The sequence below is a fragment of the Dama dama genome, chromosome 11 (genome assembly GCF_033118175.1).
Source record: "Dama dama isolate Ldn47 chromosome 11, ASM3311817v1, whole genome shotgun sequence".
In the NCBI taxonomy this organism is placed as follows: domain Eukaryota; kingdom Metazoa; phylum Chordata; class Mammalia; order Artiodactyla; family Cervidae; genus Dama; species Dama dama.
In genome coordinates this window covers 30,512,906-31,026,500 of record NC_083691.1, presented here as the reverse complement: position 1 = coordinate 31,026,500, position 513,595 = coordinate 30,512,906, and the positions used below count along the sequence as shown (strand labels likewise).

Genomic DNA, 513,595 nt, shown 5'->3' with positions numbered 1-513,595 from the left:
ATAAACAAATGAATGTCTTCAGCATATCCTAGAGAAAATCTTTGCCTTAATCCTTTCATGTGTAACCTGGACTAACAAGAGAAGTTACCTAACAGAGTTGTAAAAATTAAACAAAGCAATGTATGGATGCATAAGGCTCTTAGCACACTGTTTGGTTTGTAGTAAGTACATTATCATTATCATCATTATTATTATCATTATTTTTGTGTGGCAGTATGAAAGGCCCTGTGAGGGCTACAAAAATAAATAATAGGGTCTCATGACTCTGTCTTAATGTTTTTCTTACCACAACCTATCTTTTTACTATAGACATCTGTGCAGTCATTTCCTTCCATAAGATTGCAGGTTTTAGATAGGGTTCTGTGCCTTATCTATAATTCTTTCTGTTGGGTAGACCTGAAACAAAGCCTTGTAGAGAAGGAACTTTCAGTAAAATTTGGTCCAAAGAAGGCTGAATGATATTTCTCCAAAATGAGCTCTAATGCTGAAATAAGATTCAAAAACCTCTGCCTCTTTCATCATCATTAAGATTTCAATCTTCTGCTCAAAACTGATTATCATCAGGGAGATGGAAATCAAAACCACAGTGAGATATCACCTCACACCTGTCAGAAGGGCTATTATCAAAAAGAACAAAAGTAACAAATGTTGGTGAGGATGTGGAGAAAAGGGGGCCCTCTTACACTGTAGGTAGGAATACAAATTGGTGCAGCCACTGTGCAAAACAGTATGGAGGCTGCTCATAAAACTAAAATAAAACTACCACATAACCCAGAAATTCCACTCAAGGGTATATATTGAAAAAACACAAAAACACTAATCTGAAAAGATACATGGAACCCAAAGTTCATAGCAGCATTATTTACAATTGCCAAGATAAGGAAGCAAACTAAATGTACATCAAGAGATGAATGAATAAAGAAGATGTCACACACACACACTGGAATAGTACTCATAAAAAAGGATGAGTTTTGCCATTTGCAGCAACATGGATGGACCTAGATATTGTCATATTAAGTGAAGTCAGACAGAGAAGACAAATACTGTTTACCATTTAAACATAGAATATTAAAAAATACAATAAACCAGTGAATATAATAAAAAAAGAAGCAGAGCCACAGATACAGAGAACAAATTAGTAGTTACCAGTAGGAAGAGGGAAAGGGGGGAAAGGCACGATAGTGGATTAAGAGGTCCAAATTATTAGGTATAAAATAACATAAGGATTATTGTACAACACAGAGAATATAGCCAATATTTTATAATAATTAAAAATGGAGTATAACCTTGTAAAATTGGGAAGCACTCTATTGTACACCTGTAATATATAATATCATACATCAACTATATTTCAATAAAAATAATTTTTTAAGATGTCAGTCTTCAGCAGTGGCATTTTGCTGGGAGAGTAATTTTTGAGAAGATTGTGCATGTCCATAGAGTATTGGCTAGAGCTTTTTAAGACTTTCAGTATTTAAACTTTAGCTTTTCTACATAATCTTTCCTCATAGGAGATGGACAATTCCCAGATTAGGAGAGAGACAGCTCCTGCTCTCTGGGGGATATGAAGGAGTCTAAACAAATCGTGTCCTGGAAAACATGTCGACCAGGAATCAAGCACAGCCTCAACCGGATGGTCTAGTGATAGTATCTCTTAGGTATTCATTCAACTAATATTTTACTGAATTCCACCTTCATTTCAGGCCCATTATTCAGCCAAGCAATACCATGAAATCCCATTTAGCAACCTGCAACCCACTTTCCTCACCACTAAAGCAACTAGCTAATGAGAAAGTATACTACCACCTTCGGATAAAGGAGGTGAGGCTCGGATTGTTTGAGTGACATGCCCCAGTATCACACACGTAAGTGATAGAAAGTGAAAGAAAGAAAGAAAGCAAAGTCGCTCAGTCGTGTCCAACTCTTTGCAACCCCATGGACTGTAGCCTACCAGGCTCCTCCCTCCATGGGATTCTCCAGGGAAGGATTCTGGAGTGGGTTGCCATTGCCTTCTCCAGGGAATCTTCCTGACCCAGGGATCCAACCCAGGTCTTCCACATTGCAGGCAGATGCTTTACCCTCTGAGCCACCAATGACAGAAGAAGGATTTAAATGTAAACTCAAGTATCTGGGACCCAGAGCTCATGTGCTTTCCCGAGGGTATCTCTGTGGCTCCCAGGACCATTTGTGGCTTCCCCAAGATTCACTGCTGGAGACCACACCCCAGTGGCATGTGCTGGTCAGTCCGTCCCCTTTCCTGCCATCCATCATGCTGGGGTTAGGATTAGGGTTATCTTTGTTGGCTCTCCTTCTGATCATTGCTTAGACTGTGGCCTCTGATCTGAATCACCCTAGGAATAGGCATCATCCACAACATTCAAAATACAAAGGGTCTCAGGGGTTAGATTTGTAGTGTGTCCTTTAATACTTCCCCTCTTAGAACTGAACTCCCCCCAGCTTTTTTTTTTTTTTTTTGCTACGACTGGGGTGGGGAGGGGGGCATTGATTCTGAGTCACCACACACTTTGAGAATCTGTGACTCATCTCGGCTCTGGTGTTCTTCCAACTTTGCTCAGAACACTGTGGGTGCCCTTCCCCAGCTGCCCAGGAGCAGCCAGACCCGTTCAGATGTGCTTGGTTCAGCCCTAAATGACACCAAGTTCATTAGTAAATTAGACACACACACAAGAATCAAAGACTCCCCAGCAACCAACAGGACTTAGGCAAGTTTTAGGCTGTGTTGAAGCCAAGATTAATGTGCAATACCATTAGAATTAATTAACTGCTTTGCATTCAAGCATATAGCTTACATTTATATTGGTAGAATTATTGATAGTAAAAAGGTTCCTTTTAAGTTAAAAAACTTATAAAAGTTAACTATAATTATCACATGCTAGTAGTTGAAAGTTAACCACAATTTGTAAAAGCTAGCTGTAGGTTAAAAGAAAAAATTCTCTTTATTCATTATTTTATATAGCTATACAATAAGATATCCTCCACTTGGGGAATTTGCAAGATATCACATTCATCAAAAGTTAAGAAACAAGCTTTAATTTAGCTGTTTAAAGAATTATCCTTTTAACTCTTCTTTTAGAGTATATGACAGGTGTTTCTTCAAGGACATGAAGGGCTCCAAGTTCATTTAATTGTTCCTGATTGCTATTTTAATCACTGTGTGGTAATTTCATTTCAAAAAAGAATTTTGCACTTAGTAGAATTTTGGCATAAGGCTGTCCTTTCTTTTCATGAGCTGTTCTGGTTCACTTTCTGGAGAGCAGAGCCATTCCCTGTTCATTTACTGTCAAGGGTGCTTTGTTCCATTCTCTGATAACTTTGCTTACCCTAACCGTAAAACTTCCATTTCCAACATTTATCATCTTCTTGGAGGTGATTTTAATATTAGTTTGAAAAATGGTCCCATCCGGTAGTATGTTGTTTAACAGCAACGAACAACTTCCTTTTGGGGAAAGTTGGCTTTATCTCTGTTTTTAAGAACAGATGTTTATACGTTTTGATGAATGATCTCTGGAATCTCCTCCAACTTGATTTCTTTGACACCCAGTTTCTTGTTTTCTCCCTGATCTGGAACCTTCTACTTACTGTACCTCTCAAATGCTTATTTAACAAAGATATGGTTATAGGCTGGTACAAGGATTTTTGTTACCTCCCTTGGCCACATTTTTTAAATGTTTCCTAGTAATTTGTGTTCTGCAAGAAATGAAACTGCGCCACGGCTGTGCAGAAACTTGATAATGTCCTCCCGGGAGGGCTACACTGCTCAGCCTGCTGGGGACCAGCAACCTTATCTCCTCCCTGACTGTGGGTCCTCAACACCTCTGTCGTGGATGTATTTGGAACCAGGGAGTTTGGTAGGACAAAGGATGTTTTAAGAATTTAAAGAGAAAAGGAGCCTCCTACAGTGAACTCAATCCCGTGCCGAAATTATTGTGGTTCCTGCCTCCAACACTGCATGTGTTCTGGCTTTTAGCAGGATTGTTCTCCCAGCTTTGCTCTGAAATGTAAAGCCCCATTGCCCACTGCAAGTCTTAATGAAAAGCAGCTCATAAGCAAGTTACGTAACCTAATTGTAATCCAGGGATCAGCTTGGTTATATTATTTAAAGAAATAGCATCCATTTTCCGTGACCTGATTTAGAAAAGAAACCCAGGGAAGAAAAAAAAAAACCCAATTCAGCACTTGGCTCCCTGTGCTTATTCTAATGAGAGTGCTTGTAAATAATTCAGAAACAATGACTTTTAAGAACATTAAACCCAACTTAGCTCAGGGTTATATCTCAAGGCAGATTTAGCTGCTTAAAGCAAATTGTATTTGATCATGAAATATGGAGCTTATTTTTGCAGACAGTTTAGTCACTTCGAACATTTAATTTCCTCATCAATTCAACACATGTGGAACACTGATTAGAGGCAAGATGCTGAGGAATGCTAAGATGCATGAGACCTACTCTCAGGAAGCTTAAAGTCTAGTTAGGGTTAATAATAATAACAATAACAATGATAATAATAATGTATCATCACTGGTTCATTAACTGAAACAAATGTACCATATAATATAAGATGTAACAGCAGGGAAAACAGAGTCAGTGGTTGCTGGAAGGCTTACAGAAATTCTGTACTATCTTTGCAACTTTTCTGTAAGTCTAAAACTACTCTAAAATTAAAAGTTTATTTTTAAGAACCTGGATAGGGAAACAGTTGGATAAACAAATAGAAACATATCCATTCTTATTGCCTGGTTTATACAAATTACGCCAGGCCTGCCTAATAGGCAACCTCACAAGTGGTATGATTATTTTATCAACTTCAGAAACACAAAACTAGATGATCAGAGTCCTGGTTCATGTTAATAGTATGTCACATATCCAGGACTATCATTAGTCCTTTGGTCCTTTCATAAACCTCATTTAATTAATTTATACTGTATGTATCATAATAATATAATGAAGGACCCATGAACCCACCTCTCACCCCAAGCGCTAAAAGACCTCCATGATTTACATTGACTCATGTGTTCTTCCTCTGCACCATTCCCCAACCTTGCTCTCAGTAGTAACCATTCTCTTAAATTTTGCTTTTATCATATCCTTGCTTTTCTTTACATTTTATTACATACATGTGTGGGCCTAAACAATATGCTAGTTTATTTATGTTTGAACTTATCATATTATATGTTGTCTTCTGGGACTTAGTCCTTTGGATCAACATTATATTTCCTATATTTATCAATAATGTTGTGGTTATAGTTAATTCACTTTTACTGTTGTGTAACATTTAACAGCAGAACTGTACCACAATTTTATTTAATCATTTTCACCAGTGGTTTCTAAATTTTTGTTCCAATGGATTCTGCCACGATCGTTCTTAGTACATGTGTACATGAGCATTCTGCCATCGGCACTAATATATACATGTATACATTAGTACAGATGTGTCCTGATAAACATGTACTAATGTTTCCAATGAACCAGAGCTTGATGAGACTGAACAATCTTGAAACTTGAATCGTAAAAGCCCAACAGTTTACTTACAGCAAATATGTCCAGGGAAGAGCATATAATATAAATTCTTCACCTTTGAGGCAAAGGAAAATATGAATTACACACTAATTCCATGTCAGGATTTAACCGTGCCATAGAACCCAAATTAATAATGGCTTAAACATATGTGTTGCTCTCACGTAAAATGTCCAGAGATGAGAAGCCTTGAGCTAGTATGGCAAGATCCTCAAAACTGTCATGGATCCAGGCTTCTTCGAGCTTGCCAGTTTGCTATCCCTAGGGTGTGACCTTTATCTTCAAGGTCCAAAGAGCTGCTCAACTTTTAGCCATTATATCTGTCTCTGTCAATAAGAAGGAAAAAGAAAGGAAGAATATGCATCTTCCATTCAAGAACCCTTTCCCTGAGTCACATATGACATTTCTAATTACATCTCATTTACCAGAAGGTAGACACATGGCTACATCTAGTTTCAAGAGAGGCTGTAAAATGTAGTCTTTATTCTGGGCATCCCTGTACTCAGCTAAAAATTCTATTACTAAAGAAGAATGAGAAAAAGAGCTTTGAAGACAGTTAGCAGTCTCTGAATTGTCAGAGCTAAGCTCTGTGAGAACAGAATATAAACCAACCCAACAAGGATTTATGTTGAAAAGTATAAAGAAAAAATAAACAGTGATAAATCACCACCCAATGATTAACACTGTTAATCTTTTGAGATCTATTCTTCCAGAAACATTTATCGATGTATACAACCACATATATTTCCAGTTTATCCATAACTATGCCTATATTTGCTTCCTGGGTGGCTCAGAGGTAAAGAATTCGCCTGCCAATGCTGGAGACAAGGGCTTGATCCCTGGTCTGGGAAAATCCCCTGGAGAAGGAGATGGCAACCGACTCTAGTCTTCTTGCCTGGGAAATCCCATGGACAGAGGAGACTAGTAGGCTACAGTCCATGGGGTCACAAAAGAGCCGGACATGACTTAGCAACTAAACAACAACAACAATACCTATATTTATACAAATATATCAGTGCACTGTTTTTAAAGGGACTATTTAAATCATCACAGTAAGTTAACGGGAAAGAAGTCTCGGTTGTTTCTCCCCCCTTGATTCTCTTCATAAACTTCATTGGAAATGCAGGAACTAGAGGAAAGAGGAGAATGTGCTCTATAATTGTATTTTTTAATTTCTCAGAGTTTCCAAATGCAAAATAGCTTAAGCTGCATACAGGGTGCTCTACAAGAAGAATTTAAAGGTGAATTTGAAAGAAAAATGGGACTTCCCTGGTGGCCCAGTGGTTAAGACTTCATGCTGCCATTGCAGGGGCAGGCGTTCCATCACTGGTTGAGAAACAAAGATTCCACTGCCACATAGCATGACCAAAAAATATAAATAAATAATATAGTTATTCGATGGACCTAGAAAATATTAAGTCAGATAGAGAAAGAAAAATACTATATGATATCACTTGTATGTGGAATCTAAAAGATAATAAAAATGAATGTACATACAAAACAGAAACAGACTCATAAATATAGAAAACAAATTTGTGGTTACTAAGGGGGAGAGGGAAGTGAGTAGGGACAGATTAGGGGTATGGGGTTAACTGATATGACACTGAAATTGTTATGTGGAGTGTTCTGGTTCTGACAACATGAGCTAGCTATTATGTACCAACTCTTATTGCAAGTATATTATAATGCTATGTATTTCCCTTATGGCTCAGTGGTAAAGAATCTTCCTGTGATGCAGGAGATGTGGGTTCGATCCCTGGGTCAGGAAGATCCCCTGGAGGAGGACATGGCAACCCACTCCAGTATCCTTGCCTGGAGAATCCCATGGACGGAGGAAACTACAGTCCATGGGGTCGCAAAGAGTCAGACATGACTGAGCACGCACATACACATATAGGGTAACACAAAAATTTAATTATATAGTCAAGATTGAGAAAAAGGAAGAAAGAAAATAAGAAAGAGCAGGACCACAGATGTCAAGAACAAAAAGTGAATTCAAAAGTCAGATCAGTAAACTCCAGGTATCTTGTAGTAACCTGGAAAAATGAGATACTAAACCGAGGTATAAGGTTTAGAACTGGAAACTGGGATTGATCATCCACATGGAGAAAACACGCATGTCTCTTAACTTGAAAAAGGCAAAGTGTTGGCACTGGGACACTCGTGGCCTGTTAAATCCATGACAAAGCAACTGAAAAAAAGTTATCCTGATGATACACAAAAGTCACAAAGAAGCTTTGTACCTAATACTAGATGGACTAAATCTCCAGTGGGGGAATAAAACTCCTAAACTACCTGAATAAAGATATGACACCCAACTATTTACTACCCCTAAAGTACAGAGATCCCCAAACTGGTCCAGGACTCATAAAGTTTCTCAAACCCTGGTAAGAAAAATAAAAAACATCAAAATAGAGTGACTCCTGTAGGTCAAGGCACTAAGATAATGAAAAAAGAACATTCTATATCCCTCCCCACAAAATATGATCTCATAGTATTAAAAACAGATGAAGAAATGAACCAGTATCAGATAGAGCTCATAGACACAACAATGCTAAGAATCAGTGTGCTAACAACCAGGTATAAAAGCAAATTGGAAAGAGACTACTAGATATTTAAGTTAAAACGATTAAGGAATTGACACCAAAAACAATTCTTAAAAGGAAAAATTGGCAAATTGGATCTCATCAAAATGTAAGACTCTGTTTTGCAATAGATCCCATCAAGAAGAAGAAAAGATAAGCTACAGATTGGGAGGAATTATTTGCAAACCACATATCCAATGAATAACTTGTATCTAGAATATATAAGAACTCTCAAAACGGAGCAGTTTAAAAAAATCCAGTTAGAAAATGGGCAAAAGGTATGAACAGACATTTCTCCAAACAAGATATGCAGATGACACGTGCACAAAAAGAAGTGCTAAACATCATTAGCCACTGGGGAAATCCAAAGCCCAACAACTGTGAGATATCACTACACACCTGTTAGAATGTTGAGGAGGATGTGAAGAAACTGAATCAGGCATATAATTATAGGAATATTAAATGATATTGCCATTCTGGAATACAGTTTGGCTATTTCTTTTTAAACTAAACATGCAACTAACATATGACATATCAATTGACCTCTTGGGCACTTATTCCAGAGAAATAAAAACCTATTTTCATGCAAAACCTGCATATGAATATTCATAGCAATTTTATTCATATTAGCCTAAAATGGAAATAACTCAGATTTCCTTCAACTGGTGAATGGTTAAACAACTGTGGAATATATCATAGAATATTACTGAGCAATAAAAAGGAGTAACCTATTAATACACACATGACTTGGATGGATCTTGAGGAAATAATGCTGAATAAAACAAACCATTTCCAAAGGTTATACATTGTATTACTCCATTTATATTACATTCTTGAAATAACCAAATTATAGAAATTGAGAACAGATTTGTGGGTGCCAGGGGTTAGGAACAGGGTGGGTGAATGAAGGAAGTAGGTGTGGCTCTGAAGAGCAGCATTAGCCTTGGGGTGATGCACAGTTCTGAATCTTCATTGTGCTGGTTGTTACACAAAGCTCTATGTGTGATAAGAGTGCATAAAATTACACACACACACATGCACTGGTAAAATCTGAATTAAATAAATAGTTAAAGATATACAAAAAAGGAAAGACACCACAATGAAGAAAATCTGGGAGATTAAAAAAAAACTCTTAGAAATAAACATTGTCACAAAATTAAAAGCTTAATAGGTAAGTAAAACAGCGGATTAGACACAGCTGAGAAAGAATCTATTACCTAGAAAATAGATTTGCATAAATCACACAGAATGTAGCACAGACAGATGAAAGAGATGGAATACGCTTGACAGAAGCTGAGAGAGAGAAGACACAATAAGATACTGCGATGCCTCTAATAGGAGTTCCTGGAGGAGGAAATAGGGAGAGAGACAGAGCTTGGAACAAACGGATCGAATTTTTCTATATTCAAAGAAAAATGTAAGTTCTCACACTGAAGGACCCAGCAGGGAAAAAAATCCACACACAGACAAATGGTGAAAAGAATCTACAGAATACCAGAGAAAGAGAAAATCTCAAAAGCAACCAGAGAGGAAAAGATATATGACCACAAAAAAATAGCTATTAGACTGACAACACACTTCTCATCAGCAACAAGAGGATATTAATGACTAGATTAGTATCTTCAAAGAGATAAGAGAAAATAACTGTTTTAAAAAGTTTCACACTTAACTAAATTTATCTTTTAAAATAAGGCTAACATAGGCTTCCCTGGTGGTCCCGTGGTTAAGAATAATGCTTGCAGTGTCAGGGACACTGGTTTGATCCCTGGTCCAGGAAGATCCCACGGGTTGCGGCACAACTATGCCAGTGAGTCACAACTGCTGAAGCCCTTGTACCCTAGAGTCTGTGCTCCACAACACGTGAGGCCACCACAATGAGAAGCCTACGCACCGCAACTAGAAAGTAGCCCTCTACTCTTCACAACTAGAAAAAGCCTCTGCAGCAACAAAGACCTAGAACAGCCAATAATAAATAAATATTAAAATAAGGCTAACATAAAGACATTTTCAGACTAACAGAAAAAGTTTATTACTCAGAGGCTATCACTGGTTGGAAGATCAATGATAGCTACTTCTTCCTGGAGCATCAGAAGGAAGATATTGAAACAAAAGTGAAGAAATGAGATGAAAAGAAAAAAAAAAACAGTTGAGAGGCCAATTACTAAACATGTAGATTAAATCTAAACAAGTACTCATTTGTAAAAATAATATTAGTAACATTGAAGACTAATTGGTGCTTAAAACAAAGTACAAATGAAATACCACTCAAGAGTAACATGTCAGCGGGAGGTGGAATGACAAATTTAAAGAATGTAAGGCCTTTGCACTATCTGCAAAGAGGGTAGAACTCTTGGTTAAGTTTAAACAATGTTAAGGCACCTGGTGGCTCAGTGGTAAAAAATCCACCTGTCCCCAGTGCAGGAGATGCAGGTTTGATTGCTGGGTCAGGAAGATCCTCTGAAGAAGGGAATGGCAGCCCACTCCAATATTCTTGTCTAGGAAATCCCATGGACAGAGAGTCTGCTGGGCTACAGTCTGTGAGTTCCTAAGAGAGTCAGACACGATTTAGCAACAAAAACAAACAACAAAAGCAACTGTACATACTAAATGTTAACTATAACCAAAAACACCTCTAAAAGTGTAGATATATAATATATAACTTTTCAACCAACAGAGGAAAGAAGAGGGCTTTAAAAAAATCAAGACAGTAGATGACAGAAAAAGAGAAGGCTAAACAGAAACTATAAAATACCTTGCTAAAATTAATACCAAATATATCAGTGATCAAAGTAAAAGAAGAGGGATTCTCTCTCTCCATTAAAAGTCAGCAATTCTTAGACTGAATTTAAAAAATAAAGAAGTCTGGCCATAAACTGATGAAAACAAAGGGATGATAAAAATACCATGAAAATAGGCATTTTTTAAAAGTTGGCACACCGGTATTACTATTATACACAGTAAATGTTAAAGCAAAAAGCATTATTAGTGATAAAGAGTATTATTACTTAATAATAAAAGGAATCATTCTGTTTTTTGTTCAATGCTGTGTTTTCACTGTCTTTAACAATGCCTTGAACACAGTAGGTGTTCAGTAAATGGTGTTCAGTAATATTGTCATGAGGACAATATAGACCTAACATGGTAGCCTTAAAATATAGAGAGAGCAGAGCTTGACAAAATTTTAGTGAAAATTGATAAATCTACAATAACACTGGGAGGTTCTTTTAACATTTCTTACCCATGAAATAAGATCAAAAACACAAATTTTGTTAAAGATATAGATGGCTTGTATAATCAACTTAACAAATTCAGTGTAATGAGCATATAGAGTACTCTATATCCAATTATGGGCTTCCCTGGTTACTCAGATGGTAAAGTCTGCCTGCAATGCAGGAGACCAGGGTTCAGTCCTGGAGTCGGGAAGATTCCCTGGAGAAGGAAACGGCAATCCATTCCAGTATTCTTGCCTGGAAAATCCCATGGATGAAGGAGCCTGGCAGGATACAGTCCATGGCATCGCAAAGAGTCGGACACGACTAAGCAACTAGCACACACACAACCAATAGTTATAAAATATATAATTTTTCAAGATCAGTTATAAAATTATATAGAAAACATTTATAAATATTAACTATGTACAAGACCATAGAGGAATTCTTAACAAACTAAAGAATTTCATACAATGTGATAATGTTAGAAATAAATAAAAATATTTTTAATGTTTGGAAATTTTTAAACATTTTTATTAATTTAGTCTTCAAAGGATAAATAATTATGAATGTGAAATGCATGGAATAAAATAACAATGAAAACATCATATATAAAACTCATAGTACAAATAACACAAAAAGAAAATTTATTGTATTACATGTATATACTTTTTAAAAAAGTATGAAAATTAATAGAGTTAAGTTTCTAAACCCAGATATTAGGAAATGAATAATGGAGTAAAATATCTAAGGTTTAATAAAACATGGCAGACAAACTTCTAGGAAGGTTGATCAATGAAAAACAAGAAAGCACAAATAATATTGGAAGAGGTATAAAGACATAATTATGATAATGATTAAAAATTCTTTGATATTTTATATTGGCATGATAAATTAATGCCAATAAATTTGAAAAAAATGACATGGATTTTTAAGATAAGCAATTAAATTTAACTTGAGAAGAAATAGAAAATATTATTAGTTCTATAATTATAAAAGAAATGGAATAATAGCCAGATCTACCACAAATAATACATGAGGTTCATATTACTTTGCAGGAGAGTGCTTTTCCAAAAAATGAACTAAAAAATGGAAAGTTCATTTTAGGAGGCTAGTGTATCCTTGATATCAAAACCAGACAATGACTGTACAAGAAAGGAAAATATAGGTCAATCTTGGTTTTGAGCAGAGATGTAAAAAAATTCTACACAAAATAATATTATAGCAAACCCAATCCAAGAATGTCATTTTTAAAAAATAGTGACCAATTAGGTTTATCACACAAATACAATGATGAATTACCATAAGAAAAAAATCTTTTATTTCATTACAATGCATTAATAAATTAAAGAAGGAAAACCACATGATGATCTCAGAGGATACAGGAAAAGCACTCAATAAAATTCAAAATCCACTTATGATTTTTTAAAAACCACAGAACTCTTAGCTAACTAGAAATAGAAGATTTCCTACCCTGAAAAAGAATATCAAAAACCTGAAGCAAACACTATAGTCAATAGTGAAAAGTTTAGAAGAATTTTTTAATTCAGGGGGAAAAGACAAGGATAACTATTATCACCACTTCTATTTAACAATGTCCTGATGGTTCTATGAAGAAATAAATAAAATGTGAAAGAATTGGAACCATAGAAACAAAACTATCAGAGCTTATTAATCATAGTTGTTTCAAATTCTTCTGCTGCATCTGAGTCTGGTCCTGATGATTGCTCTGTCTCTTCAGACTGTGTTTTTTGTCTTTTAGCATGGCTTGTAATTTTTTGTTGAAAGCCAGACATGATACATAAATAAAAGGAAGTGAGGTAAATAGACCATTAGTGTGCAGTTTTATATTTGTCTGGATGGGAGTTACCACTATGCAATAATTGTAGGTTGTTGCTGTTGTTCAAATTGCAATGTCCTGTCCAACTGATTGCGACCCCATGGATTGCAGCACTCCAGACTCTCCCATCCTTCACAATCTCCCAGAGTTTGTTCAAACTCACGTCCATTGAGTTGGTGATACTATCTAACCATCTCATCCTCTGCCTCTCCCTTCTCCTTTTGGCTTCAATCTTTCCCAGCACCAGGGTCTTTTCCAAAGAGTCAACTCTTTGTATCAAGTGGCCAAAGGATTGGAGCTTTGGCTTCAGCATCAGTCCTTCCAATGAATATTCATGGTTGATTTCCTTAGGATTGACTGGCTTGATCTCCTTGCTGTACAGGAGACTCTCAATAGTCTTCTCCAGCACAACGCAAAAGCATTAATCCTTGGTCACTCAGCCTTCTTTATGGTCCAACTCTCACATCTGTTCATGACTCTAACGCTACCAGGGGCTAGAGTTGGTATTTCCTGTCTTTCAGGTTAGTGGGTCTCCAATAAAACCCCAGTCAGTTAGGCTCTGGTAAAACAGTTTCTGTAGAGGGCAGGCCTTTAAGAACAGAATGTGAAAAAAAAAAAAAAAAGAACAGAATGTTCTGGGCATATTTCAAAAGAGCTTAAAATCTCTGTACCAAGATACCAAAATCACAGTTAAAAGACAAGTTCCATGTTGGCAAGGTTATGGAAAAATAGGAACTCTCATACACAGCTGGTAGATGTCTAAGAGAACACAGCTTCTCTGAAGAGTAATTTGATGTTAGCCAGTAGAACTGAACACATACATATCTTAGACCTCTGCAATTCTACACTTAGATCTGTACTCGATACTGTTTGCCTTTTTGAATGTGGTGTTGTCTGCACTGATAGTGCAAAAGGAATTGTGGGTAAAATGCTGGTGATTTAGCACAAATCAGGCTGTAGTACTGAGCTGTTCTGATTGTTGTTATAATCTTTACTGTAAGGTACTTGAAATAAAATCATCATCATCACCACCACCAACATCATCGAGGTTTAGGTATAAAGTTTATTGATGAAGAGATGAAAATTTATAAGTTGTAGTGAATCTCAACTCTGGCTTCCATGTCTTTTGAATATTAATATCCTGTAAAATGAAATGGAGAAAACACATAAAACATTTCAGCACACCAGGGTGGATGGTTGTCTCTCAAGGAAAAACACTTGTGCATTAAAAAAAAATTTTTTTTAAGCTGTGAACTAAGCTAGCTGCTTTTTTCATGAAACACCATTTCTACTTGAAAGAAAGACTGACAAACTATGGTTATTCAGACCTGGGATTTTGGCAGGCATTTTCTCATAAATGAACAAAGTGAGCCTGTCACTTCAAGGAAAGAAATTGACTGCATCTGTTGCCAGTGATAAATTTTGAGCTTTCAAGCAAAAGTGAGAATTTTGGAAAACTTAAATCCACCATTATGACCTTGACAATTCCCCAACTTTCAGAAACTTCTGTGATGAAGTCAGTGATGATATAAATAAATGTTCTTTTTTGATACTGTATAATGAAATCTGCCAGTGTTTGTAAGGCATATAATTCAGTGAACCAATGTTTTCCAAATGATCCAGAAAGATCAATGGATTTTAAGTGTAAAAGAATATGAGAAGTTCATTGACATGATTTCAGAATCCACATTTCAACCTTTAAGAAACTATTATTTAAAGACTTGAGATTTAGTATCTTTGAGGAAGAATATCCAAAGTTATCTTAAAAGGTCATTAAAATACTCCTCCCTTTTCCAATTACATATTTGTGTGAAGTCTATTTTTCTTCATATAGCTAAACCAAGACAACATATTGTAACAGACTGAATACAGATATGACTTCCATCAAGCCTGGCATTAGAGATTTGACAAAATACAAAACAATGACTTTTCACCAATTATTTTTTGTTTGGTAAAACATAGTTATTTTTCATTAAAAACACATTATATTAAACATAATGAATTTGGTTTTATTTCTAAATAAATTAGTAAATAAATATTTTTTAATTTCTCAGTTTTAATTTCACTGTATATACCAATAGATATAACCTACACAAACAAAAGCTATTTGGGGTTCTTAATAATTACAACAGTGTAAAAGGATTCTGACAGCAAAACTTTGAGAACCGCTGCCCTAAGGGAAAAAAAACTACCATACAGTTCCTGAAAGACATGTACAAAACAATTCATTGCAGCCATTTTGTGATTAAAATTTGTTTTTACTTAAAATCTATCAATAGGGAATGGATACATACATTTTGATAGAGTCATATAATAAAGTATCTCTCTGAAATTAAAATGAATGAACTAGATTTACATGTACTGAGGTAGATGATTCTGAAACATGTTCGGTTCAGTTTAGTCTCTCAGTCGTGTCCGACTCTTTGCGACCCCATGGACTGCAGCACGGCAGGCCTCTCTGTCCATCACCAACTCCTGGAGTTTACTCAAACTCCTGTCCATTGAGTCGGTGATGCCATCCAACCATCTCATCCTCTGTCATCCCTTTCTCCTGCCTTCAATCTTTCCCAGCATCAGGGTCTTTCCCAATGAGTCAATTCTTTGCATCAGGTGGCCAAAGTTAACGGAAACTTATTTTTAACACTTATTTATTAATTTGACTGCACCAAGTCTTAGTTGCAGCATGTGGGCTCTTAGTTGTGGAAATGTGGGAACTAGTTCCCTGACCAGGGATCGAACCTGGGCCCCCTACATTGGGAGTGTAGAGTCTTAACCCCTGGGTGGCCAGGGAAGTCCCAAGAGAAATTTTTAAATGTTGCAAAAGGGGAGGAATAGAATGATACCATTTACATACATTTCAAAAGCAGAGAGAGGATATTGCTTCCAGATACATCCATGTGTAGTAACTGTACATACCCTTGAATGTGGATACACAGGAAGATACATACTAACCTCAGGACATCAGTGGTGAGTGAGGCCAGAGGAAGCACAGGAAGATTTGAACATATATATATATATATATATATATATATATATATATATATATATATAATTTTTTTTTTTTAGAAAAAGATGTGAAGTAGTAAATAAGGCACAAAGTGAACATTCATTAATTGGTATTGTTCTGTACATTTCTATCCATTTGAACCATTCCAGTGTTAAAATATACTTATTTTTTAAATGTCTCTGTGCATTTGCTCTCAATTACAAAAGAAAAATTCAACTGGCTAGTTCCCAGGGGAATACATTTTCTCCATCCGGGGCCAGACAGCCAGCTGTCTTGCTTTGCCGTCTGCTTATGGACCCTAATAAATGACTTGGGATATTTGAAGGGTAATGTCTTTTCTATCTGCAAAGCTCTTGATCCTGGGTTCTCAGTCATGGCTGCAAAGGAAATTCTCCCTCAGATTTCTTACAGAACTCCTGCAGCTGTCAGGCAGGGCAAGAAGCCAGCATACCCAGAGAACAACTTGAGCAGGCATCAGCATAGTTCCCACTTGGGGCAGGACTCCCAATACAAAGTATCCTGTTCCTTTTCCTTTTCCTTCTGAAGCCAGAGAGAAAGCCTTTGATTCGTGTGGCGATGATATCATGTAGCCCGCTGGGTGTAGCTGGGCTCTGGGCGTGCATCTGGGAGGCATCTAATCCCCCAAGCAGTCCCTGAGCCTCCTGAACCCCACTGGATATATTTCATGGTAGAGCTGAGACGATATTTTTCCCTTTAAGTTCATACATTCAACCCAGAAGCCATTCAGCTTCCTGGAATTTTTGCAAAGAATACCCTTGGCCATCATTTTCGGCCTTCATAGCCTCTGATAAGGAGGAAAGAGCTTGATATTCTGGTTTTGTTTCTGTTTCAAGAGCGCATCCCCAAAGGAATTGTATGTGTCCCAGATTCAACACAGCTGTTAATTAGAGCTGAGAACACTTGGTTGACCCCTGTGCGGCTAATTGCTAGAATTGAGAAGTGTCTCTAAGGGCCTCATATGATAACAACTGAAAATTGTACTGAGCATCACCTAATGCTTCTGGAACCAGTTCAGGACGGGAAGCAATAGGCTCCCTGTGGTTCCTGGCGCGGGAGAAGCAGCTATGTGCTGAAGGAGCAGTATTAAGGATTCTCTTCAGTGATTAAAACACCCACATTTCACTGTGGATGTGTGACTGGAGGCAGTGTGCTCGGAAGGGCTTATCAGAGAACTCAGAACTGTGCAGCCAAGCGTCTGTGGCCTACTTCGGAGGACTTCCACTACTCCTGTGACATCTCACCAGGGCTGGTGACATTTCACCACCGCTCCCGGGCTGGTGCGGTGGGACACGGTGTAAGACAACTCCTTGGGATCTTTGACCAGGTTGTGAAGTGCAACTGAACCTGGCATCCCATTTCCCCATCTTAAAAGGACAAGTCTAGCTCTCACGACGAGAAAAATGTCCAGAAATCACCTCGTTCCCAGGCTGGCACACAGGAGTGGGGACCACTTCTCCTCCCCGTTAACTCTTCAGGCAGAGAAGACAGTGGAGAGAACCAGGATCAGAAAGTTAGGCTGACAGATAGGCAAGAGCTGGGCTCAGTGGGAAAGAAGAGGAGAAAATAGAGACAAGAGAAGTAAAGCAGAAAGTCAGCGAGACAGCCAGGGGGCAGAGGTGAGGAAGAGGAGAGACGGGAGACAAGATGGAGGAAGGTAGAAGAGGACCACAGGAGAGAGACGGCCCAACAAAGACAGAGGAGAGGTGGCCCTTCCTCCGTTCCCCCCCATGCCAGGTCCTGGGAGAAAGTAAAAATCAGCAGAGTTGACCGTGAGTGTTTTGGCCTTCTCAGCCAAGAGGCCCAGAGCATACCCCAGATAGTTTAGTGCTCTGGCCGGCTCCACTCCCTTGGCCTAGTCCAAGGAAAGTTGCCTGGAGCCAGCAGCGTAAGGAGAGACTCATGATCCCTTTTCCAGAAGGGGTCCAAACTGTGGGTCCAATTCCAGGAAGTGACAGCAACAGAAAGTCACCCCAAGGCAGCCTTGCCCAGAGCCGCAGAGGGGAAGACCCAAAGGGAGGTGGAGAGAAAGGGATCGATTTCATTTCCTTCTTGATCAAGACTGGCTGATGACAGCACCCTTCTCCAGAGACGGCCTGGGGTCCCACATCTCTTGAGTCTCTGACTGGATCTTTCAGACCTTTTCCTCCTAAGACACCTCTCTCACTGACAAACGTGCACGAAGGATGACCTGTGCACTCAGCCTGTGGTGGGCAGTAGTGGGGGAAACAGGGATGCAAAGGTGGCTGTTGTCTGCAGGCAATGTGTGCTGGAGAAGAAAATCCAACCTGCAAGGAATCAGAATGTGCAATAGAGCATCAGAGGATGCACTGAGCGAGGTGGTGCAGGCTCAGAGTCTGCAGGACCTGGAAGGGGGGCCAGGGCAGGGCTAGCGTCATCAGGGAGACTTCATGGAGGAGGTGAGACTGGAGGGTAAATACACAGGCAGGGTGCCTGGCTTGAATAAACCGACAAGGCTGACCTCATTTGCTTGGAAGGCCCATTTTAAAGAACAATGAGAAACCATGGTCCTTTATCTCCATAAATGTACATGGCACTTTATATTTTGATACTTTTCATGTAAATGTTCATCATTATTCCTCATAAGGTTTTTAAGAAATAATTTTTTATTTTCAGAATTGGAAAACATCTTAGATTTTATATAGGTCAGGCCCCCGCATTGCATTTGAGGAAATGATTACCAAAGAGGTCAAGTGACTAACTCAAGATCATGTAGTTAAGTAGCTCCAGGACTCTAACTCAGGTCTTTGGGTTTTTGTTTTGTTTTGTTTTTGCCACACTGTGCAGCCTTCAGGATCTTAGCCCCCTAACCTGTGATCGAACTTGGCCCCACAGCAGTGAAAGCACCAAGTCTCAACCACTGGATTGCCAGAGAAGTGCCTAATTCAGATCTTATTATTCTACTCAAATGGACTTACCAAAACTGTATACATGCAATTTTGTTTCCATTTACTAATATATAGAATTATTTCCTATAATAGAGACCTATACTTAAAAAGAGTAATTTTATATGTTTTGCTTCCTTACAGTAGAAGACATATTTGATTATCATAGAAAATTTACCTCTCCTGCATTATCAGGAGGGTTCTTTACCACTAGCTAGCACCACCTGGGAAGTCCAGAAAATACAGGTAAGCGAAAAAAAGAAAATCATCCATAATCACAGCATCCAGTTTGTAGACTTTGAAAATCATTAAAAGCATATATTATTTTCATTTGACCTTTACACATAGCTTTATTTCAGGAGCCAGTGTCTCCTGAGAGACATTAAGGAGAAGCATGGTACCATAAAGAAGGCTGAGCACCAAAGAATTGCTGCTTTCAAACTGTGGTGCTGGAAAAGACTCTTGAGAGTCCCTTGGACTGCAAGGAGATCAAACCAGACAATCCTAAAGGAAATCAACCCTGAATATTCATTGGAAGGACTGATGCTGAAGCTGAAGCTCCAATAATTTGGCCACCTGATGTGAAGAGCCGACTCATTGGAAAAAACCCTGATGCTGGGAAAGATTGAGGGCAGGAGGAGAAGAGGGCGGCAGAGGAAGAGATGGTTGGATGGCATCATCGATTCAATGGACACGAGTTTGAGCAAACTTGGAGATAGTGAAAGATAGGGAAGCATGGCATGCTGCAGTCATGGGGTTGCAAAGAGTCAGACATGGCTTAGGGACCAAACAACAACAACAACATGGTAGCTCAGTGGTAAAGAATTCTCCTGCCAATGCGGGAGTCACAGGATCCTTGGGTCAGGAAGATTCCCTGGAACAGGAAATGACAAGCCACTCCAGTATCATTCTGGAGAATCCCATGGACAGAGGAACCTGGCAGTCCATGAGGTCACAAACAGTCGGACATGACTGAGTACACATGCATAATGCACACATGTTAAACAGGATAACATAGTGGAAAAAGCACAGGGTTTGGAGGCCAGAGATCTAGGTTCAAGCCCTGATCAGTCGTGACTAGCTATGTGATCTTCAATCAATCAACTTTAGTTTCTCATTTGCAAAATAAAGGAGCTTCAGTGATCCGTTTCTTAGTTTGCTAAAATGTCTTTTCTGGAACTTTAAAATCAAGCATTGTAAGCTTAGAATAGTTAATTAAAACAAAACAAAACACTATCTGATGTTTTTAAAGGAATGTAACAGCATGTTAAAATAGGCCTCTTCCTTTCTCAGGGTTTTGGCGGAGACTTCAAAGCTGAGAACAATAGGTTTAGGTCTCTCCCCACTCACACACGTCCTAAGTGAGATACAAGACTGTCTAGGCAGAGCTTGTAGAAAGATGCCTAGAGCTAGTTCTGCAATGGTTAGACACACACACCTCCAGGCTTTGCAAGTAAAGGCTAAGAGAGGGGACTGAGTGATTCCACTGGAAAAATGTCTTTAGCGAAAGGCTGGCTGGTGGCAACTCGGCAGCAGAACAAAGCCAGTGGGCCTCAGAAAGAACAAACTTCACTGCAGAAACAATACAGAAGTTTGGGCCATGAGGGTAAAAGGAGGAGAATGGCACTTGGGTCATTTTACAGACTCTAGAAGGCTCTTCTAGATGATTCCAACATCAGGGACACTGCTGGGAGCAGGGGTTGGGACAGAGAGTGGGGGAGGCTGCTGGAATCCAGGTGATAAGGGAGGAATTTTAAGAGCCTACATGAAGTAGGTATTATTTGAGCAATGCTACAGTAGGATATCCCAGGGAAGAAGGGTCTCTAAACGAATCTTCAAAAGCACCCCACCAGAGAAACACCCATTAGATCGGCCACTCACAGAAGGTTCTGTGCTCACAACTGCAGAAACTACTGAAGACCTTGCCTCTTTTTCTCTAAACCCTCTTTTCTCCTGGGCTCAGCTAGTGCAAGAGGAGGTGAAAAAACAGAGAAGAAATGACTGCGAACTTCCCTCTTCACCATATGGTTGCAAGTCTGGTTGAGCCCCACACTAGTGGAAGGGAGAATTTTAATTGGGATAAGAAGTTGAAGTTTTCATATTAGATTGAACTGTACCTTTCAACACCCATAGGGAGGAAAGAAAGATGGGAGAGAGCAGTTTTAAAGGGCCAGTTATAAGACAGAGCAAAGTTGCTTTCTGCTTAAATCCTCCCAAGTCCAACTTGTTTATTATATTAATGATAGGTGGATAACTTTGGTGGGTTGAAGGAGGATTGATTGCAAAGAGGAGGGGTCAAGTTCAGTTGCTCTGTCATGTCTGACTCTTTTTGCAACCCCATGGACTGCAGCACGCCAGGCCTCTCTGTCCATCACCAACTGCTGGAGTTTACTCAAACTTATGTCCATTGAGTCTGTGATGCCATCCAACCATCTCATCCTCTGTCATCCCCTTCTCCTCCTGCCTTCAATCTTTCCCAGCATCAGGGTCTTTTCCAATGAGTCAGTTCTTCGCATCAGGTGGCCAAAGTGTTGGAGTTTCAGTTTCAGTATCAGTCCTTTCAAAGAATATTCAGGACTGATTTCCTTTAGGATGGACTGGTTGGATCTCCTTGCTGTCCAAGGGACACTCAAGAGTCTTCTCCAACACCACAGTTCAAAAGCACCAATTCTTTGGTATACTTGTGCCCAGAGGAGGGGTACATATGGCCAGATCCCAATTAAGAGGTGATTGTGGTGCAGTGGTAAAGAATCCGCCTGCCAGTGCAGGAGACACAGGTTCAATCCCTGGTTTGGGAAGATCCCCTGGGGGAGGAAATGGCAACCCACTCCAGTATTCTTGCCAAAAAATCCCATGGATAGAGGAGCCTAGTAGGCTACAGTCCATGGGGTCGCAAGAGTAGGACACAACTGAGTACGCATACACTGTCTACAGATTAAGCAAAAAGGCAATGGTAAATCTGGCAGGAATTAATGACTGCTTAGATATGGAAGAAAAGTAAGGTAGATGACTCATGTCAGGTTCTAAAGACTCTAGTCTGAGACACTGGAGGATGGCAATGACGGAGAGTAATGCCATTTCTACAGCTAAATATGTGCTCTAGAGAGATTTCACACTTAGGTCAATGATGCCACAGTTTTGGAACTATTCAATTGAGTTCCTCCTGAGCCAATGGCCTCCAAGCCAATTTATGAGTCATGTGAAAAATCAATCTCATTACTGTTCAAGTATCCATTTTTCATTTAATCCATCATTTAACATACATTCTGTGAAGTGTGCCCTATGGGTTATGTGCTGTTCTAGCCACTGCAGAGAAAAATTTGCAGGACACAGGGTCAGTCCTCAAGTCACTCACAGTCAACCTGCTCCACCCATTCCAGTTAAATACTGGCGTAACCTTGGGTTTTGTGGTCTTATCCCCCGTGTGTGACATAACTCCCTAATGTCATTGCTCTTATGTAGAGAAGAGCAGAATATTGTGAAAATCGGGTGTGTACCATCTTAAATTTATGACCTTATATCCGTTTGCCCATTTGTCCATTTTGCTTTTTGTCCTACAGAATTTAAGCTGTTATGACAACATGGTCCAGAAATTTGATCTCTGTCCAAACATAAGCAGACACTCAAAACCAGTCTGAAAACCACTGGCACAAATGGTACCCAAACAGGCCCATTTGACTGTTTCTCACATTCTCTCTTTTACACACACACATACGTACTTGTTCATACCACTCAGATTCAGTTCAGTCTGATAACAATATATATCTAGTATTCAGAATATCAAAATTTGGTGCTAAATCCTCTAAGGGATATAAATTTTAGAAACACAGTTTATTCTTTTCAGAAGCCCAAAACTTAGAGAAATAGATACATTTATAAATAGACATATGTGGTACAAAGTATGAAATGATATCATAGAAGAATAAACAATAAGTTGTAAGACATTAACAAGGAAGAAAGAATCTACACCCACTTGTATTTATGTTGCTTGTCTTCTGGCCCTCAGACACAGAGATCTGAGTTAATAATACTCTTCAATGTATTCAGCAAACATCCGTTGAGTACCTACTATGTGGTAGGCACCTTTCTAGGTATGGAAGATACACAAATTTTATTCAAGTTGGGGCTATGGAAAGAAAGCAGAGTGATGGCATAGCACATTATTAGATGGCTCTTAACTGAGTGACCAGAGAGAACTTCTCTGAGGATGTGATATTTAATGAAGATCTGACTGATAAGAGGGAGGGCTCTGCAAAGGAAGATCAGAAGGATAAGAAACTCATACAAAGGGAACAGCTATTGGAACGGACCCAAGCAAGAATAAGTATCATGTGCTGCAGAGACTAAAAGAAGGCATGTGTGCCTGGAACACTGTGGGCAAGGAGTAGAGACCAGAAGGAGATGGAGTTGGAGAGGTGATCCGATAACTAAGGCTAGACTTTTAAATAATATAAAACTTGGCTGATCCTTAAATGCACGTGAACACACACACACACCACACACAGTTCCAAAAATGTTTCAAGCATTGGCAGAACTGGTGGAATCTATGACTACTTGGAAGAAATAACATTCATTTGGATCATGTTTAAAAACTCATTACTTTATATTCATATCTAATACTTAATTTGACTAGGAAAAACCTTGGGAACAAAAGGATATTTGTAAACCATACCTAAACTCTAAGCACTATCCATGATATCACTGAACAGAGTTAAGGAAAAGTAATGGTTCCTAAAGAACAATCTGAAAAAAAAGAGACCCCCAAGGATAGCAAGCAAGGTGAGTGGAACAGTTTCAACTATGAGGTAAAGAATGGCATTTTTTGCTGTGTTTTTCATTAGGCTGGAGTTGATTAAGCTGTATTCTCACCATTGGTTTTGGATAAGGCTCCTGTTGCATATTGTTCTTTTCCCCAATCCCTAGTTCATAGGTATCCTTTCTAACATGTTTGAAATATATTCTTGATGGATATGCATCTTTGATAAATGATGTCTTCCATGGACTTTCCTGGTGGCTCAGATGGTAAAGTGTCTGTCTACAATGCAGGAGACCTGGGTTCGATCCCTGGGTTGGGAAGATTCCCTGGAGAAGGAAATGGCAACCCACTCCAGTACTCTTGCCTAGAAAATCCCATGGACGGAGGAGCCTGCTGCAGGCTACTGTCCATGGGGGTCGCAAAGAGTTGGACACGACTGAGCAACTTCACTTTCCATGAATGTGATTTTAATTAGTCAACATGGAATCATTCTATGATAACTGTTATGCCATTCATTTACTCAAGGCTCTATCTAAAGATCTATCCATGTTGCTCTCTATATCTCTAATTCTCTGCAGAGAATTAATTAGGGTGGTGTCATCTGCATATCTGAGGTTATTGATATTTCTCCTGGCAATCTTGATTGCAGCTTGTGCTTCCTCCAGCCCAGTGTTTCTCATGATGTACTCTGCATATAAGTTAAATAAGCAGGGTGACAATATACATCCTTGACGTACTCCTTTTCCGATTTGGAACCAGTCTGTTGTTCCATGTCCAGTTCTAACTGTTGCTTCCTGACTTGCATACAGGTTGGTTGTGCACAATCACAAATGCAAAGTTTAGCTGAATTACTCCTTATAATTACTCTTCACTGTCCCTCATTCAATGATTATTTGTTGAACAGTAGCTACAGAAAACACTGCTTTTCTCCTTCAAGAGGTCACAGTTCTATTTCATCACTAAAGCACCTACCAACAGGTATGTTCCAGGAATCCTCACTCCTTCCTTTCCTAGAAGAACTTACAATCAAATTTCCCCTCATAACCAGTCAACATTAGTACAGACTTTCAAGAACTTTCTGTGGTTCTGTTTTCTTGCATATGCATTTCATGCTCTCGGAATCCCTCAAAATTGACCATTTTACCTGGTCCCTGTTCTCCATTTCCAGAGACCACAAACTCAAAGTTCAGGTCTCAAATATCAAGTCAGTAACGAAGAGAGTTAACAAGGCTAGTGGTCAGTACCCAGTGGATAGCACAGTGATTTTGTTGGGAGTACAATGTTTTATGAGCAAGTATGGCAGAACTATAAACTGGATCCATTTTAGCAGTGGTCGGTTATGCCCTTGGGTTTGAAATAATTACTTTCCTAGACATGTGGCTCCCAGATGAAATTCATGCTGTGATTTGATATTTTTCATGCAAAAATTTTTTTTCGCTAGTAGAAATTCATCACCAATATGTCAAGGAATTTGATGACTAAAAATAGTCTCCCTGTAGAGTGCATGAATGTGGTGTGCAGACTTGGAAAAGCAGAATACACCAGAGAGTTTATGTGAAAGGGAATGAGATCATCAGTGAACTGGAGACCCACCTTTTGACCTGACTAGTATCAAAAGGCCGTCCCACATGTCAAAAACATTTTGAACCTATTAAATAAGAAATGATTTCAAATGCTTACTATGGACAGTGCAGTTTAGCGCTCAATCATGTCTGACTCTTTGTGACCCCATGGACTGGCTTCTCTGTCCATGGGATTATCCAGGCAAGAATATCAGAGTGGGTTATCATTTCCTCCTCCAGGGGATCCTCTCGACCTAGGAATCGAATGCACGTCTCCAGGGGTTCCTGCATTGGCAGGCAGATTCTTTACCACTGAGCTACCTGGGAAGCCCTGCTTACTGTGGACACTAGCCTTTACACTGTATTAATTCCCTAAAGGCAATTACAGAGAGCCCAGCACAAGCTAGTCTTAACATCTCCCTTTTGATTCTGAGGTGGAATCTGTACTTGGTCCTTGTCTACTCTGTACACAACTAGGTGGAGCCCACTCTTTTCCACTCAGACAATGGTTCCCCTAGTTTCTGGGGAAAGAAACTATCCCAGTTGCTTCAAAAAAGAGAAGGGTATCAAAGCCAGGATTTATCCTGGGACAAGTGGAGAGCAGTGGGTAATCAAAGATGAAAACTGAGGACACGAACAGGTTTATACTGTGTCTCTATGTCCAAGTCCATTATTAAGTCTCTTAGGGCCCAGGGCTGAATTGAATTTGCAAGCTTCAGGCCCAAGAATGGAAGCCAGCTGAGGGCTGCCCGAGGGAGGGAACCTTGCAGCTATCTGGGGAAAGAGCGTTCTGTGCTGAGAAGGACAGTTCTGTGTTTGGAGACAACAGCTCCTGGCTTTGAGGAAGTGCCTTCCTGGGAATGGCTGCCGATGACATGGCAGCAGCTGTGTCTTCAGGTTAGCTCTGCAGTGTGGTTCTAGGAGTTACTACTAATGTGTGTGTGTGTGTGTGTGTGTAAGTCAGTCATGTCCGACTCTTTGTGACCCCATGGACTGTAGCCCACCAGGTTCCTCTGTCCATGGGATTCTCCAGGTAAGAATACTGGAGTGGGTTGCCATTCCCTTCTCTAGAGGATCTTCCCAACCCAGGGATCAAACCCAGATCTCCTGTATTGCAGTCAGATTCCTTATCGTCTGAGCCACCAGCTTAGAGGAGCTACCTAATAAATCCCCTTGTGCCAAAACTAGTGAGTATGGATTTTGCTGTTAAAACCAAGAACCTGGCCCACTTTTAGAATCAGTCTTAGAGTTTTCCTTTGTGCTATTTAGGGTGTCATACTGCTTTATCTGGCTTATCAGTTTTAAATGAAATCTTGTGATCCCCAGGCTATAAAAGATTAGGAAATATCAGCATATTTATCGTTCTCAATGTTTATTATGGGCTTCCCGGGTGGCGGCTCAGACAGTAAAGAATCTGCCCACAATGCGGGAGACCTGGGTTCAATCCCTGCATCAGGATCCCTGGGATAAGAGATGCTCCCACTGCAATTCAAACCTACTCCAGCTGATACCCCAGGCCCTGGGAAGACAGACTCACCTCACCTCTTACTGACCCCTGGCTTGTAGTTTTCTCCAGTAAAATCTGATCTTTTAGCCAACACTGCATGATGTTGAGGCATTTATTCTAAGCCCTGTTTCACCACGGGTGGTGACTACAAAAGGATTCAACTTGCATTACAGTAAAGATCATTTCTCAGGATGTAAAAACCCCAGATGTAACTCCATATATTAAAAAAAAAATCAATAAAGCAATAATTACTATAAGCAAAATCTAAAGACAAGTGACAAATGGGGAAATATCTGCACCTCACATCACAAAGAGCATATTTCCTTATATTTATATAAGCTCTTTAGAGCTCCTGCGAATCCATAAGACCAACACCTAATAGGAAAATGGGCCAATAATATGGATAGACAGTTTGTAGAAAAGGAAGTACAAAGGGAGCAAACACTAAGACAAATGATTCTTGAATATGCAAAAAGAGAAAATGTTACTTCAAAATATACTAAGACTCCATTTTGCATCTCTTAGAATGACATAGACCAAAATGTATGATAGTCCATGATGTTGACAAGGATCTGGGGAAATAGGCATGCTTACTGATGTGAGTATAAATTGGTACAACCTCTAGGTAATGTTCAAATGATAAAAACACATACCTTTTTAACCCACATTCCAATCTTAGGGCTTTATTCTACGGATACACTTGCATATATACCCACTGCATTACGTGTATTGCAGCATTGTCTGTGAGAGCAAACTATTTTAAGTTGTCTGAAAGCAACAAGGAGAATAAGAAAATTCACTTTTGATGAAATGGCTAAGCTGCTTTTACCATGAACCTTAATATACATGAAGGAAGGCTGTTTTCTATGGTGATAATCCAACCTGAGTAAGAAAGGAGATCCAGGCAGGAAGACTGCACATGGCAGAGCTGGTAGTCGTGCAGTAGTTGAGTGAGTGCTCAGCGGTGCTTGACTCTTTGCAACCCCACGAACTGTAACCTGCCTGGCTTCTCTATCCATGGGATTCTCCAGTTAACAATACTGGAGAGGGCTGCCATTTCCTCCTCCTGGGGATCTTCCCAACCCAGGGATCGAACCCAAGTCTCCTGCATCTCCTGCATTGGCAGGCAGATTCTTTTACCACTGAACCACCTGGGAAGTCACACAGAGCCAGAGGTACTCAGTTCAAACACAGTGGATTCCTGACATGCAGAACCAACAATAGTTTGCTTAGAAAAAGAATCGGTGCATCGGCAGCTGACGTTTCCTCTGACCCTTTTAGAGACCAGGAGGGGCAGGGGCAGCAGGTGAGGAAAGAAGGCTGCAGATCCATTATGGTGACCCGTTCAGGTGGAAGAATAGCTGTCAGTAAGCAATACGCTGCCCTGCAGGTGCTAACCTTTTCCTCTGAGGAGAAGAAAGGGCTAGACCAGCTCATACAAGCACACATACAAGCCCTGGGGGCTCCAGGAGAGGTTTGGCACTCTGCTCTGGTCCCTTCTCAACAAGAATTTCAACAAACAGGTTGTCTCAGCAGAGGTGTCTCAGAAGACACTGTTCCTGTGGTATTCTATGTGAACGGTGCCCCCTTGGAGAGAATACAATATGGATGTTGTTCCCTTGTGGCTCAGCTGGTAAAGAATCCGCCTGCAGTGCGGGAGACCTGGGTTCAATCCCTGGGTTGGGAAGATCCCCTGGGGAAGGGAAAGGCTACCCACTCCAGTATTCTGGCCTGGAGAATTCCATGGACTGTATAGTCCACGGGGTCACAAAGAGTTGGACACGACTGAGTGACTTTCACTTTCATTTTTTTTCCTTTGGAAATGGATAATGAGTCAGCCTTGCAGAAAGAAATGCCCTTATTAAACCAGGGAAATGATCACAAGGGGACCAGCCCAGCTCCTTCCAAAAAGACAAGAAAAAACGAGGAAATCAGGAGGGAAAATCACTGGTAGATAAAGAATGGCTGCAGAGGGACTTCGCTGGTGGTCCAGTGGTTAAGACTCTGTGCTCCCAATGCAGGGTTCAATCCCTGGTTGGGGAACTAGATCCCACAGGCTGCAAGTAAGAGTTCACACACCAAAACAAAAGATCCTGTGTGTCACAACTAAGACCGGGCACAGACACATACATTTAAAAAAATAAGTACTAAAAAAAAAAAAAAGAATAAGGGGAAAGGCAAAATGAATGATATTGCCTCCTTTTATTAAAAAAAAAAAGAATGACTGCAGAAAAATCTTGCTACATATCCAGTGAAAATCATAACCAAACAAATCTCCGTAAACCTTAAGAACTAAAGAAAAAATAAACTCTAGAAAAAAATTATAAATATATATACATATATATCAAACACTCAAAGCAGAGATACAAGGGTTTGAGGAGAAAATGACCACACATCTGAAGTTAACAAATGAGTTAGCAATATCTGTTTCTTTGACGCCATATTTGTGTATAGTTAAGTCTTAGCCTGATGAAGTTTTTACAAGGTAATCACAACCATGTAACCACCCTTGTGAAGAGAAATAAAACACTATCAACACCCAAGAAGGCTCCTCCCTGACCCTTCCCAGTCAAAGGTATTGTCGTTTTCACCACTATCATTAACCATCAACTAGTTTTGTTTTCTTGCCTGGAGAATCCCAGCGACAGAGGAGTCTGGTGGGCTGCCGTCTCTGGGGTTGCAGAGTCGGACACGACTGAAGCGACTTAGCAGCAGCAGCAGCGGTTTTGTTTAGTGTTGAATATTCTATGAATAAAAGCAAACAGTACTAGGTAATCTTATATGCTTCTTTCATTTTACATTGTGTCCATGAGATTCACCCACATAGTTGTAAATGTTATACAGTAGTTCATTCTTCTGTAGTGTTATATAGTATCCCATTATAGGAATGCGAGAAAATATATCCATTAATATTTGACCTGTTTCCAGTTTTTAACTATTATAAAAAGAGCTGCTATGAATACTCTTGTACATGTCTTTTGGGGGGATATAAACATTTATTTCTGTTCAGAATATTTTCACAAAGGGGTGGAATTTCTAGGTCATAAAGTACATACATATTTAGTTTTGGAATCATTAAAAAGTTTTCCAAAGTGGCTGTACTAATTTAAACCAGGAATGCATCCTCCACTTCTTAGCTTCTACTTGCTATTGTTCTTCTAATTTTTGCCATTCTGGTGGAAGGATCTCATTGTAATTTTAATTTACATTTCCCTGATGATTCAAATTTAGGAAATTTTCATGTGCTTATTTCTTGTGAAGTATCTATTCAAGCCTCTGCCCATTATTTACCAGGTTGTCAGTATTTATCTTATTAATACGAAGGAGTTATTTGTATACCCTTGGTAGGAGTCATTTGTCAGGTATATGTATACAAATATTCTCCCAAACGCCTTTTCACTCCAATGATGTGTTTGATGAGAAATTCTTAATTTTAATTAAGTCCAACTTGTCAATATTTTATTTTCTATTCAGTGCTTTTTGCAATCTGTTTAAGAAATCATTGCCTACAGCAAAGTCATAAAAATATTCCCCCACGTTCTTTTAAAATTTTATTATTTTAACTTTCACAGTTAGCTCTATGATCCATCTCAAATTAATGTTGGCTTATGAAGGGAGATGGAAGTCAAGGACCATTTTGGTTTGCTATATGGGAAGCCAACTTGCCTAGCCCCATTATTGAAAATAGCATCTTTTCCTCTGAATTAAATTTACAACAAATCACGGAACTGTACATGTGTGGGTCTGTCTCTGGGCTTCTTTTCCCTGATCTATTTGTCTCCCCTAGTATCTACACCACACTTTATTTTAACTTTTTGAGAAATCTATTGCTTAGAAGTCTAAGCACTCATCTTTATTCTTTTTTTTAAGATGGCCACCTTCAAGATTTCTCTAGGTTCTTAAAAATTCCAGATAAATTTTAGAATTGACTTGTCGGGTTAAGTTAGTATACTTCTAACCCAGATGTTAGTGGTCAAATCTTTGATTAGTCCTTGCACATTACATGTACTTTATAATTTCATAGATAAAATATTGCATAAAAGTTAATTTTCAGAATTAATTGGAAGAATTCAGGAAAGAAGAAGCAAGGAAAAAGCATTTGCCATCATAGAACTGAGGATCACAATAAGAGCAATGAAGAGAACAATGAACCCTTGAAAATATGCAAAGAACACAGAAGAAAGTCTTGAGAAAAAAAGCAAAACTAATGAAAATGAACATTTTGAATCATTGACAAGAATATGTCCCAATAAGTTTACTGGACTTGAATGATAAAGAAGAAAATACTTTGAGCATTCATGCAAAATTATCAACTCATATATTAAGGGTAAAATTTTCAGATGAGCTTAAGACTTCTCCACAGTCACACTCAATGACAGTGAGGAGCTTGAGAGTAGGAGTTATAAAGAAAGGAGTGTGATCCAAGATTTTCATACTCAGCATATTAACTATAAATGCAACAGATAAATATTGTCAAACATGCCAAAAGTCAGGGAATATACAACTGACCCTTGACCAACACAGAGGTGTGGTCAAAAATCTGCACATAACTTTTGACTCTCCCCAAATTTAACTACTAGTAGCCTACTGTTCTCGCCTGGAGAATCCCAGGGACGGTGGAGCCTGGTGGGCTGCCGTCTATGGGGTCGCACAGAGTCGGACACGACTGAAGCGACTTAGCAGCAGCAGCAGCCTACTGTTGACCAGAAGTTTTACTGATAAAGTTAACATATATTTTATATGTATTTTTGCTTCTTCATTTCTCTTGAAATGTTTCTATATGGTGCCAATCCTTGGGGGAATTTCCCTGGTGGTCCAGTGGTTCAGAATCTGCCTTCCAATGCAGGACACGCAGATTGCATCCCCGGCCAGGGAACTAAGATCCCACATGCGGTGAGGCAACTAAACCCAAGAACCACAACTAGAGGGACTATGTACCACAATGAAGATCCCATGTGCCACGACCAAGGCTCAACACAGCCATAAATAAACAAATACATTTTTCAAAATGTTGCATTATGAGACCAACCCTTCCTTCATCATTTGTTTTAGTTTCAGTGCCTGTATCAGAGAAGGGTCCATGTCATAAAAGAAGTCAAAAGCTGGGGACTTGCCTGGTAGTCTAGTGGTTAGGAGTGGTTAGGAGTCTGCAGAGGATGTGGGTTCAATACCTGGCCTGGAAGGATCCCACATGCTGTGGGACAGCTAAGGCCATGTAGCTAAGGCCACAACTTCTGGAACCCATGCTCTAGAGCCTGCAAGCTGCAACAAGGGAAGACCAACTACTGCAGCTAAGGGTAGCCACCACTCGCTCCAACTAGAGAAAGCCCTCATGCAGCAATGAAGCCCTGGTGCAGCCAAAAAAAATAAATAAATAAAGGTCACAACCAGTGTTGAATAATCTAAATCCTTCTGCCAGATTGGCTAATGTCAATTTGTTTTCTGGCACTGCTTCCTCTAATCTTCTTCCTTGTTGTCTGGCACTGGTTCCAAAGCGCTCATCTCTATCAAGTCATCTTCTGTTAATCTGTCTGGTATGATGTCTACTAGATCTTCAGTTTCTCCAAGATCTATATCCTGAAACCCTTCACCCCCTCCCCCAACCTTTTTTTGCTGTAGCCACAATCTCTTTCTTTATTCCCTTGATTGGCTCTGTCATAAATCCCCTAAAGTCACGCATAGCATCTGGACATAGTTTTCTCCAGCAGGAATTTATTATTTGGGGTTTGATGGCTTTCACAGCTTTTTCTCTTACAATGATGGCATCTTCAATGGTATAATCCTTCCAGACATTCATGACGTCCTCTCTCTTGTGGTCCTCTTCCATGAGGTTGACAATTCTTTCCAAAGAGTATCATGTGTAATGAGTCCTAAAGGTCCTTATGATCCCCGACCTACAGGCTAAAGTATACATGTTGTGTTTGGGGGCAAGTAGACTACTCAGTCACCTTTGGTGTTGAACTCATGGGGCTCTGGGTGTCCAGGGGCATTGCTCAATATAAAAAAAAATCAGTCTCTTACTGTAAAGGTGCTCCCTGACATTGATGGAACCAATCCAGAAAATGGGTTCTCATTGTACAAGCCTTCTTGCACCACCAAAAGACTGGCAACTGATGTTTATCTTTTCCTTCAAGGCTCAGAGTTTAGCAGTTTTATAGACAAAGGCAGTCCCAATCATAAGCCCGACAGCATTTGCCCAAAACAGTATAGAGTTAGTCCTTCAAGACTTAAATCCTGGTGCCCACTTTCTCTTCCTTACTAATAAAAATGCCCTTCATGGCATCATTTTCCCCCATAATAGGGCACTGTCATCTGCATTAAAAACTTTTTCAGGGGCTTCCCTGGTGGCTCAGTGGTAAAGAATCCACCTGCCAACGCAGGATACACGAGTTCGACCCCTGGTCTGGGAAGATCCTACATGAGGCTGAGCAACAAAGCCCATGCACCACAACTGCTGAGCCTGTGCTCTAGAGCCCAGAAACCACAACTAATGCAACCTGCACACCCTAGAGCCTGTGATCTGCAGTGAGAGAAACGCCCTCAATGAGAAGCCTGAGCACCGCAATTAGAGAACAACCTGTGCGGCAACAAAGACCCAACTCAGTCAATAAGTAAATAAATAAAATTATATATATAAACTCTGTTCAGGCAGATATCCTTTCTCATTAATGGTTTTCTTAATGATGTCTGGGAACTTGTCTGCTGCCTCTTGGTTGGCAGAAGCAGCTTCTCCTGTTATCTTAACGTTTTAAAAGCCAAATCTCTTTCTAAAATTATCAAACCATCCTTTGCTGGCATTAAATTCTCCAGCTTTAGATTCTTCACCTTCCTTTTGCTTTAAGTTTTCATAGCATGATTTTGCTTTTCCTCGAATTACATGAGTCTATAGGTGTGCTTATCATGGTAAATCCTGCACCCACAGAAAAACTGCATTTTCAATACCAGATAAAAAGGTATTTCTCCAAAAAGTATAAGGTTTTCATCCTTGCTGGTGAAGCTGCAGCAACGGCTTCATGAGTTTCATTTTCTTCTTGTAAAACAACCCTTACGCTGGATTCATTTATCCTGAAATGGCTGCAACCACAGATGCAGACCTCAATCTTTGGTACATATCAAGCAATTCAATTTTTTCTTGTAATGTCATGCCTTTTCTCTGTTTTGTGGGAGCACTTCCAGCATCAGTAGTGGCACTTCATATGGATCCCGGGTGTTACTCAAGGTTTACAGTACTGCAGTAAACACGAAGAAAAATATGCGAGCCCCACAAGAGATCACTTTTTACTACAACACGCAATTTACTGGAGCTACCAACTGCTCATGCAGAGAAAATGTGTCACTCAGTGCTTTAAGTGAGCTCAGCGTGATAGCAACAGGAGATGGCTACAAAATTATTAGAGCCGTGCGGTAGGTTCCACAGTTGATTTTAGGCAGTTATGACTTAATAGTGTATCTTTGTTACTTTTTGTTTACATTTCTCTTGACTGCAAATGTCACCATGTACAATGTTTGTTTGTGTAAGTTTTGATATATATTAACTTTTATAATAGATTTTTTAATATTTTATGGTAGTGAATGATGAAATGAACTAGTATCTACATACTCATTCATGGCAATCCTAACTTAAAAATTTTTTTACTGTTCCTAGGCCACTTAGTTCATCTGTGAGTTTTTTAAATTTTGTCATAAATCTCTAAAAGTTTTTCCAACATATTTATTGAAAAAAAATCAATGTGTAAGTGGACTCTCACAGTTTGAACCCATGTTGTTCAAGCGTGACCCATTGTTCCTTTTGGAAAGTCCTACAGGACAACCTTCAGCCAACCAAGAGAGGATGGAGAATTTGGAGCAGTGCATTCATTAGATCAGAGCATAACGCAAAGGACAAAAAAGAAGACTCTTGTCCAGAAACTTACTGAAGACAACTGACAAAAGTTGAGAGTGAAGCTTATCAGAGGGGACTGCCAAAGTGAGAAAGCCATGGCTCTGCATTGAGAGAATACAGAGAAAACTGCCTGGACTGGGCTAATCTGGAGAAGCAGCCAGACCTCAGGAGGGCTACAGGGCCAGGAGGGGAGGTGAACGGCCCAGGAAGTGCCATCAGGCCTCACCTAGCTGAGAGGCGAGGCCACAAGTCCTGGAGCCCAGAATTCAGCTGTGAAAACAAAGCAGCAAGGAGCACCCAGGCACCCTTGAGATCAGCAGGTACCCGACAGCATCTCTACAGCACAGTCCCTTCCACCAACACCGCGAGGGAGAAACAATAGCTCCCTCCTTCTATAAATTGAGACCAGGCTTAGGGACAGCCAGGAGGGCACAGAGCACTTTTATCCAGTAAGAATAAACACTAACGTATATCAAGTTCTTAATGTGTACTAAGCACAGTTATAAGCTCTTTACATACTTTGACTCATTTAATCGTTACAACTCTAAGAGGAAAATATTCTTACTTCTGTTTTAGAGAACCTAAAACAGCAATGGAGGCACAGAGAGGTTAAGTAGCATGCCTTGGGCCACGTAGCAAGTAAGTGGTTGTGCTGAGACATACACACTGACAGCCTGCTTCCAGAGCCCGTGCTCAAATCCTTATGTAAATAGGTTATTTAAATCAGTCAACAAAGATAAACCTGAATCTTTATATACATGGAACTGGTAAGTAAATTATGTTACACTAATTTCAGATGTAATGTAGATGTGACAAAGAAAAGAGGTAGCCTCATATGTGGAAAGATCTATTCAACAATATATATCAAGTAGAAAGAGCACAGTACAGAAAAGTGTGTTACATGCTGACTTAAAAAAAACAAAGGTTTCATAGACACGTATACTTGTATCTCTATAGATACCTCCGGAAATATACTCCAGATCTCAAAATAGTTGTCACTTTTTGGAGAGAGGGACCAGGAATCCAAGATATCAGGGTTGAGGAGAAACCTGCTTTTCTTGCTATTCCCTTTTGTGCCTTTTGAATTTTGGACCATGTGCATATGTCACTTAATCAAAAACAGGTGACCGAGGTAAAGAAAGCAAGCTGAGAGGCCTCCCGGGGACAAGAGAGAATAAAGGCCACCTCACCATTTTGAGTGATGCCCTCTGGCAGGGAGAAAGTTTCACTAGCAATCACCCTGTAAGTGAAAGGAATTCCCTTTGGAGGAAAAAGAAAAAACAAACATGACAAGATGTGTAACTGGGAGGTTGGACTGAGGCACCCAGTTTCGATAGATTTCAGATTCCAAAGTGAGGTGTGAGGCCCTGTGGGCATTTCAAAGCAGGTGCCAAGAACAGGTTAGACAAGGAGCCCACACTGAGGCCCTAGCGTGTTGGGAGGGGAGAGATGGAGAACTTTGTGAGGAGGGCTTCTCTGGAGGGAGTTTTGAAACTTTCTCCTCAAAGGGAAGGGAGCTACAGCTGGGGGCCCTGGAGACCCACTATGCTCTCCGAGCAGGGTTGCTTACAGGGACCTGTGATGGAGAAAGCCGAAGGGGAGACAGGTGCTGCCCGCCTCCCACCGCCCAGAGCGCGGGCCGGACCTCTCCTGCTGCCCTGAGGTAAGTTAAAGTGGCTCCTGCCCTCAAGGGCAGCGTTGTGGGGTGAGAGGACACAGGCAGGAAGCAGACTGGCAGGAGTGGTACCAAGAAGAACACGGGTGCAGCCACCCAGAAGCAAGGGCGTTTCTCAGGCCCCAGGATGGTGAAGGCCCAGGAGCAGAGATGCACGAAGGGCCCAGAAAACTGCCCAGGAGAGTGGACGTCAGTGGGCCAGAGAGCGGAAGCCAGCCAGCTACCCGCCAGTAGGTACTTTCCTACAGGTCACTTCTCTCTGTGCTCCCACGTCCACTCCTGGCCCCTCACAGGCGGCAGCCAGCTGGCAGGGGTCGGGGACGGGCACGGAGAGCAAAGAGAAGCTATTTCCCCCTCTGACACTTCCTGGGTCACAGACTTTCACCGGCAACTGGCCACAGCTGAAGTAAGGGACAAGCTTTAATTACTAGGTTGAGGTTGTGTTTGGGACTTAAAGCCACCATAAGGATTTTTATTACCTGAGAATGAGCAGAAATGTGATGGAAGTGCTGGAATCTCCACCTGGCGGGGAAGGCAAGGGCTTCCCTCCCACAAAGAGCTTTAAAAGGAGAGCAGGAGATAAGAATAAGCTGCTTCTGTGGTCACAAAGCTCAAGTCCCGCTTATTCAATGAGCTGGTTACACAAAAGGACTGGTTAACACGGGTATATTCAAAGACCCAGATTTAGTATGTGAATTTTTCCTTCTAATTATGAATGAGTAGATTGTATCATAAATGATTAGAGAGAACTATTAAATAACATTAAATGTAGACAGCAGTGAAGATATGTGTAGATATCGAGAAAGAATTAAAAGACTGCTAATGTGTATGACTTCTACCAATTATCCATTTTGAAAAAAGTCACTTATAATGACAGAGTTTGCAAAATGTTTAATATCAATATACAAATTAAAATCAAAGGCAGTGACCACAGCTCACCTGGTTCAAGCTCATAATGAATGACTTAATTATACCTTTATGTCTATCACTCCACATATAAGAAAGGATATTGAGTCATTTGGGGCTTCCTTGGTGGCTCAGACAGTAAAGAATCTGCCTGCAATGCAGGAGACCCAGGTTCAATCCCTGGTAGAGAAGATCCACTGGAGAAGGGAATGGCTACCCACTCCTGTATTCTTGCCTAGAGAATTCTCTGGACAGAGGTGCACATGGGCTACAGTCCATGGGGTCGCAAAGAGTTGGACATGACTGAGTGGTTAACACACACACACACACACACACACACATACACACACACACACATTGAGTTACTCTTCTCTGTTTGCACCTTCCTCTTCCTGGAGTTTCTCTCTTAAACGTTCTACAAATTTATTTATCCAAATAAATCAAGTAAGGTTTTCTGCACCCCCATTTTTAGTTCACAAGCTGTCTTCTGCTGTATTGGGAGCCAAATAACACATTTTATTTCTCCATGTCATGAGAAAATAAAATAATTTTTAATTTTCTTACAGCTCATCTCCATTACATCCAGAGATATAAAGATCTCTATTGAATATTACATGTGTACTCTGGAGATCAGATCACTGAAACTGTGAACTTATTCTTCATTTTAATATGATGTAATCGTCTTGGACAGATATGCAGGAAGCACCCAGAGATGACTTTATATCTTGCCATGTGCTTGAAATGAACTGATGGATATTCTCATGTATTAATGAGAGAGACCCAGGTCAGTTATATTACAGATAATAAAACATTTACTCTTAATCCTTGGAGATTACTCAAAGACTACACAGTTAATTGCACAGACACGTGCATTTTATCTTTGTTTCCAGACAATATACCTCTGATTCTTTTGCAAAGCATGACAGTCTTCTAAGCCAAAACCTAATTTTGGAAGTTTAGTTCTCCTGGAGTGGAATTTTGTATATGCAATATTCTCCCAATGGTTGACAAAGGTTTAAGTATTTGTGGGGGGTGCAGTTCGTACTGATGTTTCTGTGAACAGCAAGCTTCCCAAATTTTTGTAATTTATATACCAGCCAAAGACTGATTTCAAACATATCATGAGTCCCTACTTGATATGAATAATAAGACCAACCCACAGTAGAAAAATGGGCCAAAAAGAAAAGATATAGATCATTCCCAGAAAAGAACATCTATATGGATCTTATACAAATGATAAGGTGCTCAGCTTCATTATAACAAGGGAAATAAAATTTTAAATGGTAATGCAATTATCACTTTTATCTACAGATTGATAAAGACCAAAAAGTTTGATGACACCTGAACTGACAAGGTTGTAGAAAAGCAGACACATACACCTACACAACTTTTTCAAGAGGGCTATTTGGCAACATCTACCAAAATGACAAGGGAAGGCATGTGTTCGTTAAAACCTTCAGAACTGTATATTAAAAAGGATAAAATCTGCTGTATATAAATTATACCTAAATTTTTTTCACAAAAAAGTTAATGTCAAGTTTCCTCATAAGAAAGTCTATATTAAAAAAAAAAAGTCTATATTGCCTTTAAAGAGAATGAGATTGTTCTATATCAACCATTAGACAATACATTTTAATATATATTAAGTGAAAAAAGATAGTGAAGGACAGGGAAGCCTAGCGTGCTGCAGTCCAGGGGGTCTCAATGACCCCCCAACACACACACACAACTCAGCGACTGAACAACAAGTGAAAAAAAGCAGAATGCAGGATAGTGTGAGTCAGATGTTCCTTTCAAGCAGACAAATGACATATACTTGTTCAGATAAGCAGATTTGCATATGCATATAATCTCCAGAAGTGTACACACAAACAGTGGCTACCTCTGGGGAGGGACTTAGAAGCCGAGGGACACCGAAGGGAAATATTTTCTCCTGTATGTACTTTCCTACCGCTTAATTTTGTTCTTTTTAAACATATTCATGTATTACTTTTTCAAGTATAATAAAACTGTAATACATAGGGGAAAATACAAACAAACATACTCTCAACCCACAACTCCACTTCTAGAAATATCTTTCAAAGATACACTAGTTCACATGCAGACTGATGCTCATTCAAGGTGGTTTCCTATAGCATGGTTTGTAAGAGCCAAAGATTGGAAACAACCTAAATGGCCACCAATAGGACCTTGTGAAATCGCAGTATTATGAAATTGTGGAACATTTAGAGGTTATAAAAAAAGATTGAGGAAGCTCCTTTTGTACAAAAATAGAAGTAAATCCAAGATATTGTTCAATTGCTAAGTCATGTCCAACTCTTTCGCCATCCCATGGACTGTAGCCTGACAGACTCCGCTGTGCGTGGGACTTCCCAGGCAAGAATACTGGAGTGGGTTGTCATTTCCTTCTCCACGGGATCTTCCTGACCCAGGGACTGGACTCAGATCTCCTATATTTGCAGGTGGATTGTTTATCTCTGAGCCCCCGGGGGAAGCCCGGATCCGAGATACATTAAGTGAAAAAAGCAAGATGCAGAGTAGTACATACACCATGGTTGAGATAAAATGGGGAAGACAATATTCATGCGCATTCATTTAAATATGTATAAGTCACTTTGAGAAGACGAGTCAAAAAACCATAAAATGGTTGCCTCTGGGGAAGAGAACTGGGCATCCGGGGAACATGGGTAGAAAGGAAAAGTTTTCACAAATGTTTGTTTGTGCTCTTTGAATGCTGAGCCAAGTGAAAGAATTACCTATTAACATAAACTCTCGGTTTCCCTGGAGTAGTATTACCATTATAGCTGCGGGATAATATGACAGAGCAGCTCGTGATGAAGATAAGCTTCTTCCAGCACAATCACTGTGTCCTTCCCCACCGTAATGAAACAGAATCTGCCTTACTGTTTCATTCATGCACGAAAATGAACTGGGTCTGTTTCTCGGGAACACTCCAGGTTGACAAACTGACCGGCCACTGTCTTAACAATCGTCGTGTGTGTTAGTTGCTCAGTTGTGTCCGACTCTTTGCAACTCCATGGACTACTGAGGCCTACCAGGCTCCTCTGTCCATGGAATTCTCCAGGCAAGAATACTGGAGTGGGTTGCCATTTCCTTCTCCAGAGTATAATCATCGTGGCTGATCACAAAAGGTTTCTCACCCTTTGACAGGGATGCCTGGTGTCTGGGGTGGAGAACGCAAAGGTCACCACGGGGAAGGCTAGAGGCACTGATTTAGGAATGAAGCTTCTCCGAAGTGAACGGCTTCTTCACACTGATCTCCATCTCCAGGCACAAATAGCTCTCAGCCAAGTACAGTGGTCATATAGCTGGGTCAGCCTGCTGTGCTGTTTCCCAGGACAGTGCTGTCTGAGCCAAAGAAATAGCCAGGGAAATTCAAGTACCGCAGTATACCACTAGTTCTTTTACCAGCAGCTTACCAATATTTCTAAACATCTTCCAAAATAATGAGAAATAATTTAAAGAAGAAACAAATCTATATGCTCAGAACCTGTCCCCAGAGCACATCACGATAATAATGATTAGAATATAGCAAGTATGTGAAAAGGAGAATCCTAATTGAAACTCTTCCCTATATTGTATTATATGATGAGTGGACATTATTACTTGGAGAAAAGACAGTAAAAATACTAGACATGATAAACTATGAGTGCATTTATTCCCTAAAAGTATTTTCCATACTAATTTTTATGACACATTCAGTATCTGAGTATATTTCTTGGTCATAAGAGACTCTGAACATTTGTACAGCTTTTGATAGCAAGTTAGATCTCTTTTGACAGCAAGTGAGAAGAGATCTGATCCAAACACTGGCTGAAACAAAACAGGAACTTACTCGATTATGTAACTGAACAGTCCAGGAATAGGGCTTGCTGCTCTGCTGCTATCTTGGATTGAAAGCTGAAAAGCATCACCAGGGTGCCTCTCTCTCTCTTTCACAGCTCTGTTCTCAGACTGGTTCCCACTTAAGATGTCAAGATGGCTACAGCAACTCTGAGCCTTACATGAAACATGAAAATATAGCAGGACAGAAAATGAATCTCTCTCCCAGAAGCCCCAACAGAAATATCACTACTTCTCATTGATTCTGCCTCAGGCTGACCAGGGGACTGCAATATCTGGATTGATTTAGGTCACAAACTCTGTGCCTGAGCCAGGGGTGAAGCCCCAGCCCGAGCAGCCACCCTGGAGGCTGGGATTTCCACAGATGGGAGCGAGAGTCCAGTTTCCAGCAGCAGGCTAGCTGTGTGGTGGGCAGGGAAGAGAACAACTGACAGTAAACAGCTGTAGCCTGAGATAATTGGTGTGCGATGGAAATCCTGTAGCAATGAGGATCTACCGGGAAAGAGGGGCACACTGAGAGAATGAGAGTGAAAAATGGGAGATGTTTACATCCATCACTTGACATTAACATTTAAAATGTTAAGAGTCTATAATTCTGGACTTGGTATGCAATTTCAAAAAGAAAGAATAATTTATGTTCCTAGACGTGATGTGCAATTTCAAAAAGCAAGAATAATTGCTTTATTCTTCAAAATTAAAAAAAAAAAAAAACTTCATGAAATGAGCTTTAAGAAGAAAATGTTATCCTGAGAATTACTCCAAGTATAAGATTACTCTCATCTAAAAGCATGTCAGAAATAAAAGACAGTGCTGGGAATCAGCTACTGACAGCTCTAGACAGAATGTCTAATTTGAAAATGATTTATTCTTTTCCATGTAAGGCTCTTCTATAATATGTAAATTGGAGGTGATTCGTACAACTCATGTAATGCTAAGATAAGAGCTAGAGTAAGAAGTTTGGGTTAGAAGCAGAGTGACTTTTAAAAATAGTTTTACAGTCAGTTTCTATATTCATCAAATACTTAATGGCAAGAAATGTAGTCCAAGAATTTTTCTAAGTCACTGCAGAGAATTAATAATTATCAGAAGAAGAAAAACATTTTACCAGTTTCTGAAGAGGCATTGTCCTGCCCTTGGCACAGGACCGGGTGGATTTAGCGTGTATAATTTCTCCTGAGTGCCTCTGGCAAGGCTATTAGTAGCCTACCCAACAGCTATTACCCACTTCTTTCTGCTTAACAACAACAACAGAAAAAACAGACTACATACATAAAACAAAAGCCCTATTTCAATTGGGTAATGATGTGCCCAGTTTCAGGGCCTAAGCAAATCATATCACTCTCACTTCCCTTTTGTGAGTCTAGCGATGGGCATGAGGTCAAGTTCAGGCCCAAGATGTTTGCTGGGAGCCTCAGTGTTTCTTCCTGCTTAGGAAGACTTAAGAGATCTAAGAGAAAGCCCTTTTCTTGTCTCCTTCCTTCCTGCTTGGGACTCGGCACTCTGACGAAACCATGTCTAGAGCAGCTGCGCCATCTGGTGGCCAGAACGGGCAGGACACGGGAGTAGCCCTTGTGGGCCCAGTCATCCAGCTGTTGAGCACCCCAGTCATCGCCTGCTTTCACACGTTCGTTAAGTGGCATATTATGGGTCATGTGGTTTGAGCATTTTTAGTCGGATATTCTATTTCTCTAGCCAAAGCCATTCCTAAATAATATGGCTCCTCCTCAAATTTCTGACTTGGGATTGCCATACTAAATACCATGCAGCTAAATTTTCCTTGCAAAGTCAAAACTTCATTCTTAAAGAACCACTATTTCTTAAATTTTCCTATTTATTTAAGTTTGATCCAGTGCTTGCCTTCAAAAAAGAAAATTCAAGCCAGATCCTTTTTAATCATTTCTTTTGGAAAACTATTAAATAAATTTATTACTGAAATGACATTCCCTCACAGCTGACACCTGTCCTCCTGTTTCAAATATGACAATCAGTAAACATTGAGGAGGAAAGTGGACAAAGAGGAACTTTCACTCAAAGCTGTGCAGAAACACAGCAGACCACACCCACAGAGGAACTTGAGTGTAAACAGAATGACAGGACTTCATCAAGAACATTTAAGTATCAGATGGAATGCAATTAGATGATCTTTAAGGTTTCTCCTTGAAAGAAAAGTTGTGATCAACCCAGACAGCATATTAAAGAGCAGAGACATTACTTTGCCAACAAAGGTCCTTCTAGTCAAAGCTATGGTTTTTCCAATAGTCATGTATGGATGTGAGAGTTGGACTATAAAAAAAGCTGAGTGCCAAAGAATTGATGCTTTTGAACTGTGGTGTTGGAGAAGACACTTGAAAGTCCCTTGGACTGCAAGAAGATCCAACCAGTCCATCCTAAAGGAGATCAGTCCTGAGTGTTCATTGGAAGGACTGATGTTGAAGCTGAAATTCCAGTACTTTGGCCACCTGATGTGAAGAACTGACTCACTTGAAAAGACCCTGATGTTGAGAAAGATTGGAGGCAGGAGGAGAAGAGGACGACAGAGGATGAGATGGTTGGATGGCATCACCGACTCAATGGACATGAGTTTGGGTAAACTCCAGGAGTTGGTGATAGACAGGAAGGTCTAGTGTGCTGCAGTCCATGGGGTCACAGAGAGTTGGACAAGACTGAGCGACTGAACTGAACTGAACTGAAGGTTTCTCTTAGTTCTAAGATTCAAGGGTTTTAATGTTCTCGGATCTCACATCTTAAAACTAAAAACATCTTTTCGTTTTTGATTCTGCAAAACATTTTATTACCATCTTCTCTTCTTAAATATTTAATTGAAAGTGAAAATGAAAGTTGCTCAGTCATGTCCAACTCTTTGTGACCCCAGGGACTATACAGTCCATGGAATCTCCATGCCAGAGTACTGGAGTGGATAGCCGTTCCCTTCTCCAGGGGATCTTTTCAACCCAGGAATTGAACCCAGGTCTCCTGCATTGCAGGCAGATTCTTTACCAGCTGAGTCACCATGGAAGCACATATATACCCACTTTTTGCTTTCTGACTCCCTATCCATAACATTGTGTAACTGAAATTCTATACCACATTTGAGTACTAAAAGTGTTCTTAGTTTACTAATGACTGAAGATTAAAATTAATCCAACACATTTTTCTTAATCTTTTTTAAATTAGATAATTTTTTACTAGATAGTTTTTCTGCAAATGCGCAAGGAATCTCCATGTAGTTTTAGAATCTTCCTTCTAGTATTTTTTGTTGTTGTTTAGTCACTAAGTCAAGTCCAACTCTTTTGCAACCCCATGGACTGCAGCCCGCCAGGCTCCTGTGTTCATGGGATTTCCCAGACAAGAGTACTGGAGGGGGTTGCCATTTCCTCCTCCAGGGAATTTTCCCAACCCAGGGATTGAACCTGTGTCTTCTGCATTAGTAGGCAGGATGTTTTTTGTTTGTTTGTTTATTTACTATTGAGCCACCAGGGAAGTTCTCATTCTTGTATGAACACCTACAAAACCAAAATCTGAATTTCTTGGTATATTTGTAGCCCATATCTTTCTTGTTAGTTTTTGCATAAGCCTTGCACTATTTTTTCCAGCTATATTGAGATACTATTGACATATAACATGCAAGTTTGAGGTGTATGAGGTGATGATTTAATACATGTGTATATTGTAAAATGATTATCAGAATAAGGTTAATTAACACCACCATCCCCTCATATAATTGCCTTTTTGTGTGCATGGTGAGGACATTTAAGATTCACTCTCTTAACAACTTTCAAGTGTATAATTCAGTACTGTTAATTATAGTCACCATGATGTACGTTAAATCCTTGGAACTTACTCATCTTAGAGCTGGAAGTTTGTGTCCTTTTAAATCTTTATCCTCCCTGGACTCTCTCTTTTCCAACCCCTGCTTGAAATTCTGTCCTTCCTTTAATCCCATTCCTGAAACTTGAGGGGTTTTTTCCTTCTTCTTTGTAGTCTTTATTAAGATATAACTAAATAATCTGGGGAAACCTTTTTAAAATTACACGCATCCAAATTCGAGTCCAAGAATTATGATTCAGTGGGTCAAATGTGGGGTGCATTTTACCAAACAACCTATATTTTAGGGTATACTTTTCCTCTAATCTGTTCGTCCATCAATTCTGTTTTATAAGACCCCCCCCAAAAATGGGAAATGGCTGTTGGTTAGGCTACCAAGTTCTGTTCAGCATCACATGATTAAATTTGGATTTTAGACTACTGAGGGAAAAGGGTTGACACTGCCATCAAAAAGAGACAAAGGGGGAACTTCTTCTCAGAAGGGAAACATTCACTCACCAGGAGGAAAGGAATGGTAAATTATGCTTCATTAAAAGTAATAACTTCTATTTATCAAAAGATACCATTAAGAGAATGGAAAGGTAAGCCACAGGATGGGAAATTGCATTTGTACCAAGTATTATTGAAAAGAGGCTTGTATCTAAAATGCATAAAAGACTCTTGCAAAGCTATAAGAAAATTATGAACAACCCAATAGATAGATATTCATATCAGTGTGTGTGTGTGTGATCAGTTGTGTCCAATTTTTTGCAATCCACCAGGTTCCTCTGTCCATGGAATTTTCCATACAAGAATACTGGAGTGGGTGACCATTTCCTCCTCCAGGAGATCTTCATGACCCAGGGATTGAACCCACATTTCCTGTGTCTCCTGCATTGGCAGGCTGATTGCTTACCACTGAGCCACCTGGGAAGCCCTAGCTATTCATGAATAATACTAGAAACTGCCCATGGGAGAGCCAGTTTTCAAACATTTACTAGCCCAAGAGGATGTGAAGCCATATTATAAAAGTGTTAGCCAAGTAATAACCTTCTTACACCTCATCTCACTCCTAGTGTTACCTCTCTCCTGGCTCTTTGCAGAATTAAAAACAAAGAGCACAGAACTTACAGTCTGGACAGAAGGTAAGAGCAAAAAAAGCAGTACGCACAGGTGTGTACCTGCAGCAGGTACCAGCAGGGGAAAGTTTTAATTACTGACTTGAGGCTATTTTCACACAGCGTTTTAGGAATATTTTCACAGGGTATATAATTCTGGGTTGGCAGCTATTTAGTTCAGCACATTAAAGGTACCATTGCTTAATCTTTTGTCTTCAGTGATTTCTGCTAAGAATTTAGCCATCAGTCTAACCCTTCTTTCACGGTAAACTGTCTTTTTGCCTCTGGCTGCTCTTAAGAATTTCTCTTTCTCTTTGGTTTTCCTGGTTTCCTTATGACGTGTCTATGTGTGGCTTCCTTTTTACAGGTCTTCTTATGATTCACCAGGTTCTTGAATTTGTAGTTTGTTGACTAGAGCAGAATGATTTCCAGCTAGTATCTCATTAGATGTTACTTCTGTACCATTGCCTTTTACCTCTTTAAAAACTCCAATTAAACAAGTTAAACCTTTTGATTCTGCCACATTTCTCTTTGTGCTTTGTTTTCTCTCTTTGTGCTTCATTTTCAGTGGTTTCTTTCAACTGGTATTCATACACTAATTCTTTCTTAAATGTGTCTAATTCGTCCTAAATTCATTCATTGGTTTCATTTAGGTTACTCTACCTTTTACTATTAGAAATTCTATTTGGTTATTTTTCAAGTCTTCTGTGCCATTTTAAAAAATATAAAAATACTTTACAATTCTCTCCTAAAATTTTCAAGCTTCTCTTTAAAAAAAAAAAAATTATTTATTTGGCTGTGCCAGATCTTAGCTGTGGCCCACCAGATCTTCAGTCTTTGTTGTGGCAGGATCTCGTTCTCTGATCAGGGATTGAACCTGGGCCCCCTGCATTAGGAGCACAGAATCTTAGCCATTGGACTAAGTGGCTAAGTTCAAGCTTCCCTTTTATCTACTTGAATTTGATAAACATAGATGCTTTACTATCTGTATCTGGAATCCTTGAGGATCTGTTTTTGTAGTCTATTGTATCCTTCTTGTTCATGGTGTTTTTAATCTTGTATACCTGATTCTTTTTTTTTTTTTACAATGTCCTGACAATTTTAATTATTTGTAAAAATAAGCTGAGGCCTCTAATGATGTTCTCAGTCTCCAAAAAGAATTTTCATTGCTTCTGCCAGGCAGTTGGAGGTACCAACAATCCAAGATTACCCTAATCCAGTTTCACAGCTTGACATTTTCTGGGCTATATAGATGAGTCAAAAGCAGATGACAGTACAGTTCACCCTTATTTCTAGCGTCTGTCCTTTTCGTCTCGACTTAAGGTAGAAGGCACTTATCTCTAGTGGGCCATGGACCACAACTTTTGTCACTGTAGCCCCAAATGCAGTTAAGTCACTCAACCCCTGCTCTGCATTATTAAACATCCTCAGAACAAAGTGGCACCACTTCCAGGCACTTCTCTCTAGATTTTCATCTTCTCCAGGAACTTAGCCTAGGAATTCCTCACTATTTGTTAGTCTGCTACTTTTAGAAAGATCATGCTATAGCTTGTTCCACATTCCAGCTGTCTTCAATGAGAGGATTTATCTAAATTACTTAACTCATCATTCCCGGAAGAAGTCTACTGTCGACTTCTTTTAATCTTTTTTGGCTGTGCTGTGTGGCTTGTGGGATTTTAGTTCTCCAGCCAGAGATTGATCCCAGATCCTGACCGTGAAAGCACTGAGTCTTAACCACTGGACTGCCAGGGAATTCCCTACAATCCACTTTTTCATCTACTCCTACTTATCACCCTGTGACTTTTTAAGGAAGCATAGACATAGAGGAAACAAGGAGAGCTGGGTTCTGCTATGGCCTTCTCCATTAATTTGCTGTACAGCTTAGAGCAAATTACCTAACTTTTGGCTCTTAATTTTGTGGAAACAAATTAAAATTAACCCTTCCCTTTCTTTAAGGAAATTAAAGAAAAATGTTAAAGGGAAAATATATTATGTGGTACTGAAAGAACTTCTGTGCTGTTCTCCAAAATGGCTTAGTCTGTGCTGATATAGATAACAAATTGCAAACTTATAAACTAAACTTAAAATTTTTTGTTACTCAATTATTCAGATTTAATCAAGACGTTAAATGACATTAAATTTGACCACGTTTCGTACCAATCATAGATGATACATTTTTCTACTGGGCTTTCTTCTTACTCGACAAGAAAAAATAAGAATTCCCTTGCCATCATTTTTAAAAACAAGAGATATATACAAACACTATGCTCTCAAATGTGTATGAATGTCACAGATTACAAGTTATGTTTTAGATGATAATGGCAAGTTTAAAAATGTAGCTAATGCAAGACAGTATTGTTAATGTATTAACCAGGATAGACTAGTTATGCTGCAGAATTAAACAATCCCAAACTTTCATACCAGGGCTTCACTGATAGTTCAGTTGGTAAAGAATCTGCCTGCAATGCAGGAGACCCCGGTTCAATTCCTGGGGCAAGAAGATCTGCTGGAGAAGGGATAGGCTACCCACTCCAGTATTCTCGGGCTTCCCTTGTGGCTCAGCTGGTAAAGAATCCGCCTGCCATGCGGGAGACATGGGTTCAAACCCTTGATTGGGAAGGTCCCCTGGGGAAGGGAAAGGCTACCCTCTCCAGTATTCTGGCCTGGAGAATTTCATGAACCATATAGTCCATGGGATCGCAAAGAACCAGGCATGACCAAGTGAATTTCACTTTCAAACTTCCATTCGTTTAGCCCATTACAGTTTATTTTTCCCTCATGTGAAGTTAGCCACAGGTACCGTGGCTCTTCTGGACACCTCTCTTCCAAGCACGCCTGACATCCAGGCTATCTCCCCTATTTTTGGTTATACCATCTTGACATCTGGCTTCTACTGCTGGGATGGTAGGAAAAGAGAGAGGCATCAAGAACTAACAAGTGCTCTCTTCTCTATGCTTTGTCCCAGAAGTGACACATGTCACTTCTCTTCACATCTCATTTGTCACAACTAGTCACATAGACCCACTTAACTATTAATACCAGAGAGCTGGGAAATGCACAAGAGCACATGGATACTCAGTGACTAATACATTATAATAAATTACTTTGCTTTAGATGTGATTGAACTTAAAATGAACTCCTTGAAATATTTCCAAGTAAGAGTTGTTCCCAAAGCAATAGGAAAATCATGGTGTAATTTCCAGTGTTTGAAGAAGCAGATCTTCTGCTGTCTGCCCCCTGCAGTGGTTAATTTCTTAAAGAGGTTCTGACAGCTTCAAAACATAAAACACAGCATGGAATTTTGTTTATTCTTGGATAGTTGCCTTCTATTTAAAAGGAAGGGATTGGATTGAATGATCTCTAATGTCGCTTAAGAACCCTTTAAATGATTGTTTAAACAATCAAAACCAACTATTTTCTATTTCAACTTGGATTCATTTTTGTTTCAGAATTCTGATTACTTTTTTAACCAAAACGAATTATGTACTAGAAGTTCTAGTCCCTCAGAAAACAACATTTGATAAGTGAATTAGAGATAAGGTAAATCTTATGCATCTGGTTCGTGTCACACATGATTTCTATATTAGGACCTTCACTTTTTTAATGAAGGCCTTTTGTTGGCAGCAGAAGTTAAAAAATGGAAACCCCATTTCTCAGGTGCAATGGCATGGGGTAAGATCAGTTTGGGCTTCAAGGTGGCTCAGCGGTAAAGATTCTGCTCTGTGACGCAGACACTTGAGTTCAATTCCTGGGTAGGAAAGATCCCTTGGAGGAGGAAATAGCAACCCACTCCAGTATTCTTGCCTGGAAAATTCCATGAACAGAGGAGCCTGGAGGGCTGCAGTCCAGAGTCGAAAAGAGTTGGACATGACTGAGCACGCACGCTAGAGATCAGTTTATTCAAAAAGTTAACATGAGCTTACATCATTAAAACTTTGTTCTTCATATATAATTTTGCATGCCTGAGTTTTAGCAAGAGAACTCTTTAGCAAGATAATTTTGCTAAACTTGTTAATAATGTTTCCTGTGTTCTGTTTATTGGTAAGATGTTGAGAGAATATTGGTAAATAATTTCAAACTTGTGACTGCAAAATCAGACCTGAGAGGGTTCAAAGAGGTAGATGAAGCAGATCACGTGGGAGTTATGGAGACAGGATGGAGCTTGTTTAAAGTGGAGACCCACTACCAGCATATTGTTATGCTAGAATTTGGGTTCACAGGGTCAAGATCTTCCAATTTAGGAGCAAAGGAGAGAGAGCTGTTAAGAAGGGAGGAGAATGGAAGAGGCAGGGTTGTTGGCAAGAGGCAGAAAGACATTAGCTTATTTCTACTCTTTCTTTCCCTCTCTCGGGCAAGCAATCTCTTTATATGTGAGGTGGGAGAGGAAGAGAAACTAAGAAAGCAAAGGCTGTTACATAGACAAAATTAAAACAGTAACAAGGCTCTTAGGCCCAAACAAGGCTGGAAAACAAAAGGGGGCAAGGATTAATAACAATAGTAATAGTAGTAACTAATAGTAATTGAGAACTTGCTATGTTCCAGGTTATATTTTAAGAGCTTTACATGTAATTATTATTTAATCCTTATACTCAGTGTAGTTCAGTCGCTCAGTTGTGTCCAACTGTTTGTGACCCCATAGACTGCAGTACGCCAGGCCTCCCTGTCCATCACCAACTCCCAGAGCTTACTCAAACTCATGTCCATCACATCAGTGATGCCATCCAACCATCTCATCCTCTGTCGTCCCCTTTTCCTCCCGCCTTCAGTCATTCCCAGCATCAAGTTCTTTTCAAATGAGTCAGTTCTTCACATCAGGTGGCTAAAGGATTGGAGTTTCAGCTCATACTCAGCTCAGTTCAGTCGCTCCGTCGTGTCCCACTCTTTGCGACCCCATGAATCGCAGCACGCCAGGCCTCCCTGTCCATCACCAATTCCCGGAGTTTACCCAAACTCATGTCCATCGAGTCAGTGATGCCATCCAGCCATCTCATCCTCTGTTCTCCCCTTCTCCTCCTGCCCCCAATCCCTCCCAGCATCAGGGTCTTTCCCAATGAGGCAAGTCTTCGCATGAGGTGGCCAAAGTATTCTAGCTTCAGCTTCAACATCAGTCCTTCCAAGGAACACCCAGGACTGATCTCCTTTAGGATGGACTGGTTGAATCTCCTTGCAGTCCAAGGGACTCTCAAGAGTCTTCTCCAACACCACAGTTCAAAAGCATCAATTCTTCTGTGCTCAGCTTTCTTTATAGTCCAACTCTCACATCCATACATGACTACTGGAAAAACCATTGCCTTGACTAGATGGACCTTTGTTGGCAAAGTAATGTCTCTGTTTTTTTTTTTTTTTTTTTTTGTCTCTGCTTTTTAATATGCTATCTAGGTTGGTCATCACTTTTCCTTCCAAGGAGTAAGCATGTTTTAATTTCATGGCTGCAATCACCATCTGCAGTGATTTTGGAGCCCCCAAAAGTAAAGTCTGACACTGTTTCCACTGTTTCCCCATCTATTTCCCACGAAGTGATGGGACCAGATGCCATGATCTTAATTTTCTGAATGTTGAGCTTTAATCCAACTTTTTCACTCTCCTCTTTCACTTTCATCAAGAGGCTTTTTAGTTCCTCTTCACTTTCTGCCATAAGAGTGGTGCCATCTGCATATCTGAGGTTATTGATATTTCTCCCAGCAATCTTGATTCCAGCTTGTGCTTCTTCCAGCCCAGTGTTTCTCATGATGTACTCTGAATATAAGTTACATAAGCAGGGTGACAATATACAGCCTTGACGTACTCCTTTTCCTATTTGGAACCAGTCTGTTATTCCATGTTCAGTTCTAACTGTTGCTTCCTGACCTGCATATAGGTTTCTCAAGAGGCAGGTCAGGTGTTGGTATGGTATTCCCATCTCTTTAAGAATTTTCCACAGTTTATTGTGATCCACACAGTCAAAGGCTTTGGCATAAGCAATAAAGCAGAAATAGATGTTTTTCTGGAACTCTCTTGCTTTTTTGATGATCCAGCCGATGTTGGCAATTTGATCTCTGGTTCCTCTGCCTTTTCTAAATCCAGCTTGAACATCTGGAAGTTCACGGTTCACATATTGCTGAAGCCTGGCTTGGAGAATTTTGAGAGGCTCATACTACTGGGTAGTAAAATATTTGACCTCCAAAGAAAGGTTTGTCTTTGGTCCTAACTCCGGAAGATAACCTTTACATTCCTGGAATTTTCCAAGTGGCAGAGTATTCATGGTGGGCCCCTTGGAGCACACCGAATATTTGTGCTAACAAGGTGACCCCTGGTGGGCCCCTGGGTAGTTTATGCTAGCAAGATGATTCAAGGTGGGGGCTGACCAGGGCACTAGACCAATTATGTGGTTAGAAGGCTGGGACTTTGGGACACGTGGTATCAACCTGACTTCCAAGGAGGGGAGGGAAACTGGAGATTGAATTCAATTACATGTGCAATAATTCAATCAATCAAACCTCTGCAATGAAGCTCCAATAAAAACTCTGGGCACCAAAGCTCAGGTGAGCTTCTGTGGTTGGCAATACTTTTTGAGAACTGTCACACTTCAGTGTCTGGAGGGTAACACATCCTGAGGATGGTGGAAGCTTTGCATTTGGAACTCTCCCATACTGAGCTCTATGTGTCTCTTCCTTTGGCTGGTTCTAATTTGTATCCCTTGCTTATAGAAAAATATGACTCAAGTATGACAGCTTTCAGAGCCCTCTGTCTTTCTGCTGTTGTTCAGTCACTGAGTCATGTCCCACTCTTTGTGAACCTGTGGACTGCAGCACACCAAGCTTCCCTCTCCTTCACTAACTCCTAGAGCTTGCTTAAATTCATATCCATCGAGTTGGTGATATGATCCAACCAACTGTACGGCATGTTAGCATCCCCCATTGATAGTTAAGTGTGTTTCTGACCTTCAGCTTGGGAATAGGCAACAGTCAGGACCAAGGAATGGCCTGTGGGAATTGTTTCCACTTCTCTTTTGGTGTTTAGTGAAGAGTAGCGTCCTTGGAGGCTGGGCATCTCTGTGGGCCTGTGTGCTTTGCTGATGCTGAGTCAGTTTGGTTGCTCATCTCTGACTCTTTGCAACCCCATAGACTTCCAGGCTTCTCTGTCCATAACCAACTCCTGGAGCTTGCTCAAACTCATGTCCATCGAGTCGGTGATGCCATCCAACCATCTCATCCTCTGTTGTCCCCTTCTCCTCCTGCCTTCAATCTTTCCCAGCATCAGGGTCTTTTCCAATGAGTCAGTTCTTCACATCAGGTGGCCAAAGTATTGGAGCTTCATCTTCAGCATCAGTCCTTCCAATGAATATTCAGGTTGATTTCCTTTAGGACTGACTGGTTTGACCTCCTTGCAGTCCAAGGGACTCTCAAGAGTCTTCTCCAGACCACAATTCAAAAGCATCCATTCTTCAGTACTCAGTCTTCTTTACAGTCCAACTCTCACATCCATACATGACTACTGGAAAAACCATGGCTTTGACCATGGAGAGCTTTGCTGGCAAAATGATGTCTCTGCTTTTTAATTTGCTGTCTAGGTTTGTTGTAGCTTTTCTTCCAAGGAGCAAGCATCTTTTAATTTCATGGCTGTACTCACTGTCTGCAGTGAATCTTTCTAGTGAATTATCAAACCTGAGGATGGTCATGAGAATCCTGACTTTGTAGCCAGCTGGTCTGATGTGAGGGTGGCCCTGAGAACCTTGAAATTTTTGACTGGTTTCTAGAATGAAGGCAGTCTCCTGAGGCTGTGGTTCATGACTGTGCAGTTTTCTAAACTCTTTTGCAAGCACCCAAGAGATTGTTATGATGCAAGAACTAATACCAAGAGGGTCATTTACCTGAGGCCATAAGGGAAAAAATCAGGTTTCAAACTCTACAAACAGTGTGATATTGCTACTCCATCATCTCAAACTCTATAGAAAGGATCCCTATTATATCATAAAGTAGCTTTGCTTAGAACTGTTTTTCAAATGTACTGTGTAATAAATCCTGTATTTTATATTGCCATTCATTCTACACACACACACACATAAACACACACCCTTGAAATAAAATGTGATACACTCTGATACTTTCTAATCCCAATTCTTTTTATTTACTAAATGTTAGAAACCTACCAAATTGATATATGATACACTTAAGAATTTTGCAACAGCAGTATAAAGAATGCTGGTTGAGAAATTTACTTTAAAATAGTACTTTACAATTCTGGCTTCAAATTAGAATAACTTGGGGAATTTTTGAAGGAAATTCTGAAGCCCAGGCTCCATCCCTATAGATCTTGACTCACTTAGTCTAGATGGGGCTTGGGCATTAACATTTTATGTTTTTGGTCTCTGGGTGCATCTAATGTACAGCCAGGAGATGAGAATTGTTCAAAAATATTATCTACTTTAATATTTCAAGCAGATGTTTTAGGGAATAAATATGCTCTTTTATTTTGAAATAAAACTGTGTGAAGAAAATACATGGTTAAATCTGGTGACTTGAAACTCTTGCAGCTCACTTTCATGGCTACAGCACTGTTGACAGCATTTTACCTAAACTGGAAGGGTGATTTTTTTGACCAGTTAAAAATAAACATGGAAACTGACTCTGTAACTCTAAAGACATGAAGTCATGTCTTGGTGACTTTTCTTTTCACTTAAAAGTGATTTTATTATCAAGAGGAGAAAAAAAATTACAAAATGTTTCAAAGTAATACTTTATATTATATATTATTTATGCTACATATGCAATCAAGAAAGTCATATTTAAAAGCATACCTGTATAAATATTAATTTAAAAAATAAAGAATATTACTATTACCTGTGTGCCTCTCTCTGCCCCATTTTCCTTTCTTTTTTAGAGATAAAACACTATCCTAAATGTTGTTATTTTGTAATTTTTTTGAGCCTTAATAAGTTTGTGTACATCTATACAACAGTGTTTAGTTTTGCATGCTTCTGAATTTTATTTGAACAGAATCATATTCTAAGCATTGTTTCTTGCACATTTTCATTCAAAATTATATTCTTGAGACTCATCCATGTTGTTATAGCTTTTGAATTAACTCTGTTATATAGTATTGCACCCTATATTGTTACAGGGTATCCATTCCACTGCTGGTGGACACTTGTGTTGCTTCTAATATGCTGTTATAAACAGAGCCACTCTGATTAGATTGGCCCATGTCCCCATGTACACGTGTTTGAGGGTTTCTTTAGAACATATACCTCGAAGTGACAACACTGGGCTGTATAATAGGTACATCTTCAACTTTACTATATAATGCCAAATTGTTTTCCAGTTACTATCTCAATGAACACTCCCACCAACAGAGCATTATGGCTTGCGCTGTTCCACGTCATTGGCAACACTCAGTAGTATCAGATATCAATTTTTGCCAGCCTGACAGGTATAAAACTGTACCTGAATGCTATCATTTCCCCAACACAAGGAGCAGCTCTAAAGCGCGTTTTCCACACGCTGATCCTTGGTCATCTATTGCGTTTTCTCTGCTGTGAAGTCCCTGTTTCGTCTTTGGCCCATTTATCCACTGGGTTTTCATTCTGGTAACTCCCTACATGTCAACCTACCAAATTCTCTTAAAACATACCCCAGTGAGCTGCCTCCAAAGATAAATCCCTCCAAAGCATGTTTGCATGGAATTTCTTACAAAAAGTTTTCAGGTGATCATTTTAAATATGCTGAATTTGTTAAGTTTAAATCAGGATGTTGAAAATTATCCAACCTACCCATATATAGTCAGAGATTCCTGTTCTTTTCCATCCCAGATCTCTCTTAGCTACAGTCTCTAGGTAGATAAATCACAGTGGGATCACAGGCAAGATTCCGTGTTAACTGCAGGACAGAAACCTGCATAGAGAAAAAAAGCTTCTGACAAATACAAATATTATGGAGGAAAATAGGTGAAAATATGATTGAAAAGCAGCTTGTCAAATGGACTGTTATTTATGCATATGCTTTCCTGCCAGAGGATAACAATCATTCCCAAATCTAGACCAATGCATTAACTCAAAAAAAGTTAACAATGACTTCAGTAGTACAGCTAGAAAAATAAGAACAGAAAATTTGCCCTGCTGGGTCATATCCACACTAAGAATCAATCCCAGTAATCACGCCCCTGGGTTTCCCTGGTGGCTCAGTGGTAAAGAATCTGCCTGCCAGTGCAGGAGACGCAAGAGACGTGAGTTCTATCCCCGTGTTGGGATGACCCCCTGGAGAAGGAAATGGCAACCCACTCCAGCATTCTTGCCTGGAGAATCCCATGGACAGAGGAGCCTGGTGGGCTACAGTCTGTGCGTGCATGCTAAGTCACTTCCAGTCGTGTCCAACTCTTTGTAACCCTATGGACTCTATCCCACCAGGCTCCTCTGTCCATGGGATTCTCCAGATAAGAATACTGCGCTGGGTTGCCATGCGTGCCTCCAGGGGATCTTCCCAACCCAGGGATCGAACCTGTGCCTTCTATGGCTCTTGCATTGCAAGTGGATTCTTTACCGCTGAGCCACCAGGGAAGCCCAGGCTATAGTCCACTGGGATCGATTTAGCAACTAAACAACAACAAATCACGACTCTAACAGAACTACTGGGTTGCTTATCCAGCTTAGATTCCATATCATCTTTATAACTATTCTCACATGTAAAGGTTCAACTCCTTTGTCCTCAAAGCTCTCCAGTTCACTCACCTAACAAACCCCAACCTTATTGGTATTTTGAAAATAAAATAGTATGACTTTTCTCTAAAATGTTATAATTCAGGATGTTTCAAAGAACTCCAAGGAACTCAATAATTTCCCCCCTTTGCTTCAAATTCCTTACTTGAAAGCTTTTAGTCTGTTGATGTAGTAGAGAGGTGTGTGGATGCATGTGTGTGTGTGTGTGTGTGTGTGTGTGTGTGTGTATGAGTGATATTTGACTATTCCAGTGAAGCAATGTGCTGCAGAAGAAATCTTTGAAATACACTGTCAGTGTTGGCTTCCCTGGTGGCTCAGATGGTAAAGAATCTGCCTGCAATGCAGGACACCCGGGTTTGATTCCTGGGTAGAGAAGATCCCCTGGAGGAGGAAATGGCAACCCACTCCAGTATTCTTGCCTGGAGAATCCATGGACAGAGGGGCCTGGCGGGCTACAGTCCATGGGATCACAAAGAATGGACACGCCTGAGCAACTAACACTTTCCCTTTCTTTCATCAGTGTTTCCTCACTGCTGCTTTCTCTATTCAAAGTCCTGTTACATTAGTTCTTAAAGGCTTGTCAACAAATGCAAAATGTAAGAAGATTTACTTGACTATTTGAGCTTGCCTTATCTTACTTTTAACTGCTCGTCAATTCTATTATATTTCACTGTACTGTACGAAGACAGATATTTCTTTCTTCATTGTTTTAGGGAAAGCAACTCTAGACCTGAGCCTGCTATTGTGTTCTGGTGAGAGGGTACCCAGAAAAGGCTACTGTGAACTATGAAGATAAGGTGAGGCTGCAGTCAGATGAGGGGGCTCAGGTGGAGAAAGCTCCATTCTAACCTCCCACAGTGAGAGGAATTCTAATTCTGCTGACTCCAGGAAACCCTCTAAGAGAAGAATATGATGTTCCCAGCAACAGAATCAACTCTGCCTGGTTTTCCAGGGTCCTCAGAAGCAGAGTCATCCTTCTTCCTCCTATTTTGTCTAGGGAAACGTCTAAACACTATGGATGCTTCGGGTTCATTCCAGGCCAGACTAATACTAACTAGACTGCTTTTGGTGATAAAGATAAAAAATGACTAGTTCTGTTAGGTTCAAAAGACACCAGTCTTTAAGCCCCAAAGAAGGCAGTGGGAAAAATCCTAAGAATGCTGTTCAAAGGAAGATCTAGGAATTGCTACTGCATGAAAGAAACCTGCCTCAGATCCCATGACAAACGATGAGAACCCTGCTGCTTCCTGGTACTATGTCAGACTTGTGAACCCATCAAGATCAGGAATCCTTTCTAGTGGTCATGAGTTTGTTTTCCCAACCTGCTAATTTGACATTTTTCAGTCATCCATGCTGCATTAAAACAAACAACCCCTCTCCACACACACAAAAACAAAATAACAACAGTCAAAAACAGGCTTGAAACAACAATTTATTATTTTTTGCTATGCTATGGGAAGGCTGGGCTGGCCTGGCCTTGCCTATGTCACTTGCATGGCTGTGGTCAGCCAAAACCTCAGGAGGATGGCCTGAGATGACTCGCCTTCATACTATCCAGGCCCTCATTTGGGATGTCTGGAATGGCTGGGATCCTCAGCCTCTCTCTCCATGAAATCTATCACTGAAGGCTTTTTCCATGTTGAGAGAAGCATTCTCAGAGGGAGAGAGCAAAAAACAAAGTGTTTGGAGGCCAAGATCAGAAATTTCTAAGCTTCTTTGGCCATATTCTAATAAAACAGAACACAAGGCCAGAGCAGATTGAAGGGGAAGGAAATTTCACCTTTTCAGGGGATGGGAAAAAAAGGATGGGAGGAATGGTTGTAGCCATCTTTGCAAACAATCTACCACATGTGTTTAATATTAGAAAATCCATCATGGTAAGACCCGAAAAGAAAAAAAAATATGTATCTTTTCAATACATGAAGACAAGACATGTAATAAAATCCAATAATACAGATTCAAGATTTAAACAAAAACAACACAGTAAAAAGACTAGAAAGGAATTTTCTTAACCTGATAATATATATCTACCAAAACCTACTCCAAATGTTATTACATTTAAAGGTGAAACAGAAAATACTCCATTTAGGACCAGGAAGAACATAGGAATGTCATATCACCATTTCTAATTTACCTTTTTGTCCAGAGTTCTTAGCAGTACACTCATGTAAAATAAATAAATAAGGATTGGAAAGATAGAAACAAGTCTTCATTATATGCAAATGATAAAATGCTAGAATTAAAAAGAATTTAGCAAGCTCACAGGAAATCAACATTAAAAAAACCAACTGCATTCATATTCATTGGCAATAACAATTAGAAAATGTAAAGAAACTCTTGTTGTAAGTATTGAAAACTAGCAAGTTTCCATTTTCAGGTAAAATGAAGAATGCATATTTCAAATCTCTCCTACTAAATTCAGCTATAAAATGGACAGAATGCATAAGGCAGCCCACTGATGACTCTAGACATAAGTAGGAAAAATTTTCAACATCATTAACTACCAAGGAAATAAAATCAAAATCACAAGATATCACTTTTCCCACTATGATGACAATAATAAAAAAGATAAGCACTAATAAGTATTTGTGAGGATGTAGAGGAATTAGATGGAGAAAGCAATGGCAACCCACTCCAGTACTCTTGCCTGGAAAATCCCACGGACAGAGGGGCCTGGTAGGCTGCAGTCCACGGGGTTGCTAAGAGTTGGACATGACTGAGCGACTTGACTTTCACCTTTCACTTTTATGCATTGGAGAAGGAAATGGCAACCCACTCCAGTGTTCTTGCCTGGAGAATCCCAGGGGCGGGGGAGCCTGGTGGGCTGCCGTCTATGGGGTTGCACAGAGTCGGACACGACTGAAGGGACTTAGCAGCAGCAGCAGAGGAATTAGAACTGTCCTGCAATGCTGAGAGGAATGTAAGATAATCCAAGAGAACTGAAACTTGCCCCCACAAAAACTTGTACATAAATGTTTATAGTATCATTATTCATAATAGACAGAAGTGGGAACCCAAAAGTCCATCAGTGAATGAATGGATAAACAAAATGTGATATATCTATACAGTAGACTATTATTCAGCCATAAAAAGGGATGAAAAATGGGTTAATCTATTTTTCAGATGAAAAAATGCTAGAACATGAATGAACCTTAAAAATAATATGCTAAATGAAAAACATAGACAGAAAAGGCATATATTATATGATTTCCAACTCTGTATTACTCAGGGCTCTCCAGAGTAGAAATTGGCTCAAACAAGTGTGGGGCCTGGTGAGTATAAAACTAGCTGGTAGGCTAGAGATTCAGAGAAGAGTTGAGTTGTAGGCTTGAGTCCAAACCAGAATTCCCTCTTCCTCCAGGGACTCAAGCTTTTTTTCTCTAAGGTCTTCAAATGATTGAACGAGTGACTGGTAATGAGTATGGGCTTTCTTTCTGAGATGATATAAATTTTCTGGAATTAGGCAGTGATGATGGTTACACAACTCTGAAAATATTAAAAAGCCACTGAAATGTATACTTTAAAAATGTGAATTTTATAGTATGTGAATTATATCTCAGGTTATGACCAACCTAGACAGCATATTTGGAGAAGGCAATGGCACCCCACTCCAGTACTCTTGCCTGGAAAATCCCATGGATGGAGGAGCCTGGTGGGCTGCGGTCCATGGGGTCGCTAAGAGTTGGACACGGCTGAGCGACTTCACTTTCACTTTTCACTTTCATGCATTGAAGAAGGAAATGTCAACCCACTCCAGTGTTCTTGCCTGGAGAATCCCAGGGATGGGGGAGCCTGGTGGGCTGCCGTCTATGGGATCACACAGAGTCAGACACGACTGAAGTGACTTAGCTGCAGCAGCAGACAGCATATTAAAAAACAGAGATGTTACTTTGCCAAGAAAGGTCCATCTAGTCAAGGCTATGGTTTTTCCAGTGGTCATGTATGGATGTGAGAGTTGGACTATAAAGAAAGCTGAGCACCGAAGAATTGATGCTTTTGAACTGTGGTGTTGGAGAAGACTCTTGAGAGTCCCTTGGACTAAAAGGAGATCAAACCAGTCCATCCTAAAGGAGATCAGTCCTGAGTGTTCATTGGAAGGACTGATGCTGAAGCTGAAACTCCAATACTTTGGCCACCTGATGCGAAGAGTTGACTCATTGGAAAAGACCCTGATGCTGGGAAAGATTGAGGGCAGGAGGAGAAGGGGACAACAGAGGATGAGATGGTTGGATGGCATCACTGACTCAATGGACATGGGTTTGGGTGGACTCCAGGAGTTGGTGATGGACAGGGAGGCCTGGCGTGCTGCAGTTCATGGGGTCACAAGGAGTCGGACACGACTGAGCGACTGAACTGAACTGAACTGAACTGAAAGGTGTTTTAAAAATTCTTTTAAAATTTTTAAAAAGCAGAAGTTTTTATAAATATAAACAAGCCTATTCTAAAATTTATTGGAAAGAGAAAGGATCTAAAATGTCTAAGACAATTTTGAAACAGAAGAACTTGAAGGAAACAGTATCCAGTCTTAAGATTTGTATAAAGCTATAGTGATCAAGACAGCAACCATGAATTCAGTCCTGATTCCTAAGATAAAGGGATTTTAATAAGGGGAAAATTTTTTTAATCTAAAATTTTTTTGTCATTTTTATTCAATTATTTATATTTTCCCATTTCCAAAAAAGAATTTTAGTCACCTTACCAAAATAAATACAGTATTGAATGAAGAAAAGACAAGTGAAAACACAAAATTAAAAGTCTAAAAGTCACTTAAAAGTAATACACAAACATAAAAACCATAAGATACTCTCCACCTCTAGAATTACAAGTAGATTTAGCTAAGAGCTTTTCTAGAAGCCAGTCCACCAAAAGAAAAGTCAGTGGCATGCTCATCGTATTCATAAAAAATAAAAGCAGATACTCAGGAGAGAATATTGTTTCCTGATTTTGCAATTTGAGAGAACATTCTCCCATTTAGGAAAACACAGTTGTGTGGGGGCAGTAGAGTGTAAAATATTGACAGCCTTGGAGACAGCAGCTTCAGCAGTGACAAGAAGTAGCATCGATGGCAGAAACACCAACAATTTGACACCAGATATCGGCAGCCTGGGAGCAGAGATCAATGAGAGTCAGCAGCCAGCAGGGGTGTGGCCTTCAGTTTGACTCTGAAAAGAGAAGAGCAAGAACAGAAATGTCAAGGCAGCCAAGAGAACAAATTCACAGAACACTTGTGATATACCACATAGATTCCAAGAACTCTTTACATGGAAACAGAGGTCTTAGAATATGGGGAGAAGAGAGAGAGAAATATTGCGATGTGACTATTATTCAGGTTCTCAGAGCACCAATGTGATAGGTTTTTCTTTTCATTTTTTATAAGATCAACCCATATATCTCTTTTAAAAAATTAAATAGAAGAGTAGAATTCTGACCCTTTGAGCCTTATTCTCAAATTCCCACTTCTTTTTAAAATTTATTTTTAAATTTTATTTTAAATTTTATTTTTTATTTATTTGACTGTGCTGGGTCTTAGTTGCAGCGTGTGAGATTTACTTCTGATCAAACCCCAGCCCCCTGAATTGGGAGCATGGAGTCTTAGCCACTGGACTACCAGAGAATTTCCTTTCATTCCTCTTAAGCAATTCTTTTAGCTATTATGGTAAATGAAGATTTATCTGTCTTAAATAATCTCCCTCAAATATATTTGCTCACATATATTTCTGCATATCCATTTACCAAATTAGTTACATTGGCATTTTTATTTAAATGAATGTTTATTATTTATATTATTATAATTAGTTTATATTATTCACAGTTATGATAGTGTGTACTATGATAACATTTCATTCTTGAACAACTTTTGTTTTTCCCAATATTGATAACTGCCTTGGGCTCTTTTGGTTACTTGTTTGCTTTTTCCCATGTCAAAATCAGTAATTCAACTCCAAAACTATCCAATAGAACTAAAAAATCATTTCAGAACACATTAAAATACCTCAGATACTCTACATGTAGTTTTCTCCCTGGAAATATCCATCTTGGAACCCTCTTATCTATACTGGTTGCTCACTAGGTTTACTGCCCAGCTATCATCCTGAAATTTCCCAGCACTAAAATCCTGGGAGTTCTTTCCCCCTTGCTTATATGTCAGATCTTCTGTTTCCTGGATACTATGCCTTTCTTTTTCCTGGCTTCTTCCTTTTTCACATCACTTAGTGTTTCTGAACAAAAGTGTCGTTATTTAACCTTCCTTACCAGGGTGATAATTTGCCTAGGTATAAAATTGTAGATTGGAAATAATTGTTCTTCAGAATTTTAAGGCACTGCTCCATTTTTCCTCCAGACTAACCCAATGTTCTTGTTTCATTTGCTTGTTCTCTGAGTCCCGAATTGCTTCTCCTGTCTTTGAATTTTTGTTATGGTTTGTTTGTTCTTTTGCTGTTGGTTGTCTTTGTCTCTCTTGCTTAAATCTGTTTCAACTATCTAGTGATCTTTTGTTGTTCATTCGTATTTTAAAATAAGGCTCTAAAACACTGAAAGATTGTGTGCCAGACTTTCACCTGGTGAGCTTCACTGTGGAATGATGAAGCATATATGTTAAAACTTTCTAATTTTCTATATAGCTACTTTTTCCAGGGAAAAAAATCTTGAATCTTCTGGTTGGTGGGTGCTAGGGAATAAAGCTGTCATCCTTCTGGTTTTCAGCTTTGTGGGCATGGAGAAACTCAAGAGAATGAGTGGAAGGTCATCCTGCACCATATGGACTTTGTCATTCTTTATAGTATGATGCTTCTGCTTTGCCTACCACTGTGCTTGTCCCTGAATTGGAACCTGTCTTTTCAATTTATAGATCAAGCCTCCAGTCTTTGCTTTGGGCACTGGAGATAATCAGTATGTTATATCAAAGAAAATAAGAGTCAGATACTTTTGCATAGGAAAAGATATCGGGAAAAAAAGAATATTTAACAGCTAAATACAGCAGATTGAACATATGGCACTTATTTCTGTTGCCTCTAGAAACTCTGCTAAAATGAGAATAAAATTCTTGAAATGAATAAATACAGTAAAGGAAGAACATAGACAGTGATGAAGCAGAGTTCTGGCAGAAAACTAGTTGGCACACCCAAAGGAAAAATGAATAGAATTTAATAAGGAAACTATTTACAAAGGTGTGGGCAGGATTAAAAGAACCAGTAAGGGACGGTGAAGTACGCTGGGGGAGCTATCACCATCTTTATGCCTGGAGGGGAATGTGGAAAGTGGACTTTTTATGTTAGCTCACAGATTAAGTCTCAATAGATTTTAAAAGATTGATATCATACAAAGTATCTTCTCTATCATAGGTTTATCACAAATAAAACTGGAAAATTCACAAATTTGAGGAAATCAAATAATATACTCTTAACAACCAAGAGGTCAAAGAAGAAATAACGAGGGAAATTAGAAAGTACTCAGAAAAGAATGAAAATAAAAACACAACATACCAAAACTTACAGGTTTAGTGAAAGCATTGCTAAAGGGAGGGAAAAAAAACAAGAAAGATCTCAAAACAATAACATAACTTTATAATTTAAGGAACTAGAAAAAGAAGAACTAAACTCAAAGTTAGCAGAAAAAAGGAAACAACAAAGATAAGGGCTTCCCTGATGGTTCAGATGGTAAAGAATCTGTCTGCTAGTACAGGAGATGTAAGTTAGATCCCTGATACTAGAAGATCCCACATACTATGGAGGGGCTAAGCCCGTGCACCACAACTATTGAGCCTGTGCCCTAGAGGCCAGGAGTCACAACTACTGAGCTCACGTACCACGACTCCTGAAGCCCACATGCCCTAGAGCCTGTGCTCAGCAACGGGAGAAGCCACTGCAATGAGAAGCCCTCACACTGCCACTAGAGAATAGCCCTTGCTCACTGCAACTAGGAAAAGAGCCTGTGCAGTAACAAAGATCCAGCACAGCCAAAAATAAATAAATAAACTTCAAAAAAGAAATAAAAATGGAAATATTACCAATTCTACAGAAATAAAAAGGATTGTAACAGAACACTATGAACCACTGTTTGCCAATAATTTGGATCAGTTAGTCAACCAGTCCAGTTGCTCAGTCATGTCTGACTCTGTGACTCCATGGTCTGCAGCACGCCAGGCTTCCCTGTCTATCACCAGCTCCCAGAGCTTGCTCAAACTCATATTCATCAAGTCAGACATAATATAACTTGGATAATCTAAATTAAATGGACAAATTCCTACAAACACAAAATGAACCAAGAGTAAATCACAAAGAAATAGAAAAATCTGAATAAACCCATAACTAATAAGGATGTTGAATTAGTAATCAAATATATGACAAAATCCCTAGACTTGATGACTTCATTGGTTAATTCTATAAAACATTTAAAGAAGAATTAATGCCAATATTTCTCAAACTTTTCCCAAAAACTGAATGAAGGGAAACTTCCTAACTCATTCTATGAGGTCAGCATAACCCAGATACCAAAGTCAGACAAAGACACTGCAAGAAAAAACAGCAGACCAACATCCCTTATGAATGGATGCAAATATTCTCAACAAAACACTAGTAAACCAAATTCAGCAGAATATCAAAAGGATTATATACCATGACTAAGTGGAATTCATTCCTGGAATCCAAAGATGATTCAACATGTGAAAATCAATGTAACATACTACATTAACAGAATGAAGAAAAGCCACATAAACACTTCAACTGATGCAGAAAAAGCATTTGACAAAATTGAACACCATTTCATGATAAAAACACTCAACAAGCCAAGAACAGAAGACAACAAATTTCATATAATAACCACATATGAAAACACATAGTGAAAATCATACTTAATGGTGAAAGTCTGAATGCTTTCCCTCAAAGATCAGGAAAAAGACAAAAACACCTGCTCTTGCCAACTCTGTTCAACACAGTACTGGAAGACCTAGCAGATAAATTAGGCAAGAAGAAGAAACAAAAGGCACTCATATTGGAAAGGAAGAAGTAAAATTATCTCTTTGCAGATGATATGATCTCATATGTAGAAACCTTAAAGACTCCACAAAGAAACTGTTGTAACAAACAAATTCAACACAGTGGCAGGATTTAGTGTCAACACACAAAAATCACTTGCATTTCTATATACTACAATAAACAATCTGAAAAAAAATACACAAGCAGTCCCATTTACAACAGCATCAGAAAGAATAAAATACTTAGAAACTAACTTAACCAAGGAGGTGAAAGGCTTGTAACAATACAGTGAAAACCACAAAACATTACCGAAGGAAATTAAAGATATAAACAAATGGAAATAATCTATGTCCATGGATTGATAGACTTAATATTGTTAAAATGTCAATAATACCTAAAGTAATCTACAGATTCAGTGCAATCCCTATCAAAATCCCAATGACACTTTTCAAAAAATAGAAAAATTCATCCTAAAATTCATATGACGCCTCAAAGGACATTGCAAAGCCAAAGAAAATCTTGAAAAAGAAGAATAAAGCTGAAAGAGCCACAACTTCTGATTTCAAAACATATTGTAAAGCTACAGTAATCAAACTCATGTGATATTGCATAAAGACAAACAGAGACCAATGGAATTGAATAAAACCTAGGAAAAAAATCCTCACTTATAGGATCAAGTAATTTTTGACAAGGGTGCCAAGACAATTCAATGAGGAAAATACAGTCTTTTCAATAAATTATGCTGAGAAAACTGGATACCCACATGCAGAAAGAATAAAGTTGAAACTTTACCTAATCCCATATATAAAAATTAACTCAAAATGAATGAAAGACATAAGGTGTAAGACTCCAAACTATAAACCCTTAAAAGGAAACAGCTAGAAGCTTTACAACAGTGAATTTGGCAATGATTTATTGGCTATGACACCACCAAAGGCAACAAAATAAAAAAATAGGCAAACTAGACTTTATGAAAATTTTAAAATGTTGTGTATCAAAAGACGTATCAACACAGTTAAAAGGTAACCCACAATTGGACTTCCCTGCCAGTCCAGTGGTTAAGACTCTGCACTTTCACTGCAAGGGGCATGGGTTCAATCCCTGGTAAGGGAACTAAGATCCCAAATGCCATTCAGTGCAACTATTTAAAAAAAAAAAAAAGGCAACTCACAGAATGAGGGAAATTTTACAAACTACATCTGATAAAGGATTACTATCCAGAATATACAGAGAACTCCTATAACTCAACAACAAAACCCCAATTCAAAAATGGGAAAAGGCCTTGAATAGACATTTCTCCAAGAAGATATACAAATGGTCAATGACATGAAAAGATGCTCAATATCACTAATCAGTAGGAAAATGCAAATGAAATCCACTGAGATACCACCTCATATCCACTAGGATGGTAACTAACAAAAAAGAGAAAATGACCAGCACTGGCCAGGATGAGGGAGTGTAAAACAGTGCAGTAAAAACAGTCTAACAAAAAGTTAAACTAGAACTACCCCCAAGACTGTATAGTTCTATTTTTAGTCATATACTCAAAAGTATTGAAAAGAGGGACTCAAGCAGATACTAGCATGCCAATGTTCATTGCAGTACTATTCACAATAACTGCGAGATGGAAATAACCTAAATATCCCTCAATAAATGAAAGGATAAATGAACCGTGATATAAATACAGTGGGTATTCCTTATCCATGAAAAGGAATGGGGTTCTGATACATGCTACAGCATGAAAGAACCTTGAAAACACTATGCTAAGTAAAATAAGTCAGACACAAAAGGAAAAATGCTGAATGATTCCACTTGTATGAAATATCTAGAATAAGCAAATTCATAGAGACAGAAAGTAGACTAGAAATTACCAGGGTATAGGAGGAATGGGACTGGATGCCACGATCTTAGCTTCCTGAATGTTGAGTTTTAAGCCAACATTTTCACCCTTCTCTTCGACTTTCATCAAGAGGCTCTTTAGTTCTTCGCTTTCTGCCATAAGGGTGGCATCACCTGCATATCTGAGGTTATTGATATTTCTTCCAGGAATCTTGATTCCAGCTTGTGCTTCATCCAGCCCAGCATTTCTCATGATGTACTCTGCATGTAAGTTAAATAAGCAGAGTACAGCCTTGATGTACTCCTTTCCCGATTTGGCACTAGTCTGTTATTCCATGTCCAGTTCTAACTGTTGCTTCTTGACCTGCATACAGATTTCTCAGAAGGCAGGTCAGGTGGTCTGGTATTCGCATCTCTTTCAGAATTTTCCACAGTTTATTGTGATCCACACAGCATGGCAAATAGATGGAAAAACAATGGAAACAGGGACAGACTTTATTTTGGGGGGCTCCAAAATCATTGCAGATGGTGACTGCAGCCATGAAATTAAAAGACGTTTGCTCCTTGGAAGAAAAGTTATGACCAACCTAGACAGCATATTAAAAAGCAGAGACATTACTTTGCCAACAAAGGTTCATCTAGTCAAGGCTATGGTTTTTCCAGTGGTCATGTATGGATGTGAGAGTTGGACTATAAAGAAAGCTGAACACAGAAGAATTGATGCTTTTGAACTGTGATGTTGGAGAAGACTTGAGAGTCCTTTGGACTGCAAGGAGATCCAACCAGTCCATCCTAAAGGAAATCAGTCCTGAATATTCATTGGAATGTCTGATCCTAAAGCTGAAAGTCCAATACTTTGGCCACCTGATGTGAAGAACTGACTCGTTGGAAAAGACACTGATGCTGGGAAAGACTGAAGGCAGGAGGAGAAGGGGACGATAGAGGATGAGATGGTTGGATCGCATCACCAACTGTATGGACATGAGTTTGAGTAAGCTCTGGGAGTTGGTGATGGACAGGAAAGTTTGGCGTGCTGCAGTCCATGGGGTTGCAAAAAGTTGGACATGACTGAGCAACTGAACTGAATTTAGGGAAAATGGGGAGGATAAGGAGTTACTGCTTAATGGGTACAGAGTTTCTGACAGAGGTAATGAGAAAGTTTTGAAAATAGATTGTGGGGGTGACTGCACAACACTGAGAATGTAATTAATGCCACTGAACTGTACTTAGAAAATGGTTAAAATGGTAAGCATTTTGTTATATATATTTTACCATAATGAAAGTAAAAACCTATGAAAGAAAGTAAGGAAGTTATCACTCAGTTGTGTCTGACTCTTTACGACCCCATGGACTGTAGCCTACCAGGTTCCTCCGTCCATAGGATTATCCAGGCAAGAATACTGGAGTGGGATGCCATTTCCTTCTCTAGGAGATCTTCCTGACCAAGGATTGAACCCAGGTCTCCCGCATTGTTGGCAGACGCTTTACCGTTTGAGCCACCAGGCAAGTCCCCTGGCAGGTTGGTATAAACCCCTGACAGGGTTTCTGCCATAAACCATATGCTGCTGCTGCTAAGTAGCTTCAGTCATGTCTGACTCTGTACGACCGCATAGACGGCAGCCCACCAGGCTCCCCCGTCCCTGGGATTCTCCAGGCAAGAACACTGGAGTGGGTTGCCATTTCCTTCTCTAGGGCATGAAAGTGAAAAGTGAAAGTGAAGTCCATATGAGGTCACCGCAAAACACAGAGCAGGGCTCCTCACTTGCTTCACGCAGGGCGTGTCATTTATTCACACAAGCATGCTGTAGAGTCAGTAAAGTACGGCAGAAAACATGTTTGTTAGGAGAACAAAGAACTAGAGCTCCAAGCCTCCTTACCTTAACCTATGGGAAATAGAAAAAAGGGTGAAATTAAGGTCTCTATGCATTATTTATTATCCCATGTCTACTGCCTTTCTCCAGATTAATAATTAAATATTTGCTTAGAACTGCTCTGGTGGTTCAGACTGTAAAGAATCTGCCTGCAATGCGGGAGACCTGGGTTCAATCTCTGGGTTGGGAAGATCCTCTGGAGGAGGGCATGACAACCCACTCCAGTATTCTTGCCTGGAGAATCCCCATGGACAGAGGAGCCTTGCAGGCTGCAGTGCACGGGGTCTCAAAGAGTTGGACACGACTGAGTGACTAAGCAGAGGGCATGCCATTATTTATTATCCCAAGTCTACTGCCTTTCTCCAGATTAATAATTAAATATTTGCTTAGAACTGTAGTTCACAAGATTTACATGGGAGTTGGATGTAAAATGTTCTGGCAGTACCATACTTGTTTGGGAAACTCTGGCATACAAGGTAGTTTCTTAAAGTACAGTCTGAGGATCACCAGCATCAGAATTACCTTAGGATGCTGATAAAATGCAGATTCTTGGCTCCAACCAAGATCTACCAAAATAGAAGTTTTAGAGTAAGCTTATGAACCTGCATTTTAACTATCCTTCCAAAGAGAAACTATGGTTAGATTTTAGGCAATCGCATTTATGCACAGTGAGGCTTCCTAAATTTGGAGAGAAGGCCTGTGCCTGATAGCTCCCTGGAATTTTGGATAGAAGAAATTTTGAAGACTTCAAGACTTCAAGAAGTTCAAGATAGAACACTTGAAAGACTTGGGCTAAATTAACCCAACTTCGGAGTTGCTGAAGGAGTGAATAAGACTTCTTTATCTAGACTGAAGAGAATAAAATTTTAAAAGGGAAAAGGTAACCATTTTCTACATATTTGAGGTTTATATTCAAGAGCTTGAATAACAGAAAGGTGTTGGCTGTGTTCTGTTTTCAGGGTGAAAAAACTGGCATGCAATAGTATTATACTGTGCTCATTGTGCATGCAACTCCGAGTCTGATTATGGCATCATACAGCGTGATTTTAAATGAGACCCAGAATAGGGGAATGCCTTCTTATGTAGTGTATAGCACTGATTTTCAAACCACAGTGTGCATTAGAATTGCCTCACCTTCCTCATGCCCCGCCCCCACCCCAGAAATTCTGATTCAGAAGGCTTAAAGCAGGACCCAGAAGTCTTCATTAAAAAATAAATACATCAATAACTCTAGGATATTCTTATGCAGATGGCCCATACTTGGAAAAACACTTGAGTTGCACTTGATGTGTCCTGAAATAGCTCTCTGGCTTCCTGGGTAGAATATTAACGGAACACTTGTAAAAAGGACTGAACTACCCATTTTATGAGTCCTAAGCAGTGAGCTAGCAAGGACTGAAGAATCAGCAACACGTAGGTAGAGGCTGGAAACTTCTGATACTTGGTTAAGCTCCTTGGAGAGGGAAAGCAACACTCTAGTCTTCCTGACTTTAACAGCAAAACAATAGCAGTAACAATAAACCCACCCCAACCCCCCCACCACACACACAAATTTGCCAGTCAGTGGTGGATGCACACTTTACCCACTAGGGGGAGCCCAAGGATTTTCACACACACGCTTCATCCCCTGGGGGAGGAAATCTGATACAGGCCAAGGACATTTGGGGACTTTATTGCTTAGGAAGGAGCAAAGAATGAAAGGATCTAAAAAGCTAAAAGCCCTTGCTTACATGCAGAATGTCCTTTCTTTCTGGCTGCCATTCAAATCTTTGCATCTTAAAAAGTAGTGCTCTGAGGCAGCCTAGGCCAGATTTGCCAGGATTGTTAAAGAAGAAATTATTCTAACAATACCACACTGTATACTTCAAAGTTGCAAAGTTCAAAGTTCTCAGTACTCGTTCCCCCACCCCCACAAAAGGTACTGTGTGAAATTAACCTTATTGTGGTAATCATTTCACAATGTATTCGTGAATCAAATCACTATGTTGTACTCCTTAAACCTGCACAATGGAAAATGTCATTTGTATTTCAATAAATTTGGAAAAAGAACAAGTTATTCTGACACTTTTTTTAAATGGTAAGGAAAACTTTATTCAAGACTATTGCAGCAGATGTCAAGATTATTCCAATGGGGAGAGAGATCAGGCTCAACTCTGAATATAGTACAAATGCGGATTCACAGCCAAGGAGCAGAAAGGGGAGATCAGTGGATAGAAAACTCAGTGGATGGAAAATTATTAAAAGGAGAAATCAAATGTAGGGATCTTGGTAAACTGACTTAGCGGGATTCTGTCTGAAAGCTGGCCAAGGACTTAGGAACATCAAAGGTAAGGGGTGAATAATTTGATCAGATATTGAGAGTTATCAGGTATTAAAGAGACTTGAGAGTCTGAACTAATCCGTCAGGATTCTTGTGAAAACTAGGCTATGCAGGCCTGGGCCTATTTGCTGCTGTTGTTCAGTCGTTCAGTTGTGTACAACTTCTTGCGACCTCATGAATTGCAGCATGCCAGGCGTCCCTGTCCTTCACTATGTCCCAGAGTTTGCTCAAACTCATGTCCATTGAGTCAATGATGCCATCCAACCATCTCATCCTCTCTTGTCCCCTTCTTCTCCTGCCTTCAATCTTTCCCAGCATCAGGGTCTTTTCCAATGAGTAGGCTCTTCATATCAGGTAGCCAAAGTTTTGGAGCTTCAGCATCAGTCCTTCCAAAGAATACTCAGGGTTGATTTCCTTTAGAGTTGACTGGTTTGATTTCCTTGCAGCCCAAAAGACTCTCAAGAGTCTTCTCCAGCACCATAGTTCGAAAGCATCAATTCTTTAGTGCTCAGCCTTCTTTCTGATTCAACTCTCACATCCATACATGACCAATGGAAAAACCATAGCTTTGACTATGTGGACCTTTGTTGGTATGTGATGTCTCTGCTTTTTAATATGCTGTCTAGGTTTGTCATAGATTTTCTTCCAAGGAGCAAACATCTTCTAATTTCATGGCTGCAGTCACCATCTGCAGTTATTTTGGAACCTAAGAAAATAAAGTCTGTCACTGTTTCCATTTTTTCTCCATCTATTTGTCATGAAGTGGTGGGACCAGATGCCATGATCTTAGTTTTTTGAATGTGTATGTGTGTGTGTATGCATGTGCATGTGTGCTCAATTGCTCAGTCATGTTCAACTTTTTACAACCCCATGGACTGTAGCCCGCCAGGCTCCCCTGTCCTTGGAATTTTTCAGGCAAGAATACTGGAGCAGTTTGCCATTTGCTACTCCAGAGAATCTTCCTGACCCAGGGATTGAATCTGTATCTCTTGCATCTCTTGCATTGGCAGGTGGATTCTTTACCACTGTGCCACCTGGGAAGCCTATACATATATATATATATATATATATATATCTATACACACACACACACACACATATATATATACACCTATACATATATATATGTGTGTGATATATGTGTGTATATATATACACACACACATACATACATACAGTGGGATATTAGCCATTTAAAAAATGAAATAATACCATTTATAGCCACATGGATGGACCTAGAGATGATCATACTAAGCCAAGTGCTAATGTCAGAAGAGAAAGACAAATACTACATTACATCTTGTGGAAAAACCTGAACAAACTTGTTGACTAACTCAATACCATGTATCACTTATAAGTGGTATCTAAAATACAACACAAATGAACATATCTATGAAACAGAAATAGACTCACAGACTGAAAACAGACTTGTGGCTGCCAAGAGGGAAGGAAGAGGGGTGGGGAGGGGAGGATTAGGAATTTACGATTAGCAGATGCAAACTATTATATGTAGGAAGAATAAACAACAAAGTCCTACTATATAGCACATGGAACTGTATTCAATATCCTGTGATAAACCATAGTGGAAAAGAATACGTATATATGCATAACTGAGTCATTTTGCAGCATACTAGAGATAACACAACACTGCAAATCAACTATACTTCAATAAAATTTAAAATAAAAGTAGTATATTTTTAACTGAAATAAGATCATAACATGTGCTTTGCAATCTATTTTATCCAAATGATAAATCATGAATGTTCTGCTTTATAGCCTTCAAATACACAGGTTTGCTTTTCATAAAACTTTTATACTTCTGGGAAAAAGATGGCAGTTTGAGAAGACATGGCTGATTCCTCTCCTTCCCTTTTCTTCTACCCTATCAAAATGACTAAAGAAATGTAAAATAAAGAACAATCCGTGTCAGTACTGAGATAGAGAAAAGCATCCAAATATCAGATATTTTGAGGAATTTTACTAGATTTAGGGCAGCTGATATTAAAGAACACACAGGTAGGTTTGCCAGATTTAGCAAATAAAAATACAGGGTGCCCAGTTCAATATGAACTTCAGATACCAATATACAATAAATAATTTTTAGTATAAAAACTATACTACTGGCTCAGGCAATATTTGTTGTTTATCTAACATCTGAATTTAACTGGGCATCCTGTATTCTGTCTGGTGATCATACTCAGAGCCCATTCACAGCTTCCCTGAAGAAACTTCAAGACCAGGAAGGAAGGAAGGAGAGAAGAAAGAAAGAAGGGGGGGAGGGTGAGACAGAGAGGGGTGTTAACAGTTTAGATTTGGAGGGACAAGCACTGGGATTGACAGGCATGGTGAGGTTGACTGGAAAAGCTGTATCTAGGGTTCCAATTAGTTGTTAAGGATCCTGTGGGCTGTAGTGGCCTTATGCTCCAAAGCTGTCAATGATACTAAGTTGTAGAAAGCCTAAGGTAGGAAAATGGGCCCTCTCACACACTGCTGGTGGATGAATAATTTTAAAGCAGTTTTTCTAGAGAACAATTTGGCTATCTGTCAAACTCTATCAAAAGCTTTAAAACATGTATACACTTTAACTTATCAATATCACTTCCAGGAATTTATTCTAAAGAAACTGTGTGATCTTTAGAGTATTGTTCATAATAACAAAGAAATGGGCACAACTTAAATGAGAAACAGTAGAGGAATGTTCAAGTTATGGTATGTCTACACAGTAAGAAATATACTATGCAGTCATTAAAAATGATTCCATAGATTATTTATTGACAGGAAGACTTTTTTTTCACAGTATAATTTTTTTTTAAAGCCAAGCTACAAAACTGCATTATGATAAAATACTATTTTTGAAAGAATATAGATATTTATATATATACACACTTTATGCATAAAGAATGACTGAAAGGGTATATACTAAATGTTAACAGTAGTTTTCTCTAATTAATTGAATATGGGTGGTTAGTGTTTTCTTTTCACTTATTATCTATTTTATATATTTTCTTCAAAATGTTTATTACCAGGGTTAATGTTTTTAAGTTTTAAAAACTTTCTGATTGGTGATTTTATACTTTTGAGTAATTATAAAACCAGATTGCAATTATAAAATAGGCTTTAACATTAAGGAGAATCTAGTCCAGATAAATCAACACTGAGTTTCAACTGGATGCCAGGCCCTGTGATACAAGCTGGGGATAGACAGGAGTTGGACACACTCTCCGCCCCCGCCCACCCTTCCCCCGCCTGCCAAGAGTCTAAAGTCCACATTCTTTGGGGGAGGTTCCTCGGTTCTTGGCCTTGCTGGCTCCAAAAACTGAGAATAGCATTGAAACAAGTATACTATCAAGGATGAAACAGATCACCAGCCCAGGTTGGATGCCTGAGACAAGTGCTCAGGGCTGGTGCACTGGGAAGACTCAGAGGGATTGGATAGGGAGGGAGGCGGGAAGGGGGATTGGGATGGGGAACACATGTAAATCCATGGCTGATTCATGACAATGTATGGCAAAAACCACTACAATAATGTAAAATAATTAGCCTCCAACTAATACAAATAAATAAAAATGAAAGGGAAAAAAAACCCATTTGTCAGCCCATTCAAGATCATCCCTCGTTTTAACCAAATTCACAGAAATTGATGAACAAACTAAGATAATGTATTAATTTGTGCTGAGAATTATCACAGTCACATGGGCTAGGATAATCCTCTAAGCATGACCAAAACATTTTTCACCCTTATGGGGTGAACTACATAGGGAACCAAAATATGATTAGCATCTTGTTTATTGAGATTGGAATCATACCAGGGGCAGGCCGTAACTTAAAAGTTCAATGAGACCTGGTGTTAGTACGCTTCTCCTCAATAAACATGGCCCTGCCAATGAAATTACCGCACAATTGCACTCATCTCACATGCTGGTAAAGTAATGCTCAAAATTCTCCAAGCCAGGCTTCAATGTTAACCATGAACCATGAACTTCCAGATGTTCAAGCTGGACTTAGAAAAGGCAGAGGAACCAGAGATCAAATTGCCAACATCTGTTGGATCATCAAAAAAGCAAGAGAGTTCCAGAAAAGCATCTATTTTTGCTTTATCGACGATGCCAAAGCCTTTGACTATGTGCATCACAACAAACTGTGGAAAATTCTTAAAGAGATGGGAATACCAGACCACCTGACCTGCCTTCTGAGAAATCTGCATGCAGGTCAAGAAGCAACAGTTAGAACTGGACAGGAATAACAGACTGGTTCCAAATCAGGAAAGGAGTACATCAAGGCTGCATAATGTCACCCTGCTTATTTAACTTATATGCAGAGTACATCATGAGAAATGCTGGACTTCATGAAACACAGGCTGCAATCAAGATTGCCAGGAGAAATATCAATAACCTCAGATATGCAGATGACACCACCCTTATGGCAGAAAGTGAAGAGGAACTAAAAAGCCTGTTGATGAAAGTGAAAGAGAAGAGTGGAAAAATTAGCTTAAAACTCAACATTCAGGAGTGGGAACAGGCCCTGGGCCCAGAATTTGGGCGCCCGCTGCTCGAAAGCGGCCTGCGCCATGGCCACCTCCGCCGCCTCCTCGGAGCATTTCGAGAAACTGCACGAGATCTTCCGCGGCCTCCATGAAGACCTACGAGGGGTGCCGGAGCGGCTCCTGGGGATGGCAGGGACAGAAGAGAAGAAGAACTTGATCAGAGATTTCGATGAAAAGCAACAGGAAGCAAATGAAACGCTGGCAGAGATGGAAGAGGAACTACGTTACGCTCCCCTATCTTTTCGTAACCCTATGATGTCTAAGCTTCGAACCTACTGAAAGGACCTTGCTAAACTCCATCGGGAAGTGAGAAGTACGCCTTTGACAGCCACTCCTTGCGCCCGAGGAGACGAAATATGGTACATACGCTGTGGAGAATGAGCATATGAATCGGCTACAGTCTCAAAGGACATTGCTTCTGCAAGGCACTGACAGCCTGAACCGGGCCACCCAGAGTATTGAGCGTTCTCATCGTATTGCCGCAGAGACTGACCAGATTGGCTCAAATCATAGAAGAGCTGGGGGAGCAACGTGACCAGTTGGAACGTACCAAGAGTAGACTGCTAAATACAAGTGAAAACTTGAGCAAAAGTCGGAAGATTCTCCGCTCAGTGTCCAGAAAAGTGGCAACCAACAAGCTGCTGCTTTCCATCGTCATCTTACTGGAGCTAGCCATTCTGGGAGGCCTGGTTTATTACAAATTCTTTCGCAGGCATTGAACCTCCTACAGGGAAGGGTTTGTGGACCAGAACTGTGACTTTGTGAATGAATGGCGTTAGAGGTGTGGAAAAAATCTTATTGCTGCTGTGAACTAGCGGTTCAAGAAGGCACTGTGTAGCCAGACTGTGGGTGGAGGGAGGAAGACGGAAAACCACTGATAAGTGAAGGAACAGCAATAAGACCAGTATGATATACCAAGGTAATAAATGTCGTTTATAACTTCTTTTAAAAAAAGAAAAACAAAAACTCAACATTCAGAAAACTAAGATCATGGCATCTGGTCCCATCACTTCATGGGAAATAGATGGGGAAACAGTGGAAAAAGTGGCTGACTTTATTTTTTGGGGCTCCAAAATCACAGCAGATGGTGACTGCAGCCATGCAATTAAAAGATGCTTGCTCCTTGGAAGAAAAGTTATGAACAACTTAGACAGCATATTAAAAAGCAGAGATATTACTTTGCCAACAAAGGTCCATCTAGTCAAAGCTATGGTTTTTCCAGTAGTCATGTATGGATATGAGAGTTGGACTATAAAGAAAGCTGAGCGCCGAAGAATTGATGCTTTTGAACTGTGGTGTTGGAGAAGACTCGAGAAGACTCGAGAGTCCCTTGGACTGCAAGGATATCCAACCAGTCCATCCTAAAGGAGATCAGTCCTGAATATTCATTGGAAGTTCTGACGCTGAAGCTGAAACTCCATTACTTTGGCCACCTGATGCAAAGAACTGTCTCATTGGAAAAGACCCTGATGCTGAGAAAGATTGAAGGTGGGAGAAGGGGATGACAGAGGATGAGATGGTTGGATGGCATCACTGACTCAATGGACATGAATTTGAGTAAGCTCCAGAAGGTGGTGATGGACAGGGAGGTCTGGTGTGCTGCAGTGTATGGGGTTGCGAAGAGTTGGACACGACTGAGTGACTGAATTGAACTGAACTGCCAATGAAACCTTAAGTACAAGTGTGAGACCGTCTCTTCCCAGGACAGTAGAAGCTGGATGGACCTTGCCAATATTCACCCCAGATGCTCTCTTATGAAAATCTTCCCAGAATAACTAATATACCTCCATTTACTTCTGATTTCACTGTCCACATATACCCTCATAATTTGCTCAGATCTGGAGCCATTCCATTTCTTTAAAGTAATTTTTGTCTCTTTTCTTCTCTGTAATTTTTTTGTTTATATAGTTTAAAGATTATCTTATTTTCTTAATTTTCCTTTCTTAAAAGCCATCTAATTTATACATTGACATACAACAAATTTTAACTAGTAAATGTATTTTTTAATTAGGAAAAAATATTCCAAATTTAGAGAGGAAATAATGGAAAGCATTTGGTGAAGAAGTTAGGAACCATCACACAAGGCTTTCTATAACTGCTCATTTGCCCTTCAACCATGATCATCCTGGGGTAAAATTCTTATGCTCAAAAGTGAAACTAAGCCCCTACTACATGGGTAGAAGACACGAGGCACAGCTCTCTCTCCTGAAGTGGTCATAAGGAGTTGCCACTGGTGTGGCTTCCTTCGTTGCCAACTAAGCTACCCAAATTTTCTGTAATTGGAACCAAAGTCCACACAGTCTACTTCACATTCAAGAACATGGTGTACCCACTGTGGGTCATCCAAAAGGCAAATTAAGTACATTCCTAGGGTGCTGGCAACGCTTGTGCAACACACACACACACACACAAAATTTGGAAGTATTCAATATTTGAGAGTTTTTTTTAAAAAGGCATTCAAATAGTCATCATGCAAAATTCAAAACAAACAAATCATAGAACTTACTAGATTTCTTGATGTTTACTTTAAGGTTTAGTATATTTCGATGTTTTGTTTTTTAATTTCACACATGGATTTAGAGCCTCTAAACTCTTAATCCAGTACTGGGGATATTAATTCTAGTATAAATGCTATTAGAATTTTTAACATTAAAACCATGTTCATTAGGCAGTTACATCTATGAATTCTAAATTTCAGCATGTTTCAGCCACTGGATACATACTTGACTCCTTCTAAGAAGCCATGAAAAGTTTTTCACAACTCCTTTCATCACACATCAAAATAGCTCTCAAAGTTAATTATACTTAGGGTTTTGTGCCAAAACCCCAACAATTAACAATCATTATTTTTAAGTATTGAGAGTGCAGTATAAACTATCAAACTACATGTCAAAACCTGGTCTCTGCCCCAAGGCTTATCAGATAAATTACAAAAACAAACTCATTCAGACTACTCACTGCATCAAACTAAAAAGCAAGGCTAAACTTGAATGACACAAACTTCTGGAAACTTTTCTATAAATCCCTAATAAGTTACCATAATTCTAACCAGAATTATTTGTTGGTTTGAAGGTAGAATTCTGTATTTTTTTTTTTTTATCTACTAACAATGGCACTGCCAATGTTCCAGGAAATAATATTTAACTTAAGAAGAGAATGCTACAGTTGTAATATAATTTCAGTTACTCTCATTGTCCCAAATGAAAAAAATCAAACAGCAACATAAAACTCTTGGATATCACCTAGATTCTCCTTAATCATGAGTGAACTGAAATATATCAAGCTATTGTAACAAGAACCTCAACAGCAGCAGCATACTGCAAAGAGATTTTAATATTTACTTTTCTTTCATTAAAAAAACCATCCATCAGTACCAGTATGTCTGCCTGACAAAAATATTACAGCAGACATCTTTTGTGGCATCTGTCTATTCCTACTGCTCCTCCTTTTCCCTTGGCCTCCAGAGACTACAACCTCAAATCACAAGACTGGAGCTGAGTCAGGCTTGTTTATACAAGGCTTAATCAACTGTGGCCAAGGGTGGTATCTTAGGAGAGGCCTAGTTTGTTTTCATTGTATAACACTCCACACAGTAGAACTCTTAAAACATAATAAAAATGTTTGACCCCACCCTTGACCACAGTTGACTGGGCCAGGAGCAGACACATGACCCAAACTAGACCAATCAGAATCTCATCCCAAGAAATCTGGAATTAGAACTAAGGGATTCAACCTTTCTTTAGATGACTAGACCTCAAACATGGAGGTTGGGTCCAGTGGGGATGGGGTGAGGGCATCGTCACCTGTGAGGAGGACTGGAGAAGGATAGGAAGCCAGTCTGCAGACAGAAAATGAAGCACAAGGGCAGAGATGAGAGAGAGAGGGTGTCTATTGAGTATTTAACACCATACTCTCCCATAACCTTATATTGTGTTGTTGTTCAGTCACTCAGTTGTGACCAACTCTTTGCGACACCATGGACTGTACTACACCATGCTTCCCTGTCCTTCACCATCTCCCAGAGCTTGCTTAAACTCATGTCTATTGGGTCAGTGATGCCATCCAACTACCCTGTCCTCTGGAAAAGGTAGTATTCTATATATTACCTTATATAGAATACTACTTTTTGTTTTAAGCCCCTTTAGTTGACTGCTGTTATTTCCAATCTAACATCTTAACTCAACCTGGTCACTGACATGGAACTGAGAGTTTTATGTTTCCTTATACAAAGACATAAGAAAAACATTTGCGTAAATTATTAGGGTGGGCCTAAATCCTTTTGAAACACATGAAAAAAACTCACCATGGTGAACATATGGGTAAAAAAGCTTCATTCAGCAGACTTCATCAAAGGAGCTATTCTCTAAGAATTTGATAAATAGCCTTGCCCAGCATAACATTATTTTCAATATATCAAAAGCCTTGAAAATACTAAATTTAAATTTGTAAAAATGAAGATTTATATTATGTTTAAGAGAGCTACTGCATAGAGTATTATACAATGAAAACAAACTAGGCCTCTCCTGGGCTTCCCTAGTGGCTCAGCTGGTAAAGAATCTGCCTACAATGTGGGAGACCTGGGTTCGATCCCTGGGTTGGGAAGATCTCCTGGAGAAGGGAACGGCTACCCACTACAGTATTCTGGCCTGGAGAATTTCATGGACTGTATAGTCCATGGGGTCACAAAGAGTCGGACACGACTGACTTTCACTTTCAGTTTATCCTAGGAGATAGTATCACTGTCTCCTAGGATACCACCAGTAGTTTGTGTTCAAGCAAAAAATATACCATGGTAAAAAATAAAATATAGTACATATACCTTAGGAAAAAAAATATTAAATAGAACTTGGAAAAGGGCCATCTGACTATTCTGATCAGGTAGGAGAATTTGAGAAATCTCTTCAAGGACTCCTGAGAATTATTCAACAATAATTAGAAATGTAGATGACATTATCTTCTGTCATAAAACTTTTTTCAGCATCCAGTGACATCTAACATGGGCAGTTCAGTTCAGTTCAGTCGTTCAGTCGTGTCCGACTCTTTGCGACCCCATGAATCATAGCACGCCAGGCCTCCCTGTCTATCACCAACCCCCAGAGTTTACTCAAACTCATGTCCATCGAGTCGGTGATGCCATCCAGCCATCTCATCCTCTGTCGTCCCCTTCTCCTCCTGCCCCCAATCCCTCCCAGCATCAGGGTCTTTTCCAATGAGTCAACTCTTCGCATGAGGTAGCCAAAGTATTGGAGTTTCAGCTTCAGCATCAGTCCTTCCAATGAACACCCAGGACTGATATCCTTTAGGATGGACTGGTTGAATCTCCTTGCAATCCAAGGGACTCTCAAGAGTCTTCTTCAACACCGCAAAAACCTTGTTATCTTGTTTACTGCTATATTCTCTTTGCTTAGCACAGTCTTGGCATATAAAAGGCACAGTAAATATTTCTAGATAAAAAAATGAATGTTGAAAAATAAGAATCAATCCATGTTATCTGGTAAGTAGAGAATCAAATAATGTCCAATGAGATAATGACCAAAAGATGATTTTAAAACAATCCTCTTTTGTATATATTATATAAAAAATTCATATGAATTGGTAAAATAGGAATACCATAATTATAAATGGACAGGGAATATGAATAGTTCATAGGAGAAAAAATTACCCTTATTAATAAAAAGTAGTAACAATGTTGATCATTAGGACTGATCTAAGAGAAACAAGTTGAAAAATTACTCTGTCTAATAATTTAAAAGTTGATGAAATATAGTTTTGAGGAGGGTATGGTGAAACTGGTATATTCCTACACTGCTTTGGCAGACTAAAATATATTTTATAGAAACTATCAGTAATTATTTTGCTGAAGTAAAGTTCTGAAAATTGATTCTGAGGATAGCCATCAAAAGAAGGAAAAATGATATCTATGAAAATGTTTACTGTGAAATATTTTTATATATGTTTCAGTGTTTAGAAATTAAATGTTATTTATAATAATAAAAACCTAAAATCAGCCTAACAGGAGCATCATTATGCAAATTACAGTACTTCATTCAATAGACAGTATGCAGTTTTTTAAGAAGATAAATACAGAAAATACATGGAAATACAAGAAATACAATAAAATATACTTGGAAAATATACATGGAAAAGTAGCTATGATATACATTAAGTGAAAAAAGTTGAAAATAAAATTTTATTACACTATGACCTTACTAATTACACTGTGACAGTCAAATAATAAATATATACCCATATACACAAGTCCTAAAAGTAAAATGAAAGTTTAATTTGTTGGAATGGTGCAACTGTCTTATTTAGATTCTAGATATAATTCTAAATCTACTGATACAATGTTATTTGGGTAATAAAATAAAGTAAGATATCCCTTTTTTCTGAAGAAAAAATAGAATTTTAGGAAAAAGAACAGAGTGAGTTAAAGAGACATACATAGAGGGTTAAGACTTAATGGCAACTAAGACCCATTACAGGCAAATAAATAAATATATTTTAAAAAATGACTTAAGTCTGAAATCTTTTTAAATTCCACTTCCCACAAATGAGTAAATTCTAGGCAGACTATTTCAAAGTATGATAAACATTCTGTTGCTTCAAAATGGAGTGTCTACAACATTGAACAAAAGAAGCCAGGCACAGATGGGTACATACTGTGTGATTTTACTTACATAAAATCTGGGAGCTGGCAAATTTATGATGTGCATACTTTTAACACCTGCAAATTATACCTCAATAAAGAACAGAAATGGTCTGTAATCAGATAAGATCATTTCACAGAACTGAAAACCAGACAGAGACATTGAGAAGATTTCATTTTCCTTAAATTGCCTATTTGGAATTTAATAAAGCTTTTCTAGGTGTTTTGAGTAATCCACCCTTACTAAACCACCTTGGGTAAGTGTGGGTGGTCATGAATGGTGAGATGTTTATTTAAATACTTATTATGGCTCACATTGGCCAGACGGAGTGTACATCTTAAAGGCCACTGCTGCCTCTCCTCGTCAAATGATTGGGTGGATTCTCTTTCATAAAGAGTTATGTTATGTACATGATAGACTCTTAAAGGAATCCAAGAAGTAAGACCATTTAGGTCCCAGTCTGGAAATCTGTGGCCAACACAGAGAAGAGGAATTGTACTGCAACATGAGATCCTGGCTGCAGAGGAAGGAATCCCAAGCTCCAGGAACATCATACAGTGTATCAGACTATAAAGGGGAACTTGACCTACTATTTGCATCTTCATGTTTTGGGTAATTGTTCTCCCCAGATAAATTATTTTGGAAGTTCTTTATGCACATTTAATATGAAAACAGAGAAATTATTAAATGCTGTAATAGAATGAGAGGAAGCCTTGTAGAGTAGAAAAAGCATGGACTTGAGAGTAAACAAAATCAGGAGTCAAATTCTAGCTCTTCCACTTCCTAAATATGTGACTATGGAGAAATGATCCAATTCTTCTAAACTTCCATTTCTTTGCCTGTGAAATGAGGTTTATAATACCTGCCATATATTGCTATCTTTAGGATTGCAGACTACATGAGTGCCTGGCATGCTGAGCAAACAATGGTGTCGGTAACTGTTAAATATTAAGAGAACCGGATACCAGCCATTCTCAGCACTTATGGCTGAATGGCTTTGTTCAAGACATTCATGTTTTTCATTTATAAAAAAAGCCAAGAACATCTACCTGTTGAAGAATGGCTTCTGAACTTAATTTGCAAGCAGTCTATTTTTGTTCTTTCTTGTGCTCCTACATGTGTCTACTGAAATAAGCACTTTAACACACTAGATACTAGAAAATGGGGAAAAGGTCTATTTATTGGATATGTACAACACAAAAGGAAAAAAAAAATCAGAAATGGTAAATGGCAACAACACCTAACCTCCATTTGAGGCCCAAGGCAGAAAATTCTCCTGAAAGGGTGGATGAGAATGGCAACTGACTTCAGGTTGCTGACCTCATTTTTAGCAGTGATTTCATTGCTCTAATTTTTATTTTTTTATTTTATTTTTAAAAAAATATTTATTTATTTATTTGCACCAGGTCTTTAATTGCAGCATGCAAACTCTTTAGTTGTGGCATGTGGGATCTAGTTCCCTGACCAGGGATCGAACCTGGGTCCCCTACACTGGGAGCATGGAGTCTTAGCCACTGGACCACCAGGGAAGTCCCATTGCTCTAATTTTTAAATGTTCATTTTGTTCTTGAATGAAATCAAGATAGTCAAGTTTCAAATATCTCACTCAGGGTCACAGACAAGATGGCAGAGTAGAAGAACATGAGCTCATCTCTTTTTACTGGAACACCAGAATCACAACTAACTGCTGAACAACCATTGACAAAAAGGTACTGGAACCTTCTAATAAAATACCTTACATCCAAAGACAAAGAAGAAGCCACAATGAGATGATAGGAGGGAGGCAAGTGCAATAAAATCAAACCCCATACAGGCCAGGTGGGCGACCCACAAACTGGAAAATACACTGCAGAAGTTCTCCCATAGGAGTGAAAGCATGAAGTCTGTATGGAAGCCTCTTAGGTAACATCCACCAGGCTTCAACCACAATCACAGAAAGACAAAATGAGATGGCAGAGAAATATGTCCCAGATGAAAGAACAAAACAAAACCTCAGAAGAACAACTAAGTGAAGTGGAGATAGGCAATCTACCTTTAAAAGAATTCACAGTAATGACAGTAAAGATGATCCAAGATGTCCTAAATGAATGGAAGCATAGATGGAGAAAATAAAAAGGAATGTTTAACAAAGAACTAGAAGAACTAACAAACAGATGAACAATAACTGAAATAAAAAATATACTAGAAGGAATCAAGTATATCACCCAAACAAGCAAACAGTGGCTTCCTATTGGCGTAGGGTCTATCTTCCTATAGTGCTTGACTCCAGAGCAAGGATAGTTACCCCATCTCATCTCTCGCTGCTGAGAGTGGGCATAAGGCCAAGATAGGGGCAGTTATCTTCCTTTTATTTCTCAGGCTCAAGGTGCCTTATTTAGGGAAAAGAAAATGGCAATACTAGAAATAAAAATGCTTGTCCCACCAGTCTGGGCCAAGCAGTACAAAATGATCTGATCCATTGTATATTTTAAACTAAAACACTGTTGCTTTCTGAACCCAGAATAGCATGGCCTGTGTTTCTCTATTTAAAAGGGGAAAAGAAAATCACAACTCTGCATGGGAAAATTCCCCAAAAAAGGCTTACGCCTGACTTTACCCCTTTTTCTTCACACCAACCAAGGTTAGATAATCACAAACAGAACTTTACCCTACTTCCTAGGATTGTTGTAAGGATTAAATGAAATAAAATTACTCTGTCAAGTGCAAAATGCCACATAAATATTAGTCAGGTTATTACATGAAGGAAACTGGTATCATTCCAGGTTTGTGCTGGAGACAGCAACAATGAACTAAACAGACAGCTGGGCAAATCTGCTAGACAGGAAGCATGTCTGACTCTTGAACACAGGCTAGATTCCCTTCTGCTGAGCTATACCTGCCAGACTGGAAGCCCCTCGTGCTCCAGTTATGAATGGACACGTCCTGTCCAGGGCTTCCAAGGCCTCACCCCAGCCTGGCCTTTGGCTCCACCCTGCAGTGCTGGCCCAGGGCCAAGTCTGGGTTAACTTCCCCTTCTAGTTTGCCTGGTACTGCCTTTCCGGTACCATCAGGCATTAAGCCAGAGTCAGGTTTTGCAGAGCACAAGTGGCCCAAGAATGAAAACATTCCTTCCTTCATACTAGGGAACTTCCCTCCTCTTTCCCCTAAAATCATTCCTATTTCTACTTCTTCTCTGGTTCTCATCTGCTCCAGGGCTCCAGATTAGGGTGTGGGAGGTCAAGAAGCTAAGATAAGAGGGAAGGAACAGTTTGTCTCATTGATCATTCCTCTAAATTGAGTCTCAACTGCTCTCCACTAGTGCTACTTCCTTGCTAACTCCTTGCTTTCAGGAGCTGGAACGTAATAGGTTCTTAATAACTATTAGCAAAAGGAACACAAATATCAGATTAACGAATCAGCAAACATAGGTATACCTTGGAGATTTTGTGGGTTCAGTTCCAGACCACCACAATAAAGCAAATATCTCAATAAAGTGAATTTTTTGGCTTCCTAATTCATATAAAAGTTGTGTTTACAACACACTGACATCTATAAAGTCAACAGCATTATGTATTAAAAATATACCTATGTTAACTAAAAATACTTTATTGTTGAAAACCCTAACCATCATCCGAGTCTAAAGATCACTGAACAGAGATCATGATGATAAATAATATAATGATCAAACAGTTTGAAATATTGTGAGAAGGAATAATACTGAAATATTTGAAATATTGTGAGAAAGACTAAATTGTGACACAGAGACATGAAGTGAGCAAATACTGTTGAAAAACAGCACCAGTAGACTTGTTTGATATGCAGCGTTGTCACAAATCTTCATTTTGTAAAAATGCAGTATTTTTGAGCATGCGTGCACGCTCAGTTGCTTCAGTCCTGTCCGATTCTTTGTGCCCCATGAAGCTCACCAGGCTCCTCTGTCCATGGGATTATTCCAGCAAGAATACTGAAGTGGGTTGCCATTTCCTCTTCCAGGGCATCTTCCCATCCCAGGGATTGAAGCTGTATCTCCTATGTTTCCTACATTGGCAGGAAGATTCTTTACCACTGAACCACCTGGGAAGCCAAAGCACAGTAAAGTTAAGCATGATAAAACAAAGTACACCTGTATCAAACGAAGTCCAAGGCCTTTTCCTGGACCCTGACCTCCCCTATTCCTGCCTGCTTTTCATCTGTTTTTACATTCAGAAACTAGGGCACTTCAGCTTGGTTTCCCAGATTAACTTTGATTTTAGTTCTTTATGCACAAAGGATCACTTTCAGCACATCTATACTTTCATATGAGTTTCAAGAGGAAAAAGAAACTTAAAAAGGGACAAACCTTACTTTCTATCTATTTCTCAGAAGGGTCAGAATCAATGTGGCAATATATAAATGTGTGTGTGTGTGTGTGTGTGTTTAGGAGTGGCATGAAAAGATTGTGAGGTTGTGTTATTTTCAATAGGAGAATGGAAGAGACACCCTAGCTGGAAAGCAGAGTTGCTAACAGTAGAGGCAGATTAACTCCTACCAAAGACAGAAGGTAAAGAGGGCATAGCTTTAAAATCATGCTACTCACCCCTATCTCCAGATGCCCTAGATCAGGAGGGGAGAAACAGGGTTTTCTGGTGTTCAGTGGTGGAACAGTGTTCCACTGCTACAGCGCATCAACTATGAAACCCAGGTGGTATCAAATACTCATATATACATGTAGTTGGAATGACAGAAGGAGATGAGAGAGAATAGGGCAGAAAAAAAGTTTTAAAAAATATGGCTAAGACTTTTCTTAATTTGATGAAAGACAGAAATTTGTAGATACAAGATTATAAATGAACATTAAGCAGAAGAAACACAAAAAAGGTTCACACTGATGTACACCAGAGTCAAATTACTGAAAGCCAAAGCCTAACAGCAACTCTCAAAAGCAGCAAGAGAAAATAACATATTACACAGAAGGAAAAAAATGATCCGATCAACAGCCATCTTTCATCTGAAACCATGGAGGCCAGGGAGAATGGAAAAACACCATTAAAATGCTGAAACTAAAAAAACCATCCTGTCAATCCAGAACTCTATATTCAGGGGATATGTTATTCAAGTATGAAAGAAGAATAACAATATTTTCAGATAAAGTACAACTAAAAAGATTTGTAGCCAACATATCTACACTAGAAGAAACACTAAAAGAAGCTTTTCAGGTTGAAGGGAACTATGAGATGGAAACCTTCATTCAACAGGGAAGAATGAAGCACACCAAAAATGCTAAGCATCTGAGTAAATTAAAAAACTATTTTTTGCTCCTTTTCTCTTAATTTCTTTTTAAATTGCTTTTAGTACTTGGTTATAGTCTATTGTTTATAGTCTTGGGAGATTTATTACTTGCAGAGGTATTACATATGAGCTCATAGCCTTCCTACTCTGTATTTATCTTATGCGATGCTTAGAGTCTGGAATTGCTTCTGCTCTCTATTTGAGCCTCTTTCCATTACTAAGAATTTGTTATGTGCACTGACTGGGTAGTAATGTGGTGAGGGACAAAAGTCTTTGAAAACCAACAGAAACGGAGATTGCTAGAATATAGAATATATATGGTTGGGAGGGAGAATCAGTGCAGGGAAGGAAAACATTGAGATCAAACGCTCCCATGGTAAAAGCCAAGTTACCAGGAACAGGCCTTCAATCTGTCCTAATCTGTGGGAGAACTTGGGGAAGAGAAACGTAACATACTTAGTCCACTTCCTAATTTCTCAACCTTCTCACCCTACAATAATTCCTAATCTTCTTAAGGCTTGACAGATATGTCTGTATGTCTTTAGGTAGTACTTAGTTCCTCCAGGTATCTGATTTCCAGTTGGTGCAGGAAGTGAAAAAGAGGTGGTAGGATTTGGGAAATAATAAGGGGAGAAATTACAGATACAGTTTCAAGGCGTGCCCTGTGAGGAGAAGAGGAAGTCAAAGAGCTGGAACTGTGGTGGTATCACCCATTTGAATCATCAGTGCTGAAAGAGGAGGATAGGATGGACACACTGGCCTCAAGAGCCCTGAATGGAACCCTGGGATATAATTGTTTTAGTGTTTGGGGTACTATAGGCTTCCAGTTGTACTCAGGACCTCAATTTCTATCAGAGGTCCTTAGCTTTTTGGTCTATTATAGGAAGACTTAAAATTTTTCCTTAAATTTCTTTATAACTATTCCTTTCTACAAAGTTCATTTTTGTCCTACCAAGGATTTGGCCTCCTCATTTAGAAAGAAAAAGGACTCAGGGTGAATGGTATCAGGTCCAGAACCCAGAAACACAAATGACATTGATCAGACAATGGGAGGGAAATGGAGACTGGCTATCAATCGGCCTATTGGGAATAAAAATAGGTTTTACCTTACAGACCAACCCTTTGGAGAACTACGTTGAGAAGGATTCAGAGGCTTGGACTGAAGCACAGACTCCAAAAGGGATCATAAATAATTGGTGATATCTGTCATGGGAATAAGACCATGTGCTCAAGAGTGCTGTCTGTAGCTTGGGTGGTTTGTTTGCAGACTGATTGGTCCCCAGCAGATAAAGGATAGACTGACTGGTTTCTAGTAGATAAATGACTTCCAAGGCAAATGCAAAGAAGTCAGGTTTTCCTGTGTCACTGACTCAGGGAACTGTCTATAAAGTCTAAGTCAGGTCCAAATCTAAGAGTTAGGAAAAACATCGAATGTGAGAGCGGGAAAAGCCTGTTTATCATTACTAATGTTTGCTAAGTTCCTCACAGGAGTTGCCTGTCTAGTTCAGATAGGCCTGGTCTCTGGAGTCACGCCTCTTAAGTCAGCCTGGCTACATTCACATGCCCCAACGTGTACGAATGAAAGGAAGCTATGGGATCTTTTGCTCTGCAGATTTCTCCTTTTCCAACAAGTCATGGTGTATGAGTTTTGTACATGGGTCCATCCTACACTCCACGTGTAAAGCCAACAAAAATCTTGGGTCTTGCACCTCCACTTTGTTATGCCCATAGGAACCACCGACGCCACCTCGAACCTCAAATAACAAAAAGCCTTTCTCTTGAAGGAGTGCTGTGTCAAGGGCAGGCCCCCCATAAATGGTGGTGACTTGAGTTATTTAGTCTTTTGTGAAGAGACTAGGAGCTGAAAGGGGAGAAAAAACAGATGCTGAATTTGAGCTTCACCTGTCAGGCGGCTCTCAGGTGGGAAAGAAAGGTCAGCATCCGGAGGGCTTCAGGTCGTGGAATTCACGGAGAGATGACTATTTTCTTACTGCTTGGCCAGAATATTCGAGGTAGCTGCTCTGCGTGTGGATGGGGGCTGGAAGGCTCCTTTCTCGTCCTTTTTTGTTTCTTATAGAGGACGGTGAGGGACGCTGAATGGACGACTGTTAGGTACGATGAAGGTGAGTCCTTCTGGGGTATTTGAAGGAAAGGCCCACACCCATGAACAAAGGTGGGAATAACCTGTGCCCGTCCCATCCCCATTCCAGGGGAATTGAGCTCCCAGGTGAGAAGGCTCCAGAGAGAACCCCACAGGGACTTGGGGTGGGGTGGGGGCGCATGCATCAGGGACGTGCTGGACACCGGTTGGCCCTCTTCCGAAACCATGGGGTCTGCGGTGGCAGGAAACGCACTATCCAACCCCAACAAGTCACCTCGGGGAGGAGGAGCCAGGTGGGTAGGCACCCCTCCAGGAAGGGCTGCCGGGTTCAGGGCTTCGGGGCCTCCCCGAGGGAAGAGACGAGCATGAGGACCAGGCCCGCAGGGTCCGCGGCCTCGAGACTCCGGGGGTGAGGAGCCGCGCCCGGGCCAATTTCGGGTTCCCAAGGGAGTACGAGTCGGTGCCCGCCAGCGGGCGGGCGGGCCGTCAACTGCCCGGCCCGTCGCCTCCCTCCCCGCCCCCCGGCTTCCTGCGGAGGCCGCGGCCGCCATGTTGTGGGGCTGAGGCGGCGCCGCGGAGCCCGAGCGGCCGTGACAGGCTGCGCAACAGGTTCGCTGTCGGCGGCCTGACGACGAAGCAGGCGCGGCGGCGGCTGCCGAGCAGGTCTCCCGGCATCCGCCCGCGCCCGCGCCGCTGGTGCCGAGGGGCGCGGGGTCGCGCTGTGACGTGCGGGAGGCGCGGCGGGCGCGCCAGGTGGGTGAAGCCGCTCTCCGCGCTGCGGCAGGGCGCGCGGGGCAGGTGCGGGCGCTGCCGCGTCCTCCGCGGGGAGGCTCGCGGGCCGGGCTGGGAGGCGGCTGCGCGCCCCACACGACGCGGACGGGCCCTCGGGAGCCCCGGAGGTCCCCGAACTAGGCCCCTGGCAGTCTTGGCGGCGCCGGGCGGAAACCTCCGGCCCCGGGTTCCTGCCCCCGCGGCGCGGCCAGGGCGGACGGCCAGGGGCCGGGGCCGGGCTGCGTCTTCCCCGCGGCCGGACCCCGGACCCCGGCCGCGGCCTCTTCTGGCAGGTGCGGACGCGGCGGCCGGCTCCCTCGCTTTCGGGGTGCGGGTAGAAGCGAACCAGCCCTGAGGGGCACCCGCCCGCTTCCTCGGGGCCCCATTTTATTTTCACGGAGTTGGTTTTCCTTCTTGGCAATGGTTGGTGCGGAACGTCAGGTGAGCCGCATCCCAGTGCGTCAAAGTAGCCCGAGTCACGAGAGGCCAGTGGGCGGATGCTCTGAGTCCGACGCTCTCATTAAACCAAAGTTGGGAAATGTTACAATTTGACTTCAGCGTTATTGACTTCCAGGGTATACAGGAAGCACGGAGAGCTGTAATCTCTTGGACCAGAGTAAAAGTTGATTGCTTTTATAATTCTTTTTGAAGACGCCTGCATGTGTATAGTGAATGGGTAATCCGAGGCTGAAATGCGGATGGCTGTGCATTTTGTAAAAAGATGATGTATTTGAATTTATTAATCCTGTGCGTTATGGTAGAGTGATTGCTGATGGCAACTATGCTTCACTTGAGACATATTAATTAGGAATATTTTTGATAGAATACTTTGTGATAGGAATTAAGCTTAACACAAAAATGTTTGCTTTGCTAAATGCACTAGTTTGTTTTTACTAGGGTTTACTTGCTTACCCAGAAATAAGCGAGTGTGCTTTGAAATTTTGTGTTGTCCTGGTCAGCTTAATTTAGGTAGCATACACTCCAGGTTAAGCTTCTTAAGCCTCTTAAGAAAAGTAATTGCCTCTCTCCCTGTGCTTCTTTGCTATGTTGTTAATCAGTGGTGAAACCTAAACACAATCTAGAAACATCACGTAAAACCCTTACATAAATTAATAATGACGTCTCTCAAAATTTAAAGATGGTAGCAATTTTGTTGTGCTAGGTTTCTTTGGCTGTGCCTACGATTCCCTTGTAATTTATTTCGCCCAGCTTTATTGAGATATGCTTGATATATATTCCTTATTACTTCAAAAGTAGGTAAGGTGAAAGTTGTTTCTAAAAGCTTCATTTAAGGACAAACAGAATTTTGTGGTTTTTTTTGAGGCCATGGAAAAAATTGTGCATGGCTGCTGACTTAATGTAGTAGTAGTGAGCCTCACTAAAGCTTGCATTTTTTAATATACTTTAATGCATGTAATTGTTTTTTTGCTTACCTTTATAACAAAAGGTAGAATTGTTTGAGAAAACTTGACCTATACTGAATTATTGAGCAGGGAGGTAATATTGTTAGTTCAGCATATCTCATGGCTAAAATCCAGATCTCATCAGAATATGAGAAAATGTATTATACAATTGCTGGGATTAGAATTATGGTTTTAAAAAATTTTGTATCTTCACAAAATCTGAATAGTAAAAGGAACCTCTATACATCCATCACCCAAACTCAGCAGCTTTCAAGACCTTCTTTGCCCATCTCTTTCTTCCTTTATTTTTTTCACTCTATCGACTTACCATATCTCTTTTTTAAAGTGGAAATTTCTTACATAACCTTAAGATTTTTACTTTGTTGTATTTTTAATATAGAGTTTCACAAATTTCTATCTAGTAAGACAAAAAGATCATTTATTGGCTATCTACTTCAGCTACTTTCCTCAGTATTAAAATATATTTACCATTTTTGTCATTTATTGAGCACTTACTGCCTCCCAGGCTCTGTGTTGTTACATAATCATTTGAAGCTCACAGAGACCCTATGAGTAGTTCTTTCCCACCCATCAAATAGATAACTGAAATGTTAACCTGGAGGTTAACAGAGCTTCTCTAGGTTAACTGAGTTATTCTAGGTCACTGAGCTAATAAGTACAAGAGCTAGGTTTCAAACCAAGATTCTTCTAACTTCTGCACCTGTTCCTTATATGATACATTCATCTTGGTTCAGAAATTAAAACAAAAGGTTATTTGGGCATTCAGTATTTGTTGAGTAAATGAATGAAAGTTTTGATACATATTATTCCATCAATAAGTAGCATTTTTATATACTATATTTACTTGTAAAGCATTTATATTAACAAGTTCCAGAAATGATTCAGAATAAACTAATTACCTTACTCAAAATATGGTGGTATTTTATTACCATACAACAATGTGTGTGCCTGTTTTTCTTTTTTTATATTCTGATCTTTTCAGTACCTTATTTATGGAAAAATTTATGGAATAACTATTAACATTTATGAAGAAAGGCTAAAAATAGGCAGACGTTTTTGTGTGCCAATTGTTAAAGGCGGGATTCCAAGTGTGAAGTATAAAAATAATGTTTAGGATTAGTTCTGTAAAAGAATAGTCCTATAGATGAAGCTGCATCAGAAACACTATATTTTTTTACTTGAGTTTATTTTTTACTTTTTACCATTCTCTACCTACAGAGCATAGCGACTAAATTAGAATCCTGTTGGGGAGAATGTGCCTATAGGTATTCTTGAGAAGGAGGAACTGAACTGGTCTTAAATGATCTAAAGGCAGAGAGGAAGTGGGGGAGGGGGAAGGAAACCGAGCAGAAAAAGAATACATCTGAGCGAATGCAGCAAGAAAGAATGTGTTTTTACAACTCTAGGAGGGCACCATATTTCATTTTCAAATGTTCTGAGAGATTAATTTAAAAATTAATTTCACAGCTATATCAGGACACTGAATGATTTGTTTGTGAAGTTATTCAGCAGTGGTTATGGTAGACATTTATAGAGATCTAATATCAGATGGTAGACTTTTAACTTGTTTTACTTAAGCAACTGTTTTATGTTTTCTAGGTTTTTTTTTTCACTAGTGCATATTCATTTTAGAAAAAGTATATGTATTTCAATAAAAATTTTATTTATTTTGGTCTGGATAAAAGTACAGGCCTTTAAGTTAAGTCTCCTGCTTATATCTGTTTTGAGCAACTTATTTTACTTCTCTAAGCTTCTGTTTCCTCAAATGTAAAATGGGGAAAATAACAGTATCTCATAGTGATGTTGTATGTAATATAAAGTCCTTGCAGTAATTTCTGCTTAGTTTAAGTGCTTAATAAATGTTACATATTATTATTCCAACTTACTTCAAAGAGAAATTTCAAAACTGAACTAGTCCTCTTTCTATTTTTTATTCATTAAAAAAATTTTGCTCTTAATGTTTAATCTTACCATCAAAACAATCCATAAAAGAAGGCTGGAAAATAGAGTAGAACTTAGCCACAATCCTGTCTCCCAACAAAGAATCTGTATTTTTAGTCCCCTTAATTTGGGGGAGGGTGGGAAACATAGCCTAAAAGAAGCAAATGTTCTTTATCTGGAAAAGAAGCTACTGCTTTAGTTTATTACTTCGAAGTCTTTGAATCCACATGTTTAAATAACTTCTACTTTTCAGTGTGAGGAGTATTTGACTAGTATGAGGTTGATAATGGGAGAGAATGACCAAGAACAGTGTCAAACTGCAGAGCCCACATAGATAAGGAGCCAGTAGGCTTTGCTTGGACAGTTTGGAGGACACTGATAACTTGCTGTATCATTTCATTTTTGCTTAAAAATAGGTATTTGGACACTTTCTTCACCACCTTGCCACTCCTCCTTCACGCTTAAGAATGGTTGCTTAAATATGAGAATTAAGTAGGTCAAATTAATAAATTTCAGAATTTATGCAACATTTGAGGAGTTTTAGTGAGTGTGTGCTAAGTTGCCTCAGTCATGTCTGACCCTTTGTGACCATATGGACTGTGCCTTTGCGATGCTGTGGACCAGAGCCCTCCAGGCTCCTCTGTCCATGGGATTCTCCAGGCAAGAATACTGGAGTGGGTTGCCATGCCTTCCTCCAGGAACTCTTCCTGACTGAGGGATTGAACCTGTGTGCCTTACATCTTCTGCATTGGTAGGCAGGTTCTTTACCACTAGTGCCATCTGGGAAGCCCTTTTAATCAGTGTGAAATACTTTTTGGTGAATATAAGTGAGAATTTAGAGATTAATGGAGTTTGCTGAGAATGAAGCAGACTGGGAATGCTTGCGTAGCATTCATTCTCTAACTTTATGGTAAGCCCTGAAAACCTGAATGGTAAAGAAGACTTTGAGATTTAATTTCCCTTAATTCTCTTCTTCTCCCTAGAAGCATTTTAGGCTTTACCTCTGCTAAAGCTCCAGTGAAATGCTTAGACAACTTGTATTAGAAGACTTTACCTCCCCACTTCTCCTTTCTTCTGGTGTCTGGTCTTCATCATTCCATATATATATATATTTCTTTTTTAAAAAATTTTTTTGGCTGTGCAGCATGTGGGATCTTAGTTCCCTGACCAGGGATCAAACTCTTGCTCCCTGCCATGGAAGTGTTGAGTTCTAACCACTGGACTGCCAGAGAAGTCCCTTCCTTCCATGAATCTGACTGAAGTTTTTTCCTCCTTCTAGCATCCTAGTTCCTACATCCAGGATCTAGGGTTTCACTGTTCCCTGAAAGCTGAGTTACTTGGATGCTTGAGATGGAAAGAGGCATGCCATTTAGGGAGACAGATATAGATAACTCAAAGCTTTCTGACCACTCCTTTCCGGGACCTGGGTTTTATAGTCTTTATAACCTGGTGGTCATCCCATCTTGAAAAAGTACGTGCTGCAGCTCCCTCTTATATCCATGTTTACTATTGCTTTCCTCATTAGGTTGACTTTACCCCAACTTTATCTTTCTAGGGGTTTCAATGGGAAAAAAAAGCTCCTCTTACCTCTTTTTCTGCCCTCTACTTTAACTTTCTTTTATTCTCAGTCTCTTTCTTCTTTAAAAAGTTAAACCTAACAGAAGTCAGTCATATTTCTTGATACTGAATTCATTCGTTCTTCTAGCAAATGATGAGTGTCTTCATGCCAAGAACTGATCCAACCACTGAGAGTATAAACAGTAAACAAAACACACAAAAGCCCTGCCCTGTGCTACTTGTTTTCAGGAATGGGGAATGGAGACAAAAATATCTAGGAGTTAGAATTTGTTGAGTGCTATGGAGAAAAGTAAGGTAGGAAATGGGACTAGGGAATGTGTGGGCAGGTGGGTGGGGGTAAATGGAGAGAAGTAAGAGTTTGCCTCATTCAAAATTATTAAAGAATTCAAAATTGGGGGAGGATGATTGTACACATTTTATGAGTAAAATAGTATTTCACATCATTGTATTTAACAGAAATGTTTATCATTTACTATCTGGTTTGGACCCAGTAGATCTCTTAATATTTCTATTTTCTAATAACTTAAGCCAGAAAACAAAAACCCTCGGGTACAACATGAACCTAGAGCAGATAAACTATTTGTCAAATAGCTTAGAATAGATACCTTAATTTGATTTCTTCTAAAAGTGCTATGTTGTGTTTGTTTTTAAATTCTATGGACCTTTTGTTTATGCTATTTTTATTATGATGAGTAATATAAAGTTCCTTGTGTAAAACTGGAAAGCTGCAGAGAAATTGAAGGAAGAAAATTGTAGTCCTTAATAATATTATCTGGAGAAATATTCAGTGTTAATATTTTGGTAGATCTCATCTAGAAATTTTTCTTTGGGAAAAATGGAATTATATATTCTGCTTTTGTTATCTGATTTTTAGTTTACTAGCATTTATCAAAATGATAAATGCTACTTTATATTTATCTTCAATAAAATTTTCATTGGCTAAATAATACTGTCTTGCTTCTACTGGATGTTAATAATGTCTAACATCTATTGATATTACTGTATCCTGGTTACTTTTGAGACACTTTACATACTTTTGCTCATTTAGTCTTTAGTCTCTCTTTAAGAGCTGTTCTATCATCATTTATTTTACAGCTGAGAAAATTGAGCAAGGACAAGTTTAGTAATTTTCCCAAGATCCCGCAGCCAATAAGTGGCAGCCGTAGGTTATGAACTTATTCTGACTCCGCAGCCTGTGGAGGTAGTTTATAGTTGTTTCTGTTGTTATTTTAAGTCGTGCCACAGCTAACATTCTTGTAACTATATCTGTCTTTATATCTATGATTATTTCGTTAGAATAAATTTCTAGTAGTTGTAGTAATAATATTAGGTCAAAAGGTGTGGATACTTCCTAAGGCCCATGTAAATGTATTGCCAAGTTGTTTTCCAGAAAAACCTGTCAGTACCAAAGTGTTCTCTTACCACATGAAACCAGATTCCCCACATCCTTAGAAACACTTCTTGTTAAATCTAATAATTTGATAAAGACCCTTGTTTTAATTTTTCTTTCTCTGAATACTAATAGTGAAGTGAAAGTCAGCCAGTCGTGTCCAGCTCTTTGCAGCCTCATGGCTATACAGTCCATGATACAGGCCAGAATACTGGTGTGGGTAGCCTTTCCTTCTCCAGGGGATGCTTCCAACCCAGGGATCGAACCCAGGTCTCCCACATTACAGGCAGATTCTTTACCAGCTGAGCCGCAAGGGAAGCCCAAGAATACTGGAGTGGATAGTCTATGCCTTCTCCAGCGGATCTTCTGACCCAGGAATCAAACTGGGGTCTTCTGTGTTGCAGGCAGATTATTTACCAACTGAGCTATCAGGGAAGCCCTAATATTAATAAGGTAATACTTAAAATTTTTTCTTTGAGAAATATTTGTCTCTGTCCTTTTCTCACTTCATTGGCATGTTCATCTCTTGGTTATTTCTAAAATTTCTTTAAACATTAAGAACTCTTTGCTTATAGGTGTAAATTTTTTTTCCAAATTTGTATCTTAGTTTTGTAAATGAATTCTTATCAATCATAATGATAATAGCTAAGGTTTATGTGCTTCCCTTGTGACTCAGAAGTTAAAGCATCTGCCTGCAATGAGGGAGACCTGGGTTCGATTCCTGGTTTGGGAAGATCCCCTGGAGAAGGAAATGGCAACCCACTCCAGTATTCTTGCCTGGAGAATCCCATGGTTGGAGAAGCCTGGTGGGCTACAGTCCATGGGGCCACAAAGAGTCGGACACGACTGACTGACTTCACTTTCACTTTAACTTTCAGGGTTTTTATAGTAATCACCGTGTGTGCCGTGCTTAGTCACTCAGTTGTGTCCGACTCTTTGTGACCCTATGGACTGCAGACCACCAGACTCCTCTGTCTGTGGAATTTTCTAGGCAAGAATACTGGAGTGGATTGCCATTTCCTATTCCACAGGATCTTGCCAACCCAGGGATTGAATCTGTGTCTCTTGTATCTCCTGCTATACTAATTGATTATATTTATTAACTCATTTAATTTTTATAAGATCTCTGTGAGGTAGGTGCAGTTATTAGCTCCATTTACAAAGTACTCTGACGGTATGTTTTAAATTCTCAAACAGTTTTTTCTTCTGTGTCCTTGCCCATGTCTGTTCTCAGTTCCTTAGACTCTCTTTTCCTAGCCTAATTGGGTGATACGTTTTGTTCAGTTTTTCATTACTTAGTTTAGAAGTTATTTCCTCTGGGATTACTCATCTAACAACTTTCTAGTTCCCTAAGGCAAAGTTAGGTGCCCATCTTCTGTCTTTTCTTTATACCCATTGCACTTACATGCAGTTATCGTTTTTGATCTTACTCCTCTTGTGTATTCCCTGCTCTTATACATTTTATACAGATGCTGTACATCTGAATACTCTGTAAATATTTGTTGATTTGAATTAAAGGTGCTCATGATAATGTTGGTGATATAAGAAAGAAATCAACCTTCCCACTATGTAAAATAGAGAAACTTAAATTTAGGAAGTTAACACTGGAACTCAACTTTGAAGGCCAGTGGGGGAGGAGGCAGAAGGAGGGGGGCCTAGAGACTGAGTGAAAACACACATGGGTATTTCCCATTCTGGGAACAACAATGATTTACAGTGATTTTGAGGTTTATCAGCTTTGCCTCTGGGAAAGCCTGGTGTAATAAATCCCCCCTTCCCCCAGCATACCTGGTGTGATGTTCAGAATATTTCAGTCTTTCTTCTGGATCTCTTCTGTCATGAAGCAGAGCTCAGTTTCTCTTCTGACTTCCTCATTTTTTCAGTGTGACAGGAACGGGGGAAGTTGGCAGGTCCTGGTATAATCTTGATAAGATCTTGACATGCCCAGCGAAGTTTTGTGACTTGGTGGGGAAGGCCCACTGGCAGCCTTTGCCGAACGTGGAAGTCTTGGGCTTGGGGAGAGAGGGAACCCTGCAGCCTGTCTGTGAAGACCTGGGTTCCTGCACACCCTTTCCTGGTTGTCAGCACATGGCATGAGACCTCAATGTCTTTTCTCTTTGGCCTTCGTTACGTTTCTGGTCTTCTAGCTTTGATACAAGACTAAGAGACGTTCTTCTTTGGCTCTAGTCTTGAGGTATACTGACTGCTTGTCTTGAAGAAGAACAAGTGAGCACTTTACAGATTGACAGTATAATTTATTTGTCATTTAATTTGTTATTTTTTCAAATCCTCCTCTTTATATCTCATCATGTAACAAACTTTTTTCATTATGAAAATAATTCTTGCTTATTGAAGAAACTTTGTAAAATAGAGAAAAAAAAAGTAGGAGAAAAGTTATTCCACCACTTACAACCACATTTTCGTGTCTCCCACCACCCTGTTTTTTCTCTCTGTTTTTAGACACGTATTTTTGTACATGTTTGACAATATAGCACCGTAGTTAGGAACATGGCCTGTGCTGTCTGACTGGGGTTTTAGTTACAGCTTAGCCTTTTATTAGCTTTGTGAATGTAACTGTCTCACTAAGCCTCAGTTGTCTTTTCTTTAAAAAGTGGAGATTTCATAAAATATTTATCCCTAGAGTTTTTATGAGGATGAAGAAATAATATGTTTTCAGTGTGACCATCTCTTAATGACTTTTCAATAAATGTAACAGTAATAATCAGGCCTGTCCTTTGGTTAGGTCATCGAGGGGTGCACCTCTGGGCTGTGCTTGGAGAGAGGAGGTGGGTCAGGGTACTGTACCTTTCTTTTATGAAATAATTAAAATTCAACTTCAAATTTTTTTTTTAACATTTTCAAAGGGCCCTATGAAAATGTTTACACTGAGACCTCCTTTAAAATATGACTTTTATCTTGGCCTAGCCTCACAGTGGGTGAGTGGCGCTGGGCCTCAGACTTCTAGGATGGCCCTGATGATGATGGTATCAATGATATTGCAATAACAGTGACAAGTAAAGACCTGAGTGTCAGGCTTGGTGTTTGATAAGTATTCAGTGATTGTTAGCTGCTCTTTTTAATAATGATAAATACACATTTATAGTATGTTATATATTATAAATTCCAACAGATGTTGGCAAGTGTTATATGCAGAGTACATCATGCAAGATGCTGGGCTGGATGAAGCACAAACTGGAATCAAAATTGCTGGGAGAAATATCAATAACCTCAGATATACAGATGACAGTACCCTTATGGCAGAAAGTGTAGAGGAACTGAAGAGCCTCTTGAAAGTGAAAGAGGAGAGTGAAAAAACTGGCTTAAAACTCAACATTCAAAAAACGAAGATCATGGCATCTGGTCCCATCACTTCGTGGCAAATAGATGGGGAAACAATGGAAACAGTGAGAGACTTTTTTTTTCTTGGCCTCCAAAATCACTGCAGATGGTGACTGCAGCCATGAAATTAAAAGACACTTGCTCCTTGGAAGAAAAGCTGTAACAAACCTAGACAGCATATTAAAAAGCAAAGACATTGCCGACAAAGGTCTGTCTAGTCAAGGCTATGGTTTTTCCAGTAGTCATGTGTGGATGTGAGAGTTGGACCAAAAGAAAGCTGAGTACCAAAGAATTGATGCTTTTGAACTGTGGTGTTGGAGAAGACTCTTGAGAGTCCCTTGGACTGCAAGGAGATCCAACTAGTCCATCCTAAAGGAAATCAATCCTGAATATTCATTGGAAGGACTGATGCTGAAGCTGAAACTCCAGTACTTATGCGAAGAACTGACTAATTGGAAAAGACCCTGATGCTGGGAAAGATTGAAGGCAGGAGGAGAAGGGGACGACAGAGGATGAGATGGTTGGATGCATCACTGACTCAATGAACATGAGTTTAAGCAAGCTCTGGGAGTTAGTGATGGACAGGGAAGCCTGGTGTGCTGCAGTCCGTGGGGCTGCAAAGAGTCAGACATGACTAAGCAACTGAACTGAACTGATAAATTGTAAAAGCATAACCAGTTTCCAGATTATTACATAATCTTCCTGAAATTTTTTTTAAAAGGTTATTGAGGTATCTGTCTAGATACAGATATATCTGTATATCTAGCTAGATCAATCTATCTACCTATATATATCTAGATCAATCTATGTATCTAGATAGATCTATCTATATATATCTAGATCAATCTATAGATCTATCTATATATATCTAGATCAGTCTATATTTAGATAGATCTATCTATATATATCTAGATCAATCTATATATCTAGATAGATCTATCTATATATATCTAGATCAGATCTATCTAGATACATAATTCGCATATCACTATGAATTTGATTGAAGTGGCAGTGTCATACTTGGCTCAGTGTGTTCTCCCCTTATTGGATGCTCATATCATTTCCAATTTTTCTGTGTAGTAACTAATAATAGCTGCAGTAAATGTCATTGTAAGTAAAGCACTTCCCACATTTATTATTGTTTCCTTATGACAGATTTCCAGAAATGAAATCATTGACTTACAGGATAAGAACTTCATTAGGATTCTTGCTGTATATTTTCACACTGTCTTCTGAAGAGCTCTGCCAGTTTGCACTCCCATGAGTATGTCTGTAACCCTCTTCACTTCTCATGTTTGCAAGCCCTGATACTGGTAGCCCTAGAGTCTGTTTTTTTTTTTTTTTTTTAAAAGTAAACCTATAAGGAGAAACAAAATAAAAATTTGCATTTTCTCGATTTATTAGTAATGTTAACATCTATTAGCCAGTTTTATTTCCTCTTTGGAAATTGTCTATTTAAAGTCTTAGTGTTTTCATTATCTAAGTAGTTCTGTGTACATTAAAAATGATGACTATCATATTTGTTTTGCTTTTTCTCCAATTATATATCTTTTAATTTTGTTTTCAGCAGAAGTCTAAAAATACTTATATGGACAAATCTTTACTATTTCTTTTGCATAAATAATAGCTTCAGGACTTAGTTATCTTTGTTTTAGGGAGGTGATATTTTACTTGAAGGTAAAGCATCTACTTGAATTTTTTCCCTCTATACCATTTTTTAGAATATTTACTTATTTACTTGACTTTGTGGGGTCTTAGCTGTGACCTGCAGGCTTGGTTGCCCCATTCCATGTGGGGTCTCGCCTCCCTGACCAGGGATCAAACCCATGTCCCCTGCACTGGAAGGTAGATCTTCAACCATTGGACCACCAGGAAAGTCCCCTCCTTCTATACTTCTTATTCAAGTCAAGTAAATAGTTTTGCTTTAATATTTAGTCCTGATATAAGATGGAAGAGGATAGACCAACTAGCCAGCTCCCACCAGCCCACCCCTTAGAGCAGTGCAGGCTGAGTCACAAGCTATTCTTAGGTGTTTTTTCCCCTTTCATGTGGGTGAGTTGTCTTGTTCAGAGTTGTTGACTAATTCTTCTAAAATTGATTTAATTTAAATCTTCAATATAATCCGAGCACTAGCTACTTCAGTTATTAGTTTACCATTTCTGTTCTTTTTTTGCCCTATTGGTTGATTCTTTGTGGGCTAAACTTAACATTTATAGAAGTCCAAGTTTACAGCTTATATTCAGACATCTTAAACTGAAGATGTTAAGTTGCAGAACTAGAACTGAGAACTAAATTTGTATAGAACAGTTCTCTTTTTGAAGCTTTTAAGTCTCAACATGCTTTGTATATTTGGGGCCCTAAGCCTCTTGGTAGAGATAATAGTCACCTTTTACTCAAATATAATCAATATTTGTAAGAAAAACATATCCTTTTTATTAGTAATTGGAACAGCTGTGGTTTGTCATACCAATTCAGTGAAATTAAGCCAGTTCTTAATAGTTGAAAATCAAGATGAAATAATAGTAGTAATAGCCGTCATTTATGAGCACCATCTGTGTGCCAGATGTTTTACAGACATGATACCTGAGCCTTAAAAGAGCCTGGCATTTAGGTGCCATCAATCACATTTATAAGTTAGAAAACTGAAGCTATGTCATGTGCAAGTCTCCTAAACTAAAAGTAACTACACTGGGATTAGAACTCGAATTGGTTGATCTGCTTTCAAAGTTCAAGTTTCAGATTGTCAGCTTGCTTGTCCTCAGTGCAGTTGAAAGGATGTTAATCTCTCAGTGTCAAAGCTTTTTTATTAAAGGATATTTTAGTACCTACCTGGTGGCTGAGCACTAGGTATATGAAGATGAGACACTCACAGGAACTCCCAGTCTGATAGAGATGGGCAGGCATGAATACAAAGGTTACAGTATTTGGTGGTACGTAGTTTATTGGAAATATATACAAGACAAAATGAGGATGTGGCAAAGGAAGGTTTTTAAGTGGAAGTATCACTGAGAAGTGTCACAGATTCAGAGAGAGGGCTAATAGGAATAAGATGGCATAGAGGTGGAGGGGGAAGGTATTCTAACACTGGAAATGTAGGCAGAGGATAAACCCTAAAATACCTTATATGCCATTAGAAAATTAGATATTTTTGTTAAAATATCAGTTTTATCAAGATATAATTCATATACTATAAAATTCACCCTTCTAAAGTTTACAATTCTGTCATTTTTATTACAATCACAGAATTGCACAAGCATTATCGCTAATTTTAGGTTATTTTCTTCATCCCAAAGAACCCCCTATACCCATGAACCACTAACCCGTGAATTTGCCTCTATGAATTTGCCTCTTCTGGATATTTCATATAAATGAGACATAGAATATGTGGTCTTTTGTTACTGACTTCTTTTACTTACTGTAATGTTTGTTTTTAAAGTGCATCCAAAAAAAAAGTGCATCCATATTATACCATGTATCAGTAATTCATTTCTTTTTATGGTCGAATATTCCATTGTATGGATGTAGCACATTTTGTTTATCCATTCATCAGTTGGTGGTCATTTAGGTTGTTTCCACTTTTGAGCAATTACGAACAGTGCTGTTGTGAGCATTTGTGTACAAGTTTTTATATGGACATAGGTTTATATTTTCATTTCTCTGGGTTCATATCTAAAGGTGGGTTTGCTGGGTGTTATGGTAACCTATGCTTAACATTTTGAGGAGCTGCCAAATTGTTTTCCCAAGCAGCTAAATCTTTTTACTTTCCCACCAGCAAGGTATGAAGGATCTAGTTTAGTAGGTGATCAGATCCCCTGGAGAAGGAAATGACAACCCACTCTAGTATTTCTTGCCTGGGAAGTGCCATGGGCAGTGGAGCCTAATGGGCTATAGTCCCTGGGGTCAGGAAAGAGTCTGAAACAACTTAGCGAATAAGCAACAGATTTTATACTATTGGTGAGCACAGTCACAGTGGTTGAAAACTATTGGATTCTGTTCTGCTTCCCAATGTCTTTCAAGACATAGGTCAGAAGCCTTTTTCTAATGAATGGAACTAAAATGCAAATCATTTCCTCAATTCTGTGGGCTACTTAAAATCTGAGTTATTAAGGATTACTGAAATTTAGTGTTTATGTATTAAAACTAACCAATTTCTAGAGCTTACTGAGTGTCCTAATTCAGTTTTTTTCTAAGAAATCTGTTAACTCTCCAAAACTTTGGCAGCGTCAGATTGAATTGAAAAATTCCTACTATGCACGCCCACAACAGTGGATACTATTTCAGTGTATCATTGGGTTGTCTTGAGTTTGATTTGGTTCCATTTCTGCTATTCTTGAATTGATTGCAGTCACAGAATTATGTTGTTTTAATTTTGTTGACCATTTGTGTAACTGTTTCTTTGCTATAACTTCTTCATCATGGAATTATTTTTCTATTGAAAAATAGGAGCACGTAGGTAGGTTGAATCTCTTTCTTGTTCCACATAGGTAGGCAATAGTTAGAATAGTTTTGAGAATGAATGGATTACATAATTGGAAGATTTCTTTCCCACTCTAATATTCCACTCTAATACATTTTAAAGTGGAAATTAATGTATGTTATAATTAAGGGTTTTGACTATGGAGTACATGCACTCCCCAAATTGGCTTTGGAAGTCTGAAAGCTTTGAAATTGTTCACCACATTTTGTGCATTTGTGTTTTTTCCAGAGAGAGAAACTGGGTTTGCCAAATTTCTTAAAAAAAAAAAAAAGAAGTCCATGGCCCTCAGAATTAAAGAATTCAGATGGATGAAGAGAATTTGTAAATTTGAGATTTGAGGTATTTGGGGCAAGTGAGACCTTGCTTTGGTTAGATGTTGCTGCTCAGTGATAGATATTTTCTGGATACATGTTTTTTAAAAGGGTGACTCATTCCATGTTAGAATAGCTCTCTTTTATTCTTTCCTGATAATTTTTTGTCCCTGTCAGAACTTGGAGTTTGCCTTCAAAGTCCTCACTGCACATTTATTATTACTATTTTATATTTTATTATTAAAGTAATATTATTTTATATTTACTTTCTTGTATGATTGGATTGCTCTTTATTAAAGATGTTATTTTTCCTGCCCTGATTGCATGCTTTACTTGAAATGAGTTGATATTTAAAAAAAACGGTTTGATAGAATAAGAAAATGAATGCTTTTCTACCCTTGACTTTTAGTTTCTTTTTCCTTTACTCTCTTGTTCTGTTTCTGTTTTGGTTGAGATTGGAAAGTACCAGTAGCCGGTGGACGCTCTTCCCGTGCAGGCCTTGCTCCGGTGTTGGGGCATCAGCTTGAATATCAGGTTCTCAAGGCCTCTGCAGTACAGTACGGCTGGAGGAGTATATTTCTTCTCTGTAGCTGTTTTACCATCATATGCAGCATGGTTGGATTTGAAATATGAGACCGGCAATTTCAGTTAAATGTTTTTGATAAAACAGACTTGTTACTTAATATTGCTTACAATAGATTAAGAAATTGTCAAGGAAAAAAAAAGAGAAATTGACAAGGTGAGGTTCTGGATGATATTGGCTATAGGGTTAAAAGATGGTTGTAGTATAATACAAATATATTTGGTCTGTGTCCCTTGTTCCTGGCACAGAGCTCCTAAAATCTTTGAAATTCCCTGAGTGATAGGAAACTTGCTTTCCATCATACCTGAGTTTATATTTATGAGGTGACTAACAGTGGCACCCCTGGATAGCCTCAGCATAAGGCTAGATAACCAGACTTAGAGAATTAGAGGGTTGGAATTTTCAGCCCCATCCACCAACCTCCAAGAAAAACAGGTGAGTGTTGGAGTTTGAACTTCTGTTTATATACATAAATTCACAATTTTGAATATTTGCATCCTATTCCAGAATTTTATATTAAAAAAAATTTCCATTGTATCATAAACATTACCCATCTACTATAACCTTGAAATCATTTGTGAATAGATGCATTTTATTCTAAGTGAATATAAGCTTATTTTCTTGTTCCTTTCTTTGTTAGATAAATTACCTTATTTGTATTTTTTCTGCTGTTGATGACACTATGATACGCATCTTTGCATTCTGTTTTCCTCCTTTGGATTATTTTCTTAAGATAAATTCTTACAAATGGGCCAAGTGGGCATTTTGTTTTGGATGAATGTTGTCAAATGTAAAGGCACAAACTTTATCTTAAACCTTCTACTTCTGTGATATTTGCCTTCTTTAAAAAATTGATACACTTTTTTTGGATAATTTAAAATTTACAGGAAAATTGAGCAGATAGTACAGAGTTTCCCGTACACCCTTCTACCTATTATTAATAACATTATTAGTACAGTACATTTATTATAATTAACCAGTGTTGGCACATTATTATTAACTAAAGTCCATGCTTTACTTACTTACTTTTCCTTAGTTTTTACCTAATGACCTTTTTCTGTACCAGGATCCCATACTATAGTACATTTAATTGTCATGGCTCCCTAGGCTCCTCTTGATTGTTGTTACTCTTAGTTGTGACTGTTACTCAAACTTTACTTGTTTCTGATGACTCTGTCTTGAAGGGTACTGGTTAGGTATATTTTAATGTTCCTCTGTTGGAATTTGGTGTTTTTGTCATGAGACGAACAACCATGGACCAAGCAGGCAAATGAACCAGACGTGTAGACTGCAACGTAAATTTGCCAAAATAAATATGTTTCTTGTATACCAAAAATATATATATGTCACTTTTACTGTAACCATTAAGTACCTAGAAGTAAATGAGACAAGAGTAGGACTCTACTGAAGGATGCAAAAAATACACATGTGAGAACAGTCTCAAAAATTATGAAAAAATAGGACAGTGAGTAGAGAGAGATTTGCATATTCTAACACTGGTAGTTAGAACCCTAAGACAGGAATACACAGGAAGACCCACTGAACAGAAATAAATGCAGGCTATGAGTAAACTTAGTGTATAAGAGGAGAGATGCATTTTATACCAATTAGTAAAAGCTAAATTATTTCATAAATGGTCTCAGAAAAAGTGGTAGACATCATTAGTGGTGGAAAAGTGGAGAAAATAATTTAGACTCATATCTATCATTCCATTCCAAAATAAAAAATTCTGAATAAATAAAATATATAAAATTTTTTAAATGTACAGGTACTAGAAGAAAACTTGGGCAGTTTCTGATATGAGACAAACCTTTCTTAGCATGGGAGCATACTCAGTGGTCATAAAGGAAAAGACTGATAGAAAGATAGAACAAAATTGGTATAACAACAAATTGGATAAAAAGTGTTTGTAACATGTAAGTCTGGGAGATTGAAAGGGCAGTGTGTGAAGTAGTCTTCTAAGAGAGTAGGGGAGCAAATGAACTAGGGAAATGTGGACTTGTCAGGCAGGACGTAGGGTACACTTGAGTTAGTGGTCAGGAATTTAAAGTGAGACCAGGCAGAGTATATATAGTCATAGAATAACTAGAGAGTTGGATTTACAAAAGACTGGTATTTTGCTAGATGTGTAGTATGTAGGGAGAGAGGGAAGCTGAGGATGTTTACAGCAAACTGCTTATAATGGTGAGCTGTGATATTTAATTTGGGTAAGGAGGGGTATTAGGACATGAGGAAGGGTGTAAGGATATAAGGAAGATTGAGAGATAGTTAAAAGGTGATAAGATCAATAGTTTGTAGGTCCAAGTAGGGCTAAAGAATTGTTGGCGTTAGGGAACTGGAGAGTTTCAGCTTTGAGATGGTGCTGGCAAAAGGGGCATGGGAAACTTGAAATGGATTACAGAAGAGGGAAGTTACTGACCTGGGGTGTGACATGGAAGTTGCTGCCTTAGATGAGATGGAGGATAAAATTTTTGGAACACAGGAGGTCAAAGACTTCTTGTTGTTCAGTTGCTATGTTCAGTCTCTAAGTTGTTCAGTCTTTTAAGTCGTGTCCAACTATTTGCGACCCCATGGCTACAGCATGCCAGCACATCAGAGACTTACTTAGAAGCCAGTCTATGGGCAGGATGATCTGTGAGAACATTGACATCACCAGGAATTCTTATGGGAATAATGCTGGAGAATAGATAGTGAGCTAGGTGTTAAAGCAGTCGAGGAATTACTCTGGTGAGTGTAGGGGAAAACTGAATGAGGAGAGCCAGTGGTCAAGTCAGATGCTTGAAAGTCAAAAGCTAGTTTTCTTTTTCCACTTTTATTATGAAAAATGTCACACATATAAAGAAGTTTGAAGTACTGTGATCACTTGTTTTCTGTATGCCTTCAGTTAGTAGTTGATTTTTTTTTTTAGTAGTTGATTTTTTTAAAATAATTTTTTAAAGTCTTTATTGAATTTGTTATAGTATAATTTCTGTTTGATGTTTTGTTTTTTGGCCACAATGCATGTGGGATCTTAGCTCCCCATGCAATGGAAGGCAAAGTCTTAACCACTAGATTGCCAGGGAAGTCCCTAGTAATCTATTTTTTTTACTTAAATGTGTCTTGTGTTTTTGTGGGGGCTTTTGTGATAAGGCAGGATATAAATGCATTTCCAAATTCCTTTCCAGAAAGGTGGTGCCGATTTACACTTGTATTAGCTAGGTATTAAGACTATGCTTTCAGGGATCATTTTTGTAGTGCATATTAGCTAAGAATTGGTGCAGTACTTACTGTTACAGCTATTGTTAGAGTTCCTTGCATTGCTGTTAGCTCTTCACTATATCATGTGAATAAGCTGCTGCCTATTTTCCCAGACCACGCCTTTCTGTCTGCTTTTGCATTTGCTGTTACCTCTGCTCAAATTTTTTTCCCCACATTCATTCATCTGATACATGTTTTTATGTATAAGGCATAAACTAATTTAAACACAATCTGAAATGCATGTGCCTGGTTGATTCTTGGGAACTGATTTGCATGTGACCCGCTCTTCTTTTGGCCTGCAGAGGCAAGAAATTTGTGTTTGGGCTCCTGGGGGGCTGGGATACCAGAGCCTGTTTTCAGTCTGATTCTTTGAACTATTGTCTGGGCCCGAAGGAAAGATAAAAAGTTACAAAGACAAGATGTACTTTCTCCTTTTCTCAACTTCTTTTTCCTGTGCTTGCAATTTAGGTACATTCATCCTTACCGCTTTTCCTGTTTTTTATTCTGTCCCAGATTCTAACTTTATACTCTAGAGCTGTCAACTTCCACTTTCTCTGGACCCAGACTTGTTAGGTAACCTCTTCCTTTTCCCTTTTCAAAATTAAATCTCTCCTCCTTCCTCTTAAAGTGATTTTGTTCTCCCATCTAAAAAGTAAAGACTTATAACCTCTCCTCTTTCTTAAAGCTTCTTATCTCTCCTCTCACTCTTTTTCCCACTTCTTATAACAACACATACTTGTTGAGTCACCTACACTTCACCTCCAGATTATTGCTTCAGCTTGCCTTTAACAGTCAGCTCACCAGCCTGGAACTGTCTTCACAAGAGATTGCCAAAACTAATGGCTTAGTTTTGACTTATGTGACATTTGGCAGTATGACCATCATCCCCTTGAAACTCGTATCTGTGTGTCCTGATTTCTCTTTTGCTCAGCCTCTGTTTTGATTGTTCTCCTCCTGTTTCCTGCACATACTTTCTACGGGTAATGCCATTCACTGATGTATTGACAACTACTCCCAAGCCCTGATGACTGCCAAAACTGGGTTTCTGCCTTAAACAGAATTCTTAACTGTTTCTTGTATGTTTCCACCTAAATGTCTTTGTAGGTGTGTCAGATTAGATGTGCTCAAAATGGAACATTTTGTTGCTTACCTCACAAATCTAATATCCAGATCCCTGTTTTCCAGAGCTCCTGTTGGTTAATATTATCACTCTGCAGTTGCTCAAGGTAGAAACTCATCTATGATGCTTTTCTTTCATCATCCGCATCAGCTGATCAGAAAATCCTGTCTCTTCTACCTCTACACACATTCAGATTTTCACTGTCTGGATTATAGTAGGGACAGTGTCCCTGCCTCAAGATATTCAAGTGCAGTTCAGTTTCTGTATTATTTGTCAGAATTCTTTCTGTCTGCCCTTAAAAGACCAGGTTCTTCTCTTGTTTCTTATATATACTTACCCTGGATAATGTCCTTCATTGACATGGCAACAACTTCCCAATCCCTGGGGGCTACCAAATCTGGGTCTCTAGGTCGGATACATACTGTGTTTTGTTTGTTTATTTATTTTAATTTTGAGAGGCTGCAGCATGCAAGATCTTGGTTCCCTGACCAGGGATCAAACCTGTGCCCCTTGCATTGGGATCACAGAATCTTAACCCCTGGACCACCAGGAAAGTCCTATATGCTATGTTTTAAATATTGACACTCTTTGACTTGTGTAGTGAAGTTCAGAATCAATAACATGACATACTTTGTTCCTTAAGTTGAAATCGTGGCAAGTTACTTCCTGTCTTTGACCTCTTTTTAATTGTTTCTAAATAAAGGGAAAGGAATTAGGTATGTGTCTAACTCTTTAAAAAAAAATCATGAGATAAAATAGAGAAACCTCAATATGTAAAACACAAGAAACAGAGCTACTTTCATTAAAATTGGTATCCTCAACAGCTCTGCTGTATCTCCTTGAAATTTCTAGAACTGTAAGGTGCACAATTTGAAACTGTTGAGTTTCAAGAATGAGTTCTTTGAAATCACATCACGCTCAGATTATACTCTCTGAGTAGGAAAGGCTCTGCTGTTTTACTGGCTGTGTTCTTTCCTTCTTTTAGCAAGTCCTTCTCTTAGATTCAGATACTTCTTTCTTTGTAATAGTGCCTGGCAACAGACCTGTGCAATGTATTTTACTATAAGGGCCCCATTAAACCCACTTACTTTAACACTGACCTCATGTTAGATAATTGTGTGTGTGTGTGTGTGTTTTGGCTGCACTGTGTGGCTTGCAGTATCTTAGTTACCTGACCAGGGATTGAATCCAGGATCTAGGCAGTGAAAGCCTGGAATCCTAACCACTGGACTGCCAGGGAGTTCCCTAGATAATTCTTATACAAAAAATTGCCTTCTTTGTGATATGTACGGTACTTTGATTTACCTCCCAAGTAGTGTTAGTTCTGTCCTCTTGATTCACATAGCATTCTTCTTATCCTTTTATTATAGTTCATTGTTCATGTTTGAATGAATAAATATATGGATGAAAGAAAGAATGAATGAATAGATGGGGAACAGGTGTGGCATCTTACTGCAGGAACTATAAAGAAGTAGGTATTTTGCTTTAATTATTCTTGCATGGAACTGACCTTGATCTCCTTGCAAATCAGATGTGGAAAGAACATTTTCCCCAACTAATCAGCAAGTTTAGAGAGTTCCCTTTTATGTATGTAGCACGTGAAGTGGAGGAGGCACTGGAGAAAGATTATATAATATGCCTTCAGAAACTTGATGATCTTGCTTTTGAATGTCAGACCTTCAGTCAAATCTATACTAATCAACATGATTCAAAGTATAGTTGAGAAACCCAAGGCTTTCTCTTCATTCCAATAAAAAGCCTTTAGAATTCAATGGGAAGTAAACCTTTACCTCTAAAAGTGTACTTACAAGAAGAAAAAAATTAAGAAGGTCCATATTACAAAAGGTAGTTTTGTCTAAGATGCATAGCTCTGATGCCTGTAGGGTTTCAGGGAAGTAGTTTGGAACCTCCTCTGCTTTCTTACCGGTTTCTCTTCTGTATATGTTTTCAATTCAGTATTACTCTTCTCCATGCCTCCCTTGCTTTTTTATTTTTTTCCATATCTCAACCATCTTATTCATTTACCCAGTTTATTTGTTTAGCAAATACTTATTGAGCATTTTCTCTGGGAGATCTGGTTTAGGCAGTAGGCATAGAGGTAAATAAAAAAAGGTCTCTGTCCAGAACAAGTGAAACAGACAAATGTGAAATTGGGATACAGTGTGATAAGTAAAGTTACTGTGGGATGAACAGGTGTTATGAGCATACCTAGGAGATGATGACTGGCTGCCTGAGAGGACAGAAATCTTCCAAAGAAGAGGTGACATACGAGTTGGGGGTTGAAGAATGAGAAGAAAGTGTGGTGAATGTGACAGAGGGGAACTGCTTTTTACAGAGGAATAGGAGAGTGAAAAAAGCCCCTCTGATAAAGGAAAGATTGGTATAGTTAGGACATCTGAATCTAGGGGACGTGTCCAGCGGTGAATGTGATAAAGTAGAATTGGGGTGGGATTTTGAAGGGTGCCATATTGCGTACTATGAAGTTTGGACTTTAACTTGTAATCAGTAGGGGAGTTTAAGCAAGAGAAGGGCATTAGTGGTTGTTGTTGGGGGGGTGGGTGTGGAGCTAGTAGCTCTGTGGAAGGCAGGAACACCATGTTAGGAGGTTCATGCCCTGATTCATGTAATGACCCCCTTACTAAGTCACAATTTCCCAGTGATAGGCCTGGGAATCTGTAGAACTAGAAAGTGTCTGAGGTGATAGAATCAGGCAAATTGGGATGCTTAAAAATAAAGCATTGGACCTAAGAAATGTGCTTTCTGGGACCAGTTTTGCTACTGACTAGCTATATGAGCTCATGGAATTCTTTTCGTTTTTCCGTCTTGAAAATTGAGGGTTTTAGACTAATTAGTGTAATTGTTTCCTTCTATAATTCTGTGCTTCTAAACAAATCCAACCTTAATTGAACTACTTTTTACTTATAATGGCTATTTTTTTTTCCTTCTGTGTCTTATTGACCCTTTGAAGAAGACGGATTGCCTACTCCTATTCAAGTATTTCTGCTTTTCTCTGCCTTAGTATGAATATATATTTCCCACATTCTCCAAATGGTGTTTGGATTATGTTAAAATGAAGCGGTGGTCTTTGCATTATGTCTGTTATCTGCCACACGTTTTCTTGGTTTCTAAAAAGGAAACAATGCCAGTTCTCCACTTATTATGAGCAGGAAAATCTCCACGTAAATATTCTGAAACCATTGATAATTAACACAGTGTTCAAATTATATGATAGCTGCAAACTGCCAAGATTGCCCATCATTATATGTTACCCGTTTTGAAGAGTAGAGAGCACTGTTTATTGGATGCTGACTTCAGTCATACATGCCTGAAGCAGACATCAGGCCTGTAACCGGGGAGATGCTGATCACCCTTTCTTCCTCTCAAAGGGTTATACCAAGAGGGAAGAAATAATTAACATTCCCTAATTTATGCATGTGGTTGATGTAGGCCTGAGTGTTGGAAGGCGTCTCTGGCTGGCTTGTTTTTCTTCTTTGTTTTATTATAAATGTAGCAAGAATGAGTTGATCTGGTACATGCAGGAACCTGTGACCCACCCAGCATTAATTATTATACCCATTTAAGAGAGGAAAAGGCAGATAAAGTCCAATGAAAGTTCATGGACTTTAGAACTAAACAGGTTTCATCACTTACTGGCTTCATCACTTAACTGAATTTTGGCAAATAATTTAATCGTCCCATTTCTTCATGTGTGAAATGGGCACAGTATCATCTGTCCTGCAGGGATGATGTGAGGTTTGCCAGTATTATCAAGGGTTGCCAGTATTATCAAAGGTGCCTAGCTTTGTCTGGCTGGCACCTAGTAAACAACTCCTATGTGTGTAGCTCCTTGTACAGAACCTGAAATATTTTAGATTCTCAATGAATATTGAGCATGACAAATAGATAATAAAGTGTACTGAATTTGTAGTAAGCATTTAGTAAATGGTAACTATTATGATTACATAAAGTAAAACTGTTGATTTTTTTAAAACATCAAATGTATTTGTTGCATTTTTCAAAGTTTTAATTACTATTTCTCTGCAAATATAGATGATAAAGTAATTATTCTACAGCAGGTCAGAGAGAATTAGTATAAACCTAACAAATATGAAATAGTAGGCTTTAAAAGCTTAATGATTCTGTGGATGGACCTAGAGAATATTATACTAAGTGAAGTCAATCAGGCAGAGAAAGGCAAACACTGTATGATATCACTTATATGTGGAATCTAAAAAAAAAAAAACACAAATGAATCTATGTACAAAACAAATAGACTCACAGACACAGAAAGCAAACTTTCAGTTACCAAAGTGGAAACGGAGGAGGTAGGGGTAAATCAGGAGTATGGGATTAACAGATACAAACTGCTATACATAAAATAGATAAGCAGCAAGGATTTAGTGTATATATATATTCAATATCTTTTAATGAACTATTAACAGAAAATAATCTGAAATATATATACACACATATATAACTTAAAAAGATGTCATCTGAACAATCCATATATAGTTGGGCAAACATATTTTGTATTAAAATTCCTGAATATAGCATATATAAAGTTAAAAAAAAAAGCTTATTGATTCCAACAAATGATGCCACTGTATTCAGATGTTACCACAGTCAATCAGATGTTACATACATACATATAATAATGTGATACCTGCATGCACAGGTGGCTAACCCCCATGTACCAGGTGAAGAATATTCTATAATACCAGTACCTTCCACTTCCCTAAGGGGATTTGCCTGCCCTCCTTGCCGTTCACATTTGATTCACTTTTTGGTTTTATTTCAAGATTATACTTGTGATTATTGAGCATCTGTTATGTGGCATTTTGTTGTATTCAGAGTACATGATGACTCGCCAGACGTCCTAGATAGATTATCTGTAAACTTTTACACCTAAATCTAACTGATTAAGGCATTGTGGCTATGGGATCCTATACCTTGTCCTTTGTAAGCCTATGCTTTTCCTTCAAGCTGTCTTTGGTAATGCACACATTTTTATGCAGTTATAAAATGCATTGTAGGTAATACTTTTGGAGGATTTCTGCTACATATAAAAATTTTCTCACAGAAACTTAATAAAAATAGGGGCCCTAGCTACTGCATATCTGTCAATAGTTTCTTTGCAAGATTTGGCTTATTTTGGTTTAACATTACTTGTGATAATTTAAAATTGGGGAAGTGAAAGTGTTGTTTGTAGAATTTCTATATTTGGAGACGTTGTAGTCAAAACTTGATTTATGAAACTTCCTTCTGTGTTCACTTTATTTAGCTCCTGACACCATGCTTCATCCAGTCACAAACTGTAATTCTGGGAGTCCATGGTCTCTTATAGCTCATAGAAGTTGTACCTATTGTAAACACTTTGTTGTTCCTCCAGTTCATTCCCTCTCCTCCCTTCCCCTCTCTTCCTGCTGCCAGGGTTCTAGATCAGCTGCCAGATGTCATTTTTACCTGTGCCAGATAGTCTAACTGAGCTCCCTGTGGCAGGCTTGGCATTTTCTTCACAATTGACTGTCTTAAGTGACATAGGAGTGTATCCCTCCATAAAACCTTTTAAGACTTGTCAGCCATAGGTTCAAGTCCAAAATTCTTAGCATTACAGCTATAACTAATTCTTACTCACCTGTGAAGCTCAACACAGTACCTCCTCTAGGAGTTCTTGACCACCCCACCACAGTTTAGATATTTTTTTTTCTGTATGGTAAGCAACTCCAAACCTAGAGTTCACATTACCTTTGAGAAAAGAGGTCAGAAAATCAACTTGTACATGAGTAAAATTTCCTCCTACCTAAAAAGATTGTAGTGACAGGTGAAGTCTTAAGTGTGGTAAAAGGTTCCAAGTTCCATTGCAATGAAGCTTACTAACATCTAGAGAAAGAGTGCACTTTGAGAGGGAGGATGGTATATCGTGGCAACATACAGAAAAGTTAGGAGTCAGAAGACTAAAACTCATTGTGTGTTAATAAACTGGATTTTATATACCAGTTTTTTGTTAGTGTGACTGACTTTGGTGGTTATACAGGTACATCTTTCCTGTATACATCTTTCCCTTGAGCACCATGCATTCACTGGGACAGGTGCCTTGTAACACTTCTTGGCAGCTAGTCAACCAGCTCCTCTGGGGACACCTTCTACCACAATGCACACCTCTTTAAGCCTTCTTTATTCAGATGGCTTGTGCAAACATTTTTTTCTCAGGCTTCTAAAAATACTCGTATTTGAATGATTTGGGTAAATAGATGAGTTACTGAGCAGTCTTTCAATATAGTAGTGTTTTCCTACAATGTTATAAACCATGGTTTTAATTAAGTGCATTACTGTGAATTTGCTAGGTCTTCACTCTCCCTAATTGGTCCTACCCTCAAGATTTCCTGGAACAAATTTTGAATTTATTTGTAGTAAGATGATGAATTCAGGGTTCAAAGTTAATATTCTTCCTTCCTGGACACCCAGCAAACCATTTTTAAGTCATTTTAAAAACACCCACAATGTGTCAGGCAGTGTATTGGGTTACGTTTAATACTTAAAAAACAAACAAACAAACAAACTCCTGTCAATTATTTTTACAGATGAGAAATCTGAGACTTTATAAGATTAAATAACTCTTCTGTGATCACAGCTAGGAAAATAAAGTTGGGATTTGAACCCAGAGCTGTTAATTTCCAAATTCCCTTCTCTTCCTAGTGCAGAATATTTCCTTAGTACTTTTGTTATGTATAAATAAACATACACATTTTAATAGTTACTTTTAGTCCATTTTTATAAACCTGTAGAACTGAATTAAACAGCTCTGCTACATTTATTTTGGATATTTTTCTTGCTCGAGTTTTTTTTGTTTGTTTGTTTTTTTGAAGGAGAAGAGTATTATGACTTCCTATGTTATTGTACAATTAATTTATAGAGTTAATTTCTCTGAAATAAATTCTTGGCTGGTTGAAGCAACCCTCCTCTTTCACAAATTAGTTTCTACAAAATTGGTTTATGCCAAAGGTTCTTTATTCAGTATTTACCATTAAATATGACTTTTTCTGTTAAATGGTTTTATTTTAAAGGCAGCACCGTTAACCCAACAAAAGCTTCTACTCTTCCCCAACTGTAAATCCTGCCTGTTCAGCAGCAGCCGAAGCTCTGCATTGTTTTCTGTTGGAAGTGTGAGCTGAAGGGGACAGGCATTCCCGGTGCTTAGCGGGTGCGCTGAGCTGCGATCTGCCCTTGTATTATTAACGGCACCATGTTTTCATGTTGCAGATGGCCAAGCGTTAGCAAGGAAAATTCAGGACCATGATGGCTCAGTTTCCCACCGCAATGAATGGTAAGTAGCTTGATGCTTGTGGTGAGATAAAGTGGTTATGAGATTTTGGATAGGAGTTATAAAATATTCATTTAGATATTTTCCCTTAAATTTATAAATGCAAAATTTCAAGTATTCTTGTTGAAAGAATTTAGATAGTTTATTTCAAAACACTGCGTGTGTCTTCTATTAGAATATTATGCAGTAAATCCCAAAGCTCAATATAAGCATGGTCTGCAGTATCTTCTGGAGTGTGTGCTTGCCTTTGAGCAGTTAAGAGTAACCTAAGCATCCATTGTGTTTAATGCCTAAAACTGGAAGACAGAAAGCATAGTGCCATAAATGAATAATATTAAAGATGTTTTTGATGGCATGAGATGATTGTAAACTGACTAAACCAGTAAAGAGTCATTTATTAATGTACGTATAAAATTAGTTTGTTTTCCCTTTTATAAAGGGTTTTGTGTATACCTATACACAGTTATTTAATAGGAAACATTTTAGAGGACATGTTTAGGTTATTTCAATAATAAAAAGTTTTTAAAGGTATTTTTCTGATTCAAATTTTATTTTGTTTCTCAGATATACATTACCCACCTTTAATAGGTATTTTTTACTGTGTGTATCATTTATAATTGAGAAAATGCATTGTGTTTTTAAATTACTAAGGTAATTAAAGATGCTGAGTTCTGAATTATGAGGTAGATTTTATTAGCTAATTATAAATGTAAGGAAATAAAGAGTCCAGTCAATAATTCTTTAACACTTGAACTGAAAACTGTAATTGAAAAGAACACTAGGGGAAAAAGGAGGGAAAAATCACCAATAATTCCAAGCCTTCACATAGGATTGTGTTAATGTTACCAATTGATCAATTCCTTTTTTTTTTTTTTCAATGTTTTCAATCATAGGGCCAAATCAGTACATTGTTAATAAAGAAAATATATGTTGTATATCTTAAGTTTTAAGACTCAGGATTGATCTTGTGACATTTAGAAAAGTTTTCAAAAAATGAATTATTTTCATAAAAAGTTAAAATAAGTTTTAATGTATGGTAGGACGCTGTCATTTAAGGATGGACTTGAGATAAGGGTTTTGTTGTTTTGTTTTTTGCCTTTTCAGATGTGAGCATTGCTCCTTCTCTGGAAATGGTATGGGATTATAAAGATTACTTGATGCCATGGACTATTTCTTAAAATGAATTTTTTTTCCTTAATAAGTGTTAAATGTAAGTTTAGAATGAGGGTAATAATTGTGGTAATAATGTGCTTTACTCAAATTTGAGAATTTCTATGCCACATACTAAGGAGTTTGCTGTAAATACATTGTTTAATCTTCAACCTACATGTTAAGCAGGCTTATAAACAAAATGAGCATAGTAGAAATCATTGTAGACCTGGTCTTTCTCTTTTTTTCCCCATTCTCTGAACATTTACAGATCAGTTTGTAGCTTATTCCATTATATGTAAAATATTGGAAACAAGCAAGATGTCCAATAACAGCAACAAAAAGAGATTATTTGAATAATTGTCTAAAATGTTGGACAATTAATTTAGGAATGCTCAGTTGCTGAAGTCGTGTCCAACTCTTTGTGACCCCATGGACTGTAGCCTGACATTCTCCTCTGTCCAAGGGATTATCCAGGCAAGAAAACTGGAGTGGGTTGCCGTTTCCTTCTCCAATTTAGGAATAGTATATAAGAATAAAGATAGTAATTTTTTAAACTTCTGAAGAAGTGATAGCTAATGCAGACTGTAGTACCTTCCTACTTACTTTATAAAGTAACTGAGGATTGAAGATAATCTTATATATATCTGAGTCCAGTTCAGGGTTTAAAATCTTATTGAAAGAAGCATCCATGTATAGCACAAACCTTCAAGAGCAATGTTTGCTCCTTCAATACATTCTCAGTCATAGATCGGGTTAAACTTTTTTGATGCCCAGTGCTATTGGAACTTGTCTCTAACTGCCCTCCCTGGACCAAGCTGTTTGTCTAAACATTTCTGACACAGTCCTCAAATTTTGCCATGTCTACTTTATCATCCTGAGACTGACCACAGACTTTTAAGACTTTTTTGGTTCTTAGAGCTGTATTGTCTAATACAGTAGCCATTAAGTACATGTGGCTGTTTAATAATTAAGTAAAATTTAAAAATTCAGTTCTTTCAGTCACACAGCCAAGTGTGCTGAGAACCACATGTGCTCGGCTAGTGGCTACTATATTGGACAGTGCAGATACATCTCAGATAGCTCTGTTGAATAGGTATTCTTTCTTTGTGTGCTTACCATTTGCTTACAGAACTAAAAGATCATTGCATCATATTTTTACCACTTACAATTTTACTTCTGGTGTCTTCTGCATGAGCAGAGTCATCCTTGCCAAAACCGTTTTAGTCATGGTAGGTTTGCTTTCTGCTTTTCAGAAATGTAATGAAATTATAAATACAGAGGGCATGATACATGAGCCATAAGGTGATAGGCAAGAGGCCACTTCGGATACATGTTCTGCCAGTTGGTATCGTAGTGTGTCGTGGCTTGTTTCAACCTTAAAACTGTGGAGGTACTAAAGGCTGGTTATGTGAGTATGAAATTTTGGAGCCCGTGACAGTGGTTCTGTCTAAAACCTGGAAGAGAGAAGGAAGAAGGAGAGAAAAGAAACAGCTAGTAACTTAGGAGGGAAAAAATACCATTTTTATTTTTAGAACCTTTCATTTATTACCTTTTAGAATTTTGGAGCTCTTTACTCTTTATGTAATTAAGAAATTTTTGTTGAACATTGGACCTGGAATCAGCTGTAGTGTTGAACTGCGTATGTAACAACCCAAGCATTTATTACTCAAGTCCCTACAGTTAGGCTTTTGTTCTATCTAGACCAGTATTCCAGTTGTGTTTTAGAGATTTAACTTAGTACTGGATCAACGTATATCATTTGATTATTATTTTGAAGTGAACAAATATACCAGTGAAGACCGTTTCTGATATCATTTAATTATTACAGTGTACAGGTGGGATGTAACCTATCTGAATCATGTATGCTCGGAACTGTGTGTTAGAATACTGCTCTGCCACTACCCAGCTGTGTGGCTTAACCACGTGGAACTTATTTTTGTGTGTATATGTACATACGCATATGTATGTATACGTAGATGTAAAACAGGAATGACACTACTTACTGCATGGGGTCTAGCATATAGCTGATGTTCTGTAAACGTGTGTTTTTCCTTCTACATAGACCATAAGAATGTATTTGTCAGAGCCAGTAGATGAGACTAAGCAACAGAAATCTTTATGAAAATACCACTTTCTCAATTTAGTGATGAGTTGGGGGAAGTAGATAGAATTTTAATATATTTCTAAAGTAATCATCAGAGAATGTAAAAGGTTTTAGGTTTTTAAGGAAATAATTGGAAACATTGACTCCAAAACTTAGGTTTTCCTGCCTTTCTGTAACACTTATGAATAAATATAGATTAAGATATGCTTTACTTGAAGTTCAAAGTAATAAGCTGTTGACTCTTTAGAAGGTTCTTTTAGTACATATTCTAAATAAGAAAGCCAGAATTGGATCAAAATTGGCTTTGAATTACATGTATTTCATAGCTTTAGTGTCCAGATTTGAATATTATTTGAATACTACTTAAAAATTATTCCTTCTTATTTGACTTAGAATATTTTTATTCTGTTAGTAACATTAATCATGACAATATTTAATCATGATCGTTGTGTATGACTCTCTTGGCTTGTGGAGCCAAGACCGTTCAAACTTCCCCAACCAGTCTGTTCAAACTTAAAATAGTCAGGGTTTCTGACTAAAAAGTGTCACATTCAGTATCTTTCTGGCAAGAATACCTTTATGACAGAAAGAGCCTATGAAAGGTTTTGACTCTCTGCCTCCTGCCTAATTATGCTGTTCCCTGGGATTGGATTGAGTGAGTGAAAGTCACTCAGTCATGTCCAACTCTTTGCGACCCATGGTCTATACATTCCATGGAATTCTCTAGGCCAGAATACTGGAGTGGGTAGCCGTTCCCTTCTCTAGGAAATCTCCCCAACCCAGGGATTGAACCCAGGTCTCCCACATTGCAAGCGGATTCTTTACCAGCTGAGCCACAAGGGAAACCCTGGGATTGAGTAAGGAAACTAATTTACTGAGCACACGTCATGTGACAGGCATGTGTTTGATGTGTTATATTTTTGTTTTAAGTTGGATTTATTGAGGTATAATCCACCCTTTTTTATACAGTTTGATGAGTTTTGACGAGTGTATACAGTTGTTTCCAGGAATGTATGTCACTGAAATATAGGTGCCTACTATAATTTTAAACACTAGATGGATTTGATCTAATATTTCTTAGCCCCAAATGACTGTGTGTTTTTTTTTTTTAATCTATAAATATCTTCTCGTAAAGACAAGGTTTAAGATTAGAGTTAAACAGGGACTTGCCTGGTGTCCCAGTGGTTAGGACTTGGCACTTTTACTGTTGTGGCTCAGGTTCAATCCCTGGTCAGGGAACTGAGATCCTGCAAGCCTGAGGAAACAACTTTGTAAAGCAGATTTTTATGGACTATAGTCAGCAAACATGTGTGAGTTTACATACCTAAATATACTTGGTTTCTTATTGGTAGAAACTGAGTAAACTGGAAGGGTAATCAGAAGTGAAGTATAGATGACTGTTAGCCATGTTGAATTTTTTGTGTTCTGTTGCTAAGTTGTGTCCGACTGTTTGCAACCACACGGACTGCAGCACACCAGGCTCCTCTGTCCTCCACTGTCTCCCAGAGTTTACTCAAATTCATGTCCTTTGAGTCAGTGATGCTGTCTCATCTCATCCTCTGCCATCCCCTTCTCCTTTGCCTTCAGCCTTTCCCAGCATCATTATCTTTTCCAGTGAGTCGGTGCTTCTTGAATATATAGCTTTAAAGACCTCCTCAGTGGGCCAATATAGCTATATGTGAAGGATAGACACCAGGAAGATTTGTAAATGAATTTGTCTTTTCCTGAATCATGATCTTGCCTCTCTGGCTTTTTTTTTACTCCTTCTGATTTTTTTAGATATTTTTTCCTCAGTCAATTTTAAGTGTGTGCTCTGTAATATTCTGCTGGTTCTGAGGATAGAAAGATAAACACACAAAGCTCTTGTCCTCCAAGGACTCATTGTGTGGTAGAACAGATGGATAGAAAACAATTATAGAACCTTTGTAAGTGCCCTATAGAAGCATGGTGAAGTCCCTTGAGAATCTAGAGGAGGAAGCAATTAATCTGACCTGCAGGTGTCAGAGACCTCCTAGACAAAATGACCCATGCCCTGGACCTTGAAAGGTAAAGTTTGAAATGGAAGAGGGTTATGTGAATGGCAGCCCAAGTAAAGGGAACGTGTCATAGGATGGGAAAGACAAATACTATATATTGATATATGGGGTTTGTAAGAATTTCCTTTTGTGAGATACAGATACAGTACCAACCTCCTCGTGGGTCCTAAGGTTTTGTTTTGTGTACAGAGAAGTCCATACTCCTGGGAATCAGGTGCGCAGGGCCTGCCTAAGACTGAGAGTGGACCAGTCAAAGCCATCTGGAGGGGGATGGCAGACTCAGAGTTACATACTTCGTAAGGTGCTTCCAGCAGTTTAGGAGTGCCTCACCAGGGCATCCTCCTTGGGGAAGAAGACTCCCGGGCCAGCTCTGAAAGAGAAAAAGTCATGCTTCTCCCCTCCGGTGTTTCTGGGATCTAAGGTATTTTTCTCTAGATGCTGCTTGGGGCTCTCCACTGCCACAAGATTTAGGTGTACTGTTTTGCTTTAGCTTCACTGTTTTCTAGTGATCCAGAAGGGTTAGTCGCAAGAGGGACAGGGACATTTTTGTAAACCCTAACCAGAATTAGCTTCGAATCCTTTAGGTTCCTATTCAGCTGAGCTACCATATGAAGGATATACCAACCAGTCTGTCCACAGTTGTTTCTAGGAGAAATAGAAATGCATCATGTCCAAGAACCATCAGGGTAGAATCCTCAACTTTCACATTAAGACTTGTATTCGCCTGTGACCCCTCCCCCAACCCCTTTAGTCCTGATCATTAGCCAGGAAACAGCTAAGGGACATTAATGATCCCTTTCTCGGGACAGCACATTCAGTGGCCAAGCTGAATAAGGAGTATGAACCAGGAGGAGGTTATGAAAGTGGACTCAGCCTCGATCAGTGCATTGTGAACAGTTTTTTATGATAAATGATTCATTAGCATCAGAGTACTGATAGACCAGAAAGATAAAGTCATGACACAGGTTTGTTTTAAGGGCCATGCTAGTATGGACATAGCAGACTGATTGGTAACCTAAAAAGTGTCGACAGTTTGAAGAACCACCAGTAACCCTAGAGGGCAATCAAAAGTTTGATGTAGTCCATCTGCCAAGAGCCAAAAAGAGGGTAGTGCCCTGTGTAATGAGACCCCCTCCCCAGACAGGAATCCTTAAGTCTGGCATGCATTGGTATCCTCTGCCTCAGAAACAGAGTCAGACTTCATCAGAATCTTGATTTCGGTCTAAGTTAGAGAATGGGCCCTTGCCATTGGTAGTGACCCAGACTATTCAATTAGCAATTAAAATTTGTTTCCATTTTGCAGCCCCAAAGAGGGTATCTTTAATTTGTCAGTTGTAATTTTCCAAGTGGCAAATCAAACAGCTGGGCCGTTGGCAACATTTCAAGAATCTGAGTTCTGTCCACTGAAGAAAATGTGTCTTGTTTTGGTTCTGCTTAGCTCTGAGGCTGAAGAGTCATGGCAGCCCAATGGACATTGTCAGAACTCCAGCTGCTGTGACCCATAAGTGAACCAGGCTGTGGCATTTCAGGGAATTTCATTGATCCAGTAGCTTTGCTTCAGACAGTGGAGTAGGAATAAAGTTTCCCCTTAGCGAATTTGCTGCCACCTTTTCATGTGAAGCCAAAAGGCCTTTGGGGCCAGGCTGTCTTCTGTTCTTGAATACGCCATTTCTGTTTGACAAGTAAGGCTTCTGAGGGTCCTTCTCACCTTGTTAGTTGTGAAGTTTGTTTGACCCACCCCCAAATGGGAGTCTCAGGCCGGAGAGTCACCACTGGGCCTGCGTAGATCAAGCATTCAGACGCAGAGGAGGCTACTTCCCTTTGCCAAAGCTTCCACTTGGCAGAATCTTCAGTAACAAAGATTTGTGCTGTTTCCAGTGCCCAGAGTCTAATTTGTTGGGGTTTACTAGCTAGCCCTGCTGGTGGAGGTATTTAGTTTAGCTAGTAATAGTATACCAGTCCTAATTTATGTGTTTTGACAAATATACTATGGTTGTGTAAATTGTTAACTTAATGGAAATTGGGTGCAGGCTCCGTACTATCTTTGCAACTTTCCTGTGAGTCTAAAAGGATTTCAAATAAGGAGGTTACTTTAAAATGTATCAGAGGACACTCCGTAACTTCCAGGCTAAAGGTCAGCTAAGGGTGCTATTTAAGACCCTTTAAAGCCAGGCCTTCTTAACCTCTTTCTTAACCTCTTTCCCACACTCATGTGGCGCTTTAGCTATCAGTCTGCTCAGTGCAGTGTCTGGAACATGCCTTGACTCCTCATCCTCTGACCTTGTTGTGTGAAATACCCTTATCTCGCCTCTTCACATGGCAAAATTCAAGCCAATCTTCAAGGCTCTGCCTCAGTCTGACCTTTCCTGTTAGCTCATCACTGATGCTTCTGACTCAGGATTAGCACAGCTTTTTGTATATGTTTTTGCTTAGGATGCTTCACAGGTTAACATTGTAAGCGTTGATAGTCATTTTCTAGAGTAAGACTTCCTTGAGGATGGAACAATACTTTATTCATCTTTTTATTTCCAGCATTTAGCTTGTTGCCCTATCCAGTGAGTGGTACACAGCAGTTGTTCAAGTAGATGTTAATTGGGTGATGAGTGAAAAGCCTCAGGACCATACTAGGTACGGTTATGAATAGAGCTTTCTTCTTTGTGTCACTCCAGTATTAGGACTGTCATTAAAGGAACATTTGTGATTCATGTTTACATTATGGAATTGTATTTAAGCATTCTCATATATGCAGTATAATATCTTTGTCTTTCATTTATGTTTTAGGAGGGCCAAACATGTGGGCTATTACCTCTGAAGAACGGACTAAGCATGACAAGCAGTTTGATAACCTCAAACCTTCAGGAGGTTACATAACAGGTTTGTGTTCTTATTTTATTTGCGATTTATGCTCCCCTTCATGAAATATCTTATAATTAGTTTTAATTTGACTGCCATCAATTTGTACTATTTAATGATAAGTTCCATGGTGGCTCAGACAGTAAAGAATCTGCCTACAATGGAGGAGACCTGGGTTCGATCCCTGGGTCAGGAGGATCCCCTGGAGAAGGGAATGGCTACCCACTCCAGTGTTCATGCCTTGAGAATTCCATGGACAGAGGAGCCTGGTGGGCTACAGTCCACAGCATTGGCAAAGAGTCGGACACTACTGAGTGTGGTCGTGTATGGATCTGAGAGTTAGACCATAAAGAAGGCTGAGCTCCAGAGATTGATACTCTTGAATTGTGGTGCTGGAGAAGACTCTTGAGAGTTCCTTGGACAACAAAGAGATCAAACCAGTCAATCATAAAGGAAATTAACCCTGAATATACATTGGAAGGACTGATGCTGAAGCTGAAACTCTAGTACTTTGGCCAACTAATGCAAAGAACAGACTTACTGGAAAAGACCCTGATGATGGGGAACACTGAAGGCAAAAGAAGAAGGTGGCAGAAGATGAGATGGTTAGATAGCATCACCAACTCAATGGACATCAGTTTGAGCAAACTCCCCAAGATAGTGGAGAGGAGCTTGGTGTGGGGTACTATAGTCCATCAGGTCACAATGAGTCAGATACAACTTAGCAACTGAACAATACCAGGGCTTGGAAACCTTTCAGTCTGACTTTGGAATTCATCCTCTCAACCATTATCAGTTCAGTTCAGTCGCTCAGTCGTGTCTGACTCTTTGCGACCCCATGAACCACAGCACGCCAGGCCTCCCTGTCCATCACCAACTCTGAGAGTTTACCCAAACTCATGTCCATTGAGTCGGTGATGCCATCTAACCATCTCATCCTCTGTCGTCCCCTTCTCCTCCTGCTTTCAATCTTTCCCAACATCAGGGTCTTTTCAAATGAGTCAGCTCTTCACATCAGGTGGCCAAAGTATTGGAGTTTCAGCTTCAACATCAGTCCTTCCAATGAACACCCAGGACTGATTTCCTTTAGGATGGACTGGTTGGCTCTCCTTGCAGTCCAAGGGACTCTCAAGAGTCTTCTCCAACACCACAGTTCAAAAGCATCAATTCTTCTGCACTCAGCTTTCTTTATAGTCCAACTCTCACATCCGTACATGACTACTGGAAAAACCATAGCCTTGACTAGACGGACCTTTTTTGGCAAAGTAATGTCTCTGCCTTTTAATATGCTGTCTAGGTTGGTCATCACTTTCCTTCCAAGGAGTAAGCATCTTTTAATTTCATGGCTACAATCACCATCTGCAGTGATTTTGGAGCCCCAAAAAATAACGTCAGCCACTGTTTCCCCATCTATTTGCCATGAAGTGATGGGACCGGATGCCATGATCTTAGTTTTCTGAATGTGGAGCTTTAAGCCAACTTTTTCACTCTCCTCTTTCACTTTCATCAAGAGGCTCTTTAGTTCTTCTTCACTTTCTGCCATAAGGGTGGTGTCATCTGCATATCTGAGGTTATTGATATTTCTCCTGGCAATCTTGATTCCAGCTTGTGCTTCCTCCCGCCCAGTGTTTCTCATGATGTGCTCTGCATATAAGTTAAATAAGCAGGGTGACAATATACAGTCTTGACGTACTCCTTTTCCTATTTGGAACCAGTCTGTTATTCCATGTCCAGTTCTAACTGTTGCTTCCTGACCTGCATATAGGTTTCTCAAGAGGCAGGTCAGGTGGTCTGGTATTCCCATCTCTTTCCGAATTTTCCAGTTTATTGTGATCCACAGAGTCAAAGGCTTTGGCATAGTCAATAAAGCAGAAATAGATGTTTTTCTGGAACTCTCTTGCTTTTTCGATGATCCAGCAGATGTTGGCAATTTGATCTCTGGTTCGTCTGCCTTTTTGAAAACCAGCTTGAACATCTGGAAGTTCATGGTTCACATATTGCTGAAGCGTGGCTTGGGGAATTTTGAGCATTACTTTACTAGCATGTGAGATGAGTGCAATTGTACGGTAGTTTGAGCATTCTTTGGTGTTGCCTTTCTTTGGGATTGGAATGAAAACCGATCTTTTCCAGTCCTGTGGCCACTGCTGAGTTTTCCAAATTTGCTGACATATTGAGTGCAGCACTTTCACAGCATCATCTTTTAGAATTTGAAATAGCACAACTGGAATTCTGTCACTTCCACTAGCTTTGTTTGTAGTGATGCTTCCTAAGGCCCACTTGACTTCACATTCCAGGATGTGTGGCTCGAGGTGAGTGATCACACCATCGTGATTATCTGGCTCAACCATTATAGTTTAATGTTATTTGTACTTCTGTAATAATAACTACCTTAACTTGTCTCCCGGTAGAGATTTGATTACCCTGCTTACAAGGTAATAATTTGGTCTGTTACTGTCTCTTGAATGCTGGCAGAATACCCGGAATTCCTAAGTCAGAGACCCAGGACACTCTTTGTAACAGCACAGTTGGCAGCCCGAGTATTGGCACATTTCTGTCCGTTTCCGTTGTCCCCTGGTTCATATAGGGGCCATGAGGAGAGCCCAGAAGGATGCTGTACATGCCATGGTTATGTTAAAGAAGAGGACACTCAGCCTCAGGGAACCCATCATGTTTTAGCAAGCAGAAAGCAAACTTGTTCTCTGTCCCAGTGGAAAACATTACCTCCTTCCTCAAAACTACTCACAGCAAACCCAGTTCTGAGAAATGATCCAGGCAGAGAGCTGTTAGGAACTTATGTTCTTGGCTTACACAGCAGGAGATACAGGATTTTCAAATGCCCATGAGGAGTACCTTCCCCAAACCTGGTGTTTTTTTATTTAGAACTCTTCTGGGGAATAGTGCTTTTAGCTATAAATTTTACAAGATAGGATTATTATCAAGTAAGACCCCAATTATGTGGGAAAACTAAGATGAATAATGTGATCTTTCATCACTTACGTTTCATTAATGCATATATTTCAGTTGTGACATTTTTGTTTTAAAACCTCCTGTCTTATTAAAGTAATATAAATAATTTTTCTTTAATAATTGGAATTAAAATAAATCAACAGAATTGTTACTAGTGGGCATTTTTGTTATTCAGAGACATCAAAGTAATTCCATTTGCTAATGCATTGTTTGATTATTTTGTTTTTATTGCCTTCAGGTGATCAAGCCCGTACCTTTTTCTTGCAGTCAGGCCTGCCGGCTCCCGTTTTAGCTGAAATATGGTAAAATGTGTTCTTTTGTAGATGAACTTAACTTTTTAATACTTAGTGTTAACATAAAGTTGTTTTTACCTGTAGTTGTTGTTAATAAGTAAGAGTATTCAGCTTTTTAGAAAATAAATTTTAGTGAGTAACTGACTGAAAATCTGTTGGGGTTTTGTTCTGTAGTACAAAGTTCTAATTTCCTTAGAATTTGTAAAGAAAGGAGATGTATACATTTCTGTTGAAAAACACTTCTTTGTAATTTGGCAAGTCTCCAACTTCATTATGTTATTTTGTAGTTATTTCATCATCTTTAAACCTCAGATTAGCTCACCCTTCCCTTGTTCCTACCTTAAAGAAATTATTCTTTATAATATCTAAGGTTTTGGTTTTCTAATGTATTTACAGTAAACATCAACCCCTATTCCAACCTTCTCTCCATTCCCATGCCTGGCAGAGGGCCAGGCACTTAGCAGGCATTTGGTAAATACTTGAACAAATTGTTTAGAATGATTATACTCTTGTATAATTTCTTTACATTTGGACCAGAGGAATTCATCCCAAAGGTATCTAGAGTCTATATAGACCCATAGTATTTTATTAGATACTGTTTTTGGTCAATATTATTGTACAGGTTTTAGCTTTTTGTTGTACATATACACTCACATTTAATTAAGTGATTATCTACATGTAAATGTGATGTTATTTACAAAAGTAATGCTGATCCTATGTAACAATCCACCGGCCTCATCATCCTTTTAGGGCTTTATCAGACCTGAACAAGGATGGGAAGATGGATCAACAAGAGTTCTCTATAGCTATGAAACTCATCAAACTAAAGCTTCAAGGCCAACAGTTGCCCGTGGTTCTTCCTCCTATTATGAAACAACCTCCTATGTTCTCTCCGTTAATTTCTGCTCGTTTTGGTATGTGTTTCTTAATTTAGTCAATATATTTGATAGTTAAACTTGATTCGTAAGCATAATGTTTGAGAATCAGAAAAGGATTTGTTGGCATAAAATGACAGTCCCCAGACTCCCAAGTTAACTTTCATGTCTGAGATTAGAAATGTTAAGTTCGCTGTCATAGCTCGGGAGTCCATGTGTCCCAGTTTCCCAGGGACAGTGTGATTTATGCCTGTTGTTCTGACATCTAGTCTGGTTTGTGCTCCCTTTCTTTTTCTTTTTTTTTTGCAAGTTGATATCTCATCTTTATTTTTTTTTTCTATTTATTTTTATTAGTTGGAGGCTAATTACTTTACAGTATTGTAGTGGTTCCTGTCACACATTGACATCAATCAGCCATGGATCCACATGTGTTCCCCATCCCGATCCCCCCCTCCCACCTCCCTCTCCACCCATCCCTCTGGGTCTTCCCAGTGCACCAGGCCCAAGCACTTGTCTCATGCTTCCAACCTGGGCTGATGATCTGTTTCATCCTAGATAATATACATGTTTCGATGCTGTTCTCTCGAAACTTCCCACCCTCGCCTTCTCCCACCCCTTTCGTAATTCCCAGTTGGATGATAGATTATATGATCCTGCTAGTCATAGCTGATCCTAAATACTATTCTTACTTAGTTTCCTCTATACTTTGTATGCATAACAAAAAATATGAACAATTTAAATTCAAAATAGTTTAATTTGGGGAGTAATTTTAAATTATACATTAGTAGAAATTTCTTTAAAGGTTAATTTGCCAGCCAAATTTAGGGCTAAAAGTTGGAAACTTTGTACTAATTAATTTACATATTCATCTGAGATCACCAGTTTTCCATTAATTTTGATTAGCCATTATCTCACTAATTATTTGTGAGGAGCACTCATTGGAACGTTCAAGTAGAATCTCTTTATATCTGAACCATGGTCTTCCACTCCAGATGTTAGATCTTAAAATGCTAAATTCTTTCACTCTTGCAGTGAATTCTAGAGATAAATATCAAATCATTGTGTAATCATATTAATATAGTATACTTTGTATTCTGGAGTTAGTAAACAAATGAGTCATCACTTTGTCCCTTTTAAAGAATTCTCCTTGAATCCATACGTGTGTTGCATATAAGAAAAGTGAAACAGATGGCATGCTTTTTTTCCTGCACATAATGTGTATGCATAAATGGGTCTCCTTAAGTATGTAGAATTTAGAACATCCTTTGCGGGGGAGGGAGGAGTGTGTGTGTGTGTGTGTATGTGTGTGTGTGTGAACTCAACAGCACTGTATTTATTATCGCTATACAAAAACCCACGTTTAATCAGGTGATACATTCTCTCATTGAGGATACTAATGGGTAGTTAGAAAAGGCCTACTTAGTTTTATTCATGATACTAGAAAAGAATTTTAACTTCTTAATAGACATTGCCTCAGTTCACACAGGTCAGAATATTGATATTAAAAGCAGTAGTTTACCTCCTACACTGCTGGATCCAGCTTGCTTTAATGAAGTTTTTAAATCTATTGATAGTTTGCCCACAGTGTTTCTGTAACATAGCAGCTGTTCACTGTACTGTAAATTTGTTTTCTGTCCTGTGTTTTATAATTGGTTTACCAGCACCAGAAAATGTGTTCTGTTTTGTCCTTAGGAATGGGAAGCATGCCCAATCTGTCCATTCCTCAGTCATTGCCTCCAGTTGCACCCATAGCAACACCCTTGTCCTCGGCGACTTCAGGGACCACCCTCCCTCCCCTAATGATGCCTGCTCCCCTAGTGCCTTCTGTTAGCACTTCATCATTACCAAATGGAACCGCCAGTCTCATTCAGCCTTTATCCATTCCTTATTCTTCTTCAAGTAAGTGCTTTGTGTCTAATGAGTCAGTATTTTTATGTGAAGAAACTGTTATATTTGCATCCCAGTAGATACAGATTTTTTTTCATACTTTGTGAAATTGTTTAATGTGAACCTTTTTCTTTTTTTTAGCATTGCCTCATACGTCATCTTACAGTCTGATGATGGGAGGATTTGGTGGTGCTAATATACAGAAAGCCCAGTCTCTGATTGATTTAGGATCTAGTAGGTATGAATACTTAAAATTTTCAACTTCTTAGGCTTTAATTAAGAAGGGCTTCCCAGGTGGCTCAGTGGTAGAGAATTTGCCTAATCCACCTCCAGTGCAGGGGAGACAGGTTTTTGATACCTGAGTCAAGAAGATCCCCTGAAGAAGAAAATGGCAACCCACTCCAGTGTTCTTGCCTGGGAAATCTCATGGACAGAGGAACCTGGTGGGCTACATACAGTCCATAGGGTTGCAAAAGAGTTGGATGCAACTTAGTGACTAAACAACAAACAAAGGCACATTTAACAAATGACTGTTTGTTTTTTAAACTTGGAGCTTATCCAGCTTTTACTTTCTAATGACCAAATGTAAATACTATAGATAAATTTACTATTTGTAATTCACATAAAATAATTTTATTTTTAGAATTATTAACTCTGTGGTATTTTACTTCTGAAAATTTTGTTTTATATAAACTAAAAATATCCTGCTATATTTTAATCATTCAGTTTTTTGCCCCAAACTATATATTTTTCCTTTCAAAAATTTCTCAAAACATCTCATGATCATTACACATTATTTCTTGAGCAAAAACTACTAATTGAGCATCCTTTAAATTTCAGAAGGCACAAAAGCATCAATGTTCATTCATCACTCCTTGTATAAATCACAATAATACTCTTTAAAACAATGACCCAGAAAAACAATGTCTGTATCCTTGCTTAAACACTCACTGATTGTGTAACTTTGTTTTTCTCAACATCGCTGAGCTGTAGTTTGCCCATATGAAAGATGGAAATAATAATATCTTTTAAATTTGTCATGGGGATTAGACATAATATTTATAAAGGCCCTAGCACTGTGTGGGGCCTGGCACATGATAGGTATTTGGTATATGGTAGTTTGAAACTTCATATGGTATTTACTTTCCTAAAGTACCATAAGGATAGATTGTTTTTTCAGTATCAAATACAAAAGCAATTATTGTTATATTACAGAAGGTAGGATTCTTATTGTCTCTGACTTATAAAGTTTAAATGTATTTTATTTAATAACAAAAATTTAAAATAAATTTTGTTACAGCTCAACTTCCTCAACTGCTTCCCTCCCAGGGAACTCACCCAAGACTGGGACCTCAGAGTGGGCAGTTCCTCAGCCTTCAAGATTAAAATATCGGCAAAAATTTAATAGTCTTGACAAAAGCATGAGTGGATACCTCTCAGGTAAGTGGCATACTGTGCTTAAGAATGTGAGAAAGTTATGATTTTCTATGGACTTCTATTGAAGAGCTTTTATTTGAAGTTGTATTTTGTAGCTCATTGAAAATTTGAACATCCAAAAAAAAGTAGCAGTCATTTGATAAATACAAATAATGGTTAAGTTATGTAATAGTTCAAAGTTCTTATAATCAAGTTAAACACACAGATACACACCCAATGTTTTGAAAAGAAGACCTCTCCCTTGAGAAAGTTAGACCTCATCTTCCTTGTCCTCATGTGACCAGAGTGTGACACTAAGCCTCAGTTTCTGTGAGAGTTTCCTTCCTCATCGGGTCTTTCTCTGCTTGTCCTTCCAAACGCCTCACCTGAACACTGTTCACCCTTTAATGCTCCACCCCAAGTGTAGCTATAAAACTGAGATAACCTGAGATCCCCCTGGGACATTTGAGTCCATGCTGTAACAAACACCCAAATTCACTAATTGAGGATGGTGAAGTGGACGTAAACAGAGGACACTAGGCAAGTAGAATTCCGGTCTTCTCACTGACCCGTCTCTCCTCACTCAGCAACGACTTAGAGTTTAGATAGAGTAAAGTAAGTATTTATAGTAGAGCTTTATCAGATATGATATCACTTATATGTGGAATCTAAAATATGGCACAAATGAACCTGTCTACAAAATGGAAACAGACGCAGAGACATAGAGAACAGAGGGTTGCTGAGAAGATGGAGGGTAAGGGGAGGGATAGATTGGGAGTTTAGGGTTGGTAGATGCAAACTACTACATGGATAAACAACAACATCCTAATGTATTTCACAGTCATATTCAGTATCCTGTGATAAACCGTAATGGAAAAGGATACTGAAAAAGAATGTATGTATGTATATAACTGAGTCACTTTGCCCTATAGCAGAGGTTGACATTGTAAAAAACATGGTGAAAGAATCTTCCTTTAACATAAAAAAAACCTCCTCAAATCTCACATCTTGTTTGAAGTCTATTGAGTATTATTAATTAATTGAGTGAGGCTGTAAGCTACTTCCAGTGTATTTCCTGTGTGCGGTTTCTATTAAAAAAGAATGGAAAAGATTTTAAAGTTACATAATATAAACATTTGATTGCTTGTCACAATATGTGGTATATTTGAGTCTATTCCATATAGAATATGTTGCTTTGATTATCCAGATCTTTGTGTTTAAAGTTGAGTGAAGCAGTGGCTTTAGCAGCATCTGTGCTGGCTTTGCAGTGCAAGTGGTTGCTGAGGAAGAGCTGGCAGTTGTGTGTCTTCTGTGTGGGGTTGTTCGGATGCCCCTTGACTCAGGCTGGACGCAGGGTAGGGCTGGCTGTTCCGGCGCTTGTGGCTTATGCACCTGAGAGTGGGAGGTGTGGCACCTGCTCTACCAACTAGGAGGCCTTCACCAGAGAAGCCTCCAGATTCATCATGGTCAAAAAGCCGCAGACAGGCTCACCAGGCTTCCTCTGAAGCCAAGGGGGATTTTCTGTTCTGGAATATATTCATTGAAGATCAGGAGCCTGTTACGGAAACATGTTTTTGTTTTGTCTCACTGAAGGAGAGAAAAGAAGTTGAACAGTTTCCCATACATAGTAAGCATTCAGTGAATGTCATCTGTCTTTATTATCAGGTGCTCTCATATAAGTAAGCCCCCATTGCAGCTAAGATAGAGGGAAACTTTGGGTTACAATTTTATTCATTACTTTTGCAAATATTTATTAAGCCTCTAGGTACTAGGCATGAGTTATACATTAATGGATACAGCAGTCAAGGCTTTTGTCTTCATAGAACTTGGCATAATAGGGGAAACAGACAAACAGGTAAACAAGCAAATAAATGTTACATTACAGATTGTTATGAGATATAAAAGATAGAAGCAGGAAATATATTGAATGGTAGAGTGGACAGAGAAGGCCTTTCTGAGAAGGTGACGTTAGATTTTGACTTCACAGGTGAGAAGGACCTAGACATACAGTGATGTGGAACTGTAGGACTCGATGTTGCGCCTGCTTGTACAGGACAGGGAGGGTTAAGAGGGGACTCTGATTTCTGGCTTGAGCTACTGGATGGCCTTTAATACCATTCATAGAGAAGAATGGGGTGAAGATTAGGAAGAGAGGCCTCGTTGGAGATTGAAAGAGTGATTTTGTGTGTACTCAGTTTGATATGCTTATGAAATACATAAATTTTTCAATTGGATGTAAACGTCTAAACTTAAAGGAGAGGCTTGGGCTGTGGATGTACATTTAGGAATCCTCTGCTTCCAGGTGCTGTTTAGTCACAGAAATGCATATGAGAGAATGGATATGAGAGAGAATTCTCTCTCACAGAGAGAATGGAGTGCCCAGGACAGATCCTTGAAAAATGATTTACACGTTATTTATAAGAGGAAGAGTAGAGACAAATGATGAGAGAAATAAGAGCAAATCTGAAAATGCTCAGCAAAGCTGTGCTTGGGAGCTTGGCCGTTAATACTGGCTTAGTCCTTTGTGTTAGTCACTTGTGGGGACCATTATCTTCTAGAAGGACATGGGAGCACTTTCTTCTACTGACTGTAGATTTTAAACTCCTTGGTCCAGGGGATGTGTTTATTTTGATGACTACTGAATGCTCAGTGCCTCTTGCATGATAAAATCCCAGGATAGCAGCAGTGTTATTTCACGAGTACAGCTATTTAAGTTTGCGTGACTTTAAGAGGCTAAAGAATCTTCTTTTATGTATTTTTTTCCCCACTAAATCAGGTTTTCAAGCTAGAAATGCTCTTCTTCAGTCAAATCTTTCTCAAACTCAGCTAGCTACTATATGGTGAGTTTGCCCATTAATTATGATTTTTAACTAGACATTCTGTATGATTTTTAATTAGACATAAGAAAGAAGTCATTTCTGTAAATGTTTGTGACTCAAAAATGTTCACAAAAGCAACTGTGTAACATTTAATGCAAACGTGCAAGCAAATAAAATTGCTTTGTAAAATGTTACCCTTGAGAATTTGGCATTTAATTATTTTACAAGTAAAACTTGTTTGCTTTTATGTAATACCTTCTGTGGAGAATTAGAGAATATCTCATTTTCAGTGTAGAGCTTGAGGTGATTTGATAAGTGAATTAACCATGAACCAAGACAAGCTACCTTTTTGAAGGAAATATTTCCCTTTTCATTTCAAAGTTTCTTCCCTCTCTTTGGTGATATGGAAATTAAGGGCAAAAATTAGCTCACTTTTCTGTATGTACTTTTCACTACAATATATTAACCCAGCTGCTTTTCTGTCATTACTCTTGCTTTAAAAATTAAAAGATTGAACTCTTCTGAAAATACTTTACTCTAAATAGGCTTTCTAAGTTGTGAAATTTTATACTTTCTTTAGGACTCTGGCTGACATTGATGGTGATGGACAGCTGAAAGCTGAGGAGTTCATCCTTGCAATGCACCTCACTGATATGGCCAAAGCTGGACAGCCATTGCCACTGGCTTTACCTCCTGAGCTTGTCCCTCCATCTTTTAGGTGAGTGTCTCTGAAGGTTAAGGGGTGTTGTTGCAATCATGTTTGGCAGACAAGACTTTTACTCTGGGATTTCCTGAGGTCTCTGCTCTACTTTTGTGGAAAACGAAGCATTTACATTGCCATTTGATTTTGGTACTTAGTGAGTTACACTGATAAGAGGGTAGATTTTAGAAGTACGTATGTGCTTTCACCACATTATAGGTAAGGAAACTGATGCCTAAAGAGATTAAGAATAAATTTACCCAAGAATAATAACTGGTCGAACCATGATCTGAATCCCGATCTGTCTGGTTTGATACTTCATGTACTGCTGTACAGTGTAACTATAGACCATACTGTTTTAAATATCTTTAATATTATATGCTAAATATTAAATTGCTGTAGTCGTTGGTAGTCTATATAGTCTGGTCTAAAATTCTCAGATCTCATAACGCTAAATTTATTTGTTGTTTGCCTTTCTTAGAGGAGGAAAGCAAATTGATTCCATTAACGGAACTCTGCCTTCATATCAGAAAACGCAAGAAGAGGAACCTCAGAAAAAATTACCAGGTAACATTGGATGTCCAAGTTGTATATTTTATAGTGAATGCTCTTAAATTTTACTGTGAAGTAGAAATGAATATTTAGAATTTTAACTTTCTTAATATATTAAATGCTATATGAGAAACTATTTGATGAATAGGATGGATTTTTACGTCAATAAAATTAAGACAGTCAAATTGGAGAAGAGGAGACTGGTGTATATATTTGGCAAGAGTGTATGTATTAGATGTCCAATTTAAAGTGTTTCCCACTTTTGGAAAAAGCATTACAGCAAGCTTTATGATGAAATCTTGAGCTTTAAAAGTTTAAATACTGGTTGAAAATGTACATGTGTATATATTTAAAAATACTAAAAAGTTAGGGCATATAACAAATATAGAGCCATATAATTTTGGTTATCCTTGAAGAAAATGCTGAGAAAAAAATTGAAAAGTATTTTTATTGGCAGGAATAGTAAAATTATTTTTCTCTTAGACAGACTCAAACTTAGTGATTTGTTTTTCCTAGAATGAGTTTTTTCCCAAAATGAATATTCTTATAAGAAAATAAATATTGTATTATTTACATTTGAGTTAAGATTATCCTTAGAAGTATCCAAAGAGAAATTGCATTCACATGACCACAAGGCATGAGGATATTGAAACCAGATTACAGGTTTGGTAGGTGCTTCATGCTGAAGAGTGCTTATGCTATACCTTATTCAGTTACATTCGAGGACAAGCGGAAAGCCAACTATGAGCGGGGCAACATGGAACTGGAGAAGCGACGCCAGGCCATGATGGAGCAGCAGCAGAGGGAGGCAGAGCGCAAAGCCCAGAAAGAAAAGGAAGAATGGGAACGAAAACAGAGAGAGCTACAAGAGCAAGAATGGAAGAAACAACTTGAATTAGAAAAACGCTTGGAGAAGCAGAGGGAATTGGAGCGACAACGGGAAGAAGAAAGGAGAAAAGAGATAGAAAGACGAGAGGTTATTTTTTTTTTAAGTTATTTTATTTCCAGGGAAATCATTTCCTTTAATAAGTGGCTACATTTCATTTGATAAAAAATGGTACTTTTTGTTGTAATTTTTCTCAGCCTCATTCATTCATTCTTACCCTGTATGAATCTGAATCTTCCTTCCCCTGTGAAGGCAAGAGGGTCCTTGCTTATGAAGGGTTTCCAGGGCTAACAGCTGGTAGAGAAAGCATATCTGCAGGTGGTATCTCAATCAGAGCAGGACTGGTCACAAAGCTGAGTTGAGCGAGGAGCCAGAAGAAGAAGTCAGTTGATCAGGTCATTAAATGAAACTAAGCTTAGGATCCAGAGTAAAAGGTCAAGTAATTGGAGAGGCAGAAAGAAAGCCTTGAGAGGAATTAAGAGGGTGAGCTTACACAGATCCTTGGGATAAATGGTGCTGTGTGGGGTCGCTGGGAGGCATGGCTGTATTTTCAAGGACTGTGCATGTAAATTACAGTGCCACTGAAATAATTGTAAATAAACGTTTCTTATTCCCTGATACCAGAAGAAAGGTGCAGTTATTCCTACTAACATCTATATGTATGGAGTTGTCCTTTTGTTTATTAAGGGAAAAGTAACTGCAGCAAGAAGATGGTGCTTGAAGCAGTCAGAAAGTCTGGCGAATGAATTTGCTTTTGTGAAAGTCTTTAGGTCCATTGATAACAATAGGTTTGCCCAGTTACCCTTCGACCTCAAGTCCACTCAGTGCTAAATGCTGCCTCAGCTTTACTTTGTCCTCCCATCAGTTTTTGAATGATGCAAAAAGTGTTAATTTAAAAATTAACTTTGATTCATTATTTTCAGGCTGCAAAACAGGAACTTGAAAGACAACGTCGTTTAGAATGGGAGAGAATTCGTAGACAGGAGCTTCTCAGTCGAAGGAATAGAGAACAGGAAGAAATTGTCAGGTTAAACTCTAAAAAGAAGAGCCTCCATCTCGAGTTGGAAGCACTGGTATGCTTATAGATTTAAGTGAAATTTATCTGAATGATGCAAGAGTTACTTGTTGAGAATTATTACTGTTTTTTAAATCTACCTCATGAATAATTAGTCATATTTTTGTATGTGCTTTTTAACAGTCTAGACAGTATAGTTTACTAAAAAAGAATAGTGACTCAAAATGTTGAGAATTGTGGTTTTAGTTTAGATGTGGATAGGCAGTGTACTCTTGGGTAAGACATTTCCCTTTTCTGTACCTCACTTTGTGCATCTGTAAAGTAAAACTTTGTGCTGGTTCAGCGATTTTCATTTTTTTCACACTGGAAAATGGTCTACAGAAGGATAAGCAGGAGGTGGGAGAGAGGAGCCAAGGTGGCAGGACAGTGTCTGCTCTCCCCACTTCTACCCACACTTCACAACAGAGAATCGCCACGTTAATCTCTGGCACTTTTATTGGAGCTTTATCTAAACTTTGCTTGGGAAGAAAGGATTCTACTGCTAGAAAGAAAAAAAATGATCGGAAACTGCTGAGCTAAATGATCTCTTACAGTTTCTTTCAGTTCTCTAAGACTATGGTTGTTAACTAATACTAGCCATTATGCTTATCAGTTTTCACACATCAGATGTTGGGGCATGAAACTGTTAAACGACTTTGCTTAAAATGCAGGGTGAGAAGATATAAAGGGTCTGAGTAAGGCATGCTATTCAACTACAACTCTGAAGTTCCGTAAACCTGACCTGATTGTATAGTAGGGTTTTGCAAAAAATACATATGTAGCTATGTATAGTAGAACCATATTTGCATCTTGTTTAATTGTAATCTGATGTTTTATTTGGCTGATGAATTACATTTTTAAAAAGTCATAGTATCTTTCATCAAAAAGATACTGTTTTTTGCCTTCAAATAGGTAGAAAAGCATACCACAGTTATTAAGCTTGCCATAGTACCACAGAACAGTCCTGAAAACTTTATAACTTCTTTGTGTAGCTATTTGGATATCTGTCTGAACCAGTATGTTGACTTTATATTTTTTTCTTCAAAATACAATGGGAGGAATCCTTAAGACTGTGTATCCCCCCAAGAACTGGAGTAACACACCAAACAGTAGCACATAGCACAGGTTAATGTGCAGAGTCTGGAAAAGCCCAGAGCCTATTCTTATACTTGCTGAAGAAAATAACATGAACTCCAGGATGGGCACAGCATATTCCCTTCAGCATATATTTCTCAAATATGAAACAGACTTTTCAGTAAAAACCTCACTATAGGTGATTTTTAACCAGTGGCCTCTTTTTCCCTCACCCCACTGTGTTTGCTAAGCCTGCCATAACAAAATACCACAGACCAGGTGGCTAAAACAACAGAAGTTAATTTTATCACAGTCTGGAGGCTGGAAGTCCAAGATCAAGGAGTCAACGTGTCTGCTTTCTTCTGAGGCTTCTCTCCTTGGCTTGTAGATGCCTGCCTCCTTACTGTGTCCTCACGTGGTCTTTTCTCTGCCTGTGTGTCTCTGCTGTCTCTTTTCTGTCCAGATGTTCTCGTCTTACAAGGACACCAATCAGATTGGAGTAGGGCCCCCACCTGACCTCATTTAATCTTAATCGCCTCTTTCAAGGTGAAGTCTTTAAAGGTCCTGTCTCCAAATATGGTCATATTCTGAGGTCATTGAGAATACAGTCAACATATGAATTTGGAGGGACGCGATTCAGCCCATAACACCTTTCCCTTCTTCTTAGCTTCCATTGAGAATCTCTGCTATTTTTTGTTCCTTTTTTTTTTTTTTTCCTTCTCAGAAGGGAAAAGAAATATTGTTGTAAGAGAAGAGCATCATGGCCAAAGAGGCCCTCTTGGACACTGTTTAATGAAGTGAAAGTTGCTCAGTCATGTCCGACTCTTTGCGACCCCATGGGCTGTAGCCTGCCAGGCTCCTCTGTCCATGGGATTCTCCAGGCAAGAATACTGGAGTGGGTTGCCATTCACTTCTCCAAGGGATCTTCCCAACCCAGGGATCAAATCCAGGTTTGATTCTTTACCCTCTGAGCCACCAGGGAAGTCCTGGACACTGTTTAGTTAGACGAATTAGCTGGCAGTGTTGAAGGTAGAAATAGAAGTTCAGAGAAGGTAATCCTAAATGTCACATACTAACACCCTCTCCTCCTCATTATTTTTTGAGATTTTTTAATATTTTAACATTAAAAATTAGCGTCTGAATGCTGTGTTCAGAAAACAAAATTCATTGTGTTGTGTTTCTGTGCTTTCTCATTTAACATGTAAGGCTCTTAGAATGATACATTTCCTGCTAATAACTCTCTTGAGTTAACTTGGTATTAGACATTTATCTTAGGGGCTTCCCTGGTGACTCAGAAGGTTAAGAATCTGCCTGTAATGCAGGAGACCTGGGTTCAATCTCTGGGTCGGGAAGATCCCCCAGAGAAGGGAATGGCAACACTTCAGTATTCTTGCCTGGAGAACTCCATGAACAGAAGAGTTTCCTGCTAATCACTCTCTTGAGTTAACTTGGTTTTAGACATTTATCCTAGAGTGAATATAAATGACAAAATGACATTTACAATTTAAATAAAAATATTATTCTCTTGATGGGAGCATTTCTTAGTAGCATTTTATGTAAGTGTGTATATATATATGGTCTTCGCGTAGAATGGCAAACATCAGCAGATCTCAGGCAGACTTCAAGACGTCCGACTCCGAAAGCAAACTCAGAAAACCGAGCTGGAAGTTCTGGATAAGCAGTGTGACCTGGAAATCATGGAAATCAAGCAGCTTCAACAGGAGCTTCAGGTGAGTGCTTGGCTGCTGAATTGTCTTTCACTGTGAGCAGTTACTAATAAATAACTCTTCCTAATCTAGCGGTTTTTTGCTTTTGGGGTCCTGAACCCCTTGGAGTCTCTAGTGATCTCCTTTGTAAAAGGATAGTAGACATAACCTTGTGGAATATCCGGAGTCTCATGGACTCCCTAAAACTCTGCCTGACACCTGGCTAAATTCTGCTTAATATTTATACATTACCTGGGCATTTGCCACTTTGTGTTTTAAATCTTTAATAAATACATACATAAATATATATTAAACTAAGGGGGGCAGGAGGAGAAGGGGACGACAGAGGATGAGATGGCTGAATGGCATCACCGACTTGATGGGCATGAGTTTGAGTGAACTCCGGGAGTTGGTGATGGACAGGGAGGCCTGGCGTGCTGCGATTCATGGGGTTGCAAAGAGTCGGACATGACTGAGCGACTGAACTGAAGGTTATTGTGACTACTTTTAGGAAATTTTACCTAATGTTGTTCTTTCAGAATTGTGGTGAGAATATTTTTACTAAATATGCCCTCAGGGACCTGGTAATTCTGCTCTTTATTTGTGCAGAAAAGAGTCCCTGGAAGCATCTTGCATCTCCAGTCCTCTTAACCAAATGTGTTTTTCTGTAAGGACTAACAGTAATTAACATAATGTTTTTACTTTCTCACAGCAGACAGATGTAGACAAGAGGCCAAATAACATTTCCTGTCTGATTTACACCTACTTTCCCAGTTATCCCTGAGTTTTTGGCCCCTCTTTGATCTTCATCCTGGTGTATTATGGCCTGCTTCCACATACCATTCAGTGCAGATACCAAAGGCACCTCTTAGGCTGTGCCTGTTCTCATCCTTTACTACATGGGAAATTGTCAGGCTTCTCAACATACCCTACTAGCAAAGCTTTCTTCACCACATTTTATTTTCAGCCAGTCTTTCGTAAATGGATTTATGTGTAAATATTTGTATTTTATTTTTTTTATTAGTTGGAGGCTAATTACTTCACAACATTTCAGTGGGTTTTGTCATACATTGACATGAATCAGCCATGGAGTTACATGTATTCCCCATCTCGATCCCCCCTCCCACCTCCCTCTCCACCCGATTCCTCTGGGTCTTCCCAGTGCACCAGGCCCAAGCACTTGTCTCATGCATCCCACCTGGGCTGGTGACCTTTTCACTATAGATAATATGCATGCTGTTCTTTCAAAACATCCCACCAAATATTTATATTTTAAATCATGTGTAATCCCATTCTAGTTTATCTATAAGTTATAAGCAATTTATATATTATTCTACATATTAATCCTATACTGTTTTTTCTTTTAATCCTATACTAAGTTTTAAGAGTGATGAAATCATGTTTTTACATTTTCAAAAAATTCTTAGACAACATTATAGAGTTTTAATCAGGTACTACTTTTTCTTTTTGTAAGGAGTATCAAAATAAACTTATCTATTTGGTGCCAGAGAAGCAGTTATTAAATGAAAGAATTAAAAACATGCAGCTCAGTAATACACCTGGTAAGTCTCTAAGGTTTGTTTTGCCTCTTTTATTCTTTATTCTTTTCTGATTGTGTCATGCATACTCTGCTACTTTTAAAAAATAGCATCATTCTATTATAAATAACATTTTTTTTTTACTATAGTTAAACTTTTTAAAATAATGTGAAAATGATCACATGTTGGGTCATTTTTAGCAATAAAAAGTAAATGCAAATAAAGTAACAATTGTGGTCTGACTTTCTGTCTTCACACCAGTTTTATTTATATATTTTAAATATTAATCAAATAAAATGTTAGATTACAGTTAAACAAGACTTCAGTTTGGCTTGAACACAATGCTATCTGTGCATTTTGGCAAGATTCTTCACTAATTGTAGAAAGAATTGTTTATGAGGACACTTCTATGAAGCCAAACCTGTTGGACTCTAGGGTAATAGTGTACAGCAATGATAGGCCTAAGCAACTGGCATGCCCTTCCTGGGACTTTATATCATCTAACTTTGTGATTCATGTGAAGAATTTTACCAACTTGGCCCTCTGACAATTGTGGAACAAGATATTCCAGTGTAATTTATAAGAATATAACATTTCTCTTGATTCAAGTCTCAACCAGAAAACTGAAAAAAAAAATTTCTATGTTGGATAGCATGCCAATAATAGCGTAGCAGAAGAAAGATATATTTAAAGAAAAGTAACTGCAAATGTGTTAAAACTAGCTAAAGTATCCTAAATGTCTCCCACTGAGTGCCAGTTTTTCACTTTACAGCTCTTTATTACACTTCTGGTTGTTGAGGAGGTCCAATAAGTAGAGTTATCCCTCTTTGCCCAAGTTCTGAACAAATTAAGAAACAAGGCAAAAGAGTAAGACGTGAGAGACCAAAACACCACTTCATTATTAATAAAGCTAATGTTAGATAGCATGATTTATATGTGAGCAGTACGGCTGCCCAGTGTCTGTAAGACATTGGGTGCATGAACAAAATAGAATGCAGATTCCTGTGGGCAGTTCAACCTCAAGAAAGCAAGGGATAGGAAAGGTATAGGGCCACATATGCCCAGGTCCTTATCTTGATCTCACCAATTATGTAAGAGTTAGAAAGAAGCTGAGACTGCTGTTCTCATCAAAGTCCCCTTACATGGAAGAAGCACCAGGTATAGAAAAATCAATCTTGTGACCTACTCTTATCATGTTCCCCACCTTCCACTGATGTCTCTTCTCAGACCGTCTTCCTGGAACAGGGTGCTTTCTTTTCTTGGTTATTTAAAGTGTATTAGCTTGTGCTCGCTTCGGCAGCACAGATACTAAAGTGTATTAGCTCCCACCTCACCCCTCACAGGCATTCCAGAGGCAACAAAAGACAGCTCTCCTGATTGATGCGCAGGGTACAGAGTATATTTTCATCCTCACTGTCAGTATCTGAATTGTGAATAGGATGTAGACTGTGTCTTGTTAGGGGCCTGGTAGAGCTATGCTTCTGGTAGAGCATAGATAACCATGCTATCTAACATCAGCTTTATTAATAATGAAGCGGTATTTTGGTCTCTCATATCTTGCTCCTTTGCCTTATTTCTTAATTTGTTCAGGTTAGCTGACTTCCCTGGTGGCTGAAGTTAAAGCGTCTGCCTGCAATGCAAGAGACCTGGGTTCAATCCTTGGGTTGGGGAGATCCCCTGGAGAAGGAAATGGCAACCCACTCCAGTATTTTCGCCTGGAGAATCCCATGGACGGAGGAGCCTGGTGGGCTACAGTCCACGGGGTCGCAAAGAGTCGGACATGACTGAGTGATTTCACTTCACTTTAGCTTTTATAAATTTATTCATCTTTGTTCTAGTCTAGTCCAGAATAGGAAGCTCTTATTTGGAGTTTGCGAAGTACCCAGTATCCCTTAGATTCCTCTCTCCATTAACAGTAACCATTTAAAATTGTCAGCCATGCACCAAGCACTATGCTAGACAGTTTTCATGCATTATTTCCTTTCATCTTGACAACAACCTTCTGAAGTAGTTGTTGTTGTTCCCATTGTTCAATTTGGAAAAACTGAGATTCAGAGAGAATAAGAAGTTACCCAAGATTGTCTTAGCTTCCCAGGTGGCACTAGTGGTAAAGAACCTGCCTGCCAGTGCAGGAGATGGAAGAGACTTGGGTTTGATTCCTAGGTCAGGAAGATCCCCTGGAGGAGGGCATGACAACCCACTCCACTATTCTTGCCTGGAGAATTCCATGGACAGAGGAGGCTGGTGGGCTACAGTCCATAGGGTTTCAAAGAGTCTAACATGACTAAGCGACTTAGCACACACACAAGATCATTTATTAGTAGGTTCAAATTCTTGTGTGTCTGAGTCTAAAGCTCACTGCACTACAGTGTTGCCTCCTTCAGTTATCCAACACAGTGCTCGTAGATGGGATATGATCACATTCAGTATAAAGGCATCCATTATTCCTGTTGCTCAGTTTGAATACTAAGAATGAATATTCTTTATTTTTCCCAGTGCTTGTCTTCCACTAGAATAGGACCCATGCTTATCTTTCACTTTTACCTACTGTTGAACGAAGAACAGGACCTTGCATATAACAGATGTGTAATGTAATGATTAAATATTTATTGAAATACCGGAAAGCTCTTAGAATTATAAAAGAATTTAGCAAGTTGCCTGGATATGAAATCAGCATATAAAAATTAGTAACTTTACTATATATCGAAAGTATTTATTCAGAAAATATGGGGGAAGGTCTCACTCACATTAGCATTCTCATTGTTAAATGAATAAAGAAAAGCACAGCCATACAATTTTACTGATTGACATAAAAGATTCCTGGATAAGTAGCTACATATTATATTCTACTCCTGAATGAATGAACTAGCTCAACATTTTAAAGATGTTGTTTAGTTCTCTACTAATTCATCTATATATTCAGTTTAATTCAGATTTCTTTAAATGAAACTTAGCACGATAATTCACAAATTCACCTAGAAGAGAAAATAGGCAAGATGAGGCAAGACATGAAAAAGTGGGAGGACTAGACTAGCCCTATCAAATATCAAAACATAAGTTATGAAAGGTATAATACCTAAAATAATGTATGTTTGGTCAAAACTAGACAAAACACTGGAACTAAATAGAAAATCTAGAAACACAGTATGTGTGTACAGCTTTTGTCTCTCTAGTTATACCAGTTTGACCAGACAATAACCATTAATTACTGGTAAGGACAAGAACTTCTGCAAAATGTAAACTGTGTAATGTTTGTATTTCAGATTTAGGGATCAGTTTACTTCATAAAAAATCATTAGAAAAGGAAGAATTATGCCAAAGACTTAAAGAACAATTAGATGCTCTTGAAAAAGAAACTGCGTCCAAACTTTCAGAAATGGATTCATTTAACAATGAACTGAAGGTATTTATCTTCTATTATTATTCATTTTTAATTTGCTGCTTCTTTACCTTCCTTATTTTGATTTAATTAAATGAATAACTGAAGCTGTTATTTTTAAATGTTCATTATTTACATAATTTATTTTATTATTTAAGCTACACCAGAATTGCAAGATTGTTTTTAATGTTCTCCATATATATTATAAACATTGAGTCGTGTAAACATACAATTTACCATAGTTTCCAGTTTTTGATGACTGTTTTATTGGCATCTATACATTTAAAAAATAATTACCTTGTCAATATTAGATTAGATTTGTCAGTATGGATCTCAGTCAGAATGATCTTAAGCAAATTTGAAAATGGGAAATATGGAAAATTTTAAATAGTCCAGGTGGTAGAGGCTCTTTTAACACACTAAATTCTTTTTTTTACAATTTAATTAACCTTTGTGAAATAATGCAGTAACCAGTGCAATCCAAAGCATAATTTGGCACTAAAAATTTTGCATGAAAAGTAGATTCGTGACTCATTATTTGCTGCAGTGGAAGAGCAGATGTCCAAAACGTATACCATATGCTTCTCATTCTGTGCAGTATTAGTTGTATGCTGAAGCCATACCTATGAACGAAAATATTAAAAGCTAAAAATCAGACTAATAGCACATGATTGAAATTTTGGACTAGTCTTAGTTACTCCTTTGCTAACAAAGCATGAAGTTTTCAGAGCATAAAATATTACAAGGTTTTTCAGGCAAATCTGTCTCTTCATTTGACTTTCATCTTGCTAACTTATTTAGAATAATGTTACACCAACCAGAAAGTAAACAGTCTGATCAAGAAAAGAAACCATGGTGGCTTCAGTGAAGGAGGGAAAATTTGAGGTGAATAATGTTAATGACACATTCTACACCAGCATATATTCTGTAGAAAAAAAAATTTAAAGAAAACCAAATAATTTGTCATTGATGGACAGACAAACCAACCAAGTTATCTTCCCTACATTATTTTTTTTAAATCTGTACATAGTTTAATTGGCTTTTTATCTGCCTTATCTTACAGTGTGGGAATATGGATGACTCTCTTCTTCAGTGCCTTTTGTCTCTGCTAAGCTGTCTCAACAACCTCTTCCTATTACTTAAGGTTATTTTCTAATATCTAGCTCTTTTTCTTTGAGTTAATTTACTGTTTCTTTTTTAAAACACTAGACTATTCTTTGCATTTATCTGAGTATCTTTGTTTGAAATAACCTATACAATATAAACATTTTTCTTTCTGCTTGCTTAAATATCCTTCTGCTGTTTCACTGCCTGTTTGAGTCTAATGCTGGGAATCAGTAAGGTTGCCCAGAGTTCTCATGAGGAGGCCATGACACTTAGAAATATTACCTGGTTCCCTATGAGTTAGACTAAATGATGGGATGATTACTGATTCAATTAAAAGGGAAACTAAGGGAATGTGAGACTAAATTATTTACCCATATCACTGAAAATTACTGTTTAAAGTAAAACTTAAATACTTTCTGAAATCTAGTGCAAGGTTATGTCATGTATATATATCAGGCTGCTTCCCAATACTATGATAAGAACCAGTAATGTAGGTACAGCTTTGGTTTTGTCTAGTTATCAGGTCTCATATTTAGATACACTTGCACCACAGAGAAAAATGTTTAAATCATATTTATAAATAAGCAGTTAACTTTTTCATGTGTAAATAGCACAAAAAATATTTAAAATACTCAATGAATTCCTGTTTAAATTTAGTTTAAAGAGAGTTGCTTTATATTTACCACTAGCTGAGCCTAGTAGATTTTAAATACATTCTACTCAATACTAAAGTGGATGGCAATAGGGCACTTAAATGTACATACACAGTGAAGGCAGGAAGTAGAACTCAATTGTTACCTAAAGAGAGGTAGACGGAAAGATTATATCAGCCTTTCCATTACGGTTGTAGCATTAATTGCCAGATTATCTGACCTTAGAACATGTGCTTCAGATCACACAGAAGTTTAAACCTGTTTCTTCATGTACACAGTGAAGTTTGACAGTGGTTTGTGGACTACGCTCACACACATAAGTCTGATTCTTTGAGTTAGCATTTGATTCTCCACAGGCCAGCAGATTATTCTCGTTTCTTGTTTTACTTTCTTCCTTCCGCTTCCTGCCTTCCAACCTTTCACTGCTTGTTGATGCTTTCATCAGAGGCAATTTAGGAATCTAAAAGGTGATGAAACCTATGCTATCAGAGTGGTCAGGAGAGTGACTGTCTTTACAGAAAGCAAGAAAAGAGGCTTTCTGTAGCCATTAGAAATGATACAAAACAGTCAGTTAACTTAGTACTGGAAAGTATCCATTGAATTGAAGACCTTTTTGAGAGTGTCATCTCAGTTGAGTGACCACCAGAAGCTGGATTGCTGCAGATCAGGAATGAATGGGAGCTGAGGAGGGGTGGAGTGAGCGGAAAAAGCTTTAGAAGAGTGAAAAGAGAGCATGGAGGAAAAAAAAGCATTGGTTAAAAAGACAGCATTGGGCTTTTTTGGTTTAAGAAAGACAACAAAGGATACAAAGTTTTAGTTATGCAAGATGGAAAAATTGTGAAATCCAATGCACAGCATAGTGACTACAAACTATAGTTAGCGAATTTGAACTGTACAATACAGTATTGTTAAGAGGATAGCTCTTAAACATTCTCAGGAAAGAAAGAAAGAGGGAGAGAAGACAGGGAGGGAGGAAATGAGAAGAGGGAGTGGTAACTATATGAAGAAATGAATATGTTAATTAGTTTGATTAGGGTGATCATTTCACAGTATATATGTGTATTAAAACAAGTTGTATACCTTAAATATATAGTTTTTATTTACCAATTATACTTTATAATAAAGTTGAAAAGTAAAAGAATAATTGGGGCCACCCTTGAAAGTGGTATCACCTTTTTGTGCAGCATATGGATACATGAGCAATGAATCATTTTTGTTAGGACAGAAGCGTGAAATGGAGAAAATTGAGCTTTTTGGGTAACTAACTATATCCATCAGGGGGTAAAGAATCTGCCTGCAATTTGGGAGACCTGGGTTCGATACCTGGGTTGGGAAGATCCCCTGGAGAAGGTAAAGGCTACCCACTCCAGTATTCTGGCCTGGAGAATTCCATGGGCTGTATAGTCCATGGGATCACAAAGAGTAGGACATGACTAAGTGACTTTGACTTTCACAACCATATCCATCAGAGGGTCTTAATTGCCAACTCAAGCCAAATATTTTATTGCTGAATTCCCAACACCTAAAACAGTGCATGGAACATCATGGATGGCAGTGCATACTTGCTGAATGGATGAATGGTTTTGAATGTTCTCAGTCAGAAGATAGGCAGCATTTAGAGTGTTATTGGTATAGTTTATAAGAAAAAAGTAGAATGAAATTAGTCGAAACCAGTAGGAAACATATATCCCAGATTTTAAGAACACTTCTTATTTCATATAATTTTTTCTTTTAAGTAAAGGCTACTTTTTGAATTCAAAAAAAGGAAAGAAAAGACTTGAAGGAGATAGCAAAGAGAGAGGAAGGGAGGGAGGAGAAAAGTGAGAGATTGAGACTATTAAAGTAGTGATGATGGAATAAAGTTCCAGGGAAGCAGATTAAGATATAATCTTGTTCTTCAAGATAAAAAGAATACTTCCAATATAGCATATGGGGATAAGATAAGCATGAAGTCAGTTAAATTTGTTGGTGGAGAGTAGGAAGTTGACAGCTTCAAAATTTAAAATCAGAAGCAAGTTGGATTGTTGCAAGAAATCATGAATAGTTAAGGACATGGAATAACTCAGACTAGAAGGAGATGGATCAGATGCAGGAAGGTTTAATGCTTTTGAGATGGAAAGATGAGGGAGATCCAGTCTGACTTAATGTAGCAAGATTATTGGCTGGCAGTGAGGAGAATGAATGGAAGATTGGGAAATTTCAGGAGAGAAAAGTAGCCATGAAATAACACATCTCAGTGTACCTAGAGAGTGCAAGTTTAGTAGAGGAAAGCAGTCCACATCCTGAGGAATGTTGAAAGCCTATTCACAGTTGGAGTTCATGAATTTAAAAAGAAACAGCATGACTAATTGTCTTTTTTCTCTCCACCAAAGTTCAGCTGCTTATATGTAAGCATAGAAAAGGGTAATGACATAGATTCATAGATTTAAACAGGTTTGAGGTTTTAATAGATATGGGCAGAGAGGGACGAACAAGGGAGCTACAGATCTTAACACAGTAATTATGATAAAAATGAACTCTGACATATGTTTTGAACATGAAGGGATATGAAAAGAGGAACAGTTGTTGATGGAAAAAGAGAGGATGATGGGGTCAGCAGAGCAGAGGTCCCAGAGAGGTTGAAAAACTGTTGAAATGGATGCATCAGATACAAGAAAAGCTTGAAGGATAAGAACTTAGGAAAATGGGATACTGATCAATGGTAGTTTTCTTTGAGATGATGACAAGATTCAGGGTATAATAATGCAAGTGATAGATCAAATGGAGCAAAAAAAAAAAAGAGGTCATCATTGAGAAGATCAGCCTGAATTTAGGTTTTGATGGTGTTATCTATGTGGATGTCAAAGATTGGGAGAATAATGAAAATGAATGAGTGAGGAGCAGTGACCAGGTGATTGATAGATGACAGTAAAGAGGAAAGGGAAGGTGGAACTGCTGGATGGTATTCTGAGCCTCAGAAGCATGGAATTTGTATGAGAGAGGACAAATAGTCATCTGGGAAAGGCAATGAAGAGCAATGAGAATATTCAGGCCAGAAACCAAGTCAGTCATATTACTGTTACCTCAGGCCAGAAACCAGGTTAACCATCCTCAACCAGGCAGTCATATTTACTGTTACCAGAATGGCACAACTGACATTACGTGTCTCCTGATAGGATGCACTGAGAAAGGCACATCACTTCTGTGCTGTTTTTGCTAAAAACATTTCATCTCTGTGTAAGTGTAAGGAAATAATTAAGCAAACCCAAATTGTGGTTTGGTCTATAAAATACTAACCCACACACTAGAAATGTGAATCTCATGAAAAAATGGAGGAGATCTCACAACAATGAAACAAAGTGTATGGTCCTTGATTGGATAGTAAATCTTAAAAAAAACTTATTAAGGACAGTGTTTACACTATTGGGGACATTTTTGGAATATGAGTTCTGTATTAAGTAATATTACTATGTCACTATTAACATTCTTTAGTTTGGTACTGACATTGACACTAGTTATGTGGAATAATGATGAAGTTCTAGGGGGTGAAAGCATCAGTGTCTGCAACTTAGTCAAATTTTCTGTAAATCTGAAAATTTTCAAAATAAAGAGAAAAATTTAGAGTTGCAAAATGTTGTCAAATGTTTATGAAAATGAAATAGTAGTTTAAGTCTATTTTTAAGTTAAAGCCAAACATTGGGAAATGAAGAGGAGATGCGGGATAGTGTAAATGAGCAGATTCCTCATATTTCATATCAGGAGTCAATTATTTTCTAATTCATAAATCAAGCTGTACTTAGATAAGATTATTACAGGCTTTCTCTGTGACTGGCACTGTCCTAAATGTTTTACTTATATTATGTAATCCTTAACATTACCCCTGTGATGTACCTTCTATTATTGGTTCACATTTCACATAAAAGTAAATTAAGCTGCCCAGAGTCACACAGAGAGCAAAAAGAAATTCAACCCAGAGAGTCAGAATTTGACCTTAAATGGTTATATTAGGGAAAAAATGAAAATTTATTAGCTAAGTGTTCAACTTAAGAAGCTAAAAAAAGACTAGCATAATAAAGGAGGGAAAAAGTAGAAGGAAATAGTGAAATAGAACACAGATATTTAATAGAAAGAGTTAAGAAAACCAAATTTTTACTTTTATAGATTAAAAAAATTAACAAACCTTTGGCAAGAGATTTTAGAAGGAGGTAAAAATAAAGTTAGTAAAAAGGAAAAATAATTAAATACATTGCAAACAATAAGAGGGAATATTATGACAAATTTTGCATATAAATATAAAAATGTAGGTGAAATGAACAAATTATAATTTGTTAACACTGATTCAAGAAAAAAATAGGTAGCTCTGTTGTCATGAAATATTTTAATTCTGTAGTATAAAATCTCCTCTAAAAGAGAGTCTAGACCTGGAATTTTACTGAAGGAATAAATAACTCCAATTTTATACATCTGTTTCAAAATATAGAAGAGAGAGTATTCCCAACTTGTCACATGAAACTATCATAAACCTCATAATTTGATAAGAATAGTGTGAGAAAGGATCATTGTAGATCAATTTAGCATAGAAGCAAAAATTCTAAATAATATTGAAAAGTTGAATATGGAAATTTATAAGACAGATACTTAGCTATGACTTAGCTGGGATTTATCTTACCGAGGCAAAGGTGATTTGATATGTAGAAATGTTTTACTGTGAGGGCGAGGGAGACTGGGCGGCTCGCTGTGGTAGGAGGGGCTGTGAGAAGTTTTGCGTCAGGAAACCTAAGGACTCAAGACGGCTCCCAGCTTTGGCCAAGCTCACATGGTGCATCTGGAATAGAACCTCTAAGGGTCTGGATTTGCAGAAGCCATGGTTGGGAAGAGAAGTCTGGTGTTCCTTAAGATGGCCTGATATGAAGGCGTCACACTCCCTGCCTCCCCAAGCCTCTAGCGCTGCCTGGTTGCTGCCTTATCCTTCAAGTGCAGGAGCCAGTTGAAACATCAGGAATGGAAGCCAATGTGACCATCCCAATCTGGCAAAATAAGCCGCATGGCGCTGCTCGAAGTGTAGTGAGAAGAATTGGCACCAACTTGCCCCTGAAGCCATGTCCCCGGGCATCCTTTGAGACCCTGCCCAACATCTCTGACCTGTGTCTGAGGGATGTGCCCCCAGTTCCTACCCTGGCTGACATCGCCTGGATTGCTGCAGATGAAGAGGAGACTTATGCCCGGGTCAGGAGCGATACACGCCCCCTGAGGCACACCTGGAAGCCCAGCCCTCTGATCGTCATGCAGCGCAATGCCTCAGTGCCCAACCTGCGTGGGTCAGAGGAGAGGCTCCTGGCCCTGAAGAAGCCAGCCCTCCCAGCCCTCAGCCGCACCACCGAGTTGCAGGATGAGCTGAGCCACCTGCGCACCCAGATTGCCAAAATAGTGGCAGCTGACGCAGCCCTGAATGTTGCAAACCAGAACACAAAGCTACCTGCAGCTCGTCTGAAGAGGATGACTGCGTCTCTCTGTCCAAGGCCAGCAGCTTTGCAGATATGATGGGTATCCTAAAGGACTTCCACCGGATGAAGCAGAGCCAAGATCTGAGCCGGAGTTCACTGAAGGAGGAAGATCCTGCTGTTCTTATCTCTGAGGTTCTAAGGAGGAAGTTTGCTCTGAAGGAAGAAGATATCAGTAGAAAAGGGAACTGATAGCACTCAGCTCTGCAACTCAGTCTCACGCTCCTGGAATTCCTTCAGTAGCTGCCTTCATCACCGCAGATGTTTCTGCCCATCAGTTAGAAGTCTGCAACAGTCTTGCCAAAAGCTAGAGCTTGGACTAAGAAGAGCTGCATTATGTTTTCCATACTCAAACCTTAGAAGCTAAAGGACTGTTTTGAGCTGAGACACAGGTAATTATATACGTTGGAATGTCTCAATTTAAAGGGTGAGATAGAACTTTCTGGTTTTTCCTTTCTCCTGTGTGAAAGTAGGTCCTAAATGAAAGACTGACTTCATTGCACTAGACCCCATAACTGGTCTCACCAAACACTTTGTGCCCAGCTGTCACTCACTCTCAGCCGCTTCCTTGCAGCAGAGCAGGGCTGAGGGGAGGGGGCTATAAATGTATGTGCACATTCACAGGGCAGGGAAAATCTTATGCTGCTCCATCATGAACTGACACCAATGCCCAGCAATCATTCTCTCCCCCTTCCCTGTCTTAACACCTACATGTAGAGGTTGGGCCACTGGACCAGCTGAGACTTGGGCTACTGCTGGGAGGCCTGGGCTGTTTTTTTCTTAAATATATTTTGTAATACTGTACAACCAAATCTACCCTCCAAGGCCCTGACGCCTCATTGGTTCCACTGATTGAAAGCTTTCTCTTCCATGGACTTTAAGCCCAACAGGAAAGAGAAATGAAGAGGTGAATCTTCCAGGCCCTTGACTGCTCCTTTGCGTGGGGCCAAGGTTTGTACTTAGCATACCTATATGCATGACTCAGATGCCCTCAGGTCCTTTTCTCTACAGTCTGTATCCTGTGTGTGTTTGGGTTGAAGCACTACCTGACATTAAAGGAAGGATTTGGAGAGAAAAAAAAAAAAAAAAAAAGAAATGTTTTACTGTAATTTGCCATATAAACAGATTAAAGGAGAAAAACAATATGCTCATCTTTCTAAAGGCAGAAAAGGTATTTGATAAAATTTAGCACTTATTTATGATTAAAAAATGAAAGTTATTAGCATACTAGGAACAGAAGAAAACTTCCTTAACTTGAATGATCTATTGTTCTGTTAAGATGGAGAACAGCTCTGGTTGTAAGTGCAGATTCTTTACTTGCTTTCAGTTAATTGATAGATTATTTTTAAAATCGAAGTATAGTTAATTTACAGTGTTGTGTTAATTTCGGCTGTCCTGCAAAGTAATAGTTAACTATTAGATTTAACCAGCACTTCCTAGAAGCATGACATAACTCAGACGAGTGAATCTAATGATGCTTTCTGGGATCATTGTAACTCAGATAGAGGAAATGTTTTTGGCAAGCCCCAAGGTACTCTTCACGTCTTACTAATATGCATAGACTATGGTTTATGTACAGTTAAGAGTGCCTGCAATGCAGGAGACCCGGGTTCTCTCCCTGGATCTGGAAGATCCCCTGTAGCAGGGCCTGGCAACCCACTCCAGTATTCTTGCCTGGAGGATTCCATTGACAGAGGAGCCTGCAGGCTACAGTCCATGGGGTCACAAAGAGTGGCACACGACTGAGGGACTCACCTTACCTTACCTGTGGTTTACGTATTTTCATTCACCCAGTAAATACTAACTAAATGACTATAGTCTACCAGGCTCTCTCTTGGCCGGGATTATCTTGATGAGAGGCAGCCATACGGTTGGAAGATGCTGCCTGTGATAGGAGAATGCACATAATGCCTTGGAGAGACACAGGAGGAATGGCTAATGAAGGAAGACTTGGAACAGTATTTTTTTTTTTTAACCTTTATTTATTTATTTGGCTGGTCTTAGTTTTGGCATGCAGTATCTAGTTCCCTGATCAGGGATTGAACCCAGGCCCCCCTGCATTGGGAGCGTGGAGTCTTAGCCACTGGACCACCAGAGTAGTCCCTGGAACAGTATTTTAAAGGACAAGTTAGAGGGCTAACCTTGCAACCATACTAAGATCAGACATTAATTTGGCTCCTCTCCACTTTGCTTTTAAACTTACAATTCTTTTTATGACTTCAGCCAGTAATATAGCTAATATTTATTAAGGATGCACTTAGTGCCCTGCACTATTGTAAGCACCTTATGTGTGTTAACCCATTCAGTTCTCATAGCAATGCTGTGGGGCATGTACTGTAATTAACCTCATTTTACAGATGAGGAGACTGTGGGGTTTCCTAAGGTTACTCAGCTAGTCACTGACAGAACCTGATTCAGATCTTGGGGGGTCTTACTCCAGACCCATGCTTCTGAAGTGCTTTCACTAAACCAGGCTACTTCTCCATAGAATGTAACCACAGTAGTCTTCTGCTTTTCAACAGAGTCTAGAGAAAGGTGCAACAGAGAAAACTGAGATCTGAGATATGTGAAAACTTTGCTATGAATGGTGGTATTTGTATTATTGTTACCTTAAGTCTTGATCTTAGACATTTTGGATACAGTATCTGGATACCACATTTACTCAGTCTAGTTAAAAGGGTTCACTTATAAAATATTTTCATTTCTGAAAAGAAATAGAGCTTAGGCTGTTTTCCTTTGTTTGCTCGTGACTTGGAGTTTTTGTTTTTGTGTATAAATAGATGCCCCAAGACATCTTTTACCAAAAAATTCTATCCAAATGTGGTCTAAGCTCCCACCTTTGCTGTGAAGCTTCCTTTGTTTACTTTAGGTTTTTGTGGGAGTTTCTTTGTTTTTGGAGTTTTTTCCTCTTCCTCATCCCAGCCTTTTTCTACTATCTTGTTCAGGATTCTGTAGATTCCAAGTAAAAGAAATTCAGTTCAAAATAATTAAGCTAAGAGTGGTAATTGGAAGAATACTAGGACCGCTAACTGAATTTGTAGAAGGGGCAGTTCCTAGACATGGGAGTGAAGTCAGAGATTTGGTTCCCCAGCACTCCTTCTTGCTCCACCTCTAATCTTTAATTAATCTTTGCTTCTCTCTTTTCTATGTTGACTTCATTTCTACCCTTGATGGCCTCACTGGGAAATGGGGCAGTCCCAGGTTTCCCTTACCCTCACTTTAATGAGTTTAGTGAAGGAAAGGCTTCTTTCTCCCCTCCTCAGTGTATCTGAATCCTGGGAAGGGATTGTGGCCCAGCTTGGATCATGTGCATGTCCTTTGCACCAGTCATTCTTGCCAGGGGAATGAGGTGCTGTGATTGTTTAGATCACGTGACCACACTTGGGTGGAAGTGGGAGGAGCACTGAGTGTGACAGATTCTTCAAAACCACATAGAAGGGTGGTTTTCAGGGAGTAAAGCAACTTCGCCAAAGGAGGACGAGTATGTTAGTAGAGAAGGGGAAGGAATGCAGAGTGGATAATCACAGGTTTCTGCTAAGACACTCAACTATATTCCAGATTTTGGCACTTTTCTCTACTTTGAGGCTGAATTCTTTGAAGACAAGGACTATAGACTCAGGAGTCAGATGGTCTTGGATTGGATCCCCTGTGAATCTTTATACTATTTTGCACAGAACTAGATGCTCAATAAACATTTAATTCCTGTTAAATACTTTTCATTATTTTGACCCACTCAAGTCATGGTTTTAGGTAGACATTATCTTTTCCATTTTAGTTATTAAATTATTTAATTATTTAAATTAAATAAATATTGCGTAGTTTATTAAATAATTACTTCTGTGTTCAATATCTGACTGGATAAAAGTTATGGATAACTTGGTTCAACTATACATGTCAAAACTATGACTGAACAAAATTCCTCTTCAAATGTTGTAACCAGCAAACTGTTTTCCCTGGATTTTTAATGGATTGCTTTTCTATAGAAAACGAAGTACCAAAAAAAAAAGAAAACGAAGTACCAAATCAAAGACTTGGCTTGTAAAGGTTTTTGTTCCTTAGGAATGAATTAGTATAAAAGTAGTTGATTTTAACATACATTTGTCCTCAGTGGCTATATACCTTCAGTTCTTAATGTATTCAAGATTTTTTTAATCATCTTTTTTAAGACTTTTAATCTTTTTTACTTTAGTTTAACTTGCTTTATGATTTTTATCTTTAAATGCAGTTGCCACATTTTTATGTAAGACAGAAGTATTTAAATCCATGCCATATTAACTTTTTATTTTCTCCTTAGGAACTGAGAGAAAGCTACAATACACAGCAGTTAGCCATTGAACAGCTTTATAAGATCAAACGTGACAAACTGAGGGAAATTGAAAGAAAAAGATCAGAGTTAATACAGAAAAAGAAACTAGAAGATGAGGCTACAAGGTAATGTAGTTGATAAATTTATTATACTATATTGCTACTAAAATTCTAATTTTTATTGCCCATATCTTTAGTTTGACTATGAAAAATATAAGGGGAATAAAATTATTATCCTAAGATGCTAATTAGATTCTAAAGTTTAGAAGTTTAGTCCTTCTTTTGTGGACTGAGTTTACAGTAACCAATTGTAAATGTTCCCTTAGTGAAAACTACAGGCTTTGGAGTTCAACCTGGATTATCTTGATCTGCCATTTACTATCTGAATGACCTTGGTTAAGTCACTTTACCTTTTGGAACCTCAGTTTTTACCATCTGAAAAATAGAAACAGTAATGCATACCTCATAGCTAATTCAGAATTAAATAAGATTAAAGAGCCAAGGCAACCCACTCCAGTATTCTTGCCTGGAGAATCCCATGGACAGAGGAGCCTGGTAGGCTACAGTCCACGGTGTCGCAAAGAGTCGGACACGACTGAGCAACTTCACTTCGCTTACTAAAGAGCCAAGTATAATGTTTAGTGGGTAATAAGCACTCATTATTTTTGTCTCTCCATAGTAAATCTATTACTGTTTCCTGAGAAATCATAAAAACCAAGTACTTAATTTTATATAGTATTGAGTGCAGAAATGCCATGTTGATACAGTTTTCTTTGTATATATCTGGGCTACATCAACTGCCTACATTTGTAGCAAAGAAAAGTGAGACAGTTGTATATCTGAAGCATAGAGCCATTCATTTAGAGACTTCACATGACTTTTTTTTCTATCGGTAATATTCTACTTCTGATACGTTCCTATGTTTCTCCCAAGTTCTCTAGTGTCAGAAATTATTATAATTAACAAATATCAGCACACCAGCATTTCTTTACCCTGGAGAAGAGTAGAAGAGTAATGTCCATGAAAGAGCTACTGGGAAGACAAGAAAGACACATTACCATATAGCAGGCCTGTTTTCTTACTGACTTCAGAATTACCACCTCAACACATTTTTATTTAGTGGTCACTGTTGACTGTGATGCAGGTAATCTCTGGGTTACTCCTTGTCTCTAGAATCCTCATAATTCTAGTAGGGGATTCAGACAGCTAAGCAAATAGCTGTAACATTTTTTACTCCAAGACTCATACTTTTGTGACTCCCTAGCAAGAGATGCTGGAATAATAGGTGCAGAGGCAGTAAGTTTAAACTAAGGAGGTTTTTATCTGCCACCAACTTGTGCAGCAGTGTGTGCCCAAGGGACCCGTGCAATGGCTGCACCACCAGTCACCGTGCTAGGGTTTTCTGTTGACACGTGCAAGTATCTTGATACCTCTCCATCATTGCTCGTGGTTCCTTTCAGCCCAGTAGACCATATTAGCAATACACTTATTTTCATTTTATTCATCATCTTCACACATTATCCTACTTTAGTAGAGGGAAGCAATCAGAACATGTAGGATTGGTTCAGAGCTGGCTCTTAGTACTACATCTTGATTTCTTGGCCACTTGCCCAGCTTATGTTGCCTTCTCGCCCAAAGCTATTGGTGATAGTCAGGTTTTCCCATTGTAGGCCTGGTCTCTTTGCCTTTTGTCCAACTTTTGAAGCATCTTCTGGCCCTGGACCAGTTTCTCATCCACAAACTTAGAAACTTTACCAAAATTTAATTTTATATTCTCTTAGCTCTCTTGTCTTTTCTTTATCCCAATAAATATGTGGCAAGTACTCTGATAGTGGTGTTCATAATGCTATGGCAGTTTAAATAAAGGTAGGTTGGGTCATCCTAGACATGAGAGACTGTCAGGGAACGTTACCAAAGACCTAGGAAAGGGAATATTGGTTGGAATTAAGTCAAGACTGCTAGATAAGCATACTTCTGAAAGGAGAGGTGGATGTCAGTTACAGAAAATGCTAGAGAAAGCACTCTGCAAAGTGATAGAGGGTGTAGGAGGGTTTGCAGAGGGTTGAGTGGAAGCTAGTTGTGTGATAATGAACCAGGAATATGAAGTGTAAGACATTTGGGGGATGAGGAGAAAGGGTTCATGACTAAGTGGGTCTACAGTTTTTAAAATTATCTAGTATTTCCAAATTCTTCCAGGAATTATAGGAATAGAGATACAGAATTAAGCCAATACTTTCACCTTTGTGGGACATAAGTGCCTCCCAAAACCCGGGATGCATCAGACACAATTGTCACAGACCCTGATAGTGTGTGCTGAGGCTTGAAGAAGGTGTTAAATTTGGTGTTGACTGCTCTGCCTTCAGTAATATCATCAAAAGTATGTGCAGGAAGAACTGTGGTGAGCATTAGTTCTGTATGATCACAGATCATCTTGACTAGCTAGAAACCAAGCTGCAGCTGTATCAAATGTCATAGAAACTTGTACAGAAGCACAGACCTCTCGAGGAAAAATGATCTGTTATCCAAAATCTAACAAATGAAGGAGACTCTTAAGTGATAATATAAGAAGTAATCTGTCTGTCCAGAAGCATTTCCTATTTCACAGCAATGACTAAATCCCTAAAACAGGGATTAGCTAGAATAGTGAGAGTAAGAGTTTGACAGCAGTCCTGGTGAAGAATCTAGAGAGAAGGGAAGGAAATTTAAATACAATTTTTATATTTGTTTTCTGATTAGTTCCATTTCAGTTTTTTTCCACTTTTTTTTCCCTTGGGTTTGGGAGGTTGGCTGGGCAGGAAGAAATCTGAGAGTGTGAGAAATTGTTAGTCATACACTTCAGCTCATCTGTTTGTCCATAGTTTCTCTCTTGATTAATTGATTGACTAATTGGTTTTCTCCTTCAGCCCTGATTCCCTATGGTTTCTCCACTTCCCCCCCACATGTCTTTGCTGTATGTAATAAATACATAATTATGTTTAAGGTTATATTTAAATATATAAGAAATATTAATTTTTCTTCAGTTTGTCAGGAAGAAGATCTATTATATTTTTATTTTGCATAAAAGAAATTTAGGACATTATGCGAACTTTTTCTTTTTTATAAAGGAAAGCAAAACAAGGAAAAGAAAACTTATGGAAAGAAAATCTTAGAAAGGAGGAAGAAGAAAAGCAAAAACGACTCCAAGAAGAAAAATCACAGGAAAAAGTTCAAGAAGTGGAGCGGAAAGCTGAGGAGAAACAAAGTAAGGATAAGGATAAAAATAATTGGTTTGATTTTTCTGAAACAGAGTAACAAAAGCAACAAGAAAAAAAGATTCTAATGAGGCAAAAAGAAGAAGAAGAAAATTTAAATGGATGCTAATTCTTTTTCTAAATTAAACTTGGATGAGAAGATGTAGCCTTACTAAAACAGTTTGAGGGTAGAAATCTTAAAATGACACAAAGAAAAGAAAGTAGTCATCACTACCAATGCATAAACCTCGACACAGTGTTTATAATTGAAGTAATTTAAAATACTTTATTTCATTAGTGTAGCTAAACTGTTTATTTTAATGAAGTAACAGTAAACTGTTCTTTGCACAGTGAAATTTTCTCAGATGATATAAGGTTGTTTTTGGTACCCCTCCCCAGTGTATTTCTAAAATATTAACAGTTTAAGCATTATTGTATCTTTTCTGGATACACATATTTTTGAATCCTGAATAATGATACAGTGTATTAAAATTTTTATAAGTTAAAGCATTTATTCTACAAATGAACAAAGTAAAATATCTTTAATCTAGTAAGTCTAGTATACTTGTGAGCCCTTCTGCTGTTTTTGTTTTTAGAACCATACTGATGAATCTGTAATTAACCCTGTTTATACTGGCTTACTTCCTCATCTGTGACCTCCCTTTTGTGCTCATCTTCCCTGTGATTCTGACCTCCACAGATCAAATTAAGCCTCTTGCAGCTTAGTCTCCCTCCACCTGGCCCATCTCAGTCACCAGCCCTCACCTTCCCTTATCCACGCGTGTGACACATCCTGACAGTCGTCTCCTTGTTTTACTGCCTCCTGCTTAAGACAGTTATCCTTGTTTGTTTTTTATATTGATTCTGTGACTGTTAAAAATACTTAAATCCAACAAGCCTATGTCAAATGGAGTCTCATTATACTGTTTGATGCTCTGTTTGTTTGTTTTTTCTTTTTGAGCTCTTCATTGAAAGATGTGTATCTGTGAAAGAAGTAAATAATAATAATCTTCTCTTTAGGTGAGCCAGCTGGTACTTTGGTGAATTACAGAGCGTTATATCGCTTTGAAGCAAGGAACCATGATGAAATGAGTTTTAATTCTGGGGATATAATACAGGTTGGAAACTAAGTCTTTTTTTTTTTTCTCATGAATAAGCTGAGTGCACTGTACTATTTTACTTTGAATAATAATATTGAGTATACTATTATGGGGCTTCCCTGGTGGTTCAGATGGTAAACAATTATACAATAATTTACAATTTTAAAAATACATCTTTAGCGTGTCCTCATTTGGTGCTTAAGACATACTACAGATCTGCAGAGGACATTACAGGTAAGGAAGACTTACACAAGCTGTAATCCTCAGCAGCACACTGCCAGCGGGGAGTGAGAGTACATGTCTTTGCATTACTAAACCCAGTGTTCTTTTCACTAGGCCCTGCTGCTTTATGCCATGAAAAGTGACACTGATTTTGTTTTAATAAATCATCAATGACATTTGGGAGAGCTAGCTATTTTCTGACGACCATTAAAAGAGTTGAAGGAGTTAGGTTCTGTAGCTCTAACTAGATGCAGAAGAAAAAGGATTTTATTGTATAATCACAAGCCATGTAAAATGGATGAATAAGAGAAGATGCAGGGAATAGCATTGATTGAGCTATTGTGATACATTAGGAAGAATGCAGTCTGTAGAAGCATAGTGACTTGGACTTCAGTTTTCTTCTTAGGAAATAAAAGTTATATTACCCAGATACCTAGCCAGTGTCTGTTTTCTTTTTTTAACCTGCGTTTTCACCAGTTTGGTGTATTTTATCAGTTGAGTCGCAAAAGCCGAATGGTACCTGGACTAGGGTTTACAAGAACCGGCTCTTCAGATGCTCAGTATCCTCCCCAGCTGCATACTGCTTCTGTTGCCCTTGCCACTGTGGCCGTGCGTAGCTGCTCAGCTGAGGGAGGTCCGTTACATAGGCAGCTGAGTCCCGTCTCCTGGCCCTGCCATTCCTCCTTGTCTGGTTGGTGGTGACGAGGCAGTGTCCAAGAATGAAGAAATATAGCCTGTCTGGGCATGTCCGGCCAAGAGCCTACTTATATTTTTGATTAAATCTTTTGTTTCAGCAAATTCTTGTTGGAGGCTATATTAGGCTAGGGATATAGTAAACAATTCACAGTCTCTGAATAAGTTTATAGTTTATTGAGAAACATAGACATCCCAAGGAAGTAGAAGAAGGGTGTGGATTGCTGTCCCCTCTAGAACAGACCTTTCCCACAGTCAGAGAGCCAGTCTGGTGGTGGTGACAGCAGGAACATGAGGTTAGCTGGAGTTTCTTGAGTGCTTATGTTCTCTGCTGAATCCTTGATGTAAAGAATGTCGTGAGTTGCTGTCAGATATCTGATTTGGAGGCTTCCCAGGTAGCACTAGTGATAAAGAACCTGCCTGCCAATGCAAGAGATGCAGAGATGCAGGTTCAAGCCCTGGGTTGGGAAGATCCCCTGGAGGAGGGCGTGGTAACCCACTCCAGTATTCTCACTGGAGAATCTCCATGGACAGAGGAGCCAGGTGGGCTACAGTCCATAGGGGTGCAAAGAGTTGGACATGACTGGAACAGCTTAACATGCATGCACACACCTGATTTGGACAGCTTAGTTAATGGTGTTCATTCACTAAGAGAGGAAGATTAGAAGGAGGAAATTTAAGTGGGAATTATAATGAGTTTAGTTTGGGATGAGTTTCAGATTTCTGGGCAGCAGTTACATATCCAGAGGTATCTATCGAGATCGCTGGCAAAGGTCAGAGGGGGCCAGTTTGGATGTCATCGGTATGTTGTGATGGTCACTGCAGACGTGACTGTGGCAGAGCTCCCCTAAGGGGAATAAGAAAGGGGGAAGATGGCTTACGGTGCACTCTCTGGGAAGCATGGACACTGAGGGGAGCTGGAGAAGAATGACGAGAGGAAGAAACAGAACAGAGTTTAGCGTCAGGGAAGTTTGAGAGGAGTGGCCCACATGTAAAACCAGACAGTGCTTTAAAAAAGAACCATTGTGTTAGCAGCAGCAGTTACTATTAACCTGGAGGAGAAGAGTATTAGTTGAGTGGAGTGGTGGAGGAAGAAGCCAGATTTCTGTGAGTTGAGGAACAGTTGGAGGGGAGGAAGGAGGAGACAGTGAATATATAAAACTCTTGAAGGAGCTTGGCTTCTGAAGGGGAGAAGGAAGTGAAGGTGGAAAATAATGACAAACGTGGATTGAGGGAAGTTGTTCTGTTTTCTCTTTTTTTTTTAACTTGGCAGAAGCTTGAACGAGTTTAATGATAGAAAGGGTCTGCAGAGAAAAACAGTTAATGATACCAGAAAGAGTAAATTACTAATAGAGGGAGATTTTTTTTCCAATTAAGCTGTAATTTACATTTAGTAAAGTACACAGCCATCAGTGAACAGCTCCAATAATTTATACACACATGTAAATCTTTGAAGGGGCTTCCCAGGTGGCTCAGTGGTAAAAGAATCCACCTGCCAATGCAGGAGATATGAGTTAGTCCCTGGGTCAGGAAGAGCCCCTGGAGGAGGAAATGGCCACCCACTCCAGTATTCTTGCCTAGGAAACCCCATGGACAGAGGAGCCTGGTGGTCTGCAGTCCATGGGGTCGCAAAAGAGACACAACTTCACAAGTAAAACAACAACAACATAAATCATTGAAGTCACAGTTCAGGTCAACACACAGAACACAGAACACTCAGGAAGGCATCTCAGGCCTCCCTGTCAGACCTCACTGTTCTGACCAATGGATGGAGACGAGAAAGATTCTTGACAATGTGAAGGGCTTGGGATCTAGAGCCCAGGAAGAGGGAGAGGTGGAAGGACTGGGTACACTTTCCTTTGTGGTTGGAGGGCTGGATGAAAGAGTGGATGGGATCATAAATTTTGCTCAAGTAGAGGTGAGGTCAAATCTGAGGGCTTCTGTATTGTTGGTACGATAGGAGGCAAGATCTAATCAACTTAATTTGAGAAAGTGGCAGAGGAGGTTTGAGAGAAAGTGCAATAAATTAGAAATTCCTCTGAACCCTGGCAACATTTTTCATCACAACCTATGTTTCTAGTCTTATCTATTAATGCTGTTTTTGAAGTAATAGTTTCTCTAGGCCTGTGAGCATTTATGTAAAATTTCCTAGCTTAGGTCTCTATGTAAACTGCCAACTAGAAATCAATTATAATCATAAATGACAAGTATGAAATTGATTAAAATTGACCGCTTACAAAGCAAATCTGGCCTAACTCTGAAGAATAAATGAATGGGCATTTTCTTTTTCATAAGGTTGAAAATATTAGGAAACAATATTAAAGAAATTATGCTTTTAAAAGTTTGTACGAAAAAGAGGAAGTTAGTATTTGAACACCAGTACCTCATACATTTCAGTAATTCCTCACCTTGAGACCAAATATTTAAATCAGGTTTAGGTTGCATAATTCCTGGAGTTTGTTGTTCTTGCCTTCATGGAGATTCTACTGGTCTTTGTGAACTGTTTTTGTGTATTAACTTGGATAAAATTAAAAATTTAAGTTTAAAAGGGCACCTTGTCAATTGTTAGAGGTAGTAACCTATTGTAGAAAATGCTTTAGCTATGTAGTTAGATGGACTTGATTCTGAAAATTAGGCTGCTGGACAGTGTTCTGCATCTCTTCTCTTTGCAAATATGTGGCTTTCCAACCACTGATAATTCTTCTTTTTGTTTCCATAGGTTGACGAAAAAACTGTAGGAGAACCTGGTTGGCTTTATGGTAGTTTTCAAGGAAATTTTGGCTGGTTTCCATGCAATTATGTAGAAAAAGTGACATCAAGTGAAAAATCTGTGTCTCCTAAGAAGGCCTTACTTCCTCCTACAGTATCTGCTACCTCAACTTCTGAGTAAGTTTTTAGCTAATAACGGAATTTATATGTCGCTGCACATGTTTGAATCCCTAATATGTATTTCTGTCAACCTGATATTTAATCATATTGTAATCTGCACTGGACTCTGTCAGGGTACCTTTTGTTCCAAATTTAATACTGAAGTTTACTAAGTAAAAACATAGGTCATGATTTTTTTTTAATAATTTGTGTTTAAGCACAATATATATTATATATGAGTAGATAAATTGGTAGTACTTCATTAAGTATACTTATATCATATTGTTATATTTATAGGTCACTTTCTTCAAACCAACCAGCATCTGTGACTGATTATCAAAATGTATCTTTTTCAAACCTGAGTGTTAACACATCATGGCAGAAAAAATCAGCTTTCACTCGCACTGTGTCCCCTGTGTCTGTATCACCAATTCATGGACAGGTTTGTATGTTTCATTTTTGTGTGTTTTATTCTTTGACATTGCTCCTGGTTCATGTAAAATAGAATGAAGATTTTTGCACAAAGGCTTCATTGATTCATTTACCAGTTTGTAGCATTTAGTTTAGGTTCTGAACCATTCATATGTGATACAAAGTTGAAGAAATTATTAGGGGTTTCTCAACAATTTATTCTCTTAGTAACAAATTGCTACCAGCTAAGGTTTCTAAACTCAAAATATCATCTTTACAAATTTGATTATATTCTTAATTTGTAGTTATTGTAAGAAGAGCTGTGGGCTTGGAGGTTTTTTGTTTGTGTTTTCCTTAAATAAGTCATTGTGTGAGAACTGTATTACATGTGTATTTAGCCTCTGGTTTAGATGTAACCAAGATGCAAGCATTGTTACATTGCTGGTGGTTTAGTCACTAAGTCATGTCAGACTCTTGCAACCCCATGGACGCCTGCCAGGCTCCTCTGTCCATGGGATTCTTCAGGCAAGAATACTGGAGTGGGTTGCCATTTCCTTCTCCAGGGGATCTTCCTGACCAAGGAATTGAACCCAGGTCTCCTGAATTGCAGGCAGATTCTTTACCGACTGAGCTATAAGGGAAGCCCATTGTTACATTAACATTATTAAAAAGAAATTGCAGACTTTATCAGAACAGAGTCCTGAGAATTCCAGCTTACTCAGAAAATGTTTATTGTGTGACCATAGGTCCTAGGCATTTATTCTGTGCTAGAAATTTAATGGAAGAAAATTCTGTCATTAGGGAGTCATCAGCTAATGAAGACACAAATAAATAACTATATGAGAAGTGTTGTAATGAAGATATTTTATGAAATCCTAACGGGTATACAGAAGAGAGAGCATTTCAGTTCAACCAGTGGGAATCAGAGCAGCCTTCACAATGGTTAAGGCATTTCAGTAGAACCCTCAAAAATGAGCAAGCTTTTAACAAACAGAAGGAAAGTTATTCATGTGAAAGAACAATTGGGGGAAAGTCAGTGAGGTATGTTAACACAGGAGTTTATAGGAAACAAGAATTGTTTATAGTGTGGCTAGATTACCAGATTCATAAAGAAAGAGTTAAAATGTAGTTGGAGAGAGAGGTTGAGATTTATTTGTGAAGCATTTAATGCCATGCTAAGCAGCTGGCAGTGGAAAGTCCATGTGAATGTCGCTCAGTCGTGTCTGACTATTTGCAACCCCATGGTCTATAGCTTGCCAGGCTCCTCTGTCCATGGAATTCTCCAGGCCAGAATACTGGAGTGGGTAGCCGTTCCCTTCTCCAAGAGATCTTCCCAACCCAGGGATCAAACCCGGGTCTCCCACATTGCAGGTGGATTCTTTACCACGTGAGCCACCAGTGGAAAGCACATGAAGGCTTTCAAAAGGAGAGCTGAGTTGTGTATTTTAGAGAGAGAACTCCGGCAGTCATATAGAGGCCAGACTGGGAGAAGGTAGCACAGGGAGGAGACCGCCAAAGGGAGGATATCACAGTAGTAACAGGTGACGCTGTGAACCAGTGTCACAGAGGTGAAAATATACAGAAGCAGAGAGGGACTGAAAAAAGTATTAGTTAACCAAAATATGGCAATCCTTTGAATGTGAAGAATGAGGAAGAAGTTGAAGTTAAAGATACCTCTTCAGGGTCTTTAGTTCAGGTGACTGAGGGGATGGTGGTATCATTGTCCAGTGTAGGAGGAATGGGTTTGGTGAGTTCTAAAAGTGATTACATTTCAGATGTATAACTTAGGTATTTGTATACCTAAGCATGAGGGCCAGGCCCAGCAGGCAGCTTGATTTACAAGGCTAGAGGTCAAAAGATAAAGTTACAGTTAAAATATAGATTTGAGGGCTTCCCTGGTAGCTCATGATGGTAATGAATACGCCTGCTAATGCAGGAGACACGAGTTTGATCCCTGACCCAGGAAGATCCCACATGCCACAGAGCAGCTAAGCCTGTGCACCACAACTGCGAGCCTGTGCTCTTAAGCCCAGGAGCCTCGCCTGCTGAACCCACGCAGCCTAGGACCAGTGCTCCACAACAGGAGAGGCCGCTGCAACAAGAAGCCTGAGCACCACAACTGGAGAGGAGCCCCCACTCCCTGCAGCTAGAGAAAAGCCTGCGCAGCAGCAAAGAGCCTGCCCAGCCAGAAATAAAATAAATAAATAAAAGCATATAATTTTTAAAAGATACAGATTTGAGAAGTCCTAGGCATAAATAAAATTTTAAGAGAAATCACATGAAACAGGAAGAGAAAGAGACTGGACCAAAGAGGAGCTCTCAGCCACCAGATGGTGAGCTTCAGGAAACTGGAGGGGTTTCAGTGATGTCACCACCAATCAGAGATCAGGGAAAGTAAGGGTTTGAAGAAGCTTTTGGCTCTGACGTTATCAGTGACCTTGTCAAGAAGTTCAGTATTACAGCAGTTGCAGAACCTAAATTAGAATGGACTGAGGGGTGAAATTGGAAAGCAAGTGCAAGACTTCTGTTTCTTTAAGGAAGTTAGAAGTAGAATTAAGGAGAGAAGTGAAGAAATTAAAGATTCAAGAGAGAGAATTCACAGCGTTACAAATATTTTTAGAAAATGAGAAGACACGGTAGAAAGTTTAGAGCCCAGGTAGAGGGGTTAGCCTTATCAACAAAACAGAAACCCTCCTTCCTCTGAGAAAAAAGAAAGGAGAAATAAGAATATGAAGAAGTTATGAGACAGAAAACAAAAGTGGAGGAAGGTTGAGCACAGCTGCATCTCCATTCCTAGTGGAATAAACAGAATCCATTGCAATGAGGAGACTTGGAAGTGAGGAGAGAAAGGGTTTCCCTTTTCATTTGTATGTGATACATACTTAGTGGATCTGTGAGTACGCGTCTTCAGTACCCAGGGTTTGCCTTCCATACCTATGGTGCTTAATGCCAAGGTGTTTCCCTGAATGGTAAGTGTTGGGTCTTTAAATTCATAGAAGGCTATTCAGATGGTTGTCTGTCATATATAATTTTAAATCAGTTAGTAGGTAAAGATTATCTTAAATCATCATTGATAATAACTCACCACCATACCAAACCGGTCTCCTGTTTGAGTAGTAAGTATGTTATATCCTGGGAATCAGAAATCACAATTGTCATTGTTTTCTGTTTCTTTTTAATTTTGTGGTTTTGTATTCACAGGGACAGGTTGTAGAAAACCTGAAAGCACAGGCCCTTTGTTCTTGGACTGCAAAGAAAGAAAACCACTTGAACTTCTCAAAACATGATATTATTACTGTCTTGGAGCAGCAAGAAAATTGGTGGTTTGGGGAGGTTCATGGAGGAAGAGGATGGTTTCCGAAATCTTACGTCAAAATCATCCCTGGGAGTGAAGTTAAGCGGGAAGAGTAAGCACTTAGTTTTGTGTGTTGACATGAGATGTCGATGTTGCCAGTTTCACTGATGAGCCAGCCACAGTACAGCTGGCTGTGCAGGAAAATTAGAAGTTTAAACTTAAGTCTGAATATCAGAATGGTAATTCCTAGAGTGGAAAAAAAATCATACCTAAGGTATTTGTACCAGTTTTAGAATATCTTTTATTCTAGTTATTTCAGATTCCTAGAGTTTTCAAAGTGCTTAAAATTTTAGATTGGTTGCTTTTTTTATACTAGCAGGTCAGTTAGAGAGGTTATTTTTCATTTCCTTTGGAGCTTTCTCCCTTGTTGTTTACTGTAAACTGTCAGTATTTAGATAAATCTTTACTGAGGGCCTCGCCTCTGCCTCTCCCATCTCTGGATCTCCAGAGTTCCTTTGCAGGTCACCTTTCTTGGTGCTCATGCACACTGTGTTGTAGCTGTTTCCCTTCTTACCTATATTCCTTATTAGGTCATAAGCTCCAGGAGGTGGGATTCACGTCTTTTTTGTTCATTTTTTAGGTTTTTGATACCTAGTGTGATCTTAATGCCTAGTAGCTGCTCAATCATACTTGCTTAGTGAAGAGAGGAGCTAATGAAAGAACACACGAATGAAACTTTTGCATGAACAAAAAACAAAACCAGATGGGGTCTCTGGTCTTTATTTCCCAGTCTGTAGGGGAGTCAGGTCATCAAACATCTTTACTGCCAAGAACTAAGTACTCTAATGTAGCTGTGGGTAATTATCACTTGTGTTTTATGTGGAAGTTAGTCTAAATAGAAAAGAAAGATAATTTATTGAAAAGGAATGGGGTCGTTGGAAATTAAGATCCTTGAGTTCTGATTCTACTATTTTTGCCAGACTGTATGGGGTAAGCCTTCTTGGTCTCAAGTTTTTTCATTAATTGAATGAAAATAACTAAAAAATCTTTAAAAAATTCTTTCACTGCTAAGGTTCTGTACATTAAGTTTTAGTTCAAATGTCAGAAGACATTTACTTTTCAAACTGACATGGAATTCTAGAGTGTGTGATGGTAACAGTAGCAACAGTAATAGCTGATGTATGTGCTGGCACTGTGCTAGACCCTTTATGGTAATTATCTTATTTAAACTCTATAACATTTTACAGAGAAGGAACACATAAACACAAACAGGTTAAGTTTAAATGCTTAAAGGACATTTCTAACTTTTCATTCGATTACTGATCCTTTCTAACAGATAAGGCACACACCTTGAAAACCTGCAGTAACGGAGAATTCAGCCAGGCAGTCCATTCAGTGTGCCCATGAGTTGTAGTAAGAGTCCACTTTTAACCTGAAAACTGCTTCACTATATAGTTAGTCGCATCTTGGGAATCCCTGATATATATACAGATATCTAGTTCTTACTGCCACAGTTTTCCAGATTTTTGAGAACAGTTTCCTGGGTTAAATTGAAAATAAAAGCTATTTATGTTCCCAAATCTAAAAATAAAGTGTTATTATTTTATATATTTTTTAAATGTACTGTGCTGTAAACAAGTAGTAAAATTTATAATTGCCCTTATTTTTTTCTAACCAAAACCCAGCCCCATATGTGCTTCACCAAATAACTGCCCATTTACCAGGGCCTAATGTCTTTTAGATTTAGAAAAGCAAAATAGCTCACATTTGAAGAACTATTTATAAATCATATTGAAATTACTTAGATTTTAAAATTTTAGTAGTTTGTAAGTAGGCAGTTTATAATCCGCTAGTATTTTGTGTATGAGCGTATTTCTAGCTTGTGTACTGAGACAATATTTCAGTTAATTTTAGCCCTTAAAAGAGCACACTGCTGAAAACCTGCTGTCTTCATCAAACCATCTTCTTTATTTACGTGATGATACCTTTTTTATTGTATTATTATTGTTTTTTATCTGTTTTGTGTGTTTATTTGGCAGACCAGAAGCTTTGTATGCATCTGTAAACAAGAAACCTACCTCTGCAGCCTGTACAGTGGGAGAAGGTGAGCTTTTGTTAATTTGTAAATTAGATGGAGGTCAAATTAGCTACTGACTAATTATATAACTGACTTCCCACAGTTGTTACTCTTATTGCTTTTGTGTCTTCAGTGTTAAAGTGAAATTAGGAGAAACCTTGCTGCCGCTATATTTCACATGAATATTTAGGAGATAGAAAATATATGACTGAAAATACTTGACACTTAAAAAAAATCAGTACTATAAAAGTTCATATCAGTTCAGTTCAGCTGCTCAGTCGTGTCTGACTCTTTGCGGCCCCATGAACCGCAGCACACCAGGCCTCTCTGTCCATCACCAACTCCAGGAGTTTACCCAAACTCATGTCCTTTGAGTTGGTGACGCCATCCAACCACCTCATCCTCTGTTGTCCCCTTCTCCTCCTGCCTTCAATCTTTCCCAACATTAGGGTCTTTTCAAACAAGTCAGCTCCCAGTAGCATATTGGACACCTACCGACCTGGGAAGTTCATCTTTCAGTGTCCTATCTTTTTGCCTTTTCATACTGTTCATGGGGTTCTCAAGGCAAGAATACTGAAGTGGTTTGCCATTCCCTTCTCCAGTGGACCACATTCTGTCAGACCTCTCCACATGACTTCAATAAATAAATAAATAAGCATTGCAATGAGATAGCATGAAATTTTTTGTTTTCCTTTTATTATATATTATAGATGTTTAAAATACAAGGAAATTTTAGTACATTTAGTTATGAATTGCCTTTTTTTTTAGCCACACTGTGCAGCTTGTGGGATTTTTAGTTCCCTGACCAAGGATTGAACCCAGGCCCTTGGCAGTGAGAGCATGGAGTCCTAACAACTGGCCCACCAGGGAGTTCACTGAATTGCATTTTAATTACAGTATGCCACGTAAATCATTAAGTAGGATTTGAAATCAAGATACACTTTAATCATAAATATTACAAAGACATTTCTGTTGCCCCTTGGGTTGTTTGACTATCTTAATTTTGAAAATGTGTTGAAAAATGTCTACCCTTATTTCAGACAGTGTTTTTATGTAATAGTTATATAGATTTATAAATTAATTGTATATATCCATTGTAAAACTAGTTGAATAGTTTACATTTTGTTTATATTGTTCAAGAAAATCAGTTTAATAGTAAGTTAAACAGTTTATTCATTATCTGCTAGAGATACTATGCTAGAGCCTAGAATTATTCATCCTATACAAGGATGAATAAAACACAGTTTCCCAGGTGCTAACAGTAGAATGGGAAGGATAGGCATATAATTGTAATAAGTGCTATAACAAATGAATGAAAACACAATTTTGAGTAGGACCTATGAATCCACAGAGGTGGCCACATTGAATCATCTTAAACGATGAGTAGGATCTTGCTTAGTGATGAAGGAAGAGAAGGCTTGGTGGACAGAGGGAAAGGCGTGCGCCAACGCTCAGCTGTGAAAGGTTAGGGAACTTAAGTTACCAGCAAGCCTAGAGCCAGAGGTTTACTGTGGAATAAAGGCAGTGAAATGATGCTAGGAAAGTGGTGAGGAGCATTTTGGAAAGAACCTGGCTTGTTACAACATACCTTAACCTTGTGGTCAATTTTTGTTTTTTTGAGTCAGCTAAATTGGATAGTAAAGTGGATAGTAAATAGTTTTTGTATGATGGTTCTGGTCATCTTCAGTTTATGATCTGAAGATCAAATTTCATGTCAACAAATACAAATACATATAAAAACTTACATAGTTCCCTTAAGGTTATTCATTAACAAATATTTATGGAGCGTCTATTCCATGCCAAGCACGGAATAGGAGCTGGACCATTGTGATGGAAACTGGACTCTCATACTGATGTTAGCTGAAGAGTTGGCATTTGCATAACTGTATATAAAAGAATTAAAGAGAAAAGAATTAAACTATATGTAAGAAGATTAAAAAAACTTTTCATGTCTTGACCCTATAGAGATACTGATATGTATTTGTAGCTTTGGGGTTATTCTCTGTGACATGATGATGATGATGATGATACAGTGGGAAAAAAGAAACCTGTGATAAAGCTTTCCATCCATTCTAAGCCTCTGAGATCCCATGGACTGTAGCCCACCAGCCTCCTCTGCCCATGTCATTCTCCAGGCAAGAATACTGGAGTAGGTTGCAGTTTCCTTCTCCAGGAATCTTCCTGACCAAGGGATCGAACCTGTGTCTCTTACAATTCCTGCACTGGCAGGCAGTTTCTTTACCACTAGCACCACCTGGGGAGCCCCAGACTTTTTCTAGTAATTATTAAGTAATTACTTCATTCTACTTTCTGCCTTAACATCTCTTTACATTAGGTTTCCTTAAGTCACAAGGTCTTTTACCGCAAATTTACTCAAAATCCTGGAAATTAACACTTTTTTTTTTTTACTTCCGTAATCTTATAACCAAAATTAGTTTCTTTTTTCTTTATTCCCTACAGAGTATATTGCACTTTATGCATATTCAAGTGTAGAACCTGGAGATTTGACTTTCACTGAAGGTGAAGAAATATTGGTGACCCAGAAAGATGGAGAATGGTGGACAGGAAGTATTGGAGACAGAACTGGAATTTTTCCGTCAAATTATGTCAAACCAAAAGATCAGGAGGTAGAGTTCCTTTGGTATAGAAACAGAATCAGTCCTGTTGCTCAAGCTCATGTTTATAAAGGAGGTTTACATGTGGTTTTGGTCGGGCTGCTTTGGTTACAAGGAGACCATTTAAGGTAACTCCAATAAAATATAGTTTGTTACAGAGATCCTGTTAGATAAAGGAGAAATGATTTTATGAAATTCCAAGAACATGAGCCATAGATAGGGCCGGGCCTCATGGTAACTGAAGTTAGGGAATGGTTTGGATTCAGGGAGGCTTAAAAGGAATCTGTAAATCTTTAAGGCTCTGACGTTATTATGACCCAGCCCACACTTGGAGTTCCTGCTGCCTTTCTCCCACCACTAGCAGCAGTTCTCAGACTTTTTGATTTCAGGAACTTTGCACATTCTTAAAAGTTATTGAGGACCCCAAAGTTTCTGAAAATATATGGCTTATATCTAGCAATATTTCCCATATTAGAAATTAAGACTGAAATTTTTAAAAATTTACTAATTCATTTTGAAATAACAAAATTAAACCTACTATATGATGACTTAAATAACTTTCTTTTAATGAAAAACAAATATCTACTTCTCCCTCTTCAAAAACGCTTAATGAAAAGAGTAGTGTATTCTTTTGGTTGAAGTAGTTGAAGAAAATTCAACCTCACACAGATATGAGAGATAACAAAAGTATTTTAATGACGTGTTCAGATATCTGTGGATGTTCTTCTTTAACACTGCTGTACCAAAACTTGACAAGTACTAGATTTTTGTAGATTATTTGCAATGCAGAATCCGAAGCCAAATCAGTGAACATTCCTTATTGTTAACATTAAAATTCATCAGTCTGTTTTTTTTTTTTCCATTTATTTTTATTAGTTGGAGGCTAATTACTTTACAATATTGTAGTGGTTTTTGCCATACATTAACATGAATCAGCCATCATCAGTCTGTTTTGTATACTGAGTGTAATAACATCATTCATTGATTATTTGGGAAATACTGAATCACTGAGTTATGCAAATATTCCCTATATTGCTACATTTCATTATATAATTTTTTTTCATTATATAATATTTTAAAAATTACATTTATGGCTTAAAGACTTAAACATAAGACATGACACCATAAAACACCTAGAAGAGATCACAGGCAAAACATTCTCTGATGTAAATCATACCACTGTTTTCTTCAGTCGGTCTCCAAGGGCAATAAAAATAAAAACAAAAAATAAACAAATGGGACCTAATCAAACTTACAAGCTTTTGTATAGTAAAGGAAACCATAAACAAAATGAAAAGACAACCTACAGAATGGGAGAAAATATTTGCAAATGATGCAGCTGACAAGGGCTTAATTTCCAAAATACGCAAACAGCTCATACAACTCAACAACACCAAAAAAAAAGCCCAATCGAAAAATGGGGAGAAGCCTTAAATAGACATTTCTCCATAGAAGAAATACAGATGACCAGTAGGCACATGAAAAACTGCTCAACATTACTTCTTACTAGAGAAATGCGAATTCAAAAGTACAATGAAGTACTATCTGACAGAATGGCCATCATTATTAAAATGTCTACAAATAACAATTCCTAAAAATAAGAAATGTGATTGGCCCAACTTATCCTGTAAAGTCAAACAGGTGATAGTTGCTGGTATGCATTCTTTGTTCTTAGGTCAGGTTCAGGTGGAACATGACAAAAAATTAAAAATAAAAGCACTACCTTGTATGTAGCAGGAGCAAAACTCACATATGCCTTAACATACCCAGAGCACATGTGTTATATGTGGTGGGCATTGATTCTAACCCCCTAATGATGAAATGTATTTGTGTTAACATTTAATATTCAGAAAAAATTCAGAAAACGAGCTGTTCCTGTTGAGTTGCCAACATCAGCTACTTATATATAATGTATTCTGTCAGAATCAGATCTCCCTGTAAGTATTGGATTCTTAACTTACTTGATCAGTATAAGGTTAATCATTATTTTGCTCTTACTCTAAAGAAACAAGGACCCTGGGAATTAGAAATCTCTAGTTCCTAATAGCCTGTGTACTTTTAACCCTGGATTGTTGAAAAATGATAAAACAGTGTATCTTTTCCCTTATAGGGTTTTGGGAGTGCTAGCAAATCTGGAACATCAAACAAGAAACCTGGTATGTATCATGATAAAGCTGACAAACTACTAAGGTGTTTAATAGTCTTGAATTCATAGTCCCTTGTTTTTCTTCTTTTCAGAGATTGCTCAAGTAACGTCAGCATATGCGGCTTCTGGTTCTGAACAGCTTAGCCTCGCACCAGGACAGTTAATACTAATTCTAAAGAAAAACACAAGTGGGTGGTGGCAAGGGGAATTACAGGTAATAACTTTTAAATAACATTTGTTAATTTTATTATTAATACCTGCTCATTAGAAAAATAAGATTAACAAAAATTTAATTTGTCTTATTTGACTAATTGATAAATAATAGTTAGTTTGAATGATTATTAACAAAGCTCCAAGAGGTATTTACTTACTAGGAGAACATTAGAAAAGTCTTTTTAAGTTTATAAATATTATTTGTGTGAAGTATGCAGAGAACTTTGAGACTGAACAATCTCTAAATAGACTTCTACAAATAGTGTTGGGATGCATATTGAATCTTCCAGTTGTTTAATATTGACCTCAAAGGCCAGTGCAGAATTCAAGTGTTCTCAAGACACCCTCCCTCCTAACACAGATTGTAAGTTTGGAGGGCCCCGAGACCACTCCCAGATTCAGTAATTTCCCATAAAAACTCACAGGACTCACTGAAAGCTGTTACGGTTACGATTTATTACAACAAAAGGATTTAGATTAAAATTAGCCAAGGGAAGAGATGTATGGGTCAGAGTTCAGGAGGGTTCCTAACACAGAGCTTCCCGTTGTTCTCTCCGCATGGAGTCATGGGCAGCATTAAATCTCCTGGCAGCGGTACACATGGAGTATTTCCAAGCAGCAGCACACTTGAGCCTTGGTTTCCAATGTGTTTATTGAAACTCCATCAAGTAGACACAGTTGTTGTGCACATGGCTGAACTCAGTCTCCAGTCCCTCCAGAGGTTGAGTTCATATTATGACCCAAAGGGTCCACCATAAATCACATCATTAGGCTCTCCCGCATGGTTAAGGCCCCCACATAAACTGAGACACTCTTTTAACAGTCAAGACATTTCAAAGGTTTAGAGATTACCTTCCAGGAGCCATAGGCAAAGGCCAGGCCTCCCTTTGGGCAAGGTTAAATTCTTTACTACACAGTTTGGATTTTCTCATTTTCAGTTTATGTCTCAACGATTGTCTTTAGTCTCATCTTTTGTGTTCTTTTTACTAATTTTAGGCCAGAGGGAAAAAGCGACAGAAAGGATGGTTCCCTGCCAGCCATGTTAAACTTTTGGGTCCAAGCAGTGAAAGAACTACACCTGCCTTTCATCCTGGTATGGAAAGGGGTTAACTTGTGTTTCATCTTAGGAAGTTTTTTTTTTTTTTTTTAATTCAGCATTTCTTAGATTAGCCAATTGAAAAATATTTTAAAATTTGTTCTTTCTTTACCTCTGTGAGAACTTCCTTTCTAAAAAGTTCTGTTAGAAACAGCCAGCTGTTCAGTGATGCTTGAACTACATCACTCCTTGAAGTTGTTTAATTGCTCGCCATCATACTTCAAAGCAGTCGCTTGGATTTCCAAACTACATTTGGGAAATTCTTGCTTTTGTGAAACAGGGAATAGAGGAAGGAGGGTGGGAGAGAACAGCTAAAGGGAAATCTTGGCAGAATTTTAAGGTATGATGCTAGTAGGAAGAATTACTCAATTTAACTTATTACTTTGTTGTTCTTTCTCTGGTAGTGTGTCAGGTGATCGCCATGTATGACTACACAGCAAACAACGAGGATGAGCTCAGCTTCTCCAAGGGACAGCTTATTAATGTTTTAAACAAAGATGATCCTGACTGGTGGCAAGGAGAAATCAGTGGGGTGACTGGTCTCTTCCCTTCGAACTACGTTAAAATGACGACAGATGCAGATCCAAGTCAACAGTGTGAGTAATATCAAACTATTTACTTCTTAATAGTGCATCAGCTTTAACATACAGCACTGCATTCCTTACTTTTCTCAACCAAATCTTAAACTTAGCACTCTCAGCAAATGTATATTAATGTTTAGAGTAAGAAAATATAATAAGAAACTTTCACAAAATCAAAAGTTATATTGCTTTTTTTCAAATACTTTTCTCCTAGCTTCAGACCTTACTGTTAGACTTTATCTGAAAAAAAGTTCTAGTTCTTTCATGAGTTCCTTGGTATGGTAGCAGTCTATACTGCAGCTTATTTTTACACCAGTGTTTTTCAGCTTAAGAGAGAGTAGAGACTAGCTGGCAGTTGGTGTATTCACCTGTGCAGAATGACACTTTTAGTGTACAGGTGCTGTTAATTTCACAACCTTATTTATTTCCCACATTATTACATAGCACCCAGGTTAGAAGAAAATTATAAAATTTATTTTACAAATAAAGTGCTTGCAAAAATCTCATTAGGTGATTTTTTTAAGGTAGGTAACTCATGCCACAGAGATATATGAATTAAGATCTGTTTTACTACTTTTACTGCAAGGGTCCATATCTCAGTGTATATGATTTGGTATTACGTAAAATTATCTCTTGATACCTAACCTCTTACACTTGACAGTAAATGTAGCATTAGAGAATAAACAGTACTTGGAAATATTTTTTTAGCTTCATAAAATAGAGGTCACCTTTCCTCACCCTTTTGATCTTTTTGTCCTTCTTAATAAAATACATCATGATTTGTGTTTTTATCATTCTTGTGAAATTATCTAAAAGCTTTAGCCTCTCATTTTAACTTAGCTTCTAAGAACCTTTAAATGGTAACCCAGTCAAAGCTGAGATGTGTTTACAATTAAATGCAAGTATTATGAATTTACTTTGTACTATATCTATCATTTTAAATTATTAGTGCATTATTTTCACTTTAGAGCTTATAAAGATCCTTGTGATTCAGGGAGAAGACCGTCCTTTAGATAGAGCAGCTGAATGTCCCAGTCTGGAGGTGGAGTCCAATTTTTTATGCTTTGAGTATTCCTAAAAATACCTCAAGGTTTCAAGAGAGGTAGTAAGGAAAATTATAAAACTTGGATTACCTAAATGAAAGACCATTTTTAAATTCTACTGATGGTTTGGCAGTTTTCAGGGCTTGCCAGTTTGTCTGGTTATTAAAATACCCGAGGTGTCTTTCCTGAGCCTGAGAGAGGAAGGTACTTTTCAGACCCACTAGGTCTGGAAGATCTTGGGCTAAGTGATCCTTGGAGGCATTCTAGTTTGTCAGTGCATTTGACTTTTATAGTGTCTACAATGTAAAGTGATCGTTTTCCAAATGTTTTGTTATTATCTTGTTTTCCAATGGTGGAACATATTTTTTCCCTTTTAAGTCTTATAATAAGAAATATAAGAAAATATGAAAGTGTTCTAAAGGAAGATAAGCCAGGAATATATGAGTCAGTGAAAACTAGTTAAGTTTTAGACTACCATGAGTGTTTCTCAAGCCTTTATAAGTATTACTTTCATTTTACTAGGTAGTTAGAATATTTTTTAAAGGTTGAGAATTTTAGTAGTTCAAATTTGTTGACGTTGCATGTAATCAGTAGAATTTTTCTCACCCACTTGATTTGCTTTATGTTCATTTTATCCCTCATTTTTCTTTTTATAGGACCCAGTGTTGTCTTCCAGTGTGAAAGCACCCCAGAGACCCACTATCCAAGTTTGACTCTAGCGTGGAGACAGGGCAGGCAGCCCTGATCAAATATCTCCTACACAATTCCTTAGCTTCGTTCTCAAATGTTAGAGCCACTTGTGGTTATTTCTCTGTGTTTCTAATTTACAGTTAAAATTTATTTGTAACAAGTTAAAGGATAGTGGGTCTTTGTGTGGCTTTCCCTGCTGTTCACTCTGGCATCCTTTAGCATTTTTCTTCTTTTTTAATTTGGTAATTGTAGGTCATTAGCATGCATACTGAGTTTGCCCTTACATGGTGGGAGTTCAAACACACAAAGACCCACTATTTGCACAAACTGTTCTTGCTGGTTTGGAATGGGCTGCCATGCTTTTCTAATGTTACTGCAACATGTATATTCATTACAAAATTCAGAATTGCTTATGTTTTGCTGTTACGTTTGACCTAATCTTAATCACAGTGAGCTCTTAATTGGTTCAATATGCAATTTGTCCCCCAATAGGCACTGTTTCCTCTGTTACTTTCTAATATGCCACTATAAGTACCAATATTTAAGTTTGTTAAAAGGCCAAGAATTGGAAATATCCTTTTCTCTATTTTCTGTGTATTTTGGGGTGGGAATGATGACACTTTGGGGGAGCTTTTCTTACCTCGTAGAGGAGGGAAGTGGCCCACCCCACCTAGCCATATGTGCAGAGCAGGGTGGGTTTTATCTGTTGCAGCTATCCCAAAATGAGCCCTGTACCGTGGGAGTCCACTGGGGTCTCTGGGCTCATGAAGGTACTGCTAATGTGCTGCAGCAGGCAGTTGTTATTTCTTTACTGATTACCTAAAAATGGATTATTTTTGAGGAATGAAAGGCTCCCATCATTGACTACAATATATGACACTTTCTCTGCCTTAGCAGAGCATTTATATCTATACATTTTAAAGTCAGAAATTCATGTTATCTATTTTAATGAGGTGACTCCATGTCCCAGGTCACAAAGGGGCACAGGTTGACTTTCTTCTTAATGTATTTAGTAAAGATCATAAGAAATGCTTGAAGAGTTTAAATGCCCTTGAAGCAGGCAGACAGTCTCTATCTAGCTGAGAATGAATTAGAGGGAAGGAAAGCTGTGTGGGAGATGGCATTCCTCTGTGTCCATGAAGCTGCTTTGTGGCTACAGAACTGATTTTACCATTCAGAATTCTCTACCTAATATCTATTCTTCAACCACATTGGCAACTTTGGCATAGGACTTCACTTCTTTTCCTTGAGCCAAAAACTGCAAGGATAGTAAAACATTATTATAAATGTGAGAGTACTTAGTTGACTTTTAGTGGATAGTATTAAATCATATTTGAAAATCAATGAGAAGATTATGCAATTTAAACTGTTTACAAACTGCAGTGCAATCTACTGTTTCTGAATGTCCAAGTATTATCAGGAAAAGTGTACATACAATCACAGAGTCTTATTTCCTCACAGAGTTCTTTAAGAAGAGTGAAATGTGTTTTTATATCTCTGAGGCATATTTTGTGCAATATTTGTGTTAATGTGCCTATACATTATGAATGAATGATTTTAGTCATATGTTCCCTAAATCATAACTTTACAACACTTGAGGAAGAATCAACGGTTTAGTTAGAACTTCACAAAATTTAAATGTCTGTGTTCCGGAATACTTCACATCGTTGGGATGTATGGTGACGGGCATGTGTGCTCCCTGAGGCAGGGATTTCTAGTTACTAGACCACCTCAGCTTTTAGCATTTGGCATCATCATGATACTTTTATAAAATATGACATTAAATGGAAAGCAATAATATTATTTTACAGGTGGCATAACAGATTTGCCTGCAGTCACTAAAGGGTACAGTGTAAAGACTGAATCCTTGTAAATTCAGCTGATCTTCTAAATTGTACGGGTTACTTGGTCTTGCCTTTTATTTTCTGAACATGTTAGTTGGGTTCAAATTCAGGGCAGTTTAAATCCACCTTAAATCCTGAAGTTAGAAATAAGACCACTTAATTAATTACATGATATAGTATAACATTCTCTCTTTATAATTTTGAATTTGGGCTTATTTAATACACTGATAAATTATTTCAAAGGTATTTTTGTAGCTCAAATTGCTTCCCTTTTACACTGATAACTATAGATTATTAAGAATGACATTCTGGTAGAGATTAGTGTCTGTAAATCAATTTGAAAAGAATATATTCATCAGGTACTATGGACTAAGTCTTATAATGGCGTATTTAAACTGAGTGTCTGTCTGGGAAATAAATTTACTGTATTTACAGAAATACCTCTCTCTGTTTAGGTATTTTGTCATATATTTGACAGGAAGCTAAAAGTAAAGGAAATGGTATGGCATATAATAATAACTTGTCCTTTTTAAAAGAGCATGCAATCCTTTGCAATACCTCATATTCAGCCACATATTTGCTCTCTTCCTCATTCAGTATAAGAGGCAGCTTCAGTTTACTTAGAAAGCGACATTAGAAGGAGTTTATCAGGAATGTAGAATTTTAAAATGGGAGCACAACTGAGCAAATCTGAACCCTGTAGGAGGTGAAGAATCAAAATACCTTAGTGAGTGTTGATACTTTGGGTCTGAGTAAAGCTGGAAAAAAAAAAAAAACACAAAATACCTGTTTATTTAAAAATTGCAATATGTTGTAATCATTTCTACAGTATGTGATTAAACCTGATGGGTTTTTCAGCAATGAAAAAATCAGTTCTAAGACCAAAGCTGATTTTTTTAGAAAATTTGAAAATCTAAATCAATCCTACCTGTTGTATAGTTTCCTCTAAAACTTTATCCTAGGGAGTCATTTTAAAATAATACAGCTATTAAAAGAGTATAACTGCTACATTAGTGTTTTAAAATATAATATGAATTCTGATAGTTTAAAATAAAGTAGGGGAAGGGAAGGAAAAGTAGAGAAAGCAATGCCAATTCCAGTCCAAAGCTTTATTTGCCAAGTTTTCTTAGGATGAATTTTACCAAGTTATAAATTCTTGTAAATAGACTCTCTAATGGAAAGACTGAGAGACTTTTGCCTATAGTGGCATTATTGGATGCTGCTGTGATGCTACTGTAATGTAATAAATTATTAAATTGTTGCAAAGTGCTGTTTTTTTGCCTTAAATTTTTATTTTGTGCGTCTTGAAAACTATAGTATTAAAGGTATTGAGATTGTGCAAATGCTGGGCACGCTTGGCATGAGGTCATTCATTTTCATTTTTACAAAATTGTAATATAACTATGCAAGTGTGTTTATTAAAGGGACACAAACTACATTATTTGTATTGTGTATTTCTTTTGAAGCATCCTTTAAAACTTATTTTTAACTGTTTATATTCTAGTCCTGTTTGAATTTCTTTGGAATTTCTCTTTTTCCTTAACATGGTCTCTTGGTCCAGACCAGCAAGTTGTATGTGTAGTACAAGGGACAAAAGAAATTTTTAAGTGGTAACAATTGAGATAGTTTGACCCAAGATAAGTGTATGTATCTCAAAAGCAAAAGAAATTTTGATTTGAAAGTACAAGAAAATATCTAGGATAATAATAGACTACTATGTTATTTATAATTTTTACTCCAACTTTATCTCTAAAAAGATTGGAAGGAATTTACAAGTTAATACTCATTGCTAGACTAACACTCAATGTAGACTAAGACATTAGTCTTAGTAGTCTTAAATGTAGACTAAGACATTTTTAGTACAAAATAATAAGAGTCTATATTCAGTAAAAGAAATTCCACTGGATGCTTGGAGGCACCAGAGTTAAGCAGTTTTACACTTCAGTAATCAAGTTGGTGGTTTCACCTTGAGTGAAAAAAAGTGGATCAAAATCCAACCCATCTGTCAATGTATGATATAAACAGTCTCTTTCCAAAAACCTTTTTTAATCTCTGTAAAGTCTTTCAACGAACATATGTTGAGTATTTGTATAAGCGAATGCAGAGTACTAGGTCCTGAGAATGTGAAAATGAGTGTCAGATGGTCCAGGTCTCAGGTAGGACCTAACTGTAAGAGGATCAGGCATGAAAGCAGATGATTATAAAACAGCGTGCTAAGCACACAGAGATATTTACTGGGCGCCGAGAGTGCAGGGACTTCCCAGGAGGCACTAGTGGTAAAGAACCTGCCTGCCCCTGCAGCAGACGTGGGTTCAATCCCTGCGTCGGGAAGATCCCTTGGAGGAGGGCATGGAAACCCACTCCAGTATTCTTGTTTGGAGAATCCCATGGACAGGAGCCTGGCGGGCTATGGTCCATAGGATTGCAAAGAGTTGACCACAACTGAAGTGACTTAGCACACACGCACACAAGAGAGTATGGAGGAGGAATACCTAATTCATCTGTAGATTGGTGAATTAGAGAAGACTTCCTGGATAAGGCAACTGCTTGATCCATAAGATAAGTAGGAGAAAGCCAGATTGGCGGGTAGAGTGGTGGGGAGAGTGATAGAGACAAGCAGCAGCCTGGATGCAGGAGGAGAGGGGTGACTATAGCAGTTCATTATTGCTGGAGTAGGAGTGGAAAGCCAGCAAGACAAGTTGAGGCTTGAGAGCAGGCTGGGGGCTAAACCAGATTCCTAGCTTGGCTGCTCATTGGAATCACCCCCCGGGGCCCTTTGACAAGCTATTGATGCCTGATTTAAATGGCCTGAAGTGAGGCCTAGGCATGGGGATTTTTTAAAACTCAGATGATTCTTATGTGAAGCCAAGGTAGAGAAAAAACCATGAAGCAGCATTAAGAATAGTTTCTGAGGGAACACTGGGAGGAGTTGAGGGATTTATGGATTGTGTGGACAGGTGAAAGGGTCAGTTTGATTCTCAGGTTTGTATCTTGGTGATGGGGAGAAATGGTGCCACCAGCTACAGTAAAGAATCAGTTGGGAGAAGAAGATGAGTTTGGTTTTGACTACAAAGTACCCGTGGGACATCCAGATAGAATTGTCCAGCAGGTAATGAGATATAATTAAGATATACAGCATCTGATGTACATCAGCTGGTGGCATGAATGCATATTGATAGTTTCTGAGCCAGTGAAAGTAAATGAGGTGACCTGGGGAGAAAATCAGACCTTTGAGGGTATCAGGACTTAAGGGTTGTATAGTGAAAGGAACCCATGAAGACAAGAAACAAAGGTTCTAGGAGAATAAAGAGATTGTTATGCTAATATCACCATTTTTATAAAATAATAAAATTCTACCTGTATAACCATTGCTCATATCAGTAAAATGAAAAGAGGAAAAGTGCTATTTATTGAGTACTTATTAGTCTAGGTATTTTTCTAAGGTCCTTATTATTGTTTTCTTTTTATAGGCATGGAAATTAAAACACAGAGAAGTTAAATAACTTGGTCAAGGTTACACAGATAGTCAGTGATAGAGCTGGGTTCAAACCCAAGTGGTTGGCTCAGAGTCCATCCTCTTAGCTTCTACTCTCCAGTGCTAATGTTGCCTCCCAATTTCATAATAATGAAGTTCCTGCAGTACAGCCGTAGCTTGAACCAATGAGAAGACAAGAAGAAAAATCAAAGGCTGCAGTGTTTTCTCTGTGTAAAATGTACATGCAGAGAAGATGAGGAAGCAAAGGCTGAATATTATAACAAGGATAAGAATCTCTAAGAAGAATATCCAAAAGGATAAAACTGAACATAATCACTTTTTTGGTAACAGCTTTGTTGAGACATAATTTACACTCCATACAGTTCCCCCAGCTATACAAATCAGTGGTTTTTAGTATATTCACTGAGTCATGCAGTCATTATAGAACATTTTCATCACCTCAAAAAGAAACCAGTATCCATTAGTTATCACTTTCATATCTGCCTAAGCACCCTGCCTTCCATGCAGCCTTGCTGCTGCTGCTGCTAAGTTGCTTCAGTCGTGTCCAACTCTGTGTGACCCCATAGACGGCAGCCCACCAGGCTCCCCTGTCCCTGGGATTCTCCAGGCAAGAACACTGGAGTGGGTTGCCATTTCCTTCTCCAATGCATGACAGTGAAAAGTGAAAGTGAAGTCGCTCAGTCATGTCTGCCTCTTAGCGACCCCATGGACCGCAGCCTACCAGGCTCCTCCATCCATGGGATTGTCCAGGCAAGAGTACTGGAGTGGGTGCCATTGCCTTCTCCATCCATGCAGCCCTAGGCGACCACTAATCTGTGTTCTGTCTCCATGTTTGCCTATTCTGGACATATACAAATGGAACCATAAAATGTTTGGGGTTCTTTTGATTGGCTTATTTCACTTAGCGTAACATTTTCAAGTTACATCATGCCATAGGATGTGTCAGTACTTCATTCCTTTCTATGGCCAAATAATATTCCATTGTATGGATATAATGTTTTCAAGGTACATCATGCTGTAGGATGTATTGGTAGTTCATTCCCTTTTATGGCCAAATAATATTCCATTGTTATTTATCCATATATTAATTGGTGGACATTTGGGTTTTTACTCTTTGGTTCTTATAAATAATGCTCTGTACATTTATGTACAAGTTTTTGCATGGTCATACAACTTCATTTTTCTTGGGTCTGTACCTAGAAATGAAATTGCTGGATCAAATGGCTTGACTTTTTGGGAAACTGCCAGACTGTTTTCCAAAATGGTTACAATTTTTTTTTTTAATTCCCACCAGCAGTGTACAAGGGTTTTTGTTTCTCCACATTTTTACCAATGCTTATTATTATCTGACATATTATTAAAGCCATCCTTGTAGGTGTGAAGTGATATCTTGTGATTTTGAATTACAAACTCCTCCGTGACTAATGATGATGGAGCATCTTTTCATGTGCTTGTTGGCCATCTGTATGTTTTTTGGAGAAGTGTGTATTCAGATCCTTTGCTTATTTTTAAGTTGAGTAAATTGTCTTTATAATCACTTTTAAAACTTTTAAACATCAACAAATTTGGAAAGATGTGCTTAAGAGAGATGTCTTAATGATGTTATCAAAGGCAAAATCCAAGAGTGATAAAATGAATTAATAGGAAGTTGTGGCTGCTTTGAATCATGGCTCTATGAGCTCACCCCTAGGAGCCTTCACCTCATCTGTATAATGAAGAGAGTAATATCTATATTACATGTGAGACTTAAGCAATTTATGAAGCACCAGTCCAGTGTCTTAGCATATAGATACTGGAAATAACAGTTAATACTTACCAAGCATTTGCTGTATCCTAAGTGATGAACCAAACATCTTGGGTGTGATGGAATATAAGTAGAGTCCAGATCTGACTCCAGAGCTTGTGCTCTCAGCCATTCCTCGATAACTTGGAGTTGTTACTTCAAATCACAAAATTAGAACAGTCATCATTTAACTCCAAGATATAGGTGAGAAGAGGGTAAAGAGCATTAAGAGAATTGAGGCTGGTAAATTTGCATTTCAAGGTAGTGGAAGGACCTGCTGCTGTGAAACCTGTGTCACCAGGGGTCACCTGTTAACCACCATGAAATCAGAGTCAGGCAGTGCTACAGAATTAGTGTGTTCTAAACTCAGCATAGTATTGGGCATAGTATTGGGGCATAGTATTATATAGTCATAAACAAGCTGGAAAACACAGGCTGTATAGTCATACCATTGGGTAAAGTTAGGGGTGTAGCAGTCTGTTTAGTAATAAGAAAAAACCATATGTGCAGAAAAAACTCCTGTTGCCCCAGGTCAGTACTGTAGTAATGGGCGAACTAATAAAGAGCATGAAGGGTACACAGTCTGTTTGAAGTTGGCTGTTAGATACAAGTTGTTATGCATGTGTAACCGAAAAGAAGTTTAGTAAAGGGACCAATGATGTCACAGAGATATAAAAAAGAGTTAAAGGTGAATAAGGACCCTGTTGGCTTCTTCAGTGCCTTTGGGTTTTTTGGCATTCCAAATATTTCTACTGAAATCTTTTTTTCCTCAAGAATTCAGCAAGCTTGAGGCCAGGTCAGGTTTGTACACACTATTGCCAGTGTTTCACCCCAAATAGGATTGTCGTGTAAGCACCATTTAAAAGGGCCTGGAATTTCAAAGTGTAAGACTTGAATCAACACACCTAGATTTAGGGATTTAGTAGTTCTAAATCCTACAGTAAGTCCCTTAACTACTAAGCCTCAGATTTTCCATATGCAAATTCAAATTTGTATTCCATATACAAATTCAAATTTGTATTTGTTAATCAGAGGATCGATCAGAGGTTTGTAAATAGTGATATACACGTTGGTTATTTGTACTGTTAAAATTGGAAGTTCTGTGCTGTGTGAACATGAAGAAACTACTCTTTCATGATATCTCTTCATAATATTCTGTATTCTGAATAGTACATTAATTCCCTCAGTTGAGTCAGTGATATAGGGTCAAGTCTGGGAGACTAGATAATGCAAAAATCAGCTTCAACTAACTGCTTTTTGAGGCCAGAATCTGCACTTGTCTGCTTTGGGGAGGTCTTTGCTGTCTTTTAGGCTTATAACATTTTATTGTAAATTTAAAAATAAAACCAAATTTATTTTATTTTGGTAAATGCAGATCTACTTGCATTTATCATAGGAGCTGCTTTTGGCAATTTTAGAATGTGTCTGTTTTCTGATAGTCAAATATTTTGCTTTCTGATGGCCTGCAGCATTAGACTATCCACACACAGTCCTTTCTGTACGTAAGCGACATAACACCTGATGGCATAGAACTTGACAAGCATCAAAAAATGACACAAGAGCTTAAAAAATTGTTCAAGGATTATTTAAATTTCCAAAAGCAAAACCACAAATATGTATGGCTTCATGGTGGGAGCATGCTACCTGGCACATGGTTTGCACTCAGTAAATATTTGCCAAGCAGATAAAAGGCTATTCTCTTACAAAATAAGATGTCCAGTAATTTCCTATTGCCCTGATAAAGCTTCAGTATTAAAGACAGCCTTCAGAAAATGCACCCAGCTCAGTCATCTGGATTTACTGTTAAAATCTCATCTCTTCACTGATTTTCCACACAGTGAGACTGAAAACCATTATGTGACACTCTGGCAGCTGAACTTGGGGACACAGAGAATAGCATTGTTCAGAGGCGTTCCTCTCCTCAGAATGGGCAAGGACCTTTCTGGGACTTCGTGACGTCATCTGAACAAGCCCTCTTTGTGTCAGTCATCACAGATTGCCTTTTGTCCTTCACTTTTTGGAATCTTCGCAGCTATCTGCGAAGATGCCTCATTTTCTTGCTTGCACTGTAATTTAGAAGAGTGATTCCCAATTATAGTGGGACACAGAGTTTTCATAACCATTATTCATTATTCATGTTTTGTCTCTCAGTCTCCACATCCTAAAAAACAAGTGTATGTGGGGGGGGGGGGGGGCGGGGACATGGTTGGGGGGGTTCTTGTGGTCCAGCCTACCACTCATTATTTCTCTGGGAACTTTGACCTGATGGTAGCCATGATCTCTCATTTTTCCTACTTTCCCATTCTTCTTGTCTATCAGAAAGAACTTCCCAGGATGTTTTCATCATTCTCTGACTGCCTGTAGTTAATATTGATGTACCATTTCCTGCAGCTCAGAGTCTATCTTCATATCATCGTCTATAAATACTTGTAAAACCTCCTACTATGTGTCAGCCACTGGAGACATAGAAGATTGTAAAATAGATAAAAAGTCCTGCCCTCTTGAAGCTGATACTTGAGTAGGGTAAGACAAAACAAGACGAGTAAGTATGTGATATCTTAGAAAATTGAAGCAGGTTAGGGGGAGAGAGTGCTGGGTGGGGAAAGGTGGATGCGGAGGGATTTCCATTTCAAACTGACTACTCAGATAAAGATTTTCTGACATGGTGATAATGTGAGCAAGGACTTGACAGATGTGATGGGTATCTGGAAGAAGCCCTGTGGACACATGGAAGATCACTGTAGGTAGAGGGAACATTATGTGCAAGGAGCATTCCTGTGATGCTTGAGGAGCAACACAGGGGTCAGTGTGGCCGGTATGAGGAAGGAGCAAGAGGAGGAGGCAGTGAGGACAGAGAGATATCCATGGAGGTGGGGGAGATTGTTTCTTGTGGGCTGATTGTTAGAACTTTGGCTTTTGCTCAGAGTGAGAAAACCCCATTGAAGGGTTTTGATCCAAGGAGTGACATGACCTGCTATGTTTTAGTAGAATAGCTCTGGATTGCTAGGTTAAATTGGGGGTTGGCGGGGGATCAAAATGGTGGTGGATGAGGTAGGACGTGGTCAGATTATGGACCACTCTGATCTGTTTTGAAGATGGAGCTACAAGTGTATTAAATGCGAGGTGTGAGAAGAAGAAAAGTATCAGATGTCTCTGATTGCCTGAGCAAAAGAATGTGTATTCTCTTGTTTATATTCTCATTATATGAGGCCTGTTAATTGTGTTCAAATCTTTCATATTCTTGCTAATTTTCATTAAGAAAAATATATTAAAATCTACTACTTCAATGATAGATTTTTTAGTTTTTCTTTTTTCTTTATTTTTTTGGGGGAAGTAATTCTGTCAACTTTTTGTCTTAAATTTTGAGATGCTCCTGTTAGTTGCAAATAAGATAAGAATCATTACATTTTCATGAGTTTTTTATGATATTGTCTTATACAATCCTTGAAATCCTGTTTTGTCTGTTGCTAATAAATCCCCCCCCTACACTGCTCTTTTATATTTTGCATTTGGATAGTTTTTTTCCAGTCCTTTACTTCTAATATTTCTGTTACTTTATGTATTAGGTGTCTTTGTAAATAGCATCTAGCTGAATTTTTTTTTTATCCAGTCTGGAATCTCTCTTTTAACTGACAGTTTTAAGCTATTTACATTTATTAGAATGGTTTGATACTTTTATTTATATCTATCTTTTTTGATATGTTTTATTTACCATATATTTTCTTTGCTTCTTTTTTTAAAAATTCACATTGAATTTATCCCACTTAGTCATCACTATTATTTTCTAATATAAATAGCTTTCTTCACATCATTACTAGTACTCCTGCTCACCATTCTTTTTTTCCACTACCCTTTGCATCTCTTTATTTCTCTTTTTATTTGATTTTTTTCTTACCAAAGTACATCTCTTAATGGTTCCTTTAGTCTCATCTATTAGTTGTAAATACTCTCAAACTTTGCCTGAAAATGCCTTTATTTCCCCCTCTTCCATGAAAAATGGTCTTCCCTGGTGGCTCAGAGGGTAAAGCGTCTGCCTGCAATGTGGGAGACCCTGGTTTGATCCCTGGGCTTGGAAGATCCCCTGGAGAAGGAAATGACAACCCACTCCAGTATTCTTGCCTGGAGAATCCCATGGACAGAGGAGCCTGGTAGGCTACAGTCCATGGGGTTGCAAAGAATCAGACACGACTAAGCGACTTCTTTCTTTTCTTTCTTCCTTGAAAAATAGTATAATTAGAATTCTAGTTTGACAGTTACTTTTTCTCAACACTCCCTATTCTTGGGTTGCATTGTCTACAGCCAGGTCTGATTGCTGTTCTGTATAATTGTTCTGCCCCTTCTTTCTTACTGTTTCAACAATTTTTTCTTCTTGGTATTTTGCAGTCTAGGTGTGGGTTTATTTTATTTTTTCCCAGGAGTCATTGTTCTTCCTGACTCTGTATAATCATAACTTCCATCAGTTCTAGAACATTCTCAACCATTCTCTCAATATTATCTCTTCCCATTCTTTTTATTCTCCCTTCCTTGGCTCCTGTTAGATGTATGTTGGGCCTTGTCATTTCCTCCTCCATATCTTTTAACTTTAATTTTATGTTTTCCATCTTTTTGTCTTTCCGGGCTCTGTTCTAAGTAACTTCTTCAGCTGTTTTTCAGATTTACTAATTGTTTCCTCAGATGTGTTTGATCGGCTATCTCATCTATTAATATTATGATAATATTTACCTTTCTATTCATTTCTTTTTCAAATCTGCCTATTGTTTTTTTAGACCCTACTTAGGATTTCAAGTACATTATATATGTCTTGAGTTATTTTAAACATATATATTTTATACCCCCTTTTGTTCTAAAGTTCTTGCAGCGCTAATCCTCAAAATGAATGGTGAATCTGTCCTTGTTTCTTGTAATTTTTTACTATGAACTCAGCTTTAGCAAGACTTGGTTTTTTTTTTATGTAAATCCTGTGGAACCAAGGTTGTGAGAGTGACCCTTCAGACTGGGCAAGCATCCTGAAGGTATCACCAGCCAGAAACTAATTTTTGTGTTAATTCATCAGTTTAGGAGTTCTTGAACTCCAAATTTATGTGAGATGCAGCCCCGGCATTTCTGTTCTTTACCCAGCGGGGACTAAATGCTTTCTTGTCATCTCACTGTTGTGGCAGGAGGATTCTTTTCCTAATCCACCCTAATAGTCTTCAGTATCCCGATGGAGCCTCCTCTCATTAACCAAATCCAGGCAGAAGCCAAGTAAGAAAGGAGCTTACAAAAGTACTCTTAGAGTTTGGCCTGTTTAGAGATTGAGAATTTTCTAGAACTGATGAAAGATGTGACTCCACAGATTCAAGAATAACAATGACTTCTGGGAAAAAATAAACCCATACCTAGACTGCAAAACACCAAAGAGAAAAAAAAAATGTTGAAAATAGTAAGCAAGAAAGAGCAGAATAACTACACAGGAACAGCAGTCAGACTTGACTGCACACAACTCAACCCAACGATAAGGAGTGTTAAGAAAAAATAACTGTCAAACTAGAATTTTAATTATACTATTCATGACAGGAGGGGAGATAAAGGCATTTTCAGGCAAAATTTGAAAGTATTTACCACTAATAGATGTGACTAAAGGAACCATTAAGAGATGTGCTTCAGTAAGACAAAAGTACAGAGCAAAGCAGGGGAAAGACAAGAAATGGGTCTGAAGATGACAAAATAGTCTTCCCACCTCCATGGGTTTTCAAAAGCACTGCTAAGTGTTATATTATAGACTATGTCAGACACAGTCCCTAACCTCCACTGGGAGAGATGGCCATACGAACTGTATACAAATGAACTACAAGTCACGTTATGTGAAGTATTATAATATAGATGCAAACAGTATCACGGAAACATGAAGGAGAGGCAGTGTGGGAGCAAGTGGGACAGGGGATGGGAGAGGTTTCCCCAGAGTAGGATCATGTGAGTTGTACCCTGAAGGGGTAATGAGATGGCTTCTGTGTGGAGACGGGCTGTGGACAGAGCCCAGGACAGAAGCGGAAACAGCCAAGCCATGGCCAGTGTGTGCAGCTCATCATGAGGACTGAGCACAGGCCAGGGTGGCCAGAAGGTGGGCGGCACGCTCAGAGGCAGGCTGCTGCTGGATTCAGGAGACTCCAGAGCCTTGTGCTCCCCCCGAGTTAGGACCTCATTCTGCAAAAAACAGCAGCCATTGGACATTTCCATCAGGGAGGAAACCTGATAAAAAAAATGTAGCGGCTGGCTTGAGCTGTTTGATATAAATATAATGTTAGTCACAAATACAAGCCCATGTGTAATTTAAAAGCTTCCAGCAGCTACATTTTAAAAAGTAAAAAGAAACAGATGGAATTAATTTTAATAATTAATTTTACTTAACCCAGCATTATCCAAAATATTATCATTTCAATATGTAATTGGTGTAACAGTTTCTGTACTGATGCATTATTTTACATTCCGGGATGTTTGTACTGGGTCTTTAAAGTCTGGTGTATATTTCACATTTATGGCACTTCTCTATTTGGACTGGCCAAGGTTCAAGTGCTGAGTAGCCATATGTTGCTAATGGGTACTGTATTGGACAGTGCAGGTGTAGAGGATGGCAGAGGGGTGTATTCTATCCATAAACCCTAATTCCTCAGTTCTCAAAAGATTCACTCTCCACTCAAAACAGGGGGTTCTCTGGTCAAGTAAGTGTCTGAGTTCACTCAAACTGAATGTTTCTTTAGAGCAGGGTTTCTCAGAGCCTTGGTATGTCCATGCACCTTGTGACCCCAGCAGAGAAAGGCATCTGTAGCTTTGCCCACACTCATTTGATCCTGCCAGGTCAGGCATGCCGGGAATACATTGTAGTGTTTGCTGGACTGGGGAAAGCAGAGAGCCTGGAGGCAGGCAGAAGCAGAAATGCAAAAGGACACAGCGGGAAGAGGAGAGTGACAGGGGCTGAGGGAGAGACTGGAGGGCTGGAAGCAGCAGCTCATCAGAGGTGTCAGGGCTGTGGGCAGGTACAGGAGGATGTGAGCTCCCAGGGGTCTCTGGACTGGCAATGCTGAGTCGTCATTATCTTCACAAAAGCAGTGTCTTGCTGCTATATTTATTAATAAAATGGATAACAACAAGGACCTACTGCATAGCACAGGGAACTCTGCTCAATGTTACCTGGCAGCCTGGATGGCAGGGGAGTTTGGAGGAGAAAGGATACAATGTTTATGTATGACTGAGTCCCTGAGCCCTTCCCCTGAAACTATGACAGCAGCACTGGCTCTTCTCCAATATAAAACAAAAAGTTAAAAAGCAAAAAGCAGTGTCAGTGGAGCAGTGGGACAGAAGCCAGTGACTCTAAGTTGGAGAGGTGACAGAGAGAGCTGGGGCTGGGGGGAGTGAATGACAGACCCCTCCAGAGCCATTTGGCAGTGAGACCAGAGACGGGTGTCTGAGGAGGGAGCAGCGTTGAAGGAACGTGTGTGTTTGTTGTAAATATTGTGGTAAGAGGGACACATGACTGTGTTCATAGACTGGAGGGGCCACTGAGGACTGGCAGTGGAAGTGGAAGGGCGGGGAAGGGTCCTGCCAGAGAGGGTGGGTTAGGGATTCTGGCTTCTGGAAAAAGTAGGATCCTCTTGGCCCCTGACACAGGCAGGAAGTTAAAGGGGCATCATGCCTGTATTTGTTTTTTTTGCCCTGACGTCAGAGATAAGAGCATCTGAAAGTGATGGTAGGGGTCAGGTTAGAAATTTTGAGGATAAACATTTAAGAACCATAAGTAATGAAATGCACAAATGTCCGCTAGGATGTTAGTACAAGGATTGTCCCACATTCATCCTGATGAAGCTAACATCATGTATGTTCCAGCTTTAGAAACAATAAACTACCTGAGACTATTCCTCTTGTTCACAGACACTGAACAGACAGGCCGATGCTTACAGGTTTTAACATAAATCATTCTTTCCTAAAGTGTGATATCCTGTTGGTGCCCAACACAATGGCATGCAAAAAGAGGGCCCAGGAAAACTCAACTTATGTTAATGGTTACATGTTTATGGTGGTGACTATTGGAAGAAACATAACCAGCACATCGAACCCATGACTTCCCTAGGTATTTAGCTCAAACGTGGACAAAAATGTTATCTAAGTAATAGTAGAGCTGGAATGTGAACATGGCAGAATATGAGTGACCAGGATTTGTAAACCACCAGCGAAGAGGTAGAGCAGCCTTAGAAACTGTTGCCATTGCTTCTACCAGAGCCAGCTGGGTGGTGGGTGATCAGCAACACTGTCCCAGGCATCAGCCTCCTGGCTGCAGAGCCGGGGCAGGCAGGGACCTGAGTTAGCCTTGCTTGTCCCCAGTTCTTGCTCATTCGTGCAGGTCTCCCTGGCAGAATAGGGTGAAACACAGTCCCCAGAAAAGCTTGAGAAGTTTGAGCATGACAGTGGTACTGTGCTCTCTTGGTACCACCAAACAGAACCTGCCTTAATTCAATTTTTGTTTGACCATGGGAGTAATTTTTTTAAGCTGTCGGCAGCATGTGCAGAAAGTGGAATAACTGTCTTCACGAGAACTCTCAGTAAGGCCCAGTCTCTACAAAACACATAAACATTTCAAAGCAGTCAGAGAGAGAACCTCCTTTAAAAGCCTGGTCTGATCCTGGCCTTTTCCACCTCTGTGGCTTTGTGCAGTTGTCCCCGAGCGGGGCGTCTGCCTCGATCCAAACTCCGCCGTCTGCAGAGGCCCCTGGCAGCTGCCCCTGCTCCTGCGGCCTCACTCCCCAGACCTTCCTGCTGCCCTCCTGTCTCCCTCTCGGACATATACCGTGACTGCCCACTGCTGTCACTTGCGGGGCCCCTACCTGCTTTTTCTTTTTGTCTGATAAGCACTTTATGAGGCCTTTCCCCTCCTCCTGTGCATAAGCCAAGCCTTCAGTTTCTAACCCCACGACTCTGAGATGAACATCACTTCAGTTTGACCCTGAGCTCAGCCTGTACACTGATCTGAAGTGAATGCGGTACTTCTCACCCTGATGCCAGGCGAGACTGCCCTGGGCTGCCCTCAAGCTCTGTGGCTGCAGGGTAGCCCGAACCACCATTCTTTGTTCCCTAGGTTTGAGGTAGTGTTCCTGCTGGGAACCGCTGGGTTCTGGGCACTTTAGGTTTCCTCACTGAGCACTTAACTTTGGGAATTCTAGAGAAATGTTTCTCAAACACTTTTTAAACAGCAGCTCACAGTAAGAACTACATTTTACATCCACAGATACATACCTAACTGAAAATTTTCTCAGGACGATACTTACCAATCCTGTTTATGTGGTGCATGCTAAGTCACTTCAGTCATGTCCAACTCTTTGCGACCCTGTGGACTGTAGCCTGCCAGGCTCCTCTGTCCATGGGATTCTCCAGGCAGGAATACTGGAGTGGTTTTCGATGCCGTCTTGCAGCAGATCTTCCTGACCCAGGGATCAAACCCATGTCTCTTATGTCTCCTGTATTGGCAGGCAGGTTCTTTACCACTGGCACCACCTGGGAAGCCCCCTGTATACATGGTAGCTTCATTTATTAATTTTGTTTTGTTTCTGTTTAAAAAATCAGTTGATAGAATGACTCACAAATGGCTCATGACCTGCAATTTGGAAAACACTGTTCTCAAGCATTTGATTCCTTTAATTATTATAATAGTTTGAAAATGTGTTGAGATGGCGAGAATAGCATAGGTTCTTCACACAAGCTCAGCACAGTTTATGGCCTCTTTGAGGCTGTTTCTGAAAATCCTTCACTCTGTCATCACTTGCTTAGAAAGACATTCAAGCCACATTGAGCCGTTACAGGCATTGCTTATTTGCAGCTCTGGAGCGTGAGGGGCCGATGGCGAATCCAGTTTCTGCAGGTGTACACTGCTGTGCTCTCCCAGGCCCCAGGGCCCTTTGGCTGGCCATGGGATTCTTTGGAGGCAATATTTGTAAACTCAGCGCATCCTGCCAGTAGATGTCTCTTTCCTTCCAGGAGAAGAAAATAATACTTTGAAACTCTACCCTGCTTTTCCACAGGGTGTGCTGATCTCCAAACACTGGACACCATGCAGCCGGTGGAAAGGAAGAGGCAGGGCTACATCCACGAGCTGATTGAGACGGAGGAGCGGTACGTGGATGACCTGCAGCTCGTTGTGGAGGTAAGGGCGCCAGGCTCTGCTGGCTTCTTACGGGGTGGGGGCTCGTACCGAGGTGTCGCCTTTGACAGTGAAGTCACCAGCAGTGACAGGCACTCTCACACCCTCAGAATGCTTCCTCTGCCTGTTGGAGGGGTCTTGACAGTCTCAAGTCACCTCTTGCTGTCAGATTAGGTCATTCAGAATGAGGAGAGAAGAGGCACTCGGTACCTCAGTCGGCTGTGAGGTGGCCCTGTCAGGAAGGACAAGGGTGTAGGGTGGGTGGGAAGGCTTGAAGCAAACGTGCCGCCTCAGACTTTTCTCTCACGAAGTCTGCACTGCCACTCTGACACCTGACATTTCTGATATTTTCATAAAGTTTAGTTGTTTCCAACGGAGTTGTGAGGCAGTGGGAGTGTTCCTCTAATGTTTGTATCAGTTTGGAAAACCACTCTGCCACCTCATAAGATCCTCTCAGGGGTGAGGCGTCAAGTCGGGGTCAGGGGTTTAGGGTGAAAAGCACTGTCCACAGGCAAGTGGACAGCATTCTCATCAGCACTCCACCCCCAAGAGGACCCGGCCACCACATCCTCCTCTGCTCCTCTGTTGACTGAGGCTGACGCTAAGCCAGTCAACAGAACGCATAAACAGTAACGCAGGTCAATCCACAGATGAAAGGACAGACAATCAGATGCTCTCCCTGTCCTTCCAGAGCGCCTCAGAGCAGTGACCTTGTCTCCAGGTCTCTCTCCCATAGGAGCATCCAGACATCTTCCATCTGACTCTGAAACCATAGAGGTTTAGAGATGTCAGTCCATAGACTTTTACCTGAGTTCTTGGACTCCAGGTTCAACTCAATGCTATAAACATCAGTTTAGAACAGTTTCAACAGAGTAATGTCACATGTATTTTGGAGAGATTACACATGAGGAGAGGTGTCGCAGATGATGTCACCATTTCCTTAAGGCTTTTAAAGTCGTTCCCTAGTTGTTTAGTGGAAACTAGCTTTGTGACCTTGAGGACGTCACTCTCAGCCTTCATTTCTTCATGGGTCAGTTGGGAATAATAATACCTGACTCAGCATGACCTACATCATCATCAGTGAAGTTAACTGAGAAACCTACACACACATGTGCATGTATGCACACACACATATGCATGTGTGTGTGCATATCAGAACTTTGTGAAACCTCAAGTTCTGTGGATTACCAGTGTAAAGAGTTATCACATCCCCTTCGGTCAGCCAGCCTCTGAAATCCACATGTGCTTGGTGGTCAGTCTTGGGGCTGAGTTAAGGCATTGCTGTTTCTTTTACTGCACTTCTCACTAACTGCTTCCAGACTCCTGTGGTGCAGTCTGACAACAGTCCTGCTCCCTCAGTTCTGCAGGCCCTCCTGGTGTGGGGTGCTTTATGCCCACAGTTTAATTAACCTGTGTAAGACCCCTAGGAGGTGGGTATGAGACTCTCGTTGATGGGACTGCTGGATTCAGTCCTCAGAATCAGCCCTGATAGGAGCTGAAATAGCAAAATGTAGGGAAATTTTACAATTTAAAATTCAACAGTCTGTGTATGTTATATAAAAGTACCTTGCTCTTCCTGGTTTCCGTGTATGAAGATACCATTTCCTTTAGACCACACAGGCTGTGTACTGCCCTAGAGCTGACTTCCTTTTCTTGTTCTGAATCTAGGTTTTTCAGAAACGAATGACAGAGCCAGGTTTTCTCACTGAAGGAGAAATGGCCTTGATCTTTGTTAACTGGAAGGAGCTCATCATGGCTAACACGAAGCTGCTGAAGTGAGTCGTGGCACTGCCTTTGGTGGCAGCGGCCACCCCAGCCGTGGGATCAAGAGTCCCACCTCACTCCCTGCAACTGAGCTGCTTAAAGAACTTCTACTGCTTTCCACTCCCTCAGGCTTTCTATTATTATTTTATGAAATGCTAACTGTAAAGTATATCATTATTGAAGCAAAATATAACAAAATATTTGATTAAGTAAAGAAAAAATGAAGTCATTAAACAATATATTAACATATGATTCCAAACCATACTTGACTCTGTATCAGCTAGAGTCAGGAGAGAAGCCACAGCTTATGACCCAGACATAAGCAGCTGGACTGGCAGTCCTCTAAGCCCAGTGTGAAATTCCGTCTCTTCCGCCCACAAGGACAGGCTCCAGGGGAGCTCTGAGCCATCCCACCCTCTATGCTTCTCCCTGATCCATGAGCTTTAGCAGCTCTCTGGGCACAATATCCACCGCCACCTTCACCTCCACACCCCGCCTCTGCGGACTCTTGCTCCCATATTTCTCCTGCAGAGAAGAGAAATTTCTTTCTTCTTGGTTCAGCTTAAAACAAGTTAGAAAACTTTCAAAACTTTGCTAAGAAACTAAGCTGAAACCAAAACAGTTCCAAAGACCGAGGAACACCCAAGCGCAGTCTTCATTTTCTTCTTCTTTGCTCACAGTTCACCCAGGTTGGCCGGGCAGGCGGAGCTTTAGGTCCTAAACTGTCTGCTCCTCCTGACTTTTTCCCCATGGTGCCAGAGATCTTTAGGTAACTCGCTGGCCATTATTATTGCTAGTCTCCCAAGATATTCACTGTTCATTGGCGACGGACACTCAGTTAAATAAGAAGTGAGAAAAAGTGTGTTGGTTGCAGGGCGCTGCGGGTGCGGAAGAAGACCGGGGGTGAGAAGATGCCCGTGCACATGATCGGGGACATCCTGGCCGCTGAGCTGTCCCACATGCAGGCCTACATCCGCTTCTGCAGCTGTCAGCTTAATGGAGCAGCCCTGTTACAGCAGAAGACAGACGAACACACAGACTTCAAAGAATTTTTAAAGGTAACTCCATCCCGGGAATGTAGGCAGGCCAGCCCTGTTCTGAGCCAGGAGGCAGAGGCATGTGGAGGCCTCTGGGAGGCCTCAAGAGTAGAGACGGGTATGACCATCACTTTCTGTGTGTGCTCAGTCGTTTTAGTCGTGTCTGCCTCTTTGCAGCCTCATGGACTGTCGCCCACCAGGCTCCTCTGTCCATGGAGGGAAACACAAATATGGCAGAGAATTTTCTGATTGCTTTGAGTTGCCTTTCCTGTTGAATTAAATTTTTTCTTGGCTCTGGGACCATTATTTTGCCCATCTTAAATAGCAGTGTTTTTTTAAGCCTACTTAATGTAAATCAGCTACTTTCTACTCCAAAAAGCATCCAGAATGTCACTTTCTTAATTTTGTAAATTGTTTTTATTTTTATACCTGTCTTATTCAAAGGAAGAATATAAAATAGCTTACATAACCAAATTGGATCATTCCAGGAGGCAACACAATATCATGCTTGTAATAAGACAGACTTCCAACTGTGTGGGCTGAAATCCCAGCCCCAACACAGTTCACTATGGAACTGGGGCTAGTTTCCTAACACTTGGCACCTTCAGTCCCTTCATCTGTAACCTGGAGATAATCAGATATTACTTTTAAAATACTTTAGCACAGAGACCAGCACATAATAAGCATTCAGTAAATGCTAATGTTACTTATTTATCTTACTATGATCTCAGGAATGCAAAAATGGTTCAATATAAAGCACTGAGGACAGAACCCTTCAATTGGTGGGAGGCAAGGGGTTGCCTGGAAATGAACTAGAAGAAGCATAGAAAGAAACCCAACATCACAGAAACAAACATTAATCAGAATAATTAGATAAATGTAGAATTATGAGTATATGTGAATGTTTTTAAATTATCAATTGTAGTATTAAATATAGGACATTTACCTTCTCAGTTCAGTCGCTCAGTCGTGTCCGACTCTTTGTGACCCATGGACTGCAGCACACCAGGCCTCCCTGTCTCACAAACTCCCAGAGTTTACTCAAACTCATGTCCATTGAGTTGGTAATGCCATCCAACCATCTCATCCTCTGTCATCCCCTTCTCCTCCCGCCTTCAGTCTTTCCTAGCATCAGGGTCTTTTCAAATGAGTCATTTCTTCCAATCAGGTAGCCAAAGTATTGGAGTTTCAGCTTCAGCATCAGTCCTTCCAGTGAATATTCAGGACTGATTTCCTTTAGGGTGGACTGGTTGGATCTCCTTGCTGTCCAAATCATAGTAAAAGATTTAATTTTTTTTCAAATAGTGATAAAAGTAGCAGTGTAAATAGGACATCAGTATCACCATGGTTGTAACAGTAGCAAAAATAAAGTGTTTAGTCTCTAAATGAAAGGGATGGTGTTGATTATATTAAAAGTAGATCTAACAAGCTGTGTTCTAAAATGATGCTTTTTAAAAACACTCAGAAGATATCAAAATAAAGAGCATGAAGATGTTTATCTTAGAAACATAGAATATCCAAAAACAGAAGGAGGGGGCGATTTTTTAAAGTGGGGAATAATTAGGTAAATTATAGTAAATGTGTTACTTTTCAGTTGTTAAAAATGAACATCCTAGAGTACTAGCTACTCTGTTACATCCTGTACTACTCCTAGGTGTAGAATCAAATAAATGTGGTCCTTGGCCTCCTAGAGTTTACAGTCTGAATGGGAGGTCATACAGACACTCAAACATGGTACCTCTACCTTTGTTACCAGATATGGCGTGATGATAAAGAAAGCCATAGGGGCTTGAAAAGGATCACGGGAAGGGAGAGGAGACCCTGGAGTGGAGGAGGCTAATCTGAGTCTTCAGAGATGAGTGTGAATTAGCCAAGTGAAGAAAAAGCAGTAGGACAGTGTCAGCCTGACTCAGCTAGGTGCTCATTAAATGGTATTGTCATTGATGAAGCCCAGCGATGAGCAGCCAGAGGTGGGGGAGATCAAGAGCTGCTTAGAAGACAGACTGGCGTTAGTGGTGACTCCTAGGTGTGTGGGGAGGAGGTGGGTGGGTGCAGAACTATGCTACCAAGTCCGATAGGAGTAGAGGTAGATGGTGATGCTTTTATGAGAGAAGACGAGGACTTCACCTTGAGGTGTGATGAGGTATTGAGGTGCCTTTGGAATATCAGATGAAAAGGAGAATAATTCGGCTCCATTGATGGTCTGGGTTACACTGTGGGACTCAGTTGTGGGAGACTGTGGGGAAAGAAGAAAGGAGTGAGGAAGACTGAGGTCAGTGGACTGGGAAGACAGCTGAGAGAGCATGGTCCTTGAAGTAACAGAGGGAAGGCTCGCACAGCCTGTCAAATCCACCTTAAGAAAGAACTGAAAGTATTTGCAGGGTCTGGCTCATGAGGTGGGATATTCCTACTGTTAAATTGATGGGTATCATTTTGGATCCTGAGTTTTTAAAAGAAATTCAAAATCTGAAAGATGTCAAAGTGAGGAGTAGTTCCAGTGTTCCCTCGCTTTTCTTAGCCTCTGATTTCCTCATGAGCCTCTCAATTATTTTGCAGAAGTTGGCATCCGACCCTCGGTGTAAAGGGATGCCCCTTTCCAGCTTCCTGCTGAAGCCCATGCAGAGGATCACCCGCTACCCACTCCTCATCAGAAGTGTGAGTGTCCAGTGGGGAGAAGCAGGGTCCTTCGAGGCTGACGGTCAGGGAGCCTCCAAGCACGCCAGCCGCCTGCCACATGGTCTGACTCCATGTCTGATGCACCAGGCACCGAGAGAGAGAGAGAGAGAGAGAGAGAGAGAGAGAGAGTGTGTGGTGTGTGTGTGTGTGTGTGTGTGTGCACGCCCCCACAGACACATACACATGTAGTCTGAAGGGATAAATCCTGGACATGGGCAAATAAAAGACATATCCAGGGTCATTTGGGTTACCTGTCCTCCCCCTTCCCAGGAAGCTTCTGGCCTCTCAGGGTCATGAGTGTATATTGTCTAGACAGAACAACACCCTCTAGGTCTCCAGCTGTGGAGCCCATCTTGAGCCCAGACAGAGTCCCTTGTTAGTCCCACAACCTTGGGGGTCCAGTCTTCCCCCTGAGATCTGAAGTCATCTGCCAACTAAATGCCTAACCTGGACATCCCAGGAGTCTCCAACTCAGTGTCCTAGACACGTCCCCTCACTGAGGTCCCCACCTCAGCTTGCTGACCACACAGTCCCTCTAAAATTCCATTCACCTTTTTGACACCATGTGGGCCTCTTGAGCCAATAAACCATCTAAGGAGAAGGCAGACCTTCAAAGGATTATTCCACAAGTAATCACTGAGGTAATTTCAGTCATCTTACAAAGAAACACAGTAGAAATAATATAAGACTGTTGCTTTTATTATGTCTTGACTACCACTCTGTAAGCCATGTTAGACCCTGTCAGAACTAATTAGCTACATCAAAACTAATACAGAACTAATGTCACAGTTCTGATACCAGACAGACCCATTAATACACATTAATCCACAGTTAATCCCTTACCTGAAATATTTGGGGCCAGATGTTTTTCACAATACAGAATATAATTCAAATACTGTGTATTACATGATACCCCAGCAAAGCCTGGGCAGCACTGATAACTAACATGTTCAGAGTCTGAAGGGAAGTTAATGAATAATCATTAGACATAGACTTAATTCGTACATCTCTTCAGTTTAAGTCAGGTTTTGCCATCAAATGAGTAATGAAAAAAGCATTAGGCTTTCAGAGTTTTTCACATTTTGTGATTATGAATGAGGGACCATGAACCCAGGAAGCCAGACAACAGTGGTCTACTGGTGGGCCAGCCCATTTCCAAGCAACCACACAAAGATGCATTCTCTATCCTTTTACCTTCAGGAATGTAGAGTCACTTCAGAATGAGATGAGTGCATTTTCCTACATGCTGACATCATTGTTTTATTGTTTTATCCTGTGGTAGGGGATTCACTGCTTTCAGCAGATTTTTCAGAAAGATCAGTGACCCCAAAAATATAATGAATGGTTGCAGCAAATTAACACACTTATCAAAGGTGCAGCCAGTTTATACTGGAGAGTTCACCTGGATTACTGGGAGGAAGTGGGGAGGCACCCTTATACCTCCCCCAGATCCAGCCAGAGAGCCAGCAGAGACCCACAGTGCAGGGCACTTGGTCCATGTAGTACTTGGCCCACCCTCTTGTCCCTGAGTCACGTGTCTCCCCAAGAACTCATGGGCCCCTGAGCCTCTCAAGGGGGAACAACTGTCTTGCTCACTGTCGTATTCCCAGCACCCAGCACCTGGGCTGGTGGGGCAGGTGGAAGACATAAGACATCCCACATGACACAGCCCCTCTCCTCCAGATTCTGGAGAACACCCCAGAGAATCACGTAGACCACTCCTCTCTGAAGCTGGCCCTCGAGCGGGCAGAGGAGCTCTGCTCTCAAGTGAATGAAGGAGTTCGGGAGAAGGAAAATTCAGACCGACTGGAGTGGATCCAGACACACGTGCAGTGCGACGGGCTCGCGGAGGTGAGGGCTACGGGCCTGAGCTGGGTGCCGCCCGGCAAGCTCTGGGTGGGGAACCAGGTTCATGCCTTCTCCCAGTGTAGACAGTCTACGCCTCAGCTCAGCCCATACAGACTCAGCATCCTGCCCACTTCTTGGGTTGTCATTGTCCTTTCTCATAGAGAGATTTATGTTTTGCATTCTTTGAATTCAGCTGGTACAATCAGTGTTCTGTGGGTTTCTAAGTAATCTTTTTCACTGTGCCAGTCTGAACTCTGAAGAGAAATAAATGTAAGGAGCTTCTGTGTGAAGGTAAATGATTACAGCCACATTCCCACTGGAGAGGTCTGCCGCCCCTCCCTCAGGCCCAGGACCTTGCCAGGGGTGCTTGGACTTGCAAAGTGACACCTTCTTCTCTCTTTAAGCAACTTGTTTTCAACTCCCTCACCAACTGCCTGGGGCCCCGGAAGCTCCTGCACAGCGGAAAGCTGTACAAGACCAAGAGCAACAAGGAGCTGCACGGGTTCCTCTTCAACGACTTCCTGCTTCTCACCTACATGGTCAAGCAGTTCGCGGTCTCCTTGGCCTCGGAGAAGCTTTTCAGCTCGAAGTCCAACGCTCAGTTCAAGATGTATAAGACGGTAAGTGTCCTGGCAGTAGCATCAGGTACATAATGAGGTGTTTCCTCTCCCTTCAGGGCCTACTTTCTTCCTGGCCTGGGCCCTTCCCATCCTCAGGGGACTCTTCACCCACCTCCAGATAGCTCACGCCTCCATGTCATTCCCAGGGAGGAAGCCAAGAGTGGCTGGGCCTTCACCGCCCTCTGACAGCCTCAGTAGATCCCAGCTGTGGATTCCAGCTTCTTCCCCAGCAAACACAATGGGCAGTCCCGCCTCCGTCCACATTCAGCATCGGGTCTCTCTGAGAAACTGAGGCTGACGCAAAGGGCCAAGTGTCAGGGCCTGTGGAGAGACCCTGTCACGTGAGCGGTCACAGACACTCTGTCCTCCTGTCCCCACTTTAGTAACAGCTGGTAACCCCAGATATTTACTTTCCTGAAACGGGAGGCAGTTTCTTTTCTCCTGGGTAAAATACTGTGGAAGCTAGAGCCCTCTCCACTGCTCAGCAAGACTCTTCAGAACAGACAAGGCTCTGGATATAGGTGGGTGGAGGGTTCCGACCCATTTCACAGCCTGTGTTTTGGCCCTTATTCTTTCAGCCCATTTTCCTGAATGAAGCCTTGGTGAAACTGCCCACAGACCCTTCCAGCGATGAGCCTGTCTTCCACATCTCTCACATTGACCGGGTCTACACCCTTCGAACAGACAACATTAACGAGAGGTCTGTCTCAACCACATGTGTGACCTGCCTTGAGGCCCAGGAGAAAGCCTGACCTCTCCCCCTGCCATAACCCACTTCCAGTCTGTACTCCCACCCTACTAATCCCCACCTCCACCAATCCCACTGGCAGGCCTGGGTTTAGACAGCCTGGTGAACACAAACACCTCTAACGCTTCTCTGCTTCCGGTCTGTCCTGGGTCTTCTGAAGGGGGAGACCAACACCTCACTTCCTGCCGCGACCCTTCAGGGGCAGCCTGTGCTCCCTCGCCTGCTGAGGCCCTCCTTTCCCGTCCTGGCACCGCACAGGCCCCTCCCCCACTGCCCTCTGCTGGGAGCCTTCCTCCCTCCCTGCCCAGCCAGCCGCGTGCCCTCCCCTCTGGTGCAGCTCCTCCTCTGCGGGACCAGAGCCCGTCATTCGCCATGCTCAGCCGTCACTGCATCTTCCATCTCCATGCGCCCAGCACCTGACAAGTGCCTGGTGCCACCAAGAACTGTCTAGAAATTCTCAGCTTGATCCTCAATGAGCAAACGAGCCCTTCAGTTGAATTCACGCTAGGTCTAGGGTTAGGAAGCTCTCAGAGACGAGTGCGGAGCTCTGGGGCTTCCAGTGACCCTGAGGGAGGTGTGTGAGGGCTGCGCTCTGCTTCTCCTCCAGGACGGCCTGGGTCCAGAAGATCAAGGCGGCGTCTGAGCAGTACATCGACACGGAGAAGAAGAAGCGGGAGAAGGCCTATCAAGGTAGTCGGTGGTGCCCTGGAGGGCTGCAGTTCACCACGCCAGGGTGCCCTGGGGACTGGGTGGGGCCCCAACTTCAGAGCCCAGGCTGCAGAGAGGGGCTAAACAGGGATAGCCTGAAAGACCAGGCTTGCTGCCCACTACGTCCTCCACAGCCATTTCAAAACTCCTGGGGGCCTCCTGAGCCCCGCCACTGCCTACTACACAGATGGGGGTTGTCCAGCACAAGCCCCGGGATGCCCCTGTGGCACAGAGTCTCTGCCCCTCCTCCCTGCATACTTACTCTTCACTTCTGTTTTCAGGCAGAAGGGTCTGACCTTCACATAACCAGCCCCACCTCCTCTTGGTCCTTTTGCTCCATCAGACTTCACCTCTGTGAAGATTCCCATCAGCTCCTCCACACCCTGCTCCTCCTCCCTGGCCCAGCCTGTACTCCGGCCCCTCCTGGGGACCCACCCATCCTCCCTCCCCCGACACTGGGTTGGGGACCTTGAGGCTGTGCACGCAGCCTGCTCATGTGACCAGTGACCACCCCCCACCCACGACAGCAGGAAATTGGTCCCTCGCTCCCCGGGCCCCCATGACACCCCAGAGGCTCCTCCCAGCACTGTCTTCTTTCTTCCTCTCCCTCCTAGCCCTGCTTCCTTCCCCTGTACCCCGTGAGTCCTGCCCTGGCTCTGAGCCTCCCCAGCTCACGTCACCATGCTTCTGTGGTGGTTTCAGTGGCTGCAGCCAGCCTGCTCTCTCCAGCCCATGCTCTCCGGACACACCTGCTGCACCCCTCCTATGGCATTAATTCACCACCCCCCCCCGCCAAGTAGCTCCTCCAGAGACATTCAGGGGACAGCTCTTGTCCTCGGCCATGCACTGGAAACGTGTCCCCTGACATCCCCCTCCCCCAGGCCTCTCTAGTCAGCTGCCAAGTCCCACATGTTCTCTCTATGGTTCTCTGTCTGGTCTTGTCCTCTCATGGTGGCAGAGCCCTGGTAAGACCCCCAGTCTCCCACCAGGCTGTGGCACGAGGCCCTTCCCTGACCAGTCCTCCCACTTGTGTTCCTGGCTGCTGGAGTTGCAGCTCTTTATGTTTTTTTATTCAGGTTTCCCTTATTTTGTTACATACTCCTGAAAGGTATGTGTAAATTGGCTTCTGCTAACTGAATCCTATTTTAATGGTACTTTAAAGTCTTGCTATTGAAAAATCAATGATTGAAGCTTTTCAGAAAGCATATAATCTCTTAATTGGTGAAAAATAAATCAAGTTTTTCTTTATTAGTTTTGCTTCACAGCAATCTCTGTACGTACGTTTATGCACTCTCCACATGTTCAATTCTTAGACATTTATTGATTACTTACTCTGTGCCAGGCCCTGTGCTAGGCTTAACCGAGTCTGCAAATGAATACAGCCCAGCCCGCCTTCAAGGAGACTAAATGCAAGGGCCTCCTGGGCGGGAGGGCACACACAGGGGATGAGTCGCTTCTCAGAGAAAGTTCTACTTGCCCTGAATTTTGAAAAGTCAGGAGCTCACCAAGCAGCTTTCCTTTAGTTTTTAAACCCCTAGGAGCAAACCCAGCTTAACTATCTTTACATTTACCAAGAAAATCTGAGTTCACTAACTCATTTCTCCCTATATTAAAAGTGTTTTTGAGTACCTCCTTAAACAGAATAAGGTCTTAAGTAAAAGTTATAAGCTAAAGTGTTTACATGTAATTGGAATTATGATGAGTGGTTAAGAAAGTAGACTTTGGTGTCTGACGTTTTAAGTTTTAAAACGTCATTTAGAGACTCTGTGACATAAACATGTTACAGTCATTTCTAAGACTTCGTTTCCTCATATATGACAATGGCAGTTATAAAGAGCTACCTTGTAGTGTAAACATTGCAGTTTAAATAATATAACTTATTTAAATGCCTAACACAAAGTAAGTATCCAATAAATGGTAGCTGCTTCTAAGTGCTGAATAAATATAATATGATCTTATGAATATCACTACTTGCCAGGCAGTTGAGGGGTTAACACAGGGATGAATTTTAAAAACCTCCACTCCACCATGGCCTCTGGAAGAGGGAATGGACTGACCCAGAATTGCAAACCGGGCAGCCTATATGATACGCGGTGATCCTGGACCTGTGTGTTTAAGAGTGCGTAGGCTGCCCACGGGCAGAGATGGCCGCCAGGTGCCCTAGCAGGTGACACAGCCTGGGCGGAGGCCCAGAGCAACCCCATGCTGGCCTGCCAGTTCTGGCTCAGGTGGCAGGCATGGCTGGGGAGTGCTGGGGCTGGTTAGAAAGGCAGACTGTATCTACAGCTTAGTGCCATAGCTACACTGTCTGTGTTCTCAGAGAAGAAATTAACGTCACTCATCTTCCTCTTTTGTAGCTCGCTCTCAGAAGTCTTCAGGCATCGGGCGTCTGATGGTGCATGTCATTGAAGCTACAGAACTGAAAGCCTGTAAACCAAACGGTAAATGCTTCTTTCATTCAACAGATGTGGTAACAAACCCGCTCTTTGCTGATGACTCTTCTGTACACTGAATAATGGGACACTTTTTAAAAGTCAGTATTTCCAGTGCCACTAAAATGGTTATTGGGCCAAAATTATTCTTCCTGTTTTCCCAGAGGGTATTGATGCCTCCTTCCTTGGTGCTTCTGAGTGGAGAAAGCAGGAAGCAGGGTGCACTGACTGCTCATGGGGAGTGGCCCTGCTCAAGCCCACACAGTTGGTTCCTCCCCAAGTTTATGATGCTCTCAGCATTGGGAATGGAGACCACAGGCCATGGTCTATAGAGAAATACCACATTCGCTTCTGCTCGAGGAAGGCCCGTCCATCACATGCCACATGTTTTGTTTGTTTTCATTCAGGAAAGAGCAATCCGTACTGTGAAATCAGCATGGGCTCCCAGAGCTATACCACTAGAACCCTCCAGGACACACTAAATCCCAAATGGAATTTTAACTGCCAGTTCTTCATTAAGGACCTCTATCAGGATGTGCTGTGTCTCACTATGTTCGACAGAGATCAGTTTTCACCAGACGGTAAAGTATAACTCAGGGAGGGGTATGAAGGTCCCCACACACGAGGATCCGGGGTCTGGAATGCCTAAGGGCAGTGATACAGCCCATGGCCCTCAGAGCTCTCAGTGGCCACAGGTGGGGCCCCTTCTCAGGGGCAAGGGGTGCGTGTCCTCAGGTGTGTGTCAAGTCTCCCACCCTGTCACCCCTGCTTACCTAATGGAAACGCTGTGCTCCTGGCACCTGCTGAACGGGTGAGACACTCCCTGACCAACGAGGCTTGGGGTCCCCAGAGGCAGCTTCCTTCACACAGACCCCTTGTTCTGCACTTATCCATCCACTCAGTCTCCAACAGCCATTAACCAAAGGGAGTTACTTGTTTTGGATGCAAATATTTTATGAATCCTGCTTCAGACACTCCTCCCGGGATAGTTTTTTTAACAGTTTTTTAAAGAAGACTTTTGACACTCGTGTCTGTTCACTAGATTTCCTGGGTCGCACTGAAGTTCCAGTGGCAAAAATTCGAACAGAACAGGAAAGCAAAGGCCCTACAACCCGCCGACTCCTGCTGCACGAGGTCCCCACCGGGGAGGTCTGGGTCCGCTTTGACCTGCAGCTTTTTGAGCAGAAAACTCTCCTGTAGGGGCCTCAGGGATCTGCCCACTGGGCGGGGGCCAGAGAAGACAAGCGGTGCTGCCCCTGAGCCGGAGGAGCGTCACGCAGCTTCATCCATCACAAGGCCGTGCGCACTGGGGCCTCTGTTTTACTGCACACTAAATTGCTCGCAATCTATGCAAACACGGTCTTTCCTAGAAATAAACCAAACCCCATAGCACAGTGCCTTGTATTAGTGTTAACATGTTCGGCTGTGTTTGGATGCCAAGGTTTCCATTTTCAGGGCTATACAAAGTATTATGTGGAAATGAGGCATCAGGCCACCAGACGTTACCACTTGGTTGAATGTGTCCACTGTGGGTGGTTTGGGTGACGCTGTAACCATTCCACACCGTGTGGCCCCCGCTGGGTCATAGCCACTCAGGAGGAGAAGGACTGGAAAGAAACGCTGCAGCCTCAGCCTGGGAACAGCCTGCAATGGAAACAGTGTCCACTCGTGCACTGACTGGAATAGAAACTTGAGCATTTTATTCCTGACTAGATGTTATCATTCTCTGCTGAGACAATATAGTTTGAAATCTAAGGGAGAAAGCTTGATCTACTTTAAATACTGTGAACTCTTAATGAGGCGGAAAATATTTTTCAACTTTAACTTTCTGAAGTATAAATTATTTATGTAAATCCCTTGTTTTGCGTTATGTCATAGGACATGCATCTGTAAGCTTTATCATTGCCAATATGTACAGAAAGAGAATAAAAATATAAGTTTATGAATGTAGCTTCAAAGCCTGACTGATTTACTGTCTATGTGAAAGGCCTTTTTAAAAGGTGATTTCAGGGACTGCTTGTAACGAAACCAAATTTCCTTTCTGCAACAGTAAGAAACATCCAGAACAGAATGTGTAGAGGGAACAGGCAGGAGCCCCAGAGCCTCGCCTTGGCTGCCACTGACTTACTGTGTGACTCTCTGGTCAACATACCTACTGTTTCTAAGGTTTGGTTTCTTTGACAGCTGAGTCTCTAAGAGCTACACTGTCCCCTTTTAATCTCCTCTGCTTGCCTTGCTGAGTAGAAACCTCAGGGGGAACTCAGCTGTGAAGGGAATGCACAAGTATTAAGGATCATCAGCAGGCCCCTCGGCCCGTCCAGCTCCAAAGCACCTCTCTCTCCCGCTGCTCCCCATCCTATTGGAGCCACATCCACAGCCATTTACTTGGCTTCTGGATTCTGAAGTGTAAAATCTGTCCTGAACATTGATAACAAAGAAGCCCTTATACATTAAATCCCTGGGTTACTGACTACAGCCGGGAAAAGAGCTGCCTTTTGGAAGGAGTCACTCGGGGCCTGCAGGAGCCCTGCCTGATTTCTTAGGGAGCATGTCTTCTCTGGCAGCTGAAAGAAAGGATTCAGATGTGCCTCCATCATAGCCCCTGTTTTCTGCCTAAACGTAATCACGGACAAAGAAAAACTGGACAACATAATTCAGAATATTCAAGTGAAAAAAAAAAACATCATTCCAGTAGTGATCCTGGGCACTGATTGGCTAAAAGAAATATGCCCCAGTGTCAAAGGAAGAGACACTCAGTACCTGAACCCAGACAACTGGTTATGTTGCTTACTTTAGGGAAAGCTGGGCTGGTCAGGCTCAGCCACACCGAGCAAAGCAAACTGCTGATCTTTACAGGGTTCTGGGAGTCGAGCATGTTGGATCAGAAGGCAGGTGTGGGTTGATATCCAGCCGATTTATAAATCTTAAGGCTGCCACTGATGAATCAGGCAGCTGTAAAAGCTGTGACCACAGCTATAGGATAATTCTATAGCTGGGACGGACTATGGGATTTTATCACTGTGATGAACTGTGACTGGTGCCATGTTCTTGTCAGATTTAGGACACAGAAGCCTGCAGGAGGTAAGTCAGACGACTATGACATCACAGAAGAATAGTTAATGTCAGTACTTCCAGCAACTCCAGTCGCCCCTGTTGACCAAGAAACACAGCTCTGCTCCTTAAGAAATCACGTTCTCGCCTGATAAAAAGGAGCCTGATTTTCTGAAAGGCGAGGAAGGGAGGGTGCACCCTGAGATTACCTACACTTCCGGGGAAGGACTGGGCATACACTGGAGGAGTGCCCAGCAAGCCCCTCCTGTGCCCTTTGGGATCACGGTACCCTGCAGACGAGTGGGATAGCTGCGCCCTCTGAAAGGGGACCCAGGTTCTGAGCAGCCTGATTGACATCACACAGTCCAAGTGGCTGCGAGGACAGCGTGTGCCCTGGGGAATGAGTGTGTGCTTTGGCACCTGAGGGACTAGACCTGGGCTAGAGAACACTGCCACCTTCAAACTGTGCAGCTGACCTTGAGGGAGTTACTGAACCTCTGAACTTCACGTAATGGGTATTACCTTGCTGGGAAAACTTTTAAATGCATACAAAGTACACAGTTCCTGATTCACAACCAGAGCTTGATAAACTGTAACTGTTATTAGTTGGATATTCCTTGCAACATTCCACTTCTGGAGAGAAGAAATGTTGGCAGCATTTTAGCTGCAGATACTGCAAACCATTTATTACAAATGGCCTCTTGTGGGGCACAGTTCCCGGCCGCCTCACCTGTCTCCCAGCTGCAGGGCAGCCAGGTGCTGCCCCAGGACCTCTGCGGTCATCACTCTTCTGTCCACAGGCTGTGACCTGCACCTCTGCTGGCCTTCTCCTGCCGCCCAGGAGCGGGGTCTGTGCTGTCCAGTTCCTAAAGCCTGTGGGAGAAGAGAAGAGTTGGGTGAGGGGTGGGGAAGGACAGGAAGGAATTTCCTGGCCCATCCCAGCTGACATCTTCCAGGCAGCTTTGGGGGATAGGCTGAGCTCTCAGCTGTGCCCTGGGGCTGTGAGCTCTGGGCAGGAAATCTGCACACGGAACTCCCCTTCCTGTCTATGCATTTTATATATCTTATCTATCACTTTGCCCTAATTTTTTAAGTATAAATTTCATTTCAAAAGATTCCCACCTATTGTGACTAAACTATGGAGAACAAAAATCTGGTCTAGTTTGGATGTAATAAGTAGTAAATGGTAGGAAAATGAAAGGAGAGCAAAAACTCAGAAAAAAGGAGCTGAGGAAACCTTAGAGGGTGGATCCCCTCTGAGCAGGTGGTCTCTCACGAAGGGCACAGTCTGTCCCCAGACAGTGGGGTCCAGGGCCCCACAACCTGCCCCTTTTCTGAGTGTCTTCGCCCAAGGCTGTCCTGTGGAAGGAGGCCCATCTCTGCAACAGAACTGAGCTCGAGGAGACCCCACCACTTCCTCTGCGTGAAATAGGCCCTCCCTGCCACCTCTTTTTCACCCCCTTCTTTGGCCACCGCCTGCTCTGCCCTTGGAGTCTCTCTGAGAGGGAGGGGTCTGTCAGTGATCTCTGGCCGGTGTTACACAACTATACCATCCCCACCGCCCGCACCACCCCCACAATCTCTGCTCACCAGGCCCTTCTCATGCCTTTTACTCTCCTGGCTGATCTTCGAGGAATAAAACCGCCTTTCAAAAACAGTTGGATTTACGTCACTAGTCATTTTCACTTTATAAGGTGGAAATTTCTCTTCTGCACAGACAAGCTTTTCAGGACTATAAAGAATAGTAGAAGAAAATGATCTCAATTCAGTATAAATAGAATTGTACCATTCAATAAGTGTCTGAAAATTAAGTTAGTGAACTCAGCACTCACTTTATGAAAATGAGAGACTAAGAAAACATCACTTGGTGGCTGTCGATCAGTCTGCCCCCCACCCCCACCCCTGCCGGCTCCACCCTTAGGCAGTGAATCATGTGACCTGCGGCTACAGCTGAGGCCTGAGACCCAGAGCCTCAGGCCCTGGAGTTGTCACTGGGACAGAGGAGCTCCAGGCGACCTCAGAGGGCTCAAACCAGAAAGGCAGAACCAGGGCATCCATTTTCCAGCACATGCACAAGAAAGCAGAGAAAGAGAAACGAAGCAGGTTCACAAAGAGAAGCTATGATAGATGCCACACATCCATCATCCATCAAGTCCCAGAGAGGCAAGGAGTGACTGTGGTACCTTATGCAGCCTGGCTATCTTTCTGACTGCCGTGGTCTGATTGTTTATGTCCCCTCACAATTCATATGTTGAAATCCCACCCCCAAAGTGACGGTATTAGGATGTGGGGCCTTTGGGAGGTGATTAGGTCATGAGGGCAGAGCCCTCCTGAATGGGATTAATGACCTTGTGAAACAGGCCTAAGAGAGTTCCCTCTCCCTTTCCACCAGTGAGAAGATCCAGTGTCTGAATCAGGAAGCCAGTCCTCATCAGACTCTGAATCTGCCAGCACCTTGATCTTGAACTTCCCTGCCTCTACCACTGAGAGAAATATATTTCTGTCATTTATAAGCCACCCAGTCTTAGCTCCTCTTATCTCAGCCTGAACAGATGGAGACACTGACTGTGGCTTCCATGAGAGATGGGTGCTTTCTAACATACCCAGGCCTCCTTTCCTTTTTTTTCAAGTTGAGAAGGACTCAGCTTTTTGTGATCAAACTGTCTCTGACTAACAAAGCTACCTCACTCTTAAGTCTTTTTATTACTTTATTGAATAGCAACTGGAGGCGCCCGCAGGTGCATCCTCTCAGAAGGTCTCCCAGGGCTGTCTCCATCCCTGCCGGGGAAGCCAAGGCCTCTCTAGGGAAATCACCTTTGCCTCCACTCCTCCATTCATTCATTCATCCCACAAGTACTGATTCCTCATCTGCTATCTTCCAGCTAAGTGCTGGGAACACCAAGATACATTAGCAACCCCTGCCCTCAGGGAGCTTACTGCAGAAAGAAGAGGCAGGAAGGGCAGCAGGGGAACAACCAGGTGATAATCCCCCAAGTGCTGACTTGATCCAAATATTTCTGTGCTTTGTCATTTTTCTTTAGAGAAGAGGGGATTTTTTAGACAAAGCCAGAAAAGGTAGCACGGCCCAGAGAGCACCTTATGTGCTAGTTGGGCTGGACATTATTGGAATGGTTATGGGAATCTATTGAAGGGTTTTCAGTTCAGGAGGTTGATCACTTTGAAGAGATTCCTCTGGCTGTGAGGCGGAGAGTCCATAGGAAGAGACAGACTCAAAGGGAGAATATCAACTAAAGAAATATGACCGTCTATAAAGGCTGAGGAGCCAGAGAGGGGAGATGAGGAAATAAAGCAATATAAAGGCTTTGTCTTGCTAGGGGATGAGGAGTTATAATTATTGATGTTTAAATAAAAATATTCGTTAAAATTTGTAAAGAAACCATGAAACCAGAAATTGAACACAAAACTTTCAAATCACAAGAAAGCAGAAACAAAGTAGTGTTGTTCATTCCAGCAAAACTCAGGATGGGGGATAAAGAGGAAACACCAAGAGAACATGACAGACATGACAGGGCTTCTTTTTTGTGTGTGTGTGTGTGTAGAAAGTTTGCAAAGGCCAATGCTCCTACTGCAACAACTTGAGAGAAAATAAAAAAAATTCACCCCCTCCCAGCCCCACAAAATTCCTATTTTAAAGTAACTGGACAGCAGTGGAACAATTCTTCCAGAGAGGAGACAGTCCTTTCAGAGGGAGCTGTCAATCTCTGGCTACCTTCTCTCCTGGGAGCTTTGGTCAACATCAGGTAGCAGGGACTGATTCCTCCATGCTCCCAGAATATCTTTGGCAGATTTTCCCTCCCAGGCCTGGCGCTGTTCTGGAAAGTGGGTAGTTAACCTTGTTCTGAACAAAACCCCTCCCTGGGGATGGGGGAAAGTCAAACCAGGGCACTGGAAATAGGTTCCCCCATCAGAAGTGGAGATCCTCCAGGCCCTGAGGATCTCCACAGCCTTCCTCAAAACTCATCTGGAAAGGAACAAAATAAAATGCTTGAACTATAAAAATAAAACAATTGAAAATAAAAACTCAGTGGATGGATTTAACAACAGATGGTTACATACAACTGAAGAGATAAAGAGAAAAAAAAACCTAGAATTAAATTTGGAGCAACTTGGAAATAACAAGAAAGGGTAAGAGACAGGGAGGTTACAGTGAGAAAAACTAAAATATGTTTAACTGGAATTCCAGAAAGAAAACAGAGAATATGGCAGAGGTAACAATCAAAGAGAAAATGAATGAAAACCTCCCAGAACTGACTGAAGACATCACTTTACAGATACAAAAAGACCCATAAATGCCAAGTAGATTAAAAAAAAAAAACAAAAACAAAAAACCCACACCTAGGGACATCATAGAAAACTACTGAAAATCAAAGACAACAAGAAAATGTTAAAAGCATCCAGAGAAAAATATAACTGTCTCCAAAAGAACAACAGTAGGATGGGCAATTTTAAGAGCAAAAGACAGGGATATATGTTGAAAGAAAGTATCTGCCAACCTAACATTCTTAATCCTGTGAGAACAGCCTTTAAAAATGAAAGTAAAACCTTGAAAAGGCCACCTGCTATGTGACTCCAACTGTATGACAAACCGTACAAGGCCAAACTCCGGACACAGCAAAAAGACCTTTACCTGCATTTGCTATGAGTTTTGCTTCCCACAGGCTTCGCAGACTCTTTGGGCCTCTCCTTTGAAACCATGCTGTGGAGACTGAACGTGAATTGGGGCAGGCTGGCATACTGCCTGGCCTTCTCTAGCTCTTTAAATTCTTTTAAGGTACATCGTTTTCCTACAGGAAGATAAAAATCTAAATCAACACCCTTAAGGTCAGCTCCAGTCACCCTTGGGGTAGGAGATCACTCGAGAATTGAAGTCTCTAAAGAGGAAGTGATCACAAAGTACCTGTTGTGTACTGAAAAATAGCTCTCTGCTCTTCATCTGTCTTTTGCTGTCTTCTAAACAGAGGATCACAGAATGGTGGGACCACAACCTGCGAGAAAATGACTCTCTGAGGACCCAAGTACAATTTGTTTTAAATCTGTCCGAAGCATTCGAGTGTGGCCAAAGCAGATGAGAACAAGGACCCAGGGGTAATGTCATGCAGAGCAAGGGAAGCATAAATGCCACCCACCTCACCCAAGAATATTTCACTGAGCCTTAAGTGGCTGAATGGAGCAAGGGCCACCCAAAGAGAAGACACACACTCCCGTTAAGAGTTCTACGGTATCAATGCATCAGTCAACAAGTATCTGCTGATGCAACTGCAGGGGTAGCTGTCTCCCAGTGGGGTCCTGTATTCAGGAATCTTTCAGTCTAGAACAGACAAGTCAAGGATGACTACCTTGTGAGAGGCATCAGCTTGGCTGCTTTCAGTTCAGTTCAGTCGCTCAGTTGTGTCTGGCTCTTTGCGACCCCATGAATCGCAGCACGCCAGGCCTCCCTGTCCATCACCAACTCCCAGAGTTCACTCAAACTCATGTCCATCAAGTCGGTGATGCCATCCAGCCAGCTCATCCTCTGTCGTCCCCTTCTCCTCCTGCCCCCAATCCCTCCCAGCATCAGGGTCTTTTCCAATGAGTCAAGTCTTCACATGAGGTGGCCAAAGTATTGGAGTTTCAGCCTCAGGATTAGTCCTTCCAATGAACACCCAGGACTGATCTCTTTTAGGATGGACTGGTTGGATCTCCTTGCAGTCCAAGGGACTCTCAAGAGTCTTCTCCAACACCATAGTTCAAAAGCATCAATTTTTCGGTGCTCAGCTTTCTTCACAGTCCAACTCTCACATCCATACATGACCACTGGAAAAACCATAGCCTTGACTAGATGAACCTTTGTTGGCAAAGTAATGTCTCTGCTTTTTAATATGCTATCTAGGTTGGTCATAACTTTCCTTCCAAGGAGTAAGCATGTTTTAATTTCATGGCTGCAATCACCATCTGCAGTGATTTTGGAGCCCAAAAAAATAGTCTGACACTGCTTCCACTGTTTCCCCATCTATTTCCCATGAAGTGATGGGACCAGATGCCAAGATCTTAGTTTTCTGAATGTTAAGCTTTAAGCCAACTTTTTCACTCTCCTCTTTCACTTTCATCAAGAGGCTTTTTAGTTCCTTTTCACTTTCGGCCATAAGGGTGGTGTCATCTGCACATCTGAGGTTATTGATATTTCTCCTGGCAGTCTTGATTCCAGCTTGTGCTTCTTCCAGCCCAGTGTTTCTCATGATGTACTCTGCATATAAGTTAAATAAGCAGGGTGACCATATACAGCCTTGAGGTACTCCTTTTCCTATTTGGAACCAGTCTGTTGGTCCATGTCCAGTTCTAACTGTTGCTTCCTGACCTGCATATAGGTTTCTCAAGGGGTGGGTCAGGTGGTCTGGTATTCCCGTCTGTTTCAGAATTTTCCAGTTTATTGTGAGCCACACAGTCAAAGGCTTTGGTATAGTCAATAAAGCAAAAATAGATGTTTTTCTGGAACTCTCTTGCTTTAGGAGCACAAAAAGAAAGAAAGTGAAGTTGCTCAGTCGTGTCTGACTCTTTTTGACCCCATGGACTGTAGCCTATGAGGCTCTTCCGTCCATGGGATTTTCCAGGCAAGAGTACAGGGGTGGGTTGCCATTTCCTTTTCCAGGGTATCTTCCCAACCCAGGGATCAAACCCAGGTCTCCCGCTGCAGGCAGACGCTTTACCATCTGAGCTCCCAAGGAAGCCCTGGGAGCACAAGGCAGAGCTCTAAGCCGGCCTGGGAGGAAGGGCACTCCTTGAGGGCTGACCGCTGGTCTCCCAAGGGCCTGTGAGAACCACAGGGCAGGAGAATGGTATGTGCTGAGGTCAAGGGCCTGCTACAGAGGCCATGGAGGACGGTGGTTTTCTCCCTCTCTCCACATCCTGAGTATAGGCTTTAGACGGAAGAACTATTCCCCCTTTTTACTTCCCCACACACTTGATCTTGACCCAATGCTATTTGCAGGGACAACAGCCACTGAATGAGGAGACAGCGTAATGACTCCCCAACAGAATACTCACTGAGTCCCCCAGAGCCAAAAAGACCTTCCTATCTTCACAACCATGACCTGCCTTAGTTTTTGGGGAGAAGCAAAAATAAACCACTTTCCTCTTCAGAGATAAGGTGGCCACTTCTGCTACGCAAGAGTAAAACACATGAAACCTACATCTCAAAATGTTAATACCTATATTGTCAGTGTGAAATGTGAAGATGCATTACAAGCTCAACTACTGGCTCCTGGACAGCCTTTCCCTGCATCCCTCCTTCCACCTCTTCTATGAAGGCGCTCTCCCTGTGCTGGTTCTGTGACACTCCTGTCACATTCACTGTCCACTTACCTTCCCGAACCTCCTGGGCTTCCGGTTTGCTGAATGTGAGTGGATAGAGGAAAGAATGAACCAATGAATTATCACACACACGCATGTGCCTTTTTCACAATGTTCATTCTCAAGTGGTCAAAATGACTTTGGGTTCTTAATCTAAAACTCAGGGGAAATGCTTTTGTGGATTTTTTTTTTAAGTGAATGCAGAATAACTGTAAGACTTCTAAAACAATCAGGTTTTCCCCAACCCCAGAGCTTCTAAGAATAAATAGATAATAATAGGTAATGTACTTACCTTTCCATAATTTGGGTCCTTTTTTGTCATATAAAAAGGGTTGTATACTTCAGGATCATAAAAGTCTCCAAATATAATTTCCTTTAAACAAAAAAGTACACTTAAGAGCAAAGCACTACATACAAGTGTGTATTCAGAAAAGCGGAATACTTTATTCCATTTTTTATATAAAATCATAAATTCAAAGGGTTCAGAGAAACCTTAGAAATAATCTGGACTGCAGTGAGAGTCCACCACCTTCTGGAAGAAGTAATCATCCAGCTTTAGTCTCAAGTCATCCACTAGCCTTATTTGAGGAACTTCTGCTTCATTAGGGCTTCCCTGGTAGCTCAGCTGGTAAAGAATCCACCTGCAATGCAGGAGATCCCGGTTTGATTTCAGGAAGATCCCCTGGAGAAGGGATAGGCTACCCACTCCAGTACTCTCGGGCTTCCCTGGTGGTTTAGATGGTAATGAATCTGCCTGCAATGCGGGAGACCCTGGGTTTAATCTCTAGGTTGGAAAGATCCCCTGGAGAGGGCATGGCAACCCACCGCAGTATTCATGCCTGGAGAATCCCCATGGACAGAAGGGCTTGGTGGGCTACTGTCTATGGGGTCGTGAAGAGTCAGACACAACAGAGCAGCTAAGCACAGCACAGCTCTGCTCCATGAGGCAGATGCTCCCTTGGTCATTATAACCACTAGGAAGCTTGTCCTAGAACAGAGCTGAAGTCTGCCTTGTCACCGCCAGTTCTCCCCATGAAGCAACACAAAGTACATCTACTCTTCATCCACATGTCAGCCTTTTACAATACATACTTAAAGATTGCATTTCCCCTCGTGTCATCTCTTCCCTAGGCTAAACATGCTGTATATTTTTTTTCCAATTTTCCTCCTGTGAAGTGTTGTCAAGCCTCCACTCTTTTCTAAAGCTTCTGTAACTGGTGACTGTCCATGGATAGACAGGCTGGACCCATTTCCCACTCAGAGCACTGCTTCTCAATACTGCCTAAAAGCTTGGATGATTTCTTGGAAGCCAGCTCACATGGCTGACTCACATTGAATTTACTGTCATTTTAAATCACTTGACTTCAACACATGGTTTTTCTAAGGCATGACTTTCCCATCATATGCTTGCTTATGCAATCACATTTTTGCACATACTTGTAAGACTTTGCACTTTGTTTCAAAGTGACCTGGATTTACCCTTGAGCTCTGCCTCTTAGGGTGCTTAGGAAGAAGTATTTAATGTAGACACCCAGAAATTTTGCTCATTAAATATACTTAAATCTCTAATATTCCAGTCACATTACTCTAGATCTCTGCTGAATATGTGGAAATTTAGGTGGGCCTCAATTTCAAAAGAGGGTCCTGATCTCAAAGTTAAACAAGAAAAATCTTCCATAGAAGAAGCCAAAATTTGTTCTTATTTAATAAAACTGAAGAACAGAGGATAGAAACTGGTGGTCCCTTCACCTAATGTTTGCTAACTCAATAGCTGTGGAGTCCCCTTCTCCTTCACCCACAACTTACTGAAGACTGGAAAGCCACACACACCTGCCCAGCTCTGCTTTTAGCTAGGACTCCTAATGTGACCTGGTTTATGGACAATGACCGCTAGGGGGAAATGTGCTAGGAGCTTCTGAGGACTTTTTGCTTCCTGATCAAAGGATGAGATGTAAGAAAGGGCCCCCAGACATCATTTCTTACCCTTTCTTCCTGCCTCATGCCCAGAGCTATAAGAAACCAAACGTGCTTACAAATGTGAGGATGATGGGCATAGACTGAAAATACTCAGGATATCAGAACAGGAAAAAAACAAAACAAAACTGGGTTATTAATGACATTGTCAGACTGCCAGAACCCACCATAAGACCACCAATCCCTCTGTTTCTTATTGAGTAACCAATAAATGTTCTTATGGTTTAAGCCCCTGTTACATTATTAACAATCACCGAAAAGCATGCCTGATAAATCTAGTTTCAAATAAACACTTCTGTTTCCTCTACCTTAAACTTTGAATTTAAAAATGCAGTAGGCTGTTTTACAGTTCCATGAATTCATCTTAGATACAAAAACAAATTTGAGAATCTGCATAATCAATGAAAATAACAGTCCAAATTTTCAAATAATATTTCATTAAAAAAACTCTCAGTACCATTTTATTTGTGTGCTTTAAAAAATATTCAAAATTCTCTTGCTTTGTTTTCTCCAACGCTTTATATGAAATTACTTTTTCCATAATTCTCTGCTGAAGAGGCTTTGCGACATTTTCAGTCCATTTTTTATGCAACAGCTCTTTTCTTCTTTCCTTAAAAGCATCCAGATGCTGAAAATACGCATCCAATCTCTAATGAAGTGATACAAACAAGGAAAAAAACAAGTTACTAAGAGGTTTTACATTTATTTTAATCTGAGTAAGTTGGGGGGGACACTTGTTCCCACTCCTAAGCTCTCAGCACATTCAGGCTGCAAAGTCATAGAATAAGATAATCAAAGAACAGAATAAAGTTCAGAAAGAGAACCTGAGAGCATAGAGCATGCAGAACCCACAGAAAGTTCCACACAATAGTGCCTCCAGACCAAACCACATCCAAACCCTTCCTAACTCAGGAAACTGTGCTTCTTTTCAGGATTCAAAGCATTCCCTGGTCACCATTCCTCATCTCCAGCCTTTATCATCAGTAAAGTCTGTGATAAAAGTGGTAGAGAAATAAGAGCACCAGACTTGATTCAACACCTCTCTTTCTCTCTGAGGGTAAACCCACCTTCATCTTTTGAGGCTCATATGAGAATATATATGTGAACCTCCTTTATAAACTGTCACAATGCAAATGTTCCAAGTATTATATATCAAATTCCAATCCCTCTCATTGAGATGAAAACCTCCTTAAATTTATTAATTCCATAGTGACGATCAGTACTGATTGGTCATTACCCTTAAACACTAATTCATTTCTCATGGCTTTATAGCTCCCCGCTGTGATGTGGGAACATAAGAGAGAGAGGTAAGTTCTAGGAAAAAATTCTATTCAGTACCAGGGGAGTAGTTAAAACAACCTCTCAGATCCCTTAAGGATAAATCTGGGAAACCTGACCTCTTAGTGATCCTGCAAGGAGAGAGCACCAGCTCAGATCTATGTAGCATCAATGGGTGATTCAAGGGAGGCTCATTCTCCCAGAAAAAATGACTCTCTCTGACATGGTAACATCCTCTTTGCCACACTGCTCTATATCACTCGTGCTTATCTAGAATGCACTTAGAATCCACTCTGTAGCCAACTCTTACCTTTGCAATACAATTTTCTCTAAATAATATTGCATATACAGCTTCATCAATGTCTTCTCTGGCTAATGCCTAAAATTATAGAATTAAATATTAAGATGTGGATCCTGAATAAACAAGCCTGAGAGAAAACTCAATGTATTTTACCAATAATTTGAGTGTGAATCTAACATCTGTACCTCAAAACATATTTTGTAACTTTTTATTATGGAAATTTTCAAACACAATTCTCCATGAATCCATCACCCAGGTCCAACAATGATCAATTCAGTGAATCTTATTTCATCTAAATCCCTACTCACTCCCCTGCCACCTACTAGATTATTTTGAAACAAATCTCTTACATCACACCATGATTTTTAAAGTACCAAGAAAGTGTATTAAAAAGCAGAGATACCACTTTGCTGACAAAGTTCATATAGTCAAAGCTGTGGTTTTTTCAGTAGTCATGTATGGATGTGAGTTGGACCATAGACAAGGCTGAGCACCAAAGAATTGATGCTTTTGAATTGTGGTGCTGGAGAAGACTCTTGAGACTCCCTTGGACTGCAACGAGATCAAACCAGTCAATCCTAAAGGAAATCAACCCAGAATATTCATTGGAAGGATTGATGCTGAAGCTGAAGCTCCAATACTGTGGCCACCTGATGTGAAGAGCCGACTCACTGGAAAAGACTTTGATGCTGGGGAAAATTGAGGGCCGGAGAAGAGGGCAACAGAAGTTGAGATAGTTGGATGGCATCACCAACTCAAAGGACATGAGTTTGGGCAAACTCCAGGAGACAGTGAAGGACAGAGAAGCCTGGTGTGCTGCAGTCCATGGGGTCACAAAGAGTAAGACACAACTTAGTGACTGAACAACTATAAAATGAAGCCTCTTTACAGGCAGTCTGTGGGTATGTTTTAAAAGCCCTTGAAGTTCCCTGACTTCTGCTAGGTCTCTTTATAAGTTAAAACCTTATAAGTCAAAACTGCAGAAGTTTGACTTAGTTTGACTGGACCAGAGCCAGTTAGCTGGGAACTCCTGGCTAAGAACCAAGATGGTTTTACATTTAGGGACTAGCTGTTTCCATTATGAGTTTGGGTAAAGCTGATGCACTTAAATCCTTACTCTAGGGCTTTTCATTTGGATCACTATGAACTGATCTTCCATCCAGCGTTTACTCTTACAGAAGTAAGTAGGAACAAATGGAAAAGCAATAAAAATCTGTAAGAGAAGTGCTGTTACCTAAAAGAATTATCTACTGTAAAGTGATACAGATTCTTAAAACTATGTTATTCAATCTCTGGCTTTTCTTTCAGTTCTGTCACAGTGAGTGCATCAAAATGAGCTAAACCCCACACTCAAATACCAACTCTGTGAATAACAGAAATCTTGAAAGGGACAGTTGTATTTTTATTTGTATATATAACAGCTTTGCATGAAATCTAAAATGATATTCAGATAGCTACTAGGGTCTTCTCCAAAATAAAACTCTCCTGATAATATGAACAGACTCTTATTTTAAAATAAAGCCTTCTTAAACTTATTTTAAGATGATAACTGAAAAATCATATAAAACAATTAAATGTTTTCCCCTAATACAATAATACAAATTTAGAATAATCAATCTATTTATCTGAAGAAGTAGAAACACACACTAACAATCATCTTGGGAAATCAATTTTTTAACACTATTAGCAAATGTTATACATACTGTTGGTTATATGCAGATTTTCAAACCAACTTTTTTTTTCAAAGGAAATAGTTTTTAACAGCTCCCTCTTGGTGATTTTGTCAGAAAATATAAGGAGGATGTTAATGATTTCTAGCAGCACTGTTGAAATCTGTATTTTTCTGTGCATGTACATGCATGCACACACACACACACACACAATCTCACCACTCTTACTGCCACCACAGTAAAAGGGGTAAAACAGAGGAAATATCCAATAACTTCTCTATAAAATAATGAAACTTTATGAGAAAATCATTGCTTTACCAGATCCTGAAGTATCATGAAGTAACTACAAGCCCAGGCCGGGTATCCCCTGCTCTCGTGCGGGGCAGCTCAGGGACTGCTGTGTTTACCCACTGCCGCCCTGTAGCAGTCCTCACCCTGCCTGACCACAGGAAACAGGACAACCACCCTGGGCCAACTGTGACCCCCACCCCCTGCCCTTCCCATTGGATGAATTTCTTAAGCACCAAGTCTATGCCAGGCACTGTTCTACTTCTGGGGTAAACAACTGTGATTAAGACACAATAAATCTTAATTTCAAGGGATTTATGTCCCATCACCAAAAGACGGCCCCTAAATGCCATATAATTTTACCTCCATCAACGTGACTGACTCGGGTTCTGGCCACTTCTCTAATTGTTCAGGCCCAAAATGCTTACCACAGTTGGACATGTTTGTGGCAGCCATACATAATATAATCCCTGAGGGGAGAAAGAGTACATTGAGGAGATAGCCGAGTCCAGTTGAAAAAGTGTAGGTCTTTCAGTTCAGAGAGTGGTTAAACACTTTGGTTAAGTAAAACAAAAAATAAATCCTCCAGTACCCCTAAACCTGTTTCGCAAAGTGGATGACTAGTTAGGCTCCCTGACCTGCGGCCTTGCAGACCCAGCCAGGCAACACCTCAGGGTCCGCCTGGGCCACACCGCGGAGGGGCTGCTGGAGTGGTCGCGGGCCTGGCCGCTCGCTGCCCCCACCTCAAGCGCAGGGCCATAGGGAAACGGCACAGGGGACTGACCGTTCTGGGAGGGGGAAAGGGAGCGCCTTCTAAAACCAAGCTAAAGCACTCTGCTTAGACCCCAACCCCTCTTCCCTCAGTCTGCCTACGCCTCTTATCTACCCGGAAGTCAGCAGAGTCAACCTCGCGCCACTCCCACCAGCCTTCCACCGTCCAATCCCTTCAACCGTCCAATCCGACACCACCCTAGGGTTTTTTGTTTTTTTTTTTTAAATAAAAAAATGCAGGTCATGTAAAGTATACTAAAGAGAATGTACCATTTACCTGTGTGATCTAAGGCTACAAGTAGAGTGTGAGGATAGATTTTCAGCGCCCCTTTTACCCAAGGAAAACCTAATTGTCTTCTCTTGTGCTCCAGATCCTGCCTACTGAGCTCCTGGGAGCAGGAGTCAAACTCAATATGAGCCAGAGGCAGACATGCAGACCCAGAATCAGCGGATGGATAATCAAAAGGAGTTTTTAAATTTTCTAAAGACTGTTGGGAAAACCTATGGAGACTATGTGGGTATGGATTTTCAGGGTGCCTGACAATTTAAGGAAAGAGCAAGTGAATTGAGGTGGGTGCTAAATAAGGCAACAGTATTTTTATTTATCTCTGAGGCAACATTTAACTCCTGTGGGAAATACATTTGCAATAACTGTCAATATATAGTATGGTCATTTCTTAATTATCATACAGACAATTAGACTCAAAGACAAAGTTCATTGGAGATGCTTTTCTTAGAAAACATTTCTTGAATGCCTTCCTCGGTCCTCAATCTGAGCGCTTCCTGCAGCAGATGGCTTCCTTTGAAGCAGCCTTCTTTTGTGTCCTCTTTGACCAGTCAAGGACCAGGGTGTGTACTCCTTGGTTGCTAAAACCTTTTGAAAGTGACAGAAGAGAAGACATAAGTGTGACTGATATAGGGATGAGGGGTTTTCCAGAGCAGAAAGAGTTCCTCTGCTTAGCTGAGCTGATCTCCCTGAAGTCTAGTCCTCCTGTTGGAGCTAAGTGGCCTGGAGGCAGGGTCCCCTCTAAGCCTTCTGACTCAGACTCTCCCCACTCCATCTGGATTCAGAAACATACAGAGATTCCAGTACAGAGCCAACCCTATTACAGGTGTGATAGATTACTGATGTGGGATATGATCTGAGGGACCACCTATGGTCCTGCTTTCGGATGTCAGTATGTTTGGAGTGCTCATTTACACTAGGATTATTGTGATTTATAAAATACTAGGTTCCTTTCGTCCCTTCTCCTTTCAAACCTCTAAATCTTTGTCCTCCATCTTCACTGTCAGTTCATGAATGACCTTCTGATTTCATTGAGAAATCAGACTGTTTACTTCTGAAGTAAACAGTCTTCATTCACAAAATTCACCAAGGTGTCTTCATCTATATCCATGCATTCTGTGTCCTTCCTTCCTCTTACAATGACAGATTGTCCTGACCTCCAGTTGAGTCCTGGATTCTACCTCTCCACAAGTAAAGGGGATAGGGAGGGTAGATAAATGGACGAGGGAGGCATTTTAAGTAGACAAGTCATAGAAGCCTTCTTGGGAGAGATGTTATTTGTGCAGGGGTCTGAGTGAGTGAGGCATGGAGAGATCTGGGGAAGGGGTGTTCCAGGCAGACAGAATGGTAGAAGCAAAAGCCTGATAAGATGTGCCACAAAACAAGAAAAGGAACACAGTGAGTGTGGAAAAAAGGCAGGTGACAAGGGTGGAGAGAAGGCAGGTGCCCAGCTATACAGGGGTTAGAGGACCCATTAAGGAGTTAGGATAAAATCCAAAGTGTGAGGGAAGCCATTAGGATTCCTGGTTTGGGGTAGGGGAAAATTTTGGTATAATAAACATTTCTAAAAGACTATGGTGCTGCATGAGAACTCATTATACAGAGGCAAGAGCAGAAGAAGGAAGACCAGTCAGGAGGCTAGTGCAAGAGGCCAGGTAAGACCACAGCGGCTTGAACCAGTGGTAGGACTGAGGAACTGAGAAGTGAACAAGCTAACAGACATGAGCTAGAAGACATGGGAACTGAGTGAAAGCAATAAATAAAAAATGACTCCTAGACTTTTATCCTGGGGGTCCTTCTTGGATTATGGCCTTATTCACTGAACTAAGAGAAACCTGACAGGAAGAGGGGCAGAAGTGCAAAAGTAAAGAATAATCTTGTTTGGGGCTGATTATATCAAGATACCCATAACTATTACAATACATAAGAAGGGTCTGTAAGGTACTATTACAAAGTAACTTGTATTTTTCCTCACTGTCCATTAAAACCTGTTGTGTTAGGTAGTTGTCCAGGAACTTCTGTTTTATTTTTCTCACTGCACTTATTACTAGCTCAGTGATATCATATATTTGCTTATTTACTGTCCATCTTTCATCAAAATGTAAGCTCCATGAGATCAGAGATTTATCTGTTTTGTTTACCTCTAGTCTTCAGCCTTTCAAATACTGCATGGTTCAGAGTGGCTGCTTGTTAAAATTTGAGGAAGCAAGCAAGCACAGGGGAGGATATTAAGACATGACAAGTAAAAGGAATGAAACCACAAATTTGAGTTTTCATACATTTACCATGAGTGAGTTAAAACAAAAAAAGGAGCTCCCTTATCCTTTAGGAGTAGGAGTGAGGAAACAGAGTCAGAAAAGAAGAATGATAGAACGACTGAATGTAGACTCGACTAACAAACCATTTCCATATTGATTTCTAACTGGGAGATGAGGAGGATGGGCTGTGACTTCTTCAATCCACTCCTAAAAGAAGGTATGTTCCAGAGACCTGGGACACAGGGTGTAGAGAAGAGAACTGAAGGGTAGTAGCGCCTAGGCCTAAAAGCAGTAGGCTAGGCTATAAGAGTCAAACGGCACCAATTTTAACCATAGTCACCTTAGATGAGAAATCTGTGCTAGGTGAGCATCTATATTTCCATACATTTTACATTTGGGAACTTACCTTACTACTTTTAGTATATGGTCCTTTTGAAAAATTTTGCCTTTCTTGGCCAAATTAAGAGGAACAAAATTTGGGACACAGCTTGAGCGTGGTTATCTGATAAACAGTAGAGAGATGATTGAGATGGTGGAGGAGTAGAAGAAGAGCAAGAGCTCAGGAGAAGAAGCTAGGAAAATATACAGTCTGCCCTCCAGAGGACACTCCATTAGGCAGTACATGGAGTCTCGCTCTCCATACCCCTGAATCAGGAAAACCTGCCTCAGTTTCTTCTACTCACTCCCTCACCCTTTTTTGGCAGGGGGAGAGGGTAGGGAGGATGGCCCACTGCCTCCTGTCTTTGGGAAGCCTGCCTGCCATACAGAGTTGTTCCCAACTGCTCAGATTTTGTCATCAGCAATTGCTGCTGTGTGTATTGCAAAATGGGACTACCCCAGCTCTCGCTGCATCCTGGTCCCAATCCCCGTCTTCCTCCTAGCTCAAGGAAGTTCAAGGAAGAAAGGTGCTCTTTAGAGTTGGCTTCTTTGGAACTTGGATTCTTCCCTCCTGATAACATAGAAAGGATAACCCCCCTGTGTTTGTGGAGAAAGGAACCAGAAAGGAAAGAATTCTATCAACTCAACTATAGCATTTAATATTTTATTTAAATTTGAGGTTGATGAGTTTTATAGGAATTTATACGTTTTAATGAAAAATAAACAGCATTACTTTGCTCTACTAACATTTTCATCCAAAATCTCATTATTGCTTAATCAAACAGCTAAATGAGGGTCCTGTGGCATAAATGACCCTCACCCCCTTACAGAGGTATACACTGTAACTTCCTGGGAAGGTCTAACTCTGTCAAAGACAAATATGCCTTTTCCACTTCAATGCCTTAATTGGGTGGTGGTGGTGGTTTAGTCGCTAAGTCGTGTCTGACTCTTGCGACCCCATGGACTGTAGCCTGCCAGGCTCCTCTGACCATGGGATTTTCCAGGCAAGAATAACAGAGTGGGTTGTCATCTCCTTCTCCAGGGAATCTTCCCGACCCAGGGATAGAACCCTGATCTCCTGCATTGCAGGTGAATTCTTTACCAACTGAGCTACAAAGGAAGCCATACTTGGGATGATTCCCTAATTCATGGAAGAAAATACAGTGTAATCTTCCTTCTTATTCAGGGAGATCTCATGAGTTTAAGCCTCTAGTTTAAACCCCTACACATTCCAATGATGCAATATTCTCCTTCATATCTGGGTCATACTCTGCTATAAAAGATATTTAAGGACAAAACCGCCCCTTTTATACAATATATAAAAACTAAATAGGACTAAAATGTTTACTATTCTAAAACCTAACTCAAACAAGTGTGTATGAGACCATGGCAGTTACAGATTGTAGAGGAACTTACTCTTTCAGAACCTAATATACAAGGGTGATGCTGAATCAGTCCATCTTTTAAGGACTTCAGCTGCCAAGTGAATAGGGCTTAGTTTCAATATTTCCTATTATTCCTCAATTTCAGTTCCCATGCAGAAGAGCAGCAAAGTGTTAAATGCCCCTCAAGGACACTGAGAAGTCCACAATAGCCAGCACCATCTCTAACAGTCACCTGTTTCTACTTTAAATCTAATCATGAGGCAATTAGTTGTTCTCTCTGCTGGACATGCCAGAACCAAGCATTTCTAAAAGCCTTCTGGCTTCTGTCACATTATATTTGTTCAAAAACTTTCAAGTTTATTCAGAACAGGAAAAGGGAAACCCACTGCAGCTTACTTTGTGGCTTTTTAGTAACAGAGAATTATAAGCCTACCTCCTAAACGTCATATGCCCTTCTGCCTTGCTAGGTTCTTTTTTTATTATTGGCAACAGTTTTACTGAGCTATAATTTAGTACCATAAAATTCATCCATTTTACGTGTTCAGATCAGTGATTTTCCTGTATGTACAGAGATGTGTAATCACTACCACCGTCTAATTTTAGAACACTTTTGTCAGCCCAAAACCTCACCCTCACTTACAGTCACTCCATTTCCAACTCCAGCACTAGGCAACCAATAATCAACCTCCTAGCTCTACAAATTTGCTTTTTCTGAACATTTCACATAAATATAAATAGAATCAAAATTTTGATTATCTTCTTTCACTAAATATAATAGTTTTGAAGTTCATCCATGTTGTAGCATGTGTAAGTACTTCTTTTCCTTTTAACTGCTAAATAATATTCCATGTATGGATGTACCACATTTTGTTTATGCATCCACAAACTGATGAACATTTGAGTGCATGATGGTGTCATGAACACCCACTCATATACAAGCCTTTATGTGGCCATATATTTCCACTTTTCCTGGATAGAAACCTAGGAGTTTAATGGCTGGGTCACTTGGTAATTTAACATTTAACATTTGAGAAAGTGATAAATTATTTTCCAAAGCTGCTGTACCATTTTATATTCCCTTCAGCAATGTCTGAGGGACCTCGTTACTTTTAATCAGATGCTTAACAAGTTATATGTAGAGAAATCTCTTACTTTTAATTCCATAACTAGTAAATTGAGGTGACTCCCCATGTTACACACACAGTAGTCTATGTACTGCTTTTCTGCTGATAACCTCTCTTTACTCTGGGTACAATATTGTAACAGCTAGTACCCACCAGAACTAATCCAAAATTTCATTTTTACCACTCCAATTCAATTAAAAATCTCCTAACTTTTAACTTTAATGTGAGTTGTTAACAACTTTTTTCTGTATCTGTGCTTGTTATTTCTGAACATGTCAGCTGTTTGTTCTTTAAAACTAGAAAAAGCTGAGCAAAGTGGCCATCTCACCCAGACACAGTGGTGGTAGGTGCCTGATGTCTGACCACAAGAGTCTGCTATATTCCTCAGGACTGACTCCAGCAACTTAAAATGATGGCAGGTGGTGGCAGTCAAGCAAGTCAAATGAAAGAAGAACAAAGCCATGGAACAGCAGACTTACTTATAAATAACTGCTTTATCTTCTTTTTGGAATTCCAGATGAGGAGTTCTTGCCAAAGGTTTCAAGTCAAAACTGCTTTCATTAAAATTCACTTTTATTTTTAACCTTTAACAAGACAACATGTATGAGAGGATATTCAGAAAACAACACTAGCTTGCATTTATGGAGAAATTATTGTTATATATTGACCACTATGTATACATTGTCCAAAATACCATTATTTCAAACTGGTGTGCATTCTTGGGTATTTAAGAGTTGCTGAAACTATGATAGAGATTGGTTTACTATTTACTGAGGACCTAGAATCAGGTAGGCAAAGTTTAAAGTACTCCTTATATCCTAGAGCTTATACTCTAAGTGTAAAAAGAAGTTACAGAGATTGTGTCATTTACAAGCATAAATGTAAAATGCTTTTCCTAAGAAAGAACTCCAGCACCTCATTTCTCAGTCTCCCTTGCCATAAGGTGGCAGGCAGGTGACTTAGAGCCCTCCCATCTTGCCCCAGCTCAAGACTGGTTGGAAGGATGATACCAGCCCTGTGAGGAGCATCCACTGCTGGCACAGATTACAGCAGAGCTGGTGGGGTTCTAGGCCAACTGGAGTAGCAGCTTCCTGGTTCTGCCATTTCCTGACCACAGCAGAAACGACACATCCCTTGGTCAGTCAGTTCTACACTGTGATTTGGGGAGTTATTTCTGAAATTTGAGCCCTGTTTCTTACAACCTCCCAATGATTTTGTGAGCAGCATAAGTCCTCAATGAATGAATCCTTTTCTGGGGGAGGGGGAGATTCAGTTGTCTAAAACCAAGAGCCATTATCCCAACTAACATACCCAGTACCCCCAGCTTGCAAATAGCCACACAAAGAATTAATGGAAACGATCAGTCTGATGCTGACTTAGTCAGAATGAACCTTCCTAGAGAATGTGGACTTTGAAATATATTTTGAGTAAAAGAAATTGGTACAGCAAACATCTAGATTAGTAATAAAGCATTACTCACAAGAGGACAAAAGGTTTCCTGTGTTAATAGGTCTGAGAAGGGCTAATGTAGTGGCTTATTTGTCCCCGGGAACTTTCTTAGGCAAGGCTATCCTGGAGAAGAACTTGAGATGAGAGTAAATACTAAGGGAACCAAATGACAATGAAAAGGCTGGATGAGAAGGGTATTATCAGATAAGATCTTCTCAACTACCTCTGCTTTTGCTCAGAGAAAACTAAGAGTATGGGCAGGAATGTCCTTAGTCAACAAATCCCATGGCTTCCTCTCAGTTTGCTACACTCCAGAGTATCTGGCATAGGGCCTGATCCTTCTTGTCACTCTTTCCTCTCCTGACATCTGTGGCAAACCACAGACTGCTTCTTCTGTCTCCTTTTCTTCTTCCCACCTCCCAAATTTTATCGCACAGCCTTTCATCTCAGAATTTTTCTTTTCCCCAGTATTCTCTCCTCAGCCTATCCAATTCATACTTATCCTTTTATTCTCATTCCAAAGTGAATAACTCTTTTAGTTCTCCAGCCTCAAATCCCCTTCTCTCTTGAGCTGTAGTCTCACTTTTCCAACAATCTGTAATACATCTTTACCTGAAAGGACCACAAGTGTATAAAACTCAGAATAAACAAAACTAAACTCATCAACTGCATTTCTGAATCTGCTCCTCCCATGTTCCATCTTATGCTGATAGCACCTCTATCCTCCCAGTGGCCTATTTGATACATCAGAGTCTTCCTTGAGCTCCCCTCCTCCCTGTTCACCATATCCAAACATTACTTCATTAGTCCATGAAACAAACACTGATTTTGGGTCGCTCAATTACTATCCTCAAGGAATTTACAGTCTATGTATGTGTATATAGACATATATATATGAACAAAAAAATATATAATAATGGCTGACTAGGAGCTTGCTCTAAAGCAGTGATCTTTAAGCAGTTTTGTTTATATACTCCTAAAAGAGTTTTGAAAAACCACATAACCCCTTGGATATTTTAAAGCTGACACCTATAATTTTTCATTATAAGTTTAAATAGTTTCTTGTTAACAGATTTTAAAAATATCAACTGTCCCTTAAAAATCAAATATTCATTAGGTTAAAATGAGTGTGGGCCTTACTAGCAATGAAAATTTTAAGATATTGTTTGATAAAATAGATTTTAACCACCATATTGAATAAGGCACACCAAATCTAAAGCAATCACATAAAGCTATTATAAGAGGATTATAGCTAATATATTTTGAAATTCTGGCAGTACCAGAAAACATTTCAGTTATACTTTAAAAGAAGCATCACTAAATTATATAGCTTCAACTATCCAAATTCAAAGCAACCCAACACAGACCAAGTACCCTGGTTCTATAGCATGCCTTTAAATCAATGAATTAGTTAAAGTAAAATAAAATATATATGACAGGGAAATACAGAAAGGCCTGTGGGTTAAGTTTTCTTGCTTCATCATTAAAATCTCTAAAAAGCCACTATTTTTATTTGCTCCTTCATTCAGTATCTTAAAATTTTTACACAGAGGTTGAAAAGTATTCTTTTCTTTTAAAAAGTGGGATAAGAAGTAATATAGATGCAGGCTTGTTCTCACACAGATCAACTTTTGAGAAGAGTACCTATAGACTTATGAATCTGGAAGCTGAGTCTCTTAAAATTGTCCATGCCTATGTATACCTTGGAAAGTCTTTACAGACCATCACTGTATATTTTGAAATTCACAATTTGAAATTCACTGCTTTGAGGGAATCCACTTACTTCAAATACCTAGACCCTGGATAAAATGTATCCTTTGAGGTGTCACTAGTCTCACAAGAAAAAGAAGGGTCTTGAAGAAACACACATTCACACACAAATGTAGCACAGGCTAGAGGTATGGGAAGCTAGGGTCATAATGGTAGGCAGCAGGGGCATGTGAAATAACAGATAATGACCCCTAAGGACAGATGGAAATAACAGAGCTAACGGAATACTGAGCCCTGTCTGGGCCAGCGGTAAGGTGGGGACACTACACTTGAGAGACGCCACTCTGAGCCCAGACCTTTGAAGAGAGCTAACTAGGCCCAGGTTGATGGCATCCCAGCTACCAGCAAAGGAAGAAACAGAAGCAAATCCTCTGTAGTTAAGTTCCCCCAATTTAGGCCAATAGGACACCCAAGATAAAATTAACTCACAAATAAAATTCATGAAGCATATGAGAAAGCAAACCATTATAATTGACAGTCAGCAGAGGAAAAGATTCAGCATCCTCAAGAAATACAGAATTTGGAATTATCAAATACAGAATGCAGAGTAGCAGTGTATAAAATGTTTAAAGAAACAAATAATCTAATCACCATGATAAAACAATAAGAGCCCATTAGGAATGAACAAGCATATGGGGTGGGGGGAGGAAATTTAAGAAATTAAAATTTTAATATTCAACACAGTGAAAAAAGAATTAGTAAACAGGAAAAGATAGCCAAAGAAATTACTGGACTTTCCTGGTGGTCCACTCGTTGAGAATCTGCCTGCCAGTGCAGGGGACATGGGTTTGATCCCTAGTCCAGGAAGATTCCACATGCCATGGGGCAACTAAGCCCATGCATCACAGCTACTGTTGCTCTGCAACAGGAGAAGCCACGGCAATGAGAAGCACACTGCAGCTAGAGAAAGCCCGTGTGCAGCAACAAAGACCCAATGCAGCCATAAATAAATAAATTTTTAAATTAAAAAGTAGTAGAGTCATAGATGTAGAAAACAAACGTATGGCTACCAGGGGACAAGGGGGAGAGGGATAAACTGGAAAACTGGGATTGACATATAAACACTACTATATATATAAAGCAGATAACTAATAAGAACCTACTATACGGCAAAGGAAATTCTACTGAATACTCTGTAGTGGCCTATATGGGGAAAGAATCTAAAAAAAGAATGAACATATATATATGTGTAAATGATCCACTTTCCCATATACCTGGAACTAACACAATATTGTAAGTCAATTATATTCCAATAAAAATTTAAAAAATATATTTTAAAGAAATCATAATTATGACAAAATTTATATCACTGTCTCAAGAAAAAGTCTTCAAATTCTAAAAGTTTCCTTAAATTTCTACTATATTAATCATTACCTGCTCCTTTTACAAAATTCACTTTCTATGTAGTTTGGAGGCAGTCTAATCCACTCATTTGGAGTCATTAAATGCCTTGAACTAGAAATTCCTGGGAATCTGGAATGCAGTTTGGCCTTCTCAACCTCTTTAAATTCTTTCATTGTATATATTTTGCCTGTAGGACAATTAAAACCTAAAATTAGCACTCTTAAATGCAAGTGCCATTGCTCTTGGGTTATGAAACCAGGTAACAATTAGAAACTAAGTACCAGTCTCACACTGAAGAAGAATTCTTTTCCCATCATCTTTGTCATATTGTGCCTTTTTCAAAGGGTCACGAAATGGTGGGATGGTAACCTATAAGAAAAACAGTTCTTTGAGGACTGGGTTGCAGGTCTTTTTTGGCCTATTCTAAGCATCCATGCATGGCTCTTATGCCAGAAGAATCAAATGGCATTCTAATTATTATATATATATATATATATTTAACACATTACAAAGAGATACGTGCACTCCAATACATCTCCAAGCAAGGCTTTCCAGCCAAAGAAGCATGGTAAGCTCTTGTTTTAATAGCCTTTTCAGATTATTGTGGATATTCTTTTAGATATTATACCCAAAATCAACAAGTGGCAGTTTCTTAAAGGTTAGTGATGATGTGGAATCTGAAACCATATCAATGAGTTATTCAAACTTTGCTACATTAAAATTCACTGACTTATCTTGAACTCTGAATGGCTCTTTTATCCATATTATTAATTGGTGGTTTAGAAAAAATTAGATCACTGAGTTATATGAGGTCTTCCAAATGTTAATACATTTCATTATATAATAATCACATTCATTAATATCATTACCAATGTATCAGTAAAGTCTTTGAGTACTGGGACACTGTCACACTGATGATGGTACGATTTTTCAAAAATTCAAATTTTTGAAAGCTCACATTTTATCATTGGCAACAAATACCATCAGTTGTTTCTCTTAAGGCAGTAGACTCACTTCAGTAATTTTCTAGAAAATGTCTGCCAAATATCCAAGAAATAACCAAAGTCTATAAGTAAAAGTGATGTTCCATGAAAAACAAAATCAGCCAGTTCAGCTCAAATTTTAAACAATCATACTGTATTTCAATACACAAAAGTATTCTTTGCATACTTTCCATTTCATCACACAGAGTATTAAGAAGACCAAGATCTGAGGTGAGGAGGGATAAATTAGGAGTTTGGGATTAGCAGATACAAACTGCTAGATAAAAAACAGATTTAAAAAAGGGTTGTACTACACAGCAAAGGGAACTATATTCAGTATCTTGTAATAAACTACAATGGAAAAGAATCTGAAAAAATATATATATATTACATATATATAAATCACTTTGCTATATACCAGGAACTAATATAACACTGTAAACCAACTGAACTTCAGGAACTAATATAACATTGTAAACCAACTGAACTTCAATTTAAAAAAAGTGGGGGTAAGACCTAATAAAATTAATAATGTTTACTGTTTGATCAAGGACATTCTTAAGTGAAACTGAATTGTTTTTTTACTGTGAGTGCATGGCAGTGAAGAATAGGACTACTAGTATAATTTGTGACACCAACTTAAGTAGTTCTAAGGTACTAGCTGTTTACCCAACACTGTTTTTGCACCATCAGTGCAAATGTCAACATAATGAAAAAAAGCTGGTAATATTTAGCACTATTATGAAAAGTTTTGGCCTAATGGACCCCCTAAAAGGGTTTCGGGGCTGTCAAAGTTCTTGTACATCACTTTGAGAACTGCTGATATAACCTCAAATTGCTCAGCTTATCTTAAGAGGTCACCTATCAGCTTCATTTAGAAAGTCATCATGGTGAAAGAACAAAAGGAAATTTTGGTATCAGGGAGATCTGGTTTCAAATCCCAATTCTCACCCTTACTAGCTACGTTACTAGTTAATATGTCTAAGGATCTACCTCTTATAAACTCTCGATTTAACTCTGACCTATAAAAATACAGACAGTAGCATCTATATATAGCCCAATCTGGGCAACAATTTAAAGATTTGCTTTGCCCTGCAAATGTCAGCAGGGCATGTCTATGATTCAAGGTAGGTTTTTTGTCTTATTTTGTTTAATGATATCCACTACTAGCAAAAATGTGAAAAAAGTAGATTCTCTGGAAGTGGAAGTGTTAGTCACTCAGTTGTGTCCGACTGTTTGTGACCCCATGGACTGTAGCCCACCAGGCTCCTCTGTCCATGGAACGCTCCATGAGAGAATACTGGGGTGGGTTGCCACTAATTTCTCCAGGGGATCATCCCGACCCAGGGATTGAACCCAAGTCTCCCACATTGCGGGCAGACTTTTTACCAACTAAGTCACCAGGGAAGCCCAGATTTGCTGGAAGGGGTGCAAATTATATAACCATTCTGGAGGACAATTTCATGATATGAATCAAAATCACGTATAACTTTTAACTCAGCAATTCTACTACCAGCACCTTATCCTAAGGAAAAAATTAAGAAATAAATAGTTAAAGGGATGCTCATCATACTGTTGTTTATAACAGCAATAGGTCAAAAACTATCTAAAGGTTCAAAATATGGAATATTAAGAAAAAAGATGCTATATCAGAACTGTGTGTGAGTTTAGAAACACACTTATACTCTGGTATCAACAGCTGTGCAACCTTCTGGACAGATCACAGCCTTGTTGTGGCGAAGGGGCTTGTGTAACAGTGAAGCTATGAGCCATGCTATGCAGGGCCACCTAAGATGAACAGTCATAGTGGAGAGTTCTGACAAAACGTGATCCACTGGAGGAGGGAATGGCAAACCACTGCAGTATTCTTGCAACAAGAACCCCATGAACAGTATGAAAAGGCAAAAAGATATAACACCAGAAAATAAGCCCCCCAGGTTGGAAGGTGTCCAATATGCTACGAGAGAAGAACAGAAGGTAATTACTAATAGCCCTAAAAAGAATGAAACAGCTGGGCCAAAGTGGAAATGACGCTAGGTTGCAGATGTGTCTGGTGGTAAAAGTAAAGTCTGATGCTGTAAAGAACAATATTGCATAGGAACCTGGAATGTTAGGTCTGATGAATCAAAGTAAATTGGATGTGATCAAGCAGGAGATGGCAAGAGTGAATATCCACATCTTAAGAATCAATAGGCAAACATAATTCAGATGACCATTATATCTACTACTGTAAGCAAGAATCCCTTAGAAGACATGGAGTAGCCCTCATAGTCAACAAGAGTCAACAAAAGGAATACTTGGGTGCAATCTCAAAAATGACAGAATGACTTCAGTTCTTTTCCAAGGCAAGCCATTCAACATCACAGTAATCCAAGTCTATGCCCCAACCAATGATGTCAAAGAAGCTGAAGTTGATCAGTTCTATGAAGACATACAAGACCTTCTAGGACTAACACCCCTTTTTATCATAGGGGATTGGAATGCAAAAGTAGGAAGTGGTAGTCTGAGGAGGCTTTACAAATAGCTGAGCAAAGAAGAGAAGTGAAAGGCAAGGGAGAAAGGAAAGATATACCCAACTGAATGCAGAGTTCCAGAGAATAGCAAGGAGAGATAAGAAGGCTTACTTAAATGGACAGTGCAAAGAAGTAGAGGAAAACAACAGAATGGGAAAGGCTAGAGATCTCTTCAAGAAAACTGGAGATATCAAGGGAACATGTCATGCATGGATGGGCATGATAAAGGACAGAAATGGTAAAGATCTAACAGAAGAAGAGATTAAAAAGAGGTGGCAAGAATACACAGAACTCTACAAAAAAAGGTCTTAATGAGCCAGATAACCATGATGGTGTGGTCACTCACCTAGAGCCTGACATCCTAGAGTGTGAAGTCAAGTGGGCCTTAGGAAGATTACTACAGACAAGTCTAGTGGAGGTGATGGAATTCCAGTTGAGCTATTTAAAATCCAAAAAGATAATACCGTTAAAGTGCTGCACTCGATGTGTTAGCAAATTTGGAAAACTCAGCAGTGGCCACAGGACTGGAAAAGGTTAGTTTTCATCCCAATCCCAAAGAAGAGAAGTATCAAAGAATATACAAACTACCACACAATCGTGCTCATTTCACATGCTAGTAAGGTTATGCTCTAAATCCTTCAAGCTAGGCTTCAGTGGTACATGGACCAAGAACTTCCAGATGTACAAGCAGGGTTTAGAAAAGGCAGAGGAACCAGAGATCAAATTGCCAACATTTGCTGGATCACAGAGAAAGCAACGGAATTCTAGAAAAACATCTATTTCTGCTTCATTGACTACGCTAATGCCTTTGACTGTGTGGATCACAAAAACTGTAAAATTCTTAAAGAGATGGGAATACCAGACTACCTAACCTATCTCCTGAGAAACCTGTATGTGGGTCAAGAAGCAACAGTTACAACCAGACATGGAACAAAGAACTGGTTCAAAATTGGGAAAGGAGTACAACAAGGCTATATATTGTCACCTTGTTTATTTAACTTCTGTTATGACCAACCTAGACAGCATATTAAAAGGCAGAGACATTACTTTACCAACAAAGGTTTGTCTCGTCAAGGCTATGGTTTTTCCAGTAGTCATGTATGGATGTGAGAGTTGGACTATAAAGAAAGCTGAGCGCCAAAGAATTAATGCTTTTGAACTGTGGTGCTGGAGAAGACTCTTGAGAGTCTCTTGGACTGCAAGGAGATCCAACCAGTCCATCCTAAAGGAGATCAGTCCTGTGTGTTCATTGGAAGGACTGATGTTAAAGCTGAAACTACAATACTTTGGCCACCTGATGCAAACAGCTGATTCATTTGAAAGGACCCTGATGCTGGGAAAGATTGAAGGCAGGAGGAGAAGGGGATGACAGAGGATGAGATGGTTGGATGGCATCACCAACTCAATGGAGATGAGTTTGAGTAGACTCCGGGAGTTGGTGATGGACAGGGAGGCCTGGTGTGCTGTGGTCCATAGGGTCACGAAGAGTTAGACACAACTGAGTGACTGAACTGAACTGATGCAGAACACATCATGTGAAATGCCAGGCTGGATGAATCACAAGCTGGAATCAAGACTGCCAGGAGAAATATCAACAACCTTAGATATGCAGATACCACTCTAATGGCAGAAAGCAAAGAGGAACTAAAGAGCTTCTTGATGAGGGTGAAAGAGGAAAGTGAAAAAGCTAGCTTAAAACTCAACATACAAAAAAAATATCCAGTCCCATCACTTCATGGCAAATAGGTGGGGAAAAAGTAAAAACAATGACAGATTTTATTTTCTTGGGCTCCCAATCACTGAGGATGGTGACTACAGCCATGAAATTAAAACACTTGCTTCTTAGAACAAAAGCTGAGGCAAACCTAGACAGTGTATTAAAAAGCAGACACATCACTCTGCTGACAAAGGTCCATATAGTCAAAGCTGTGAAGACGGGACATGATTAAGATGTTACAGCATTCATAGGGAATCACTGAAGGACTATTTATATATCAGGACTGTTCAAAAACATAAACCACATAATACCAAAGTTAAAATTAGAAATCTACCTTCAGAAAATTCGGGTCCTCTTTGTTCATGTAAAAAGGATCATACTCTTTTGGATCATAATGCTCTATAAATGCATTTCCCTATAGGAAGGAACCACACATAAGAATAAGAGGTGCACAATTAATTTTGAACATAACAAGACTCAAGAGTCAAATACACAGTTCCACTGTTATGCTTTAAAATGGCATCAATGACAAATGCAAATGGAATGGGAAGACCAAACTGGATTTATCTAAGTAATAATAATGCATAATTATACATTATAATGTATAATTATACAGTAAATGTAATAAATAATGTATCTAAGTAATAAATATCAGTGATAGAAGGAATTTAATTAAAATTTGCAAGATTTTAATAAAAGGTATTAGAACACTAAAAGATTTAGGAATTTGTTTTTAGATACTCACTAGTCAAACATCTCAGATCTCTTTAAAATGCCAGAAAAACAAAAATATTTTATAGCCTTGTAAATAATCAAGCTCCAGAATTAAAAAAACAACAACACATATCTTGAACCTAGACTCCAAATTTTTTTAACTGGTATATAAAATTAACAATTACATACAGAAAAAAAAAGAAAAATGATTCTAATGTTTACATTTAAATACAGATCTAACCCTTTACCTCCATCCTTTCTACATGCCCTGGGTTTAAGAATAGTATATGCTAAGACAGAGTATAGATTATACATAAACAGAGGCAAGGGTAGGCTGTTTGGATGATTATAAATAAAAAAAGATAATTATAGTTTTTGAGCAACTGAAAAAAATAACAAATGAATCCTTAGTACCTTTTTATTTACATATTTTAAAAAACCATCTAATTCATCTTGTCTTCTTTTTTTAATCTTCTTATATGAAGTAACTTTTTCTATAATTTTCTTCTGGAGAGGATCTGCCACATGGTCAACCCATCTTTTATACAATATCTCTTTTCTTCTTGCATTTAAGAAGTCATGATGTTTTAAATACTTATCTAATTCCTAATAAACAGTGATAGGAAAGACAAATATATTATCTTAAAGTTTTCTTGTTCCAAAATTTAAATTTAACTTATATTCATAAGAATAATTCACAAAAGCACCCATTAATTAAATCACTACGTTGGCTTCTGATGCGTGACACACACAATACTGGAAACAAAGAATACATGAATAAATTAGATAATATACCTGCTCTCCCTGGAGGACAGACTACGAAACAAATCTACAAAACAGTGGGAGGAGGGACAATGTAGCAAGAGATATATGGGATTCAGTGTTCACTGCATCATTACAGTAGCCAAGAGGTGGCAATAACTTCAGTGTCCATCAACAGATAAAAGTATAAACAAAATGTGATATATATACAAATAATGGAATATTATACAACTATAAGAAGGAGTGAAATTCTGACACATGCTACAACATGGATGAACCTTAAAAACAATATGCTTAAAAAAAAAAAAAAAAAACAATATGCTAACTGAAATATGCCAGACACAAAAGGACAAATATTTTAGGATTCCACTTATATGAAATAACTAGATTAGGCAAACTCAGAGAGACAGAAAATAAACCAGAGGTCACCAGAGGCTTGCAGAAGGAGGGATGGGGAGTTACTGCTTAACAAGTACAAAGTTTTGTTTGGGGTGATGAAAAAGTTTTAGAAATAAATAATGGTGACAGTTGTACAACATATCAATGTGATTAATGTCACTGAATTATACATTCAAAAATGGTTTAAAAAGCAGATTTTATGTTATGTGTATTTTACCACAATAGAAAAATAATCAACTTTTTTCTTTTTTTTGGTCACACTCTGCAGCATGCAGGATCTTAGTTAGTTCCCCAACCAGGGATAGAGCCCATTTCCCTTGCATTGAGAGTATGGAGTCTTAACCACTGGGCCACCATGAGAGTCCCAATAAAATTTTTAAAAAATTTCCAAATTGGTAGACACTTGGGATAGACCTTAAATAACAGTTATTTTCAACTGCCCTAGCCATCTAGTGGTGAAGACTCTGCACTTCTACTGCAGTGGGGTGCATGTCCAGTGCCTGGGCAGGGAACTAAGATCCCATAAGCTGCTCGGTGTGGCCAGGAAAAAAAAGACAAGAGTAAAAAGGCAGAACTGTAGCACAACCTGGTACAAATGGCAAGTAGCCTGCAAAGAAAATGCCTAAATCAGGCTATAAAACTAAATCATTCTCAACAAAACTTCTCATACACCTTTCACCTAGCAAATGAAATCATGTGATTACTAGGATCAACAACATGAAACTTTAAATGAAAAAATAAAGTACTAAAAACCCTGAGACCTTTTCCAGGTAATATCCCTTCCTAACTTCAGGTCATAGCACATCTCTAACATTCCAGTGAATAATTCCTTTCCCTTTTAAACAACTCCAAAGAAAATTCTTAAAAACAAAAATAGGCTGCCCACTCCAGAGTTTAGTACACGTCACATGGACATTCATCTTGTATTATAATTAAGCCCATCCTGCTACAGTTAAAGCCTTGTTCTTACCTAGGTATTCCTGAGTAATAATTCGTCAGTGTGTTCCAATTACAGCTCTTAAAAATAGACAGGGATTCCTAGAAGTCCCACTAAAATGAAGAAACAAGTGAATAGGAGGAAACTCTCATAAGGTATCTATAAAAGAATCCCCACAAAGTATAGAAAGTGAAGAAGTAAATTAAAGCAATCTCAGAGTTCTTTCAAGGTCAATCCTAAAGGCTAAGGAGTGTTTCCATTACTTTCTATATTTTCTAAAATTTTTATAATGACATGGCACTACATTTAAAATAGAAAAACAAAATTTAATTTTTAACTGAGACACATTTTGTAGCCAATTCTTACCTTAATTATATAATTTTCTCTATATAATATTGATTGAATAGCTGCATCAACATCTTCCTTAGCTAATACCTAAAATGATAGAACAGAATTTTGAAAATCAAGTATTAAAAATTAAATTATTAATACTACCTAGATTAATATTTTATGTGACCTATATAACCCTGGGAAGTTCTCTGTAAATCCCAATTTTTCTACCTCAAATCATGTCATCAAGTACTTTTTAAAGAGTATTTGAATCTTTCCACTCTCAGCTACATTTCACTCTAGGGGAAAAAAATAACAGATCACAGACATTTTGACTCCCAACATGGTCAAATGACTTGCCCAAAGTCACGTGGTACCCATCTTTTTTCACATCCTATAAAATGATACAATCAGGCCTCTAATGGAATTCATTTACTCATTAATGAATTTTATTTGATTACACTTAGTCATTTATGGGTTTCCCTGGTGGCTCAGTGGCAAAGAATCTGCCTGTAGTGCAGGAGATGTGAGTTCAATCCCTGGGTTGGGAAGATTCCCCTGGAGAAGGAAATGGCAACCCACTCCAGTGTTCTTGCCTGGAAAATCCCATGGACAGAGGAGCCTGGCAGGCTGCAGTCCATGTGGTCACAAAAGAGTTGGACTACTGCTGCTACTGCTAAGTCACTTCAGTCGTGTCCGACTCTGTGTGATCCCATAGACAGCAGCCCACCAGGCTCCCCCGTCCCTGGGATTCTCTAGGCAAGAATACTGGAGTGGGTTGCCATTTCCTTCTCCAATGCATGAAAGTGAAAAATGAAAGTGACATTGCTCAGTCGTGTCCGACTCTTAGCGACCCCATGGACTGCAGCCTACCAGGCTCCTCCGTCCACGGGATTCTCCAGGCAAGAGCACTGGAGTGGGGCGCCATTGCCTTCTCCGAGGAAGAGCTGGACACAACACAGCAAATAAACAACAACTCTACGGAGAAGGCACAAAAAAAAAAAAAAAAAAAAACTCCATGCAGCCCAGCTAAAGCTAAAAAAAACTTAACAGTGATTTCATTTGCTGCCAACTGCAGGAGAAACAAAGTTTAGAGTTCATATTCAGCCTAGTTAACTGCCTGCTAAAACAAAAGTTCAATATTGATCAGAGGAACATGACAAATTCCAGACCCTTTGCAATATAGCATTCATAATGTTCAAAGTCACTAGACTGAACAGCAAAATGTGACCTTTACTTCAAAAAGAAAAACAATCTAATGGAAATCAACTCTGAGATGGCCCATATGTTGAAATGGGCAGATAAGGATTCTAGGTCAACTATTATAGCTATGTTTAAGAAGTTAAAGGAAAATATGCCCAGAATGAATAGAAAAATGTCAGCAGAAAAAGAATGAAAAATACAGAAGTGAAAAATATAGTTCTTAAATTTAAAAAAAAACTTAAATGGCTTAATAGCAGATTGAAGATGACTTTAAAAGAGTCAGTGAACTTGAATTCAAATCATTAGAATTTATCCAGTCTGAAAAACAAAGAAATAAGACTGGAAAATGAATAAAGTTGCAGTGAGTTATGAGACAACAGCAAAAGGTTGGACAAGTTGATAACTGGAATTCTAAATAAATAATGGCTGGGATGAAAACCACTACTTTCAGACAGAATAGCAGGGAACAGATTTACCCTCTTACCTTAAAAAAATATAGTGAGAGACACTGGGTATCAGGCTATGAAGGACAGTGGCCCCTGAGATACAGAAAACAAGATAAATCCTAAACTAGCTCATTAGTGCCTGGAGAGAATTTCCAGACTGTAGTGCAGAAAGGAGGAAATGACTGAAATGAGGAAGGGCGTTTGGGAGTCTGGAAAGGCCAGAGTAGCTACAGTTCATAGAGCACAGTACCAGAGGGAAGAAAGTCACAGAGAGAAAGAGTTTTGGGCATCTGCAGATGATTAGATCTGTAGAGTGTCCCCTTTGAGACTTCAGGTGAATGCTGAACACTGTATGCTGTGCTGTGCTTAGTCGCTCAGTCGTGTCCGACTCTTTTCGACCTCAAGGACTGTAGCCCCCCCAGGTTCCTCTGTCCATGGGATTCTCCAGGCAAGAAGACTGTAGTGGGTTGCCATGCCCTCCTCCAGGGGATCTTCCCAACCCAGGGACTGAACCCAGGTCTCCCACATTGCAGGCGAATTCTTTACCTTCTGAGCCACCAGGGAAGCCCTGACCACTGTATGCATATAGGGAAACTACTCAAAGAAACTCTGTGCAAAGAAGTACCTGAAAGGATTAGGGAAACAATCCCTAGAGGTCACAGACCCCAGGAGTTATTCCTCTTAACAATCAGCCAGAGTGAAAAACTTTATGGTATGCAAAGCATAGAGTTAAAAACTCACGAGTAGTTTTACTGCAGCAAAACTAGCCACACACTAAGTGCCAATACAGTTCTACCTAACAAAGCTTGGCGGCAAGACATTAAAAAAAAAGTCTGTGTCTGAGTAACTTAACTGCATCCCAGAACAAAGCTAAGAGCTTTTATTGAAAATAAAAAATACCTAGCACTCAACAAGAAAAAATTCACAATGCCTGGTATCCAATTTAAAAAATCACCAAGCATACAAAGAAGCAGGAAAATTTGACTAATAATGAAAAGAAGAATCAATCAAAACTACCCCAGAGGGCTTCCCCGGTGGCCCAGTGGTTGAGAGTCTGTCTTGCAATGCAGGGGACAAGTTTGATCCCTGGTCTGGAAACATTCCACTGTTGCAGGGCAACTAAGCCTGTAGGCCACAACTACTAAAGTCCACAGGCCCTAGAGCCCATGCTCCGCAACAAGAGAAGCCACCACAATAAGAAACCCAGGCACCACAACTGAAAAATAGTCTCCACTTGCTGCAACTAGAAAAAGCCCCGGTAGAGAAACAAGGACTCAGGGAAGCCAAAAATAAATAAGTTAATAAAACTTTTAAAATAAATAAAATAAAGTTTTTAAAAAATAAAAATAAAAACTATATCAGAAATGACACAGATAATATAATTATTAGACCAAGACATTAAAATAGTTCATAAGTTCAAAACTGGAAAAGGTTGGCTCCAAATTGGAACTAACTGGTTTCAAACTAGGAAAGGAGTACTTCAAAACTATATACTGTCATCTTACTTATTTAACTTATATGCAGAGTATATCATGCGAAATGCCCAACTGGATGAAGCACAAGCTGGAATCAAGATTGCAGGAAGAAATATCAATAACCTCAGATATGCAGATGACACCACCCTTATGGCAGAAAGTGAAGAACTAAAGAGCCTCTTGATTAAAGTGAAAGAGGTCCCTGGAGAAGGAAATGGCAACCCACTCCAGTATTCCTGCCTGGGAAATCCCACGGACAGAGGAGCCTGGGGCTACAACCCAAAAGTTAGCCAAGAGCCTGACACAACTGAGTGACTAAACAACAACAAAAAATGAAAAGTAAGTGAAATTTTATATTCTTTAGTGTGCGTATTTTAAGTCATTTATTAGTTCCTCTTCTATTAGTAAAATTACAGAAGTAATGCATTTGCACCGAAACCAATGAAACAATGCCAATAAAAAAAAAAAAAAAAACTCAGTATCTCTGCTTCTCTCCATTCCTCACTCCCTCCTTCTGTGTCCATTTTGAGTAATGTCTGCACCTTGTGTATCTCCCCCGTATATTTCTTCATGCTTAAACATTAACACAAATGATTTTAGTATATTTTTTGCCCAAAAAGTGGATGATACTTTATACATTTCTCTGTAATTTTCTTTTTTACATACAACTGTACATTTTGGATTTTCTTTTGAGTCAGTAAATGATGACTGAACTTAGTTGTTTTAATGGTTGGAATATATTCCACACTCTGCTTGTACTGATACCTATTCAACTGCAGTATTTCCCCAGTTGTGATATTTCAGATTGTCTTTTCCACTTAAAATTAGTGCTACAATAAACAGTCACATATTAAAAAATAATAATAATAAAATAAAGTGAAAGAGGAGAGTGGAAAAGTTGGCTTAAAATTCAACATTCACTCTTTGAGGAAGACACGGTCGCCACTGCAGCAGAGCTCAGTGCCGCCCGCTCTTGTTCCTAACTCACCACTGTTCGCTCTCGCCAAGGAACAAGACGGTCAGGAAGCCACGCCGCAGCTATGGCCTTTAAAGACACCGGCAAGACTCCCGTGGAGCCAGAGGCAGCCATTCACTGGATTAGGATCACCCTCACCAGCTGCAACGTGAAGTCTCTGGAGAAGGTGTGTGCTGACCTTGATAAGAGGCGTGAAGGAAAAGAATCTCAAAGTGAAAGGACCAGTCCGGATGCCTACCAAGACTCTGAGAATAACTACAAGGAAAACTCCTTGTGGTGAAGGAGTTCTAAGACTTGGGATCAATTCCAAATGAGGATCCACAAGAGACTCATTGACCTGCACAGCCCTTCTGAAACTGTCAAGCAGATCACTTCCATCAGTATTGAGCCAGGAGTCGAGGTGGAAGTCATCATTGCCGACGCCTAAATCAACCTTTTTAATAAATCGATAATCAGTTGTTAAAAAAAGACTCAACATTCAAAAAACGAAGATCATGGCAACCGGTCCCATCACTTCATGGCAAATAGATGGGGAAACAATGGAAACAGAAACAGACTTTATTTTCTTGGGCTCCAGAATTGCTGCAGATGATGACTGCAGCCACGAAATTAAAAGACCCTTGCTCTCTGGAAAAAAAGCTATGACAAACCTAGACAGCATATTAAAAAGCAAAGACATTACTTTACCAACAAAGGTCTGTATAGTCAAAGCTATGCTTTTTCCAGTAGTTATGTATGGATGTGAGAGCTGGACTTATAAAGAAAGCTGAGCTCCGAAGAATTGATGCTTTTTTGAACTGTGGTGTTGGAGAAGACTGTTTAGAGTCCCTTGGCCTGCAAGGAGATCAAAGCAGTCAATCCTGAAGGAAATCAGTTCTGAATATTCATTGGAAGGACTGATGCGGAAGCTGAAACTCCAATGCTTGGCCACTTGATGCAAAGAACTGACTCATTTGAAAAGACCCCGATGCTGGGAAAGATTGAAGGCAGGAGGAGAAGGGGACCACAGAGGATGAGATGGTTGGATGGCGTTACCGAGTCGATGGACATGAGTTTGAGCAAGCTCTGGGAGTTGGAGATGGACAGGGAAGCCTGGACTGCTGCAGTCCATGGGGTCGTAAAGAGTCGAACACAACTGAGAGACTGACCTGAACTAAGTTTAGGAAACCAGAACAGCAGACATTCTGAGACAGTGAAAAGTTTTTAAAAGACCCTGTAAAAACTTTAAGGATGAAAACGACAATGTCCGAAATGAAAAATACACAGACAAGCTTAAAAGCAGACTGGATATTCCAAAAGAAAAGATTAGTAAACAAAATCATAAGAACAAAAGCTGTCCAAAATGAAACGCAGGAAGGAAAAGTCTGAAAAAAATTAACAGGTAATCAGTGGGCTATGGGATAGATAAGATAGCTTTCAAGCAAGTGATTAAAAGTGTAATTTTATTTCCCAAAAGGAGAGAGGTGGGATAGAAAACTATTTGAAGAAAGAATGGCTGAGAGTTTTCCAAATGTGTTGGGAACTATATGCCCACTGATACCAGAGGTTCAGTGAACTCTGAACAATAGAGAAATTGGAACCTTCATATGTTGCTCATGAGAATGTAAAACAGTACAGTCACTGTGGGAAGCAGGCAATTCCTCAAAAAGTTAAAACACAGAATTACCGTATGACCTAAGCAATTCCATTCCTAGGTTACACATCCCAAGCCAACTAAAAACATATGTTCACACAAAAACTTGTATACAAATGTTCATAGCAGCATTATTCATAATAGTAAAAAAGTAGAAAAAAATCCGAATGCCCATTGACTGGTGGCATCCATATATTGGAGTATCATCTTGCCACAAAAAGGAAAGAAGTAGTGATACATGCTACAACATGGATGAACCGTAAAAACAGTATGGTAAGTGAAAGTAACCAGGCACAAAGGACAACATACTATATGATTCCATTTATATAAAATGTCCAAAATAGATAAATCTGAGAGAAAGCAGATTAGCAGTTGCCAGAGAACAGGGGAGAAGGGAATGGACAGTTACTGCTAAAGGGTATGACTTTCCTTTGGGGGTGATGAAAATGTTCTGTAATTAGATAGTGGTAATGGTTATACAATCTTGTGGATATGCCAAAAACAGCTGACCTGTACACTTTAAGGTAGTGAATTCTATGGTATGTGAATTCTATCTCAATAATAAAAACAGTAAGATAAGAGCTCAATTTAAAAATGCACAAAATATCTGAACACTTCATCAACAAATATATATATACATGGCAAGTTAGACATAAAAAGATGCTCAATATCATTAGTTACTAGGGAAATTCAAATTAAAAACACAATGAAATGCCACTCTACATCTTTTTTAGAACGTCTCAAATTAAAGACTACACACACACACAAAGGCTGTAACCAAAAAAAAAAAAAAAAAGACTGTAACCAAATGCTGGCTAGGCTGTAAAACACTGGAACTCCCATACACTGCTAGTGGAAATATAAAATAACTTTGGAAAACAGTTTGGCAGTTTCATAAAATGTTAAATTTCATTTACCATATCACCTAGGCATTCCACAACTAGATATTTACCCAAGAGTAATGAAAACACATGTCCCTACAAAGATATGTATGTGAATATTTCTAACAGCTTTACTTGTAACAGCCAAAAACTGTTAATCCAAATATGCAACAACAGGATGTACAAACTAGGGTATATAGCATTCAACAGTAACAAAGAAGAATGAAGTACTGATACATGAAACAACATGGAAGAATCACAAATTATACTGAGCCACACAAAAATAATATATACCTTAAGATCATATTTGTACAAAAAATTCAAATGCAAAATAAAGTGATAGAAAGTGGAAGGGGGGGCGCTTAAAAAGGGACACAATGAAGACACTTTGGGAGTACTGAATATGTTTGCTGTCTCGACTGTGGTGATGGTTTCATGCATGAATACGTAGCTCAAATTTTACCAAATTGTACACTTTAAATACATGCAATTCATTATATATCAAGTATATCTTAATAAAGCTGTGTAGAAAAAAAAAGAAATCTAAAAAAAAAAAACCCACGACATAAATAAATTTGGGTGATGTAGCTAAAGTAATGCTTCAGGAGAAACGTTGTAACTTTATTAAAAAGGTATGTAACCAGTGACATTATTCCACCGTAAGAAATTGGAAAATGAAGAGCAAAGAAAAATAGTTAATAGAAAGAAGGGGATAATAAAGAGCACAATGAAACAGAAAACAGAAAAATTCAGCACAAGCCACTTTTCAATGCAACTTTAAAATGCCATTACTATGATACCTCCATAAAAGAAAGTGGCTGTGGCTCCAACCATTCTCTTGAGCTCTTGAGCTTGGGAAGCTTGTCAGTTATCAGATCATTCTCATAACTTTTCATTGTGGTCACAAATAACAGATTCCCTAGAAAAACTAAAAAATAAGCTTCCTTAGTAACGAGCATTCACGTGTATTTTCTAATTAACATTTGTGACCATAGATGGACATGAAACAGATTCTGAACATTAGACATCATGTTTTTCCTAAAGTGAGAAGGGACATTTGTATTCACAGGCCTTTTAAAAGCTAGCCAGAGAAAATTACTCCAGCTGCAGTTCCCTTTTTTCAGAGTCTGTCCACAAGCTTCTGCTGATGTCTTCCGAGCCTGCCTCCTTTAAGCAGAGGAGCCCCCTGAGAAGCCGGGCTTCCCACAACATTGCTCAATCGAGCCGGTGCAGCAATTCTCAGCCTGGCCTCAAGGAGGCGCGTGTGCCGCTTTCGGAACGGGAAAGCTGCAGCTTTCTGGCTCCTGAAGCACACACACAGGATGGGCCTCTTGGAGAAGGAAAGAAGGGCTTTTGAACAAAATTTGCTGGTCTTCAAGCTCTAAAAGGCCCAAACTGCTCCCCTCCCAGCCCCCCGCGCCCGCCGGTGCCTGAGAAGCTGTCATAAAGCCTGTGTCCCTGGTAGAACCTACTACACGCACGACCCCGCCCCTTCACCCCTACCCGGCGAGCAAGGTGCGAGCGGCCTCCGCCCCGGAAAAGTTGAATGGCCGCAACTGGCACCTCAGCTCCCCTCAAAACTGGCAGAGCCTTCGGCTCCTCTGCATCACGCGAGAGCCAGACCCGACAGCCTACAGTGCCAGAGCAGTCGGCTTAGGCGGGAGAGCCCGCCGCACCTGCGGCCCAATCAGCTCGAGGCCGTCGCCTTGGTAGACGAGAACGTTCTGCGTCCAGTGATTCGATAGGAACCGCCCCACGACACCTCCGACGCGGCGACCGCTGCGTCCCTGAGCCGCGCACAAGTGCGCTCCCGCGGCCGCGTCAGGCTGAGAGGGAACCTGGTAAGCAGTAGCGCCCGCGCCCGCGCCCGCGCCCGCGCCCGCGCCCGCGCCCGCGCCCGCGCCCGCGCCCGCCGGTAGGTCCCGGTTTGCGTGCGAAGCTAAAACGCTTCTCGGTGATGGGCAGCTGCCACAGCCAGTAGCTGGGCTCGTCGCCCTCTCGCCCCGCCTTCCCCTGCGTCCGTTGACGGCCGTCCGCGCCTCTAGCCAGGCCTCGGTGGAGCGCTGGGCTCCTTTCCGAGGCTGCTGGCTTTAATAGGTCTGTCCCCGCCGCGATTCCCCAAGCCCTCAGTGCCTCCTGTGCGTTTTCCCCACCAGACAACCAGACCGGATTTAAACCCCCTCCCTCTCCCTCAGTAACTCCGCTCTGGGGAACTCTCGAGGGCCAAATCACCACGATGGGAGTGGCGGGCTAGGGGCGCCTGCCCTTAGGATCTCTTGGAAGGACGAGTGTTTGCAGAACTTGTCCCCTATGAGGACCGTCCAAGAAGACTTGGAAACTTGTAGGAAAAATGTCGCTGTAGGTTCCGCAAGGTGTTTTTGTGGGCTGTGCTTGGTCGCCCAGTCGTGTCCGACTCTTCGCGACCCCATGGACTGTAGCCCGCCAGGCTTCTCTGTCCATGGGGATTCTCCAGGCAAGAATACCGGAGTGGGTTGTCATGCCCTCCTCCAGGGGATCTTCCCAACCCATGGATTGAACCCATGTCTCCCGCATTGCAGGTGGATTTTTTACGTTTGAGCCACCAGGTGTTTTTGGCCTGAGGTATTGACCAGTGTCCATGGTGCTGATGCTGGTCAGAGGGAAAAGAACGTGAGGACTGAATGACTGGCATATCTCATTTAGTCTTGTTTTCTTCAGTAGTTCTCCATTTAGTCAGGTTTCTTGTTGGTTTTAATCCTAGGTGATTCTGACACAAACCGTTGACATAGAAAAAATTATAAGCTGTGAATTTCCAAACTCAAAACCCTCTGTGTGAGCTGATTTTCTGTGATTCTGTTTTCCTCTTTTTAGTGTTGGTGGGCACTGGATGGTGGACCACCATTTTCACTCTGCATCTTTTCAGTTAAAGCTGTTGATATTAAAGCTGTTCTGAATGTCTTGGGGACATCTTTTAAAAGCTAGCTGGAGCAGATGATTTCAACTGCAGTTCCCTTTTTTTCCAGAACTGAGGGAGCATGAGCCATTTGCAGAACTTACTGTTAGATACACTCCTGGGAACAAAGCATGTGGACAGTGCAGCCCTCATCAAACTCCAGGAGCGAAGCCTATGTGTAGCATCACCAGGATTTAGTGTAAGAAAAAAACAAGTTTGGCGTAAGAGTTTAAGTCTTTTTCTGTAAAAAGGCCATAGATAATAAAGGAAGGGGAGTGATAACATTCCAATAAAACTTTATGAACACTGAAATCTGAATTTCATGTAGTTTTTACATATTGCAAAATATTTTTATTTTTTTCAACTTTTTAAAAATGTAAAAACCATTGTTAGCTCATAGGCCTAAGAAAACTGGTAGTGGGTCAAATTTGGCCACTTCCCCATCGTTTGCCGATTTCTAGTCTGTTTAACCTCTGTAGGTAATGCCCAGTGATGTCCGAACACTTGTAAATGGGTTTGCCAAGAACCCTTTGAAAACCAGAAGAGAAGGATTGTATTTCAAGGAGAAGGACTATAAATGTGTCCGGGCAGATGACTATTCTCTTTATGCCAAGAATGTGAGTGTTCCAGACATGAAGACAACTGGTAAAAACTTTTGAGTTTGACTCCAAGTTTTCTATGCCTCTCCTGATCCTATCTTTAAAACAGACTAAGCCTGTTACTGCAGTGGCAGTATTTGAGATAGCAGCAGTCTAGTGCCATAAAGGCATATGTTAAAGAAATTACTAACAGAGCCTGGTTTTGGGAACCATTCATTCCGGATTTTATCAACTGACTATTGCCTGAACTGTCTCTCTCCACTGCAGTTCAGCTCTCATACTCTATATTATCCTTCTTTTAAAAAAGTGGCATTACTCTTGTGCTTAAAACAACTGTTGGTTCAATGTTCCTATAACAAGGGGATGATAGTCATATTTCTGGTTGCCCTGTATTATGGCTTAGGCACACTTCACCCACATTATACACTAAGTAACCTCATTTACAGATGAGGAAACTGAGGCTTAAGAAGGTTCAATAACTCTTCCATAGTCACAGCAGAAAACGGAAGTGCTGGGATTCAAACCCAGAGTGATCTAATTCCAAAATATATTTCCTTTCCATGACATCTGTTGTTCTCATCAGGACACAGAAATACTACAATCAATTTGAGAGCTTTTTCAGAATACACAAGCTGTTATTACAACAGTCTGAAACTTTTTAAGGAAACAACTAAACTAGTGAAAAAAGTAAGATTATCCAAAAACAAACGTGAATATGAGTCAGGAAATGGTGAAAAGTGTGGCTGGAGGGTAACTGCTAGTCCTGTTGTTAAAATCAAGAGAAGAGAATTCTGTTTTATTTTTATCCAGGAAAACACTGGTGTGATTGTTGTGAAGACCCATCTGTATCTTCTGGTGGCAACTTACTCTGAAGGCATGTGTCCTAGTGTCTGTGTGGAAGCCACAGAGAAGTTGGGTAAGTTTGTTCCCAATGCCTGTCTTTGCTGTGGTAGTAAAGTCTTCTGACTGCAAGTAATGCAGTCAAACCAGCTGAGTCACAGGAAAAATGGACTCCAGGGACTGGAACAATGAATCCTCCTCCAGTCTTTCCTCCCAAGAGCGTCAGCTTTGTTACCTCCCATTGCAAACTGCCTCCTTTCCTCATGGCGTCATGGTCAAGCCTTGCATCCTCTAAATTTCTTTTAGAACCCTGATCTGACAAGTCTCAGATCATATTCATTACCCTTATATCAGTCAGCTGGGGATAGGAGGTGGGGAGGGCAAGGTAAAAAAGCAGAGATGTAGCTGCTGGGGGCCATCCTCTTTAAAAGGGCCTTCTACAGAAAAAGAAATCACTGTGAGCCAGGCAGCTGTCTTCCTGGTGTCTAGTGGATTCCCCATCCGTGTCTACATTTCCGAATAAAGATCTAATGTAGAACTGGGAAATTATAGCTATGAGATATATCTATGAGAGTTTTAATTGTATTTTTAATTGTATTTTTCTCTATCAAAAATTATGCATAATTATAGAAATTTTGGGAAATAACATTTTTATTATGGAAGAGTGTAGGAACATATAATAGACAATAGACATTGTCTCCCCAGACAATGAACTCCTTGAAGTCAGGGACTGGGTCTTAACTATCCAGTCATCCTTGTATCTCCAAGTACTTAACACAGTGCCTAGTATATAGTAGTCACTCACAAATTTTTATGGAATAAATGAATCATATTGTTATTATTGTGAATGAATCATGTTTTTACTATTTACTGTTCATCAGTAAATAATATGGTCATATTGTTTTCTTTCAGGAGACTATCTAAGAAGAAAAGGGAATTAAGTCATCAAAGGACTATGAAAGATGGCTTTTATGATTTTAGAGGAAAATTATAGATCCTAAAGAAATAAATGCCTTATTTTGTGGTTTAAAAACCCTAGGCAAAAGATACTGAAAAGGAAGAATGAATTAAGGAAGCAATTTTTCTCATTTCAAGAGATTCTCTTCTTTAATTGGAATTATTTAATCCACTTTTTTTTTCTTTAGTGTTGTTCACTGGCATGAATGTGAGGCACTGATAGTTTCACAGAGTATATCTGTTGGAAGACTCCTCTATGAGTCTCTTGTATTCCCACACATATTGTTGGATATGCCAAGAATGCAAGAATGATTGAATTAATCTCCAGTCCCTCTCCCCTCTCCAGAGATCAGCGGTTGGGGGACCAGGGACAAAACTAAAAATATTTATTATATCACTTCTGGTCTTAATGGCAAGGTTGTACTGGGTAAAAAGGTGGATAGTACATCTTGCCGTCTTAGCCAGATTAAGTATTAAACATTCAGTTCATCTCAATCATCCCATCTTGTCCAGAATCTTTGCTCACCATTTGGCTTTCCATGTAGATCCATCTAGAGATTTGGGGGTCAGACCTCATGCCAATGATTTCTCCTTTTAAATCAGAACACTGACATCTGAGTTTTATAACTTAGTTATGTGGACTGTACACCCACTCTCCACATGCCGACAAACTGAGGTTTTGAGCCTGCAAGGCAGGTCTGATCTTGGATCACAGTGATCTCTAAAATACTGAAGCTATCATGAAGCCTCTTGGCTGCTCACATTTCCCAGACACACACACACGGCACTGCTGGGTACCAAGTGGGAGGATATTTCATAAACTTCATCAAGGCAAATGCGTCACTGTCTAGAGTCCTCCTATGTAGCACGGTCTAGTTGCTTCCTACAATTCTTACCACAAAGTTCCGGTCTGGCTCAGCTACTCAGACCCACAGAAGGGACCCTTTGATGGCAGCACCCTGTAGAGGTGCCCAGGAAGCAGGTGATGTTCTGAAACAGGGGTCTCCGAATAAGGAAAATTTTTGTCCTGATAGTTCACCAAGACTTGAAATGGTGCATACAGGCATGAATGTACTCAAGGGATTCATTTTTTTTCCCCAGGTCCCCAACTTCCATATGTACTTTCCTAAAATTTACCTGTTGTGATTGAGCAGTAATGCTAGTTGTCCCAGGATGCAAAAGAAAGGCCTACTCTCATTCAGCCCCAGTCCTACTGTAATACTTGGCTTGGAGTGTAAGAACTGCAAGGTGCCAAAGGAAAGGAAAATTCTCAATTATTTTTAAACTTAATGAGCTCTTCCATCCTGTATTGTAAAAAATACATCATATGTGAAGAAGAGTCCCATGAGAATAAATCAAAAAGAGCATCATTGAGAAATAGTGAAAATCTTTGTATCATAATTCACCCAGGAGAGAAAGACTCCTCGTCTTATCCACGTTTCTTAAAATTCACAAGCAAGACAGTTATCATAAAGACATGAAATAACATGATTACTTGAAAAATGAGAAACCTTTCCTGATAGAAATATGAGTTGGCTGATTAGTTTAACAATGGTGGCTGGTTTTGCCAATAAGAATGTCACAGATGTTGTTGATAAATGGGTTGAGTTTACAATGCCAAGATGTCAATTAAAATATATTTATTTTTTAAATCTATATTGGAGTACAGCTGATTTACAATGTTCCATTAGTTTCTGCTCTACAGCAAAGTAAATCAGTTACACATATACATATAGCCACTCTTTCTTAGATTCTACTCCTAGATCATTAGAGTATTGAGTAGAGTTCCCTGTGCTATACAGTAGATTCTTATTAGTTTTCTATTTTATATATAGTACTGTGTATATGTCAACCCCAATCTACCAGTTCATCCCTCCCCCCACAAATACATACTTAGAAGGATTTGGTCCAAAGAATTGTCTTAGCAAAAAAGTGTATTGGAATTAACACTTTTACTTTCCACATCCTCCTGAATATATATAAACAAGGGGCCTCTAAGAAACAGAAGCAAAAATAATAGTCATTTGATAAATCTTTGCAAAGCTTTGTTGGCAATAATCCCAGAAGCTGAGAACGACACATAGGACTGGGTAACTAATCCCTTACAGCTTGAATGGTTTCCAAATCTTTGCTTTCAACAAAATTGAAGGAAGACTTAATTAAGTTACCAGCTAATAGATCACTGAAAATAATCTCGGATGATAAATCCTTATATGGTTTTTATCATATAACTCAGAGGTATTCAAATAATTGGCTGACATTCCTATAAAGAAATTTCTTTCCCTTCTAATTTATGCAAATTAGGTTTCTCAGAGCTTGTCCATAACAATGAAAAAGATTAATGCTGAAACTAGTCTCATTCAAGCAATAATTAATATTCATCCACAGATGACATAATTATTTGGAAAAATTCAACCCCACCAATGGTCCAATAAAAATTTTATATTCAATAATTATTAACATTCAAAATAATACTTTTACTTTGGCCATGCCATGCAGCCTGTGGGATTTTAGTTCCCTGACCAGGGATAGAACCTGGAACCTAAGCAGTGAGAGCAGAGAGTCCTAACCACTGGACTGAAAGGGACTTCCCCTAAAATAATACTTTAAATAACATAAAAGTAATTCAAAATAATGTTTTGATCAGCTGTGAACTAATAATACTGTAATAATAAGTAAACCCAGAAGAAATTTAACACTTTATAGCCCTACAATCACAGAAAATTTTTAAACTAATGTCAGGTTACATATATTTTGTTGTAGATAAGAATGATCAATAAAGCATAAAACATAGCAGGATGTAATTTTTATGTAGAATGAAAATATAAGTATTGGGAGAAAATGAAATTTTAAAACTTCCAACTGTTAAAGAACTTGTTTGGGTACTTTTGAGTGGATGATTATAGTATTAAATTGCTCTAAAATCCAACTCCACTTGATACATTTAAAAGCCTGATATGAGTTTTAAATGTCAGTATTTATGACCAGAAACCATATCTTTTGTACCACCTTAAATGTAAGATGGAAAGTTTTAGATATCAACTTTAAAATATGAGGAATGCAGCTTTTAAAAATGCTTTTTGTCTACTGATGAAGACCACTGCCTGGAGTAAGAACTGTCTTGGGTTCTGAGTCATACGGATGGGTCCCCAGGAAAATGGCAGAGGCAGGTAACCAAATAGGCAGCCCCACCAAGCTGACTGCAAGCTCTTTCCTTTCCTACAGCCTTCCTGAGTCTTTGCTCCTGAGATTTGCCCTTCAATCTCTGGGCGGAGTGCCCATGGAGAGAGGGGAGGAAGAGCCCAGACAAAGTCCTGCAGGCACAGAAGCTGGCATGGTACCCAGAGGTGAACTGCCCCAGCTCCTCTAGGCAAGGACCAGTTGTCATCACTGAGCTGCTGGGCTGTCCAAGCTTGAGCGTGGTTACCACAGAAGCTGCTGGTTTACGCAGAACCCTTCAGAGGCCATCTGGGAGAGATTATGCCCTCACCCCCATTTAACTTTCAGGATAAGCAGCAGCAGTTGTACCCTCACATCAGCTGGGTTTCTGGGACACATGCTTCCACCTAATTCCTAACACAGATCTTGCTTGTTCTGCTAAAACATGAACCTGTTGGGGAGTTCCTCTAAGGCCAGAGATGTGGACTGTGGAATACTGCTGCAGCAACCAGTGATCTAAAATTTACCACCCAATTCTACAACTTATATTTTGACAAAAAGGGGCTGGAGCAAGGATGTTTTAAGGAAATTAACCTGTTTTTGTAGTTTCCAGCAGAGCTCTCTGTTGACCCTTTGAGAGGTTAGTGTCCTGAGACGCACAATTACGTATTTCCATAAGGCCTGCTGCTCTGTGTGGCTTGTGGGATCTCAGTTCCCCAATCAGGGGTGGAGTCCATGCCACCAGCGATGGAAGCTTTGAGTCTTAACCACTGGACCTCCAGGGAAGTCCCCTGGGTCTTATTCTTTAATTATCAGGGAGTCAGCAGTATAAGTTCCTGCCCTCCCTGGGACATGGTCCCTCTGAGACACTATAGCCTACCCAAAAAAAGAAGCAAAAAATACCCACCACAAAGTTTCCAGAAAAGGCCTCCTACGGACCTTTCCTCTGAATACACTGTTGGGCTTCTTCTGTCCCTTTTCTTGCAATAGTGGTTTTGACACAGATGACAAAAGGAGGGACAGTGGCTGACAGGCATTTTTGGAAAACAGGCCTTATAAAAATATGTAATTTGGGTAGCCTTCTTGCAAGAGAGGGATATCAGGAGAGGGATGTAAATAAAGAGAAAGGGAGTTTGTAATTGAAGGGACAGATGGGTGCCCCAGGTAGTCTTTCCTTCTACTCTAGAGCCTTGGGCAGGATCAGGAGAGAAAGAGTTTGATTTCTGGCTCTGACACTCATCAGCTATGTGCCCCTTGAAATCAAATTAATCGTTCTGTTGATACATCTCAATTCCTTTTTAGTGAAGTGTCATAAAACTCAAATAAAAAAAAAAAACTCAAATAAGAGAACACATGTGAAGAGACAAATTATAAGACACTGCAAAAAAAAAAGTTACCTTTTTATACAGGTGCACATACACGTGTATTCTTCTAATCCAGTGGCTTGTAACCAGAAGCAGGTGGTTTTTTTGCTCCCTAGGGATATCTCACAATGTCAAGACTTTTTTTTATTGTCACAACTGTAGAAGGGTGCTGTTGGTATCTAATGGGTGGAGACCAGGGGTGCTGCTAAACACCCCACGATGCACTGGGAAGTCTTTCCAAACAAAAAATTATTTAGTCCAAAATGTCAATTGTGGCGAGGTTGAGAGACCCTGATGTAATAAGCATTTATACAGCTTTTATTTAACCAGGCTAAATTGCCTCACTGGGCAGCCTCTTCCAGGGGCCACTCCCTCATCCTCAGGAAAGACAGGAAAAACCATAGAAGTTTAAAGAATCCCAGGACTGCTTTTATCCTCCCTTTCCCCCCAGCGCTCCTCTGTTTTTTTCTCAGAAGCACCCTTTTTGCCCACCTTACTACAGAGACCAAGGGCAGAAAGAGACTGACAGCACAAACCAGCTAAAAGCCTGCCACGCTGAGAAACGGACCGGTCGCCCGCCAAGAGTTCCGGTTCTAGTTCCCTTAGAGAGAGGGAAGGATTCTCAAAGTTGAGTGCCTAACAGCATTTCACGCTAAACCAAAGGAAGGACTAGATTCCACAGGCTCAAAAATTCACAAAAATCTGATTTGCCGCCACTAGCTTTGCATTTTCAAGGGAGAAGGAAGAAGGGGAGGGTTGATTCCGGCCAACCCCACCCCCTGCACTACCCAGAGTGCAGCCGTCCGGCTCCTAGGACCCGCCGGGCGCTCAGGACCGCCCCGTCACCTGGAGCAGCAGCAAAAGCAGCAGAGGCCGGGCCTGGAGCAAGTAAGGAGCTCACACCAGCTCCAGCGATCCAGACAGGTGGGAGATTCGAACTCAGAGGGAGTGAAAATTGCCTCATGCTCTTCAGTGTTTTCCTGTTCCGCCCGCAGCCAGTCGGTGCGGCCAGCCTCCCTGCACCCTCATCCCAGCCTGCGCCTTCCGCGCGGGGTTGGCCTGGAGGCGGCAGGGTCCTCGCTGGAAGGAGAGCAGGGGCCGGCGGCCAGACGGATTGAGGGAGGCCGCTGGCCGGCAGTGGGGCACTGGGCCCCTCAAAGAAGTTTTCTGTGCCCTGTGTGTCCTCAGAGACCATGATAGCTGTGCACTTTGACAAGCCGGGAGGACCAGAAAATCTTTACTTGAAGGAAGTGGCCAAGACCAGCCCAGGCGAGGGGGAAGTCCTCCTGAAGGTGGCAGCCAGCGCCCTGAACAGGGCGGACTTACTCCAGGTACCCAGGGGTCTGGCAGCAGCTGGGACTGAGCAGGGCAACGCGGTCTTCAATAAACATTCACCAGACAGATGAAGGAGACTTTAGGCACTGCCATTAACGCTCATCATGACCTGCTTCCTCCCGGTTCTGAAACTAGAACCATTTAGCCTCCCTTGTTTTACACAAAGAAAAGGGGTAAGTGCACAGCAGAGGCCACCCTGAGTCACTCCACTGTCTGTCTGCTCAGGCTTCCCCATTTCTTGGCGGGGTGGGTGTTAGACCTCCCTGTATCTCCTTTGAAAGTGAAAAAGTCAAAGCATCAGCACAGTCTTGTCTGACTCTTTGCAACCCCATGGACTGTAGCCCACCAGCCTCCTCGGTCCACTGGATTCTTCAGGCAAAAATACTGAAGTAGGTTGCCATTCCCTTCTCCAGGGGATCTTTATGACCCGGGATTGAACTGAGAGGATAACAGGCAGGAAGGCCAGGGGTCTCCAAATGGAGGAAATAGGCTTCAAGTGTCAGACATTTTTTATCTCCCTCTTAAGTGGCAGGAGGAAACAAACAAGTGTTAGATTTTTTTCCCTCCTCTATACAAATTTAAAGAGGTTTCTCTTAAAATTCTGTGTTGCCATAATGAAACCTGGTTTCACCTGAACTTTTCTCAAACCTTGAGCTAACCAAAGCATTTTTCTTTTGGAAATGTTTGTCTTAAGCTATGTTAATGAACTATATCCTCGACTCTGTCTTTCTTCAAGTCGGTTTTGCCTAAGACTCGGAACTGATTTGACAAACCTGCATGTTTTACTCTTAATCTATGTTAATGAAACCATATATTTACTTGGAAACCTGCCTTTCTTCAAGATTCATGTCAATGGTTTTATGGCCCAGGATGACTCACCTGGTGCCAGTGTTATCTCAAAATGCATGTTGTCAGTGAGGGCCTTGGGGCTGAGTTTTGAGACATCTCCTTTCTATAATTAACAGCTTGCTAGTAGCTATATAACATCCAGCTAAAGACTAGCAGGGGGGCACTCTTCTTGCCCCCTTCTGATGTCTATGTCAGAAGCTTTCTCTATCTCTTCTATACTTTAACACAACTTTATTACACAAAAGCTCTGAGCGATCAAGCCTCATCACTGGCCCTGGATTGAATTCCTCTCTTCCGGAGGCCAAGAATCCTGGCGTCTTTCCTGGTTCAGCAACAACCTTTCAGAACCTAGGTCTCTTACGTTGCAGGTGGATTCTTTACCATCTGAGCCACTAGGGAAGCCCCGCCTCAAAGGTTGGCATCCTTACACGAGAAGTCAAAGCTGGGCCGCCTGGGTGAAAATCAGGACTCCTAACTGCTCCTCAGGCAACCCCGTTCACCATTTGTACTCTACAGACAAAGAAACTGAGAGTCAGAGAGGTTCAGCAATGAGCCCAAAGCCACACACTAGTAACCAGGGGAGCAGTGATTCAGACTGAGGTCTTTGTCTTAAGGCACCTGAGTCTGTATTCTTTCCACTCTGAGGGTTCAAGAGCTGGCAGGGGGCAGTGCTTTTAAGAACTTTCTTCCAACTTCTTCTAGAAGCACTAAACTGGGTCACCTGCATTTTTTGAAGTGATTAAGAAATGTACACCAGAATCACAGGGGCACTTACTCAAAATAAATAGCGCAGGGATCCAGGCATGTATACTTTGCAAAAGGATCTCAAATTGTTCTGATGCACACTTCTAGTTCAGTCCCTCTGGTCTCGGGCCTCTGGCGATTGTGAGGCATGAGTACAGAGCCTGGCACTTGATATATGAGATATATCATTAGGAAGCCCATGGTTTAGTTACTAGTCTTGCTATTAACTTGTTTTGCTACCCTGGTTCCCCTGACAAGGCGTCAGTTTCTTCATTTGTAAAACAAAGGGTTTAGATGATACAAGGACTGGAAGTGATACCACAAGTTACACATCCACTGATTATGGGACCTATAGTCTCTTACTTGTATGAAACAAATTACCTCCCCTCTTTTTCTTGACTTAAAAAACCTAATTTTACCCTGAATTTTGTCTTAAAGGGGGAGGAGGGGAGCTATGGGAAGAAAGCTAGGGATGCTGACACAGATTTCTGATCATGCTTACTACCTAGTGTGTCCTCTTTCTGCAGAGACAAGGCCAGTATGCCCCACCTCCAGGAGCCAGCAACATTTTGGGACTTGAGGCATCTGGACACGTGGCAGAGCTGGGAGCTGGCTGCCAGGGACCCTGGAAGGTCGGGGACCCAGCCATGGTTCTGCTGTCTGGCGGGGGCCAGGCTCAGTATGTCACTGTCCCTGCAGAGCTCCTCATGCCCATCCCGGCAGGACTGACCATGTGCCAGGCTGCAGCCATCCCAGAGGCCTGGCTCACCGCCTTCCAGCTATTACATCTCGTGGGTAAGGACCACCCCACCCCATGCTCACTCCATACAGCACAGTTCAATTTATTCATTTATTCATAACTCAGCCACCTCAAAACCCAGCATTCCTGAAGGGCAGCTTTGATCTGGCCACTGAGCAACAGCCAACCCCAGCACCTCACCCTACTTAGTATCAGATCCTCATACTATGTAGCAATGGCTTGATATGGCTGAAAATCATGGTTAGCAGATAGAAAAGCACTGGTAAGCACTGGATAGAAGGCCTGTGTGCATCTTCTCACTGTTAGCCCAGTAGTAGTCCCAGCTTCTCAGTCTTGCTAAGCTCTCTGAGAGCCCTAGTGCAGCAGGTGGAGCCATTCAACAACTCCTTAATTCCTCCTCACTCCCGCTGAAGCCAGCCAAGAGCTCATGTGAGGGTCTCTGCCTTTGGGGAAGTCAGTGTAACTGGGAAGACAAGCACAGTGTTTGGAAGGGTGGCCCTGTCTCTAACTACAAACTACAACAGAAGCTTAAGGTGAGAAAGGTTGGTATGGGCGAAGTCAGAGAAGGCTTTCTGGAATAGAAGGACTTGAAGGGTGGTAGAGCTGTGATGGACAGAAGGCACACCAAGTGGCCTAAAAGCATCAAGGTGAGATTGGCTGCTTCACTCTCAAGTGAAGGATGGGAACTTCCCTGGTGGTCCAGTGGCTATGACTCCATGCTACCAATGCAGGGGACCCAGGTTCAATCTGGTCAGGGAACCAGATCCCACATGCCGCAAATAAGAAATTGCATACTGCATCGAAGATCAAAGATCCTGCATGCCACAATGCAGCCAAATAAATAAAAATTTTTAAAATAAGACAGCAAGAAATTTGACATTTGGTGGTCCCAGGGCCAGGTAATCACAGAAGAATAAGCCTATGTGGTAAAGGTATAGCAGTTGCAAAGTAAAGAAAATGGTTCCTATACTTTCTATCACAGGAAATGTGCAGGCTGGAGACTCTGTGCTAATCCATGCAGGAGCAAGTGGTGTGGGCACAGCTGCCATCCAACTTGCCCGGATGGTTGGGGCTACTCCTCTGGTCACAGCTAGTTCCCAGCAGAAGCTTCAAATAGCAGAAAAGCTCGGAGCAGCTGCAGGATTCAATTACAAAGAAGAGGATTTTTCTGAAGCAACACTGAAATTCACTAAAGGTAAACAAAGCTTCTGCAGTTCAGCAGGAGTTTCAGAGATAATTAAATAAAATTCTCACCAGCCACAAAGTTGCTTCTGGATTTTTTTTTCCCTCTGCTAAAAGCATAACACCTGCCCAGGCCAAATTCTAGTACTCTACTGTTTGACCACTGGAGACAGGCAGGCAGTATTTAGGACTAAGGTGATTTTCATGGGCATTCTTATAAGTGATACAATTTACATGCTTTTTACAAAGGGGATAATCACACCGAGTTGGCCTGGAATTACTCAGGACCTCTTTTTCCCAACCAGTCACTCTGTAGTGAATTAAAAGCAAGTAGGGGTAGAAACTAGTTTGATTGGGTCGTTTAATTTTCTGGAATTGCACTTGTTTGTTAGCCATCTGTAAGCCTTCTTTGGAGAAATGTCTGTTTAGTTCTTTGGCACATTTTTTGATTGGGAGAAACTAGTTTGGAGCTGGTCATAGTAGGCTTTGGTAGGTAGCGCCCTAAGTGGGTAAGTAAATGTGTATGCCTCTATATTCTAGAGCCAAATCTGTTTATATTTGGCTCATCCTATTCCATTTTTTGACAAGAATCAAAAAAAGAGTTAAAAAGAAAGCTATCAAAGCCATGATTCAGAGAACCCTGTGCAGACACTTCATAACTTAGATATGAACAAGCCTGTTCTGTAGGCTGGGGTGGGTCTCCCCTATTCCCTTGGGTGCCAGTGGGTCTCTACTTATGTGGAGGTCAGGGAAAATACCAGATCATGGTGTTGCCTATTTCCCTCTTGCTGTGGCAGGGATCATAAAATATGAACTATATCACACATATATGATAGACTTCAGGTCTCTAAACTCCATTTACAACCATGGTTCTATAAGCAATGTTCTGGGTTCCAACCTATAGATTTACTGCTTGCACTTGTATATATTTATACCCATATTTCCACAAATATGCCATGTAATCTTCTTTTGCACCAATCTTTCTGATTCTGACTAGCATCACAAATCTGTGTTTCATGTGAAAGGTGCTGGAGTCAACCTCATTCTAGACTGCATAGGTGGCTCCTACTGGGAGAAAAATGTCAACTGCCTGGCTCTTGATGGTCGCTGGGTTCTCTATGGTCTGCTGGGAGGAGCTGACGTCAATGGGCCTCTGTTTTCAAAGCTACTTTTTAAAAGGGGAAGTCTGATTACCAGTCTTCTAAGATCTAGGGACAAAAAGGTGAGTGATGGGTGAAAATAAAACATGTGATTTAACTATTATCCAGAAAAGTGTGATTCATTCACATAATCCTGAGAAAGGATCACATATTAAGTTGGAGAGCCTGTAGAAACCTGCCCCACTGTGGATAAACTGGTAACCTAATTTCAAGAACTAATTAAAATTGGTTGATGAAGGCCTCAACATCTGGGAAAGAGGGTGGCTAATACTTAATATAGTATGTAAACTTCATATAAAATGAACAAAGCCTTGACTATATTAGGAAGTATTTCTAATAGTACCAAGACTTCTGTTTGCAAAGGCAGAACTGTTCTCAGTGTGCTAAGAAAACCTCTTAGGTAAGTAAGGTTAGTAAGCTTCTACCTTTAACAGATTATACATTCCTGAAATTTTGTAGCATTCCAACAGGTGCCAGCTTTGGGAATGTTTCCTCACAGGGTTTCACACCTGCTGGGGGATAACAGGGGTTAAGCATCTCTTTTGAATTGAGCCTATATAAGTCCTCTCTGTGGCTGCCTCCTGCTTGAAGTCCGTATTTAAAAAGAGTCCTTCAGCTTTCAGTGACACTAATATTTTCTCCATGCTTTGATCTTTACCTAGTACAGAACCGAGCTTACAAATCTAGAGGCATGCACATACATGCTAGGAGTGAGGTGATTATTACATACCCTTGTGTGACTTCATATGTGTATGAGTTTCAGAGAAAGCAGAAACGCTAAGCAGGGTGGGGAGTGACAAAGAAAGGCCTCCATCCAGGCTGACGGTCTTCTTTTCCTTATCTTAAGTACAAGCAAATGCTGGTGAAGGCTTTCACAGAGCAAATTCTGCCCCACTTCTCCACGGAGGGCCCTCAACGCTTACTGCCGGTTCTGGACAGAGTCTACCCCGTGGCTGAAGTCCAAGAAGCCCATGAGTACATGGAGACTAACAAGAACGTGGGCAAAATCGTCCTGGAGCTGCCCCAGTGAAAAAGGAGGTAGTACAAGACAAGGCTACCTTCAGTCTTCCGACAGCAAATTTGGGAGAAAACTCTGTACGCAGTCAGGCTATCGGGTGCCACTCCAGGCTCGCCTGTAACTCCCTATTCCTCCCCCAGCCTCCTCAAATTATCAACATAAAGATGGTCTAAGGAAATAAAGAGTGGACTTGACGAGTGGCGCGTGGACTCCGGTCGCCGGCTGAGGGGAGAGGTGGGAGTCGGGACAGGCATAGTCGCGGAGATTAGAGTAGAGGCCTGGTCAGCTCATGCTCAATTTCGGGGACCTGCGCTAGCGCCAGGGCTTCTAACTACTAGATACAGTGTCGGCCACAACACAACCAGCCAGAAGCCTGCAGGCTCCGCGCACTGTCTGAGGCCCGGACGCATGCAGACGTCCTCTCGCACGCAGCGCGGGGCCTGCAGCCCGGGACCCCACTCCACTGCCGGTCCTCTCCCGCAACTCACCAGCGTGCAGACCCACTTCGCGAGGCCCGCTTCCGCCTTGCGGACTTCTCTTCGGGCCTCGCCCCCTCCAGCCAACTTCCGCGGTTCCTGGCCTCCCCGACCGGAACACTTCCCTTAAGCCCAGGCCCCGCCCCTTCCGGTTCAGAGCCCGGAAGTGCCTTGGACTCTCTCCTTTCAACCTTCCGGCCTCGTTAAGTACCTCGGACCCATTTTGCTCTGGAGTCTTATTTGTAAGGGTAAGATACGTCAGCACGTTTCGGCGTGAGACGGTGATATTCCGGCGAGTTAGAACAGCTTCCGGCGGGGTCTGGATGTTGATGTCCTGCATCTGATGCCTTGTTGCGCTCGAAAGTGAGCGAGCTCCCAGGAGTGCGGAGGAATTCAAGTGTTTGCTGCGGCTGCGGTGACTTCATCAGTCCGCCAAGATGGCGATGCAAGCGGCCAAGAGGGCGAACGTGAGTGTCGGGGACTTCTTCCGAGGAGGGGGAACACTTGGCTGCTGGCGTGACCAGAGAGCATTCTTGGCTCTCCTTTGTCCCTTCGGCGGGAAGAATCAGAAGTTACCTGTCAGAGGGGAGATTCCATCCTGGCCCTGGCCTTAGGGATGTGCTCCTTGAGTCACATTTCCGTCACTGTTGCTTTAGAGTCTGTTATCCTAGTGTCAGTGGTAGTGTTAACAGCCTAAGTTGCTTCACGTGTACCTGGAATCTGGCATCAGGATCTTCTTCTCAGCCTAAAAGTCAGTAGAGCAGTTGAACCTCCCATAAATCACTTACGCTTAACAGGCAGCTGGAACCTGGAAGTATTCTCAGATTATGGAGTTTTTGGATCCTTCATTAATGTTTTCAAAGATATTTTTGAGCACCTTAGTATGTTCCAGACTTGAGAGAGGATCCAATAAGTCAGTCATATTTATTGAACACTTACTATGTGCCAGACACTAGTCTTAAGTACTGAAGATACAGAAATGAATTAAAAAAAAAAAAAAAAAGACGTGCTGCTTATTAGGGTCTGTAATATTAGGGGGTGGGGTGTTATGGAAACCTAAGAAAAATTGCCTGGAGAAAGAGAGTGGTCCGCTTTAAGTTGCTGAGAGGTATACTAAGGTGAAGACATAATTGAATATGGTGAGATGAAGATTTTTGGTAACTTCGATGATAATCATTTCAGTGGATAAACGTAGAATACGGTGGGATGAAAAAAAGGTAGAAATTGAGAAAATGGAGCTGGAAATGAAAACACAAGTTTTCATGTAAATAGAAATTGGATGACAGTTAATTTTTAAAGATGTGTGATATAAGATGTATCTGTATGCCAATGATGCAGGAGAAAGATGGGTTAAATTCAGTAGTTTGGGGTAGGTGAGGGGTTGTCATAGCAATGAGAGGGAAAGTGGGTGAATGTGGATAAGTGAAGATTGAATATAGGGCACTTACCATTTGGTTATATCTGTTTTCTTTAATAAGCAAGAGCCAAGGTTATCACCTGAGATGAGCAGGGAAGAGAGGTTACAGTTCAACTCAGATGTCAGAGGGAGTGGTGATGGTAGGATTTGAGGAAAGAGGAGAAAATGTGATACAGTGTCTTGCAGAGTCAGAAAGCGGATTTACTAGAGAAGTATGTTGTGATTGTCTGACAGTGTTTATTATCTACTTGAACTGAGCCTTAAATCTTAACGTCTAAAACTTGATTGTACTTGTTTACCATTTGTCACCACTAATAACTTGAGGGCCGGGAATAAGTTATCTTGTTCTTCGATTTATACAACGCTTTATTGTTAATGCCTGAAATAGATGCTGGTTTAATAGTTATTGTGCACATTAATAATGTCCAGTATGTAATTAGTATGTTAACAAGGAGCACAAGAATGAAATCTGGACTGGAGATACATATTTGGGAGCCGTCAACTTAGTGTGGAAAGCATGTGTAGTTAAGAGACCAAAGGAATGTAGAGTTAAGGGGAGTATATGAAGAGTCAAGAAAAGAAGTCTTAAAAAAAAAAAAAGAAAAGTCTAAAGATAAAACTCTTTGGAAAATCCTATTTCAATGGCCAAAGAAGACTGAGGACTACTAGCCAGAGAATTAGGAGGAATCCAAGGCACTAGTGTGTCAGGAATAGTCAAGAAGGTGATAGTCAACAGTGTCAGAAGCCTCAGAAGAGCTGATGAGAATTGAACATTGCAAGTGCAAGGTCTTAGTGCATAAAAACAATATTCATCAGAGTGCTTGGGTAGAGCTAGATTGTGGTAGGTTAATGAGTTGTTGTGAAGTAAATATGAGGCATCTTTTCAGATGCTTGACTGAAAGAAAAGAAAAAAAGGAGCAAGATGGGCTAGTAAGTAGAGAGCTCTTTTTTTCCCCTTTCATTCTGTAATCCTAATGTATATATATAACAAAGGTGCTCACTAAATATTTGAATGAATGAAGAGGGATCCAAAGTGTTTTATTTTGTGTGACAATTGAGAGTATATAAGCAACTGTTCACGTGAGGAATAAAAGAAGCCAATGGTGAGGAAAAGGCTGTAAATTTAAAGGAGAGAGGGGATCATTGATAGAACAAGTTTCTGAGACCAGAGAAGGGTCATCAGTGGGAATTTTATTATCCAGCAAACAGGAAACAGTTCCCTTGTTCTTTCCCACAAATGTCTGTAGCATTGAGGACTTTTAAATGAGGTTGGATATCTTTGTTTACCTGTAGTGACTAAAAATCTGGATTTTGTAGTAGTAGTGAAGTTGCTCAGTTGTGTCCGACAACTCTTTGCGACCCCTTGGACTGTAGCCTACCAGGCTCCTCCATCCATGGGATTTTCTAGGCAAGAATACTGGATTGGGTTGCCATTTTCTTGTCCAAGAGATCTTCCCAACCCAGGGATTGAACGTGGGTCTCCCACATTGTAGGCAGACGCTTTACCATCTGAGCCACCAGGGAAGTCCTGGACTTTGTTAGTTCCTACTAACAGCCCTCCCTATAACCAGTGCCCAGTTGCTTTTCCCAAGAGCATGCCATTTTCATTAAGGTCAGATTACAGTTCTTATTCTTGGTGTATAAAAATTATGTATCTTTTTTTTTTAGAATGTATTATGAGATAATGTTTTCAAATGGTAGCGCTCTTGCCTCTGATTATAATAATAACCCATTATCTTTCATTTTAGATTCGACTTCCACCAGAAGTAAATCGGATTTTATATATAAGAAATTTGCCTTACAAAATCACAGCTGAAGAAATGTATGATATATTTGGGAAATATGGACCTATTCGTCAAATCAGAGTGTGAGTCTTACTGAAACTTTTGAAATGTCATTTAGAGAAATGATTGTGTAATTTATATTCTCAGAATTAACAGATGACAGAGGGCCTCACGAAGAGGCTAGAGACTAAGCATAGAGACCCTCATGATCCAACTCAGTGAAAGCCAAGAATGGTAGTTGTGAAATTATAGAGAGCGTGAAGTAGTAATGAGTGGTTTGAAGGCAACAGATGGGAAGAAAAAGAACCAACATTTTTTATATACCTGCTATTTGTAAAGAAGTATTCTACTGTGGTTACTCTTAATTTTCTCAGCAGTCTTCACGGTCTCCTTTACTGACTCCACAATTTATGAGTAAGTTGTGTAAAGAGATATAAAAGTAACAGAAAAATGATTTTTTTTTTCAACTACACCTTTCTGTTGAAGATTTAGAAGTATAGGGCAAAGTAATTATAAATCCATGTTTTAATTTAATCTAAAGATTGGGGCTTCAAATGATATCTGTTGAACATCTGCTGTATGCCATTTGTCCTCTAATAGGTGCTTTTATTTGCATCACCGACACTACAACCCTGTGTGGAAATGATAGGGTGTCTCTTTCACAGGTGAGACTACTAAAGCTCAGAGAGTAAAAGTGTCAATACTTTTCTAGTTTCACCCAGCTCTTTGGTGATAAAATCTTGTGATTCTAAACTGAATCTCTGCACAGTACCACAGCTGCTGTCCTTTTAACTAGTATATGTGAGCCAATTAACTAGGAGTCCATCTAAGAAGATTTCTAAAGGTTTTATTTTCCATTGGAATTCTTCTATGACTTGAGAGTTCCTTCTTGGCTTTTAGAACTCTGAGATCTTGAGGATTCTTCTTTTCAGTAATCACTATTCCTCCAAAAAGTAAACGAAGAGCTAAAAATGTACCATCATTGGTACTCAAAACAGAGATGAAAATGAAGTGTTACAGACCAACTGTCCGTTTAAGGAACTCTTTTTTTTCCATATTTGATTAAAGTTTTCGGCCCTTTCTGCAGAATACACACAACATTTCACATGTGATTTCAGTGGGTACATGAGCTCTAGGTTAAGAACTCCTGTTTGAAACATACAAGCGTGGTATACAGAAAATCCCTTGACTTGGGGTTTAGGAGACAAGATTCTGCTTCAGGATGAGTCATGTGTCTCTAGACAAGTTGCTTGGCTTTTTCCTCATATAAGATAATCTGAGTGGACAGTGCCTTTCAGCTTTTAACATGGAGGCAGTATGATAACCTAGGTTCAAATACTAACTGGGTGCTTGCTAGTCATATGAAACAGCAAAACAGTTAACCTTCTGGAGCTTTATCTATGATATAAAATCTTTCTAGAAGAGTTTCCCAGAAGATCAAATTAGATAGTTCACACTTTGAGTATTTCTTTCCCAGTGTGCGTCAGCCACCCGCTCTGTGCTCCCGTAGCTTCCCCTCTTAGTTGTCATATGGTTTTGCTGTTGACTGTGTGCTCACTCGTGGCTCCTGCCGGCCTTTGGACTCCTCCAGGGCAGATAACCATATATTCTTTTCACTTATGTTGACAACTCTTGTTGTGCCTGACACATGTTAAGCACACGGTGCCTGTAAGTAAATGAATAATATACAAAGTGGCAGTGTATTTATGAAGGTATAACAAAATTTATTGATAGTACACAATTAAGAGATTAGTGGAGTTAAGTCAAGATGAAGATTGCAGAGTAGCTCAAGACCTTAGAACTTTCAGTCTGCTGTCTGGGAGGGATTTCCACCCAGCTCATCTCATTTCTGGCTCCTCATTCTTCAGGTCTCAGCTTCAATGCCAGAGTGGTTTTCCTAAACCACCCTAGCTAAAGTAACCCCTATCTTCCCATTAATCTGTCATTAACTGCAACTGTTTTGTATTTATTTACATAATATCTTTCTCCTGCATGAAAAGAGCCCCTTGAAGGAAGGGATGATGCTCATCTTTTTCACTATTGGATTTCCAGCACCTGTCATGTAGAAAGAACGCTATGTATATTTGTTGAATAAATTCGTAAAAGTTTGGTGTGCAAGAACTTGGGTCTAAGTTATAGATTGAGGAACAGATGTTTCCTGTCCTGTAGCTGTGGTCCTGCTCTGTGGCACCCAGCAGTAGGGTGAGTGGCCTTCTCAGTTTGCCCAGAGCTGAGGAGTTTTCTGGGACAGGGGGCTTTCAGTGCCCAGACCTGGACAGTCTTGGGCAAACCCAGCTGATTTGTCAGCTTACCTTGCATGCAGTAGACTCTCAGTGCTTTGAGCTCTTTAAAACTCTTTCATACTTGTTGCATCTTTTGTTTATTAAAACCATGTGTGAGGTAGGATGTCACTATTTGACACATGAAACAGCTGAAGCTCAGAGAGGTTGTTCCATGAGTAGATCTTATTTTTACTTTAAGCTTTTACCACTGATCAAGAAAATAATGTTGCAGGGATTCTCTGGTAGTCCAGTGGTTAAGATCCAAGCTCTCACTGCCGAGGGCCCAGGTTCAGTCCCTGGTCAGGGACCTAAAATCCCATAAGTTGTGTAGTGTGGCCAAAGACAGAAAATACTGTTGACTCAGAACCTAACATATATTAATAGTAGGTACCAAGTATATATTTTTAATTAAAATTACAATGTAGATTTCAAGATACTAGGTTGATAATTAGGGGTGGGGTACTTTAGATGGAGCATCTTTAAAATGGGTTTAGTGCCTGTTGCGCTTCTACTTCCTAAGAAGATGTAAGAGGAAAAAGAGAGACGCTCTTGTTTTATTAGCTTCCTGGAAAAAAGATGTGTATGAGAACTGATAGGAGAAAGTAGATATCCATCCTTCAGATGCTTATTAGGACTTGTTGTATGCATAGCATTGTAGGAGTAAAATAAAAAAACCATATTTGCCCTTTTGGAACTTAAATTATTACTTTTTTTTTTTAATGGTTTTATTCCAAAATAAAAATTAAGTGGACTTTTGGGGAAAATCTTTGGGACAGTGTTTTTTTCCTTTGGGTATTCCCCAATATTTCAAGAATAAGCATTCTTGAAAAAAGTCAAAAGTTGTTACTTTCAGTGAGTAAAGAGTATAATAAAATTCTTCATCAGGCCCATGCAGTCTGACAAAGTGAGAGTGTTCTATGGTCCTGGTACCCTCCAACCCCCTCAACCCCCTACACCTCTCCCTTTTACAGGAAGCACAAGCTCTGATCAGGGCCCAAAACTGTAGTCTCATCCTAGATCAAATCTAGGCAGGTGCCTCCCCTTCCCATGGGCCCACTGCCTTCCCTTGACCCTGTGCAGTCACTGTGGCAGTTGATAAACCTTATTCTGCAGTTGCATTGGGTGGCTGGAACTCAGATGGAGGCAAGGGGGTATCTTTAGCTTACCAGAGCATAAGCTGAATGGGACTTCTGCCAGCTGTCCCCACTCATAAGCACATGGCCATCTGCCACCTGCAGTTTGTTGCTCCTCACACTTCCCTAGCTCCTCCCCTACCTGAAGCTGGTGTGAGGAGAGGAGGTGGCAGCCCTATAGCTTCCCTACACAAGAAGCAGCTCCATATCCATGAGCTTCCGTGTTCAGCCACCTGCCAGCATTCTTCTCTGACTCACAGGTACCCCACCAACCACCACACTTCAAACCCAATCCCTCCAGAAACCCAGCCCTTTTCCCTGGCTACAGAAGGCTGTGTAATGCATAAAAGTGCAGATATTACTAAAAGTGAATGTCTGAAGGATAGCTGTTGACTCTGTTGTTTTAAAAGGGCAATGAATCTTCTAAGGAAAATGGAAGAGACTACATTAGCTCTCTCTTTACATCGGAGGACACCCTGTCCTAGTCATAAAAGATGGTAGTTGACTGTTTTTAATTTTGCCATCTTCTTGGTAGGGTTTCCTTCCAACCCCACTCCTGCCACAGACACAAAATTTATTTTTATGGATTTTATAAGCTTTAGTAAAATACTACCCAGAAACGTTTGTTCCCTAAATTGATGGAGACTGTCTTGTGTTTAAGAATTGGAACTAAAATTAGAGTGAGGGAGAAAATCAAAATCTTTGGAAACAAGGGACTAGTGTGGTAAATAACCAAAATGTGTTGTTTCTGTTGCATAAATGCACAGTAAGAAAAGCTGCATCCTAGACATCATTGGTAATAACAGCTATTACTCCTAAGGTACTATACTTACCAGTGTAAGACTAAAAATTGATTCTTAGTATGAGAAGTAGGAAAGTGAACATGAGGACTGCTCTCTCTTAGTAGGGTAGTGAACATGAAGACTGAATGTTTCAAGCTTGTTCTTTGCTGCTATTGTCTTAGTAACCATATTAGTATTCTTAGTATAGTAAGTTTCATCTGAGATATGGTACTTAAAAACAAAAGTTACCTAATTCAAGAAATTAAAGGCTTATTCAGCATACCTGTCCATAATATCTATTTCCCCTAAAGGTTTTCAGGTAAATGTGTATTTTAATTAAGTCCAATTCACCTTTGTAGGGGGAACACACCTGAAACTAGAGGAACAGCTTATGTGGTCTATGAAGACATCTTTGATGCCAAGAATGCATGTGATCACCTGTCAGGATTCAATGTTTGTAACAGATACCTTGTGGTTTTGTACTATAATGCCAACAGGGTAAGTACAGGCACAGTCCTCATCACTTGGGGAACCCATGTAAGAGTTAGTGGAGGGTTGTACCATTAGGGGAGATGCTCTCCAGAGTTCTTCTCTAGCTAGTGCTATTGGTAAAATTCATTTGACTGTAGGTTGGTAACTGTTAACTTTGGTCCTTACCACACTTTCAGGCATTTCAGAAGATGGACACAAAGAAGAAGGAAGAACAGTTGAAGCTTCTTAAGGAGAAATATGGCATCAACACAGATCCACCAAAGTAAATGTTTTCTGCATTTTCACTTTGGACTAAAACCCATGAATGACTACCACTTTTTTTTTTTTCTTTTAAATGCTGAATATTGTGATTTTTCATTTGAGATTGACCCAGTTTCAAGACCCACTTGAAACTGATATATGTTAGAATATATTATGTTAATAAACTTGTAGCTTTTGGTAAAACATGTCAGTGTTTTCTCTTAAAATTTCTCCTATATTATACCAGAAAAAAAAGATAATAAAACAGCAGTTGAACCATATCAAGAATTATTCAGTAGCAGATGGTCCTAGAGACTAAGCTTCTTGAGAATGGAGACCTTTTGATATTCTCAATACTACCAGTGACCAGTCCAGTGCTTAGCCATCAGGGGAACTTATTAAGAGTATTGTTACTTATTGAATGTCTATTAATAATGAAATCTACATAATAACTCAGTGAAGGTAGGTATCTCCCTTTTGCAGATAAGGAAACCAAAGTTTATCATGTTGAGTGAATGAATAAAATGTTTTTTGACATCAACTAGTTATTAACCACATGAGTACATTTGAGTGATACTTGGTTTACAGTTAGTGAAATGCCTTTGTCAGTATTGGTACCCTTGTCCTTAGAGGTTTATTCTAGAAATGGTCATTCAGATGATAACACATTGTTAGAAATGGGAGAGCAAGCTGCCAGGGTGGTGGTATTTGTTGTTACATGTCTAAGATGTATTTATGTATTCTTCCCCTTTAGTTAATAAGTGTTTGTGTATATTTTGGACCTTAGCTCATAGTATATCTTTGCCATAAATAAAATACTTAATGCTTAGTCTTATAATCACAGACTTCCATGGCATGGAAATAGTATGTTTATTACCACATTCATCATAGCTCAGCAGCTTGGAGGAGATAGCTATAATTTTCTTTTTATAGTTTAGGCATGGGCCAAATGGAGAAACATGGACTAATTGTTTTGTATATAACTATAACACAAAATCAATTTGAAAGATACAAGCATTGAGTCATTTAAGTGGACAAAGCCTCGTCTACTTTTAAATGCATTTAGCTTTGAAATCTAACATTACTGCAAGAAAATAGATTATTTTGTACTTTTTGTACTGTCTTCTCAAAGCCTACTATTGAAAATCAAGAAATAATTGTCTTGTTTATTAACTCTGTCTGAGTGCTTTTTGAAAGCACTGTTAAAGAGTAGAAAAGAGTCCTTTCTAAGAAGGGCAGGCAGATGACAAAGGAGCCACAGCTGTAATTTTCTTCTGAATGCTTTTATGAGTTCCTTATTTTTGTAATGCTCAGTGTGCTTTTAGGTATTTATAAAAAGAATTTTCTAAAAGACTTTTGTAAGGGGAAAACAAATTAGACCTACTTACAGTGTGGTTTGTCTACAGACTGACTTGCTCCTAATATAAGTTGTTTTAAATTAGTAACAAGGGGGAATTCCTGACAGTTATAACTGGTCTGTCATTTGGATTATATATGTGTTAGTTGAATTCCATGACCTAAAGTTAAGAGTTTCTAAAAAATGCCCTCTAATTGGACATTTTTAGCCAGTTCCAGTTACAAGAACATTAGTTCAGTGGACACATCCTGAGCCCCTGCTCTGTTCTCTGTGTACTGAAATGCTGAGGACATAGTTAAGCCAGTCCTCTGCACCAGGCATTGAAGGCGCAGTTCCTCAAAGAGTATAAGGAATCGGGATTTCCCTGACAGTCCAGTGGTTAATACTTCACCTTCCAAGGCAGGGGATGTGGGTTGGATTTCTTGTCTGAGAGCTAAGATCCCACATGCTTTGTGACCAAAAAAAAAAAAACAGAACATAAAACAGAAGCAATACTGTAACAAAGACTTTAAAAATGGTCTGTATTAAAAAATCTTAAAAATAAATCCAGGGGGACATCGAAGCCAGCTGGGGAGCTTAAAAAAAAGGGAATGATTGTGTTCATGTGCATGTATGTACACACACACATGTGCCAGAGCTGCTTTACATCCATGTAGGTTACATTTCAAGTTTTCAAGAAAGACTTTGTATGAATAGAGAATTCATTGAAAGTATGAAAGGGACTGATACGACATATATTTCATCATCACCTTCTTGCTTAACAACTTTTGGTGGCTCTCACAGGATGATGCCCAAACCCTTGTCGTATTGCATCACAATTTTCTGTGTTATCTTTTAAAAGTGTCAGTAAAGCAGGGCCTGTGAAGCCTAGCGCCCTACCCTCTCCACGTGCTAGCCAGTAGGTATTTGCTTTTATTCCCCCCTCCTGTTAGTGTCTCCTGTTACCACCTCGGCTATGAGTACTCTAGGCTGAGATCATTTACTTGACTCCATAATGGGCACCTGAAATGGTCCTTGGTGCTATTTTTAGTTATCTTATTGGTGTCACAGCAGAAAACATGATGATAATCTTTTATACAGGCTGACTTCTGAGGAATTCTCATAGGCCTTTTGTATCATTGCGGAAAGCGAGGAACCAAGACATTCTGAAGGAAACACCCCAGAAAGGAGTGAGTGTAGCACCTGCTGACTGGTCTGGTCCCACTGTAGAGGTGAGCATAGGGACTGGTGACTGAAAGCAAAGCAGCCCCTTTCTCATTTCATTTTCTCCATCTTAAAGCACTGCTTCTTCAGTAGCTCATCAGTCCTCAGCAGAGGAATACAGCCAGGACTTTTTGGAGACAAAAGGGATCGATAAAATAGCCAACATGTTGTGTCATACACATACATGACACATTTTGTGATGTGTTATCAACGAGTCTATGAAGGAAACTTAACAGCACTTGCCCCTCCCTCAGTCTTGAAACAATTCTGAGACATCACTGAAGAAGAACCCTGACAATGGCCAAGAGCTTTTCTCAGGCCAACTAAAAGAAAAATCTCTTAGCTACATTGCCGTGGGCTCTCCTGAAATACAGAACCCATATCAATCAGCAGGCTGGTTTTAAAACCTAACTGGAAGTTCCGGTAAGTTACAGTAAAGGCAGATGAAAATATTAATAAGCAGCATAGATAGAAACAAGTTCAGAATCATATATTCTCAGAAGTAATGCTCCAGTATAAAGTTAGAGCAACTCTAGATGAAAATAAGTACATACTTATTATCACAAGTAATGTCCCAATGTAAGTTAGTGTATGGCTTTGAAGCATAGCACATCATCATTTCTTTAGATGCACAAAGCACTTTTCCAAGAAGGGAGCTCATCTGGTTGAGTCTAAACGTAGATTTCATGATGGATCACCTGAAGTGCTCAAATCCAGCATTTGATGACTAAGCTATGGGGTTTGGACAAAATGTATTCCTTTAGTTACAGTTACTCAGAAGAAAATTCTGAGCCTGTGAGATGAGTGGCAAGCAATAACCTACCTTGTAGGGCTGCTTAGTGGAGAAGGAAATGGCAACCCACTTCAGTATTCTTGCCTAGAGAATCCCATGGACAGAGGAGCCTGGTGGGCTGCTGTCCATGGGGTCGCACAGAGTCGGACACGACTGAAGCGACTTAGCATGCATGCATGCATTGGAGAAGGAAATGGCAACCCACTCCAGTGTTCTTGCCTGGAGAATCCCAGGGACAGAGGAGCCTGGTGGGTTGCTGTCTATGGGGTCGCACACAGTCGGACATGACTGAAGCAACTTAACAGAAGCAGCAGCAGGGCTCCTTAGAGGGTTGGTGGCAGTTTTTATTTTAAAATTAGAAAAAAAATAAGAATAGAACAAGGCCCATTAAGTACAATAGGTACCTCGGAGTGGTATGTATGCTACATGAACTTTTGAAAGTTCACTTCATGACACTTCACTTTTAGGAAAGACCTACATGAATACCTGTTTTCACTACCCAAAAGAAATCCAGAGAGGATTTTTGCTTTTATGATGAAAGGAGAAAAGCAAAAATAGCATTCAGAGTGGTTAAGAGGCAGCATGAACCCTGAGCAGTGACTGACACCACCCAGCTCCTTCCCCAAGAATTACATAGCATCTCGGCAGCAAGCCGTCATAGCTTTGAACTGTGTCTGTGAGCATCTGTGCTCTTATCTTGATGTATTTTGTACATCCATTAGCAAGATGTGCCCTAGTGTAACTGCTTCTTCGCTTCACACCATTTCAGCTTACAAAAGGTTTCATAGGCATGCGGTACTGTCTACTTTCGGATAGTGGGGAAACCTGTACTATATAATATCACTCTCCTGGCTACTTCTCTTTGTCATTGTTTTCCGCAAGGGCAACTGACTTATGTGGTCCTAAAAGCACTTTCTTTAACGACTGTGGTCCTTAAAATACTTCCTTTAAGGACCACATACATCAGACCTAAGAGATGCGGATTCAATCCCTGGTTCGAGAAGATCCCTTGGAGGAAATGGCACCCCACTCCAATATTCTGGCCAGGAGAATCCCATGAACAGAAGAGCCTGGCAGACTCTCAGTCCATGATGTCACAAAAAGTCAGACACAACTGAGTGTCTGAGTACACTTAAAGCACTTCCTACCTTCAGTAAGGATGGACAGGCATTTGTCAAGCACAGAGCCTTTATTTTACATACCGTTTCCAAAGAGGACATTGTTTAAGTCAGCAGAACTTCCAAGAGAGAAAGTGACAGCAAAGGTAACTGGCTCAAGTCCCTCTGTGTACAGCACGTACATTTCATGTCTGAGCACCTTGTGTGTCTGGCTTAAGTAAAAGTAAGGCAGTGTAGATTGTGCGAACAAGAAATCTGTTCTGTGATCAGGAATGGCTACTACATGCATCACGCAAAATGCACAACCTGAAACATTTCAATCTGCAACCAAAGTTTCCTCAAGCAAAGATTAGCGTGAACAGTGACGGAACACAGACAGAGCAACTTGGGCAGAGAGAATGGATAATGCCATGGGGCAGTGAGGTTAGCGCACTGATCAAGAGCCCCGAGCAGGAGGAGCCGTCCCAGTGGCCGAGCAGGCTAGGAGGGTGAGCAGCAGCCATCTCCAGCCACCTTCAGTTCCTTCCTGCCTTCACTCTAGGTTGAGCAGCTCCACGTCAAAGATGAGGGTGGCATTGGGAGGGATGACACCGGGGTGGCCTGTGGCTCCATATGCCACATCGGGAGTGCAGGTCAGCTTCGCCCTCTGCCCCAAGCTCATCTAGCAGGGATGGGGGCAGATGGGGAGAGGAGAAAGAGGACCCAGCTTGATTTAAAAGAAAAAAGTAAGGTAACTATGTCATTTTCCCAAACCATCCTCATGGTAACCCTGAAGATCTGAGATGAATTTTATACAGGGCACACTGAAGTGATGCTAAGAATTGTAACCAAGGCAGATTGCACCCCAGACTAGCAGAGACGTGACTACAGACAGTAACTTCAACACCGTAGTCTCAAATTCATTGATCCAGCAAACAGTGCTGATTATTCAATTAGAGTGCACCTCAAAACTTCAATCTGTTCATAATTTTTCCTTCTTCTTTCAAAGAAGCCTAAAGAGGATGCGTAAAGACCATACATGCATGTATATACTCATGTAGGTGCTAGGACGAATTCATTAGATTAAGAGATTAGAAGGCACAGCAAGGAACATCACATGACTTCATAAAGGAAGGAAGAAGAGCCTGAACCAGGGCTCATCACAGCAGTCCTCAAGGATTTGTCTGGCATTAGTGGGACAACTGGTGAAATTTGAATAATCAATTTTCAAATTTTGAATAACTGACTCAAAAATTTGAACAGATTGGCTAATAGCATTGTATCAATATTAATGTCCTGGTTTTGTTCATGGTACTATGGTTATGTAAAACATTAACATTTAGGGAAGCTGGGTAAAGAGTATATGAGAACTATACTCATGTATAATATTTTTGTGAGTCTGAAATTGGTGCTTTATTTTTTAAGTTAAAAAGAACCCTAAACACAGTAGCCTACCCCACCTCTTCTGCTGCTTCAGTTCTGAACGGCTACTAGCTCACAAGCTTGCTCAGAACTAGAAGGATATGCTTGGGAAGACAGCCCCAAGTGACGGGCAACAAAAGGGGTGGGGACACAAAGCCAGGACTGAAACTAGGTGGCATTGCCAAGCCCTGGCAGTGGAGTCAAAGCAGTGGTAGTCTGTGATGGGGGAGGGTGGAGGGCAGCATGCAGAGCCCAGAACCCCAGCTGCTCAAACCCCCCTCAACAAGGATCCTCATCTTACCTGGGCTGCGCCCTCTTCAAAACCCTTGATGACTTCCTGTTTGCCAATCCTGAACTTGAAAGGCTTGTTTCTGTCTCTGGATGAATCGAATTTCTTGCCATTTTGAAGCATTCCTATGGAAGCAAGGATAGGGTGGAAAAGAGTTGCGGTCATGAGATAACTCCCATTTCAGGTTCAACACGTCTAGTATGGAATGCCTATTCTGTACAAATCTGCTGTCTTCCAGTCCTCCCCATCCATCCCATTGACTAAGCAAGAAACCTGGATACTTCCACATCCTGCCTTCACCAAATGGTACATATCTTTGAAGTCCAGCTATTTTCTCTACTTTTATTACCACCACCCTGTGGTCTCATCAAGCCACTATCACACCTCACCTGTGGACAGGAACCGACTCTAATTAGTCTTGTTGCTTTGCCTTTACTCCTCCATCCCCTTCTCCACACTGCACCCAGAATGGTTTAAAACACACACACACACACACACACACACACACACACACACACACACACACGCACGCACACGCGAGGCCCATGCAAATGCCTAACCCTATTATTCCCTTGCTTCTGTAACTTCCCTGAGGCAGAATCCGAATGCCTACACTGTATCCAGTCACTTTAAGATCTAGCTACTGCCTGCCTGACAACTTCTCTCTGTCCTCTCCTTCTCCCCTTCCCTTCCCTATTGAGGTCAGACCTTTCTCAAGTACTTCTGCACATTACAACTTTTTTTATGCACCTTCCTTAGCCTGATGGTCTGTTTTCCCACGTATTTCAGTTTCAGGATGAGTCTTCACCTGATATTCTCAAGGTTCCCTCACTATGCAAAACCCAAAGGTCGTATCATCCTTTATTGCAGTGAACAGTGTAAAGTGACCCACCCAGTCAGGGGCAACCTCCACACCTCACACAAAAGGACCGTGTGAACTCAGGACACCCTCAGTGTTTTCTTAGCAGACTGAAGCATCCCTCAGCCTCCAACTGCAGATATCTTGTCATTCCTGATGTACATACATGTGTTGTCTCAGTCCAGCTGCCTAAGAAGCAAGAGCTGCTTTTCTGTTTTCTGTTCTTACTGGTGTTTCTAGCTCAAATATTAGACATTCTGCAAAGGATGCTATTTCACAACCTCTTCTCATGGCCCCTGGATCACAACAGAAGGCAATCTGGGACCAGAGAAAGATCTAGCTTGTAAGTTCAGAGACTAGATTCTGACTTCACTCTGGCACTAACTCACTGTGTGAACTTAGGCAGATCACTTTCTCTCTGATCTCAGATTTACCATGTTTCACATGAGAGGTCTAGTGTCTAAGCATCTGTGATTCCACATCCTAATTCCTACAATATAAATGTATACAAGAGACATTCTTATTTACCTATTTTCTGGGCAGAATAAATTGGGCTCTTTCCCTGGGTACTAAATCAGGCAAAGAAGAAAACCCTATTGCTACACAGAGAAACACACAGATGGATACTTCTGTATCAAATATACCAGATCAAATACAAACTCAAGCATACACACAGGTTGCTAAGATATTCAGAGATGCGCATGCATGCTCACATACATTTATGCACATGCACTCAGAAGAAAACCCTGATGGCCAAACAGATGCTAAGAAAATATTTAGATACATAGATATAATACAGTCACACAGACACAAACCTATATAGTACACATATGGATATGCACATACACACACTCACATTCACACCCTCCATTTAAAGACTGATTTTCTCATTCCTCATACTCTTCAGGTTTCTATGACTTAAACCACTTCAGACCATAAACTTTTATCTACTGCAGCAGGTTTAGTCAAAACCATGCAGTCCAGAAACCACAGACACATGGTGACTGGATTTAACAAGGGTGCCACTGAAATGTAATGGACAAACGGTGATTTTTTAATTAATGTTGCTGATTGACATATGAGGGAAAATGAATGGTCAAAGTGAACCCCTAATTCACCCACACATAAAAATCAATTCCAGATGAATCACAGGCCTAAATATGAAAGATAAAATAATAAAGCTTCTATGACACAATAAATAGAAGAAGAGCTAGAGCTTCATCACCTAGGATAGACAAAGATTTCTGAACACAAAATTACTAACTGCAAAAGAAAAGATTCATATGTAGAACTTCATTAAAATTAAGAATTCTGTTCAAAGTGGGACTTCTCTAGTGGTCCAGTGAATGAGACTCTGTGCTTCCAATGTAGGGAGCCTGGGTTCGAACCCAGGTCAGGGAACTAGGATCCAGATCCTACATGCCACAACTAAAGGATCTCATGTGCTGCAATGAAGACCCAGCACAGCCAAATAAATAAATCTATATATTTTTAAAAAGATCCTGCATGCTGCAACAAAGATAGAGGGTCTCACATGCTGCAATTAAGACCCACTGCAGCCAAATAAATAAATAAAAATTTAAAAAAAGAAATCTGCTCAAAGGATGCCAATAAAGGAGTAAAGAAAAACAGATGGTTTGAAATAGGAGATGTTTGGAATAGGTATAGCCAACAAAGGACTCAAATCCAGAATACAAAGGAATTCCTACAGATCAGTAAGAGAAAGACAGACAACCTAATGTTTTCTTAAGTGGACAAAATTTAGGTGAACTACAGAAGACATCCAAATGACCAGGAAGCACATGAAAGGGTACTCAATTTCCTTAACCATTAGGCCTGTGCAAATCAAAACCATAAGGAGATACCCTGGGAGCCCACCAGAGAGGGCCAAAACCAAAACAAAAACCTGACGATACCAAGCGGTGATGAGGATACCGGCGAACTGGAATGCTCAGACATGGCTGGTGGCAGTGGAAACTGGCACAAACTACTTTGGAAAGCTATGCGGTAGGATCTGCTATCTCTGAGCAGGTGTAACTCTGTGCCCCAGCAATTCCACTTCTATGTATAGCCAACCAGGTTGTCTACATATATGCACCAGAAGACATCTAGAAGACTCTTTAAAGCAACACTATTCATAATGTCTAAAAACTAACAATCCAAATGTTCATCAACTGTAGAAAGGATAAATTGCAATATACTCATACAATGACCTGTACAGGAATAAAAAAGAGCAAACTCCTGGATAAATCTCAGGCACATAAAAAATGAAATAAGAGACCTAATGAGTGAAACAACCCAAAAACAAAAGAGTACATACTCTATGAGATGAAACCAATCCATAGGGACAAAAAGTTAGCATGCTAGTTACCTTTAGGGAGATGTAATGACTGGCAGGGTGGGTGGGGGCTGGGGGGGGGGGTGGGTCCCAGATGGCACCAGTGGTAAAGAACCCCGCTGCCAATGCAGGAGACACAGGAGACGTAACAGACTCGGGTTCGAACCCTGGATTGGGAAGATACCCTGGAAGAGGGCCTGGCAACCCACACCAGTATTCTTGCCTGGAGAATCCCATGGACAGAGGCGTCTAGTGGGCTACAGTCCATACAGTCGCAAAGAGTCCGACACCACTGAAGCAACTTAGCGTGCACGAGCGAATGACTGGGAGGAGGCATAGGGGACAGACCAGGAGGTGCTGGAAAGGTCTGCTGATCCGGGGGTGGTTACGTAAGTATGATCACTTTTGAAAAATTTCATCAAGCTGTACATCTTACAGTTATGTTCTCCGGTGTATTTACATATAATAAAGTTTACCAAAAAGTCCCAGACTACGACTGGGTTTGATGAGACAGTCCCTCCCCAGACCAGAGCCGCCCACATCTAATGTTAGTATTTAATACACATTGCCTCCTGTCTGCATGTATTGTGAAAAGTCTTTACAAAAGGATGTTGTGGTTTCGGTAACTTGATAAGTACCGATATGTCTGCAACATGTAGAACAGACAAATCAATTACACAGGTCAGAGGCCCCAGAAGGCGCATGGTAATCAGGACATCACCGGGAGATGAAACACAGCTCCAGCCCACTGACGTCAGCCACTGGCAACATAGCTGTTGAGAAATACCCACACTGTTTGCCTAGAATTAAACTGGCACTTCACACTGGCCCAGAGAAGTGCTAAAAATGGCCCCCATCTGACTCTATCCTAGGAATTAAACTGGCCTTGCTGTCTGCGAAGTGGCTGTCACCAAGTTCGCCACATTGGGAAGGTCACAAGGCAGAGCACTCCCCCTGCACCCCTCTTGGAACAAACATCTGCTCAGCGATCTTCGGCCAGCAGTCCTCAGGAACTCCAACTAGAATGTTCCTCAGTCCACCTTCCAATCCAGATCAGGCATGAGGGCTCAGCAGAGATGTGGGCCCTCCTCCGCTCCCACAGCACCACAGGCACTGCCCTCCCCAATGCCCACAGCCCTGGTGAAGGCAGGGGTCCTCTTGTTTCACGTTTGTGTCCCCACTGATCAGCACAACCTCTCGTACACAGTAAGTGTTCAGTAAGAGTAGACTGAATAGTCTATTTCCCAAAAAAGAAAGGGGATTCTGAGAAAGCTGAGACTTCACTTCTTTCATAACACTGTAGGATGAAAAGGAGTCTGAAGCGGGGGTCAGGGCTCTGAGAGCTATAAGAGGAATTTCCAAGTATCACACAGAACCAGGGGGACCAGGGCTCCATCCTGCCTACAACAGATGGAAGGGAAATGGAGATGGCTGGCTCTGTCAGAGGCTGGTATCACGGTGGCTCTTGCTGGTAGAAGAGGGGAGGGATTAACCTTGCCAGTGCCCTTTCTCATTCCCTCAAGGCTGACTGGGGGAGATGGGGATAGCTGGTCAGAGGAAGCCCTGGCTGCCCTGGGCTTTGGGCCTGATCCAGGGGAGCAGATACCTCTGGAGAGGTATCAGAGTAGAGACCTGCCTGCAGAGGGGCAGGTTTGGATGAGAGCGTAGGGGGCGAAGCCTACCTGTGTAGTGCACCACACACGTCTGGCCCTTCTTGGGGAATGTCCTTCCTGCAAGGAGACACAGAGATCCAGGAATGAACAGCAAATTGGGAAAAGTCACCGGGGACATTTCAGGTGTGACTTGTGACCAAGAGCCCTGACCCACATTCCCCTCCATACCACAGAGATGCTCGTGGCTCCAGTTCTGGCTCTGTGCTTTGCATGAGCCAGGGGCTTTGTATGAGCCACTTCACTTCTCTGGCCTTGATCTGAACTTTATTTCCTTGGGTTCCACAACTTCGCTCTCTTCTGGTTGTTTCCCTTTCTTTGATTGCTCTTTTTACTTTCCTCCATCCATTACACAAACCTGACAGCCTACTATCTGGCAGGCCTGGACTAGATTCCAGAGACACAGAGCAATCTATGAACTCACAATGAGGTTAGGGAAATAGATGAATAAATAATAGATTATAATGCAGGGTGACGACTGCACGAGGATGAATAAACAGTGAAAGTCACTCAGTCATGTCCGACTCTTTGCGACCGCATGGACTATACAGTCCTTGGAATTCTCCAGGCGAGGATACTGGAGTGGGTAGCCTTTCCATTCTCCAGCGGATCTTCCCGACCCAGGAATTGAACTGGGGTCTCCTGCATTGGAGGTGGATTCTTTACCAGCTGAGCTATCAGGGAAGCCCGATGATTCTGAATAAACAGAATCATTCACAAATATTTATTGAATACCTGCTTTGTAAGGCCTGATCTCAGGACACACCAGTGAGTTACACAGACCAGACAAGATTGCTACTCTTTTGGAATTTACATTCTAATGGAGGGAGACAAACAATACTCAAATAAATAAGACAACATAGATTGTGATAAGTTCTCTAAAGAAAATAAACACAATGATGAATTGCAGAGAGATACAGTGGGACAGGTCATTTCAGAATGGCTGGTCCAGGACAGCCTCTCAGAGGAGATGACATTTTAACTGAGACTTGAAGGATGAGGAGCACACTGGGAAAAGCACTGCGGGAAGAAGAAGCAGGCAGTGCATAAACCGTGAAGCAGGAAAGGATCAATGCATTTACAGAATGAAAGGAGCCTACATGACTGGAAAGACGGGAAGGAGGTGGAGACAAGTGGGAAAGAGCCAGATCATACAGGGCCTTGCAGTGCTGGATTTAATTCTGCAAATTCTTTAAGTGCAACAAGAAGGCATGGGAGGGCTTTAAGCAAGAGAATGACATAATCTGAATTAAGATTTTATAAGATCACTCTGGCTGCTCTGTGTAGGATGGACAGTTAGGCGCCTGTTGCAATAATCCAGACAGAAAATCAATGATGGCTTGAATTAAAGTGGTTGGCAGCAGAGAAGAGAGTAAAATAGATGGGAGATATATTTTGGAATTGGAGCTGACAGGGCATGCTAATGGCATGGAGAAGGGGATCCAGGATGAGGGAGAAGCATGATCTTAGGGTTTTAGGGTGGGTGACTGGAAGGCTGGAGGAGCTGATTCCTGAGATGGGGAGGATTGACGAGGCACAGATTTGTGCAGGTGGCAATCTTGAGATACCTATTAAGACACACAAGCTTGTACTGCAAGTAGGCAGATGGAGAGTCTGCACTGGAGCTATAAATTTGGGTGGGATCTAAAGGCCATGGGACTGGATAACAAAGCCTTGGGAGGGTAAACAGCTGAGCCAACATGTAGATGAGGCCCCAGGGAGGGAGCAACTAACTAGTGTCAGGGAAAGTATCAGAAAGGAGATAATGGTTAAACTGGGTCTTAAAAGATGAGTAACTTGCCAGAGGAAGTAAGGGAGATAACTTGGGAACAGTGAACCACATGTTCAAAGGCTTCGAGTCATGCAGTAATGGGAGCCTGTCTGGTTTCCTGCTGTAACCTTAAGGTCTAGCACACAGTATACGCTCAATAAATATTTGCTGAATGGCTGGTGTGTTTAACAAATAGCAGACAGTTCGATAAAGCTGGAGAGAAGTTGGTGGTAGGGGTAGGGACTGCTAGTGAGAGATGAGGAAGGTAACAGAAGGCTGTATCTGTCTGCCTGGAGAAAAAGGAAGATTCCTTAAAGCATTTCATGCCCAGAGAGGGGCATGATCAGATATGCATTTTAAAGAGTGCTCAGGCTGTGGTGCGGAAGGCCAGGAGGTGAGACTGGAGGTGGAAAGACCAGTTTAGAGACTGCGGAAATCCAGGTGAGAGATGACGGTGGCCGGAACTAGGGCAGAGGATGAGGAGATGGAGTCTTCAAGATACTCAGCAGGAGAAGTAGGCAGGATTTGTTGTAGGCTCGACCAAGACAGACATCCTCTTGATTGTTGAAATATTGTTGCAACATCATTGTTGAAATATTAATTGGTGCATTCTCCCACTCTGGGTTACCGCATGGTAGCTGGCCCTTCTGTGCTTCTTTGACTTGGGGGTTTAGACTGAAGTAAAAGCAGAAGCCCAAAGTTCCTCTGTGCTAAGTCACTTCAGTCATGTCTGACACTTTGCCACCCTATGAACTGTAGCCTGTCCATGGGATTCTCCAGGCAAGAATACTGGAGTGGGTTGCCATTTCCTCCTCCAGAGTATCTTCCTAACCCAGAGGTTGAACCCAGTTCTGTTATGTCTCCTTGCATTGACAGGTGGGTTCTTTACCACTAGTGCCACCTGGAAAGTTCCTCCAGGCTTTCCCTAAAATCCTGATCTACTTCAAGAGAAAATGCCCCTTGTCCCTAGCCAGGGAGGGAGGATAAGCAGAGAAAACTCTAAAGGCTTCTTTGAGCCAGGGAAGGGAGAAGAGGCCTGGTGGCCCCTGGCAGAACTCTAAGGCAGTGCCCTGGGTGGCAGAGGGGAGGAGGTAAGAAGACCTCAGGGAGAAGCTTCCTGGGACCCAGTCCAGAGGTTCCCAGCATAGAAAAAGAAGCCTGTACCTCTGGAGTGATCCAAGGTCCTGGCTGGGACTCCTAGGGACCACTGCTTTTAAATAAAGAGGGTGGCCAGAAGCCAAGAATCCCTCCAATTTCCTGGGGGTGGGGGAGTGTTAACACTGCCTGACATGCAGTTTGCTGTCAAATCCTGCAGAAATGTGGGCTCCAGTCTGAATTAAGGTTGGTTTAAGAAATGGAAAAAGCTACTCCTGGCACATCCAAACTCAATTACACAAGGGTGATGCCTGGGATGCCAGGCTTGGGAAAGTGAGGGGTGCCAACCCAAGGCAGGAAGCAAGGGAACACAGAGGAGCGCCTGGGCGTGGGGAAGACCAGAAGCAGGAGTTCTGTTTTGGACTCGCTGACTTTGAGGAATCCGTGGGACTTCCAGGTAGAGGCTGAGCAGCGGCTGGATAAACGGACCACCGTGAACTCAAATCCGAGGCCTGGGCTGGACGCTTAAGTTTTGGGGCCATCGGTTTCAGCCGCTCATGAAAGCCGTGGGAGTGGACAGGCTGGCCGGAGAGGCTGAGTGGGGCAGGGAGCATAAAACAAGATGCAAAAACAGTGGAGGAAGCGCTCCGCCTTTTCCATACTGGCTCGGTCCCTACAGCGTCTCACCGTCCAAATCGCGGGGGGCCGCCCGATCAGAGGCCCGGAAGCGGGCGCGTTAGAAGGGGGCTGCCCCGAGCAGAAGAGATCCCAAAACATCTCTTTTCCCCGTTTCCAGAGCTCACTCAGCAGGGCAGGGAAAGCGGAGCTGTAACCCGGCCCTAGGAAATCAGCAGCAGCGGATAACCGAGCGTTTCCAGCCGCAGCAGCGCCAGTCAGAGGCGCCCGGGGCGGTGGCGGGCCGCAGACCCCAGCCTTTCAGCCGCCGCCTTCGTACCTCTAGGTGAGCAAGCGCGGATGGGGATGGCTAAGGATGTCTGCTAGAACGCCCAACAATCCCATCTCTGGTCATCTCCCGCCGCCCCCATCCTAGGCCCGCTCCCCCTGTTCGGCACCCCTCCCGCGCCCCCTCGGAATCGGACCCCCCCGCCGGGCTCCGCCCCGAGACCCCTCCTCCTCCCCCGGCCCCTCCACCCGGTACCGTCTCCGGGGGAGATGGTCTCGATCTCCACGCCCATCGCGGTCCCACTGGCCCCGCCTCCGAGGGTCCCCGCTGCTGCCCCGACCCCGGCTCGGCTCCGGCCCTGGTCCGCTGGCGCTCCGGCTCGCCTCCCCGCCGCCACTGCAGAGTCGGAGGAGGTGCGGCTGGAGTCGGGACCTGCGCAGGGAGGGGCCACCGGGAACGGGGCGGCGGGGCGGAGCGGCGCGGAAAGGTGGGGTCGACCGGGGCGGGGCCCGGGGGGAAGCGACCCTGAAGCGACTGCTCCAGTGCTTGACCAGGCTAACGATCATTAACCCACTGATTGGGGAAGATGTTGAGGAAGGCATGCAGACACTAGTGCATCTACCCACCCATCTGTCCCTCCCTCCCTCCCTCCCTCCATTCATCCATCTGTCAACACATATTTATGTAGCAACTACTATAGTCAAAGCTATAGTTTTTCCAGTAGTCATGTATGAATGCGAGAGTTGGACCATAAAAAAGGTTGAGCCTCGAATAATTAATGCTTAACTGTGGTGCTGGAGAAGGCTCTTGAGAGTCCCTTAGACTGCAAGGAGATCAAGCCAGTCAATCCTAAAGGAAATCAACCCTGAATATTCCTGTATAGTCCTTGGAATTCTCTAGGCCACAGTACTTTCCCTTCTCCAGGGGATCTTCCCAACCCAGGGATCGAACCCAGGTCTCCCGCATTGCAGGCAGATTCTTTACCAGCTGGAAAAGATTGAAGGCAGAAGAAAAAGGGGACGACAGAGGACGTTGGGGTTGGATGGCATCACCGACAGAATGAGATGAGTTTGAGCAAGCTCCGGGAGATGGTGAAGGACAGGGAAGCCTGGAGTGCTGCAGTCCATGGGGTTGCAAAGCCTGGGACACCACTGAGCAACTGAACAACAGCTCTGTGTTAAGCTGGGGGTGGGTGGGTGGGGGGTGGGGGAAGCAGTCAACTTGGTCTCACAGGTAGGTGGAGAGGGCCAGCAATTAAACCAACGCTTTAATTAACTGCGTTCACTGCCATAGAGTTCAGAACGTCATGGAAGCACCAAAGTGGTACCTACCCCAGCTAGGCTGTTAGAATCTGTAGGGGCCAGTTGCCAGGGTGGTGGAAGGGGTGGGTGGAAAATAAACCAGTAATTACTGACTCTCCCCCACCCACCTACACCCCTATACTCCATCCTGCATAGGTCTTAGGTAGGCACAGGTGGCCTCCCGCCTTTCAAGGCAGAGAACTGCACGCTGGGGATACCAACTGAATTAAGACAGAATCGTTGTCCTGGAGGAATCCACTCTGTGATGAGGACACGAACAGTTACCGCCTGGAGTAACTTAAGTTGAGGGATGAATGAATGAATGATTTCTACCAGACCCTTCACCTCCTTCCAAAGGAGACCCAGGACTCTAGAAAGGTATTTTTTGGAGGAGGTAAGCATTTGAAAAATGAATGGAACTTTCCATTTTTTCTCTCTCTTCATGCATTGTTGCAAAAATTGATACGAAGGTATGGTTCTGACAAGTGGAGCAGGAAGACAGGCATGGGAAGAAAACCCTGAGCAAAGAAGAGCGAGCCCTAGAGGTGACACTCCTCCACTTCCTCACTCCCCTCTCTACCAGATGGTCAAGGCACGGACTTCAGATTATCAGAAGGAGGGCTGGCTGTGTTTTCAACAAACATGATCAACTATTGTGAGGGTCAGGATCTGAAATTCCCCATCTGAGCTGCCCCAAGGCGTGGCCCAGAATCTGGCAGGGTTATAGCTGGCTTTAAGCCTAGTGAATTGTAGCTATGGGTAGGCACCTTTGGGGTAAGTGTAGAATAGCGGTTTGTAATTAGGGCAGGTCCATGGAGCGAAGTCAGTTACATACACCCTATTTTGTGTATGGAGAACATTTTTCTGAGGAGATTTTGAAGAGGTCTTCAATTCCTTCTCTACCTCCCCCTCCCCGCTGCTTCCCTGAAAAGCTTAAGAAACCGTGTTGACTCTAGGGCTCCCGGACTCCTTCTTAGACTACGAGGACAGAAACGATGCGGGGGAAAGCGCTAAACCTCTCAAGGGAGGAACGATATCAATAGCAGTGTTACCGTCGATGGCGTTTCAGGCGGAATACAACTCCCAGAGGTCTGTGCGGCAAAGCTCGAGCTTATTGGCCAATGAGAAGGGCCGTCCCATAACGGGACACAAGCAATAGCCAATAGGCAGGGGGGGAATTGCCGAGCTTGTACAGCCCGGCTCACCTTCCGGGCTCTGGGAACCGATGCTTCCGGAATCTGCTTGGGACTTCGGATCGGAGGTCTGTGAGCTCCGGAGGCCGCGGGGAAACTGATTTTCCGTGGGCCAGTGAGACCAAAGGTATTTTGTCTCTACTGCTTTCCGGCCTGGCCGATGTAGGGGAGGCCAGGTGGGCGGGGACGGAAGTGGAGAGATGTGCACTTTGGCAGACGCGGATTAGAGGAAGGGTTACAGGTTGCGGAGAAGATGGCTAGAATGGTGGGGGGCCACGTGAGAGGGCTGGTGAATGAGGAAGAGCAGGGGGTGGGTTTAAACCAGAGATTATATTACTTGTGACTCACGAGTGACGCTTCTGGGAATATATCCTAAGGAAGCCATTCAAAATGAACATGCTTTATTCATAAACACCTTTATCCCAGCGGTATTTGTAAAAAGATAAAGTTGGCTATAACAGGTATCTCACTAGTGAGGAAAAATTATGGCACTTTCTCAACAGTGAGGAAAAGTGGTAATGAAGTGGCTTCTAAAAGTAATTTATAAAACTTTTAAATAAGATGGGTAGATCTTAATATAATGTGAAGCGAAAAAATCGTGATATGAAATGGTGCAGTATGAGTGAAAAAGTTTAACATCAACTGCATAGAAAAATGTCTGGAGGGTTGCAGTCATAATTTTCTTTTGTTGAATTTGAGTGTGTGTGTGTGTGTGTGTGTGAATTTACCTTTTGACCTTTAAAAAAATTTATCGGAGTATAGTCGATTTAAAATGTGTTAGTTTCTGCTGTGCAGCAAGTGCATCAGTTATACATACACATATATCCACCCTTTTTAAGGTTCTTTTCTCAATAAAGTGATTACAGAGTGTTGAGAATACTTCCCTGTGCTAGACAGTTGTTTAGTTTCGACATATTGAGGACTCTTTTGCGGCCCCATGGACTGTAGCCTCCCAGGCAAGAATAATGGAATGGGTTGACATTTCCTTCTCCAGGAAATCTTCCCCATCCAGGGATTGAACTCGAGTCTTCTGCATGGCAGGCAGATTCTTTACCATCAGCCACCAGGGAAGGCTCACACTATACAGTAGGTCCTTATTAGTTATCTATTTTATATATAGTAGTGTGTATGTCAATCCCAGTCTCCCCATTTACCCCCTCTTTCCTCCCTGGTAACCACAAATTTGTTTTCTACATCTGTGACTCTATTTCTGTTTTGTAAATAAGTTCATTCGTACCATTTTTAAAGATTTTACATGTAAGCAATGTCATATGGGAATTTATCTTTCTCTGACTTATTTCACTCAATATGACAATTTCTAGGTCCTTTTGACCTTTATTATCTATTAATTTAAAACAATAAGTGTAAAGAACTTGGAATTATTTTAAAATGAAAACACAGTAAATTTGGAAAAACAAGTTGGGGAGTAGGTAACTTTAAACTTACTGGAAGTGCTCCAATTCACCTGAGCCCCTTGACTGTCACTATGAGTTGTCTTAGTTTTTTGGGGTTTTTTGGCTGTGCTGCATCTTAGTTGCAGCTCGTGGGATCTAGCTCCTTGACCAGGGACTAAACTTGAGTCCCCTGCATTGGGAGTGCAAAATCTTAGCCCCTGGACTACCAAGGAAGTTCCATGAGTTGTCTTTAAAGAAGAATAGAAACAGAAGAATTAAATGTCTATAGACTGGACACCAGATCCTGGTTCTGGCCATCTCTCTCCTAAATGAATACATTCAGCTTTTTGCTTCGTAGAGCAACCAGGATTCCTGATTTGGGAAACATCATCATCTGAGGGTGGAGAAATTAACAGGTGTACATACCGTTAGCTTCAGGCAAATATTTTAAAAGATACAGAATAATTGAGGTACACCTGAAGGTCTTTCGCCTTTGTCCTCTTGGTTCTCTGATCTTTTTACTACTAGCTCTGTAACAGTGACCCCCACATCCCTACTTCTGACTGCCTAATGTGCAATGCTACCCTATAAACATCTTAAATAAAGCATGTGTGTGTGTGCTCAGTTGCTTTAGTTGTGTCCGACTCTTTGCGACCCCATGGACTGTATCCTGCCAGGTTCCTCTGTCCATGGGATTTTCCCAGCAAGAATACTGGGTAGGTTGCCATTTCCTCCTCCAGGGGATTCCCCCCAGCCCACGGATTGAACCCGCAACTCCTGTGTCTCTGGCATTACAGGCAGATTCTTTACTGCTAAGCCACCGGGGAAGCCCACATTAAACTTGTTGCACACTACATTGTTCTTACCTCTGAAGCATGTTCTGCCTTCTGTAGCTCTGATTAATGGTTCATCAGTTTCCCAAGCTGAAAATTTGTATGTTGTCCTTAATTCTCCTTTCTTCCTTAGCACTCATTCCACTTGATAATCTATTTCAGTTGCCTTAAAAGTATCTCGTAGCTATAAGCTTGGCTCACTTTCTCATCCTGACATTCAAATTATCTATGTCCCCCGTTTTTAAAATTAATTAATTGATTAATTTTTAATTGGAGGTGAAGTGCTTTGCAGTGTTGCAATCGTTTCTGCCCATGGACCCTTATTAAACTTGTCAACTTCTTAGTTTCTCAGGTCCGTTCTGCACAATGTTGCATGAATGTGTACTGGTTTCTCTAAATTCCAAATTCTTCAGCAGGCCGTTTATGATCAGAGAGATAAGGTTAGAAAGGTGTAGCAGTATCAGAAAATATAAGGCCTTTGATGCTTTGCTAAAACATTTTGGAAGAACCTTTATATGTATAGACTGTGGAGACTCATCAAAGATATTTGAGCAAAAAGGCAGAATTACCAGATGCTGTGACTTTTCTCAGGTTTCCTTGGTGGCTCAGAGGTAAAGAATCCACTTGCAATGCAGGAGACTCAGGAGATATGGGTTTGGTCCTTGGGTTGGGAAGATCCCCTAGAGGAGGAAATGGCAACCCACACCAGTACTCTTGCCTGGAAAATCCCATGGACAGAGGATCCTGGTGGGCTACAGTCCGTAGGACATCTATAGTCCAAGCCGGACATCTCAAGATAATTCTGCCCAACACTCAAAGAGTCCAGGCTCTGTGGAAAAGAAGAGACTGGGGTGAAGAGAATTTCTCCTTATCCTCCTCTATTGAAAAGCAGGAGGTGGTCAGAACCTGGACTAATTATTATTAGGTGTTTGAGGAATATAGGCCAAATTTCCTTCATTTTTATTTTTTACTTTAATTTTATTGAAGTGTGATTTATTTACAATATCATGTTAGTTTCAGGTATGCAGCACAGTGACTCAGTTTTATATATATGTATGTATATATAATTAGTGCTGCAGTGAACATTGTATTGCTTGTATCTTTTTGAATTATAGCTTTCTCTGGCTGTATGCCCAGGTGTGGGGTGGGGGGGGATTGCAGGATCATATGGTAACTTTAAATTTTTTACCAAATTTCTTCTTGTTACTAAAGATAAAAATATTAAAATTAATTCTTCTAAAAAATTTCAGTGACTTTATTATCAAGTTTGTTTTTCCCTTAACCACAAACTCTTACCCTGGGCTAACCCTGGCCATACACGCCCTCAATGACATTAGACTAACTTGAGTGGCCTAAAACATACCATATAAATTGCTTTTGATATATAATTGGCCTATTAGGAATTTTCTCTGCCCAGGAAAATGTATCATGCATTATTTATCAATAAAAGTCTTTTAAAAGTGCATAAGTAGATATTAGGGAAGTATATATATTATCTTACACAAGACCAATGGGTTTGAGATGGCAGCCTTCTTCATTAGTAATGACAGAGGATATATTTCTCCATTTAGCAAGCTACTGCAGAACCGCTTAATCTGACATCATGTGTAGAAGTAAAACAGACCTTCCTGTCTTGGTAAAAGATTCTAAGAGTAGGGACAAAGCTAGCAAAAAGGTATGAGAAAAAAATGCAGACAAATGAAAATCATATCTACTAGTTTGGTGGAGAATATATTTCTTTGGATTTAGAGTCTGAAGAGAGCTTTTCAAAGTTCTGTCTTTGATAGTAAGTAAACCAGGCAGGGTTGAAAAATACCCGATTCAGTGATGTGAGTAGCACTGGTGGGAGGGTGGGAGTTGTTTCAGAAGAGGTGAGAATGGAATCAGTTTGGAGTGGGTTAAGAAGAGAATGAGTGGTGAAGAAATGGACACTGCATGTTTAGACAATTCTTTGATTAAACATTCTAAGGATTAAACATCACTTAGAATGTGTTTATTCATCATCATAATTATTTTATAATGTCAAATTGCCTGTTGATATTCTTCAGCCACTTAAAATTTTGTCTTTTTAACTGGCTTACAAGAACTTTTCATAAATTATTTTTTTGCATTTGAATGTTTAGTTTCATTTTTCAATTAGAAAAGGACTATTTGTATGCTTATTAAAAAACAATGTTTCAAAAAATACAGAAATAAAGAGGGTTCCACCTTCTCTCTTTTCCCATCTCACTCCTTCTCAGTATGTACTGTGAACAGTTTGGTATGTGTTATTTCTGATCTTTTTCTGCATCTTTATGTAGATATATACAAATACATGTATATAGACATAGAGAGGTGGATTTCTTTTCATAAATAGGAGCTTACTAGATGTGTTATATTGTGAATTACACTGCTTTTGGGGAGGATTTTTCTGTATCATTATTCATGGAGCTTCCTTATTTTTTAATGTATTTCCATATCGCTGTACATTTAGATTTTTCTTTTATAAAAGATGCTATAGTAAATCCTTATACATATACCTGCTGGAGTATTTTTATGGTACTGTGAAAAGTCTTTTCTTTTAAATCTCTTATGTTTTTTACATTTTTTTTTGTATTTGGGTCTTTAATTTGTCTGGAAGGTGTTTTGTTATCAGATATGAAAGGCAAGTTTCGTAACCTTTTAGAGCTTCAGCTCTGTTGTGTCTCACACAAGAATAATAGTGCTGCCTTCACTGGACTATTACGTGGATTGTATTGAATTCCAGGTGACTTAGCACCACATATGGCACATTCTGGACATGTTTATTCTCTTCCTTTCCTTCTAATTTGGCCAGCAAATTCCTATAGTAGCTGGGTGTGTTTATAGGATATTGTCTTTTTGCATATTCAGTAAGAGTCGAGTCATCCTGATATCCTCTGTTTTGACGTGTCTCACATTTCACAGAAAGGCTAAACCAGTTGTCTGGATTTGTCAGGTTATATTTTCATGGTGTAACTTTCCTTCTTAATTATTTCAGAGAAACTTTATCAGGAAGGATGGAGTTGGGACAAGGAAAACTTCTCAGGACTGGACTGAATGCATTATATCAAGCAGTACACCCAATTCACGGCCTTGCTTGGACTGATGGGACTCAGGTAGTCCTGACCAATTTACAGCTTCACGGTGGAGAGGCCAAATTGGGGGACTCAACAGTCCTTGGACAGTTTGAACACGTGTATGGGGTGTCCTGGGCCCCGCCTGGTGCCACTGACATACCCACTCTGCTCGCTGTCCAGCACAGGAAGTATGTCATCGTGTGGCAGCTGTGTCCTGGCCCTGCAGAGACAAGCAAGTGGCTGATATCTCAGCCCTGTGAGACCAGACAGTCATACCCTGTCCTTCCCCAGGGCTGTGTGTGGCACCCAGAAAGTGCCATCCTGGCTGTGTTGACTGCTTGGGATGTCTCCGTGTTCTACAACATCCACCGTGACAGTTCCCAAGTCAAAGTGGACGTCAGCACCCAAGGCCTCATTCACTGTGCATGTTGGACCCAGGATGGCCAGAGGCTGGTGGTGGCAGCAGGCAACAGCCTGCATTCTTACATTTGGGACAATGCTCAGAAGACCCTTCATAGGTGCTCCCTCTGTCCCATGTTTGATGTGGACAGCTACGTGCGCTCAATTGGAGCCACTGTGGACTCACAGGTCGTTATAGCCACTGAGCTTCCGCTGGATAAGATTTGTGGGTTAAATGCTTGTGGAACTTTTGACATTCCCCCTAGTGGTGAAGACACTTGTCTGCATGCTTTACCAGTTACTGATCCAGTTTCCTCTGAAACAAATTCTGAAACACCAGTGTCGTCATCCTTTTCTGAGCCTCTGGATCTAACTCATATCCACTTCAACAGATCTAAATCTGAGGGTAGTTCTCTTACTTGTCTAAGGAAAAAAGACTACTTGACAGGAAGTGGCCTGGATTCTTCACATTTGGTCCTCTTGACCTTTGAGAAGGAGGTTACCTGCAACAGAAAAGTCATCATTCCAGGCATTCTGGTTCCTGACCTAATAGCATTTAATCTTAAAGCACAAGCAGTCGCAGTGGCTTCCAATACATCTAATGTAATTTTTATCTATTCTGTCATTCCGTTATTAATGCCAAACATCCAGCAGATTCAGTTAGAGAGTAATGAAAGACCAAAAGGCATATGTTTCTTGACAGATAAATTACTATTAATTTTGGTGGGAAGACAAAAGTCCACTGACTCGGCATTTCTTCCTTCTTCAAAATCTGATCAGTATATGATTCGTTTGATTGTGAGAGAGGTAATGCTGAAAGAAGACTTTGCAGTGACACTGAGTGAAAACCAGAATGATAACTCTTCTTTCAGTACTCTGTTAAATAAAACAAATATAAAAAAGCTAATTGAAGATCTTTCACCAGATTTTTTTCACCAAAGCGGAGGGCTCTTGTTCACAGCTAATAGCAGCAGTCAAAGTGGAAGGCCTGGAAGAACCCTTATTAAAGAAATGGAAAGTCCTGCATCCAGCATCTGTGATGGCTCCACAGTCCTAGAAACTCTAGATGCCAGGCCTGTTAACTCGTCAGTAACTCTTCCCAGACCCAGCGGTATACCAGCCCACACCAGTACCACAGAACCTCCTAACTTAGAACGGGAAGAGGAAATGTACCAGCTATCTAAGGAACTGGAAATTGTATCTAGGAACCTGAGTGAAGTGCAGCGATGTCTTTCTGAACTCAGTGACTTTCTGCACAATGGAAAGAAATCCTCTCCAGTGTACCCACTCTCTCAGGATCTGCCTTATGTTCACATCACTTGCCAGGTAACTTCTCTGGGGGAGCTACCACTGGCTCCTATAGCCCTATATGCTGCAAGAGAAATTTATTGTTGAGGCAGTGGGATTCTAATTGAACTTCACTGAGCTGGGCATGTTATGTTCAGGCACGTTGTTATACCTTTTCAGGTTGGTTGGATAGGCCCACATAGCAATATACACCATGACTTTATCATGCGCATGGTATGAAAACATGAATTCTTACACTCATTCTGGCAATCTGTTTAGAAAACAAATTCTTAAATCATGCTGTTTCATTGAGAAGGCCTTTTCTTATATGCAGTTACAAGCTCTCTTCCATTTATAAGAAAGGTTATAGTCATTAAAATGTTTTAATATATCTATGTATACCTGTATATGCAAACATAAAGTATTATTTAAACGGGCTCACATAATATCCATTTTATCATGAATACTTTCCCATTGAACTTGGCCCTGCTTCTCCTCCCTGTAATCCACTTTTAGCTAGCAGCTTAATGTGGATCCTTGCATATTTTTCCTTCGTACTCATATAATCTTACACAGATCTTTGCTTAATTCATAGGTATGTAGATGTTGGGGTGGTGATTTTCTCATTGTTTTACAAACATGGGGTCATATGGTGTGTTCTTTACTTCATGCTGAGAGTGTTCTGTTTATTCAGTTCTTCCCTTGTTGATGGACATTCACTTTGTTTTCAGTTCTTAGCCACTCCAAATAGTGCTGCAATAGTATTCTCATACATATCTATTTATATTCATACTTTTATTTCTGTTGGCTTGGTTCCCAGAAGTGGAAGTGCAGATTTGAAGAGTGTGTGTGTGTGTGTGTGTGTGTGTGTGTGTGTGTGTGTATATATATAATATGTATATGCTTCTACTTTTAATAGAGTTGCCAGATTGCCTTTCAATGAATCATCACATGCCCATCAGCAACATATGGGACTATCCTTTTCCTTACATCCTCACCAATCTGATTAATGTGAAGTAGTATTTCACTTTTATTAATTGTTTTTCCCTTACTGTTGGCTATGATGAACGCTTAATCGTGGATGACTCTTTGTGGCCCCATGGACTATAGCCTGCCAGGTTCCTCTGTCCATGGGATTCTGCAGGTGAGAATACTGGAGTGGGTTCCCATTTCCTACTCTAGAGGATCTTCCCAACCCAGGGATCAAACCCTGTCTCTTGCATCCCCTGTATTGGCAGGCAGGTTCTTTACCACTGCACCACCTGGGAAGCCCCTGGTAGTTCGTTACTGTTAATGAATTTGAGTATATCTTCATGTTTTTTGGTCAATTGCATTACCAGTTTACAAGAGGTTTTTCTAAAGAAATTTATGGTTATGTAGTAATCTAGGTTTTCTTGCATTATTTTATGTACATTAGTTTTTACATTTATGTTTTTAATCATTGATTAAAATTTTCTGAAAGATAAGTAGTTGTGCTGCCAACATTACTAAAAATCCATCTTTATTCCACTGAACTTATCTACCAAATTTTTCATATATAAACTTACATATCCTGAGATCTAATTCTGGTTACTTCTTACTGCAGCTACTGTAATACTGGTCTTTGTCTAAAACTTTAACAATACCACACTGATTTGATTACTGTGGACTTATATATCTTTGTTTAAAGATGTATAGATATATCTGTTGTCAGTTGATAGTTAGCATTTTGTAAGCAATAAAGCATTTTAAAATTAAGGTATGAACATCCGATGGATCATCGAAAAAGCAAGCGTTCCAGAAAAACATCTATTTCTGCTTTATTGACTATGCCAAAGCCTTTGACTGTGTGGATCACAACAAACTGTGGAAAATTCTGAAAGAGATGGGCATACCAGACCACCTGACCTGCCTCTTGAGAAACCTGTATGCAGGTCAGGAAGCAACAGTTAGAACTGGACATGGAACAACAGACTGGTTCCAAATAGGAAAAGGAGTACATCAAGGCTGTATGTTGTCACCCTGCTTATTTAACTTATATGCAGAGTACATCATGAGAAACGCTGGGCTGGAAGAAGCACAAGCTGGAATCAAGATTGCCGGGAGAAATATCAATAATCTCAGATATGCAGATGACACCCCCTTATGGTAGAAAGTGAAGAACTAAAGGGCCTCTTGGTGAAAGTGAAAGAGGAGAGTGAAGAAGTTGGCTTAAAGCTCCACATTCAGAAAACTAAGATCATGGCATCTGGTCCCATCACTTCATGGGAAATAGATGGGGAAACAGTGGCTGACTTTATTTTTCTGTGCTCCAAAATCACTGCAGATGGTGATTGCAGCCATGAAATTAAAAGACGCTTACTCCTTGGAAGGAAAGTTATTACCAACCTAGGCAGCATATTAAAAAGCAGAGACATTACTTTGCCAGCAAAGTTTCGTCTAGTCAGGGCTATGATTTTTCCAGTGGTCATGCATGGATGTGAGAGTTGGACTATAAAGAAAGCTGAGCACCAAAGAATTGATGCTTTTGAACTGTGGTATTGGAGAAGACTCTTGAGAGTCCCTTGGACTGCAAGGAGATACAACCAGTCCATCCTAAAGGAGATCAGTCCTGGGTGTTCATTGGAAGGACTGATGTTGAAGCTGAAACTCCAATACTTAGGCCACTGATGCGAAGAGCTGACTCATTGGAAAAGACTCTGATGTTGGGAAAGATTGAGGGCAGGAGGAGAAGGGGATGATTGAGGATGAGATGGTTGGATAGTATCATCGACTCGATGGACATGGGTTTGGGTAAACTCTGAGAGTTGGGATTGGACAGGGAGGCCTGGTGTGCTGCAGTTCATGGGTTCACAAAAAGTCAGACGTGACTGAGCGCCTGAACTGAACTGATGTACATTATTAGACATATGCAGTTGCACACTTGACTACAGAATATGTACTCTGCATCCTACATGGCTAAGTTGTGTGTGACTCTTTGTGACTCCATGGACTGTAGCACCCTAGGCTCCCCTGTTCATTGGATTCTCCAGGCAAGAATACTGGAGTGGGTTGCCATTTCTTCCTCCAGAGGATCTTCCCAAGCCAGGGATCGAACCCATGTGTCCTCCATTGGCAGGAAGATTCTTCACCACTGTACCAGCTGAGAAGCCCAGAATCTGCACTAGGAAACCAAAACATTTCATGTAGCTCACTTTACTGTGACACTCACTTTTTTCCAGTGGCCTGGAACCAAAACCTGAAACATCTCTGAGGTATGCCTGTTTCTAAACAGCCGAGCAGTTTTTCCTCACCATCTGATTGTATCTTTCTCAGGCTGCCATCCATCATCCTATGCTGCTATTAGTCTCATCCTAGAAAAACCAATTCCTAAAGATAAAGACATAACCTTGGGGATGAACAGAGCAAAAGGAAATTTGGGATTGTGTCTATCTGATTCTTTAGTTGTGCAAAATAATGCAGCAAAAAGCTCCTTATTTAACACTGAAGTTGATAGTGGTAATAGATAAGACTTTTTTAAACTGTACATTCTGTTCTTAGGAAATATTAACCCCATTGCTTCTGCAATCAGTTTAACAATTTTTATCTTTATTTTTGAAGAAATCTCATTTTTTAGGTCCTGTTGTTGAAAAAAGAATGATGCTTCTCTGCAATGGCAAGCTAAGACTCAGCACAGTCCAGCAGACTTTCGGCCTCTCTCTTGTTGAAATGCTGCATGGTAGGTAAAATTCAGAAGGCAACTCTACCCGACATCTCCTCCCTCGATTTTGTGACTGTCAGTGGTGATGAAAATGAAGTGTACCAACCACTCAGTGATTCAGTAGACAGTCAAAAAGTATTATTAATTGTTATTGTATACCTAGGCCTGTTATAGGTGCCGAAACACACAGAAAATATGGGTTGTGTCCTTAAGGAACTTACAACCTAGTTGAAAAACCCTGAGTGCACACATGAAAAAACTAAATAGAGTTACAAAGCAATATGTAACAACTGCAAGGAAATGACAGAAAACCTCATATGTACCAGTTGCATTAAAACATAAATAGCATTGCAGAATATTTCTTTCATGTGTGTGTGGCGGGGGGAGGGGGCTCTGTGCGCACACAAACATTCTTTCATTTGTTTGTTTTATTAATTTTGGGGCCACACCACATGGCATATGAGATCTTAGTTCCCCCACTAGGGATTGAACCCTTGCCTTCTGCAGTGGAGGTCTTAGCCACTGGATGGCTAGGGAAGTTCCTACATTCTTTTTTTCAAAATATTCTTTCCCATTGTGGTTTATCACAGAACATTGAATATAGTTCTCTGTGCTATACAGTAGGACCTTATTGTTTTCTTTCTTTTTTGGGCCATGCCTTGCAGCTTGTGTGGTTTCAGTTCCCCAACCAGGGATTGAACCTAGGCCACAGCAGCGACAGCCTGGAATCCTAACCACTGGGCCACCAGGGAACTCCCATAGAATATTACTTAAAGGCATTGTCTTTTTTTTTTTTTAAATTTATTTTTTTATTGAAGGATAATTGCTTTACAGAACTTTGTTGTTTTCTGTCAAACCTCAACATGAATCAGCCATAGATATCCATATGTCCCCTCCCTTTTGAACCTCCCCCCCATCTCTCTCCCCATCCCACCCCTCTAGATTGATACAAAGCCCCTGTTTGAGTTTCCTGAGCCATAATGCAAATTCCTGTTGGCTATCTATTTTACGTATGGTAATGTAAAGTTTCCATGTTACTCTTTCCATACATTTCACCCTCTCCTCCCCTCTCGCCTTGTCCATAAGTCTATTCTCTGTGTCTGTTTAGGAGCTGTCATTTTAACATGCAGCAAACGTGTGCACATGAAGGATGCTCCTAGATGGCTCAGGACTGGCTCATGCCTGTGTTCCATCCGATGGGGAACATGGTGGTTTTCTTATGCCTAAGGCTTCAGGACAGCCACACACTGAACATAAATTTTTTTTTAAAATTTCATTTCATTTTTTTTTCCCTATTAAACATTGTAGCATCAGCATTTTTCTATTTTGACACATGCATTTATGATACAACTTCATAACTGTAATTTTTATTGGGTTAATATTCTATCTTGGATGTACCATATTTTTTTTTACTTTCAGTTTTATTGAGATACAGTTGACATGCAGCACTATAAAGTGTACAACATAACAATTTGACTTAAATGCATCATGAAATGATTATCATAGTAAGTTAGTGAACAACCATCGTCTCATATAGATAGAAAAAATTTTTCCTTCTGATGAGCAGTATTTACTCTCTTAATACCATATTTTAGTTTGCCTTGTTTTCTTTGACATTTAAGTGGTTTCCAATTTTTCATTATCACCAATAACACTAATAAAAACCTTTCTGTATTTTATACATTTTTGGAAAGTATAGATTTTCAGAAGTGAAATTACAGGGTCACAGTGGACTCAAAAGAACCAGAGAAAGTCCAGGTATGTGTTACATCATTGGTCCTAGGTTACCCCAGAACAAACTATTTAGGATTATCTGGGCACTTCGAGCCTGGCGCTAGTCAGCTCAACCTCCTTGGGTGTCTAGAGGCTGGTATGGATCTCAAAAATATAGAAGTTTCCTCCATAGAGTTGCTGTTGCCAGCTTCGCATGGTTTTTGGAGAAACTACTAGATGGCATTACAAAAGGTAGGAACAGCATACACAACCCCTAACACCAGCATGCACACATGCACACACAAGCTCAAATGCATGACACTGACCCTTTAATGCCTAGCCCGGGCATTAATACATGTCCCTTAGCTATACCTGTCTGGAGAAGGCAATGGCAACCCACTCCAGTACTCTTGCCTTGAAACTCCCGTGGACGGAGGAGCCTGGTAGGCTGCAGTCCATGGGGTCGCTAAGAGTCAGACATGACTGAGCGACCTCACTCTTCACTTTCATGCATTGGAGAAGGAAATGGCAACCCACTCCCGTGTTCCTGCCTGGAGAATCCCAGGGACAGGGGAGCCTGGTGGGCTGCCATCCATGGGGTTGCACAGAGTTGGGCATGACTGGAGCAACTTAGCAGCAGCAGCAGCAGCTATACCTGTCACCTGTCATCAATATCCCATTCCTGCCATGTAACCTGACCCTAAGTTTCACCCGGCCCCTCCATCTCTGTAAAGTCTTGTGATGGTCAGGTTCAGGATTATCAACTACTACATTCTTTCCCTCAAAAAAGTTGTATTTGTGATATTTTTCTTTATTGAGTAAGACAGGATATCCTAAATTGCCTGTGTGTTTATTTTAGAATTGCCTGTGTGTTTATTTTACTTTGCAGACTTCCACTGGATCCTTCTCTGTGCGGACAGTGAAGGCTTCGTCCCCTTAACTTTCACAGCCACACAGGAAATAATCATAAGAGATGGCAGGTCAGATGACTTCCGAAACTCTGTCTCAGAGCGTTGATAGCAGTCCTTCTCTTGGAGTCTTCAGTGATGGATTCCCCAAAGCGGAGATACCACCGGCTCTTCTGACCATACTGGCAGTGTAGTCCGATACTTATCAGCAGAGTATTTGCTGCACAGCCTTGCAGATGAGGCCATTACTAACAAGAGCTGTTTTCCAAGGTGGACACTCCCCAGCTGGGATCTGCAGGGCCGCTGGGAGGTGAAGCGCTTGCCATGGCTGGCTCCTGCCACTCCTCCCCCCAGGTTGCTGTTCCCTGCTCTGCAGCAGAGCCCAGTCTTTGTTAGATGGCTCAGAAAGCAGTTATTTATGTATTCATGACTGTGTGGTTTTGTCTAAGGGCAGAATTCCCGGCACAAAACAATATTATGGTGCCATATGGATTGTGTTTTATGGTTTCTCTGAGGCTTTCTGTCCCTTGCCCAAAACGGCATTAAAGCTCTTAGAAGCACTTAAACGGTACCTCAGGATTGTAATAGATCTTGGCTTCAAGTTGAGTGTGAGGAGTGCTGGAGAACATCTGCTCCAGCGTCTCTTTTTACCCTAAACAAGCAGGAATGCACAGAGCTCAAAGGAAAACAAAAAATCGATTCATTTCTGGTCCCAGGACTACCTCGAACAGGAAGTAGCTCTGATGTTGGATTTAAAAACTGAACCCTCTCACTTCCCTAGAAAATTCTGGCTGACAAAAATGTCCAGGAACTCCTGAAATCTGGCCCTGGGCAAATTTCAAATGATACTTAAAGTGCTTTGACTTCCTTTGGGCCCCGCTGAAGCGTGTCCTGATGTTACTAGCACAGCGCCAAGCACAGGTGAGGCCTGCGGCAGGATTTTGTGCTGTTGTCACTCAGGGTTTTCTCCCTGAGAGGTTACTCATCTCCTATTTTGGGGGTCATAAAAATGCCCTATTTTTCTCCGAGTAATCAACTCCCTTAGTTTAAATTGCCACCTTAATTTGTCTATTTTTCTCTTCTCCCTGTTCAAGTCTTATAGGCCAGCATAGAATCTATGAGAGAAAGTATTTCAGAAAGTTGAAGGTTACACAGAATCTGAGATAGTTTCTTATAATTATGGATTAAAGCACTAGCTTAGCCTAGTGGAAAGAGCCCTGATCCCAGCTTCAGATAGGCTCGCCACTTTTCACAGAGTCATAAACTTCTGACACTGCAGTGTAATGAACGGATTGATAAGTGACTAGTCAGAACACATTTGCAGGTACGTTGTTTCAGCTGTAGGAGCTCAGATGCATAGGAGCACAAATGCTTCTTCCTCTTTTCTTTTAAAGTCATCTGGAAAGATCTTGTACCCTTGAGGACTCCTGTCTGCTAGTTTATGAAGATGGAGCAGGGATAGGGAAGAGACGAGAGCCACTTTGCGGTTGAAATGCATTAGAGGAGCTGCTGGGGTAATGGGAATGGAGGCCAGCTGTCTGGAATCAGTTGCTGGAGTGCAGTGGCTGAGGTTAGCCTGAGGCCTGGCTCCATTTTCGAAGGAAGTGTCTGGTGGGGTGAAACCACTCAACTGTGAAGCCTCAAGATGGGGTCTGGGGGACCTGATAGCAAAATCTGTGTAGGTGCCCCAGATTGTATGTTACAATCATTTTGCTAGTCAGAATCCTGTGAATGAGTCTTCAATAAAATCACTAATGGTTGTTGTAGCTTTTGTGAATGTTTTTGTTTTTTAAGTTTATTTATATCTGTGTGCATCGGGTGGCATGCAGAATTTCCCAGACCAAGGATTGAACTTAGGCCCTCTGCATTGGAAGGAAAGAGTGCCAACCACTGGACCACCAGGAGAATCCTTTTGTAAATGGTTTTTTCTGTGGTGTATGTGTGTGAATATTTTAATATTTACTTTGTGATTGTTTCTGGTATAGAGGAATGTTCTTGATTTTTACATGTGTTGTCTTCGTATTTCTTCTGGTGGACAGTCCAGGATATAAATTATTTCTTTCCAACAAATCTGATCCCATGACAGCTCTCAAACGAAACATATTTCCTTGGTCTCTACTGTATATAATCATTGGAATAAATAAAAGCTAATTCAGTATTTGTTGGTTTGGGGAGAGAAGGAAACAGAGAAGAGCTAAATAAATTATTGTTCATGTTATATTGAGAATATTTTACATAGAAACTTACAAATCTCACTTTGTGCCCAAATTTAAAAAATTTTATATGGTATTAGTTAATAGGTGCAATAGATGTGAAGTATAGGAAGGCATAATAATAAAGTGAACCACCTGTCCCTAATTTAAGAACCAGAACATTACTAGGAACCTTTCAAGCTCCCAATGTATCCCTCCTGGATCCTTCTCCATAGAAGTAACTCCACCCCAGGTGCTCATCTCTTGATTCTTGTAAATTATCATTTCTTCTTTTCTATATTTTATGTTTTTGGCTGCACCATGTGGCTTGGGGGATCTTAATTCCCAGACCAGGGATTAAACCCAGGCCACTGTAATGAAAGCACCAAGTCCTAACCACTGGACCACCAGGAACTTCCCTCTTTTTATTTATTTATTTTTGGTTGCACTGGGTCTTCACTGCTATGTGCAGGGGTTTTCTATTTGTGCTGAGCGGGGGCTACTCTAGTTCTCGGGTGAAAGCTTCACATTGCAGTGGCTTCTCCTGTTGTGGGGCAGAAGTTCTAGGCACACAGGCTCAGTAGTTGCAGGGCACAGGCTTAATTGCCTCGGGGCATGTGGGATCCTCCTGGATCAGGGATCGAACCCATGTCCCTGCATTGGCAGGCAGACTCCCAGCCACTGGACAACCAAGGAAGTCCCAACTTCTACCATTTGATAATGGTAGAGCTCACATGTTGCAACACTTTTCCCTCACTTAATACATACTTGGTATATATGGGGAATGGGTTGGTGGAGTAAATGGGAGAGAAAAGAGACTAAGGAAAGACCAAGTTAGGGGTTTTGGTGACTGGATAGATGCTGACATAAATTTACCTAAAATGCAGGAGGCAGAACAAGTGTGGGGAGAAGGACATGTGATGTTTTAACTGCCTGGAGGACACTGAGGTGGGCATTTGACCTCCAATTCTGGGTACAAAATCATTTCTTCCATTTCTAACCGCTCTTAGGCTAGTTGCTTAATTCACTAGTCTATTTTCTCACCTGAAAGTGAGATAATACCTGCTTCATAGGGCTGTCATGAAGAAGAAATGGAATTCTACCCGTTGGTCAGCCCATGATCGCCTCCCATCTCCGAGATCCAACCCTTGGCCCCCAGCGGTGGCCGCTGCTGCCGTTCTTATACTGTGCAGCTCTCCTACTCGGTTTCCTGGGAGACCGCACTCCCGGGAAATAGAGGTAACATCAAATGTGGCACAAGCTTCTGATCCCACCTGCACTGCCCAGGTTTCCAAAGCACCGCATAACAACATGGTAGAAACTACCTTGTACCTGGTACTGTCTCCACAAGGCCAGTGATTGTCGAGTTAAGAAACTGTTCTGGGGACTTTCTTGGTGGCCCAGTGGTTAAGAATCCACCTTTCAATGCAGGGTAGTCACATTTGATCCATGGTCAGAGAACTAAGATCCCAACTAAGAACTTAGTTGCCGAGGGGTAACTACGCCTGCCAACCCAACAAAGACAGTGCAGCCAAAAGAAAAGCAAACAAAAACCTGTTCTGCAGGTGTGTGTGAGTGTGCAATGTGTGACGTATGTGTGTGCTGTATGTGCCTGTGCAGAGCAGGGGGTGAACAGTTTCCTCTCAGCCCCTTCCTGAATCAGGAAGAGAGACAGCCCAGCTCTTTCTCTGGAGCCCTGTGACCTCAAGGATCAGATGCCCTTGTCAGTGTTACAGGGCCAGAAAGCTCAGGCATCAGACAGACCGGGTGACACTCTGCACTCTCTCTGAGGTCAGGTTCCTTCCTGTGCTACACATTTGTCGTCGTTCGGTCGCTCAGTCATGTCCGACTGCAACCCCATGGACTGTAGCACGCCAGGCTCCTCTGTCCTCCACTGTCTCCTGGCTTTGGCTCAAATTCATGTCCATTGAGTCAGTGAAGGACTCCACTCCAGTATTCTTGCCGGGAGAACCCCATGGACAGTATGAAAAGACAGCATTTGTAGAGGAAGCCAAATGCTTTAAGCTCTGAGGAGCACTATTTGAGTGTGTCTGAGCTCTGACTGTCTTAGACCTTCAGTCTCACCTCACACTTAAGAGGCAGCCAGAGGTCTAAAGAGGAAGTGGAAGGGGGCCTAGCCCTGGGCAGTGGGTTTGGGAAGTGTAGAACTGGGGGCGGGGGAGGAATATGGGGGGCAGATCTCACCTCCTGGTCCCCCTGTGGGTACCTAGGCCTCTCTAGGAACACTTGCTCGGGCATCAGGGCCCCATGGGTTCCCCAGCTCCTCCCCAGGCCCCAAACCCACACAAGCTACCATGGTCCACTGCCCTGGCCGCTGGCCTCAACTTCTTGTCTCCTCCCACAGGGAACCTGTGGTCTGAGGAACTGCGGATATTCTGGTACACATGGCTGAGGAGACATGGCCAGTTTCAGGGACATCAGGCACCCTCCCCTTCCCTCCTTGGGACAGACTTCCCGGGAGGTGGGATGAGAAGGCTGGCCAGAGTCACATTTTACATACTCAAATAGAGCTTCCCAGCTGCCTCAGCAGTAAAGAATCTGCCTGCCAATGCAGCAGAAGTCAGAGACGTGGGTTCAGTCCCTGGGTTGGGAAGATACCCTGGTGTAGGAAATGTCAACCCACTCCACTGTTCTTGCCTGGGAAATCCCATGGACAGAGGAGCCTGGCATGCTGCAGTCCATGGGGTCGCAAAGAGTCAGACACGACCGAGCACACACACAAGCAAGCAAGTAGAAGATAAACCCTTTAATTTGTTTCTGAAAAAATAAACCTCAGTGGATCTTTCGTCCCCAAAGACATGGTGGCCTCTAGAAAATAGTGGTTCCTGTGATTTTAAAAGATGAACTTTCAGAAAAGTATTCCCACAGAAATAACTTTTGTTCATAAAAATGATTGATCTTTGGTGGCTCAGTATCAGTCTGTGACCACTTCTAGAAACAGTGTCATCAGCTTAGCTGTACAAGGGGAAAGGTCTTGAGAAACACCGCGTGCCCTGTTCAACCTGTCTCCACTGCTGGCCCCATCCGCTCCCTCTGGGGTCTGCTGGCCTCTCTGGCTGCATCTGTGTATCTCTCCACCTGGCTATCCCAGCATGTCCATCTGTCCCCAATCTGCCCATTCACATGCTGTCTGTCAGCCTCTCCATTAGATGATCACTGGACCATCAGGAAAAACAAGAATTCTGTGTGTCTGTCTTGTCAGGTAGCTTTGCCATCCAAGCAGGTTGGTGGGCCTGGTGCTCCCACAGAAGTCTGCAGACCAGGCTGGCAAAGGCTTCCTTTTTCCAGGAATAGTTGCTACAGGAATGCTTTCCAGGTCACAGGTTGCCCAGAGCTGGGTAGTCTCTGAGATGTCCTGAGGTCAACAGGTAAGACATGAAAGGTGGAGCCCAGGCCACTCCCTTCAGGAGAGTCACTGAAGACTCCACATCCCTGGGGAAAAGACAGGTCGTGTTTAAATGGTGAGGCAGGGGTGCCAAAGGGCTGAAAAAGGGGGCCTGGAGCCCAGAAGACGCTGCTCCTGACGTGCCGGCTCACAGGGTCTCAAATTCAAGCCAGAGTGTAGCTGGTCCTCCTGCAGGAAAGAGAAGAGAAAATTCCGAGAGGAGGATGAGGGTGGGTGCGGGGCGGGGAAGTGTCAGTGGCTGCTCCTTGTCTCCTGAGCAGCTCTTCCCCTGCTCAACCCTGAGAACGAAGCTACAGCCCTGTTCCTCCAGGCCCCACCCACGTGTCATTCCCCAAAAGCAGCACATGATCTCAGTATGAGGGGCTGGAGTCCCAGGCCGTCCCCACTGAGCATTGAGGGATCCATGATGGAGCCACTTCCTGGCCCTATCCTGTGTGGGCCTCTGCCTGTACACAGGCTCTGTTTGTAAGTTTTTGAGTGTGTGCAAAAACGTGGACACAGCTTGTGACTGTCTGCTGGACCAGAAGTGTTGACACTACAGTGGCTGCTTGGACTCTGGCTCTGGGCTGAGCTTCTGGGACAGAGAAATGAAGAAAACAGCCCCCTCAGCTGTCAAGGTCCCCACAGTCAACTGTGAAAGCCAGGTAGTGAGCAGATCAGCCCCAGGGCAGTGGGGTCTGTGCTTCCAAGTGGGAAGAATGAGGTGAGAGAGTGGTTCAGGGCAGATGGTGTGGGGAGGAGTGGAAGATGACCCTGGGGTTTCAACCCCTAGGGTGGGTGGAAGGTGGTACCGTTCACTGTGGTGCAGCAAGAGCCGAGATTGGAGAACAAAGATGAATTCAGTTTGGAGCCCATTAAGACAGACTGACTGCACTTTCCCAGTGGTACAGTGGATAAGAATCTGCCTACCAATACAGGGGACATGGGTTTGATCCCTGGTCTGGGAAGATTCCATCTGCCACAGAGCAACTAAGCCCATGGACCACAGCTAATGAACCTGGGCTCTAGATCCCGGGAGCCACAACTGCTGAAGCCCTCGCACCCTAGAGCCCGTGCTCAGCAACAAGAGAAGCTACCACAATGAAAAGCCCGAGCACCTCAACTAAAGAGCAGCCCCTGCTCACCACACCTAGAAAAAGCCCATGTGGCAGAGAAGACCCAGTGCAACCAAAAATAAATGAATTAAAAAAAAAAAAAAGACTCCATGCTTGTGGAACATCAGGTCCACCTGAGGACTGTGCACATCTGCGTGCCTCCCCAGGTGCCCTGCGGTGTGTACCCATGAGCGCGGGTGCCTACCTCCCCAGGGAGCGGGAGTTGGCCCGACTTGGCACCTTGGGAGTGGGGCCGACCATGAGGATGCACAGGCCAATGAGGATCATGCTGGTGGGCACTGCACCGATGAGGACCTTGAGGGTCACCACCACCTGCTCCGACTGCCTGCAGGCTCCTGACTCGTACCCTGCGAAGCTGGAGAAGCCCCCACCCTGAGCTTCCAGCTCAGAGCCTTCTGATGGAAGGGTCCAAGGTGCCCAATCCCCACCCTATCCTGAAACTTGGATTTGTTTTCTGGCCAAATCAGTCTAACTAGAGAGGGAGGGACTGTGAGGGAACAGGCAGACCTGGGAGTTCAGAGAGAGCTGAGAATGCGGGGAGTAGAGGTTTCAGAAGGGGTATAGCTGCTGAGACCTGTACCCCTTCCGGTCATGTGCACAGAGAAAGCTGGGGTGGGGGTTCCCACACACTCTCCAGACCCATGGGTGGCCTCTGGCTGGCTCAGGTGGGGGACTTTGCCCTTTGCTTCCCACGCCACTTGTCTTCTGCGCCTCTGGGACAGCCCAACTCTGGGACTCACTCCAGGCTGAGAGTGGAGATGCCCAGGGCGCCTGCTCCCGAAAGCTTGGTGAAGAAGACGTAGGATGAGTAGAAAATGGTCTCCAGGCCTGGGCCATGCTGGTGCTGCAGCTGGAAGTCATCGACCACATCTGGAAGCATGGACCTGGGGGCAGGGGCTGCAGAATTATGTCTTTTATCTCCTTGGGAGCTGCCAGCCTGAGGGCTCTTTGGGGACAAGGACTGAGTCAAATTCATCCCTGGGTCCCTGCTGCCCAGCACCAGGACTGGTCCAAAGAGAGTCAGGCAGTAAAAGTGCTTGTACTCCCCTGGTGACTCAGATAGTAAAAAATCTGCCTGCAGTGTGGGAGACCTGCGTTTAATCCCTGGGTGGGAAGATCCCCTGGAGAAGGGATAGGCTACCCACTCAAGTATTCTTGGGCTTCCCTGGTGGCTCAGATGGTAAAGAATCCATCTGCAATGCGGGAGACCTGGGTTCAATCCCTGGGTTGGGAAGATCCCTGGATGGGGGCATGGCAACCCACTCCAGTATTCTTGCCTGGAGATTCCCAAGGACAGAGGAGCCTGGTGGGCTACAGTCCATGGGGTCACATAAGAGGCAGACACGATTGAGTGACTAACATTTTCACTTTCTTTCCACTTTTTCCCCAACACACTTTGGCAGCCTCTACCCCTGAAAGGGGGAGAGCCTGTCCCCAGGGGGAGAGGCCTGGGACCGCAGGTTGAGATGAAGGAGGGGATACCCACTGGGAAGGATGGGAGGCCCCTACTCCTCGTGCCCCTGACCCAGCCTACCAGGGTAGCAGCAAGGACACAGCGATGCTCAGGCCAGACACAAAGGCCACGACATATGCCACGGGCACCATGGGCACGGCAGCCAGCAGGATTGCAAAGGGCACCATCGCCTAGGGAGACAGACACACTGGTGCCTCCTCCACTTGTACCCCTGCCCCACACACACTCATAGATGCTCTCAGATTCATGCACTCACCAGTCCTTACTAATGCCCCCTGAGCCTGGCGCCGGGCTAGACACAGAGGACGCAAGAATACACCTCCCCCTCAACACCACCCCAGGCCTGGCTTCCTGCCTCACTCACACAGATCCCGAGGGCTGACATCCTCTTCCCAAATCGCTGCAGAACCCACTCCCACATCGGGGTGCTCAGCACTGCCGAGACCTGTGAACGGACAGAATCGCCATAGCCCAGGACGCCCTGCCGGGGCCTCTGCCAGATTCTCAAATGCTCAGTTTTTAGGTGGGACACCTGATGATGACCTTGTCCTTGGTTGGAACCAGTGGCTGAACTTTACAAACTTTATGACCCTGACCCCAATTCCACCCTCTGCTGAAATGGTGGCACTAGTGGTAAAGAACCTGCCTGCCAATGCAGGAGACATAAGAGACATGGGTTTGACCCCTGGGTTGGGAAGATCCCCTGGGGAAGGAAATGGCAACCCACTCCAGTATTCTTGCCTGGAGAATCCCATGGTCAGAGGAGCCTGGTGGGCTACAGTCCATAGGGTCGCAAAGAGTCAGACACGACTGAAGCATCTTAGCAAAAAGCCCAAGCAGAATCCAAAATACTGACCACCAGACCTCCATCACACCGGTCATGTCAAGGACCACAGAGCCCTGACTCAGGCCTCTCGCCTCCACCACCCCATGTCCCCTCACCAGGATGGTCAGCACCATGCCCTGGACGTGGTCTTGAAGCTGGGAGGCGTGTGTACAGAACAGGACCAGGTAGCTCTGCTCCACCTGAGGAGTCGACAGGAAGTAGGCGTGTACAGGAAATGGCAGAAACGTGGAAATCAAGGGCAAGGCTGAGGTCTCGAGTCGGGCCTTCCCTTTGGGCCTCCAAGCTCTTGTTTCTGCCACCATCATGCAATCCCTTCCCCAACAATGGAGTCTTATCCCAACACAGATTTAAAAACCATTCCTAGTCTGCCCCTGGCACAGTTGAGATGGATGGACTTTACCACCCCAGACACTTCCTGGTGTCTGGGCCTTGACCCTCCCCAGTCCCACTAGATCTAGGTAGGTTTCTCTCCTCCCAGCATCAGCCTTGCCAAGCCCTTGCCAGCCACTGGTTTCCCTGTGGTGTAGTGGAGACGAGAGTCTAACTTGAACCTATGCAAGCTCAGTATGGCCAAAGCCCAGCCAGTGGGGATCAGCCTGGCCAGACATACCTGAACAGCTGCTGAGATGAAGAGGAAGGAGATGACCAGCTTCAGATAGGGCCGATGCCGGACCGTGAGACCCAGCCCAGTCAGGAAGCCCAGGCCCTGGCCAGATGCTTGGGTGGAGGGGTCTGTAACATTGGAAAGGGACATCTTGGATTGGTGGAGTTCAAAACCAAAACTCATGCCCCAGAGGAGTGGCCAGCTTCTGCTTCCACACTCTGTCTGCAGCCCTGTACCTACCTGATTGCTCCTTCACCCCCAGGTAGAGCAAAGTACTGCACACTGGGTAAGTCAAAGCAACCACAGCGGCTGCAATGAAGTAGAGACGAGTCTGTGGACAGGACAGAACTTCAGTGGGGGTGATGTCTCCAACCCATGGAGGTGGGGATACCCAGGGGCCTGGCAGGAGTGCCTCCCAGTGGGAGCAGAGGGACCCTCAGTCCAGGTCCAAGGATCCTGGGTGCTCTTCCTCTCCTTCAGCCCACAGGAAGGGGAGATCTAAGGGACCAGAATGGTCCTTCCGCTGACCCTGTGCCTACTGTGGGATTCATGTAACCATGAGTCAAATCCCTCCCTCCCTCTCTCTCATTTTTTTTAAGCAAACATTCATTGCTTCTGACTTCCATGTGCTAGACCCTGAGTTTACAGTGATGAATAAGTGACCCTGTGCATCCACAGTAAGGGGCTTGGGGTGAGGGGGAGACAGATCCATGAACAGACAGTTAGAGTATGATGTATGATGACACAGAAAATATCGAAAACAGAAACAGTGCCACTGAGCATTCAGAGAAAGACACATATGGGATAAAATACATATAAGGCCTGCATGGGAGTAACAGTCACCCAGTTCAGGATAGGGGTTGCCTCTGGTGGGGGAGGAAGGAGGAAGACGCAGAGCTTCACCAGTGTGAGGGGTCCCACATTCAGAAAGCACTGCACTTGGGAGTCAATGCTCTGATCTCTTGAAATTCGGGACGGTTTTATCTATGAATTTGTGTTTTGTAAGTGAAGTCTATGGGACAGCAGAGCTGGAACCAGCATGAGGCCCCTGGACGCGTCTCACCTTGGCTCACAGCCTCATGTGAGCCATGAGGACATGAGGGAGGACAAGTTCTCAGCTTCCTACTCCCTACTTCTTGCAATCCTATGCCCCACCTGGCCTCCTGCTCTCCCACCCAAGGGGAGCTCCTCAACCCTGCTCCCCACTTCTACCCTCTGTTCCACTATCCTCACCTAGATAGTGACCCAGAAGCTTTGGGGAGGGGCATTGTAGAGGCTTCCCTGGTGGCTCAGATAATAAAGAATCTGCCTACAATGCAGGAGACTTGAGTTTGAGCCCTGCATTAGGAAGATCCCCTGGAGAAGGGAATGGCAATCCACTCCAGTATTCTTGCCTGGAGAATCCCATGGACAGAGGAGTCTGGTGGGCTACAGTCTATGGGGTTGCAAGGAGCTGGACATGACTGAGCGGATTTGACTCTCATGTTTTTTGTGGGGTGCCCTGGGCTTGGACGCAGGGAGGGTAAATCTGTAGGCCACAACCCCTCTGATCCTGGGCTCTTAGCACCATGATAGGCTTTGAGGGCAATGGGGCATAGCCTCTCACCCACCCAGATCCAGGCAATCCCTTGACTGGGGCAGTGGGCCATGGGAAGGGGAGATTGACTCCCTGCTCTCTCTGGGGCCCTACAGCTTCATTTCACACTGTACGGAGGCACATTCTGTAGCTGGGCTGCAGATGGCCTGGGGATCTCTACATAGGACTTCTTTTTTTTTTTTAACAGGACTTCATTGTAGTGTTTTCTTACAGGCAGTGAACTGTGGGTGCGTGATGCTGGCACTATTCTCATAACATCAATTCTCAAATGTTGGTGGAGGTCAGTGATGTCATTTGCTCAAGGAGAAGAGGGGGAATAGAAGATGCACTTGACAGATAAATAGATGAACATCTCCTAATTGCTGAAAAGGGAATGGCTTTGAGGGGAGAGGATGGGGTACCGCCCCCAGGTTTCCCCTCTCCTTTCACACTGTGGGTGGGGTTGGGGGGACACTTGTTCAGGGCTGGGCGGCACTGCTCATAGGATGGGTTTTGCCCAGAGCTCTGCAAGGACACTAAACCCTCTGGCTGTCTCTCTCTCCTCACCCTGCCGGTGGCCCCTCCCTACCCCGTCTCTTCTCTGGGGTCCACCTCCTCCCCTCCAGATGACCTGCTGGCCTGTTGTTTGACTCCACGTTTAGAAGGCACCCAGCAGGAGAAGCAGATTTAGCAGGAAGGATGGGGGACATGGGCTCAGTGCGAGGAGCCAGGAAGGAATGAAAGAGCCTAGTGGGCAGAGCTGAGCCCCCAAACAACCATGAAGAGACCTGGGGGAGAAATGTTCCTCAAAGAGAGAGGTGACCTGGAAGCGGGGGCCCAGTGGCTCTGGGCAGCCTGGACACTCACCGCGTTGGGGGAGACAGCCACCTCCCCAGGGAGCATGTCCTCCTTGCACCTGTGGGACCCGTGTGCACCAGACACGATGAGTCCGTGGACGGTGGCTCCCATCAGCGTCCCCACCATCTCCAAGGTCATCCCTGGGGCACAGCACGCAACAAGGTGGCTGAGCTCGTGGGGCTGGGCCAGAGCTACCCCCTCCCACCCGACCGCACGCCCGCCTTCACTTACGGTACGCAGTGGCCGAGTCCCGCTCCTTGGGGTTTGGGGTCAGCAGCATGGTCAGCGCCGTGTAGGGCACCTGGAAGAACTGTGGGACCCGGCAGAGCTTAGGATGGTGCCCACTGCCAGGTGGCCAACCCAGGTCAGCAGCTTCCCCAGGCCAGGCCTGTGCCAGGCTGGCAGGTCCCTATAGATCCCCTCGACCTGGAGTTAGGGGCTAAGGAGCAGGAGGGGCATCTGGCCTAGAGCCCACAAGAAAAGTTAACAGCCAGTCACCACCTGGTGAGCAGGTGGGCAGTGGGCACCCCCCAGCACACACACACACACACACACACACACACACACACACACACATACTTCAGGGAGGCCTCCTGCTGGCATGGGGTTCCAGCAGTCCAGACCTAGGAAGGGGCCCACCTGCTTACCGTGGCCAGGGCTTGGAACAGGCAGTAGAGGGTCGTGTACCAGAGGCCGCGCAAGGTGGAGAAGGGGGGCAAGAACCACAGGAAGAAGTAGGCCAAGGCAATGAAGGGTGTGCAGCCCAGCACCCTGCGGAAGCACAGCCAGGTGGGGCGCCCTGCAGCACCAGGACGGGGGTCCCCAGGGGCCTGGAGCAACCTCGCCCGGCCCTCGGCCCTGGAGGAGTCCTGGTCTGGGGCTCAGGTTGGGAGCCACGGAGGGGGAGAGGTGGCTGAGGGGATGAGAAGGTCCTTGGGAGTGGGGGCTGGGGCCCTTAGGGGCTGCATGGGTGCGTGCTAAGTCACTTCAGTCGTGTCTGTCTCTTTGCCACCCTATGGATTGTAGCCCACCAGGCTCCTCTGTCCATGGGATTCTCCAGGCAAGAACACTGGAGTGGGTCTCCATGCCCTCCTCCAGGGGATCCCTGCACAACCCAGGGATCGGACCCCTATCTCTTACATCTCCTGCATTGGCAGGTAAGTTCTTTACCATTGGTGCCACCTGGGTTCGGTGGTGCCATTCCCCGTATCCAGGAAAGTCGTATCTCCTCTGTGAGACCTTCCAAGCCATCCAGCCCCGCCTGGCCGCACTCCGAGCCCCCCAGGGCCAGGCCTGCGGCTCTTGTCCAGCTCTGTGCCGCCCAGTGAGGGAGAGGTCCCTGAACACCTGCATGACTCACTCAGACCCATTCCATTCCTGTCACCACTGTCCAGACCTGACCTCTAACCACCCATAGAATTTTCCACTAAGAAGCAGCTGTGAGAAATGCAGAGATATCAAGCAGGGGTGGGTGCCAGGACCCTAAGGACCGTGGGGCTGCTCACCAGGGCATGAGTCGTCCAGACCCTGTCCTCCTGCTTCTGTTGATGAGAAACCCAGCCAAAGGGTCTGCAGCTGCCCCAGACACCTTCCCTCCAAACAGGACCAGTGACACCTGGGCAGCAGGGATCTGAAACGGACAGAGGAGGGGACAGCCAAGTTCCTGCACAGTCAGCGAGCGTGTCTGGACCTGCCCACCAATCAGGAGAAAGACCTTTCTCCTGAAAACTGGCTGGGGCCATGGCCACACTGTAAAGGTCTATTCAGTCCCTCCCCCAGGACAGGAATCCAGACAGCTCTGAGGACATCTGTGCACCAGTGGAGAAGGGATGGGGGGACAAGAAGGGGGGAGCCGGTGCACACTAGCACATTCCTGTTCTATTTATACCCAGTCACTTTAGGAGAAGACTTGAGAGACGCTCCCCTGAGGTGGCTCAGTGCGGGAAGGGTGCACTGAAGCTGACAGTCAGAGGCAGAGCTTGTGTTTTACAGTGAAAATGGTTTATTGATTTTTCTGATTACATAAAGTGATAACATTCATTATACACACATTCAAACAGTTCAGAAAAATATCACGCAAAGCTCATCTGAAATTCCACCATCCTGAGACAACTGCCAGGAGCATTTTGATCATTCTTTCCTCCTTCCTTTCCTTACGTGCATTTGTGATTTATAATTTTATACAAATGGGAGATCGGTGTCATTTAAAAAATCATGGAAAATAAATAAATAGTACTTTACTAAAAGTTTTTGTTTATGCTCTCTCCTCCACCAGTCCCTCCTATAGTCAATATTAACATACTTCTGGACGAATGTCCTCTTGGAATATACTTTCTCCATGCTCATCCTTTAATCATGTTGCTGTACAGTTGCTAACTGGTGTCTGACTCTGTGGCCCCATGGACTGCAGCATGCCAGGCTTCCCTGTCCTTCACTATCTCCCAGAATTTGCTCAAACTCATGTCCATTGAGTCAGTGATGCTATTCAACCATTTCCTTATACCTATGCACTCATATATATAGGGCATGTTTTTGTTTTGTTCAAATGGGATCTTTTTGTATGTATACCCTTCTCTAAAACTAATTTTCCTCACTTGACAGTGCATCATGGAAATTCTTGGGAGTCAACTGGTATAGCTCTAACTCATTTTTTTGAGTGACTACACACTACTCCATTATGTGGACATAGTCCAACTTACTAATGAACTACATCTATATTTGGGGGCATTCATGTTGTTTCCCATTCTTCTACTACAAACAACCTGCCAATAAACATCTTTCAAGAGGTTGCCCTCAACAGCATTTGGTTTTTCTCGGCCTTGGGTCAGAAGTGCCATTTACCAAGGATCGTGGCGGTGGAAGTAAAGGCAGGTTGAAAGGACCAGATATCAGACATGGGAGTAGGGGGCCCCAAGGCTGCTGCCCACACTCACCTGTGCCACATCGAGCAGGAAAAGTTGCAGGTAAAAGGCTATGGCGCTGGAGGCCACCTGGTTGGGAACCCCTCCAATGCCATAGCACAACTTCCTATAGAATGAGAGGTGACCAGCTCCGCTGTCCTGGGGGAGACACAGGAGCTCAGCCCCCACAGGTACCAACCACTCCCTCCAGCCCCCTGACTTTCAAAAGTATCCTGCAGCCCTGTCTTGAGGGCTGTTCCAGCAACCTCTCAGTCCTAATTGCTCTCAAATTATCTTAAAAGAAGTGAGACAGGACTTCTCTGGTGGTCCAGTGATTGAGAATCTGCCTGCCAATGCAGGGAAAAGGGGTTTGATCCCTGGTCCAGGAAGATTTCACCTGCCTTAGGGCAATGAAGCCTGTGAGCCACAACTACTGAGCTGTGCTCTAGAGCCTGGCTTTTCAACAAGAGAAGCCAACGCAGTGAGAAGCCCAGGCACAGCAACAGAGTAGCCCCCGCTCGATGCAACCGGAGAAAGCCCAAGCACAGCAATGAAGACCCAGTGCAGTCAACAACAAACACACAAAAAAGAAATGAGACAGAAAAAGGGGGAAAAAAAGAAAAAAAAAAAACAACACCCTAAACCGTGACTTCTAAGCATTTCCAGGGGGAAGTTTTTCCTTATATTCCCCCCGCCCCCAGTGCTTTTTGCTTCAGTCTGTTTTCTTAGTCAGCAAGCTAGAGTGAACTAGGGGGGTCAAGAGGCCCCTAACTTTGCCACCAGCTTCCTGTGTGTGCCTTTGAATAAATCACTTTATCTCTCTAAGCCTCATCTGTCAATTGGAATATTCCTGCCAACTTCGAGAGATGTTTTGATGAGCAAGTGAGGCCATGGCTCTGGGAGCTGATTGTTAAATGTTCAGGACTTTTGCAAGCCAGTTGTTGAACCACTGGCAGCCTGAAATCAGCCACGGGGAGAGTATTTACACCACAGAAATCAGCAAACAACAAACATCAGAGCAAAAATGAAATAAAGGTTACATGTATACCCACACACATATATTTGGGGTTATATATCTATATCTATATATCTCCCTAAGCATTCAGGGAACTCCAGACTCATAATTAGACTGTCTACTAACAGCCCCACATGGACATATATTTGGGGTTATATATCTATATCTATATATCTCCCTAAGCATTCAGGGAACTCCAGACTCATAATTAGACTGTCTACTAACAGCCCCACATGGTTGCCAAACAGGCATTCCAGCTTAGTGTGATCAAAACACAGCTCCTGATTTCCATCCCATTGTTTTAATCTCCTAACCCTACTGTCCTCATTGCATCAAATGGCCCCAATGTTCACTCAACAGCTCAGGCCACAAACCTAGGTGTCATCCTTGAGTCCTCCTTGCCAATTTCTCTGTCTAATGTATTAGTGAGGGTCTAAGTGTCTTCTCAACTTCTACTCCCATTCCCTACTATCCACTTTCTGTCCAGCAGTCAAAGTGATCTTTTCATAACATAAATCAGATTGTGTCTCTTCTCTGGTTAAAACCCCCCAACAACTTGCCATTACAGTTTGAATAAAACTCCAAGTCCTTCCCATATGGCCTACAGGAGCCCACTCAATCAGCTGTCACTCCTTTTCCCACCTTACTTCAGATAGCTCTCCTTAACCATGGTAGCCTCCGTCCTGTTGCTCAAAATGACCTTGTCTGTTACTGCCTCAGGGCCTTGGCACTTCCTGTCCCTTCTGTCTGGACAGCTCTTCCTTCAGGTCTTTGCAAGAGCTGACTTCTTGCCATTCAGGCTGAAGCCGAAATGTCATCTCTTTAGAGGGGTCTTCCCTGACCACCCAAATTTCTCTCAATTGTTCTCACTACAGGATATATTTGTATTTATTTCCTGCCTCTCCCCACCAGCACATAAACTCTTTGAAAGCATGAACTACATAACTTTTATTTACCACCATGTCCCCAGTACCTAGAAAAGTGCTGGGCATGTAGATGCTCAATATATATTTGTTGAAAGAATAAATGACATGAAGATTCTGTGTAAAGTGCTATTGCTCCCAAAGATGCTGGGAATCTTTCTTTTTCATCTTTTACCTGGGGACGGGAGGGGGAGTGGAGAGGTCTGTAGTTTCACCCAGTTTGGTATCTAGCCAGACACCCCAAAAGGACTCTTTTGAAAGGAAGGTCTTCCCAGATAAGGGTTTATCAAATTCTCTGCACTCTTCCTACCCACACACAAGGCAGGATGTGGTCTCTTCTGACATTTTTGTGAACAATATTTCAACTTCCAGAAAATTTAACACCAGGCAGAATCCAACATGACACCCCCACCTCTCCACTCCCCAAACCCTCCATAAAGGGATTCTGGTTTCCTCCTAAAGGTATCTATCAAGTTCTGGTACATAGTAGGCACATGAAAATTTAAAAAAATCTAGGTATATGATACAGTCTTGGAATCTCGAGGAATACCGCTTTACCTACTCAAATCATAAGCCCTTCACAGTCAACTGAGTACATGTTTCAGTTAGGCAAACTTAACAAATCTGAATGCAAATTCTCCGTCTGCCACTTCTAGCTGTGTAACCCAGGACAAGGTACTTAGTGTGGCTAAGCTTCATCCTGTGTACAATGGGGGTAATAACACCTCTGAGAGTTGCTACGAGAATTAAATGCTAGCGTTTCATGGCCAGTGTTTCCTCCCTAACAATTCATGTCATCCTGAGTTTTTATAGAACTTTATAAAGTTCCCTGGGAAATGAGAGTCCCCGGAGGGCCTCTTGATCTTGCTGTCTGTCTTGGAGCCCACTACCTTTTGCTCAGAGGGGCTCGGAGAGGAAGCGCGGAGTCAGCATAGGGAACCAAGGCGGTGAAGCCAAGCCAGGGACAGAATGAAGGCGCAGCACAGAGGGGCAGTGGATTCCGCATCCAGCAGCGAGCTCAGAAGTCCTAACTCCTCTCCGACACAGCCGCCCTGAATGACACGTGCCCGTCCCTATCCAGGGGGCGGGGGAGAGGGGAGGCAGAGGGCCTGAGGCGGCCCCTGGATTCCCACCTGCCCTCCACCCTCCCTTCGGAGCCTGGTGACCAGGAAGGGCTCCGGGTGCGATGTCCGCTAGGAGAGTCTGGTGCCTGGAGGGAGCCAGGTTTGAGGGGGCGGCCAAACCCATAGCACCTGCCTGGAGACCGGGGAAGGCGGGCCCAGTTGGAAGTTCTACCTGCCCGGGGTTCCAGAGACTTCGGGAAGACCTGGCGTGTGGTGGACAAGAGCCTTAGACTGGCCCTGACTGACTAGTTGAAGGAATCAGCGGCCTTCTGCGCTTGTCTAGGACTCAGTTTCCCATCTCTTTGGGGCTCCAGAATACCCCCAGCCTCTCCGCAGTCAACTGTCAAACCCCAGCCGGGGCAATTGAACAACCCGGAGGCTCGGGCGGGGCCGTGCGGGGCTGCGGCCGGCCGGCTGCGCCCAGATGCCCCGGGATGGGGGTGGGGGGTCGGCCCCCGGAGCCCCCGGCCCGGCCCCGCGCCGAAGCCCAGCGCCCGCTCCCCGCGCGCCCCTCGCTGTCCGCTCACCGAACCCTGAGCTGAGCTGTGTGCTTCCGGAGAGGGCGACGGCGTCTCCAGAGACGGGCCCGGGATCGCCTCGCGGTACACGGCCATCGCGCACGGCCGCCAGCGCACCAAGGCGCGGGGTGTTATCGCCTGCCCTGGCCCGCGGGGAGGGCGGCTCCCCGGCCGAGCGGGCGCGGCGCGGAGGGGCGGGCCGGCCGACGCGCCCCGGGCGGGGGGCTGCGCGCGGGAAAACTAGAAGGCGCGAAGTGCGGCGCGGTGAATTACCCGAAGGGAAAAACGCCAGAGCCCACATGTGCTGCGGGGAAAGGCTGGCAAGTGACTCGGGGCCGTTTTCCTTGGGATCGGTCTCCGAGGGAGTGAGAGTCAGCAGCGGTTCTCACTAAACCCTCCTGCTAAATCCTTGTTAAAATCGGCCAAGTTCTTAGAAACAAGAAGTAACAGAATTGCTCAGACTGTTAAGATTAAGGCTGAGTAGGCTTACATGCCGCCTAAAAAAAATTGCTATCGGATGCCCGAAATAAACATTCTCCAATCTCTTAGAGATGACTGGTACAACCAGGTAACTAAGTTCTAGCCAGAGAATAAAAAAACTTGTGTATGCAAATTTCCCAGACAGGTACTTAAAAGGGAAGGGCTTACAACACATACAAAGATTAACTGAAAACCCACCACAGACCTATAGAGGCTGAGACTATAAAACTCTTCGATTTTGGCTTAGACAAGTTATTTCTTAGGACACCACAAGCCTAAGATGGGCTACAGCTAAATGAAAAACTTCTGTGTTGCAAGCCAAGCAACCAGTGAAAAGACAACCCACAGAATGGGAGGAATGTTTGCAAATCATTGTACTGGAATATATAAAGAACTCCTTAAACAGTAGAGCGATAGTACAGTTAAAAACTGGGTGAAGGATTTGAATAGATATTTCTCCAAGTCTATAAATGGGAAATAAGCACATGAAAAGACATTCATGTCATTAGGGAAACAAAGCTACAAGAAACCACTCTGTTAGAAAGCTGTAATTTCAAAGACAATAACAGGGATTGGGAAGGATGTGGGAAATCATACATTACTAGTGGGTGTGTAAACTGTGCAGGTGCTTTGGAAAAGTCTGGCAGTTCTTCAAAAGTTAGGTATGAAATTATATGATCCAGCCATTCCACTTCTAAAGATGTAAGAGGAATGAAAACATGATCACACAATAACTTGAACACTAAGTGAAGAGAAATGAAGTGAAAGTCAGTCCTGTCTGACTCTTTGGGACTCCATGGACTGTAGCCTGCCAGGCTCCTCTGTCCAAGGGATTCTCCAGGCCAGAATACTGGAGTGGGTAGCCTTTCCCTTCTCCAGGGGTCTTCCCCACCCAGGGATCAAACACAGGTCTCCCACATTGCAGGTGAATTCTTTACCAGCTAAGCCACAAGGGAAGCCCTTGAGAACTAAAGAATTTATAGTAGCTAAAAAGTGCAAACAACCCAAATGTCCATCAACTAATGGGTGAATATTTAGGATGTTAGGAATATTCATACAATTTTATTCAGCAATAAAAAGGACATGGATGAACCTTGAAATTTTATGTTGTGGAAAAAAAGCTGGTCACAAAGGACAGCAATTCCACTTACATGAAATGTACATAGAGGTAAATCTACAGGAAGAACGTAGACTTGTTGCCAAGAACTGAGGGTGGAGACAGTTAAACAAAGTCAAGTTGAAGTTTCTTTGAATAATTTAATTTGAACACACTATATATGCAGGTTTAGGAGGTTTGGAAACACTTCACTCACAATACTTTGTTGCATATACTACCACAAGTTTAATTTTGAAAGGAAGTGGGTGGGGGGAACCAAAATAACCCCAAAACCCTCCTTCCCTTTTTTGCACAGAAATGTAGCTAAAAGGCATTTCCCCCATTACTATTCTACTTAAAGTGACAGTATAGTCCTAACAGAATTTTTAAGGACCAATAGAGTTCCATAAATAAAACAGGCCTACAATAACCAAGAAGTTTGTTTGTTTGTTTTGCTTATTTCAAAGGTTTATTCACTCAGTGAATAAAGCAGCCCACGAGGATCTTCAGTCCATGGAATTCACCAAGCAAGAATACTGGAGTGGGTTGCCATTTCCTACTCCAAGAAGTTTGTTTTTTAAAACAAAACTGAATACTTGTACACTTAAAAATATCTGTAAAGATGCACACCAAAATGTTATTAGTGCTTATCTCTGAATGGTGGAATAATAGGTGAGCTAAAGATCATTTCAGCATAACTGTATAATTTTCTCCAATGGATATGAATTATCTATGTAGAAAACATACATTTAAATCAAATGACAAAGAGTGAACTATTAGTCTACTGAATAAGCCACTTCTATTAGAAGATTCAGTGTGATGAGCAATGTTTAAAAGGCTTCTACTGAGAAAGAACAAAGGAGGAAATCATACTAAGGAGTCTTCAACTACATTGAAGTAGTTCAACTAAGGACACAAAGGGTGGTGAAAGAAATAAACACAACCACTGAGTTTAAAAATATCACATTTTAACACTTCTGAGTATTAAATGAAAGTAACATTGGTTAAAGTACCTGGCAAATAGAAAGCACCTAATAAATGTTTGTTGATTCTCAAACTGAATGTCTTTGCAAATAAAAATGACAAATGCATCTATATGTAACTAATTTATAACAAACAAATATAAATTATTTCACAGATCCTTTTAATGAACAGTGTTTCATCTTTAAGACAACAGTTGTTCTTTAACCATTATCAAGATTGCTTTCAAAATATTTTAAGGCACTGAAATAGATGCATGCATAATTTCAACACAATTAAGGAAAATGAAAACTACTCTAAATGACAGAAGGATATAAAATAAATAAGACCAGCTTTATAACCTGGATAATGCATAGTAATGTAACCAATAAAATAAAATTTGTAAAATTCAATATGTACTTCTATATAATAGGCCTAACAATGCTTTTAAACTGATTGAGGCCAGTTTTCAAACAACCACTTAGGTCAGATTGTATTCCACACAGAAGATGCTGGCTTTTTTTTGGCTTATTTTCAAGTTTGCCTTCCTTTGCAAAATTCAGTTTGTTTTCTAAAGTCAACATGTTTGGACTATATTAGACATTTAATTAACAACTTTAGAATTTTAAACTTTCACATAAAAAGCTTTATGAGGTGGTTCTCACCTTAGAAAACCTTTGAGAATATCACCCGTGTTAAAGTTTTCACAGTTACAAAAATGAGGGTTATTGCTGATTACAGGTCTTTCTCTAAAGAACTTCTCACTGTGGTGTACTCTACATGTACACCCAAGAAAACTTCCAATATGTCTTCTGGATAATAATTATGGTAAACTGGAAAACCCACAAGGGAGGCTTTTCTATACGTATGAGAACAATATTTCCAACAAGAAGCCCCTTCATATAAATATGTGGAGAATCACAAATTGACATATTTATGCAAAGGAAAATTCTAAAATGCTTCATGATAGGCCTATATGAAACATTTTCTTACAGATTCTTGAACATATATCAACAATCATCTTATGTATGATCTTAGCATCCCCTCACTCTTTTAAGAATGCCATTGTTTTTGTTTCACTAGCAAGAGGGCTCTATCATGGCCGTAAACTTTACCGACAATAAATATTTTCTGTTTTGCGTCTGTTTATTTCTGAGGGTGAATGACAAAAGGAAAAGGCTCTCCTTTGTTCTCCCCCTCTCCCTGATAAAACGACAGAACTCTACCATGTGGAAAGCTGAGAGCTAGAAAAGGAAGCATTCTCAAAATGGATTTCAAACAGAAGATATATCTTATAAACCAGGTCATCTAGTTATGTGTCTATTTCCCTTTTGTTATCCCTGAGCCTTTAATAAAAACCTCACTTAAATACTGCAGCCTTGTCTCAGCTTTACTTATAGAAGATAAAGCACAAGTTTATCTCATGATCAGTTCAGCATTAAGGGGTGGGGGGAGGGAAGGACAGTTTAAGAACAAACTGTGGGGGACTAGGATAAAACTTAAAGGTCTAACAGCCCCGTTTCAGTCGGGTCTTACACTGCCATGGTGAAGCATGCAGGTTTTACTTTCCTAGGGTGGAAGCTTACTGCAGGATTTCCTGAAGACAGGTTCTCCTACTACGTACCTAAGAATTACTGGAGATCAAAAATGTGGAGATCTGGGACCCATCCCAAATACAATGAACTGTTAAAATGTGTGTGTGGTAGGTGGCAGGTAACAGGCATTCTGAAAAGCTTTCCAGGTGATCCTTATGCATTAAGGCTCGAAGATCACTGCAAATCACTGCGTTACAAGATTAGTTCTTTCAAGGGGTCTGCAAGGTGAAAACTATTTTCATAATTATATTAAGATGTTATTCTTGTTTTTTTTTTTTTCACTTTTTCATGAGTGTACAGGAGCATTTACTAGAGGGGACATGATGTGTGATATTGCAACAGAATGAATGTGGAAGCAAATGAAATCCCATCTGTCTTCTTTAAATCAGACAGTAAAGATGTCTGCAGAAAATAAAATACAATGCCACGTTTCCCACTCTGTCTTTTGACATTTTGGAAAATTGACATTTTTCATGAAAATGTTCTTTACGTTAACCCATGTTTTTAGTAATAAATATTTTATAACCTTTTATTTTAAAGATAACATTAATATGTGTGACCCACATAAACAAAAGGTCTTGAGACCAAAAAGTTTGAGAACTGCTCTTTCCAGCAGGCATCCAGTACCCTATGAACATTACTGCTGATAGGCACGGTTGCTTCATTTCTTGGCACACTCAATGTATATTTCACTTTAAATATGATTCAACAGATCATCTGCAAAAAGCTCCTTATTTTCAGGCAAGAGGATTTAATCTGACAGTGAAATACTGAAGTCAAACCAGTTTTAGTTAAAAATCTAAGATGTGAAGCAGGTTTTCCTTAGGGACATCTGAACGTAATAAACAATCCTTTAATACATAAACAGGCCAACTGATGTATGAAATAGAAAACCACACTTCACATGACGCATTTTAAAAATGTTAATTAGTAATGTGACAACACCAGCATTAGATTCTATGTGAGTGGTGTCAAACGGCTCACTACAAATGTCAGCTAAAAACAAACCCCTAGTTTTTGAAAGAAAACAAAGTAGGGAATAAACAGGTTCTCAGAGAAAAAAGAACTCTTTTAAATCTACATATTTTGAAAATGTTGAAATATGAGTCGGCACATTGATACTGACATTATACTAAGCTACACAATTTTATTCTTAAATGAAAGTACATCCCAGATATTGTTAATATTTGACTGTTGGAGTATGCAAATTGGGAACACTTCTGAGGTTTACGTAAAGCTGTGGTAAAAGCAGACCCTTTCAGCCTTATGATTGTATCTCACATATGAGAAAATTACATTGATGCTTTTAACCTGCCATGTACAATTTTTTTAATGTATTGCCATTTAAAAAATCTGAGACAGTTAACATTTAAACACATCATTGCTGTTTGGGAATGATATTTGAATGAAAGATGCTATGCACATATTTCCTACTTTATACCATATTAAGATTTTAGATGCTATAGTTATTGAATATATCTTATGTTGAATAAATGGTATTTGAAAATAAGTATATTTTTCTTTCTGAGTAGCCTTCTGGAAAGAGTTCACTGAATATAGTTTCCAGTAATAGTTTACTTTCCTAACTTGTACTTATTTTAAAATCTCATCAGCAGGGAATTAAACAGTGCAAAACCCAGCAAATCTGACTTTCCCTTGTTTTGATTTGCATGTCCACTTATGACCATCATTTTTTGGGAAACTTTCCATTTAGTGTATCAAAAATCAATGCTATGAAAGTTCTTTAAAAGGTTCAGCGGTTTTTTTGAGTCTCTGAATGATTACAGCATTCTGTAAATCAGCTTCTTCCAGTGTGAGTGTTTCATCTAGCAATTTGAGGAAAGGAAGAGCAGTTGCCAGGGAAAAGGGAGGACTCCTCTGAGATCCCTGGTATTTTTCGATGAAGTCTTTGATGTGGCTTATCCTGTAAAATAGCACAAACTATCAATGTAATTTTATGAAAACCTGAATTAGCTAATTTAAGGTAATAAACTACGTGAAGTCTGGGATTTTCTTAAACATAATTTAGTGGGAACTTAGTGATGGATCATTATATCTTCTCTTCGCTTTTGCATACACCTAAAAATTTCTATAACAGAAAAATCAACATAACTAGCTCTGAATGGATCAGAAATGGTCCAATCAGTAACCCTATATAGACATGGGTTTTATCTCTTGCATACCAGGATAAGCTGTACTTCAAATCTAGTTAAGAAACACTTAACCTGGTGCAGGTATATTTTCAGTTAGTATCATGGATACTATAATGTAATATAATCACTGCAATCTTAAAGGCAGCTCAGTTATACACATGTATATATGGGTGTATACTTAAAGGAGGAGAGGACATATACAGTTCATTAAAAATGATTAACACAGATTTACAACAGACTTCTTTCTTGCACAAAAGGAAACAGATATGATCATGGAAAGGCAAATAATATATATTGGCATATGTTTTGAGCTAGGTAGTATATAAGTTATTTTACTATTAATATTTTAACCAAGCACATATGTATAGAATATTTTACATGTATAATATCCCCTTCCCAAATTTTAAATGCTTTTAAAGAAGAAAACCTATATAGAATATGTTCCTACTTTAAATAAAATGAAAAAAATTAAGAAGAGATGAATGACTAGAAAAATTTATCAAAGTAGTAACAGTGATTATCTCTAAGTGATAAAATTTAAATTGATTTCAGTTTCCTTCAGGACTTTCCTGTATTTTCGTTCTTTTTATACGATTAACAGGAAAATACACACATAATGCTAAAAGGTCTACTTAAAAACTACAAAAAAGTGAAAATAATTCTTTTTGTATTTGAAAATAATTCTTTTAAAATTATATATCTAGTTAAGCCAGAAAACTAATGAAATAAGTAAAAAAAAAAAAAAATTTCATTAACATCCAAGAATTTCCATTGTCATGATACTTTATATTTAGAGAACTATTTATTAAGATCCTTGGTTAGTTCTTCAAAATAACTATTGACTGACTTGAAAAGAAGAAATATTATTAAAACTTAGGGGGGGAAATCAGACAAATAATGAAATAGAAGACTCACCTATGAGAAATGTTAAATTTCTGGACAATCCTTTTCCCATTGGCTAACCAGATCTGTATATTAGTGATGGGTTCCAGATTGTTTAGTGGGACAGTAGACAACTTATTTTTATTCTCAACTTCAATATTCTTTGCTTTAGAAACAATTTTTGGTGTAGCACTAGGAAAATCCAGACAACAAGTCAGATGGGTGTTTTTCAGTAAGCAGAACTTTATCATTAAACAATTACTCTAAAACCTTTACAGGAAGTATAGATCTTTGGAAGATTTTAGCCAGTCAGTCACAGCTGTTCCCCCACTAACACATAAATATATTAGTATCAGTTGTATCTATCATAGATGATGATTATAGGAATTTAATGAAATTATGCATATCCAAGTAATATGTAAGACTGTAGAGTGTTACATAAGTATACTTGAATACTATTTATGTACATATGTATTTGAATAATGCCTTCCAGAACAATTTTATAGTGCTGACAGATCCATGGACTTTACCTACATCCCAGGTTAAAATTTCTAGAAGAAGTAAGTTCTCTGTAGAGAATAGTCCTTGGGTTGTAAAGGAAATAAAGTATTTCTTCATCACTCTGAAAGTCACACTTGAATATTTTTATACTTGTGGATGAATATGCATGTATATACCTTACAAATCTTGGTAATTCATATATAAGAATTCATAAAAATAAGAAGCAATCCTATATTTAATGTCTTTGCACATACTGTCACAGGCATAACTAGATAAGATGAAGACTGCAAAGTGTGAAAATAATTAAAGGCTCTGATACTAACTTTATCAGGCATTATTTCACTTGTATTACTTCAAAATTCAGATACTGATTGGAGAATGCAATGTTGAAGGCACTGGTTACAGAATCCTATCTCCCAAAGCTAGCCTATGTACCCTGTGACATTAATGGCAAAGCTCAAGTGGTGGGTGCAAAGGAGAAAAAATGATTTACCCACACAATTTTGTCCAATGTCCTTATTAAACCAGGCCCTTTTGATCTGATTAAACCAAAAAAACCCTTCATGATTTTTAAGTGCAGTGCCAGCTTGTGTTAATTTACACTAAGGTGAATATGATTTAGAAGTTCTCATAAAAGTTAACATGAAAAAAAAAATCTCATTTCCAGTAGGAGAATGATAAACTCTCTATATATGGTCTACATAGTAAAATAATTAAAAGCTGAATATTAGTCAAGTCTCTGCTTATGAAAAGCACAGATCATGAGCCTACTCACCTTCCCAGTCTGTGACCTTGTCCTGAGAAGGGCTGGAACACAGGCTTTGTTGACATACATATTTCATTTTTCTTATCTTCAACTTTAACATCCACCTCCTCTTTATCAAAAACTCCCTGTAATTCTAAAGGTAATTCCCTTGGAAAGTAAAGAAAGGAAGCTAAGAAGCTATTAACATCCCTTTTGTTCCTCTGAAAAACATATTCTACATGCAAAAAGAATTTAAAAATATACAAATAAGAGGCATATAATATTCTTTATAATAAAAACTACATCTAGTTAGAATAATATGGTTAAAAATAATACAATGAGATAATATGAATATCAAAGCCAAGAATATATAATAATTTTTAAAAATTAATTTTTTATTGAAGGATAATTGCTTTATAGAATTTTGTTGTTTCTGTCAAACCTCAAAATGAATCAGCCATAGGTATCCATACGTCCCCTCCCTTTTGAACCTCCCTCCCATCTCCCTCCCCATCCCAACACTCTAAGTTGATACAGAAACCTTGTTTGAGTTTCCTGAGTCATATAGCAAATCCTGTTGGCTATCTATTTTACATATGGTAATATAAGTTTCCATGTTACTCTTTCCATACATCTAACCCTCTCTCCCCTCTCCTCATGTCCATAAGTCTATTTTCTATGTGTTTCTCCACTGCTGCCTTGTAAATAAATTCTTCAGTACTATTTTTTTATATTCTATATATATGCATTAGAATATGATATTTATCTTTCTCTTTCTAACTTACTCTGTATAATAGGTTCTAAGGTTCATTCACCTCATTAGGACTGATTCAAATGAGTTCCTTTTTACTGTAGAATAATTTTTAAAACTACAAATTCATGAACAGCTTGAGCTATTCAGTTTGTCCAGAGTAACACTGAAGTCATGAAACATTTTATGACTATATACTGCTAAAATTAAACAATCTGGTCACTTTATAGGTATCTAAATAGGACTGATAATGTGCAAGAAAAATCAAGATTTTTATTTCATTTTTTAAAATGAAAATATAGCTACATGCTTGTTCCAGAAAAGCAAGACTAAAAATATAAATACAAACTGACTTAAAAGTGACAGTCCCCTCCTGCCAAAGTGACTGTCCTTATTCCTTTCTTGATAAAAAACTGGGGTGAGTCTAAATTTTTTCTCTATATATAGTAAAATACCACAGATTTGTAATTTTTCCCAAGATAGTATCATTCTATACACACTATTCTGTATTTTGCACACTGCTATTCTGTTTTAAAGTAGATCAAGTACAAACATATAAAATACTCTTTTCATCTCTGTCTAACTGATTTGTAAGAAATGTGTATGTATTCCATTTACAGGATATAAGTGCACCAAGTATTCCCAGTTTGGCAACTGATTTTACATAATCAAATTTATCTTTCTTATATTGCTTCTGGGATTCATGCCAACTATAGTTATATGCAACAACATGGATGAATATCCCAAAGAAATAAACTGAGTAGACACAAAAATTAAACACATTCCATTTATATATAGTTCAAAAATCAGATAAAATGAAAAAAACCTAAAGAAAAACAAAAAACTATTAAAAAAAAAAGCAAAGAACAAATTACCACTGAAGTTAGGATAGCATTACTTTTGTGATAGTCCTACCAATAAAGTGTACTTTAGTCTTATCAAGGATTGTGGTTATTTAGTTGCTAAGTCATGTCTGACTCTTTGCCACCCCATGGACTGTAGCCCACCAGGCTCCTCTGTCCATGGGATTTTTCAGGCAAGAATACTGGAGTGGGTTGCCGTTTCCTTCTCCAGGGGATCTTCCCCACCCAGGGATCAAAACCGTGTCACTTGCATTGGCAGGTGGATTCTTTACCACCAAGCCACCTGGAAAGGTGGCTATCATGAATTAAAAATGAGACAAATCTAAATTGAGAGACATTCTATAGAATTTGGGCCCATAATCTTCAAGTGTCAAGGTCATTAAAAAAAAGACAAAAACTCAGGAATTGTTCCCTCTTGAAGAAATGAAAGAGACATGACATTTAAAAGCAATAAGTAATTCTGAATTGGATGCTTTTGCAATGAAGTATAGTATTAAGATAAATAGAGACTCTTGAAAATGTCTGACAATTAAATGATAATCATACTTATACATCAATAGATGGTTGTATTGTGGTTACATAGGAAAATATATTTCTCTTTCTTTTAAAAGGATAGTATTAAGATAAATAGTGACTGTTGAAAATGTTTTGAGGATTAAATGATAATCATACATCATTAGATGGTTGTATTGTGGTTACATAGGAAAATACAGTTCCTTTTTTTTTTTAATAAAAAATACAAACTATTCTGGATGAAGAAGCATTACTTTGGCAACTCACTCTGAAATGCTTTTAGAAAAGTTCATAGTACTTCACTTGTGACTTTTGTATAAGTTTTAAAAAGGTTCAAAATTAATTATAGAATATAAAATAATTTATAATCTGTATATACATTGTACATATACATATATACAGACCTATATATGTGTATTATATATTGAAAATTGGTTACATATGGAATATTATGAACCCTTCTCAAATAAAAACTGACCAAAATAAGTGCTTTGCACCATTAAACTGATATCACACATAAAATCATATGTTAAGGACAGTGCTATGGGACAGAATTTAATTTTGTGTATCTTTTTAATAAAGCAGAAGCATGAGTATGAGCATCAATAGCTGAAAGAATGTTCATGCCTTTTACACATTAATTTATAAATTTATCATGAAAGAGTAATTGAGATACTAGTCAAACTTTGAATATAATTATAAGAAAACATAGGAGTAAAACCTTCAATGCCCTAACATAAGCGATATTTTCTTAGCTATGACACCAGAGACAAAAGTGACAAAAGAAAAAAAATCAAATCAGACTCTTCAGATTAAAAACTTTTGTGCTTCAGAGTACCATCAAAAAAATGAAACAACAACAAACACAAAAGAATGGGAGAAAATAGCCTCAAAAATATATCACAAACTCTTACAGATCAACAGCAAGGTAAATAACCTAATTTTTAAAAGTAGGCAATGGGGAATTCCTTGGTGATCCAGTGGTTAAGGCTCTGCACTTTCACTGCTAAGAGCTCAGGTGGCGAGGGAAGAAAACATCAACAAAGGATCTGAATAGATATTTCTTCAAAGAAGATATTCATGTGGCCTACAAGTACATGAAAAGATGCTCAACATGACTGGTCACTAGGGAAATGCAAATGAAAACCACAACAAGACACCACTTCTTAATGACTGCTGCTGCTGCTAAGTCGCTTCTGTCTGACTCTCTGCGACCCCATAGACGGTAGCCCACCAGGCTCCCCCATCCCTGGGATTCTCCAGGCAAGAACACTGGAGTGGGTTGCCATTTCCTTCTCCAATGCATGAAAGTGAAAAGTGAAAGTGAAGTCGCTCAGTTGTGTCCAACTCTTCTGCAGCCTACAGGCTCCTCCTGGGATTTTCCAGGCAAGAATACTGGAGTGGGTTGCCATTGCCTTCTAGGATAGTTATAATTTAAAAAATCAGTGTTGGCAAGGATATGGAAAACTGGAACTAACAAGCACTGGCAAGTATATGGAAAAACTGGAACTTTGATACACTGTTGGTGGGAATATAAAATGGTACAATCACTTTGGAACACAGTGTGGCAGTTCTTCATAAACAGATAACAATTCCACTCCTAGACCTGAGAGGATTGAAAACATATGTCCACATGAAAACTTGTACACAAATATTCAGAGAAGTATTATTTCTAATATGCAAGATGCGGAAATGACCCAAACGTCTATCCACTGATAAATGAATAAACTAAATGTAGCATATCCATACAATGCAACACTATTTGGCAATAAAAAGGAATGAAGAACTGTTAAAAGCTACATGAATGAAATTTGAAAATACTATGTTGAGTTAAAGAAGTGAAATACAAAAATGATTCCGTTTATATGGAATGTCCAAAATAGACAAATCCATAGAAGTAGAAAGTAGACTGTGGTTGTGTAGGGTTGTGAGGAGGGGGAAAGGAAGAGTGGAGAGTGATTACCAGCATAGGGTTTCTTTTTAGGGTGATGAAAAAGGAAATACTTTGGAATTAGCAGTGCTGATGGTTGCATAACTCTGTGAATACACTAAAAAATTATGAATTGTATACTTTAAAGGGGTAAATTTTATGGTAGGCTAATTATATCTTAATAAAGCTGTTATTAAAAAGTAAAGCTGTAATTTTTTAAAAAATCTAAACACAAGGATAGTCCCATATTTTTTATAGTGGGAGACTTAAGAAATAATCAAATCACCAACAACTAGGTGTATATATATAAATTATGGGTCATCATTGTAACAAAATAATATACAGATATATTCAAGTATTTCAAGATAAAGTAAAAATACTTTTTAAAATATATGCACAATTATGTATAAATCTATGGACAGAAAGTGCCAAAATGAAATTCAACAGAAATGTTAATAGCAGTAATACTTCTGGGTAATAAAATTATGGGTGATTTTCAAGTTTTTATAAATATGTAATATAAAACACTACAGGGCAATGGAAATCATAATTTAACAACTATAAAGATCTTAAAAAAAAGATCTTTAAACATAATTATTAAATAACAAGTAGGATGTGATGTGGTATTAAGTAACACTTGGCAAAGTGAAATAATTTAAGTCAGATTTTGGTTGATCAGAATTCACATTCCTGACCCTTCAAGATTACAGCTGTGGTTCTCTTAAGAAAACCCATCTTATGAAAAGTCTGAATTTAAAAAAGTATTTTTGAATGTGTAAGGATGTGTGAACAACATTAAAAAGGAATCTTCCAAATGAAACATATCTAAAATATCCTTCTGCCAACAAAGATTGCTTACCCTTTTTTGATGGAGTTCAGAAACTGTTGACTTGCACCATCAGAATAACTTCTGAAATCATCATTGACAGTGAATCCATTTTTCCATAATTTTATACTTACATCTACCTGCAAAGCAGTAAGAAACAAAATGTATAATGTTAGTCAATAAAATGTACTAATAGATTAAAAGTCCTTTGGAAATTTCTTCTATCAGTGTGTATTTTACGTATCAATTTTTTCTTTAAAATTGAGATATAATTGACATATAACATTGTATTAGTCTTACAAGTACAACATAATGATATGATGTATGTATCACAAAATGATTACAGAATGAATATAGTTAACATCCATTACACAGTTACAAATTTTTAAATATACCATTCTTAAGAGCTAGTTTCAAATATAAAATATCAAAAATTATAATGTGCATGTATAATATAGTTCATAATGAATAATATTTTAAAGTAAGTCATTAATCATTTTCTTTAGGAGAACTCATTTGGAAGAATGTCCTGTGCTCTGTCTCAGAGGACACTAATGCTGTCTGGCCAGAACAGACTTCTCAACAGTTAGAGAAATCTGAAATGATTTGAACATTAGACTTTGAACATTAAAAATAAAAATGGGGGAAAAACAACTAAGAGTAATTAATAGCTATTCCTTCAAAAGTATTCGATCAGTTTGGACTTCCTGGGTGGCTCAGTGATAAAGAATCTGACTGCCAATGCAAGAGAGATGGATTGGATCCCTGATTCGGGAGGATCCCACATGCTGTGGAACAACTGAGGCTGTGCACCACAACTACTGAGCCTGTGCTCTAGAACTGGGGAGCCTCAGCTACTGAAGCCTGCATGCCCTAGAGCCAGTGCTTCACAACAAGAGAAGCCACTGCAATGAGAAGCCAGGGAATGAACCTGGGTGTCTTGCACTGCAGGCAGATTTTTTCCTATCTGAGCCACCAGGGAAGCCTCATTTTATGTATATACTTCATATTTTATTATACAGATGTTAGTAAGATAGGTATTGAAGTGTTGGGATTTAATGGAATCTATAAGTTTCACTGCTCTATCAAGGACATTCTTAATTGAAACCAGTGTTTTTCACTCCCTTCAAGGGCAGAGAAAAGAGTAGGGGCTTCCCTGGTGGCTCAGAGGTTAAAGCATCTGCCTGCAATGTGGGAGACCTGGGTTCAATCCCTGGGTCGGGAAGACCCCCTGGCGAAGGAAATGGCAACCCACTCCAGTATTCTTGCCTGGAGAATCCCACGGATGGAGAAGCCTTGGAGGCTACAGTCCACGGGGTCGCAGAGTCGGACACGATTGAGTGACTTCACTTTCTTTTCACTTTTCACTCCCTTCAAGTGCAAAGAAAACAGTACAGTAATTACTGTACGGTGTGGTGCTGTGTGGTGCCACGGCCTCAGTTCCTCCTGAGGACCCAGTTTTGTTGACCATTGCTTTTGCAATATCAGTGCAAACTCAATACAGTGAAAAAAGTAAATAGTATCTTACTATTAGTATGAAAACAGTTTTGGCCTCTAAAGGTCCGTATTTTGAGAAACATCAGGAGAGAAGAGATTTATGGACACTGACCTGTTTCTTTTGTTCAGTGGGAGACAAACATTTGGCACCAACCTTCTGAGCTTCCTCAAAAAGGCTGTCAACAAAATATTCACAATTTGTTTGTTGACTATCACTAAGAGGTTGGTGGTCAGATCCTGTTTCACAAACCCTACACACAAACAGACACAAAAAGAAAAAGAAGCATTACGGATCGCTAATTCTTTAAAAGTTTACATAAATTGCTCTAGTTAAGGGATCTAGCACTGAGAAGCTACCTCCATGTCTGCAGTCGAGATCCTACTTTAAATTAAGATAGTAGATATGTGCCCATGGGAAGAAGGCATTAACCCTTTTGGTCCAGAGTAGAGCTTTTTCAACTTCAGTCCATTGACACTTGGGGAGAGATAATTCTTTGTTGAGCTGGCTGGCCCGTACATTGTAGGAGGTTCAGTAGTGTCTGCAAGAAGTAGCGTGGACATCCCCCTACATTCCAGTTTTATAATAAAAAACACCTTCAGACAATGCCAGGTGACCTCTGGGGGTGGGATGGGTAAACCTTGCCATGTGGAAAACCACTGGTCCAGAGTGAAAAAAATATGTTCTTTGTAAAGGTCTCAAAATGGCTTTAAAAGGGGTCACTGTGTACTTTTTGGTAACAGAGAGCACTCTTGAAACTAAAGGTGATAATGTGTGAAGAACAGTCATAATCATAGCTTTGCCCCTTTGTGCACTTCAGAATAAAATTTCCCACTCAAGACTTTCATTTGTAGTGGTTTAATACTCTACTTGGTTTTTTCTTTCTTTGTAAATTGAGATATAACTGTCATATAACATTATTTTAGATTCAGAAATATAGCATAATAATTCAATGTTTGTATATTCTGCAGAATGATCACACAGTAAGTCTTAATTCATAGTTAACATCCATCACTATGCACAGCAACGGAGTTTTTTTCCTTGTGATGATAACTTTTAAGATTTACTCTTAGTAAATATGCAATACATTATTATTAACTACAGTTGCCATAATGCACATGACATCCCATGACTTATTAATATTTTATAACTGGAAGTTTGTACCTTTTGACCACCTTCCTCCATTCTTTTTGCCCACCCCATCTACCATTCGTCTGTGTATGCATTTGTGTCTATATTTTGTCATATAAGAAATATCACCTAAGATTTTATTTGACAAAAACTTCTAAAGCACATAGAAAATTCATAAATGTACTGAGATATAACTTCTCAGGTTTCATAAATAATAACACTTTTACAGCTCTTACACCGTGCAGGATCTACAAGGCAGCTACTCTTATCTGCATTTTACAGACAAGGAAATGAGTCATGAAGAGGTTAACATGTTAAGAGATTAAGTTACATGTTAGACATTACACAGCCAGTAAGTGGCAGAAACAGAATTCGAACCCTGTTAATCTATCTTCCAAGTCTACGCTCTTAGCCAAGATGCATTATAAAGCTTCTGTTAATAGCTAATATTTATTAAGCATTTATTAATAAATGATAGGAACTATTCTAAGTACTTTACACATGTTATCTCATTCAATCTTCATGTTGACCTAAAAGGCACATATTGATTTATCTTCACTTAATAGACACAGAAAAAGCTTAAGCAATTTGCCCACAGTCACAAAGCTATTGAGAGGCAAAGCTGGAAACTGAACTCAGGCCTCTAATGTCCCTACTCTTAATCACTGTGCTAGACTGTCTCTTAAGGGCAATGTTTTAATTTAGATATATTCTTTTTACTCTTCTAGGTAATTCTCTTTATAAATACTCTTAAGACAATCTATATGATGACTTAGTACCACTACCTATCTAACAGGGTTGTTGTCAAGATTAAATGTGATACACTTAGAGGCTTATTTATACCTGGTACATAGTACTGTGCATACTAGTACACATGTTGGCACACAGTAAGCTCTCAAATATTAGACAATAATATCTTTACAACCACTTTATGCTTTTTGGTATTTGCTTCTTCTGTTCAGAAAGCAGTGTATAGTTAATTACTAAGTACAAAGCAAATAAAGCTGAGCATCCAGTGTAGCTGAAGTTTTACAAGTCATTTAACCCAAGTCATCCAAACATTTATTGACTACCTACTATGCTGGGTGAGCAAGACACACAGATGAGTAAGAAATAGTCTAGGCTTTTTTATTATTGTGTGTGTGTGTTTTCTCTTTTTTTGGCCACAACACGTGGCTTATAGGATCTTAGTTCACAGATCTGAAACTGAATTCAGACTGAACCTGGGCCTTTGGCACTGAGAGCAGACTCCTAGCCACTGCAACGCCGTGGAATTCCCTAATCTAGGCTTTTAAGAGGTTCAGAGTACAATGTGTTGGAGATGCACACCCACAAATTAGATTAAATTAGAGCAAATGGATCAATTCCTTGAAAAGCACAATCTACCAAAACTCACATGAGGAAAAATAGAGAATATGAATAGGCTTAAAGGTATTAAAGAAATTGAATCAGGGAATTTCAGTGTGGCAAAAAGAAAAAAAATATCAGTAATTGATAATCTTCTGAAACAGAAAGCACAAGGCACGGAGGACTTCAGTGGTGAGCTCCATCAAACACTTGAAGAAGAGCTGGTACCAGTTCTCTACAATCTCTCACAGAAAATAAAGGCAGAAGGGCATACTTCTAACTCATTCTATGAGGACAGCATTACCTAAATACTAGGACCAGGTAAGGACATTACAATAAAGGAAAAACTCTCATATGTATAAATGCAAAATCCTCAATAAAATACTAGCATTTTGAATCCAATAATACGTAAAATTGTACACCACAACCAAGTAGGATTTATTCCAGGTATGTAAGACTGTTTCAACATTAGAAAATCAATTAATGTAATCCACCACATTGACACACGAAAGAAAATTCATATGATCATATCAACAGATGTAGAAAAGGCATCTGAAAATATCTAACACCTATTTATGATTAAAAACTCAGCAAATTAGGAATACAGAGGAACTCTCTCAACCTAATGTCATACTTTGTGATGAGAAACAAGATGCTTTTCTCCTAAGATCAGGACCAAAACAAGGATGCCCCTTTTCACCACTCCTCTTCAATGTCAAGTTGGAAACCCTAGCTAAACCAGTAAGACAAAGAAAGCAAACAAAAGAATACACACAGATCAGAAAGGAAGCAAAATTGTTCGCAGATAACAAGACTTACACAGAAAGGATTTATACAGAAAATCCAAAAGAATCAACAACAACAAAAAATCTTGGAACAATAAGCAGTTGTAGCAAAGTTGCAGGACACAAGTTTAATATACAAAAGTCAGTGCTTTCCTGTATACCAACAATTAACTACTGGTATGTGGGATTAAAAACGCAACATTACACACATTAGCACCATTTGTCAAATTCCATAGAACTGTATAAAACAAAGAATAGACCCAAATGTAAACTCTAGTTAAAAATAAAATATATACAACTTTATTTCATCTTTGTTTTCTACTCTATCATCCTTTCCCTCACTTGTCATTATCCATTTATGATGCAAATATCAATACCCTTTTTTGTAACTCTGAAACTAGATTATCAAAGCTGTATTGGCTAAGTAAAGAGTCATGGAGTCTTAGGGATTTCTCTAGTAACAAAAAGTACAAAAACTTAATATATCGCTTTTTGTATAGACATCTTACTAATTATTTAAAGTTTATGTCATCACTGACTCAATGGACATGAGTTTGAGCAAGCTCTGGGAGTTGGTGATAGACAGGGAGGCCTGGCTTGCTGCAGTCTATGGGGTTGCAAAGAGTTGGACACGACTGAGCAACTGAACTGAACTAAAATTTAAAGTACTGATACAAGCTACATTATAAAGCTTGAAAACATTATGCTAAATGAAAGTTAGTCACAAAAGACCACACATTCTCTGATTCCAGATATATGAAATGCCCAGAATAAGCAAATCCATAGATTCAGAGAGCATATTAGTGGTTGTCAGGGGTAGGGCATAGGAGAATGGGGCATGATTGCTAATAGGTATGGGGTTCTCTTTGGGGTGATAGAAATGTTATAAAACTGACTGGTTTAACAACACTACGAATGTACTAAAAACCACTGAATTGTATACTTTAAATGGATGAATTTAAAGTATTATGGTATGTAAATAATGTCTCCATAAAACTGTTAGAAGAGGTCCTAAGTTAATTTTTAAAATTAAGTCATTCAACTTATTTCTGTGACAAAAGGGTTAACAGAGCAGGCCTGATGTTTTTGCTAGTCTTTGAAAGTCCTGTTTATGTTCCTCATGAGAGTTTGGAATTTTAATATGTGCCCCCACTATAAACCCTAGGCTCATTTCCAATGAACTTCCCTAGAAGACATCTCATATGTGCTGTCATAACTTATTACTGGAGGAATGAAGCGTGTGTCCTGCTGGATCCAGTGGGTGAGGACTCTTGGGAGCTTATATCTGGTTTCCCCTGGACATCACCCCATGGAAACTGTCCTTTCTTTGCAAAATCTTAGTCATTAGTATGACTGTATGCTGAGTCCTGTGACTCCTTTAAGCAATCATCACATATGGAGGCGGTCTGAGAGGCTCCTGACACCACCTCACAATTATATAGTTAGTATCAGATATTTACATGAAATAATAAATCTTCCAGTGAAAAATAACAATATTTGGTATAGAAAGTGTTCACAAAACATCTGTTAATATAAACACTTATTTGTCTTTTTAAATGGACTATGAATGAAAGGTGCTTACATCTTTGAGTATTTAAGACAAAAAGAACATAATACAAAAATAAATATTTCATCTCAGATAAGGGAGAATAAAGAATGCTATAAGAACCACAAACTTCACATCTACAATTTATTGGGTGCCTGCTACGTGTTAATACTAGACTCAGTGTTTTGAATTGGCTAATTCTCACAAAAACTTTTCAGATATCTATGTATGCCCCCTCCCTTTTTAGAGGAGACACTGAAGCTCAAAGAATCGAAGTTGCTCAAAGGCCAGAGAAGTAGTACAAGACAGAGATGAGATTCAAACTCAGGTTTATTTGACTCCAAAGTCATTATATTTCCACTATGACTCCAAGACAGTATAACACAAGGGGCTAACAAAGTGAACAGTTACTTTAATTTCTCAGTTATATAACAGAAATAATACGTGAGCAGAAAGAAATTTAACACTTTTCAAAAAACTAATCACAAAAATATTTAGAAACTTCACTAAAAATCCATTTAATATGAGTACAGCAAAAAACACCAACTTTAAAATACATTACTCATAATTAACAAATAATCATAATGAAAATATACTAAATCAGTAAACTGTGATAAAAATAAAGATAGTACAAAGAAAATGCATTAATCAACTTACCATTCTTCCTTTATACTTTCAAGATTATCTACTTCTTTCATTCTCTTTTGTTTTACTGTAAAAGGAAAAGCTAAAGTTTTTAATACAGTATTTTAAATAAATTCATTTCCCCCATATGTATTAATATTCTTTACGCTATTATACAGTCCTAAAATAGCACTAAAGAGATGTTAAGAACAAATGACCAGACTCAAAGCTGTCACTGTCACCTAGAGTAAAGCAATAGTAAAAATAAAGTCAGGATTTGGATAATCTTCTGATAAAAGAAAGATTTTGTAAATATTATGATGAAAAATAATGTACCCTTTGATTTAATAACAAACAAAAGTGAATGTAAACATTTCATTCAACTTCCAATAGTAACAAAATATTAAATCAATATAAACTCATTCTCACAATTTCAGGAGAAAGCAAACTGACCATGTTACATCTTTTGACCCTGATCTTCCAGATTTCTGGAAACTTAAAAGACCAACAATGTAAGCTATATACATAAAATATGTCTACCGCATCTGTTTTTCATCAGGAAAAATTGAAAATACAGTAAGTGGTCATGATACGGCTGCTGGATGGGATACTGTACTGTGCTTAGTCACTCAGTCATGTCTGACTCTTTGCGACCCTGTGGACTGTAGCCCACCAGGCTCCTCTGACCATGGGATTCTCCAGGCAAGAATACTCGAGTGGGTTGCCATGTCCTTCTCCAGGGGATCTTCCCAACCCAGGGATTAAACCCAGGTCTCCCGCATTGCAGGTGAATTCTTTACTGTCTGAGCCACCAGGGAAGTCCAAGAATACTGGAGTGGGTAGCCTATCCCTTCTCCAGGGGAGCTTCCTGACCCAGGAATCAAACCGGGGTCTCCTGCATTTCAGGAGGATTCTTTATCAGCTGAGCTACCAGGAAGCCCTGATGGGGTATTATGTATCCCTCAAAAATAATTATGAAGAAAAGATACCATATAAGTGAAAAATATAAGAAATAAAAATTTCAGGAAAAACTGAATATGAAAAAATGGAGAGAAACAAAAATGAAAATAGTAATCGTTGGCAAGTTATAAAATTGTGGATTATTTTCTTTCTTTTCCAAACTTTCTGCAATATTCTTGCCTTTACAACAAAAATAATGTAAGAAATAAGCAAAGAAATCATGGGCGTTCCAGTGGTCCAGTGGCTGACTCCACGCTCCCAGTGCAGGGGGTGCAGGTTTGACCCTGGTTAAGGAATTAGATTCTGCATGCTACAACTAAGAGTTGACATACTGCAGCTAAGGATCCTGTATGCTGCAACTAAAGAACCTGCATGCTGCAACTAAGACTCAGTACAGTCAAATAAATAATAAAAAAAGTTTAAAAAACAACAAATTGATTTTAAAAATAATCAAACAAGTCAATGTTTAAAACAATCCAAGCCATCTGCCTTCTGAGAAGTCCTGGAAGCAAGGTTACACTAGATAAGTATACCAAAAAACTCACACCGTGGTTTCTAAATACAATTTTCCTAAAAGAGGGAATCATGGCTTCTTAGAGAAAGTGTTGATTACACAGGCAGAGAAAGAACAAATAAACCTGAAACATACTGCTCCAGAATGTAAGACGGTGCTCAGTGAATGAAGAAGACATAAAAGGACACTGAAACTACATGAAGAGGCTCCCACTGGACAAATCTGGGAAATGGAACATCAAAGTAAATGACGATATTAATGGATTATACTCATTGAATAAAACAAAAACCCATGAGGAATCCACACTATTATTACAGACTAAAAGAAAAAAAAAAAAAATCAGGAAAAGATGGGACTTTTAAATAAACTCAACAATCATATGGAGTCACCATCACAAAAATAAATTCTAGATATATCCAAGATTTAAAATTTAAAAATTGAACTTGGCTGACATATATAAGCTACTACATATAATACAGGTAACCAATAAGAACCTACTGAATAGCACATGGAACTCCATTCAATACTGCAATGACCTATATGGGAACAAACTCTAAAGAAGAGTTACATATAACTGACTTACTATGCTGCACAGCAGAAACTATCAGTAACACAACATTGTAAATAATTATACTCCAGTAAACCACCCTCCCCACCCCCAAAATGAACTCGAGGCTGATGTCAGCAAAATGAGGGAACAGGCAGTTGCAAGCTCCTATCTCCACAGAAACACTGAAAGATAAGCAGAAACTGTTAGAAACAACTTAGTCAGAACTCTGGAAAGCAGTCAAAGGTTTGCAGCTATCAAGTGAATGATAGAAAAATACAACTTAAAAACAGCAGGGAAAACAAACCAATTCAAAACTGGGCAAAGGATCTGAACAGACATTTCTCTAAAAGATAGATGAACAGCCAATAAGCACATGAAAAAGATGCTCAACATCACTAGTTACAATCAGATACCACTTTATACATATTAGAATAGTTATTATTTAATAAAACAAAAATAGGAAGCATTGACAGGGATGTGGAGAGATTAGAGCCCTGGAACCCTGCTGGTGGAAATGTAAAATGGCGCAGTGGCTGTAGAAAAGAACTTGGTGGCTGAGGCATTATTCACAAAAGCAAGGAGATGGAAGCAACCCAGATGTCCACCAACAGATAAATGTCTGAACAACACATAGTATATACACACAAAGGAATATTTGTTGTTGTTCAGTTGCTAAGTCGTGTCTCCACATCTCCTGCATTGCAGGTGGATTCTTCACCACTGAGCCACAGAGCCCATAAAACCCAGTATTCACTTTTTAAAAAATTAGTTGCATTCAAAGAGAAAACATTTATATATTAGTATTGTTTTTATGAAACTATGGTATAAAGATAAAGCAGTGAGTCTCAACCAGGAGGCAACTGTGCCACTAAGAAGACATCTGGCAATGGCTGGCGGTATTTCTGGGTTGTCAAAACAACTGGGATGAAGGGTGCTCCTGATCTAGTAGAGGAGGTCAGGGATGCTGCTGAAAATCCTACAGTGCATAAGACAGTCCCCACAAGAAAGTATTGCCCAAAATGTCAAGTGCTAACATTGACAGATCCTGATATAAAGCAGTCAGCTTCTTTGCCAGCTGCAATGCAGCTGAATCCGCCTGCAATGCAGGAGACCCTGGTTTGATTCCTGGGTTGGGAAGATCCACTGGAGAAGAGATAGGCTACTCACTCCAGTATTCTTGGGCTTCCCTTGTGGTTCAGCTGGTAAAGAATCCACCTGCAATGCAGGAGACCTGGGTTTGATCCCTGGGTTGGGAAGATCTGCTGGAGAAGGGAAAGGCTACCCATTCCAGTGTTTTGGCCTGAAGAATTCCATGGACTATGTGGTCCACGGGGTTGCAAAGAGTCAGACACCACTGAGCAACTTTCACTTTCACTTTCTTTACCAGCTGCTCTACCAGGGAAGCCCTCCAAGGTGCTTAGCCAAGTGCAGAGCAAGGAGAAGCCATCCTTAAAGCATCTCACTATGTTTCCCATTAATAAGTTATTATTCTCTAGCAAATTATTAATGTTTTGTCATTTCATAGTTTAAGCTATTGATAAATTGTTTTCACTTGTTCCATGAGAACAAAAGAGAATGAAGAACAAACCTTGCATTCAAACTATCCTGTGCTGGAATAATGGCTACATCATTTTTGAGCTTAAGAGTTGTTTAACTTCTCTAAGTACCAGTTGCCTAACTTGTAACTTGGAGATAATTATCCTCCTAAGAAGGTTGTTCACAGAACAAAAGAAATATCGAGACTACAGTAATGTTATGCTCCTTTCTCTTTTCCCAGTCCCCAATTATAGCCTCTGTTACAAGGACTTATAGTAAGAAACACCTTCAGACTTAGTCTCAAAGTTTTAATTTCAACATGGCTATGAAATTTCACTTTTCATTTCACTAATGTAACTTTAAAAAACATTTGTATATTTACTGAACCTCCCACTGCTGTGTGCAAGGTACTAGTTTAGAACTAATGGTAGAAGGACAAACTCAGTATCCATTAATAGGAAGTTTACAGACTAACAAGGAAAAAAATATACTGAATTACTAATTGCAAACACAGCACAGAATTATAAAGTAAAAACTCATTCTAGGAACTTTCCTGGTGATCCACTGGTTAAGAATCCACCTTCCAATACAAGGGACATGGGTTTGATCCCTAGTTAGGGAACTAAGATCCCACATGCTGTGGGGCAACTAAGCCCCTGTGCCACAGTGAAGATCCCACACATTGCAACGAAGACCCAATGCAGCCAAATAAATAAATGGTTTTGAAAAAAAAAAACTCATTCTATAATGGACATAAACTTACTATCATTTTAGGTATTTCTACCATAAATTAGTAACATGGAAATGAACCATGTAAAAATTTTATATCCATTGACTGAGCATCTACAATCATCAGTCACGTAACATGAAAGAACCTAAGTCATGTACATACTGTATGTAGAAAATAAAAAAGCCATCTGACAAATATCGAAGTTACCAGTATGAGGCTGGGCATCAGAATGGACGGATGAACACAAGTTCCTTCATTCTGCTTCTGCTTACTTCCAATTAGTACCACTATCATCTTATATTTGTATTGTATGTCACAGTTTACTAAACACCGTCTCAAATATTATCCCACTCACTCCCAACAACTGTAGTAATAAAATCAGCCAGGAGCCAGAGGAAACTGAGCTATCTGGAATGTATCCACTAAAAGGAAAATCCAGTCAAAATAAATTTAGACTACCAAGAAAGGTCATCTTTTAATGTATACACTAGAATTTGAAAAGAAAAATATGCATATTACAAATTTTACTTATTTTTAAAAACATACTACAGGCTATTTTTTTTTTTTTTTTTAAGATTATGGGTTTGAATCAAGATATTGTACCACTAGGCATGCTATGAAGAAACTAGTTTCTCCTTTAAGGATAAAGTCATTCAGCACAAGGGAAAAGGAACCAATGGATCACCTTTCAGTTACATCTTCTACAGAATAGGATTAGGCCGCCAAGAGCAAACTATGGCAGCATCAGACTCAAATACTAAAAAGACAATTATTTGTATATTTTGTGAATTCTAGTTTATTAACTATTATGTGCATAACAAAAACAAAAAATGAAAAATTTTGGAAAGTTTTAGCTTAGCTTAGCTGTAATCCCAGTAATGAAGAACATACATTTTTGCTATCTTCTATTAATAGAAAAAATTGTTAAGGAGGGTTATATGCTCACAAGGATCACAATGATAGTGACAAAAGTAATTTCAATGAGAAAATCCTAGGAGAAAGGTGAAACTTCTGCAAAAAAAACCTTCCAGGTCCCTGAATTAGCTACCCTTTTGACACCAAGACATTTTCATTCCAGAATGGGCTCCATACTGTTATTTACCTTGCAAAACCCATCTCAAATACAATCTCCTTTAGAAAACCTTCCATGATTCCTCCAAAAGGCATGAATATAGAATTACTAACACAAGGAAAGATCAATTATGTACTCTTTGAATTTGCCCTATCTTCACAACCACAACCCTAGTACCATCCTCTCTAGGTGGTTTCCCCACATCCATTCTTGTTCCCATCCAATTCAGTTTCTACACAGGAGTCAAGGTGACATTTCTTTTTTTTAATGACGCGCAACTTATGGGATCTTAGTTCCCAGACCAGGATCAAACCAGGCCCTCGGCAGTCAAAGTATGGAGTCCTAACCACTGGGCTGCCAGGGAATTCTCTTTTTTGTTGTTTTGTCTTTTATCAGGGTGACCTTTTTGATTAAGATACAAATTTGATTATGAGACTTTCCTGATTAAAATCCATCAGGACCTCCCACTACTCTTCAAATAAGATCCAAATACCTTGGATAACATGACAAGGAGTTAACTGCAATGTTCTCTCACTACATTTGAGTAGTTTGAAAGTTTCAGTATAAAAGTTTTTAAAAAAAGAAAAGAAAAAACTGGTCCCCAAACCTTAATATTGTTTAAAAGGCACCACATCATTTTTCTGACCGGAACTAACCGCACCCTCAGTTCACCTGTTCTGATCTTCAGTTCCCCAAACATTCTCAAGTCTTTGTGGAACTGATTTCCTTTGCCTGGATCTTTCTTCCTTCCTTTTGAAAACGTTTTTGTGTCCTTTCTGGGGGCGGGGGTGGGAGGGGGCTCCGAAGAGCTCCAGTACTGGGAGTCACCGTCACCTAATTTCCTACTTATCCATAATAACTGAGCTGAAAGATGACCTATTCCTAGGAAAATCTGAACTGATTTCTTCAGTCCCCGGTTATATGCCCACACAACACCTTACATTCCTTCTTTTCAACTTCTTTCTAGGTAGAGGATGAGATGGTTAGATAGTCATCTAACCAAGGACATGAGTTTGAGTACACTCTGGGAGACAAGCAGAGGACGGAGGAGCCTGGCTTGCCGCAGTCCATTGGGTCGCAGAGTCGGATATGACTTAGCGACGGAAAAACAACAGTTAGGTAGATAGGCATTTACTTGTGTGATTATTCGTTTCCTCCAGTGACACTGCACAAATCTATAATGGTCACTGTCATAGCGTCAGCACTCAGCACACAATAGGTACTAAAAACATTTGAATGATAAATTTAGTAATTAGCACTAAATATTCAGTAATTAAAGTCTTCGTATAAAGTATTTACGACACGCAGGGCTAAAAGTCAGTGCTCAATACGTAGTAGTTTCTGCCTTGCGTCACTTTTGTTGTGTGCTTAAATCACTCCCTCCATCCTGCACATAATTCTTAACTCATTTTTTTTTTTATTCCACCAGTGTCTGTCTCTGACTTTACCTTATAAACAGTCCCAAAACACACCTGAGCCACGACTATGAAATAAGGAAGCTTGATTTTCACGTCGCTTATACAATCGGTCCTATTTTACAATCCCACATTAATAGAGGCTGCCAGTTTCCTATCTTTATTTTCAATGATCTCAAATTGAGTACGAAGAAACCAACGCTGGAAGCCACACTAACGTTCGTTATTGCTAACAAGCAACAAACTGCAAATAAAAGTCGGACACAGAGGAAAATAAGAAATTAAGTAAGAAAAGCTTACAAAATAAAAATGAGTTTCAAGAGCCAACTAATGAAGTTACCTAAGAAAGCTCCACCCCACACAGAGATGCTCCGTATTTCTGCGCTGCGCGTCTGCATTTTGAGAACAGAGAACTCGAAGTTTCCGAGCGCCGGCAGAGCAAGAAAACCACCGGGGCGCGTGCCCGGAGTCGGCGGCCCTGGAGCCGCGCCTCACCTGCGCGGGCCCCGAGTCCGCCCGGCCCGCCGCCCCACTGCGCCCTTTCGCGGTCGCGGACCGGAGCTCCGACACCGAGACAAAGACGGGACGAGGCGGCTCCGCCAGAGCCATCCAACCCATCCACAGGGCCCCGCCCGGCGGCCGGCCCGGCCCCTCACCCAGCCGAGCGCGGCGCGGCCCCGGGAAACTCACCTCCGGGCGCGGCCGCTGGAGGGGGCCGCGCCGCGCCGTCGCCTCGCGGCCTCGGTCTCAATCCGCTCAGGGGCCGCGAGCGCCGCCGCCGCCGGGCTGAGCCCCTCAGACGAGGGGCACCGCCGCCCCCAGGCCCAATCGAGCTCGGCGGCTGGGCCGCTGGAACCGCGCGCGCCTCCCTCGGTCACCGCCTCCCGGCGCCGAGTGCGCGCCTAGGCTGGCTCTGCGCAGACCCGAGCGCGCGCTTGGGGGCGGGGCTGGCGGCGGTGGCCGCTTCGGCTAGCCCAGTGGCCCGCGCCGATGGCGGCCGCCTCCTTCCTCCCGCGGACGCTGCTGCTCCTTATGTCTTCACTCGGCGCGGAAAACGCGGGGAGCTAGGTGTGGGCTCACCTCAGAACTCAGCACCAACTTACCTGTGTACGTCGTCAGCCTCTGATTGAATCTGTGGAGAGATTTCCCTGCATTCTGACCGTGTTGAACTTTACCTGAGCCCCGAGATTCCGGAAAGCGACGGTTGACAACATCCTCCCGCCCCTTCCACCTCCCCCACCCCGCGACCCTTCCGTGTCCCTGGAAGGGCTGACAGCACGCGGTTTATTCACACTCACAGATGTCCCCTTGTTTACCCATGACAAGGTCAGACATAGACCCTCCAAATTCCCTTTCTCTTTGCCTCTTGATTGATTATCTTTATTGATTGTGCCTGCTGACAATCTGGACAAAATACCAGCTACCTTGTTTTGACCAAACTTAAGCTTCTCTCCTTCCAGGCTCCTAAAACTTGGACCCACTCTCAGCCTGATCCAGCCTACAATCCCCCCTTCACCATCACTCTGAAAAGTAGGCTGACCTTCACATAAACCACCCTGATCTGCTGAGTGATCAACTGCCACCTCCACCCATCCATCCCCTTGGCCCTATGCCCAGCTCTGTGTAGTCTTTGTTCTCCTCCCTGTAAAAGAAGGGCCCTTTTCTGTCTAACCCCGGAGGTAGTTGCAGGCCTCTGTGCCCGTGAGTGGGCATAGCATTTCCTGATAGTGATGGTTGTCGCCTCAGCTACCACACCCCATTGCGGTAGTTTCTTTTCCTCTTCTTGGAATAACCCTTTCCAATAAAGTCTCTATCTAAATCCAGGACTTTTTTTGTTTTTGGACAATTGAGTGTTCTTCCCTTTGTATTTATCCTCTGGCTTTATTTCTATAGTCTCCCCCTACCCCGCCCGCCCCATCCCACCCTCATCCTTTTTGGAATAATCCTTTCAAATATAATCTCTGTTTGCCTGTTTGTTTTTACTTGACAGTTTTTAGTGTTGGGATTCAAGTTGATAATGGGCTTCACCTGCAGATCCCTGCCATCCCCATGCAAGTAGAGGCACCTGTGAGTCTTCTTCAGGTGAGCAATTCTGGGATCCTGTGGTTAGTTCAGCTTTCAAACCTGTTCTCCAGGGATCTTGTCTGTTGAAGCCACCAGTAAGGAGTTACTTTGATTCCTTAGGGCAAAGAGACTTTTCTATGGATGGCCTTTATGTGAGGCCTCTTCTTTTCCTTCTTCTTCTTCTTTTTGGTCCCAGTACCATTTGATAATGACAGAACTCTTCCCTGGTCAAAAATCAACTGACCCTAGATGTGTGGTTTATTTCTGGACTCAAAATTCTGGTCCATTTAGGACTTTCCTGGTGGTTCAGTGGTTAAGATTGTGCTTCCACTGCAGGGGGCACAGGTTTGGTCTCTGATCCCCCTTATCAGGGAAGTTCCACATGGCACACAATGTGACTGCCCCCCAAATTTTTTTGTTCTATTTATCTATATATTTATCCTTATGCCAGTACTATTATCCATTGGGGATCCCACTGCTCACTACTTACAAAATCAGTTACATAGTCACAAATGTTGGTAGTAAAGGAAAAGTGCCTTTCATCAGAATGCCAGCAATCTGAAGTGACAGTGGATTCAACGTCCCCCAAAAACCACCTCTGAAGAGTCTGCTTAGTCATAGAACTTTTAAAGGGAAGGAGGGCAGTAATCTCAATTAATTATTATTAAGATTAAGAGTCAGAGTTGTTGCCATCTCAACGGCCTGCAGGCCTGTTGACTTGTTGTGATTTTCCTATAGGTGTTATCTTGTTCACAGGGTTTGGTTGTACAATTTGGGAGATTCTTTCAGGGGAAGGGAGGGAAGAGATCTGGCCATCTGTTAATTACTTGTTCTTCATTTTGGCTTCTTTGATCTATGGAAAGAACCAACAAGTTAGGCAAGGTGTTATCTGATTAAAAGATTTGAGAGGTATGCTTGGGACTTTCCCAAGAGATGAGTAAAGCATGTGCTTATTCCCCAGCCCTGTCTGACTTTTTGCAACCCCATAGACTGTAGCCTGCTAGGCTCCTCTGTCCATGGAATTCTCCAGGTCAGAATACTGGAGTGGGTTGCCATGCCCTTCTCCAGGGGATCTTCCTGACCCAGGGATTGAACCTGGGTCTTCTGCATTGCAGGCAGATTCTTTACCAACAGAGCCACCAGGGAAGCCCAAACAGTTATTGCATTTTGTCAAGTGCTTTTCTGTGTCAGAAAAGTGTGTTTTTTTCCCCTCCATTCTATTGTTGTTGTTATTGTTCAGTTGCTAAGTCATGTCCAACTCTTTGTGACCCCATGGACTGAAGCATGCCAGGCTTCTCTGTCCTTCACTATCTCCTGGAATTTGCTCAAACTCATAGTATCAGTGATGCCATCCAACCATATCATCCTCTTTAGCTCTCTTCTCCTCATGCCCTCAATTTTTCCCAGCTTCAAGGTCTTTTCCAGTAAGTCGGCTCTTCACATCAGGTGTGGCCAAAGTATTGGAGCTTCAGCTTCAGTATCAGTCCTTCCTATGAATAGTTAGGGCTGATTTCCTTTAAAACTGACTGGTTTGATTTCCTTGCTGTCCAAGACTCTCAAGAGTCCTCTCCAGCACCACATTTCAAAAGCATCAATTCTTCAGTACTTAACCTTCTTTATGATCCAAATTCATTCTATTAATTTGGTGTATTACATTTTTTTTTTCAGTGAAAATCTGTTTATTGGTTTCCTATTAATCTTTTAGTTGGGCCTCAGGGAAGGTGGTACTAGTACATCTGTAGTTAACCCAATAGTTTAATCTGCTTAACTATATGCAGCAAATAATCTATTTTAATGCCCTTCCATCTTGCTTATTAAAGAACAAGTTGACATCTTGGACTTAGATTTACATATACTTATCTGGTGTAACATCTAACAGATAAAGCCCATGGTCCCAAGACCGTCTATCAAATAGTCCCTTTTTTCCTTATAAATTTCTAATGCTATCTTATATACCAAATTCCCATCAACACTAAGAGCTATTTCTGGGCCCTGTATTCTTGATCTGTATTCTGTTCTGCTGATCTGTTTGTTGGCGTTGTAACAATAGAACAATACTCCCAATACCACAAGATTTTTATGTTTGTCTTGTTGTTTTTACCATTTTTAAGTAGCATTAATTACTTTCACAATCTTGTGTAACTAGATTGTATCTACTTTTGTAACTTATATCCACTTCTAAAACTTTTTCTTCACCCAAACAGAAACTCTGTACCCATTTACACAGTAACACCTCAATCCACTCTCAACTCCTCCAGACTCTGATAATCTCTATTTTCTGTCTCTGTGAAGTTGTCCTATTTTAGTTATCTCTTATAGATGGGATCATATAATATTTATCCTTTCACTTAGTATAGTGTTTTAAAAGTTCATCATGTTGTAGCAGGTATCAGAATCTTCCAGGAACAGGCATGGAACCCATGTCCCCTGCATTAGCAGGTGGATTCTTAAGCCCTGGACCACCAAGGAAGCCCTGCCCAGTTATAAGTAGGGTTATTTTTTATTGTCAAGTTGTAGGGGCTTTTTATGTATTCTAGAATTTAATGCCTTATCAGATATGTGATTTATAAACATTTCTCCTATTCTGTGGGTTGTCTTTTCACTCTTGATACATAAGTGAAATTTGGTACATAAGTTTTTAATTTTGATGAGTTCAATTTATCTATTTTTTCTTTTTTTTTCTTATGCTTTTGACAGAAACTATTGCCAAATCAAATGTCATGAAGATTTTCCTCTATGTTTTTTCCTAAGCATTCTATAGTTTTTGCTCTTACATTAGGTGTTTAATCCATTTTGAATTAGTCTTTGTATGTGATGTAAGATACAGGTCCAACCTCACTCTTTTGTGTGTGAATATACAGTCTTCCAAGCACCACTCATTGGAAACTGTCCTTTTCCCCATTAAATGGACTTGGGATAAATCACACTTGGTCATGGCATTTAGTTCAGTTTAGTTCAGTCACTCAGTCATGTCTGACTTTTTGCGACCCCATGGACTGCAGCACGCCAGGCTTCCCTGTCCATCACCAACTGCTGGATCCTGCTTAAATTCATGTCCATCAAAGATACCATCTGACCATGATACCAAGGTCCTAGTGTAGAGTTCTTTTAATATTCTGCTGGATTTGACTTGCTAGTATTTTGTTGAGGACTTTTGCACCTACGTTCATAAGGGATATTGCCCTGCAGTTCCTTCATTGTGATATCTTTATCTAACTTTGGTGTCAAGGTAATGCTGGTCTCATAGACTGTGTTAGAAAGTGGGTCCTCTTCTATTTTCAGTATTTTGAGAAGGATGGGTGTTAGTTCACCTTTACATGTTTGGTAGGCATGTTTGATAGAACCGGTAAAGTCATCTGGTTCTGGGTTTTTCTTTGTTGGGAGGTTTTGATTATTGATTCAGTCTCTTAATACAGTTCTGTTATAGATTTTCTATTTTTTCTTGAGTCAGTTTAAATTTCTTTCTTTTTTTTACATTCTGCGTGTACCACATGGCTTGTGAGATCTTAGTTCCCCAACCTGGGATGGCATTGTTTTTCCTTACATATTGGATGTTAATAGAATTTACCACTGAAGTCATCTGGGACTGGTGTAATATTTGTGGGATAGTATTTTATTACATATTTCATTTCTTTAATTAATGATAGGGGTATTCAGGTTATCTGTTTCTTCATGCATGAGTTTTAGTAATTAGCTTTATTTTAAGCAATTTGCCTACCTATGTTTTGGAACTTATTGGCACAAAGTTGTTGTTTCTTATTTATTAATTGTCCCTTGAATATTTATAGTAAAGGTTGGCAATTAGTAACCTGTGGACCAAATCTAGTTTGTGACCTATTTATGTACATTTGTGAACTAAGAATGGTTTTTACATTGTTAAAGGATTGTTAATAAACAAACCAAAAACCAAATCTAAACAAAGAATCTGTGACATAGACCATGTGTGAAGCCTGAGATATTTACAAACTGGCCATTTATAACCAGAAAAATGTTTGCTGACTTGAAGTCTAAAATTTTGAGTGATATTTATAATACTTCCTTCCTGAAATTTGAAATTTGCATCTTCTCTCCTTTGTTCCCCTTGATTGGTCTGGCTAGTGGATTATCTTTCCTTTCTCTCTCTCTCTCTGTCCTTTTTCCTTTTTACAGGAAGCAACTTTTAAAATCTTATATTGGGTGTGATGTGTAGCTTGTGTCTCTGTTCCCTGATCAGGGATTGAACCCTAGCTTTCTCAGTAAAAGTGCTGAATTCTAACCACTAGATCACCAGAGAATTCCCAGGAATCAACTTTTGATTTTTAATTTCTCTGTTATGTTTTCTATTATGTTGTTTTATGCTGTCATATGTATATTATTTCCTTCCTTCTGTTTAATGCATTTGAGATTTGTAAGCTTTTGTATATATCACTAGTTAATTCCTTTTTATTGTTGAGTAGTATTGTGTTTTGGATGTACTAATGTTTGTTTAACCATTGACCTATGAGCAACTTTTTGTTTGTTTGTTTTGGCTATTACAAATAAAGTTGCCATGAACTATGGTCTACAGATTTTTATGTAGATGTAACTCTTTATTTCTTTAGAATAAATATGCAGGGTTGCAATTGCTGGTCTGTATTGTAAGTTTGTATTTAGATTTTTAAGAAACAGGCAAACTTTTTCAGATTTGGATTTGCTGTACTATTTGCATTCTCACCAGCAATGATTGAATGATCCAGTTTCTTTGCCTCTTCACCAGCATTGGTAAATTAAAAAAAAAACACCCTAATTTTTATTTCAGTTTTTTAATAGGTATGTAATAATAACTCATCATAGTCTCAATATGCATGTCACTACTGGTTAGTGATGTTGAAATCTTTCTATATTCTTATTTTCCATCTATATATCCTCTTAGGTGAAATAGCTCTTCTGATCTCTTCCTCATTTTCTAATTGGATTGTTTGTTTTTTTAATGTTGAATTTTGAGAGTTCTTTTTATATTTTAGATGAGTCCTGTGTGAGATATGTGATTTGTAAACATTTTTTTTTCCAGTCCGTTGTTTGCTTTTCATAATCTTTACCAGGCCATTCACTGAGTGAAAATCTTATATTTGATGAAGTCCATGTTATATATTTCTAATCAATATAAAATTGTGGGTCTTATTCTTTTATGCTGTCTGGGCTTTTGTGTGTGTGTGTGTGTGTGTGTGTGTGTGTGTGTGTATGTGTTGGCTGTTTTTGATGAAGTCAAAAACTTATTTTTTTACTGAGTCATGTTCATGAGACTATATATATTTGCATATCCTGTTGAAGGTGCATTCTTTTGGAGATAATTTACATTTAACCCTTGCTTTGTGCTTAGAATCTTTTGATTTAACCTGAGGTTTCATACTATCAGATTTGGTAACTTTAGGCTATAAATCTGAGGACTGGTTTGTTGTTTTGAATTCTTAAGGGATATGTTTTTTCCCCCTCTCATTTTTAGTGTAGGTGTTGGGCAAGACAGTTCTTGCAGCTTCCTGGAGAATAGTGATAGGAAGGCTGGTTGATTTCTTTTCTCTTTTTCTTTTTTCACTATGCTGGAGCTTCATTGTGGTATGGACTTCTCTAGTTTTACTGTGAGGACTACAGAGTGCTTGGGCTCAGTACTTGAGATCCAGGGCTTAGTTGCCCCTCAGCATGTGGGATCTTATTTCCCTAAGTAGGGATCAAACCTGTGTCCCCTGCTCTGGAAGTTGGATTCTTAATCACTAGACCACCAGGGAAGTTCTGGTTGGTTTATTTCTAATTCACCCTTCTCAGATATATCCTTTTTGTACCAGGATTTTGCAAGGTACATTAGATTCTGTAACTTAAGCAGGTTCTGGACTTTGTCTTCTGTCTCTTCTATCTTCCGTAGGCAGAGAAAAATAGATCAAGTTCACTGGAGTTGAGCAAATGTACTGAAAGTGAAAGCTGTTTTAACAGCTTTGTTTGCTTGTCTGGGTTCCTCTTGTGACTTAGTTTTTGGTCTGAGTATTCTTTAGCATCTTGCCAGCTCATATAGTTTAAAGTAAGGCTTAAAAAATGATTTTACTTGATTTTTCAGTTATTTTCTCTATATTGTGTAAAACAAGCAACTCTTTCATATCTTCTTCAAACTTTCATTTTTTGGGGTCCATTTTTTCTTTCTTCATTTTGGGTTCAGGATGCATCTCATAAGTCATCACTTGTCAGCTTTCTCTAAACTCTGCTTGAATTAGAGGTTTCTGCCTTATTCTTTCTAATCACATTGTTCGGCAGCTTACTGGTTCCTTGCCTGTCTCTGTTCCCTTCTTGTCTGTGAGTTCTTTGAGGGCCAGAACTATATTGTTAATAAAAACAACAACAACAACAAACAACCCTCCATGTTTCCGGGTCTGACAGAGTATCTGACACCAGTTAGGGTTCGAATAAACAGTAAATGGTATGTGCTAAGTCGCTTCAGTTGTGTCTGACTCTGTGTGACCCTATGGGCTGTAGCTTACCAGGCTCCTCTGTCCGTGGGATTCTCCAGGAAAGAATACGGGAGTGGATTGCCATGCCTTCCTCCAGGGGATCTTCCTGACCCAGAGATTGAATCCATGTCTCTTATGTCTCCTGCATCGGCAGGCAGGTTCTTTACCACTAGCACCACCTGGGAAGCCCAGTAAAGGTACTGTTTTACAGAACTACTGGAAAAACCATAGCTTTGACTATATGGACCTTTGTTGGCAAAGTGACGTCTTTGCTTTTTAATATGCTGTTTAAGTTTGTCATAGCTTTTCTTCCAATGAGTGTCTTTATATGCCTTTTACTGTCTGATTTAAGGAGTTAAGCATTAAGTTTCTTGAAGGAAGGACTGTTTAATGGTCAAATATATTTAGTATTTAACATAGTAATGAAAGTGAAAGCGAAAGTCACTCAGTCGTGTCTGACTTTGTGACCCCATGGACTATACAGTCCATGAAATTCTCCAGGCCAGAATACTGGAGTGGGTAGCCTTCCCCTTCTCCAGGGAATCTTCCCAACCCAGGGATCAAACACAGGTCTCCCACATTGCAGGCAGATTCTTTACCAGCTGAGGCACAAGAGAAGCCCAACACATTAATAGGTGTTAGTAAATTTTGTTTGTGAAAGGAATGGGTCACTGAAGATAGTTAATAAGCTTATGAAGTTATGTTACTATTACAAAGCTAGGCAAGTGTCCTCACTTGAGACTGTATCCACTGTTAGGCTGTAGCTGTACACATTTGTTACTTCTAGCAAAAAACAAATAGTTTTTTTTTTCTTCCTAGTAGCACTTAGTTGCTTTAACTTCATTTGAAACAATTTTGTTAGATTGTATCATGACAGCTGTCACAATAGCATGTATTAAAAAAACAAACTTACAAAATTGGTAATTTTTGTGTAGCCAATATTGAAGATGGAAGGAAAAAGGCAACATTGTTAGCATTTTTTTTGATGTTCTCTAGCTAAGCTGTGTCTGACTCTGTGACCCCATGGACTGCAGCTTGCCAGTCTTCCTTGTCCTTCACTAACTTCCAGCATTTGTTCTAACTCATGTCCATTGGATTAGTTATCCCATCCAACCATCTCATCCTCTGTTGCTCCCTTTCCTTCTGCCCTCAGTCTTTCCCAGCATCTGGGTCTTTTCCAATGAGTCGACTCTTCAAATCAGGTGGCCAGAGTATTGGAGCTTCAGCTTCAGCACCAGTCTTTCCAATGAATATTCAGGGTTGATTTCCTTTAGGATTGACTGGTTTGATCTAGGTTGTGGTAACTCAAATAACAATCTGACTTTCTCAGTTTAGGACTACACAAATACAGAAGCAAGTCCTTTCTCTGCTAATTTGCATACCATACACCTTTTCAGGATACTTTGAATAATAAAGCCAGATTCTTTCTGGAGGAAATGAAGCTGTTTATTTTGTTCAATGATCTTATAGCTAGTTGACCCAGGAAAACTGAAATCTTGTATTATGAGGTCTCCATACCCAAGATGCGGGTTTTAAATAGTGGGTGAAGTGTTCTGGGGAGGGTGTGGTATGCAAATTAGTGTAAGAGGGACTTGTCTGCTTTCCTGGAATCTGTACTGCTTCTCCAACAGAAAAACCATTTCCATCCCCTGTGCATTATACAGTTTTGTTGAACAATTAGTAGCTTGGATGGCTGGAATTCTCTAATTTTGTTGCAGCTTGTTGATTTTTACAAGACTCTTCTCGAGTCTTCAATTTTTATAGGTGAGGCAATTTTTGGAAATGAATATAATTCTTATTTACAGAATAGCTTTTCATATTGTGTCCCTCAATCTTTTTCTGTAAAAGTTAAATGGCACATTTTGTATCTTTGTGTTCAGCTTTTTGTATTTTTAATTCTTGCCCGGGCAGAAAACAGTGGAAGCTCTTAGAAGAATTCATTCTTCGTGGACTCCGCCTTAGGTCTGGCTAACGTTACAGAAAACGACAGTGCCTTGCTTTGTTTAAAGACGCAGGGTTCTAGCATTAGTTCTTTCTTAAGCTTAACCATGTGCCAGATACGACACAGATCTGTTTTTATCACAATTATCATTCACATTTTTGTAGTCCTGAAAAGTACGACTCAAGTTCAATGTCTTGTCTTGGGGTCCCTGGGATTCCCACTCAGGTCACCACACCCTCGTCTTCACCGGTCCCCCTCTATCCTCGGCCTTTGCCAGTCCTTCTGGCTCCATTCAGGGCACCTGGGGGTGATGATGGGCATGCTGGGGTAGCCAGGCCTGGCCGGGTATGAAGGTTCCACGACCGACTCCAGCGCGCTAACTCGTTCCGAGCACATTCTGGTTTTTCTCATCCTCACTTCCTCGGCGGCCGGCCAGACCTGGAAATCATAGAGCTAACAGCCCAGAGCGTCCCTTCCGTGGCAGCCGAGCGCTGACAGCGCGCCGCTGGGAGGGGCCTACTGGAGGGGCGGGGGAAGAGGAGGGAAAAGCCGGCAAGGGCTGGCCGGCCTTGCAGCGCCCCGCAGCGGCCAGGCCGGAAGCGGTCTCGTCGGCCCTGCGGCGCTGGAGCCCTGACGCACGGAGCTCGAGAGCGAGAACGGGAGAGAAAGGGGCAGAAATGGCGGCTCCGCTCGGCTCCCGCTGAGGAGGGCGAAGCCGGCAGAGAGTCTGAGCCGTCGGCCCGGAGCATCGCTCCCGTCTCCCGCTACCTGTCTTCGCACGCCGACTTCTCTTCCTCTGCCCTGCTCTCGCCTGTCTTCGTCTGCGCTCCTCTGAGTCTGGTTCGGCTTGTCTTTCCCGGCCCGGCTCCACTGGCCCTGACTGCCCGGCCAGCGGGCCGGCCTTCCTTGGGTCTCCCCGGCGCGGCGGGCGCCGCGGGCGCGGCGTGGACCCCGTCCTCCTGGCTGGACCATGGTGAACACCCGGAAGAGCTCTCTGCGCCTTCTCGGATCTAAGTCGCCTGGGCCTGGGCCTGGGCCTGGGGCCGGAGTAGAGTCCGGGGCGACCGGAGGCAGCAGCCATTTCATCTCCTCTCGGACCCGCTCCTCCAAGACCCGTGCTGCCAGCTGCCCCGCCGCCAAGGCCGGGGGAAGCGGCGGCGCCGGCGTCGCTCTGGATGAGGCCCGGGTAAGAGCGCGGCGGCCCGAGTCCGGAGGCTGGCAGGTTGGCCCGGCCGCCGGGGCTTTGTCTGGCCGGGTCGGGGCAGGAAGCCTCCGGTGGGGACCGCTCAGGCGGCTGGAGACCTGGTCTGCGGATGCGGTGGAGGGTGGCAGCCGGCTAGGTAGGGCCGCGACAGTTCTGCTGGCCGCGCTCTTTTGTGTGAAGAACGGGACTTGAGTCCAGGGTGAGGGTTATTGCGGGGGGGTGGGGGTGGTGTTTGTCTTTTCGGGGACATCAGAACAGCCTGCTTTCTGTGTCCTTGTCCGGCCTGTGAGAGGAATTCTAGGGGAGCACGAGCGAGGGGCCAGAGTCCCCGTTTGGAAGGGCTGGAGAGGAGAAGTGAAAGTTTTCTGCGGTGTCAAACCCTTCTTGTGAAGTGTGTCAGCTCCTGCCGGTGTCTAACTCCAGCTTACTCTCAAACTGTTTGGGGGTGGTTCAAGTTGGTGAGGAAGTGAGCGGAGAGCTCCAGTTGGCAGCCAGGCAGGGATGCTGAAAAAAGTTTGTAGCTGCTCTGACAGCAACTTTAAAAACATAATCAACACTATCGCCTCTCCAGGCAGGAGCGATCAAACGTGATGTCTGGAATCAGCCAGCCCGCTAACCAGGGTTCTAGAAGGGACTCGGTAGAGTTTTCTAGTAGAGCCTTAAGGTCGCAAAAGGGGCACGTCTAAAGAAACATGTCGAATATTACTGGTAGTAGGCACTATCATCTCCAAATTGTTTGGTTTCTTGGATGTCTCCGTCTGGGTAATACGAATAGTTTATAAAAGGTGAGTTAACACCGCCGTTGTCCCATTACGGCGAAAGTGACATTTGAAGAACACCGGTGATGATTTAGTATTTTTTTTTTTAAAGTGGTAGATACCGAAATTTATTACAAGGTAAAGCTCTAAGCTAGCACATATGTTTTATCACTTTAAAGGAATCGATAAGGTTGTGTTATGAGATTTGTTATGAATTTAGAAAAGAGTGTGTTGCTTCTGTCTAGAGAGAGGCTAATTTTCTAAGAGCAATTTGACTGGACATTGTTCATTTAAAATAACTCCTTTAAATCCACACCATTTTGTTATTCTTAGGGGAGGAAAGCGATATTTTCTATGGGGGTTTATAAGATTATGTTTGTGTATGCTTTTTCTCTGTATCTCATACAGTTCTGACACTAATCAGAATGAACTAAGGCAAATACAATAGACACATTTTACTTTACTTTTCTGAAATATGTTGTATCTTTGAAAATATGTTTGGCCTTTACTTTGCTAAAAATCTGGGAAATATTTTTAAAATTGCCCTATCAGTAAACTATTTTGGGTCTTACAGCTCTCTTAGGTTGAAATAAGAAAGTTAAGTCTGAAAGTTGTGCATACTATTCAGAATAATTATTCTGAAAACTCTACTTTCTGTCGAAATTATTCCAAACACATATAAGCTTACTGACTTTCTGAAGCTAACATCTATTTTAAAATAAAAGGAAGATAGGTTTTCCCTGTACCCTTAAGTACAAATAAAATATTTTGAGTGTAAGCATTTAATTGTATCATGCTATGAATGCCTTGTCTACTAGAGCAGTGTCTCAATCTGAAGCAATTAGCTCATCTGTCACTGATCATTTTGTGGTTCCATTTTTGAATTCATGGATATTATGCTGTCCTTACCCCCCTGAGGAATGAGGTGAGGTAATTTGTCAAGCAGCTGTTATGGAGATGTTAAAAGGCAAGGAATCAATAATCTAACGTGGAAATGAACATGTGGTAGCTTTTAAATTGCTAGAAGAATGAAAGATGTTAGAGCTCTTTCCAGAGAGATACTAATGAAACTGTTTCAAAGATCCTTTCAAAATGGCTTAAAAAGACCATGAACAACAGGCCAATGAATATTTACTATGAAAAATTTTTTTTCTGCTTTAAGAAGATTTGTATTCTGATCCGAGTAGATGATGGAATGATCTAATTGCTTTCGCTGAGAAATTTAGGATATTTACTAATCCTGTATTGTGATTGGTCCTTTAGAAGAGGGTAAATTATAATTCTAAATTTAAGTTTATAGACTGTTTATTTATGAAGCATGCAGTATATTTCTTTGCTGTATTTTTCTGAAATGGGTTGATTTGGGTTTGGTAAGCTCTTCCTTTCAAGTTTTTTTCTGTTGCAAGAATTTAGCATTCCTGACTCACCCTTTCTGGCGTACTTAAAAGGCACCCTCTATGTCTGTGTGTCTTAGATGTTTGGTAATATCTATAAAGACTTATTTGGTGGAAAGTGGGGTTGCTTGTGCTGTTGCTCTAGGAGACATTTTTGTAGTAAGAGATGTATTCCTTTTGATATGAAATGAAGTGATTCTCCCTTTTCTATTTTTGTGTGATGTTCTTCACTTTACGGGTGATGCTGATTTCACCTCTGCCCCCACCCCATCTGTCCTCTCTCATTTTAGACTATTTGATCCACTGTGTCTAGAGACATTTTATTTGCTCTAAAAAGCCTTAGGACCATGAGCTGTCATAGCTTTGCCTTTTCCCCAACTGTGGTGAAATAAAGATGATACATACTGTAGGTTATTGGAATAATTTTTTTGTGCCTACACTATTTTAATGTCAAGTTGACTTGTACTCTGCAGTTTCTTGTGTAATAATTTCTCCTGTATACTTGGCTTTGTTTAGCATGTGTAAAACTTGACCTCTTTGAGGTCAGTTAATTAGCATTTATTTACTAAGGATCACTTGCAGCAAACTCATGCTGTAGTCAGAGTTGGAAAGCAGTTTTAAAAAAATATTTCAACTCCTTTGTTTTTTAAATCTCTTTTAGGCCTGTTTGTCGATACTTTTGGCTTGTCATTAGCTTTTTGTGCTTTTTGAATCTTAGTTGAGAGAATCAAAATACATATCTTGAGTAACTATAGGTAAATCTGCTTGATTTTTATTTTTTAGGAAAAAACCTCTCAGGCCTTCTTTAATAGGCTCTTTCATCATTCTGTACTTTTTCTTTTCCAACATTCATTTATTTGCAAGTGTAATAGAAGCTGCATGGTGGAAGTTGAGGGTTAAACCTGGAAAAGAAGTCTGAGAGGGAAATATAACCATATATATAACTCTCAGGTAAGTAGAGAAATATACAAGTTCCTCAGAGTAGAGCAAATTTTTCCTTATGTCAAATTCATATGGAGCACCATATAGGTGGCATTGTGTAATGTTGTAAAACAATTTCCCCTGTCACAGTTTTGAACTAAAAGCAGCTATAAAGTTCATAGGCTTATATCCAGGATTGAACTGAAAATGAAACTTAAAAAAGATTCATTTGTTGGCCATTTCTGTAGTCCAGATATGTAGACTTGCAGTTTTTTAGGTCATGGATGAAATTTACACTTGTAGAAGTGAATGCATACTAGTTCTTCAAGTCATTTTCCTTGGCAGATAATCTTTTTAACCATCCTTGGATACATCCTTGATTGCATGTCTTCTAAATACTGATTATGGGTAAATCTGTAACCTCTGAAAGCTCAGTGGACAGGTGGTAGGATTAACATTTGTTATAAGAAGTAAGGAGCCCAACTAGTCTGCACCTGAATGGGGAGTGATCCTGTCTCTTTAAGGTTCCACATTAGGAAAGTGCTGCATTATTTTGAGTTATGTATTTGGCCTTTTATTTTTGGACACGTAATGAGGTTTCATTTGTGTATGCTCCTGAGTGGTTTCTTGATATTTGGGTTTTTGATCTGTACTAGGAATGTTTTATGTTTCTGTAATGTGTCTGCTCTGGGGGAGAATTCTGTGAAAAATGAGTCATTGAGTAAAAAACATACAGAATTTTCGGTAAAAAGTTGTATGGAAGTACAAAGGTAGGGGGAAAACTGTATGTAAAATGTGCTAACTTTATTTAAGTACGCATTAGACAATTTTTAGAGAGGCAAGTGTTGTATGTGGCTTATGTCAAACAATAGAAAAGCTATGTTAAAATTAATAGGTTGTGACTTGTTTTAGCTTATAGATACTTTGAGTATATGCTGTAAGATTCTAAACTTCAAATGCTTTTGAGCTGTAAGTATTTTGGCATGAGATTTTTTTTTTTAAAGATTTTTAAAATTTTCATTTTTAGGTTGTTTAATCTGTAGGTAGAATATACACCTTTGGTTAAAGTCTTTGTTTCCTAGACTCTTCTCTTAGAGTAGTCTATAAACTCCCTGGGACCAGGCACTATATTTCATTTTCCTCACAACTGCTGTATTCCCAGGGCCTAGTATGTCATCTGCCATATAGAAGATGCTTAATAAATACTTGTTAAATGAGTGAATGAATAACATAATAAGTAGGTGAAATTTGTGAGGGTTGGTGAAATAGTGGGTGCAAATTGTGAGGATTGAACTCTGAGAATAGAGGGTAAATAAAACACAGTCCCTGCCTTCATGGCTCTAAGTATGCATGTGGAAGATACATGAGAAATTGTTAACAGAAAAAATCAATTCAAGGTAGGGGCCAGATGACATGGATTCTCAGCGTGCTAAGAGTTCTAATCCTTTACTCACTGAATGTTTTGAGTGGAACTCTTTGATGTTCTTTGAGGATAGAGATTGTGCTGTTCACACCTATATCCTGAGTGCCTGCAATAGTGCCTTCCAGATGTAGTGCTCAATAGTCTCCTCTTCGCCCCTCTCCACCACTTAGGTTGCAGGATCTCAGTTTCCTGACCAGGGATTGAGCCTGGGTCACTGCAATGAAAGCACTAAGTCCTAACTCCTGGACTGCCAGTAAAGAATTTTTGAAAGAATGAATGGAAAGTAGCTTCATTTGAAATTATTTTCATTTTGATGGTCTTCAGTTGTGCTGTATTTACATGTTGCAATTTGCCCAACAATTTGGCCCATTTGGGGGTAAGAAGGAGAGGAGTAAACTAAGGTTTACTTAGCATCTCATACCAGGTGTTGAATGCTGTCTTATTCAACCCGTGCAATAACCCCATGAGGCAGGTGATGGTATACTTATTTTACAGCTGAGGAAATTGAATTGCTGAAGAGGTTAAGTGGCCTGTAGAAAGCCAAATAGGCATTAGTAGTAGGGTAATATTTAAGTCTAGTTGTCTTTTACATGTCTGTTTCTTACTGTCTCATCTGTATTTATCACTACTGTTTGATGCTGTTCATTCAGTTTTCACAAATATCTGAAAAAGTGACGAAGGCTGCCATTGTACAGTCAGAAAATACTGCATATAGGCAGATTTTTACTAGACTATCTGGAGTAGGAGTGTTTAGTATTGAGATTAGAAGAATGAACAGTAGCCTATGGGGATATGAAATACAAGACAGTTATTTTTTTCAGTAATTGCTTGCTGCCTGATTTTCAGGGGGTGGGTGTAGGGAGAGGAGCAGGCATATAATGTGAAGATAATATTTTGGCAATATTTTTGTTTCCTACTATTCTAAAGATGGTTTGGGAAAAAAATCCCTATAAAAAGAGTAAGTCTGGGGACTTGTGATATGTGAAAGTTGGACCATAAAGAAGGCTGAGTGCCAAAGAATTGATGCTTTTGAACTGTGAAAGTGAAGTCGCTCAGCCGTGTCTAACTCTTTGTGACCCCATGGACTGTAGCCCACCAGGTTCCTCTGTCCAAGGGATATCCCAGGCAAGAATACTGGAGTGGGTTGCCATTTCCTTCTCCAGGAGATCTTCCCAACCGAGGGATTGAACCTGGGTCTCACAAGTTGTAGACACTTTACCGTCTGAGCCACCAGGCTAGTCCAATTGAACTGTAGTGCTGGAGAAGACTCTTGAGAGTCCCTAGGACTGCAAGGAGATCAAACCAGTCAATCCTAAAGGAAATCAACCCTGAATATTCATTGGAAAGTCTGATGCTGAAGCTCCAATACTTTGGGCACCTAATGTGAAGAGCTGACTCCCTGGAAAAGACTGTGATGCTGGGAAAGATTGAAGGCAGGAGAAGGGGGCAACAGAAGATGAGATGGTTAGATGGCATCTCTGACTCAATGGACATGAGTTCACTGTCTAGGAGATAGTGAGGGACAGGGAAGCCTGGCATGTCACAGTCCATGGTGTCGCAAAGAATCAGACACAGCTTGGCAACTGAACAACAACAATTTGAGTAAATAAGACTCGGTACTTCTTGTTGCAGACCTCTGGTGAGCATTTTGGTATCTCTGTTAAGTGGCTCACTTGTCAGGGACCTTGAAGTTGCTTGATGAAATTTAATTTCCCTTATAGCTTACTAACATCCTTTATCTAAAGTATACTTCACTGCTCACACTTAGGGTGGGTGTTGCAGTTGTATACTTGATTGTGCAAATTAAGGGAATCCAATTTTAAAAAAAAAAGTCAAGCCCCAGCACACTGTACCTTCTTAATCAGTGTCACATTGTAATAATTTAAAATATGTATATAGAAACAGGGGAAACTTCTTTGAGAGATGTGTACAAACATAAGAGAAACTGGTGCAGGGTAGTTTCTGTATGAAAATTTTGGAGGTATTTTAAATGAATTAAAAAATGTAACTTAATTTTCATGTTTTAGTTTTTACTCTTCTAATTAAGTCTCCAAGTTTATTAGATGGGAGAATTGAGAAATGATAGTTGCCTAAGGCCATATGATTTTAAAAGCAACAGTTTAACTGGAAATGGAAGTTCCTTTCTTTAATTTTTAGTATCTATTGAGTGACTTGATGTGCCAGACACTGAAGGTAAAGGAGCACACAAGACTCTCTACCTCAGCTCTTAGACAAAATATTTATTTCAAGTCATGAAATCAGTATTTCAAATAATATGGAAATGTGCAGAAAAAAATTAAAGGACTTTCCCCACTCCCATGATTCCTCTAGTTCATTCTTCCCAGGAATAACCACTGTTAAAGCTGGTATATATCTTTCCAGACCATTGCACATGTAAGTATGGGTTATTTATATGTTTGTGTATATATTTATATATCTGTATCTATATATCTATCTCTGTCTCTGTCTGTATCTATTTGACTGTGCCACATGACTTGTGGGACCTTAGTTTCCTGACCCAGGGATTGAACCCTTTGTCCCCTGCAGTGAAAGCATGGAGTTCTAACCACTGGATCAACAGGGAATTCCCTGTATGTATAAACTTTTAGCAGAAATGGAATCATACCTTATATACTGCTTATAATTATTTTTTCTCTTTAACTATTTATCATGTACATTCTTTCGTATCTGTCCTTCTTGCTAGCTTTGTAACATTTTGTTGTATCTTTACACCTCACTTCTTTAACTTTTCCCTGTTGATACACAGTTAGGTTTTCTCCATGTTTTTAATATTATAAATAATGTCACATAATTTTAGGCAAAGTGGAAATATTGAGTCAGAGGTATATTATACTTTAAACTTTTATAGTTTTTTCCAAATTGTTCTATAAATAGGCTAAATAAATATGCACCCTACTCCCCAAAAGTCTCCGCACTTGTTTTTGTACCTTATACTGGCTGATGAAAGGAGTTAGGGGTTAAGTTTCTTAAAGGGTAGACTGTTTAATAATCAAGTATATTTAGTATCTAACACAGTAATAGATGTTAGTAAATTTTGTTTGTGAAAGGAATGGATCACTGAAGATAATAAACTTAGGAAGTTATGTTAATACTACAAAGCCAAGCAAATATCCTTACTTGAGACTGTATCCACTGTTAGGCTGTAATTGTACACATATGTTACTTTTAGTGGTTGGCCAAATTGTTTTTCTCTTAGTAACACTTAGTTATCTTTAACTCCATTTGAAACAATTTTGTTAGATTGTAGTGTGACAAGTGTCATATCAGCTGTGCCTTAAAGAAAAAGCTTACTAAATTGGTGAATTTTTGTGTAGCTATTTTAATATTGAAGATGAAAGGAAAAAAGCAGCATTTTTGGCAATTGTTGCTGTTGTTTAGTTGCTAAGTCAAGTCCGACCCTTTGCAATCCCATGGACTGCAACACACTAGGCTTCCCTGTCCCCTTCACTGTCTCCTGAAGTTTGCTCAGAGTCATGTCCTTTGAGTCAGTGATGCCATCTAACCGTCTCATCCTCTGTTGCCCTCTCCTGCTCTTGCCCTCAGTCTTTTCTAGCATTAGGGTCTTTTCCAGTGAGTTGGCTCTTTGCATCAGGTGGCTAAAGTATTGGAGCTTCAGCTTCACTGTCAGTCCTTTCGATGAATTTATTCAGGGTTGATTTCCTTTAAGATTGACTGGTTTGATCTCCTTGCAGTCCAAGGGACTCTCAAGAGTGTTCCCTGGCACCGCAGTTTGAGAGCATCAATTCTTCCATGCTCAACCTTCCTGATGGTCTAACTCTCACATCTGTACATGACTACTGGAAAAACCATAGCTTTGACTATATGGACCTTAGTCAGCAAAGTGATGTTTCTGCTTTTTAATACACTGTCTAGGTTTGTCATAGCTTTTTCTTCCAAGGAGCAGTCATCTTATATACTTTTACTGGCCAATTTAAGGAGTTAGGAATTAAGTTTCTTTAAGGACAGACTGTTTAATCGTCAAGTATATTTAGTATCTACAGATATGCAGATGACACCACCCTTATGGCAGAAAGTGAAGAGGAACTAAAAAGCCTCTTGATGAAAGTGAAAGAGGAGAGTGAAAAAGTTGGCTTAAAGCTTAACATTCAGAGAACTAAGATCATGGCATCTGGTCCCATCACCTCATGGGAAATAGATGGGGAGACAATGGAAACAGTGTCAGACTTCATTTTTTTGGGCTCCAAAATCACTGCAGATGGTGACTGCAGCCATGAAATTAAAAGACACTTACTCCTTGGAAGGAAAGTTATGACCAACCTAGATAGCATATTAAAAAGCAGAGACATTACTTTGCCAACAAAGGTCCGTCTGGTCAAGGCTATGGTTTTTCCAGTGGTCATGTATGGATGTGAGAGTTGGACTGTGAAGAAAGCTGAGTGCTAAAAAATTGATGCTTTTGAACTATGGTGTTGGAGAAGACTCTTGAGAGTCCCTTGGACTAAAAGGAGATCCAACCAGTCCATCCTGAGGGAGATCAGTCCTGGGTATTCATTGGAAGGACTGATGCTGAAGCTGAAACTCCAATACTTTGGCCACCTCATGCGAAGAGTTGACTCACTGGAAAAGACCCTGATGCTGGGAGGGATTGAGGGCAGGAGGAGAAGGGGACGACAGAGGATGAGATGGCTGGATGGCATCGCCGACTCGATGGTCATGAGTTTGAGTAGACTCTGGGGGTTTGTGATGGACAGGGAGACCTGGCGTGCTGCAATTCATGGGGTCTCAAGGAGTCAGACACAACTGAGCGACTGAACTGAACTGAAAGTAATATATGTACATGTGAGCTCAGTCATATCCAACTCTTTCCGACCCTGTGAACTGTACCTGCCAGGCTCTTCTGTCTGTGGAATTTTCTAGCGAAGAAATACTGGAGTTGGTGGCCATTTCCTTCTCCAGGGGATCTTCCTGACCCAGGAATCAAACCTGTGTCTCTTGTGTCTGCTGCATTGATAGGTGGATTCTTTACCACTTGCACCACCTGGGAACAAGATAACACAGTAATAGGTGTTAGTAAATTTTGTTTGTGGAAGGAATGGATCACTGAAGATAATACGCTTATGAAGTTATCTTACTACTACAAAGTCAAGCAAGTATCCTAACTTGAGAGACTATCCATTGTCAGGCTGTAGTTGTAGACATTTGTTACTTTTAGTGCTTGGTCAAATAGTTTGTTTTTTTCCTGGTAGCACTTAGCTGCCTTTAACCCCATTTGAAACATTTCTGTTAGATTGTATTGTGACAGCTGTCACAGCAGCATGCATTAAAAAACAAACAAACTTACAAAATTGTTGAATTTTTGTGTAGCCATTATAATATTAAAGATGAAAGAAAAAAGCAACATTTTCACCAAATTATGCTTTATTGTTTCAAGAAAGGTAAAAATGCACTGAAATGCACAAAAACATTTGTATAACACATGGAGTCAGTGCTTTGACTGATGGAATGTGTCAAAAGTGGTTTGGGAAGTTTGCATGCTAGAGATTTCTCACTGGACGATGCTTCATGGTGGGGTAGACCAGTTGAAGTTGACGCCAATCAAAGTGAAATATTAATTGAGAACAATTTATGTTACACTATGTGGAAGAGAGCCTACATACTCAAAATACCCAAATCAAGTGCTGAAAATCATTTGCACCAGCTTGGTTATGTTCATCACTGTGGTGATTGGGTTCCACATAAGTTAGTCAGGAAAAACCTTTACTGCATTTCTGCATGTAATTCTCTACTTAAATGTAATGAAAATGTTCCATTTTAAAAATGTGATGGGTGATGAAAAGTGGATACTGTACAATAATGTGGAATGGAAGAGATTGTAGGGCAAGTGAAATGAACCACCACCTACCACACCAAAGGCCAATCTTCATCCCAAGAACGTGATGTGTATGTGGTGGGATTAGAAGGGAGTCCTCTACTATGAGCAGGAGCAGATTCCAAACAATTAATTCCAACAGTACCGCTCCTAGTTAGAGCAACTAAAAGCAGTGTTCGATGAAAATTGTCTGGAATTAGTCAACAGAAAATGGATATTCTTTGATCATGAAGATATTTAGTGAGACTGCATATTTCTCTGATGACCAGGCAAAAACTGTTAGAGCTTGCTTGGAAAGTTCTGGTTTATCCACTGTATTCACCAGACATTGCACCTTCAGATTTTCATTTATTTCAGTCTTTACAAAAATTCTCTTCATGAAAAAATTTCAAAAGACTGTAAAAGGCACCTAGAATAGTTCTTTGCTCAGTAAGATAAAAAGTTTTGGGAAGGTGGAATTATGAAGTTGCCTGAAAAGTGAAGTGAAAGTGAAGTTGCTCAGTCATGTCCGACTCTTTGTGACCCCATGGACTGTAGCCTACCACGTTCCTCTGTCCATGGGATTTTCCAGGCAAGAATACTGGAGTGGGTTGCCATTTCCTTCTCCAGGAGATCTTCGCGACCCAGGGATTGAACCCGGGCCTCCCACATCATAGCAGACGCTTGACCATCTGAGCCACCAGGTAATGGAACAAAATGGTGAATACATTGTTCAATAAAGTTCTTGGTGAAAGTGAAAAATGTGTCTATCACTTAAAAACCAAAGAAACTTTTTGGCCAACTGAATACTTCCTCAACCTGGTTTTAAGAATCTTATGCCCTGGTGGCTCAGATGGTAAAGAGTCCGTCTGCAGTGTGGGAGACCTGGGTTCATTCCTTGGGTTGGGAAGATTCCCTGGAGAAGGAAATGGCAACCCACTCCAGTATTCTTGCCTGGAGAATTCCATGGACAGAGGAGCCTGGCGAGCTACAGTCCATGGGTTCGCATAGAGTCAGACTGAGTGACTAAGCACAGCACATGAAGTAAACGGTAGTTTTTGAGTTACAGTGGTAATGCTGCAATAGGAGACTGTTCTCTCGTTTCAGTCTGTGGCATGTTTTAGGCTGCCCATTGTCTCTTTGTCATTTTAAGTCATGTAATATTTTCAGATAAAAAGATATTATCTTCCTGGAAGAAAATTGCAGTTTAAACTGTAAGAGATATAAACTATTTTTATCTTTTTATAACTCCTCAGCTCACTTCTATATTTTTTCCCCTTTCTATAGTCTTTCATGATGATTATTTAGAAATATTAAACTAGTAAGCTGTTGCTCTTGGGATATTTGAGCAAATTTTAGGATATTTTGTGTGTCTGAAGTTTTAGGACTTTGTAGAATAGTATTGGCTCTAAGAAAATAAATAGCAGTGTGAGTTTTGTTTTCTGAAGTCATGGTAACTGCTGCCTCTGTGAATTCTTTTTACAAATGAAAGAAAAAGAAATTGACTGCACTTTTAAGCTCTCTCATGAACACAGGAATACCCAGTTTTTCAAAAGGTGGAAGAAAAAGCTGTCTTATAAAGGAAACTGGAATAGATTGATGGCACCAATATACTTTCTAACAGGGGCTGTTCCTATTCTGTTTTTTCTTTTCTCTTTGAGGCTCTTTTCCTCATCAGTTATCTTGCTCTTTTTGGGGGGAAAGGGCTTGCTGTATGGTTTGTGGGAATCTTAATTTTTGCTTTTGAACTGTGGTGTTGGATAAGGCTCTTGAAAGTCCCTTGGACTGCAAGGAGATCCAGCCAGTCCATCCTAAAGGAAATCAGTCCTGAATATTCATTGGAAGGACTGGTGCTGAAGCTGAAACTCCAATACATTGGCCACCTCATGAGATGAACTGACTTAGTTGAAAAGACCCTGATGCTGGGAAAGATTGAAGGCAGGAGAAGGGGACAACAGAGGATGAGATGGTTGGATGGCATCACCGACTCAATGGACATGAGTTTGAGTAAACTCTGGGAGTTGGCGAGGGACAGAGGCCTGGCGTGCTGCAGTCCATGGGGTCGCAAAGAGTCGGACACGACTGAGTGACTGAACTGAACAGAGTTCCCTAATCAGGGATGAAACCCAGCAGTGAGAGCACCAAGTCTTAACCACTGGACCACCAGGGAATTCCCCTCTTTAAATTTTTATTATAACTTATTCTTTTCTGTGGTCCCTTTTCTTCTATTTACAAGAATCCACGTCTCAAAAAAAAAAAAAATTCTTCACTGACTTCTTGGACTTTGTAACCTCTTTAAGACTATCGTCTTGTTTTTCTTAATTCTGACACTTTCAAGAGTAGCTTTGTGGTTTATCACCTGTACCTTCTCACCACTCACTCAATTCTTCACTTAGTGATTTCCACCTCAGCATTTTGCAGAAATTGCCCTATCAGAAGTTACAGTGGCCTCCTAATTACCAATCCACACATTTACCAGCTTTTATTCCATCTGATCTTTTTATGACCAACTTCCAGTCCCCTTGTTTGAGTGAGACACTGTGTTTTTCTCTGGTTTATGTGAGATCCTTTCAGCTCATTTCTGTAATATAGACATTTTTTAAAGGTTTTTTACTTTTGTTCTCTTGTTTTTTCACTCTGTATGTTACCTATGACCCCTTTAGTACAATTTCATTTCTATCTCTAGTTCTCACATCACTCTGTCTCAGAACTGCATTTCCCACAATCTGATAGACATTTCCCTAGATTTCTGGCTAGAATTCTAAACCTAACTTTCAAAATCATAATTCACTGTTACATTTCTCCCATCAGCAGCTGCAGACTACCTCCCTCCCCCCACATCCCTCTACCTTCCTCCATAGCTCCTAAAACACAGCAACCACTTTTTATGCCCACCCTGTCTTTACATTTGATATTGGTGTTCCACCTGTATGCAGGACAGGAAGCAACAGTTAGAACTGGGCATGGAACAATTGACTGGTTCCAAATAGGAAAAGGAGTACATCAAAGCTGTATATTGTCACCCTGCTTATTAAACTTATATGCAGAGTACATCATGAGAAATGCTGGGCTGGAAGAAGCACAAGCTGAAATCAAGATTGCCGGGAGAAATATCAATAATCTCAGATATGCAGATGACACCACCCTTATGGCAGAAAGTGAAGAGGAACTAAAAAGCCACTTGATGAAAGTGAAGAAGGAGAGTGAAAAAGGTGGCTTGAAGCTCAACATTCAGAAAACTAAGATCATGGCATCTGGTCCCATCACTTCATGGGAAATAGATGGGGAGACAGTGGAAACAGTGTCAGACTATATTTTTTGGGGGCTCTAAAATCACTGCAGATGGTGATTGCAGCCATGAAATTAAAAGACGCTTGCTCCTTGGAAGCAAAGTTATGACCAACCTAGACAGCATATTAAAAAGCAGAGACATTACTTTGCCAACAAAGGTCTGTCTAGTCATGACTGTGGTTTTTCCAGTAGTCATGTATGGATGTGAGAGTTGGACTATAAGGAAAACTGAGTGCTGAAGAATTGATGCTTTTGAACTGTGGTGTTGGAGAAGACTCTTGAGAGTCCCTTGGACTGCAAGGAGATCCAACCAGTCCATCCTGAAGGAGATCAGTCCTGGGTGTTCATTGGAAGGACTGATGCTGAAGCTGAAACTCCAGTACTTTGGCCACCTCATGCAAAGAGTTGACTCACTGGAAAAGACCCTAATGCTGGGAAGGATTGGGGGCAGGAGGAGAAGGGGATGACAGAGGATGAGATGGCTGGATGGCATCACTGACTCAATGAACATGGGTTTGGGTGAACTCTGGGAGTTGGTGATGGACAGGGAGGCCTGGCGTGCTGCGATTCATGGGGTCACAAAGAGTCGGACAAGACTGAGCGACTGAACTGAACTGAACTGAATCTCTTAGTTATTCTGTTTTCTGGAATCAATTTCTTATTTTCTACATCTATAATGCTGTATGAATCCATTATCAGGACTTGAATCAATCTCTTTGTTTACTAATTCACTTACTGCCTTGAATTTTTCATTTTTTAATGCTGTGCTTGGGTACATTCTTTTTGTCTTTTAAGTCCAGGTTCTAGATTTCTGAACGAATTCTAATCTGGGCAGGAAGTCTTCCCTGAAAACCGGGGCAGCATAAAATTCTTCTCTGTTTCATTATTCTCAAGTTCTTTTACCTAATTTTAGGAGATTTATGGTAGAATAGTGTTTAATATTTGTGGTAGCTGATGAATATGGTTCAAGAAACTCAGGGGATTAATTTTTACAAATTGGAAAACTTTTCTACCTATTTTAGAAGGTTAGAATTTAGTCAAAAAGTCACTTAGGTGGGAAGGACAACCTTTTATTGTACTTTTATTTTTTGTACGATTTGACATTATTACTATTATACCTCTCGGAATATATCACATCATTGAATCATGTTCCTCTGTCAATTCTAGGTGTCCCATTATTGTTATAAAATAAAATCCTCATGATTTATGATGTCTTCCTTCATCTCAGCTGGCAGTTACCATTTTTTGCTTTCAGAAAGTTGTGTATTTCTAGATTCTTTACCATCTGAGCCACCAAGGAATCCCATTCCTATTACAGTACTTACTATAATTTGCAATGTATCATTACTGTAGCTGTCAGTTCAATAGATTGTGTATAAGGTTTAAGAAGGCTTTAGTCTCTTTTTTAAACTATTACCTAGTCCTCCCCCTATGTCTTATGTGCACAGTAGGTCCCCAACAAATGTTTGCTAAATGAAATTATTCCCTTTGTTTGAAATGCCTTTCCTGCTCATGGATTGTAATCACTCTGACACATATTGCTAAATGACTGTGGGTAGATTGCATAATCTCTCCTAAATATTTTTATCCTGAAACTAGCAACGCCTTCCCTCAAAGGGTTAGGTTATAATTAACTAGTAAAATGCTTTGAAGAAGTTAAAGTTAAGCATTATGATCATCCTATTAAAGGTGAACTGTTGGTATCAGGTTTGTAGGTAAAGCTTTCCCAAAGCTTGAAGTTAATTAGATGGTGTTGAAGTAATTATTTTGTAGTATTTGCATCTTGGTTGTTTTGCTTTACTTAAATCCCTAGAGTTCTTTGGAGGGAAGGAAGCCTTTGTAATGCTGTTTATACGCCGAGTCACGAGTCACGAAGTGTTTTCACTGTAGAGTAGTACAGTGCAGCATTTAAGATGATGTGTATCACGCTATACTTTTATATGCCAGAGGTCCTCAGACTTCTGTGTGCTAAGAATCATTTGGAGGCCCTCATTGAAAATATCCCACCTCCACCCAAGGTTCTAGTTTAGCAGGTTATGTTTCTTAATGACAAATCAGGTGCTTTCTTATCAGTTAGTATGTGGACAACACTGAGAGATACTCCTGAATGAAGCTGTAAAAAGCCTGTAGAATATGAGGGAATGACTAGTAAATAAACATACAAACTCATATGACTTATGATGTTCAAAGTCATTAGTTATATAATATTTACAGAGTTATATAATAACTCACATATTTAAAAAATGGCTTGACTTCACATACTTTTACTGTTTTTCCTTTAATTCAATAAATACATAGTACTTATTCCCAGAGTGTGTTTGAGAAACTTCAGTACCTACAGATAGCTCCAGTTGGTGATGGACAGGGAAGCCTGGTGTGCTGCAGTCCGTGGGGGTCCCACAGAGTCGAACATGACTGAGCAACTGAACTGACAGATGCTCCATGAAAAAAGAGCTTGATTAAATAAGTTTGTGAATTGTTATATACTGTCATCCATATTTGGAGATTTATATTGCATATTAACTTATTTTCTGTATCACCATGTGGCCTGTGGGATCTGAGTTCCTCTACCAGGGATAGAACTTGGGCCTCTTGCATTGAAAGTAGAGAGTCTTAACCATTGGACTGCCAGGGAAGTCCCTGCATATTAACATGCTAAAGACTCTTACAGGTCCTGAAGCAAAAAACCTTGGACCTCATTGTTTTCTGAAATTTATTTGACTATGAGCTTTCCTTTGTTTCTCCTAGCAATTTCTATTAATTTACTGAACAAACTTGAGGAAATCTTGTCTTTTTCTTTCCCCCCAGTTAGGAAATGAGTGCATGAATTGAATAAGGAGGGTTGGGGAGGGAAAATTCTTAGTAGGATGCCAACTAAACTATATAGGAGTGATTGGATTAGATAATTACCACCATAATGGTATTGGATAAAGGCAAGTAGTAGTCAGTGAATGCTGTGGCTAGTGAGTTTGATGAAGAACAGAGTATTGGTTAATTTTAAGAATGATTTCACATAAACTAATCAAATACAAAGGGAAAAATAGTGACTTTATAGTGGGAAAACCTGGCAGACACCAACTTGATTAGGTGATCAAGATTATTCTTAATGATGGGTAGGTACAATATGCATAGTATCATGTCTGTATATTCTTCCATGAATGTTATGGCCTGAATTGGGTTACGAGGAACATCGGGTAGGCCCAGACTGATGGTCATTCCAGAGAATTAAAAAACCTATATTCTTAACTGAGGGCATGAGAAACTGAGGGGACTCTTGCAGATAGGAGACAGAGGAGGTATGATAACTACATACAGTATACGTTCCTGGATATAATTCTGAATCAGATAGGAAAGAGAGACCCTGTTGGGACATTTGATAACATTTGAATGTATCTGCAAATTAGCTCTGTGTTATATCAATGATGATTTCCTAATTGGGAGGATTGAATGATACTAATGTAGCAGAATTTTCTTGCTTTGTAAGTTACACACTGGACTATTTAGGAGAGGAATGATGAATCATGTCATAAAAACATATACCTACACATCTTTTCTGTAGGTCATGAATTTTAATAAGAATAGTAAATACATTTTAAACTTTTTCTTTCAGAAAGCTGAAGCTGATGGTACTTTAAGTGATAGCCACGTGTCTCCTCCAGCCAAACGCACTTTGAAACAACCTGACTCTGTTTGCAAAGACAAATCAAAATCACGAACTACTGGTCAGCGAGAAGAATGGAACATATCAAGTGGACAGGCCAGGTGAGAAGGGAGAACTCACCCATTGTGTTTTCATAATTTTTTTGATGGGATTCAGGGCTGATATTAATGCTAATTTTCTTAAATTGTAAAACCACCTGTCTGGGAATACTTATAAATTGTGTTAAGCTTATAATTTTTGTGTGTAATTTTATTTTCTCTATACCAAAAATACATTTAGTATGTAATAGAAACTATTATTACTTAAAATGTTAAGAATTTTGATAGGTCTTGAATGTGCATACATGTTTATACTCCTGAAAATTTAAATAAAAACAATGGTTAGAAGTATATTTTTTATTAGAAAAAAAAAATCTCTTCTTCCTAAAATTATTAAATATTCCACTTGAATTGGTATGCTAAAATGTAATAAAATCTTAATTAATTTTTAAGAAATCTTTTCATGTATCTGATTGTTTTCAACTTAAATTTTCTTTGTGTCTGTTTTGATATGTATTATGAACATAATTTTACTCACCAAAGTAAGTGGTACTAATTTAATGTAGATAGGATAGCTGTACACACACTCAGAAAAGATTTAAATTTTCAGCTTAGAATCATTAGCTTCTCTCTTATCCAAAGTCTTTGATGTAAAAGTGCTGATGATGTGCCAAATGCAAACAAAAGTAAAAGGGAATTCCTTTTTGACAGTATTTTTATTTTATGTCTGTAGGTAAATTCTGGACATTTTTATTAGTCTTTAATGAAAATAATCTTTGGAGTTATATAGATTTTGATAGGCATTATACATTTACTAGACTCTAAAGAGTCTATGCCTAATTTAATAAGTACCACTTTATTTAAAATTTTTAATTTTACATTGTCTGAGAGCTAAGTTGAAAATTATGTGAATCAGTCTACTGATTTTTTTTTTTTTTTTTAACTTTCCCAGCTTTCCCATACTCATTCATCTGTGAGATGAAACAGATCCAGATCACTATAATGATGTCACTTAGAATAAGTACTTCCCTTTAATTATACTTCTCCACTTGATTTATGGGTTGTAATCTGTATCCTGTGTTTATTAGATGAGTGAATCAGGCTTATTTTTCTAACAAATGTTTCTAAAAAGTATTCTTTTACTGTTAAAAGTTTGGCCTTTAATTGTAAGATAATTTTAACAGTGTAACTCAAGTATGAGTCTCTCTAGTATAGTAGATTTCTCACATCTTATCCACTCAGAGATCTGTATAAATTAATCTTGATCATGTCTTTCATGTAAAAAGAACAGAGAGTTTTGCTTCCATTTAGATACCTTAAGAGTTTGATATTCCTTTAAAAAAACTTTAAATACATTTTGAATAAGAAACTTAAGAAATAATGAATACTGAATAGAATTTACTGCTTCTGTTTTGGCAGGAGAATAATGTTTAGCAGTTCACACAATTTTAAATGTTTTTGGGTTAAACTTTCATTGAGGAATGTGATTAAGTGCTACACTGCTAGAGTCTTTAGTATTTCAGATGACCTGAAAAGAAAATGCCATTTGGTCTGTCAGATTCAACAGAATTGAATTTTTGGGAAACTTGTAGTTTAAAAATATTTTAGATTTTGAGATAATATAAATACAAAAACCAGGATTTATATGAGTGCTTATATTAGTTTTTATGTCATGAACCTGAGAATCCTAATTCCTTTATTTTGGTAATCTAAAGTCCTAAGAGCATCTAAGGTAAAATGACTGAAGTTCTTTGACAAAAATGACTTTTTAAAATACAGTTCATTTGGAGGAAAATTGAATAAAGATAAAAATTAGTATTAGCTATGAAAAATGGTGAATCTTAAAGGACTTTAACAACCATTAAATTCTTTAAAGAAACTACTGTTGATTTGTAAAATAACATTTAGGAATAACTTTTAGAGATTGGATGAAAATAGAGATTAAAATGGAACTGGAACTTTGATGTCTTCATAAATGATTTGAGATAGATTATAAGTTTTCTTTGGGGGAGGAATCTGGGTTTATATATTTAAAGTCCCAAGTTTATCAATATAGTTACAGTGATTGATAATATTTTTGTAAAATGAGGATTTTCTTGGTAAAAATCTTTACTGTATTACTACATCTTTTCTTCTTTGGCTTATATGTAGAAATTCATAAATATACTTGCTAACCTAGATAGCTGTAGCAGCTTACAAATATTTTGAGTTCAGAATCCCATTTCATTGACTTTTGTCAGTTGACATTTATTTAGCCACTAGATATTTATCTAATTTGGAGGCTGTGTGCTGGGGAGTAGGTGATTGGGAGAGTCAACGTGGAGAACATGGCATGCATTTGATGTCTGTAGAATAATAGAGAGACATACTCTGAGAAACACACGAAATTAAATCTTTGATAAGCCTAACTGTGCACTAAAGTGTAATATGTGTGAAAATTTTGTTTGTGGTCAGATGATTAGGGAGTAGTGGGGTTAGGCAGAAGTGTAATCACCACTGCTGAGGCTCATTAGAATTGAAGGCTGCTAGTGGTTAAAGTTTTTCCAAATGAATGCTTTTGCTGAATTGAGGTTTAAAATCCTCATAAATCATTGAATGCCTTGGGTTTATGTGGGTGAATAAGTAATGATTTTTGAGTCTGGTATTGAACTTGGTAGTGTGTCCCATGTAATTAAAGGTGTAGAAACTTTTAATGTAATAATTACTGAATGCAGGGATAGTGTCTCCATTTAAAAAATTTAGGGTACAGAGATAAAGGGAAATATCCCCCACTTACTCCTCATTTTAAAAATAAAGGGGACTTCATAATCATAAAGGATTTATTAGAGGATTTATTTAATCAGTGAACCTGCATGGTTACACTTTAAGTGATTAATTTTTGGGAACATTGACTCAAGAGACTTTTAAAGCACCTATATAATTGTATAGGCAGACCAAGCCTTGAAATACCAATATTATGTTTTTATACCCAAGTATTTCATATTCTATCTCCTTTTTTTCTTTCTCCTTTTTATAAAGAGAAATAATAATGGTACAATGATGACAATAAGCTATGATTGTAAGATAATGGGATTGATTGAAGAAGTTTTCTTTTTTCTCCCACCTTAAATCGGATCTTTCATTAGCAATGAAATAAAAGCAAGTAAGCACTGTCTTCTTTAGAGGAACAAAAATTGTTACTGTGCTTTCATCCTAGTGATGTTATTTTTTCAACCGAGTTTTAGATTTCTTTTGTAGAATGATTTTAGGGTTAGCATCTTTTCTTTTGAATAATTTATGTGAAATTCCAACCATTTGGTCTTACATACGGCTAAAATTCATTTGAAGCCAAGAGTTGTGAATTAACTGATTAAACTGAGTTAATGTTATGTTGGGTCCAAAGCCAAAGTGTATTTATGCTTTTTCTATGTGGTTTTAAGTGGATTTTAAGAGTGATTCTAGGAAATTCCACATGTATAATGTTCTAAGGAATAACCTAATAACACATCAATTTTATTACTTATAGTCAAGCTCATATACCAGGAGAATTGTGTAATAAAGATGCTAAAAATGAAATACTTTCCAAGAAGTAGTATTTTAGAACAAGATGGTTGTGTTGTTTTCCTGGGGAAAGGAGGGATGGAGTTTTTTGTTTTTGTGTTCTTGATAGTCGGAAGGTATGTAATAGTTTTTGTTTATATCATATAGTCATCCTGTCTGTGACTTTTACTAGACAGGGACATTTATAATTAATATTTATAACATTTAATATTTATAATTAACATAAAGCATGCTGGAGTAACCAAAAATGTTAGAATATTTTAGTTAAAAAATTGTGCAAACCACATAGATAAACAGAAGAAAGTCATATACACTATTTTTTGAATGTTCTCTCTCTCCCCTTTTTAATATTTGGAAATAATAATTGTTGGGTATTTTAAAAAAATAAGTTTACGTTGACAGCTCTTTTATTATGTAACAATTTTTAGTTTTCGTTTTTGAATTTTAATTATAGTAAGGTATACTGCAAATTTCTTCCGTAAGTTTTCATATTTTGATGACACTTTAAGTATCTTTCTAGTGACTTAACATTTCTGTCCCTCCACCAAAAGGGAGAGTGGTACAATGACTTTTGAGAGATTAACTAAGTTTTCATGTATTAGTTTAGAATGTGTAATATAATACTTTGAAGAAATTATTAAACATTGTTGGTGTTCAAGTACTTTTTTCTTCTTACAATTTATTGTTTGAATAACTTTGTTTGAATCTTAGGTTGTCAGTGGAAACAAGTAGTAAAGGTCTGTGACCATTGCTGTTTATGGCATTAGTTAACTTTATGATACATACAAAGCTTAAGCCTTTTCACTGGATTTTAATTTATAGAGTTGAAGACAGAGTGAGTTCAGTTTATAACTTGTTATTAAAGCTTTTCTTGAAGTAATGAAATGACTTTTCCCTAGTGTATTTTATTAATTTGTATATTGTCAATCTTAAGGTAAAAAATTGTTGTCTTTCCTTTTAAAAAAGTTAATATTGCATTAGTGACATTTTAAAGATTAAAGTGATTCCACCAGCATTGCATTTTTGTTTCTTTAAATGAATGTTGATGTGTTTGCATATTAAATATAATTGTGTTCTAGGTTAACTTCTCAGCCTGGTGCTACATTACCAAACGGACATAGTAGCTTATGTGAGTATTCTGTTATGAAACTGGTTAGTATTGAAATGCTTATAATGTTATTAGAGTTCTAAAGTGGGGTAAAATAGAATAATTTACTAGTATGCTCAGCATACTGTTGGAAGTGACTGGATTACAGTCATGGTAAATATGTATATAATTGTTAAACATTGAGAAATTAGTACAATTGAAATAATTTATCATGGCAGATTGTAAACAGTTTTAGAAATTTAACATTATTGGATATTAAAGCCATTTAAGAAGTTATAGTAAGCTCCTTATAGTCTTTTTAAAGTAATTTTTGATTTTTTTCTTTCTTTTTATACTCTGTACTTTGAAATGGAAATTTCTCTCTTCTTGTAGCCCTTCGAAGCCATCCCCATCGAGGGGAAAAGAAAGGAGATGGGGACCTTTCTTGTATAAGTGGTGACATGGAAGTCAGAAAAAGCTGTCGTTCCAGGAAAAACAGATTTGAAAGTGTGAACCAGAGTTTGTTATTTGATCAACTGGTAAATAGGTATGAATGTTTTTGCAGTAAGCAGTTTCATGTAATTGTTTTTTTTTTTTAAGCAAGTTATGTTTTAAAAAGTAACTTAGGCACTGACTTAGCAATCAGTACAATTATTTAAAAACTTAATCTGAATTAACCATGGTTAGCAATAATTGTTAATTTCTAGTCATTTTACTAGATTTAATGCAATTTATGTGATAGCATATTTTTTTCTCATACGTTTTAAGCTCTTGTGCATAGTTAGATAATATAAAAAGTCATTTTATTTTAACTTCACTACTATAGTCCTTTAATATTTGCTCATTTAACATTTGTGTTTTGACAGTTTTCAAGAAACATTAAGTTCCATTACTGATATATAATAGGTATAGTTTTACTTAGTCAAGATTCTGAATTGAAAGTCTTTTCAGACTGCACATGTTGGATATAGCCTAGCTGACTCCTCAGCATCTACGTGCAATGAAACTGTATTCTTCTCAAATAATAAATCATCCTATTTAATCTTTGTAATAGCTTGGAGAAGGGAGATGAGTGTAATTCCTATTTGAAAGGAGAGGAAATTATGTTTTATTGTGGTAGTGTCAAATTTGGGTATTAGTTATTTTTTGTAAGTACCTAGATCAGTATCTGAACACATAGTAAGTGCCATGTGTGTTTAAAATGTCAATGTCAGTATATATTTTGTGGATGTCAGTGTCCTCTAATTTCTAAGTATATCTGCCCTTGTAGTGGGAGGTGGGAGAGAGGTTTAAGAGGAAGGGGACATATGTATACCTATGGCTGATTTATGTTGATGTATGGCAGAAACCAGCACAATACTGTAAAGCAATTATCCTTCAATTACAAATAAGTAGATTTTTAAGAAAAGAAAAAAATATGTCAGTTCAGCTAACCTTATGCTGCCTTTAAACTTTTTACAAATTCTTTATTCTATACAATTTTTTAAAAATTTTAAAATTTATTTTATTTTATTTTATTTTTTTATTGTATACAATTTTTAACACCGTCCTCAAATAAAAAGATTTGAATTAGTTTTTTTTTTTTTTTGGTACCATGGATCTGATAGATTTTTTTTTTTGATAGTCAGTTATTTGTAATAGTATTATGAGTTTAAATATTTGAAGCCTTGTAAACAAAGGTCTTCTATTTGTAAGTTTTATGTTAATATATCATGACAGAAGATGTTCTGTTTCTGTCTTTCTTTTCTTTTTTGGCCATGCTGCATGGCTTGTGGGATCTTAGTTCCCTGAGAAGGGTTTGAACCCAGGCCCCAGCAGTGAAATCCCTGAGTCCTAACCACTGGACTGCCAGGGCATTCCCTGTTTCCACCTGTTTTTGAGGCATTATCTTCTAATGGATGCTAGTTCAGAAGAAGATATTAATTGGGATATTAGGTACAGTTAGAAATTAGATGGCTTAATTATGCTTTGATGGTGAGCTCTTTTACCTGAATGATACAGAGTTTGATCCTGCAATTGTCTAAACCCTAGTTTTATTATGTAATTGTAGTACTGCTGAAGCTGTACTACAGGAAATGGACAACATAAACATTAGACGGAATCGTCGATCAGGAGAAGTAGAACGGCTTCGAATGTGGACAGATACAGAATTTGTGAGTATGTTAACCTTAACAACTGTCCCTGGTGCCTCAAAGGGTAAAGAATCTGCCTGCAATATGTGAGACCCATGTTTGATATCTGGGTCAGGAAGATCCCCTGGAGGAGGAAATGGTAACCCACTCCAGTATTCTTGCCTGGGAAATCCCATGGACAGAGGAGCCTGGCGGGCTACAGTTCACGGGGTTGCAAAGAGTCGGACATGACTGAGCGACTAACACAACAACAACAACCATTGCAAGTAGTTTTTATTTTGATTGAGGAATTCAGAGAGAGAGAGCAGCATTTGGATTTTCTTGAATTAACAGAATTGTTTCTTTTTCGTTTCCAATTTAATCTGAGATTTTATTGTTTTCTTTTTTCTTTTATCCATACCTTGTTTGCCACAAGCTTCCTCAGAAGACCCTCTACCTTTTTGCCAGAGAGATCTCCTGGAGAAGGAAATGGCAACCCACTCCAGATTCTTGCCTGAGAAATCCCATGGACAGAGGAGCCTGGTGGGCTAAAGTCCATGGGGTGGCTAAAGAGTTGGATGCAGCTTAGTGACTAAACAACAACATCTTAAAGTACAACTCTGATTCTGTCAACTATTAAGGTTTTTTGTTTTTTTTTTTTGGCTGCACTATGAGGCATGTGAAATCTTAGTTTCCCAACCAGGGATCGAATCTATATGCCCTGCATTAGGAGTATGGAGTCTTAACTGCTGAACCACCAGGGAAGTCCCTTTAATGGTTTTTTAATGTGTGCTGAATTAATTAAAATCACCTTAGATAGCCAGTGGGAATTTGCTATATGACACAGGGAGCTCAAACCCAGTGCTCTGTGATGACCTAGAGGAGGGGAATGGAGTAGGAGGAAGGCTTGGGAGGAAGGGGACATATGTATACCTATGGCTGATTCATGTTGATGTATGTCAGAAACCAATACAACATTGTAAAGCAATTATTCTCCAGATTAAAAATAAATAAATTTAAAAAACCCCCAAACACCTTGACTGGCATAATATGGTTTCAGACTTTATCTTCTCACACACCATTGTCCAAATACAAACACATCATCCTTCCTTTCCTATCTTTTACTCCTGTTAATACTTCTGATTGAGGACTTAATACAGTTCTATCTTTGTTTCAAGGCTCATTTCAAATGCTTCCTCCCCAACTCCCCTAGGCACATTTCCCCTCTCCCTGCCCAGTTTTCAAGTATCTTATAAGTTTTATTTTTCTTCTTGTTTCATACATTTATTGAATTTAGTAAGGTTCATTTTTGTTGATCTGTGCCTTGCAAATAGATCCTCAATAAATTTTATCAAGTGGGCATGTCCCATTGGGCTAGTGATATTGATGGCTGGGAATAAATTTCATGTTAATATTTGACAGATTTATTTCTTTAAAAGGAAAACATGGATATGTATTCAAGAGTGAAAAGGCGAAGAAAGTCACTGAGAAGAAATAGTTATGGGATACAAAATCATCATGAAGTCTCTACTGAGGGTGAAGAAGAAGGTTTGTAAAGCACCTTTATGAAATAAATGCTACAACGTTCAGGTGGGAGGAAAGAGAAACATACAAACTATATATATGTGTGTGTGTGTATAATATATTGCTGAACAGGTGATTTTTGACTTTAGAGGTCTATATTACATAATTCAGAATTATTTTTTGTTCCATTGGCATTTCTGAGTATTTAATTCCTTCACTTGGAAAAATACCTTTGCTGTATGCTACGCATGATGCTGAAGCTGAAACTCCAGTACTTTGGCCACCTCATGTGAAGAGTTGACTCATTGGAAAAGACCCTGATGCTGGGAGGGATTGGGGGCAGGAGGAGAAGGGGGAGACAGAGGATGAGATGGCTAGATGGCATCACCAACTTGATGGGCATGAGTTTGAGTAAACCCCGGGAGTTGGTGATGGATAGGGAAGCCTGGCGTGCTGTGATTCATGGGGTCACAAAGAGTCGGACACGACTGAGTGATTAAACTGAACTGAACTGAACTGATGCATTGTTGTGTAATATTGATATATCTTATTAGTAAGCTGTTGGTAGTTCTTAAATGACCTAATCTGATGTAGCATTTGCCATGGGTTGATTTGCTTGTTAGTAGGCAAGACCTCTTTTGTATTTAGGTACTTTTAACTGGAAATCTCTGTCCATAGCCACCTAAATCTATGATTATTTGGATCTCAAATTTAGTTACGGATAGAGGATGGTGAAGTTAAACAAATTGCTAATACTACTGGAGGGAGTGGTACTGCTTTTTTCTGAGGCCTATCTGAGTTCTGATTTGAAGAATCCTGACTGAATTTGTCAGGCTGGATTTGGGAGTAGATGAAAGCACATTGTCTGAGAATTATAAATTGATGACTAGTACAATCTATAGGATTTACATTTATAGGGTTTAATTCTGTAGATGTTAACTTTCTTTGTTAAAATGGATTTTTAGAAGATTTGGTGTATTTAAAATGCTGTGTAGTTGTTTTTCACTGGGAAATCTTATTAGTTCCTACGATTCCTGTACCTTAGATGGATAAGAATGCGTTTATTTCTCAAATTCTGTAATTAATATATTAGTAAGTTTTGAAGAGTTGATATTTTTAATGAAGGTATTTTATTGAGCAAATATTGTTGTTGTTACAGCTAGAACCTCTATATTGCTTCCTTTGGAGAAAATCAGTATAGGTGAGACAGATTTATAATGTGATTTTTGCCTTATTATTAACTGAACACCTTTGTAGATTTCCCTGAGGACTTGCCATGTTTAGAATTTTTTCTCATAATAAATAATGCAGTTTTTTTTTTTTTCCAAAAGGTAATTTTTTGAAGTTTTAAGGAAACTTATTTGGGCACAAGTAATTTAAAGTGTTATTTAGTTAAGTAATACTGCATTTGCTAATTTTCCCATGAGTAAAATGTAAAGTCCTTTGAATTTTTAGTTTCCTGTTTCACTGAGCATCACTGACAGTTTAAAATTTTTCCCAGTGCTTTATTTATTTATTTTTTCCAGTGCTTTAATATGATTGTGTTATATTGATAATTCCTGTGGTTAAAAAGTTAATCATAACATACATTGCATTTGAGGACCCTAAGCTTACACATTTTCACCAGACTCTCTTTTCTTTTTAACTTTTAATTTTATATAGAGGTATAGCCATTTAACAATGTTGTGATAGTTTTATGTGGACAGCAAAGGAACTCAGCCATACATATACATGTATCCATTCTCCTCCAAACTCCCCTTCCGTTCAGGCTGCCACATAATGTTGAGCAGAGTTCCATGTGCTGTACAATAAGTCCTTTTTGGTTGTCCATTTTAAATATAGTAGTGTTTCACCAGACTTTTAAACTGTAAATAGATGTCACATCATAGCTATAGCAAAATCACTTTTTAAAAATAAAGGATTTATGTACATTGTAATTTATTTTTTAAATGTATAGCCAGGTAGATTATGAACTGATCACTCATGTCAAGAAATAAACTATTACCAATACCCTAGAAATCTGCTTTCATACTCTCTCCCAATCTCTGCCTAAATTTTTCTACCAAAAATGTAACTAATCTGTGTTTACCTGTTATTAGTGGGCCTAATAAACCACTACACTGCCAACAAAAATTGTTCTTGTGTAACATTAGTAATTATCTTTTAAGCATATTTTTTTTGAACTATCAAGTAGTATGTGAATGCTAACTGTATTCAGTGGTTAATTGGGCATTGAATGAAGTTTGCTGTAATAAAGTTTTGAATCATATTCTATTATTGCTTTGTATGTCCAAAAAGATAATACAAAAGATTGAAAAGTCATAGGTGAATAAAGAGCTCAATTGTGATCATATTGATATATTTAGTAGAGAACTATAGTATTTGTAGGAAAGGCATTTTCTTTTACATCTGTCTAGTTTTATTTTTAATTGCATTGATTTATGCTGTATCATACAGTGTTGACACTTTTAAATGTCACCTGTGTAGAAAGAGTAAAAGATAAGATATAAATATTCAGTTTTAGAGTAGACCAATCCTTGTGGATTAAAGCAGTTTTTTTTTTCTTTTGTGTGTGGGAAACTAGAATCTCAAGAGGAAGATGGAGATATAGAGGCTGAAGAGGCAGAAGGAGAAGAAAATGATAGGCCATATAATCTGAGACAAAGAAAAACAGTGGATCGATACCAAGCACCTCCAATAGGTAAGAGACTCTAAGTAACTTCTTTCCTTTTTGTGGTAGAGTAGCTTATTCTGCTCTGTTCCTTAAAAAAAATTAGTGTTGTTGAATTTAAAAGAATGAAATCTCTTACAGATTCCGTATATCTTTTCTTATGTATGCTTCTAGTCACACACATGACTGAATGTTGGAGGATACAACTGCAATATAGAATTTCATAGGGCATGCACATTTTATTTAAATAATCCTAAATTTAATAATAAATACTGCTCATACTTTTGTATTACTTTGTTGTTTATTGAGTACTTTCATTTGTAACAGTTCTTTAGGGCAAGCCTCTCTGTGTTCCAAGTGGTTAAGTAATTTAAGCTAAAGTCACAAAAGGGCAGCTTGGCCAGTAAGCTAGGTTTGTTTTGTTTTAGTCTTGAGAAGGAAACAGTTTATCCTAACACTTTTAAATCTGATGACAAGTAATCAGTTGCATAGGTTCTATTTTATTGACTATTTCCCCAGCTCTTAGGAAATTCCATCATGATTGATTTCCTCCAGTTTTTAGAATATTGAAATTTAGTTCACATATCATGAAATTTGCCATTTTTTCCAGGCTTTGCTTATTTTTTATCTGTACAATTTATGAGTTTTTAGTATATTCACAAGGGTGTGCAGTCATCACCATTGTTTAATTCTGGAATATTTTATTACATCTATACTTCCTTGCCCTCAGCTCTTGGCAATCACTAATGCACTTTCTATCTCCATTGATTTGCCTATATGTGACCTTTTGTGTTTTGCTACTTTCATTTAGCATAATGGATCATTTTATTCAGACTCTCATGTTCTAAAGCAGTGATTGATTCTCTGGAAATATCAAAGTTACCTCACTAGAAGCTTGCTGAAGTATGTAGACATTTCTCTACTCCAGTTAGGACTCACTGTCACAGGTACCCCTAATAATAATAGGATAGGTATGTTAGGACAGAGAAAAGATTGTGAGCCATTTTTCTAGCATTTTTTTTTTAAAGCTTTATTGAGATATGAGTTATATGTAATCCATTCCCATTGCATATGCTTCATGTGTACAATTTGGCAAGTTGGAAATACCTTAGGGATTTACTTATGAAACTGTCACCACAGTCAAGATAATAAGCATTTTTCATCAACCTCTCCATCCTCAAATTTCATTCTGCCTGTTTATAATCTGCTCCTAACCCTTGTGGCTCAGCTGGTAAAGAATCTGCCTGCAGTGTGGGAGACCTGGGTTCCATCCCTGGGTTGGGAAGATCCCCTGGAGAAGAGAACGGCTACCCACTCCAGTACTCTGGCCTGGAGAATTCCATGAACTGTATAGTCCGTGGAGTCGGACATGACTGAGTGACTTTCATTTCATTTCATTTCAGCCTTCTTTTGCCTCCCTCTCCCTACCCTCAGGCAGTGACTTATCTTACCTGCTTTCTGTCACCATGGATAAATTTACATTTTCTCAAATTTTATGTATAGTATATACTCTTTTTTGTCTGACTTATTTCACTCGGCACGATAACGGTAAGACTCATCCATGTTGTTGACTATGACAGTAGTATTTTTCTTTTTATTGCTGAGTAGCATTCCATTGTATGGGTATATTACAATTTGTTTACCCATTCATTTGTTGATAACATTTGGATTGTTGGTATTTCTGGTGTTTGGGTATTATAAATACGTAAGTTGTTATGAACATATGTTTGCAAGTCTTTGTTTGAACTTATGTTTTCATTTTTCTTATAAATACCTAGAAATAGAAGGCTGGGTTTTATAATTAGGTGTCTGTTTAACTTACTAAGAATTACCAAACTGTTCCAAAGTAATTTTACCGTTTACATTCTCACTAACAGTGTATGGAATCCCTTGGCGGTAGTTCATATGGTAAAGAATCTGCCTGCAATGTGAGAGATCTAGATTCAATCCCTGGGTTGTGAATATCTTTTGGAGGAGGGCATGGCAACCCACTCCAGTATTCTTGCCTAGAGAATCCCATGGACAGAGGAGCCTGGTGGGCTACAGTCCATGGGGTCGCAAAGAGACGGGCACAACTGAGCAATTAACACTAACAGTATATGAGTTTCAGTTGCTTCATATTCTTGTCAACATTTGGTATGGTCATTTTTAAAAATTAATTTTAATACATATTTATTGTAGTTTTAGTTTACATTTCGCTAATGGCTAGTGATGTTTAGCATATTTTTATCTGCTGATTTGCCAAGATTATCTCTGGTGAAGTAGTCAAATCTTTTGCCCATTTTTTCAATTCAGCTGTTTGGCTTTTTATTATTGAAATTTTGAGAGTTCCTTATGTACTCTGGATATCAGTCATTGTGATTTACAAGTATTTTCTCAGTTGGTAGCTTCTTGAAAAAAATTCTCTTAATACTATCTTTCAAAGAGCAGAATTTGTAATTTTGATGAATTTCAGTTTATCAAAACATTTTAATGGATTAGGCTTTTGGTGATATGTCAGATAAATCTTTGGTTAACCTAAAGTCACAAAGATTTAGTTTAACATTTTTTTTTTTTAGAATGTTTATTTGCAGCTTATAGTGTTTACCACAAAGTATTTATTTTTGTTGTGCTTCCTCTAGACAGCATTTAGAACTTGAAGACAGTTTCTATTCAGAAAATTAATAGAAGTAATTTCTGCATCTTTAATATATCAGTTTATCAATTTATTATTAGTTATTTCTGTGTTTTCTTTTTTTTTTTTTTAAGTACCAGCTCATCAAAAAAAGAGGGAAAATACCCTTTTTGATATTCACAGATCTCCAGCAAGAAGAAGTCATATCAGGTATGTTTTGTTAGTTTTTAAAGGAGGAAATATTTCCATCTATCATTTAGATATCTCCTTAAGTACTACATAGTATAATGCATTACATTGAGGATATAGGTTTTAATGTCGTTAATGATAATGCCAGTGAAAACTAAATAGCATCTTCTTTAATTAGTCACTAATAGTTTTTACCCTAAGTGTGACTGTTATCTTTCTGATTCAGTTTGCCAGAAATGATTATTGTTTTAACAATTATGTTCCCTAAAGCTACACAGCTTTCTGGTCTCTTAGTAAGTTGAGTCTAGAGACTCACATTACTTTCATTGGAAGAATTGATTCAGTTAGTCTTTGCTACTTTTAGTTTCCTTTTGCCCTTTCAATTAGATACAAAGAGGCATTTTGATTTTGAAAGACTATCTTCTCTACTTTGTTTTCTGAAAAGGTAATATATTCCCCATGGCTCAAAAATGAAATAAATAAACATTAAAAGCTGTTTTCTAGTCTCAGTAGCCTCTCAGAATCCCATAGAAACATTTTTATTAGATTGTATGTCCTTAGAGAATATGTTCATACATATATGCGTGTGTGTGTGTGTGTGTATAAATAAATATGTACCAATACATATATTGATTGTTATCCTTTCTTTTTACCCAAAATACACTATGCACATTGTTCTACACCTTGTTTTTTCACTGGATTTGTTTTCACTGTCTTTTCATTTAAGTATAGCAAAATCTCACATTTATAGTTACATAACATTACTGTATTTGATATAGTTTTACTGTAATTTTAAAATTATTTCTTTATTGAGAGTCAGGTTGTTTTCATGGTTTTGCTATTACATTCTGTGGTTTATAATGCATACCCTTGCATAATCATCTTTTGCATGTGTACTTATAGAAGTGGAATCTCTGAGTTAAAGAGAATGTGAAATTGTAATTTGGTGACCTTCAATGCTGTTGAATCAGCTTGCAGTCCACCCTGCAATGTATGAAAGTCCCTACTTCTCTGTATTTCTGCCAGCAAAATGCATTCTCAAACTTTTGGATTTTTGCCAGTCTGAGAATTGAAAAGAAAATGTTGGTTTATTTTTGAATCGCTTACAAGAGTATTTTTTCCTGTATTTTAAAAAGATGTTTACTTTTTTTTCTGAAATGTCTGTAAAATTTGTCTATTTTGTAATAGATTCTTGCTTTTTTTTTAAACTATTGCTAATTTATAAAATTATATGACCATGTGAAGCTGCTTGCTTTTAATCTTCTTTTAGTAGGTATGACCTAAATCAGATCCCTTATGATTATACAGTGGAAGTGACAAATAGATTCAAGGGATTAGATCTGATGGACAGAGTGCCTGAGGAACTATGGACAAAGGTTTGTGACATTGTACAGGAGGCAGTGATCACAACCATCCCCAAGAAAAAGAAATGCAAAAAGGCAAAATGGCTGTCTGAGGAGACCTTAGAAATAGCTGAGAAAAGAAGAGAAGTGAAAGGCAAAGGAGAAAAGGAAAGATATATCCATTTGAATGCAGAGTTCCAAAGAATAGCAAGGAGACATGAGAAAGCCTTCCTAAGTGACCAATGCAAAGAAATAGAGTAAAACAATAGAATGGGAAAGACTAAAGGGTCTCTTCAAGAAAATTAGAGATACCAAGGGAATATTTCATGCAAAGATGGACACAATAAAGGACAGAAACATTACGGACCTAACAGAAACAGAAGATATTAAGAAGAGGTGGCAAGAATACACAGAACTATACAAAAAAGACCTTAATGACCCAGATAACCACGGTGGTGTGATATCCTGGAGTGTGAAGTCAAGTGGGTCTTAGGAAGCATCATTACGAACAAAGCTAGTGGAGGTTGTGAAATTCAAGCTGAGCTGCTTCAAATCCTAAAAGATGATGCTGTTAAAGTGCTGCACTTGATATACCAGCAAATTTAGGAGACTCAACAGTGGCCACAGGACTGGAAAAGGTCAGTTTTCATTCCAGTCCCAAAGAGAGGCAATGCCAAAGAATGTTCAAACTACCACACACTTGCACTCATCTCACACACTAGCAAAGTAATGCTCAAAATTCTCCAAGTGAGGCTTTAGCAGTACGTGAACTGAGAATTTCCAGATGTTCAAGCTGAATTTAGAAAAGGCAGAAGAACAAGAGATCAAATTGCCAGCATCCACTGGATCATGGAAAAAGCAAGAGAATTCCATAAAAACATCTACTTCTGCTTCATTGACTACCCTAAAGCCTTTGTATGGATCACAACAAAGTGTGGAAAATTTTTCAAGAGATGGGAATACCAGATCACCTTACCTGCCTCCTGAGAAACCTGTATGCAGGTCAAGAAGCAATAGTTAGAACTGGACATGGAACAATGGACTGGTTCTAAATTGGGAAAGGAGTACATCAAGGCTGTATATTGTCACCCTGCTAATTTGACTTATATGCAGAATATATCACGTGAAATGCCGAGCTGGATGAAGCAGAAGGTGGAGTCACTTTCAGTAACCTCAGATATGCAGATGACAATACTCTTATGGTAGAAAGTGAAGAGGAACTAAAGAGCTTCTTGATGAAGGTGAGAGGAGAGGGAAAAAGCTGGCTTAAGACTAAACATCCAAAAAAACAATGATCATGGCACCTGGTCCCATCGCTTCATGGCAAATAGATGGGGAAACAATGGAAACCATGACAGACTTTTGTTTTCTTGGGCTCCAAAATCACTACAGATGGTGACTGCAGCCATGAAATCAAGGCCCTTGCTCCTTGGAAGAAAAGCTATGGCAAACCTAGACAGCATATTAAAAAGCAGAGACAAAAAAAAAAAAAAAAAAGCAGAGACATTTCTTTGCTGAAAAAGGTCCCTATAGTCAAAGCTATGGTTTATCCAGTAGTCATGTATGGGTCTGACATGAAGAAGGCTGAATGCCTAAGAATTGATGCTTTTGAACTGTGGTGCTGGAGAAGACTCTTGAGAGTCCCTTGGACTGCAAGGAGATCAAACCAGTCAATCCTAAAGGAGATCAACCCTGAATATTCATTGGAAGGACTGATGCTAAAGCTGAAGCTCCAATAGTTTGGCCACCTGATGTGAAGAACAGACTCATTAGAAAAGACCCTGATGCTGGGAAAGATTGAAGGCAGGAGGATAAGGGGATGACAGAGGATGAAATAGATGGATGGCATCACTGACTCAATGGACATGAGTTTGAGCAAGCTCCAGGAGTTGGTGAAGGACAGGGAATCCTGGTGTGCTGCGTCCATGGGGTCACAAAAAACCAGACACAACTGAGTGACTCAACAACAAGTAGTTCTTTCTTTATGTAGTATAGTAGTCCTTTGTCACAAATTGTCAGTCTTTTTTCTCAGTTCTTAGTTTGTGTTTTAACTTTGCTTTTGGTTGTCTTTACCAGAAAGTTTTTATTTTTATGTAGTCCAATTTATCAGCCTACTATGACTTTTTAGAGGGGCTTCCCAGTTGACTCAGTGGTAAACAATCTGCTTGCCAAGCAGAAGATGCAGGTTCAGTTTCTGGATCAGGAAGATGCCCTGGAGAAGGAAATGGCAACCCACTCCAATATTCTTGCCTGGGAAATCCCATGGACAGAGGAACCCAGTGGGCCCCTGTTTAGAGGAGCCTGGTGTGCTACAGTCCACAGGGTTGCAAAGAGTTGGACATGACTGAGGGACTGAACAACAACAGTTACAATATTTTTAGATTTTGAATCATAGTTAGAAAAGCCTTCCAAATTCCAAAGTGATAAGGAAGTTCACCTTTGTTTATTTTTATTTAATTTAGAATACTGATGGTTTTTTTTTAAACTTTTTATTGGAGTATAGTTGATTACAATGTTGTGTTAGTTTCAGGTGTATAGCAGAGTGAATCAGTTATGCATATAGCACATTTGTTTATTTTTAATGTTTCATATTTTGCTCTAATTTTGATCCATCTGAATTTTATTCTTGTGTGAGATTTGTGGTATGGATCCAGCTTTTTTCCCAGGTGGAAAATGAGTTTTCCAACCTCATTTATTGAGTGAGTCTGTGTTTTCTCCATGGATTACAGTTGCCACATTTATTATCAAATTATGTATAATGTATAAATATTATATTACATAAAAGATGTCCTTTTTTTCCCCTTTATTCTTATATTTTTTCTCAGATGGCTGTTTGTATATATGCAAACAGCTAATTTCTGTATATTAATTGTACCCCACTTCTTTATTGGGAGGGCTTCCCTGGTGGCTCAGAGGTTAAAGTGTCTGCCTGCAGTGTGGGAGACCTGGGTTCGATCCCTGGGTTGGGAGGATCCCCTGGGGAAGGAAATGGCAACCCACTCCAGTATTCTTGCCTGGGGAATCCCATGGACGGAGGAGCCTGGTGGATTACATTAGTCCATGGGGTCTCAAAGAGTCGGACACGACTGAGCGACTTCACTTTCACTCTTTATTGGGAATGCCTCTAGCAGGTCCTCTGTAAGATTGATGCTTAAGAAAGATATATTTTATATCTTAGAGCATTCGTGGTTGTTAATAATCTTGTCATTGAGGCTTAGCGGATTTTTGTTTTGTTTTGTTTTTTTGGTGGTTGTTTTTGACTATGCCTTATGGCCTGTAGGATCTTAGTTCCCTGACCAGGGATTAAGCCTGCATCCTTGGCAGTGAAATCTGAGTCCTAACCACTGGCGTGCCAGGAATTCCTGGACATATGTTTTTATTTCTCTTGAGTATATCCCTTGGAGTAGAATTACTGGGCCATGTGATAACTTTATGCTTTATCATTTAAGAGCTGCTTGAATGTTTTCCAAAGTGACTATACCATTTTACATTCTCTCCATCATTGTATAGGGTATCCAGTTTTTCATATTCTCTTCAAAGCTTAATACTGTCTGACTTTTTGATTCTGGTCATCCTAATGAGTATAAAATGTATCTCACTATAATTTTTGATGATATGAGACATCTTTTCAAGTGCTTATTGACCATTTTAAAACTTTCCTTTGAGAACTGTCTTTGTGTCCTGTGCCTATTTAAAAATTGTTGTCTTTTTCTTATTGACTTATAAGGGCTCTTTATATATTCTAGATTCAAATTCCTTATCAGCTATTTGATTTGTAAATATTTTATCCTATTTTGTGGGTTGTCTTACTTTCTTGATGATGTTCTTTGAGGCAAAAAGAACTTTAATTTTGATGAGGTCTAATTTATCTTTGTTGTTATTGTTCATGTTTTTGATGTCATATCTAAAAATCCATTGTCAAATCTGTGATCATGAAGATTTATTCCTGTGTTTTCTTCTAAGAGTTTTATAGATTTAGCTCTATATTTAGGTCTTTGATCCATTTTGACTTTCTTTTGTGTATGATGTGGCCCCTTCCCTTTATGGTCCATTCTGCTTTTTGTGGTATTGTGATACATTTTATAAACTTAGTAATATGTTATTAGAATTACTTTTATAGTTCTGTTTTATTTAAAAAGGTGAGAGAAGAAAGGTAATCAAGTATGTTTATAGCTTTTGGATAGTAACTTTTATTTTATTATTCTGGGTCTCTTCGTTTGTTCTTGTGAATTCAAGTTATGATCTGGAGTCATTTCCTTAGCCCAGTATGTACACTGTTGCTTCTGATCACCTCATTAGAGCCGATGTATTATATTTTTATATATTAGGCTCACAACACACACACATAGAGTAAATAAACTTGGAAACAGGCATTTTGTTCTTAAGGAGAGAAAGAAGTCAGAGAGAAAGTAAAGTCAAAATTGCAAAGACTGAGTAGGTAACTATTGCAACAGTCTTCTTAAGGTCTTGGGAAACATTAAAATATGATACAGGATTAAATGAAAGGACTCCTATTAATTAAGAGAAGGAATATTAGACAGGTTAAAAGTCTTAATGAGCTGGGGAAAATCTGGGTTTGCTATCGAGGGAGTTGGAGTTGAATAGAGATGCACAGGATGTACACCATTCTTGAAGGCCATTCTGAGTTTCAAGTAAATTTACAATGATTCCATTTTGTATGCTACCATATTTTCTAGGTATCTTAGGGATGTCATCAGTTATTTTAATAATTAGATTTATTGGATATTGTTTTTCCTCGAGGATTTCAATTTTATACTTTCATGCCATAGTAGTTATGATTGTAAACTTTTCTTGAAAAGTATGTTTTATAAGAAATTGGGACAGGATATAAGTATCTTAAGTCAAAAGTAGAAACTCTTGTCTCCCCATAAACCAATGTATTATTTTCTTTAGCGTCTGTACTGTTTCTGATTGTTTGGGAAATGGGAAAATAAGAGAAAAGGATAAGCTTTCTTTTCTAAGATTTTGATGTTATTTATCAATCAGTGATAGACATTCCCTAAATTTGGATGCAAATTAAATTTGTTGCTTGATGTCTTTCTAAACTACCCTATTTAAAAAATTATAGCCTCCTTCTCCTCCTGTTTTTTTAATTTCCTTCTGTTGTAAATTGCATGAGTATAAGGATCTTAATAAATATTTGCCAAATGAATGAGTGAATGTATGTACTTTATACTGAGCTAACAGTAGATATGGTGCTCAGAATGGTGCTTTTTAAAAGTCCTTTGCTGCTGTAATGATTTTAAGGATTTTACTCTGTTTAAATAGGAGAAAGAAGCATGCTATTCACAGTAGTGACACAACTTCTTCTGATGAAGAACGATTTGAAAGAAGAAAATCAAAGAGCATGGCAAGAGCCAGAAATCGGTCAGTAAATTTCTAGTTGTTCCTCCCACCCTGGGAAAAAGGACTAGCAGTTAGGCTTTGTGACTCTCACCTGTACCAGTAGTTTGCTCACAGTGGTACTCAACACATTAGAGTAATACACTAACTTGGTTTTTACATAATAATTTTTAGAGTAGAAATCTAACTATGGGAAACTTCCCATAAATTACTTACTGTGTTAGTACTCAATAAAACAGTGTGGAAAGATAAAGATAGAACCAGGGGAAGAGTCCAACCTCTATGACCGTCTCTTCTTCAGTACCTCTCCTCTAATCCAAATCCATTTAATGAGGCTGATTTTAGATGCTTAAAATGATGATAGCACTCTAGAGTAAGACTTGATTTTAAATAGAATTATTTCAGGAATCCTTGGGTTTTGTTGGAAACCTTGTTATAGTTTTGGTTTAGTGAATGCCTCTGGTGATCTTTGCTTAACTAGAGTGATTCATTATTACATAGCTTACTAAAATCTTGAGAGTTTTCAGTGGGGGAGAGAATCAATATTTTGCCTAGTAGAGTATCCAGTTATAATTTATCCTTTAAAATTTGAGTTAATTTTCTAGCTTATATGTATAATACTTAAGATAAATTATATTTAGAAATTTTATATTTAGCAAAGCATTTCTATACATTAGCATTATATATTTACTGTAGAAATATCAAGTTTTCAGTTAGCTGGTCTTGGAAACAAGTTTGGATTGGTGTAGATTGTATGCTAGAAAGAGTTCCTTGTGTGGATGACAGAAAGAAAATGTAAGGAAAATCTAAGTTTAAATAAAAGAGTGTAATGCCTCTTTAATCTGAGCTATTGTGATACCTGCTTTGGAAGTTTTTAAAGTAAATTCAGATTAGGAAATATCAGTGAAGTTATATTCATTATAGAACCTATACTTTTTTGAGGCTATTTATGTCATCTTTTGGTGTTTATGCAATATTAAAAGAGGCAGTAGATTGTATTTTCTTAGGGATAATTAAATTAATATTGTATAGGATTTTAAGTAGCTAAAGTATTTTAAGGTAGCTACACAAAAAAGTAAGGCTTAATTTTCAAAACAGGATCTAAAATTGGTTTCTCTTGAATTAAAAGGAAGGAAACTTATTTCTTCAATCATGTATTTTGAGTTGACATACATAATAACTAAGGATAAATTTATATATTGTAATAAAGCTTGAGTTCATTTAATGTCATATATAATATTAATAGTGTATATACAGTTTATTTTTATTTTATACTTATAGAATATCAGGTTTGTTAAGTTTTCTTATTTAGACTAGGTTGGACTCTTTGGACAAATAGATTCATGACCTTAATTGCTTTGTCTTATGAATAAATTTATTTTTGATCTATTGAAAAGAATTTAGGAAAAGTAGGTTAAAAATATGAAATCTCTTTTCTTAAAAAACTGGAAATAGAACTGCCATATGACCCAGCAATCCCACTCCTGGGCACACACACCAAGGAAACCAGATCTGAAAGAGACACGTGCACCCCAGTGTTCATCGCAGCACTGTTTATAATAGCCAGGACATGGAAGCAACCTAGATGCCCATCAGCAGACGAATGGATAAGGAAGCTGTGGTACATGTACACCATGGAATACTACTCTGCCATTAAAAAGAATTCATTTGAATCAGTTCTAATGAGATGGATGAAACTGGAGCCCATTATACAGAGTGAAGTAAGCCAGAAAGATAAAGACCATTACAGTATACTAACACATATATATGGAATTTAGAAAGATGCTAATGATAACCCTATATGCAAAACAGAAAAAGAGACACAGATGTACAGAACAGACTTTTGGACGCTGTGGGAGAAGGTGAGGGTGGGATGTTTCAAGAGAACAGCTTTGAAACATGTATATTATCTATGGTGAAACAGATCACCAGCCCAGGTTGGTTGCATGAGACAAGTGCTCGGACCTAGTGCACTGGGAAGACCCAGAGGGATCGGGTGGAGAGGAAGGTGGGAGGGGGGAGTGGGATGGGGAATACATGTAAATCCATGGTTGATTCATGTCAATGTATGACAAAAACCACTACAATATTGTAAAGTAGTTAGCCTCCAACTAATAAAAAGAAAAAAAAAAAAAAGAAAAAAAAATGAAATCTCTTGTCATTTTCTGGGCTATGAGAAAAGGGAGAAAGATAAAAATGTTTCAAAGCAGATGGCATAAACAGATGGAGAGATATTCCATGTTCCTGGGTAGGAAGAATCAATATTGTGAAAATGGCTATACTACCAAATGCAGTCTTCAGATTCAATATGATCCCTATCATATTACCAATAGCATCTTTCACAGAACTAGAGCAAAAAATTTTACAATTCATATGGAAATGCAAAAGACCCCAAATAGCCAAAGCAGTCTGAGAAAGAAGAATGGAGCTGGAGGAATCAACCTTCCTGACTTCAGATTATACTACAAAGCTACAGTCATCAAGACAGTATGGTACTGGCACAAAAATAGAAATGTAGACCGATGGAACGAGATAGAAAGCCCAGAAATAAACCCATGCACCTGTGGGTACCTTATTTTTGACAAAGAATGCAAGAATATGTAATGGGGCAAAGACAGCCTCTTCAATAAATGGTGCCGGGAAAACTGGACAGCTACATGTAAAAGAATGAAATTAGAACACTTCCTAATAACATACACAAAGATAAACTCAAAATGGATTAAAGACCTAAATATAAGACCAGAAACTATAAAACTCTTAGAGGAAAACATAGGCAGAACACTTGATGACATAAATCAAAGCAAGATCCTCTATGACCCACCTCCTAGAGTAATGGAAATAAAAACAAAAGTTAACAAGTGGGACCTGATTAAACTTAAAAGCTTTTGCACATCAAAGGAAACTATAAGCAAGGTGAAAAGACAACCCTCAGAATGGGAGAAAATAATAGCAAGTGAAACAACTGACAAAGGATTAATTTCCAAAATATACAAGCAGCTCATACAACTCAATGCCAGAAAAACAAACAACCCTATCAAAAAGTGGGAAAAAGACCTGAACAGACATTTCTTCAAAGAAGACATACAGGTGGCTAACAAACATGAAAAGATGCTCAACATTGCTCATTATGAGAGAAAGCAAATCAAAAGTACAATGAGAGATATCACCTCACACCAGTCAGAGTAGCTATCATCAAAAAGTCTACAAACAATAAATGCTGGAGGGAGCGTGAAGAAAAAGGAATGCTCTTGCACTGTTGATGGGAATGTAAATTGATACAGCCACTATGGAAGATGGTATGGAGATTCCTTAAAAAACTAGGAATAAAACCACCATATGACCCAGCAATCCCACTCCTAGGCATATACCCTGAGGAAACCAAAATTGAAAAAGACATGTGTATTCCATTGTTCATTGCAGCACTATTTACAATAGCTAGAACATGGAAGCAACCTAGGTGTCCATTGACAGATGAATGGATAAAGAAGTTGTGGTGCATATACACAGTAGAATATTACTCAACCATAAAAAGAAACACATTTGAGTCAGTTCTGATGAGTTGGATGAACCTAGAACCTATTATACAGAGTGAAATGAGTCAGAAAGAGAAAGATAAATATCATATTCTAACACATATATATGAAATCTAGAAGAATGGTACTGAAGAACTTATTTACAGGGCAGCAGTGGAGAAACAGACATAGAGAATAGATTTATGGACATGGGGAGAGAGGAGGAGAGGGTGAGAGGTATGGAAAGAGTAACATGGAAACTTAAATTACCATATGTAAAATAGATAGCCAGTGGGAATTTGCTGTATGGCTCAGGGAACTCAAACAGTGGCTCTGTAGCAACCTAGAGGGGTGGGATGGGGAGGGAGATGGGGGGAGGTTCAAAAGGGAGGGGATATATGTATACCTATGGCTGACTGATGTTGAGGTTTGACAGAAAACAACAAAATTCTGTAAAGCAATTATCCTTCAATAAAAAAATAAATTAGAAAAACGTGTCAAAACTTTAAAACTTGTTTATGATATTAAGAATGTGTAACTTTTTAATGCTGTCTACTTAAATTTTTATGAATTTCAGGTGTTTGCCTATGAACTTAAGAGCAGAAGATTTGGCTAGTGGTATTCTCCGAGAACGTGTTAAAGTGGGTGCAAGCTTGGCTGATGTTGATCCAATGAATATTGATAAGTCAGTAAGTTTTGTAAATGGTTTTTTAGAAATACCTCTTTTTTTTTTTTTGTCACACAGCTTGTGGGATCTTAGTTCCCCCATCAAGGATTGAATCCGTGCTCCCTGCAGTGGAAGCGTGGAGTCCTAACCGCCATAACTGCCAGGGGATTCCCTAAAGTATAATTTTTTGAACTCTGTTTATATATGAACTTTATGTTTAAACTTCAGTTCCTGCTGAAGACATGCATTTTGCAATCGTTATAAGTTAAAAAGAAACGTATATACAATTAAAATTATTTTGTACTAAACTTTTCCCCTTCTTTTCAAGGTGCGGTTTGATAGCATAGGTGGATTGAGTCATCATATTCATGCACTAAAGGAAATGGTAGTATTCCCACTTTTATATCCAGAAATTTTTGAAAAATTTAAAATTCAGCCTCCAAGGTTAGTAATGCTAGATGTTTATTATTGTTACTGTTAATTTATCAAATTTCAATTAGTAAGTAATTATAAATCTAAATATTATTTATAAATATTTCATGTATATTTATTTGATATGTAATGGGCTGTCGTCTATGGGGTCGCACAGGGTCGGACACGACTGAAGTGACTTAGCAGTAGCAGTAGCAGTAACAAGGAGAATTAAGAATGAAAGTTTATTATTTAGACCTCAAAAGTTGTGGCACTTGAAGTTTATATTTCAGCATTTTGGACTCAGACGTAGGATGAGATTCTTTATGCAGGCCTTGAATATACAAGTGGATTGCCCAACTAGATTTTCCTTAATTTGGTCTCCTAATAGGATTGAGTTTGACACTATATGTTGTTTAGTCTTTGAAAGCACAATTTCAGTGAAGTGTTTCTTTGACTCAATGATGTGGTACTTTTGAAATGGTAAACTTGATAGTTTATGATCAGATTAATTGTGTCTGATCATAAGGTGGTTAGCTAGTTAAAGTGATTGGCCTCCAACTAATTAAAAAAAAAAATAAATAAATAAATAAAAAAGAAAAGGCTGAGAGGAAATTGGGCAAAATAAAATATTCTGAAGATGTACACATAGATTTAAACTGCTAAATATCTCTTTTTATTTAAGAGATTTGGTTCTAATTTGTTATTCATCCTTTTAAGGATTTAGAAAATCTTTTAAAGAGTCATCTTCTATTTGAGTGAGTTAAATATTGGCCTGTAATTCTACAGTGGCTCTTACGAATCATAATAGCAATTTATTTACTTTTTATATGATATGATCCAATGAATATGATCAATACTGATCATATTTATTAGATTCAGTTACTGTTAAAAAATAGTAAATTAAAAAAAACTCATTAACGAGGAACTTTAAAAATGGAGTTATAAACAAAATGTGTTATAAGCTAAAAGTAATCTTCCTCTTTAGAGATGAACAGTTTTTATATTCTTTACAACTTTCCTTTATACATATATGCATATATTAAGTTTATGATTTTGCCTGTATAGTGTGCATTTAAACATTTAATAAAATGAGATTACTCAGTAATGCCCTTATATAACTTTATTTTTTACTCTATAATATAGATACCTCATATTAATAAATATTGTGTGTATTATTCTTTTTGACATCATACTAGTGTTTATAGATGTAGTGGTGTATTTGTCCCTTATTAATAGATAGCATTTAGATTTTTTAAGAAAGTCTATAACATTCTTTTGAGTATTTCTACATGATTTTGTAAAAAATGTGAAATTTCTGGGTCACAGGGCTAATGCCTTTTATATTTTGCCAAACTACTGTCTACCCTGATTGAACTATTTCTTGTATAGCAAAGCTTGATTGTTTGAGAACATCCTTGAGGACTCTCAGCGAAGTGAAACTTTTGCCTGTATACTACAAAAAGCTTTGTCGGTGTCTAATAATAATAAATACACATTAATTCAAAATTATATGGGAGGTGCATACTTTTAAATTGATAATTAGTGCTAATGGTAACACTAATTTACTTTTATTGACTCTCTATTCCTCTAGAGGCTGTTTGTTTTATGGTCCTCCTGGCACAGGTAAAACCTTGGTCGCCAGAGCATTAGCTAACGAGTGCAGTCAGGGAGACAAAAAGGTGGCTTTTTTTATGCGAAAAGGAGCAGATTGTCTGAGTAAGTGGGTTGGCGAATCTGAGCGGCAGCTTAGGCTTCTTTTTGATCAGGTAAGTGAAGTCAGCTAATGTGAGAATATCTTCTTAAGAATACTTAATATACTTGGTCTATAAATATTACACAAACTGTTCATAACAAGTCATATTTACCAATCAGTGTGTTAAATTTAGGATCAGTTATTGGAATTTGTATGTCTTAGAGGTATTTAGTAGCAGTTTCACTAGTACTAATTTAAGATGATTTACAAAATATTTATTGAGGTGGCAACTTGGCATATAATAAGTACCATGTTAAGTGCTTTTGAGATCCCTAGATACCACATATAGATTATAATCTAGTTGAGGGACTAGAACAAACATAAAAAGTTAAATATCTGTGCAAGAAATATCACAAAGCAGTATATTATTTATTTTCATGAGTTACAAATATACTAGAAGAATTCAGTATTAAATGAATGCTTTTAAAAGGCTGAGTAAGGTAAGTGAATATTATTTGGGCTATCTTTACTACTTATGTATAACTTTAAAAATACCATTTCCTAATACTTATATAAATTAGTCCTGATATAAATTCACTTTTAAATTATTTAGGGTACTTAAGGGGGTCATTCATACATGGTAATGCAATTTATATCTTGTTATGCCTAAGGAGATTCACATGACACTTTAAAAATGCTTAGAGCAAGCATTTGTTGAATACCCATTACTGAGTTGATGTGTATCAAAGTTCTACCTGATTGGTAAAGCATTTCAAATATTATTTTTAGTTATTATCAGTATCCATGTTAAAGACTGCTGTGTTGCAGATAATGGGTCTAGAAAGAGGGATAAAGTAAAATTGTTAACGTCAAGGTGTTCGATGTCTATTGAGAAGTCAAACATATGCAGTCTTCATGTTTCAAGAGGATTTCATAATAATTGGAAAATAATGTAAAATAACATTGGTGGATTTGGGGAGAATCAGGTTGGGGATACTGGCAAATTGTCCAATGACTTAATTTTAAATTTTTGACAGTGTTATACTTTTTGCAACTTGATACTGGGTGTAGGAATGTTTCTTGGTTTTATCAAAAACCGTAGCATAAATCATGCTGCTTTTTACAGTATTTCTTTTGTTTCATGTTTTTGTTATTTTGGCCGTGAGGCATGTGGGATCTTTAACTCCCTTACCAGGGATCAAACCTGCACCCCCTTCATTGGAAAGTGAAGTCTTAACCACTGAACTACCAGGGAGTCTCCATGTTGCTTTTTAAATCTATATTTACTTTATTTGTGTTTCGTTTCTGTTTCTTTGTGGGCAATAGATTTGAAATGTTTTCTTTCTTTTTTTTAAAAAAACTGCTTGTAGTCATTATATGTCTTTTTAAATGACAAGAATCTACATTCCTAAATTAAGGATATAATCTGTTCTCTAAATGAGATGAAGGAGGTGCAGTTGGCCTTCCATATCTGCCGGTTCTGCATCCACAGATTCAGGCAACAATTTCAACTCATATTGGTTGAGTTCACAGATGTGGAATCCATGGATATATAGGGCTGACAGTACTATGCTATTTTATGTGAGGAACTTGAGCATCCTTGTATTTTGGTATCTCTGGGGAGCCTTGGAACCAGTGCCCCGCCCCACAGATACTGAGGGTTGACCATACAATGTATTGGCTAAGAGTTTGGCCTTTGGTGTCAGAAAAATGTTAGTTCATATCTGACTTTACTATTAAGTATATATGAAAGTGAAAGTGTTAGTCTCTCAGTCTTGTCTGATTCTTTGCGACTCCATGGGCTATAGCCCACCAGGCTCCACTGTCCATAGAATTCTCCAGGCAGGAATACTGGAGTGGGTAGCCATTCCCTTTTCCAGGGGATCTTCCTGACCCAGGGATTGAACATGGGTCTCCTGCATTGCAGGCAGATTCTTTACCATTTGAGCCCCAGAGAAGCCCTATTAAGTATGTAACTTTAAGTAACTGAAAGCATCTGATCTTTATTTGCCTCTTCTATAAAATGGAGCAAATAATGCCAATCTCATTGGACTAATATGAATTTTTCCTAAAAGGAAGTGTATATAGTTGACTTTTGAACCATACAGGGGTTAGGGGCACCAACTTCCATACAGTTGAAAATTGGTATATAATTTTTGACTCCCCCCAAACTTAACTACTACCTGCCTACTGTTGATAGGAAGCCTTACCAATAATATAAACAGTTAGCATGAATATTTTGTATTATGTCTTATATTCTGTATTCTTACAGTAAAGTAAGTTAGAGAGAAGAAAATGTTAAAAAAAAATCATGAGATTTGCAATACTGTACTATATTTACCAAAACCAAAGTTTTACATTGCCTGAACATAAGTTGAATTCTCTCTCAATCTATGTCAATATTGTCTTATATAATGCAAAACACTGTAGATGTTATGTATATTATACTATACATCAAAAATGAACAAATAAAATGAAAAAAATTCATATTTATTAGGTATCACGATTCATGTGTTGATAACAAAGAAACAGCCTTAAATCCTGGTGCTCATTTCTCTTCTTTACTAATAAATGAGACTGGGGCACTGTTGTCTGTATTAAAAACCTGTTCAGACACTCTTTCTCATCAGTGGTTTTCTTAATGGTGTCTGGAAACTTGTCTGCTACCTCTTGGTCAGAAGAAGGTACTTCTTCTATTACCTTGAGTATGTTTTTTAGTTTTTAAAATATAGTTTTTTCAAAGGAAAATGGCATAGCCAATTGGAAAACTACTTAATCTTCAATCCCAATTTTGTTTTCTTTAAACTTAGAAGTGACTTTTGTTGTTGTTTAGTTGCTAAGTCATATCTGACTCTTTGTGACCCCTGACTATAACCTGCTAGACTTCTCTGTCCATGGGATTTCCCAGGCAAGAATACTGGAGTGGGTTGCCATTTCTCTCCAGGAGATGTTCCTGATTCAGGGATCGAACATCTCTTGAGTTGCAGGCAGATTCTTTACCTCTGAACCACCAGGGAAGCCCTAGAAATGATTTAGTGATTTTTGTTTTAAACAAACTCCCACTTTCACCTTTAAATCTACTCATGCTGAATCCTTCCCAGGAGATTGCTCCAGTGTGTATTTCCAGGTCCTTGCTTTGTTCCTTTTACCAAAAAATGCAAAACACAATTCCATTGTGCACCTTTAGGGCTCCAATCACCAAAAACAGGGGAAAAAAATCTTTGGAATAGCCAATCAAGTTGAATTAAAAAAATCCACATGAATGCCAGTGGGTTGGGGCAGGAATCCACTCCTGTGTTCTTGGTCATTTGATGCCACTCCATGAATCCTTGTAATTCACCCTCCCTATCCTGTCCACATATGATTTGAATCCAGTGATCTAGCTTCAAGGATTGGGGTCCAGTGAGCCCTCTCCAGTCCACCTTGACATTTTAAGCCAAACCTGTCTTTAAAATTATTGTCATCCTTTGTTGGTATTAATTTCTGCAGGTTTAGATTCTTCACCTTCCTTTTGCTTTAAGTTTTCATAGAATGACCTTGCTTTTTCTTAAATTATATTAGAGTTTGTAGGAATGCTTTTCTTATATCCTTACATGGAAGCTAATTAAAATATGTCATTAACATAAAATAGTCTGTTATATGATAAAAGCAATATGAATAGTGTGTTTAAATGTGTTTAATAAAATAGTATGTTTAAAAATACATGTATGTGTATGTGTGTAAATGACACATATGGCAGAATAAACAAATTGAAAACAGTAGTTAGTTACTGGGTAGGTAACTCCAATCATTACCTTGTGATTGGAGACTGAGGAGATAGGAGCTTTTCTTTTTCCTCTATAATCTTTCTTACCTGCTGCATGTTGTACCATTTGCTTATATTACCTATTTACTTCTGTTACTTATTAAAAAAACATAGTAATTAAATTAAAAATGAAAACTAATACTTGTTTTCTTTTTATACTAGGCATATTTGATGAGACCTTCTATAATATTTTTTGATGAAATAGATGGATTAGCTCCAGTTCGCTCTAGCAGGCAAGATCAGATCCACAGGTAATATTTCCTAATCTGATTATGTTGAGTTCATATGTTGACATAGTACTAAGACTTAACCCTTGAATTAGTGCTGTGAGGCTTGTAAGGTGCAAGCTGTTGTTTCCTTGAGGAAGACTTCTTTCTTATAGCATGTGTGTGCATGAGTGTGTGTGTGTGTGTGTGTGTGTGTGTGTGCGTGCGCGTGCATGTATGTGCTCAGTCACTCTGTTGTGTCCGACTCTTTGTGACTCTATTGTCTGTTCACCTGCCGGGCTCCTCTGTCTTCAGATGTTTGTAGGTAGAATTTTCCTATTTTGAATTGAGCTGCTTAAATTTGTGAGCTTCTAATTTTCATCCTAGCTGTAATGTTTTTATAATATTTTATTTCTTAAAATATTTTTTTGTTTCTCTTGTCCCTGTGAATATTTGTGACTAAGCTTTTGTTTGCCTTTTCCCCACCATTTGGAACCTTCATTTATATAAAATGTCTGAAATAGTCAATTCATAAATGGTACAAAATTTATCAAGTAAATGCTAACAGAAAGCTACTATTGCTGTATTAGACAAAATTGTGTGTAAGACAGAAAGCATTATTATAAATATAAAGACAATCCCCTTATAATGATAAAAGCTTCAACTTATTAAAAGATGTAATGGTTTAAAATCTGTAATTCCCTAATTACTATATTTCAAACTATATAAAACAAAAATTGACAGAACTGCAAAGTGAGAGTCAAACTGATCATCACTGTGAAAGAGATCATGTACCTCTTGGTAATTAATAGAACAAAGGAGCATAAAATAAATTCTCTGTAGATTATTTGAGCAACTGTGTTCTATGAATCTGATCTTGTCTGCATACTTATCTAAGGCAATATAGAATGAACACTAGTTTTAAACATCATTTATAAAAACTTATCATATATTATGCCTTAAATCACAACTAATTTCCAAAGTTTAATAATATACTAAGTGTAAGAGATAACAAACAGACAAGCAGAAAATTTTATGTCTGTTATCAGCAGTTATTGCTCTAATTCTAAATAATCTATGGTACTAGTGAAATAAAAATTATAACAGTATATGAACTGCAAACAAAGATATACAGAAATCAAGAAATTAAAAAGTTGCTTCTTTGAAAAAAATAAAATTGAAACCAACCTCTGGCTCAGTTGGCCATGATAAAAAAGACATTGATAAAGCAGTATTTAGGAAAAGAAAATACGTTGTTTTAGATTTTGTAAACATTAAAGATTCAGAAGAGGATTAAGGCTTAAACTCAAGAGGTTTAAAAACTTTTAGCAAAAAACCTGTGGGAAAATTTTCATAACCTGTATGTGAATGTTCATAATATTTTTGGGTAATAGCCAAAAACTGGAAACAGTCTAAATGTCCATCAACATGTATATCAACAATTTGGGATATATCATAAAATGGAATATTGTTTTAGCAATGAAAAGGAATAAACTCTTGTTAAAATGCCTCACATGTTAGCAAAGTAATGCTCAAAATCCTTGAACCTAAGGGTCAATAGTATGTGAACCAAGAACTTCCAGATGTTCAAGCTGGATTTAGAAAAGGCAGAGGAACCAGAGATTAAATTGCCAGCATCCACTGGATCATGGAAAAACCAAGAGAATTCCAGAAAAGCATCTACTTCTGCTTTATTTTTTTTTCTCTCTCTCTCTTTTTTTTTTTTTTTCTGCTTTATTGACTATGCCAAAGCCTTTGACTGTATGGGTCACAACAAACTGTGAAAAATTCTTCAAGAGATGGGAATACCAGACCACCTTACCTGCCTCCTGAGAAACCTGTATGCAGGTCACGAAGCAACAATTAGAACTGGATATGGAACAATGGACTGGTTCTAAATTGGGAAAGGAGTACATCAAGGCTGTATATTGTCACCCTGCTAATTTAACTTCTATGCAGAGTACATCATGTGAAATGCCAAGCTGGATGAAGCAGAAAGTGGAGTAAAGATTGCTGGGACAAATATCAATAACCTCAAATATTCAGAGGACAGAAACCTTATGGCAGAAAGCGAAAAGAAATTAAACAGCTTCTTGATGAAGGTGAAAGAGGAGAGTGAAAAAATTGACTTAAAACTCAACATTCAGAAAACAAAGATCATGGCATCTGGTCCAATCACTTCATGGCAAATAGATGGGGAAACAATGGAAACAGTGACAGATTTTATTTTCTTGGGCTCCAAAATCACTGCAGATGGTGACTGCAGCAATGAAATTAAAAAATGCTTGCTCCTTGGAAGAAAAGCTATGACCAACCTAGACAGCATATTAAAAAGCAGAGACAGTACTTTGCCTACAAAGGTCTGTATAGTCAAAGCTATGGTTTTTCCAGTAGTCATGTGTGGATGTGAGATCTGGACAATAAAAAAGGCTGACTGCTGAAGAATTGATGCCTTTGGGCTGTGGTGTTGAAGAAGACTCTTGAGAGTCCCTTGGACTGCAAGGAGATCAAACCAGTCAATCCTAAAGGAAATCAATCCTGAATATTCATTCATTGGAAGGACTGATGTCTGAAGCTGAAACTCCAATACTTTGGCCACCTGATGCAAAGAGCTGACTCATTAGAAAAGACCCTGATGCTGGGAAAGATTGAAGGCAGGAGGAGAAAGGGACAACAGAGAATGAGATGGTTGGATGACACCACTGACTTGATGTATGTGAGTTTGAGCAAGCTCCGGGAGATGGTGAAGAACAGGGAAGCCTGGTGTGCTGCAGTCCATGGGGTCACAAAAAGTCAGACAAGATTGAGTGACTGAACAACAACAAAAATACACCAACAGTGTGATAAATTTCAAATAATCATGTTGAGGGAAAGAATCCAGTAGAAAAATATTATTTACCTTGTGATTCCGTCTATGTAAAATTTTAGGTAATGCAAGCTAATGTATAGCGACAGAACTTGGATCAGTAGTTTCCAAGGGATTGGGTAGAGGTCAAGGAGGAGCAGTGGGGATGGATTATGAAGGGTGCAAAGAAGAGCATGATCAATATTACTTTTTTCCTTAATGGTGATAGTTTCACATACTTCAAAATTCAGCAATTTGTGTTCTTTAAACATATCCAATGTATTATATGTCAGTCATATCTTCAGAAGACTTAAACCTGTTTAGAACAATATGAGAAAGTTAATTGGAACTTAATTTCACTTTTGAACATGGATATAAAAATCTTTAAGACTGATAAAAGTTAGTATAAGCAACAGTTTTTGCAACTTTTTCTTTCTTTCCTCTTTAAAATTTTCTTACAGCTCTATAGTGTCAACCCTCCTTGCTCTTATGGATGGATTAGACAATAGGGGTGAAATTGTTGTTATTGGTGCTACAAATAGACTTGATTCTATAGATCCTGCTCTTAGGAGACCTGGTCGTTTTGACAGAGAATTTCTTTTCAACCTTCCGGATCAAAAGGTAACAGTTTCTGTTTTCAATATACTAAGATTTATTTCTCATTTGATTATGAAGTGTGTGTGTGTGTGTGTATACACACCAGGCTTCCCTGTTCTTCACCATTTCCCGGAGCCTGCTCAAACTTACATACATCAAGTCATATATATATAAATGAAAGAAAATATTTGTTATATCATTGGTTTATTTTTGGTAGTTGAATGCCCAGCTTAGACCTTGGAATTGAAGCAATAGCTACTGATTCCAGATTTTGTCAACTTTTGAACAAAATTTATCCGGATAACTTCCAAGTTCTTTTTGTCTTGGAGCTAGATCCCAGATTCCTCACCAAGCCAATAATAATTTTATCTTGGTTATAATTTGCTTTTTCATAGTCTTAAGAAACTCAAGTAGCAGTGTTGAGGCAATAAGGACATTAAATTTTAGAAAGCGTTGTTTTTCCCCTGAAAGAAGGCAAATGTGAAAAAACATTCTGATGTGACTTTTAAGCTGATTATGGATTTTTATACTTCAGTGTTTCTTTTTTTCCTGTGGGAGAAAAAGAAATTTAATTTGGAACCAAGATGTTAAAATTTTGATTGTGTTATACAGTTAGATTTAAGGTAGAGAATGCTATTTTGAAAGAAAAAAATCAAGGTAAAATTGTTTAAACCTTTGTTTTTTTCAGTGAATTCAATTACTGTTCATGGAGATTACCTTGTTATGTATTAAGTGTGAAAGCATTCATGAACTTATATGACAGTGTGTATTATATTTCTTTACTTAATCAAAAACTTCAACTTCAAACTGTAATGACACTTTATGCATATTAGAACTAAAAGGACCTGAAAAATCTAAATATACAGTTTGTTAGAAGTTATGGTTATTATAATGCATTGAAGTTTTTTGCTGATACATTTTCAGATGGTAAAAATGATGTGGAGGAAAGTGTAATTTAGTTTTGAGTTCTAGTCCTAGATCAAGTTCCTTTACCTCTCAGACTATTACATGTCCTAGTTTGTGAAACAAGGATCTCTACTACATAGCTCACAGGGTTATTATGGGAATCAGAGTTAACATGGCTGCCAAGCTGTTTATGCTTCTTTAAAATAAACAATTGCTTTTCTGGGATATGGTTAGTTGATGAATTTGTTCCATCTGATACATTTTGGGGTTGATGATATTTTATTTGTATTTTTTTCCTTAGGCAAGATTTTATTTATCTGTGCTTCTCTTCTTAGGCAAGAAAACACATTTTACAGATCCATACCAGGGACTGGAATCCAAAATTGTCAGATGCTTTTTTAGGTGAATTGGCCGAAAAATGTGTTGGTGAGTGCTACTATTTGAATTTTTGATTGTCATTGTTTGTTCTGCTCAGCCTCCTTTTCCCCTTATATTTGGAATGTGAATGAGTATAATTATATTTTTGTGCAATAGATGGCTTTGCCTTCAAATGTAAAAAATTATTTTAAACATTTCACTTGAAGTTTGAACACTTCTAAATTAAAATTTTAGCTGCCATTAGGTGTTTCGATTAACAAAACTCCATAGTAATAATGCCTTTCATTGAGTGCTGGATTTCCAATCTTATTACAGTGTCTCCTTTTAGGAACTGTTCCCTTTCAGAAATTTTACTAAGAAAAATAAGCTTAAACAAGAGGTAAAGATCCATGTATAGGGCAGGACTATAGTCTTTTACTTCGCAGATTACATGATGGACTCATCTTCATTCTGGTGGTGTAGAAAGAAGTTGAGTGAGAGGAGTCTTCAAAGAAAACACTTAATGACATCTGCTATATTTCCCTAAATGTTAAACTCTCCAAGTTAATGTTAAATTATTCACAGAGTAGAAGATCTCCAACAGAGTGAATGAACACTATTGCCCTAAAAGGATATGGTGAGAGTATTTTATGTGCATACATAGGAGATGGAATTCAGAGGTTTTAGAATTCAGGAGTTTGGCACTAATTAGGTCTGAAATAAAAATGAATATGGTATTAAGCAGCTGAATATACACGCAGGTATTTTCCTTTCATTCTTTTTCTGTCTTTTGTCTATTTTTCTCTCATTCTCCCAAAAATATAGATTAAAAAAATCTCTCCATGAACTTTTTAAGCATTATGAAGAAGTTCCCCTAATAAGTCCACTAACAATCAGCAGTCTACTTGGGAAAAGTTTAAAGTTACCAAAACCAAAAAGAACAACTTAGTTAAAAAATCATTGTGGTCCACCATCAAATAATTAAAACTTAAATAGAACATTAGTCCATTCAGTTAGCTACATCCGAATTATCCTCTTCATCCACAGGGACCTCCATCTCCGAAGCAGCATACCTCAACTTTTGAACCACAAAGACCTCGACATCTTCTGGTGAGGAGAAAACGTAAATCTCTCCAGCACTACTCCAGTTTAAGCTTTGCCTGGTATAAGAGAGCATGCGCCAAACCCATTTCATGTAAATTTGGCTTGACCTTTGCAAAGCCTTGTGCTGCTTTATGGGAGAGGGTGGTATTTGGTACAAAACCCAGTCTTTGCCCTTTTTGAAAATTTGACCCCTTTTATTTCCTGCTACTTTTATGATATTGTGTTAGAGTACAGATCAGAATGGAAAGTCTTTGTTGATTGGTCTGTGAATTTGTCACAGAATGATCCTTAACTGAAATAAGCAGAAGTCTTCAGATAATCTTGGAAATTCCCTGAGTAATCTAAAAATTACTTTTTATTACCCTATCTACCATCTGAAATATTATATACTCTAATTTGTCATCCTAAATATTAGAGTCTCAGTTTTCTTTTTCATTTCCAAAGGCCACTACTTCTCATTTTACCAGGTTATTTATTTTAGCTTTTAGTCAGTTTCTTAAGTTAAAAAAATTTTAAGACATACTTTGTTATAGGACTGAAAAATTTCTCTTGCCTTTTTTGGGGGTGGCATTGCTGGTTTAGAATCTGCTTATATATATACTATTTTCTTCCTGGAGAGTGACATAAAAATTATAATTAATTTAATTATAATTAACTGACTTCTGATTTTGTTTGTGACATTTATTTCATTTAAGAAACCAATTCACATTAAAAAAAAATCAAATGCAAGTCTTCAAACAGGAATGAAATAGCAATACACTTTAAATTCATTATGAAGTTACCACTTATGTATCCCAAAGATGTGTTAACATGTATGGGTTCAGTAGAGTGAAATTTATGCCTGACAAAAGAGTAAGCAGGTTGTTGATGAAGAACTGAAAACATGGTTGACCTTTTGTTAGAGGTTATGGATTTGGTAACTTTTATCTTGAAATGAATTCCCAAGTACTTGGAGGTTTGCATGCTTCATAGGTGTGATTTTTAGTAGTCTTCAAGTAATTTCGGTATCCAGAATGTGTGCATAAATAGTAGGAGCTTAAAGTTAATGAAGATCTTCTATCTAATCATATTTCTATATTCATTTTCACTAAGGTTTAAGCAATGAAAGGGTCTCTGTCAATGAGGCATCTTAGCTTGTGGACCTTCACTGTTTGGTATTTTACTTAAAAAGTAGCTTCATAAAATTTTATTGCCTTTCCTAGCTTATATCCTCTTTGAATAGTTTATACTTTCAGTCTTTCAGACAAATCTCCATCTTAACAGTACTCAAAATGCCTTTTTTTTTTTTTTTTGGTGTCTAGATATGTGTATTTATCAGACTATTAGAATTGTAATGGTAGAACTAGTATAGTTATGGAATTCTTATGGAAAGGATTTTGATATTTTCTCTAATATCAACTTTTAACTCTCAAAAGAGGCTATATTTCAGTATTTCTAGAATAGTCATATCATCTATTTTCTAAACCAGGACCCTTTGAGAGTGAAAAAATATGCTGTTTAGGCAAGCGACCTAAACCGGGACATGTGATCACACTTAATATAACCTATTTAGCCTAGTTATGATATACCTTTAATCCTGTTTTAGAGTCTAGTAAGGAAAGTGTATAAAGTATTGGGGTCGCATGGGGTCCCAGTGTGGTCGCAAAAGAGTCAGACATGACTTAGTGACTAAACAAAAGGAAAGTACATTATTAACTCGGTAGTTCTCAATTTTTTTGTTTATCAGAATGACTGGTAGTTTTCTCAAAATACATATTTATGATATTAAACCACCACTTAGTGATTCTGATTCACTAAGTTTGTTGGTAACTTATTTTTGGTTCATTTTCTTTGTTTATTCAGACTAGTCAAGGTTGACAACCACAGATATAAATGAGTAATTCTCATTCATGAACAAATGTAACGAAGATAAATCCTGTAATTTATAGTCTGTTGGTTATGATAATCCATATGAAAATTTATTTTTTTCAAGTAAAACTTTATTACTAATGATGAAATTCAAACTTTCAAGGAAAAAATTAAATTTTTTTTTTTTTTTTTAACAAAATGGATTGTAAACTACACGGCAGTTCTCAAAGGGTGCTGTATGACTTATATTTGTCACTGTGAGCTGACAGCTTGCTAACACTTAAAAGACTGTAGTGATGAGACTGTGGTAATATTAACAAATGTGATTTTTGGTATTGTTAATAAAATGTGTCAATATAAAAACATCCATATAATTTAGGGAAGGAAATTTACTTTAAATGGAATCTATTACAGTTGATAAACTCTAAAGTTATCTTTAATAAGTTAATAAAAAATGAACAGTAGATTGCTAATTATATTATTAACATATTATGTCAAACACAAATGTTATGGGCAACATTTACTGTATAAAATAACTTTTAGTGACTTTTTTCTGTTCTGCATTGTTTTTGAGCATTTTTTTTTGTCCTTTTTAACTTAGACTTTTTGCACTTAAAATTGGGTCATATAGGATGTTCAGTAACTGTATATACTTTTAAAGAAGTAAAAGGAGTGTGGTTTATATTTTTTGAAGGTGGTAGTTTATTCTTTACTTCCTCTGAAATGGATTGTTTGATTAACTTTATGTCTGAGCTAGTGTTCTACAGTTGTTTTGTTGAACTAATGTTACAGATATGTATGGAATAGGAAAAGATAGGTTTTTTGGTGGTGGTGGGGGGAATTCATTCCTTAAGAAGTAGAAAATAAAATGGAGAGTGATGGTGTGATCACTTACCTACAGCCACACATCCTGGAGTGTGAAGTCAAGTGGGCCTTAGGAAGCATCACTATGAACAAAGCTAGTGGAGGTTATGGAATTCCAGCTGAGCTATTTCAAATCCTAAAAGATGATGTTGTCAAAGTGCTGCACTCTATATGCCAGCAAATTTGGAAAACTCAGCAGTGGCCACAGGACCCAAAAAGGTCAGTTTTCATTTTAATCCCAAAGAAAGGCAACGCCAAAGAATGCTCAAGCTACTGCACAATTGCACTCATCTCACAGGCTAGTAAAGTAATGCTCAAAATTCTCCAAGTGAGGCTTCAACAGTATGTGAACTGAGAACTTCCAGATGTTCAGGCTGGATTTAGAAAAGGCAGAAGAACCAGAGATCAAATTGTCAATATCCGTTGGATCATAGAAAAAGCAAGAGAATTCCAGAAAAACATCCATTTCTGTTTCATTGACTACACTAAAGTCTTTGACTGTTTGGATCACAACAAACTGTGGAAATTCTAAAAGAGATGGGAATAGACCACCTTACCTGCCTCCTGAGAAACCTGTATGCAGGTCAAGAGGCAGCAGTTAGAACTGGACATGGAACAACGGACTAGTTCCAAATTGGGAAAGAAGTACGTCAAGGCTAATATATTGTCACCCTGCTTATTTAACTTCTATGCAGAGTACATCATGTGAAATGCCAGGCTTTGTGAAGCACAAGCTGTAATCAAGATTGCTGGGAGAAATATCAATAACCTCAGATATACAGATGACACCACCCTTATGGCAGAAAGTGAAGAGGAACTAAAGAGCCTCTTGGTGAAAGTGAAAGAGGAGAGTGAAAAAACTGGCTTAAAGCTCAACATTCAGAAAACAAAGATCATGGCTTCTGGTTCTGTCACTTCATGGCAAATAGATGGGGAAACAATGGAAACCGTGACAGACTTTATTTTCTTGGGCTCCAAAATCACTGCAGATGGTGACTGCAGCCATTAAATTAAAAGACGCTTGCTCCTTGAAAGAAGAGCTATGACCAACCTAGACAGCATATTAAAAAGCAGAGATATTACTTTGCTTACAAAGGTTCATATAGTCAAAGCTATGGTTTATCCAGTAATCATGTATGGATTGAGAGTTGGACCATAAAGAAAGCTGAGTGCCAAAGAATTGATGCTTTTGAACTGGGATGCTGGGGAAGACTCTTGAGAGTCCCTTGGACTGCTAGGAGATCAAACCAATCAATCCTAAAGGAATTGAATATTCATTGGAAGGACTGATGCTGAAGCTGAAACTCCAATACTTTGGCCACCTGATGTGAAGAACTGCCTCACTGGAAAAGACCGTGATGCTGGGAAAGATTGAAGTCAGGAGGAGAAGGGGACAATAGGGGATGAGATGGTTGGAAGGCATCACCGACTCGATGGATATGAGTTTGAGCAAGCTCCAGGAGTTGGTGAAGGACAGGGAAGCCTGGTGTGCTGCAGTCCATGGGGCTGCAACGACACTAATGAGTGACTGAACTGAACTGAACTGAACTGAATGGTAAACTTGTTTTTTTTCTGAGAAATTTTTGGGAAATTGATTGCTGGCATGGGACAGTGTTCAAGCTTCATCTGCTTATCCTTTTCTGAATTAAATTCTCATGGGACATAGTAAGTTTTCCCCTACCTCTTAATAAATGTTCCTTTTAAGAATACAATTCTTAATAATTTTAGTTGAAATTTTTAGTCCCAGTAAGTTGATTTAATAATAAAAGAGCTTAAATTTCTTGGGAATAAAAAAAAAAGCCTAGTAGATAGGATTCATTGTTCCCCCTTTCCTGTTATACATGGTAACTTAACAGTTTTATGTTTCCAGACTATAACCTTGCTGTTAACTTTTTTCTCTTTTCATTCATTGTTTCACTCGGGAAATTATTGGATATCTATTGAAAGCCAGGCCAGACATTGTTCTTGGTATTTGAGATAGATAAACACTTAGTGAACAAGACAAATAATCCTAGAGGTCATTTTCTAGTTGGGGAAGGCAGATAATAAAAATACTAGGTAAATGATAAGGTGATAAGTGCTGTGGAAAAAGGAGAGCAGGGTAAGGAGTTTTCTGTTGCGTGTAGGACTTGGTTAAGGTGATCTTTACTGATAATAGGGATATAGTTTATTATAGAAGTGTGAGTCAGTTTGGTTTATATGGTTTTGTTCCTTAATGTTCTTTTTCTGCCAGTTAATCTGGGACTATTTCTTTTCTGCTTATATTTTTCCTGTCTAATCACCATTTTAATTTCAGTACTTAAGTGTTCTACAAGGTCATTGTAAGATATAAAATGAAATAAATATGATAACACCCCTGGAAGAGCTTAGGGACTAATGTTCTGTAACTAGTTTGAGTGGTTCCCCCTGCTGGCGTAACTGACGAAGGTGGCCAAATGTAGGTTTAATCGGTAATGTAAAAAACCAACCACGACTAGTTTGAGTTTTCTTCTTTGTTTTGTGTTAAAGACCTAACAGTTCATATATTTTTCTATGTATTTGTTGCTCAAATGAATGAAATGACTGACTTCACTGGCAGCTCGATCAGTTATTTAACTTGATGATCACTTAAATATGGGTAATGGATGATGCCTCATGTCTCCATAGCCCTTTGAACTAGATTATGAATCACTTTAAGCTAAAAGTATATATAAAAAGGAAATTAATGTGAAAAATGGAAGAATTCTCATTCCTTTTAGTACCTTTGGAATTATCAGAGATGCTTACAACTTTATAGTTTTGGGGATACTTAGATATTAACCTGCTTCTACCTTGCACTCAGAGTTGGTAGTAGAATAGCTCTGATTTTGAAGTTTCTGCTTATGTATATGACTTTGTACCGCTTCATTATAGGTGTTTGAAATTAGTAATATTAGAAAAATTTATGGAAAACTAATGCCTTAAGGACTAAACTGATGATTAGGAATATTGATGAAGGATTGATATGACGTTATTTTTCTTAAACCTTTCTTGAAGAAAGATGTACATTATAATCAGTGGTCTTGGCACAAAAATATATGACTTTTAATATCATTAGTTTATGTATTTGTTAACGTATTCAAAGCATTTTTAGTTAATGGATAAATGGTTTTATTAGATGTTTTTCAAGGGTCATTTTTCATTTTGCTAGTAAAATTGCCCATAATAATGGATTTAATATTAGTTTTTTGGATAAAGATGTACATATTTGCAAAATATAATTGGTACTTGGAAAAATGGACTTACCTTTGTTATCCTTTTCCTTTTGTGCATTAGGCTATTGCGGAGCTGATATTAAGGCCCTGTGCACTGAAGCTGCCCTGATTGCCCTGCGGAGGCGTTATCCCCAGATCTATGCTAGCAGTCATAAACTGCAGCTAGATGTTTCCTCAATCGTGCTCAATGCCCAAGATTTTTACCATGCAATGCAGAATATTGTGCCTGCTTCCCAGCGTGCTGTCATGTCTTCGGGACATGCACTGTCTCCCATCATAAAACCACTGCTGGAAAGAAGCTTCAACAACATCCTAGCTGTCCTGCAAAAAGTGTTTCCTCATGCTGAGATTAGCCAGAGTGACAAGAAAGAAGGTAGTATAAATGCTCTTTTCATACTGTTTAAATGAAATAAGTATGGGCATAAGTAAATAAATTGAATATCCTCATAAAAGTATTTGTGTGTTACTCTTTTATATTTGCCATGAATATAGGAGATGTATCTATTTCATTTGTCACTGTATTCTAGACCTAGCATATGCCTGGCATACAGTAGTTGCTTACTCAGTGTCTATAAGAATAATGAATTTGTTCTGAATATTTGTTTTATTTGTTTACTCTTGGGACTATCTGACTATCTTAATATAGGAGTGTTACCATCTTTAGGAAAGTTGACTGTAATAGTATTGGTTTACATTTCTCTTCTTATTATAAAGTGCTTACATAAATTGTCATTTATTAATCCTCATAACAATCCTGTGGGTTAGGTACTCTTACTCTATCAAAAATGAAGATATTCACTTATATAAGGTCACTCAGTAAGTTCTAGGTCTTGCTCAAACCCAGGGAGCCCAACTCCAAAGGCAGTGCTGTTAACCATGTTGTTATAATGTCCCTCTGGATTCAGCTCATCATATTGCTATTATTGGCACAGCACTCCATAGTGTGCTGTGCTAATGGAGTATAGTTTATTAGTAAGGGAGTAAATTAGAACCTGATTATAGATGGTCTTGAATTCTGGCCTCATGATTGTAGTTTGAATTTGAGAAAAAAATAGAAAGCTACTTTAAAAAATGTTACTCATTTATAGGAAAACTTTAGGTTTGTATGCTAATCAAAGTAAAGCCCATGAACTTTGAAGAGACAGTAATTTTTAAAAATTGTCTTAATTTTCTTTGTTTAGCATGTAGTTTTCACTGTATAGAAAATTGTTAGTGAATTATGTTAACGTTATAACTGTTATATAGAGAAAAAATCATCAGTAGTCAGTGAATTTTGCTGTTATAAATAAATTTTTTAGAAACTTTTTAAAGTAGATTCTCATGAAATATCACATTGATTACTTGATTTCTTAAATTTGTCAAATGAGAATAGATATTATATATGAGCCAGCTGCTCTGCCATGAACTGTACATTTCTTGTCTCTGATTTTCATAACCGAGAATCTGTATATTTTCCCTAATTTTTTTAAATTAAAAAAAACTATGTTACCTTTAGAAAATCATAAAAATCTACCTTCTCTTCTGAGAGATTATAACTTCTTTATTTCCATTTGAGAATTTTTATGACATTATTAGCTATGTTTTCTTACCACTTTTTTCCCCATAAGTATTAAGTATGCTTTAGATCCATTTTTTTCTTTATATGCCAGTGGAAGGAAGAAATATTAATAATATTTTTTAGTTGTTTAGATATATTATTCTGGATTATTTTGGTCTTTAATATTTTTCTTAGCAAGTGTCCTTGTATATGAATTATCAATCAAATGGTACTTAATTATTTGATTAATTTTTATAATATTAGTCATGTTAAATATTTGACTTTTTTCTTTCCTTTATTTTTACTAGTTGGAGGCTAATTACTTTACAGTGTTGTAGTGGTGTTTGTCATACATTGACTTGAATTAGCCAATATTTGACTTTTAAAAGCCACTGAATTGTGCTCTATCTGCCAGCACAATTCAAGACCTCATTTTAGAAAGCATATCTCTTTTTTTCCTTGTTTTCTTTGGGGAAGGGTATGATTTCTGTCGATTTTAATTTCCTCACATTTCTCCTATACATGTAGCATTGCTTTTTATTGAATGAATTGACACTTTTGTTAAGTATGTGTGAATTACAGCTATAATGCTTTAGGTTGCAGTCTAGGTAAATTTTTAAGTATGGCACTCTCAATAGGAATTGTAGTTCCAGTTGTTCATTGAGCAGTAACTTAAGACCCATAAAGAGACTAATGTTACTTGAATGAGTGTGTTTTCTAAGATTGGCTTTTTTTCCACTAAATTCCTGAGTCCCTTCTTAACTAGACTAGATTTTCCTTGTGTGTGTGTGTATGCCATGTGAAAAAAATAAAGGTCAATTTATTCCTTGTTGCTTTTGTAAGAATTGGGCCATACTTCAATTACTCTATTAATTAAACTGTTTTATATTAAATGCACTGGTTTTGGTAAAAATTAGCTTAGAGATTCTTAGTAAGTAGGTGAGAACTTTATGAGAGTGCCATTTCTTTTCCAGACTTCTTGTAGTTATTCTTCAAAAATGTATCTCATAATACTTCAGTAGTCTGTACAGGTGAAAGAATTACATTGGTTCCATTTATAACTTACTCAAAATACTGTAGTTTGTCATTTGCCTGGTCAGTTTGTGTTATTTGATAGATAACTTGTTACTGCCACTTGATTTTTTAATCAGTTTTCCTTAACTTTGGTAGGTCAGTAGTAGTAAATGACTTCTTAAGCCTCATAATCTTTGTGTTCTTTTTAAAACAGATATAGAAACTTTGATTTTAGATGACAGTGAAGATGAGAATGCTTTATCAATTTTCGAGACAAGTTGTCACTCAGGATCACCAAAGAAACAGTCATCAGCTGCTGCTGTACATAAACCTTACCTTCATTTTACAATGTAAGCAATTTATATCAAATTTCTTTCAACTTAGAGTGATTTTTACTACTTTCTGGTTAGAATTGCAGTATATTTTTACTTACGGTTATAACCTTGAGGACTTTTTTTCCCTGTTGTTTGGACATAGTTCTGGAAAATTTATATTGTGCTTTTGTTTTTGTGTGGTAGTAATTTGGCTTATTGGTCAACTAAAGATATTTTTCCTTAAACTGATTGTGGGATTCTTTTTTTTTTAAGTAGGATAGAAGGCAGGGTTACCTTTAGAAAGTCAATCCATGTCCCCAGTATTCTTGCTTTTTATTTCAACTGAACAGAAATGAAATATTTACTGTGATCTAGAGTATTTTGATTGTAGTAAGTTTCACATGATAATTTAGGACTGTAAGGGTACTAAGAGATTTTGAGTTAGAAATTGCTTAGTAATTAAATCAATAACTTTCTGATTGTCCACAACCTCATTAGTTTACACTTTCTAATTTAGATTTTATGTTTTTTCTATTTACCTTTATTTATAGTAAAGCAGCTTTTGCTATACACTTCAATAGGTAAACAGTTTTAGTGCTAATGTAATTTTAAAGTAAGACATTAAATAGTTTTCAAATAGTAACAGCATCATCAACTTGCATTTACATAATTATCAGGATAGTTGAAGAACCATAATGCTCCAGTCAGGTAGGTCTAATAGGATTTTTTTTTAGTAGGACTTTTATTAGGAGACATTGTGTGTATTTTTTAAAGTAATGTTTCTTTAGAGAGATTTTGAATGAATTTAAATCTTCAACATTAATGAAGTTTCTCTCATAGATTTTGGTGAAATGTTAATTTGATTATTTGCGTTGATAACCCTTCCTTGTTTTTCAGTTTTTAAAATGAGACTAAATCACCTTAATTTACTCTTTAACAGCAAACTATCCTGTTAGTAACTTTTGTCTTCTACTGGCAGAGCCTTTCTTTTATGCCTTCCGGGAAGTTTTCTTACACTATTTTAGTAATTTTACAAATCTGTTTATTAAGGGAAAACAAAATGATCATTTTTTTCTGACTTTCACCTGGTTAGCTGTGTGTGTGCTATTGTTTTAACAGTTTTAGTTGTTTGAATTTGAAATACATAGTAGAAGCCAAGAAACTGTCAAAAGACAAGTTTTTCAATTTTACATTAAGAACATTCTGTCACTGACTTAATGTATATCAGTGCCATGGTTTATTTTGTTTGACTTAGCCTTTCTGAAGAAATCGCTCTTTTGCATAAGCTTTTCTAATTCATTGATTTGACTTTGATTTAATAGTGAGACAGCTGTATCCTAGGATGAACTTTTTAAAGAGATGTTTTGATAAAATTAGTTTGTTTATTTGCTCATTCTGCCATTTTTTTTAAAAATCCTGTGCCAGGCACTGTACTAGATGCTGGAAACATGAATAAGATATAGTTCTTATTCTGGAAAAGTTCTTGTTCTTGTGATTGACAAGCATTAGGATATGGCTGGTGTTTTGAAAACAGAACTAACAGGCTTGCATAGGGAAGTCCAGAAATGCTTTACAGAAAAAATGGTGACAGTTGCTGTCCTTTTGAGTATAGGAGTTAGCATTTGTTGCTTATTACAAACTAGACATGTGGTAGGTGTATAAAGCTGGGGCTTCATATATGGTAATACATATAGGCCTCTCAACAGTCATTTAGCATTTGTGGTGTCATCATTTTATAGATGAGGAAACTGAAGTACAAAGAAGTTAAGTAAATTGCCCATGATCATGCTGCTAGCAGGGGGCATACTTGGTACTATTTGTTTCGGGGACCATATTCCTTCTGTTGTACTGTGTGGTTTCCAAATTGATTTCTAAGCTTAATAGGTTTTTATGGGTAGGTTGGACGATATGATTTTTCACTTTCCAAGAAGTATTTACCTTAGAATATAAGCCTTTAATAAGGGTTGCACACATATTTTGTTTTTGTTGATTTGGTTTGGTTTGGCTTTTTTGTTTGAGCAACATGTGTTAGCATGTCAGATTAATACAGAAAAGATGCTGGACAAGTAGAAAGCATGACTTGAATGCTAGTGTCAGTAACACTAGCTCAGGCATTGATGGTGCGTTTCTGTTTCTGGAATAGTTTCCTAAAACTGTTGAAATCTTTTCTTTAGATGTACTAAGAAATAGAAGTCAAAGTATTTAAGGTCTGTCAATCTGATAAAGAACCCTTATGATGGAAAATAAGTTTTCTTTCTTACTGTATATTACCATAAAGGGATTAGAAACAGAACTTTCTGAGGTTTTCCAAATGAAAATAGCTTTGTTTTTTCTGATTAGAAAGATGATATACTCTGTAGAGAATTCAAGTAAAAAAGAAGAGCTTAAAGAAGAAAGTAAAATTAAAGCCCAAGCACCTGAAGGTAATATTTGTTAACATTTTGGTGACCACACTTGGTATTCTTGCTATCCATATAGACAGACCCATATATTATTTTATATAATTTATAGTCTTCATAAGGCTGTTAATGTAACTTGCCTTTTCCCCCTTATTATGTTAGGAACTTTATTTCATGTCAATATATGTCTAATGTCATTATTTTAAAGTAGTAACTGCGTGGTATTTTTTAAATGTTTCACAGTTTATAATAACCTTATTGATAGAAATGGAAGTTTCCACTTTTCCTATTTTATAAACAATGTTTACTTGTGATAGACATCTTTCTAAGTATATATCTTTATACCATTTTCTGATGCAGACCTTAGGGAAGATTTTAAAAACTGATGCTGTGGTCAAAGTGTGTATATGTTTAAAAACCTGATAGAAGTTGTTAAATTGCCTTCCAGAAAGGTTGTACCAATTTATATTTCAGCACTGATGTATGAAAGGGTTATGTTTCTATTCCCTTTTCATTTCTGAGTGCTGTTTGTCTTTTAAAATCTTTACCAACTAGATAGATGAAAATAATACCTTTTTATTTATATGAATCATTCGTTCTTTCATATAGTCTTTCACTCATGCAGATCTTTTGTCAAAGTGCTTATTGTGTGCCAGATGTTGCTCTAGGTAATTGGATCCATGTTAAGATGCCTGCCCTTATTCAGCTTGCATTTTAGATGGAGACAGACAGTAAAAGTCAGCGTGCTAGATAAAATGTTAGAAGATAACTACTGTGGAAAAAAATGTAGAGAGCACTCAGAGATAAGGGAATCTTTGAGAGTAGGATGCATTATAGAATATCCTTGGCTATATTACATTTTGGCATATATTTGCCATATTTAATTTCAGAAAGTTGTGCTTTTTTCCATTCTCACTATTCATGAGAATACCAATTTTCCCACCATCTACTTACTAGCAAGAGTATTATAATCTTCAGTTTACCAATCTAATAGATAAATGATGTTTCTGAATATTTTCATTATTTTTCACCTTTGATAATAACTGCCAAATCTTTCTCAAGCCTCCATCACTCTTGAGCTTTAAGCTTTGTCCAGCTGCCTGTCACCCTACGCTGTGTCACAGATCTTTCAGTGTGTGCTTGCTTGTGTCTCTCCTTCTCTTCCCATCAGTCCTCTGAGCTACTATCCATTCAGTTGTCCTGACTGAAATTGGACACCATTCTCAACTCTTTCTCTTTCTTCCCTTCTATATCCAGTAAATGACCCAATCCTATAGATTTTTCTTACTAAATAAGTCTAATTTCAAGCTCTTCCTTCTACCTCCTCTGCTACTATCCTTGTCTACACTGTTATTAACATCTCATGCTTGAGTTATTATATAGCATACCTCTAACTGGTCATCTTTCCTACAGTTTACCTTCTTTCAAAAACTCTTTCCTGTACTGATATGCTGAGTTAGAGTTACTATCCAAAAACATGTGTATGCTTACATCACTTCCCCTGCTTGAGCATCTTTTTTAAAAAAAAAAAATTTTTATGTATTTACTTATTTTTGGCTGTGTTAGGTCTTCATTGCTGTGTAGGCTTTTTCTCTGTTGCACTGCGTGGGGGCTATTCTCTAGTTGCAGTGTGCAGACTTCTTGTTGCAGAGCATGGGCTCTTGGCGCACAGGCTTCAGTAGTTGCAGCACATGGGCTTAGCAGTTGTAGCTCCTGGGCTCTAGAGCACAGGCTCAACAGTTGTGGCCCAGGGGCTTAGTTGCTCCATGGCATGTGGGATCTTCCAGGATCAGAGATCGAACACGTGTCTCCTGCATTGGCAGGCAGATTCTTTACTATTGACCCACCAGGAAAGCCCTACTTAAGCTTCTTAATGTTTCCTCATTGTCTTCAGTGAGGACATGGCTTTTAACATGGCTTAGAGAACCCATGCCCTTTGCAGTCTGATTCTCTTTCCCAATTCCCCTCCCTTACCCCAATATCTTTATTCCTACATTGTCCTAAAACCTTGAAAGAAGCTCGCTGTAATGAACTATATCCACTACCGCAAAGGCCCAAGAGGTTTTTTTGGCCTCTGGTCCTTTGTACATCCTGTTTGTATTTCTTGAGATTCATGCTTTCTGCCTTTCATCTGTTGGGTTTTTGTGCTTTCATAATGCTTTTTCAGGAAAGCTAACTGTGAGTCTCTAATAGCACCATGTACTCAAACGTTGTTTCTTATTAATTTATTTCCTTTTTCCAATAAATACACTGTGTCATGAACTCTGTAGTAACGGTGTATTGGTGGATACTTTGGGCCAAAGCATTCAACATAGGAAGCAGTCAAAAACTGTTAAATGATCGTTTTTAAAAAGTTACTTCTTTCTGTTTTCTTTTTGAGTTGTCTACATCCTTTGTGTAAGAAGGTATTTTTGGTTAAAATACTGTGCATATAAGCTCTTCATGCATTAAAATCAGTCCTGTTAATGGCAAATTTAATTATCTCATTTGATTGTTTGCTGTTTGGTTCAGATTGTAATTTTTTTTAATTTATTTTTTTATTGAAGGATAATTGCTTTACAGAATTTTGTTGTTTTCTGTCACACCTCAACATCAGTCAGCCATAGGCACACATATATCCCCTCACTTTTGGATCAACCTCCCATCTCCCTCCCCATCCCACACCTCTAGATTGATACAGAGCCTTTGTTTGAGTTTCCTGAGCTATACGACAAATTCCTGTTGGCTATTTTACATATGGTAATATAAGTTTCCATGTTACTCTTTCCATATATCTCACCCTCTTCTCCCCTCTCCTGAAGTCCCTAAGTCTATCTCTATGTCTGTTTCTCCATTGCTGCCCTGTACATAAATTCTTCAGTACCATTTTTCTAGATTCCATATATATGCGTTAGAATACAATATTTATCTTTCTCTTTCTGACTCACTTCACTCTGTATAATAGATTCTAAGTTCATCCACTTCATCAGAACTGACTCAAATGCATTCCTTTTTATGACTGAGTAATATTCCATTGTGTATATGTACCACAACTTCTTTATCCATTCATCTGTCAATGGACATCTAGGTTGCTTCTGTGTTCTAGCTATTGTAAACAGTGCTGCAATGAACAATGGGATACATGTGTCTTTTTCAATTTTGGTTTCCTCAGGGTATATGCCTAGGAGTGGGATTGCTGGGTCATATGGTGGTTTTATTTCTAGTTTTTAAAGGAATCTCCATACTGTTTTCCATAGTGGCTGTATCAATTTACATTCCCACCAATAGTGCAAGAGCGTTCCCTTTTCTCCACACCCTCCCCAGCATTTATTGTTTGTAGACTTTTTGATGATGGCCATTCTGACCGGTGTGAGGTGATATCTGATTGTAGTTCAGATTATAATTTTTGAATAACAAATTTTTTAGATTTTTAAGAATTAAAAATACATGAATCTTTTGTTTTTTTGTTTCAATGTTAGAATTCATTTTGTTCTGTGAAATGCGGATCTGTATCCTTCCTATTTAAAAACAATATTTGTGTTATAGTTCATCTTCATTCCATTTATCTTTATGCTTATTATCTTATATAGAATTCTTTCAGTTAACTGTGATTTGTTTTCTGGGCTGCTATTAAGTTCCACTAATCAGGGTTTCTTTGGTGTATTCTACATTCTGTTATTCTGTTCTGTAATATGTGTCAGTATAAAGTAAGGCACATCTTAAAGTACTGTTTTAGAACCTGGGCTTTGCAGTTGTATGGACACCAAGTTGTGTAATCTTATAGCGAACTTCTCTGGGCCTTGGGTTCGTTACTATTTAGTAAGAGGAGACTTATGTATTTCATAGAATTGTTAAGAAAATTAAACAAGAAATCTGTATGAAGTGCTAGTTACTAAAATAGGTTTAAATGTTCTGAAACTGAAGCTCGCACACTTTTCCACTTGATATTTTTACTTGATTATTTTTTCAGATAATGTTGCAAGGAAGTTTTAAATCTCCCTCCTGCATCAAATTTTATTTTGGGCTTTTTGATTTGCATTTTTAAAAATCTATAAAATAAAACACCATAAAATAACCATGGTTAACAATAGTGAAAGTGAAAGTCGCTCAGTCCTGTCTGACTCTTTGTGATCCCATGGACTCTACAGTCACTGTATAGTATTCTGTACAGTCCACTGTATTCTATACAGTCCATGGAATCCTCCAGGCCAGAATACTGAAGTGGGTAGCCTTTGCCTTATAGTTAACAATAGCTAGGTATAAATGCATAGAAAGATTTGATGTCTGTATTCAGGCCCATGGTGTATTCTAAATAGTTCTTGATCTCTCTTGTTAAGGTTTTTTTATTATTGTTTATGATTTGTATATTTAGTATTGTTTATCATTTGTATTTTTACAGTTGTGAATAGAATCTTCTTTCCTTCTTTGTATTGGTTATTGATGGTGTTTAGGAGAATCTTTCAGTTTTTCTATTTCCATCTTCAGTCTTGTTATTTTGTTGGTAGGCTATGGCAGTGATTAGTTGATCCTCTTGGATTTTCTAGTGTACAATCATGTTCTTTACAAGTAACAGTGTTTGTCCTATTTCTTTTCATTAGTTCCATTTTAAAATTTGCTTTATTATTATTACATTGCTTAGAATTTCCTACATTATGTACAGTGATATTAGATAAACTTGTTTCATTTATCTTTTTAGTGGTGCTGTAGAATCTTGAAAATACAAGTTGATTTTGGTTTAATATGTTATCCTAAACTGGCCTTCTCCAGTGTAGGGCTTTAGATGTTATCTACTAGGTTAAGAACAGTTAGTTTTTATTGGCCTAGAAACAAAATTGCTGCCACTAAAGAAGTCCTACTTTGTTTTTCTATTTTAAAAATTGTAAAATATGTATGAAGTCTACCATTTTAACCATTAATAAAGAAAACCCTACATTTGGAATAATCTTTAGATGTATATCTTTATTGGAGAAGTGGAATTCTTAACATTTGACTTTGGATAATTAATAACTAGATCACACTTCGTATCTGAAGCATTTTCCAAGTTAATATATGTGGTATGAGAAGATGAATACCCAGGTAGTCTGACTTTCTTTCAGAATGGACTTTTATACTTTTATGTCTTTGTTGTTAATATGGTTAGAGAGATCAATATTTTAAAACTGTAATTAATGAAAAAATGATTCACTATACTTAAAAACAGAGAGAAGAAAAGCTCTATTAATTTGGTGTTACATTCTTTTATGTAATTATTTTCCTAATATTTCATCTTGATTTTCAGAGTGTATGGTTTTGAAATAATGATTATATCTTATATGTATTGCAGGTCACCATATCATCAGCCAACCTCTTACAGGCCAAGATTATTGCTGTCTGGAGAACGAGGCTCAGGTCAAACTTCTCACCTTGCTCCAGCACTTTTGCACACTCTAGAAAAGTTCTCTGTGCATAGACTAGATCTCCCAGCACTTTATTCAGTTAGTGCCAAAACACCTGAAGAGTCATGTGCACAGGTAGGTTTGCACTGTGTCAGAGTATTTCCAGCTTTCTTATTATTTATATCACAATAGTGTTTGATAGATAAATTTTTCTCAAAGAACGGTAATATAAATATTAACTTTTTGTTGGTTACTAGCATTATAATATTAAGGCAGAGGATCCTTTTGGTTTTTTAAAATGAGATCAGTTTTTCCCATGATACTTCATTTTTTTCTGAAATTTTAACAATCCTATTTCTTGTATTAAAGCTCTATTAAACAGTATAGAAAGGGAACTTCTTTTTGCCTTTTTTTGACCCTTTTTACAGGGACTCTTTAAACTTCTGTCTGTACTTAAGAGCCTTACAGTAAGGGAGATAATATCAAGTTTGAGAAAGCCAAGATTTAAAATTAGTTTAGAAAACTGATAGCAATTTTAAAATTATATATATTTGTTTTAATAATAAAGTGTGTTTGATATTTAATTTTCCAATACTTTATCTTTTGCTAGCTTATGAAGCAATTTGATGTTTTAATATATAACTGTGAATTTATTACAAGTGTGTCATGTTGGAACTAGGGGCTAAGGGAATAAGTTTTTTGAACCAAGGGACCATGTCTTCACCATTTCTGTGTCTCTGACACAGTGCCCACCTCATAGTAAGTACTCATTAAATATTTGAGTGTCATCTTCTACTTTGACATTTAGCCTATTTTTAGAGATTAGACTACTGGAGTAGTAACACTTAAGAGCGTTGCACACAGTTTTTTTTTTCCCCCAATTATAGTTCATATATATTTAATGCATATACTATCTAACTGACAACCATTCTGCATCTTGTAGCAAGATGGAGTTTTTAAAATAGTTCATAGTTCAGTTCAGTCACTCAGTCGTGTCCGATTCTTTGCAACTCCATGGACTGCAGCACACCAGGCCTCCCTGTCCATCACCAACTCCCGGAGCTTACCCAAACTCATGTCCATTGAGTCAGTGGTGCCATCCAACCATCTCATCCTCTGTCGTCCCCTTCTCCTCCCACCTTCAATTTTTCCCAGCATATCAGGGTCTTTTCAAATGAGTCAGCTCTTCGCATCAGGTGGTCAATAGTGTCAGATTTATTTCTCTTTTACTTAACAGTTCTTTGGGTATGAACATGCTAGCAGTACTTCACTACTTATAAAGACCTAATTAAAGGTGTTTTTTCCAAAACCCATGGCCTGCCTAAAAAACTGTATACCAGTGATTTTCTCCAAGTTTTATACATTTAATTTATCCTGGCTGTGAGTGTTCTCCAATAAGGTTGATTTATATGTTTGCTCATGTTTTTCTTTTTTAGTGAGACAAAATTATTGTATTTTTATGCAAGTAGGAGAATAACTCAGTACCATTTAAAATAAATCCAAGTATTGTACTAGGAAAATATAAATTAACAAAGTGACTTCAGAGGAGAGAGAATCTAAATAGACAATAGCTGTGGAAGAAGAAATTGAGTGTCAAAAAGCACTAAATCCAAACAATTTCATAGGTGAATTCTTTTAATCTTAAAGGTTAAGATTATTTTGATGCTGGTTAAACTGTTCCAAAGCATAGAAAAAGAAGATGTGAAATCATAAAAAAGAATGGTGCTAAACCTTTGAAAGAAATACAAAGAAAATTGTAGACTAATCTCACTTAGACAGTGGTCATAAAGTAAATATTCCAAATTTATCTAGTAGCACATTGAAAGAGTAATGTACTATTACTAAGGCATGCAAAATTGATTCCGTTAGATGTGGAGAAATATAAATATTGGAATGAACATATTGAAGTTAAAAATATTTGCCAATAAAATTACACAGTGCTATGAACAAAGATAAAGAATAAAGAGAGAGTATGGACACAAATGGTGGAAAACAACAAACTCCAGAACCAAAAAATGTCAAAACCTAAATGAATCACCAATTTCCTCTCAAAATACTTCTGGGAAGTAAAGTGAAAGTGAAAGTAACTCAGTTGTGTCTGACTCTTTGTGATCCCATAGACTATACAGTCCATGGCATTCTCCAGGCCAGAATACTGGAGTGGGTAGCCTTTCCCTTCTCCAGGGGATCTTCCCAACCCAGGTCTCCTGCACTGCAGGCAGATTCTTTACCAGCTGAGCCACAAGGGAAGCCCAAGAATACTGGAGTGGGTAGCCTATCCCTTCTCCAGCGGATCTTCCAGACCCAGGAATCAAACTGGGATCTCCTGTGTTGCAGGTGGATTCCTTACCAACTGAGCTATTAGGGAAGCCCTCTGGGAAGTATGATATTAAAATAAAGATAGAGCTACATGGCTCTGTGTGGACAAAAAAAAAAAAAATTGCCAATCATATGATTGTAGTATTAACTAAAAAACTATTAGGGCCAATAAGAGAATTCTGTAAGGTGGATAATTTCAAAGTTAATGTTGAACTGCATGGGTTCACTTATAGACAGATATTCTTCAACAGTAACTACAAAACGACAAGGTCTGTGGTTGGTTGAATCTGTGGATGTGGAGAAACTGCAAATCCAGAGGGCCTGACTGTAAATTATACACAGATTAACCCCTGTCCAACTGCATAATAAAAGGAGAGGTCCCATTTAAAATATTAATAGCAACTAATTTTACCTAGGAGTTAACAATTAATTTGTATGGCCTAAAAGAAGAAAGCTAAAAAGTCACTTGAGGACAGCTGTATAAGTGAAAAGGCATACCTCGTTTTTATTTACTGTAATTCAAAGTGTAGACTCAAATCATATTGCACAGATTAAAATCTCAGCATATTTGTATTTTTGTGGCCTTAGACAAGTTGCTTAACTTGTGAGCCTCAATTTTCTCGTCTATGAAACAAAGATAATGGTACCACATAAGGTTATTTTGATTATTGAAACAAGCTCATCCATTAGTCTTGGCATACAGTACCCAACAATGACAGGTATCATCATGTTTATCTCTACTGCTACATACAGCTAGTGACTGGTAAGACTCAATGTTGGGGAACCATGAGTTCTTTTCTAAATTAATGTATAAATTAAGTTCAATCTCAATAATAATCCCCCCCTCCCCCCAATTTAAGAGGTGACATTCAAAAAAAAGGCTCTTTTTTTTTTCTCTAGAAAATAAATATGAGCATAGCAAGGAGAATTCTAAAGGAGAAAGTGTAATGAGATATCCCTACCAGATGTTTACAGATGTAGTACAACTGTGGTAATAAAGTACTTGTACCTATGCAGGAGCAGACTGACAAACAATAGAACAAAAGTGAGAAATCATGCTTAGGCCTGTGTAGAAACAGAGTTTAGTGTCTGATGATGTTAAGTATATGATGATGATGACATTTGATTTCTTAGAATATGTGTGGACTTGGTCTCTCAGTCATGTCTTACTCTTGCGACCCCATAGACTATAACCTGCCAGGCTCCTCTGTCCGTGAGATTGTCCAGGCAAGAACACTGGAGTGGGTTGCCATTTCCTTCTCCAGGGTATCTTCCCCAGCCAGGAATCAAACCCAGGTCTCTTGCATTGCAGGCAGACTCTACTGACTGAGTTACAAGGGAAGCTCTGTATCTTAGAATAGATGGATTATTTAATAGTTTTAGAAAACTGGCTGGCTCTATGAAGGAAAAAGAAAAACTGGATTTTCTGCCCAAAATTTAGGCCCAGTAAATTCTAGATTGTTAGTGGAACTATTAAAGTGTTAGAATAATTCACAAGGTCAGTATATTATCTTGGATATGGGAAAGTAATTTCAAAGCCAAGAAAAATAACAAAATTGACTTTGTAAAGTTTTAAAATTACTCATGACAAAAAACTTTTCTTTAAATAAAATTAATAGATATAACCTGGTAAAGATTTGTATTTGCAACACCTGTCAAGGACAAGTTTCCTAGCTATACAAAAATATATTAAAATCAGGAAGAAGAAAGGATAACAACCTAATAAGAATTGGGAAAATAGGAGCAAACCATTTATAGGGAGAAAAAAGTGGCAAATGCAACCAATAAAATTTTGAAAAGATTCTTTGCCTTACCTATAAGTGGGAAAAAAGCACATTAAAGCAGAAAGATGCTATTTTAAACAACTATCAGACTTGTGAAAATGAAAAGCTTGATAAACCTAATATTGGATATGTGAGCACTCATACTTGGTGAGTGGAAATGTAAACTTATTATTTGACCCAAGAAATTGACATTAAGAAACATTTCCTAAAGATACATTAGCTGTAAGTATTCACTCTTGAATGTACAGGGATATTAATCAAAGCATTGTGTAGAATTAGCAAATAATAAGACAAAAAGAAGCAAACTAAATGTTCTTTTTATGGCGGACTGGCTAAAGTATAGTAACAGGAATACTAAGAAGTCTTTAACAAGAATGAGGTAAAAGATTTACATAGGCTGATGTGGAAAAATGAAGGAGATAATAGTGGTCTCCTTATTGTTAGATATTATAAGTCAATCTAAGTATGATCTTCTTTGTGTTTAAAAAAAACTTTAAAAATATATGTCCATGTTTATATATAAGTAGAAATTTCATCCAAGAATTACCCTACCCCCCAAAAAAAACCTGTTAAATAATTGTTGTTTTGGTTTAGGGGAAGGAATTTGGAGGATTAGGGGAATGAGTAAACTTTGTCATTTTGGTTTACACTCTGCTATATGGTTTAGAATTTTTTTTTTTTTTCTTTTTACGTGTGTATTTGAAAGTTTCAGGCAAACTGAAAGGTAAAAATCACTTTGAAGATAGAACATTTTCTAAGTGAAGAGGGTATTCTCTGTCTAGTTAGTTGTTCCTTATGGCTGATGTGTGTGTATATTCACAGTCATAATACTGGCTTCATGTTAGGTAAGGAAATACTTAGGAATCATAGTAAACTGTATGTTGATCTTACGGGATCCTCGGGGTTTCTTTTTCTTTTTCTGAATCCTGCTTGGCATCATCGGGCTAAATTTGAATTCTAACTGCATGTTCTTTGGTCTCTTTCACATATCTTGGCTTTTGATACTTTTTTTTTTCATGTTGGTGAGGAGGGTGGAGAGAAGTGTCACTCGGTAGTGGAAAACAACAAAAGCCACTGTCTACTATTTGGGTTGTGTTCCATTGCATCTAGTGGTTCAAGACAACTCATCTTCTCTGCTTTCACCTATGAGCTTTTGGGTTGGAAGTACAGCCTCTTCTTGAGTGACCAACACATGGATGTCTAATCTGCCCAGACACTGGTTCAATTTTATAGTCCTGGTAGCTGAAGCTCAGACTTTCTCTGAATACTGACCAGAGACCACATAAACTGTCCCAGTTAATCTCTGACTTTGAATTTTAAGTGCATATTTTAATTTATTTATGATAATAAAATATACTACTGTCTTTTCCAGAAAGCTCTTCAAAAATAGACTATTATATAATGAAACTGAGGAATTTTTTTCTTAATTTGAGAAATTAAGAGATTGGCAAGCCTGCGTTTAAGTAGGTAAAAAAGCCTTATGGAGAAAGAGTGCCTGAGTGACAAAATACTGAGGAAAGAGAAACAGAAAAAAAACCTTTTCTCTATCCTTCTCTTACCTATATTCACTTTCTTTTCTTCCCTTTTGGTTTGCTTCTCTTGGTAGCTGGTCCTTCTGTAAACAAGATTATCTCTAAATAGATGTGGAATATAAAGGGTTTGATCTGCGGCAAGTTATTCTGTGATTTTCTTTACCTCTGCCTCTGAGATGGGTAATGCAAATTAAATTGGGTTGTTTAATAGTGCAACATGAATGTGACAGGTAGTTTTAAAGGGAAGAAGTCTTAAATCACCTTTAAAGGTTTGTATTTATGTGTGTTAAGATGGAAGGGGCGGAAGAGCCCTACTTCATATTTCTTTATGCCATGGGGATCATGTTTAGTTTTAGGCTTTTTCTTTAAAACATCCACACACAAGCCGACATATGACAAAACTCTTTTTTTTTTTTTTTTCTGAATGCCTCGGCTATTGATTGATTTTATCGGTTGCATGAAAAGTGGTAGAGGGGTTAGTTTCTGCTGTAGGGATTTCTCATTGTTTCTTAAAGTTCAATGAGAATGAGAATTTCCTGGAGGTGCTTATTAAAATTTCTGATTCTCTGGCTCCACACCCAGAGATTCTGATTCATGAAATTTGAGATGAGCCCAGAAACCTACACTTTAAATGTGCATCCCAGTTGTTACTATCTAAATAAACACTTAGAAATATAGTTTTAGCTCAGGGGTTCCCAACCCCAGGGCCATAGCTGACTGGTACCAGCCTGTGGCCTGTTTGGAACTGGGCTGCACAGCAGGAGGTGAGTGAAATTTGATCTGTATTTACAGTTGCTCCCTATTGCTGGCATTACTGCCTAAGCTAAGCCTCTTGTCAGATCAGCAGCTGCATAGTAAATGTAATGCACTTGAATCATCTCAATATCTGTGCCCACCCCCCCCCCCCCCCATGGAAAAATTGTGCCAAAAAATTCCCTGGTGCCAAAAAAAAGTTTGAAAAAGAGTTGGGGACTGCTGTTTTTGCTGCTGACTGGACAGTAGTTTGACATTTATAACTGAAACAAATTACCAGAGTTCATAAAGTAGCTCTGTGTGTGAGCATGTCTGTATGTATTTTACTGAACATTTCATAGTCTTCCAAAGACTCTAAGGGTAGGAGAATGGAAACTGATGTAGCCTGGGAGATTTGTGGTTGTCCCAGTCAGTTCACAAGTAATTATTGAGCCCCTACAACGAGGCCGGAGATGTTAGTATCTGCAGTAAAAGATTTACTGTGTTAGCACTCTCTAAAAAATAAAAGTAGCAGCTCTAATGAGGTGGACAAACCTAGCAGAGTGAAGTAAATCAGAAAGAGAAAGAAAAATATAGAAAGAAAAATATAACATTGTATATTAATGTATACATATGAAATATAGAATGATGGTACTGATGAATCTATCTACAGGGAAGCAGTGGAGATATAGACAACAGACTTTTGGAAGCTGGGGGAGAAGGTGGGATGATTTGAGAGAGTAGCATTGAAACAGAGAGATTACCATATGTAAAATAGATAGCCAGTGGGAATTTGTATATGACACAGGGAACTCAAAGCTGGTGCTCTGTGCCAACCTAGGCGGTGGAATGGGGGAGGGAGATGGGAGGGAGGTTTAAGAGGAAGGAAACATATATGTACCTATGGCTGATTCATGTTGTTGATGTATGGCAGAAACCATCACAGTATAGTAAAGTAATTATCCTCCAATTAAAAATAAAATGTTTTAAAAATAGCAACAACTGTGAGTCCCTTTTACTGACATTTTCAGATGTTTTGTTTTTCCCCTCTTGTATTATTTCCATTGCTGATTTAGGAAAAAAGTGATCGATGATTGTGTTACTTAATTGTTTTCATTACTATCGAGGTATAATTGAATCGATAAATTTACATATAACCTGTCAAAAGCTTTGGAGTTTGGGTATATTGTTACGAGTAATTTCACATGGTCAGAAAGATTTTTTGGAGGGTAAAAATTTTAGTATTTATTTTTCCCCAGAAAGAAATTATATCTGGAAATTCTCAGGGAAAATCCATTTTGGTTACGTGGCATTAGGGAATTAATATACTTACCTATGTGTATACTTTGGATGTTGTTGTGTTTGTGAAAGAGGATTTCTGGATTTCTCCATAACACTCTGTGTATGCTGGGGATACTCTTGTGTTTGTGTACATGGCTACACATCTGTGTTTTGCTATAGCACTTTTTTTTTTTCCTTGGAGTTGTAAACAAATTGAATTATCCTGGCCCAAACTGTGTCACATTTACTGAAATTATTGAAGTTTTTAGCAATGAAAATATCAGAAAAGGAACTTGGGTGTTTTAATTTTCAAGAAATGTTGATTTGTATTAAACTCATTGTTCAGAAACTCTAGTATAGCTGTGTTTCTTAACAGGCTGATTTTATATGCTTGTAAAGAAATTGGGCTTTTTATTTCTTGAATCCTAAATCTTCAAACCTCAGGCAGTGCCTTATTTTCACAGAGATGCTCAAAATGTAATAAGTGACACATATGGAATAAAGTAATCAATAATGGAGACATAGTATTATTTGAACTTTTTTTTTTGATATCATGGTTTAAGGAATTAAACTTATTTAAATAGTACTTTTTAATTTTTATAAAAATTGAGAATAAATTAGCCCCCAAGATTTTTCTTTTACTTATGTCTTATAATTTTAGTACATTCATAATATTGTAAAGTGACCAAGACAAATTCTGGAAATTTATTGATGACACAAATTTGTTTTTCTCATGTAGCCCCTTTTAGGAAAGTGAAAACTGTACTGGCTTGGAGCTTTCTGCTTCATGCACCTTTGCATTTATAATTAGTCTAGTTTTCAGGTTTTAAAGTGGCTTGTTATAGGCTGTATATTCTTAATTTTTTAAAGATACAGTTAATTTTCATGCACTGAATATTTTAATTTGGTATCTGGTGTACTGATTTGAAATTTAGTTTTTGAACTAAGGACTCAAATACAAGTGCAGTTTATATTGTTAGTGCTTCCTTCATAGATACTTCTAATCTCAATGGCCCAATTTTTGCCTTTCATATCATCAATACTCGGAGAAAAGAGTTTGTGTTTTTTTTCAAATAAGGAAATTAAAAAAAAACAGTTATATACAGGACTATGATGTCTGGGAGAGGAAGAGGCCAGAAGTTTATTGTTTAAAGAATCAAAATGAACATTCACATACACTGGTGTTCGTTCATTTATTTGTGCAAGAGTGCTGGTCATGTCAGAGGTATTTTGAAACGGTTGGTTCAGTAATTTGGCCTACTGTCTTTTTTTCTCTATAACAGTTTTTCTGTTTTCTACTACACCTTGCACATCCACCAATCCAAGACACCCTGTAGGTGAGTATTTTTCTAGTTATCAAATGGCATCACTTGTTCCCAAGACAGTTGCCGCTTCACTAAAACTAGGCTTTATTTTTCTCCTATGAAATATTTAATTAATTGATTTCACAGAGTGTATCTTATTCCACCGGGCTTCCCTTGTGACTCAGTGGTAAAGAATCCGCCTGCCAATGCAGGACACCTGGTTTTGATCCCTGGGTCGGGAAGATCCCCTGGAGAAGGAAATGGCAACCTACTCCAGTATTGTTGCCTGGGAAATCCCATGGACAAAGGAGCCTGGAGGGCTTCAGTCCATGGGGTCACAAAAGAGTCAGACATGGCTTAGTGACTAAACAACCAACACAACTATCTTATTCTACAGCTTCTAAAATTACCTGCAAACTGCTGAAGAGCTGACTTTACATTTAAACACACACACACACAATATGATTAAACTTTTTAATCAGTTTTTAAATACTATCCTCAGAGTCTATTCTTTTTGAAATTTCATTTCAAAAACAGGAGAATTAGGATAGGTTGACTATTTAAAGAAAATACAAAAGTTTATTTTAACATTCAGAGTTAAAATGGAATAAGGAGTTAAGGAAATTTGTTTTAGTAGCATTTTAAAATTTTTCTGGAAATTAAGGATGTTTTTCCTTTAAAAGTTTGCATGTAATTAGATTAATTCTTGATTCATGTAATTATATATTCATGGACAAGAAAGTCTGAGCCTTTTTATTTTTTTATATTTATCTTAGACTTTTTTCCTGATTATTTTTTCCCCTCTAGGTTTTCAAATATAATTTCAAAAAGTTCTAATAAAGATGCTTTCCTAAAGTCTTTGGAAATAAAAAGGGTAATGAAGTATCATTATCTTATTCAGTGTTCTAATTTTGAGAGGTTTGGATGAGAAAAGGAAAGAAATAGAAATATCCCTCAACTCTTTTACAGTTGGTGATACTTATATATGTAGTTCAACCTTGCAGATATGTTTGAAACTCCTACATTACTGCACTGTTTAACTTATGGTTCTGGAAAATTATTTATTATCATTTAAACTGTTGCTTTGCCCGTACACTCGGGTCTTTGCTAGCAGGTAGATGTTCTCAGTCCATATATTAATAAAAAATCTAACCTACAAATACTAGAATTAGCAAGGCAAATTTCGTATTTAAAAAAAGGCATGTTTTCTCATCTTTCCCTGGGCATGTGGTAACCTGCACGGCTAAATTAGGTAGGTAGTTTTGTGAGGTTTCTTAGTAAGCTGTAGAGTTTGTTAGTCTTTTTCATATAATCACCTTTTTCTTCCTGCTGGCTTTCCCTTGTTTTATCAGCAACAGCCGTTGGTCACTGTCTTCTACATACCATGCCTGATTTGGGTGGCATGTAGTAAAATTAAAAACATTTTTTTGGAATCAAATACCTCTCTTGCCTTTGTGCTCCTGTGTGGTTCCTTCCTTTTGCCAACATTTATGCTTGTTTTTCTCTTGTGAATCTTCTACATGAACTTTGGAAAATAATAATCCTTGGATTTCAAGATCCAGGATAAGAGGGTGTGTGTTTGCAGAAAAGATCAAAATTTGAAGGTCCTGAAGGAGTTGTACTGTACAACTGTTCTGGATTGGTGGATATGCAAATGTTAAAAGAAGGGAAGGAACAAATATTACTTTTGATGTGAGTGATCATAACATCTACATTTCCAATTAGGGGGAAATTTTTATTTTAGCGTCTTTCATCTGGCTTATTATTAAATTGGCAGTACTGCCAATTTTATTTTACACAGGAGATTTAAAACTATATAAAATATAATATTTGAAAAATTCATGCAAGTGGTAGGCTTACTCATTAAAGAAAAATAATCCTTTTGAATCTTAGAAATGTTTTGATAATCATTTGAACTATTTGATTCTCATTTCTGTATCTTGCACATTACATAGGCTGATTGAAATGTGTTTAAGAGAAAATAGAGAATTTTAGAAGTAGAATTCTTATATTGAAGAGAGAGAGACAGGTTTATTTTTTTCTGGCTGCACCGCATGGCATGTGGATCTTAGTCCCCAACCAGGGATCAAACCTGTGCCCTGAATTTGAAGCATGAAATCTTAACCACTGGACAGCCAGGGAAGTCCCTGATAGTCAGATTTTTAACTTACTCTTACACTTGTTAAAGGTACTGAAGAGATGTCATATTAACCTGTAAGAATTTATTGATGGACTATTGAGTTGTTGTTGACTTTTATGGAAAACGGCAGTAGTTCTGTCTGGCAACTTATTAATTGCCAGCCTGGTCTTTATTTGCATGTGTTGACAGACTGTGACTGAAGCTATGGTTAAGGCTCTTTTTAACACCTGGGGAAACTTTATTTTCTACTTTCTGAAGTGGGAGTGTCTCATAGTTTTTGCTAATTTATTTATTGCTTTTTAGAGATTAAAGGTGTTTTGTGACTATTTTATAGAAGATTGAATTAAGGTAATGGGAGGTAAACAAGTGGTTCAGCTGAATAGTTCATTAATTTTAAGCTTTAGGGTGGCATATCTTGGTTAAAATATTTAATCCGTATGTTGAGTGATTTTAGGCAGTGTGCATGAACATGTAAACTATGTCTTCTTTTTCTTCTTTGTGCTTCCTGATAATCACTCTTACGTAGGTGACATATAGGTTGCATGCTTATCTCTTTAATTGCAGCATTATAGTGGTGTTTTACTTTATGTGATAGAGAGATGGAGCAATATGATACCTTTACACTATTAATACATACTGAGTAGGAAGAGTAACAAAAAATTCTCCTTTTCTTAGGTGGGATAAGGGTAGATAGAAGTTAAATGTATGGTGTGTGCATTATGTCTTGAACAACTTAAATATTGAGGCTGACAGTGATAGTAACAGGCCTGACACATTTAATGTATTGGGAAGTTACTGTGTAGACTTTAGAATAATTTCTATTTGAATTTTTAATGCCAGTTCTTTCCTTAATTAGATTTTTCGTGAAGCTCGAAGAACAGTACCTAGTATTGTTTACATGCCTCACATTGGTGATTGGTGGGAAGCTGTCAGTGAAACTGTGAGAGCAACTTTTCTGACTCTGCTACAAGATATACCGTCATTTTCACCCATATTTCTGTTGTCTACCTCTGAAACCATGTACAGTGAACTGCCTGAAGAGGTAAGAACTGACTAAATATTTATGTTTTCTTGTGGTTTTAAAATAGTTTTCCTTGTAATCTGACATATTTTAGTTACCATAAAATCAATACTGTCAAGGTTCGTGCCTTGGTTGTACCAAATATTAGCCATGTGACTTGTTAATTAACTTTTTAAGTTTCGGTTTGTTATTTTTTGATATATATTTTGATATATTCCTCAGTGTTGTTATGAATTATGAGATAATTCATGCTTAGGCTGGACTATGATGTATATAGTAACCACTAAGAACACCTTAGCTGTATCGTCATCAGTGCCATTATAATGATCCTTCTCTTTCTTACCGTCTGTTAGATTATTTGGTGGGATTTGACCTTTCCTCTCTTTCATTGGTAGCATCATGTTGTGCATATTTTTAAAACCTGATATTTTGCATTTGAATTCAAATCCAACTCAATAGTAAAGAATAAGGTAAAAATCACAGTTGTTTCAGGAAAAAATGAGATCAACTTGTGAATGAAATTGCTTTTTAAGAAGTTATTTTAACATTCTGAGCATACCAGGTTTTGAGATAATCTCTTTTAGAAGTGCTTAGAAATATTTTGCCCAAGCAACACAGTTCTTATAAAAGCTTTATATGTTTCAAATTTTATAGTCTGAATCTTGATTATATAGAATTTTATGATTCAGATTTTTTTACCAAGTTCTTTTGTTCTGTTTCAGCTCTTTTTATATATCTTGCTAAAGTGAATTTGTACAACTTACTGCTCTTGTAAGAAAAGTATATTAAATGTAGAATATTTCTCTTTTTTTTATTCAGAGTCTGATATTATTGAGACCATTAATCAGAATTTTTTTTTCTTTAATCACAGGGAGTGGTAAAGTTTAGTGGAAAGATGTGTGCAGTAATAGTCAGAAAAATACACTTGTTGGTGTGACATAATATATGTGAATTTATTTTGGAAACTACAGAGCTCCAAAATGTTTGGTATTATATTAGTATTATAAAGTAGGAATGCTTTTGAAATGATTTAGGAGAATGGACTGAACCTGGACATAACTGAACGTAGGAGCTGCATCTTAAAATTTGATCCTCTCAACTAGTTTTATTATTATAATTTTATAAAAATTAAAAAAATTAGAATAATTAAGCATTCTAGGCAGAAATATATACTTGCCTGAAGTGACCCTATATTGTTCAAAAATTTGTAAATAAAAGTATTACTAAACCTATCTTTGTGATACAGCAGTTTTAATTTTGCATATTCTTATTTGCATATGTGATTTTATTGTTAGTTTAGTTTTATAAAAGCTAACATTGCATCATATACATTTTCAGTGTTGCTATATTGTTATACTTTTTTTGTGAATTCCAATATCCTTGATTAATAGCTAAAATACTAGAAATTTACTAGCATTGAATCCTAAAATTTCAGCACCCACCCTCCCATCTTCTGTATTCTTCACCCTTATTATACCAAATAGTTACTAAAGGTATCAAGGATAGTCACTGTGGGACAGAGTGACACACTTATTAGTGGGGTGAAGATTATGGAGATTTTGTTAGATTACTAGTTACAATATATATTTTATATTAATTTATATTAGAAAAGCCTCCTCTGCCCCAAGCCTTTCATTTTAATTTCAGCTTTGCATTAGTATATTGTTCTGTTTTGGTCACAGACAAAGATAGTAGTGAATAATACTTAGTGTGTATTGATAAATATTTGGTTAATAAATAAAAAGCATAGAGAGTTGCCAACTGAGTGATTAGGTGAGCAAGGTGCCAGATTGATGGAAGAAGAACTGAAGTACACGGTGGGTAGCAAAAAACTAAGTGATTCTAAAAGAAAGAAATGGCCAGTTACTATCGTTTATTTAAGAAAATTCAGTGGTAAATTAAAATAACAGTAAGATACAGATTAAAAAAGAAGGGTTTCATAAACTCTCTTTAGGATAGTTCATAGTAATAGATTTAAATAAAAAACATTCATTTAAGTTCAGCAATGCCATTTATAGATAAGTAGTTTTTCATAGATAAACAAAAAAGATAGAACACAAACAGCACAAAAAGTATCATAACCTTTCTTCATGGACAGAGGATTTAGGAACAAACACAAAGATACAGCACAGACAACACAAAAGATACAAGAGTATTTTTCATAGCTTTTCTTCATAGATTGGAAACTAAATATTCTATAGTAGGGGATTGGTTAGGTCATAGTAGATTCCTTCCATGAAATACAGTGAGACCATTAAAAATATTGATGTAGAAAACATTTAATGTCATGGAAAGATGCTTGACTATATTGCTAAAAATGATAGGCATTGTATCAGTATGTATGGCATTATCTGGGTTTATATAGAAATAATTATGTATTATATAGTCATATATATAAATAAAACTATGTAGCTATTAATAATAGTAATTATCACTGGGTCGTCAGATTTTAGTTGTTTTTGTTATCTGTTTTCTAAATCTTCTGTAATAAATGCTACTTACTGTTCTCATCAGGAAATAAACTCATTCAGAGATGAAAAGGTTCTCTACTCAATTTTTAAAAACAAAGCAAAACAAAAAAGAATTAGTCATCATGGGACTAATAGGGATACAAAAATGTTTTCTTTCTGTGGGACAAAGTGACAATTTCATCCTTTAGAGCCCTTTTAAAATTCTCTTGTAAATGTGTCTTTGTATCTTTTGCTCTTTTCTAAGTCCAGAGTTCAGTTCAGTCGCTCAGTCGTGTCTGACTCTTTGTGATCCCATGAACCGCAGCACGCCAGGCCTCCCTGTCCATCACCAACTCCCTGAGTTTACCCAGACTCATGTCCATTGAATTGGTGATGCCATCCAGCCGTCTCATCCTCTGTTGTGCCCTTCTCCTCCTGTGCTCAATCTTTCCCAGCATCAGGGTCCTTTCAAATGAATCAACTCTTCGCATCAGGTGGCCAAAGTATTGTAGTTTCAGCTTCAACATCAGTCCTTCCAATGAACACCCAGGACTTATCTCCTTTAGGGTGGACTGGTTGGATCTCCTTGCAGTCCAAGGGACTCTGAAGGGTCTTCTCCAACACCACAGTTCAAAAGGATCAATTCTTCTGTGCTCAACTTTCTTTGTAGTCCAACTCTCACATCCATACATGACTACTGGAAAAACCATAGCCTTGACTAGACGGACTTTATTTTTCATTCTATCTTAAATATTGTATGTGAATGTGTTTCATAGTAGAAATAGTAATATTAGTAGAATAATATGTTTAAGTAAATATGCATGTACCGGAGGGAATATTTTCAAATTTTTTTTTTTACTGATGAGGCATTTCATTACCCCCCAAAATTGGAAATCATTGTTCTAGATGGACTGTTATCAAATTGTGATCCATGGACCCCTGTGGGCCCCATAAGACTTTCAGAGATTTGTCACATTCCTCTTTTTTTTTCCCAAGCTGTGTATCTTATATTATTTTGTTTATTTTGGCTGTGCTGAGCCTTTGTTGCTGCGCTGGGTTTTTCCTAGTTGCAGGGAGTGAGGGTACTCTTGATGGGAAGCATGGGCTCTCAGCACGATGGACTTCGGTCGCTGTGGCCCATGCGTCAGTGGTTGTGGTTCCTGGGCTCCGAAGCACAGTCGCAGTGGTTATGGTGTGCGGGCTTAGTTGCTTTGCATCATGTGAGATCTTCCCAAACCAGGGATGGAACCCATGTCTCCTGAATTGGCAGATGGATTCTCTATGACTGAGCCACCTGGGAAGTCCTGTATCTTCTTCTTCTTCTTTTTTTTTTTATTAGTTGGAGGCTAATTACTTCACAACATTTCACTGGGTTTTGTCATACATTGATATGAATCAGCCATAGATTTACACGTATTCCCCATCCCGATCCCCCCTCCCACCTCCCTCTCCACCCGATTCCTCTGGGTCTTCCCAGTGCACCAGGCCGGAGCACTTGTCTCATGCATCCCACCTGGGCTGGTGATCTGTTTCACCATAGATAGTATACATGCTGTTCTTTTGAAATATCCCACTCTCACCTTCTCCCACAGAGTTCAAAAGTCTGTTCTGTATTTCTGTGTCTCTTTTTCTGTTTTGCATATAGGGTTATCGTTACCATCTTTCTAAATTCCATATATATGTGTTAGTATGCTGTAATGTTCTTTATCTTTCTGGCTTACTTCACTCTGTATAAGGGGCTCCAGCTTCATCCATCTCATTAGGACTGGTTCAAATGAATTCTTTTTAACGGCTGAGTAATATTCCATGGTGTATATGTACCACAGCTTCCTTATCCATTCCTCTGCTGATGGGCATCTAGGTTGCTTCCATGTCCTGGCTATTATAAACAGTGCTGTGATGAACATTGGGGTGCACGTGTCTCTTTCAGTTCTGGTTTCCTCAGTGTGTATGCCCAGAAGTGGTATTGCTGGGTCATATGGCAGTTCTATTTCCAGTTTTTTAAGAAATCTCCACACTGTTTTCCATAGCGGTTGTACTAGTTTGCATTCCCACCAACAGTGTAAGAGGGTTCCCTTTTCTCCACACCCTCTCCAGCATTTATTGCTTGTAGACTTTTGGATAGCAGCCACCCTGACTGGCGTGTAATGGTACCTCATTGTGGTTTTGATTTGCATTTCTCTAATAATGAGTGATGTTGAGCATCTTTTCATGTGTTTGTTAGCCATCTGTATGTCTTCTTTGGAGAACTGTCTGTTTAGTTCTTTGGCCCATTTTTTGATTGGGTCATTTATTTTTCTGGAATTGAGTTGCAGGAGTTGCTTGTATATTTTTGAGATTAATCCTTTGTCTGTTTCTTCATTTGCTATTATTTTCTCCCAATCTGAGGGCTGTCTTTTCACCTTACTTATAGTTTCCTTTGTAGTGCAAAAGCTTTTAAGTTTCATTAGGTCCCATTTGTTTAGTTTTGCTTTTATTTCCAATATTCTGGGAGGTGGGTCATAGAGGATCTTGCTGTGATTTATGTCGGAGAGTGTTTTGCCTATGTTCTCCTCTAGGAGTTTTATAGTTTCTGGTCTTAGATTTAGATCTTTAATCCATTTTGAGTTTATTTTTGTGTATGGTGTTAGAAAGTGTTCTAGTTTCATTCTTTTACAAGTGGTTGACCAGTTTTCCCAGCACCACTTGTTAAAGAGGTTGTCTTTTTTCCATTGTATATGCTTGCCTCCTTTGTCAAAGATAAGGTGTCCATAGGTTCGTGGATTTATCTCTGGGCTTTCTATTCTGTTCCATTGATCTATATTTCTATCTTTGTGCCAGTACCATACTGTCTTGATGACTGTGGCTTTGTAGTCTGAGTCTGAAGTCAGGCAGGTTGATTCCTCCAGTTCCATTCTTCTTTCTCAAGATTACTTTGGCTATTCGAGGTTTTTTGTATTTCCATACAAATTGTGAAATTCTTTGGTCTAGTTCTGTGAAAAATACCGTTGGTAGCTTGATAGGAATTGCATTGAATCTGTAGATTGCTTTGAGTAGAATAGCCATTTTGACAATATTGATTCTTCCAATCCATGAACACGGTATGTTTCTCCATCTGTTTGTGTCCTCTTTGATTTCTTTCATCAGTGTTTTATAGTTCTCTATGTATAGGTCTTTTGTTTCTTTAGGTAGATATACTCCTAAGTATTTTATTCTTTTTGTTGCAATGGTGAATGGTATTGTTTCCTTAATTTCTCTGTTTTTTCATTGTTAGTATATAGGAATGCAAGGGATTTCTGTGTGTTAATTTTATATCCTGCAACTTTACTATATTCATTGATTAGCTCTAGTAATTTTCTGGTAGAGTCTTTAGGGTTTTCTATGTAGAGGATCATGTCATCTGCAAACAGTGAGAGTTTGACGTCTTCTTTTCCTATCTGGATTCCTTTTACTTCTTTTTCTGCTCTGATTGCTGTGGCCAAAACTTCCAACACTATGTTGAATAGTAGTGGTGAGAGTGGGCACCCTTGTCTTGTTCCTGATTTTAGGGGAAATGCTTTCAATTTTTCACCATTGAGGGTGATGCTTGCTGTGGGTTTGTCATATATAGCTTTTATTATGTTGAGGTATGTTCCTTCTATTCCTGCTTTTTGGAGAGTTTTAATCATAAATGGGTGTTGAATTTTGTCAAAGGCTTTCTCTGCATCTATTGAGATAATCATATGGTTTTTATCTTTCAATTTGTTAATGTGGTGTATTACATTGATTGATTTGCAGATATTAAAGAATCCTTGCATTCCTGGGATAAAGCCCACTTGGTCATGGTGTATGAGTTTTTTAATATGTTGTTGGATTCTGTTTGCTAGAATTTTGTTAAGGATTTTTGCATCTATGTTCATCAGTGATATTGGCCTGTAGTTTTCTTTTTTTGTGGCATCTTTGTCTGGTTTTAGAATTAGGGTGATGGTGGCCTCATAGAATGAGTTTGGAAGCTTACCTTCATCTGCAATTTTCTGGAAGAGTTTGAGTAAGGTAGGTGTTAGCTCTTCTCTAAATTTTTGGTAGAATTCAGCTGTGAAGCCATCTGGTCCTGGGCTTTTGTTTGCTGGAAGATTTTTGATTACAGTTTTGATTTCCTTGCTTGTGATGGGTCTGTTAAGATCTTCTATTTCTTCCTGGTTCAGTTTTGGAAAGTTATACTTTTCTAAGAATTTGTCCATTTCATCCAAGTTGTCCATTTTATTGGCATAGAGCTGCTGGTAGTAGTCTCTTATGATCCTTTGTATTTCAGTGTTGTCTGTTGTGATCTCTCCATTTTCAATTCTAATTTTGTTAATTTGGTTCTTCTCTCTTTGTTTCTTAATGAGTCTTGCTAATGGTTTGTCAATTTTGTTTATTTTTTCAAAAAACCAGCTTTTAGCTTTGTTGATTTTTGCTATGGTCTCTTTAGTTTCTTTTGCATTTATTTCTGTCCTGATTTTTAAGATTTCTTTCCTTCTGCTAACCCTGGGGTTCTTCATTTCTTCCTTCTCTAATTGCGTTAGGTGTAGAGTTAGGTTATTTATTTGGTTTTTTTCTTGTTTCTTGATGTAAGCCTGTAATGCTATGAACCTTCCCCTTAGCACTGCTTTTACAGTGTCCCATAGGTTTTGGGTTGTTGTGTTTTCATTTTCATTCATTTCTATACATATTTTGATTTCTTTTTTGATTTCTTCTATGATTTGTTGGTTATTCAGAAGCGTGTTATTTAGCCTCCATATGTTTGAATTTTTAACAATTTTTTTCCTGTAATTGAGATCTAATCTTACTGCACTGTGGTCAGAAAAGATGATTGGAATGATTTCAATATTTTTGAATTTTCCAAGACCAGATTTATGGCCCAGGATGTGATCTATTCTGGAGAAGGTTCCGTGTGCAGTTGAGAAAAAGGTGAAGTTTATTGTTTTGGGGTGAAATGACCTATAGATATCAATTAGGTCTAGCTGGTCCATTGTGTCATTTAAGGTTTGTTTCCTTGTTAATTTTCTGTTTAGTTGATCTATCCATAGTTGTGAGTGGGGTATTAAAGTCTCCCACTATTATTGTGTTACTATTAATTTCCTCTTTCATACTCGTTAGTGTTTGCCGTACATACTGCGGTGCTCCTATGTTGGGTGCATATATATTTATAATTGTTATATCTTCTTCTTGGATTGATCCTTTGATCATTATGTAGTGTCCTTCTTTGTCTCTTTTCACATCCTTTATTTGAAAGTCTATTTTATCTGATATGAGTATTGCGACTCCTGCTTTCTTTTGGTCTCCGTTTGCATGAAATATTTTTTTCCAGCCCTTCACTTTTAGTCTGTATGTGTCTCTTGCTTTGAGGTGGGTCTCTTGTAGACAGCATATATAGGGGTCTTGTTTTTGTATCCATTCAGCCAATCTTTGTCTTTTGGTTGGGGCATTCAACCCATTTACATTTAGGGTAATTATTGATAGGTGTGGTCCCGTTGCCATTTACTTTGTTGTTTTGGGTTCACGTTTATACAACCTTTCTGCATTTCCTGTCTAGAGAAGATCCTTTAGCATTTGAAGAGCTGGTTTGGTGGTGCTGAATTCTCTCAGCTTTTGCTTATCTGTAAAGGTTTTGAATTCTCCTTCATATCTGAATGAGATCCTTGCTGGATACAGTAATCTAGGTTGTAGGTTATTCTCTTTCATTACTTTCAGTACGTCCTGCCATTCCCTTCTGGCCTGGAGGGTTTCTATTGATAGATCAGCTGTTATCCTTATGGGAATCCCTTTGTGTGTTATTTGTTGTTTCTCCCTTGCTGCTTTTAATATTTGTTCTTTGTGTTTGATCTTTGTTAATTTGATTAATATGTGTCTTGGGGTGTTTCGCCTTGGGTTTATCCTGTTTGGGACTCTCTGGGCTTCTTGGACTTGGGTGGCTACTTCCTTCCCCATTTTAGGGAAGTTTTCAGCTATTATCTCCTCGAGTATTTTCTCATGGCCTTTCTTTTTGTCTTCTTCTTCTGGAACTCCTATGATTCGAATGTTGGGGCGTTTCACATTGTCCCAGAGGTCCCTGAGGTTGTCCTCATTTCTTTTGATCCTTTTTTCTTTTTTCCTCTCTGCTTCATTTATTTCCACCATTTTATCTTCTACCTCACTTATCCTATCTTCTGCTTCCGTTATTCTACTCTTGGTTCCCTCCAAAGTGTTTTTGATCTCATTCATTGCATTATTCATTTTTAATTGACTCTTTTTTATTTCTTCTAGGTCTTTATTAAACGTTTCTTGTATCTTTTCAATCTTTGTTTCCAGGCTATTTATCTGTAACTCCATTTTGTTTTCAAGATTTTGGATCATTTTTATTATCATTATTCTAAATTCTTTTTCAGGTAGATTCCCTCTCTCCTCCTCTTTTGTTTGACTTGGTGGGCATTTTTCATGTTCCTTTACCTGTTGGGTATTTCTTTGCCTTTTCATCTTGTTTAGATTGCTGTGTCTGAAGTGGGCTTTCTGTATTCTGGAGGTCTGTGGTTCCTTTTTATTGTGGAGGATTTACCCAGTGGGTGGGGTTAGACGATTGGCTTGTCAAGGTTTCCTGGTTAGGGAAGCTTGCGTCAGTGTTCTGGTGCGTGGAACTTGATTTCTTCTCTTTGGAGAGCAATGGAGTGCCCAGTAATGAGTTTTGAGATGGGTCTATGTGTTTGGTGTGACCTTGGGCAGCCTGTATGTTGATGTTCAGGGCTATGTTCCTGCGTTGCTGGAGAATTTGCATGGTATGTCTTGCTCTAAAACTTATTGGCTCTTGGGTGGTGGTTGGTTTCAGTGTAGGTACGGAGGCTTTTGGACAGTCACTTATTACTTAAAGTTCCATGTAGTCAGGAGTTTTCTGGTGTTCTCAGGTTTTGGGCTTAAGTCTCCTGCCTCTGGATTTCAGTTTTATTCTTCCTGTAGTCTCAGGACTTCTCCAACTATACAGCACTGATAAGAAAACTTCTAGGTTAATGGCGAAAAGATTCTCCCCCGTTAGGGACACCCAGAGAGGTTCACAGAGTTACATGAAGAAGAGGAGAGGGAGGAGGGAGATAGAGATGAGCAGGAGGAGAAAAAGGGGGACTCAAGAGGAGAGAGACAGATCTACGCAGCTGTCTGTTCCCAGAGTGTTCTCCGTAGCCCAGTCACCTACAAAGATTCACAGAATTGGATTGGGAAGAGAAGGGGAAAGGAGGAAATAGAGGTGTTCTGAGGTAGAAAACAGAGAGTCAAGATTGGGAGAGAATAATCTTCGGTTTAAAAATAGGGCTTCTCTTCTTTTTTTTTTTTTTGTAAGGTTATAGTGTATTGAAAATGAAAATTAAGGAGTAGTAGAGGAGTATTAGAGGACTTTAAAAGAAATAAGAGAAAAAGAAAAATAGAAAATAGAAGAGAAAAAGGAAAGAAAAAAAAAAGAAGAAAAAAGAAGAAAAAAAAAGAGAAAAAAAAAAAAAGGAAAAAAAAAATTTTTTTTTTTCCCTAATTAAAAAAATTGTAAAACTCTATGGAAATGAAAGTTAAGGAGTAATGGGGGAGTAATAGGGTATTTTAAAGGAAAATAAAAGAGAAAAAAGAAAAAAGAAAAAAAAGAAAAAAGTAAAATTATAGATATAAATTTAGGAGTTTCTCTGGAGCTGTTGCGGTCAGTGTGGGTTCAGCTCAGTTTCAGATAGCTCCTCGTTCCAGCTTACACTTCTCGATATCTACAGGCCCCTTCCGGTGTAGTCGGTGTTTTCTAGAGGGATTTTAATCTGTTGCACCAGTCCCTTCTGAGGCAGTTCCCTTTGTTTATTTGGCTTCTGTTTGCCAGTCTCTTCAGAGCCTCATTTCCGCCCTGACATAGGCGGGCGGAGGTGGACTCTTATTCAGGTAGCTAGTTCCGTCGCTCCGCGGGGAGGGGCTTGCGCCGCGGGGATGGGCTGGGGCTGCCAGGAGGGGCTGACGCTGCTCTCTCCGTCTGCGCTGCTCAGGCTCCCGGCTGTTCTATATGGAGCGCGCCCTGCGCTGCGCGAGGTTCCAGCCCTAGGGTGTTCCACAAAAGCGCGGAACGAAAAGCTGCGCCTGCTCTCTGTGCCTTCCCCGTCAGAGCGGTCCAGGCAGCCAGGGGCTTGGTGGGCGCACTCTCCCCAGGTGTGGCACGCCCACTCCCTTCCACGGACCCAGTTTCAGTTTCCTCTGGGGCCAGTCGGGTGCTTGCGCCTTCCGCCCTCCGCGTCCCCAGCCCCAGTCCCCGCCCGTGCCGGTCGGGTGCCTGCGCCCTGTGTCTCGCAGCGACCTTCCCCTCCCCCCTGCCTTCTGCCTCCGGCGGGGCTGGGCCGGTCTGCAGCCTGCGAGCTCTTCTCTGGATTTTCTCGGTCTCTTTGTTCTGCGAACTGCCGGCAGTGTGTTCGGGCCGGTTAATTTACACTCTCTCTTTTGGTCTCCCACAGTTCAAGTTGGCAACTCACAGAAGCTCCCTCCGATTGTCCTCAGGGCACTCAGGCCCGGACCCTACCCCAAGCAATGCCGCCTAAGATTCCCTTCCCGGGACGGATCTCCGTCCTTAGCTCTTTTGTCTCACTTTTTATCTTTTATATTTTGTCCTACCTCCTTTCGAAGACAATGGGCTGCTTTTCTGGGCGCCTGATGACCTCAGCTAGCAATCAGAAGTTGTTTTGCGAAGTTTGCTCTGCGTTCAGTTATTCTTTTGATGAATTTGTAGGAGAGAAAGTGGTCTCCCCGTCCTACTCCTCCGCCATCTTGGCTCCTCCTCCCTGTATCTTCTTGAATATGGGTTTTCTTAATGTATACCAATCACAGCAACATTATTGTAGCAGATTGAATGCAGAAGCAGAAAATGAGAATCCAGTTGTCTTTCATTAAGCCACACATTAAAGAGATTTGAAGAAATGTAAAATAGTGTCACTCTTCTCACTTAATTTTATTTTACATATGTAATATTTTATATTTTGAAAAAATATGTCTTTCAAAAGAGTGTTTTGTTGTTCAGTCACTAAATCATGTCCGACTTTGCAAACCTATGGACCACAGCACATCAGGCTTCCCTGTCCTCCACTATATCCTGGAGTTTGCTAAAGTTCATGTCCATTGAGTCAATAATGATATTCAACAGAATATGTGTTTTTAAGTTTATCTTATTGAAGTATCGTTGATTTACAGTGTTAATTTCTACTGTGTAGCAAAGTGATTCAGTTTTACATACATTCATATTCTCTTCTATTATTCATTTTATATGTAATAGTTTGTATCTGTTAGTCCTAAACTCCCAATATAACCCTCCCCCTTGGCAACCACAAGTCTGTTCTCTAGGTCTGGGATTCTGTTTCTGTTTCATAAATAAGTTCATCAGCAGAATATATTTTAGTGTTGACATGTAATAGGTTTTAAATGAATATATTATTTGGAAGGTTCTTAGTTTTAATTTTTAGTACATAGATATTGGCCAATATAACCCAGATAAAGAAAAGCTCTTTTGGGTTCTGGAGTAATTTTTAAGAGTAATGAAGTGTGGAGACCAAAACATTTGAGTCTCTAACCGCTACCACAAGCTCTTTGGGAGGAGGGGACTGTCTTACAGTCCTTCACTTCCTGATACACTGGAATTGCTTAGTAAATGTTTGTTACATGGAAAAAGAATTTGACCACTGAATTACCACAAGGGCTTTACATAAGTCCTGCCTAACCTCATTCCTTTTTTTTTTCTTTTTTTGCAAAATTCTAGTGTAAGTAATATACTTCTGTGGACCTTGAAGATTTTTTCTGAGAACAGCTGGAGAATTTCAGTTGAGATATATGAGAATTACAAATTATTTCTATTTAGGAGAATTAGGAAAAAAGAGTCTAAGGTTGAACAAAGAAAAGAAAAGAGATTTTTAAACAAGGAAGCAGATAGAAGTAGTTGGCAGTTCTTAAAATGTTATGATATGACTCAGCATTTTCACGCCTAGGTAAATACTCCAGAGAAATATAAACATACATTCACTCAGAGACTTGTACACCAGTGTTCCTACTAGAATTATTCTTCATAGTGGAAATAACCCAAGTATTCACTAATTGGTGATTAGTGAAGCAAAATGTCATATATACAGAGTGAAATATTATTCAGCAGTAAATGTAGTAAATTGCTGATACATTGTCCAGCATGAGTGAACCTCAATACATTATTCTAAAAGTGAGAGAAGCTAGGCACAGAAGACTACCAGTTCTATGATATGCGATTTCCAGAAGAAATGAAATCTCTAGATGCAGAAACCAAACCAGTGGTTGTCAGCTTGGAGTGAAGTATGGATAGACTTTAGATGGGCACATGGGAACTTTTTAGAGGTAATAGAAATATTTTTTTAGTAAAACTGACTTGGGATGGTTGCACAGCTGAATTAATTTACTAACAATTATGGAACTTAAAGTTTCAGAGGGAAAGTAGAAGGTATGTCTAAGTTTATCTGGGAAAGTCAGAGAAAGCTTCACCCAAAAATCATTGGCTTGAGTGGAGAGTTAAAAAAAAGTTTAGGGAAGAGTAAATAGCATATATAAAAACCATTGTGAACCAGTGTGAAAGAGAACATGATTCTTTCAGGAAGTTAATATGAGTTTCGTCTTGTTGCAGCATGAAGTTTGAGTCTGGGAACATCTGAGTTCTGATCTGAGTTCTCATCTGAGTCTGAGTTAGGAGTGAATTTAAAGAAAAACAGGCTGTTGATAGTGATCAGACAGGCAAATCAGGGGAATTATTGTAGACTTGCTTTTGGTTTGCTTTTATATTCACAAAGTTCAACACAAGGTTGAAAAATGATCAGAAGGAAGAATATTTAAAACTGAAATTAAATGTTTTGCTTTGAACAAAACACTTGAACAAAATCTTGTTATTTCCAGGGTATTGAGTTCTGTTTATTTTTAAAGAACCAGTTAACGTTAGCATTTTCTGCTATGTCTTCTCTGTATATTTGCTGTATCTTCACCTTTGCCCCTTGTAGGGTCTCCTCTGTTTCACTAGCTCTGTTATAACACTTCTGGCATGTTATCATAGTACTTTCTTGTGAGACTTGAGACTTGACAGCAAGAAGTAAGCCTCTTTTCTTCAGGTTTATAACTACAGTGTCTGGCATGATATTTGGCACATAATGGATGTGTTTGCCAGAACTTTCAAGAAAAGTCTTGCATAGCATAGATTGAAGGGTTTAAAGGATTTTTACATGAAGGTAGTCTTCAAAGAAAATATTGGATGGGCACAAGGTGAAATTTTATATTAATTCTTAAAGGATTTGGCTTTGAGTTGAGGTAATTTCCCATCCAAATGCTGAATTCTGATGGCTGTTTTTCATTAATTATCTCTTCTCTGTCTTAGAATTTTAGAGTTAAAAATGGCCTTTACAGCTTATATAATCTAGTCTTCTCTATTTATTCATGTTATGACCTCAGGCCAGTCACATAAACCTTTCCAAGCCTAAGTTTTTTCATCTGTAAAATGAGGGACTTCCATGTACCTCCTTGTTACAAAGATAGGTTAAAATAATTTTTAAGAATTTCTACAATTCGTAGTGACAAACTGAATGGACTATCCAAAGTTTATAAGAAATATATGCCTGAATTTGGGCTAGAATCTGATGTCTTAAATTTTAATCCAGTATTTCCATACTGTCATGTTTGGGACTTCTTTCTGTATTAGTGATCTTTTTCCTTGTTTTATTTGCAGTTTCCAATTTGATGCGGGCTGGGAAACAAAAGCACAAGCTTTACTCATTCAGTACATGCTTATTAAGCATTGCTAGGTACCAGGTATAGTGGTAGGTATAGGAAAATAGATGAATTCTGTTCTTAGGAAGTTTGGTGTCTAGAAGTAGAAAATAGACCTTCTTAAAAAAATCAAATAAAGTGTATAGACAAATGTGAATGATGTAAAGAGGATTTAAACAGCATATTTTAGAAGGGGGACATCTGGGGTCAAAGTCTTTATAGAGTAGGTGAACAAAGGAGAGATGGCAGTCACTAACTGGAAGGAATTGGGATATGAGTATGGCAGGCTTAATTTTGCTTGGGAGTTTTGGATGGAAGGTGATGTCACTGTGGAGCATCCTTTGATGAGATTGAAGGTATAGTTTATCTGCTGTGAAACCAGGATTCCAGAGGATACAGTGGGATAGACTCAGGAGAGGAAGTCAGTGGATAGGAAGCACACAAAAACATCTTAAGAGAAGGCCATGCTGTTCGTATCCTCTTTGCTCTCTATTGTGTTGACAGATTGTAGATAATTACTTTTCAGCTCATGTAACAGCTTTTTGAGATTGTCCCCATCTGACTATTATAATCAACTATCCTTTTTTATATCATAATTTATTAATGAATTGAACTGGATCATTATTTCTTGTTTATTCCATGAGGTTGAACCTCTCAACAGCATAGCCCGAGACTACTTTAATCCTGCATGAATATTCAGTGAACATTGAAAATGGTACCGAAGTTGAAGAAATTATAATTTGGTATAATATATAAGCTTTTAATTCTCTTAATATTTAATGTCTTTGTGTGTGTGTGTGTATGTGTGTAGGTTAAATGTATCTTTAGAATACAGTACGAAGAGGTCTTGTATATTCAAAGGCCTATTGAAGAGGACAGAAGAAAATTTTTCCAAGAACTGATTCTCAATCAGGCCTCAATGGCTCCACCACGAAGGAAACACACTGGTAAAGTTCCTAAAGCCTTTAGGAAAATGCGGGGTGGGGGGGAGTTGGAGTTAAGAAATATCCTTTCTTGGAGTCATTAAAACAAAACAGTTTTTTGTGGAAGACAGTTTTTCAGGTTTTGTTTAACTTTAGATGGACACATGGAAGTGGCCATTGTGTTTAACTGACTTGAGATTGGGAAGTACAGCCTCATCCTTAAAGCTTTTCTAATGGATGACTGTTAATGAAGTAGTCTCCTTATCACTTCAATCCAGATGCTCTAGTAGATTTATCAGACTCAAAAAGTCATAGAAAAAGTCTTTAGTTCTGCTCTGTTTTAGTCATTTTTAGTACTGAGGGCTTGAACTAGCAGGTTGTGAACAACAGGTGTTGTGTTGATTGCTTTCTGGGTCAGGGTTGTTTTGTTGGGCCTGATTAGAACAACTGCCTTTTCTGGTTTATTTTATTTATTAACTGCTTTTTAAAATATTTATTGAGCACCTATTTTGTTAAATATATTATGCTAGGCACTTGGAAGTCTATCATGGCTCTCTTTAAGCATTAGAGATTTTTTGGCCTTAAGAGGGGCCTCAAAATTATTCAGTCCTCTGACTTAAGAAAGGGCTGCATTCTAAGTTCTTCAGTAGTTTCTTTTCCTAATCTTAAAGGTGGTAAAAGATAAGATCCTCTTGATTAATCTGTCTTTCAGTGTCTTTGAAAAAATAGTAGTACTGTTTATTAGAAAAAATTTAAGTCTCTTATCTTTTGTTCTATTTTTTTGTGTTTCTCGTGGCTGTTCTTAAGGGATATTTAAATACATTTCCCATTTCTGCCAACTCCTTACTGTTTCATACTTCTTTGTTTTTCGTTGGTTATATTATTAAATACTTCTTTGTTTTTCAGTGGTTATATTATCCAATACTTTAATAAATCTATGGCCCTTTAGTGGCTCCTTTTCACATTTTTCTCAGTGTTTATAAGATGGACATCTATCAAATTAATATAGCTGTGGGGTTTTCCCCCCAGAAACCTTGGGAAATTCAACATGGAAGTTATACCTTCTGTTTATTGGTTGTTGCCTTCTGCTAATCTAAATAACAGCATTTAAAATATTTTATTATTAAAGTGATTCATTTTAATAAAGTATCTTGCATGTTCCTAGATATATTAAAGTCCTGTAGATCTGAATTTTCTATGTTAAGGATTAACATTATTATTATTTTTTTTTTGAGTTGCTCCTCCTGTTGACTTTCATTTTTCATCTTAGGGGCTATTTAGAAATCAGCAAGAATACTTAGAATTTTAATCCTGAGCTTCAGTGTGATACCAGCAAAATCTTTTAAGGAATTAGAGAGCATTATGATTAGGCAAGTTAATACTTTACCTTCTAAGAAGATGTTTTGTTTGTTTTACAGTATATAGTGAATACCATAGATTTTATATATAAAACTTAAGACTGGGTTTTCCATCTTCTCTATGTCTTTGGGATTTTTTTTTAGTTACTGCTTTGCCCCCCATGCCCTGCAAGTGCCATTTACTATCCTGACTGTGTTGTATTAAGAATATGAGAGTAGGAGACTTGTGTAAAATCAGAAGTGTTTGGGAATGGGAGGGATCAAAGGATTATTACTTGCCTGTTTACTTTCATGCACATAAAGCAACCTTGTTTTGAGAAGCAATCTATTAAAGTTGACTTCAGCAAACCATATACAAGTACTTCACCTGAAGATATTTATGTTGATTTGAAATATTCCTCTTAAAGTTGTATGTAAATAATATCTCAAGATCAAATTATTCAAAATTATATCCTGTGCCCTTTCAAGAAGTCCTGTTGTAAGTTATTTTATAAATAATTCCCTTATGTACTTTTGTTCCCATTTAAATCTTTACCTGCTGGACTTGCATGGTTCATGTATGTTTGGAATTCTCTTCTTAAAAGAACATTTCAAGGGAGTGCCAGAAAAATAATTGAGGTAGGTCATGGACCTGCCATGTTGGAATCCTAACATTTTCTTCTACTTTCTTTAGGTCTTTGTGCAATGGAGGTACTTCCACTTGCATTACCTTCTCCACCTCGTCAGTTATCAGAATCAGAGAAAATTCGGATGGAGGACCAAGAGGAAAATACTTTAAGAGAGTTGCGGTTGTTTCTCAGGGATGTAACCAAGAGGCTGGCGACAGATAAACGCTTTAACATCTTCAGCAAACCGGTGGATATTGAAGAGGTCTTGTTTCAGTAGTGTGCAAACAATGAAGTTGAACTGGCTAAAAGAAAAAAATATTGACATCTTTTTTTGGAAGGAAAAAAAGCAAAGGCATGGATGAATATTACCCCTAGCCTGTAAAATTTTAATCCATGTGATAACTACCAGTGTCATCAGCAAACATCTGGTGACTTTGGGTGAAATTAGTGGCAGTTTGTATATGTCCTCTTAAATAGTACTGATCTTTGCGATCTCTTATTCAATTTAAGAAGAGGATTAAAAAGTTACTTTAGTGAATTGTCCATACTAGACTATTTTTATTCCAGGATAAATCCTGCTTTCAAAAGAATATTGGTATTAATCAGTTAATACCAGTTTCCCAAATTGTGTATATATCTTACTGAAAGAGGTAGCTAAGAAACCTGAAATTTGTCTTTAATTATTTTGGAAATGCCTCTGACTAAGATGCTATATGAAATTAACCACAGCCTATTATTTTTCTCTCTAAGAATTTTCTCTGCTCCCAGTGGAAAATTTCTCACTTTCTATGTGTATTGTTTTGTGTCCTTGTGGGAGCATGGTCTGTGATGATGAGAAAAGAAATTTTCCATTTGGAATCTACTATAATACTGTAGAATACATTTTGTTTTATTTTGTTTTATCCTGGGATAATGTAGTGTGTGGATGAACACGATACAATCTTTACTAGCCTTCTTCTTATAGTTCAGACTCCATGTTTGAACAACTTTGGTGTTTTTGTTTTTAATTTTTTATTCTTTTTTTAAATTTGAATTATGAAGTGGTTCAGAGTTTAATGTTGTGTCCTTGTTGTGAAATCTGTACTCTTGGATCTGAGCAGATTCCTTTGGAACCATTACCTCGTCTATGCCTGGGAGCTAGTGTTATATTTTTTCCTCTTGGAAAGCCTGAATATATCTATTCTCCCACATCTCCCTTTTGGGAATAAGGGGACTGTATAATTTTATTTGTATATTTATCTACAACATATAGTTTTTGCTATTTGATCCTTTCAGCACCACCACAGAGGTCATTATTATGTTTGCAGTTGAAGAAACTGAGGCTCATTGTTAAGTGACATACCAAGAAAAATGTTTCTTAAAATTTGAAGCCCATGTTCTTTATATCACAGCTATCTTCCATCCTTTTCTGCTGGAATGACAAGGCTTGCCTATTTGCTTTTACAATTAATACATACGATTCTATATTTGTGAAACATATATTTTAATCTCATGGTATTTTCAGAAAATCTTAAAACTATAAGCCGCCTTTAAAGGTTGTTAAAAATGTTTATTTCAAATTGGTTTTGGGAACGCTGACACTTAATTGGTAAGGACTTGCCCCCAAATCAGTCTCCCAGGCTGAGGATGAACCAGCTTGGTCTTTGCCCAGGAAAACATTTTCTGTCCAACTAGACCAGATTGTCAGATTTCAGATGCCATTTGTGATAGAATAGAAGTTATATAAATGGTGTTAAGGCAGTAGAAGGGGATAGAAAATGTTAGTCAGTTAAAACTTTCATTTTAGAGTTACGTTTTCTCTTTTTCCTCTTTTTTTTCTTTTCCTCCTCAGTTTCCTTACTTCTTTGTTTGCTTTTAAGGCTGAAAACATAGGAGTCTCTGGGAAGGATAGAGAGGGGAAACTAAAATAGTAACATTTAGATAACCTAAAACATAAAAACTTATATGAATTTGAAATGTCTAAAAACATTGAATTCCAAAGCAAATTGCAGAGAAAAAAAATGTTTAGAAAATAAGCAGTGAATTTAAAATGCTGAAATGTTATGGTCTTTAGTAATATAAATTTTTATAGTGCAAAGGTTTATAAAATGTTTTCCACATGTACACAATATATATCAAGTGTCAGAGCCAAGAATCCAGCTAATACCTTCTGAACTATTGCTTATTAGGTAAAGCTCCACTACTCCCCTGTAAGGAGATTGGCTGGCTTTTTAGCTCCTAGAGTATGAAAAATAAATTAAAACATGCACACATACCTAGCTAAAATTTTAAAAACATAAGTAACATGTGTATATATATATGCTTATGTTATTCTATAGGCATATAGGTGTATTTATACATGGAAATACATATTATATATGCAAATTTAAAAGGCATCTGTGCTATCTACAGTGAAGAAAACTAGCCTTTAATTTCATAGAGCAGAAATTAGCATATTCCCAGAATTTGGTCCTGGACTGATTAAACATTTCTAAGACTGTGTTTATGTCAGAATTAATTACTTGATTTGAGATTTGCATTGGGGAAGACAGTCCAGGCACACACACCTGGGAGATGTTGTAGGTTCAGTTCTAGACCATGGCAGTAAAGTACATATTGCAATAAAGTGAAGTTATATGAATCCTTTGGTTTCCCAGCATATATAAAAGTTATGTTTACACTTTGTAATGGCATTGAAGTGAAGTGACGTGAAAGTCACTCAGTTGTGTCTGACTCTTGGCGATTCCATGGAATTCTCCAGGCCAGAATACTAGAGTGGGTACCCTTTCCCTTCTCCAGGGGATCTTGAAGTGAAGTTGCTCAGTTGTGCCCGACTCTTTGTGGTTCCATGGAATTCTCCAGGCCAGAATACTGGAGTGGGTAGCCTTTCCCTTCTCTAGGGCATCTTCCCAACCCAGGGATCCAACCCAGGTCTCCCACATTGCAGGCAGATTCTTTACCAGCTAAGCCACAAGGGAAGCCCCAGAATACTGGAGTGGGCAGCCTGTTTCTTCTCCAGCCTATCCCTTCTCCAGCCTATCCGACCCAGGAATCGAACCAGGGTCTCTTGTCTTGCAGGCGGATTCTTTATCAACTGAGCTCTCAGGGAAGCCCTAGTAATGGCTTTATGTCTACCAAAAAAAAAAAAATCAATGTACATACCTTAATTAAAAAGTGCTTCAAAAAAAATTCTTCATTGCTAACAAATGCTAACCATCATCTGACAATGCAGGGTTGCCACAAAACTTCAGTTTTAAAAAAATGGAGTATCTGAAAAGTGCAATAAAAGGAAGTGCAATGAAACAAGGTATGCCTGTAGATATATAGGTGGAAGAGCTTTTTAATTGGTCAAGTGATACAAAACATAAAATTTAGTGGGCAGTCATGACTAATATCTCTATTTTGGGTTATCTCCCAGAAAAATCACACAGAGCAAAATTTAGTTTTTGCGTGTAAATTTGCTTATACTTAGGGACAAGGCCAGCAAATCTTCTATTAGTCGTGGAAGCAATACCTACTTTTGTTATATAATTGACTCAAAATGTTTGTAATGACTCCAAAGGAGTAGAAAACTCTTTCCATGAAATGATTCACCTTGGAAAACTGAAAAAGAAAAAATGTTTTTGTTTAAAGATTTTAAAGAGATCTACCCAAGAACTTCTCTAATAATATGAAAAAAATCTGTTTCTTTTTATTTTCCTTTAAAATTTTTTTGCTTAGGTAACATTTATTGATGCTTATTGGGTACTTTTACCCATACATTTTCTTCTCAGGTATATCCAAAGGATTTAAAAAAAAGCTGACACAGTTGGTTTCATATTTCGAGATGAGAAACTCTTCAGAGTTCATTAAATATGACTTGAAACTGAAGCTTTTCATGGAAAGTATGACATAGTATCTTTAGTGGCATAAATTGCTCTATAATTTTATCGTTATATGTAATTATTTCCTAGATATCTAGATTTAGTTTTAAAATAACTTTGATTTTTGTTTTGTATTTTTATGAGTAGATGATATGAAATATCAGAAGTAATTTTCATTAAAATACCATGTTTGTTTTAGGTTTCAGATTATCTTGAAGTAATCAAGGAACCAATGGACTTATCAACAGTAATAACTAAAATTGATAAGCATAATTACCTGACTGCTAAGGATTTCCTAAAAGATATTGACCTCATCTGTAGCAATGCTTTGGAGTACAACCCAGATAAGGATCCAGGAGGTAAGAATGCACTGGGCAAGGATGACTTTGGTGATCAAAGAGAAGATAGTTTAAAATATAAATAAAACCTTCCCATATTTCAGATAGGAAAGTTGGTCTTAATGACATATTAGAAATTTCTTGTTGAAGAACTAAGTATATGCTTAAATATTAAATTTAATTATTAAATTCATTTGTTAAATTACTAAAAAATATATTTAAATTAGAGGATTTTATTATTCTTTAAAATAATTTTTATCAAAGTATAGTTGATTTACAGTGTTGTGTTTAATTTCTGTTGTACAGCAAAATGACTCAGTTGTATATGGATATATTCTTCTTCATATTATTTTTCGTTATGGTTTACCACAGGATATTGAGTATAGTTCCCTGTGTTGTACAGTAGGACCTTATTTTTTATCCACCCTGTATATGATAGTTTATATTTGCTAATTCATTTATTAAATTATTAGATAATATATTTAAATTCAAGGATTTTATTATTATGTTCAAGATTTAGTTTCTTGAGTTGCTTTTCACTTTTTATACTTAGATTCTAATTTTTTTCAGGTAAGATGGAAAACTGAATAATTGAGAATTTAAGATTGATTTGTTTAGTCACCATTATCAGTGCTGATAAACACTGGGCATTTCGGATTTCTGGAATCTTCATGTAGTTAAGTTTACTTATCAAAAGACCCCTTTGGGTAGATGGACATTATCTGTTCTATAGACTGTACATATGTTTACATATGTAAATAAACATCTTATGAATGTTTTCATAACATCTTATGGAAAACCTAAATGAACTTTTTGGCCAACCTAATATAATTTATTACTTTACTCCTAATCCCACCCTGTACTCAAATCTGTAGTCTCAGTTCTGTTAATGCCTTCCAGGGGAGACCTCCAGGAATAATCTGTAGTTAAACAAGTTGAATTTATTGATACATTGTAATAAAGGAGAATGTACATCATGGGGAATCATACAGGATTTGAGCTTGTGTTAAGTGAGTTTGAGGAAAATTTAAGGAAGTAGAGCTTCGCAGTGGAATAGATGCTTTCAGGAAGTGGGAGTAATTTGGGGACTAGGTATTTTAAGAACCTGGAAAGTAAGAAGATTGGAACCAGACTAAAGTTGTGATTGGTAAAGAAGCAGCATTCATCTCACACAGGATAGGATTATATTTGGTTATTTCTGTAAGGCAGTGTTCATATTTTTGTCCGTGTTCAGATCTGATTATGAAGTGGTCTTGTTTTTGTCTTGATCCATCATGGTCACAGAGTGGTATTCAGTAAAGTTGTTTATGTTTAATGTGATTACACCAAGGCCAGTTCCCATCTGGCAGGGGTCATTCTTTTTCTCACTCTGTTAAGAATTCTGTTTCTTCAACAGGTGATATAAAAGTAAGATGCTTTTTATTTTAAAAAATTCATTTAAACTTTCAGTTATCTAAAGATATTTAGAGTGTAGTTTCTACTTTATGTCTATATTTATGGGCAGTGGTTCTTAGTTCACTTGTTAGAATGACCTGGATTTCTCATTTCTACACAAATTGATTATTTCTTGTCTAAATTAGACCACAGTAAATCACATATTTTAGTTCTAAGTTAAGTGGCAGAATAAAATTTTATATAGCTGCTTTTGGTATCTTTTACTACTTTTAATAGTTTTTAAGCTTTGTTTTAGGACATTTATCTCTTGTAGTTTTTGTTGTTTGCTTAGGTTTTATTTTGACTTTTTATTATATATCATTTATGAGGATAAGTATTTGTGAGGATAAAAATGAATAAAAAGTAACCTATGACCTATAATCATGTTACCTAGTATTTATTCTTTCTCTTTCTCCCCCTCCCTCCCTCCTTTTCTCTCTCTCACACACATATGCACAAATACTATATATGAAATGCATACATGCATAATATTTTTACTAAAATGAAAATATAACTTTTGTAAATTTTCATTCATGTAATATTTTGTGAAAAGTTTGAGTTAATGTATTTTTACCATGTAATTTTTATCATATGAATGTATTATAGCTAATACCCTATTGTTGGGCATGTTTAGAGTTTTTAGCTTTTTTCTCTATTGTAACATTGATGAATATAGGATAAATTTTGCGTATGTCCTTCATTATTTCCTTAAGATAAATTCTTTAAGGTGAAACTTCTGTATCAGAGTGTATAATCTCTTTTAAGGCTTTAAATCTGTGTTAAAACTTTCTCACAATTTAAAAAATCATCTTCTAGCAGCATCAGGGGCACTTGTTAACCAATATAGCAGTTTTGTGGGGCTGAGAGAATCTCCTTTGCAGTGTAGATGGCATCTGTAACAGGGCCACAGTTTGGCTAGTGAAGAATGGGCTGCATGTCAGTTTCCTTTGATTCCCTTGCTGGGTTCTGGGTGAAGGTACAACTGCATAAGTGTCTATATAGTGGCCTTAAGCAGTGTGTGAGAATACTTGAGCACCTACACTCATCCTGTTAGGTTTTCAAGACACAGAGGTTACTGACATTGTGCAGTAGGTAATGAGACCCTGGGCTTTGGATGTGCACCTAGGCTTCAGTCCCCATTTTATTTCCTAGTTCTTTAGGAAATAAAGTTAACTCCTCTAAATTTTAGTTTCCTTATCTGCAAATAGGGATAATTACTCTTCTCTTGGGGTAGTTGTAAGGATTAGATGAGAAAATATATTAGGCCCTACCTTATGAAATTGTCATTTTCATATGGTTCAACTTGAATATGTTAGTCCTTAGCGTAGTGCCTGGGATGTGATAAGTGTTCCATAAAGTTTAGTAGTTCATATATTTGTTCTTATTATCATTATTATTTAAATTGTGTCTTAATTTGTCATAATTGTTTCCTTTGTGTATACCTATACATTTACTTTAGAATGACCCTTTACTGTATTCCCTGGACCACGTTTAAAATTGAATTCTATTTTGGGACAACTCTAAGGACTGCTAGTGATAAATGAATTTGAATGGTTAGAAAAAGCCAGTAGAAAGGATCAGTCCAGATCCTTTCCCCCTCTTCTGTGTAACTTAATTATAATCACATCAAAATAATATTACTTTCATGAAAGAAGCATTGATTTCTGGTGCATAATAACCTTTTATTATAGAATATAGTTGTATAATCAAAGGATATGGCTCTGTCTCACAGAGTTGACATGGTACACTTGTAACTTTATTCCTTTACTGTTTTAGATGCAAAAAGTATCATATAATTCAAAAGCATGATTTTGGCTCTGTTCTGATTTTTTCGTATCTTTAGTGAAGAGCCCTGTTTTCTTTCTTAGCAACAGAACAACTTGTTATGTATTAGAAAAACCACCTCAGGGTCTACTGTGTAGCAAGTGGAAATTACATGAATTTTGTATTACTTTTACAAGCTCCCATGAGTATTTGAAAGCTTACAGTGCTCTGTTTTACAGTACACTTGGCCGTTTTGGGGAAAAGCTAGCATATACATAGAAGACAAAAGCCAACATTTTGGAAGCTATATGTATTGCCTAAGTGTTTACCCGGATTCTCCCTTGAGGATAACGTGGGCAAAAATTAAATATGTTAACCAGAAGAATTTTAACTTGTAGGTTCTAAATGTGACCGGGTCAGATATTTGACCCGAATTATTATCTCATAAATATGTGATTTGTTTTATGTTTAACTATTCCTCACTGTTTGTTCTGTACTTAATGCCTCCTCTAGCACTTAAGTGTATTCACATACATACCATCATTTAGCAGATTTTGCTGAAATTTCAACCTTAGTCTTGTAGTATTCTCAAAATCTTCTGTTTTGTACTAGATGCTTAGGGATAAAGCTCACTGATTCACTCTGGTGTTTGGAGCCCTCTATGGGTTATACTTCAGTTAAACTCATTCACATTTTCTGTTATTATTTGTAAGTACCATGTGCTGTTACTGAGCTGAGTGTTTAGAATACTGTGATAGTCTTTACCTCTTAAGATGGAGTAATATATATTGAATAATTACTGTGTGACAGACATTATGCTATATCTTATGATATTAATTTGTTAGCACTTCCTTAACACAATGCCACAGACTGCATGACTTAAACAGCAGAAATTGATTTTCTCATAGTTTTGGGGGCTAAAAGTCCAAAATCAAGGTGTCGGCAGATTTGGTTTCTTCTGAAGCCTCTTTCCTTTGCCTTCGGATGGCAACCTTCTTGCTGTGTCCTCACATGGCCATCTTTTCTCTGTGTCTATGTACCCCTGGTATTTCTTGTGTGTCTCCAAATTTCCTCTCCTCCTAAGGACACAAGTCTGATTAGAGTAGGGCCTACTCATAGGACCTTTTACTTTGATTACTTCTTTAAAGGCTCTACTCCAAATATAGTCACACTCTGGTATATTGGGGAGTACAGTATCAACATGTAAATTTTGGGGAGGAACACAGTTTAACCCATAACAATTTATAAATACACCACAGTCTCTCTTATCTAGAAACTCACTATTTTATAAGAATGACAAACACCTGATTATTGGTGATTATACTAGATGGTTAAGGTATAGGGGTAGCACAGAGGTGGCAGTTTTGAATTTTGTCTTGTGGCAGCAGCAGCTGATGATAATGCAGTTTCATCAGGTGTGTATTCAGCACATGTACAGTGTGAGCAGGGCACAGAGAAGACATTACCTGGAGATGAACAGGATTTAAAGAGGCATTCATTTTAGGCATCTCTCAGGCCAGGGCTGCATATCTCCAGCACTGACACAGTTTACATATAGAAAATGTTTCATAAATGGATGCTCAATAAATGGAGATTCAGTGAGTAGACAAGTGAATGAATTTCCCACCGTTCCCCCACACTCTATTTTTTCAGCCATATCCTCTTTTTCTATACATTTGTAGACTACTTTCCTTAGCCTAAAAAAAAAATGTTTTTTGGTCATGGCATGCAGCTTGTGGGATCTTAGTTCCCCAGCCAGGGATTAAGCTTAGGTCCTGGATCCTAGCAGTGAAAAGCACCAAGTCCTAACTACTGGACTACCAGAGAATTCCCTGCGAGTCTTAATTGATCTTCCAATCTCCATCTTATCATTCCCTTGACCTCTGGTACTGCCTGTATTACTATACTCTTAAATACAAATCAAATCACTTTCTGTCTGAAAACCACCCAGTGGTCCCTTATCATCTAGAGAATTAAATCATGCTGTTTCCCTGCGTGGGTCTTTTCTTTGCTCTTAGGATAAGATCTAAAATCCTTTCAATATGGTCAGATTCCTGTTTGCCACTTGCTTTTTGTGTGCTAATCACATAGGCTACCTTTCAGTTTCTAGAAATCTCCAAGATCTTTTTACTTCAGAACTTTTTCACATGGTATTTTCTGAACCTGTACTGGTTTTTCCCTTCGTCAGTGGCTATCCTAATGCATGCTTTGAGTCTCACCTTAAGTGCCCCTAATGTAGAGAATTCTCTCCTGACTTGCCCATTCAGTATTCTGGAGATTTTGATCATAGCTGTTACAGGTTTTTTGAAGGGTGAGGGAAGGGTGGGTGGAGGTGTTTCTATGTGCATATGAGCTTATTTGTTAAATACCTCTTTCCTATACTAGTCTGAAAAGCTCCTTGAAAGTGGAGACCTGTTTTGTTTACTACTGTGTAGCCATCACCTGACTCAGTTCCTGGTACAGTTGACAATCAATATTTATTGAGTGACAGTTTAGAGAAAATATATTGAAGGAAATATACTCGTGGGCTGCCTTTTTGAGTGCTGCATGTTTGTCTTTGTAAGATTTTTCATAATGAACTATTAGATATTCTAATAAGAAAAGTTATATGTAAAATGCATTTTTATACCTTTTGTCTTTGCTAGAGATGAAAAAGCAGATATTATTTTGTGACTTGGATTCTAGTTCTAAATACTGTTACAAATTAAGTGACATTAATGCATTTATGTCACTTGTAACATCTTGGAGTTGCCAGCTCTAGGGAGCACAGTTATGTCATCTTGTTAATGAATGAGGACTTCTCTGTTAGTGTAAAGCAGAGAGACTCTTCTTTTATTACCAGTTTTAGGTGTAGTGTACCTAGAACAGAGTATGCACTTTTCTCCTAGAACTACCTACAGTTTATATCATCTTACATTCTTAGAGTGCCTTATCATATTTGTTTCTGTCACAATTTTTTAATAGGTCACCCTTGCTTTAGCGTATATTATATTTTTTAACATAATTTTGACCAGTTTTCTCTTATGGAGATAATTACATATAGTTTTCTGAAACCTCAGTGTCTATGCATGGCAACTCTGGTGCTGGATGTATGATGAATATTCTTTATATCTTTAAAGAATTTTTATTTAAAGTAATACACTTTTCAAAATTATCAAATAAAGCCATATCTTTGAGGTACTTGTTAAGTAGGCTTAGTACTTTGAAGTTCTAAAAGTATAGTTCTCAGGATTGTCAACTTATTTGAGTAGTTTATTATATTTTTTGTTGTTGTTGTTTAGTCCCTAAGTCATGTCTGACTCTTTTGTGACCCTGTGGACTATAGCCCTCCAGGCTTCTCTGTCCACAGGACTTCCCAGGCAAGAATACTAGAGTGGGTTGTCATTTCCTTCTGCCGGGGATCTTCCTGACCCTGGGATCAAACCCATCTCTCCTGCATTGGCAGGTGAATTCTTTACCACTGAGCTACCAGGGAAGACCATATTTATTTTTCACTCATCACTTAAAGTGAATTTGTTTCTTATCTAGAAATGCTTTTCACAGTTTTATTTAAATGTTAATGTTCTTTTACTTTTCTTCTTAAGATGCCCTTTTTTCATGTTATTTCATTTGTGTGTATAATAAATGTATACCAACTTTTTAACAGACAAAATAATTAGGCACAGGGCTTGTACTCTGAAGGATACTGCACATGCCATCATTGCAGCTGAGTTGGATCCAGAATTTAATAAACTCTGTGAAGAAATTAAGGAAGCAAGAATAAAAAGAGGTAAGTTATAGAAGTGAACATGCTATTGAAGACTAAGAGGTCACTGAGTGTCACTGGATGGTGTTTATGTATAGTTGCTGGTATAATGAAAGTGTATCTTGAGGCCCAACCTTTACTTAATTTCTGATACGAATATGTGTCATGTAAATTCTCAAAGATGTTTTAAAAATTCACTTTCTGTGGCAATTTTAGTGCCAATTATAGAAATAAAGCAGTACTTAGTGAAATTTCTTTTGTAGGAACACATCTTTGTTAATTATGGATTTATGTTCTTAAAGGATTTAGATAGATTTTCGTATTTGAAGAGTTTTATTTTCAACAGGTAGTATCTAATACTAATTCTTAAAAATTTATCAATACTTTTTTTTTAACCTATTGGAGTTTTATGTGCAATTTGTTAATATAAACACATAGCACATGTGTTTTGTTTGTTCAGTATATAATCCTGTCCTTGGGGAACTCATACTTTAGTAGGAGAGAGTAAGTGTAAAACAAATCAAGTGCAGTGTAGCATATGCACTAACTGAAGCATATTCATCACAGAGGATAGACCTCCTAGTAGGAAACCTGGCATTTTGATCAGAGTTTGGGGAATGAATGTACGAGTGTTGTCTGTAGTGACGTAGAGGGAAGGAGGAGGCAGTGACAGAGAAGGAGGAAGTATTTTAAGCAGAATGCACAGTGCATAAAATCGCGCAGACATGAAATAATGTGGCATATCTGAAGAACTGCAAACTGGCATTGCTAAAGATGTACAGAAGAGTGAGAAATAGAGCTCAGAAGGTGAGCTGGGTTGAGGACATTGAACTTGTGAATATGCTTTTCTTCTACTGCATTAGAGAGGCCTTCCCTGGCCACTTAATCTGATATGGCTCTGGTCACCATAGCTTTTGTCATTTTGTTGTTGTTGTTGTCTCTCTCCTCCTTATTTAGAATATAAGTGCAAGTAATTGAGTGAATCAATGTCATGGACTTGGACTTTATTCTGTAGGTCTGTGTTTTTTAAAATGTATGTTAATTATCCACATCAGCTTAGAACTGGGAAACTAGGTTCTCTGAGAGCAGTAAGGCTGAGAAATCTATGCTTTAACAGTGGTTTTTATGTATACTGAAATTTGAGAACAATTGTTGTAGGCAGTAGGAGTCATTGAAGTATCTGAAGCAGTGGAATGGACTGGTAAATTGTTTTGGCAGCAGGAAATAGCAAGGTCTCACTGTGGCAGGGTGGGAGGATGAGAGCCTAGTTAAAAAGCTGTCGGAGCCAGTTTTGCAAACACTTTGGCCGTTTCTAAAAAAGTTAAGCATCATGTTTACCATATGACCCAGCGATTCTACTCCTAGGGATCTTCCTAAGAGAAATGAAAACATATGTCCATATACAGACTTGTACATGAATGTTCATAGCAGTATTATTCACAGCAACTAAAAACTAGAAGCAACCCAAATGTCTGTCAACTGATGAATGGGTAAGCAAAACAGGATGTATTGTACAACAACATACTGCTCAACTATAAAAAAGAACAAGGTGCAACATGGATGAACTTTAGAAATGTTACGCTAAGTGAGAGAAAACAGTCACCAAAGACCACGTATTGTATGATTCCATTCATATGAAATGCTCACAAAAGCCAGTCTATTATAGAGACAAAAAGTGGATTAGTGATTGCCTGGAACCGTTACTTAAATTGGATTGCTGTGTGATTGCACAGCTCTGTAAATCCACTAAAAATCACTCAATTGTACACTTGAAATGAGTGATTTTTATGTTGTGTTAATTGTACTGTTGGAGGGTGTGGGCTGTTGGAGTAGTCCAGAGTTTTAATTAGTGAAGTGGGAATGAAGGTAGGATTAACATGAAAGAGTTGTGGCTGCAGGGGTGGAAGGTATTGGGAAGGAAAGAAAGAGGCAAGATTAGCTGCCACATTACTGATTTAATGATTTAAAGAGATGCAAATACTACCAGTATAGAGAGGGAATATATAAGGACAGGTCTTTTTGCGGGAAAAAGAGAAACCAGTTATTTTTAATTTGATCTATCTTTAGGATATGCAGTAGGTGATATCAAGTAGGCAGCTAATATAAATCAGGAGCTCAAGAGACTTTTGGATTAAAATGTGATTTGGGAATAATTATATAATGCCAGTAGAAGCTGAAGGCATGAATGATACTTGTGGTGGAAGATGTAGATTAAAGTGAGAAAGAAAGGGATTCCAGAGATAGTCCTTAGAAACTTGGATGGCAACACTAAAGACAGCATAGAAGAAAGAGATCTAGTAAAGAAAATTGAGATGGAACAGTTATTTTTATGAAGATCAATGCAGGAAAACCAAACTTACACAGTGTGGTGTAACAGCCAGCTTATATCAGATGGAAATGGTTTATATGAATGGGGTTTAGTAGCCCGGTATATGCTTATACTTTCTAAGATGGCAGAAATCATGACTTTTTGGCAATATATAATCTTATTGTCTTACAGTCATAAAAATGTGAAATGTATCCCTTTGCAAAATAAAGTGAATTAACATGGGGCCCTTTGGAGATTAAGTATAAATAAGCATGGCCTACCATTTTATTTTCATGATATGATATCTAGTTTCTTTCCCATCTTAAAACAAAAGGTACTATTTTCATCCAAATTACAAACTGTCCAAGTATAATTAATGACTTTAAAGCTCAGTATTTCAGACTTTTTTTTTAACATTGTTGGTTTATGTAGCTGGGAATATTTAAATAGGTATCGCTTATCTTCTGCTTGCAGGCTTATCGGTAACAGTAGAACAAATAAATCCTCATGGTACTGGAGCTCGAAAGACAGAAACTAGAGTTGAAGAGGCATTTCGGCACAAACAAAGAAATCCAATGGATGTCTGGCACAGTTCTACAAATAAATGTGCATGTGAGTATTTGAGATCTTGTTATCCAGCAGTGGGAACAACTGTGAATGAGGCAGAGTGTTAGGAATTGGGCACACACACCAAAGGGCTTCCAGGAGCTTGTGGGGTAAGATGCTGAATCAGTGTATTTCTTTAACCTTATTTGCTTTTTTTCTATCTCTGCTCAGTGCTTGCTGTTGTAGTTGAACTAGATTTAAATATTTTCAGCTTTAAACTTTGGGTTTTAGAAAGAGATATGGAGCCAATAGATTTTTATCCACCCCACCTTCAACCCCTTGCTGTATATTATGCAGGGTGCGCTCATTATGGTGGGAAATGGAAACTCTGGCTTAAGAGAGTGCTTGAATTGACAGCAGGAAGTTGATTTTTCTGAGAAAAATCTATTCAGCCTTCTTTTTCTGGTTTTGTTTAAGTGAGATGTATTTATTTATTTTTCTTTTGTTTGTTTTCTTTTGTTTGTTTTGTAAGTGAGGTGTATTTAGAAGGGGAAAATTCAGTGTTCTATATTTTCCTCACTTCTCCTTATTCATGGTGATCTGTAAAAATTTCTAAAAGACAAATGTTAATAAACACAGAATCTTCCTAATGTAATCTTTATGTTTCACTAAAGATGGCCATCTTTGGGTTGTGTATGCTGTTCTTCTGATATAAAGGTGGTAATTCTGCTCCAGCCATCAGTAAAGATGGCCATAATAAGTTCTTCCACCAGTGGCATTGAAGTTGAATGAATGAACCAGACTCAGGTTTTTTTTTTTTTTTTTTTATCTTGTCCTTTTTGTGATAAATGGCATTCATGTGTGAGAAAATTTGAAGGAGTTAATGGTGCATTTCATCCCAGGAAGCTGATTAAGCTATTTGTCCTGGTTGTACCTTGAATCGTGACCTGGATTATCTAACATAAGACTCTAATTTAAATGTTGAAATACTTACATTCTCTACAACTGGTAAAAATATTTACCCACTAAAATATATTGAATATTGCTTCAGCAGTTTTAATTTTCTGTGTTAAAATGTTTTTTAATCTACAAATGTGGGTTTTGTTTTCTCTGACCAGTAGATGGCATATGTGACTCACCATTTGACTATTTTACATTAAGTTACTTAAATCAGTATGTCTAAATCTCCCTATGGAAGAGTTGCTTTCCTAAGAACCTAAGGTTTTGGGAACAAGCTCAGAGATGCTGTAAAACTTGACTTTAAAGACTGTGCCTCTAAATGGGCTTTTCACACAAAGTACCCCCGAAAAAGGTGATAGTGCAGTGACTGAAACAAAAATCTTGATTCTTGTGGCACATATATAACCAATTTCTCTTATTTGACCAAAATCTCACTAAGCATTAGAAGTGATTATAAAAAGACGGGGAAAATATCTCCAGTTTGACCTCCCCGCAAATAAGAACATTTTCTCTTTCTTATCTGGGGTGAAAGCATTAGAAGTAACCTTGCTTCAGAAAGGTTCCTAGCTTTTGCTTAGGGTACGAGTACATATCAAATAATTGAGCTGGCTCTCGATTGAGCAGGGACAAGCCTCTTGGCTTTAGTGCTACATGACTTAGTGAGGAAAGGAAAAGGGAACCTCTTGTCACTTTGGTTGTTAGAGAATAAGCCAGGACACAATGTCAGGAGTGACTGGTCAGGTAGAAAAACCTAACAGTTCTACATTTTAAAGAAAGAGCAAGCTGAATACTTTTCTTTCACTTTTAATATGGACTGGATTAATCTTTCATGTAAGTAACGAAATGCTTATGAATGCTCATCACTTTAGCTTGTGCTTTTAAAAGTAGACTAATATAGAAATTTCATCTCCAATTACCCTGTAACTGTAAATTATAAAAATAGAAATGGAGGGAAAAGGAATGGAGAGATGATTATAATGATAGTACAGTTTTCAGGGCAAAATAAATTTTGAGCCAAGTCACTAAATAAGTTGAATTTTGGAAATGATTTTAGAAACCTTTGGTAGATTTATTCTTAGATCAGAAAGAAGAGTAACATCTATGACAATTTGTCATATCCTACCTTGGTGTCTTTATAGAGACTTAGTAAGGATTAAAGATGAAAGGGTGAAAAAAGTATGCAAACACACTGTGTGCTGTTGATACATTATGATCTTTATCCATTAAAAGATCTTTATTAAAAAAAAAAGATCTTTATCCATTTTTTTCCTAGAAAAGTGTACACATACATGATAATGTTTTAGAATTCTTTTAATGGATAAAGATCACAAGTTCATATTAAGTGCTGACGTAAAGAAATGAGGGTTGTTTTAAGACCATATTCCCTTCTGTTTGTCTTTCAACAGCAATTTTAAACTGTGGATTAAACATTCTCCACTTAGTGGCCCATATTTGCATTTTCTTTTTAAAATGTCTTTGCCCAGAAAGCTTTCAACATTGACATATTAAAAATATATATTATCTCTTTTTAAACTAAGCCAGATTTGACATTACTTTTATAGCCTTGGAAAAAATGAATTACTTTTACTCTGATGGCTTTCAACTAATATTCAGAATCCAGTGGTAGACATCAGAAGTAATAGGTCTCTAGCTTAACTAGTTTGCTTTAATAACTTTTATATTTAAATTTCTTCGTGCAAGTGTCCCACATTGCAAAATAAAAGTTAACTTTTCATTTTAGGGACAATGAGATCGACTTGCACAACCAGCTACCTTTGATACATAATATGGGAAATAAATATTCCTGTGTCCATCGTGACCCGGAAGTACCAGCTATCTACTGATAAAACTCTTGATAGTTTCTCACACCGAAGAGTATAGTCCCTGCAAGTTTTGTAGGTCTCTCACTTTATATAATTGACCAAATATTTATTTTCAGTGTTTGTTAATGTTGTTATTGTTGCCTTGATAGCAGAGGACTTGTTTTCTGCATATTTTCCAATAACAACTTTGCAAGAAATTGATCCTGCTAGGAGAAACATTTGTGATAGAAGGCTAACAGGTGGCTAACCACATTGTCTATATAAACTTCATAGGGCTTCTATTTCTTATGAAAGGAGAGGCAGTAGAGATAACTGTAACTTTTGTCTCTTCACATATTCGATCATATCTTAATTTCTTTTATGGCTTAAGAGCTCTGGGGGGATCTTGCTGGCAATGCATTCATTTTCCTGGTGGAAATCCAGGGCTGTAGCCCCAAACCTTCCAGGCAGCCTGGTAATGTGACCATTCCCTAAATGTGTAGTGTGCTTGGCCCTCTGGTTTTAGGAATTAGGAAAAGCAATAAAGTAGGATCTAGGGCAGTTGTAAAGAGTGAGTGCTTAGTCAACTCATACAGGAAATAAATTAAAAATGTTTTCATTTGTCAGAGCTCATCCCTGACATCATATCCATTTTGTAGGTGTGAAGATTAGTCAGCATGCGTGCCAAGAGCTAAGTAGTTTTTGTCTCTGTGTTATGGTAGTGTGGGTTTACTTTCTTTTGGATTTTATTTAATAAACATTTGTGAAACAAGCATTGCACCTCCAAGTTCTACATATCTTTTCCCCTTCTTTGTAAAATAGTTCGAGTTCGGAGAAAATCACGGCGGCGATCACAGTGGGGTAAAGGAATTATTAAGAAAAGGAAAGTCAATAATTTAAAAAAAGATGAAGAGGACACCAAATTTACTGACTATGAGAATCATATGGAGGACAGGAAATTACTAGAAAATGGAGAGTTTGAGGTAAGCACTGACTGCCATGAAGAAAATGGAGAAGAGACTGGAGACTTATCTATGACCAATGATGAATCATCCTGTGACATTATGGACATGGACCAGGGGCAGAGGCTTAACAATGGAGCAAGCACAAAAGAGAACTTTGCATCTACCGAAGAGGAAAGTTCAAATGAGTCTCTACTCATCAACAGCAGCAATTCTCTAAATCCAGAACAGACGTCTCAGAAAGAGCCTTTCCTTAAAGGAGGCTGTCTAAATGGTGAGGCCTCCACAGACAGTTTTGAAGGAATACCAGTTCTGGAGTGTCAGAATGGCAAAGCTGAAGTAGTTTCTTGCTGTGGCAGTGGATATAAATGTAGTTCTGAACAAAAGACTCTCCTGGAGGACCAGTCAAAAGAAAAACCAGAAACTTCAAATGAAAATCATGGAGATGATCCTGAGAAACTAGAGGCACTGGAATGTAGCACTAATGAGAAGTTAGAGCCTGGTCCTGATGTGGAGGTTAAAGATGCAGAACTGGATAAAGAAGGTAGAGCTAATGTTTTAAAATTTTTCCTGAGGTTTTAAACTGCAAAGTTAATTACATGCATATTTTATCTGGTCCCCAGTAGCAATTGTTGATGAATAATTATACCCCTTTGAGAAAACTGCAAAATCTCTTGCAGTTTTCACCCCTTTTCCTAGAAAAGTGTACATACACATAATAAATTTTGGTGTATGTTTTAGAGGGTTTATCGTCCAGAAGGCATTGCTTTCCTGGCTGCTTCCTCTTCGTGCTCCTGTCTGATTATCATCCCTTTCCTAATGGATTTATGACTAAAAGTTGAGTAAATCCACAGTTGTTAAGAGGACGGGATTTCTGACAGAAGGATTATTGGGATGGGGTGAGAGGTAGGTGAGAAGACTTGGATGCTTATGGCAGTATGGTGTATCAGAGTCATATAAACCCACATTATATTTCCACTGTTGTTTATTATAATCATGTGACTCTGAGCTAGTTGCTTGTATTCTCTGGCCCTGCGTCTTTCCATCTTCTGAATTAAACTTCAGGATGGTGTCACTGCAGGGATTAAATAAGTCTTATATGTTAATTGCCTCTCCTGGTACCTGGCACATCCTAAGGTATATTCATGCCAGGCAGTCATTGTCAGTTGAATCTGAGGGGTGTTAATCTAGAGACACTCTTGCTTTATAAACCAGTGGTGGACGAAAGCAGAAGAATCCTCACTGTCAAAGTGACTTGATTCTTTTTTTTTTTTTTTTTCATTTATTTATATTAGTTGGAGGCTAATTACTTTACAATATTGTAGTGGTTTTTGCCATACATTGATATGAATCAGCCATGGATTTACATGTGTTGCCGAGTCAGAACTCTCTGTCCACTCCTGAGTTCCCTTGAATATGTGATTCCTGAAGAAGCAGTGGATATGGGGCAATCTGAGGGTTTCTGGCCCTGCTTTGCTATTTATCATGATTCTTTAGCCCATGGTGGGGTGGGGTGTATTAAGAGACAGTGTGCATTTCCTTCCTAAACAGGTAACTAGTCTTGCACTCAACTATCTTGAAATTGTGTTGTGCTCTCTAAATTGTGTGGAGTGTATGGTGTTAGCCTGGAATTTGGGCTCTGTGAGAAAAGCTTTTTAATGCCAGTTTGTTTGAGCATCCGGAAGAATTAGAGTAGGATGGTATTGTTCACAGTCTTAGAATTCTTTTAACAGATAAAGAGAAAGGTACAGATTTAAATGCTGCCTCTTGAAAATTTTTAATATATAATAGTAGAAAGCAGTTTTAGAAGCAGTATTTATCTGGGCTATCATATAGACAGAACTTAAAAAGTGTGTTGAAGCTAGAATTAAGTAATTAATGGGACAGTGTGGGGAAAAGGGAGAGACTCCTGTTATGAGGCAGAATAGGTGGGTGGGTGGGTGAGTCTTTGCAATGCTACTTCACTATTAGATTTTAGTAAGCTTACAGAAAAGGTTTAAATGAATATTATGTTCAGCTAACAGCTTTAAAAGTATTTGCTGTATAAAAGTTTCACCTGAAGTTTTCATTTGTAACTGTCCAGGGCAATGTGACCTAGTGCAGTGGTTCCTAACTCAGGTTCTTGGACCCCCTAGACGTCCATGGGTGTAATAATGAGGATTCGTATGGTCTTAACAAAACTTCTAGCATATGTTAATTAAACTGTAAATATAGGTTTTCAGTCTAAAGGCTGTCTTTAATATAAAATTTCTGTGATACATCAGGGTATATGTTTTTGAAGGCAACATCTTGGTTCTTTTATTATTTATATAGCAGGCATTGATAAGAAAGAATTGTTTAAAGACTTGGGAATAAGAGGACTAATGCAGGAGGGAGGAGAAAGATTCTCCTTAGTTTCCCAGAACATGGGCCAGGTCCTGTAAAAAGCTCTGAAATGGTCCAAGTTTGTCCTTGTGGCCCCCTACCCCTGTCCGTCTCTTAAGAGCACTCCTACTCAGAGGGCATAGGGCTTGATGGTCTGCCTACCCTTTCTACTCCTCAGAGTGCCTGGTGCTGTCAGATAAGACTTCAGTTCAGTTCAGTCGCTCAGTTGTGTCCAACTCTTTGCGACCCCATGAGTTGCAGCACGCCAGGCCTCCCTGTCTATCACCAACTCCCAGAGCTTACTCAAACCCATGTCCATCGAGTTGGTGATGCCATCCAGCCATCTCATCCTCTTAGCTGCCTCCAAATTTCTATTTGTTTCAGTGTGGTTGGTCTCAGGAGAATGTTGGGAGGAAAGTAATTAAATTATATTAATTTACTCTAAGGCAGTAGGAAAAGACACTAGACCTTTTGCATTTTTAATGGGCTTATATTTTTAAGAGAAAATATTGTATAACACAGGCAGTATAACTGAGAAAAATAAGAAATTTCAGGCAATGTTGAGGAAAATGTTTTGCTTTGGGAGGCAGATATGAAGCAGGTTGGCCTTACTTTGTGTTAGCATCTGCTTTTCTATGTTGCTTCCTTTTCTTCTAGTTCTGAAAGCTCCACATTTTAAAATGATTATCATACAGAGAGTGAAGATAGTTTATAAGTTACTGCTTAGAGCTGAAGATTGCTTTTATCTTCCTTTCAGTGAATACATTTGTTAGATGATATTCTGGTATGACTTGGCTTTCATAGTTGTGGTTTAGTCCTCTTTAACTTGGGTTTCTTAGTCTTACCTCAAAAAATCATTTATTACTTGAAGAATAATATCTTTATTCCAAAAAGGATTTGCGGTGGGTAAAAGAATTTATAATAGTTTAAGCCTGATTTTTATTAACTTTTATTTGCTGCAGTGCATTTTTTTTTTCAATTGTAGGTGCTTCTAAAGTAAAGAAATATCGTAAGTTAATTTTAGAACAGGCAAAAACAACAAGCCTGGAACTGGTTCCAGAAGAGCCATCTGAGCCTGTGCCGCCTCTTATAGTTGATCATGAGAGATTGAAGGTAAGCTTAGCTCTTCCCAGAAAATTTTAAATGAATGGAAATAAAGCAAGTTTTAGTAATTTTTTCCTTGAACCTTGGAATATGAGTACTCTAGGGCTTCTAATGAAAACGAGTTGTTTGTGTTTTGAGAGGTTTAGAAATATGAGAATGTTGTTGGTGATAAACTAAGCCCTGGAATCTTCTAAACTAAGGTGTCAGGTTTACACCATAGCATGTGGTATCTGTTGCCTTGCATTTGAGTAGTACTGTTTCAGTCTGAACAATGAAATCAAACTTCATTTTATTCTTTTAATTTTTCTTAGAAATTGCTTGATTTGTTGGTAGATAAAAGCAACAATCTGGCAGTTGATCAACTTGAGAGATTATATTCTCTTCTTAGTCAGTGCATCTACCGTCACCGTAAAGATTATGACAAATCACAACTTATAGAGGTAAGTGTTTAGTTCATCTGGAGAATAAATAAATATGTGTTTTTACTTGGCACAAAATAAAGAGAAAACAAAGTTATTTTATTTTAAATTTTTCACCAAGTAACTGAAGAGTGATTTGAAGATTTAAGATTAAGAAGAATCGTTACGAGTTATAAAAATAACTTGTCTGTACCCTTTTGTCTCAGAACAGAAGTAATCTGGGATTCTTTGTTTATCAAAGCACAGAAATTCATGGTTGGCAGATACATAGGATAGTATGTCGCAGTTCTCCCCTTTCTTGCTTCTCAGTGACTTCATGGATTATGCATATCACTTGGGCCTGTTGAATGTGAGCATGGCCTCACAGTCCATGCTACCACTACTTTCTAGGCAGCCACTACTGGTTAAAAGGAGTTGGTATGGGCCATGAGACCTATTGGCCACCTAGTAATGATTGGAAGAGAACTTAAAAGTCATCTCATTTAATCAGATCTAGTCCTGTGAAACAGCCACATGAGTGGTTGTCCTTATGCTTGGATACCATAGAAGTGAGCCATTCCCTTTCTAGACAACTCTGGCCCATAAGAAAATTTCTTATAAATATGAGCTTATATCTTTTTTCAAATAATTTACATCATTAAGTCACTCTTCTGCTTTTTGAGGCCATCTGAGCAAATGTAAATGCAAAAAATGAATAAGACAGAAGTCTCTGTTCTCAAGGAACATTTTTAGTATGTTAAAGATTTATGTGTAGAGAATGTGCCCGTTTTGCATGTGTAATAAGGAATACAGGCATATCTTGCTGTGCACATACTGTAGTTTTTGCAAGTTGAAGATTTGTGGCATCACTTCCATTTTCCAACAGCATTTGCTCACTTTGTGTTTCTGTGTTACGTTTTGATAATTGTAGTATTTCAAACATTTTCATTATTATGGTGATCTGTGATTAGTGATCTTTGATGTTATTGCAAAAAGATGATGACTTTCTGAAGGCTCAGATGGTGGTTAGCATTGTTTTCCCCACATATTTTAAAATATTAAAAAAAATTAAGGTGTGTACATTGTGTTTTAGATATAATGCCATTACACAGTGTAGTGTAAACACAAATTTTATTTGCACTGGGAAACTAAAAAATTTATATGACTGCCTTTGTTTTTGTCTGGAAGGCAGTGTCTCCAGGGTATGCCTGTGTTGGGCTTCCCAGGTGGCTCAGTGGTAAAGAATCTGCCTGCAGTGCAGGAGATGCAGGTTCAATCCCTGGGTCAGGAAGATCCCTTGGAGAAGGAAATGGCAACCCACGCCAGTATTCTTGTCTGGAAAATCCCATGGATTGTGTAGCCTACCACCAGGTAGGTGTGTAGCCTACCACCAGGCTATACAATCCATGGGGTCAAAAACGAGTCAGATACGACTCAGCAACTAAACAACAACAACAATGCCTGTATTATACTTGAATCAAAGCAAGAGTGCACTTAAAACTTATTTTGTAATCATATTTTTCTGTCACATTTTTATGAATCTGTACCAACCTTATATAATAATGTAGAAATAATAGGAAAGCAAAAATGAAAAAATAAAAACATCACCCACATACCACCATGTGGAGGAAACTAATCGTTGTTAATTTCTTAGAATATCTTCCATCCTTTAAAAATGTCTAGATGTACATAACATGTATATAAGTATGAATGTATATTTAAAAATTGGGATAGTATTCTGTTTCATAACTGGACTTTTCTCCTACTCAGTAACATATGGTGAAACATTTAGCAGGAGTAATTTTGATTGATCATTTATATAACCTTTTGATTAGATGATAATCTGTTAGTATACCTTATTAGTTCTGTAGAGATGTAGGATATAATTTCTTTGGAGGTGTTTTGGGTGGCGCAGTGGTAAAGAATCCACCTGCCAGTGCAGAGACACAAGAGATGGGGGTTTGATCCCTGGGTCGGGAAGGTCCCTGGAGTAGGAAGTGGCAACCTGCTCCAGTATTCTTGGCTGGGAAATCCCGTGGACAGAGGAGCCTGATGGGCTATAGTCCATGGGGTCACAAAGAGTCAGACATGACTGAGCACACACACATTTATTTTTCATAAAGAGGGAAAAGAAAACCAGATGTCTTAGATGTATTTGGCATTTGCCTATCTGAATGTAATGTGTGGGGTAGAGTTCCTTACTTTTTAAAAATTCTAGAGCTTCTTTGTTCACACGATGATATTTGATTATCATGAATGGACTGAATACTCTTCAGCAGTGAAACATTTTTCAGTCTGGGTCTTGGAACCGTATAATCTTGGGGCCTCATTTAGGAGGGAAGGAAATCTATAGCAGAATCACCAGTGAGTGGCATTCCTGGTGGTGGTGGCATTGACTCTTCCTGGCTTTTTTTTTTTTTCCTTCTAAATTTCAACTCTAATTGAAGTGAACAGCATTGGGAACAAGGTGCATTCTACTTTGGTTACAAGTTTTACTATATGGAATACATTCATTTTGCTTTGGGAGTTGAATATAATGAGGACTTCCCTGGTGGCTCAGATGGTAAAGAATCTGCCTGGAATGCTGGAGACCCAGGTTCAATTCTTGGGTGGAAAAGGCCCCCTGGAGAAGGAAATGGCAACCTACTCCATAATGAGTAGTGAAGGATGTAAGCTCTGGAGTGAGGCTACCTGTATTCAAATCCTGACTCTGTATCCAAATCTTGACTCTGCTATTTACTACCTAGCAAATTATTTATATATGCAAATTTCTTAATAAAATATCTGGTATAATAAGAACTCATTGTTGCTAGTGTCATCCTCATTAGCCTAAATGTAAAATAGGAGGCATTTGGAAATGTCTAGAGTAGATAGTCTTACACAGTAACTATAGTATTATAATCAGGAATATATGTAAAGCTTAACTTTGTATCTAGATTTCTTTCTTGGGAAAGTTGGTTTGAAGTGAATTTTTCCATAATGCTTTTGTATTTCCTTTAATAGGTAACTTGTACTTTTTTCCTCCCCCTTATAGGAGATGGAAAGAACAGTTCATATGTTTGAGACATTCCTATGAACCTTTCAAGAAGAGTGGTTTATCCCCTCCAATCTGCTCCTGACAGAGCAGTCTTCTGAGCCATTCAATTTCAAATTGCACCAATTAACGTGCAGAGCCTTGGCATAAAGTGCTCTCTCACTCATTCTCTCTCTGTTGAATTTGGTGCTATTGTCTCAGGTACCTGAAACCAACCAGCCTACAAGAACCAAACAGAACTTCAGAAACATGTTGTATTTTCCACAAATAAAAAATACAACCCCACAGATTGGAGATTTTGGTGCTACAGAAACTGCTCTCACTTCTGCTCCTCTTTTTGTGCACTCTTTTTTGGAGACTTCTCTCTTAGGGAGCAGACCAGCAAATTTGAGGAAACTGGATGGGGCAGTTCTTACTGTGTTGAATTGTTTAAAAAATGGGCAACCTGTTCCTTTCCCTCTCCTTTCTACCCCTTTTATCATATTTGTTTTATTTTTTTCTCTGGGTAATGGACTAAAGCCTGTTTTGAAATTGGTATATTCTGGTGGGAAACTGAAAAAACTGGATGAAATTAGATTAGGCTCTTTAGAACTGCCTTTAATGTGCCTTTTTATTCATTTGAGAAAGGATAAGGCTAAACACAAGGTTGGGCTTGTTTGTAGCAAATGAATTAGAATGTTTTCTTTGGTCACAACCCTGAAAATAAGTTTTGATACTCTGTATCATTAAGAGGCAGCCAGTGATTTGGTATAAAATGCCTATCTTGCTTTTAAAACTCAATCAAGAAAGTTGTTAAGCTACAAAATATACTAAAAATGGTAAGTTTTCCTGTATGGTTCGTTTCTGTTTAAGAAACATGTGATGAAGCAACAACAAAAAATAATACACAATCCATCCAAAAATAAAAAACACACTCTTTTTGGTATTGATGACAATGATGGTCAGAAAATAGAACTGCCTTCTATTTTCTTCTGTCAGTGGTAATTTAATGGATATTTATGTTTGAGTTCCCAGAGAAGAATGATTTTCATGTATAGCAAATTATTACTGTTTTGGTTTAAAGCCAGGACTTGCCAAATGGAAAGAAAAGAGGAATTTTTATCTAGGAGCTCCATAAAATTCTTTTTCAATATGCATAGTTGCAAGTGAGCTCTGGTATGGTCCTTGAATAACAGTATTAATATTTAAATCCCTCATCATAAGCTTACCTTCACAACTAACTATTCATTTTGATCGGAACCCATTTTGGATCTTGTTGAGTGATTTCTGTGACTTGTACTTATCTAAAATTAATTATGGATTACTAGTTTTACAAAAACTTTCTACAAATTCAGAGACACAGTCTAGGCAGTTGCAAAGAGGCAAAAGGAGTGCAGTGACTTTTTTTATCAGATGATTTTTAAACAAAAAAGTAGAAAATTTTGACAAGTTGGCTTGATACCTTCATTCATTATAGCCGGTAGCTGCACAGGTGTGTCTTTCCAATATATGCAACACATGTAGTTTGGGTTTTAATTAGAGCAAATGGTCTTGGACTACTGCAGAGATACTGAGCTACCTCAGCTTTTTGTATTTTAGTTACCAACGGTGTCTACAGAGTTCTGTATTCACTTCGCCACCGTTTACATGCTGAAGCTAAGGTACTTGTCTTCTTGTCTCTGGCTTTGTAGGGTGCTGGATGCCAGTGCAGAAAGCACGCTTTGGCCAAGGCTACTGCAGTAATCTTAAGTGCTTCTTTGCATTTACATGAACATTTTACGCTTTCTAACTCTAGTTTAATTTTAAAATAATGCCACTTGTTTTCTTTATACCTATGAACTTTTCATGATATTCAGTTAGTCATATAATTCAAGATGCTACCCGTGTAGACACACTGTATTTTTAAGGTGGGCAAGTGCGATTAACGATGAACCAATTTTAAAGGGGAGGTCATTTGAAACCTCTAATTTGATTATTGGGAGGATTTTCATGCTTTCTTTAGTATTTATTACCATCATACCAGTTCAAGCTATTTTACTGTCTAATACATTAGCATTTTGTATTTTGATGGAAATTGTTACAGAATTTAAAGATTTGATGAAATAAGATGTAGCAGATTTTTTGTAGCAAGTTTCTGGTAAAAGGGTTTTTTGCAAGTCTCAGGTTCTTGCTGCACTATTTTTCTTTAAATATTTATTCCAGTTACTCTAATTCAGAAGCATTCTGTTCAAGTAACAGCAGCACTTGTGAATGGAAAAAAAAATGCACATGTTCTTAGTAAGTTACTAAATTTGTACAAGTTAAGGTTTTAGCCATCAGTGAGTTTGACAAGGGAAATTTATTTATGTTCAGCATTAAAATGCTTCCAAAAGATCAAGTTTTTTAATTTTAACCTTGATAGAGATAAGAGAAATAGGAGGCAACCTCAGTATGATAGGATCTGCCACTCGGAACAGTTTAGGTCTTAAAGAGAAAGCCAATCTAATGCCAAGGGGAGAAAAATGAGCTGAAATTGAACCAACTCCTCTGGCCCCTTTCCCCCTGCAAAAGAAACACGCTATACCAGTTTTGCTTATTTTACAGATATCTGGTGGTTCTATAATTTAAAGCAGCTTGTGAAATTATCCAAGCAGACTTAATTTTGTTTACCTTTCTGTAAGTTCTTAATTTTTGCTGTATAGCATTGGCAAAAATATGTACAAATTGACCTCTGTTCTTATTTCCTATTGTGAGCATTATACGTTAGCTCCTGTGTAAAACCTTGCTCCCAGATCACTAAAATGTGTATCACAGCCCAGCCCAACAATAGTTAATGCTCAGCTGTGGGGACCATAGGAGCTTTTGAAGACGATGGAACCGCACTAGGGTTGAAACTGATGGCTGTGGAGTTAATTGTGTTTTTGAGCTTGAATCTCACCTGTGATTAATTTTTTTTGTTTGTTTGTTTTGTTGTCCTTTCAGTACATCCTTTCATGACTTGATTTTTCTCATATGCCAATGTATTTGTAGGTTTACTGGATTTTATTTTTTAGGGAGTGGGGTGGTAATATCTTCCCATTTTTTGATTAAGTTGGTTCAGCTATGGTGCTATTCAGTAGGTATCTTCAGTGTCAGGTCCCGTAGCTGAATGCCATTGTTATTATAATTATTATTTGTAATCACATTGTAAGCTTGAATTTGGACTTGTACCAACATCTTTTGTATTTTGTACATTTGGTTATTTAGACTTTGGGAGTCCTCTTTGGTTTCATTCATGTATGTCTACTTTGTAGAGTAAGTAGACCTCCTCAACTATGGTCTATTTTGGGTTTGTAGTTTAATTTAGAATTGTGTTAAGTTGATGTTTTACATTTGACTTCATTTTACATTAGTTTGAAGTAAATTATTTAATTTTTGAATTCTGGAATTTTGAACATTTACTGTAATTTGTAATATAACTGCTGTGAAATACTTGAATAAAGATGACAAGAAAAACATGTCTTTCTTCAGCTTAATCATCTTTACTCTTGGCTGCAAAGGCAGTGCTTTGTTTCTAGCTAAACTCATCTATTTTGCAGCTAGGGCGTGTTGATGTTTATTAAGCACCACCAAAATCTTGTTCTATGATTCTTTTAGATTTAGTCACCCTAGGTGTTTTTTAGTTTAAAGTTTTTCTGTTGAACAAGTGTAGTTTTAACTTCACTTGAAGATTGTCTAAAAGTTGTTTAGAATCAAATGGATTACTTCTGCGATTTGTTTTTCTCATTGGAAGACTGTGCTACAATAGATGATCAGGTAGTATGGTTCACTTATTTTATAGTGCTCTTCTCTCTGATCAAGTAGTTATCGGTGTATTTTGAATAATAGATAGAATTTAAATGTGGAAAGAGATTTCACACCAGAATTTATGGGGTTTATTGCTTTAAGCGAATAGAATGTACTTGGCTTTATATTGCCTGTATTTCTGTTGTCTGGTATATATATATATATATATATCTCCCAAGGTTAGTATACTTATCTTCCTCTACATAAATCTTTAATTCCTCCCCCCCCGCCATTTTTAAAGATCATAAAAAGGAACTGTTTGAATTTGTTTTTCTTGGTTTTGCAGATTGTTTAATTTTTACTTTTGATTGTTGTATGTATCAGAAGACTGATATTGATAAATCTGGGAAACAGACTTTTGAAAGTTTTATCTGAATGTTTAGATAAGGAGTTTATAATTGAATTTGAGTCTCAATCAAGTTTTGAGGGCCCCAGGGATGAAGTTGGGTTTATATATCCAGTTTTAGTTTTCCATTGAACTCAAAACTACAGTAAAGTGAGAGACTAATCTTTTAAGTATCTGCTTCATTTAGTCCTCACGCCCAAACACCTGAAAAGTTGTCTCTTGGCTATATTTTAGAATACAAATTCTCTCTCTTTCCCACACAATCATGTCTGTTAGTGCTAGGCACTGGGTCAGAAATATGTGACATATGATATAGGTGACATTCTCTGCCCTTCAGGAGCTTATAGTCTGCTGGGGGAAGTCGTTACAAATACTAGGAGAAATGACTGAGTGGGTTAAGGACTGTAACAGAGGATCACAGTGCTGTTCATAGTTCTAAGAAGGGAATCAATTCTGTTTAGGAATGGGACAATGAGGAAGGTCTTCAGAGAGAGTTGGCACTTTATTAATATTTGCCAATATAAATAAATATTGGCAAATATTAATAATATAAATATTTATTAATATTTGCCCTTTGCCTCTCTTTGACTTTTCTAGAGTCTAACCTCACTTTACCAAAACTTTTTCTTAGTTTTTTGTGACCCTTCATATTAATATTGCATCACTTTATTCATGCCCATTCTATACCAATAGATACCCATTATGGTATTGTTCCTCCTCAGAATTTAGCTGTATTTTGTATTGTGTAGCATAGTAAATTACTAATGTTATGTAAAACTTAGTAATTTATTCATGTGGGAAAGGGGATACAAAAGTATCATAATTTATATTCCCTGTAGGAATTTAAAACAATGCTGGACATATTGTAAATCTTCAGTCAGTTCAGTTCAGTCGCTCAGTCATGTCCGACTCTTTGTGACCCCATGAATGGCAGCACGCCAGGCCTCCCTGCCCATCATCAACTCCTGGAGTTTACTCAAGCTCATGCCCATCGAGTCGGTGATGCCATCCAGCCATCTCATCCTCTGGTGTCCCCTTCTCCTTCTGCCCCCAATCCCTCCCAGCATCAGGGTCTTTTCCAATGAGTCAACTCTTCGCATGAGGTGGCCAAAGTATTGGAGTTTCAGCTTCAGCCTCAGTCTTTCCAATGAACACTCAGGACTGATCTCCCTTAGGATAGACTGGTTGGATCTCCTTGCAGTCCAAGGGACTCTCAAGAGTCTTCTCCACACCACAGTTCAAAAGCATCAAATTTTCGGCACTCAGCTTTTCTCACAGTCCAACTCTCACATCCATACATGACCACTAGAAAAACCATAGCGTTGACTAGATAGACCTTTGTTGGCAAAGTAATGTCTCTGCTTTTTAATATGCTATCGAGGTTGGTCATAACTTTCTTTCCAAGGAGTAAGCATCGTTTAATTTCATGGCTGCAATCACCATCTGCAGTGATTTTGGAGCCCCCCAAAATAAAGTGTGACACTGTTTCCACTGTCTCCCCATTTATTTCCCATGAAGTGATGGGACCAGATGCCATGATCTTAGTTTTCTGAATGTTGAGCTTTAAGCCAACTTTTTCACTTTCATCAAGAGGCTTTTTAGTTCATCTTTAATTTACTTTTTGGTTTAATTGACATAGAAAGCTGAAACTTACCTAAATCATCCTTTCACAGATTCAACAAATATATAATAAGTGCCTACTGTATGTTGCAGGAGCTAGAAATAAAGCAGCCAACAAAACAGAAAAAGTCCCTGTCCTCATGGAGCTTAAGTTCTTGTAGATATAATGTACCAGATTTCTGGCATGGTTAATCAAAATTTGAAGTGTTCTTTTAAGTGTTCTTTGTTTAAGCATTGAATGAAGCATTTTGTTGTTAAAAATTTGCCAAGAACTCTCCTTTTTCTTTTTCTTATATTTTTCATCTTGTAAATAAAACCTAGTCCATCAAGAATCCAAATCCTGTCATCCTAAATTTTCTCTTCCTTATGATGAATTTCATTATAGTCATGTGGTGTGTTCTGCTGATTTTTTTTTTTTTTTTCTCATTCTAAACTTGTCTCATATCCATCACCCCTTCTCCATCACCTCTTCTCCAACTTTATTGCAGCTGACTTAGTTTGGGCACTAATCCTTTTGTTTGGACCAGTGTAAAAGTCATCACTTTGAGGGAATGTAAACATGGGCAAGAACTTGTATGTATGTTCAAGGAGATTGTTACAGCTTACTTATATAGTGTTTACCAGGTGCCGGGGACTGCTGTAAATGTTTTATAAATACAAATAGAAACCATTTTAATCCTATGAGAGCCTTATGAGATAAGTGTTATTATTATCCTAATTTTACAGGCTAGGAAACTGAGACATAAAGTAATTTGCCCAAGGTCACACAGCCAGGATTCAAATGCAGGCAGTCTGACTCGAGTGGATACTTTTAATAGCTGTGCTTGACTTCTTGTGTGGGTAGACAGACACACACATATATCATTTCAGTATTATAAGTCATGTGTTACAAATGAGTTCTGCAAAAGGCACTATAGGTATACAGAGGAGGAGCACGTAGTCAACCTCAGAGAAGCCTTCCTGAGAAACCCCATGCCTGAGCTGAGGCATCAGGCTAGGAAAGGCCTTCCAGGCAGAAGGAGCAACAGAAGCACAGATGGAGAAGTGAAACAGCATGACAGCTGCAGGGGATAGTGCAAGCAGTTCTGTGTCACCGCAGGTCAAAATTTATTTAACAGATTTATTTGAGTGACTGCCACTTGCCAAGCCCAGTTCTTGGCATTAGAGTTGCAGCTGAGGACAGGACAGTCTCTTCTTCCCTGCTTCTCTTGGAGTTTACAGTTCAGTGGGCAAGGAGCAAACAAGACGTCATCTAGTCGTGGCGGATGTCTGGGTGACAGTAAGGAGGGTAGTAGTAGTAATAGCAGACATCTGCATGTTAGGCCCCATTTTAAGAATTAACCATTTAATTACTATAGCACTATATAAGGCACGAACTGTCACTTAAGGGGAAACTGAAATAAGGAGTTGGTTGAGCAACTTGCTCAAGGTTACATGGTTAATGAGTGTTAGCTGGGGTTTCTGCCTTCAGTGGCTTCAGAGCTTGGATTCTTACTGATCTATCATTAAGGTGGAAGAGAAATTCATTTTATGTAAGTTTTTCTCCCCTGTTAATAAACATTTATGAAACTATAGAATACTATGGAGAATGATATAATGTGCATATTCCCACCATCCAGAATTAAATGCTAACAGTTAGTCACAATTGTTTTGTTTTTTAATTCTAGATAAGGATGAAGGTCCCTTTCTCTTCCTTCGCCAGTCCCATTCTTTTTCTTTATTCAGCAGAGGGAGATACCCTGATCCCTTCAATGAACATCTTTCTTCTCTGTGTTTTAACTTGTTATTTGAGAAGGTAATAGTGTGGGGTGCTGAAGCCAGACTGACTGAGTTTGAATCCTAGTTAAATCCCTTCTTGGCTATGCAACATTCTGCAAGTTATTTCACCTGTCTGCCCATCAGTCTATGTTTTAGATGGGGGATAATGGTAATGCTAAGCCCATGATGGTTACTGTGAGGATTATGTATTTGAGTCAGCCAATGTGAAGCACTTGGGACAATACCAGGCACATAGGAAGTGTTCAATAATTTTTAATCATTACCAGTCTAATTATACAAGTAGTATATTTTTATGTATCCATAAAAATTATTTGAATTTTTTAATGTATATAAATGAAATTATTTTATATCTTTAAAATTAGTTTTTAAACTTAAATGCAAGTAGGTGGTTTAAAGAAAAAAGTATTTAGGTTCTAAAAGGCTTATTATACAAACCAGCAATCCCCTGATTTCCCCATGAAAAGAAGTAGTTTCCCTAGAGCCAGTTGCTTTCAACACCTGAAACTGTTTTGGTATGCATCTCTGTATTTCTAAGTAATATTCTTCCATGGCTGCTGTTTTAATTTCCAGTTCTTACCATTATCTTTTTTTTTTTTTTTTTTTTTTACCATTATCTTTTGATTTCCCACCATGGAAGAGTATAGTCACAGCTGTCTCCAACACAAACCTATGCTTCTTATTTTCTTATCCTCCTAGTTGGTTATAATTCTCATTACATCATTATTCAGTATTTGCCTTATTGAGAGTATGTAAAAGCTATTGACAGCTGTACTATATTATTTTTCTTTCATGTACATTTTTTGATTAATAAGTCTTTGTTGTTAATTTGCCTAGTTTTCTATGTATTAACCGCTACTGGTCCCTAAATTCATCGCCAGCAGATCAACTCTCTTCTTAGTATCTTCAAACATAGAAGGTATGCTAGCATTTCATCTTCTTGAGAACTTCATCTCCTTTTCCAATTTTGCATTGGTGTCTACCAAGGTCTTGAATAGCTATTTTCTTGGGACCTCCTTTACAACCATCCTTGCCTTTTCTCATCTTATCATTTATAAGCTGTGTTGCTGTTGAGAAGTACAGTGCTATTCTGATCCTTGACCCGTTTTCCTGATACTGTTTTCCTTTCCCAAAGCTTTCAGAGTCATCTTTCCCTAATGTTCTGGAATTTCACAGACATGTCCAGCTGGGTGTCTGTGAGCCTCTTTACTCTGGAAACTCATCCTTCTGAGAACTTTTCCTGAGTTATTTCTTTTTGCTCACCTTTGTTTTCATTGTTTCCCATTTCTAGAAATACGGTTACCCAGATATTGGCCTGCCTAGACTGCTCTTTAATTTTCTTTAAATTTCTGCAATTTCTTTAAATTTCTGTAATTTCTAAAAAAAATTCTTTAAATTTTCTGTATTTTTTCTTTCAAATTTTATTTCTATATTTAATTTTTAAAAACTATTTTGGTTCCCATGATTTTTCAAAAGTATTACTTTGTTCTTGTTTCATGGATGAAATATCAGCTCATCTCTCTGTGGAGATTAATAATTACTTTTTCTTCTACCTGAGCAGACTCTTTCCTCCAAGTTGCTTTTCTTCTTTGTTTTAGCTCCTCTTTAATAGTATAGCCTTTTTTCAAATGGTTGGTAATTCTCTATCTGCTCATATTTAAGAGTGGAAGACTAAAAAAGCTGCTTTTGAAACATTGGGAAAGTCTCTCCAGATAGGAGTATAACAGAGCCTTCTCTGGGAAATACCATCAGCCCTGCAGGAAAAAAGCTAAAGATAATAACATTTGGGGTTCCCTTATGAAACCACTCAGCCAGTGCTCCCAATAGAGTTGTATACATTAGCAACAGTAAATACAGTGTTGGGTAAATGTAGGCTACTATTTGAATGCAGAGTTCCGAAGAATAGCCAGGAGAAATAAGAAAGCCTTCCTCATTGATCAGTGCAAAGAAATAGAGGAAAACAATAGAATGGGAAAAGACTAGAGATCTCTTCAAGAAAGTTAGAGATACCAAGGGAGCATTACATGCAAAGTTGGGCTCAATAAAGGACTGAAATGATATGGACCTAACAGAAACAGAAGATATTAAGAAGAGCTGGCTAGAATACACAGAAGAACTGTACAAAAAAGATCTTCATGAACCAGATAATCACAATGGTGTGATCACTCAACTCAGACTCAGATATCCTGGAATGTGAAGTCAAGTGGGCCTTAGGAAGCATCACTACAAACAAGCTAGTGGAGGTGATGGAATTCCAGTTGAACTATTTCAAATCCTAAAAGAGAATGTTATCAAAGTGCTGCACTCAGTATGCCAGCAAATTTGGAAAACTCAGCAGTGGCTGCAGGACTGGGAAAGGTTACTTTTCATTCCAATTCCAAAGAAAGGCAATGCCAAAGAATGCTCAAACTACCGCACAATTGCACTCATCTCACGCGCTAGTAAAGTAATGCTCAAAATTCTCCAAGCCAGGCTTAAACAACACATGAACCGTGAGCTTCCAGATGTTCAAGTTGGTTTTAGAAAAGGCAGAGGAACCAGAGATCAAATTGCCAACATCTGCTGGATCATCGAAAAAGCAAGAGAGTTCCAGAAAAACATCTATTTCTGCTTTATTGACTATGCCAAAGCCTTTGACTGTGTGGATCACAACAAACTGTGGAAAATCCTGAAAGAGATGGGAATACCAGACCACCTGACCTGCCTCTTGAGAAACCTATATGCAGGTCAGGAAGCAACAGTTAGAACTGGACATGGAACATCAGACTGGTTCCAAATAGGAAAAGGAGTACGTCAAGGCTGTATATTGTCACCCTGCTTATTAAACTTATATGCAGCGTACATCATGAGAAACACTGGGCTGGAAGAAGCACAAGCTGGAATCAAGATTGCCAGGAGAAATATCAATAACCTCAGATATGCAGATGATACCACCCTTATGGCAGAAAGTGAAGAGGAACTAAAAAGCCTCTTGATGAAAGTGAAAGAGGAGAGTGAAAAAGTTGGCTTAACGCTCAGCATTCAGAAAACTAAGATCATGGCATCTGGTCCCATCACTTCATGGCAAATAGATGGGGAAACAGTGGCAGACTTTATTTTGGGGGGGCTCCAAAATCACTGCAGATGGTGACTGCAGCCATGAAATTAAAAGATGCTTACTCCTTGGGAGGAAAGTTATGACCAACCTAGAGAGCATATTAAAAAGCAGAGACATTACTTTGCCAACAAAGGCCTGTCTAGTCATGGCTATGGTTTTTCCAGTAGTTATGTATGGATGTGAGAGTTGGACTATAAGGAAAACTGAGTGCCGAAGAATTGATGCTTTTGAACTGTGGTGTTGGAGAAGACTCTTGAGAGTCCCCTTGGACAGCAAGGAGATCCAACCAGTCCATCCTAAAGGAGATCAGTCCTGAGTGTTCGTTGGAAGGACTGATGTTGAAGCTGAAGTTCCAATACTTTGGCCACCTGATGCAAAGAACTGACCCATTTGAAAAGACCCTGATGCTGGGAAAGATTGAAGGTGGGAGAAGGGGATGACAGAGGATGAGATGGTTGGATGGCATCACTGACTCAATGGACATGAGTTTGGGTAAACTCTGGGAGTTGGTGATGGACAGGGAGGCCTGGCGTGCTGCAGTCCGTGGGGTCACAAAGAGTCGGACACAACTGAGTTTCTGAACTGAATTGTACTGAGCCTACCTTAATATTCTCTCTTCTTCCTTTTTTAAAATATTTATTTATTTGGTCTCATTGGGTTAGTTGAGGCACGTGGGATCTTCTTTGCGCCTTGCAGGGTCTTTTGTTTCCACTCACAGATTCTCTGGTTGTGGTGCATGGACTCAGTAGTTGGGGTGGACAGGCTTAGTTGGCCTGCGGCATGTGGAATCTTTGTTCCCAGAAGAGGGGCTGTATTACACAGTGGATTCTTTTTTTTTTTTCTTAATTTTATGTAACTATTTTTATTTCAGTGGGATTCCAAAGTGGATTGGGCTGCTTTGAATGATGAGAGATGAGAATTCACCCCAATTGTACAAATCATACAAACTAAAGGATGAACCAGCAGCGTGCTGGCTGACCCCTCACAGCACTATGAGCGCTATCTGGTACACTATCATACTCTATCCAATGAAGTGCCCTCATGAAACAATGAGATGTTCATCTCAGTGCAACTTTAAAGTACCTTTTAAAACTTTTGTTTGGTACTACCTTCTTCTCTTCAAACAGCATTTTCCTGAGAAAGCTTTCCTAGTAGAAGTGAAATTAATGTTTCCCACAGTAAGCCCTTTATCATCAATGAATTCTTAAATCATTATACTCAAAGGGAAGTATGCTTTTAGGTTTATAGGATACACAGTGGATTCTTAACGACTGGACCATCAGGGAAGTCCCTCTCTATTCTTTCAAGAATTGACCTTGAAAAGTTGTGGTTTGGTTGGTTATCTCAACAGAAGTCTCTTAGAATGAATGCCTTCATTTTTGGATTATCTGTACCAATGATTTTGAGGTTTTTGAATAGTCTCATATGCTCCATTGGTTTGCTTTCACTTTTTCCCTCCTAACCTCATTTTCCTTTTGTTAGGTCAGTGTATTAGACACAAAACTCAGACAGAGTTAAAGTGTTCATTGAAAGATTTTGCACTGGAATTTCCCTGCTTCAGGAGCAAGAGTTTATCTTCAGAGTGAGTGCTTAGAAATGATGGGATCAGGCTTTCTCCTGGTTTTTTTTTTTTTTTTTTTTGACTTCCATTAATGCCACTGTGTTCCTGACAGTACCTCTTGTTCCAGAATCAGAAACGATTGGTGTATGTAGGGCCTTTTGGGCTAATAGTCCACTGTTAGTGGCTAATGTGGCAGGCCTAAATGGCCATGCACTAAAGGTCATAAGACATCCTGATTTTCTCACTGAAATTGTTATTTCTTTCTGAAATTCTTGCTATCTAGAACTTTTTCGAGTCAGTATTTTGATTAACAGAAGAAGCATAGCTTCAGGGAAAGAAGTCCCATACTAGCTAATCCTCTCCTCCTCATCCCTGATGAGCTTCAAGCCAAGAAAGATGAAACAAGCCTGGACTGGGGGGGAAAAAGGTGAGTAAAGCAGAAAAAAAGTTTAATGTTTTTCTCACATATGTGATGTATTTTACAAGTTAAAAAGTTAACTTGGCCTTTGCCTACTAGTCATTTGCTGGAGATTATGAAGTGTGGATGTAGCCACCCATCCAGGTATCACTACAACAGTGCTTTTTAGTATCATGCAGCGTTACAGTTTAATTGCTGGTGGGTTGCTAAGTAATTTAGTAGGCCAATATTTGTATGGGTTGTAATGATTTTGAGAGGTAAAGGTCACTCGGTTTGAAGGACTGTGAGTAGACTTGTTTAAAATTAAAGATAGGTGTATGAGGAAGGACAGTGGAGGATAAAGCTGTGTGTGTAGTTTTGGGTCTTGTTATAGAGGATCAGGCTAAAGATAGTTGTAGTTTATCACATGACAGTCCTTGAATCTTTTTGAACAGCGTCATGGCATGTTGAAAATAGAACTTCAGAAATATTAATTTGACAGATATATACAAAATTGAAAATTTTTTCCTCAAGGTATATTGACTACTTGTCATATGCCAAGTACGTACTAGGCATGGGAGTTAAAAAGCTAGGTGAAACAGTCTCTGTCCTTAGAAATAAATATTCAGTAGAAGATGACATAGTAAAAGAAAAGTGTTTTAAATTGGGTAAGTGCGATGATAATGGTTTAGCTGAGGTGCTGTTGGAACAGAGAAGAAGGGAACTGCTTGCCAAGGAATTCCTAAAAATGTTTTTCAGGTGGATATGATATCTTAACAGCATCTCAAAAAGTGAAGGAATCTATATAATAAAAAGCTGGGGGTGAACATTATAGGAAGAGTAAACAGTATAACAGAGGTATAGAAACAGAGGCAAACATGTTAATCAGGCAACTATGGGCATTTCTGATTTGCTGTATTCTAAAGTAAAGAGAAAAATGGTATTAGAGGTTAGCAAGGACTTTACATGCTTTTCTTATATCCAGGTAAGAGATGCACAGGCCTGAACTAGGGAAGTTGTAGTAGTGATGGTGAGAAAGGGACAGTTTCTCGAAAATGTAGAGGTAAGAGCATTAGGACTTAGTGATTGTATTTTGAGACTGAGGATAAGGAGAATCCTGAAATTGCTCTTAGGTTTCTGCCTGGGTAACCAGATAGATTAGTAATGCCATTAACTGAGAATGAACAGGAGAGAGTGGCAAATCTGGTTCTACTGCAAGAGGCATGGGTTTGATTCCCTAACTGGGGAACTAGGATTCCTCATTCTGTGCAGTGCTTCCCAACCTCCACCCCACACCCCACCCCCGCCCCCAAGGGAAAGAAAAAAAGAAAACACATGTGGCTTGCATTATGTTTCTATTGGATAACACTAATCTAGAGCCTAGTCAGATTCTTGTTTTAATTATTTTGTACAAGACTACTGAGCAACTGAGCACACGCAGGTACACTTTATAAGTGATAATGAGTGTGTTCTGCCAGAAAGCACATGGTATCTGGCTATCGTTCTTTCTGTGATGTTGTAGTAACTGATACCCAGTGCCTAGATACCTTAATTCATTAAGAATTTGCAAATGATTGCATTCTAATGAAATCACTCCTTACTTACTTACTCCTTACTCCTTTATTTGCCTTGTCTATTATCTGGTTATTCAGTAATGCAAGTCATTATAGGAAAGGTAGGATTACTGTTTGATTCTTTACCATTATTAACAAGTTTTAAAAATGAATGATGTCCTTATCCTCAGGTGATGAATTTGTTTTCTTGATGTCATTATGAATTCATAGATTTAAGCATATTTAGTATATTTCAATGCCCTGCCATAGCTATGTTTATTGATGCCAAAATGGTCCAGTCTCTGGCCTGTGGGAACCTTCTCAAGTTGGTTCCTAAGCCCTTTCAACACAATCCTATTACAGTCTTTGTTAGCTTTTAACCTCTGTTTTGTCTGTAGTGCTCTCTCCTCTTTTGTTCCTGATACTGGCAATTCACGTCTTTTCTCTCTCTCTTTTTTCCTTGCTCAGTCAGCCTGTTTTTATGCATCTTAAAAAAAACAAAGCTAGTTTTAGGGTTCTTGTCTTTTTCCTATTTTTTCTTTCATTTTTCTGATTTCTGCTAAGTTTATTTCCTTCCTTCTTGTTTTGTGTTTAGTTTCTTAAACTGAAACTTTAGATTATTGATTTGAGACTTCCTTTTCTACTATAATCATTTAGTGTTAAAAATTTATAAGCATTTCTTTAGCTTATATCCCATGCATTTTTGAAATGTTGTATTTTCCTTTTCATTTATTTAAAAATATTTTCTACTTTACCTTGAAATTTCCTCTTGATTCCTGGATTATTTAAATATGTGTTATATAGTTTTCAAATATTTGGGATTTCTCAGATTGTGTGTTATTGAATTTGCATTTAGTTCTGGTACAGTCAGCATAGCATGATTTTAATTCTTTTAAATTTACTCTGGTTTGTTTTGTTACCTAGCATGTGATCTGCCTTGGTTAGTGTTTTTTGTCAACCAGGAGGGAAAAAGTGTATTCTGTTGTCATTGGATGGAGGATTCTATAAATCACAGTTAGATAATATTGGTTGCTTATGTTTTTTAGATTTGCTGTATTCTTGATGATTTTCTGTCTACTTGTATTAATTACTAAGAGAGGAGTGTTGAAACTCTCCAAACATAATTATGGATTTGTCTATTTCTCCTTTCAGTTCTGTTAGTTTTTGCTTGTTGTGCTTGGACCTTTGTTGCTAGTTTTATACACATTTAAAGTTACATCTTCTTGGTGAATTGGACCACTTATCATAAGGTAATGCTCCTCTTCATCCCCTGTAATTATCTTTGTTCAGAGTCTTCTTTGTCTGTTATGGCTACTTAGTTTTCTAAAATTAGTGTTTGCATGGCACATCTTTTCCCATCATTTAACATTCTTTTACCCTAGCCTTTCATCTTTCCATATATGTAACTTTGTTCTTCAATTAGAAAGATAACTTCCTTCATCCTGAATATATGTATGTGTTTTCTAAATTTTTAATTGCATAAAGTAGTTAGATAAGATAGCCCATACTACCAAAAAACTCCAAATGTACTAGATAGAGTTCAAATTCTGTTTTTAGTGCTTTTTATCTTTAGTCTGAGGCTGTATAGTCTAAATACTCTGTTCAAAAGTTACTTGGGTTAATCTTCCCCTCTATGCCCACATGGGCTTCCAGCTGGTGCAGTGGTAGAGTTGACCTGCCAAGCAAGAGACGTAAGTTCAGTCAGTTTTAAGGTCCCTCTCATTCTTGTTGTGTATGGGTTCTAGTGTGTAAAACGTATTTGCAAGAGTTATGACTGTGCAAAATATTTAGCCCCAGAGAAGTGTTACTGCTCCCATCCCTTAAACTGTGGAAGGTAAGAATCTCCTTAGTTTGTCATTATCTGCCTGGTGTTTCTTTTGCTAACATAAACAGTTGCATGTATATTTTATTATTTTTCTCCCTTTATTCTTACACAGAAAGGAGTTATTATAGATATTCTTCAGCACATTGCTTTAAAAAAATGAATAGAGTTTTGTGTGTGTGCATTTTCAGTTCAGTTCAGTTCAGTTGCTCAATTGTGTCTGACTCTTTGCAACCCCATGGACCGCAGCATTCCTGGCCTCCCTGTCCATCACCTACTCCCCAAGTTTACCCAAACTCATGTCCATTGAGTCAGTGATGCCATCCAACCATCTCATCCTCTGTCATCCCCTTCTCCTCCTGCCCTCAATCTTTCCCAGCATCAGGGTCTTTTCAAATGAGTCAGTTCTTCATATCATGTGGCCAAAGTATTGGAGTTTTAGCTTCAACATCAGTCCTTCCAATGAACGCTCTGGACTGATCTCCTTTAGGATGGACTGGTTGGATCTCCTTGCTGTCCAAGGGACTCTAAAGAGTCTTCTCCAACACCACAGTTCAAAAACATCAATTCTTTGGTGCTGAGCTTTCTTTATAGTCCAACTCTCACATCCATACATGACTACTGGAAAAACCATAGCCTTGACTAGATGGAACTTTGTTGGCAAAGTAATGTCTCTGCTTTTTAATATGCTCTCTAGGTTGGTCGTAACTTTCCTCCCAAGGAGTAAGCGTCTTTTAATTTCATGCTGCAATCACCATTTGCAGTGATTTTGGAGCCCCCCCAAATTAAAGTCTGCCACTGTTTCCACTGTTTCCCCATCTATTTGCCATGAAGTGATGGGACCAGATGCCATGATCTTAGTTTTCTGAGTGTTGAGTTTTAAGCCAACTTTTTCACTCTCCTCTTTCACTTTCATCAAGAGGCTTTTTAGTTCTTCTTCACTTTCTGCCGTAAGGGTGGTGTCATCTGCATATCTGAGGTTATTGATATTTCTCCCAGCAATTTTGATTCTAGCCTGTGCTTCCTCCAGCCCAGCTCTGCATAGAAGTTAAATAAGCAGTGTGACAATATACAGCCTTGATGTACTCCTTTTCCTATTTGGAACCAGTCTGTTGTTCCATGTCCAGTTCTAACTGTTGCTTCCTGACCTGCATATAGGTTTCTCAAGAGGCAGGTCAGGTGGTCTGGTATTCCCATCTCTTTCAGGATTTTCCACAGTTTGTTGTGATCCACACAGTCAAAGGCTTTGGCATAGTCAATAAAGCAGAAATAGATGTTTTTTTGGAACTCTCTTGCTTTTTCAATGATTCACTGGATGTTGGCAATTTGATCTCTGGTTCCTCTGCCTTTTCTAAAACCAACTTGAACATCTGGAAGTTCATGGTTCATGTATTGTTTAAGCCTGGCTTGGAGAATTTTGAGCATTACTTTACTAGCGTGTGAGATGAGTGCAATTGTGCGGTAGTTTGAGCATTCTTTGGCATTGCCTTTTGGAACTGGAATGAAAACTGACCTTCTCCATTCCTGTGGCCACTGCTGAGTTTTCCAAATTTGCTGGTGTATTGAATGCAGCACTTTCACAGCATCATCTTTTAGGATTTGAAATAGTTCAACTGGAATTCCATCACCTCCACTAGCTTGTTTGTAGTGATGCTTCCTAAGGCCCACTTGACTTCACATTCCAGGATATCTGAGTCTGAGTTGAGTGATCACACCATCGTGATTATCTGGTTCATGAAGATCTTTTTTTGTATAGTTCTTCTGTGTATTCTAGCCAGCTCTTCTTAATATCTTCTGTTTCTGTTAGGTCCAAACCATTTCAGTCCTTTATTGAGCTCATCTTTGCATGAAATGTTCCCTTGGTATCTCTAATTTTCTTGAAGAGATCTCTAGTCTTTTCCCATTCTATTGTTTTCCTCTATTTCTTTTCACTGATCACTGAGGAAGGCTTTCTTATCTTTCCTTGCTGTTCTTTGGAACTGTGCATTCAAATGGGTATATCTTTCCTTTTCTCTTTTGCTTTTCGCTTCTATTCTTTTCACAGCTATTTGTAAGGCCACCTCAGACAGCCATTTTGCTTTTTTACATTTCTTTTTATTGGGCATAGTCTTGATCCCTGTCTCCTGTACAATGTCATGAACCTCTGTCCATAATTCATCAGGCACTCTGTCTATCAGATATAGTCCCTTAAATCTATTTCTCACTTCCATTGTATAATCGTAAGGGATTTGATTTAGGTCATACCTGAATGGTCTAGTGGTTTTCCCCACTTTCTTCAATTTAAGTCTGAATTTGGCAATAAGGAGTTCATGATCTGAGCCATAGTCAGTCAGCTCCCGGTCTTGTTTTTGCTGACTGTATAGAGCTTCTCCATCTTTGGCTGCAAAGAATACAATCAATCTGATTTCGGTGTTGGCCATCTGGTGATGTCCATATGTAGAGTCTTCTCTTGTGTTGCTGGAAGAGGGTGTTTGCTATGACCAGTGCGTTGTCTTGGCAAAACTCTATTAGCCTTTGCCCTGCTTCATTCTGTACTCCAAGACCACATTTGCCTGTTACTCCAGGTGTTTCTTGACTTCCTACTTTGCATTCCAGTCCCCTATAATGAAAAGGGCATCTTTTTTTGGGTGTTAGTTCTAAAAGGTCCTGTAGGTCTTCAAAGAACTGTTCAACTTCAGCTTCTTTAGCATTACTGGTTGGGGGCATAGACTTCGATTACTGTGATATTGAATGGTTTGCCTTGGAAACGAACAGAGATCATTCTGTCATTTTTGAGATTGCATCCAAGTACTGCATTTTGGACTCTTTTGTGCATTTTAGGTTTATAAAAAAATTTAGTGTGTAGTACACAGTTCCCTTACACCCCCTTACCTCCCCACCACTTCATCATTTTCCCATTATTAACATTTTACATTACTGTGGTACTTTTGTTACAATTTATGGGCAAATATTGATATATTATTATTAGCTAAAGCTCATAGTTTACATTAGGGCTCACTCTTTGCATTGCACTTTCTATGAGTTTTGAGAAGTATATAATGACATGTATCCATCATTGCAAAATCATTAAGACTAACTTCACTGCCCTAAAAGTCTCTTGTGCTCTATGTGTTCATTCCTTGCTCTTTGCCCTGGCAACTGCTGATATTTGGAGTGATAGCTTTGAAAATGGAGGAAGGGGCCCTAAGCCAAGGAATGCAAGCAGTTTCTAGAAGCTGGAAAAGACAGGGAAAACAGACTTTTTTACAGAGCTCCAGGAATGAACATAGATCTATTCACACCTCAGTTTTGGCTTATAAGATCCATTTAGACGTCTGATCTCCAGAACTGAAAAATAGCAGATTTGCATTGTCCTAAACCACTTAACCTGTAGTAATTTTTCATAGCAGCACTGGGAAACTGATGCAGCTCCCTGTGTGTACCATGGCAAATAGATGGGGAAACAATGGGAACAATGAGACTATTTTTTAGCGTTCCAAAATCACTGCAGATGGTGACTGCTGCCATGAAATTAAAAGACACTTGTTCCTTGGAAGAAAAGTTATGACCAACCTAGACAGCATATTAACAAACAGAAATATTACTTTGCAACAAAGGTCCATCTAGTCAAAGCTATGATTTTTCCAGTAGTCATGTATGGATGTGAGAATTGGACCATAAAGAAAGCTGAATGCCAGAGAACTGATGCTTTTAAACTGTGGTGTTGGAGAAGACTCTTGAGAATCCCTTGGACTGCAAGGAGATCCAACCAGTCCATCCTAAAAGAAATCAGTCCTGAATATTCATTGAAAGGACTGATGCGGAAGCTCCAATACTTTGGCCACATGATACAAAGAACTGACTCATTTGAAAAGACCCTGATGCTGGGAAAGATTAAAAGCAGGAGGAGAAGGGGGCGACAGAGGATGAAATTCTTGGATGGTATCACCGACTCGATGGACATGAGTTTGAGCAAGCTTCACGAGTTAGTGATGGACAGGGAGGCCTGGTGTGCCATAGTCCATGGGGTTGCAAAGAGTCGGACATGACTGAGCAACTGAACTAAGCTATGTGTACCACCCAGAGGCCAGTCTAGTAGGACCTTGGAGTGTTCTCCACCATAGTTGTACAGCCTTTGCTCAGCTGATCTTGGTCGGCTCTATGCACGTGCAGCCCTGGATTTCATACAGTAATTTAAAGGGCTTCCTTCTCTACTCCCTACTCTTTGTGATCTAGCCTCCTCTTCTGGTTGTCTGGCTAGAAAGAGAAAAAATATTTAGGGTTACACCTCTTTTAACTTCTACCACTGCCATGAGGAGGCTGATTCATTACTGAGGCTCATCTGGATTTGGGTCTGGAGGGTGTACAGAGTGCATTTTTCTTCTCAGATTCCGACTGCCCCAGAATATAGGCTGGGGAATGTAGGTGATAAAAGGCAAACCAGGGCACTCACCACTATGTGGGTCAGTGTTTGAGGTTTGAATTTCATACTGAGTTCACATGCTTTATTTGTTTTTTTCAGAACCTTTAGCGATTAATTATCTTGTTCTATTCTTTTTTATATTTGTTGTTCAGGACTTTTAGTTGTGATCAGTGGGAGAGATAGAGTGGAGTATACTTACTCAGTCTTAAACAGAACCAGGAGTTTCTTCATTTCTATTTTACCTTAAAAACTCCCTGCCCCTTTCCCCTTCTGTTTATCTTAAGGTATTATCTTTTGTTTTTTTTTTTTATTAACTCTTATGTTCTTTCTGCTTTAGTGTACATTTCTAACATGATATCCCCCCTCTCTCTGAGTTATTTCACATCCTTTGTGAGTTTTTCTGATTTTGGTCTATATTGTTCTTTCATTCCTCTATTATTGTTTTTGTCCTCTGGCTTGTTTTGAAATAGTAAGTTAGAGTTTTCATCTAATTTGTAGGCATGTTTTGGTGGAGGGCTTGTGTTGCCTGTAGGGGTAGGTTTCTTGTTTTAAAGGTTTTTTTACTTTTTTTCTTGGAATGTATTTATGTGAGATTTTTCCTCAATCCTTTTGTTCTTTTTTTTTTTTTTAATATATATATAAAGTTACTTTTCTTGAATTTTTACAGGGAAGCCTGAACTTTACAGTTCTAGAGCTCTCTCTTCTATTATTTTTGTTAAGTGTTTAAGTATAGACTGGTTCCTTTGTAAATTCCCCTTACTTTGTTCCTCTCTCCTACTTGTATCTGGATTTCTGTTTTGTCCCTATGCTGTTCAGTTTAGATTCTATCCCTAGTAGTTTTGTCTTAGTCTGGGGCTTGGTTCTGAAATGGGGCGTTGGCTGCTTCACTTTGAGAATTTTCACAAGGCTCAGAACCCTTGCAGTCACGTGAGAATTACAGGGTGCAAGACTCCTCTCAGGGTCGGGTCCTCTCAGTGCCCGCACCCCCTCCCAGTCCCACACCACCACCGAGCTTTGCTTTTAGTGAGCACTCGTGGGGATTTTCACTTTCATTAGATGCCAGTGACTGTCCTCTCCTTTCGTCCCACGCATGCACCACAGTCTCATAGCTGTTAGTGGTTTGATCCTACTCACGTGGGATTTGGAGTTCTGGAGATTCTTTTTTACTTAGTTTTGTTTTAGATGTTATCCACCGAGTCTTTGAATGTTTCACCCTGGCTTCTCTGTTTTTAATGTTCAATTCAGGAAGATTTAAAAACCTGTGCTGTCACTTGCCGCTATCCTCTGTGTTAGTTACTGAGATGTAAAGTTATACTCTTCTTTTTTTTTTTTCATTTATTTTTATTAGTTGGAGGTTAATTACTTTACAATATTGTAGTGGTTTTTGCCATACATTGACATGAATCAAGCATGGATTTACACGTGTTCCCCATCCCGATCCCCCCTCCCTCCTCCCTCCCCATCCCATCCCTCTGGGTCTTCCCAGTGCACCAGCCCTGAGCACTTGTCTCATGCATCCAACCTGGGCTGGTGATCTGTTTCACCCTTGATAGTATACTTGTTTCAATGCTATTCTCTCAGAACATCCTGCCCTCGCCTTCTCCCACAGAGTCCAAAAGTCTGTTCTATACATCTGTGTCTCTTTTTCTGTTTTGCATATAGGGTTATCATTACCATCTTTTAAAATTCCATATATATGCGTTAGTATACTGTATTGGTCTTTATCTTTCTGGCTTACTTCACTCTGTATAATGGGCTCCAGTTCAATCCATCTCATTATACTTTTCTGATAAGAATGAGGAGTTCTAAATAAGAAAGTTGAGGGAAAGAAGTGAAGGTTTAGAAGTCGCTGATGAAAAGAGGAAAGGGAGCTCTTCAGGAGCCAGTGAGAATAAAGTGAGGGCACAGTTGAGGGTAGGGGCCGTGTATTAGCAGTGGCGCCAGCCTATGTGAATGTGGGTTTTCCGCAGCTTTGCAGGTGTCACCCCCAGATGAAGCCTCAGAGGACGCTGATAGTTGGATGAAGACTGTAATTAGGTTTGCTTGTCCAACTGAAGGACCAGAATATTAGGGGGCTGAGATAAGTTTGGGGAGAGGAATTCCATTCCTGGGTATGAATGCGAATGAAACCAGAGAGAGGTTACTAAATTGGAAGACAATGGAAAGGATCTAGGGACTTAATGTCTGTAATGAATCTAAAGAGAAATACAGTGGGAGGAACCATGTGAATGTACTGAAGGGAGACTTTTGTCAGAGCACAGGGTTTAAGATTTGTTAGGTAGAATAGGTGTTTTAAAAAAGGTCTAATGTCAGGTGTGGTTTAATATATTTGATCCCTAATAAGCTCTTGGCTTCCCAGGTGGCCCTAGTGGTAAAGAACCCTCCTACCAGTGCAGGAGACAGAAGAGACGCAGGTTCGATTCCTGGGTCAGGAAGATCCCCTGGAGGAGGAAATGGCAACCCACTCCAGTATTCCTGCCTGGAGAATCCCATGGACAGAGGAGCCTGACAGGCTATGCTCTTGAATTTCCAACTTCTTAAACAATGGCAAATCAGTAACATTACTCCAAAATCATATGTTGTCATAGTAGCTTAAGAGCCACCAGTAAAACCACAGGCTTAAGAGACTCTGGAACTGTTAATAAAAACAAAACAAAACAAAACAAAACAATACATGAATAGCCTGAATCATATGTCTGTGGCTATCTATGTAGAACTTTCTAATGTTTTCATTATGGCAGCAAAGCAAAATTAATCTTGATATGAAATAGCATTATTTCTAAACATTCTGTATAGTTACTTTGTTTATAGCTTAAATTTCCTTAGGAAAGTATTGGAAATAGTTATAAATTTCTATTTTAGCATTTTAATAAGTGCAAAGTATTTTAACAAGACTTTGCAAACAGAATGTTCTTTTAAACGGAGATGTGACAATCCACAAGTAATGTTATACTTAAAATATTATGAAATAAAGGTTATTTGTGGTGGGAAGTCTCAAAATACTTCATATATTTAGAGGAAACATTGGTAAGCTGTCAGTTCTGTAGTTTACCATGGTTTAATAAAGACATTTCCTTAATAAGCTTGTTTTAAATGGAGTTTGTAGCAAAGAAAGAAATAATTGCCTATCACACTGTAAAAAATCAGTTTCACATCTTTGGAATGTTTCTTTACAAATAATTTCCACATTATTTGAACTTAAATATATATCCACAGAAACAAAAAAGCAAAAGATCTTCAAAAAGCTCTTTTTTTCTCCCAGATATGTTCCAGATTTTATAACTAGAATTGGATGAAACTTGTCTCACCATTAACACAAATATTAATCTAAACATATATTAAATAGAATATTTTTATGTTTTAATATAATCTAATGAGAATACTAGAATTAAGGTGAAAGTTTTGAATTTTAAATGTTGATGGGACAAATAATGGATATCTTTTTTCTCTTATGTAGCTTATTCGTTGAGAAGATTGTCAAACTGTTCAAGATTAATAAAGCACAAAATGCCCAAGAGTAATTCCCGGAAATTGTCAGATCACATTTTTACAACTGTCACTGAATATGAGGGTTGGGTATTTTAGTTCTGTAGAATGATTATTGTGAAATTATTTTCATTTTTTCAGTGTTTTTATAGTGCAGTGTAAGAGATGCAAAAGTCTTTTTGGAACTTAGAAAATTGCAGCAAAACATTTTGCTGTATTCAGAAAAAGGATTTTGTTGATTTCAAAGAATACTGATCTCACTCCTTCTACTACCATGTAAAGGTATATCAATTTTTCTTAAATATTTTGAGAGTTCTAAACTAGAATTTGCTTTAGAATTTTTCATAATAATTCCTTTGCTTTCTGATGTGCTTCTCTCAAAGATGAGAGGCAGAATGTATTGACCTCAACATCCCATGTAACTATTTGAGCT

At 39.2% G+C, this 513,595-nt stretch overlaps 11 protein-coding genes and 2 pseudogenes across 31 annotated transcripts; 9 read left to right on the top strand and 4 right to left on the bottom strand.

The window, feature by feature from the left end:
• The first annotated feature begins 76,375 nt into the window (after positions 1 to 76,375).
• Positions 76,376 to 77,210, top strand: LOC133065468 (vesicle transport through interaction with t-SNAREs homolog 1B-like; annotated as a pseudogene).
• A 13,515-nt stretch (positions 77,211 to 90,725) lies between these two features.
• Positions 90,726 to 212,084, top strand: ITSN2 (intersectin 2). Of its 3 annotated transcripts, none has more exons than XM_061154905.1 (39): positions 90,726 to 90,814; positions 117,837 to 117,900; positions 125,971 to 126,063; positions 129,248 to 129,311; positions 130,053 to 130,216; positions 131,870 to 132,076; positions 132,206 to 132,302; positions 133,365 to 133,504; positions 136,257 to 136,320; positions 136,880 to 137,017; positions 137,481 to 137,566; positions 138,265 to 138,527; positions 139,361 to 139,510; positions 142,155 to 142,295; positions 143,746 to 143,833; positions 147,073 to 147,212; positions 158,723 to 158,859; positions 161,838 to 161,974; positions 162,984 to 163,081; positions 166,698 to 166,864; positions 167,144 to 167,288; positions 170,459 to 170,664; positions 172,592 to 172,656; positions 175,090 to 175,256; positions 177,355 to 177,400; positions 177,483 to 177,604; positions 178,600 to 178,696; positions 179,104 to 179,295; positions 198,183 to 198,304; positions 199,970 to 200,076; positions 200,940 to 201,123; positions 203,659 to 203,757; positions 205,462 to 205,629; positions 206,031 to 206,246; positions 206,825 to 206,946; positions 207,602 to 207,684; positions 210,060 to 210,143; positions 210,542 to 210,715; positions 211,177 to 212,084. In XM_061154905.1, exons 2-39 carry the CDS (start codon positions 117,870 to 117,872, stop codon positions 211,332 to 211,334), a joined length of 4,962 nt encoding a protein of 1,653 aa, XP_061010888.1. In that variant the 5' UTR covers positions 90,726 to 90,814; positions 117,837 to 117,869; the 3' UTR covers positions 211,335 to 212,084. The 3 variants fall into 3 exon arrangements, with proteins under 3 accessions (XP_061010888.1, XP_061010889.1, XP_061010890.1); XM_061154906.1 differs by lacking the exon at positions 90,726 to 90,814 and adding an exon at positions 91,080 to 91,158; XM_061154907.1 differs by lacking the exons at positions 90,726 to 90,814; positions 198,183 to 198,304; positions 199,970 to 200,076; ... (7 more) ...; positions 210,542 to 210,715; positions 211,177 to 212,084 and adding an exon at positions 180,980 to 184,295.
• Positions 153,638 to 154,601, top strand: LOC133064599 (mitochondrial fission regulator 1-like). The gene has a single exon (XM_061154904.1). It carries the CDS (start codon positions 153,929 to 153,931, stop codon positions 154,466 to 154,468), a length of 540 nt encoding a protein of 179 aa, XP_061010887.1. The 5' UTR covers positions 153,638 to 153,928; the 3' UTR covers positions 154,469 to 154,601.
• Positions 206,259 to 253,584, bottom strand: LOC133064602 (protein FAM228A-like). Its single transcript, XM_061154908.1, has 12 exons — positions 253,454 to 253,584; positions 252,578 to 252,705; positions 245,200 to 245,268; positions 243,150 to 243,341; positions 242,356 to 242,436; positions 222,964 to 223,155; positions 220,825 to 220,905; positions 218,104 to 218,191; positions 217,834 to 217,990; positions 214,776 to 214,917; positions 213,916 to 214,058; positions 206,259 to 206,567 (listed from the first exon to the last, which is right to left on the bottom strand). Exons 2-12 carry the CDS (start codon positions 252,671 to 252,673, stop codon positions 206,561 to 206,563), a joined length of 1,248 nt encoding a protein of 415 aa, XP_061010891.1. The 5' UTR covers positions 252,674 to 252,705; positions 253,454 to 253,584; the 3' UTR covers positions 206,259 to 206,560.
• LOC133064606 (small ribosomal subunit protein uS10-like) lies at positions 249,280 to 251,627 on the top strand (annotated as a pseudogene).
• On the top strand, positions 253,481 to 261,896 carry PFN4 (profilin family member 4). 2 transcript variants are annotated; one of them, XM_061154915.1, is made up of 5 exons: positions 253,481 to 253,618; positions 254,780 to 254,908; positions 255,189 to 255,326; positions 256,119 to 256,224; positions 260,331 to 261,896. In XM_061154915.1, the coding sequence occupies exons 2-5, from the start codon at positions 254,792 to 254,794 to the stop codon at positions 260,351 to 260,353; spliced, it is 384 nt and encodes a 127-aa protein (XP_061010898.1). In that variant the 5' UTR covers positions 253,481 to 253,618; positions 254,780 to 254,791; the 3' UTR covers positions 260,354 to 261,896. The 2 variants fall into 2 exon arrangements, with proteins under 2 accessions (XP_061010898.1, XP_061010897.1); XM_061154914.1 differs by lacking the exon at positions 260,331 to 261,896 and adding an exon at positions 257,061 to 258,909.
• A 7-nt stretch (positions 261,897 to 261,903) lies between these two features.
• TP53I3 (tumor protein p53 inducible protein 3) lies at positions 261,904 to 268,870 on the top strand. Of its 4 annotated transcripts, XM_061154909.1 has the most exons (6): positions 261,904 to 262,552; positions 262,817 to 262,959; positions 265,084 to 265,351; positions 266,299 to 266,511; positions 267,524 to 267,720; positions 268,506 to 268,870. In XM_061154909.1, the coding sequence occupies exons 2-6, from the start codon at positions 262,822 to 262,824 to the stop codon at positions 268,686 to 268,688; spliced, it is 999 nt and encodes a 332-aa protein (XP_061010892.1). In that variant the 5' UTR covers positions 261,904 to 262,552; positions 262,817 to 262,821; the 3' UTR covers positions 268,689 to 268,870. The 4 variants fall into 4 exon arrangements, with proteins under 4 accessions (XP_061010892.1, XP_061010894.1, XP_061010896.1 ...); XM_061154911.1 differs by having other exon boundaries at positions 261,904 to 262,959; XM_061154912.1 differs by lacking the exons at positions 261,904 to 262,552; positions 262,817 to 262,959 and adding an exon at positions 262,975 to 263,136.
• A 464-nt stretch (positions 268,871 to 269,334) lies between these two features.
• Positions 269,335 to 277,488, top strand: SF3B6 (splicing factor 3b subunit 6). The gene is made up of 4 exons (XM_061154916.1): positions 269,335 to 269,619; positions 272,318 to 272,436; positions 276,910 to 277,048; positions 277,219 to 277,488. The coding sequence occupies exons 1-4, from the start codon at positions 269,590 to 269,592 to the stop codon at positions 277,306 to 277,308; spliced, it is 378 nt and encodes a 125-aa protein (XP_061010899.1). The 5' UTR covers positions 269,335 to 269,589; the 3' UTR covers positions 277,309 to 277,488.
• Positions 277,489 to 281,805: 4,317 nt separating this feature from the next.
• FKBP1B (FKBP prolyl isomerase 1B) lies at positions 281,806 to 292,508 on the bottom strand. 4 transcript variants are annotated; one of them, XM_061156210.1, is made up of 4 exons: positions 292,336 to 292,504; positions 288,323 to 288,370; positions 283,456 to 283,568; positions 281,806 to 282,414 (listed from the first exon to the last, which is right to left on the bottom strand). In XM_061156210.1, the coding sequence occupies exons 1-4, from the start codon at positions 292,370 to 292,372 to the stop codon at positions 282,286 to 282,288; spliced, it is 327 nt and encodes a 108-aa protein (XP_061012193.1). In that variant the 5' UTR covers positions 292,373 to 292,504; the 3' UTR covers positions 281,806 to 282,285. The 4 variants fall into 4 exon arrangements, with proteins under 4 accessions (XP_061012193.1, XP_061012194.1, XP_061012196.1 ...); XM_061156212.1 differs by having other exon boundaries at positions 282,323 to 282,459; positions 292,336 to 292,508; XM_061156211.1 differs by lacking the exon at positions 288,323 to 288,370 and having other exon boundaries at positions 292,336 to 292,507.
• Positions 292,509 to 294,598: 2,090 nt separating this feature from the next.
• Positions 294,599 to 309,630, top strand: WDCP (WD repeat and coiled coil containing). Of its 2 annotated transcripts, XM_061154903.1 has the most exons (5): positions 294,599 to 294,701; positions 299,800 to 301,603; positions 305,144 to 305,261; positions 306,943 to 307,001; positions 307,846 to 307,979. In XM_061154903.1, the coding sequence occupies exons 2-4, from the start codon at positions 299,819 to 299,821 to the stop codon at positions 306,954 to 306,956; spliced, it is 1,917 nt and encodes a 638-aa protein (XP_061010886.1). In that variant the 5' UTR covers positions 294,599 to 294,701; positions 299,800 to 299,818; the 3' UTR covers positions 306,957 to 307,001; positions 307,846 to 307,979. The 2 variants fall into 2 exon arrangements, with proteins under 2 accessions (XP_061010886.1, XP_061010885.1); XM_061154902.1 differs by lacking the exon at positions 306,943 to 307,001 and having other exon boundaries at positions 307,846 to 309,630.
• Positions 309,631 to 312,808: 3,178 nt separating this feature from the next.
• On the bottom strand, positions 312,809 to 328,006 carry MFSD2B (MFSD2 lysolipid transporter B, sphingolipid). 3 transcript variants are annotated; one of them, XM_061154891.1, is made up of 14 exons: positions 326,447 to 326,600; positions 322,891 to 323,016; positions 321,463 to 321,587; positions 320,605 to 320,728; positions 320,189 to 320,267; positions 319,967 to 320,097; positions 317,764 to 317,854; positions 317,530 to 317,651; positions 317,015 to 317,098; positions 316,437 to 316,517; positions 316,133 to 316,242; positions 315,339 to 315,482; positions 314,783 to 314,953; positions 312,809 to 313,651 (listed from the first exon to the last, which is right to left on the bottom strand). In XM_061154891.1, exons 1-14 carry the CDS (start codon positions 326,531 to 326,533, stop codon positions 313,627 to 313,629), a joined length of 1,500 nt encoding a protein of 499 aa, XP_061010874.1. In that variant the 5' UTR covers positions 326,534 to 326,600; the 3' UTR covers positions 312,809 to 313,626. The 3 variants fall into 3 exon arrangements, with proteins under 3 accessions (XP_061010874.1, XP_061010876.1, XP_061010875.1); XM_061154893.1 differs by lacking the exons at positions 316,133 to 316,242; positions 320,605 to 320,728; positions 321,463 to 321,587; positions 322,891 to 323,016 and having other exon boundaries at positions 315,339 to 315,495; positions 326,447 to 328,006; XM_061154892.1 differs by lacking the exons at positions 317,764 to 317,854; positions 320,605 to 320,728; positions 321,463 to 321,587; positions 322,891 to 323,016 and having other exon boundaries at positions 326,447 to 328,006.
• Positions 328,007 to 331,690: 3,684 nt separating this feature from the next.
• Positions 331,691 to 355,044, bottom strand: UBXN2A (UBX domain protein 2A). Of its 7 annotated transcripts, XM_061154897.1 has the most exons (9): positions 354,541 to 355,044; positions 348,270 to 348,356; positions 346,694 to 346,748; positions 341,342 to 341,480; positions 341,002 to 341,103; positions 339,766 to 339,872; positions 334,880 to 335,017; positions 333,637 to 333,795; positions 331,691 to 332,492 (listed from the first exon to the last, which is right to left on the bottom strand). In XM_061154897.1, exons 2-9 carry the CDS (start codon positions 348,310 to 348,312, stop codon positions 332,300 to 332,302), a joined length of 936 nt encoding a protein of 311 aa, XP_061010880.1. In that variant the 5' UTR covers positions 348,313 to 348,356; positions 354,541 to 355,044; the 3' UTR covers positions 331,691 to 332,299. The 7 variants fall into 7 exon arrangements, with proteins under 7 accessions (XP_061010880.1, XP_061010881.1, XP_061010877.1 ...); XM_061154898.1 differs by lacking the exon at positions 348,270 to 348,356 and having other exon boundaries at positions 354,541 to 355,043; XM_061154894.1 differs by lacking the exons at positions 348,270 to 348,356; positions 354,541 to 355,044 and adding an exon at positions 353,778 to 354,061.
• A 383-nt stretch (positions 355,045 to 355,427) lies between these two features.
• On the top strand, positions 355,428 to 490,100 carry ATAD2B (ATPase family AAA domain containing 2B). Of its 3 annotated transcripts, none has more exons than XM_061154890.1 (28): positions 355,428 to 355,519; positions 382,327 to 382,478; positions 387,035 to 387,084; positions 387,436 to 387,589; positions 389,093 to 389,195; positions 390,593 to 390,701; positions 393,262 to 393,378; positions 396,097 to 396,172; positions 402,784 to 402,882; positions 406,948 to 407,059; positions 407,366 to 407,481; positions 409,043 to 409,217; positions 413,112 to 413,200; positions 416,462 to 416,621; positions 417,839 to 417,929; positions 424,971 to 425,282; positions 427,675 to 427,810; positions 435,476 to 435,662; positions 447,476 to 447,661; positions 462,641 to 462,776; positions 464,784 to 464,980; positions 468,760 to 468,919; positions 475,743 to 475,865; positions 478,624 to 478,761; positions 482,280 to 482,963; positions 485,769 to 485,896; positions 486,199 to 486,327; positions 489,320 to 490,100. In XM_061154890.1, the coding sequence occupies exons 1-28, from the start codon at positions 355,487 to 355,489 to the stop codon at positions 489,359 to 489,361; spliced, it is 4,194 nt and encodes a 1,397-aa protein (XP_061010873.1). In that variant the 5' UTR covers positions 355,428 to 355,486; the 3' UTR covers positions 489,362 to 490,100. The 3 variants fall into 3 exon arrangements, with proteins under 3 accessions (XP_061010873.1, XP_061010872.1, XP_061010871.1); XM_061154889.1 differs by lacking the exon at positions 355,428 to 355,519 and adding an exon at positions 364,546 to 365,081 and having other exon boundaries at positions 464,784 to 464,965; XM_061154888.1 differs by lacking the exon at positions 355,428 to 355,519 and adding an exon at positions 364,546 to 365,081.
• The last annotated feature ends 23,495 nt before the right edge of the window (positions 490,101 to 513,595 follow it).

Bases quoted from the DNA above. Each gene is read 5' to 3' on its own strand.
- LOC133064602 (XM_061154908.1), bottom strand. From the start codon at position 252,673: ATGAAAAGTTATGAGAATGATCTGATAACTGACAAGCTTCCCAAGCTC. The intron at 214,918-217,833 runs GTAAAGGTCTTT...TATTCTTTATAG, and splicing joins AAAACTCATAGCAAATGCAG to TCCTGAAAAGCTTGTCTGTG. The intron at 214,059-214,775 runs GTGAGCAGAGAT...CTTCTCCCACAG, and splicing joins AAAGGCATGAGAAGGGCCTG to GCTTTAGGAACTGGACAGCA.
- MFSD2B (XM_061154891.1), bottom strand. From the start codon at position 326,533: ATGGCCGTGTACCGCGAGGCGATCCCGGGCCCGTCTCTGGAGACGCCG. The intron at 315,483-316,132 runs GTAGGCTGGGTC...CCCTGCCCCCAG, and splicing joins GTGTCCTTGCTGCTACCCTG to GTCCATGCTTCCAGATGTGG. The intron at 314,954-315,338 runs GTGAGTCCCAGA...GGGCTTCTCCAG, and splicing joins ATCTCCACTCTCAGCCTGGA to CTTCGCAGGGTACGAGTCAG.
- WDCP (XM_061154902.1), top strand. From the start codon at position 299,819: ATGGAGTTGGGACAAGGAAAACTTCTCAGGACTGGACTGAATGCATTA. The intron at 301,604-305,143 runs GTAACTTCTCTG...TTATTTTTGAAG, and splicing joins ATGTTCACATCACTTGCCAG to AAATCTCATTTTTTAGGTCC. The intron at 305,262-307,845 runs GTAGGTAAAATT...TTTACTTTGCAG, and splicing joins TCTTGTTGAAATGCTGCATG to ACTTCCACTGGATCCTTCTC.
- PFN4 (XM_061154914.1), top strand. From the start codon at position 254,792: ATGAGCCATTTGCAGAACTTACTGTTAGATACACTCCTGGGAACAAAG. The intron at 254,909-255,188 runs GTAAGAAAAAAA...TAACCTCTGTAG, and splicing joins TAGCATCACCAGGATTTAGT to GTAATGCCCAGTGATGTCCG. The intron at 256,225-257,060 runs GTAAGTTTGTTC...GTTTTCTTTCAG, and splicing joins GGAAGCCACAGAGAAGTTGG to GAGACTATCTAAGAAGAAAA.
- UBXN2A (XM_061154894.1), bottom strand. From the start codon at position 353,835: ATGCAGACGCGCAGCGCAGAAATACGGAGCATCTCTGTGTGGGGTGGA. The intron at 335,018-339,765 runs GTAAGCAATCTT...TTACTTTCCAAG, and splicing joins CTGAACTCCATCAAAAAAGG to GGAATTACCTTTAGAATTAC. The intron at 332,493-333,636 runs GTGAGTCTTCTA...GCTATTTTACAG, and splicing joins AAATTTAACATTTCTCATAG to GATAAGCCACATCAAAGACT.
- LOC133064599 (XM_061154904.1), top strand. From the start codon at position 153,929: ATGGAAGCCAATGTGACCATCCCAATCTGGCAAAATAAGCCGCATGGC.
- TP53I3 (XM_061154909.1), top strand. From the start codon at position 262,822: ATGATAGCTGTGCACTTTGACAAGCCGGGAGGACCAGAAAATCTTTAC. The intron at 266,512-267,523 runs GTAAACAAAGCT...TTCATGTGAAAG, and splicing joins AACACTGAAATTCACTAAAG to GTGCTGGAGTCAACCTCATT. The intron at 267,721-268,505 runs GTGAGTGATGGG...CCTTATCTTAAG, and splicing joins TAAGATCTAGGGACAAAAAG to TACAAGCAAATGCTGGTGAA.
- SF3B6 (XM_061154916.1), top strand. From the start codon at position 269,590: ATGGCGATGCAAGCGGCCAAGAGGGCGAAC. The intron at 272,437-276,909 runs GTGAGTCTTACT...TCACCTTTGTAG, and splicing joins CCTATTCGTCAAATCAGAGT to GGGGAACACACCTGAAACTA. The intron at 277,049-277,218 runs GTAAGTACAGGC...CCACACTTTCAG, and splicing joins TGTACTATAATGCCAACAGG to GCATTTCAGAAGATGGACAC.
- ATAD2B (XM_061154888.1), top strand. From the start codon at position 364,866: ATGGTGAACACCCGGAAGAGCTCTCTGCGCCTTCTCGGATCTAAGTCG. The intron at 382,479-387,034 runs GTGAGAAGGGAG...ATTGTGTTCTAG, and splicing joins ATATCAAGTGGACAGGCCAG to GTTAACTTCTCAGCCTGGTG. The intron at 486,328-489,319 runs GTAAGTGTTTAG...TCCCCCTTATAG, and splicing joins ACAAATCACAACTTATAGAG to GAGATGGAAAGAACAGTTCA.
- FKBP1B (XM_061156210.1), bottom strand. From the start codon at position 292,372: ATGGGCGTGGAGATCGAGACCATCTCCCCCGGAGACG. The intron at 283,569-288,322 runs GTAGGCTTCGCC...TTGCTTCCATAG, and splicing joins GTGTGTGGTGCACTACACAG to GAATGCTTCAAAATGGCAAG. The intron at 282,415-283,455 runs GTAAGATGAGGA...CATCCCTGCTAG, and splicing joins TTGAAGAGGGCGCAGCCCAG to ATGAGCTTGGGGCAGAGGGC.
- ITSN2 (XM_061154905.1), top strand. From the start codon at position 117,870: ATGATGGCTCAGTTTCCCACCGCAATGAATG. The intron at 147,213-158,722 runs GTATTTATCTTC...TTTTCTCCTTAG, and splicing joins CATTTAACAATGAACTGAAG to GAACTGAGAGAAAGCTACAA. The intron at 201,124-203,658 runs GTAACTCCATCC...ATTATTTTGCAG, and splicing joins ACTTCAAAGAATTTTTAAAG to AAGTTGGCATCCGACCCTCG.